Source organism: Pogona vitticeps, chromosome 5 (assembly GCF_051106095.1).
Source record: "Pogona vitticeps strain Pit_001003342236 chromosome 5, PviZW2.1, whole genome shotgun sequence".
NCBI classification, from domain to species: domain Eukaryota; kingdom Metazoa; phylum Chordata; class Lepidosauria; order Squamata; family Agamidae; genus Pogona; species Pogona vitticeps.
The window spans coordinates 97,576,088-98,014,702 of record NC_135787.1 but is presented as its reverse complement, the minus strand read 5'-3'; the positions used below and the strand labels follow the sequence as shown (position 1 = coordinate 98,014,702).

The 438,615-nt window shown below is 47.0% G+C and overlaps 1 protein-coding gene and 1 long non-coding RNA gene across 3 annotated transcripts; one reads left to right on the top strand and one right to left on the bottom strand.

Annotated features, from left to right (window-relative positions):
• Positions 1 to 99,688: 99,688 nt before the first annotated feature.
• On the top strand, positions 99,689 to 395,949 carry LOC140707456 (uncharacterized). 2 transcript variants are annotated; one of them, XR_012087540.2, is made up of 3 exons: positions 99,689 to 113,796; positions 369,857 to 370,011; positions 390,684 to 395,949. It is a non-coding gene; the product is annotated as an uncharacterized LOC140707456 (long non-coding RNA). The 2 variants fall into 2 exon arrangements; XR_012087541.2 differs by having other exon boundaries at positions 390,306 to 390,839.
• On the bottom strand, positions 388,763 to 432,064 carry LOC110091505 (potassium voltage-gated channel subfamily A member 1). Its single transcript, XM_020815656.3, has 2 exons — positions 428,243 to 432,064; positions 388,763 to 392,382 (listed from the first exon to the last, which is right to left on the bottom strand). Exon 1 carries the CDS (start codon positions 431,831 to 431,833, stop codon positions 429,872 to 429,874), a length of 1,962 nt encoding a protein of 653 aa, XP_020671315.3. The 5' UTR covers positions 431,834 to 432,064; the 3' UTR covers positions 388,763 to 392,382; positions 428,243 to 429,871.
• Between the last annotated feature and the right edge of the window lie 6,551 nt (positions 432,065 to 438,615).

Below are 438,615 nucleotides of genomic sequence, written 5' to 3'. Positions count from 1 at the left end.
ATAGTGCTGGTTTGGCTTGTTGTAAACGTGTACTGATTTTTAAAATATATTATGCTTTTTAGCATAGTTAGTTAGTTAGGCATCCTTCAGTCTCGAAAGACTATGGTAACGTGCTCTGTATGGAGGATTTGGAACAGTGTCTAGTGTGGCTGAGGAGGCCAATTAGAGAGTGACAATCTCTTCCACACTGAAGACAAATCCAATCTGTCCCCTGTCCAGCTCCCTGATTTTGCTGCTTTTGTGACTTCCTCTTTGCCTCGGCCTGCTGGACAAGCATCACTTCAAATTGGGAGAGGCCATGATGCACTGCCTGGCTCCAGGCTGAACGCTCAGATGTCAAGGTTTTCCATCTCTTGAGGTCCATTCCTAAGGCCTTCAGATCCTGCTTGCAGATATCCTTTTATCACAGCTGTGGTCTCCCTCTGGGGCAATTTCCCTGCACTAATTCTCCATAGAGGAGATCCTTTGGAATCTGACCATCAGCCATTCTCATGATGTGCCCAAGCCAACATAGACGTTGCTGTTTCAGTAATGTATACATGCTAAAAATTCCAGCTCATTTTTAGCATAACATGTAGTGTAAATACCTGAAACATAAAGACATGTAATGTGTGTACATGTAAATGCTGGTCACATGCATTTTAATAAACAAACCTTGAAAAGCAGATAAGTAGATCCCGTTAGTGATGTCTATTTGTATAAATATTTGGAAATGCTTATTTATTTATTGTTTGTTTGTTTGTTTGTTTGTTTGTTTTTAACTTATATCTCACCTACACTACCCAAACTTGTCTGGGCGTCTTACAACAATTAACTATTTAGTCTCATAGTTTCCTCTACCCTGGAAAAGAACCTGTGTAGAAACCACATGGATAGGCTCCATGCAGGGCAGACCTATTAGCTGCTATAATACAGTGGGGTCTCTACTTAAGAACGTCCCTACTTAAGAACAATCCAACTTAAGAACAGCTCCATTTGCTAAATTTTGCTTCTACTTGAGAACAGAAATCCAAGATAAGAACAGGAAAAAAAACCTTTCCTGCTTTTTTTTTAACCTTAGGTCATCTTAATTTTTTAAAAAATTCTCCCCCTAGTGGTAGAGTACGTATTAACCAGCATTGCATTAGTTTCTATGGGAACTAATGCTTCAATGTACGAACGCACCTCTACATAACAAAAAAAATAGCCAGAACGGATTAATTGGTTTTCAGTCCATTCCTATGGGAAATTTTGCTTCAACTTAAGAACGTTTCAACTTAAGAACACCATTTCAAAACGGATTAAGTTCTTAAGTAGAGGTTCCACTGTAATTTCTATGGACGGAAAAGAGCAGATACGGATTAAATGGTTTTCAATGCATTCCTATGGGAAATGCAGATTCAACATAAGAACTTTTCAACTTGAGAACCACTTTCCAATACGGATTAAGTTCCTAAGTAGAGACCCCACTGTACACCTTCCCAGATTGTGCACAAGCAGCCCCCTGGGCTCATACAATATATCTAAACTATTGGTTTCAGCTGCTTTAGTTACTGCTCCCTCTATTCAAGGGTCTACTGCTCTATGAAGAGACTGGAGGTCTCTATGAGGATCATCAGCTTACTCACTTCACCTCGTCACCATTCCCAGAATGCTTCAAGAGAAATCAAAGCAGTTAAAATGGAACCAAACTCATATAAGATACACTGTGGCTCTGTATGTAACACCACAAATCCAGAATGTTTGAACCAAGTACTTTGTATCTAAGATTTAGTATCACTGAAGGTTTGCATGTACTATGCGGAAATAACTGTTTTTACGCTTATGACTAGGTAAATATATACTGTATAGCAGGGACAGGAAATCTTTTTCAATCCAAGGGCTGGATTTCAGTTTGGGAAGTGTCTTGTGAATCAGACTTAGGTGAATTTTGGTGTTTTTTTTTTCTGTTTTAACCCTAGTTTATCAGGCAAAGCAGAACAGAGCAGGGAACAATACCATTTGGTCAGAGCAGCTTGGCCCAACAAAGTATCCACGCACGTGTAGGTTGAGTGTAAATTTGGCAGGCTGAAATTTCCCGTACCTGATGTGTAACATTGCAAGCTGAAGATCTACACAATGCACTTATATTTCAGGACACATGTATATTACTGAAATGGTAAAAAGTTTATGCACCACAGAACATTTAGCACTAGTTTGGAATGTGAAACTAACAGCCCAAATTGCTATCATGATGAATGGCAGGAAAATGAAAAAAATAAAAATCACACAGATGCATGGCAAAACGTGGGTCTGAGAAGCTGTTATTCAAAAATATTGTAATCATGCCCCATCAAGGACTTCTGACCTCATAAGAAAACGGTGTGCCATCAAATCAATTCTGACTTAGGGCAACTCTATTCAGGGTTTTCTAGATAGAGAATACTCAGAAGTGCTTTACCATTCCCTTCTTCTGGAGGCATCCTTGGATTAGGCAGTTTTCCAAAGGCAACATGGAATGATAAGAACTGCTATATATAGAATTAGTATGCAAAGTTGGGGTTTCTCTGTCTTCCTCTGGAACAGAAAGTATAAGACTAATGCTTACACTCAAGTTCTTTTGGTTATGAATTAAGTTATGTACTTTGCTATATTTATCTAAAGATGGAAATTCTTATTTTTTTTTTTTAAGCTGAGGTTTTACTCAAACAATGTGCAGCCAAACATACCATGGTGGGGAGACAGGAGCTCAGGCACAGAAAAGGCAATGTCCCTCAACATGGACTTGTATTGTTTATGCATCACAGATTTGTAAGACTGAGTGCAAGCAAAAATTGTTTTTGTAAATGAGGCATCTGGAGTGGATGATGTGGTTTGTTTTGTCCTGCAGACAAAATAGGTACAGTTACATATTGTTACATTTGTCTCCACTATGTGGTAGTTATGTGAAAAAATGGAAAACCTTTTCCTATCTTGATTGACAGCAGATTGTTCAAACCTAATTTTCACTTGCAAAAGCATGATATACACTACCACACCCCATTCACTTTAGGAAAGCTACAATTCCCACATTTAAGTGATAGTTTAATTGACGGGTGATGTTTATACCACAAATATTAATCACATATGTTTCTGTCAACTTGATTCTATCATAGACCCATCCATTCAGATAGCTCCAGGTCCCTGTGTCTCTCTTTGGACGAAGAAAAGAATAAACATATGTTTAAATATTACACTACACCAACAGGTGCTGAAGATAATACCAACCAAAACATTTTAGGGATTACATCTATTCAGTTGTTTGCCAAAACAAACGCCTTCATTCACCACAACTGATACCAACTGATCTGCATTAGTGATGGGTGAACACCCTTCAGCTAAGTTTTGAATTAGCTGTGTTTAAGAGCTTTCTCAATGAGTGTTGAGGAAAGGCTTGACTATTTTCAAGAATACATTCCCAGCCACTGTTTTTATCTGCCTAATAGCACCAGCCTGAGGTAGAACATTCTCTGGAAATTCTGCTTCTTGCTACAGGGAAGTAAGAACTCTGCTCCCTTTTGTTTTTTTTATAAGAATATCCTAAAATTTATAAATTTCTTCATATTTGGGATGGAAGGAACTTGAGATTTAAAAAATGCAGATGTTGGAGAAACTGAAGCAGATGTGCCCAAGGTTTTCAATGCTTAATGCTTAACAATCTTAGCTCCCTGTCTGTTCCACTACATTAAGTGATTTCTGCCCCTCCCCTGATAATCTCATCTTCTTTAACATTATGTGGAAGGCAGATTTAAAAAAAACATTCCTCTTTGGATTGGGGATAACTACCTATTGAGTTAGCTAGGAGCGAATGGGTGGTGGTGGTGCAGTAGTATTCCAGTTTTTTTTTTGTTTTTGTTTTTGAATACATTACCACCATTTCCAGGGTCAGTGAAACCTGGAGCCCTGTCATTCCTGGTGCTTGAGACACAAATGCTGTGATTTGTAAACTAATCTTAGGAAGAATGGTTTGGAAATGAAAGGGGGAAAGGATGGGGACAAAGTTACAAGCTGGGTGAAACTGTGGTCCGATTTCAGATTTCAGCAACACAGCTAACTGGGACACAAAATGAGTTTTGTGCTTTCCATCTGGATAAATCAGTTTGGTCATTGGCCTGTATGCTACGACAGCCAAAACAGCCAAGGCAATCCCCCCTGAAGGGAAGATAATAAGCTATGATTGTACAAGACTGTTTTCAGCTTGACTCATTCCAAGGGCCGTCAGAATGTGACAGCGGAAGTCAAACCATAATGCCATTAGAAAAGATAAGTCGAACCATAATCCCATTAGACACAGCTAAAGAATTGCATGATGTTTCAACTTCCTCCCTCCTCCCTCCATTTTGTGCAAGGAGCCAAATTTGATAATTTCCCTGCAGCTCTCCTGTGTCTACTGATGTCATGCACAAAGCAGGCGATACTAGTTCTCAGTATTAGGGGGTCAATGAAACAGTAGCAGCAGGAGGCCTTGGTTCAATCCCGGAGGAAGGAAAGAATGTGAATCCTACATGGAAGGCAGCCATAGTTCTATCTGGAGATCTTCCTGCTGTTGCTCCCGGATCATTTGAAAACAGAGTAAATGCTTGGCAAACAAATCTCTTTTTGCCCTTTAGGCCTCATTAATAATGCTAATAGTCAGAAGAAGAATGCTTCAGAAAAAGACATCTGTTGGAGCCGAATAATCAATATTTAACACTAACATGTATTTGCAGGACATGTGCACATGTTCTCTAACCTGAAACACACCGGGTTAGCATCCTGTAGGTATGGCACTTACTTTAATTTTTAAGAACCGTAGCTAGAGTTCCACTTTACATCTCAAAAGAGCTACTTCTAATGTTGCAATGGATACTATCCACATCAGAGGATCTCATGCACAAGATTTCTGAGTTGTCTCTGTTCTGAGTATGCTTCCTGGCTGGAAAAAAAAAGGCAAAACTCAATGCACGATTTGAGCAGAGTTCTGCTTTTGTCAAAAGCAGGTAATTCTGCTGACCCTTTTCATCGAGAATGGCTGAATGATCCAAATAGCTCCAATGCTGAGGTAGGACAGAATGATCTGCTCACTGCTGAGCCTGCCCTCTGTTTCTTCCAGAGCCCAGAAAGCAGGTAGTATAGACAAGTAGTATAGTTACGTGTGTTGTCGTTATGCGTGTTGTGTGTTGAGTTACTTGTGTGTGTGTGTGTGTGTGTGTGTAAAGCCCTATTGATAAAGGCATAATGAAATCCTATATATATTGATAAAGGCATAATGAAATCCTATTTTAGAATTCTCCTACAACTTTATTGCTTGGTGGGACAAGCAATGTTGCATTTCAGAGTTAGTTTTACACAAAACTTTCAGGTGTGGTCTTTGTTTTCAGGGTTTGGAGTTTTAAAGTCATTTTTGATGGCGACTATCACCTTTTATGACATTGTCTTATCAATTTCTTTTTTTAATAAAGGGACCAGGAAATAATGTGAAATGCAACTAGTAATGCATTGAACACGATAATGAGAAATGACAAGGAATTTGTTTTTCTTAAAACACTGCCATAGAGAAATGGAAAGAATGACTTTCCAAATTTGGGCTCCATTTTACAAACTGAAAGGAGGCAATTCCAAAGCAATCATTTATGCAAACAAAGACAACAGATCCTCTAAGGGCTGTTTTCTGCTGCATCGTTGCTGTCAGAGACCAAGTAACTGATTTTAGCACACCCAGTCCAAGTTAGGGATGTGACCAGTACTTGCTAGATTCCTCACCTCACCACTGAAGGTGAGTGAAAGGGAGGAAATACTACAAGCCCAAAAGGACTGGCTGATTGCTAATGAAAATAACTCATATAAAATATATATAACTCATCCGAGGCTTGAAATTGCCAAATATATATAAAACAAAATGTATTATATATTGTGTTTATATATATATTCTATAGATTCTTTCCCAATTTACACCTGTTTGTTATTTGTGAGCTAATTGATTCCCTATGAATATTTCTGCATTTGATATTCCTTGGTGCAATTAAATTTATCTACATGTATTTAGTAATACTCTCCCACAAAATAGTTCAATGTGAGTGTGAGTCACTAGCTGAAATGCTGCTGCCATAACGTATGCCATCAGCAGTTAGTTTTTTTTTTGTTGTTGTTGTTTTGAAATTATACATTTCCAACTTCTGTACTGAAGGTCTCAAGACTTCCATGTAATCTTTTGCATTGGTGGGAAGCCGTGGAGACCACAGTATGGGAGGAGGAAGTCTTTAATTACCAAAAGCAGTTGTTACCAGTAAAGTCATCCTGCTGGCAGCAATTTTCAGTAATTAAAGCATTCTTCCCCTGACTATGAAAAGAATTACATGGGCACCATTGGGAGAGAAGCTGGAAATGTTTAATTTCAAAAAACAAAACAAAAAAAAAGCACTGCTGCTGTTCATTCATCAGTTTTTGTAAGTTACAGCAACATATTTCAGCTTGTGAGACTAATCTTATTGGAGTATCTGATGGATTACTGTAAAGATTCAGAGATCCCATATGTATTCTCAGAACACAAGTGAGCTCATTCAAGTCACATTCAAGCACACCCAACACATCTGACGAAGTGGTGTGTAATACACCAACACTTTTGCTGAAATAAATTTGTCAGTCTTTAAAAATGCCACAAAACTCTTTTTTGAAGAAAAAAAATATTGAAATGGGCTAATATGGTTACATCTTCAAAAAAAATTAATGTTAGTGAGTCTTGTTTCTATTTACCATTGTCTTATTTAATTTGCTACTTCAGCTTACAGGGTTGTTTCTGGAGGCAAATTATACTGTTGTCCATGGCTGCAGAATGGAAATTGAAATGGATGTGCTGTAGCAAAAAATACTTCTGAGCAGACTTTCTGAGTATGCAGAAATCCAAATAGGAGTTCAAAACAATGCATATGTATTTTGATGAGGCATGTATAATCATGCCTATTTTATCTCTGATTACATGTTGTTTAGCAGTTGGTTATTGATGTATGGTTGTCCTTTCAGTATGAAATGTTTTTGTCTTCCTTGGCCAGGATGGCAGATAGGAGTTGAAAATATAGTGCCCTCTGAAATAAGAGTAAGCATGTAATGACTACTAACACTTTTCATTTTCATTTTCATTCACTTTTTTCAGCAGCAATAACAATAATAATACAACAATAAAACAAGGGTGAAAGTTAATTGCATCCTGGCGGCAGAAGGGATCCATAAGGTTACTTGTTTAGGCACAAACTATTGAAAGGCTTGGGATAACAACCAGATTTCCAGTTGCCTCCTAAAACCAAGCAGAAATAGAATCAGTCACATCTCTGGTGGGAGGGAGTTCCAAAGTGAAGCGGCTATCACAGAGGAGGGCCGGCTTTGAGTGACTGATTTCTGGGCTTCCCTCAGGACGGTCACCTGTAGCCTCCCAATATGAGAGGTATGGGTGGGATGGGTAGATGGTTTGACGGAGAGGCACCTCTAGCATAGTTACTGTCTTTTTATGTTTCAGACTAGTGTGAGTGACTTGTTCAAGATATGAACTAGGAAGTAGGAACAGCAGTAAATTTCTCTAGCACTGCAGTAAAACTCAACTGTTCCATCATAAGGCAATAGAGGACCAAGGCAGATAAACTGTGGTTTAGGTCTAGTTATTTCCAAATCTGAATTTCAGCCTTCAAGGCTCAAGCAAAGTGTGGGTATATGGAGGAATACTTCCTAAGTTTGTATCATTGTACAGCATCATTCCTAATCATACATCTGTAAAAACTGTGTGTGCAAAAGTATTCCTGTCACTGAAAGCAGAGGAAAAAATGTCCTACCACCATCATGGAATGCATAGAACTCACTAATAACAATAATGATTCCATTTCTAGGACATACAAGTTTTATTCAGAGATTGAAAGAGATTTGATGTTTTATTCATTACTTTTTGACAGAAATGTGGAGTGATCACAATAATTTCTCTGCCCATAAAACTAATTCTTTGCATTACATGTTAAAATGGTTCACAGTTTTTTAAGTCATCTGCTTCAGTGATTAAATGTGCTATTTATTATGTATGTTGATGTGCTGAATTCAAATATGACAATTAAAAGAACTGATTGGCTTTGTTTCATGTTTCCAAGGTTTTTGTTTTTACATTTTATGTCTATGTATATTGTGTAGATAGTAGAGTTTTTATCATAAATTGTAAACCTAGGTGTGACGTTTACCACGTGGCCCCTGCTTGTTTCCCCAAACAAAGGGCTCATGCTATGTCATCCCACCAGCAGATACCAATTGGGACTAGGTCTATTCAAATCCTGAGGTAACCTCAAACAGAATTTTTCCCTCAGAGTTGCTCCCTATCTTTAGTCGTCCCAAGATCTGCCTTCAGAAGTCCCGCCACTAAGCTCTTCCACAAAAGCTCTAGCGACTCACCCACTTCTTCACTACAGACCTCTGACTAAAAGGCACTCTTGACTCAGAAAAATTCGCTTTAAACTTTGGCTTTACTGGAATCTTCATATCCCGCCGCTGGACACCACTTGTGACATTTACCGCATGGCCCCTGCTTGTTTTCCCAAACAAAGGGCTCACGCTAAGTCATACCACCAGCTGACACCAATTGGGACATTCCCTCTTTTCCTCACTGCCACCAGTGGATTTCCTTTATCCACAATATATAAATAACTTTAGTCAGACACTTGCCAGCAGAACTTATTTATTGAAAGGTGTTAAATTTAATCATAATCACAGATGTTCTTTATTCAATGCATACAAACAAATCATTAAAATATCTTGCCACATAACTAATCACCACCTGCTCTATCTATTTATCTTGACCAGCTTATCTCTATTAGTATCTGTTCTCACTATCTCCCTGACTATCTATCTCTCTCTCTCTGCAAATTCTATATCTCTCCCTTCATCTCTTCTGCCAAACCTTTTTATATCCATAGACTCCACCCCTCCACTCCTGTCATAGGCTCATGTAAATGAGATCCTGAATATGAGTGATAGGAGTGATGTGGGGCAATCGTCACACTAGGTTTTTTCATTTGTTTATGGTTGTTTTACATGATAATTTCACCTGTCATTATGTAAGCCTTTAAAAATCAGCAAAACAATTATATAAATTAAATATATTATGAAACAAAATGCAAAAAATAATATGTACATAGTTTAGCCCTATTCAGTGTCTACTCAGCGCTGCTTGGCTTGTCTGTTGTATTCATTAAATGGAGCATCTCTTGTCATTGTCCAGCAATAGTCTGCAAGCATTCATGGGTGGGCTCCATTTGCCCTGGTAGTGTTTCTCCATTGTTGCAATGTCTTGATGAAATGGCTCACTGTCCTCATCACTCCCTGCTCCGCAGTTCAGTGTGAAAAAAATCTAGATGAGAGTTCAGAAAATATATCTTTAGTGACATGCTGCAGCTGAGGCTTTTGTATGAGTAGGTTTTTCACCAACCTATATTTGTCTGTGCCCTTTGCATGTCCCTGGATTATTTCACTAATCTAAGGCCCACATCACATTCCTATTTATGCTGCCACCAGTTGATCTCTGTCAACATTATTTACTTGGAAAGACCAAGGTCCATACTGCATGTAATTTTTAACAGAAACAGGCTTATTGGATACAGTTCAAATCTTGAGTTTCACATAAGTAGATTCCTAAAAGACATTAAAGCTTTCAGTAGTTTCATAATAACTTATTCCACACTTAACTATCTCTAAGTGCCACACTCTTAACTGCTTTTCAACTCCCCACTGACTATCTGCTTCTCCTATCTGCTTCACCCCTCCCTTTATGTTCCACTGTCTCTGCCTCCTAACAACTCTTATTGGTGCATGCTGATACACTCATACACATGCATGGGCAGGGTGATCACTACATTCTGCCTTGTTGTTTCTGAGAAAATTTATTGCCACTAACTGGAAGGCTTTTTGTGCCGTCTTTTCCTTGCCACACAGTGCATGGTCAAATGCATCAACTCAAAGAAGTTCGTGAATCTGAGGACAAACAAAGACAACTTTCTTTATCTTCGCTTCACTTAGCCTTGGAAATTTTCCATGGAGGTACTTGAGAGTTGCTTGTGTTTTGTCTGTGGCCTTGACAAAGTTCTTCATCAGACCCAGCTTGATGTGCAAGGATGGTAACAAAATTTTGCTTGATTCAACAAGTGATGGATGCTCAACACTTTTCCTCTCAGGCTCCAATGACTATTAGAATGGCCAGTCTATCTTGATGTAGTGGGAATCTCTTGCACAGAAAGCAGTAGTACTTTGTGTATCCAGACAAAGCAAGAGAGCAACAACATTCACATCGCCACAAAGCTTCCACTGAGGTTGGTCATGGTTTAAGCACCTCAAAGGTTGTTTCATGTTCTCATATGTTTCTTTCATAAAGACTTCATGACCAACTGGAATTGATGGCAAAACATATTATGAAGCAAAACAGCTTTAAGATTTTTCTTTGATGAATCAATGAACAGTCTACACTCATCTGGATCGTGAACAACATTGAGGGCTGTCATCACGTTATCTATGTTCTTGCAGACTAACATTGTTCTGCCTAAAAAAGCAAGTATTATCCAAACTCAGTCATAGATTTATTCATAAATCCAGTCAAAAATATATTTTAATCATTTCTGGTTTAAACTGAGAATCCTTCCATTTATAATTCACTTATCCTCCACTATTGCCAAGTAAAGGGTTGTATATACTAACCCAAGAGCATATCTTGAAATCTATAGCCAAACAACACTTTTAAGCATCATTTTCATTCTCAGTGATACAGAATTAGAAAAGTTTGACTACATTTATTTCAGAAGCATTTTGGCTGTAGACCAGTGTTAATAACATATTGCACCCATGTTGCCTGAATGCCAGAAAAATACACAAAAATAATCTCCAATTTCTCCTTGAAAATATTTCTGGGCTAAAATCATTTTGTGTAGTTGCATCAGTATAACACAAACAGCAGAACATTTGGAGGAGAATAGACATTATCTGTTACACAATTGATAATGTCTATGGAGATTCTTTACCTTGAGGCAATTTTCTTTGAAATGTTAACACTTGTTGCATTATACTAGGTAACTACTCAAAAGGGGTTTCTTCTCAAACCTCAAGAGACAAAACAGAGAAAAGTTAGGATTGGCTAACAGAATGACACAATATTTGAAAAATCCCTATCAACAGTCTTCTAAAATTGGCTAAAGCTGTAACTAGAAAAATTACACATTATGCCAAGCAGTGACTTTGCAGCTATTTGCTATATTGTTTTTGAAAAGTGTTCCATTGGCATTACAAAAAGTAACTAATCAAAGTTAAATACATTGCTTGCAAATAATTACTTCCAAGCTGCAAGACTGATTGATTTAGTAAGGGAAGCCATTCAGAATCAATTTCAGAATGATTTGCATGGTTAGAGAGGAGCAAAGGTCAATCCTTGTTCTGTGTCACAGCAGCAAAGACTGGGGTGGAGGGGAGATGATTGACAAAAACTAATTCAAATAGGTGAACCCTATTATAGCTGAGTGCCTTCTGACTCAGAGGGGAGAGAGGCTGTGTCTTTGCTGTCAGGGGCTTCTCTGTTTCCATCTGTCTTGCTTCACCCACAGCCCTAGGATACCTTAAAAAGAGATGCTGCCAAAAAGAATGGTAAGGGGAGAGACTGAGTTCCTCAGCATGACATTATGGTGTCCTTAGCTACAATCTGTTTTGTTTTCCAGACACTTGAAAAAAAATACTTCTTTCAGTTACAACAGTCTAGATTGCCCTAAACAGCCTGGTCAGTTCTCAGACATGTTAGTGATCTAGGAAAGTGGTATAATCCAACAAAATATGTTTTTCAATCTGTAGCTGTGACATGCAGATATAGGACTAAGAAAAACACCTTATGTATTAATCAGTCACAAACTTTAATTAGAATCCAGGGGTAAAATACTGTTCCACTAATGCAAGAGGTCGTTCTATGAGCCAAGGAGAAACCATGGATAAAACTGACTGTTCTACAGCATGTCCTTTGGCTTTAGGATACTGGTTTGTTTTTGCCTTATGCATGTTGGCTTGTTCAAATGTGGCTTGTTGTGATGCCTGAATGCACAATGACTGCACACACCTGGCTTGTTCCCCAAGTGGATTGTCATGAAAGAGAGGTCTCAGATAGGAGTACTTAGAAAATTAAACAAGTTGAAAGATTCCCTTGCTCTCGCTGACCACATTAGTTGAAGAAGCTCTGCTGTTGAAATCTACCTGACTATAAGAATTGCTCTCCTCCGTTCAGCTACTCCAGATATCATCTGGAATTGACTGAAGTGCTGAAAAGAGAACAAGTATCCCACCATGCAAAACAGATTTGGATACAATTTTAATTAGGAGCAGTTAAGAAAAGGGTGTGAACCTGTGAGTTCTCCACAATAGGATAGATGGCACAAACAGAGAACAGAAGACAGAAAAAACTTGAAAAGCAAACTAAAGTTTGTGCCTGTTACATTGACTAAATCCCAAGATGAAGACTGCAGATTGGAAGAATCAACCTTAGATGTGATGGTATCAGGTTAAACCTCAGGAGATACAGAAACAATGGCCATTCTCCATCTCTACACACAAAAGGGTTTAGGAATTCAAAGATCTGTCTAATCTGGACAAAACTCTTTGGCTTCTGTATGAGTTCAGATCAGAATAAAGTGCTGACAAAACTGGAGATTAGGTTTAGCTGAAGCACTGGGTTAAAAAAGAAAGGAAATTGAAGCCAAATTACATTGCCTAACAGTAGGAAGGAAGGAAACCCTCTTATATAGGGTTACCATATTGCCAAGTTTTACCTGGATTCCACTCAACACCCATTTGGACCATTAGCTGGCCTAATCCCAGCTTTTATTTTAAATGCACAGATCACTAGACTTTGTAGAAATGGAGAACACAGACAAACTGTTCAGTCCTCAGCTGAAATCCTGTTGCACATTTATGTGAACAGTGTAACATTTGGAAGTGAATTGCTATAAGTTTAGCAATCTCCATAGATATTATCTATTGCATACTGAGTTGTGCAAGTCTCTAAGTTAAGTGATGGATGTTATTCATAGATCTATAATTTTGGAGGGGATATATTTTGCCTTCCAATTATCTGGAGGAAAGTTCTCATTGAACAGAAAAAAACTAAGCTTATTTGCTTGCTGCTAACAGTGCATGTTCTATGGGACATTATGTAAAGTGAAAAATTTGTAAACCAAAACGGGGATTGCCATAGGAACTGGGGTGGCGCTATAAACCTCCAGGCACAATGCATCCTGAGGAAACTTTCTTTGTAAACCGAAACATGCAAACAAAAATGTAAAGCAAGGCATTATTTTCAATGGATTTCCATTTGTAAGCCGAAATTTATGTTAACTGAGGCATTTGTAAACCGAAGTACTACTGTATACTTGGTTGCGACAGTGCAATCAGAGTGATGAGAGTGAACTGAAAGGGAAAAAGTACAAACATGGACCACTCCTTTAACTGTGTTAATTAACAGCCAGTTAATTGGATGGTAGTACAGGCCAGATATGTTGGCATAAATGAGTTCATGAACAAACATACTGTAATGAAAAGCTGAATAAGACAAAGAAATGCAAACCAGACTATGTTATTTTTAAAATATTTCATCTGTATCTCTGCATAAAGTTCCTTTGTAATTCCTGGGGCCTAGTACCACTTGTCTCCACAATGTTCCTGCTGCCCTGATGGCAGTGGCTGAAATCACATTGATTAGTGTAGTAAGTTGTAAAGAGACTAGGCCCATTGAATCAATGGAACCTACAGAAGAGTTGATCCATCAAATGCCCACTGATTCAGTGTGGCTTCTCTCGTTGCAACTTACTATGTTAAGCAACAATATTTCAGTCAGGGCTTCACTTCTCTATTTTTATAGATCCTTCAAGGCAGTGGCTGACTGAAGCTTGCCTTGTAAGAGTTATGAAAGAAAGTCAGTTTTGGGTCTTCCCACCCAAAGTCCAGCTCCCTGAACATTGCTATACTGGCTCTCTGTCTAGTCAGTGTTTACTATAAACATGGCACAAAGGCTGTAACATTGGGGTAGGAGAACACATGGAAATGATTGTCCAGCTTAATTTGAGTAATAAGATAATATGTATAATATGTGGTGGAGCTGTGGGTTAAACCGCAGAAGCCTGTGCTGCAGGGTCAGAAGACCAGCAGTCGTGAGATCGAATCCACGCGACGGAGTGAGCGCCCGTTGCTCATCCCAGCTCCCACCAACCTAGCGGTTCGAAAGCATGCAAATGCAAGTAGATAAATAGGGACCACCTCGGTGGGAAGGTAACAGCATTCCGTGTCTAAGTCGCACTGGCCATGTGACCACGGAAGATTGTCTTCAGACAAACGCTGGCTCTATGGCTTGGAAACGGGATGAGCACCGCCCCCTAGAGTCAAACATGACTGGACAAAAATTGTCAAGGGGAACCTTTACCTTTACCTTTATAATATGCAAAGAATATGCAGATGAGTTTCTTGATTTATGGGGCTGGAATATGGCGACACAACTCATAGAGTGCATATAAATGTTTCTTCCTATGTAGATCCCCTGGACTGCAAGGAGAACAAACCTATCAATTCTAAAGGAAATCAACCTTGAGTGCTCACTGGAAGGACAGATCCTGAAGCTGAGGCTCCAATACTTTGGCCATCTCGTGAGAAGAGAGGACTCCCTGGAAAAGACCTTAATGTTGGGAAAGTGTGAAGGCAAGAGGAGAAGGGGACGACAGAGGATGAGATGGTTGGACAGTGTCACCGAAGCAACCAACATGAATCTGACCCAACTCCGGGAGGCAGTGGAAGATAGGAGGGCCTGGCGTGCTCTGGTCCATGGGGTCACGAAGAGTCGGACACGACTAAACGACTAAATGAACGAATGAAGATCCCCCATAGGTCTTTGGTACCTCCACACTACCCTGAACACACCAAATCCCATCTTGCCTGAAACCTTAGAGAGCTACTACTAGTCAGAGCTAGCAATACTAAGTATAACTGAGCAATGGTTTGACTCAGTAAGATGTAGTCTTTTATGCTCTATTGTGGTAGATTCTGCCCTGAACATTACACTTGAAAGCTGAATTGGAATAACTCAACTACGTTGTGATTTGATTCACAGCCTTTATTATGTCTGGAAACAGAATCAGTACTCACACTGGGCTTGCAAACTGAATTGGGAGTTCATATTCCACAGCAACTATTCAGTAAATCACCAACTCCAAGCGCTTTTCTTGGAATTTAGCAACCTTTATATGCTGTCTTTAAAAACTTTTTGGCTGGGAGGGTGTTTTTTTTTCCAGCACTGGGGTGTATGTCACTCAGTCCAGCAGCAACCAATTGTACCCTGTCTGCCTCAGATTTTGAGAGCTGCACCTCTGTAAGTCTCCTTTTCCCGCTCTTTTTCTGTCAGTCACTGGGCAGTTAGTTGGTAGGTAGTCAGTATTCAGTCAGTCATGTATCTGTATAAAGCTAGTTAGTCAGTCAAGCTCTATTCATGTAACCATTAATTATTTTTCTAAAAAACACTGTCTTTGATCTATTCATAAATGTGAGTAGATGGAAACTTTTTTATTCTTTCTTTTACCAGTGTCTCTAAATGAATTGTTGAAACAGAAAGAGCCAGTTGATCAAAACAATAAGGGGTGGTCTACTGAAGGAAGACTTGCAGCTAATTCTGCTCTGTAAGTCCCTGAACTTGGCATAGCTAGAAATTTTTAAGGCAATAATGTTTCCATCTCGGCCAATACTTTTTGCCCCCTACTTCTCTTTCATTCCCACTTCAGCCTCAGTTGGCCTCAAAATCTGGCACCCCTCCCCTTTTATATCAGTGTTTCTCATCCCTGTCTCTCCTTCTTCCTTCTACCAATCCACTCCTGTGCTTAATGAACCCCACTCAATCCCCTTTCATTTGTATCTGTCCCTCAGATAGATACATATGGGTGCATGCTATCCACACATACACACGAATGCACAGGCAAGCATGACGTCGGTCAGGTACCTTCCCGCAACCCGTCCCTGTGCAATAAAGGTGGCAAAGGCAGCCACCTGTTCCCACATCTTCCCCCCCCACACACACCCCAGACTCTACTCTCCTTCTCATTGCAGTTGAGAAGGCACTTCTCCTCCTGCTCTTTCCCCTCCTTCTCTACATATACATCTCCTGTCTTTACACATATCTGCACAGAGAAAAGTCCTTTCAAATCCTGCTGACAAGAAAATGTAAAACCCCCAAGCAGGTGCAAAAGCTCTGGATGGATTCGAATCAGCATTAGCCACCTAGAGTGGTCGTATAGACCAGATGGGCGGGATACAAATCAAATCAAATAAATAAATAAATATTATACAGGCAGCAAAAAAAAAATCACCCATTTTATGAGAGGAGCAAATCTGATGGTATAATTAAGCTATAAAAGTTAAACATTATATAATCAGTCAAAATACAATGCTAAAACATCATGTCACATACAGTCTGCTGGAAAGCCATGATCTGTCAGCCTCCAGATGAACTTAATTAAGATGGCCTTTCCATCCTTGAAACTGAAAAATTATGTTTATTCTTCCAGTACAAGCTTAGCAATTTGCTTTGAAATGTGTCTGGGAACTGGCATCAAAATACTTTTAACACCCCATTGTTAGCTCTTGGACAATTCTGTGGCACTTAAAAGATAGCTTTCTATCTCTCTGGCTGGATGGGTTGGCTTCAGTGGGGAAGTACAGGACTGTTTGGAGTGGTATCATCTTACAATATATGTGTCCAGAATGTTAATTGTCCAAGAGGGAGACCCATCTCTTCTTGGAAGCAAGTTGCAAATCTAATGAATGGTGATCAACTGTACAGGAACATTTCCATTTTTAGCAAGTCCTCTAAATAGGTTAAATTTACAAGTCAACTTTTTCTGTGCGGGCAAAGTCTTTGATGCACTCTAGCCAGGACCTGGGTGATAAATTGTCCAAGTTCTTCCATCACCTTGAGATTTCCCTTCCAGTAACTGTAAAGAACATGTAGATTAGATCTGCAATATATCACCGTTCTTACCGATGAACACAGAGAGCAGGAGTAACTTATCACTGGACATTATATGTTGATTAGTCATGTTGCACAGTATTTCAGTGACTTGGGAAGGGATGCACCTTTGGATGCTTGAACCCGGGGGGCGGGGAGAGAAATACTTGAGACCACACCCCATCCAAGACAGTGGCAACATAGTAGTAAAAAAAAAAACTTGCAAATTTAGTGGAGCACGTAATGCCACTGATGAATAGTTTTGTATGCTTTCTCTTTCATAAGGAAGAAACAGTTTTGAAAGGAAGGGAAATTAGATTATTTTCCAGTTTTTTTAAAAAAACCCAGCTTGCCAAGCCATCAAATGTTCACCTGTCTTTCCAAACAAGTTTTTAGAGAGTGATATATTTCTGAAACGTGTTCTTTGGCAAAATGTTGCAGGGGTATCACATCACTGTTTGGGATAAGGGTCTTGGGTTGGGGCGTGCTCCTGAGTTCACAGTAGATTCAGGGCAAAAGACCTGATCTGTATAACCAGGAGAGCTTGGACGCCATCTGCCTGAACAAAAAGATCTGTAATTTTACGTAGCCCACATATGTGCCAGTTTTCAGCCTGTACTCTCTCGTCATCTCTAGCAAGTAGGGAATGACCTGCTATTAATCAATTAGTGACAGAAATCAGTCAGTAAACCTCTGCAGTTACACCATATGGAAAGCATGTCATTCAGAAAAGGATTGGTGGTTTCATTTAGGTGAGTTGCAATGAATTTGAGAAATGGCAAAGAGGAAGAAGAGACATTGGTTTGACTTTGCTCCATGCTAGTCCACAGAATGGCTCCATAATTTCTAATAAACTAAAGTACTGCTGTAACTGAAAGGAAGAATTGCAAAGTTCAAACTTTATTATTTGCTCCTTCTTTGGTGAAGAATTACCTTGTATCCCTTTCATAATTTGTAAATTGTGGGGTGCCCTTCTGTAATACATTTGCTGCGCATTTGCTGCCAGTTTGCCAACTTAGATTTGCTAGGGAGCCAATGGGATGGTTTAAATGGGGGTGGAGGGGCTCCTTAGGTAAGGCATAAGCCTTGGTGGCTGCCAGTCTTCCCAGTCGTATATCAATAAGTCAGTACTAGAAGCTTGAGAAACCTAAAAGCAGTAGAAAAGACACACATGACTCATGCTGGACTGCCAATAGGGTGTTTAAATCAAACTCACTGAGTTCTAGAGAGGCATGGAAAAGGTCAAGGGATTGCTTTAGAGCTGGGATGGCCATCCTCAGATTTTGGAAGAAGAGAAGAATTTTATCTGCATACACATTTATTGTGTGTGTGCTGAGAATTACAGTGATCCCCCTCAACATTAGGGTGGGAACAAACAAAATCAGAGGTAGATTCAGTGACGACAGCAACAAATAGCAGAACCTCCCACTCCCTGGTGCCTCTTTCTATTGTTCTCAAGACCCTCAGTGCAAGGAGGGAAACAAAATAATCCCTATGGTTGAGTTTATGAAGGGACCCCAATAAGTACTTCCACTCTCTGTGGAATTCCTGGAGGGCATTCAGAGAGAGGAAGGTGATAGAATCATATAATCATGAAGTCGGAAGGGGCCTATAAGGCCATCGAATCCAACCTCCTGCTCAGTGCAGGAATATAAATCAAAGGATATCTGCCAGGTGGTTGTCTGAATTTCTCTTGAATGTTTCCAGTGTTGGAGCACTCACCAACTCTCGAGGTAATTGCTTCCATTGCTGTACTGCTCTAACAGTTCAGAAGCTTTTCCTGATATTTAGCCAAAAACTGGCTTCCTGTAACTTGAGCTAATTGTTGTGTGTCCTGCACACAGGGATGATTGAGAACACATTCCTCCTCTCTATGACAGCCTTTGAAGTATTTGAAAAGTGCTATCATAGGATGAGTTGTGCTGGCCTGATAAAGGACTTATTAAGGATGTGACAGATGTCATCTGCTTGTTGATTCTATGGCATAAAACAGACATGGGCAAAGTGTGGCCTGAGGACCACATACGGCCTGCGAGCCGCTTCTGTCCGGCCCGCTGGACATCAAAACCATTTATAGCTTTTTGTCTAAAGTTGATCAGTTGCTTATCTTTAAATACCTCAAAAAACCTCTTTAGTATTTGTGAAGATTAACAAGGTTATAATAAAAACAATCATAACATCACTGTTTCATTTTATTTTAAAGTAAATTTGGTTCGGCCCCCAAACACAGTTCAGATTTTTCATGTGGCCCCCCTATAGAAATTAATTGCCCACCTCACAGCCATAAATTCTCCACTCTGACGCAAACTACACCAGAGCACAGAGTGCTGTCCTCTGAAAATGCCGGCCACAGAGACTGGCGAAATGTTAGGAAGAACAACCTTCAGAATACAGACAAAGAGCCCGAAAAACCCACAACAACCATTAGATCCTGGCCGTGAAAGCCTTCACGAATACATTGTACTGATGTTGTTTGTCATTAGGATCACCAGGATTTACAAGTCTTGATTCAGCAGCACAATCAGCCGGTATGATGCCAGTTGCATCTGGATGCTGCCTTCTTTAGGAACAGTGATAGTCTAGGGATGCACTGTGTAGCGGGCCACTCTGAAGCCACTACCAATACAGGCCTCCAAGAGTGCTCACTACTCTTCTTCTACTGCTGCCACCAAAGTTTATTCAGTAATCAAAAAGGACAAGTGTTTCTTCTAAAACAAAAACTGTGTTTATTGATTTATACAAAATAAAAGGGAGTAAATCACAGGTAGTAAATCAAGTTGTTAATCATGGTTTTCAATTACTAAATCACACAGACTTTTCCCTCACTGACTAGCTCTCACAAATCTATCTCACTCTCTCAAACAACTTCTCTCATCTTCCAAAACTCTCAAAACCCTCCTTCACACATCACACACACCCCTTATATAATCCAGCTCCTCCCCCTTCTGCACCACCCTCCGTCCTCTCATTGGCTGATGTTCCCCTGCCCAGGTGTGACGGACAGGTGAGAGCAGAGCTGTATGTTACAATACCTCCCCCCTTAACAAGTTGTTTCATGGGGGAAAGCTAAAGTGCTTTCCTCTCATGAACAATGAGAAGCAATACAACAATACATTTATTCTAATAACACTATTACATTTAATAAACATTTGCATAAACATTAAGTAAACCTCTTACCTGTTATTTCACTACATCCATTAACATTTTCAAAGTTCATTCATGGATAAGCTTAATAATAGACTACCACATTTAAAAAAACTTACAATCAATTTCTTCTGCTTACATAACAAATAACATATATCAGTGCGTACATATACAACAAACTTTTATTACTTTTACCATGCTAAGAGTCCATTCTTTTCTTCTTCAGTCTTCTGGTCTTCTAGAGAGGGCATCTGCAGCACAGTTCTGAGTCCCTTTAATTACTCGAACCTCAAAATCAAAGTTCTGCAGGAGCAAAACCCATCTCATCAGCTTGCTGTTGTTGGCTTTGATAGTCCTTAACCACAATAGTGGGGAATGGTCAGTACACAAGACAAAATGTCCTCCCCAAACATATGGCCCAAGCAGGCGAAGTGAATGAAGAATTGCAAGACACTCTCCCTCACCACTAGAAAGTTGTTCTTCACCCGCCTGTAGATTTTCGCTCAGGTACGTCACGAGATGATGTTCTCCATCGTTGTCCTTCTGGCTCAGCACAGCTCTTAACCCGGTGTTGGATGTATCGGTGACAATGGTGAACTCGCACTGGCAATCTGGAGCTCTTGTGACTGGATTGGTCATCACTGTCCCCGTCAGCTTCGCGAACGCCTCCTCGCAGCTGCTGGTCCACTGGATACTATCTGCACTCTTCTTGTGTGTTAGATCAGTAGCGCTACCAGGAGTAACAGCTGGTGGGGGTGCATCTCCACTATCAATTTTGTGCACCACTCCCTGGGCCAACCCTGGCTTGCTGAAAGAAACCTGCCGGTATCTCCCTAACAAGGCCCTCAATTCGTTTTGTTGCTCAGGGGAAACCACAGGGCTAACTTTGACATCATCAGGGTTATATCTTGCTTTCCCCCTCCCTTCCAAATAGGGTAAGTCATGTTTCTCATTGTCAGCTTCCTTCATGGCAAACAGCATTCTGTTCTCTTCCCTATAATATGGTTTGATCATATTCACATGAACCACCCTCCTGCCTGGTTCCCCATCTTCCTTAATGACATAATTAAGGTTGTTCATTTTGGCAATAATCCTAAATGGTCCTGCCCAATTTAGTTGTAATTTGTTCCCTTTGAGAGGTCTTAGCACAAGCACCTCATCTCCAGGATTAAAACTTCTTTCTCTGGCTTTCCTGTCATACCAGACTTTTTGCTTATTTTTCTGTCCTTGTAAATTCTCAGCAGCCAGCTCTAAATTTCTTTTTAGAGTGTTCATCAGGTTGTCTAAATATGCTATTACGTTCTCAGGATCAGACCCTTGTATTTTCTCCCAAATTTGTCTAAGTAAGTCAAGGGGTCCTCTCACTTTTCTCCCAAACAGCAATTCAAAAGGACTAAATCTTGTACTGTCTTGGGGTACAAACCTATATGCATATAACAGAAGTTGTATTCTATGATCCCAATTGTAAGGATTCTCAGCAGAATAGGCCCTAATCATGTGCATCAGGGTACCATTAAATCTCTCTGTGAGCCCGTTAGTTTGCGGGTGATATGGGGAAGTATTTAAATGTTTGATCCCACATATTTGCCACAGTCTCTGCATGAGCTTTTAGGTAAAAGATGTTCCTAAGTCAGTTACTATTTCTGATGCGAAGCCCATTTGACTCATATAACTCAGCAAGGCATCAGCCACAGTATGAGTCTCAATATTCCTCAGAGGAATGGCCTCTGGGTATTGTGTGGCATGGTCCACAATGGTCAGAATAAATCTGTTCCCCCTTTGGGTGACTCTAGGCAATGGTCCTATAATATCTACGCCAATGCGCTGGAATGGGGTAGAAATTACTGGTAAAGGGCATAGCTTTGCTTTGGTTTTATCATTACTATTACCCTGTCTTTGACAAACATCACAACTCTGACAGAAATTTTTAATCTGCCTTCCCATCTCAGGCCAGTAGAAATTTTGTTATATTCTTTGCTTAGTTTTATTAATGTCTAGATGAGCAGAAAATACATCTGAGTGTCCCCTTTCTAATATTTGCTGGCAATATTTCAAAGGAACCACTAACTGTCTTTGAAGATCTTTCCCCCCTTTCTTGGGGTTCCTTAAAGCCTCTCTGTACAACAAGCCCTGTTCAAGGTGGAACCTTTCAGGTCTTTCAGGGGTTAACCTTACTTCAGAAGCGTTCTCAAAGCATTGTTTCAGTGTGGAATCTGCTTTCTGTTCCTTACTGAACGTATTGCTTTGGGGAATATTAAGTTGAAATATCTCAGCTGAGTTCATACTGTCAGGCATTCCCTTCCTCTGACTGTCACTCCCTTCCTCAGCTGCCTCTGCTTTCTCTTGTTGGGAACGTGTTATAACTAAAACCCACTTTACATGCTCAGAGAGGTCATTTCCAATTAAAACTTCTGCTGGCACCTGTGAAGAAATTCCAATTCTCCAAGGTCCTTCCCATCCCTGGTATCTAATGGGCATCTCAGCCACAGGCAAAATGACAGTTTCCTCACCAATTCCCTTCACAGCCATGTTTTCTCCTTTTAAGATGTATTTCTGAGGGACTATATCAGGGTGACATAGGGTGACTTGTGAACACGAGTCTCTCAGAGCCAGGTATTTATTATCAAAGATATAAATATTGTCCCCAGCCATTTGAAATAACTCTTGGTCTGTTTTAATCAAAAAGCAATGTCTAACTTCCGCCAAAGGGAAATCAGGTTCAATATTATCAGCTTGTGTAGAGAGCTCAGCTTGTGTTGCCATAGCGACTGACTCCTCCCTTGGTGGATTAACCTGTTCCTTCTGCACACAGTATACAGCTTTAGGCTTACTTAAATTCCCTTTTTGTGGTCCAAATTCTCTATTTTTACCACACTGGATTGAAATGTGGCCTTTCTCCCCACACCGGAAACAAGTCCTAAAGTTCAATTGATCATTCCCAGCACCCTTAACTTCTTTTCCCTCCAAATTTTGTTTTCTGGCTTGGTTCTGATCTGAAGGCCTGCCCACAAAATGGCCCCCGACCTTCTGCTGGTTCTTAAATTGTCCCCTGGGATACTTATTTGTGTCTTCCCAAGCCTTCCTCACAACTTTTCCCTCAGAAAAGCTGGATTCCCTAATTTGGGAAATAAAATCAGCAACCTCCCCTGCCTCTTGTAAATTTTTGGGTTTCTTGTCCCTGACTAAATATTCCAGTTCTCCAGGTAAGAGAGAATAAAACTGCTCAAGACCAATAAAATTTTTAAGGTCTTGTACTGTCTCAAATTTCTCCTGTTGAATCCATTTATCCAGGTACCTGGTCAAATTTGCCCCAAACTGAGAATAAGACTCATCAGGTTTCTTGGTCAGAGCCCTGAATTTCTGTCTCAGATGTTCTGAATTTATGCCATACCGGGCAAACACTAACTTTTTGAACTCCTCATAATTTTTAATCAATTCTATAGGCATCTCCGCATATATCTCAGCCAGGCCTCCACTAATTTGGGATCTTGACACTATCATTCTTTCAGATTCCTTCACACAAAAGTCTTCACACGCTCTCTCAAACATCACCAGGAATGATTCTGGATCATCTCCCTTTCTAAAGACAGGGAATCTTTTCAGATCTGCCTTTGACAACTGTCTTCCTTCAGAATCATCTCTGCCATTGTTGTTATTGTTATTGTTGGCCTGAACTTCCAGTTCTAGTCTCCTAAGTTCAAAAGACATTTTCTCTTTTTCCAGGGCAATTTTCTCCCTCTGTAAGGCCATTTGTCTTTCCTCAGCTTTTGCCTGCATGTCCATTTGTTTCAACCTGTATTCATGTGCTTGAGCCAATTCCAACTTTCTGAATTCTATTGGGTCTTCCCTTGACATTTCTCTCTCCTGATCTGAGGTAAAACCTTCCTCAAAATCCCCATTTTCATTATCTGACCCAGCTGCCATTACACAAGGTGCTTGCTCAGCTTTCTTTCCCCTCGTTAAAGGCATTCTCCTTTCTTCAGGCTTATAATTCAATTTTCAGGCCTCAATTTAAAAGTACACTTTTTCCTGTCAGTGAGTGTCTGTGTTACAACTTAGCTTCCAGCACTCATCCACTGGCAAGCTAGCTACAGTGTCTAGGCCCCTGCCCCCAGCTAGGCCTTTCGCCACAGACAGAGCTTTTTTCTCTGCCTCAGGCAACAAAACCACTCAAACCCACAGCTTCACCCTGTCCTAGGATTAGCTGTCTTTGAGTCCTCTCAGTGTATCTGCCCTTGGCTCCTCTTTGTCCCCTCAGAGCTCTCCCTTGAACTCAGGATAAGCTAGCCAACCTGCCACAGATTCTGCTTTGGGCAACTCACTCCCCAGAAATGGTTACCACAGAGCCAGAGTCCCTATCTTAGTCCCCAATCTGAGCTTCAGACTAGACTTGCTCCCTGTGAGACAAGTCCTAGGAGGTTATCCACTCGTCCACTCAGACCTCCTGACTAAAGATCCCTGCTCTGGGCACCACTCCAGTCCAAGGCTATACTGTGCTGGACCACACGTGTCTCACACGCTGGACACCAATTTATGTAGCAGGCCACTCTGAAGCCTCTACCAATACAGGCCTCCAAGAGTGCTCACTACTCTTCTTCTACTGCTGCCACCAAAGTTTATTCAGTAATCAAAAAGGACAAGTGTTTCTTCTAAAACAAAAACTGTGTTTATTGATTTATACAAAATAAAAGGGAGTAAATCACAGGTAGTAAATCAAGTTGTTAATCACGGTTTTCAATTACTAAATCACACAGTCTTTTCCCTCACTGACTAGCTCTCACAAATCTATCTCACTCTCTCAAACAACTTCTCTCATCTTCCAAAACTCTCAAAACCCTCCTTCACACATCACACACACCCCTTATATAATCCAGCTCCTCCCCCTTCTGCACCACCCTCCGTCCTCTCATTGGCTGATGTTCCCCTGCCCAGCTGTGACGGACAGGTGAGAGCAGAGCTGTATGTTACACACTGCATCTCCCTTTTTGAAGAGGACAAATGGAACAGACAAACTTTTAAATATTCCCCTGAAGAAGTCATTAATACTAGAGTTTTCCTAAGTTAATCTTTTTTTACAACCTCTATCATTGCCTTCTTATTGGGGCTGTTCAGTCCCCCTTATGAGTGCTACTGTTTGGGTTCAAGACAAGCCTATTCAAGAAGCTTTCCAAATCTGGCTGGAGATCTACATCAGATTGGTACACCTCAGTCCAAAAATGTGCAGTCTTTTTGCTCATCCCTTTAGGATTGAAGTGCAGCTTTCAGGTCCTAGCTGTAATGGCAACAATCAGATTTGTATAGCATCTGTGAATTATTCTTACTGAACTTGAGGTGTTTTCTTTTACAGTCAATTAGAACCTTCCAAACCTAACACATTAAGTTCAGATTCAGCATGTAATAACTCTGTTAGAAGTACGGTTTTGTATCTTGGAAGTTGATGATTCCAAGAGTCTAGCTGTTGCCCATGGTACTTGTCTTTGGACTGCTTCCTCCTAGTCTGGGGGTAGCCCTTCAGGGAAAGAGAAAAATCAAAGAAATAGTAAATAATCAGCTTGATCTTGTTAGGAAAAGCCTCCATGCATAACTTTCAGACCTGGGGAGCAGGTTAGCCCAATGTCAGCAACACTAGCACATTGCCATCATCCATAATGTTGCAAATTGAGGGATGGCTAATCTGACTAGATTGCAGAAGACAAAGATATACAGTAGGAATTAAAGGTACAATCCTTTTTGTATGGATTTTTGCTTCACCAGACATTCTCCCAGTTGTTCTTTCTTATTTCAGAAATAAGCAAAGCACTCCAGGATGGCAGAAAGATCAACTGTCAAATTGAGTTTGCTTCTCCCCCCAGCTTTACTATTACCTCAGGTGAACTCTACCAGTTTCTGCAGTGTGAGGGGCATACCATGACCCAATCATACACTATACCCTGCCATTGGAGTCCCTAATAAAAACAAAATGGCATTGGGGGGTCACCAAATGCTTCAACTACACCAAAGGGGCAAGATATTGCACAAAAAATGACCACTTCCTAAGTTCTTGAAGGCCATTCAGTGCAGAGCTTGTAAATAAATTAACAAGAAGTTTTACTGCGTAAAACCTGTGGAAGCCATTACTGAAAGTGGCATTAAGAAAGGTTCTGTCACCATGGCAACTAGTGTGACAGAAAATTCAGATCTGCCATAAGCAAGAGTCGTGCAGTGCTTTCTTATAAAAACAGATATTTACTGCAAAGCTCAGGGGAGAGAATTATTATTAATGGAACATCCTATTTAAGGATTGTAGATACATGTTCCCACTTGACTTTGTGTCATCCTGATGTGGTTCCTAAAGAACAAATACTTACAAATCAAACTGTTACTATCAAGGGAATAAGTTCTATTCCAGTGACTTTACCCATGGCTAAAGTAAATATAAGCTATCGAGACTGGGTTGGAATTTGGGATGTGGCAATTTCTGATCAAATTCCAGAACTTGTTTGGTTGGATTAGATCTATCCAAACATGTGCAGAGTACTTTTGTTGTAACAGATTCCCAGGGAAAGCAGTTAACAATCCCTGAGGAAAAAGTGGAATCCCTAACTTCTGAAATTAACCTGGATAGCCCCAGATTAAAAGGAAAGTCTGAGGTGAATGAAATGGCAGAAGTGGACAATCCTAATAGTCCAACCTTTGTTAATGAACAGAAGGAAGATACCATCTTTATACAGTGCTTTGAGAAAGCGAAGATAACTCCCTCTTCACTATTGCCTGCTGGCCCAGACAGATTTATAATAGATAACAATTTGTTATATAAGGAAGTTTTGTTAGTACCTCAGAGGGATGGAGATGGAAACCTGAAACAATTTATTGTATCTGAAAAATATAGAGACAAGATCATAAGCAAGGTGCATAGTGATGCTTTTGGAGCTCATGTGGGTATATTGCGAAGCAAACAAAGGGTTGCAAGGAACTTACTAGCCAGGAATGGGTCAGCAAGTTAAGCAGTTTTGTCAAGCTTGTGAAACATACCAAATAAGGGGTGTAGCAGGCCACTCTCAAGCCTCTACCCATCCAGGCCTATAAGAGTGCCCACTACTTCTCTTCAAAAACTTGCTGCCACCCACCTATCCTTTAAATCAAAAGGACAAGGGTTTCTTTCAAACAAATAAAAGGTTTATTGATTACAAGAAATAAAAAGGGTAAATCACTGTTATAAAATTAAGTTGACAATCACTGTTTCTCAAACACTGGCTCACACAGACTTTTCCCTCACTGACAGGCACTTTCTCACTTTCTGTCAGTCTCTCTAATCACTCATCTCTCAAACTCTCCTCTCCCAAAACTCCACACACACCTTATATAACCTAGCTCCTCCCACTTCTGCACCACCCTCCGTCCTCTCATTGGCTGAAGTTCCCCTGCCCAGCTGTGATGGACAGGTGAGAGCAGAGCTAACTGCCACAATACCTCCCCCCTTAACAAGTTGTTTTATGGGGGAAAGCTAAAGTGCTTTCCTCTATAAACAACGAGGAGCAATACAAAAATACATTTAACCCAATAACAATATTACATTTAATACACATTTTCACAAACATTAAATAAACATCTTACCTGCAAGTCATACTCATACATTCACTAACACTTACCAAGATCACTCTTGCATATGCTTAATATTGGACTACAACATGAAAATTATATTTACATTCAAATTCCTATGAGTATATAACATATAACATACATCAGTGTGTACATGTACCACAAACTTTTAAATACTTAAACCAATTTAAGAGTCCATTTTTCATCTTCCTCAGTCGCCCGGTCATCTGCAGCACAGTTCTGAGTCCCTTTTATCACTCGAACCTCAAAGTCAAAGTCCTGCAGAAGCAAGGTCCATCTCACCCGCTTACTGTCGTTGGTCTTTATAGTCCTTAACCATAATAATGGGGAATGGTCAGTACACAAGACAAAATGTCCTCCCCAAACATAAGGTCCAAGCTTGTGCAGTGAATGAAGAATTGCAAGACACTCTCCCTCACCACTTGGAAGCTGATCTTCACCCGCCTGTAGATTTCCGCACAGGTACGCCACAGGATGAAGTTCTCTGTTGTTGTCCTTCTGGCTCAGCATGGCTCTTAACCCAGTGTTGGACGCGTCGGTAACGATGGTGAACTCACGCTGGCAATCTGGAGCTCCCATGACCGGACTGGTCATCACCATCCATGACAGCCTCGTGAATGCCTCCTCGCAGCTGCTGGTTCACTGGATACGATCTGCACTCTTCTTGCGTGTTAGGTCAGCAACACTACAAGGAGTAACAGCTAGTGGGGGTGCATCTCTAGTATCAATTTTGTGCACCACTCCCTGGGACAACCCTGGCTTGCTGAAAGAAACCTGCCGATATCTATCCAGCAAGGCCCTCAATTCATCTTGATGCTCAGGGCAAAGTACAGGACTGACTTTGACAAAATCAGGATTATATTTTTCCTTCTCTCTACTTTCCCAATAGAGTAGGTCACTTTTCCCATTGTCTGCTTCCTTCATGGCAATCCAAACCCAGTTCTCTTCTCTATAGTAGGGCTTGATCATATCTACATGGACCACTCTCCCGCCTGGTCCTCTATCCTCCTTAAAGATACAATCAATCTCATTCATTTTAGAGAATACATTGAATGGTCCTGCCCAACCCAGTTGCAATTTACTCCCCTTGAGAGGTCTTAGCACTAGCACCTCATCTCCAGGATTAAAACTTCTTTCCCTGGTTTTCTTGTCATACCATATTTTTTGCTTACTTTTCTGCACCTGTAAATTTTCAGCAAGGCATCAGCCACATTAAGAGTCTCACTATTCCTCAGAGGAATAGCCTCTGGGTATCGTGTGGCATTATCAACAATGGTCAGAATAATTTTACTCCCCATTTGGGTGACCCTAGGCAATAGTCCTATAACATACACGCCAATGTGCTGGAAAGGGGTAGAAATCACTGGTAAAGGGCATAGCTTCGCTTTAGTCTTGTCTTTGTTATGACCCTGTCTTTGACAAACATCTTCCCCCCCTTTCTTGGGGTTCCTTAGAGACTCTCGGTACAATACGCCCTGTTCAAGGTGGAACCTCTCAGGTCTTTCAGGGGTTAATTTTGCCTCAGAAACGTTCTCAAGGCATTGTTTTAGTGTGGAATCTGATTTCTGTTCTTGACTGAAGGTATTACTTTGGGAAATATTAAGTGGAAATATTTCAGCTGAGCTACTACTGTCAGGCATTCCCTGTCTCTGATTTTCACACCCTTCCTCAGCTGTCTCAGATTGATCTTGTTGGGAACGTGTCACAACTAAAACCCTCTTCACATGTTCAGAGAGGTCATTGCCAATTAAAACCGCTGCTGGAACCTGAGAAGAAATCCCAATTCTCCAAGATCCTTCCCATTCCTGGTACCTCAGGTGTACCTTAGCCACAGGCAAAGTGACTGCTTTCTCACCAATTCCCTTTACAACCATGTTTTCCCCTTGTAAGATGTATTTCTGAGGTATTATATCAGGGTGACACAGAGTGACTTGTGAACATGAGTGCCTCAAACCATGTATTTGTTATCAAAGATATAAATATGATCCCCAGCCATTTGAAATAACTCTTGATCCGTTTTAATAAAAAAGCAATGTCTAATTTCGGCAAAAGGAAAATCAGGTTCATTATTATCATCTTGTGTAGAGAGTTCAGCTTGTGTTGCCATAGCGACTGACTCTTCCCTTGGTGGATTGTTCTGCTCTTGTTGCACACAGTGTACTGCCTTAGGCTTACCTAAATTCACTTTTTGTGGTACAAATTCTTTATTTTTACCACATTGGGATGCAATATGGCCATTTTCATTACACCTAAAACAAGTTCTAGCGTTCCATTGATCATCCCCAGCACCTTTACCTCCTTTTCCCTCCAAATCTTGTCCTATGGCTTGGGTTTGGTCTCAGGACTTGCCCACAAAATGGCCTTCAACCCTCTGCTGGTTTTTAAATTGTCCTCTGGGGTACTTATTGGAGTCTTTCCACACTTATCTCACAACCTTTCCCTCATAACCACTTGGTTTTCTACTCTGGGAAATAAAATCTGCACCTTCTTCTGGTGCCTGAACATTTTGGGGCTTTATATTTCTTTCAAAATCTTGAAACTTTTCCGCCTCAGCTTTGCGCTGTCTTTCCCATTTCTTTTTAATGTCTAGCTCTAGCTGTCTGAACTCAGCACTCTGTTCCGCTTTCCACTTTTCAAGATCTAATCGCAATTCACTCTGCTCAAAGAACTTGTGCCTGGCCTTCTTCAAATACTTTCAATTTCAATTCCAATTATAATTTCCATTTCTGGAATTCGTGAAATTCTACAGAGCTCTCCCACCTTAGGCTCTCCATTTCTTTTCTTGAGGTAATTTCTTCCTCACAATCCCCATTTTCATTATCTGACCCAGCTGCCATTTCATAAGGCACCTGCTCAGCTTTCTTTCCCCTAGTCAAAGGCATTTTCCTTCCCTCAGGCTTCTGATCCAATTTACAAGCTTCGATTTAAAAAGTACACTTTTTTACTGTCAGTGAGTGTCTGTGTTATAAAGTTGCTGCTTCACCAGCCCTGGTAAGCTAGCAACACTGTCTAGGTCTCTGCCCCCCAGCTAGGCCTCTTGCCACAGACAGAACTTCTCTCTCTGCCTCGGCAACAAAATCACTCAAAGCCCACAGCTTTACCCTGTCCTAGGTTTAGCTGTCTTGAGTCCCCTCAGCCTATCTGCTCTTGGCTCTGCTTTTGTCCTCTCAGAGTTCTCCCTTGAACTCAGGACCAGCTAGCCAACCTGCCACAGATTTTGCTTTGGGCAACTCTCTCCACAGAAATGGTCACCACAGAGCCTCCCTGTCTTAGTCCCCAATCTGAGGTCCCGCGCCCTTGTACTAAACTCGCTCCCCATGAGACAAGTCCTAGAAGGTTACCCACGCGTTCACTCAGACGTCCCTGACTAAAGACCCCCTGCTCTGGGCACCTTTCCAGTACAAGGCTTTACTGGATCACTTCGTATCCCACACACTGGACAAAAATATATATGTAGCAGGCCACTCTCAAGCCTCTACCCATCCAGGCCTATAAGAGTGCCCACTACTTCTCTTCAAAAACTTGCTGCCACCAACCTATCCTTTAAATCAAAAGGACAAGGGTTTCTTTCAAACAAATAAAAAGTTTATTGATTACAAGAAATAAAAAGGGTAAATCACTGTTATAAAATTAAGTTGACAATCACTGTTTCTCAGACACTGGCTCACACAGACTTTTCCCTCACTGACAGGCACTTTCTCACTTTCTATCAGTCTCTCTAATCACTCATCTCTCAAACTCTCCTCTCCCCAAACTCCACACACACCTTATATAACCCAGCTCCTCCCACTTCTGCACCACCCTCCATCCTCTCATTGGCTGAGGTTCCCCTGCCCAGCTGTGACTGACAGGTGAGAGCAGAGCTAACTGCCACAAGGGGTACTGGAAATGACAAAACTAGGGCTAAACTGTGCCCTTTACCTATTGTTTCAACCCCATTCCAATGGTTAGGTTTTGGACATCATAGGACCCCTGCCCTGAGCTACCAAAAGATGAAATAAATTCATATTAAGCATAATCAATTTGGCTACTAGATATCCTGAAGCCATACCCTTACAAAACGTTGAAACTGAGACGGTAGCAGATGCATTGATCGTTTATATGTGCAGAATGAGCTTTGCCTCTGAAATAGTCACAGACTACTTAATGAAAAGTTTGCGGCATCATCTTTTGTAGGGTTAGCCAGTTATTATCGTCACTTTGTGCCTAACTTCAGCAAGATAGCTGCCCCTCTGTCTAATCTAACCCACAAATGACAAGCTGAGAAAATCCAGTGGATGGCCAACAGTGAGGAAGCCTTTAACAAATTGAAGACAGTGTTGACTACCGGTCCAGTCCTGAGAGCCCCAGACTTCCAGCGTGAGTTTATAGTCTTCACAGATGTGTCCAACATTGGGCTGGGAGCCGTGCTGAGCCAAGTTGACGATGACGGAAACATCATACTGTGACCTACCTCAGCAAAAAAACTGCAGGCGGGCGAGAGGCATTCATCCATGATTGAGTGGGACTGCCTAGCCATAGTCTGGGCATTGCAGAAACTGAGACCATATATCTGGGGAAGACATTTTGTACTATGCACTGACCATTCCCCACTTTTGTGGCTAAGGACTATTTCGTTCAATAACAACAAACGGATGAGGTGGGCCCTGCTCTTGCAGGACTTTGACTTTAGAATTCACAACATGAAGAGAACCCAGAACGTGGTGGCTGACACATTGTCTCGAAGACCAGAGGACTAACAGATGGATGGGGAAAACTGTAATGTTGTTATGTTGTAAGAAATGTTCTGTTTGTACACTAATTTTGAGAAGTAATTAAACTGCAATGTCTTGTTGAAAAAAATGGTGAGTAATTGTATAAATGTAAAAGTAATTAGAGTTGTAATAATATAATTAATGTGAATAGTTATAAGTGTACTGATCATTTTAACTGTTTAAAGTAATAAGTTTGAACTGCTAAACATAGTAAGTGAGAGAACATCTAAAATAAGATATGTAGAAGTACTGTATAAGATAAATATATTGTGTTAAAGACTGACATATGGTACGTGATTTAATACTTAACATATTACTGTAATAATGGTTTGGATGAATTGTTCCCAGCAGATTTTGTTGTTCATAAGGGTAAAGTATAAGGTTTCCCCCATGAAACAAACTTTTCCAGGGGGGAAGTATGTGACAGTTGCCCCACAGCACTCCTGTCACTCACAGTCTGGTTCTCATTTGCATGAGCCTATGAGAGGAATGGAGGGGCAGAGTCAGGAGACAAAAGAAGTTTGGCAGAAGAGAAGCAGGGAGGAGAGAACTGGCAGGGAGGGAGAGATAGTCAGGGAGATAGTGAGAATAAATAATAATAGAGATAAGCTGGTCAAGATAAATAGATAGAGCAGGTGGTGAAGGTAGCAAAATATATGATATTTGAATGATTTGATTATATGCATTGAATGAATAACATCTGTGATTCTGATTAAAGTTAATACAATTCAATAAATAAGTTCTGTAGGCAGCAACCTGACAAGTGTCTGACTAGAGTTCTTTAGATATTGTGTATAAAGGAAATCCACTGCTGGCAGTGAGAAAAAAGGGGGAATGTCCCAATTGTTGTGGGAAGACATAGCGTGAGCCCTGTGTTTGGGGAAACAAGCAGGGGTTACATGGTAAACGGCACACAGTCAATAAAAGAATATGTCTAAGCCCTGCACAACCACTGATGTGTAGAAATTGCTGTGAAGTCTAATACAATATAGGAATTTGCCTTAAGCCAGGTTGGATCTGAGATACCTCTGACTCTGTATATAAACATGTGGTTAGCAATTTCACTCCATGGTCCTAAGAAAGTAGACTGTAGTTCATAGATTTTCACACTGAAAGAATGCTATTAGTCTTTATGGTGTCACAATAGGTCGGGTGGCTGGCTGGCTGGTTATACCTAATGAAACAGACTAACATAACTAACTCTTTGAAACCATACACGTATGAATGTCACCTCTGCAACAATATGGGTTGCCATCTTACTTATCTTTCTCATTGCCTTCTGTTTAACCAATTGTTTAAGAACTGAAGAACAAAATTTTACCTTAGTATCCCCTACATTGCAAAATAAAATACAGTAAAAGGAAATCTAGAGGTGAGGAAGAATCTGTTCTTTTTTCAGCTGAGGCCTATAAAAATATCAAACCCATAAACATAGTGATGGTCTCCAGCTTAAAACTCCCACATGTGTCTTTACAGGTGCCAAGAATTTGGGAGACAAGACACATTTGTTGTCTATTTAACCAAACCATTCAAATATACTGTATGTACTTTTTATTGTATGTTTACATATCAATACAATGTCTTTATAATGGAGCCTCAGTCTAGTCCCCTCCATCCCAACTGTCTTTGTTTAATGTTGAACTGCCAGTGGGTGACAATAGTTTCTTGTGAATGATTCCAAAACACAACTTAATGTTTTGCTAGGCTGCCATGCCTTCCTGATATAAAGTGCAACCACAAAGGCCAGCAATACAAACAAATTACTTTTCTCCAGATAAATAGCTGTACATACATATCCTAGAAACAAGAATCAGCTCCACAAACACCCAAGTCAAATGGACGGGTGATCATGCCAAAACTGAGCGTTCAGGGGATGGGGTGGGCAGGAAAACATGATGAGTATGACTAAATTCTGAAGAGCTAAACAATGAATGTGGCCAATGTATAAACAGAACCCTGGCATCTGGACTGGAAGAAGAACTACACAAACTGGAAAGCTGCATAACAGTAATATTATTATTTATATCATTATTGCACTATAATTTGAAACTCTAGGGGAAACATACATAACTACAGTAAACAATAAACAAATCAACCCAATTAAATATCCAATCAAATAGAGTTAAAAATAAAAGCAAGACCGTAAGCATAATATACAACAGCAAGGACTAAAAACAACCAACATATCGGATATTTAAAAACAAGAACAACTGTGGAGCTATAAACAGTTTACAGTGTTACAGTCAATAGCTCTGTTAGGAGAGAGAGCACCCCAAAACCATCTGTGACATGAAGGGAAAGCATTACCTCCTTGCTGAAAATCTCAGTACACCATGAACCGCAGGCCCTACAGCTGCAGAGATGTAAGCATTGTATTCTGTGCTTTTGTTATTGTGATAAAGGAAGCTTGACAAGCCAAACCAATGTTCCTCTGTAAATCTGCACACTCTGTACTCCCTTGTAACACCAGATTTGTTTCTCTAGAGATGAGAAAGCTGGCCTTCCTTTTCTGCACCCCTGAGCTGGCTGTGCAAGTAGGTGTATCAATAATGAGAGAGCAAGAATAAAATCTGTAATAGCAGAATTGCTAGAATATTTTAGACAGAATTATGTGGAGGAGAGGGTTTAAAGAAAAGATGCCCAGGCTCGGTGGCAGAATTACAGTGAAAGGTCACAATGCGGAGAGAAGTTGTGGAATGCACAACTAAAATTGCCTGGAAATTTCAGGAAAGGAATTCATTACGGACATACTATGAAAGCTTTTTAATTTTAACAACAACAACAAAAAGTCACAGATTTTCCCATGAAACAGAACTGGGATCCAAGGAGGACAATTAAGATGGATTTTATTGTCACTGAAGTAGCAAGAAAGAAACAGTGCAAGGGATGATGTGCTGCTTAATGCAAGATATTCTTTCCACTGGAGAGATTCTGGCACAGAATGACTCGCTGAAGAACTGATGCTGCAGCTTGGAAAAGCGACAGATAATCTCACAGCAAGGGAACATCTAAAACTACATCATGGCTCCCTGCCAGGAATACTGTGGCATATTTGCAAAAATAGGAACCCTTCTTCCCAAAGTTGACATAGTTTTCAAAGGGCAAGAGGAAAAACAAAAATAAATAAATAGCCCCCTACATGTCTTTGCTATACTGTAAGGGCAGGCTGTTATGAGGAGCTCTCTGGACCTTTTCCATAGAGCCAAGTGTTTCTCTGTGAGTGGTGGTGACATCATGGAGACACGGACATATTTGTGGCAACTTGCTGGAAACTAAAGGTCAAATCCCAGCTCTTTTGAAGTCAGTCAGAGTTTTTGCTGTTGATTTCAGTGGTAATATTGTCTGATAAAATTACTTGGATTGCCTCCATAACTTCCAGTATCTCATGGATGAAAACAGGGATACTGTTTAAATTTAAGTAGTTAATTAGTTCATTCGTTTGAGGAAATTCTATCCCCATTTCTCCATATACGGTAATTATGAAACAGTAAAATATAATACATGAAACAACACAAAACAGTAATGTTAGCATGCAAAATAACAAACACAAAGGGTAAGAGGTAAGAAATGAAAGCTGGCTGTTAAAACATCACCTCAGATGCTATTAAAACTTCAAAATAATAGAGTGGACATTACCTGGGGAGTTAATCCTAACATTTACGCAGCAGCTCAGAGCAGTTCCTCCAGATTAAGAAGGGGCACTCAGAGAAGAGAGTTATTTTTTTTTAAAGGTTAATTAAAAAAACTCATGTCTTGGAAAATATCCCTTTAATTGCCCATGCCCTTGGTCATTGATGGCTTTAGGAGCTAAAGAGTCTGGGCTATAAATCAAAGCTCTAGTTTTAAAAGTTGCCTCTGCTATAAACTCACTAGACATTTGTAGGCAAACCACTCTTTCTTTTGCCTTGTCCTTGTACATACAATAAAGAGAAATAGAATATTGACTTGCCATATAAGGTTGTTGTAAAGATTACAATCAAGGCTATGCACTGGATTCAGACAAATGGCATAATTCTAACCAGATCAGGGTCATTTGTTCCAAAACAGGTTTGCCAGAGATTGGAAGAAAGAGAAATGCTTTTGAAAGAAAGCTGTGATGTACTGAAAACTGGGGAAAAGGAAAGAGAAAATAACAATACTTTGTGAAGGAGATGAAGAAATAGCCTGAGATTACAACAATGGAAAAAGAAACTGACAGCATCACTCCAAGTGAAGTCCAAGAACTTCTCCTGTGCCCAAATATGACACAGATATGAAAAGGGGTTCAGATCAGAAAGATCTCGCAGAGGACAAAGTTTGAACTGGATCCTGATCTGTGTGCCTGTATTTGGATATAGATGGATAAGGCTTCTTACCACTATATAACACAGACTTGAAAGTACTGTCTGAATGATTGGCACTCATTCACCTTGCACACAAAATTCAATAATATTGGATAGCCCTACTTAGTAATCTGTCTGCTGCATTCTGCATTTTAACTGTATAAACTTTCAGATAACTGTAGCTAAACTCTCAGAGAGCTGCATTGATCTGCTTCAACAACAAGAAACAACTGAAACTAACACAGAAATATTGCTGCACCTTTGAGACTAACAGATTTATTTCAATGTGAGTTTTCGTGGATTACAGCTGAGTTCTTCTGACACAGAAAGCATTACATCTGCGCCACAGGTTTCCTCTACATACAATAAATGTAGTATGACAGATCTGGAACCAAATGGGCGGACGGAATCAGATTGAATAGTAGTTGGATATTAACATCTGGTGTTGAGCTTCCAAGGTAAGAGTAAATATGTAAGCTGCCTTGGGTTCTTTTCAGGAGAAAGATGGGATGAAAATATATTAAACAAACAAACAATAACATTTTTAACACAGGTAGTGAGGATTTGAAGTGTTGATAACATTAACATCCCAGCAAAACTTGTAATAGGAAGATGCAAATGATGTAAGTTCTCAGAGCATTTAGAAGTTAAATGGGTATGTATCCAGAGAATTAAATAAGTTAAATAAAGACACATCATCTGAAATCCTGTTGCTTAGCATTGTAAATTGTACTACAGTAATCCTATTGATTCTCTGGGGATTTGGTGAGACGCCTCTATAAATTTCATGGATTCAAATGGTTCTACTCCAATTGTGACTTACTACGCTAAGCAACAGGATTTCAGCCTATCAGAATTCACAACACATTTGTTTGTTTGTTTGCTTGCTTGCTTGCTTGCTTGTTTCATTTTTATCCTGCCTGTCTAGATTCAGGAATCTACTCTGGGCGGCTTACAGAGTATAAAGATAAAAACAACATTAAAAGAACCTTGATCAAAGAGCAAAAATCAATAAAGAAAACAGGATCCAAGATGGGAAAGAAGCTATGTAATGGGAGGGGGGGAAGGCCTCCATTGGACTTTCCTGTTGTCCAATGAATAGTTTTGGTAAAAAAAAATATATGATCCCAACACCACCCTCTCTTCCTGGAAACTCAACTCTCAAAACTCAGGTCCTCAGTACTAAACTCAAAGCACCTTAACACCAGAAACTTGTTCATTAAGGGGAGATGCATCCAGAACAGTTTAAGTACCAAATGGATGGACATAATGTATATGGAGCTAGGAATCATGTGCATATTAGGACCATGCAAGTCCAAAACTCAGATGGCTTCTCCCATTACATTTATAAAAATGTTAAATACCTTGGAGGAAGAAACCTTCTTAGACAGGTGACCAGAAGAATACTATTGTCAATGATACCTAATAGAGATGGGCACAACCTCCCAGTCTGGCAGTTCGTGCCGGTTTGTTTACAGCTCAACAGGTGTTCGGCCCTTCAAATCCCCGCCTCCTCTGTTGGGCACTCACTTGGAGGCAGTACCCGAAGGAGACAGGGTAGGGAAGTCAGGGCGCTGCCTCCAAGTGGGCACCTGTAGGAGGAGGCAGGGCTTTAAAATCACCAAAAATCTGTTTGTCCAATAAACAAACTGGCATGAATTGCTGAACTAGCAGTTTGTGCCGATATCTAGTACTGAACATCACTGAGAAATCTAGTTGGCTCTGAATGTATGAACTCTCTGACACTATCCCAGGACAGATAATCCCCTATAATGTGTGTGTGTGGGCGGAACATTTATTAGATGAGAGCTAGATTGTTTATGGGCAACCGAATGGGATAGCATAACATCAGAGGACCAAGCCGTGTCCCTCTCCCCTGCTGGTATGTGGCCCCATAATAGCCAGTTTATGAGAAGAGCAGATGGGGCTTGACCTAAAATTGAGGTGTAAAATCCATGTCTCACCCCTGTCCCCAACGTGAGTGCCCAGGCCCCCATTTATTTTCATATTTTGTACATAGACATAGCTTGGGATAGGAAATCTTATTTAGGAGCTGTTGTTGTTTCTGTTTTGGTTGTAAACATGTTGACTGAAAAATCTACCTTCTGAGAATTCCTCTAATGAACTATTGCCTCTTTCTTCTTTACATTAAAATTAATTGATGTACTTCCTTATGTGTAAAAGAAATTTAGCATAACACTGAACAAAGTAGGGCAGATTGCACTTAATGCTTTGTTGTTTAGTTGTTAAGTCGTATCTGACTCTTCGTGACCCCATGGACCAGAGCACGCCAGGCCCTCCTGTCTTCCACAGCCTCCAAGAGTTTGGTCAAATACATGTTGGTAGCTTCGATGATGCTGTCCAACCATCTCATCCTCTGTCGTCCCCTTCTCCTCTTTCCTTCACACCTTCCCAACATCAGGGTCTTTTCCAGGGAGTCTTCTCTTCTCATGAGATGGCCAAAGTATTGGAGCCTCACCTTCAGGATCTGTCCTTCCAGTGAGCACTCAGGGGTGATTTCCTTCAGAATTGATATGTTTGTTCTCTTTGCAGTCCAGGAGACTCTTAAGAGTCTCCTCCAGCACCACAATTCAAAACATCAATTCTTCGGCAGTCAGCTTTCTTTATGGTCCAGCTCTCACTTCCATACATCGCTACTGGAAAAACCATAACTTTGACTAAGCGGAACTTTTTTGGCAAGGTGATGTCTCTGCTTTTTAAGATGCTGTCTAGGTTTGTCATCACTTTCCTCCCAAGAAGTAGGTGTCTTTTAATTTTGTGGCTGATGTCACCATCTGCAGTGATCATGGAGCTCAAAAAGGTAAAATCTGTCACTGCATCCATATCTTTCCCCTTTGTTCACCAGGAGGTGATCGGACCAGTGGTCATGATCTTAGTTTTTTTGATGTTGAGCTTCAGACCATTTTTTGTGCTCTCCTCTTTCACCCTCATTAAGAGGTTCCTCCTCCTCACTTTCTGCCATCAGAGTGGTATCATCTGCATATCTGAATTTGTTGATATTTCTTCTGGCAATCTTAATTCCGGCTTGGGATTCATTCAGTCCATCCTTTCGCACGATGTATTCTGCATATAAGTTAAATAAGCAGGGGGGACAATATACAGCCTTGTTGTACTCCTTTCCAAATTTTGAACCAATCAGTTGTTCCATATCCAGTTCTAACTGTTGCTTCCTGTCCCACATATAGATTTTTCAGGAGGCAGGTTTCTCAAGCACTCCCATTTCTTTAAGAATTTGCCATCATTTGCTGTGGTCCACACAATCAAAGGCTTTTGTATAGTCAATGAAGCAGAAGTAGATGGTTTTCTGGAACTCTCTCCCTTTCTCCATAATCCAGCGCATGTTAGCAATTTGGTCTCTAGTTCCTCTGCCCCTTCAAAATGCTTTGAAAGCCTACCTTGTAGGATTTTGAGCATAATCTTGCTAGGGTATGAAATTAGTACAATTGTAGTAGTTGGAGCATTCTTTGGCACTGCCCTTCTTTGGGATTGGGATGTAGACTGATCTTTTCCAATCCTCTGGCCACTGCTGAGTTTTCCAAACTTCTTGGCATATTGAGTGTGGCACCTTAATAGCATTATCTTTTAAGATTTTAAATAGTTCAACTGGAATGCCATCACCTCCACTAGCCTTGTTGTTAGACATGCTTTCTAAGGCCCACTTGACTTCACTCTCCAGGATGTCTGGCTCAAGGTCAACAACTACACTGTCTGGGTTGTCCGGGGCATTCAGATCTTTCTGGTATAATTCCTCTGTGTATTCTTGCCACTTCTCCTTGATGTCTTCTGCTTCTGTCAGGTCCCTACCATTTTTGTCCTTTATCATGTTCATCTTTGCACAAAAGATTCCTTTAATATTTCCAGTTTTCTTGAACAGATCTCTGGTTTTTCCCTTTCTATTCTTTTTCCTCTATATCTTTGCACTGTTCATTTAAGAAGGCCCTCTTGTCTCTCCTTGCTGTTCTTTGGAAGGCAGCATTCAATTTTCTGTAACTTTCTCTATCTCCCTTGCATTTTGTTTCCCTTCTCTTCTCTGCTATTTGTAAGGCCTCGTTGAAAAGCCACTTTGCTTTCCTGCTTTTCCTTTTATTTGGGATGGTTTTTGTTGCTGCCTCCTGGACAATGTTACGAGCCTCCATCCATAGTTCTTCAGGCACTCTGTCCACCAAACTGAGTTCCTTAAATCTGTTCTTCACTTCCACTGTGTATTCATAAGGGCTTTGGTTTAGATTATACCTGACTAGCCCAGTGGTTTTTCCTACTTTCTTCAATTTAAGCTTGAATTTTGGTATAAGAAGCGGATGATCAGAGCCACAATGAGCTCCAGGTCCAGGAGGAACACCTCCTTCCACCTAGGTCTACCAGAATCACTCATTCTATCCAGGAAGGGTGGCTGAGGGACCTAATGCTGAGGGAGGCACAGAGAGAAAGAACAAGAAACTGGGCCTTCTTGGCAGTGGCCCCTCACCTTTGGAACACTCTGCCCCAAGAGATCTGTCTGGCTATCTCACTGGGTATTTTTAAAACTTAAGACCTGGCTTTTTAGGCAGGCTTTCCCTCCTGTCATCACTTGAATATTTTTTCCCATCTTGAACTATATTACTACTGTTGTTTTTTATTTTATTATATTGTTTTATTCTATCTATTATTGTTGCTGCCCGCAATAGAGATGAGTGGGGTATGTATAAATAAATAAATAAATAAATAAATAAATAAATAAATAAATAAATAAATAAATAAATAAATTTTGCTCACTGTATTGAGCTTCTCCATCTTTGGCTGCAGATAATATAATCAATCTGATTTTGGTATTGCCCATTTGGTGATGTCCATGTGTAAAGTCGCCTCTTGTGTTGTTGGAAAAAAGTGTTTGATGACCAGCTTGTTCTCTTGACAAAACTCAATTAGCCTTTGCCCTGCTTCATTTTGAACTCCAAGGCCAAACTTACCTGTGGTTCCTTTTCTATCTTGACTCCCTACCTTAGCATTCCAGTCCCCTAGAATGAGAAGAACATCTTTCTTTGGTGTCAGTTCTAGAAGGTGTTGTAAGTCTTCACAGAATTGGTCAATTTCAGTCTCCTCAGCATTGGTTGTTGGTGCATAAACTTAGGTTACTGTGATGTTGAAAGGTCTGCCTTGGATTCATATTGACATCATTCTATCATTTTTGAGATTGTATCTCAGCACAGCTTTTCCCACTCTTTTATTGACTATGAGGGCTACTCCATTTCTTCCGCAGGATTCTTGACCACAATAGTAAATATGGTAATCGACTGAATTGAATTCTCCCATTACCGTCCATTTTAGTTCACTGACACCCAGGATGCCAATGTTTATTCTTGCCATCTTCTGTTTGACCACATCCAGCTTACCAAGCTTTATAGAGCTTACATTCCATGTTCCTATGCAGTATTTTTCTTTGCAGCATCAGACTTTCCTTTCACTTCCAGGCACGTCCACAGCTGAGCATCCTTTCAGCTTTGGCCCGACCACTTCATTAGCTCTGGAGCTACTTGTCCTTCTCCTCTGCTCTTCCTCAGTAAGCATGTTGGATGCCTTCCGACCTGAGGGGCTCATCTTCCAGCATCATATGTTTTAATCTTTTGTTTCTATGTATGGAGTTTTCTTGGCAAAGATACTGGAGTGGCTTGCCAGTTACTGCTCCAGGTGGATCCCGTTTAGTCAGAACTCTCCACTATGTCCTGTCCATCTTGGGTGGCCCTGCACAGCATAGCCATAGCTTCTCTGAATTACTCAAGCCCCTTTGCCATGACAAGACAACAATCCATGGAGGGTCCATGTAATGCTAGAGAATACCAAATTAGAACTTGAATGCCTGACATAAACTATACGTTTGGTCTCTTCAGTAAAAGTGAATAAGTAATAACATGTTTTAAAAGCAATTTTTATATATAGAAAAATCATCCATGAGGAAAGGAGGGAAGGAAATAATTGGGTGATATGCTGAGGGAACCCAAAATGAACACCTGCCATTTTTGAGGGTTCAGATTTTTTTTTAGCTTGGCCTGCCCCGATTTGCAGCTCTCACACTGAGAGATGTTTTCCCCTTTGAAACATTTGTTTTTCTTATTGTGGTTCTAGATATTTCAAACAGCAGTTTGACAGGTGGCCATCCACTTGTCACTGCCAACCTCCCCCTTACCCTCATCAGTGTGCTTTCATTCTGGGAAATGCTTCTGGTGCTAAAGGTCTTTTGGAAGTCTGCTAGCAGAGCTGCAAATGCTTTCAAGAACACACTCCTCTGGTACCATAAATCTTATTTGCTACACAGGCTTCAAATGTAGCAAATCCACCCTCAAAGGCTGGTCAAAGGCATTTTCTTCTCCACATAGCAAAAATGTCACAGCTTTAAAGGAAAAAAAGGATTTTAAAGAAAGGAATGCAACAAGAAGAGTTTTGCTCTGTAAACAAGCTGGTGACAACATCTTATAAAACCTACCAGAAAACACAGACAATATAGCAAAGCAAGGTCATCATAACAGCCTTGTCTGGAATTGTTCTAAGTCATGGGTATGGGGCTCAGTTTTCTGCCTCTAGGATCTTCTATGGAGCACAAACAGCACTCTAGATTACAAAGAATGAAACCAACAAGGGCACCAAGAAAAGTGTGCTTCTTATATACCACTCCATAGTGCTTATATCACTCTGGGCAGTTTACAATTTAACTATGCAGGCTACACATTGCCCACCCCCACCAGCAAGCTGAGTACTCAATTTACTGACCTCAGAAGGGTGGATGGCTGAATCAGACTCAAGCCAGCTACCTGAGACTGTTGGGATCAACCTCTGTTCTTGAGCAGAGCCTTGACTGCAGTACTGCAGTTTAACCACTACGCTACAAATCCAAGTACACTTCTGGTTATGAAAAATGTGTATTTTGGAATGTTTAACCATGCAAGGGTGCCCTATGGCCTATTTAAAAAGTGACTCACAGGTTGTAGAGGTATGTGCAGATGACAATACACAAGTTTTTGTTGAGAAAAATGTTTTATTGCTTGGGATGTCTAGGGGGCTTGGGGCAAAAACAAAACAAAACAGCCTTGTGGGCACATTCAGAATCAGCTTTGGACTTTACCCACCTCCGCCCTAAAACAATATCTGATCTATCCTTGGAACTCAGCAACATCTGACCAATATTTACTATCTGATCCCTGCTCCTTCAAACCACTCTAGCAATTAAAAGAGGTGGACAGAGAACTGGGTGCCATATTGACATCTGAACATATTAGGGAAACATATCACACAGGTTACCACAACATTTGCCTACAAGACTTGTCACAAGTATTTCCAAAGGGAATCATGTCAATGAGTGTCACCTCTCTTTGATGACCATCTCTTTGGAGGTCACATGAGGGCATATCCTACTAGCAAAGATATTGATGAACGTTAAATAAAGTTGGCTTTAGGCCATCAGATGAGAAACAAAACACTTCTTCCAAGTTTGATATAGCTGGTTGACTAACGTCAGCAGTTTTACTTTGTTTAGCAAGGTACACATTCAAAGATTTATATGGATCTGAATTCAGTATAATTTACACAATCATGCAATTAATTAATGATACAATTAAGTTCCTATGTCCATAATGGAAAGTTGCATTAGATCCAGAAAGAAACACCTGTAATTTAAAATATGCAGTCAACACCATGTTATTGGCAGAAAACAGAAACAGAGATAGCCATGAACCTCAGTTTGAAGGTTTGTGCTAGTTTGTATGCATGGAACTACAGGTGCCACACATTTCCTTCCCCCACCTCTCTGGCTGGATCCTCCAAACAGAGAAACAGCTGGTGTGTGCTCCTCTCCTCCTCCTCCTCTTTGGCTGTTCAACCAGTCTCCATCAGGAGCACAGCCTTCCCTGCCCCACATCCCTGGGTGATCACCACAAGGTTAAGCAAAGCAGCCAAAGAGGAGGAAGAAAGAACTGTGTTCCAACTGGTTGGGGAGGTGCCGTGCATGAGAAATGGTATGAACCACCGAACTGAGGTTTGTGCCCATTTCTAAGCAGAAAGAGGTCGAGGAAGGTGAAAAAAAGAAAACAGTGCACAAGGACTGAGGAAAAAGGCAGGGAAAAGAGTACAGTGGTGCCCCATATGACGACGACCCCGCAGAATGATGAAACAGCAGGACAATGCCTTTTTCCAATCATAAAACAGGCATTTCAGTGAGGGAATTCTGCTTTACAACGATTTGGTCTGTGCTTCACGGACTGTTTAATCGCAAAACGACGATCTTTACAGCTGATCGTCGGTTTCACAAAATGGCCTCCTGCTGTTTTCCAGACCCCTGCTTCAGAAGACAGCAATTAAAAATAGCTGATCAACACTCACAAAATGGCTGCCCTATGGAGGATCTTTGCTGGATGACGAGGTAATTTCCCCATGGGAACGCATTAACCAGTTTTCAAACAGGAAAACTGTTTTCGCATGATGACAATTTCGCTGTACAGCGATTTTAATGGAACGGATTATCCTCATCATGCGGGGCACCACTGTACCTTCCTTCTGATGCCTAACCTTCACCCCAACATTTCCCCCCTATGCTACAGCTGTCCTCAGCTGATCTTGCTACTGCCTCCTTACTCATGAATAAACTGGGTAAATCTTTTTCTGTGTGGATGTGTAGCATAGGAGAAGAGGAGCCATAGCACGATCTCCAGTGTGGATGGAAGGATCACTTAGGTTGCACTTAAGATAAGAATGTTCTAAGCACAAATTGGACTGCACCAAAATTGCCAGTGTGGACAGGCCCTTATTCTGCACTTTATAGCAGGTATCCAACATTCTGAGCCCTGTTCACAAAATAGTTTCAATACCTTAGATCAGTGGTTCTTGACTTTTTCTTTAACACAGACCCCTTTAAATATATTTTGTTGCCATGGATCACCAAAACTTAATTCAAGATTTAAAACCCTAAAGTGCATCAAATATTTGTTAAAGTAATATTACTTCAAGCCTTTGCAGATCCTCTATGAGGCCATTGTGGCCCCCCGGGGTCTGCAGACCACAGGTTAAGAACCTAGCCTTGGATAACTTCTATAAAGCACAGACCAGATTCCAGGATGGCTTCACAACAGCCCCAGATGAAAATCACCAAACATCATTGGTAAGACTGCTGGTTCTTCTAGCACAATGTTGTAAATTCTGATAGGCAATGCGTCTCCAGGATTCTAGGCAGGAACCAAGCATAATCATTTCTTCTCCCCTTGCGCAAGATAAGCACTGCAGACTCCATTGTTACTCTCTGTGGAGTATTCACCAAATGTTTCCAAAATGAAGAAACATCAGGTCTGAAATTCTACAATACAGAGAATACTTTCCTGACAAGTCATGTGAAGTTAAAGTCTTTCATTTGTTCATCTGTTTTCTCTCTTCATTTTTAACTATTTCGCCCCTAAATGTCCCACACGCAACAATTTTTTATTTTTATCGTTTTTGGTTGGCAATCAGGACACACGCTGTGTTCTGCATTAGTCCTGTTAAATTCTGTGTTCTGAATACTTTCTCCCTCTGTTTGGATGTTTGTGAATTTAATTGAATATACTGCTAAGCATGTGCAAACACACATTAAGTGCAAATTATGCTCACAAACTACAGTCAAAATTCCCTCCACACCCAAGGAATGTAATCCCTGGGTTATCTATGACAAAAAAAATAAATAAATTTTTGGCACACTTTCCTGGGAGTAACTGAACACAGTTGGACTTACTTTGGAGCAGTTATATATGTCTTGTTCCAGACAGAATAAAGAAGACAAAGAGCAAGATAAGGGGAGGATGAAGAGGAGAGAAAGAATGATGATTGGAAAGTTTCAGTGTTCTGTCACACTCTAACAGAGGGATGGGCAAGTTGCAGCTGGCAAGATGCAATTGCCCCACAACTCCCACCATCCTTTAGCAATGTTGGAGAGGACTGATAGTCCAACAAAATCTAGACGGCCACAAGTTGGCACCTCTTCAAGCATAAGCAAGAAACATCAGAGTCGTCCTGTTCAGAAAAAGGGGCAGAGCTGATAAGAGCAGATAAGACTGAAATGTAATTTATTTATTTATTTTTTATTTTATTTTATTTTATTTATATCCCACCTATCTGGTCAGTTAAGACCACTCTCAAAACAAATAAACTTCTGGTTAATAAATGTAGGATATTGTGCTTCTATATCCATCATTTAAAATGCCAAAAAATAGCTTCAAACTATTTTGGTACAGAAGGACTATAGCCACATTCCAGCTGTTTTTGATGCTGTCCTCTCTCGGCAGCCATAGTACAAAGAATCTCAGTTTATCTTCTGGGATCCACTAGCACTGGGTAGTTCTACATGAGGGGGGTTTCTATTGGAATTTGTGTCTAGTGTATGTATACTTAAACTTTCATTTTAAAAAGTTAGGAAACTTGATTTTTCAAAAACCTCCAGTTTATGAATGATATTGTGCTTCTGCATCCACAATTCACTCCAAGAGGTGGCCTGATACTGCTGCACAATATCGTGTCTGTGTTGCCAGCAGGAAAAAAGATTTTAAGCTTTCCATAGCAAAGTACAGTCTGAATGTTGACAACACCAGTGGCAGAAATCAGGATGGTTTACAGGATAGTTACACCACACAAGGGAAAATCCCAGCAGCTGACTCCTTTTCTCATCAGTTAACCTCTTCTCATCCAAATATAAAGCTAATCTGGGCTGTTTTTCAACAAGTGTGAATGGTAGTGAGCACAAGAGGGTATCTTGTAGACTACAGTGGTGCCTTGGCTTATGACCATAATCTGTTCCAGAAGATGGACGTAACTTGAAATGGTTGTAAGTTAAACCATCATTTCCCATAGGAATGCATTTAAATGCAATTAATCTGTTCCGGCCAAAGAAAACAACCACCCCAAAAAAATTCACTACAAGACTCATTGGAAATTCAATTAATCTCTTCTGGCCGAAGGGCGGAAAAAGAAAAGAAAAGCAATCAAGCATGCAAGACCCATTGGAAATGCACAGAAACAAACAGAGCAGATCAGAAATGCACAGAAAACAAAGGGGGCAGGTCGGAAATGCAAAGAAAATAAAGGTAAAAGCAAGGGAAACATGCAGGACCCATCAGAAATGGGGAAACTCCCCAAAAAGCAACCAAACCCCCAAGACCCATCGGAAATGGAAGGAAGTCAAAAAACAACCAAACCCCCAAGACCCATTGGAAATGGGGAAAACAACCCAAAGCAACCAAACCCCCCAAGACCCATCAGAAATGGGGAAACTATCCCAAAAAAGCAACCAAACCCCACATGACCCATCAGAAATGGGGGAAAAGCCAAAAAACAACAAAGCCCCCAAGACCCATCAGAAATGAGAAACACTCCAAAAAGCTACAAAAAAACCCAAGACCCATTGGAAATGGGGGGACCAACAAACAAACAAACCCCCCAAGACACATCACAGCACAGAAACATAATCCCACCAGCTCAAAACCACACTGCAAAAACACCCAGAACAGTTTTTAAACAGCAGAAAACAGCTTTTTTTAAACCTTATCAGACAGCCCAAAGCCTCCCTGCAAACACACACTCACACTCACTCAGAAGCAGAAGGAGGCAGTCCCAAGCCTCCTCCAACGCACACTCTCTAACTGCTGGCATGAAAGTGCTACAAAGAAGCAGCCTCGTCACCACCTACAGTTAGAAATCTGAATTTCCTGCCTTTCCCCCCTACCTTTTTCTATTCTTCTACTTGCGACTGGAAGCTCTGGTCACAAGTAGAAGCAAAATTTTGCAGCCGGAGCTGGTCGTAACTCGAAATGGCCATAAGTGGGGACATTTGTAAGTAGAGGCACCACTGTACTTGACTGCTGCGACTGGTATTCTCAGTGTTCAGACTTCCTATTGCTATGAAAAGCCTTCCTATGGCCACAAAGCTGCAACAATATATCTACTTTGGAACACACTTGCTGGCAAGCCTGTTCCATGTATGCTCAGTTTATAATAGGTCATTGAAAAAAAAAATCAAATGTTCCTTGTGCACCCCTGCCATATTGTTACCATTACTGAAACATAATTGCCTGCAAATTTTCAGGTCTGTAGGCCATGTTTCGACCCCCACCCACCTCAAAAATAATTTTCTGTTCAAAACGGACATTAGTAGCAAGTTGTAAACTTTTTGCTTTATCTTTTATACGTTGTAACCAAGGTAGCAATGAGTGAAAATATGGAAAAAGAACCACCTCAGGAAGTAGTTCCTCCAATTTGGTACAGAAGGACTATAGCCACATTCCAGCTGTTTTTCATTCACACCAAACAGCCTTAGAAAGGATGATAGAGAAGCATCTGAAGCATCGCTCACAGGTAATTTACTGCAAGATTTGACCCCCAAAAAAGGATCTCAGCTGCCCACCAATAGGGATATGCTTCTCTACTTTGTTTTTCTCAATCATGGACCCATGTAGAAACATAAAAGGGGTGATGTAGTACAATTTGTTATCCTGAAGGCAGAAAAGTTTTGGGAGCAATCTGGCATTCAGAGCGGGACATTCCAAAGCAAAACTCAATAAATTAATTGTGCAATATGAAAATCTAGGAAACATAAAACAAGGAAGAACTCAGCTGAGAGCAAAAGCTTTCTAAAATCTCTTCTTCTACTCTTTGACATAGCACATGAAATGCTATTGCTATTGTAGAACATGATGGGTGTAGGACTATAGAAATTATTCTGGAAGATGTGCAATTCTTATAAAATCAAAGATCATGTCGAAAAATGGAGTTAGGTGGTCTTGATAAGACACACTTTGCAAAAGTTATGAGGACATTATCTTATAATAAAAAAGAAACTGAGTATGCTGCAAGGGAGAAGCATCACCAAGAAGAAGCTTCAGCCAAGTTAAACACAAGTAGTAGCCTAGAACTGGATAAATTTGGTTTAGGTGGTTACCTTGATTCAAGTGATTTGGATGGCTTGGATGCTAAACCTGATTCAACTGAAGATCAAAAGTTTGTATTTCCTTCAACTAGCAGTGGTGCAACAGGTACAGATATTATACTTCATAGAAACAGTTCATCAGTTGCTCTAACACTACCCAGAAATCCATTTACAAGCAAAACCACATCAACCATGGGAGACAGGCTTAATATATCAGCTGGTCAACAAATAGCATTCATGGGAGCAATTCTTACAGAAGGTGGAGTTCCACTAGAAAAAATAACTCAATTAAAAGCACATGGACAGCAGGTAAAGAAGCTAGGAAATCATCAGCGCAAGTAATTAAGGCTACATTCACAGCACCGAAGCACTCCATACTACATTGGGATGGTAAACAGACTTCAAAAAAGAAAACAAGGAAAGACTAGGGATTCTGGTATCTGGTATGCCAGACTTTGAAGAAGGCAAAGTTCCTGGTATCCCAGTAACTAAAAACATAAAAGGAGAAGAACAAGCAGGAGCTACATTTGCCCTCACAAATGAGTGGGAGATTTCAGATAATGTGAGATCCCTTGTTTTTGACCCTACAACTTCAAACTCAGGATGGAAAATTGGAGTTTGTATTCAGCTTGAAAACCACTTTGACAAGAAGTTGTTTATCCTGGCTTGTCAGCATCACATATTTGAAATAATCCTGAGTTCAGTTCACAAATATTGTTTGGTGCAACATCAGGTCCTGAAAACACCAATTTCATTCAATTCAGGGACTCTGTTTGATCAACTGTTAACACAAAAGCTGATTTTAAGACCCTAGAAATCAAAGACAGGTCTTTGAAACTCATTCAGGAAAATTCAATACAATCACTGAAGAGAATACTTTCTACCCATCTAGAAAGAACTTGCTACCTCACACTGACTATCAGGAGTGTGCTGAATTGATGTTGAGACTTCTGGGTGAGACACCTGAAAGAGGAATACACTGGCTGAAACCAGGAGCAGCACATCATGCTCGGTGGATGCCATCCATTTTGTATCCTGCAAAGATGTTGGCTTTCAGTGCTCAAGCATGATATGACAAAGCCATGATCAGTAAACTAAGCCATTGCATGTAGGTATGGGAAAAATATTTTTAAAATTATATGGTGCACCACTCCTATGTTGTGTTTTTGTGTTTCATCATTGGAAGCACTATGCAAATTTAATGCACTATTCTACATTGAAAACTGGCTCTCTTCAACTATTGGGGTCAATGCAGTGTATAATGATCTCAAGCTATGGCATGACTTGAACAAGTATTGCAAGCATGATCCACAAGTTGCAAATGCAGCCATAAAAGCCATGGAAAGGCACTTCTGGTACTTAACCAAAGAATGTGCTATGTTCTTTCTATTTTCAAACAGACTTTCCTCTTCAGAATGACAGCAGATTGCTTGAACATTGCTCGAAATTCCTGGACCTAAAGAGTTTGAAAGGGGCCATCCAACTTTTCCTATTCTGAGCCACAGTACAAAACTATCATCCCTTATTGTGCCTAAATCCTGGTTCTTGTTTCACAGCATGGGAATTGGCATTGACTGGCTAGGAAAACTTGTTAGTGAATGGCATAATGATCCCAATTACCAAGAAGCTGAGACATATGTGTGGCATGTCAAAGTGGTGAATGATTTGTTGGAATGGGCTGTGAAACTAGTCCAAGACTTCTCAACTAGTGTTACCAATGATGAAACACAAAAACACAACATAGGAGTGGTGCACCATATAAGTTTTAAAAATATTTTTCCCATACCTACATGCAATGGCTTAGTTTATAACAAAATCACTGTTTTAGTCTTTTTTTGAAAGGCCTTTTCAAAAGATCAGTATTTCAGTCCGTACAGCCTGGATTCCTTCCAAATAAAAAAAAAGCAGGCGGGACCTACCATTCCCTTTAAAGATAAGCAAGATTTAGCTTTTCAATTTATTTGATCTGTTTTAAATGCGGGAATGTTTAAGGTTGCTTATTTCAGCATGGGGATAAACCCCTTTTACATTTTAAAAAAATCAGAATTTGTAAACCTGCTCTTCAAACTTCCCCAAATTTGGCACGGAGCAAGAGCAAATTGTCTGCTACTGCCGAATTCCAGATTCACCGTTATAATTTCTTTTGTTTGGGCTGCTCCTATTTTTTGAAATGTCTTGTAGAATGTTGGTTTGCTGTGTGGCACAATAACATCAGTGCACTGTCATGCAATGATAATGTCTGCAGTTACCCAGCGTCATGGCCAGGGCCCGACTTTAGCCATTAGAGACAAGTCTGTCTTACTTCTCTGATGGCCATTTGCAGAATTTTTATAGCGAGGGTGCAGCATGACAGTCTTGCCCCACACCACAAAATTATTCCAGGGATCCTTCTGCCACACACACACACAATAGGCACTGTATTAATAGACAAGTAATAGAAAAAAATGATAACAGACATGAAACCAAAGTCACGCATTTTTAATCCTGTAATGTATTTTAATTACAGAGGATAAAGCATGATGTTATTTCCTGTGTCTGAAGAATATCCAATAATTCTGCTATCGAAATAGAATAAACTTTTTTAAAAATTGAAGGGAATATATCAGATATAAGTGGTATAGGCTTTTAGAAAGACATAATGTTTCAAATACCTGTATATTTATTCATGTGCAGAAAATTAGGTCTTCTTTGTAGAAAGATACAACTTCCAAAACATTCTGAAGAGCAGCAGCCAGTTCCGGATTCAGACTAGCAGTTGGAATCTCACTAGAAATCATCTGCATCAGGTGATACATACCTTGGAGTAGTTTAATCAGACCAACAAGAAAACACTGAAAAATTTTGAGTCAACATGTAACAGATACCACTAAGGCATTGTGACTTTCCTAAAAAGTCAGAATTGTTGGGAGTAACATGCAGAATTCTACCACTGTTAAACAGCACTGACACCCCTAGTATGAAAAAAAAATCAGCAACTGATACTGCATGTTATATTAACCCAACTTTAAAGTGGTACTCACAAAAGACTGATAAATGTCAGTCTTTTGTGACTGTTAGATTTAAAGTTTGATGTTGTGTTATAGACGTCAAGTTTTACCTTGGCATTAAGAATTCAAGTACTTCAGTCTTGTTTTCCACTGATTTGGGTAGGTATTTGAAGTACACTTGAAAAAATTCTTGGCAGTATTTTTATAGCCTTGACATGCAGAGAGTTGCAGACAAGACTTCCCCCTGCACCAGTGAGATTTCCCAGTTTGTAGCAAAAATGAGTCTCAGTTTTCTCCACCTACTCTTCTTCTGCAGGAAACTTGGTGCACTTTCTGGTAAAGCTGGTGCAATACCCATGGACTAGCTAGTTCAGCCCATTTAGCGGGGAAGTCTTAGGAAGGGGTTGTGATCCAAGATTTCAGTTGAGAAAGACCAAGGAAAGCTGGAGATGCAGTAACTGCTGTTCCCCTGGAGGATGATATGGCCCTTGCCACCTTTGTTCAGGTCGTAAAATTACAATATGTTGTGCAAGAGGATGGATGAACACAGGTAATGATTTTATATACTTGCATTCTTAATTGTATTTTATTCTAGGGGTTTAAAAACTATATATTTGTGGATTTCCTATCTTGGTTGATATATACATATCTGGGATTTTATTCTTCTTTGGCTTCAAAAAGACATTTGAACTCTTCCTTATTTCTTCAAGCAACTTCTCTGTATGTGCGTGTATATACAGGAGGGCTTCACATAATTTGGAAACAGTTAAGGTAGCCTAAAATAGCATTTGCCTTTTTTGTAGCTGCATCACACTGTTGCCTTATATTCAGTTTGTGATTAGACATGGGATATTTGCCTTTGTATTCCAAGGGACACAAATAAGAATATTGGCACCACAGCTGCCAATGGAAACCAAACTCCAGCAAGGAGGTGGGATGAGAGGTCTCCCCGCTCAGCTGCTGAGTGGTTGGCTGTGTGGAAAAGTGGGGAAACACCAGCTGGGCTACTTCTGAAATTGGTGCTAGGTGGCTGACGACAGCCACAGGCTCCACATAGAGAGCTGTAAGTGGACCGACAGGTTCAACAGGGAGGATCTGATTTCCGCTGGCACCAGTGGTGCCCATATCCACATTTGTATCCCAAGTGATATATGAATATCCCATGTCTACTTGTGATCTAGAACAATTCCAAGATCCTTCTCACATGTAATATTGTTGAGCCATATATCTGTGAAGATTCTCAGTCATCCAGGTGAGGTTATCTATCATGGCAACTTGACTTCTTTCTTATTAGGTTGAAACATTTGGCTACTCATCCAAGTAGTTTCTTCAGTCTGAAGAAAGTTGGTAGGAAATCCCTGATCTATCCTCCACATTGATTTTGTCTGCAAAGCACAACTGGCCCAACACTTCAAAGGCAGGGAGGTAAACCAAGAAATTTGATACCCTCATCTTCCGAAAACAGTCAGCAGGGAAACTCAACAAGAAGAAAGATGATGAGGGGACCACAGCAGAGGACACAAAGGAGAAATGGGTGAACAATCTCTCAGATAGGGAACTCAGAGAAGGAGGAGGTCTTAGCCAAAGGCCTAAATTTTGCCATCACCTCCAAACAAATTTCAGTTGTAGACTTCAGTACAGCCACAGAATTGGCTATCTGGAACAACAATTTACCGGTGGCAGAAGCTTTAGATGAACATTTCTGCAACACTTTCCAGCACTCAACTGTCACCATCTAACCTCACCAGACAGGAAAGAAGTGCTCTGACATTCCTAAGCAGGGATGAGACCATCACCATACTGCCTGCAGACAAAGGAAGATGAACTGTCATCCTCAACATTACAGATTACCATAGAAAAGTAAGATCACTTTTGGAATGTCAACACACATACAAGAAACTGAAAAGGGACCCCGCCAACATTTACAGGAAGAAAGTGGTAGAATGCTTGAAACACTTGGGAAAGGACCACACAATCGACAGGGCAACCTACCATTGGTCGTATCCTGGACAGCCCCCACCCCACCCCGCCTTTATGGACTTCCCAAGATGATACACAAGGAAGGAGTCACCTTCAGACCCATTGTCAGCAGCATAAACTTGGTAACATACAAAATTAGTAAATACGTAGCCACCATTTTAGCACCACTGGGTGGACACTCGGACCACCACATTCACAACTCAGAGAAGTTTGTGTCCAAGGTCAGGGAACTGAAACTAAATACTAATGAAACCATGGTATGCCTTGATGTCACCATCATTTCCACCCCAGATGCCCTAACAACTGTAAAAAGGAGACTGGAAGACAACACCCTCTCCACCAGAAGCAGCCTCCACCTGGACCAGATATGCCTGCTCTTGGACCTGTGTCTGAGCATCACTTGCTTCACCTACGGAGGTGACTTCTACAGACAGAAACAATGGTGTCCCATTGTTGCCAATTTACACATGGAAGAAGTGGGAAAGAAGGCACTAGACACCTTCCAGAGGATGACTCCAACCCATTGGTTCAGGTATGTGGACGACACCCGGGTGAAGATCAAGATTCAGGGAGTTCAGGTCTTCAGAGGCCACATAAATGCAGTGGACCCAAATATCAGTTTCACCAGGGAGGAAACAAAAGACAACAGACTGGCTTTCCTGGACTGTGCAGTCATCATAGGATCCAATGGCAGCATAGGAATAGAAATCTACAGAAAACCTACACACACTGATCAATACCTGTTGTTTGACTCTCATTCCCCATTGCAACACAAACTAGGGGTCATCAGAACATGAAACCACAGAGCAAGAAACATCCCCACCTGCACAGAAGCCAAGAAAGACAAAGATGAACATCTGAAGATAGACCTTACAGCCTGTCAATATCCAAACAGTCTGAGACCCAGAACTGACAGAAGAACCTGGTCATTCTTTACATGGCTGGTGTGTCTGAAAAGCTGAAAAGGATTTTTTGTAAACCCCACACACTCCTGCACTTCAAACCCACAAACACACTAAGGCAGAGTCTCGTCCACCCAAAAGACCAGACACCAAAACACAACAGGAGCAATATAGTATACTGTATACGGTCCAATGCAAAGAGGAGTGTTTGGAGCTCTATACTGAAGAAACCAAACAGAAGAATAGCCAACTTGGAAGAGATATCAGGGATCCCCTACCAACTGTCCTCAACTGAAGAAACGACTTGGATGAGCAGTGAAATGTTTCAGCCTAATAAGAAAGAAGTCCAGTTGCCATGACTCAACTTGCAGATATTGCTGAGCCAATTATTCCCCGTCTGTACATTTGGGTTTTCGCCACCTAGGTGCAGAACTCTACACTTATCCCTGTTAACTTTAATTCTGTTCTTTTCAGTCCAGTGCTTGAGCCAATCAATATATTTGTGAATTATATTTCTGTCTTCTATGGTATTAAGATATTTCACTCAATTTTGTATCATCTGCAAATCTGATAATCCAAAATTACCAACAATATTTTCTAGGGGTAAAAAAAAAGTCTCTCTAAGAGAAATCTTGCTGTGAGGAGAAAAAAGGGAATGTTATATTTTTCTGTCCAAGAACAAAAGGCTACATGATTCACATGATTTTGGCTCCATCAAATTTGAAATTTCACAAGCTGTCAACTGTCAACACTTGAATAAACTGGGCTGTGATGAACACTTGCAAAATCTCTAATTCTCAGTGATTTTCTGAGTCTTGCCACACAGAGACTCCCTGTTGAATCTCCTCCACCCCCTGCTGCCATCAACAAGATTTCTTGGCTCCCTGCTAAAATCTCCGCCTGCCCCCTGCTTTTTCTTTTTGCTGACAACCTCTAATTCCCTGGGACTTGATGAACTCCCAGAACTACTCATGTATATGCCATGAAAAACCTGCCACTCTTCCTGATACCACATGTCATGCCTCCTGAATCTAACACTTTAAAAAAGTAATGAATGTAAGGAATAAATGTTATTTAATAAATTAAAAATGAATTACTCCTTTTGACTAATAATTCACTCTGAGTGCATAGTAGTCGGAATTTAAGACCTAGTACTTAGTAAATTTATTTTAATGAAATTAAAATATTAAAGATACAATTGATATGGTTTATTCTGCACCTATATTCACGTTCAGTGAGCTGCAGAAAATACAAGGTACAGGAGCATTTCAAAAAGTTATGAACTGGTACATTTATTTATTTGATTCAAGACATGATCACATGAAGGAAATGTTCCCTATTTATACCCCAGTTAGATCGTTGCATAAATATGCCATCACACAACACATGGTGATTATCAATTCACTTACCAGGCATGTGGTGTAACTGGAGGGTTTTTTCACATTCACTGGAAGGCTTCTGTTATTTTGTTCTGATGGCATCTCAATATATTCCTTAGTGGTATGACATGAGTATGACCCTATTGTTTCTTTTTTGAAGTCAGGTCACCAGGGAAGGTGGCTGCCATTACTTCCATGCAGCTGAACTTCCCTCTTTTTTCGCAGATGGTATGTCAATACATAGGTAAACTTATGTCAGCAGCTTTAAAGGACAATCTTGACATGGATGGACTTGCTCCTCTTCACCTACTGCCTGGCAAGTGACATAGCCCTGGATGAGGGTGCCGGGTCCACCGAGTACAATTAAGGTTTTCCAGAGGTGCTGGTGCAACAGAGACTATTTTACCGAACAAGAACCCCTATTCAACATATCGACATATCATTTAAAATTTTTTTAAAAAAAACTTAAAGTAAGGTGAAGTGTCCCAGAAAATAAGAAATAAAACAAACTCATACCATGGTGTAGCCAGCCATAGCTATTCAAATAGGAGAAAATGAGCTGATAATGTTAAAACACATTGAGATTTTCATCCAGATATCTATACCATATGACTGCAATTCAGTACAACAAAGAGTACAACAAAGTTATGAAGAGTATCGTTAGAACGCAGGCAAATTTTCCTGTGTAACAGCAGCCTTATATCCCAATTTCCTCTTGGTTTTGGATCCTGAGGCAATCACCTAGTCTTCTGCACTATGGTATAGAACAGAACCCTCTTATGATATTGATAAAAATATTAAAAGAAAAAAAAAATCCAGGAAAAAATATTTTCACATGTATTACCAGAACTGGCCACTAGAAGGAGAGAGAGACTGTGCTATGAATACTTGCTGGTGAAGAGTACATAGCATAGTCTCTGGTGCTGTCTAGTGGCCAGTTTCGGCAATGCACGTGAAAATATTTTTTCTGTTTTTTTCCTTTTACCATTTCTATCTGTCTGTCTGTCTGTCTGTCTGTCTGTCTGTCTGTCTGTCTGTCTGTCGTTTGCTATTATAACTGGTTTTCAGTATCCATGGGGGACTTGGACCCAATCCCCAGCAAATATGACAGCTGTGTTATATTGCATATTTTCATTTAAATCTACATTTACAAATGCAAAATACAAATAACTTCTCCTTGTTTGTGAAGAATGTTCTTCCTTTTGATGATCCTTGTCTTCCACATTCTTCTTTTTGAGGGTGGAGCAGCAGGGTGTGAGGGTCATCAAGGAATTAGGAGAGAATGCAGGGGAAGCAAGGGAGCCAGGAGAGTTAAAGCAAACTGGTGCCAAGAGGAAGGAATGGAAGCAAGAAGCTGGGGGGGGGGGGAATACCTGTTGTATTAATTTTACTGCAAGCACTTACTTTATTTATGCATCTGCCAAAGCTGCCTATCCTTTTTTATGTTGTCTTCCAAGTCAGTTAAATTGTGAATAATATCTGCTCCTATTTGGAAAGAAATGCTAGCCCTATTCAATTGTAACCTAATCCAGCACTGTCAAAGAGATAGAGTGGAGAGGGAAGCCTTTTCCCTCCTCCATCACTTCTTTCACACAAGCAGAAACAAGTTGGAAGCAAAGGGGTTCCTTCTTCTGTGTAGACTCTTCATGCAAGCAATTTCTTGGAAAACCCGGGGTTTTGCTCACCAGTGGAACCTACACATGAGGAAGAAACTCTCCATTTCAGAATTCATTTCTGCTCACATAGAGAAATCTCATATCTATCCATGCTGCTGACACGGGGTTTGCTAACAACTTGGACTTCTGAAGAGAGTTGTCATTTTTAAATGGAATCGATGTGGGAAAGTTTCAACCCTCTCCCAGTATAGTTCAATTTCATGCCAATACAGGAACATTATTACAGGGAGTAGGTGAACATCCCTTGATGCAATTTGCCTTACAATAGGCATTTTCAGGAGACACAAATAAACACCAGTATTGTTCAAAAACACAGAGCCATGCTTCTGAGCTATGCTTTGCTGGTGGTAGAATATCCAGAGCCAATTGAGCTCTCGATGGGCAGGCCTGATACTCTCCCGGGGAACAGGACAAGAAAATACTTAGATTTGCTTTTAAGTGAAAGGATACTTCCAATTTGGAAAACTAAAATTAAAATGAGCTGTGCCCTACATAGCAATGTCTCTTTCTTTCCTTTCTCCATGGAAACAGAGAGCATTTGCTCCATCTGTACAAATTCCTCTGTTTTATGTATTTCAACTTTGGTGAAGGTCCCTGCCATGAATCTCCTTCTGTTCCACTTCTGTTTAGCTTGCTAATTGCCTATGGGTAATCATCCATCTTCCTCTCTAGGTGTTCAATTAGCTAGGATTTTGAGAGCTCCCATTCCTTTCTAGCCTCCAAAGTCATCTTTCAGGAAGCAATATATTGCACTCCCTGTTTAACATTTCTGGCTCTCAGCCCATTCTGAATCTTAAAACCCTTTATTGAGAAACAGGACAAAGGATATAGAAATGTTAACGAGCTAGAAGAGCAATCTAATGAGTTTCATTGCAATGTTTCTCCATGTGCTGAAGAACACCACTATGACTTGAAGGAGCCATTAATGTACATACCAAAGAGATATATTAATTAAATTATAATTATTAAATCTCTGCTTTGGAGCCCGAGTCAAAGAATTTCTCCTTTTAGCCAGACTACGCTGAAAGCAGGTCATGCAGCTGTGGCCAAACTATACATGACAGATAGCCTGTCATTAGAAACTTAAATACATTACTGTTCCAGTGTGGTTCAGGCAGACTTTCATGACTGAGAAATTATATTTGCAAAAACCTTCCAGTAGCTAATCACAATCCAAAACAAGCTAACGTACAAAACACAGGTGGTAGGAAAAGCTCTTGCTATGACAGTCATAAGTTATTCGCTGAAGGAATTCATCAAAAAGAAAATTCAGCTAACATATTTATTTATTTATTTATTTATTTATTTATTTTATATCCCGCCTATCTAGCCAATTCAGGACCACTCTAGGCGGCTAACATCAGGTAATAAAAGTATACATACATACAACAGCGTAAATAATAAAAACTTTACAAAAATAGAAACCAAGTGCAGCGGAAAAGAAAAGAAACATCAGGAATTGTTTGGAGGAAAGGCCTGCCGAAACATCCATGTCTTCAGTTGCTTCTTAAAGATACCCAGTGAGGAAGCCCCGCGAATCCCAGGAGGCAAGGAGCCACCGCCGAGAAGGCCTGATTTCTTGTCTTCTCCTTCTGGGCCTCCCTCGGCGTTAGGCTCCTCAGCCTCACCTCCTGGCTCGCTCGAGTGACATGGGTAGAACTTGGTGGGAGTAGGCGTTCCGCCAGATATCGAGGCCCTAAACCATTTCAACTAAACAAAGAACAAGAACAATACAAAATATAGCATATGTGTTCTCCCTACTGTGCACAAGCATGTGTGTCCCAGAGCACATACATCTAATTCCAGCACTGCCTAAAGAGTGGGTGTAGCAGCATCCTCGACATGGCTCTTGAGTCTAGAATCAGCTGTTTGCGGAGATACTTTTCACATTCTTGTATGCTCTGCGTCAAATAGTGAGACCCTTCTCCAATCCTGGGCCCAAGGCAAGGTCAACACATTTGCAAATAAAATCTCTCTTCAAATCAAAGATGCTTTGAACTATTATTGAAACAGATTGACCAGAAATTCTCTGGTTGTCACTAACTCCTTCCTACTCCGATGATCTGCGACCTTCACAGAGTCTCCATCTGTTCAAATTCAGGCTAATTCCTTCAACCAACATGAAATGAACCTAAGCATTATACACGACACATAATACAATGGTACTTGGTGCCCTTTTTTCCAAAAAGCTACAAGGAAGGGTGATAGTCATTGGTTTGCTGTAGGTAGGAAGCAAACCAAGCTCCCCTCCCCTTAATTGTCCTGATGGGAATAGTTCCTTTGAATTTATTCTTAGGACAGTTTCCATCACAAATAACAAAGCATTTAATTCCTTCATAGAAATTTGATTGCAAACATTCTGTCAATTTCTAGAACAGTTCTTAAGGATACTACAATTTAGGTGTTAGAGCTCTTCAGCTGTTGCTCGACTGCAGCTCCCATCATCCTTAACCGTGGTTTATGCTAAGGAGGACTGGCAGGGGCTGAAGTACAAAACCACCTGAAGCAGTATATGCTTCTCTACCAGATCACACAGACTACAAATATTATACTTTTGTTCCGTGAGCAGTTGGATTTTTTAAAATTACCATTTCATATTATAATACCCATTCATGCAATTGATGCCAGAAAGTCATTGCCGTCAGCAGAGCTACAGTGATGTGCAGCTAAGCTTTACTTTATTCCTGATGTTCTATCTATGTCAGAATCAAAGCACAGCCATAGGGTGTTTTAATTTTATTTTCTGAGGCTTCTATATATAAAGATGTGGGAGTGGATGCATTTCCCTTGCTGATAATACATTTATCATGAGAGAATATTAATTGTCTCTGCGTGAGTCATTTGTACTCTGTAGTCATCTAATTCTAGACAGAAACTTAAATCTCTAAATGATAAATGTTTGATAAAAGCTGTTTAAACAGGAAATTCTTTCCTCAATAGGCAAATTTACTGGTAACAATGATATATTTGAAATTAAATCCTCCATTTCATGGACAATTCCCAAAGTGCTTGTTGGAATGGGGTGGGGATGAATTGCAGTGGAAACTAATTAAAAACAGTTTGAAAAAAGATATATTTAAAAGTATTTCATAAATTAGATCCCATTCTGTGGAATCTCCTAATAGCTTACAAAGTAAAAACTCTTTTTTAAGGCTCTCTTTTAAGTGAATACAATCGAGAGAAATTGACACACCTCTCCATGTTTTCCTGTGAAGCAGGTGATAGTTCTTCACTCATAGGGGCTTCCTGTAGTATTCTTAGAATGCTAGTTTTTTGCACTCAGTAAAAATAACAAGAAACAAAACTGAGGGCAGGAACCTATCACCAAAAAATACCTTTGCATGACAAAATATCATTGTTGGGACTATTTATGTATATTGCACCAGCAATAGAAGTCGCTTCTTTAAAAAAACTGCCTTTGCACCATTTTCCACACAACAATCCTGTGTAGTAGAGAATTCGTGGCTGGTCCAAGGTTGCCCAATAAGCTTTGTGACAAAGTGGGGATTTTGACTGACATCTCCTCCCACTAATGTTGCTGTCTCAGACCAGTGCTTGCTATATAAATGTACCAAGGCTAAAGCATTGCAGCAGAGAAACAAGTATTGGAAATAGTTTGCAAATTAGACTATCCATATTTGAGGAAATGGACTATGACGACCCTATGGAAGCAGAATGAGGTATTTTCCATTATGTTAATGAATTAGTTCTCAGTGTAACAACATTAATGCAACGTACTGACATTCATACATTGGAGGCAGGTGACTCAGTTTCAATTTCATGGGGGCAGCAAATCCATTCCAGATGTTAGCGCAAAGCTTAAAGGAGTTCTTCAAGTTGTCAGAGTACTCTGAGGATGGAGTTCAGTACTCTGGATAGCGCCTGTAGGGTTCAGAGAAAAAACTCAGAGCTCTTTCACCACTCCCACAAAATCAGAGTCACCATCCCACACGGCATTAACACAAGCTTCGCTCAAGCCACCTTTCTTTTTCTTTTTTGCCGGTACTCAAATGCCACAGGTATTCCTCCATCTCCCTAGTCATGCCCCTGCCACACAAATAGAAAGAGGTTGTTTACCCCACCCTCCCTTTAATGGTTCCCAGTCCCTATCAGATCCCATTCAGACCCAACCTTTCCCAAATTGATAAAATTGACATTAAAAAAAGCAGAAGGCAGTTACATAAATACAAAGTTAATCCACCTTTTGGGAGTATGACAGATTCATGCTATCACTGCATACATACAATGGGCTGGAGCTCAGGGCTCTTGTGCTTTAGTGGTTTCAAGCCTAGCTGGAAAATGGCTTCCTGGTTTAACTAAGTGGACTCTGAAAAATCAGCTGACTATAGAAGTAGACTTTGAAAAGTCATTTGGTTCCATCTATTGTGCAGCAAGATCAATCTTGCCCCTACTCCTGGCATTGCCCTAGGTATTGGTACTATTAGAATTAAAACTAGGCAATTGTGTTTGTCCTATACAGCTGAGTTAACAGGCTCTGTTTACACAGGTAATTTCAATGGACACAATAGTTCCTGCAGTGAAGCCAATAGAACACACACATTTACAGGACAAGGTTACTGTATTGTCTTTAATAAATTTAGAGCTGGGGATTATATTTCAGCAGGTGCAGCTTCAGCTGCTATAACAGTGTGATAGAGAACGCCTCATCATTTTCCACCAGGATTCTTAGATATTTAAAAATAACATAAACATCACCATTGTGGAAAGCTGTTTGCAAGGTCTAGTTAAAACAGCTAGCTATGCTGTCATCTCAGCTCCTACCACTAAATACACTAGTTGTTGTTCATTTACCACTTGATGACTGATATCCAGTAGCATAATTTACTCTGTGTAAAGCAGTTTTGCAGAAATTAAAAATTTCAGATGCAGCAGTTTTTCAGATATTAAAAAAATTCTAATTTGTCTCCAAAGGTTGTGAGTTTCCCTTGGAAGCTCTTTTATTGTGGGGAAGCTGTTTGGGATTTGGGGCTGGGCAGAGGGTGTCCTTCATTTTCCAAAATTTGCCACATGAAGGGGGAAACTATGGCAGGGGAATTGGAATCTCAGTTTAAGGGGTGAGGTAGTTTATCTTCACCACACCTCCACACCCATACAGCCCACCCATCAGGTTTGTAGACTTTCAGTCTCCCTTCATTGTACTGTATTTCCCTTCCTAATTTGAGGCATTTGAATTGTATCCCAGAGTGCAAGCAGCATCGTTTGGGGTTAAAACCTCTATCTCTGTCATATTTCTTCTTTTAGTCTCAGGTGCAACCTTTAGTCTGGTCTTCCTCTTAGCAGGCCTAGGGATGTCAAAATTATTTACAGTGATGCCTCACTAGACGATGAAAATCCGTTCCACTGAAATTGCTGTTTAGCAAAATCATTGTCTAGCGAAAAGCATTTCCCCATTGTAATGCATTGAAACCTGTTTAATATGTTCCAATGGGGAAGAATCGTTGTTGTCTAGCGAAGATTGGCCATAGGAAAGCCGCTTTGTGAACCGCCGATCAGCTGTTTAAATCGCTGTCTTGCGAAGCTTAGGTCCCGAAAACACCTGTTTTGCAAGCGCAGAGGGAGCTGTCAAAATCATCGTCTAGCGAAAATCGGTTTGCGAAGCAGGGACCAAACATTGTCCAGTGAAATTCCCCCATAGGAATCACTGTCTTGTGAATCGCTATAGCGATTGCAAAAAGTCAATGTCTAGCGAAAAAACTGTCGTGCGGGGTAACTGTCTAGCGAGGCACCACTGTATTTGTTCATTTGTTTCATATGTTGTGCCTGCAGAGTGGCTGCACCTCTGGCCTGGAGGAGATTTTAATCCACCATAACTTTTCTAACCCCCCCCTTTTTTTTTGCTTTTGCTTTTGCTTTTGCTGCTGACAGTTCTTGTCCAGCAGAGCAGTTTTTCTGGAAGGTCTCTGAAATCAGTTAGCAGAAGCAGGTTCTGGTGGCATAAAGAGATTATTGCTGGCAGAATGGGCTTCTGCCTGTTCTTGACTCCTGCGGTTGCCACATTGCTGGGTTAAAACTGTGCTGCTAGCCAGCCTCCGTTCAGTCTCCTATCAATGCCATATCCAAATATTTGGATATATCTGCTATCTTTCTCTCTTGTGATAAATATGAAGGTGGTAATGATGAGTGTAAAGAAAGTTTAAGTGTAGCTCCCAATTTTGAATTTGGGACCAAAGCTGAAAGCCAGACTATTCCTGAAGCATCTTCCTAACCTTTGGCAGCCAATAAAAAAGAAATGTTTGTTTGATTTTTATCTGAGCCATAAAAACATTGTCACTCCAGCTTCCTTCCCTTTCCTAAATATATCAGTTTCTGCCATTCTCACCTACTGTCTCCCTTGTACAATTTCATAGTCATCTGCTCCACTATTTGACTAGTGCAGTGATGGCAAAGGTGTCAACCTTCAGATGTTGAGAGCTTGCCACTTTTATCATTTGTCATTACTGACAATAGTCCATTCCTAACTAAGGCTGATGGGAATTCCAGGTGAACGGTGTCTAGAAGGCCATTTGTTTCCCATCATGCCCTAGTACTGTCCCTCTTATTTGGTGAAACACTGGTTTTCAACCATCTTTCTCTTTTCTGTCTGTTAGATATGTCTGTCACAATCAGTATTCTGACTGAGGCACTATGGGTTAGGTATGCTAATTAAGGCATAATTCTCTTCTGTGATGACAAAATCTATAGAAGTGAGTCTATGTTCTACCCTTTAAACAAATGTGCTCAAGCTAGTTACCCAAGCTTAGAAGGAGAATTCTTCAATTGAATGTTGTGCTTAAATCCATTGTGTGCACATCTCGCTTGTAATTGTGTTGGTTGTTTCACATGGGCACGTGAAGGTTGGGGGCATTCAGCTTGCTCTTATTGTTAATGAGCATATCTGGAAATGTTTGCTGTTGTTTGCTGAGAAACAGAACATATGCTCCTAAAGTTATGAGCAATTCAAAATCAAATAAGTATGTACCCTACTGTGGGCCATTAAAACATTCTTAAAATGTAATTCTATACATATCTACTCAAGGGAAATCCCACTGAGTCCTACTGAGTACAGGCCTTGGGAAGCAGTCTTACAAATTAGTAAGAAGGAGAGAAGAGAAGAGAATGTGTGTTCTTAAGTCTTTAAGAATGCAGGAATTTAGCATTGCAGTTGTGGGCATTTTCTGTTTGTGTGGCTGACATATGTGTCTGAATAAATGGCCTCTACAGTGCTTGCAAGCTTCTACATGTTGTCATAAGCCTCCTGCTTCTGGAATTTAAGAAGTACATAGCTTTTACCTCAGCTATCATTAGGACTAGCACTGACATAGCACAACAAGACCCTGAACAGCAGCAGGGCCCCAGGTTGCTGGAGGCAGAATGCAGTCAGTAGAACACGGTGGAGCCCTCCCTTTGACTGCTCTCACCTGAAATGAAGGCAGGTACAAGGAGAGCTTGCACACTCCAACTGTTAACAGATGAGAATAAGAATACCTTGTGGTTGGACATTTTATTATAGTAATGATATCATTCATTGGGTTACAGAACAACTTGTACCACAAAAGTTTATAGCAGTTGAAAATATACTTTAAGAGTGGCTATATGCAATAGAACAGGCTATACATTGCATGGTTCCTTAGTATTCCTGGACACCTATTTCCCTTTCTCTAGAGAGTTCATTTTTCAAGACCTAGTAGAAATTAGGATATATGGGACAGGACTATAAAGAATAGGAATGCTAGAACTCATTTTAGGATAGGTTGGTTGCGGAGGTATCACCAAAAAAGGGGACATGGAGAACAAAATTTTTAAAAAGGAATCAATTTTTTACCATAACAAGAGGAGACATTGTTGCAGTAAATTTTCATATGTTACTTTAAGCAGCTATATGATAATGTCGTCATATTTAGAAAGAATTGCTGTAATTTCAACAGTATTGCAATACAACTCAACCTAGTGTGGAATACTATGACAAAGTGACTGCCCTGGTTCCCTATATAAGGAGGAAATATATAAATTAAATTTATAAAGCATAGTATTTAATGACTCTCACCTCAAAATTTCTCTACATATTGTACTTAATGCAGCAACGCTGAACATGAATATATGTGCAGAATAAATGGCATCCATTGGCCAAAATCCTCTTGTGTAGTTACGCAAATAGTGCCAATTGCCCCAAGTTAAAAAATTCCCATAGACATTATCAGTTGCACACTGAGTCATACAAATTCATCATGCAATGGATAATGTCTACAGTGATTTCTTAACTTCAGGCAATTCACCTCCAAAAGTTATGCTGCTTGCACTAGGCTCACATAACTGAGTAAGAGGATTTGGGCCATCATATTTTTAATATTTTAATTTCATTAAAAGAAATCTACTGTGTATGAAGTCATAAATGCCCACCACTGCCTATTCAGAATTATTGCTTACAAAGAATAATTTTCAATTCATTAAATAGTACTAATCTCTTAAACCAAATTCATTACAAAATAAATGAAATGAAATAAATCATGCTCATTTGTTTTATCCCTCCGTTTGAATCCATTTCCATTTAACTTCCTTATAATTCCAATTAATAGCTCAGAAAACACATTAGATGAGTGAAGAAAAGCTGCAAAATTTTGGTGCACTTATAGTTCTAACTGTGTGAGAAGACAATAGCCCATACTTTTCCAATCTTGAAGCATAGCTGTGTGGTGGTGCACTTGTTATGTGATGAACAGAGACAGTTGGCTGGCATTGAGCAGAGGAGAGGGAATCGATGGTCTTTTACAGTTTTGCTTGCATTTGTGCAACTTGCAGAGTAAGCTTGGCACCAGACTAGTTCAGTTCACTACTTCAGTGAAATGTTGTGGGAGCAGCACAAACAACATGAGCCGCCAAGCCATGCTGAGTCTCCTACTGGTTTTCCCTTCACTGGAGGGGGCAAGAGGAGAAGAAAATTGATAGAGAGAGTAGGAGCAGCAGCACCAACACTAATAACATCACTTGCCCACCTGCTGCTGAAATTTTGAGTAATGGCTACCATATCATAAAGAAAGTGATTTGCTTAATATAAGAAGGTAGAGATTGTCTCAAATCAGTTGGAGCATATAAACCCATGTGGAGGCAGAAACACAAGATATCAACACTTGACAGGTATAGATAAGACTGTACCAGTTTGCCTGACATTTTTCTCCCCCAAAGAGTCCTGGGGAACATACTTAAATGAGAGTACTGAGAATTCCGAGTGAAGACATGGACGTTTTGAAAGTGTGGTGCAAGTTCTGTGTAATTCTTCTCAAACATTATCTCCTCTTTTCACAAAGTATGAATGAAGCCACAAAAATGATTAGACTCTTTGGTCCAGCATGAGCAAAACCACTCTTGCCCTATGTTGGAATTACTGTGCACTGAGTGGGTTCTAGACTTTAGACATGTTTTGCCATGGCTTGGTTGCTTGGGTGCTTGCCATGCTATGCCAGCTATTCAGGCATAAAGTGTAAAGACTGATACTCCTCCATCTGGTCCAGCAAGAACAGCCTATGTCACAGGCAACAATTTTCCCATTACTGTATCTAGAATGGGAGAGGGCAAAGAAGATTCCAGGAAAAAACTTGAGGGCAAAGCATGAGAATGCAATGAAGAACTCTTATGGAATGGACATGAATAACTAAATGGGCTCAGTTTTACTGTTGTGGGATCTTTTATCTATCAGACAAAAAAAAGTTAAAATAACTGCATGAAATGGTGAAATGTTGATTTCTTTGGAAGTACTTTCCACCCATCCTTTGGGATGATCGTAAGTAGAGTTGACGGTAAAACAGAAAACACAAGAACATGAGGATATGCCACGATTCCAGAAACTATTTGCATGCCACCCCCTCACAATATTTTCCATCTCCTCCTTCTCAACAAGACCACACGGCAGTTGCTAGGCCTTGCCAGGTCCAGCTGAAACCTGGCACATCGCTCCACGCAGATGTCATCAGACTGTACTGGCACAATCATTCCAGAAGAAGGTCTACCAAAATCTGGTGTCATCGGGGAATCACAGGAGGCTTGGATTGAGAAATAATTTGGACTGTATTGCAGAGCAAGTTAGAAAAACAGATGTTCTGCAGATATCTGAAACTGGAGGATGAATATGGTGGATATAAGTATTTGAGGATCAGAACCAGTGAGATTCACCCATCTCAACTGACACACAGCATCACTGTCACAGTGAGAAAATTGTTTGATCAGGTCTGCATACCTTCTGGCTCAGTAGTCATGTATGGCAGCAAGGGATGTGATTTAACTCCTGGATGTACAGCCTTAAAAAACAAAGGAAGAAGACAAGGATCCTCATGATCCTTAGAAAACTCAGCATAGATCTTAGAACAGTGGTTCCCAAACTTGGTTCCCCAGATGTTCTTAGATTAAAACTCCAAAAACCTTCATCACTAGCTGTGCTAGTCATGATTTCTGGGAGTTGCAGTCCAAGAACATCTGAAAATCCAAGGTTGTGAAGCATTGCTTTAGAAGCTTCCATTTCACTTCAGTCTGCAGTACTACAGTCAAGACCCTGCTCACAGCCTGAATCTAAACCTGGTGTTGTTGAATGCCAGATCTGTATCAAATAAATCCCAGATTATACAAGACTTGATTCTGGAGGAGGATGCAGATCTGGCATGCATAACCGAAACATGGATGGGCAGGGAAGGGGGTGTTCCCCTGACTCTTGCCTGCCCTCCCAGTTATGCAGTCCAACAACAGGGTAGACTGGAGTGGAGGGTGGGGGGGGTAGCCATTGTCTACAAAAACACCCTTCAGGTTGCTATGCGTGCTGCTCTGGTGACACCAGGTCTAGAGGACCTCCATGTGTTGATTGGGGCCAGGGATGGTATAGGGATCATTACCGCGCCCCCTGCAACCCAGCCATTTCCTTACCAGAGCTGGTGGACTTCATCTCCATGGCACTGTTGGAGTCACCAAAGCTTTTGGAGTTGGGTGATTTCAACGTGCATGCGGAAGCGAAGGTTTCTGGTCCAGCTCTTGAGTTCTTGGAGACCATGGCCACACACTGGGCCTGGTGTTCTCTACTGAGCAGAGTGAGTGTGCTCCGATAGTGTCTGACCTGGTGGTTGTCCCCTTGTCATGGTTGGATCATTGCCTAATTAAATGCAATCTCACAGTGGTGCTCCCTCACTGCGGGGAGCAAGGACCTGTTTTAATGGTCCACCCTCAAAGGTTATTGGATCTATAGGATTCAAGGATATCATGAGAGGGATTCTGGCTGATATGACTGGCGCTCCTGTCGAGGCTCTGGATGATAGCTGGCTGGCCAACACTGTTGACACAATCGCACCTAAACACCCTCTCTGGCACAGAGATTGCCCTTCGTTCTGGTTTAATCCAGAGCTGCAATCAAAGAACCAAAATAGGAGAAGGCTAGTGGGCATATGGAGGTGGAACCCAACAAAAAGTAATCAAATAGCTGTCAGGATCATGACTAATGTCTACCAATCTAAGGTGAAGGCTGCTAGTCAATCTTACTTCACTGTCTGGATAAGTGAAGCCTCCAACAAGCAGGTGAAACTTTTCCATATAGTCCACGATCTATCCGGAGTTGGTCGTAGTGACTGGCCTCCCACTAGCATCTCGCTTGACCAATTTGCAGCCTTTTTAAAATCAAAAGTGGAGGCCATCTGCCAGGATCTTGCCCCCTATTTGAAAAGAGTGAATCAAGCTGAGACATCCAGCACTTTGTCTTGCCCAATGAGACTTAACTACTTTCAGCCTGTGATGTTAGAAAGGGTGGACAGAGTGCTTGACTGCTGTCATGACACCACCTCCTCCCTTGACCCTTGCCCAGCCTGGCTAATCAAAGCAGCCAGGTCTATAATATCTGAATGGGCTATGGCAATAATTAATGGGTCTATCCAGGACAGCAAAGTTCCCCTTGACCTCAAGGAGACTCTCATTAGGCCCATTAGGAAGAAGCCAAGCTTGGCGGTGGATGATATTGGCAATGTCACCAATGTTTCTTTCCTCAACAAGGTAGTTGAGAGGGTGGTAGCCGATCAGCTGCAGGCTCGTCTGGATGAAACCAGTGCCCTGGATCTATTCCAGTCGGGCTTCAGGCCATGCCACAGCACAGAAACAGCATTGGTCACCCTGTTTGATGGACCTACTGAGGGAGGCCGACAGGGGCAAAATGTCTCTGCTGGTCCTCCTCGATATCTCAGCTGCCTTTGATACAGTTGACCACGGTATTCTCCTGGGGAGGCTCTCTGAGTTGGGAATTGGTGTCCTGGCTCTGTTCCTTCTTGGAAGACTATCCCCAGAGAGTGCATACTGTAGAGAATTTCTCGGCCCCGTGCAGCCTCAATTGTGGGGTTCTGCAGGGCTCGATTATCTCTCCAATACTACTTAACATCTATATGAGGCCACTGGGAGGGGTTATCAGGGGATATGGAGTTTCGTGTCATCCGTACGCTGATGATACTCAGCTCAACATCTCCTTTTTCCCCAACAACAGTGGATGCTGTTTCGTCCCTTGAGCACTGCAAGGGGGCTGTTCAGCAATGGATGCAGATGGATGGACTGAGGCTGAATCCAGGCAAGACAGAGGTCTTTCAGGTGGGAGTCCCAGACATCAGTGGTCTGGGAAACCCCTCTCCTTGGGGGGGGTGACTCTTACCACCAAGAGTGAGGTTCACAGTCTGTGTGTATATCTGGACCTGGCACTCACCATGTTGTCAGTGGTCCATTCCGCACATTTTCACCTTCACTGGATTACACAGCTGTGTCCCTATCTTGATGTGGGGGCACTCACGACTTTGGTCCATGCGCTTGTAGTCTCGAGATTAGACCGCTGTAATGCGCTCTATGTGGGGCTGCCTATGAGACTGAAACTTCAGATGGTACAGAATGTGGCAGCCAGACTTCTTACAGGAGTGAAAAGGTACCAACATATTTCCTCCATACTGGCCGCCTTGCACTGGCTGCCCATTCATTTCCACATTGATTTCAAAGTTCGTACGATTACATATAAAGCCCTAAATGGTTTAGGACTTCGATATCTGGCAGAGTGCCTTCTCCCACCCAGTTCCACCAGAGTCACTCATTCCAGCCAGGCCGAGTGGCTGAGGGGTCTAATGCTGAGGGAGGTCCGGAAGGAAAGGACAAGGAACAGGGCCTTCTCAGCAGTGGCCCCTCACCTTTGGAACAACTTGCCCATGGATGTCCGCCTGGCTCCCTCTCTGGATGTCTTCAGAAGCAAACTCAAGACCTGGCTATTTGGGCAGGCTTTCCCTCCTGCTGTATCTTAATTTCTTATATTTTCGCCACCTTGGACCTATAATATATGTTTTCTTTTTTTGTTTTATTGTTTTTAAATTTGTAAACCGCCCAGAGTAGACCTTTGGTCTAAATGGGTGGGATAGAAATCGAATAAATAAAATAAATAAATTTGATCCCAACGGGCTGAGGTAGCCAGTTCAAGGTTGCCTCAGCCTTCAGTCCTTCTGAGGTTGGTAATTGAGTACTTAGCTTATGGGGTGGTGGTGGTGGCAATAGGTAGCCTACATAATTAAATTGTAAACCTCACAGAGAGTGTTTTAATTGTTAGGGGGTGGTATATAAGCAGCACACTTTACTTCTGTTTTGATTTCTCCAAGAAGGGTAAAGAAAACCTCCTTTTTAAGGCTTGCTCTGGATTGGACACATTTAGGCCAGCCTTGGCCACATTGCCAAAAAGGAGAACATTCAAAGGAGGATTTTTACATGAATATGTGCAAATACCATCACAGACATTATTGCTTTGATTAGTTATATTTGTGTATGTAGCTTGCATCTTTTCTTACAAAATGACCCACACCAAAAACTGAGAGACGGCTAATCAGAGACTTTTACCAGTCAAAGCCTCTACTTTTTCTCTTTAGTCAGAGAAACTCACAAGGGTGGGGGTGGCAGGGTGGCAGCTTATGTGTCACCAAATAAGAGGAGGGCGACAGTTTACATGAAGGACTGTCCTCCCTAAAAGAGGACATGGGGCCACTCCTCGTTTCATAAAAACACAGCAGCAATAAGGCCTAATGTGGATCAGAATCGTAGTGTACATGGGGAGGAGAGGATTAATCCTTTCTTTGTGATAATTTCCCATGGAAAACCATCTACCCTCCTCCCTGGTTCTGTTTGTCTTTAAGGTGCCATTTGTTCCAAATGCTGAGAAAAAGCACATGAAGGCAACACCCTCCTTCTCTCACACACCATGATCACAAGCCAGATTCGACCCCTTCCAGCAGCCTTTTGTGAAGAAAGAAGAGTGGGAAGTGCACAGTAGTTAAAAATACTATTTGAAAACACCATTAAAAATACAATTTAAAAATACAGGAAATTTAGTGTTGAGTAGTGTCATTAATCATACATTTACCTTCTCTAAGGGCTGAACACTAGAAGAAGGAATTTTGCAAGTCCTGAGTGTATGAGAATGTCACAAAAGGAGTTTGTCTCGCTTCCTGAAAGGTGCAAAGCAGTGTGCTTTGTTTTGTGATAGGATTCTAGGCCATAAGCATGTGAGTTTCCTTTTCTGAAAGTCTGATTTCTGAAACCCAGGAGACAGGGTCCATCATATCTCTTGAACACTAACGTGATTTCAGCTCTAATGCCTGCAGCTTATCTGTAAGGCATAGTTTTGCTCCAAAGTTTTTCCCTTCTTTGACTGAGGGTGCAATTAGATGGCAGAAAAGGCATGCATCAAGTCACACCAGAAAGAGTTGCTTTCAGGGAGCAGTCCAAAAAAAAGAAACAAACAAACAAACAAAAAAACCCTTCTGTCCACTGGAGAATCTCTCTAGTCCAGCCCCCAAAAGTGTCCACCTTGGACACATATCAAAGCCAGGTTTTAACCAAAACCTATGTATCTGTTAAATATTGGCATAGAATGTATGCTGTTCCTAATACTGCCATTTTTGTAGCTTTGATGGTGTTATTTCTGAGATCTGCAACTGCTGACAATACTGTGTTAAAATTTTTTTATATTGTTCTCAAATCCTCAATGACTATGGGGACCACTGAAGTATGTTTTGTCCACAAACAAGAAATTTTGATTGCCAGATCTTTGTATTTTTTCTCCAATTCTTTATTTTCAACTCTGGCATCCCTTGGAATTTCAATGTCAATGATCCAAACATTTCTTCATTCTATTACTACTATGTCTGATGTGTCTTATCTGTTTGGATAAAGTGTCTTATCAGTCTGGATAGAGTTTTGCCACTCTATCATGACTAGTTTCATAATCCGTTTGTGCAATCTTTGAACATTCTCAGATGAGGTGTGGCACAGTTTCATCTTTTTCTTGGCAGCGTTGGCATTTGCTGTTAGCACTAATTCCTTGAATCTTAGCTTTCAATTATTTTTTTAAGGCAAAAATGGCAGACACAGTCAATGAAAATTATAGAAACATTGATTGGTATTATATAGCAGACGCAAGTTTTAACCAAAAACCTAACTATCTGTTCAGTATCTGCACATTATGTATGCTGCTCCTATTATTGCCATTTTTGTAGCTCTGTTGTTGTTTTTTGTCATCTTCATTGTTGTTGTCACTGTTGTCATCACCATCATCAAATCAATTTCAAGTTATGGTGAACCTTTCCAGGGTTTTCTAGGTAGAAAATCCTCAGAAGTGGTCCACCATTCCCTTCTTCTGAGGGTGCCCTAGAACTGTGCAGCTTGCCTAAGGCTACACAGGTTAACTCTTTTCTCTGGAGGCACTGTGGAGAATTGAACTTCCAACATCCAGCTCTGCAGCCAACTATCTAAACCCCTGAGTAACACAGCTTCCTATGTTCAAACTGTAGTCACTCTTAGCTCCTCACATAGTTGGTACAACTTGCCATGATTCTGGTTCTTCACTTGGTTATATTATGCTTCCTTTGCTTGTTCTAAGATTTGTCCCCATATGCCATAAGAGTGGTTTGGGTCCAAACATAAATAGAATATATTTTATATTTTATTTTTAAATTGAAAGCAAACAAATACCATTCCTAAAATGTGTTGTTACTTAAGCCCAAATAACAAACACATCTGTGAATCCACTCTACCTATATATTGCATTCATATGGCGGCCCAATTTCTTGTTCTTACTGGCAGAAGAAGCTATTACCCCCTCCAAAGCCCCAGTTAAACAACACCACATTGAAAACATTGCCTAGCTCTGGAAGCAAACTATCTTATAAATAATAGCTATGAGTAATAACTCCCAAAGCTGGCATGTGCTGTTGAATCATAGAATTCTAAGTTTTCATTTATGTCTCCCACCCTAAAAATATGTTTTAAAAGAGTGAAAATGTGACCTTTTAATCAGCACAGGACATCTTGAACTTCACGACCTTCAGAGTCATCTATGTATGGCAGATTTTCTGCTCTAACATTTTCACCCAGGTGACTCCAAATGCCTCCATTCTGCAGGAAATCAACCCTGAGTGCTCACTGGAAGGACAGATCCTGAAGGTGAGGCTCCAATACTTTGGCCATCTCATGAGAAGAGAAGACTCCCTGGAAAAGACCCTGATGTTGGGAAAGTGTGAAGGCAAGAGGAGGGGATGACAGAGGACAAGATGATTGGACAGTGTCATCGAAGCTACCAATATGAGTTTGACACAACTCCGGGAGGCAGTGGAAGACAGGTGGGCCTGGCGTGCTCTAGTCCATGGGGTGAAAAAGAGCTGGACATGACTTAACGACTAAACAAAAACAACAGCAATCAAAAACAAAAACATTGAATGAAACGTTAATACTACATTTGCCATGTAGGCCTAAGTCAGCTAGAATTCACTTCGAGAAACATTCTAGATCTAGAGTATGTTGCATAGCTCTTAATTCATGACATGTCATAGAAGTGCAGGGTCCAACCATGTGTCAATCTAGTCCAGCATTTTGTTCCCAGCAGAGTCAAGCCTGTCATCAAGACAGGGAGACAATAGCCCTTATTATCATTTGTCCTTGCACATGGTATTTTGGGCAGATTTCTATGGCACAGGGAAGTTCCATTTGGCATGGTTTAATGGCAGTTGTAGGGAGGTGGTGGCACTGTGGGCTAAACCGCAGAAGCCTGTGCTGCAGGGTCAGAAGACCAGCAGTCGTAAGATCGAATCCACGTAATGGAGTGAGCTCCCATTGCTTTTTCCTAGCTCCCGCCAACCTAGCAGTTCAAAAGTATGCAAATGCGAGTAGATAAATAGGTATCTCCTCAGCGGGAAGGTAAAACAGTGTTCCCTAGTTATGCTGGACACGTGACAATGGAAACCGTCTTCGGACAAGCGCTGGCTCTACGGCTTGAAAACGGGATGACACCACCCCCTAAAGTCGGACAGGACTGGACTGAAAATGTCAAGGGGAACCTTTACCTTTTTACTAATGGCAGTTGTAGACTTGGAGGAACTGTATAGTTTAGAATATCCAATATTTAATAACATACCAAACATATGCTTTAACATAACAAAAGCAGTAAGCAATTGTATACACATGGTACACATCTTCTATTTGGGATTATTGTCCCCTTCCACTGAGCACGCAGCTTGAGGAGGGATGCACATGAAGCAGTGAGGGAGAAAGGGGACACTTGCCTAGCCAGGCAGATCAGCCCAATCAAGTTTGGCAATCAATTGAGTGACAGGTGTCCAGGAACATCATCCTTACACCGAGTAAGCAATTCACCACAGACATCAGTCACAAGTGTAGTAGCAGACATTTAAGGAGTTTGTCGGGTTATGGGCTCCTAGGCTATAATGTGTTGTGAACTTTTTTCATGAGGACAGCAAATCTGATTAATAGGACAGATGTTTGAGTATGTAAACATCATGCTCACAGATGTCAACCTTGGATATCAACCTTGGACTTGGACTTGCCTTTGAATGCTCAGACAGTGATTCTGCTAACTAGGAGTGCCTTTGCCTAACTGATGATAGGAGGCCAATTCTGCCTGTTGCTCATGGATTCAGAACTGGTGGCGATGACATATTCTTTACCTACATCTGGGTTAGATTCTTAAAATATGCTCTACATCAGCTGCATTTGAAGAGTATTTGGAAACTGCAGTTGGCCTAGCATGTAGTATAAAGCTTGATGATGGGCACTCACATGTTCTTATTACATCTCCCCTACACCATCTGCACTGGTTACCCTCTGTTTTCAGGCACAAAAACATGGAATTCCTTCACCCAGAATGCCAAATTTCTTCCATTCAGGCAAGGGCTTTTTCATGAGTTAACTCTTTATATTGTTGTTGTATAGTCATTAAGTCATGTACTACTCTTTGTGACCCCATGGACCAGAGCATGCCACACCATCCTGTCTTCCACTGCCTCCTAGAGTTAGGTCAAATTAATACTGGTAGCTTCGATGACACTGTCCAACCATCTCATCCTCTGTCGTCCGCTTCTCCTCTTGCCTTCACACTTTCCCAACATCAGGGTCTTTTCCGGGGAGTCTTCTCTTCTCATGAAATGGCCAAAGTATTGGAGCTGCAGCTTCAGGATGTGTCCTTCCAGTGAGCACTCAGGCTTGATTTCCTTCAGAATGGATAGGTTTGTTCTCCTTGCAGTCCAGGGGACTCTCAAGAGCCTCCTCCAGCACCACAATTTAAAAGCATCAATTCTTCAGCAGTCAGCTTTCTTTATGGTCCAGCTCTCGCTTCCATACATCACTACAGGGAAAACCGTAGCTTTGACTATGCAGACCTTTGTTGGCAAGGTGATGTCTCTGCTTTTTTAAATGCTGTCTGGGTTTGTCATTGCTTTCCTACCAAGAAGCAGGTGTCTTTTAATTTCATGGCTGCTGTCACCATCTGCAGTGATCATGGAGTCCAAGAAAGTAAAATCTGTCACTGCCTCCATATCTTCCCCTTCTATTTGCCAGGAGGTGATGGGATCAGTGGCCATGATCTTAGTTTTTTTTTATGTTGAGCTTCAGACCATTTTTTGCACTCTCCTCTTTCACCCCCATTAAGAGGTTCTTTAATTCCTCCTCATTTTCTGCCATCAGGATGGTATCATCTGCATATCTGAGGTTGTTCATATTTCTTCCAGCAATCTTAATTCTGGCTTGGGATTCCTCCAGTCCAGCCTTTCGTATGATGTATTCTGCATACAAGTTAAATAAGCCGGGGGACAATATACAGCTTTGTCATACTCCTTTCCCGAATTTGAACGAATCAGTTGTTCCATATCCAGTTCTAACTTTTGCTTCCTGTCCCACATTGTCACATTCCCGGGGGTTACAACAGCCGAAGTCCGATAAACCAGTCCTAAATCAGGAATACCAAGAATGCGAAGCCGATATCCAATTACCAAACCAACTTACAGAACATAGTCCAAGGTCAGAATCCAGAGTCAAATACACAAAGTAGTCCACGGTCAGAGTCCAGAGTCAGGAACACGGTTCAAGGTTGTAGGAGCGTGGATGCAAGCAAGAGATTTTGACTTGTTGCTTCCACAGAATTCTTAGCTGACTAGGAGCTGTTTTATAACAAAACAGCCCCTTGAGCTGCTGGAAACCTTTTCATCCTGTCAATACTCAGGGCTATTTGAATGGATGTTTCTGTGGACAGCCTTCGAGCAATCCTCTGACCTTTTTGCCATAAGTCTTCCCCGAAGCCTGGCCTGAAGCTTGTCTGCTGGGGAAGGAGAATCTGGAGGCAATTCAGGTGTTTCTGATTGCTCAGCACTCTCCTCAGCCTCAGTTAACCCTTCTGGTTCCAGGTCTTCAGCTGCACTCATGACACACACAGATTTCTCAGGAGATAGATGAGGTGGTCGGGCACTCCCATTTCTCTGAGAACTTACCATAGTTGCTGTGGTCCACACAGTCAAAGGCTTTTGCGTATTCAATGAAGCAGACGTAGATGTTTTTCTGGAACTGTCTGGCTTTCTCCATAATCCAGCACATGTTAGCAATTTGGTCTCTAGTTCCTCTGCCCCTTCGAAATCCAGCTTTTACTTCTGGGAGTTCTCGGTCCACATAGTGATGAAGCCTACCTCGGAGGATTTTGAGCATAACCTTGCTAGCGTGTGAAATGAGTGCAATTGTACAGTAGTTGGAGCATTCTTTGGCACTGCCCTTCTTTGGGATTGGGATGTAGACTGATCTTTTCCAGTCCTGTGGCCACTGTTGAGTTTTTCAAACTTTCTGGCATATTGATTGTGGCACCTTAACAGCATCATCTTTTAAGATTTTAAGTAGTTCCACTGGAATCTCATCACCTCCATTGGCCTTGTTGTTAGACAAGCTTTCTAAGGCCCACTTGACTTCACTCTCCAGGATGTCTGGCTCAAGGTTAGCAACCACATTATCTGGGTTTTCAGGGACGTCCAAATTTTTCTGGTATAATTCCTCAGTGTATTCTTGCCACCTCTTCTTGATGTCTTCTGCTTCTGTGAGGTCCCTCCCATTTTTTGTCCTTTATCATGTTCATCTTTGCACAAAAGATTCCTTTAATATCTCCGATTTTCCCGAAGAGATCTCTGGTTTTTCCTTTTTCTATTATTTGCCTCTATTTCTTTGCATTGTTCATTTAAGAATGTTCTCTTGTCTCTCCTTGCTATTATTTGGAATGCATTCCATTTTCTGTAACTGTCCCTATCTCTCTTGCATTTTGTTTCCCTTCTCTTCTCTGCTATTTGTAAGGTCTTGTTGGACAGCTATTTTGCTTTCCTGCATTTCCTTTTCTTTGGGATGTTTTTGTTGCTGCCTCCTGTACAATGTTACAAGCCTCCATACATAGTTCTCCAGGTACTCTGTCCACCAAATCAAGTTCCTTAAATCTGTTCTTCACTTCCACTCTATGTTCATAAGGATTTTGGTTTAGATTATACCTGACTAGCCCAGTGGTTTTTCCTACTTTGTTCAGTTTAAGCTTGAGTTTTGCTATGAGAAGCTGATGATCAGAGCCACAATCAGCTCCAGGTCTCATTTTTGTTGACTGTATAGAGCTTCTCCATCTTTGGCTGCAGAGAACATAATCAATCTGATTTCGGTACTGCCCATCTGGTGATTTCCATGTGTAGAGTTACCTCTTGTGTAGTTGTAAAAGAGTGTCTGTGATGACCAGCTTGTTCTCTTGACAAACTCTATTAGCCTTTGCCCTGCTTCATTTTGAACTCTAAGGCCAAACTTCCCTGTGGTTCCTTTTATCTCTTAACTCCCTACTTTAGCATTCCAGTCCCTTATAATGACAAGAACATCTTTCCTTGATGTCAGTTCCAGAAGGTGTTGTAAATCTTCATAGAAATGGTCAATTTCAGTCTCTTCAACATTGCTGGTTGATGCATAAACTTAGATTACTGTGATGTTGAAAGATCTGCCTTGGATTGTTTATATGATTACCCTGAAACCCCATGATTTCATCAGTGGAGCTGGTCCCTTCAAAAAAAAAAATGCAGATTGCATATATTATACACTGTTGTGTTTACAGTAGCTGCAACCCATTCATCATCATGTGGCCAGCCTCGTGATGATGACCTCCCCCATCCAATTGTTTTTACCTAGGCTACCCTTGGATGACAGACTACAATCTATTGACCCACCAAGTAAAACATCATTAAAGGCACACTGAAAGACTGAATGAACTCAGTAGAACCTGTCAGAACATGTGGGCTAATGCATAGCCTTGGAGAACCAAGGGTCACTGCCCCAGTAAAAGAAGGTATCTGAGTCAGATGATGGGGAAGATTTGTAGTAATTCTCTTTTGTTTTTACATTGCTCTGCTATTTTCTTTTATTCTGTTGAGATTTATTATTGGTTTTGGGCTTTACAAGTGCTGTCCCTTTTGTCTGGTGCCCAATCCGGCAATTCCCATCTTTCCTCAAATTGATCCAGATAATCGGAGCCCAACTGAACCCAATTCAGGTCTCAAACTGAAACTCAGAAGTTCAAATCTTCACACATCTCATTGATTTGCACTGAAAAAGCAAAGTGTCCACAATGTTTTATTATAAACATTTTATTTTCTGGTGACTGTGGAACACTAAAATGTACCTGAAAGTAGAGCATTCCCTTACTGAGAAGAACCAAGGTAGGTTTTAAAATATGTCTCCCTGACTGAGACCCTGCTGCCCCTGACATTAGTAAATAGACCACAGGCATTTTAACAATCCTGAATTGAATTACCCAAGATATTTATTTAATAATGACCACCTGCTCATCCTTTGGCTCTTTTTACTTTTCCATCCAAAAAGAAAAGCAAACAACTTGGAGACTGGGAAGCAATTCAGCTCCTCTTGTCATTTTTAAATACAATTCTTTCATTGAGCTTCCCTCTCCAACACAAAAGAAGGATTACTTGGGATTCACAAATGTTTGTTTAGTTCCTGGAGCCTAGCCAATGGCAAAATGTAGTGGCTGGTTTGAGTACTTTTAGGAAATTATTCTGGGTGTTTGCTGTTGCCCTGACTTGGTTATTGCTCCTTCCAGTTAAATTGAATGGAGCAAAACAGGTCAAGGTGAAGAAAGCCTGAGAGAAAGCAATGGAGCAGGGAAATGAAGGATGGCAGGGAGCTGGGCAAACTGTGTGGGCTCCTATCTGGTAGGAAGAGCTGCAGAGAGCGACTGGGGCAGGAGAAAGAAAAGTTGCTTCTGTTGTGAGGAGAGATGGAAAAATGTGATGCATGCATGAGTGTATATGAAACCAATAAATCCTAGAATTGTAGATTTGTTAGATATCACAAGATTCCTCTGCTCCAATGCTCTATTGATGAAACAGATCCATAGGACATAATCGATGGAGGGGAACCCAACGTGTGTGTGGTGGGTGAAATGAGTGATCTTGAGGGAAAGTATGTGTAAGTCTATGGATGCATGTACAGTGGACCCTCGACTTACAGACTTTTTGAGTTACAGACTTCTCTGGCCACAAGATTTAGGTTCGACTTGCAGCCAGAGAATCAACCTACAGACCAGAAAAAAAAAAACAAAATGGAACAAAAATGGAACAAAAACGGCCAGTTACGGGATTAATCGATTTTCAATGCATTGTAGGTCAATGGAGACTCGACCTACAGACTTTTCGGCCTGCAGCCACCATTCCAATATGGATTAATTCTGTAAGTAGAGGGTCCACTGTATGAGTAATGATCTTCAAAGAAAACGTCTCTCTCTCTTTGTGTGTGAGTGTGTGTGTGTGTGTGTGAGAGAGATCCTGTGGGAAAAAGAAATAGATAAGGCTGAGCTGACTGGCAGAGATGAGAATTCAGGGGGGTAATCTGGGCGAGAGAGAAAAAGAGGAAAGAACAGAGACCTTGAGGGGGAAACACCAAGTTCAGTTTCTGTTTAGTCAAACAACTGGACGTAGCTGAGTAGCTTCCGTTAGTTACACAATATATAAGGGTACAATTGCCAAACTTCTCACCTTTCAAGTAACTTCATTAGAATGATTCACAGAGTCTGAAGCTCTGAAATTGCCAATATTCAGTTAATTTCATAGACTTTTCTGGTCCTATATGAAATACCAACTTGAAGTTCAGTTATGATGGCTTTTTTGAGTATATGCCAACAGGAAGAATGTGAGCAGGCACTCTGCCTAAATTGTCATTCTTGGGAATAATTTTACTATTCACATGCAATATACTCCCTATATACTGCATATGCTATATATTGTATATATTATACAACAATAAGACAATTGTGAAGAGTTCACAGGGAGTGCCACATCAAGCTCCTGCTAACAAAACCACAGCTTGGGGACCAGCTGGAGTGGTGGCCATTTTCTGCCTCGTAGGTGATCATGGCAGCAGCACACTTGCAATGGCAGATTGCAAGATGGGGTTGATTAGCTGGCAGGCAGGCAGGGTCAGATATAGAGGCAAGTAGCAAAGATAGGAAGTGTGCCCTCCTCCCAACCCCCATATAGTCTTCAAAAGATTGGGCAAAAGGAAGCCTCCCTAGTCTCAAGGGAGGAACATCGAATCACAGAGATGTCCATGGTTCTGCAAGGAATGGGCAATCTGAGTCATTTGAAACAGCAGCCTGCAGAGGACTGACTGACTTGCATGTCACAGAGGCCCACATCTCGGGTTCAGAGCTGAGTCTCCTTCACTTGCTTTTTATCCCAGTGCTGGTTCTGCCTCCTTGAATCTGCCTAAGCCTCTCAACCTTTCTCTCTCCATCCTACTGCCTTCTGCCTGGAGGAACCTGATCCTGCTGCCACATTTCCAGTCCAATCCTACTGCCACTTACCTTATAATGCAATCTTGCTTGTCACCGCCTACAATGTTACATCCTGATCCTGTGGCCATGAATCTCCTGCTACATTCTCTTCCTGTCACCACCTCCTGTCACCACCATGACCAGCTGTCAACCTCTGTCTGATCTTGAGATCAACAGTAAAGCAAAAAAAAAAAAACCTGGGTAACGGGAGGGTAATTTGGTTCAAATTTTATTAAAATGTAAACTATATAGTGCTAGTGCCTGAGGTGTTTTGCCTTGTCGTGTTGAAGAAACAACTTAAGATGCAGAATGGATGGCCGCTTAGCTTCCCATCAGCTGCAGTCTCCTCCCTCCCTGACCCTACTTCATCCCCCTGCTAAAGGTGGCAGACTTTGAGAAGCATAGGTCACAGGCAGAATCTAACCGATTCACTTCCCTGAGAGAGGAGGGAAAAGAAAGTCCTATGTGCCTCAGCCCTGGGCCTGGCTTTGATATGTCTGGTAATTCTTTGAATAATAGAGAAAAGTGACTTGGAATATGTTGCTAGACCATAGCTGTGTGGGCTGAAGGTGTTAGGATATACAACTGTGCAACCTAGCATGTATATACAGTATATGTCTATGTGTGCATAGAAGAATGATTGAGATGTTATTTACATAATAGAACATTGTAACCAATCGGATTCTTTCTAGTGCTAGCCAATGGGCGTTTCATGTATAGCCACGCTGGCCACGTGACAACGGAAACTGTCTTCGGACAAACGCTGGCTCTACGGCTTGGAAACGGGGATGAGCACCGCCCCCTAGAGTCGGACACGACTGACTAAAAATGTCAAGGGAAACCTTTACCTAATGGGTGTTTGAAGGGGTTAACTGCCAGATAAAAGAAGTGAAAGGGTACTTCTTTAGTTTGTTATGTCTGTATGTTAGCATGAGGCTCTTCTGTTGAGAAATACTGTAGTATTTTTCAGTTATGCTGTCTATTAGTAGTAAGCTGTAACAAAACTGTTACAAGTCTGTCAAGGACAAATCTATAACAAATGAAATGTTCAAGTATTGTTAGTTTGTTTTTCAACATGCTATACAGTAAACATTCTTGAAGTTTTTCATGACTAATGACTAATGAATGAATGAATGAATGAATGAATAAATAAATAAATAAATAAATAAATAAATAAAATATCTGTGTGCCAAAGGACAATCTGTTCATGGTCTGCAATTTTTTAAATATATACACTGTGTGGGGAGTAGGTGAGACCTGAGCAATTTTGATCCCTTTTCTCCAATAAACTTCACTTTTTCCTATCTGGGAATAGGATCCTTAGCAAATATGTCCACATTTGGATGATTAAAAGGGTGGAGATGCTCCCTCACTTTCTAAATTGCACTCTTATGGATGAAGTTGGGATTAAAGTCATTTAGAGCCAAATCATTTATGCATCTATATAGATTTAAGTTCCACTGAGTTCAGATAAGTGGATGCAGCATTGCAGCCTTAATTAATTAGTACTTAGTGACACAATTCCCTGTTGGCCACTGATCTGAGTGAGATAAATTCCAAGGTGCAAATTATGTTCTCCTTATGCTAGCATCAACAGTGCAGTTTTCTGTGATTATCCTAACTTTGCTGTACATCAAAATCCTGAGATATGTTGTTTTTCCTGCTTTGTGCTGCTTTGTGCAACTAAAATCTGTGCAGAAAGAACATTGACTTTAATTTTGGACAATTGGCTACTCCTACCTGGTGGATGAACCAAATTATAACTCCAAACTTCTGCTGGAGGCTGCTGTCTCTTTGTGCTGTCTCTCAACCTCAGCCAACATGAAATTTTCAAAGCAGGCAATGTGAATGTGTAGGGAGCAATCACAGAGTAATTGGCAACCTTTTGCTCTGAACAGCAGGTTATAAAAAATTCCAAAGGATGCTGCAAGGATGCTTGAGAACACAGCCTCAAGAGGACTGGATTCACCTCTATGGCATGTAACGTTAATTTTTGGACTCTGTCCGTGAAGGGGTTGTTCTGAGCCTGAGGAAGTGGGGTTTTCTCCATGAATGCTTGCAATTTGTATGATTTTTTAAAATTTTTCCAATAAAAGGAAAACTATCACCTACCCTTACATTTGTGAAATCTGTGACTCATTCTTCTGGTGCATTTGTACCATGTTCATCCCACGCTACTTGGAAGAATGTCTTGGCTAGAAAGTTGCCACTCCACGTGTCACTGCTTCGCCACCATTTGAGGCATTTTCTCATCCTTCCTTTCCATTACATTGTTCTGTGTAATAAGGATCATAGTTTGCCCTGCCTTTAGTTTATTTTTTACTTGAGTTGAGATTAGTTGTAAGTCTGTCAATAGTAGGGTGACAGCAGTGTAGCATGCAGAGGCCAAAGAGGTGGTCGCCCTGGATGCAATATTTTGGACCTTCCTCCCACTGGTCCAATTTTCCACAGCCAGTAATTGACAGCTCATGGAGCCACAGCTAGGTGGAGCTACTGTGTGGGGTCAGGGGCATCCAAGTGAGGCAACAGGCAGCCCAGGAGACAACCCAAGCCCACCCACCCACAAGCAAACAGCTGAGGTGGCACTGACATCAGCAGCCCCAACCAAGGTGGCCGGGTGAGGTCACACATGGCAGTAGCTAGCCAGACACACTCCATCTCCACCTGCATCCATGCAGGAGGTACCAAATCCAAAGTAAGTCCTTCTGGTGGAAGCCAGCGTATGACTCCCCCCCCCAATACTTGCCTTGGCCAGGGTGCTGTAAACTCACATTACACCACTGTAGAGTGACAATTAGCAGAATGTCTCTCATTGCTAACCTGCTGAATCAACTGGTATTGACTTCCTCACACTTGCTATCCCAGTTTGCAACAATAAAAGGTGAGAAATGCAAATCTTATGCATAGCCTTTTCTGTTTCTGTGCTTGGAAGTAGAAGAGTTTGACATTCCCCTCCTCATAGAGTGGGAAGTCTCCTACAATAAGAGTTTGCTAATACTGCCATTAAAACATTTCCTATTTCTGAAATCTTTAAGTTCTCCTGTTCAATTTCTCTGCAACCCTGCCTTCTTAAATTATTGGACATACACCCAACACCTTTCTGCAGTCTCACCGCCTGGCCAGCAGTCTGCATTCAAGAACAATGGGTGCAACATCTGTCTTCATAACTCTGGTAGAACATGAAAGCTTGCCTTGGTTGCAAGTCAGGATGAATCACATGGATTTTTTCTTTCCTTCTTCTTAAAAGATGTATCTTGGATATTTAGGAGAATATATTTGATGCTACTTATTTGTAATCAATGGAGAATCTTCAGTTGCCACATGGGTGTTTTCCTGAATGGCAAGAATACCTGGGCAAGTGGCCATGCCTTCAGGCTAAATGTTAATGGCACAATCCAGTGACTCAAACATATAACATTTTCATCTGCATTTATGCCAAGAGTTGGGAGAGTGACCTTAGGATGGCAAATACTCTTTATGGCAGTAGTAATAGTAGTAGTCGTAATAGCACTGGCAGGTCAAGCTAGCACTAGAAGGATAGTTTCCACTACTGGCTAATACAAATACCTCTATTTCTATTATTTCTTTTGTTTTTGATGATGATGATGATGATTATGATGTTGTTAGTAATAACAATCAGATAAGAGTGTCCCAAACTAAGACTGGGGGTGAAAATATATACAGCTTGTCTGTGTTTAATATTTAGGTCTTTAATTTAGGTCTTTAATATAATGACTTTCATTGAGAAAGGATGATTTGGACTAGATAAAGATCAAAGCCACAGAGGTAGCGTTGATTGAAAGAAATGGAGAAGCTGCCTCTTACCTTCCTCTAAAATGATATTAGGAAGGCAGCACTTAAACAACAGGCTGTAGCCTCCAGCAAGAGATGTTTTTGATACAGTCGCAATGACAGCTCCTTGTATGAGACCTAGATTAGAGGAAATTGTTCCAGCATGCTGAAGAACGTAAGGCTTTCATAATCTGGCAGTAATAAAAGCAACTGACAAATCAGGGAGGAGGGGAGATTTAAGCTTCTGAGTTTTGGAGTTAATAGGGCTACCGCTGTGATTTTTGATGAAAGTAAAACTGTTGAAGTAATGTTTAGACTCACCTGACTGGTAGCTACTAGACTAATTTCTGTCCTATCTATACACAGTCCAGATGACCTTTCAAACTGTGGGTTAACACACTCTCTTCCTCTTTTCTTTGCCCAATTTCTGGGTTTCTTAGTCTGCCGCAACATCTTCTATAATGTATCATAACATTTAACCTGAGTACCAATGCTTAATGGGAATTTTCAAACCTTGATTTGCAAGCTTACTCAAATAATTTTTTCAAGGTCAGCACTAGCCAGAGTGTCCCCATTAGGAGGTGATGGTATATTGTGGTTAAAGAAATTGAGAAGTGAACCTGTGCCTGAAAGGGATGGGAGAAGCAGGGATGTGAGAGCCATGATACATTTCTAATCTTCTGTGGAGGTTTAGAACATGTTAACTGGATGAAGGGCTGCAATTGCCTTTGAATGTGTAATGTGAAGTGAATTGGAAATTTCACTCAAAATGTCTGAAGAATGTTGTAGTAAATTTGTCAGGTAGGCCCTCCATACTCCCAGACTGACATGGATTTATTCAGGTACCGTCATTATCGTCTTACTCTGGAAATTCCATATTTGTGGAAAGGGAATATAACTCGTTATGGAAACTTGCTTCTCAAAAATAGCGTGGCTAAAAAAAATCTTGTACATAAATGATAATAATAAATAATAAATTGTAGGATACTTTGGACGTAGTAGAAATTTTCCACTCATTGTTAAGAATGAGAAATATTTTGCAAATAGAATAGAAGATGAGGGAGCATATCTTGGGGCTCATAGATACATGTCTTCCTCTTCTGAAGTCTTAGAGACAGAAAGCACTTAGACATTGGAAGGTTTTAACTTTGTTAACTTTAGGACCTTGCATGGTTTAGAGTTTCAACTGAGTGCTTTGGACCAGATGCCAATCCAGTTTGGAATGACCCCAGCATTATCTATTTGAGTTTTGCCCTGAATAAGAATCCAGTTGAATTGCATTGAAATGCTAAAATGGCTGTATATTTTTTGCTTTTCCCCACTAACCTATGTAAAATTTAGACATACCATAGAGCCTAAAGAGGGAAGTACATTTACCTGATTTCACACAGCTGGCTTCAAGATTTTGTGCATCATGGATTTCTCATGTTTTCTTTTTTGAAAAAGCAAAACACAATTCTTAAAAGCATGTAGACTCAATTGAGTGCTCAATCTTGCTTATTCATGCTGCCCACATTTAGATGCCTTAAGAGCATCCACTGGTTTCAGAGTTGAAGAGCACAGCAAGGACTGTCACTTCATCCAGTGCCACTGTCTCACCAAGCCATTTGCTGCGCTAGCACTGGACATTTCCACCTCATGGCTGCCAACCTCTTCCACACCATCTGCTCCATCACTGCTTACTTAAGTACCTCGCAGAAAGCTGATTGAGTGCTGCAGCCAAAGGATTCTACACTCTTTCTTTTGCCCTTATTGACTGGCTGCTGGGACTTTGGTGCCCCAATTACTGTATGAACAAGAATTCTTGATGCTTCCCTTCAAAATAGTTGGACAGGCTGTTGATGGTGTACTGCCATGGCAAACCTACCCTTGCTCATTTGCTGCCTTCAGTGAAGACAGACAGCAATGCTGGGACCCAGCCCCACTTCAAAGTGGTCCTTCACTCTGGCTTTTCTGCGAACATGATGATTCAGAATGCTTGACTCTTCCTAATTATCCAAGATTCATTTATAAAAAAGAAGAAAACAAGAAAATAAAAAAGCTACTTCCTAATTTACAACCAAGCCAAGATTCTATTAGTGTTATGAAGATATATGTCACACCCATTGTTCTTGAAGCTGTATCAGTGATTTGGATATCTGGCAGCAGAGCCAGAGGTTGGGAATTCAATTCCTCCCATGCCTCTTTGACAGAGGCTGGTCTTAATGATCCACAGAGTCCTTTCCAGCTCTGCAGTTCTAAGATGGATGAAGAAACTAGAGGAATAGATATCCTAAGCAATAGAGAGGCCTTGGTGGAAGAAACTGCAGAAACAATTATGTTCTACTTGAGTTTGTGATTTCAAAAGCAGATGGACTTTAGGAAAACCACAATTTTAGTAAACTCAGAACAATGATAGGTAAGATCCCTTGGTGGGAAATCCTAACAGGAAAAGGAATCCAAAATGAGGAGTTCCTAAAAAAGGGAAATTATAAAAGCACAACTGCAAACAATTCCAACAAGAAAAAAAAAAAGATGGAAGACAGCAAAAAAAAAAAAAAAAAGACCAATGTGGCCTCACAAAAAGCTCAGAAGGGACATGGAAACAAAAAAGAACATATATAGGAAGTGGAAGGAAGTCCAGGTTACAAAGGAAGAGTATAGACAAGTAGCAAAGAATGGCAAGGATGGCATTAGGAAGGGAAAAGATGAGAATGATCTGAAGTTAGCAAGAGAGCTTAAAACAGTAAAAAGCATTTTTCATAAGACAGAAAAAAAACAGATCAGCTATTCAGTGGGGATGAAAAAATGTTAACAGTCAACAAGAAAAAGCATAGGGGCTTAATGTGTACTTCCCAGTTTTCTCCCAAAAGACTATTTATGATCCTCCAGGAAAATATAACAAGTAGACGGTACAGGACTGCAGCTTTTGATTGATAAACAAATAGTCAAAGAGTACCTTATTACTCTGAATGAGTTCAAATCTCCAGGGCCTAATAAACTGCATCCGAGGGTATCCAGAAGGAACTGGCTGAAGAACTCTCAGAACCATTATCATTTTCTTGAAAACATGGAGGATGCATGAAGTGCCAGATGATTAGAGGAGGGCTAATATTGCCCCTATCTTCAAAAAAGGCAAAAATGAAGAACTTGGGGAATACAAATCAGTCAGCCTCACATAAATCCCAGGGAAAGTTCTAGAGCAGATTATAATTAGACCACTCGTAAGCACCTTGAAAACAATGTAGTAATAACCAGAAGACAGAATGGATTTGTCAGACACTAATCCCACCAGACTAATCTTATCTCATTGTTTTGATCAGGTAACTTCCCTGCTAGATGGTGGAATGCTGTAGACATCATCATCAACTATCTTGTACCCAGCAAAGCTTTTGACAAAGTGTCCCATGATATTCTGATTAGTAAGGTAAGTAGATATGGGCTGGATAGGTGGATACACAGTTAGTTACAGAATCATACTCAGATATTGCTCCTTCTCAAACTGGGAGAAAGTAACAAGTAGGGTACCACAAGGTTCAGTCCTGGGCCCAGTGCTCTTCAGCACTTTTATTAAATGCTGAAAGGGTACAGGGAATGCTTAATAAATATGGAGAAGACACGACACTGGATTTAACAGCTAATGAGCACTCAGCAAAGCTTTACACCTAGGAAAAAGAAACCAAGTGCACAGTTATAAGATGGGGGATAGTTGGCTCAGTACTATTATGAGTGAGGTGAATCTTGGAATTGTTGTAGACTATAAATTGAATATGAGCCAACACTACGATGTGCCTGCAAAAAGGTCAACTATTTTAGGATGCATTGACAGAAGTATAGTCTCCAAATCCTGTGAGGTACTAGTTTTTTCCATCTATTTGGCACTGGTTAGACCTCATCTAGAGTATTGTGTCCAGTTCTGGACACCACATTTTAAGAAGGTTCAGGCAAATTGGAACAGGTTCAGAGCAGGGCAACAAGGATGGTCAGGGAACTGGAAACCAAGCCCTATGAGGAAATTCTGAAAGAACTGGGCATATTTAGCCTTGAGAAAAGTAGACTGAGAGGAGAAATGATAGCACTCTTCAAATGCTTGAAAGCTTTTTAATCAGAGGAGAGCAGGATATGTTCTCTGTCGCCCCAGAGTGCAAAGCATTTAATAGGGGGCTCAAATTAAGGAAGCTAGATTTCAACTGAATATCAGGAAAAAATTCTTAACTGTTACAAAAGTATGACAATGGAACTACCGTAATTGCCTCGAGAGGTGATGAGCACTTCAGTGCTGGAGATATTCAAGAGAAAATTATACAATCATCTTTCTGCTATACTTTGATTTGGATTCCTTCACTGAGCAAAAGGTTGGCCTCAATGACTTTATAGGCCCCTTCCAACTCTATAATTCTATGATTTTATGATTCTAGTCATCCAGATGACAATTTTTTTCTCATCACCCTGGCATCAGGTGACTTTGATCTGTCAAGGTGCTAATTAGCCATTTCCATCTTTTTTAAAAAATGTATTCAGCTCTGACTTTGGAAAGTCTTTTTAAAAGCCTCTTTGGAGACAGTACTCATATGCAGTTGAGTGAAACTGACCCTTCCATGAATGTCCCTTTGTATCAGATCAGGCAATCACAGAAGGCAGAAAACAAAGGAAAGCTATGCCAGCAAAGAACAAAATTGAACCACCCCTGCCAGCTAAACTAAAAAAGAAAGATGGCTCCCCATTAAAAAGAGATTATTCTCTGCCAGATTTCCCCATGCTTAGCTTTGCATCATGTAGTTGCCATTTTTAAATTTGGTTTTGTCTGTGCCAAATCTGATGCAAACCGTGGAGTAAATGACCAGTGTAGATGTTGTCTCACAAACAAATGTTTATGACTTTGTGACTCCATAGTGCAATAATTGGGGAAACTGCAGGTATGAATGAATCATCTTAGATATACTACTGCAGTTGAAATGATCATATAACTTTACCCATAAAGGGAGTCAATTTACACGTTTAGCTGCCAGCAATCAATTGTGCAAAAAACAAATAGTGCTCATGCATGTGTGAACCAGGAATAGGGATTACACTGTAGGTTGCTAATGACAACCCATATATATTAGCGACATCATAATATTTGTAGCCTTTATGTTACTCATTTGGTTTTTACTCTGAAATAAATAACTGGTTCTAGTCTAGAATATATTCTGACCTTCTCTGTAGGCAAGTGGGCGCAGAAGAATCAGATTTCATTGAAACACTGAACTCACAACCTTCAAGCGAGTGTTGTATGGACAACAATTAGAATTGTGTAAGTAACACAATCATGTGCCCATGGCTAGTAACAGGTGGGGAAGTGGGAGGTGGAAAGCTTGGCAGAGAGAAGAGAGATCGTATGTATGGGGGATGAGATTTTTTTTAAAAAGAGGAGAGACAAGCAATGAAGATATCATACATCTTTCACCTACTGATGACTTAGGGAAATACTTCATCCATTTTGGAAAAGGGATAAATTGTTCCCACGTACCAAAAATAAGTGAGATCAGCCTATTAAGCAGCTGAGGCTGTTTTAGCAACAATATAGAGATGGCCATTATATAATTCTTTACACAACTTCTTGGAAGGAAAAGAGGCAATGGCTGAATTTTTGTTGTGCAGTAACTCAAACAATGTAACTTTTGGAAGCACATTTCCATTGACATTATCTGATGCATCACAAGTAGAGGACAGCATGAAGAAAAAAATGAATTAGGAAGTTCATCAAAAATAGCTGATTCATTGATTTGGGTTGGTTCTGAACTGGAAAACTCAAACTTTCCAACAAACTTTTTCCTATTATTATTATTAGAATTAATTAATTATTAATAATCAATAATTAATAATTAATAATTAATTATTGTTGTTGTTGTTGTTGTTGTTGTTGAGGGACTTAAAACCACACCAGGAAACTACATGTGAAATTTTAAATTGTTTAATTAACCAGCATGTTTGCAGACCATGTGCTCAATGTTGTGTAGTATTTCTTTGGTTTTCAGGCATCCTTTGGACTGCATTTCTCTCTCTCTCTCTCTCTTTTTTAAAAAAAGTTAACTTTAAATGGCATATCACTACAGTGATGCAGCGCTAAAGTTTAAAAAAACTTATTTCAGATGGATAGCAATTTGCCTGTGGTCCAAAACCGGCAACTACACACAAAGGCAGTATTTAATAACACATGGGCATTCACATTGTCTGAATTGGTTAGAATTGATTTTGGAAACATGTTAAATTAAAAAGGCCCTGCTGGCCTCTTCAAAAAACGTCACTTTGCAGCTCCAAAAAATTGAGTTCACCATGCATCGTGTGCCTGGAAATGTATAAATCAATTTAAATGTTGCCAAAACATTTAATCAGCTGTGATTCTTATTGCCAAATTCTCTAGGAACAGCAAGCCAACTTGTCAAAGAATCACCGGCTCCCACAAGAGATCTTAGCAATTGAGACACCAAATAGCAGTGGATGCTGGGGGTAGTGGTGGTTGGCTTTCACAGTTTGTGCAAAACAGGCATCGTTTTGACTTGTGATGATGTTATCACCTGGCAATGTAAATCTTTACCTTCGTTTAATTTAGAACTTCCTATTGCCTCCCCCCTTTTTGGGGTTCTAAGTCTCCTCTGGAAGCTTTTGAGACCCCTTGGATGGGGATTGAAGGCTTTAATATCATAAAACACCAGGTCATGGATGTTTTAAACTAAATTAAAATATAGTTGCCAGGTACTGACATCATCACCATTTTACAGGGTTGCACCAACTGGATTTCAGCCATTACACCTCTCATTCTAGGTATCTCTTTTACCATCTGACATCAAGGACAAATTGCTTTTTATTTTTCCCATTTACTGCATGAGAACAAATGAAACCAGGCTTTATATCCTTAACTACAACTCATTTTGTCATATGTTTGGAATGTAACCTAAATAAATAAATAATTAGTGCATCATACAATATAAAAGGAAGCATCCTGCTAAGAAATTGCATGCACCCAGCCCCATGTGCTAAATCACCTGACTGATGCACCACAAGGAAAACAAGCATTGACTTCTTAACTAGTGGAAATTTGCTGCTGTAATTTACACAATTTCCCTTATGAATGTTTATGGAGGTAATAGGATCCCTGTCATTGTATACTAGCAAATGTGCCTGGCTTTGTCTAAGCTAAAAGCTCATGAGTCGAGCCCTCTATTCATTACCCTCTTTCTTCTCCTCTATCCCCCAAATTCATTTACTCTTTCTTACTGGTCTCTGTCTCCCTCCACTCTCTTCTCCAATACCTATTCAGCTTATACCAGGGTTAGAAACCCATTAGTTCCCATTAGACAACACCAGAGTACTTTATGTCTCTTTCCCCCTCACCCTAACCTAAGGATTTTTTTTTCTACACTCCTATTTATCCATGCTGCAATTTACATCATTTGACTTAATGCCAGCATACATAAATAATAAGATTCGGGCCAACAAATTTATTAGTATTTAAGGTGGCACAAGATTCTTTATAAAGGTTAATTCAGTGGTTGATTCATAAGCTCATTTTCTTCTTCCATCTATGTAATTTTTCCAGCAATTCACCAGGCTACCATATTTAGCCATGAGGGAGCTGGTCTAGGTAACATCCTCAGCCATCTTTGAAACAGAAGCATCCAGTAATTGTTAACCCTGCCGCATGGGAATGATTCATAATTCAAGCTTCAGAGAACTCTTTTTGCTTCTTAATTCAGTCCAAGTATAAGAGATTTGAGAACAGTGAACAGTTCAGAGTACAGGGTGATTTGTTTTTTAAAACGTTAACATCCCACTGATATAAAGCACCTGTGGACCAGATGAACTTTAATTTCTAGGCAAAAATATATGTCAACAAAAGTTTTCTGAAGCTGGCTGGTAGGAACTAATTTGAGTAATTAGATTTGGCTGTCCAAGCTTCTGCTTGAAGTGCCTCAGTGAAAGGATAACAATTCCCTCCACCAGGTAAGTGATTCTATTGTTGGACCTTCTTATGATTAAGATACTTCTCATAATGCTCATATAACCTCTTATAATTTAAGTCCATTAAATCTAGTTCTGGGGCAGCAGATGACAAGTCTTTGTACTCTTTTGTGTGACAACCTTCAGGGATTTGAAAAATGTCCTCTTCCTCCACATGCATCTTCTCTGGACAAAATATACATAGCATTTATGCTTCACTATCGGAAGCAGAGGTGGGCAACCTCCAAAGGTTTGAGGGCTGTACACACCCGCCCCTGGATCTTGGAAGTTTGCGCCTTCTCTCACATCCACCTAACCCTAAAATATTTTCCTTTAAAAAAGACTTTTCAATTGAAAAAAATCCCCCACACATGTCAGTCTAGTGGACAAAAAAAGAGGAGTAAATAGCTCACTGTGGAGCCAGAGGTTGGGAGTTCAATTCCTCACCGTGCATCTCAGAAGAGCCAGACTATTTGGCCTTAAAGACAAGCTACATAGTCCCAGGGCACCCCAGAAGAAAGAATTTTAAATCACTTCTGAGTATTTTCTAGCTAGAAAAGGTAGACTTGACTTGACACACACATGGTGTTGGAATTACTGGCAACCTTCAGGTCAGTCAGCCTGTGGACAATTAGAGCAATGAAGTTAGTCAGCTTGAGTCAGTCATGTAGTAACGTAGCCATAAATCAGTTAAGCTTAGCTACGTAACCAATCACTGCTTTTCTACTGTTTGTATTGATCTTTGAAGATCCATGAGTAAACGGAACCCTTTTTATTGTTCTCTTTTACCAGTGTCTCTGAGTGAATTATTGAGACAGTAACTACCAGTTGAAGTAAATAAAACAATAAGGAGTGGTCTGCTGAGGGAGGCTTTAAGCAAATTCTGTTCTGTAGGTCCCTGAGCTTTTTCCACTCTGTAGTGAGAGGCTTTTAAGACACCCCACAAAGGCACAAGGAGACTTTTAAAGCAATACATTTAAAAAAATAATAATAACAATTATGCTGGGAGTCTTGGGGTGCTAGACGGTCACATGCAGCCCATGGGCCACATTTTACCTGACTCTGTTTAAATATATGTTGGTAGATTTAGCCAGGATTCTTATCTAAATTCATCTAGTCATTCCAGTGTATTTTTACACTTTGTTTTCTCCAACAGAAGTATTATGGGCAACACATTCGTCCATGAGAATACAATGCTGACCACTCCATAGCCCACCGTGAAGAATCTACATGGCATTTTGGAAGAGAAAAAAAAGGTCATCTCAAATTTGCTCTTGGACACTGTTGTTGATGCAAGTCCTGGGTACTGTTTGCCCTGTTATAATGGATGCATTTCAAATTGTGCAGCCTGAGGATGTGGACAGGATCCTTGGAAAAGTGCATTCTTTTCCAAAACTGCCACATGCATTCTCTGTGGCTGATACCAGGCTGTGGAATGCCATCCCTTGGGAAGACAGGTTGGCCTCTCCTCCCTCTTGTCCTTCTGGCCACAGGTGAAGACCATCCTTTTTAGGCAGACTTGTAACAGCTAAACGGGTAGTGGCAAGTTTGGGTGTGCATATTACTTTAGGTATGTTTAAATTGGCTTTTAAGTTATTTTTAACAGTTTTAAGTGTTTATTTTAATACTTATATATGTTTAATTATTTTTAACATGTAATAATTAATCAGGTTTTTAACTGGTTTGTCTTTTAATAATTTGTGAGTTGCCTTGGTCCCATAATTGGGGCGAAGGTAGCATGGAAACAATATAAAATAAAATGATCATGCTTAATTTACATTAAATGGAAACAATGCATATTAATGTACATAATCTGTAATATTGCATATTATGCAAATAAGGCTACCCAAATTTGTAGCAACCCTAATCTGTGAGCCCCACTGAAGGCAGCTGGGAATATGTGGAGAGAAGTGCCCAGACTTTGAGAAAAACCTCTCATGCTCCAGTGCCACTTACATAGGGATTTGTTTCATCACTTGGAGAAGCACAACAATTCCTTGAGATTTCAATCAACACTCTGCCAGGAATCTGGCAACCCTACTAGGTGGAGAGGAAATTCTGCTCCTTGGGCAAAATGGCAAATGCTGCTATTATATTCCAGTTTTGTGCCTGACTTTTTTTGCCAAGGTTGTGCTTAGAATCTGATAAATAAAAATCTGGACTGAGACTAAATTTAATGCATGTACATCATCTGCAGTTCCTTCCTTGCCTACAGTTACAGGCAAGTTTGCTTCCAGACTCTCCCTTTCAGTCTAATGTAAGTTCTGGGATGGGGCCGTCTATGCTGTCTCCAAAGCGTTCTGAAATTCTAGCCTGTATCAAGAAATGGCTGTGCCACCAACATTGCATTTCTCTTTCATAGCTTTCTTTAAACCAGCTATCTTAAGGGGGAATTAATTTGTAGCATTAAGAGAGTTGCTTTAGCCTTCTTGAGTTCGATTTTTCTGAGAAACTGCAATAATCAAATTACTTTATTGATTTCCAGAAATAATTGATGAAGCACTGGGGCATGTCTATTACAATATTTATTTATTTATTTATTTATTTATTTATTGGATTTATATACCGCCCCATAGCGCTACAAGCACTCTCCGGGCGGTTTACAATTTTAATTATAAAGGCTACACATTGCCCCCCCAGCAAGCTGGGTACTCATTTTACCGACCTCGGAAGGATATTCTTTATCATTCCCATATTGTAGGCGTCACATACTAAAACATCAGGGTGTACTAATCTAGTTGCCCCAAATCCAGTTTGTGAATTGTTAGTTATACTAAACCAGGGTGTATACTTTATTGTTGTTGTTACATGCCACAAGATACCTCCAAGTTATGGCGACTCTATGAATGAGTGATCTCCAAACTGTCCTGTCCTCAATAGCCCTGCTCAGCTTTTGTAAACATAAGCTCACGGTTTCTTTTGGGAGTCAGTCCATCTCATATTTGGACTCTTCTCCTGCTGCCTTCCACCTTTCCGAGCATTATTGTCTTTTCCAGAGAATCTCACCTTCTCATAATGTACAGGAAGCCAGCTTTAATTTCATCATACTTCAAGCTTTATTTGCTCACTTGTTCATCTTTATGGCAGTCCAGGTATCTGCAAAGCTCTCCTTCAGCACCATATTTCAAATGAATCATTTCCCCCCATCAGCTTTCTTTACTGTCCAGCTTTCACACTCATAAATGGTGACTGGGAACACAAGAGTGTGGATAATCTTGGTCTTGGTCTCTAGTGACACATCCTTCTGAGTCTCAGCATTCTTCTGATCTCTTCGCTGCAGTCTCCATTTGGATTGATAATTAAACCAATATATAAAAAACCCAATTCATCCCTACATAATTGACCCTAAGGCATTAATTTTGCACCTGCACATCTGACACTGGCAGTCATGATGCCACTGTAAGTATCATGCAGTGCAGTGTGCTGTGGTAAATGTGCTCTAACCCATCCTTTTGAGGCCCTTGTGGTATGCATGTCTTCTCTCCACACACGGATCCTCTGTAATAAGAATGAACTTCTTAACAAATAAGATACTAATGACAATCCTTTATTGGCATGTACTTAAATTGCTCAATAAGGTCAAGCCAGCAATGGATGAGTCTTCTGATTCCTCTTAGGAAAGGTCTATGTTTGCGCTAATAACCCTCGTGAGATTATGTATCAATGGATGGGGCTGTCTATGTGTAATGTGATGACATCCATGTGTCCCCATATTATCTTCTATGTAAAATATGAAGTGGGTGGCAAAATATTGACATTCCTTCACAGGGCTTAAGTCAGAAGCTGCTCATATTTCTTGACTGTTGTCCAAAGAAGAGTTTAAAGGAGATTAGTGAGTAGGTCCCCCTCCAAGTCTGATCTTCTGCCAGAGTTCATGAAAGGTAAAGCAACAGCAAAGCTCCTTTGTAAAAGAGCCACTGTTCTCCTAAAACTTTTCACTTCCCGTTTCTGGGTTCTTTGCTTTGTTTTCAGTTGGTCAGTTTTGCTGTTATGATAGCAGTAATGTGGTTAACCTCACTCAGTAAGAACAGATGATGGCTGTGCATTTGAGGATATGTTCTGATTAGATTTAAGACCCAGTTGCACTCTTTTTAGAAATTATGTAAGATGCTGTCCAGCAGGATTCAGCCCAGAGAAAACTCTTGCTCTTTTCAGCTGGCATTCCTTTATCGTTTACCTTTGTTACAGCTCACATGCTGCCAGTTCCACTAATTGAAGAAAACTGAGGAGTACATTTGAATTATGGTAAGGAAGGCTTCTGGGTGTAGGAAAACCCTGCTCAAGGTCGCTAGCTGTTATGTTTTCAGTGAAGAGCAAACTCTGTTGGCAGAGGGCAGCGGCTCCTGACGGGCAGGGTAACCTACTCATTCTGCCCTTTCCCCTTAATCATAATTTCAAAGGCTTTCTCTGGCCAATCCTAGTAGTGATTAGATAACCAGTATCCTATCTGAATTCTTTCAACATTCTATGTAAGCTTGCTAGTTAATAAAGGGATTTCTCAGGGCGGACACCTACGTGTCGATTTCTTGGTTCTATCTCTCTAAAGCTAATTACCTTCTCTTTGTTCCGTGATCACCTACATCTGGGCACACAGAAAAATGGCAGATATGATTGAGCTGTGGAAGGCCAGTTATCATTCTTAGAATTAGTGTTTAATTCAAAGTGGAGAAGAATTGCACAGCTTTTGAAGTTTAACTCTTGCTTTAAAGTGGTCTGGTAGTCCAGATAGGCGGGGTATAAATTAAATTAAATTAAATTAAATTAAATTAAATTAAATTAAATTGAATGAATGAATGAATGAATGAATGAATGAATGAATGAATAAATGAATAAATAAATAAATAAATAAATAAATAAATAAATAAATAAATAAATAAATAAATAAATAAAGTGAGCTTAACAAGGCCTTGGAGGATCTTTTAAAGTTTTCCTTTTAGAGGTACTGTGTTGTGTCTCTAAATGTTTAAATATATTGGCACACAGACAAATGTGTAATTCTGCTAGGAAAGTTGGTTCAGTAATATCAAATTGTTTGTTTGTGCTTTTTGGTCTGAAGATATGATTATGGGATTAAAGAGCCACATGGAGAGGAGGAAAGAAAACCTTCTCAGGTATTGGCATCTCCTACCTATGAAATCATAATCATCTTTAACCAAGCAGGTTTTTCTTGTCCCTGAGCACCTCAGAGCTAGTTAGTTAACATATTCATTATTACTTTGCTCCAGTGTTGCTGTACCTAGGCGATACCTGAGGATTTCAAATGGTGTTGCCTATTTAGTGTTAACACCATTGTTACTACTGTTGTGTGTGGCCTCTACAAGAAGTAAGCCCAGCAGGTCTCAGTGCTTGGCAGGCCTTGTGAAAGAGGAGAAGGAGAGGAGCAATTTCAGTTTTGACTAGAAGGTAGGAGGGTTGATCACTTCTGGGTTCAAGACATTCCTGGGCCAATGGATGCAAGTTTAAAAAACGGGGCAGTGGACAGATTTGAGTTCTTGAGACAAGAAATCTAAACCTGCACCACTGGCGTTTTCTTTTCCTTCTTTGTAGTTCACCAGTAGAACAAGAAAATAAGTTGGCTGCATTGGGTCATATGGAAAAATCTGATGCGAGTCAAACAGGTGCTTGGGATTATTGTGCTGAAAGGCAATCTCATTATCTAGAACTGTTCAAGACTAAACTGCACGCTACTACGATCAACTGTCCTCAAAAACAAGGAAGGAGGGCCCAGCTGCACAGCAAGAGCTTCATATTCTCTTGCTGGCTTCAGTGACCACTCTAGCTACACTTCCTTTTGTGTGGTTAGAGTACAGTAGGAGCTCCATATCCACAGGACCAGTATCTGCAGTTTCACTTATCCACAATCTGAAAATATTAAAAAGAAAGAAAAGCACTAGAAAGAATTATTTTCACTATGTATTTACCAGGACTGGCCACTAGACGGATGCAGAGACCATGTTGGGTATCCTTGTTGTTGAAGAATGCCGAGCATGATTTCTAGTGGCCAGTTCTGGTAATATATTGTGAAAATGCTTTTTTTTCCTGGACTTTTTTCTTTTACCATGCTATGTATAGTGTTCTCTATTATTCATGGTTTTCAGCATCCATGGAGGGCCTGGAAACAATCCCCGACAGATACGGGGGTCCTACTGTATGTTTGTTTAATGTACCTGTTTAATGTGTATAATAGATTCTGGGAGATAAGCAGTCTCCCTTGCCCCCTGCAATGGGTACCCATGTCAGTGTATGTATGTGTTTCTGCCTGGTTGCTGCATTAATTGGGGGGAATCCAGGAACCACTTGCATGAGCTGACAGGTCCATTTAAAGCAACAGGGCAATTGCTGCCTTCTCTCACTGCAAGCCAGAAATGGGCAGGACTAAGGTAGCATGCTCTGCCTGTAGAGCTACCACATTCTGCAGAAGGGGACAGAATTCTTACTATGTATTTATTTTTTATTTTTTGCATTTATGTGCCACCTTTCTCTGAACAGTAGGATTTTCAAGATGGCTCACAAAAACTGAAAACATTATGCAAATAGCAATTAAAATTATATTTTCAAAAGAGTAATTAAAACCAGCCCCAACAGGCTACTGGCAGCTGTCATTCAAAACTGAGGTCACAAACAAAATCCCACCACCAAACCAAATTACAGAAAACACAGGTGTACATCTTGAGGGTGCTCCTGGATGTGTCTCTGAGCCTGGGTGCCCAGGTTTTGGTGATGGCCAGTAGTTCATTTGCACAATAAAATTAGTGTGTAAGCTGCACTCATTCCTGCAGAGGTCTGATTTGGCCATTGTGAAACATGCCATCCGGCTGGATTACTGCAATGCATTCTACATAGGACTGCCTCTGGAAAGGGTCAAGAGATGGTATATGACACCAGATAAGTTGTCAAAAATGTAGATCAAATATATGCTAGTAATGTAAATTATAAGAGGGAACCTTGTATCATACAGTATGTGGTGAACATGTAGTGAAGCAAAACAATTATTGGATACTAATACATGGATGTTTACAGAAAATTCTGCTACATAATATACTATTTAAAAGAGAATTATTCTTATTTAATATGTTACCAGAGAGTTTAAATAGGAAAGAGAGTCATTTGGTGATACATATTATAACTGCAGCCAGAATACTCTATGCATGGAAACGGAAGAAAACCCAAACACCAAATCGTGAAGAACTTGTGGAAAAGATTATGGAGGTGGTGGAGATGGACATATTAATAGAAGCTCTGAAAGACAGTTCAATCCAAGAAGCAACTGAAAAATGGGACCCTATATATAACTGGATCCATTCTATAACCTGAAAGCCAAATGTGATAATTTTAATACAAAATAGTCAAATAACTCTAGTTGGAATAATATACTCTACTACAGATACAAAAGTCTTTAATGTAATGATATGTTTAAGTACAGATAATGTGTGATAATGTATAGCATGATATATTCCCTGTTATCCTGAGCTATTTCCCTTTATCCTTGAAATAAAAAACATTAAAAAAAAAGAAATTGTCAGGAGAATCGAAACTGTAGCAGCTGGATTGCTAACTGGAGCTAGCCACAGAGATTAGATACCCCCACCCTCTGTTATAGCAGCTGTACTGGTTGCTGATCCATTTCTGGGCAGAATTCAAAGTACTGGCTCTAATCTATAAAGCCCTAAATGGCTTGGGCCCAAGTTCTCTCAAGGACCACATCTACCTTTACGAGCCTTTGCAAGTGTTACGATAACCAAGAGAGACCTTTCTCTCCTCCCACCACTTTCACAGGTGCGCTTGATGGGGACACAGGAGAGGGCCTTTTCGGTTGCTGCTCCCAGACTTTGGAACTGGAGGCCAGACTGGCCCCATCTTTACTATCTTCCTTCAATGAGGCAAAGACCCTTCTCTTCCAGCAAGCTTTCCCTGAGTGATTGGCTGCCTGAGTAAAGTTTTAAATGTATTATTGTACCTTACTGCTTCGAATATGTTTTGGTGTTTCTGATTTTTTAAAAAATATGTTATCATATTTATATGCTCACCATTGTTAGCTTTAAATATTGTCTTTTAATGATGTAAGCCACCTTGGGTCCTTTTTAATGAGAAAGGTGAAGTAGAATGAAACAATCAATCAGACAGTCAATCAGTCAATCAATACATCCATGAAACTCTGTCAGGTCAAAAGGTCTGTCACTTGAACACCATCCTTTAAAGACCTCTAGGAAAAATCAGCAGCCTGTGTTCACATCATCTGAAATTATCCCTGTTAGGTTTTCTTTCAGAATGAACTAGATAAACATTCTGCACTTTGTACAATTAAGCCACTTCTTCAGAATATCCTTGAAGATTCATGCCCCATGCAAAATAGATTAACTAAATCTTCAGAAGAATCTCTCTTTCCACTTCTTTTATTTAATAAGCATACACAAGCAGATGTATATGTGTGTAATAGTGTTTCTGTCGCCTGACTATCCAAAAATTGTATCTAAATGTAGCTATGAAAACTTAATAAAGCATTTCAGAATGAAGTAAGACGTACTTAACAAAGTATTACAAGAGCTTAGTAACTAAGCTTTGAAATTCTCTAAGTTAAGTCACATCTATTTTAGTATCTTAATTGCTAACACAACTTATTAATAGTTTCTTAACTGCTAAACCATAAACGGTTACATAATCACATCAAGCATACTGTATTTCTTGCCCGCCTTACCCAGCAGAGTCGCCTCTTCTCTTATAGGTGCTGTCCTTTCATCCTTTGCCCTGTTTTTGGCTGTATTTTTGGCTGGCTTTTATATCTTTTTGAGTTGTTTGTTTCCCTCTCCGGCTATCAACCATTGAGGTGGAGCACAGTGCTCACCTACTGAATATATTTCTTGAATTTTCCAAGCTAGCAAACTCCTGTAGCAGTAAAGCATTGTTTAAATTTTTACTAGGTCCCTTCAACCTCTGCTAACCTGTCCAGCTGCCACGGAAGCAGGTTGTTTCCATATCAGTCTGCTTGGCAAAGCTTTTCTGTATCTTTGAATTGCCCTTTCTCCACACTTGCTTGTAAAGAAGTCTAATGATAAAAGGTGGCTAAGCAAACAGAGCGCCATCTGCTAGGCATTTCAACACATTGTTCAACATTGTAACATTTCCTGTTCTGTAGGCTAATTAATTAACATACACTTCAGTGCTTTTATACATGCAGTATTTGCAACCTTAACTTCTGTGTGCAACAAAATATTATTTATTTATATTGCATCAGCAATGTGCAGGCCACTGCACATGATTCCTGTCTCCCTGTTTATTTTAACAACTTCTCTGCATAGCTGGGAGGTTGCAGCTCCCTGAAGATAAATAAGTTTTTGAACTTAGCTCTGACTTTTCTAAGTTTGTCACTCAAAAGCATGACATTACTGCTCAGATCAGTTCTAACTGTATAAGTGTCTAAAATACTGTGATAGAAAAAAGATGCAACGATGGACATTATTGGCATATTATGCAAATTAGGCTACCCTGATTTAGAAAAACAGAATAGGAATGGACTCTGGCTCTAGTCCATCAAACGGAAAGCATGCTTGTTTGGCGCAAGGGGTTGTCCCATTTTGCCTCAGGCAGGGCATCAGGTCTGCTCACAGAGCAATACAGCAGATGGACAGATAGACAAGAGAAGCGAAGTGTGGCAGAGCAAAGTACTGCAATTCTGTGTGTTCCTCATTAATAACTTTTTCGTTTGGCCATTCCTTTGGTTTCCCTGGCCACACCCGTTGACATGCCCTCATGTTCTTTGAACACATCCCTTTAAAATTCCCATTTGTGTTACCATTTTCATCTTTGACATGTAGCAGGGTATGGGTAGAGACCTGAATTTCAGTTTTGGAACCCATACCAAAATGGATTGCTCCAAATTAGTCAAAGCAGGCAATTTTCTCAAGGCCAAATCTAGATTGAGACCAAGCCTTGTGGTCAGGGCAGATGCCTACTATAAAGTTTCCAAACTTTGTATATGACCCTCTCATCCCTTTTAAACTTCTGATAATACAGGTACCCCTATAATACTATGGCAGAAGCAGCAAAGCTGAGTAGGAGAGTCTGTAACTTAAGCTACAAATGTTGTATTATTATCTATCTGAAGACAGAGTACACTTTTCTACCCACAGAGCTCCCACAATCACCTGCTTTGTTGTTGTTATTGAATAATAATAATAATAATAATAATAATAATAATAATAATAATAATAATAATAATAATAATAATAATAATAATAATAATTTTAAAAAATCTTTATTACGGTCATTGACCAGCAAAAGTAAGATACATTTTTTAAAATAGGAGACATAAAAACAATATAAAAACATTAAAAACACTAAAAACACCAAAGCACTAAAAACCTCTATATACATATATACATCTTACTAAATATCTCCTACCTCCTTATCACAAGCCTTATCTACGGGCTATTACAGCTTGCATAGAATGCCAAAATTGTTACTTTGAAGCTCAGAGAGCCCATGTGATCATTATACCAAATTGGTATACACCAATTTGCAGATTCTATAGCTACGCTTTAGGTGGAACCTTTCCTTCACGGATTTTAATTGCAGCAGCACAGAATTTAGCAACTTTTGTCAGCATATCTGAATTTAGCCCAGTATATCTGCCAGGGCATCGCCCTGTCAGCAAAAGCTGTGTGTAGTGTGCCTCTGATCGTCCAGGAAATGCCCTTATGTAAGGGTCAACATGGACTTCTCGAAAGTCAGAGTAAAAAGCACAGTGAAGTAACACATGGGAGATAGATTCGATCTCACCAGAGTTACAGGGACATAAACACTTACTGTAAGGGATCTTGTTATACTTCCCTTCCTGGACTGCGGACGGAAGTGCACTGAAGCGGGCCAGAGTAAGAGCTTTGCATTGTTTAGGTGTTAAGGGTAAGTAATTTTGCTGGTTTGGGTTATTTAGTCGTTAAGTCATGTCCAACTCTTCATGACCTCATGGATCAGAGCACGCCAGGCCCTCCTGTCTTCCACTGCCTCCCAGAGTTGGGTCAAATTCATGTTGGTCGCTTCGATGACACTGTCTAACCATCTCATCCTCTGTTATCCCCTTCTCCTCTTGCCCTCACACTTTCCCAACATCAAGGTCTTTTCCAAGGAGTCTTCTCTTCTCATGAAATGGCCAAAGTATTGGAGCCTCAGCTTCAGGATCTGTCCTTCCAGTGAGCACTCAGGCTTGATTTCCTTCAGAATGGATAGGTTTGTTCTCCTTGCAGTCCAGGGGACTCTCAAGAGCCTCCTCCAGCACCACAATTCAAAAGCATTAATTCTTCAGTGGTCAGCTTTCTTTATGGTCCAGCTCTCACTTCCATACATCACTACAGGGAAAACCATAGCTTTGACTATACGGACTTTTGTTGGCAAGGTGATGTCTCTGCTTTTTAAGATGCTGTCTGGGTTTGTCATTGCTTTCCTCCCAAGAAGCAGGTGTCTTTTAATTTCATGGCTGCTGTCACCATTTGCAGTGATCATGGAGCTCAAGAAGGTAAAATCTGTCACTGCCTCCATATCTTCCCCTTCTGTTTGCCAGGATGTGATGGGACCAGTGGCCATGATCCTAGTTTTTTTTGATGTTGAGCTTCAGATCATTTTTTGTGCTCTCCTTTGTCACCCTCATTAAGAGGTTCTTTAATTCCTCCTCACTTTCTGCCATCAGAGTGGTATCTGCATATCTAAGATTGTTAATATTACTTCTGGCTATCATAAACATAATCTAGTTGTCTTTAAACATAATCTAGTTGTCTGTACTTCTTTTACTGTTCTTATTGCAGTATTTAATGCGTGAATTAATAAACTACCTTTTGGTATATCTTTTGGTATAGTTAAAATGGTCACTAGGACATAGAACTTGTTGTTAATTTATTTGAATCCTGCCACTGCCTTTTTCCTACAAAACAGAAGTAGTTTTCCTTAGGAGAAAAGGTATCTTGGCAGTTCTGGAAGCCAGCAACAGTACTTCACCTTTTAAACAGTTCATAGGCTTGCAATGTACAACACCCCTGAATATCTTCTTCCCCCCCTCCAAGAATTTGAAGTGATCTTGCAGCCACTTTTGTTATTTTTCTAACTTTCAGTTAGTCTGTGTAGCCTTGAAAGACTGCAGGGGCAAAAAAAAATGGATCATGAACCTTGCCAAAATTACCCATTCCTTCTGCAGAACAATCTTCTTAGCGATCACGAAAGCTTTGGAATGGTATTCTCTTGGTTTCTGCAGGGTTATGCTATAATGTAGAACTGCCTAGAGGGCTGTGATTTTAGTCACAGCAATTATGATCATCATCTGTTTGAATTGTTCTTTCTGGCACCGAGGGCACACCCAAAGCAACTAGCAGCATATTAAAATGAAAATAGAATACAATATGGTAAAAATGCAATCCATAAAAGAAAGAAAGCAATATAGGACACCCCTGACAGACTATTAATCTACACAGAATCCCAGATTTTCTTGGACTGCAAACCCTGGAAGCTCTAGATAGCACAGCCAATCATCAGGACTTTGGTGTTCTTGAAGAATGTCTCTCCCCCATATTTGGGGACCTTTGGCATATGCTGGCTGGAAAGGGCTTTCTGTGGTTTCAGGCAGGAGTCTCCCCCCATATTTTGCCTGGAGAGTCATGGACTGAAACCTGGCACCTTCCACATCCAGAGAAGGAGCTCTGTGACTGTGGTACAGTCCTTCCCAGTTACAGTGATCAAAACAGGCAGAATAGATAAGAATACTCTTCAGCAATGTTAAGACTGAAGAACTTGATAGAACTTTTTGATTCATATAAACTCTGTTGCAATCATGTGAGTCTTATACTGATAGGGAATTGCTGATGAACTAATTATTCTTTACATAGAATCAAGGAATAATTGAGTTGGAAGGGCCCTATAAGGCCATCAAGTCCAACCCTTTGCTCAGCATAGGAATCCAAGTCAAAGCAGATCTGGCAGAGGGTTGTCTAATTTTCTCTTGAATGCCTCCAGCTTTGGAGCACTCACCACCTCCTGAGGTAACTGGTCTCATTGTAATTGCCAGTGGCCAGCAGTGCCTTTGCATAATTAAAACTAGTGCACCAGCTGTGCACGTTCCTGGAGATGCCTGATTTGGCCAAGGTGACACATGCCGTAGTTACATCTCGGTTGGATAACTCGTATAATGCTATCTTTGTGGGGCTGCCTATGGAAACTGTCTGGGAACCTCGGCAGGTCCAAAATGCAGGAGCCAGATTGTGGACTGGGGCTGGTTACAGGGATCACATAACCCTTCTGTTACAGCAACCCCACTAGCTACCAATCTGCTTCTGGGCTAAATTCACAGTGGTGGTTTTAACCTGTTAGGCCCTAAATGTGAGCCCAAGCTATCTCAAGCACTGCATCTTCCTTTATGGGCCTGCTTGAGTGTAAAGATCATCAGGAGAAGACTTTCTCTTGTTCCCAGCGCCTTCACAAGTGCCTTTGGTGGGGGCACAGGAGAAGCCCTTCTCTGTTGCTGCTCCCAGACTTTGGAACTTCCTCCCGTAGGAGACTAGGCTGGCTCCATCTTTGCTGCCCTTCTGCAACCAGAGGCAGAGACCTTTCTCTTCAGGCAGGTTTTCCCTGAGTGAGGTTTTTAAATTGATTGTTGTACCTTACTGCTTTGGATGTGTTTTGGTGTTGCTACTGTTTTTATATGGCATTTATTTGATCCTTTTTAGTACTGTATTTGTATACTCACTGCTGTTAGCTTTAATATTGTCTTTTAATGATGTAAGCTACCTTGGGTCCTTTTGAGGACAAAGGTGGGGTGAAATACTTTAAACGAATAAATAATACTGCTCTAACATGATATATAGAGAACTTGGAGAGATGCTTTTTTTGGGGGCTACAATTGACAAAATCCTCCCTATTGGCCAAGGCTGCTGAAGGACTCTAGAAGCTGTGGACATTCTTCCCCTCTTCCCCTCCAAGATCTCATTGGATATGAGCAGTTACTGCTGATGGCATCCTTACAACTTTCCATTTTAAGCTTTTTGGAGAACAACCTTCTTATGACCTAGTAGATAGCTCAGTGGTTTAGGTATCCAGCTGCAAAGCCAGAGGTTGGGAGTTCAATTCCTCATGGTGCCTCCTTGACAACAGCTGGACTTGATGGTTCATAGGGACCCTTCCAGCTCTGCAGTTCTAGGATGATGATGAAAATATGGCATAGAAATAATAACCTAAATCAAGCAGATTTCCTACTGAACATCAAATTGAGAATAGAATTGTAAGCTTTGCAATGACACCTGAGAAGCAGTTTTGGACTGTAGTAAAAGAAATAGTTCTGTATGACGGAACAAGTAGAAAAATTCACAAACTAACCAATATGATTACAGCACCATCTACTGATAAAAATTCTTATCTGCTCTAATGGATGCTTTTTAAACATGTGGAAGACGTTCATAAGACAACTGCGGTCCTTCAAGGGGAGTGTAACCTCCACTGCAAACCACCATCCAGTTCAATTGGTTTTACAGTTCACAGTGGCTCCATTCACATGGCTTCTGTTTATGTTTATTTGGTCTCATCTGTGCTATGGCATAGTGGTAAATTTGAAAACATGGATTCTCCTCATGGTAGCCTGGATATTTGACGCACCCACGCCCACAAAAAAACAGAACAAAACCAGAAATCTAAATCTAGATCGATCCATATCAATGAATGAGGAGCAGATCTTTTGTAAAGTTAATGGCTTTTAATCACCTTTTCAGGCTCAAATACATTACAAACAGAGATACCTTGCAAGAGTATGCTGTTCCTGGGGAAATTCATTCCTCTCCCACCTACTCTGATTGTAGCTAAATTCAGAGGGAACAAATAGGCCTGTAGGCTGATGGATGTTTCCACAATTACTTGCAATCAGAAAACCCAGGGACTCTGAGCCTGTGACTCCCGGCTTCACCACATCACTGCCCATGATGTTTGTGCCCTTTACCTGTGTCTTTTCATGTCAGAATACTGGCATACTATCCTGCCTTGTCCTTCCCAAATGTTTAGCTATGTGTTTTGATCTGAACTGTGCTTATTGATCTTAACACAAATGCAGAGCAGAAGTCATTGCACAGCAGATATTACTGAGGCAGAAGGTGGAGAGGAAACAGTACTAAAGCAAAGGCTAGAATAACTGGATATGTGATTTATCACTAAAGAGAAGAGATAAACATAAACATGCATAAACCTTAGTGAGTCCCATAGAGAGTGTAAGGGAATGACAGAGAGGACCATGACAGAGAAAAAGAGACCAGAAAGTGTGCCTGGATTCTGATCGGACCTTGGAAGTAGCTAGTTAAATCTCATTATTACTGCACGAGACTGCGGCAATAGATATAGTGCAACAGAGCAAATCAGCATGCCATAAGGCAACTCAAAAATGAGGGTACCCTAAACAATTATACCTTTGAAACTGGACCTTGGATCAGCACCAAATCTGGCACAGGTGTAGCAGACAGTCTGCTCTTGTTCTTTGTCAAATTTGGGGACATTTAGGCAAACATTTTCAAGTTGCGAGTTTTTACAAGTAAAACTGTTTCACAGAGACACTTGTGACCTTTAAAAAAAGGTTTATGAATCTGGAATATTGTGATTGCTTAATTCAAATTGAAGAATTCAATTTGAATAATTGAATTATGCAGTCATACTGCTTCCTCCATCTCTTTTCTCTTTTCTGTCTCTTTTCTACAATGAAGGGCCAGATCCACTTACAGGCAAGAAAGTTTGAACTAGATGGCATATGGGCTCCCCAACAAGCCTGCGTTTTGCAATTGCTTTGTTCAGCCAGAAAGTGGCTCTCTAACATTCAGTGTTCCTACTGAACTACAGTTCCCAGGATTTATCTGGAGAGAAAGTCATAGCAATTAAGTAGGCATAATGCCAAAATTGAGGGATGTGGTGGCACTGCAGGTTAAACCACAGAATCCTCTCTGCTGCAAGGTCAGAAGTCGAGCAGTCGTAAGATCGAATCCATGTGACAGAGTGAGCTCCTGTCGCTTGTCCCAGCTCCTGCCAACCTAGCAGTTCAAAAGCATGTAAAAATGCAAGTAGATAAATAGGTACCACCTTGGTGGGAAGGTAACAGTGTTCCGTTTCTAGTCACGCTGGCCACGTGACCACGGAAACTGTCTTCAGACAAACGCTGGCTGTATAGCTTGGAAATGGGGATGAACGCCGTGCGCTAGAGTCGGACACAACTGGACTAAATGTCAAGGGTAACTTAATGCCAAAATTGGCATTAGTATAATTTTGCTGTGAATGGTAAACTGCAGAAACAACCAGTAAGAAAGATATCTGAAGTATTGGGTAGGTGTGGAGCAGTTCACTGTGTGATCTTAACTGCCAATGTGACTCAGAATCATTTTACATATTTTCATGATGTCATCTTTGTCAGTCCTTGAAAACAATAGATGTGCAAAATAGGACAAAGGGGTCCCTGAATATGCCCACTCTTTCATGCAGAGTAACATACAGTTATTGACAGCTTCTCTCTGTGTGTGGTTGATTTTGCATGAGTTGGATCCTTCCAGGTCAGAGTATTGTCACTTCACAAGTTTCCTTGCAGGGTTGGTAATCAAGCCAAACAGAGGGATATGATGGAATGGCTAGTCCCAAAATGGCACTATTAGGGCCATCAGGATCTGGCAAAGCCCTGCTAGTTTTTTTGTGTCACCAGTACCCTTCTGCACTGATGCTGGCCTAGCATGGCTGATAACATCCTTCTGTAGCATTGAGAAGACAGACATTTGCATCCTGTAGCCAGAGTCTGTGCCTTGAAGTCCCTAAGGTGTTACTTCTCCTTGCTCATGCATATAATCTTTGTTCACAAAATGGTTCCAAGTCTTCTCTGAACCCTCATCTTTTTTGTGGTTCCATCTCTTATCTGTAGGTCTGAGTGACCCTTCAGTATAAATATCAGCAAGGATCCTGATGATACCCCTCTGGGCTTTAAATGCATCCCTAAGTCCAACCTGTATGATGAACTTCAGCTCCTCTGTATGCCAAAGTTAGAGTCAAATATGAGGCCCTCTATTTGACAGCTGAAGCTTGGCTGAAATTGGGTCGTGCAACAGTACAATGAACCCAAGCACACCAACAAATCTATAACAGAATGGCTGAAAAAGAAAAGGATCAGGAAGTTGCAATGGCCCAGTGAAGTCCAAACCTCAACCCAATAAATGTTGTGGCAAGACCTGAGAGAGATGAGCATAGTCAAATGCTTACAAACCTCAATTAACTGAAGGAATATTGTAAAGGAGAGTGTGCCAAAACTCCTCCACAATGATATGAGAGATTGATAAAGTCATAAAGAAAATGATTTGTGGGAGCACCCTTTTCAAGTTTGCCAGCTGCATTCCTGTTCTTCAGTGCAGAGCACACTCTCCTGGCACAGTGATACCGGCTTCTGACCGGGGACGGGTGACTCATTCTTCCTCTTTCCCTTAGAGTCAGAGCATAACTCTCTGGACAATCCTAGTGGCCATTAGGTAACCAGTATCCTATCTCAATTCTCACAACAATCTGTAAGCTTGTTATGGTTAATAAAAGGGAATTCTTGGGGCGTCGCCCTAGGGACTCCGCTGGCAGACATCTGCCTGTCGACTGACTTCTTGGTTCTCTCTCTCTAAAACTAATTGCTTTCCTAATTGCCTGTCATCACCCACTTTCTTTGTTCTGTGACCACCTTCATCATTAGCTTTTCTATAGTTTCGTGTGATCACTACAATGATTAATTCAACTTATTGCTGCTGAAGATGGTTCTACAAGCTACTGACTCATAAGGTGTACTTAGTTTTTCACACATGGCTTCTCCATCTTGGCTTTATTTTTTTTAAAATAGATAATGACATAGGGTTGTTGTTGTTTTCCTCTTCAGGCTTACTGTCTGTGACACAACTGAGCATAAAAACTGGATGTGCAACCATTTCTCTGACCTTGTGAAGCTGACAAACCTAACAACCAGCCAGCAGTGCAGATAATCTCAATTGTAAGACTGTTTACTCACACTGCATAAATCCAAAAAGAATTCTAGCCACTGTCTCAGGATCCCAAGTGCTTGGCAGAAATAATGAATATGAATACAAGGGTCTTTTGGCAGATGGGTAATGTAGGAATGTAGATTATATTTTCTCTGCCCGCTGATTTGAAAGGAAATGTTTCTCTGAAACAAACTCTGTGTATGTCCAAATCTACTGTGCATTTTATGGGCTATCATGGGCCAGTCTGGTTCAGGCAGCAAAATGTTTTGGGTCATTGCTGACTACGGGTGGTTTCCAGTCTGGATTGCACTTCCAATCCATAGTCTCCTAAACCAATCCTTTCTCTGGCAAAAGACCATTTTCTTCTCAGACCTCAGTTAAAATTCCTGCATCATTCAGTAAAATCCAGTGAAAACTGTTGACTCCTTTGCTTTCAAAATAAACTAAAGCAACAACAAAAATTGTAGAACCTTAACCAGTGTAGCACATTTCTTTTGGCATAACCCATTGTGGAATGCAGCAAATGGGTTCTTCTTATGCCAAATGAAACATGTTTGTCTTTAAGTCCCTATAAGACTCTTCTTTGTTCTTATAGCAACAGACAAATACAACTGTGCATATACCCGACTGGGAAAATTGACTATGGGTTAAACATCAGTAGGTCTAAAATGAGATTTTGAAAATATATCCACCAGAGGGCAGTAAAGGAACAAATATGTGATCAAGGAACAGGCTGTAAAGATGGGTTAGAGAGCTTTACATTAAGTTCATTCGTTACCACAGTTTATCAAAATTTGCAAGATCCAAATATGTGCGAAAGTGAAACTGAAAGCATTTTCTGTTCTTCAGAGGGCTGAGCAAAAAATTGTTTTAATTTACTTTCGACCAGATTTTGTCAAAATTCACAAACTTTGAACGCAATAGAAAGCAAAGCTGACAGATTTGCCCATCTCTACTTGCCAGGCTGAAGGGAGAGGTCTTGCCACCTCATGCATTTAGTCTGGTGCCTGTTCTGGTAGTTCATTTCTTTTATTGTTGCAATGAACAGGGGGATGGAGCCAGAATGAACTTCAGAGGACAGCAGCACTACAATTTCCCACAATACCCTGGACTTCTCAAAGCATTGTGGGATTGTTAAAATGGAGGTTCGTTGATTCTGCTGTCTGCTGTGGAGGGCTCTGGCAGTTGTCAAGCTGTCTGTGGACAACCTGAGGTAAGACATCTTGCTGAGGCATTTGCTGCTTTATTGTATGTTTCTAATTACCCCTTGATACTTCAGACATTTTCATGGTTTTGTTTCTCTCCATCTTCTTGGACAGCAGCCTTGGTTCCCACCCCCAAAAAGCCTTCTGCCACCCTAGTTCCCCTGTTGTAGGTTGGAGAGGTTAGGGTAAGATACCAAGCAAGTTCCGCGGAAGACCATCCTCTCTATCCCACTCCTCTACGGTCCCTCCCACTTCCCTGCCTGACATACAGTATGATTCTCTCTGTTTATGAATTCAAGCCCCTCTTCCAAATATATTAGTTCATCCTGGGTTTTCCTGATTCATTGACCTCTCTATTTACCTTCATCCCTAATGGATCTTATCTTCAGTTTTTGATTGCAAGCTTATGTATCTCCCTGCTTCTTTTTTTATTTGTTCACAGCTCTCAGGAATGCAAGTCCTTTGTAGATAATAATATGCATCAGTACAGAAGCAAGCCCTTGCATCCCAAAATGCTTTTCCTTCAGTCATTTCCCATCTGTTTCATCTCTCTTTAATTCAGTGTGCAGCTGGCTCCAAACTGATCCCGTCTGCCTTCCGATTGTCCAGAACAACATAGGAAAATTACCTTTCAGACAGCATATTTCTGAATTCTTCTGTATCTCTCAGCAGAGGTATGTGAGCAGAATAGGACTTACAGTCCCCACAAGTAATTTCCTCAGGCTCTGCTATATGGCAGGTGTCGCCTGATGACCATTGCCATCCAAGAGGGCATTGGTTTGCAAAGGGCCATGAATGTACTTTGGCAAATATTAGATCCCACCCCGTAATGCAAAACCTTGAAAATAATCAAAATGGCCCAAGCACATTGCATTTCCTTGCAGACAACTGGCACCATGGATGGGATGCTCCAGTAGCCACTGCTGGCCCTCTGAGAGGTGTCCAAAGGTGACTAGGAAGAGTTTTTAATATTTATGTTTTGGGTTAATTAATAAATTGTTACTTCCCACATTTGCATGTTTCAGTAAGAATCAGGTATGACATTTTAACCAAAAGAAATAGTGGGAAACATATTTCATATATGAAGCAGGAAGCATTTTCTCAACAAACATATATAGGTGTGACACACAGATGTCAATAGACATAAAAGGTTCAAGGAGAGGTGGTGGGGATACACTGCATGGCTGCCATGATTCTATAGGTGACTGGGATGGATGGTCTCTGATCCCCACCCACTGTACACTTCTGTTTAGAGGACATGATAAGAAAAGTTAAGTGTGTTTTCCAGTGCCAGTTGTTCAAATTATGCCTCAAACAAAGCATATCCCCTTCCAAACTACTACAGTGGTGCCTCGCTTAGCAATTGCCTCGTTTAACGATGTATTCGCTTAGCAATGAGGTTTTTGGAGCAATTTTGCACTCTGTTTAATGATGTTTCTTATGGGGAAAATTCGCAGAGTGATGTTCGGGACCTTGTCTCGCTTAGCGATGACAGTTTTAGGTCCCCTGTTTCGCTTAGCAATGTTCTGTTTTCGCTATTTTTGGGCTAGGTGGTGGGATTATGTTTCTATGCTGTGATGGGTCTTGCAGGGTTTGTTTGTTTTTTGGAATGTTTGTTTTTCCCCATTTCCAATGGGTATTGCAGGGTTTGTTTGCTTTCTGCTTTGGTTTTTTAAAATTTCTGATGGGTCTTGCACTGTTTTCTTTTCTTCCCCCCCCCCTTAGCCAGAATAGATTAATTGCATTTCTGATGGGTCTTGCAAGGTTTGTTTGCTTTTCTTTTCTTTTTTTCCCCCTTCAGCTGGAACGGATTAATCATGTTTCCGATGGGTCTTGCAGTGTTTTTTTTGGGGGGGGGTTGGTGATTTTTTCTTCAGTGGGAACAGATTAATTGTATTTCAGTGCATTCCTATGGGAAATAGTGGTTCGACTTACAACCATTTTGAGTTACGGCCGGAGTTCCAGAACCAATTAAGTTCATAAGTTGAGGCACCACTGTATCTCTGATTCTGTTTGCCTGGGATTTTCATGAGCTGCTAAAGGCTGGAGGGATGTGCAATTTAGTCTGCTTGAACAGAATATATAAACACCCCCTGCTGAGACTTCACCTGATGGATAGGCTTAGTTCCTGGGCAGAGGAGAGAGAGAGATTATTTGTGGCAGTATCTGCCTGTGGAAAAGAAGATATAGCCAGTTAGTTAGTTACGTGCCATCAAGTCGTAATTGACTTAAAACCACTCTAACAGGTCCTTCAAGGTAAGTGAGATATTTAAAGGAGTTCCTTTTTACTACCGTAGTTCCACTCTCTCAGTGCAGTTTCTGTGGCCAAATGGAGAGTCAAACCCTGCCCTCCAGAAGTCTAGTCCATCATTCTATATACATCACACTGGAGAGTGATATGGTCGACAGAAATAGAAATACAGTATATAGTACAAAAATATTACATAGGAAATACCATAATAAGCAGCCCACACATTCACATATTCTTCATTCACTGATAGAAATACAATAAGACCTCAACATAGAGCACCCAGGTGGATTCATTCATAGGCATCCTTCAGTCTCAAGAGACTATGGTAACATGCTCTGAATTGAGGAGTGTCCTCTCCAGAGCATGAAGCCCGGGTAAGGTAATATGGAGGATAGGCTGTTAGCCAAGCAGCAGATCCCCCCTCTCCACATTGCTGAAATGATCCAATGGAAAGGCAAGAGACAATACAACTGGGTCCAGCAGTGTCACAGGAGTTGGCAGAACGACACATGCTGCCTTCAGGACTCCAGCTCCAGATTTTGCCTCGAGATTAACTCCTGAAGTCTTTTCCATGAGCAGATATAGCCACAAGGCAGTGGAGGTTTGAAATCTGAGTTTTCCTTCTCCTAGATGGGCTGCCTTCCATGGCTGACGAGCCTCACCTACCCGGCCTGCTTTTTAATAGTGCAAAAGTATGATCTGATCCTTAAAACATTCCTGACTCCCAGGCTTAAGCAAATCTAATTGGCTTTCCTATTTACCATATTAAGGCCAGATACAAAATTTGAGAATTTTAAAGCAGGAAGTCCCACCCCTAGGCCCTACCCACCGGCCATATGGTCAGGAGACAAAAAGAAAGCCCAGGGAAAAAAATAACTCAGCAAGGTACCCATGAAAAAAGGCCTCGCCTTCGCCCACAGCCCAGCTTCCTAGGGAAAGGGTCCAGGGTCCTGGGACACGCTCTTTTAAAGCAGGAAGTAACACCCCTGGGCCCGACCCTCAGGCCATGTGGTCAGGAGACAAAAAGAAAGCCAAGGAAAAAAATTCAGCAAGGCATCCATGCAAAAAGACCTGGCCTTCGCCCTCAGCCCAGCTTCCTATGGAAAAGGGTCCAGGGTCCTGGGACATGCTCTTTTAAAGCAGGAAGTCCCACCTCTAGGCCCCACCCCAGGCCATGTGGTCAGGAGATACAAAGAAAGCCCAGGAAAAAAACTCAGCAAGGCATACATGCAAAAAGACCTGGGCTTCGCAATCAGCCCAGCTTCCTAGGGAAAAGGGTCCAGGGTCTTGGGACACGCTCTTTAAAAGTAGGAAGTCCCACCCCTAGGCCCCACCCCCAGGCAATGTGGTCAGGAGACATGAAGAAAGCCCAGGAAAAAATAACTCAGCAAGGTATCCATGCAAAAAGACCTGGCCTTTGCCCTCAGCCCAGCTTTCTAGGGAAAAGGGTCCAGGGTCCTGGGACATGCTCTTTTAAAGCAGAAAGTCCCACCTCTAGGCCCCACCCCAGGCCATGTGCTCAGGAGATACAAAGAAATCACAGGAAAAAAACTCAGCAAGGTATCCGTGCAAAAAGACCTGGCCTTTGCCCTCAGCCCAGCTTCCTAGGAAAAACGGTCTAGGGTCCTGGACATGCTCTTTTAAAGCAGGAAGTCCCACATCTAGGCCCCACCCCCAGGCCATGTGGTCAGGAGACAAACAGAAAGCCCAGGAAAAAAACTCAGCAAGGCATACATGCAAAAAGGCCTGGCCTTCACCCTCAGCCCAGATTCCTAGGGAAAAGGGTCCAGGGTCCTGGGACATGCTCTTTTAAAGCAGAAAGTCCCACCTCTAGGCCCCACCCCAGGCCATGTGCTCAGGAGATACAAAGAAATCACAGGAAAAAAACTCAGCAAGGTATCCGTGCAAAAAGACCTGGCATTTGCTCTCAGCCCAGCTTCCTAGGAAAAACAGTCTAGGGTCCTGGACATGCTCTTTTAAAGCAGGAAGTCCCACTCCTAGGACCCACCCCCAGGCAATGTGGTCAGGAGAGATAAAGAAAGCCGAGGAAAAAATGACTCAGCAAGGTATCCATGCAAAAAGACCTGGCCTTCACCCTCAGCCCAGATTCCTAGGGGAAAGGGTCCTGGGTAATGGGACACACTCTTTTAAAGCAGGAAGTCAGACCCCTAGTCACCACTCCCAGTCCATGTGGTCAGGAGACAAAAAGAAAGCCCAGGAAAAAAAATTCAGCAAGGCATCCAAGCAAAAAGACCTGGCCTTCACCCTCAGCCCAGCTTCCTAGGGAAAAGGGTCCAGGGTCCTGGGACACACTCTTTTAATGCAGGAAGTCCCATCCCTAGGCCCCACCCCCAGGCCATGTGGTCAGGAGACAAAAGAAAGCCCAGGAAAAAAACTCAGCAAGGCATACATGCAAAAAGACCTAGCCATCGCCCTCAGCCCAGCTTCCTAGGGAAAAGGGTCCAGGGTCCTGGGACACGATTTTTAAAAGTAGGAAGTCCCAGCCATAGGCCCCACCCCCAGGCCATGTGGTCAGGAGACATGGAGAAAGCCCGGGAAAAAATAACTCAGCAAGGTGTCCATGCAAAAAGACCTGGCCTTCGCCCTCAGCCCAGCTTCCTATGGAAAAGGGTCCAGGGTCCTGGGACATGCTCTTTTAAAGCAGGAAGTCCCACCTCTAGGCCCCACCCCAGGCCATGTGGTCAGGAGATACAAAGAAAGCCCAGGAAAAAAACTCAGCAAGGCATACATGCAAAAAGACCTGGGCTTCGCAATCAGCCCAGCTTCCTAGGGAAAAGGGTCCAGGGTCCTGGGACACGCTCTTTAAAAGTAGGAAGTCCCACCCCTAGGCCCCACCCCCAGGCAATGTGGTCAGGAGACATGAAGAAAGCCCAGGAAAAAATAACTCAGCAAGGTATCCATGCAAAAAGACCTGGCCTTTGCCCTCAGCCCAGCTTTCTAGGGAAAAGGGTCCAGGGTCCTGGGACATGCTCTTTTAAAGCAGAAAGTCCCACCTCTAGGCCCCACCCCAGGCCATGTGCTCAGGAGATACAAAGAAATCACAGGAAAAAAACTCAGCAAGGTATCCGTGCAAAAAGACCTGGCCTTTGCCCTCAGCCCAGCTTCCTAGGAAAAACGGTCTAGGGTCCTGGACATGCTCTTTTAAAGCAGGAAGTCCCACATCTAGGCCCCACCCCCAGGCCATGTGGTCAGGAGACAAACAGAAAGCCCAGGAAAAAAACTCAGCAAGGCATACATGCAAAAAGGCCTGGCCTTCACCCTCAGCCCAGATTCCTAGGGAAAAGGGTCCAGGGTCCTGGGACATGCTCTTTTAAAGCAGAAAGTCCCACCTCTAGGCCCCACCCCAGGCCATGTGCTCAGGAGATACAAAGAAATCACAGGAAAAAAACTCAGCAAGGTATCCGTGCAAAAAGACCTGGCATTTGCCCTCAGCCCAGCTTCCTAGGAAAAACAGTCTAGGGTCCTGGACATGCTCTTTTAAAGCAGGAAGTCCCACTCCTAGGACCCACCCCCAGGCAATGTGGTCAGGAGAGATAAAGAAAGCCGAGGAAAAAATAACTCAGCAAGGTGTCCATGCAAAAAGACCTGGCCTTCGCCCTCAGCCCAGCTTCCTATGGAAAAGGGTCCAGGGTCCTGGGACATGCTCTTTTAAAGGAGGAAGTCCCACCTCTAGGCCCCACCCCAGGCCATGTGGTCAGGAGATACAAAGAAAGCCCAGGAAAAAAACTCAGCAAGGCATACATGCAAAAAGACCTGGGCTTCGCAATCAGCCCAGCTTCCTAGGGAAAAGGGTCCAGGGTCCTGGGACACGCTCTTTAAAAGTAGGAAGTCCCACCCCTAGGCCCCACCCCCAGGCAATGTGGTCAGGAGACATGAAGAAAGCCCAGGAAAAAATAACTCAGCAAGGTATCCATGCAAAAAGACCTGGCCTTTGCCCTCAGCCCAGCTTTCTAGGGAAAAGGGTCCAGGGTCCTGGGACATGCTCTTTTAAAGCAGAAAGTCCCACCTCTAGGCTACACCCCAGGCCATGTGCTCAGGAGATACAAAGAAATCACAGGAAAAAAACTCAGCAAGGTATCCGTGCAAAAAGACCTGGCCTTTGCCCTCAGCCCAGCTTCCTAGGAAAAATGGTCTAGGGTCCTGGACATGCTCTTTTAAAGCAGGAAGTCCCACATCTAGGCCCCACCCCCAGGCCATGTGGTCAGGAGACATAAAGAAAGCCCAGGAAAAACAAACTCAGCAAGGCATACATGCAAAAAGATCTGGTCTTCACCCTCAGCCTAGCTTCCTAGGGAAAAGGGTACAGGGTCCTGGGACACACTCTTTTAATGCAGGAAGTCCCATCCCTAGGCCCCACCCCCAGGCCATGTGGTCAGGAGACATAAAGAAAGCCCAGGAAAAATTCTCAGCAAGGCATACATGCAAAACAAACCTGGCCTTCACCCTCAGCCCAGCTTCCTAGGGAAAATGGTCCTGGGTCCTGGGACACGCTCTTTTAAAGCAGGAAGTCAGACCCCTAGTCCCCACTCCCAGTCCATGTGGTCAGGAGACAAAAAGAAAGCCCAGGAAAAAAAATCAGCAAGGCATCCATGCAAAAAGTCCTGGCCATGGCCCTCAGCCCAGCATCCTAGGGAAAAGAGTCCAGGGTCATGGGACATGCTCTTTGAAAGCATGAAGTCCCATCCCTAGCCCCCATCGTCAGTCCATGCGGTCCGGAGACGAAAAGAAACCCCAGTAAAAAAAGCTCAGAAAGGCATCCATGCAAAAAGACCTGGTCTTCACCCTCAGCCCAGCTTCCTAGGGAAAAGGGTCCAGGGTCCTGGGACACACTCTTTTAATGCAGGAAGTCCCATCCCTAGGCCCCATCGTCAGTCCATGTGGTCAGGAGACAAAAGAAAGCCCAGGAAAAAAACTCAGCAAGGCATACATGCAAAAAGACCTAGCCATCGCCCTCAGCCCAGCTTCCTAGGGAAAAGGGTCCAGGGTCCTGGGACACGATTTTTAAAAGTAGGAAGTCCCAGCCATAGGCCCCACCCCCAGGCCATGTGGTCAGGAGACATGGAGAAAGCCCGGGAAAAAATAACTCAGCAAGGTATACATGCAAAAAGACCTGGACATCGCCCTCAGCCCAGCTTCCTAGGGAAAAGGGTCCAGGGTCCTGGGACACGCTCTTTTAAAGCAGGAAGTCCCACCTCTAGGCCCCACCCCAGGCCATCTGCTCAGGAGATACAAAGAAATCACAGGAAAAAATCTCAGCACGGTATCCATGCAAAAAGACCTGGGCTTCGCCCTCAGCCCAGCTTCCTAGGGAAAAGGGTCCAGGGTTCTGGGACACGCTCTTTTAAAGCAGGAAGTCCCACCTCTAGGCCCCACCGCTGGCCATGTGGTCAGGAGACATGAAGAAATCCCAGAAAATAAAACTCAGCAAGGCATCCATGCAAAAAGACCTGGCCTTCGCCCTCAGACCAGCATCCTAGGGAAAAGGGTCCAGAGTCATTTGACATGCTCTTTTAAAGCATGAAGTCCCATCCCTAATCCCCATCGCCAGGCCATGTGGTCAGGAGACAAAAAGAAAGCCCAGGAAAACAGAACAGCAAGGCATCCATACAAAAAAACCTGGCCTTAACCCTCAGCCCAGCTTCCTAGGGAAAAGGGTCCAGGGTCCTGGGACACGCTCTTTTAAAGCAGGAAGTCCCACATCTAGGCCCCACCCCCAGGCCATGTGGTCAGGAGACAAACAGAAAGCCCAGGAAAAAAACTCAGCAAGGCATACATGCAAAAAGACCTGGGCTTCGCCCTCAGCCCAGCTTCCTAGGGAAAAGGGTCCCGGGTCCTGGGACATGCTCTTTAAAAGTAGGAAGTCCCACCCCTAGGCCCCACCCCCAGGCCATCTGGTCAGGAGACATAAAGAAAGCCCAGGAAAAACAAACTCAGCAAGGCATACATGCAAAAAGATCTGGTCTTCACCCTCAGCCTAGCTTCCTAGGGAAAAGGGTACAGGGTCCTGGGACACACTCTTTTAATGCAGGAAGTCCCATCCCTAGGCCCCACCCCCAGGCCATGTGGTCAGGAGACATAAAGAAAGCCCAGGAAAAATTCTCAGCAAGGCATACATGCAAAACAAACCTGGCCTTCACCCTCAGCCCAGCTTCCTAGGGAAAAGGGTCCTGGGTCCTGGGACACGCTCTTTTAAAGCAGGAAGTCAGACCCCTAGTCCCCACTCCCAGTCCATGTGGTCAGGAGACAAAAAGAAAGCCCAGGAAAAAAAATCAGCAAGGCATCCATGCAAAAAGTCCTGGCCATGGCCCTCAGCCCAGCATCCTAGGGAAAAGAGTCCAGGGTCATGGGACATGCTCTTTGAAAGCATGAAGTCCCATCCCTAGCCCCCATCGTCAGTCCATGCGGTCCGGAGACGAAAAGAAACCCCAGTAAAAAAAGCTCAGAAAGGCATCCATGCAAAAAGACCTGGTCTTCACCCTCAGCCCAGCTTCCTTGGGAAAAGGGTCCAGGGTCCTGGGACACACTCTTTTAATGCAGGAAGTCCCATCCCTAGGCCCCATCGTCAGTCCATGCGGTCTGGAGACGAAAAGAAACCCCAGGAAAAAAAGCTCAGAAAGGCATCCATGCAAAAAGACCTGGTCTTCGCCCTCAGCCCAGCTTCCTAGGGAAAAGGGTCCAGGGTCCTGGGACATGCTCTTTTAAGGCAGGAAGTCCCATCCCTAAGCCCCATCACCAGGTCATGTGGTCAGGAGACAAAAAGAAAGCCCAGGAAAACAGAACAGCAAGGTATCCATAGAAACAAATGTGGCCTGCACCCTCAGCCCACATTCCTAGGGAAAAGGGTCAGGGGCCTGCGGCACGATCTTTTAAAGGAGGAAGTCAGACCCCTAGTCCCCACCCCCAGGCCATTTGGTTAGGGGACAAAAAGAAAGCCCAGGGAAAAAACTCAGCAAGACATCCATGCAAAAATACCTGGCCTTAGCCCTCAGCCCCGCATCCTAGGGAAAATGGTCCAGGGTCCTGGGACATGCTCTTTGAAAGCAGGAAGTCCCATCCCTAGGCCCCATCGTCAGTCCATGCGGTCAGGAGACAAAAAGAAACCCCAGGAAAAAAAACTCAGAAAGGCATCCATGCAAAAAGACCTGGTCTTCACCCTCAGCCCAGCTTCCTAGGGAAAAGGGTCCAGGGTCCTGGGACACACTCTTTTAATGCAGGAAGTCCCATCCCTAGGCCCCAACCCCAGGCCATGTGGTGAGGAGACAAAAAGAAAGCCGAGAAAAAAAACTCAGCAAGGCATACATGCAAAAAGACCTGGCCTTCGCCGTCAGCCCAGCATCCTAGGGAAAAGGGTCCAGGGTCCTGGGACATGCTCTTTAAAAGTAGGAAGTCCCACCCCTAGGCCCCACCCCCAGGCCATCTGGTCAGGAGACATAAAGAAAGCCCAGGAAAAACAAACTCAGCAAGGCATACATGCAAAAAGATCTGGTCTTCACCCTCAGCCTAGCTTCCTAGGGAAAAGGGTACAGGGTCCTGGGACACACTCTTTTAATGCAGGAAGTCCCATCCCTAGGCCCCACCCCCAGGCCATGTGGTCAGGAGACATAAAGAAAGCCCAGGAAAAATTCTCAGCAAGGCATACATGCAAAACAAACCTGGCCTTCACCCTCAGCCCAGCTTCCTAGGGAAAAGGGTCCTGGGTCCTGGGACACGCTCTTTTAAAGCAGGAAGTCAGACCCCTAGTCCCCACTCCCAGTCCATGTGGTCAGGAGACAAAAAGAAAGCCCAGGAAAAAAAATCAGCAAGGCATCCATGCAAAAAGTCCTGGCCATGGCCCTCAGCCCAGCATCCTAGGGAAAAGAGTCCAGGGTCCTGGGACATGCTCTTTGAAAGCATGAAGTCCCATCCCTAGCCCCCATCGTCAGTCCATGCGGTCCGGAGACGAAAAGAAACCCCAGTAAAAAAAGCTCAGAAAGGCATCCATGCAAAAAGACCTGGTCTTCACCCTCAGCCCAGCTTCCTAGGGAAAAGGGTCCAGGGTCCTGGGACACACTCTTTTAATGCAGGAAGTCCCATCCCTAGGCCCCATCGTCAGTCCATGCGGACTGGAGACGAAAAGAAACCCCAGGAAAAAAAGCTCAGAAAGGCATCCATGCAAAAAGACCTGGTCTTCGCCCTCAGCCCAGCTTCCTAGGGAAAAGGGTCCAAGGTCCTGGGACATGCTCTTTTAAAGCATGAAGTCCCATCTCTAATCCCCATCGCCAGGCCATGTGGTCAGGAGACAAAAAGAAATCCCAGAAAAAAAAAACCAGCAAGGCATCCATGCAAAAATACCTGGCCTTCGCCGTCAGAGCAGCATCCTAGGGAAAAGGGTCCAGGGTCCTGGGACATGCTCTTTTAAGGCAGGAAGTCCCATCCCTAAGCCCCATCACCAGGCCATGTGGTCAGGAGACAAAAAGAAAGCCCAGGAAAACAGAACAGCAAGGTATCTATAGAAACAAATGTGGCCTGCACCCTCAGCCCACCTTCCTAAGGAAAAGGGTCAGGGGCCTGCGGCACGATCTTTTAAAGGAGGAAGTCAGACCCCTAGTCCCCACCCCCAGGCCATTTGGTTAGGGGACAAAAAGAAAGCCCAGGGAAAAAACTCAGCAAGGCATCCATGCAAAAATACCTGGCCTTGGCCCTCAGCCCAGCATCCTAGGGAAAATGGTCCAGGGTCCTGGGACATGCTCTTTGAAAGCAGGAAGTCCCATCCCTAGGCCCCATCGTCAGTCCATGCGGTCAGGAGACAAAAAGAAACCCCAGGAAAAAAAACTCAGAAAGGCATCCATGCAAAAAGACCTGGTCTTCACCCTCAGCCCAGCTTCCTAGGGAAAAGGGTCCAGGGTCCTGGGACACACTCTTTTAATGCAGGAAGTCCCATCCCTAGGCCCCAACCCCAGGCCATGTGGTGAGGAGACAAAAAGAAAGCCGAGAAAAAAAACTCAGCAAGGCATACATGCAAAAAGACCTGGCCTTCGCGGTCAGCCCAGCATCCTAGGGAAAAGGGTCCAGGGTCCTGGGACATGCTCTTTAAAAGTAGGAAGTCCCACCCCTAGGCCCCACCCCCAGGCCATCTGGTCAGGAGACATAAAGAAAGCCCAGGAAAAACAAACTCAGCAAGGCATACATGCAAAAAGATCTGGTCTTCACCCTCAGACTAGCTTCCTAGGGAAAAGGGTACAGGGTCCTGGGACACACTCTTTTAATGCAGGAAGTCCCATCCCTAGGCCCCACCCCCAGGCCATGTGGTCAGGAGACATAAAGAAAGCCCAGGAAAAATTCTCAGCAAGGCATACATGAAAAACAAACCTGGCCTTCACCCTCAGCCCAGCTTCCTAGGGAAAAGGGTCCTGGGTCCTGGGACACGCTCTTTTAAAGCAGGAAGTCAGACCCCTAGTCCCCACTCCCAGTCCATGTGGTCAGGAGACAAAAAGAAAGCCCAGGAAAAAAAATCAGCAAGGCATCCATGCAAAAAGTCCTGGCCATGGCCCTCAGCCCAGCATCCTAGGGAAAAGAGTCCAGGGTCCTGGGACATGCTCTTTGAAAGCATGAAGTCCCATCCCTAGCCCCCATCGTCAGTCCATGCGGTCCGGAGACGAAAAGAAACCCCAGTAAATAAAGCTCAGAAAGGCATCCATGCAAAAAGACCTGGTCTTCACCCTCAGCCCAGCTTCCTAGGGAAAAGGGTCCAGGGTCCTGGGACACACTCTTTTAATGCAGGAAGTCCCATCCCTAGGCCCCATCGTCAGTCCATGCGGTCTGGAGACGAAAAGAAACCCCAGGAAAAAAAGCTCAGAAAGGCATCCATGCAAAAAGACCTGGTCTTCGCCCTCAGCCCAGCTTCCTAGGGAAAAGGGTCCAAGGTCCTGGGACATGCTCTTTTAAAGCATGAAGTCCCATCTCTAATCCCCATCGCCAGGCCATGTGGTCAGGAGACAAAAAGAAATCCCAGAAAAAAAAAACCCAGCAAGGCATCCATGCAAAAATACCTGGCCTTCGCCGTCAGAGCAGCATCCTAGGGAAAAGGGTCCAGGGTCCTGGGACATGCTCTTTTAAGGCAGGAAGTCCCATCCCTAAGCCCCATCACCAGGCCATGTGGTCAGGAGACAAAAAGAAAGCCCAGGAAAACAGAACAGCAAGGTATCCATAGAAACAAATGTGGCCTGCACCCTCAGCCCACCTTCCTAGGGAAAAGGGTCAGGGGCCTGCGGCACGATCTTTTAAAGGAGGAAGTCAGACCCCTAGTCCCCACCCCCAGGCCATTTGGTTAGGGGACAAAAAGAAAGCCCAGGGAAAAAACTCAGCAAGGCATCCATGCAAAAATACCTGGCCTTGGCCCTCAGCCCAGCATCCTAGGGAAAATGGTCCAGGGTCCTGGGACATGCTCTTTGAAAGCAGGAAGTCCCATCCCTAGGCCCCATCGTCAGTCCATGCGGTCAGGAGACAAAAAGAAACCCCAGGAAAAAAAACTCAGAAAGGCATCCATGCAAAAAGACCTGGTCTTCACCCTCAGCCCAGTTTCCTAGGGAAAAGGGTCCAGGGTCCTGGGACACACTCTTTTAATGCAGGAAGTCCCATCCCTAGGCCCCAACCCCAGGCCATGTGGTGAGGAGACAAAAAGAAAGCCGAGAAAAAAAACTCAGCAAGGCATACATGCAAAAAGACCTGGCCTTCGCCGTCAGCCCAGCATCCTAGGGAAAAGGGTCCAGGGTCCTGGGACATGCTCTTTAAAAGTAGGAAGTCCCACCCCTAGGCCCCACCCCCAGGCCATCTGGTCAGGAGACATAAAGAAAGCCCAGGAAAAACAAACTCAGCAAGGCATACATGCAAAAAGATCTGGTCTTCACCCTCAGCCTAGCTTCCTAGGGAAAAGGGTACAGGGTCCTGGGACACACTCTTTTAATGCAGGAAGTCCCATCCCTAGGCCCCACCCCCAGGCCATGTGGTCAGGAGACATAAAGAAAGCCCAGGAAAAATTCTCAGCAAGGCATACATGAAAAACAAACCTGGCCTTCACCCTCAGCCCAGCTTCCTAGGGAAAAGGGTCCTGGGTCCTGGGACACGCTCTTTTAAAGCAGGAAGTCAGACACCTAGTCCCCACTCCCAGTCCATGTGGTCAGGAGACAAAAAGAAAGCCGAGGAAAAAAACTCAGCAAGGCATATATGCAAAAAGACCTGGGCTTCGCCCTCAGCCCAGCTTTCTATGGAAGGGTCCAGGGTCCTGGGACACGCTCTTTAAAAGTAGGAAGTCCCACCCCTAGGCCCCACCCCCAGGCCATGTGGTCAGGAGACATGAAGAAAGCCCAGGAAAAACAACTCAGCAAGGTATCCATGCAAAAAGAACTGGACATCGCCCTCAGCCCAGCTTCCTAGGGAAAAGGGTCCAGGGTCCTGGGACACACTATTTTAAAGTACGAAGTCCCACCTCTGGGCCGCACACCAGGCCATGTGCTCAGGAGATGCAAAGAAATCACAGGAAAAAAAACTCAGCAAGGTATCCATGCAAAAAGACTTGGCCTTCGCCCTCAGCCCAGCATCCTAGTGAAAAGGGTACAGGGTCCTGGGACATGCTCTTTTAAAGCAGGAAGTCCCATCCCTAATCCCCATCACCAGGCCATGTGGTCAGGAGACAAAAAGATAGCCCAGGAAAACAGAACAGCAAGGAATCCATGCAAAAAGACCTGGCCTTCGCCCTCACCCCAGCTTCCTAGGGAAAAGGGTCCAGGGTCCTGGGACACACTCTTTTAAAGCAGGAAGTCCCACCTCTAGGCCGCACACCAGGCCATATGCTCAGGAGATGCAAAGAAATCACAGGAAAAAAACTCAGCAAGGCATACATGCAAAAAGACCTGGGCATTGCCCTCAGCCCAGCTTCCTAGGGGAAAGGGTCCAGGGTCCTGGGACACGCTCTTTAAAAGTAGGAAGTCCCACCCCTAGGTCCCACCTCCAGGCCATGTGGTCAGGAGACATGAAGAAAGCCCAGGAAAAATAACTCAGCAAGGTATCCATGCAAAAAGTCCTGGTCTTCACCCTCAGCCCAGCTTCCTAGGGAAAAGGGTCCAAGGTCCTGGGACATGCTCTTTTAAAGCAGGAAGTCCCACCTCTAGGCCCCACCCCAGGCCATGAGGTCAGGAGACAAAAAGAAATCCCAGGAAAAAAAACTCAGCAAGGCATCCATGCAAAAAGACCTGGGCTTCACCCTCAGCCCAGCATCCTAGGGAAAAGGGTCCAGGGTCCTGGGACATGCTCTTTTAAGGCAGGAAGTCCCATCCCTAAGCCCCATCGCCAGGCCATGTGGTCAGGAGACAAAAAGAAAGACCAGGTAAACAGAACAGCAAGGTATCCATACAAAAATACGTGGCCTTCACCCTCAGCCCACCTTCCTAGGGAAAAGGGTCCAGGGTCCTGGGGCACGATCTTTTAAAGGAGGAAGTCAGACCCCTAGTCCCCACCCCCAGACCATGTGGTTAGGGGACAAAAAGAAAGCCCAGGGAAAAAACTCAGCAAGGCATCCATGCAAAAATACCTGGCCTTGGCCCTCAGCCCAGCATCCTAGGGAAAATGGTCCAGGGTCCTGGGACATGCTCTTTGAAAGCAGGAAGTCCCATCCCTAGGCCCCATCGTCAGTCCATGCGGTCAGGAGACAAAAAGAAACCCCAGGAAAAAAAACTCAGAAAGGCATCCATGCAAAAAGACCTGGTCTTCACCCTCAGCCCAGCCTCCTAGGGAAAAGGGTCCAGGGTCCTGGGACACACTCTTTTAATGCAGGAAGTCCCATCCCTAGGCCCCACCCCCAGGCCATGTGGTCAGGAGACAAAAAGAAAGCCCAGAAAAATAACTCAGCAAGGTATCCATGCAAAAAGACCTGGTCTTCACCCTCAGCCCAGCTTCCTAGGGAAAAGGGTCCAAGGTCCTGGGACATGCTCTTTTAAAGCAGGAAGTCCCACCTCTAGGCCCCACCCCAGGCCATGTGGTCAGGAGACAAAAAGAAATCCCAGGAAAAAAACTCAGCAAGGCATCCATGCAAAAAGACCTGGGCTTCACCCTCAGCCCAGCATCCTAGGGAAAAGGGTCCAGGGTCCTGGGACATGCTCTTTTAAGGCAGGAAGTCCCATCCCTAAGCCCCATCGCCAGGCCATGTGGTCAGGAGACAAAAAGAAAGCCCTGGAAAACAGAACAGCAAGGCATCCATACAAAAAAACCTGGTCTTCACCCTCAGCCCAGCTTCCTAGGGAAAAGGGTCCAGGGTCCTGGGGCACGATCTTTTAAAGGAGGAAGTCAGACCCCTAGTCCCCACCCCCAGGCCATGTGGTTAGGGGACAAAAAGAAAGCCCAGGGAAAAAACTCAGCAAGGCATCCATGCAAAAATACCTGGCCTTGGCCCTCAGCCCAGCATCCTAGGGAAAATGGTCCAGGGTCCTGGGACATACTCTTTGAAAGCAGGAAGTCCCATCCCTAGGCCCCATCGTCAGTCCATGCGGTCAGGAGACAAAAAGAAAGCCCAGGAAAACAACTCAGAAAGGCATCCATGCAAAAAGACCTGGTCTTCACCCTCAACCCAGCTTCCTAGGGAAAAGGGTCCAGGGTCCTGGGACACACTCTTTTAATGCAGGAAGTCCCATCCCTAGGCCCCACCCCCAGGCCATGTGGTCAGGAGACAAAAAGAAAGCCCAGAAAAAAAACTCAGCAAGGCATACATGCAAAAAGACCTGGGCTTCGCCCTCAGCCCAGCTTTCTATGGAAGGGTCCAGGGTCCTGGGACACGCTCTTTAAAAGTAGGAAGTCCCACCCCTAGGCCCCACCCCCAGGCCATGTGGTCAGGAGACATGAAGAAAGCCCAGGAAAAACAACTCAGCAAGGTATCCATGCAAAAAGAACTGGACATCGCCCTCAGCCCAGCTTCCTAGGGAAAAGGGTCCAGGGTCCTGGGACACACTATTTTAAAGCACGAAGTCCCACCTCTGGGCCGCACACCAGGCCATGTGCTCAGGAGATGCAAAGAAATCACAGGAAAAAAAACTCAGCAAGGTATCCATGCAAAAAGACTTGGCCTTCGCCCTCAGCCCAGCATCCTAGTGAAAAGGGTACAGGGTCCTGGGACATGCTCTTTTAAAGCAGGAAGTCCCATCCCTAATCCCCATCACCAGGCCATGTGGTCAGGAGACAAAAAGATAGCCCAGGAAAACAGAACAGCAAGGAATCCATGCAAAAAGACCTGGCCTTCGCCCTCAGCCCAGCTTCCTAGGGAAAAGGGTCCAGGGTCCTGGGGCACGATCTTTTAAAGGAGGAAGTCAGACCCCTAGTCTCCACCCCCAGGCCATGTGGTCAGGAGACAAAAAGAAAGCCCAGGAAAAAAAACTCAGCAAGGCATCCATGCAAAACAAACCTGGCCTTCACCCTCAGCCCAGATTCCTAGGGAAAAGGGTCCTGGGTCCTGGGACACGCACTTTTAAAGCAGGAAGTCAGACCCCTAGTCCCCACTGCCAGTCCATGTGGTCAGGAGACAAAAAGAAAGCCCAGGAAAAAAAATCAGCAAGGCATCCATGCAAAAAGTCCTGGCCATGGCCCTCAGCCCAGCATCCTAGGGGAAAGAGTCCAGGGTCCTGGGACACGCTCTTTGAAAGCAGGAAGTCCCATCCCTAGGCCCCATCGTCAGTCCATACGGTCAGGAGACAAAAAGAAACCCCAGGAAAAAAAAGCTCAGAAAGGCATCCATGCAAAAAGACCTGGTCTTCACCCTCAGCCCAGCTTCCTAGGGAAAAGGGTTCAGGGTCCTGGGACACACTCTTTTAATGCAGGAAGTCCCATCCCTAGGCCCCACCCCCGGGCCATGTGGTCAGGAGACAAAAAGAAAGCCCAGGAAAAAAACTCAGCAAGGCATACATGCAAAAAGACCTGGGCATCGCCCTCAGCCCAGCTTCCTAGGGGAAAGGGTCCAGGGTCCAGGGACACGCTCTTTAAAAGTAGGAAGTCCCACCCCTAGGTCCCACCTCCAGGCCATGTGGTCAGGAGACATGAAGAAAGCCCAGGAAAAATAACTCAGCAAGGTATCCATGCAAAAAGTCCTGGTCTTCACCCTTAGCCCAGCTTCCTAGGGAAAAGGGTCCAAGGTCCTGGGACATGCTCTTTTAAAGCAGGAAGTCCCACCTCTAGGCCCCACCCCAGGCCATGAGGTCAGGAGACAAAAAGAAATCCCAGGAAAAAAAACTCAGCAAGGCATCCATGCAAAAAGACCTGGGCTTCACCCTCAGCCCAGCATCCTAGGGAAAAGGGTCCAGGGTCCTGGGACATGCTCTTTTAAGGCAGGAAGTCCCATCCCTAAGCCCCACCCCCAGGCCATGTGGTCAGGAGACAAAAAGAAAGACCAGGTAAACAGAACAGCAAGGTATCCATAAAAAAAAACGTGGCCTTCACCCTCAGCCCACCTTCCTAGGGAAAAGGGTCCAGGGTCCTGGGGCACGATCTTTTAAAGGAGGAAGTCAGACCCCTAGTCCCCACCCCCAGACCATGTGGTTAGGGGACAAAAAGAAAGCCCAGGGAAAAAACTCAGCAAGGCATCCATGCAAAAATACCTGGCCTTGGCCCTCAGCCCAGCATCCTAGGGAAAATGGTCCAGGGTCCTGGGACATGCTCTTTGAAAGCAGGAAGTCCCATCCCTAGGCCCCATCGTCAGTCCATGCGGTCAGGAGACAAAAAGAAACCCCAGGAAAAAAAATCAGAAAGGCATCCATGCAAAAAGACCTGGTCTTCACCCTCAGCCCAGCTTCCTAGGGAAAAGGGTCCAGGGTCCTGGGACACACTCTTTTAATGCAGGAAGTCCCATCCCTAGGCCCCACCCCCAGGCCATGTGGTCAGGAGACAAAAAGAAAGCCCAGAAAAATAACTCAGCAAGGTATCCATGCAAAAAGACCTGGTCTTCACCCTCAGCCCAGCTTCCTAGGGAAAAGGGTCCAAGGTCCTGGGACATGCTCTTTTAAAGCAGGAAGTCCCACCTCTAGGCCCCACCCCAGGCCATGTGGTCAGGAGACAAAAAGAAATCCCAGGAAAAAAAACTCAGCAAGGCATCCATGCAAAAAGACCTGGGCTTCACCCTCAGCCCAGCATCCTAGGGAAAAGGGTCCAGGGTCCTGGGACATGCTCTTTTAAGGCAGGAAGTCCCATCCCTAAGCCCCATCACCAGGCCATGTGGTCAGGAGACAAAAAGAAAGACCAGGTAAACAGAACAGCAAGGTATCCATACAAAAAAACGTGGCCTTCACCCTCAGCCCACCTTCCTAGGGAAAAGGGTCCAGGGTCCTGGGGCACGATCTTTTAAAGGAGGAAGTCAGACCCCTAGTCCCCACCCCCAGGCCATGTGGTTAGGGGACAAAAAGAAAGCCCAGGGAAAAAACTCAGCAAGGCATCCATGCAAAAATACCTGGCCTTGGCCCTCAGCCCAGCATCCTAGGGAAAATGGTCCAGGGTCCTGGGACATACTCTTTGAAAGCAGGAAGTCCCATCCCTAGGCCCCATCGTCAGTCCATGCGGTCAGGAGACAAAAAGAAACCCCAGGAAAAAAAACTCAGAAAGACATCCATGCAAAAAGACCTGGTCTTCACCCTCAACCCAGCTTCCTAGGGAAAATGGTCCAGGGTCTTGGGACACACTCTTTTAATGCAGGAAGTCCCATCCCTAGGCCCCACCCCCAGGCCATGTGGTCAGGAGACAAAAAGAAAGCCCAGAAAAAAACTCAGCAAGGCATACATGCAAAAAGACCTGGGCTTCGCCCTCAGCCCAGCTTCCTATGGAAGGGTCCAGGGTCCTGGGACACGCTCTTTAAAAGTAGGAAGTCCCACCCCTAGGCCCCACCCCCAGGCCATGTGGTCAGGAGACATGGAGAAAGCCCAGGAAAAATAACTCAGCAAGGTATCCATGCAAAAAGAACTGGACATCGCCCTCAGCCCAGCTTCCTAGGGAAAAGGGTCCGGGGTCCTGGGACACACTATTTTAAAGCAGGAAGTCCCACCTCTGGGCCGCACACCAGGCCATGTGCTCAGGAGATACAAAGAAATCCCACTAAAAAAAAACTCAGCAAGGAATCCATGCAAAAAGACCTGGCCTTAGCCCTCAGCCCAGCATCCTAGGGAAAAGGGTCCAGGGTCCTGGGACATGCTCTTTTAAGGCAGGAAGTCCCATCCCTAAGCCCTATCACCAGGCCATGTGGTCAGGAGACAAAAAGAAAGCCCAGGAAAACAGAACAGCAAGGTATCCATACAAAAAACCTGGCCTTCACCCTCAGCCCAGATTCCTAGGGAAAAGGGTCCTGGGTCCTGGGACACGCTCTTTTAAAGCAGGAAGTCAGACCCCTAGTCCCCACTCCCAGTCCATGTGGTCAGGAGACAAAAAGAAAGCCCAGGAAAAAAATTCAGCAAGGCATCCATGCAAAAAGTCCTGGCCATGGCCCTCAGCCCAGCATCCTAGGGAAAATGGTCCAGGGTCCTGGGACATACTCTTTGAAAGCAGGAAGTCCCATCCCTAGGCCCCATCGTCAGTCCATGCGGTCAGAAGACAAAAAGAAACCCCAGGAAAAAAACCTCAGAAAGGCATCCATGCAAAAAGACCTGGTCTTCACCCTCAGCCCAGCTTCCTAGGGAAAAGGGTTCAGGGTCCTGGGACACACTCTTTTAATGCAGGAAGTCCCATCCCTAGGCCCCACCCCCAGGCCATGTGGTCAGGAGACAAAAAGAAAGCCCAGGAAAAAAACTCAGCAAGGCATACATGCAAAAAGACCTGGGCATCGCCCTCAGCCCAGCTTCCTAGGGGAAAGGGTCCAGGGTCCTGGGACACGCTCTTTAAAAGTAGGAAGTCCCACCCCTAGGTCCCACCTCCAGGCCATGTGGTCAGGAGACATGAAGAAAGCCCAGGAAAAATAACTCAGCAAGGTATCCATGCAAAAAGACCTGGTCTTCACCCTCAGCCCAGCTTCCTAGGGAAAAGGGTCCAAGGTCCTGGGACATGCTCTTTTAAAGCAGGAAGTCCCACCTCTAGGCCCCACCCCAGGCCATGAGGTCAGGAGACAAAAAGAAATCCCAGGAAAAAAAACTCAGCAAGGCATCCATGCAAAAAGACCTGGGCTTCACCCTCAGCCCAGCATCCTAGGGAAAAGGGTCCAGGGTCCTGGGACATGCTCTTTTAAGGCACGAAGTCCCATCCCTAAGCCCCATCGCCAGGCCATGTGGTCAGGAGACAAAAAGAAAGACCAGGTAAACAGAACAGCAAGGTATCCATACAAAAAAACGTGGCCTTCACCCTCAGCCCACCTTCCTAGGGAAAAGGGTCCAGGGTCCTGGGGCACGATCTTTTAAAGGAGGAAGTCAGACCCCTAGTCCCCACCCCCAGGCCATGTGGTTAGGGGACAAAAAGAAAGCCCAGGGAAAAAACTCAGCAAGGCATCCATGCAAAAATTCCTGGCCTTGGCCCTCAGCCCAGCATCCTAGGGAAAATGGTCCTGGGTCCTGGGACATGCTCTTTGAAAGCAGGAAGTCCCATCCCTAGGCCCCATCGTCAGTCCATGCGGTCAGGAGACAAAAAGAAACCCCAGGAAAAAAAACTCAGAAAGGCATCCATGCAAAAATACCTGGCCTTGGCCCTCAGCCCAGCTTCCTAGGGAAAAGGGTCCAGGGTCCTGGGACATGCTTTTTGAAAGCAGGAAGTCCCATCCCTAGTCCCCATCGTGAGTCCATGCGGTCAGGAGACAAAAAGAAACCCCAGGAAAAAAAACTCAGAAAGGCATCCATGCAAAAAGACCTGGTCTTCACCCTCAGCCCCGCTTCCTAGGGAAAAGGGTCCAGGGTCCTGGGACACACTCTTTTAATGCAGGAAGTCCCATCCCTAGGCCCCACCCCCAGGCCATGTGGTCAGGAGACAAAAAGAAAGCCCAGAAAAATAACTCAGCAAGGTATCCATGCAAAAAGACCTGGTCTTCACCCTCAGCCCAGCTTCCTAGGGAAAAGGGTCCAAGGTCCTGGGACATGCTCTTTTAAAGCAGGAAGTCCCACCTCTAGGCCCCACCCCAGGCCATGTGGTCAGGAGACAAAAAGAAATCCCAGGAAAAAAAACTCAGCAAGGCATCCATGCAAAAAGACCTGGGCTTCACCCTCAGCCCAGCATCCTAGGGAAAAGGGTCCAGGGTCCTGGGACATGCTCTTTTAAGGCAGGAAGTCCCATCCCTAAGCCCCATCACCAGGCCATGTGGTCAGGAGACAAAAAGAAAGACCAGGTAAACAGAACAGCAAGGTATCCATACAAAAAAAAGTGGCCTTCACCCTCAGCCCACCTTCCTAGGGAAAATGGTCCAGGGTCCTGGGGCACGATCTTTTAAAGGAGGAAGTCAGACCCCTAGTCCCCACCACCAGGCCATGTGGTTAGGGGACAAAAAGAAAGCCCAGGGAAAAACTCAGCAAGGCATCCATGCAAAAAGACCTGGTCTTCACCCTCAACCCAGCTTCCTAGGGAAAAGGGTCCAGGGTCCTGGGACACACTCTTTTAATGCAGGAAGTCCCATCCCTAGGCCCCACCCCCAGGCCATGTGGTCAGGAGACAAAAAGAAAGCCCAGAAAAAAAACTCAGCAAGGCATACATGCAAAAAGACCTGGGCTTCGCCCTCAGCCCAGCTTCCTATGGAAGGGTCCAGGGTCCTGGGACATGCTCTTTAAAAGTAGGAAGTCCCACCCCTAGGCCCCACCCCCAGGCCATGTGGTCAGGAGACATGAAGAAAGCCCATGAAAAATAACTCAGCAAGGTATCCATGCAAAAAGAACTGGACATCGCCCTCAGCCGAGCTTCCTAGGGAAAAGGGTCCAGGGTCCTGGGACACACTATTTTAAAGCAGGAAGTCCCACCTCTGGGCCGCACACCAGGCCATGTGCTCAGGAGATGCAAAGAAATCACAGGAAAAAAAAACTCAGCAAGGTATCCATGCAAAAAGACCTGGCCTTCGCCCTCAGCCCAGCATCCTAGTGAAAAGGGTCCAGGGTCCTGGGACATGCTCTTTTAAAGCAGGAAGTCCCATCCCTAATCCCCATCACCAGGCCATGTGGTCAGGAGACAAAAAGATAGCCCAGGAAAACAGAACAGCAAGGAATCCATGCAAAAAGACCTGGCCTTCGCCCTCAGCCCAGCTTCCTAGGGAAAAGGGTCCAGGGTCCTGGGGCACGATCTTTTAAAGGAGGAAGTCAGACCCCTAGTCCCCACCCCCAGGCCATGTGGTCAGGAGACAAAAAGAAAGCCCAGGAAAAAAAATCAGCAAGGCATCCATGCAAAAAGTCCTGGCCATGGCCCTCAGCCCAGCATCCTAGGGAAAAGAGTCCAGAGTCCTGGGACACACTCTTTGAAACCAGGAAGTCCCATCCCTAGGCCCCATCGTCAGTCCATGTGGTCAGGAGACATGAAGAAAGCCCAGGAAAAATAACTCAGCAAGGTATCCATGCAAAAAGACCTGGACATCGCCCTCAGCCCAGCTTCCTAGGAAAAAGGGTCCAGGGTCCTGGGACACACTCTTTTAAAGCAGGAAGTCCCACCTCTAGGCCGCACACCAGGCCATATGCTCAGGAGATGCAAAGAAATCACAGGAAAAAAACTCAGCAAGGCATACATGCAAAAAGACCTGGGCATCGCCCTCAGCCCAGCTTCCTAGGGGAAAGGGTCCAGGGTCCTGGGACACGCTCTTTAAAAGTAGGAAGTCCCACCCCTAGGTCCCACCTCCAGGCCATGTGGTCAGGAGACATGAAGAAAGCCCAGGAAAAATAACTCAGCAAGGTATCCATGCAAAAAGTCCTGGTCTTCACCCTCAGCCCAGCTTCCTAGGGAAAAGGGTCCAAGGTCCTGGGACATGCTCTTTTAAAGCAGGAAGTCCCACCTCTAGGCCCCACCCCAGGCCATGAGGTCAGGAGACAAAAAGAAATCCCAGGAAAAAAAATTCAGCAAGGCATCCATGCAAAAAGACCTGGGCTTCACCCTCAGCCCAGCATCCTAGGGAAAAGGGTCCAGGGTCCTGGGACATGCTCTTTTAAGGCAGGAAGTCCCATCCCTAAGCCCCATCGCCAGGCCATGTGGTCAGGAGACAAAAAGAAAGACCAGGTAAACAGAACAGCAAGGTATCCATACAAAAAAACGTGGCCTTCACCCTCAGCCCACCTTCCTAGGGAAAAGGGTCCAGGGTCCTGGGGCACGATCTTTTAAAGGAGGAAGTCAGACCCCTAGTCCCCACCCCCAGACCATGTGGTTAGGGGACAAAAAGAAAGCCCAGGGAAAAATCTCAGCAAGGCATCCATGCAAAAATACCTGGCCTTGGCCCTCAGCCCAGCATCCTAGGGAAAATGGTCCAGGGTCCTGGGACATGCTCTTTGAAAGCAGGAAGTCCCATCCCTAGGCCCCATCGTCAGTCCATGCGGTCAGGAGACAAAAAGAAACCCCAGGAAAAAAAACTCAGAAAGGCATCCATGCAAAAAGACCTGGTCTTCACCCTCAGCCCAGCTTCCTAGGGAAAAGGGTCCAGGGTCCTGGGACACACTCTTTTAATGCAGGAAGTCCCATCCCTAGGCCCCACCCCCAGGCCATGTGGTCAGGAGACAAAAAGAAAGCCCAGAAAAATAACTCAGCAAGGTATCCATGCAAAAAGACCTGGTCTTCACCCTCAGCCCAGCTTCCTAGGGAAAAGGGTCCAAGGTCCTGGGACATGCTCTTTTAAAGCAGGAAGTCCCACCTCTAGGCCCCACCCCAGGCCATGTGGTCAGGAGACAAAAAGAAATCCCAGGAAAAAAAACTCAGCAAGGCATCCATGCAAAAAGACCTGGGCTTCACCCTCAGCCCAGCATCCTAGGGAAAAGGGTCCAGGGTCCTGGGACATGCTCTTTTAAGGCAGGAAGTCCCATCCCTAAGCCCCATCGCCAGGCCATGTGGTCAGGAGACAAAAAGAAACCCCAGGAAAAAAACCTCAGAAAGGCATCCATGCAAAAAGACCTGGTCTTCACCCTCAACCCATCTTCCTAGGGAAAAGGGTCCAGGGTCCTGGGACACACTCTTTTAATGCAGGAAGTCCCATCCCTAGGCCCCACCCCCAGGCCATGTGGTCAGGAGACAAAAAGAAAGCCCAGAAAAAAAACTCAGAAAGGCATCCATGCAAAAAGACCTGGTCTTCACCCTCAGCCCAGCTTCCTAGGGAAAAGGGTCCAGGGTCCTGGGACACACTCTTTTAATGCAGGAAGTCCCATCCCTAGGCCCCACCCCCAGGCCATGTGGTCAGGAGACAAAAAGAAAGCCCAGAAAAATAACTCAGCAAGGTATCCATGCAAAAAGACCTGGTCTTCACCCTCAGCCCAGCTTCCTAGGGAAAAGGGTCCAAGGTCCTGGGACATGCTCTTTTAAAGCAGGAAGTCCCACCTCTAGGCCCCACCCCAGGCCATGTGGTCAGGAGACAAAAAGAAATCCCAGGAAAAAAAACTCAGCAAGGCATCCATGCAAAAAGACCTGGGCTTCACCCTCAGCCCAGCATCCTAGGGAAAAGGGTCCAGGGTCCTGGGACATGCTCTTTTAAGGCAGGAAGTCCCATCCCTAAGCCCCATCACCAGGCCATGTGGTCAGGAGACAAAAAGAAAGACCAGGTAAACAGAACAGCAAGGTATCCATACAAAAAAAAGTGGCCTTCACCCTCAGCCCACCTTCCTAGGGAAAATGGTCCAGGGTCCTGGGGCACGATCTTTTAAAGGAGGAAGTCAGACCCCTAGTCCCCACCACCAGGCCATGTGGTTAGGGGACAAAAAGAAAGCCCAGGGAAAAACTCAGCAAGGCATCCATGCAAAAAGACCTGGTCTTCACCCTCAACCCAGCTTCCTAGGGAAAAGGGTCCAGGGTCCTGGGACACACTCTTTTAATGCAGGAAGTCCCATCCCTAGGCCCCACCCCCAGGCCATGTGGTCAGGAGACAAAAAGAAAGCCCAGAAAAAAAACTCAGCAAGGCATACATGCAAAAAGACCTGGGCTTCGCCCTCAGCCCAGCTTCCTATGGAAGGGTCCAGGGTCCTGGGACACGCTCTTTAAAAGTAGGAAGTCCCACCCCTAGGCCCCACCCCCAGGCCATGTGGTCAGGAGACATGAAGAAAGCCCATGAAAAATAACTCAGCAAGGTATCCATGCAAAAAGAACTGGACATCGCCCTCAGCCGAGCTTCCTAGGGAAAAGGGTCCAGGGTCCTGGGACACACTATTTTAAAGCAGGAAGTCCCACCTCTGGGCCGCACACCAGGCCATGTGCTCAGGAGATGCAAAGAAATCACAGGAAAAAAAAACTCAGCAAGGTATCCATGCAAAAAGACCTGGCCTTCGCCCTCAGCCCAGCATCCTAGTGAAAAGGGTCCAGGGTCCTGGGACATGCTCTTTTAAAGCAGGAAGTCCCATCCCTAATCCCCATCACCAGGCCATGTGGTCAGGAGACAAAAAGATAGCCCAGGAAAACAGAACAGCAAGGAATCCATGCAAAAAGACCTGGCCTTCGCCCTCAGCCCAGCTTCCTAGGGAAAAGGGTCCAGGGTCCTGGGGCACGATCTTTTAAAGGAGGAAGTCAGACCCCTAGTCCCCACCCCCAGGCCATGTGGTCAGGAGACAAAAAGAAAGCCCAGGAAAAAAAATCAGCAAGGCATCCATGCAAAAAGTCCTGGCCATGGCCCTCAGCCCAGCATCCTAGGGAAAAGAGTCCAGAGTCCTGGGACACACTCTTTGAAAGCAGGAAGTCCCATCCCTAGGCCCCATCGTCAGTCCATGTGGTCAGGAGACATGAAGAAAGCCCAGGAAAAATAACTCAGCAAGGTATCCATGCAAAAAGACCTGGACATCGCCCTCAGCCCAGCTTCCTAGGAAAAAGGGTCCAGGGTCCTGGGACACACTCTTTTAAAGCAGGAAGTCCCACCTCTAGGCCGCACACCAGGCCATATGCTCAGGAGATGCAAAGAAATCACAGGAAAAAAACTCAGCAAGGCATACATGCAAAAAGACCTGGGCATCGCCCTCAGCCCAGCTTCCTAGGGGAAAGGGTCCAGGGTCCTGGGACACGCTCTTTAAAAGTAGGAAGTCCCACCCCTAGGTCCCACCTCCAGGCCATGTGGTCAGGAGACATGAAGAAAGCCCAGGAAAAATAACTCAGCAAGGTATCCATGCAAAAAGTCCTGGTCTTCACCCTCAGCCCAGCTTCCTAGGGAAAAGGGTCCAAGGTCCTGGGACATGCTCTTTTAAAGCAGGAAGTCCCACCTCTAGGCCCCACCCCAGGCCATGAGGTCAGGAGACAAAAAGAAATCCCAGGAAAAAAAATTCAGCAAGGCATCCATGCAAAAAGACCTGGGCTTCACCCTCAGCCCAGCATCCTAGGGAAAAGGGTCCAGGGTCCTGGGACATGCTCTTTTAAGGCAGGAAGTCCCATCCCTAAGCCCCATCGCCAGGCCATGTGGTCAGGAGACAAAAAGAAAGACCAGGTAAACAGAACAGCAAGGTATCCATACAAAAAAACGTGGCCTTCACCCTCAGCCCACCTTCCTAGGGAAAAGGGTCCAGGGTCCTGGGGCACGATCTTTTAAAGGAGGAAGTCAGACCCCTAGTCCCCACCCCCAGACCATGTGGTTAGGGGACAAAAAGAAAGCCCAGGGAAAAAACTCAGCAAGGCATCCATGCAAAAATACCTGGCCTTGGCCCTCAGCCCAGCATCCTAGGGAAAATGGTCCAGGGTCCTGGGACATGCTCTTTGAAAGCAGGAAGTCCCATCCCTAGGCCCCATCGTCAGTCCATGCGGTCAGGAGACAAAAAGAAACCCCAGGAAAAAAAACTCAGAAAGGCATCCATGCAAAAAGACCTGGTCTTCACCCTCAGCCCAGCTTCCTAGGGAAAAGGGTCCAGGGTCCTGGGACACACTCTTTTAATGCAGGAAGTCCCATCCCTAGGCCCCACCCCCAGGCCATGTGGTCAGGAGACAAAAAGAAAGCCCAGAAAAATAACTCAGCAAGGTATCCATGCAAAAAGACCTGGTCTTCACCCTCAGCCCAGCTTCCTAGGGAAAAGGGTCCAAGGTCCTGGGACATGCTCTTTTAAAGCAGGAAGTCCCACCTCTAGGCCCCACCCCAGGCCATGTGGTCAGGAGACAAAAAGAAATCCCAGGAAAAAAAACTCAGCAAGGCATCCATGCAAAAAGACCTGGGCTTCACCCTCAGCCCAGCATCCTAGGGAAAAGGGTCCAGGGTCCTGGGACATGCTCTTTTAAGGCAGGAAGTCCCATCCCTAAGCCCCATCGCCAGGCCATGTGGTCAGGAGACAAAAAGAAACCCCAGGAAAAAAACCTCAGAAAGGCATCCATGCAAAAAGACCTGGTCTTCACCCTCAACCCATCTTCCTAGGGAAAAGGGTCCAGGGTCCTGGGACACACTCTTTTAATGCAGGAAGTCCCATCCCTAGGCCCCACCCCCAGGCCATGTGGTCAGGAGACAAAAAGAAAGCCCAGAAAAAAAACTCAGAAAGGCATCCATGCAAAAAGACCTGGTCTTCACCCTCAGCCCAGCTTCCTAGGGAAAAGGGTCCAGGGTCCTGGGACACACTCTTTTAATGCAGGAAGTCCCATCCCTAGGCCCCACCCCCAGGCCATGTGGTCAGGAGACAAAAAGAAAGCCCAGAAAAATAACTCAGCAAGGTATCCATGCAAAAAGACCTGGTCTTCACCCTCAGCCCAGCTTCCTAGGGAAAAGGGTCCAAGGTCCTGGGACATGCTCTTTTAAAGCAGGAAGTCCCACCTCTAGGCCCCACCCCAGGCCATGTGGTCAGGAGACAAAAAGAAATCCCAGGAAAAAAAACTCAGCAAGGCATCCATGCAAAAAGACCTGGGCTTCACCCTCAGCCCAGCATCCTAGGGAAAAGGGTCCAGGGTCCTGGGACATGCTCTTTTAAGGCAGGAAGTCCCATCCCTAAGCCCCATCGCCAGGCCATGTGGTCAGGAGACAAAAAGAAAGACCAGGTAAACAGAACAGCAAGGTATCCATACAAAAAAACGTGGCCTTCACCCTCAGCCCACCTTCCTAGGGAAAAGGGTCCAGGGTCCTGGGGCACGATCTTTTAAAGGAGGAAGTCAGACCCCTAGTCCCCACCCCCAGGCCATGTGGTTAGGGGACAAAAAGAAAGCCCAGGGAAAAAACTCAGCAAGGCATCCATGCAAAAATACCTGGCCTTGGCCCTCAGCCCAGCATCCTAGGGAAAATGGTCCAGGGTCCTGGGACATACTCTTTGAAAGCAGGAAGTCCCATCCCTAGGCCCCATCGTCAGTCCATGCGGTCAGGAGACAAAAAGAAACCCCAGGAAAAAAACCTCAGAAAGGCATCCATGCAAAAAGACCTGGTCTTCACCCTCAACCCAGCTTCCTAGGGAAAAGGGTCCAGGGTCCTGGGACACACTCTTTTAATGCAGGAAGTCCCATCCCTAGGCCCCACCCCCAGGCCATGTGGTCAGGAGACAAAAAGAAAGCCCAGAAAAAAAACTCAGAAAGGCATCCATGCAAAAAGACCTGGTCTTCACCCTCAGCCCAGCTTCCTAGGGAAAAGGGTCCAGGGTCCTGGGACACACTCTTTTAATGCAGGAAGTCCCATCCCTAGGCCCCACCCCCAGGCCATGTGGTCAGGAGACAAAAAGAAAGCCCAGAAAAATAACTCAGCAAGGTATCCATGCAAAAAGACCTGGTCTTCACCCTCAGCCCAGCTTCCTAGGGAAAAGGGTCCAAGGTCCTGGGACATGCTCTTTTAAAGCAGGAAGTCCCACCTCTAGGCCCCACCCCAGGCCATGTGGTCAGGAGACAAAAAGAAATCCCAGGAAAAAAAACTCAGCAAGGCATCCATGCAAAAAGACCTGGGCTTCACCCTCAGCCCAGCATCCTAGGGAAAAGGGTCCAGGGTCCTGGGACATGCTCTTTTAAGGCAGGAAGTCCCATCCCTAAGCCCCATCGCCAGGCCATGTGGTCAGGAGACAAAAAGAAAGACCAGGTAAACAGAACAGCAAGGTATCCATACAAAAAAACGTGGCCTTCACCCTCAGCCCACCTTCCTAGGGAAAAGGGTCCAGGGTCCTGGGGCACGATCTTTTAAAGGAGGAAGTCAGACCCCTAGTCCCCACCCCCAGGCCATGTGGTTAGGGGACAAAAAGAAAGCCCAGGGAAAAAACTCAGCAAGGCATCCATGCAAAAATACCTGGCCTTGGCCCTCAGCCCAGCATCCTAGGGAAAATGGTCCAGGGTCCTGGGACATACTCTTTGAAAGCAGGAAGTCCCATCCCTAGGCCCCATCGTCAGTCCATGCGGTCAGGAGACAAAAAGAAACCCCAGGAAAAAAACCTCAGAAAGGCATCCATGCAAAAAGACCTGGTCTTCACCCTCAACCCAGCTTCCTAGGGAAAAGGGTCCAGGGTCCTGGGACACACTCTTTTAATGCAGGAAGTCCCATCCCTAGGCCCCACCCCCAGGCCATGTGGTCAGGAGACAAAAAGAAAGCCCAGAAAAAAAACTCAGCAAGGCATACATGCAAAAAGACCTGGGCTTCGCCCTCAGCCCAGCTTCCTATGGAAGGGTCCAGGGTCCTGGGACACGCTATTTAAAAGTAGGAAGTCCCACCCCTAGGCCCCACCCCCAGGCCATGTGGTCAGGAGACATGAAGAAAGCCCAGGAAAAATAACTCAGCAAGGTATCCATGCAAAAAGAACTGGACATCGCCCTCAGCCCAGCTTCCTAGGGAAAAGGGTCCAGGGTCCTGGGACACACTCTTTTAAAGCAGGAAGTCCCACCTCTGGGCCGCACACCAGGCCATGTGCTCAGGAGATGCAAAGAAATCACAGGAAAAAAAACTCAGCAAGGTATCCATGCAAAAAGACCTGGCCTTCGCCCTCAGCCCAGCATCCTAGTGAAAAGGGTACAGGGTCCTGGGACATGCTCTTTTAAAGCAGGAAGTCCCATCCCTAATCCCCATCACCAGGCCATGTGGTCAGGAGACAAAAAGATAGCCCAGGAAAACAGAACAGCAAGGAATCCATGCAAAAAGACCTGGCCTTCGCCCTCAGCCCAGCTTCCTACGGAAAAGGGTCCAGGGTCCTGGGGCACGATCTTTTAAAGGAGGAAGTCAGACCCCTAGTGCCCACCCCCAGGCCATGTGGTCAGGAGACAAAAAGAAAGCCCAGGAAAAAAAACTCTGCAAGGCATCCATGCAAAACAAACCTGGCCTTCACCCTCAGCCCAGATTCCTAGGGAAAAGGGTCCTGGGTCCTGGGACACGCACTTTTAAAGCAGGAAGTCAGACCCCTAGTCCCCACTGCCAGTCCATGTGGTCAGGAGACAAAAAGAAAGCCCAGGAAAAAAAATCAGCAAGGCATCCATGCAAAAAGTCCTGGCCATGGCCCTCAGCCCAGCATCCTAGGGGAAAGAGTCCAGGGTCCTGGGACACGGTCTTTGAAAGCAGGAAGTCCCATCCCTAGGCCCCATCGTCAGTCCATACGGTCAGGAGACAAAAAGAAACCCCAGGAAAAAAAGCTAAGAAAGGCATCCATGCAAAAAGACCTGGTCTTCACCCTCAGCCCAGCTTCCTAGGGAAAAGGGTTCAGGGTCCTGGGACACACTCTTTTAATGCAGGAAATGCCCATCCCTAGGCCGCACCCCCAGGCCATGTGGTCAGGAGACAAAAAGAAAGCCCAGGAAAAAAAACTCAGCAAGGCATACATGCAAAAAGACCTGGGCATCGCCCTCAGCCCAGCTTCCTAGGGGAAAGGGTCCAGGGTCCAGGGACACGCTCTTTAAAAGTAGGAAGTCCCACCCCTAGGTCCCACCTCCAGGCCATGTGGTCAGGAGACATGAAGAAAGCCCAGGAAAAATAACTCAGCAAGGTATCCATGCAAAAAGTCCTGGTCTTCACCCTCAGCCCAGCTTCCTAGGGAAAAGGGTCCAAGGTCCTGGGACATGCTCTTTTAAAGCAGGAAGTCCCACCTCTAGGCCCCACCCCAGGCCATGAGGTCAGGAGACAAAAAGAAATCCCAGGAAAAAAAACTCAGCAAGGCATCCATGCAAAAAGACCTGGGCTTCACCCTCAGCCCAGCATCCTAGGGAAAAGGGTCCAGGGTTCTGGGACATGCTCTTTTAAGGCAGGAAGTCCCATCCCTAAGCCCCATCGCCAGGCCATGTGGTCAGGAGACAAAAAGAAAGACCAGGTAAACAGAACAGCAAGGTATCCATACAAAAAAACGTGGCCTTCACCCTCAGCCCACCTTCCTAGGGAAAAGGGTCCAGGGTCCTGGGGCACGATCTTTTAAAGGAGGAAGTCAGACCCCTAGTCTCCACCCCCAGACCATGTGGTTAGGGGACAAAAAGAAAGCCCAGGGAAAAAACTCAGCAAGGCATCCATGCAAAAATACCTGGCCTTGGCCCTCAGCCCAGCATCCTAGGGAAAATGGTCCAGGGTCCTGGGACATGCTCTTTGAAAGCAGAAAGTCCCATCCCTAGGCCCGATCGTCAGTCCATGCGGTCAGGAGACAAAAAGAAACCCCAGGAAAAAAAATCAGAAAGGCATCCATGCAAAAAGACCTGGTCTTCACCCTCAGCCCAGCTTCCTAGGGAAAAGGGTCCAGGGTCCTGGGACACACTCTTTTAATGCAGGAAGTCCCATCCCTAGGCCCCACCCCCAGGCCATGTGGTCAGGAGACAAAAAGAAAGCCCAGAAAAATAACTCAGCAAGGTATCCATGCAAAAAGACCTGGTCTTCACCCTCAGCCCAGCTTCCTAGGGAAAAGGGTCCAAGGTCCTGGGACATGCTCTTTTAAAGCAGGAAGTCCCACCTCTAGGCCCCACCCCAGGCCATGTGGTCAGGAGACAAAAAGAAATCCCAGGAAAAAAAACTCAGCAAGGCATCCATGCAAAAAGACCTGGGCTTCACCCTCAGCCCAGCATCCTAGGGAAAAGGGTCCAGGGTCCTGGGACATGCTCTTTTAAGGCAGGAAGTCCCATCCCTAAGCCCCATCACCAGGCCATGTGGTCAGGAGACAAAAAGAAAGACCAGGTAAACAGAACAGCAAGGTATCCATACAAAAAAACGTGGCCTTCACCCTCAGCCCACCTTCCTAGGGAAAAGGGTCCAGGGTCCTGGGGCACGATCTTTTAAAGGAGGAAGTCAGACCCCTAGTCCCCACCCCCAGGCCATGTGGTTAGGGGACAAAAAGAAAGCCTAGGGAAAAAACTCAGCAAGGCATCCATGCAAAAATACCTGGCCTTGGCCCTCAGCCCAGCATCCTAGGGAAAATGGTCCAGGGTCCTGGGACATACTCTTTGAAAGCAGGAAGTCCCATCCCTAGGCCCCATCGTCAGTCCATGCGGTCAGGAGACAAAAAGAAACCCCAGGAAAAAAAACTCAGAAAGACATCCATGCAAAAAGACCTGGTCTTCACCCTCAACCCAGCTTCCTAGGGAAAAGGGTCCAGGGTCTTGGGACACACTCTTTTAATGCAGGAAGTCCCATCCCTAGGCCCCACCCCCAGGCCATGTGGTCAGGAGACAAAAAGAAAGCCCAGAAAAAAACTCAGCAAGGCATACATGCAAAAAGACCTGGGCTTCGCCCTCAGCCCAGCTTCCTATGGAAGGGTCCAGGGTCCTGGGACACGCTCTTTAAAAGTAGGAAGTCCCACCCCTAGGCCCCACCCCCAGGCCATGTGGTCAGGAGACATGGAGAAAGCCCAGGAAAAATAACTCAGCAAGGTATCCATGCAAAAAGAACTGGACATCGCCCTCAGCCCAGCTTCCTAGGGAAAAGGGTCCGGGGTCCTGGGACACACTATTTTAAAGCAGGAAGTCCCACCTCTGGGCCGAACACCAGGCCATGTGCTCAGGAGATACAAAGAAATCCCACTAAAAAAAAACTCAGCAAGGAATCCATGCAAAAAGACCTGGCCTTAGCCCTCAGCCCAGCATCCTAGGGAAAAGGGTCCAGGGTCCTGGGACATGCTCTTTTAAGGCAGGAAGTCCCATCCCTAAGCCCTATCACCAGGCCATGTGGTCAGGAGACAAAAAGAAAGCCCAGGAAAACAGAACAGCAAGGTATCCATACAAAAAACCTGGCCTTCACCCTCAGCCCAGATTCCTAGGGAAAAGGGTCCTGGGTCCTGGGACACGCTCTTTTAAAGCAGGAAGTCAGACCCCTAGTCCCCACTCCCAGTCCATGTGGTCAGGAGACAAAAAGAAAGCCCAGGAAAAAAATTCAGCAAGGCATCCATGCAAAAAGTCCTGGCCATGGCCCTCAGCCCAGCATCCTAGGGAAAAGAGTCCAGGGTCCTGGGACACGCTCTTTGAAAGCAGGAAGTCCCATCCCTAGGCCCCATCGTCAGTCCATGCGGTCAGGAGACAAAAAGAAACCCCAGGAAAAAAAGCTCAGAAAGGCATCCATGCAAAAAGACCTGGTCTTCACCCTCAGCCCAGCTTCCTAGGGAAAAGGGTTCAGGGTCCTGGGACACACTCTTTTAATGCAGGAAGTCCCATCCCTAGGCCCCACCCCCAGGCCATGTGGTCAGGAGACAAAAAGAAAGCCCAGGAAAAAAACTCAGCAAGGCATACATGCAAAAAGACCTGGGCATCGCCCTCAGCCCAGCTTCCTAGGGGAAAGGGTCCAGGGTCCAGGGACACGCTCTTTAAAAGTAGGAAGTCCCACCCCTAGGTCCCACCTCCAGGCCATGTGGTCAGGAGACATGAAGAAAGCCCAGGAAAAATAACTCAGCAAGGTATCCATGCAAAAAGTCCTGGTCTTCACCCTCAGCCCAGCTTCCTAGGGAAAAGGGTCCAAGGTCCTGGGACATGCTCTTTTAAAGCAGGAAGTCCCACCTCTAGGCCCCACCCCATGCCATGAGGTCAGGAGACAAAAAGAAATCCCAGGAAAAAAAACTCAGCAAGGCATCCATGCAAAAAGACCTGGGCTTCACCCTCAGCCCAGCATCCTAGGGAAAAGGGTCCAGGGTCCTGGGACATGCTCTTTTAAGGCAGGAAGTCCCATCCCTAAGCCCCATCGCCAGGCCATGTGGTCAGGAGACAAAAAGAAAGACCAGGTAAACAGAACAGCAAGGTATCCATACAAAAAAACGTGGCCTTCACCCTCAGCCCACCTTCCTAGGGAAAAGGGTCCAGGGTCCTGGGGCACGATCTTTTAAAGGAGGAAGTCAGACCCCTAGTCCCCACCCCCAGACCATGTGGTTAGGGGACAAAAAGAAAGCCCTGGGAAAAAACTCAGCAAGGCATCCATGCAAAAATACCTGGCCTTGGCCCTCAGCCCAGCATCCTAGGGAAAATGGTCCAGGGTCCTGGGACATGCTCTTTGAAAGCAGGAAGTCCCATCCCTAGGCCCCATCGTCAGTCCATGCGGTCAGGAGACAAAAAGAAACCCCAGGAAAAAAAATCAGAAAGGCATCCATGCAAAAAGACCTGGTCTTCACCCTCAGCCCAGCTTCCTAGGGAAAAGGGTTCAGGGTCCTGGGACACACTCTTTTAATGCAGGAAGTCCCATCCCTAGGCCCCACCCCCAGGCCATGTGGTCAGGAGACAAAAAGAAAGCCCAGGAAAAAAACTCAGCAAGGCATACATGCAAAAAGACCTGGGCATCGCCCTCAGCCCAGCTTCCTAGGGGAAAGGGTCCAGGGTCCAGGGACACGCTCTTTAAAAGTAGGAAGTCCCACCCCTAGGTCCCACCTCCAGGCCATGTGGTCAGGAGACATGAAGAAAGCCCAGGAAAAATAACTCAGCAAGGTATCCATGCAAAAAGTCCTGGTCTTCACCCTCAGCCCAGCTTCCTAGGGAAAAGGGTCCAAGGTCCTGGGACATGCTCTTTTAAAGCAGGAAGTCCCACCTCTAGGCCCCACCCCAGGCCATGAGGTCAGGAGACAAAAAGAAATCCCAGGAAAAAAAACTCAGCAAGGCATCCATGCAAAAAGACCTGGGCTTCACCCTCAGCCCAGCATCCTAGGGAAAAGGGTCCAGGGTCCTGGGACATGCTCTTTTAAGGCAGGAAGTCCCATCCCTAAGCCCCATCGCCAGGCCATGTGGTCAGGAGACAAAAAGAAAGACCAGGTAAACAGAACAGCAAGGTATCCATACAAAAAAACGTGGCCTTCACCCTCAGCCCACCTTCCTAGGGAAAAGGGTCCAGGGTCCTGGGGCACGATCTTTTAAAGGAGGAAGTCAGACCCCTAGTCCCCACCCCCAGACCATGTGGTTAGGGGACAAAAAGAAAGCCCTGGGAAAAAACTCAGCAAGGCATCCATGCAAAAATACCTGGCCTTGGCCCTCAGCCCAGCATCCTAGGGAAAATGGTCCAGGGTCCTGGGACATGCTCTTTGAAAGCAGGAAGTCCCATCCCTAGGCCCCATCGTCAGTCCATGCGGTCAGGAGACAAAAAGAAACCCCAGGAAAAAAAATCAGAAAGGCATCCATGCAAAAAGACCTGGTCTTCACCCTCAGCCCAGCTTCCTAGGGAAAAGGGTCCAGGGTCCTGGGACACACTCTTTTAATGCAGGAAGTCCCATCCCTAGGCCCCACCCCCAGGCCATGTGGTCAGGAGACAAAAAGAAAGCCCAGAAAAATAACTCAGCAAGGTATCCATGCAAAAAGACCTGGTCTTCACCCTCAGCCCAGCTTCCTAGGGAAAAGGGTCCAAGGTCCTGGGACATGCTCTTTTAAAGCAGGAAGTCCCACCTCTAGGCCCCACCCCAGGCCATGTGGTCAGGAGACAAAAAGAAATCCCAGGAAAAAAAACTCAGCAAGGCATCCATGCAAAAAGACCTGGGCTTCACCCTCAGCCCAGCATCCTAGGGAAAAGGGTCCAGGGTCCTGGGACATGCTCTTTTAAGGCAGGAAGACCCATCCCTAAGCCCCATCAGCAGGCCATGTGGTCAGGAGACAAAAAGAAAGACCAGGTAAACAGAACAGCAAGGTATCCATACAAAAAAACGTGGCCTTCACCCTCAGCCCACCTTCCTAGGGAAAAGGGTCCAGGGTCCTGGGGCACGATCTTTTAAAGGAGGAAGTCAGACCCCTAGTCCCCACCCCCAGGCCATGTGGTTAGGGGACAAAAAGAAAGCCTAGGGAAAAAACTCAGCAAGGCATCCATGCAAAAATACCTGGCCTTGGCCCTCAGCCCAGCATCCTAGGGAAAATGGTCCAGGGTCCTGGGACATACTCTTTGAAAGCAGGAAGTCCCATCCCTAGGCCCCATCGTCAGTCCATGCGGTCAGGAGACAAAAAGAAACCCCAGGAAAAAAAACTCAGAAAGACATCCATGCAAAAAGACCTGGTCTTCACCCTCAACCCAGCTTCCTAGGGAAAAGGGTCCAGGGTCTTGGGACACACTCTTTTAATGCAGGAAGTCCCATCCCTAGGCCCCACCCCCAGGCCATGTGGTCAGGAGACAAAAAGAAAGCCCAGAAAAAAACTCAGCAAGGCATACATGCAAAAAGACCTGGGCTTCGCCCTCAGCCCAGCTTCCTATGGAAGGGTCCAGGGTCCTGGGACACGCTCTTTAAAAGTAGGAAGTCCCACCCCTAGGCCCCACCCCCAGGCCATGTGGTCAGGAGACATGGAGAAAGCCCAGGAAAAATAACTCAGCAAGGTATCCATGCAAAAAGAACTGGACATCACCCTCAGCCCAGCTTCCTAGGGAAAAGGGTCCGGGGTCCTGGGACACACTATTTTAAAGCAGGAAGTCCCACCTCTGGGCCGAACACCAGGCCATGTGCTCAGGAGATACAAAGAAATCCCACTAAAAAAAAACTCAGCAAGGAATCCATGCAAAAAGACCTGGCCTTAGCCCTCAGCCCAGCATCCTAGGGAAAAGGGTCCAGGGTCCTGGGACATGCTCTTTTAAGGCAGGAAGTCCCATCCCTAAGCCCTATCACCAGGCCATGTGGTCAGGAGACAAAAAGAAAGCCCAGGAAAACAGAACAGCAAGGTATCCATACAAAAAACCTGGCCTTCACCCTCAGCCCAGATTCCTAGGGAAAAGGGTCCAGGGTCCTGGGACACGCTCTTTTAAAGCAGGAAGTCAGACCCCTAGTCCCCACTCCCAGTCCATGTGGTCAGGAGACAAAAAGAAGGCCCAGGAAAAAAATTCAGCAAGGCATCCATGCAAAAAGTCCTGGCCATGGCCCTCAGCCCAGCATCCTAGGGAAAAGAGTCCAGGGTCCTGGGACACGCTCTTTGAAAGCAGGAAGTCCCATCCCTAGGCCCCATCGTCAGTCCATGCGGTCAGGAGACAAAAAGAAACCCCAGGAAAAAAAGCTCAGAAAGGCATCCATGCAAAAAGACCTGGTCTTCACCCTCAGCCCAGCTTCCTAGGGAAAAGGGTTCAGGGTCCTGGGATACACTCTTTTAATGCAGGAAGTCCCATCCCTAGGCCCCACCCCCAGGCCATGTGGTCAGGAGACAAAAAGAAAGCCCAGGAAAAAAACTCAGCAAGGCATACATGCAAAAAGACCTGGGCATCGCCCTCAGCCCAGCTTCCTAGGGGAAAACGTCCAGGGTCCTGGGACACGCTCTTTAAAAGTAGGAAGTCCCACCCCTAGGTCCCACCTCCAGGCCATGTGGTCAGGAGACATGAAGAAAGCCCAGGAAAAATAACTCAGCAAGGTATCCATGCAAAAAGACCTGGTCTTCACCCTCAGCCCAGCTTCCTAGGGAAAAGGGTCCAAGGTCCTGGGACATGCTCTTTTAAAGCAGGAAGTCCCACCTCTAGGCCCCACCCCAGGCCATGAGGTCAGGAGACAAAAAGAAATCCCAGGAAAAAAAACTCAGCAAGGCATCCATGCAAAAAGACCTGGGCTTCACCCTCAGCACAGCATCCTAGGGAAAAGGGTCCAGGGTCCTGGGACATGCTCTTTTAAGGCAGGAAGTCCCATCCCTAAGCCCCATCGCCAGGCCATGTGGTCAGGAGACAAAAAGAAAGACCAGGTAAACAGAACAGCAAGGTATCCATACAAAAAAACGTGGCCTTCACCCTCAGCCCACCTTCCTAGGGAAAAGGGTCCAGGGTCCTGGGGCACGATCTTTTAAAGGAGGAAGTCAGACCCCTAGTCCCCACCCCCAGACCATGTGGTTAGGGGACAAAAAGAAAGCCCAGGGAAAAAACTCAGCAAGGCATCCATGCAAAAATACCTGGCCTTGGCCCTCAGCCCAGCATCCTAGGGAAAATGGTCCAGGGTCCTGGGACATGCTCTTTGAAAGCAGGAAGTCCCATCCCTAGGCCCCATCGTCAGTCCATGCGGTCAGGAGACAAAAAGAAACTCCAGGAAAAAAAACTCAGAAAGGCATCCATGCAAAAAGACCTGGTCTTCACCCTCAGCCCAGCTTCCTAGGGAAAAGGGTTCAGGGTCCTGGGATACACTCTTTTAATGCAGGAAGTCCCATCCCTAGGCCCCACCCCCAGGCCATGTGGTCAGGAGACAAAAAGAAAGCCCAGGAAAAAAACTCAGCAAGGCATACATGCAAAAAGACCTGGGCATCGCCCTCAGCCCAGCTTCCTAGGGGAAAACGTCCAGGGTCCTGGGACACGCTCTTTAAAAGTAGGAAGTCCCACCCCTAGGTCCCACCTCCAGGCCATGTGGTCAGGAGACATGAAGAAAGCCCAGGAAAAATAACTCAGCAAGGTATCCATGCAAAAAGACCTGGTCTTCACCCTCAGCCCAGCTTCCTAGGGAAAAGGGTCCAAGGTCCTGGGACATGCTCTTTTAAAGCAGGAAGTCCCACCTCTAGGCCCCACCCCAGGCCATGTGGTCAGGAGACAAAAAGAAATCCCAGGAAAAAAAACTCAGCAAGACATCCATGCAAAAAGACCTGGGCTTCACCCGCAGCCCAGCATCCTAGGGAAAAGGGTCCAGGGTCCTGGGACATGCTCTTTTAAGGAAGGAAGTCCCATCCCTAAGCCCCATCGCCAGGCCATGTGGTCAGGAGACAAAAAGAAAGACCAGGTAAACAGAACAGCAAGGTATCCATACAAAAAAACGTGGCCTTCACCCTCAGCCCACCTTCCTAGGGAAAAGGGTCCAGGGTCCTGGGGCACGATCTTTTAAAGGAGGAAGTCAGACCCCTAGTCCCCACCCCCAGGCCATGTGGTTAGGGGACAAAAAGAAAGCCCAGGGAAAAAACTCAGCAAGGCATCCATGCAAAAATACCTGGCCTTAGCCCTCAGCCCAGCATCCTAGGGAAAATGGTCCAGGGTCCTGGGACATACTCTTTGAAAGCAGGAAGTCCCATCCCTAGGCCCCATCGTCAGTCCATGCGGTCAGGAGACAAAAAGAAACCCCAGGAAAAAAACTCAGAAAGGCATCCATGCAAAAAGACCTGGTCTTCACCCTCAACCCAGCTTCCTAGGGAAAAGGGTCCAGGGTCCTGGGACACACTCTTTTAATGCAGGAAGTCCCATCCCTAGGCCCCACCCCCAGGCCATGTGGTCAGGAGACAAAAAGAAAGCCCAGAAAAATAACTCAGCAAGGCATACATGCAAAAAGAACTGGTCTTCACCCTCAGCCCAGCTTCCTAGGGAAAAGGGTCCAAGGTCCTGGGACATGCTCTTTTAAAGCAGGAAGTCCCACCTCTAGGCCCCACCCCAGGCCATGTGGTCAGGAGACAAAAAGAAATCCCAGGAAAAAAAACTCAGCAAGGCATCCATGCAAAAAGACCTGGGCTTGGCCCTCAGCCCAGCATCCTAGGGAAAATGGTCCATGGTCCTGGGACATGCTCTTTTAAAGCAGGAAGTCCCATCCCTAGGCCCCATCGTCAGTCCATGCGGTCAGGAGACAAAAAGAAACCCCAGGAAAAAAAACTCAGAAAGGCATCCATGCAAAAAGACCTGGTCTTCACCCTCAGCCCAGCTTCCTAGGGAAAAGGGTCCAGGGTCCTGGGACACACTCTTTTAATGCAGGAAGTCCCATCCCTAGGCCCCACCCCCAGGCCATGTGGTCAGGAGACAAAAAGAAAGCCCAGAAAAATAACTCAGCAAGGTATCCATGCAAAAAGACCTGGTCTTCACCCTCAGCCCAGCTTCCTAGGGAAAAGGGTCCAAGTTCCTGGGACATGCTCTTTTAAAGCAGGAAGTCCCATCTCTAGGCCCCACCCCAGGCCATGTGGTCAGGAGACAAAAAGAAATCCCAGGAAAAAAAACTCAGCAAGGCATCCATGCAAAAAGACCTGGGCTTCACCCTCAGCCCAGCATCCTAGGGAAAAGGGTCCAGGGTCCTGGGACATGCTCTTTTAAGGCAGGAAGTCCCATCCCTAAGCGCCATCGCCAGGCCATGTGGTCAGGAGACAAAAAGAAATACCAGGTAAACAGAACAGCAAGGTATCCATACAAAAAAACGTGGCCTTCACCCTCAGCCCACCTTCCTAGGGAAAAGGGTCCAGGGTCCTGGGGCACGATCTTTTAAAGGAGGAAGTCAGACCCCTAGTCCCCACCCCCAGGCCATGTGGTTAGGGGGCAAAAAGAAAGCCCAGGGAAAAAACTCAGCAAGGCATCCATGCAAAAATACCTGGCCTTGGCCCTCAGCCCAGCATCCTAGGGAAAATGGTCCAGGGTCCTGGGACATACTCTTTGAAAGCAGGAAGTCCCATCCCTAGGCCCCATCGTCAGTCCATGCGGTCAGGAGACAAAAAGAAACCCCAGGAAAAAAACCTCAGAAAGGCATCCATGCAAAAAGACCTGGTCTTCACCCTCAACCCAGCTTCCTAGGGAAAAGGGTCCAGGGTCCTGGGACACACTCTTTTAATGCAGGAAGTCCCATCCCTAGGCCCCACCCCCAGGCCATGTGGTCAGGAGACAAAAAGAAAGCCCAGAAAAAAAACTCAGAAAGGCATCCATGCAAAAAGACCTGGGCTTCACCCTCAGCCCAGCTTCCTAGGGAAAAGGGTCCAGGGTCCTGGGACACACTCTTTTAATGCAGGAAGTCCCATCCCTAGGCCCCACCCCCAGGCCATGTGGTGAGGAGAGAAAAAGAAAGCCCAGAAAAATAACTCAGCAAGGTATCCATGCAAAAAGACCTGGTCTTCACCCTCAGCCCAGCTTCCTAGGGAAAAGGGTCCAAGGTCCTGGGACATGCTCTTTTAAAGCAGGAAGTCCCACCTCTAGGCCCCACCCCAGGCCATGTGGTCAGGAGACAAAAAGAAATCCCAGGAAAAAAAACTCAGCAAGGCATCCATGCAAAAAGACCTGGGCTTCACCCTCAGCCCAGCATCCTAGGGAAAAGGGTCCAGGGTCCTGGGACATGCTCTTTTAAGGCAGGAAGTCCCATCCCTAAGCCCCATCGCCAGGCCATGTGGTCAGGAGACAAAAAGAAAGACCAGGTAAACAGAACAGCAAGGTATCCATACAAAAAAACGTGGCCTTCACCCTCAGCCCACCTTCCTAGGGAAAAGGGTCCAGGGTCCTGGGGCACGATCTTTTAAAGGAGGAAGTCAGACCCCTAGTCCCCACCCCCAGGCCATGTGGTTAGGGGACAAAAAGAAAGCCCAGGGAAAAAACTCAGCAAGGCATCCATGCAAAAATACCTGGCCTTGGCCCTCAGCCCAGCATCCTAGGGAAAATGGTCCAGGGTCCTGGGACATACTCTTTGAAAGCAGGAAGTCCCATCCCTAGGCCCCATCGTCAGTCCATGCGGTCAGGAGACAAAAAGAAACCCCAGGAAAAAAACCTCAGAAAGGCATCCATGCAAAAAGACCTGGTCTTCACCCTCAACCCAGCTTCCTAGGGAAAAGGGTCCAGGGTCCTGGGACACACTCTTTTAATGCAGGAAGTCCCATCCCTAGGCCCCACCCCCAGGCCATGTGGTCAGGAGACAAAAAGAAAGCCCAGAAAAAAAACTCAGCAAGGCATACATGCAAAAAGACCTGGGCTTCGCCCTCAGCCCAGCTTCCTATGGAAGGGTCCAGGGTCCTGGGACACGCTCTTTAAAAGTAGGAAGTCCCACCCCTAGGCCCCACCCCCAGGCAATGTGGTCAGGAGACATGAAGAAAGCCCAGGAAAAATAACTCAGCAAGGTATCCATGCAAAAAGAACTGGACATCGCCCTCAGCCCAGCTTCCTAGGGAAAAGGGTCCAAGGTCCTGGGACACACTATTTTAAAGCAGGAAGTCCCACCTCTGGGCCGCACACCAGGCCATGTGCTCAGGAGATGCAAAGAAATCACAGGAAAAAAAACTCAGCAAGGTATCCATGCAAAAAGACCTGGCCTTCGCCCTCAGCCCAGCATCCTAGTGAAAAGGGTACAGGGTCCTGGGACATGCTCTTTTAAAGCAGGAAGTCCCATCCCTAATCCCCATCACCAGGCCATGTGGTCAGGAGACAAAAAGATAGCCCAGGAAAACAGAACAGCAAGGAATCCATGCAAAAAGACCTGGCCTTCGCCCTCAGCCCAGCTTCCTAGGGAAAAGGGTCCAGGGTCCTGGGGCACGATCTTTTAAAGGAGGAAGTCAGACCCCTAGTGCCCACCCCCAGGCCATGTGGTCAGGAGACAAAAAGAAAGCCCAGGAAAAAAAACTCTGCAAGGCATCCATGCAAACCCAACCTGGCCTTCACCCTCAGCCCAGAATCCTAGGGAAAAGGGTCCTGGGTCCTGGGACACGCACTTTTAAAGCAGGAAGTCAGACCCCTAGTCCCCACTGCCAGTCCATGTGGTCAGGAGACAAAAAGAAATCCCAGGAAAAAAAATCAGCAAGGCATCCATGCAAAAAGTCCTGGCCATGGCCCTCAGCCCAGCATCCTAGGGGAAAGAGTCCAGGGTCCTGGGACACGCTCTTTGAAAGCAGGAAATCCCATCCCTAGGCCCCATCGTCAGTCCATACGGTCAGGAGACAAAAAGAAACCCCAGGAAAAAAAGCTAAGAAAGGCATCCATGCAAAAAGACCTGGTCTTCACCCTCAGCCCAGCTTCCTAGGGAAAAGGGTTCAGGGTCCTGGGACACACTCTTTTAATGCAGGAAGTCCCATCCCTAGGCCCCACCCCCAGGCCATGTGGTCAGGAGACAAAAAGAAAGCCCAGGAAAAAAACTCAGCAAGGCATACATGCAAAAAGACCTGGGCATCGCCCTCAGCCCAGCTTCCTAGGGGAAAGGGTCCAGGGTCCAGGGACACGCTCTTTAAAAGTAGGAAGTCCCACCCCTAGGTCCCACCTCCAGGCCATGTGGTCAGGAGACATGAAGAAAGCCCAGGAAAAATAACTCAGCAAGGTATCCATGCAAAAAGTCCTGGTCTTCACCCTCAGCCCAGCTTCCTAGGGAAAAGGGTCCAAGGTCCTGGGACATGCTCTTTTAAAGCAGGAAGTCCCACTTCTAGGCCCCACCCCAGGCCATGAGGTCAGGAGACAAAAAGAAATCCCAGGAAAAAAAACTCAGCAAGGCATCCATGCAAAAAGACCTGGGCTTCACCCTCAGCCCAGCATCCTAGGGAAAAGGGTCCAGGGTCCTGGGACATGCTCTTTTAAGGCAGGAAGTCCCATCCCTAAGCCCCATCGCCAGGCCATGTGGTCAGGAGACAAAAAGAAAGACCAGGTAAACAGAACAGCAAGGTATCCATACAAAAAAACGTGGCCTTCACCCTCAGCCCACCTTCCTAGGGAAAAGGGTCCAGGGTCCTGGGGCACGATCTTTTAAAGGAGGAAGTCAGACCCCTAGTCCCCACCCCCAGACCATGTGGTTAGGGGACAAAAAGAAAGCCCAGGGAAAAAACTCAGCAAGGCATCCATGCAAAAATACCTGGCCTTGGCCCTCAGCCCAGCATCCTAGGGAAAATGGTCCAGGGTCCTGGGACATGCTCTTTGAAAGCAGGAAGTCCCATCCCTAGGCCCCATCGTCAGTCCATGCGGTCAGGAGACAAAAAGAAACCCCAGGAAAAAAAATCAGAAAGGCATCCATGCAAAAAGACCTGGTCTTCACCCTCAGCCCAGCTTCCTAGGGAAAAGGGTCCAGGGTCCTGGGACACACTCTTTTAATGCAGGAAGTCCCATCCCTAGGCCCCACCCCCAGGCCATGTGGTCAGGAGACAAAAAGAAAGCCCAGAAAAATAACTCAGCAAGGTATCCATGCAAAAAGACCTGGTCTTCACCCTCAGCCCAGCTTCCTAGGGAAAAGGGTCCAAGGTCCTGGGACATGCTCTTTTAAAGCAGGAAGTCCCACCTCTAGGCCCCACCCCAGGCCATGTGGTCAGGAGACAAAAAGAAATCCCAGGAAAAAAAACTCAGCAAGGCATCCATGCAAAAAGACCTGGGCTTCACCCTCAGCCCAGCATCCTAGGGAAAAGGGTCCAGGGTCCTGGGACATGCTCTTTTAAGGCAGGAAGTCCCATCCCTAAGCCCCATCAGCAGGCCATGTGGTCAGGAGACAAAAAGAAAGACCAGGTAAACAGAACAGCAAGGTATCCATACAAAAAAACGTGGCCTTCACCCTCAGCCCACCTTCCTAGGGAAAAGGGTCCAGGGTCCTGGGGCACGATCTTTTAAAGGAGGAAGTCAGACCCCTAGTCCCCACCCCCAGGCCATGTGGTTAGGGGACAAAAAGAAAGCCTAGGGAAAAAACTCAGCAAGGCATCCATGCAAAAATACCTGGCCTTGGCCCTCAGCCCAGCATCCTAGGGAAAATGGTCCAGGGTCCTGGGACATACTCTTTGAAAGCAGGAAGTCCCATCCCTAGGCCCCATCGTCAGTCCATGCGGTCAGGAGACAAAAAGAAACCCCAGGAAAAAAAACTCAGAAAGACATCCATGCAAAAAGACCTGGTCTTCACCCTCAACCCAGCTTCATAGGGAAAAGGGTCCAGGGTCTTGGGACACACTCTTTTAATGCAGGAAGTCCCATCCCTAGGCCCCACCCCCAGGCCATGTGGTCAGGAGACAAAAAGAAAGCCCAGAAAAAAACTCAGCAAGGCATACATGCAAAAAGACCTGGGCTTCGCCCTCAGCCCAGCTTCCTATGGAAGGGTCCAGGGTCCTGGGACACGCTCTTTAAAAGTAGGAAGTCCCACCCCTAGGCCCCACCCCCAGGCCATGTGGTCAGGAGACATGGAGAAAGCCCAGGAAAAATAACTCAGCAAGGTATCCATGCAAAAAGAACTGGACATCGCCCTCAGCCCAGCTTCCTAGGGAAAAGGGTCCGGGGTCCTGGGACACACTATTTTAAAGCAGGAAGTCCCACCTCTGGGCCGCACACCAGGCCATGTGCTCAGGAGATACAAAGAAATCCCACTAAAAAAAAACTCAGCAAGGAATCCATGCAAAAAGACCTGGCCTTAGCCCTCAGCCCAGCATCCTAGGGAAAAGGGTCCAGGGTCCTGGGACATGCTCTTTTAAGGCAGGAAGTCCCATCCCTAAGCCCTATCACCAGGCCATGTGGTCAGGAGACAAAAAGAAAGCCCAGGAAAACAGAACAGCAAGGTATCCATACAAAAAACCTGGCCTTCACCCTCAGCCCAGATTCCTAGGGAAAAGGGTCCTGGGTCCTGGGACACGCTCTTTTAAAGCAGGAAGTCAGACCCCTAGTCCCCACTCCCAGTCCATGTGGTCAGGAGACAAAAAGAAAGCCCAGGAAAAAAATTCAGCAAGGCATCCATGCAAAAAGTCCTGGCCATGGCCCTCAGCCCAGCATCCTAGGGAAAAGAGTCCAGGGTCCTGGGACACGCTCTTTGAAAGCAGGAAGTCCCATCCCTAGGCCCCATCGTCAGTCCATGCGGTCAGGAGACAAAAAGAAACCCCAGGAAAAAAAGCTCAGAAAGGCATCCATGCAAAAAGACCTGGTCTTCACCCTCAGCCCAGCTTCCTAGGGAAAAGGGTTCAGGGTCCTGGGATACACTCTTTTAATGCAGGAAGTCCCATCCCTAGGCCCCACCCCCAGGCCATGTGGTCAGGAGACAAAAAGAAAGCCCAGGAAAAAAACTCAGCAAGGCATACATGCAAAAAGACCTGGGCATCGCCCTCAGCCCAGCTTCCTAGGGGAAAACGTCCAGGGTCCTGGGACACGCTCTTTAAAAGTAGGAAGTCCCACCCCTAGGTCCCACCTCCAGGCCATGTGGTCAGGAGACATGAAGAAAGCCCAGGAAAAATAACTCAGCAAGGTATCCATGCAAAAAGACCTGGTCTTCACCCTCAGCCCAGCTTCCTAGGGAAAAGGGTCCAAGGTCCTGGGACATGCTCTTTTAAAGCAGGAAGTCCCACCTCTAGGCCCCACCCCAGGCCATGAGGTCAGGAGACAAAAAGAAATCCCAGGAAAAAAAACTCAGCAAGGCATCCATGCAAAAAGACCTGGGCTTCACCCTCAGCACAGCATCCTAGGGAAAAGGGTCCAGGGTCCTGGGACATGCTCTTTTAAGGCAGGAAGTCCCATCCCTAAGCCCCATCGCCAGGCCATGTGGTCAGGAGACAAAAAGAAAGACCAGGTAAACAGAACAGCAAGGTATCCATACAAAAAAACGTGGCCTTCACCCTCAGCCCACCTTCCTAGGGAAAAGGGTCCAGGGTCCTGGGGCACGATGTTTTAAAGGAGGAAGTCAGACCCCTAGTCCCCACCCCCAGACCATGTGGTTAGGGGACAAAAAGAAAGCCCAGGGAAAAAACTCAGCTAGGCATCCATGCAAAAATACCTGGCCTTGGCCCTCAGCCCAGCATCCTAGGGAAAATGGTCCAGGGTCCTGGGACATGCTCTTTGAAAGCAGGAAGTCCCATCCCTAGGCCCCATCGTCAGTCCATGCGGTCAGGAGACAAAAAGAAACTCCAGGAAAAAAAACTCAGAAAGGCATCCATGCAAAAAGACCTGGTCTTCACCCTCAGCCCAGCTTCCTAGGGAAAAGGGTCCAGGGTCCTGGGACACACTCTTTTAATGCAGGAAGTCCCATCCCTAGGCCCCACCCCCAGGCCATGTGGTCAGGAGACAAAAAGAAAGCCCAGAAAAATAACTCAGCAAGGTATCCATGCAAAAAGACCTGGTCTTCACCCTCAGCCCAGCTTCCTAGGGAAAAGGGTCCAAGGTCCTGGGACATGCTCTTTTAAAGCAGGAAGTCCCACCTCTAGGCCCCACCCCAGGCCATGTGGTCAGGAGACAAAAAGAAATCCCAGGAAAAAAAACTCAGCAAGGCATCCATGCAAAAAGACCTGGGCTTCACCCTCAGCCCAGCATCCTAGGGAAAAGGGTCCAGGGTCCTGGGACATGCTCTTTTAAGGAAGGAAGTCCCATCCCTAAGCCCCATCGCCAGGCCATGTGGTCAGGAGACAAAAAGAAAGACCAGGTAAACAGAACAGCAAGGTATCCATACAAAAAAACGTGGCCTTCACCCTCAGCCCACCTTCCTAGGGAAAAGGGTCCAGGGTCCTGGGGCACGATCTTTTAAAGGAGGAAGTCAGACCCCTAGTCCCCACCCCCAGGCCATGTGGTTAGGGGACAAAAAGAAAGCCCAGGGAAAAAACTCAGCAAGGCATCCATGCAAAAATACCTGGCCTTAGCCCTCAGCCCAGCATCCTAGGGAAAATGGTCCAGGGTCCTGGGACATACTCTTTGAAAGCAGGAAGTCCCATCCCTAGGCCCCATGGTCAGTCCATGCGGTCAGGAGACAAAAAGAAACCCCAGGAAAAAAAACTCAGAAAGGCATCCATGCAAAAAGACCTGGTCTTCACCCTCAACCCAGCTTCCTAGGGAAAAGGGTCCAGGGTCCTGGGACACACTCTTTTAATGCAGGAAGTCCCATCCCTAGGCCCCACCCCCAGGCCATGTGGTCAGGAGACAAAAAGAAAGCCCAGAAAAATAACTCAGCAAGGTATCCATGCAAAAAGACCTGGTCTTCACCCTCAGCCCAGCTTCCTAGGGAAAAGGGTCCAAGGTCCTGGGACATGCTCTTTTAAAGCAGGAAGTCCCACCTCTAGGCCCCACCCCAGGCCATGTGGTCAGGAGACAAAAAGAAATCCCAGGAAAAAAAACTCAGCAAGGCATCCATGCAAAAAGACCTGGGCTTGGCCCTCAGCCCAGCATCCTAGGGAAAATGGTCCAGGGTCCTGGGACATGCTCTTTTAAAGCAGGAAGTCCCACCTCTAGGCCCAACCCCAGGCCATGTGGTCAGGAGACAAAAAGAAATCCCACTAAAAAAAAACTCAGCAAGGAATCCATGCAAAAAGACCTGGCCTTAGCCCTCAGCCCAGCATCCTAGGGAAAAGGGTCCAGGGTCCTGGGACATGCTCTTTTAAGGCAGAAAGTCCCATCCCTAAGCCCTATCACCAGGCCATGTGGTCAGGAGACAAAAAGAAAGCCCAGGAAAACAGAACAGCAAGGTATCCATACAAAAAACCTGGCCTTCACCCTCAGCCCAGATTCCTAGGGAAAAGGGTCCTGGGTCCTGGGACACGCTCTTTTAAAGCAGGAAGTCAGACCCCTAGTCCCCACTCCCAGTCCATGTGGTCAGGAGACAAAAAGAAAGCCCAGGAAAAAAATTCAGCAAGGCATCCATGCAAAAAGTCCTGGCCATGGCCCTCAGCCCAGCATCCTAGGGAAAAGAGTCCAGGGTCCTGGGACACGCTCTTTGAAAGCAGGAAGTCCCATCCCTAGGCCCCATCGTCAGTCCATGCGGTCAGGAGACAAAAAGAAACCCCAGGAAAAAAAGCTCAGAAAGGCATCCATGCAAAAAGACCTGGTCTTCACCCTCAGCCCAGCTTCCTAGGGAAAAGGGTTCAGGGTCCTGGGATACACTCTTTTAATGCAGGAAGTCCCATCCCTAGGCCCCACCCCCAGGCCATGTGGTCAGGAGACAAAAAGAAAGCCCAGGAAAAAAACTCAGCAAGGCATACATGCAAAAAGACCTGGGCATCGCCCTCAGCCCAGCTTCCTAGGGGAAAACGTCCAGGGTCCTGGGACACGCTCTTTAAAAGTAGGAAGTCCCACCCCTAGGTCCCACCTCCAGGCCATGTGGTCAGGAGACATGAAGAAAGCCCAGGAAAAATAACTCAGCAATGTATCCATGCAAAAAGACCTGGTCTTCACCCTCAGCCCAGCTTCCTAGGGAAAAGGGTCCAAGGTCCTGGGACATGCTCTTTTAAAGCAGGAAGTCCCACCTCTAGGCCCCACCCCAGGCCATGAGGTCAGGAGACAAAAAGAAATCCCAGGAAAAAAAAACTCAGCAAGGCATCCATGCAAAAAGACCTGGGCTTCACCCTCAGCCCAGCTTCCTAGGGAAAAGGGTCCAAGGTCCTGGGACATGCTCTTTTAAAGCAGGAAGTCCCACCTCTAGGCCCCACCCCAGGCCATGTGGTCAGGAGACAAAAAGAAATCCCAGGAAAAAAAACTCAGCAAGACATCCATGCAAAAAGACCTGGGCTTCACCCGCAGCCCAGCATCCTAGGGAAAAGGGTCCAGGGTCCTGGGACATGCTCTTTTAAGGAAGGAAGTCCCATCCCTAAGCCCCATCGCCAGGCCATGTGTTCAGGAGACAAAAAGAAAGACCAGGTAAACAGAACAGGAAGGTATCCATACAAAAAAACGTGGCCTTCACCCTCAGCCCACCTTCCTAGGGAAAAGGGTCCAGGGTCCTGGGGCACGATCTTTTAAAGGAGGAAGTCAGACCCCTAGTCCCCACCCCCAGGCCATGTGGTTAGGGGACAAAAAGAAAGCCCAGGGAAAAAACTCAGCAAGGCATCCATGCAAAAATACCTGGCCTTAGCCCTCAGCCCAGCATCCTAGGGAAAATGGTCCAGGGTCCTGGGACATACTCTTTGAAAGCAGGAAGTCCCATCCCTAGGCCCCATCGTCAGTCCATGCGGTCAGGAGACAAAAAGAAACCCCAGGAAAAAAACTCAGAAAGGCATCCATGCAAAAAGACCTGGTCTTCACCCTCAACCCAGCTTCCTAGGGAAAAGGGTCCAGGGTCCTGGGACACACTCTTTTAATGCAGGAAGTCCCATCCCTAGGCCCCACCCCCAGGCCATGTGGTCAGGAGACAAAAAGAAAGCCCAGAAAAATAACTCAGCAAGGCATACATGCAAAAAGACCTGGTCTTCACCCTCAGCCCAGCTTCCTAGGAAAAAGGGTCCAAGGTCCTGGGACATGCTCTTTTAAAGCAGGAAGTCCCACCTCTAGGCCCCACCCCAGGCCATGTGGTCAGGAGACAAAAAGAAATCCCAGGAAAAAAAAACTCAGCAAGGCATCCATGCAAAAAGACCTGGGCTTGGCCCTCAGCCCAGCATCCTAGGGAAAATGGTCCAGGGTCCTGGGACATGCTCTTTTAAAGCAGGAAGTCCCATCCCTAGGCCCCATCGTCAGTCCATGCGGTCAGGAGACAAAAAGAAACCCCAGGAAAAAAAACTCAGTAAGGCATCCATGCAAAAAGACCTGGTCTTCACCCTCAGCCCAGCTTCCTAGGGAAAAGGGTCCAGGGTCCTGGGACTACTCTTTTAATGCAGGAAGTCCCATCCCTAGGCCCCACCCCCAGGCCATGTGGTCAGGAGACAAAAAGAAAGCCCAGAAAAATAACTCAGCAAGGTATCCATGCAAAAAGACCTGGTCTTCACCCTCAGCCCAGCTTCCTAGGGAAAAGGGTCCAAGGTCCTGGGACATGCTCTTTTAAAGCAGGAAGTCCCACCTCTAGGCCCCACCCCAGGCCATGTGGTCAGGAGACAAAAAGAAATCCCAGGAAAAAAAACTCAGCAAGGCATCCATGCAAAAAGACCTGGTCTTCACCCTCAGCCCAGCTTCCTAGGGAAAAGGGTCCAGGGTCCTGGGACATGCTCTTTTAAGGCAGGAAGTCCCATCCCTAAGCCCCATCGCCAGGCCATGTGGTCAGGAGACAAAAAGAAAGACCAGGTAAACAGAACAGCAAGGTATCCATACAAAAAAACGTGGCCTTCACCCTCAGCCCACCTTCCTAGGGAAAAGGGTCCAGGGTCCTGGGGCACGATCTTTTAAAGGAGGAAGTCAGACCCCTAGTCCCCACCCCCAGGCCATGTGGTTAGGGGACAAAAAGAAAGCCCAGGGAAAAAACTCAGCAAGGCATCCATGCAAAAATACCTGGCCTTGGCCCTCAGCCCAGCATCCTAGGGAAAATGGTCCAGGGTCCTGGGACATACTCTTTGAAAGCAGGAAGTCCCATCCCTAGGCCCCATCGTCAGTCCATGCGGTCAGGAGACAAAAAGAAACCCCAGGAAAAAAACCTCAGAAAGGCATCCATGCAAAAAGACCTGGTCTTCACCCTCAACCCAGCTTCCTAGGGAAAAGGGTCCAGGGTCCTGGGACACACTCTTTTAATGCAGGAAGTCCCATCCCTAGGCCCCACCCCCAGGCCATGTGGTCAGGAGACAAAAAGAAAGCCCAGAAAAAAAACTCAGAAAGGCATCCATGCAAAAAGACCTGGTCTTCACCCTCAGCCCAGCTTCCTAGGGAAAAGGGTCCAGGGTCCTGGGACACACTCTTTTAATGCAGGAAGTCCCATCCCTAGGCCCCACCCCCAGGCCATGTGGTCAGGAGACAAAAAGAAAGCCCAGAAAAATAACTCAGCAAGGTATCCATGCAAAAAGACCTGGTCTTCACCCTCAGCCCAGCTTCCTAGGGAAAAGGGTCCAAGGTCCTGGGACATGCTCTTTTAAAGCAGGAAGTCCCACCTCTAGGCCCCACCCCCAGGCCATGTGGTCAGGAGACAAAAAGAAAGCCCAGAAAAATAACTCAGCAAGGTATCCATGCAAAAAGACCTGGTCTTCGCCCTCAGCCCAGCTTCCTATGGAAGGGTCCAGGGTCCTGGGACACGCTCTTTAAAAGTAGGAAGTCCCACCCCTAGGCCCCACCCCCAGGCCATGTGGTCAGGAGACATGAAGAAAGCCCAGGAAAAATAACTCAGCAAGGTATCCATGCAAAAAGAACTGGACATCGCCCTCAGCCCAGCTTCCTAGGGAAAAGGGTCCAGGGTCCTGGGACACACTATTTTAAAGCAGGAAGTCCCACCTCTGGGCCACACACCAGGCCATGTGCTCAGGAGATGCAAAGAAATCACAGGGAAAAAAACTCAGCAAGGTATCCATGCAAAAAGACCTGGCCTTCGCCCTCAGCCCAGCATCCTAGTGAAAAGGGTACAGGGTCCTGGGACATGCTCTTTTAAAGCAGGAAGTCCCATCCCTAATCCCCATCACCAGGCCATGTGGTCAGGAGACAAAAAGATAGCCCAGGAAAACAGAACAGCAAGGAATCCATGCAAAAAGACCTGGCCTTCGCCCTCAGCCCAGCTTCCTAGGGAAAAGGGTCCAGGGTCCTGGGGCACGATCTTTTAAAGGAGGAAGTCAGACCCCTAGTGCCCACCCCCAGGCCATGTGGTCAGGAGACAAAAAGAAAGCCCAGGAAAAAAAACTCTGCAAGGCATCCATGCAAAACAAACCTGGCCTTCACCCTCAGCCCAGATTCCTAGGGAAAAGGGTCCTGGGTCCTGGGACACGCACTTTTAAAGCAGGAAGTCAGACCCCTAGTCCCCACTGCCAGTCCATGTGGTCAGGAGACAAAAAGAAAGCCCAGGAAAAAAAAATCAGCAAGGCATCCATGCAAAAAGTCCTGGCCATGGCCCTTAGCCCAGCATCCTAGGGGAAAGAGTCCAGGGTCCTGGGACACGCTCTTTGAAAGCAGGAAGTCCCATCCCTAGGCCCCATCGTCAGTCCATACGGTCAGGAGACAAAAAGAAACCCCAGGAAAAAAAGCTAAGAAAGGCATCCATGCAAAAAGACCTGGTCTTCACCCTCAGCCCAGCTTCCTAGGGAAAAGGGTTCAGGGTCCTGGGACACACTCTTTTAATGCAGGAAGTCCCATCCCTAGGCCCCACCCCCAGGCCATGTGGTCAGGAGACAAAAAGAAAGCCCAGGAAAAAAACTCAGCAAGGCATACATGCAAAAAGACCTGGGCATCGCCCTCAGCCCAGCTTCCTAGGGGAAAGGGTCCAGGGTCCAGGGACACGCTCTTTAAAAGTAGGAAGTCCCACCCCTAGGTCCCACCTCCAGGCCATGTGGTCAGGAGACATGAAGAAAGCCCAGGAAAAATAACTCAGCAAGGTATCCATGCAAAAAGTCCTGGTCTTCACCCTCAGCCCAGCTTCCTAGGGAAAAGGGTCCAAGGTCCTGGGACATGCTCTTTTAAAGCAGGAAGTCCCACCTCTAGGCCCCACCCCAGGCCATGAGGTCAGGAGACAAAAAGAAATCCCAGGAAAAAAAACTCAGCAAGGCATCCATGCAAAAAGACCTGGGCTTCACCCTCAGCCCAGCATCCTAGGGAAAAGGGTCCAGGGTCCTGGGACATGCTCTTTTAAGGCAGGAAGTCCCATCCCTAAGCCCCATCGCCAGGCCATGTGGTCAGGAGACAAAAAGAAAGACCAGGTAAACAGAACAGCAAGGTATCCATACAAAAAAACGTGGCCTTCACCCTCAGCCCACCTTCCTAGGGAAAAGGGTCCAGGGTCCTGGGGCACGATCTTTTAAAGGAGGAAGTCAGACCCCTAGTCCCCACCCCCAGACCATGTGGTTAGGGGACAAAAAGAAAGCCCAGGGAAAAAACTCAGCAAGGCATCCATGCAAAAATACCTGGCCTTGGCCCTCAGCCCAGCATCCTAGGGAAAATGGTCCAGGGTCCTGGGACATGCTCTTTGAAAGCAGGAAGTCCCATCCCTAGGCCCCATCGTCAGTCCATGCGGTCAGGAGACAAAAAGAAACCCCAGGAAAAAAAATCAGAAAGGCATCCATGCAAAAAGACCTGGTCTTCACCCTCAGCCCAGCTTCCTAGGGAAAAGGGTCCAGGGTCCTGGGGCACGCTCTTTTAATGCAGGAAGTCCCATCCCTAGGCCCCACCCCCAGGCCATGTGGTCAGGAGACAAAAAGAAAGCCCAGAAAAATAACTCAGCAAGGTATCCATGCAAAAAGACCTGGTCTTCACCCTCAGCCCAGCTTCCTAGGGAAAAGGGTCCAAGGTCCTGGGACATGCTCTTTTAAAGCAGGAAGTCCCACCTCTAGGCCCCACCCCAGGCCATGTGGTCAGGAGACAAAAAGAAATCCCAGGAAAAAAAACTCAGCAAGGCATCCATGCAAAAAGACCTGGGCTTCACCCTCAGCCCAGCATCCTAGGGAAAAGGGTCCAGGGTCCTGGGACATGCTCTTTTAAGGCAGGAAGTCCCATCCCTAAGCCCCATCAGCAGGCCATGTGGTCAGGAGACAAAAAGAAAGACCAGGTAAACAGAACAGCAAGGTATCCATACAAAAAAACGTGGCCTTCACCCTCAGCCCACCTTCCTAGGGAAAAGGGTCCAGAGTCCTGGGGCACGATCTTTTAAAGGAGGAAGTCAGACCCCTAGTCCCCACCCCCAGGCCATGTGGTTAGGGGACAAAAAGAAAGCCTAGGGAAAAAACTCAGCAAGGCATCCATGCAAAAATACCTGGCCTTGGCCCTCAGCCCAGCATCCTAGGGAAAATGGTCCAGGGTCCTGGGACATACTCTTTGAAAGCAGGAAGTCCCATCCCTAGGCCCCATCGTCAGTCCATGCGGTCAGGAGACAAAAAGAAACCCCCGGAAAAAAAACTCAGAAAGACATCCATGCAAAAAGACCTGGTCTTCACCCTCAACCCAGCTTCCTAGGGAAAAGGGTCCAGGGTCTTGGGACACACTCTTTTAATGCAGGAAGTCCCATCCCTAGGCCCCACCCCCAGGCCATGTGGTCAGGAGACAAAAAGAAAGCCCAGAAAAAAACTCAGCAAGGCATACATGCAAAAAGACCTGGGCTTCGCCCTCAGCCCAGCTTCCTATGGAAGGGTCCAGGGTCCTGGGACACGCTCTTTAAAAGTAGGAAGTCCCACCCCTAGGCCCCACCCCCAGGCCATGTGGTCAGGAGACATGGAGAAAGCCCAGGAATAATAACTCAGCAAGGTATCCATGCAAAAAGAACTGGACATCGCCCTCAGCCCAGCTTCCTAGGGAAAAGGGTCCGGGGTCCTGGGACACACTATTTTAAAGCAGGAAGTCCCACCTCTGGGCCGCACACCAGGCCATGTGCTCAGGAGATACAAAGAAATCCCACTAAAAAAAAACTCAGCAAGGAATCCATGCAAAAAGACCTGGCCTTAGCCCTCAGCCCAGCATCCTAGGGAAAAGGGTCCAGGGTCCTGGGACATGCTCTTTTAAGGCAGGAAGTCCCATCCCTAAGCCCTATCACCAGGCTATGTGGTCAGGAGACAAAAAGAAAGCCCAGGAAAACAGAACAGCAAGGTATCCATACAAAAAACCTGGCCTTCACCCTCAGCCCAGATTCCTAGGGAAAAGGGTCCTGGGTCCTGGGACACGCTCTTTTAAAGCAGGAAGTCAGACCCCTAGTCCCCACTCCCAGTCCATGTGGTCAGGAGACAAAAAGAAAGCCCAGGAAAAAAATTCAGCAAGGCATCCATGCAAAAAGTCCTGGCCATGGCCCTCAGCCCAGCATCCTAGGGAAAAGAGTCCAGGGTCCTGGGACACGCTCTTTGAAAGCAGGAAGTCCCATCCCTAGGCCCCATGGTCAGTCCATGCGGTCAGGAGACAAAAAGAAACCCCAGGAAAAAAAACTCAGAAAGGCATCCATGCAAAAAGACCTGGTCTTCACCCTCAACCCAGCTTCCTAGGGAAAAGGGTCCAGGGTCCTGGGACACACTCTTTTAATGCAGGAAGTCCCATCCCTAGGCCCCACCCCCAGGCCATGTGGTCAGGAGACAAAAAGAAAGCCCAGAAAAATAACTCAGCAAGGTATCCATGCAAAAAGACCTGGTCTTCACCCTCAGCCCAGCTTCCTAGGGAAAAGGGTCCAAGGTCCTGGGACATGCTCTTTTAAAGCAGGAAGTCCCACCTCTAGGCCCCACCCCAGGCCATGTGGTCAGGAGACAAAAAGAAATCCCAGGAAAAAAAACTCAGCAAGGCATCCATGCAAAAAGACCTGGGCTTGGCCCTCAGCCCAGCATCCTAGGGAAAATGGTCCAGGGTCCTGGGACATGCTCTTTTAAAGCAGGAAGTCCCACCTCTAGGCCCAACCCCAGGCCATGTGGTCAGGAGACAAAAAGAAATCCCAGGAAAAAAAACTCAGCAAGGAATCCATGCAAAAAGACCTGGCCTTAGCCCTCAGCCCAGCATCCTAGGGAAAAGGGTCCAGGGTCCTGGGACATGCTCTTTTAAGGCAGGAAGTCCCATCCCTAAGCCCTATCACCAGGCCATGTGGTCAGGAGACAAAAAGAAAGCCCAGGAAAACAGAACAGCAAGGTATCCATACAAAAAACCTGGCCTTCACCCTCAGCCCAGATTCCTAGGGAAAAGGGTCCTGGGTCCTGGGACACGCTCTTTTAAAGCAGGAAGTCAGACCCCTAGTCCCCACTCCCAGTCCATGTGGTCAGGAGACAAAAAGAAAGCCCAGGAAAAAAATTCAGCAAGGCATCCATGCAAAAAGTCCTGGCCATGGCCCTCAGCCCAGCATCCTAGGGAAAAGAGTCCAGGGTCCTGGGACACGCTCTTTGAAAGCAGGAAGTCCCATCCCTAGGCCCCATCGTCAGTCCATGCGGTCAGGAGACAAAAAGAAACCCCAGGAAAAAAAGCTCAGAAAGGCATCCATGCAAAAAGACCTGGTCTTCACCCTCAGCCCAGCTTCCTAGGGAAAAGGGTTCAGGGTCCTGGGATACACTCTTTTAATGCAGGAAGTCCCATCCCTAGGCCCCACCCCCAGGCCATGTGGTCAGGAGACAAAAAGAAAGCCCAGGAAAAAAACTCAGCAAGGCATACATGCAAAAAGACCTGGGCATCGCCCTCAGCCCAGCTTCCTAGGGGAAAACGTCCAGGGTCCTGGGACACGCTCTTTAAAAGTAGGAAGTCCCACCCCTAGGTCCCACCTCCAGGCCATGTGGTCAGGAGACATGAAGAAAGCCCAGGAAAAATAACTCAGCAAGGTATCCATGCAAAAAGACCTGGTCTTCACCCTCAGCCCAGCTTCCTAGGGAAAAGGGTCCAAGGTCCTGGGACATGCTCTTTTAAAGCAGGAAGTCCCACCTCTAGGCCCCACCCCAGGCCATGAGGTCAGGAGACAAAAAGAAATCCCAGGAAAAAAAACTCAGCAAGGCATCCATGCAAAAAGACCTGGGCTTCACCCTCAGCACAGCATCCTAGGGAAAAGGGTCCAGGGTCCTGGGACATGCTCTTTTAAGGAAGGAAGTCCCATCCCTAAGCCCCATCGCCAGGCCATGTGGTCAGGAGACAAAAAGAAAGACCAGGTAAACAGAACAGCAAGGTATCCATACAAAAAAACGTGGCCTTCACCCTCAGCCCACCTTCCTAGGGAAAAGGGTCCAGGGTCCTGGGGCACGATCTTTTAAAGGAGGAAGTCAGACCCCTAGTCCCCACCCCCAGGCCATGTGGTTAGGGGACAAAAAGAAAGCCCAGGGAAAAAACTTAGCAAGGCATCCATGCAAAAATATCTGGCCTTAGCCCTCAGCCCAGCATCCTAGGGAAAATGGTCCAGGGTCCTGGGACATACTCTTTGAAAGCAGGAAGTCCCATCCCTAGGCCCCATCGTCAGTCCATGCGGTCAGGAGACAAAAAGAAACCCCAGGAAAAAAACTCAGAAATGCATCCATGCAAAAAGACCTGGTCTTCACCCTCAACCCAGCTTCCTAGGGAAAAGGGTCCAGGGTCCTGGGACACACTCTTTTAATGCAGGAAGTCCCATCCCTAGGCCCCACCCCCAGGCCATGTGGTCAGGAGACAAAAAGAAAGCCCAGAAAAATAACTCAGCAAGGTATCCATGCAAAAAGACCTGGTCTTCACCCTCAGCCCAGCTTCCTAGGGAAAAGGGTCCAAGGTCCTGGGACATGCTCTTTTAAAGCAGGAAGTCCCACCTCTAGGCCCCACCCCAGGCCATGTGGTCAGGAGACAAAAAGAAATCCCAGGAAAAAAAACTCAGTAAGGCATCCATGCAAAAAGACCTGGGCTTGGCCCTCAGCCCAGCATCCTAGGGAAAATGGTCCAGGGTCCTGGGACATGCTCTTTTAAAGCAGGAAGTCCCACCTCTAGGCCCCACCCCTGGCCATGTGGTCAGGAGTCAAAAAGAAATCCCAGGAAATAAACTCAGCAAGGCATCCATGCAAAAAGACCTGGGCTTCACCCTCAGCCCAGCATCCTAGGGAAAAGGGTCCAGGGTCCTGGGACATGCTCTTTTAAGGCAGGAAGTCCCATCCCTAAGCCCCATCACCAGGCCATGTGGTCAGGAGACAAAAAGAAAGACCAGGTAAACAGAACAGCAAGGTATCCATACAAAAAAACGTGGCCTTCACCCTCAGCCCACCTTCCTAGGGAAAAGGGTCCAGGGTCCTGGGGCACGATCTTTTAAAGGAGGAAGTCAGACCCCTAGTCCCCACCCCCAGGCCATGTGGTTAGGGGACAAAAAGAAAGCCCAGGGAAAAAACTCAGCAAGGCATCCATGCAAAAATACCTGGCCTTACCCCTCAGCCCAGCATCCTAGGGAAAATGGTCCAGGGTCCTGGGACATACTCTTTGAAAGCAGGAAGTCCCATCCCTAGGCCCCATCGTCAGTCCATGCGGTCAGGAGACAAAAACAAACCCCAGGAAAAAAAACTCAGAAAGGCATCCATGCAAAAAGACCTGGTCTTCACCCTCAACCCAGCTTCCTAGGGAAAAGGGTCCAGGGTCCTGGGACACACTCTTTTAATGCAGGAAGTCCCATCCCTAGGCCCCACCCCCAGGCCATGTGGTCAGGAGACAAAAAGAAAGCCCAGAAAAAAAACTCAGCAAGGCATACATGCAAAAAGACCTGGGCTTCGCCCTCAGTCCAGCTTCCTATGGAAGGGTCCAGGGTCCTGGGACACGCTCTTTAAAAGTAGGAAGTCCCACCCCTAGGCCCCACCCCCAGGCAATGTGGTCAGGAGACATGAAGAAAGCCCAGGAAAAATAACTCAGCAAGGTATCCATGCAAAAAGAACTGGACATCGCCCTCAGCCCAGCTTCCTAGGGAAAAGGGTCCAAGGTCCTGGGACACACTATTTTAAAGCAGGAAGTCCCACCTCTGGGCCGCACACCAGGCCATGTGCTCAGGAGATACAAAGAAATCCCACTAAAAAAAAACTCAGCAAGGTATCCATGCAAAAAGACCTGGCCTTAGCCCTCAGCCCAGCATCCTAGGGAAAAGGGTCCAGGGTCCTGGGACATGCTCTTTTAAGGCAGGAAGTCCCATCCCTAAGCCCTATCACCAGGCCATGTGGTCAGGAGACAAAAACAAAGCCCAGGACAACAGAACAGTAAGGTATCCATACAAAAAACCTGGCCTTCACCCTCAGCCCAGATTCCTAGGGAAAAGGGTCCTGGGTCCTGGGACACGCTCTTTTAAAGCAGGAAGTCAGACCCCTAGTCCCCACTCCCAGTCCATGTGGTCAGGAGACAAAAAGAAAGCCCAGGAAAAAAAATCAGCAAGGCATCCATGCAAAAAGTCCTGGCCATGGCCCTCAGCCCAGCATCCTAGGGAAAAGAGTCCAGGGTCCTGGGACACGCTCTTTGAAAGCAGGAAGTCCCATCCCTAGGCCCTATCGTCAGTCCATGCGGTCAGGAGACGAAAAGAAACCCCAGGAAAAAAAGCTGAGAAAGGCATCCATGCAAAAAGACCTGGTCTTCACCCTCAGCCCAGCTTCCTAGGGAAAAGGGTTCAGGGTCCTGGGACACACTCTTTTAATGCAGGAAGTCCCATCCCTAGGCCCCACCCCCAGGCCATGTGGTCAGGAGACAAAAAGAAAGCCCAGGAAAAAAACTCAGCAAGGCATACATGCAAAAAGACCTGGGCATCGCCCTCAGCCCAGCTTCCTAGGGAAAAGGGTCCAGGGTCCTGGGACACGCTCTTCAAATTTAGGAAGTCCCACCCCTAGGTCCCACCTCCAGGCCATGTGGTCAGGAGACATGAAGAAAGCCCAGGAAAAATAACTCAGCAAGGTATCCATGCAAAAAGACCTGGTCTTCACCCTCAGCCCAGCTTCCTAGGGAAAAGGGTCCAAGGTCCTGGGACATGCTCTTTTAAAGCAGGAAGTCCCACCTCTAGGCCCCACCCCAGGCCATGTGGTCAGGAGACAAAAAGAAATCCCAGGAAAAAAAACTCAGCAAGACATCCATGCAAAAAGACCTGGGCTTCACCCGCAGCCCAGCATCCTAGGGAAAAGGGTCCTTGGTCCTGGGACATGCTCTTTTAAGGAAGGAAGTCCCATCCCTAAGCCCCATCGCCAGGCCATGTGGTCAGGAGACAAAAAGAAAGACCAGGTAAACAGAACAGCAAGGTATCCATACAAAAAAACGTGGCCTTCACCCTCAGCCCACCTTCCTAGGGAAAAGGGTCCAGGGTCCTGGGGCACGATCTTTTAAAGGAGGAAGTCAGACCCCTAGTCCCCACCCCCAGGCCATGTGGTTAGGGGACAAAAAGAAAGCCCAGGGAAAAAACTCAGCAAGGCATCCATGCAAAAATACCTGGCCTTAGCCCTCAGCCCAGCATCCTAGGGAAAATGGTCCAGGGTCCTGGGACATACTCTTTGAAAGCAGGAAGTCCCATCCCTAGGCCCCATCGTCAGTCCATGCGGTCAGGAGACAAAAAGAAACCCCAGGAAAAAAACTCAGAAAGGCATCCATGCAAAAAGACCTGGTCTTCACCCTCAACCCAGCTTCCTAGGGAAAAGGGTCCAGGGTCCTGGGACACACTCTTTTAATGCAGGAAGTCCCATCCCTAGGCCCCACCCCAAGGCCATGTGGTCAGGAGACAAAAAGAAAGCCCAGAAAAATAACTCAGCAAGGTATCCATGCAAAAAGACCTGGTCTTCACCCTCAGCCCAGCTTCCTAGGGAAAAGGGTCCAAGGTCCTGGGACATGCTCTTTTAAAGCAGGAAGTCCCACCTCTAGGCCCCACCCCAGGCCATGTGGTCAGGAGACAAAAAGAAATCCCAGGAAAAAATCTCAGCAAGGCATCCATGCAAAAAGACCTGGGCTTGGCCCTCAGCCCAGCATCCTAGGGAAAATGGTCCAGGGTCCTGGGACATGCTCTTTTAAAGCAGGAAGTCCCACCTCTAGGCCCCACCCCAGGCCATGTGGTCAGGAGTCAAAAAGAAATCCCAGGAAATAAACTCAGCAAGGCATCCATGCAAAAAGACCTGGGCTTCACCCTCAGCCCAGCATCCTAGGGAAAAGGGTCCAGGGTCCTGGGACATGCTCTTTTAAGGCAGGAAGTCCCATCCCTAAGCCCCATCACCAGGCCATGTGGTCAGGAGACAAAAAGAAAGACCAGGTAAACAGAACAGCAAGGTATCCATACAAAAAAACGTGGCCTTCACCCTCAGCCCACCTTCCTAGGGAAAAGGGTCCAGGGTCCTGGGGCACGATCTTTTAAAGGAGGAAGTCAGACCCCTAGTCCCCACCCCCAGGCCATGTGGTTAGGGGACAAAAAGAAAGCCCAGGGAAAAAACTCAGCAAGGCATCCATGCAAAAATACCTGGCCTTACCCCTCAGCCCAGCATCCTAGGGAAAATGGTCCAGGGTCCTGGGACATACTCTTTGAAAGCAGGAAGTCCCATCCCTAGGCCCCATCGTCAGTCCATGCGGTCAGGAGACAAAAACAAACCCCAGGAAAAAAAACTCAGAAAGGCATCCATGCAAAAAGACCTGGTCTTCACCCTCAACCCAGCTTCCTAGGGAAAAGGGTCCAGGGTCCTGGGACACACTCTTTTAATGCAGGAAGTCCCATCCCTAGGCCCCACCCCCAGGCCATGTGGTCAGGAGACAAAAAGAAAGCCCAGAAAAAAAACTCAGCAAGGCATATATGCAAAAAGACCTGGGCTTCGCCCTCAGCCCAGCTTCCTATGGAAGGGTCCAGGGTCCTGGGACACGCTCTTTAAAAGTAGGAAGTCCCACCCCTAGGCCCCACCCCCAGGCAATGTGGTCAGGAGACATGAAGAAAGCCCAGGAAAAATAACTCAGCAAGGTATCCATGCAAAAAGAACTGGACATCGCCCTCAGCCCAGCTTCCTAGGGAAAAGGGTCCAAGGTCCTGGGACACACTATTTTAAAGCAGGAAGTCCCACCTCTGGGCCGCACACCAGGCCATGTGCTCAGGAGATACAAAGAAATCCCACTAAAAAAAACTCAGCAAGGAATCCATGCAAAAAGACCTGGCCTTAGCCCTCAGCCCAGCATCCTAGGGAAAAAGGTCCAGGGTCCTGGGACATGCTCTTTTAAGGCAGGAAGTCCCATCCCTAAGCCCTATCACCAGGCCATGTGGTCAGGAGACAAAAACAAAGCCCAGGACAACAGAACAGCAAGGTATCCATACAAAAAACCTGGCCTTCACCCTCAGCCCAGATTCCTAGGGAAAAGGGTCCTGGGTCCTGGGACATGCTCTTTTAAAGCAGGAAGTCAGACCCCTAGTCCCCACTCCCAGTCCATGTGGTCAGGAGACAAAAAGAAAGCCCAGGAAAAAAAATCAGCAAGGCATCCATGCAAAAAGTCCTGGCCATGGCCCTCAGCCCAGCATCCTAGGGAAAAGAGTCCAGGGTCCTGGGACACGCTCTTTGAAAGCAGGAAGTCCCATCCCTAGGCCCTATCGTCAGTCCATGCGGTCAGGAGACGAAAAGAAACCCCAGGAAAAAAAGCTGAGAAAGGCATCCATGCAAAAAGACCTGGTCTTCACCCTCAGCCCAGCTTCCTAGGGAAAAGGGTTCAGGGTCCTGGGACACACTCTTTTAATGCAGGAAGTCCCATCCCTAGGCCCCACCCCCAGGCCATGTGGTCAGGAGACAAAAAGAAAGCCCAGGAAAAAAACTCAGCAAGGCATACATGCAAAAAGACCTGGGCATCGCCCTCAGCCCAGCTTCCTAGGGAAAAGGGTCCAGGGTCCTGGGACACGCTCTTCAAATTTAGGAAGTCCCACCCCTAGGTCCCACCTCCAGGCCATGTGGTCAGGAGACATGAAGAAAGCCCAGGAAAAATAACTCAGCAAGGTATCCATGCAAAAAGACCTGGTCTTCACCCTCAGCCCAGCTTCCTAGGGAAAAGGGTCCAAGGTCCTGGGACATGCTCTTTTAAAGCAGGAAGTCCCACCTCTAGGCCCCACCCCAGGCCATGTGGTCAGGAGACAATAAGAAATCCCAGGAAAAAAAACTCAGCAAGGCATCAATGCAAAAAGACCTGGGCTTCACCCTCAGCCCAGCATCCTAGGGAAAAGGGTCCAGGGTCCTGGGACATGCTCTTTTAAGGCAGGAAGTCCCATCCCTAAGCCCCATCGCCAGGCCATGTGGTCAGGAGACAAAAAGAAAGCCCAGGAAAAAAACTCAGCAAGGCATACATGCAAAAAGACCTGGGCTTCGCCCTCAGCCCAGCTTCCTAGGGAAAAGGGTCCAGCGTCCTGGGACACGCTCTTTAAAAGTAGGAAGTCCCACCCCTAGGCCCCACCTCCAGGCCATGTGGTCAGGAGACATGAAGAAAGCCCAGGAAAAATAACTCAGAAAGGTATCCATGCAAAAAGACCTGGATATCGCCCTCAGCCCAGCTTCCTAGGGAAAAGGGTCCAAGGTCCTGGGACATGCACTTTTAAAGCAGGAAGTCTCACCTCTAGGCCCCACCCCAGGCCATGGGCTCAGGAGATACAAAGAAATGAGAGGAAAATAACTCAGCACGGTATCCATGCAAAAAGACCTCGGCTTCGCCCTCAGCCCAGCTTCCGAAGGAAAAGTGTCCGTGGTCCAGGGACACACTCTTTTAAAGCAGGAAGTCCCAGCCCTGGGCCCCACTCCCAGTCCATGTGGTCAGGAGACAAAAACAAATCTCAGGGGAAAAAACTCAGCAAGGCATCCATGCAAAAAACCTGGCCTTCACCCTCAGCCCAGCATCCTAGGTCAAAGGGTCCAGGGTCCTGGGACATGCTCTTTTAAGGCAGGAAGTCCCATCCCTAGGCCCCATCGTCAGTCCATGCGGTCAGGAGACAAAAATAAACCCCAGGAAAAAAAACTCAGAAAGGCATCGATGCAAAAATACCTGGTCTTCACCCTCAGCCCAGCTTCCTAGGGAAAAGGGTCCAGGGTCCTGGGACACGCTCTTTTAAAGCAGGAAGTCCCATCCCTAGGCCCCATCGTCAGTCCATGCGGTCAGGAGACAAAAAGAAATCCCAGGAAATAAAGCTCAGAAAGGCATCCATGCAAAAAGACCTGGTCTTCACCCTCAGCCCAGCTTCCTAGGGAAAAGGGTCCTGGGTCCTGGGACACACTCTTTTAATGCAGGAAGTCCCATCCCTAGGCCCCACCCCCAGGCCATGTGGTCAGGAGACAAAAAGAAAGCCCAGGAAAAAAACTCAGCAAGGCATACATGCAAAAAGACCTGGGCTTCGCCCTCAGCCCAGCTTCCTAGGGAAAAGGGTCCAGCGTCCTGGAACACGCTCTTTAAAAGTAGGAAGTCTCACCCCTAGGCCCCACCTCCAGGCCATGTGGTCAGGAGACATGAAGAAAGCCCAGGAAAAATAACTCAGAAAGGTATCCATGCAAAAAGACCTGGACATCACCCTCAGTCCAGCTTCCTAGGGAAAAGGGTCCAGGGTCCTGGGACACACTATTTTAAAGCAGGAAGTCCCACCTCTGGGCCCCACCCCAGGCCATGTGCTCAGGAGATACAAAGAAATCACAGGAAAATATCTCAGCAAGGTATCCATGCAAAAAGACCTGGCCTTCGCCGTCAGCCCAGCATCCTAGGGAAAAGGGTCCAGGGTCCTGGGACATGCTCTTTTAAAGCAGGAAGTCCCATCCCTAAGCCCCATCGCCAGGCCATGTGGTCGGGAGACAAAAAGAAAGCCCAGGAAAACAGAACAGCAAGGCATACATGCAAAAACACCTGGACATCGCCCTCAGCCCAGCTTCCTAGGGAAAAGGGTACAGGGTCCTGAGTCACGCTCTTTTAAAGCAGGAAGTCCCACCTCTAGGCCCCACCCCAGGCTATCAGCTCAGGAGATACAAAGAAAGCCCAGGAAAAAAACTCAGCAAGGTATCCATGCAAAAAGACCTGTCCTTTGCCCTCAGCCCAGCTTCCGAGGGAAAAGTGTCCGTGGTCCTGGGACACACTCTTTTAAAGCAGGAAGTCCCAGCCCTAGGCCCCACCCCCAGGCAATGTGGTCAGGAGACAAAAAGAAAGCCCAGGAAAAAAAACTCAGCAAGGCATCCATGCAAAAAGATCTGGCCATGTCCCTCAGCCCAGCATCCTAGGGAAAAGGGTCCAGGGTCCTGGGACACGCTCTTTGAAAGCAGGAAGTCCCATCCCTAGGCCCCATCGTCAGTCCATGCGGTCAGGAGACAAAAAGAAAGCCCAGGAAATAAACTCAGCAAGGCATACATGCAAAAAGACCTGGGCTTCGCCCTCAGCCCAGCTTCCTAGGGAAAAGGGTCCAGCGTCCTGGGACACGCTCTTTAAAAGTAGGAAGTCCCACCCCTAGGGCCCACCTCCAGGCCATGTGTTCAGGAGACATGAAGAAAGCCCAGGAAAAATAACTCAGAAAGGTATCCATGCAAAAAGACCTGGATATCGCCCTCAGCACAGCTTCCTAGGGAAAAGGGTCCAAGGTCCTGGGACATGCACTTTTAAAGCAGGAAGGCCCACCTCTAGGCCCCACCCCAGGCCATGGGCTCATTAGATACAAAGAAATGAGAGGAAAATAACTCAGCACGGTATCCATGCAAAAAGACCTCGGCATCGCCCTCAGCCCAGCTTCCGAGGGAAAAGTGTCTGTGGTCCTGGGACACACTCTTTTAAAGCAGGAAGTCCCAGCCCTAGGCCCCTCCCCCAGGCCATGTGGTCAGGAGACAAAAAGAAATCCCAGGAAAAAATACTCATCAAGGCATCCATGCAAAAAGACCTGGCCTTCACCCTCAGCCCAGCATCCTAGGGCAAAGGGTCCAGGGTCCTGGGACATTCTCTTTTAAGGCAGGAAGTCCCTTCCCTAAGCCCCATCGCCAGTCCATGTGGTCAGGAGACAAAAAGAAAGCCCAGGAAAACAGAACAGCAAGGTATCCATACAAAAAAACCTGGCCTTCACCCTCAGCCCACCTTCCTAGGGAAAAGGGTCAAGGGTCCTGGGACACACTCTTTTAATGCAGGAAGTCCCATCCCTAGGCCCCACCCCCAGGCCATGTGGTCAGGAGACAAAAAGAAAGCCCAGAAAAATAACTCAGCAAGGTATCCATGCAAAAAGACCTGGTCTTCACCCTCAGCCCAGCTTCCTAGGGAAAAGGGTTCAAGGTCCTGGGACATGCTCTTTTAAAGCAGGAAGTCCCACCTCTAGGCCCCACCCCAGGCCATGTGGTCAGGAGACAAAAAGAAATCCCAGGAAAAAAAACTCAGCAAGGCATCCATGCAAAAAGACCTGGGCTTGGCCCTCAGCCCAGCATCCTAGGGAAAATGGTCCAGGGTCCTGGGACATGCTCTTTTAAAGCAGGAATTCCCACCTATAGGCCCAACCCCAGGCCATGTGGTCAGGAGACAAAAAGAAATCCCACTAAAAAAAAACTCAGCAAGGAATCCATGCAAAAAGACCTGGCCTTAGCCCTCAGCCCAGCATCCTAGGGAAAAGGGTCCAGGGTCCTGGGACATGCTCTTTTAAGGCAGGAAGTCCCATCCCTAAGCCCTATCACCAGGCCATGTGGTCAGGAGACAAAAAGAAAGCCCAGGAAAACAGAACAGCAAGGTATCCATACAAAAAACCTGGCCTTCACCCTCAGCCCAGATTCCTAGGGAAAAGGGTCCTGGGTCCTGGGACACGCTCTTTTAAAGCAGGAAGTCAGACCCCTAGTCCCCACTCCCAGTCCATGTGGTCAGGAGACAAAAAGAAAGCCCAGGAAAAAAATTCAGCAAGGCATCCATGCAAAAAGTCCTGGCCATGGCCCTCAGCCCAGCATCCTAGGGAAAAGAGTCCAGGGTCCTGGGACACGCTCTTTGAAAGCAGGAAGTCCCATCCCTAGGCCCCATCGTCAGTCCATGCGGTCAGGAGACAAAAAGAAACCCCAGGAAAAAAAGCTCAGAAAGGCATCCATGCAAAAAGACCTGGTCTTCACCCTCAGCCCAGCTTCCTAGGGAAAAGGGTTCAGGGTCCTGGGATACACTCTTTTAATGCAGGAAGTCCCATCCCTAGGCCCCACCCCCAGGCCATGTGGTCAGGAGACAAAAAGAAAGCCCAGGAAAAAAACTCAGCAAGGCATACATGCAAAAAGACCTGGGCATCGCCCTCAGCCCAGCTTCCTAGGGGAAAACGTCCAGGGTCCTGGGACACGCTCTTTAAAAGTAGGAAGTCCCACCCCTAGGTCCCACCTCCAGGCCATGTGGTCAGGAGACATGAAGAAAGCCCAGGAAAAATAACTCAGCAAGGTATCCATGCAAAAAGACCTGGTCTTCACCCTCAGCCCAGCTTCCTAGGGAAAAGGGTCCAAGGTCCTGGGACATGCTCTTTTAAAGCAGGAAGTCCCACCTCTAGGCCCCACCCCAGGCCATGAGGTCAGGAGACAAAAAGAAATCCCAGGAAAATAAACTCAGCAAGGCATATATGCAAAAAGACCTGGGCTTCACCCTCAGCCCAGCATCCTAGGGAAAAGGGTCCAGGGTCCTGGGACATGCTCTTTTAAGGCAGGAAGTCCCATCCCTAAGCCCCATCGCCAGGCCATGTGGTCAGGAGACAAAAAGAAAGACCAGGTAAACAGAACAGCAAGGTATCCATACAAAAAAACGTGGCCTTCACCCTCAGCCCACCTTCCTAGGGAAAAGGGTCCAGGGTCCTGGGGCACGATCTTTTAAAGGAGGAAGTCAGACCCCTAGTCGCCACCCCCAGACCATGTGGTTAGGGGACAAAAAGAAAGCCCAGGGAAAAAACTCAGCAAGGCATCCATGCAAAAATACCTGGCCTTGGCCCTCAGCCCAGCATCCTAGGGAAAATGGTCCAGGGTCCTGGGACATGCTCTTTGAAAGCAGGAAGTCCCATCCCTAGGCCCCATCGTCAGTCCATGCGGTCAGGAGACAAAAAGAAACTCCAGGAAAAAAAACTCAGAAAGGCATCCATGCAAAAAGACCTGGTCTTCACCCTCAACCCAGCTTCCTAGGGAAAAGGGTCCAGGGTCCTGGGACACACTCTTTTAATGCAGGAAGTCCCATCCCTAGGCCCCACCCCCAGGCCATGTGGTCAGGAGACAAAAAGAAAGCCCAGAAAAATAACTCAGCAAGGTATCCATGCAAAAAGACCTGGTCTTCACCCTCAGCCCAGCTTCCTAGGGAAAAGGGTCCAAGGTCCTGGGACATGCTCTTTTAAAGCAGGAAGTCCCACCTCTAGGCCCCACCCCAGGCCATGTGGTCAGGAGACAAAAAGAAATCCCAGGAAAAAAAACTCAGCAAGGCATCCATGCAAAAAGACCTGGGCTTGGCCCTCAGCCCAGCATCCTAGGGAAAATGGTCCAGGGTCCTGGGACATGCTCTTTTAAAGCAGGAAGTCCCACCTCTAGGCCCAACCCCAGGCCATGTGGTCAGGAGACAAAAAGAAATCCCACTAAAAAAAAACTCAGCAAGGAATCCATGCAAAAAGACCTGGCCTTAGCCCTCAGCCCAGCATCCTAGGGAAAAGGGTCCAGGGTCCTGGGACATGCTCTTTTAAGGCAGGAAGTCCCATCCCTAAGCCCTATCACCAGGCCATGTGGTCAGGAGACAAAAAGAAAGCCCAGGAAAACAGAACAGCAAGGTATCCATACAAAAAACCTGGCCTTCACCCTCAGCCCAGATTCCTAGGGAAAAGGGTCCTGGGTCCTGGGACACGCTCTTTTAAAGCAGGAAGTCAGACCCCTAGTCCCCACTCCCAGTCCATGTGGTCAGGAGACAAAAAGAAAGCCCAGGAAAAAAAATTCAGCAAGGCATCCATGCAAAAAGTCCTGGCCATGGCCCTCAGCCCAGCATCCTAGGGAAAAGAGTCCAGGGTCCTGGGACACGCTCTTTGAAAGCAGGAAGTCCCATCCCTAGGCCCCATCGTCAGTCCATGCGGTCAGGAGACAAAAAGAAACCCCAGGAAAAAAAGCTCAGAAAGGCATCCATGCAAAAAGACCTGGTCTTCACCCTCAGCCCAGCTTCCTAGGGAAAAGGGTTCAGGGTCCTGGGATACACTCTTTTAATGCAGGAAGTCCCATCCCTAGGCCCCACCCCCAGGCCATGTGGTCAGGAGACAAAAAGAAAGCCCAGGAAAAAAACTCAGCAAGGCATACATGCAAAAAGACCTGGGCATCGCCCTCAGCCCAGCTTCCTAGGGGAAAACGTCCAGGGTCCTGGGACACGCTCTTTAAAAGTAGGAAGTCCCACCCCTAGGTCCCACCTCCAGGCCATGTGGTCAGGAGACATGAAGAAAGCCCAGGAAAAATAACTCAGCAAGGTATCCATGCAAAAAGACCTGGTCTTCACCCTCAGCCCAGCTTCCTAGGGAAAAGGGTCCAAGGTCCTGGGACATGCTCTTTTAAAGCAGGAAGTCCCACCTCTAGGCCCCACCCCAGGCCATGAGGTCAGGAGACAAAAAGAAATCCCAGGAAAAAAAACTCAGCAAGGCATCCATGCAAAAAGACCTGGGCTTCACCCTCAGCACAGCATCCTAGGGAAAAGGGTCCAGGGTCCTGGGACATGCTCTTTTAAGGCAGGAAGTCCCATCCCTAAGCCCCATCGCCAGGCCATGTGGTCAGGAGACAAAAAGAAAGACCAGGTAAACAGAACAGCAAGGTATCCATACAAAAAAACGTGGCCTTCACCCTCAGCCCACCTTCCTAGGGAAAAGGGTCCAGGGTCCTGGGGCACGATCTTTTAAAGGAGGAAGTCAGACCCCTAGTCCCCACCCCCAGACCATGTGGTTAGGGGACAAAAAGAAAGCCCAGGGAAAAAACTCAGCAAGGCATCCATGCAAAAATACCTGGCCTTGGCCCTCGGCCCAGCATCCTAGGGAAAATGGTCCAGGGTCCTGGGACATGCTCTTTGAAAGCAGGAAGTCCCATCCCTAGGCCCCATCGTCAGTCCATGCGGTCAGGAGACAAAAAGAAACTCCAGGAAAAAAAACTCAGAAAGGCATCCATGCAAAAAGACCTGGTCTTCACCCTCAGCCCAGCTTCCTAGGGAAAAGGGTCCAGGGTCCTGGGACACACTCTTTTAATGCAGGAAGTCCCATCCCTAGGCCCCACCCCCAGGCCATGTGGTCAGGAGACAAAAAGAAAGCCCAGAAAAATAACTCAGCAAGGTATCCATGCAAAAAGACCTGGTCTTCACCCTCAGCCCAGCTTCCTAGGGAAAAGGGTCCAAGGTCCTGGGACATGCTCTTTTAAAGCAGGAAGTCCCACCTCTAGGCCCCACCCCAGGCCATGTGGTCAGGAGACAAAAAGAAATCCCAGGAAAAAAAACTCAGCGAGACATCCATGCAAAAAGACCTGGGCTTCACCCGCAGCCCAGCATCCTAGGGAAAAGGGTCCAGGGTCCTGGGACATGCTCTTTTAAGGAAGGAAGTCCCATCCCTAAGCCCCATCGCCAGGCCATGTGGTCAGGAGACAAAAAGAAAGACCAGGTAAACAGAACAGCAAGGTATCCATACAAAAAAACGTGGCCTTCACCCTCAGCCCACCTTCCTAGGGAAAAGGGTCCAGGGTCCTGGGGCACGATCTTTTAAAGGAGGAAGTCAGACCCCTAGTCCCCACCCCCAGGCCATGTGGTTAGGGGACAAAAAGAAAGCCCAGGGAAAAAACTCAGCAAGGCATCCATGCAAAAATACCTGGCCTTAGCCCTCAGCCCAGCATCCTAGGGAAAATGGTCCAGGGTCCTGGGACATACTCTTTGAAAGCAGGAAGTCCCATCCCTAGGCCCCATCGTCAGTCCATGCGGTCAGGAGACAAAAAGAAACCCCAGGAAAAAAACTCAGCAAGGTATCCATGCAAAAAGACCTGGTCTTCACCCTCAGCCCAGCTTCCTAGGGAAAAGGGTCCAAGGACCTGGGACATGCTCTTTTAAAGCAGGAAGTCCCACCTCTAGGCCCCACCCCAGGCCATGTGGTCAGGAGACAAAAAGAAATCCCAGGAAAAAAAACTCAGCAAGGCATCCATGCAAAAAGACCTGGGCTTGGCCCTCAGCCCAGCATCCTAGGGAAAATGGTCCAGGGTCCTGGGACATGCTCTTTTAAAGCAGGAAGTCCCACCTCTAGGCCCCACCCCAGGCCATGTGGTCAGGAGTCAAAAAGAAATCCCAGGAAATAAACTCAGCAAGGCATCCATGCAAAAAGACCTGGGCTTCACCCTCAGCCCAGCATCCTAGGGAAAAGGGTCCAGGGTCCTGGGACATGCTCTTTTAAGGCAGGAAGTCCCATCCCTAAGCCCCATCACCAGGCCATGTGGTCAGGAGACAAAAAGAAAGACCAGGTAAACAGAACAGCAAGGTATCCATACAAAAAAACGTGGCCTTCACCCTCAGCCCACCTTCCTAGGGAAAAGGGTCCAGGGTCCTGGGGCACGATCTTTTAAAGGAGGAAGTCAGACCCCTAGTCCCCACCCCCAGGCCATGTGGTTAGGGGACAAAAGAAAGCCCAGGGAAAAAACTCAGCAAGGCATCCATGCAAAAATACCTGGCCTTACCCCTCAGCCCAGCATCCTAGGGAAAATGGTCCAGGGTCCTGGGACATACTCTTTGAAAGCAGGAAGTCCCATCCCTAGGCCCCATCGTCAGTCCATGCGGTCAGGAGACAAAAACAAACCCCAGGAAAAAAAACTCAGAAAGGCATCCATGCAAAAAGACCTGGTCTTCACCCTCAACCCAGCTTCCTAGGGAAAAGGGTCCAGGGTCCTGGGACACACTCTTTTAATGCAGGAAGTCCCATCCCTAGGCCCCACCCCCAGGCCATGTGGTCAGGAGACAAAAAGAAAGCCCAGAAAAAAAACTCAGCAAGGCATACATGCAAAAAGACCTGGGCTTCGCCCTCAGCCCAGCTTCCTATGAAAGGGTCCAGGGTCCTGGGACACGCTCTTTAAAAGTAGGAAGTCCCACCCCTAGGCCCCACCCCCAGGCCATGTGGTCAGGAGACATGAAGAAAGCCCAGGAAAAATAACTCAGCAAGGCATCCATGCAAAAAGAACTGGACATCGCCCTCAGCCCAGCTTCCTAGGGAAAAGGGTCCAAGGTCCTGGGACACACTATTTTAAAGCAGGAAGTCCCACCTCTGGGCCGCACACCAGGCCATGTGCTCAGGAGATACAAAGAAATCCCACTAAAAAAAAACTCAGCAAGGAATCCATGCAAAAAGACCTGGCCTTAGCCCTCAGCCCAGCATCCTAGGGAAAAGGGTCCAGGGTCCTGGGACATGCTCTTTTAAGGCAGGAAGTCCCATCCCTAAGCCCTATCACCAGGCCATGTGGTCAGGAGACAAAAACAAAGCCCAGGACAACAGAACAGCAAGGTATCCATACAAAAAACCTGGCCTTCACCCTCAGCCCAGATTCCTAGGGAAAAGGGTCCTGGGTCCTGGGACACGCTCTTTTAAAGCAGGAAGTCAGACCCCTAGTCCCCACTCCCAGTCCATGTGGTCAGGAGACAAAAAGAAAGCCCAGGAAAAAAAATTAGCAAGGCATCCATGCAAAAAGTCCTGGCCATGGCCCTCAGCCCAGCATCCTAGGGAAAAGAGTCCAGGGTCCTGGGACACGCTCTTTGAAAGCAGGAAGTCCCATCCCTAGGCCCTATCGTCAGTCCATGCGGTCAGGAGACGAAAAGAAACCCCAGGAAAAAAAGCTGAGAAAGGCATCCATGCAAAAAGACCTGGTCTTCACCCTCAGCCCAGCTTCCTAGGGAAAAGGGTTCAGGGTCCTGGGACACACTCTTTTAATGCAGGAAGTCCCATCCCTAGGCCCCACCCCCAGGCCATGTGGTCAGGAGACAAAAAGAAAGCCCAGGAAAAAAACTCAGCAAGGCATACATGCAAAAAGACCTGGGCATCGCCCTCAGCCCAGCTTCCTAGGGAAAAGGGTCCAGGGTCCAGGGACACGCTCTTCAAATTTAGGAAGTCCCACCCCTAGGTCCCACCTCCAGGCCATGTGGTCAGGAGACATGAAGAAAGCCCAGGAAAAATAACTCAGCAAGGTATCCATGCAAAAAGACCTGGTCTTCACCCTCAGCCCAGCTTCCTAGGGAAAAGGGTCCAAGGTCCTGGGACATGCTCTTTTAAAGCAGGAAGTCCCACCTCTAGGCCCCACCCCAGGCCATGTGGTCAGGAGACAAAAAGAAATCCCAGGAAAAAAAACTCAGCAAGACATCCATGCAAAAAGACCTGGGCTTCACCCGCAGCCCAGCATCCTAGGGAAAAGGGTCCAGGGTCCTGGGACATGCTCTTTTAAGGCAGGAAGTCCCATCCCTAAGCCCCATCGCCAGGCCATGTGGTCAGGAGACAAAAAGAAAGACCAGGTAAACAGAACAGCAAGGTATCCATACAAAAAAACGTGGCCTTCACCCTCAGCCCACCTTCCTAGGGAAAAGGGTCCAGGGTCCTGGGGCACGATCTTTTAAAGGAGGAAGTCAGACCCCTAGTCCCCACCCCCAGGCCATGTGGTTAGGGGACAAAAAGAAAGCCCAGGGAAAAAACTCAGCAAGGCATCCATGCAAAAATACCTGGCCTTAGCCCTCAGCCCAGCATCCTAGGGAAAATGGTCCAGGGTCCTGGGACATACTCTTTGAAAGCAGGAAGTCCCATCCCTAGGCCCCATCGTCAGTCCATGCGGTCAGGAGACAAAAAGAAACCCCAGGAAAAAAACTCAGAAAGGCATCCATGCAAAAAGACCTGGTCTTCACCCTCAACCCAGCTTCCTAGGGAAAAGGGTCCAGGGTCCTGGGACACACTCTTTTAATGCAGGAAGTCCCATCCCTAGGCCCCACCCCCAGGCCATGTGGTCAGGAGACAAAAAGAAAGCCCAGAAAAATAACTCAGCAAGGTATCCATGCAAAAAGACCTGGTCTTCACCCTCAGCCCAGCTTCCTAGGGAAAAGGGTCCAAGGTCCTGGGACATGCTCTTTTAAAGCAGGAAGTCCCACCTCTAGGCCCCACCCCAGGCCATGTGGTCAGGAGACAAAAAGAAATCCCAGGAAAAAAAACTCAGCAAGGCATCCATGCAAAAAGACCTGGGCTTGGCCCTCAGCCCAGCATCCTAGGGAAAATGGTCCAGGGTCCTGGGACATGCTCTTTTAAAGCAGGAAGTCCCACCTCTAGGCCCCACCCCAGGCCATGTGGTCAGGAGTCAAAAAGAAGTCCCAGGAAATAAACTCAGCAAGGCATCCATGCAAAAAGACCTGGGCTTCACCCTCAGCCCAGCATCCTAGGGAAAAGGGTCCAGGGTCCTGGGACATGCTCTTTTAAGGCAGGAAGTCCCATCCCTAAGCCCCATCACCAGGCCATGTGGTCAGGAGACAAAAAGAAAGACCAGGTAAACAGAACAGCAAGGTATCCATACAAAAAAACGTGGCCTTCACCCTCAGCCCACCTTCCTAGGGAAAAGGGTCCAGGGTCCTGGGGCACGATCTTTTAAAGGAGGAAGTCAGACCCCTAGTCCCCACCCCCAGGCCATGTGGTTAGGGGACAAAAAGAAAGCCCAGGGAAAAAACTCAGCAAGGCATCCATGCAAAAATACCTGGCCTTACCCCTCAGCCCAGCATCCTAGGGAAAATGGTCCAGGGTCCTGGGACATACTCTTTGAAAGCAGGAAGTCCCATCCCTAGGCCCCATCGTCAGTCCATGCGGTCAGGAGACAAAAACAAACCCCAGGAAAAAAAACTCAGAAAGGCATCCATGCAAAAAGACCTGGTCTTCACCCTCAACCCAGCTTCCTAGGGAAAAGGGTCCAGGGTCCTGGGACACACTCTTTTAATGCAGGAAGTCCCATCCCTAGGCCCCACCCCCAGGCCATGTGGTCAGGAGACAAAAAGAAAGCCCAGAAAAAAAACTCAGCAAGGCATACATGCAAAAAGACCTGGGCTTCGCCCTCAGCCCAGCTTCCTATGGAAGGGTCCAGGGTCCTGGGACACGCTCTTTAAAAGTAGGAAGTCCCACCCCTAGGCCCCACCCCCAGGCAATGTGGTCAGGAGACATGAAGAAAGCCCAGGAAAAATAACTCAGCAAGGTATCCATGCAAAAAGACCTGGTCTTCACCCTCAGCCCAGCTTCCTAGGGAAAAGGGTCCAAGGTCCTGGGACATGCTCTTTTAAAGCAGGAAGTCCCACCTCTAGGCCCCACCCCAGGCCATGTGGTCAGGAGACAAAAAGAAATCCCAGGAAAAAAAACTCAGCAAGGCATCCATGCAAAAAGACCTGGGCTTGGCCCTCAGCCCAGCATCCTAGGGAAAATGGTCCAGGGTCCTGGGACATGCTCTTTTAAAGCAGGAAGTCCCACCTCTAGGCCCAACCCCAGGCCATGTGGTCAGGAGACAAAAAGAAATCCCACTAAAAAAAAACTCAGCAAGGAATCCATGCAAAAAGACCTGGCCTTAGCCCTCAGCCCAGCATCCTAGGGAAAAGGGTCCAGGGTCCTGGGACATGCTCTTTTAAGGCAGGAAGTCCCATCCCTAAGCCCTATCACCAGGCCATGTGGTCAGGAGACAAAAAGAAAGCCCAGGAAAACAGAACAGCAAGGTATCCATACAAAAAACCTGGCCTTCACCCTCAGCCCAGATTCCTAGGGAAAAGGGTTCAGGGTCCTGGGATACACTCTTTTAATGCAGGAAGTCCCATCCCTAGGCCCCACCCCCAGGCCATGTGGTCAGGAGACAAAAAGAAAGCCCAGGAAAAAAACTCAGCAAGGCATACATGCAAAAAGACCTGGGCATCGCCCTCAGCCCAGCTTCCTAGGGGAAAACGTCCAGGGTCCTGGGACACGCTCTTTAAAAGTAGGAAGTCCCACCCCTAGGTCCCACCTCCAGGCCATGTGGTCAGGAGACATGAAGAAAGCCCAGGAAAAATAACTCAGCAAGGTATCCATGCAAAAAGACCTGGTCTTCACCCTCAGCCCAGCTTCCTAGGGAAAAGGGTCCAAGGTCCTGGGACATGCTCTTTTAAAGCAGGAAGTCCCACCTCTAGGCCCCACCCCAGGCCATGAGGTCAGGAGACAAAAAGAAATCCCAGGAAAAAAAACTCAGCAAGGCATCCATGCAAAAAGACCTGGGCTTCACCCTCAGCACAGCATCCTAGGGAAAAGGGTCCAGGGTCCTGGGACATGCTCTTTTAAGGCAGGAAGTCCCATCCCTAAGCCCCATCGCCAGGCCATGTGGTCAGGAGACAAAAAGAAAGACCAGGTAAACAGAACAGCAAGGTATCCATACAAAAAAACGTGGCCTTCACCCTCAGCCCACCTTCCTAGGGAAAAGGGTCCAGGGTCCTGGGGCACGATCTTTTAAAGGAGGAAGTCAGACCCCTAGTCCCCACCCCCAGACCATGTGGTTAGGGGACAAAAAGAAAGCCCAGGGAAAAAACTCAGCAAGGCATCCATGCAAAAATACCTGGCCTTGGCCCTCGGCCCAGCATCCTAGGGAAAATGGTCCAGGGTCCTGGGACATGCTCTTTGAAAGCAGGAAGTCCCATCCCTAGGCCCCATCGTCAGTCCATGCGGTCAGGAGACAAAAAGAAACTCCAGGAAAAAAAACTCAGAAAGGCATCCATGCAAAAAGACCTGGTCTTCACCCTCAGCCCAGCTTCCTAGGGAAAAGGGTCCAGGGTCCTGGGACACACTCTTTTAATGCAGGAAGTCCCATCCCTAGGCCCCACCCCCAGGCCATGTGGTCAGGAGACAAAAAGAAAGCCCAGAAAAATAACTCAGCAAGGTATCCATGCAAAAAGACCTGGTCTTCACCCTCAGCCCAGCTTCCTAGGGAAAAGGGTCCAAGGTCCTGGGACATGCTCTTTTAAAGCAGGAAGTCCCACCTCTAGGCCCCACCCCAGGCCATGTGGTCAGGAGACAAAAAGAAATCCCAGGAAAAAAAACTCAGCGAGACATCCATGCAAAAAGACCTGGGCTTCACCCGCAGCCCAGCATCCTAGGGAAAAGGGTCCAGGGTCCTGGGACATGCTCTTTTAAGGAAGGAAGTCCCATCCCTAAGCCCCATCGCCAGGCCATGTGGTCAGGAGACAAAAAGAAAGACCAGGTAAACAGAACAGCAAGGTATCCATACAAAAAAACGTGGCCTTCACCCTCAGCCCACCTTCCTAGGGAAAAGGGTCCAGGGTCCTGGGGCACGATCTTTTAAAGGAGGAAGTCCCATCCCTAGGCCCCATCGTCAGTCCATGCGGTCAGGAGACAAAAAGAAACCCCAGGAAAAAAACTCAGAAAGGCATCCATGCAAAAAGACCTGGTCTTCACCCTCAACCCAGCTTCCTAGGGAAAAGGGTCCAGGGTCCTGGGACACACTCTTTTAATGCAGGAAGTCCCATCCCTAGGCCCCACCCCCAGGCCATGTGGTCAGGAGACAAAAAGAAAGCCCAGAAAAATAACTCAGCAAGGTATCCATGCAAAAAGACCTGGTCTTCACCCTCAGCCCAGCTTCCTAGGGAAAAGGGTCCAAGGTCCTGGGACATGCTCTTTTAAAGCAGGAAGTCCCACCTCTAGGCCCCACCCCAGGCCATGTGGTCAGGAGACAAAAAGAAATCCCAGGAAAAAAAACTCAGCAAGGCATCCATGCAAAAAGACCTGGGCTTGGCCCTCAGCCCAGCATCCTAGGGAAAATGGTCCAGGGTCCTGGGACATGCTCTTTTAAAGCAGGAAGTCCCACCTCTAGGCCCCACCCCAGGCCATGTGGTCAGGAGTCAAAAAGAAATCCCAGGAAATAAACTCAGCAAGGCATCCATGCAAAAAGACCTGGGCTTCACCCTCAGCCCAGCATCCTAGGGAAAAGGGTCCAGGGTCCTGGGACATGCTCTTTTAAGGCAGGAAGTCCCATCCCTAAGCCCCATCGCCAGGCCATGTGGTCAGGAGACAAAAAGAAAGACCAGGTAAACAGAACAGCAAGGTATCCATACAAAAAAACGTGGCCTTCACCCTCAGCCCACCTTCCTAGGGAAAAGGGTCCAGGGTCCTGGGGCACGATCTTTTAAAGGAGGAAGTCAGACCCCTAGTCCCCACCCCCAGGCCATGTGGTTAGGGGACAAAAAGAAAGCCCAGGGAAAAAACTCAGCAAGGCATCCATGCAAAAATACCTGGCCTTACCCCTCAGCCTTAGCATCCTAGGGAAAATGGTCCAGGGTCCTGGGACATACTCTTTGAAAGCAGGAAGTCCCATCCCTAGGCCCCATCGTCAGTCCATGCGGTCAGGAGACAAAAACAAACCCCAGGAAAAAAAACTCAGAAAGGCATCCATGCAAAAAGACCTGGTCTTCACCCTCAACCCAGCTTCCTAGGGAAAAGGGTCCAGGGTCCTGGGACACACTCTTTTAATGCAGGAAGTCCCATCCCTAGGCCCCACCCCCAGGCCATGTGGTCAGGAGACAAAAAGAAAGCCCAGAAAAAAAACTCAGCAAGGCATACATGCAAAAAGACCTGGGCTTCGCCCTCAGCCCAGCTTCCTATGGAAGGGTCCAGGGTCCTGGGACACGCTCTTTAAAAGTAGGAAGTCCCACCCCTAGGCCCCACCCCCAGGCAATGTGGTCAGGAGACATGAAGAAAGCCCAGGAAAAATAACTCAGCAAGGTATCCATGCAAAAAGAACTGGACATCGCCCTCAGCCCAGCTTCCTAGGGAAAAGGGTCCAAGGTCCTGGGGCACACTAGTTTAAAGCAGGAAGTCCCACCTCTGGGCCGCACACCAGGCCATGTGCTCAGGAGATACAAAGAAATCCCACTAAAAAAAAACTCAGCAAGGAATCCATGCAAAAAGACCTGGCCTTAGCCCTCAGCCCAGCATCCTAGGGAAAAGGGTCCAGGGTCCTGGGACATGCTCTTTTAAGGCAGGAAGTCCCATCCCTAAGCCCTATCACCAGGCCATGTGGTCAGGAGACAAAAACAAACCCCAGGACAACAGAACAGCAAGGTATCCATACAAAAAACCTGGCCTTCACCCTCAGCCCAGATTCCTAGGGAAAAGGGTCCTGGGTCCTGGGACACGCTCTTTTAAAGCAGGAAGTCAGACCCCTAGTCCCCACTCCCAGTCCATGTGGTCAGGAGACAAAAAGAAAGCCCAGGAAAAAAAATCAGCAAGGCATCCATGCAAAAAGTCCTGGCCATGGCCCTCAGCCCAGCATCCTAGGGAAAAGAGTCCAGGGTCCTGGGACACGCTCTTTGAAAGCAGGAAGTCCCATCCCTAGGCCCTATCGTCAGTCCATGCGGTCAGGAGACGAAAAGAAACCCCAGGAAAAAAAGCTGAGAAAGGCATCCATGCAAAAAGACCTGGTCTTCACCCTCAGCCCAGCTTCCTAGGGAAAAGGGTTCAGGGTCCTGGGACACACTCTTTTAATGCAGGAAGTCCCATCCCTAGGCCCCACCCCCAGGCCATGTGGTCAGGAGACAAAAAGAAAGCCCAGGAAAAAAACTCAGCAAGGCATACATGCAAAAAGACCTGGGCATCGCCCTCAGCCCAGCTTCCTAGGGAAAAGGGTCCAGGGTCCTGGGACACGCTCTTCAAATTTAGGAAGTCCCACCCCTAGGTCCCACCTCCAGGCCATGTGGTCAGGAGACATGAAGAAAGCCCAGGAAAAATAACTCAGCAAGGTATCCATGCAAAAAGACCTGGTCTTCACCCTCAGCCCAGCTTCCTAGGGAAAAGGGTCCAAGGTCCTGGGACATGCTCTTTTAAAGCAGGAAGTCCCACCTCTAGGCCCCACCCCAGGCCATGTGGTCAGGAGACAATAAGAAATCCCAGGAAAAAAAACTCAGCAAGGCATCAATGCAAAAAGACCTGGGCTTCACCCTCAGCCCAGCATCCTAGGGAAAAGGGTCCAGGGTCCTGGGACATGCTCTTTTAAGGCAGGAAGTCCCATCCCTAAGCCCCATCGCCAGGCCATGTGGTCAGGAGACAAAAAGAAAGACCAGGTAAACAGAACAGCAAGGTATCCATACAAAAAACGTGGCCTTCACCCTTAGCCCACCTTCCTAGGGAAAAGGGTCCAGGGTCCTGGGGCACGATCTTTTAAAGGAGGAAGTCAGACCCCTAGTCCCCACCCCCAGGCCATGTGGTTAGGGGACAAAAAGAAAGCCCAGGGAAAAAACTCAGCAAGGCATCCATGCAAAAATACCTGGCCTTGGCCCTCAGCCCAGCATCCTAAGGAAAATGGTCCAGGGTCCTGGGACATGCTCTTTGAAAGCAGGAAGTCCCATCCCTAGGCCCCATCATCAGTCCAGGCGGTCAGGAGACAAAAAGAAACCCCAGGAAAAAAAACTCAGAAAGGCATCCATGCAAAAATACCTGGTCTTCACCCTCAGCCCAGCTTCCTAGGGAAAAGGGTCCAGGGTCCTGTGACACACTCTTTTAATGCAGGAAGTCCCATCCCTAGGCCCCACCACCAGGCCATGTGGTCAGGAGACAAAAAGAAAGCCCAGAAAAAAAACTCAGCAAGGCATACATGCAAAAAGACCTCGGCTTCGTTCTCAGCCCAGCTTCCTACGGAAGGGTCCAGGGTCCTGGGACACGCTCTTTAAAAGTAGGAAGTCCCACCCCTAGGCCCCACCCCCAGGCCATGTGGTCAGGAGACATGAAGAAAGCCCAGGAAAAATAACTCAGCAAGGTATCCATGCAAAAAGAACTGGACATCGCCCTCAGCTCAGCTTCCTAGGGAAAAGGGTCCAGGGTCCTGGGACACACTATTTTAAAGCAGGAAGTCCCACCTCTAGGCAGCACACCAGGCCATGTGCTCAGGAGATACAAAGAAATCACAGGAAAAAAAACGCAGCAAGGTATCCATGCAAAAAGACCTGGCCTTCGCCGTCAGCCCAGCATCCTAGGGAAAAGGGTCCAGGGTCCTGGGACACACTCTTTTAAAGCAGGAAGTCCCAGCCCTAGGCCCCACCCCCAGGCCATGTGGTCAGGAGACAAAAAGAAATGCCAGAAAAAAAAACTCAGCAAGGCATCCATGCAAAAAGACCTGGCCTTCGCCGTCAGAGCAGCATCCTAGGGAAAAGGGTCCAGAGTCCTGAGACATGCTCTTTTAAAGCATGAAGTCCCATCCCTAATCCCCATCGACAGGCCATGTGGTCAGGAGACAAAAAGAAAGCCCAGGAAAACAGAACAGCAAGGCATCCATACAAAAAAACCTGGCCTTCACCCTCAGCCCAGCTTCCTAGGGAAAAGAGTCCAGGATCCTGGGACACGCTCTTTTAAAGCAGGAAGTCCCACATCTAGGCCCCACCCCCAGGCCATGTGGTCAGGAGACAAAAAGAAAGACCAGGAAATAATCTCAGCAAGGCATACATGCAAAAAGACCTGTGCTTCGCCCTCAGCCCAGCTTCCTAGGGAAAAGAGTCCAGGGTCCTGGGACATGCTCTTTAAATGTAGGAAGTCCCACCCCTAGGCCCCACCCCCCAGGTCATGTGGTCAGGAGACATAAAGAAAGCCCAGGAAAAACAAACTCAGCAAGGCATCCATGCAAAAAGACCTGGTCTTCACCCTCAGCCCAGCTTCCTAGGGAAAAGGGTCCAGGGTCCTGGGACACACTCTTTTAATGCAGGAAGTCCCATCCCTAGGCCCCACCCCCAGGCCATATGGTCAGGAGACATAAAGAAAGCCCAGGAAAAAATCTTAGCAAGGCATACATGCAAAACAAACCTGGCCTTCACCCTCAGCCGAGATTCCTAGGGAAAAGGGTCCTGGGTCCTGGGACACGCTCTTTGAAAGCAGGAAGTCCCATCCCTAGGCCCCATCGTCAGTCTCTGCGTTCAGGAGACGAAAAGAAACCCCAGGAAAAAAAGCTCAGAAAGGCATCCATGCAAAAAGACCTGGTCTTCACCCTCAGTCCAGCTTCCTAGGGAAAAGGGTCCAGGGTCCTGGGACACACTCTTTTAATGCAGGAAGTCCCATCCCTAGGCCCCACCCCCAGGCCATGTGGTCAGGAGACAAAAAGAAAGCCCAGGAAAAAAACTCAGTAAGGCATACATGCAAAAAGACCTGGGCATCGCCCTCAGCCCAGCTTCCTAGGGAAAAGGGTCCAGGGTCCTGGGACACGCTCTTTAAAAGTAGGAAGTCCCACCCCTAGGCCCCACCTCCAGGCCATGTGGTCAGGAGACATGAAGAAAGCCCAGGAAAAAAAAACTCAGCAAGGTATCCATGCAAAAAGACCTGGTCTTCACCCTCAGCCCAGCTTCCTAGGGAAAAGGGTCCAAGGTCCTGGGACATGCTCTTTTAAAGCAGGAAGTCCCACCTCTAGTCCCCACCCCAGGCCATGTGGTCAGGAGACAAAAAGAAATCCCAGGAAAAAAAAACTCAGCAAGGCATCCATGCAAAAAGACCTGGGCTTCACCCTCAGCCCAGCATCCTAGGGAAAAGGGTCCAGGGTCCTGGGACATGCTCTTTTAAGGCAGGAAGTCCCATCCCTAAGCCCTATCGCCAGGCCATGTGGTCAGGAGACAAAAAGAAAGACCAGGTAAACAGAACAGCAAGGTATCCATACAAAAAAACGTGGCCTTCACCCTCAGCCCACCTTCCTAGGGAAAAGGGTCCAGGGTCCTGGGGCACGATCTTTTAAAGGAGGAAGTCAGACCCCTAGTCCCCACCCCCAGGCCATGTGGTTAGGGGACAAATAGAAAGCCCAGGGAAAAAACTCAGCAAGGCATCCATGCAAAAATACCTGGCCTTACCCCTCAGCCCAGCATCCTAGGGAAAATGGTCCAGGGTCCTGGGACATACTCTTTGAAAGCAGGAAGTCCCATCCCTAGGCCCCATCGTCAGTCCATGCGGTCAGGAGACAAAAACAAACCCCAGGAAAAAAAACTCAGAAAGGCATCCATGCAAAAAGACCTGGTCTTCACCCTCAACCCAGCTTCCTAGGGAAAAGGGTCCAGGGTCCTGGGACACACTCTTTTAATGCAGGAAGTCCCATCCCTAGGCCCCACCCCCAGGCCATGTGGTCAGGAGACAAAAAGAAAGCCCAGAAAAAAAACTCAGCAAGGCATACATGCAAAAAGACCTGGGCTTCGTTCTCAGCCCAGCTTCCTACGGAAGGGTCCAGGGTCCTGGGACACGCTCTTTAAAAGTAGGAAGTCCCACCCCTAGGCCCCACCCCCAGGCAATGTGGTCAGGAGACATGAAGAAAGCCCAGGAAAAATAACTCAGCAAGGTATCCATGCAAAAAGAACTGGACATCGCCCTCAGCCCAGCTTCCTAGGGAAAAGGGTCCAAGGTCCTGGGACACACTATTTTAAAGCAGGAAGTCCCACCTCTGGGCCGCACACCAGGCCATGTGCTCAGGAGATACAAAGAAATCCCACTAAAAAAAAACTCAGCAAGGAATCCATGCAAAAAGACCTGGCCTTAGCCCTCAGCCCAGCATCCTAGGGAAAAGGGTCCAGGGTCCTGGGACATGCTCTTTTAAGGCAGGAAGTCCCATCCCTAAGCCCTATCACCAGGCCATGTGGTCAGGAGACAAAAACAAAGCCCAGGACAACAGAACAGCAAGGTATCCATACAAAAAACCTGGCCTTCACCCTCAGCCCAGATTCCTAGGGAAAAGGGTCCTGGGTCCTGGGACACGCTCTTTTAAAGCAGGAAGTCAGACCCCTAGTCCCCACTCCCAGTCCATGTGGTCAGGAGACAAAAAGAAAGCCCAGGAAAAAAAATCAGCAAGGCATCCATGCAAAAAGTCCTGGCCATGGCCCTCAGCCCAGCATCCTAGGGAAAAGAGTCCAGGGTCCTGGGACACGCTCTTTGAAAGCAGGAAGTCCCATCCCTAGGCCCTATCGTCAGTCCATGCGGTCAGGAGACGAAAAGAAACCCCAGGAAAAAAAGCTGAGAAAGGCATCCATGCAAAAAGACCTGGTCTTCACCCTCAGCCCAGCTTCCTAGGGAAAAGGGTTCAGGGTCCTGGGACACACTCTTTTAATGCAGGAAGTCCCATCCCTAGGCCCCACCCCCAGGCCATGTGGTCAGGAGACAAAAAGAAAGCCCAGGAAAAAAACTCAGCAAGGCATACATGCAAAAAGACCTGGGCATCGCCCTCAGCCCAGCTTCCTAGGGAAAAGGGTCCAGGGTCCTGGGACACGCTCTTCAAATTTAGGAAGTCCCACCCCTAGGTCCCACCTCCAGGCCATGTGGTCAGGAGACATGAAGAAAGCCCAGGAAAAATAACTCAGCAAGGTATCCATGCAAAAAGACCTGGTCTTCACCCTCAGCCCAGCTTCCTAGGGAAAAGGGTCCAAGGTCCTGGGACATGCTCTTTTAAAGCAGGAAGTCCCACCTCTAGGCCCCACCCCAGGCCATGTGGTCAGGAGACAATAAGAAATCCCAGGAAAAAAAACTCAGCAAGGCATCAATGCAAAAAGACCTGGGCTTCACCCTCAGCCCAGCATCCTAGGGAAAAGGGTCCAGGGTCCTGGGACATGCTCTTTTAAGGCAGGAAGTCCCATCCCTAAGCCCCATCACCAGGCCATGTGGTCAGGAGACAAAAAGAAAGACCAGGTAAACAGAACAGCAAGGTATCCATACAAAAAACGTGGCCTTCACCCTCAGCCCACCTTCCTAGGGAAAAGGGTCCAGGGTCCTGGGGCACGATCTTTTAAAGGAGGAAGTCAGACCCCTAGTCCCCACCCCCAGGCCATGTGGTTAGGGGACAAAAAGAAAGCCCAGGGAAAAAACTCAGCAAGGCATCCATGCAAAAATACCTGGCCTTGGCCCTCAGCCCAGCATCCTAAGGAAAATGGTCCAGGGTCCTGGGACATGCTCTTTGAAAGCAGGAAGTCCCATCCCTAGGCCCCATCATCAGTCCAGGCGGTCAGGAGACAAAAAGAAACCCCAGGAAAAAAAACTCAGAAAGGCATCCATGCAAAAATACCTGGTCTTCACCCTCAGCCCAGCTTCCTAGGGAAAAGGGTCCAGGGTCCTGTGACACACTCTTTTAATGCAGGAAGTCCCATCCCTAGGCCCCACCACCAGGCCATGTGGTCAGGAGACAAAAAGAAAGCCCAGAAAAAAAACTCAGCAAGGCATACATGCAAAAAGACCTCGGCTTCGTTCTCAGCCCAGCTTCCTACGGAAGGGTCCAGGGTCCTGGGACACGCTCTTTAAAAGTAGGAAGTCCCACCCCTAGGCCCCACCCCCAGGCCATGTGGTCAGGAGACATGAAGAAAGCCCAGGAAAAATAACTCAGCAAGGTATCTATGCAAAAAGAACTGGACATCGCCCTCAGCTCAGCTTCCTAGGGAAAAGGGTCCAGGGTCCTGGGACACACTATTTTAAAGCAGGAAGTCCCACCTCTAGGCAGCACACCAGGCCATGTGCTCAGGAGATACAAAGAAATCACAGGAAAAAAAACGCAGCAAGGTATCCATGCAAAAAGACCTGGCCTTCGCCGTCAGCCCAGCATCCTAGGGAAAAGGGTCCAGGGTCCTGGGACACACTCTTTTAAAGCAGGAAGTCCCAGCCCTAGGCCCCACCCCCAGGCCATGTGGTCAGGAGACAAAAAGAAATGCCAGAAAAAAAAACTCAGCAAGGCATCCATGCAAAAAGACCTGGCCTTCGCCGTCAGAGCAGCATCCTAGGGAAAAGGGTCCAGAGTCCTGAGACATGCTCTTTTAAAGCATGAAGTCCCATCCCTAATCCCCATCGCCAGGCCATGTGGTCAGGAGACAAAAAGAAAGCCCAGGAAAACAGAACAGCAAGGCATCCATACAAAAAAACCTGGCCTTCACCCTCAGCCCAGCTTCCTAGGGAAAAGAGTCCAGGATCCTGGGACACGCTCTTTTAAAGCAGGAAGTCCCACATCTAGGCCCCACCCCCAGGCCATGTGGTCAGGAGACAAAAAGAAAGACCAGGAAATAATCTCAGCAAGGCATACATGCAAAAAGACCTGTGCTTCGCCCTCAGCCCAGCTTCCTAGGGAAAAGAGTCCAGGGTCCTGGGACATGCTCTTTAAATGTAGGAAGTCCCACCCCTAGGCCCCACCCCCCAGGTCATGTGGTCAGGAGACATAAAGAAAGCCCAGGAAAAACAAACTCAGCAAGGCATCCATGCAAAAAGACCTGGTCTTCACCCTCAGCCCAGCTTCCTAGGGAAAAGGGTCCAGGGTCCTGGGACACACTCTTTTAATGCAGGAAGTCCCATCCCTAGGCCCCACCCCCAGGCCATATGGTCAGGAGACATAAAGAAAGCCCAGGAAAAAATCTTAGCAAGGCATACATGCAAAACAAACCTGGCCTTCACCCTCAGCCGAGATTCCTAGGGAAAAGGGTCCTGGGTCCTGGGACACGCTCTTTGAAAGCAGGAAGTCCCATCCCTAGGCCCCATCGTCAGTCTCTGCGTTCAGGAGACGAAAAGAAACCCCAGGAAAAAAAGCTCAGAAAGGCATCCATGCAAAAAGACCTGGTCTTCACCCTCAGTCCAGCTTCCTAGGGAAAAGGGTCCAGGGTCCTGGGACACACTCTTTTAATGCAGGAAGTCCCATCCCTAGGCCCCACCCCCAGGCCATGTGGTCAGGAGACAAAAAGAAAGCCCAGGAAAAAAACTCAGTAAGGCATACATGCAAAAAGACCTGGGCATCGCCCTCAGCCCAGCTTCCTAGGGAAAAGGGTCCAGGGTCCTGGGACACGCTCTTTAAAAGTAGGAAGTCCCACCCCTAGGCCCCACCTCCAGGCCATGTGGTCAGGAGACATGAAGAAAGCCCAGGAAAAATAACTCAGCAAGGTATCCATGCAAAAAGACCTGGTCTTCACCCTCAGCTCAGCTTCCTAGGGAAAAGGGTCCAAGGTCCTGGGACATGCTCTTTTAAAGCAGGAAGTCCCACCTCTAGTCCCCACCCCAGGCCATGTGGTCAGGAGACAAAAAGAAATCCCAGGAAAAAAAAACTCAGCAAGGCATCCATGCAAAAAGACCTGGGCTTCACCCTCAGCCCAGCATCCTAGGGAAAAGGGTCCAGGGTCCTGGGACATGCTCTTTTAAGGCAGGAAGTCCCATCCCTAAGCCCTATCGCCAGGCCATGTGGTCAGGAGACAAAAAGAAAGACCAGGTAAACAGAACAGCAAGGTATCCATACAAAAAAACGTGGCCTTCACCCTCAGCCCACCTTCCTAGGGAAAAGGGTCCAGGGTCCTGGGGCACGATCTTTTAAAGGAGGAAGTCAGACCCCTAGTCCCCACCCCCAGGCCATGTGGTTAGGGGACAAAAAGAAAGCCCATGGAAAAAACTCAGCAATGCATCCATGCAAAAATACCTGGCCTTGGCCCTCAGCCCAGCATCCTAGGGAAAATGGTCCAGGGTCCTGTGACATGCTCTTTGAAAGCAGGAAGTACCATCCCTAGGCCCCATCGTCAGTCCATGCGGTCAGGAGACAAAAAGAAACCCCAGGAAAAAAAACTCAGAAAGGCATCCATGCAAAAAGACCTGGTCTTCACCCTCAGCCCAGCTTCCTAGGGAAAAGGGTCCAGGGTCCTGGGACACACTCTTTTAATGCAGGAAGTCCCATCCCTAGGCCCCACCCCCAGGCCATGTGGTCAGGAGACAAAAAGAAAGCCCAGAAATAATACTCAGCAAGGCATACATGCAAAAAGACCTGGGCTTCGCCCTCAGCCCAGCTTCCTATGCTAGGGTCCAGGGTCCTGGGACACGCTCTTTAAAAGTAGGAAGTCCCACCCCTAGGCCCCACCCCCAGGTCATGTGGTCAGGAGACATGAAGAAAGCCCAGGAAAAATAACTCAGCAAGCTATCCATGCAAAAAGACCTGGACATCGCCCTCAGCCCAGCTTCCTAGGAAAAAGGGTCCAGGGTCCTGGGACACACTATTTTAAAGCAGGAAGTCCCACCTCTAGGCCGCACACCAGGCCATATGCTCAGGAGATGCAAAGAAATCACAGGAAAAAAAACTCAGCAAGGTATCCATGCAAAAAGACCTGGCCTTCGCCGTCAGCCCAGCATCCTAGGGAAAAGGGTCCAGGGTCCTGGGACATGCTCTTTTAAAGCAGGACGTCCCATCCCTAATCCCCATCACCAGGCCATGTGGTCAGGAGACAAAAAGATAGCCCAGGAAAACAGAACAGCAAGGCATCCATACAAAAAAACCTGGCCTTCACCCTCAGCACAGCTTCCTAGGGAAAAGGGTTCAGGGTCCTGGGGCACGATCTTTTAAAGGAGGAAGTCAGACCCCTAGTCCCCACCCCCAGGCCATGTGGTCAGGAGACAAAAAGAAAGCCCAGGAAAAAAAACTCAGCAAGGCATCCATGCAAAACAAACCTGGCCTTCACCCTCAGCCCAGATTCCTAGGGAAAAGGGTCCTGGGTCCTGGGACACGCTCTTTTAAAGCAGGAAGTCAGACCCCTAGTCCCCACTCCCAGTCCATGTGGTCAGGAGACAAAAAGAAAGCCCAGGAAAAAAAATCAGCAAGGCATCCATGCAAAAAGTCCTGGCCATGGCCCTCAGCCCAGCATCCTAGGGGAAAGAGTCCAGGGTCCTGGGACATGCTCTTTGAAAGCAGGAAGTCCCATCCCTAGGCCCCATCGTCAGTCCATGCGGTCAGGAGACAAAAAGAAATCCCAGGAAAAAAAACTCAGCAAGGCATCCATGCAAAAAGAACTGGGCTTCACCCTCAGCCCAGCCTCCTAGGGAAAAGTGTCCAGGGTCCTGGGACATGCTCTTTTAAGGCAGGAAGTCCCATCCCTAAGCCCCATCGCCAGGCCATGTGGTCAGGAGACAAAAAGAAAGCCCAGAAAAAAAACTCAGCAAGGCATACCTGCAAAAAGACCTGGGCTTCGCCCTCAGCCCAGCTTCCTATGGAAGGGTCCAGGGTCCTGGGACACGCTCTTTAAAAGTAGGAAGTCCCACCCCTAGGCCCCACCCCCAGGCCATGTCGTCAGGAGACATGAAGAAAGCCCAGGAAAAATAACTCAGCAAGGTATCCATGCAAAAAGAACTGGACATCGCCCTCAGCCCAGCTTCCTAGGGAAAAGGGTCCAGGGTCCTGGGACACACTATTTTAAAGCAGGAAGTCCCACCTCTGGGCCGCACACCAGGCCATGTGCTCAGGAGATACAAAGAAATCCCACTAAAAAAAAACTCAGCAAGGAATCCATGCAAAAAGACCTGGCCTTCGCCCTCAGCCCAGCATCCTAGGGAAAAGGGTCCAGGGTCCTGGGACATGCTCTTTTAAGGCAGGAAGTCCAATCCCTAAGCCCTATCACCAGGCCATGTGGTCAGGAGACAAAAAGAAAGCCCAGGAAAACAGAACAGCAAGGTATCCATACAAAAAACCTGGCCTTCACCCTCAGCCCAGATTCCTAGGGAAAAGGGTCCTGGGTCCTGGGACACGCTCTTTTAAAGCAGGAAGTCAGACCCCTAGTCCCCACTCCCAGTCCATGTGGTCAGGAGACAAAAAGAAAGCCCAGGAAAAAAATCAGCAAGGCATCCATGCAAAAAGTCCTGGCCATGGCCCTCAGCCCAGCATCCTAGGGAAAAGAGTCCAGGGTCCTGGGACACGCTCTTTGAAAGCAGGAAGTCCCATCCCTAGGCCCCATCGTCAGTCCATGCGGTAAGGAGGCGAAAAGAAACCCCAGGAAAAAAAGCTGAGAAAGGCATCCATGCAAAAAGACCTGGTCTTCACCCTCAGCCCAGCTTCCTAGGGAAAAGGGTTCAGGGTCCTGGGAGACACTCTTTTAATGCAGGAAGTCCCATCCCTAGGCCCCACCCCCAGGCCATGTGGTCAGGAGACAAAAAGAAAGCCCAGGAAAAAAACTCAGCAAGGCATACATGCAAAAAGACCTGGGCATCGCCCTCAGCCCAGCTTCCTAGGGAAAAGGGTCCAGGGTCCTGGGACACGCTCTTTAAAATTAGGAAGTCCCACCCCTAGGTCCCACCTCCAGGCCATGTGGTCAGGAGACATGAAGAAATCCCAGGAAAAATAACTCAGCAAGGTATCCATGCAAAAAGACCTGGTCTTCACCCTCAGCCCAGCTTCCTAGGGAAAAGGGTCCAAGGTCCTGGGACATGCTCTTTTAAAGCAGGAAGTCCCACCTCTAGGCCCCACCCAAGGCCATGTGGTCAGGAGACAATAAGAAATCCCAGGAAAAAAAACTCAGCAAGGCATCCATGCAAAAAGACCTGGGCTTCACCCTCAGCCCAGCATCCTAGGGAAAAGGGTCCAGGGTCCTGGGACATGCTCTTTTAAGGCAGGAAGTCCCATCCCTAAGCCCCATCGCCAGGCCATGTGGTCAGGAGACAAAAAGAAAGACCAGGTAAACAGAACAGCAAGGTATCCATACAAAAAACGTGGCCTTCACCCTCAGCCCACCTTCCTAGGGAAAAGGGTCCAGGGTCCTGGGGCACGATCTTTTAAAGGAGGAAGTCAGACCCCTAGTCCCCACCCCCAGGCCATGTGGTTAGGGGACAAAAAGAAAGCCCAGGGAAAAAACTCAGCAAGGCATCTATGCAAAAATACCTGGCCTTGGCCCTCAGCCCAGCATCCTAAGGAAAATGGTCCAGGGTCCTGGGACATGCTCTTTGAAAGCAGGAAGTCCCATCCCTAGGCCCCATCATCAGTCCATGCGGTCAGGAGACAAAAAGAAACCCCAGGAAAAAAAACTCAGAAAGGCATCCATTCAAAAATACCTGGTCTTCACCCTCAGCCCAAGCTTCCTAGGGAAAAGGGTCCAGGGTCTTGTGACACACTCTTTTAATGCAGGAAGTCCCATCCCTAGGCCCCACCCCCAGGCCATGTGGTCAGGAGACAAAAAGAAAGCCCAGAAAAAAAACTCAACAAGGCATACATGCAAAAAGACCTGGGCTTCGCCCTCAGCCCAGCTTCCTATGGAAGGGTCCAGGGTCCTGGGACATGCTCTTTAAAAGTAGGAAGTCCCACCCCTAGGCCCCACCCCCAGGCCATGTGGTCAGGAGACATGAAGAAAGCCCAGGAAAAATAACTCAGCAAGGTATCCATGCAAAAAGAACTGGACATCGCCCTCAGCCCAGCTTCCTAGGGAAAAGGGTCCAGGGTCCTGGGACACACTATTTTAAAGCAGGAATTCCCACCTCTAGGCAGCACACCAGGCCATGTGCTCAGGAGATACAAAGAAATCACAGGAAAAAAAACGCAGCAAGGTATCCATGCAAAAAGACCTGGCCTTCGCCGTCAGCCCAGCATCCTAGGGAAAAGGGTCCAGGGTCCTGGGACATGCTCTTTTAAAGCAGGAAGTCCCATCCCTAATCCCCATCACCAGGCCATGTGGTCAGGAGACAAAAAGATAGCCCAGGCATACAGAACAGCAAGGCATCCATACAAAAAAACCTGGCCTTCACCCTCAGCACAGCTTCCTAGGGAAAAGGGTCCAGGGTCCTTGGACACACTCTTTTAAAGCAGGAAGTCCCATCCCTAGGCCCCACCCCCAGGCCATGTGGTCAGGAGATAAAAAGAAATCCCACTAAAAAAAAAACTCAGCAAGGAATCCATGCAAAAAGACCTGGCCTTCGCCCTCAGCCCAGCATCCTAGGGAAAAGGGTCCAGGGTCCTGGGACATGCTCTTTTAAGGCAGGAAGTCCCATCCCTAAGCCCCATCACCAGGCCATGTGGTCAGGAGACAAAAAGAAAGCCCAGGAAAACAGAACAGCAAGGTATCCATACAAAAAAACCTGGACTTCACCCTCAGCCCAGCTTCCTAGGGAAAAGGGTACAGGGTCCTGGGGCGCGATCTTTTAAAGGAGGAAGTCAGACCCCTAGTCCCCACCCCCAGGCCATGTGGTCAGGAGACAAAAAGAAAGCCCAGGAAAAAAAAACTCAGCAAGTCATCCATGCAAAACAAACCTGGCCTTCACCCTCAGCCCAGATTCCTAGGGAAAAGGGTCCTGGGTCCTGGGACATGCTCTTTTAAAGCAGGAAGTCAGACCCCTAGGCCCCATCGTCAGTCCATGCGGTCAGGAGACAAAAATAAACCCCAGGAAAAAAAGGTCAGAAAGGCATCCATGCAAAAATACCTGGTCTTCACCCTCAGTCCAGCTTCCTAGGGAAAAGGGTCCAGGGTCCTGGGACACACTCTTTCAATGCAGGAAGTCCCATCCCTAGGCCCCACCTCCAGGCCATGTGGTCAGGAGACATGAAGAAAGCCCAGGAAAAATAACTCAGCAAGGTATCCATGCAAAAAGACCTAGACATCACCCTCAGTCCAGCTTCCTACGAAAAAGGGTCCAGGGTCCTGGGACACACTATTTTAAAGCAGGAAGTCCCACCTCTGGGCCCCACCCCAGGCCATGTGCTCAGGAGATACAAAGAAATCACAGGAAAATGACTCAGCAAGGTATCCATGCAAAAAGACCTGGCCTTCGCCGTCAGCCCAGCATCCTAGGGAAATGGGTCCAGGGTCCTGGGACATGCTCTTTTAAAGCAGGAAGTCCCATCCCTAAGCCCCATCGCCAGGCCATGTGGTCGGGAGACAAAAAGAAAGCCCAGGAAAACAGAACAGCAAGGCATCCATGCAAAAAGACCTGGACGTCGCCCACAGCCCAGCTTCCTAGGGAAAAGGGTACAGGGTCCTGAGTCACGCTCTTTTAAAGCAGGAAGTCCCACGTCTAGACCCCACCCCAGGCTATCTGCTCAGGAGATACAAAGAAATCACAGGAAAAAAACTCAGCAAGGTATCCATGCAAAAAGACCTGTCCTTTGCCCTCAGCCCAGCTTCCGAGGGAAAAGTGTCCGTGGTCCTGGGACACACTCTTTTAAAGCAGGAAGTCCCATCCCTAGGCCCCACTCCCAGTCCATGTGGTCAGGAGACAAAAAGAAAGCCCAGGAAAAAAAATCAGCAAGGCATCCATGCAAAAAGTCCTGGCCATGGCCCTCAGCCCAGCATCCTAGGGAAAAGAGTCCAGGGTCCTGGGACACGCTCTTTGAAAGCAGGAAGTCCCATCCCTAGGCCCCATCGTCAGTCCATGCGGTAAGGAGGCGAAAAGAAACCCCAGGAAAAAAAGCTGAGAAAGGCATCCATGCAAAAAGACCTGGTCTTCACCCTCAGCCCAGCTTCCTAGGGAAAAGGGTTCAGGGTCCTGGGAGACACTCTTTTAATGCAGGAAGTCCCATCCCTAGGCCCCACCCCCAGGCCATGTGGTCAGGAGACAAAAAGAAAGCCCAGGAAAAAAACTCAGCAAGGCATACATGCAAAAAGACCTGGGCATCGCCCTCAGCCCAGCTTCCTAGGGAAAAGGGTCCAGGGTCCTGGGACACGCTCTTTAAAATTAGGAAGTCCCACCCCTAGGTCCCACCTCCAGGCCATGTGGTCAGGAGACATGAAGAAATCCCAGGAAAAATAACTCAGCAAGGTATCCATGCAAAAAGACCTGGTCTTCACCCTCAGCCCAGCTTCCTAGGGAAAAGGGTCCAAGGTCCTGGGACATGCTCTTTTAAAGCAGGAAGTCCCACCTCTAGGCCCCACCCCAGGCCATGTGGTCAGGAGACAATAAGAAATCCCAGGAAAAAAAACTCAGCAAGGCATCCATGCAAAAAGACCTGGGCTTCACCCTCAGCCCAGCATCCTAGGGAAAAGGGTCCAGGGTCCTGGGACATGCTCTTTTAAGGCAGGAAGTCCCATCCCTAAGCCCCATCGCCAGGCCATGTGGTCAGGAGACAAAAAGAAAGACCAGGTAAACAGAACAGCAAGGTATCCATACAAAAAACGTGGCCTTCACCCTCAGCCCACCTTCCTAGGGAAAAGGGTCCAGGGTCCTGGGGCACGATCTTTTAAAGGAGGAAGTCAGACCCCTAGTCCCCACCCCCAGGCCATGTGGTTAGGGGACAAAAAGAAAGCCCAGGGAAAAAACTCAGCAAGGCATCTATGCAAAAATACCTGGCCTTGGCCCTCAGCCCAGCATCCTAAGGAAAATGGTCCAGGGTCCTGGGACATGCTCTTTGAAAGCAGGAAGTCCCATCCCTAGGCCCCATCATCAGTCCATGCGGTCAGGAGACAAAAAGAAACCCCAGGAAAAAAAACTCAGAAAGGCATCCATTCAAAAATACCTGGTCTTCACCCTCAGCCCAAGCTTCCTAGGGAAAAGGGTCCAGGGTCTTGTGACACACTCTTTTAATGCAGGAAGTCCCATCCCTAGGCCCCACCCCCAGGCCATGTGGTCAGGAGACAAAAAGAAAGCCCAGAAAAAAAACTCAACAAGGCATACATGCAAAAAGACCTGGGCTTCGCCCTCAGCCCAGCTTCCTATGGAAGGGTCCAGGGTCCTGGGACATGCTCTTTAAAAGTAGGAAGTCCCACCCCTAGGCCCCACCCCCAGGCCATGTGGTCAGGAGACATGAAGAAAGCCCAGGAAAAATAACTCAGCAAGGTATCCATGCAAAAAGAACTGGACATCGCCCTCAGCCCAGCTTCCTAGGGAAAAGGGTCCAGGGTCCTGGGACACACTATTTTAAAGCAGGAATTCCCACCTCTAGGCAGCACACCAGGCCATGTGCTCAGGAGATACAAAGAAATCACAGGAAAAAAAACGCAGCAAGGTATCCATGCAAAAAGACCTGGCCTTCGCCGTCAGCCCAGCATCCTAGGGAAAAGGGTCCAGGGTCCTGGGACATGCTCTTTTAAAGCAGGAAGTCCCATCCCTAATCCCCATCACCAGGCCATGTGGTCAGGAGACAAAAAGATAGCCCAGGCATACAGAACAGCAAGGCATCCATACAAAAAAACCTGGCCTTCACCCTCAGCACAGCTTCCTAGGGAAAAGGGTCCAGGGTCCTTGGACACACTCTTTTAATGCAGGAAGTCCCATCCCTAGGCCCCACCCCCAGGCCATGTGGTCAGGAGATAAAAAGAAATCCCACTAAAAAAAAAACTCAGCAAGGAATCCATGCAAAAAGACCTGGCCTTCGCCCTCAGCCGAGCATCCTAGGGAAAAGGGTCCAGGGTCCTGGGACATGCTCTTTTAAGGCAGGAAGTCCCATCCCTAAGCCCCATCACCAGGCCATGTGGTCAGGAGACAAAAAGAAAGCCCAGGAAAACAGAACAGCAAGGTATCCTTACAAAAAAACCTGGACTTCACCCTCAGCCCAGCTTCCTAGGGAAAAGGGTACAGGGTCCTGGGGCGCGATCTTTTAAAGGAGGAAGTCAGACCCCTAGTCCCCACCCCCAGGCCATGTGGTCAGGAGACAAAAAGAAAGCCCAGGAAAAAAAAACTCAGCAAGTCATCCATGCAAAACAAACCTGGCCTTCACCCTCAGCCCAGATTCCTAGGGAAAAGGGTCCTGGGTCCTGGGACACGCTCTTTTAAAGCAGGAAGTCAGACCCCTAGGCCCCATCGTCAGTCCATGCGGTCAGGAGACAAAAATAAACCCCAGGAAAAAAAGGTCAGAAAGGCATCCATGCAAAAATACCTGGTCTTCACCCTCAGTCCAGCTTCCTAGGGAAAAGGGTCCAGGGTCCTGGGACACACTCTTTCAATGCAGGAAGTCCCATCCCTAGGCCCCACCCCCAGGCCATGTGGTCAGGAGACATGAAGAAAGCCCAGGAAAAATAACTCAGCAAGGTATCCATGCAAAAAGACCTAGACATCACCCTCAGTCCAGCTTCCTACGAAAAAGGGTCCAGGGTCCTGGGACACACTATTTTAAAGCAGGAAGTCCCACCTCTGGGCCCCACCCCAGGCCATGTGCTCAGGAGATACAAAGAAATCACAGGAAAATAACTCAGCAAGGTATCCATGCAAAAATACCTGGTCTTCACCCTCAGTCCAGCTTCCTAGGGAAAAGGGTCCAGGGTCCTGGGAAACACTCTTTCAATGCAGGAAGTCCCATCCCTAGGCCCCACCCCCAGGCCATGTGGTCAGGAGACATGAAGAAAGCCCAGGAAAAATAACTCAGCAAGGTATCCATGCAAAAAGACCTGGACGTCGCCCACAGCCCAGCTTCCTAGGGAAAAGGGTACAGGGTCCTGAGTCACGCTCTTTTAAAGCAGGAAGTCCCACGTCTAGACCCCACCCCAGGCTATCTGCTCAGGAGATACAAAGAAATCACAGGAAAAAAACTCAGCAAGGTATCCATGCAAAAAGACCTGTCCTTTGCCCTCAGCCCAGCTTCCGAGGGAAAAGTGTCTGTGGTCCTGGGACACACTCTTTTAAAGCAGGAAGTCCCATCCCTAGGCCCCACCCCCAGACAACGTGGTCAGGAGACAAAAAGAAAGCCCAGGAAAAAAAACTCAGCAAGGCATCCATGCAAAAAGACCTGGCCATGGCCCTCAGCCCAGCATCCTAGGGAAAAGGGTCCAGGGTGCTGGGACACGCTCTTTGAAAGCAGGAAGTCCCATCCCTAGGCCCCATCGTCAGTCCATGCGTTCAGGAGACAAAAAGAAACCCCAGGAAAAAAAGCTCAGAAAGGCATCCATGCAAAAAGACCTGGTCTTCACCCTCAGCCTAGCTTCCTAGGGAAAAGGGTCCTGGGTCCTGGGACACACTCTTTTAATGCAGGAAGTCCCATCCCTAGGCCCCACCCCCAGGCCATATGGTCAGGAGACAAAAAGAAAGCCCAGGAAAAAAACTCAGCAAGGCATACATGCAAAAAGACCTGGGCTTCGCCCTCAGCCCAGCTTCCTAGGGAAAAGGGTCCAGCGTCCTGGGACACGCTCTTTAAAAGTAGGAAGTCCAACCCCTTGGCCCCACCTCCAGGCCATGTGGGCAGGAGACATGAAGAAAGCCCAGGAAAAATAATTCAGAAAGGTATCCATGCAAAGTGACCTGGATATCGCCCTCAGCCCAGCTTCCTAGGGAAAAGGGTCCAAGGTCCTGGGACATGCACTTTTAAAGCAAGAAGTCCCACCTCTAGGCCCCACCCCAGGCCATGGGCTCAGGAGATACAAAGAAATGAGAGGAAAATAACTCAGCACGGTATACATGCAAAAAGACCTGGGCTTCGCCCTCAGCCCAGCTTCCGAAGGAAAAGTGTCCGTGGTCCAGGGACACACTCTTTTAAAGGAGGAAGTCCCAGCCCTGGGCCCCAACCCCAGGCCATGTGGTCAGGAGACAAAAAGAAATCCCAGGGGAAAAAAACTCAGCAAGGCATCCATGCAAAAAGACCTGTCCTTTGCCCTCAGCCCAGCTTCCTAGGGAAAAGGGTCCAGGGTCCTGGGACACGCTCTTTTAAAGCAGGAAGTCAGACCCCTAGTCCCCACTCCCAGTCCATGTGGTGAGGAGACAAAAAGAAATCTCAGGGGAAAAAACTCAGCAAGGCATCCATGCAAAAAACCTGGCCTTCATCCTCAGCCCAGCATCCTAGGGAAAAGGGTCCAGGGTCCTGGGACATGCTCTTTTAAAGCAGGAAGTCCCATCCCTAATCCCCATCACCAGGCCATGTGGTCAGGAGACAAAAAGATAGCCCAGGCATACAGAACAGCAAGGCATCCATACAAAAAAAACTGGCCTTCACCCTCAGCACAGCTTCCTAGGGAAAAGGGTCCAGGGTCCTTGGACACACTCTTTTAATGCAGGAAGTCCCATCCCTAGGCCCCACCCCCAGGCCATGTGGTCAGGAGATAAAAAGAAATCCCACTAAAAAAAAAACTCAGCAAGGAATCCATGCAAAAAGACCTGGCCTTCGCCCTCAGCCCAGCATCCTAGGGAAAAGGGTCCAGGGTCCTGGGACATGCTCTTTTAAGGCAGGAAGTCCCATCCCTAAGCCCCATCACCAGGCCATGTGGTCAGGAGACAAAAAGAAAGCCCAGGAAAACAGAACACCAAGGTATCCATACAAAAAAACCTGGACTTCACCCTCAGCCCAGCTTCCTAGGGAAAAGGGTACAGGGTCCTGGGGCGCGATCTTTTAAAGGAGGAAGTCAGACCCCTAGTCCCCACCCCCAGGCCATGTGGTCAGGAGACAAAAAGAAAGCCCAGGGAAAAAAAACTCAGCAAGTCATCCATGCAAAACAAACCTGGACTTCACCCTCAGCCCAGATTCCTAGGGAAAAGGGTCCTGGGTCCTGGGACACGCTCTTTTAAAGCAGGAAGTCAGACCCCTAGGCCCCATCGTCAGTCCATGCGGTCAGGAGACAAAAATAAACCCCAGGAAAAAAAGGTCAGAAAGGCATCCATGCAAAAATACCTGGTCTTCACCCTCAGTCCAGCTTCCTAGGGAAAAGGGTCCAGGGTCCTGGGACACACTCTTTCAATGCAGGAAGTCCCATCCCTAGGCCCCACCCCCAGGCCATGTGGTCAGGAGACATGAAGAAAGCCCAGGAAAAATAACTCAGCAAGGTATCCATGCAAAAAGACCTAGACATCACCCTCAGTCCAGCTTCCTACGAAAAAGGGTCCAGGGTCCTGGGACACACTATTTTAAAGCAGGAAGTCCCACCTCTGGGCCCCACCCCAGGCCATGTGCTCAGGGGATACAAAGAAATCACAGGAAAATAACTCAGCAAGGTATCCATGCAAAAAGACCTGGCCTTCGCCGTCAGCCCAGCATCCTAGGGAAATGGGTCCAGGGTCCTGGGACATGCTCTTTTAAAGCAGGAAGTCCCATCCCTAAGCCCCATCGCCAGGCCATGTGGTCGGGAGACAAAAAGAAAGCCCAGGAAAACAGAACAGCAAGGCATCCATGCAAAAAGACCTGGACGTCGCCCACAGCCCAGCTTCCTAGGGAAAAGGGTACAGGGTCCTGAGTCACGCTCTTTTAAAGCAGGAAGTCCCACGTCTAGACCCCACCCCAGGCTATCTGCTCAGGAGATACAAAGAAATCACAGGAAAAAAACTCAGCAAGGTATCCATGCAAAAAGACCTGTCCTTTGCCCTCAGCCCAGCTTCCGAGGGAAAAGTGTCCGTGGTCCTGGGACACACTCTTTTAAAGCAGGAAGTCCCATCCCTAGGCCCCACCCCCAGACAACGTGGTCAGGAGACAAAAAGAAAGCCCAGGAAAAAAAACTCAGCAAGGCATCCATGCAAAAAGACCTGGCCATGGCCCTCAGCCCAGCATCCTAGGGAAAAGGGTCCAGGGTGCTGGGACACACTCTTTGAAAGCAGGAAGTCCCATCCCTAGGCCCCATCGTCAGTCCATGCGTTCAGGAGACAAAAAGAAACCCCAGGAAAAAAAGCTCAGAAAGGCATCCATGCAAAAAGACCTGGTCTTCACCCTCAGTCTAGCTTCCTAGGGAAAAGGGTCCTGGGTCCTGGGACACACTCTTTTAATGCAGGAAGTCCCATCCCTAGGCCCCACCCCCAGGCCATGTGGTCAGGAGACAAAAAGAAAGCCCAGGAAAAAAACTCAGCAAGGCATACATGCAAAAAGACCTGGGCTTCGCCCTCAGCCCAGCTTCCTAGGGAAAAGGGTCCAGCGTCCTGGGACACGCTCTTTAAAAGTAGGAAGTCCAACCCCTTGGCCCCACCTCCAGGCCATGTGGGCAGGAGACATGAAGAAAGCCCAGGAAAAATAATTCAGAAAGGTATCCATGCAAAGTGACCTGGATATCGCCCTCAGCCCAGCTTCCTAGGGAAAAGGGTCCAAGGTCCTGGGACATGCACTTTTAAAGCAAGAAGTCCCACCTCTAGGCCCCACCCCAGGCCATGGGCTCAGGAGATACAAAGAAATGAGAGGAAAATATCTCAGCACGGTATACATGCAAAAAGACCTGGGCTTCGCCCTCAGCCCAGCTTCCGAAGGAAAAGTGTCCGTGGTCCAGGGACACACTCTTTTAAAGGAGGAAGTCCCAGCCCTGGGCCCCAACCCCAGGCCATGTGGTCAGGAGACAAAAAGAAATCCCAGGGGAAAAAAACTCAGCAAGGCATCCATGCAAAAACACCTGGGCTTCACCCTCAGCCCAGCATCCAAGGGAAAAGGGTCCAGAGTCCTGGGACATGCTCTTTTAAGGCAGGAAGTCCCTTCCCTAAGCCCCATCGCCAGGCCATGTGGTCAGGAGACAAAAAGAAAGCCCAGGAAAACAGAACAGCAAGGTATCCATACAAAAAAACGTGGCCTTCACCCTCAGCCCAGCTTCCTAGGGAAAAGGGTCAAGGGTCCTGGGGCACGATCTTTTAGAGGAGGAAGTCAGACCCCTAGTCCCCACCCCCAGGCCATGTGGTTAGGGGACAAAAAGAAAGCCCAGGGAAAAAACTCAGCAAGGCATCCATGCAAAAAGACCTGGCCATGGCCCTCAGCCCAGCATCCGAGGGCAAAGGGTCCAGGGTCCTGGGACATGCTCTTTGAAAGCAGGAAGTCCCATCCCTAGGCCCCATCATCAGTCCATGCGGTCAGGAGACAAAAAGAAACCCCAGGAAAAAACCTCAGAAATGCATCCATGCAAAAAGACCTGGTCTTCACCCTCAGCCCAGCTTCCTAGGGAAAAGGGTCCAGGGTCCTGGGATACACTCTTTCAATGCAGGAGGTCCCATTCCTAGGCCCCACCCCCAGGCCATGTGGTCAGGAGACATGAAGAAAGCCCTGGAAAAATAACTCAACAAGGTATCCATGCAAAAAGACCTGGACATCACCCTCAGCCCAGCTTCCTAGGGAAAAGGGTCCAGGGTCCTGGGACACACTATTTTAAAGCAGGAAGTCCCACCTCTGGGCCCCACCCCAGGCCATGTGCTCAGGAGATACAAAGAAATCACAGCAAAATAACTCAGCAAGGTATCCATGCAAAAAGACCTGGCCTTCGCCGTCAGCCCAGCATCCTAGGGAAAAGGGTCCAGGGTCCTGGGACATGCTCTTTTAAAGCAGGAAGTCCCATCCCTAAGCCCCAGCGCCAGGCCATGTGGTCGGGACACAAAAAGAAAGCCCAGGAATACAGAACAGCAAGGCATCCATGCAAAAAGACCCGGACATCGCGTCAGCCCAGCTTCCTAGGGAAAAGGGTCCAAAGTCCTGGGACATGCTCTTTTAAAGCAGGAAGTGCCACCTCTAGGCCCCACCCCAGGCCATGGGCTCAGGAGATACAAAGAAATCACAGGAAAATAATTCAGCACGGTATCCATGCAAAAAGACCTGGGCTTCACCCTCAGCCCAGCTTCCGAAGGAAAAGTGTCCGTGGTCCTGGGACACACACTTTTAAAGCAGGAAGTCCCAGCCCTGGGCCCCACCCCTAGGCCATGTGGTCAGGAGACAAAAAGAAATCCCAGGGGAAAAAACTCAGCAAGGCATCCATGCAAAAATCCTGGCCTTCACCCTCAGCCCAGCATCCTAGGGCAAAGGGTCCAGGATCCTAGGACATGCTCTTTTAAGGCAGGAAGTCCCATCCCTAGGCCCCATCGTCAGTCCATGCGGTCAGGAGACAAAAATAAACCCCAGGAAAAAAAACTCAGAAAGGCATCCATGCAAAAATACCTGGTCTTCACCCTCAGCCCAGCTTCCTAGGGAAAAGGGTCCAGGGTCCTTGGACACACTCTTTTAATGCAGGAAGTCCCACCTCTAGGCCCCACCCCAGGCCATCTGCTGAGGAGATACAAAGAAATCACAGGAAAAAAACTCAGCAAGGTATCCATGCAAAAAGAGCTGTCCTTTGCCCTCAGCCCAGCTTCCTAGGGAAAAGGGTCCAGGGTCCTGGGACATACTCTTTTAAAGCAGGAAGTCCCAGCCCTAGGCCCCACCCCCAGGCAATGTGGTCAGGAGACAAAAAGAAAGCCCAGGAAAAAAAACTCAGCAAGGCATCCATGCAAAACAAACCTGGCCTTCACCCTCAGCCCAGATTCCTAGGGAAAAGGCTAATGGGTCCTGGGACACGCTCTTTTAAAGCAGGAAGTCAGACCCCTAGTCCCCACTCCCAGTCCATGTGGTCAGGAGACAAAAAGAAATCTCAGGGGAAAAAACTCAGCAAGGCATCCATGCAAACAACCTGGCCTTCATCCTCAGCCCAGCATCCTAGGTCAAAGGGTCCAGGGTCCTGGGACACACTCTTTTAATGCAGGAAGTCCCATCCCTAGGCCCCATCGTCAGTCCATGCGGTCAGGAGACAAAAAGAAACCCCAGGAAAAAAAGCTCAGAAAGGCATCCATGCAAAAAGACCTGGTCTTCACCCTCAGCCCAGCTTCCTAGGGAAAAGGGTCCTGGGTCCTGGGACACACTCTTTTAATGCAGGAAGTCCCATCCCTAGGCCCCACCCCCAGGCCATGTGGTGAGGAGACAAAAAGAAAGCCCAGGGGAAAAAAACTCAGCAAGGCATACATGCAAAAAGACCTGGGCTTCGCCCTCAGCCCAGCTTCCTAGGGAAAAGGGTCCAGCATCCTGGGACACGCTCTTTAAAAGTAGGAAGTCCCACCCCTAGTCCCCACCTCCAGGCCATGCGGTCAGGAGACATGAAGAAAGCCCAGGAAAAATAACTCAGAAATGCATCCATGCAAAAAGACCTGGTCTTCACCCTCAGCCCAGCTTCCTAGGGAAAAGGGTCCAGGGTCCTGGGACACACTCTTTTAATGCAGGAGGTCCCATTCCTAGGCCCCACCCCCAGGCCATGTGGTCAGGAGACATGAAGAAAGCCCTGGAAAAATAACTCAAAAGGTATCCATGCAAAAAGACCTGGACATCACCCTCAGTCCAACTTCCTAGGGAAAAGGGTCCAGGGTCCTGGGACACACTATTTTAAAGCAGGAAGTCCCACCTCTGGGCCCCACCCCAGGCCATGTGCTCAGGAGATACAAAGAAATCACAGGAAAATAACTCAGCAAGGTATCCATGCAAAAAGACCTGGCCTTCGCCGTCAGCCCAGCATCCTAGGGAAAAGGGTCCAGGGTCCTGGGACATGCTCTTTTAAAGCAGGAAGTCCCATCCCTAAGCCCCATCGCCAGGCCATGTGGTCAGGAGACATGAAGAAAGCCCAGGAAAAATAACTCAGAAAGGTATCCATGCAAAAAGACCTGGACATCACCCTCAGTCCAGCTTCCTAGGGAAAAGGGTCCAGGGTCCTGGGACATGCTCTTTTAAAGCAGGAAGTCCCATCCCTAAGCCCCACCTCCAGGCCATGTGGTCAGGAGACAAAAAGAAACCCCAGGAAAAAAAGCTCAGAAAGGCATCCATGCAAAAAGACCTGGTCTTCACCCTCAGCCCAGCTTCCTAGGGAAAAGGGTCCTGGGTCCTGGGACACACTCTTTTAATGCAGGAAGTCCCATCCCTAGGCCCCACCCCCAGGCCATGTGGTCAGGAGACAAAAAGAAAGCCCAGGGGAAAAAAACTCAGCAAGGCATCCATGCAAAAAGACCTGGGCTTCACCCTCAGCCCAGCATCCTAGGGAAAAGGGTCCAGAGTCCTGGGACATGCTCTTTTAAGGCAGGAAGTCCCTTCCCTAAGCCCCATCGCCAGGCCATGTGGTCAGGAGACAAAAAGAAAGCCCAGGAAAACAGAACAGCAAGGTATCCATACAAAAAAACGTGGCCTTCACCCTCAGCCCAGCTTCCTAGGGAAAAGGGTCAAGGGTCCTGGGGCACGATCTTTTAAAGGAGGAGGTCAGACCCCTAGTCCCCACCCCAGGCCATGTGGTTAGGGGACAAAAAGAAAGCCCAGGGAAAAAACTCAGCAAGGCATCCATGCAAAAAGACCTGGCCATGGCCCTCAGCCCAGCATCCGAGGGAAAAGGGTCCAGGGTCCTGGGACATGCTCTTTGAAAGCAGGAAGTCCCATCCCTAGGCCCCATCATCAGTCCATGCGGTCAGGAGACAAAAAGAAACCCCAGGAAAAAAACTCAGAAATGCATCCATGCAAAAAGACCTGGTCTTCACCCTCAGCCCAGCTTCCTAGGGAAAAGGGTCCAGGGTCCTGGGACACACTCTTTTAATGCAGGAGGTCCCATTCCTAGGCCCCACCCCCAGGCCATGTGGTCAGGAGACATGAAGAAAGCCCTGGAAAAATAACTCAGCAAGGTATCCATGCAAAAAGACCTGGACATCACCCTCAGCCCAGCTTCCTAGGGAAAAGGGTCTAGGGTCCTGGGACACACTATTTTAAAGCAGGAAGTCCCACCTCTGGGCCCCACCCCAGGCCATATGCTCAGGCGATACAAAGAAATCACAGGAAAATAACTCAGCAAGGTATCCATGCAAAAAGACCTGGCCTTCGCCGTCAGCCCAGCATCCTAGGGAAAAGGGTCCAGGGTCCTGGGACATGCTCTTTTAATGCAGGAAGTCCCATCCCTAAGCCCCATCGCCAGGCCATGTGGTCGGGACACAAAAAGAAAGCCCAGGAATACAGAACAGCAAGGCATCCATGCAAAAACACCCGGACATCGCGTCAGCCCAGCTTCCTAGGGAAAAGGGTCCAAAGTCCTGGGACATGCTCTTTTAAAGCAGGAAGTGCCACCTCTAAGCCCCACCCCAGGCCATGGGCTCAGGAGATACAAAGAAATCACAGGAAAATAACTCAGCACGGTATCCATGCAAAAAGACCTGGGCTTCACCCTCAGCCCAGCTTCCGAAGGAAAAGTGTCCGTGGTCCTGGGACACACACTTTTAAAGCAGGAAGTCCCAGCCCTGGGCCCCACCCCTAGGCCATGTGGTCAGGAGACAAAAAGAAATCCCAGGGGAAAAAACTCAGCAAGGCATCCATGCAAAAAACCTGGCCTTCACCCTCAGCCCAGCATCCTAGGGCAAAGGGTCCAGGATCCTGGGACATGCTCTTTTAAGGCAGGAAGTCCCATCCCTAGGCCCCATCGTCAGTCCATGCAGTCAGGAGACAAAAATAAACCCCAGGAAAAAAAACTGAGAAAGGCATCCATGCAAAAATACCTGGTCTTCACCCTCAGTCCAGCTTCCTAGGGAAAGGGTCCAGGGTCCTGGGACACACTCTTTTAATGCAGGAAGTCCCATCCCTAGGCCCCACCCCCAGGCCATGTGGTCAGGAGACATGAAGAAAGCCCAGGAAAAATAACTCAGCAAGGTATCCATGCAAAAAGACCTGGACATCACCCTCAGTCCAGCTTCCTACGAAAAAGGGTCCAGGGTCCTGGGACACACTATTTTAAAGCAGGAAGTCCCACCTCTGGGCCCCACCCCAGGCCATGTGCTCAGGAGATACAAAGAAATCACAGGAAAATAACTCAGCAAGGTATCCATGCAAAAAGACCTGGGCTTCACCGTCAGCCCAGCATCCTAGGGAAAAGGGTCCAGGGTCCTGGGACATGCTCTTTTAAAGCAGGAAGTCCCATCCCTAAGCCCCATCGCCAGGCCATGTGGTCGGGAGACAAAAAGAAAGCCCAGGAAAACAGAACAGCAAGGCATCCATGCAAAAAGACCTGGACGTCGCCCTCAGCCCAGCTTCCTAGGGAAAAGGGTACAGGGTCCTGAGTCACGCTCTTTTAAAGCAGGAAGTCCCACCTCTAGACCCCACCCCAGGCTATCTGCTCAGGAGATACAAAGAAATCACAGGTAAAAAACTCAGCAAGGTATCCATGCAAAAAGACCTGTCCTTTGCCCTCATCCCAGCTTCCGAGGGAAAAGTGTCCGTGGTCCTGGGACACACTCTTTTAAAGCAGGAAGTCCCAGCCCTAGGCCCCACCCCCAGGCAACGTGGTAAGGAGACAAAAAGAAAGCCCAGGAAAAAAAACTCAGCAAGGCATCCATGCAAAAAGACCTGGCCATGTCCCTCAGCCCAGCATCCTAGGGAAAAGGGTCCAGGGTGCTGGGACACGCTCTTTGAAAGCAGGAAGTCCCATCACTAGGCCCCATCGTCAGTCCATGCGTTCAGGAGACAAAATGAAACCCCAGGAAAAAACCTCAGAAAGGCATCCATGCAAAAAGACCTGGTCTTCACCCTTAGCCCAGCTTCCTAGGGAAAAGGGTCCTGGGTCCTGGGACACACTCTTTTAATGCAGGAAGTCCCATCCCTAGGCCCCACCCCCAGGCCATGTGGTCAGGAGACAAAAAGAAAGCCCAGGAAAAAAACTCAGCAAGGTATCCATGCAAAAAGACCTGGCCTTCGCCGTCAGCCCAGCATCCTAGGGAAAAGGGTCCAGGGTCCTGGGACATGCTCTTTTAAAGCAGGAAGTCACATCCCTAAGCCCCATCACCAGGCCATGTGGTCGGGACACAAAAAGAAAGCCCAGGAATACAGAACAGCAAGGCATCCATGCAAAAAGACCCGGACATCGCGTCAGCCCAGCTTCCTAGGGAAAAGGGTCCAAAGTCCTGGGACATGCTCTTTTAAAGCAGGAAGTGCCACCTCTAGGCCCCACCCCAGGCCATGGGCTCAGGAGATACAAAGAAATCACAGGAAAATAACTCAGCACGGTATCCATGCAAAAAGACCTGGGCTTCACCCTCAGCCCAGCTTCCGAAGGAAAAGTGTCCGTGGTCCTGGGACACACACTTTTAAAGCAGGAAGTCCCAGCCCTGGGCCCCACCCCTAGGCCATGTGGTCAGGAGACAAAAAGAAATCCCAGGGGAAAAAACTCAGCAAGGCATCCATGCAAAAAACCTGGCCTTCACCCTCAGCCCAGCATCCTAGGGCAAAGGGTCCAGGATCCTAGGACATGCTCTTTTAAGGCAGGAAGTCCCAGCCCTAGGCCCCACCCCCAGGCAATGTGGTCAGGAGACAAAAAGAAAGCCCAGGAAAAAAAACTCAGCAAGGCATCCATGCAAAACAAACCTGGCCTTCACCCTCAGCCCAGATTCCTAGGGAAAAGGCTCCTGGGTCCTGGGACACGCTCTTTTAAAGCAGGAAGTCAGACCCCTAGTCCCCACTCCCAGTCCATGTGGTCAGGAGACAAAAAGAAATCTCAGGGGGAAAAACTCAGCAAGGCATCCATGCAAAAAACCTGGCCTTCATCCTCAGCCCAGCATCCTAGGTCAAAGGTTCCAGGGTCCTGGGACACACTCTTTTAATGCAGGAAGTCCCATCCCTAGGCCCCATCATCAGTCCATGCGGTCAGGAGACAAAAAGAAACCCCAGGAAAAAAAGCTCAGAAAGGCATCCATGCAAAAAGACCTGGTCTTCACCCTCAGCCCAGCTTCCTAGGGAAAAGGGTCCTGGGTCCTGGGACACACTCTTTTAATGCAGGAAGTCCCATCCCAAGGCCCCACCCCCAGGCCATGTGGTCAGGAGACAAAAAGAAAGCCCAGGAAAAAAACTCAGCAAGGCATACATGCAAAAAGACCTGGGCTTCGCCCTCAGCCCAGCTTCCTAGGGAAAAGGGTCCAGCGTCCTGGGACACGCTCTTTAAAAGTAGGAAGTCCCACCCCTAGGCCCCACCTCCAGGCCATGCGGTCAGGAGACATGAAGAAAGCCCAGGAAAAATAACTCAGAAATGCATCCATGCAAAAAGACCTGGTCTTCACCGTCAGCCCAGCTTCCTAGGGAAAAGGGTCCAGGGTCCTGGGACACACTCTTTTAATGCAGGAGGTCCCATTCCTAGGCGCCACCCCCAGGCCATGTGGTCAGGAGACATGAAGAAAGCCCTGGAAATATAACTCAGAAAGGTATCCATGCAAAAAGACCTGGACATCACCCTCAGTCCAGCTTCCTAGGGAAAAGGGTCCAGGGTCCTGGGACACACTATTTTAAAGCAGGAAGTCCCACCTCTGGGCCCCACCCCAGGCCATGTGCTCAGGAGATACAAAGAAATCACAGGAAAATAACTCAGCAAGGTATCCATGCAAAAAGACCTGGCCTTCGCCGTCAGCCCAGCATCCTAGGGAAAAGGGTCCAGGGTCCTGGGACATGCTCTTTTAAAGCAGGAAGTCCCATCCCTAAGCCCCATCGCCAGGCCATGTGGTCGGGAGACAAAAAGAAAGCCCAGGAAAACAGAACAGCAAGGCATCCATGCAAAAAGACCTGGACATCGCTCTCAGCCCAGCTTCCTAGGGAGAAGGGTCCAGCGTCCTGGGACACGCTCTTTAAAAGTAGGAAGTCCCACCCCTAGGCCCCACCTCCAGGCCATGTGGTCAGGAGACATGAAGAAAGCCCAGGAAAAATAACTCAGAAAGGTATCCATGCAAAAAGACCTGGACATCACCCTCAGTCCAGCTTCCTAGGGAAAAGGGTCCAGGGTCCTGGGACATGCTCTTTTAAAGCAGGAAGTCCCATCCCCAAGCCCCACCTCCAGGCCATGTGGTCAGGAGACAAAAAGAAACCCCAGGAAAAAAAGCTCAGAAAGGCATCCATGCAAAAAGACCTGGGCTTCGCCCTCAGCCCAGCTTCCGAAGGAAAAGTGTCCGTGGTCCAGGGACACACTCTTTTAAAGGAGGAAGTCCCAGCCCTGGGCCCCAACCCAAGGCCATGTGGTCAGGAGACAAAAAGAAATCCCAGGGGAAAAAAACTCAGCAAGGCATCCATGCAAAAAGACCTGGGCTTCACCCTCAGCCCAGCATCCAAGGGAAAAGGGTCCAGAGTCCTGGGACATGCTCTGTTAAGGCAGGAAGTCCCTTCCCTAAGCCCCATCGCCAGGCCATGTGGTCAGGAGACAAAAAGAAAGCCCAGGAAAACAGAACAGCAAGGTATCCATACAAAAAAACGTGGCCTTCACCCTCAGCCCAGCTTCCTAGGGAAAAGGGTCAAGGGTCCTGGGGCACGATCTTATAAAGGAGGAAGTCAGACCCCTAGTCCCCACCCCCAGGCCATGTGGTTAGGGGACAAAAAGAAAGCCCAGGGAAAAAACTCAGCAAGGCATCCATGCAAAAAGACCTGGCCATGGCCCTCAGCCCAGCATCCGAGGGAAAAGGGTCCAGGGTCCTGGGACATGCTCTTTGAAAGCAGGAAGTCCCATCCCTAGGCCCCATCATCAGTCCATGCGGTCAGGAGACAAAAAGAAACCCCAGGAAAAAAACTCAGAAATGCATCCATGCAAAAAGACCTGGTCTTCATCCTCAGCCCAGCTTCCTAGGGAAAAGGGTCCAGGGTCCTGGGACACACTCTTTTAATGCAGGAGATCCCATTCCTAAGCCCCACCCCCAGGCCATGTGGTCAGGAGACATGAAGAAAGCCCTGGAAAAATAACTCAGCAAGGTATCCATGCAAAAAGACCTGGACATCACCCTCAGCCCAGCTTCCTAGGGAAAAGGGTCCAGGGTCCTGGGACACACTATTTTAAAGCAGGAAGTCCCACGTCTTGGCCCCACCCCAGGCCATGTGCTCAGGAGATACAAAGAAATCACAGGAAAATAACTCAGCAAGGTATCCATGCAAAAAGACCTGGCCTTCGCCGTCAGCCCAGCATCCTAGGGAAAAGGGTCCAGGGTCCTGGGACATGCTCTTTTAAAGCAGGAAGTCCCATCCCTAAGCCCCATCGCCAGGCCATGTGGTCGGGACACAAAAAGAAAGCCCAGGAATACAGAAAAGCAAGGCATCCATGCAAAAAGACCCGGACATCGCGTCAGCCCAGCTTCCTAGGGAAAAGGGTCCAAAGTCCTGGGACATGCTCTTTTAAAGCAGGAAGTGCCACCTCTAGGCCCCACCCCAGGCCATGGGCTGAGGAGATACAAAGAAATCACAGGAAAATAACTCAGCACGGTATCCATGCAAAAAGACCTGGCCTTCGCCGTCAGCCCAGCTTCCGAAGGAAAAGTGTCCGTGGTCCTGGGACACACACTTTTAAAGCAGGAAGTCCCAGCCCTGGGCCCCACCCCTAGGCCATGTGGTCAGGAGACAAAAAGAAATCCCAGGGGAAAAAACTCAGCAAGGCATCCATGCAAAAAACCTGGCCTTCACCCTCAGCCCAGCATCCTAGGGCAAAGGGTCCAGGATCCTGGGACATGCTCTTTTAAGGCAGGAAGTCCCATCCCTAGGCCCCATCGTCAGTCCATGCGGTCAGGAGACAAAAATAAACCCCAGGAAAAAAACTCAGAAAGGCATCCATGCAAAAATACCTGGTCTTCACCCTCAGCCCAGCTTCCTAGGGAAAAGGGTCCAGGGTCCTTGGACACACTCTTTAAATGCAGGAAGTCCCACCTCTAGGCCCCACCCCAGGCCATCTGCTCAGGAGATACAAAGAAATCACAGGAAAAAAACTCAACAAGGTATCCATGCAAAAAGACCTGTCCTTTGCCCTCAGCCCAGCTTCCTAGGGAAAAGGGTCCAGGGTCCTGGGACACACTCTTTTAAAGCAGGAAGTCCCAGCCCTAGGCCCCACCCCCAGGCAATGTGGTCAGGAGACAAAAAGAATGCCCAGGAAAAAAAACTCAGCAAGGCATCCATGCAAAAAGATCTGGCCATGTCCCTCAGCCCAGCATCCTAGGGAAAAGTGTCCAGGGTACTGGGACACGCTCTTTGAAAGCAGGAAGTCCCATCCCTAGGCCCCATCGTCAGTCCATGCGGTCAGGAGACAAAAAGAAACCCCAGGAAAAAAACTCAGAAATGCATCCATGCAAAAAGACCTGGTCTTCACCCTCAGCCCAGCTTCCTAGGGAAAAGGGTCCAGGGTCCTGGGACACACTCTTTTAATGCACGAAGTCCCATTCCTAGGCCCCACCCCCAGGCCATGTGGTCAGGAGACATGAAGAAAGCCCAGGAAAAATAACTCAGCAAGGTATCCATGCAAAAAGACCTGGACATCGCCCTCAGCCCAGCTTCCTAGGGAAAAGGGTCCAAGGTCCTGGGACATGCACTTTTAAAGCAGGAAGTCCCACCTCTAGGCCCCACCCCAGGCCATGGGCTCAGGAGATACAAAGAAATGAGAGGAAAATAACTCAGCAAGGTATCCATGCAAAAAGACCTCGGCTTCGCCCTCAGCCCAGCTTCCGAAGGAAAAGTGTCCGTGGTCCAGGGACACACTCTTTTAAAGCAGGAAGTCCCAGCCCTGGGCCCCACTCCCAGTCCATATGGTCAGGAGACAAAAAGAAATCCCAGGGGAAAAAACTCAGCAAGGCATCCATGCAAAAAACCTGGCCTTCACCCTCAGCCCAGCATCCTAGGTCAAAGGGTCCAGGGTCCTGGGACATGCTCTTTTAAGGCAGGAAGTCCCATCCCTAGGCCCCATCGTCAGTCCATGTGGTCAGGAGACAAAAATAAACCCCAGGGAAAAAAACTCAGAAAGGCATCCATGCAAAAATACCTGGTCTTCACCCTCAGCCCAGCTTCCTAGGGAAAAGGGTCCAGGTCCTGGGACACGCTCTTTTAAAGCAGGAAGTCCCATCCCTAGGCCCCATCGTCAGTACATGCGGTCAGGACACAAAAAGAAACCCCAGGAAAAAAAGCTCAGAAGGGCATCCATGCAAAAAGACCTGGTCTTCACCCTCAGCCCAGCTTCCTAGGGAAAAGGGTCCTCGGTCCTGGGACACACTCTTTTAATGCAGGAAGTCCCATCCCTAGGCCACACCCCCAGGCCATGTGGTCAGGAGACAAAAAGAAAGCCCAGGAATAAAACTCAGCAAGGCATACATGCAAAAAGACCTGGGCTTCGCCCTCAGCCCAGCTTCCTAGGGAAAAGGGTCCAGCGTCCTGGGACACCCTCTTTAAAAGTAGGAAGTCCCACCCCTAGGCCCCACCTCCAGGCCATGTGGTCAGGAGACATGAAGAAAGCCCAGGAAAAATAACTCAGCAAGGTATCCATGCAAAAAGACCTGTCCTTTGCCCTCAGCCCAGCTTCCGAGGGAAAAGTGTCTGTGGTCCTGGGACACACTCTTTTAAAGCAGGAAGTCCCAGCCCTAGGCCCCACCCCCAGGCAATGTGGTCAGGAGACAAAAAGAAAGCCCAGGAAAAAAAACTCAGCATGGCATCCATGCAAAAAGATCTGGCCATGTCCCTCAGCCCAGCATCCTAGGGAAAAGGGTCCAGGGTACTGGGACACGCTCTTTGAAAGCAGGAAGTCCCATCCCTAGGCCCCATCGTCAGTCCATGCGGTCAGGAGACAAAAAGAAACCCCAGGAAAAAAACTCAGAAATGCATCCATGCAAAAAGACCTGGTCTTCACCCTCAGCCCAGCTTCCTAGGGAAAAGGGTCCAGGGTCCTGGGACACACTCTTTTAATGCACGAAGTCCCATTCCTAGGCCCCACCCCCAGGCCATGTGGTCAGGAGACATGAAGAAAGCCCAGGAAAACAGAAGAGCAAGGTATCCATACAAAAAAACGTGGCCTTCACCCTCAGCCCAGCTTCCTAGGGAAAAGGGTCAAGGGTCATGGGGCACGATCTTTTAAAGGAGGAAGTCCCATCCCTATGCCCCATCATCAGTCCATGCGGTAAGGAGACAAAAAGAAACCCCAGGAAAAAAACTCAGAAATGCATCCATGCAAAAAGACCTGGTCTTCACCCTCAGCCCAGCTTCCTAGGGAAAAGGGTCCAGGGTCCTGGGACACACTCTTTTAATGCAGGAAGTCCCATTCCTAGGCCCCACCCCCAGGCCATGTGGTCAGGAGACATGAAGAAAGCCCTGGAAAAATAACTCAGCAAGGTATCCATGCAAAAAGACCTGGACATCACCCTCAGCCCAGCTTCCTAGGGAAAAGGGTCCAGGGTCCTGGGACACACTATTTTAAAGCAGGAAGTCCCACCTCTGGGCCCCACCCCAGGCCATGTGCTCAGGAGATACAAAGAAATCACAGGAAAATAACGCAGCAAGGTATCCATGCAAGAAGACCTGGCCTTCGCTGTCAGCCCAGCATCCTAGGGAAAACGGTCCAGGGTCCTGGGACATGCTCTTTTAAAGCAGGAAGTCCCATCCCTAAGCCCCATCGCCAGGCCATGTGGTCGGGACACAAAAAGAAAGCCCAGGAATACAGAACAGCAAGGCATCCATGCAAAAAGACCCGGACATCGCGTCAGCCCAGCTTCCTAGGGAAAAGAGTCCAAAGTCCTGGGACATGCTCTTTTAAAGCAGGAAGTGCCACCTCTAGGCCCCACCCCAGGCCATGGGCTCAGGAGATACAAAGAAATCACAGGAAAATAACTCAGCACGGTATCCATGCAAAAAGACCTGGGCTTCACCCTCAGCCCAGCTTCCGAAGGAAAAGTGTCCGTGGTCCTGGGACACACACTTTTAAAACAGGAAGTCCCAGCCCTGGGCCCCACCCCTCGGCCATGTGGTCAGGAGACAAAAAGAAATTCCAGGGGAAAAAACTCAGCAAGGCATCCATGCAAAAAACCTGGCCTTCACCCTCAGCCCAGCATCCTAGGGCAAAGGGTCCAGGATCCTGGGACATGCTCTTTTAAGGCAGGAAGTCCCATCCCTAGGCCCCATCGTCAGTCCATGCGGTCAGGAGACAAAAATAAACCCCAGGAAAAAAACTCAGAAAGGCATCCATGCAAAAATACCTGGTCTTCACCCTCAGCCCAGCTTCCTAGGGAAAAGGGTCCAGGGTCCTTGGACACACTCTTTTAATGCAGGAAGTCCCACCTCTAGGCCCCACCCCAGGCCATCTGCTCAGGAGATACAAAGAAATCACAGGAAAAAAACTCAGCAAGGTATCCATGCAAAAAGACCTGTCCTTTGCCCTCAGCCCAGCTTCCTAGGGAAAAGGGTCCAGGGTCCTGGGACACAGTCGTTTAAAGCAGGAAGTCCCAGCCCTAGGCCCCACCCCCAGGCAATGTGGTCAGGAGACAAAAAGAAAGCCCAAAAAAAAAAACTCAGCAAGGCATCCATGCAAAACAAACCTGGCCTTCACCCTCTGCCCAGATTCCTAGGGAAAAGGCTCCTGGGTCCTGGGACACGCTCTTTTAAAGCAGGAAGTCAGACCCCTTGTCCCCACTCCCAGTCCATGTGGTCAGGAGACAAAAAGAAATCTCAGGGGAAAAAACTCAGCAAGGCATCCATGCAAAAAACCTGGCCTTCATCCTCAGCCCAGCATCCTAGGTCAAAGGGTCCTGGGTCCTGGGACACACTCTTTTAATGCAGGAAGTCCCATCCCTAGGCCCCATCGTCAGTCCATGCGGTCAGGAGACAAAAAGAAACCCCAGGAAAAAAAGCTCAGAAAGGCATCCATGCAAAAAGACCTGATCTTCACCCTCAGCCCAGCTTCCTAGGGAAAAGGGTCCTGGGTCCTGGGACACACTCTTTTAATGCAGGAAGTCCCATCCCTAGGCCCCACCCCCAGGCCATGTGGTCAGGAGACAAAAAGAAAGCCCATTAAAAAAACTCAGCAAGGCATACATGCAAAAAGACCTGGGCTTCGCCCTCAGCCCAGCTTCCTAGGGAAAAGGGTCCAGCGTCCTGGGACACGCTGTTTAAAAGTAGGAAGTCCCACCCCTAGGCCCCACCTCCAGGCCATGTGGTCAGGAGACATGAAGAAAGCCCAGGAAAAATAACTCAGCAAGGTATCCATGCAAAAAGACCTGGACATCACCCTCAGTCTAGCTTCCTAGGGAAAAGGGTCCAGGGTCCTGGAACACACTATTTTAAAGTAGGAAGTCCCACCTCTGGGCCCCACCCCAGGCCATGTGCTCAGGAGATACAAAGAAATCACAGGAAAATAACTCAGCAAGGTATCCATGCAAAAAGACCTGGCCTTCACCGTCAGCCCAGCATCCTAGGGAAAAGGGTCCAGGGTCCTGGGACATGCTCTTTGAAAGCAGGAAGTCCCATCCCTAAGCCCCATCGCCAGGCCATGTGGTCGGGAGACAAAAAGAAAGCCCAGGAAAACAGAAGAGCAAGGCATCCATGCAAAAAGACCTGGACATCACTCTCAGCCCAGCTTCCTAGGGAGAAGGGTCCAGCGTCCTGGGACACGCTCTTTAAAAGTAGGAAGTCCCACCCCTAGGCCCCACCTCCAGGCCATGTGGTCAGGAGACATGAAGAAAGCCCAGGAAAAATAACTCAGAAAGGTATCCATGCAAAAAGACCTGGACATCACCCTCAGTCCAGCTTCCTAGGGAAAAGGGTCCAGGGTCCTGGGACATGCTCTTTTAAAGCAGGAAGTCCCATCCCTAAGCCCCACCTCCAGGCCATGTGGTCAGGAGACAAAAAGAAACCCCAGGAAAAAAAGCTCAGAAAGGCATCCATGCAAAAAGACCTGGTCTTCACCCTCAGCCCAGCTTCCTAGGGAAAAGGGTCCTGGGTCCTGGGACACACTCTTTTAATGCAGGAAGTCCCATCCCTAGGCCCCACCCCCAGGCCATGTGGTCAGGAGACATGAAGAAAGCCCAGGAAAAATAACTCAGAAAGGTATCCATGCAAAAAGACCTGGATATCGCCCTCAGCCCAGCTTCCTAGGGAAAAGGGTCCAAGGTCCTGGGACATGCACTTTTAAAGCAGGAAGTCCCACCTCTAGGCCCCACCCCAGGCCATGGGCTCAGGAGATACAAAGAAATGAGAGGAAAATAACTCAGCAAGGTATCCATGCAAAAAGACCTCGGCTTCGCCCTCAGCCCAGCTTCCGAAGGAAAAGTGTCCGTGGTCCAGGGACACACTCTTTTAAAGCAGGAAGTCCCAGCCCTGGGCCCCACTCCCAGTCCATATGGTCAGGAGACAAAAAGAAATCCCAGGGGAAAAAACTCAGCAAGGCATCCATGCAAAAAACCTGGCCTTCACCCTCAGCCCAGCATCCTAGGTCAAAGGGTCCAGGGTCCTGGGACATGCTCTTTTAAGGCAGGAAGTCCCATCCCTAGGCCCCATCGTCAGTCCATGTGGTCAGGAGACAAAAATAAACCCCAGGGAAAAAAACTCAGAAAGGCATCCATGCAAAAATACCTGGTCTTCACCCTCAGCCCAGCTTCCTAGGGAAAAGGGTCCAGGGTCCTGGGACACGCTCTTTTAAAGCAGGAAGTCCCATCCCTAGGCCCCATCATCAGTACATGCGGTCAGGAGACAAAAAGAAACCCCAGGAAAAAAAGCTCAGAAGGGCATCCATGCAAAAAGACCTGGTCTTCACCCTCAGCCCAGCTTCCTAGGGAAAAGGGTCCTCGGTCCTGGGACACACTCTTTTAATGCAGGAAGTCCCATCCCTAGGCCCCACCCCCAGGCCATGTGGTCAGGAGACAAAAAGAAAGCCCAGGAAATAAACTCAGCAAGGCATACATGCAAAAAGACCTGGGCTTCGCCCTCAGCCCAGCTTCCTAGGGAAAAGGGTCCAGCGTCCTGGGACACGCTCTTTAAAAGTAGGAAGTCCCACCCCTAGGCCCCACCTCCAGGCCATGTGGTCAGGAGACATGAAGAAAGCCCAGGAAAAATAACTCAGCAAGGTATCCATGCAAAAAGACCTGTCCTTTGCCCTCAGCCCAGCTTCCGAGGGAAAAGGGTCCAGGGTACTGGGACACGCTCTTTGAAAGCAGGAAGTCCCATCCCTAGGCCCCATCGTCAGTCCATGCGGTCAGGAGACAAAAAGAAACCCCAGGAAAAAAAGCTCAGAAAGGCATCCATGCAAAAAGACCTGGTCTTCACCCTCAGCCCAGCTTCCTAGGGAAAAGGGTCCAGGGTCCTTGGACACACTCTTTTAATGCAGGAAGTCCCACCTCTAGGCCCCACCCCCAGGCCATGTGGTCAGGAGACAAAAAGAAAGCCCAGGAAAAAAACTTAGCAAGGTATCCATGCAAAAAGACCTGTCCTTTGCCCTCAGCCCAGCTTCCTAGGGAAAAGGGTCCAGGGTCCTGGGACACACTCTTTTAAAGCAGGAAGTCCCAGCCCTAGGCCCCACCCCCAGGCCATGTGGTCAGGAGACAAAAAGAAAGCCCAGGAAAAAAAACTCAGCAAGGCATCCATGCAAAACAAACCTGGCCTTCACCCTCAGCCCAGATTCCTAGGGAAAAGGCTCCTGGGTCCTGGGACACGCTCTTTTAAAGCAGGAAGTCAGACCCCTAGTCCCCACTCCCAGTCCATGTGGTCAGGAGACAAAAAGAAATCTCAGGGGAAAAAACTCAGCAAGGCATCCATGCAAAAAACCTGGCCTTCATCCTCAGCCCAGCATCCTAGGTCAAAGGGTCCAGGGTCCTGGGACACACTCTTTTAATGCAGGAAGTCCCATCCCTAGGCCCCATCGTCAGTCCATGCGGTCAGGAGACAAAAAGAAACCCCAGGAAAAAAAGCTCAGAAAGGCATCCATGCAAAAAGACCTGGTCTTCACCCTCAGCCCAGCTTCCTAGGGAAAAGGGTCCTGGGTCCTGGGACACACTCTTTAAAAGTAGGAAGTCCCATCCCTAGGCCCCACCTCCAGGCCATGTGGTCAGGACACATGAAGAAAGCCCAGGAAAAATAACTCAGAAAGGTATCCATGCAAAAAGACCTGGACTTCACCCTCAGCCCAGCTTCCTAGGGAAAAGGGTCCAGGGTCCTGGGACACACTCTTTTAATGCACGAAGTCCCATTCCTAGGCCCCACCTCCAGGCCATGTGGTCAGGAGACATGAAGAAAGCCCAGGAAAAATAACTCAGCAAGGTATCCATGCAAAAAGACCTGGACATCACCCTCAGCCCAGCTTCCGAGGGAAAAGTGTCCGTGGTCCTGGGACACACTATTTTAAAGCAGGAAGTCCCACCTCTGGGCCCCACCCCAGGCCATGTGCTCAGGAGATACAAAGAAATCACAGGAAAATAACTCAGCAAGGTATCCATGCAAAAAGACGTGGCCTTCGCCGTCAGCCCAGCATCCTAGGGAAAAGGGTCCAGGGTCCTGGGACATGCTCTTTTAAAGCAGGAAGTCCAATCCCTAAGCCCCATCACCAGGCCATGTGGTCGGGAGACAAAAAGAAAGCCCAGGAAAACAGAAGAGCAAGGTATCCATACAAAAAAACGTGGCCTTCACCCTCAGCCCAGCTTCCTAGGGAAAAGGGTCAAGGGTCCTGGGGCATGATCTTTTAAAGGAGGAAGTCAGACCCCTAGTCCCCACCCCCAGGCCATGTGGTTGGGGGACAAAAAGAAAGCCCAGGGAAAAAACTCAGCAAGGCATCCATGCAAAAAGACCTGGCCATGGCCCTCAGCCCAGCATCCGAGGGAAAAGGGTCCAGGGTCCTGGGACATGCTCTTTGAAAGCAGGAAGTCCCATCCCTATGCCCCTTCATCAGTCCATGCGGTGAGGAGACAAAAAGAAACCCCAGGAAAAAAACTCAGAAATGCATCCATGCAAAAAGACCTGGTCTTCACCCTCAGCCCAGCTTCCTAGGGAAAAGGGTCCAGGGTCCTGGGACACACTCTTTTAATGCAGGAGGTCCCATTCCTAGGCCCCACCCCCAGGCCATGTGGTCAGGAGACATGAAGAAAGCCCTGGAAAAATAACTCAGCAAGGTATCCATGCAAAAAGACCTGGACATCACCCTCAGCCCAGCTTCCTAGGGAAAAGGGTCCAGGGTCCTGGGACACACTATTTTAAATCAGGAAGTCCCACCTCTGGGCCCCACCCCAGGCCATGTGCTCAGGAGATACAAAGAAATCACAGGAAAATAACGCAGCAAGGTATCCATGCAAAATGACCTGGCCTTCGCCGTCAGCCCAGCATCCTAGGGAAAAGGGTCCAGGGTCCTGGGACATGCTCTTTTAAAGCAGGAAGTCCCATCCCTAAGCCCCATCGCCAGGCCATGTGGTCGGGACACAAAAAGAAAGCCCAGGAATACAGAACAGCAAGGCATCCATGCAAAAAGACCCGGACATCGCGTCAGCCCAGCTTCCTAGGGAAAAGGGTCCAAAGTCCTGGGACATGCTCTTTTAAAGCAGGAAGTGCCACCTCTAGGCCCCACCCCAGGCCATGGGCTCAGGAGATACAAAGAAATCACAGGAAAATAACTCAGCACGGTATCCATGCAAAAAGACCTGGGCTTCACCCTCAGCCCAGCTTCCGAAGGAAAAGTGTCCGTGGTCCTGGGACACACACTTTTAAAGCAGGAAGTCCCAGCCCTGGGCCCCACCCCTCGGCCATGTGGTCAGGAGACAAAAAGAAATTCCAGGGGAAAAAACTCAGCAAGGCATCCATGCAAAAAACCTGGCCTTCACCCTCAGCCCAGCATCCTAGGGCAAAGGGTCCAGGATCCTGGGACATGCTCTTTTAAGGCAGGAAGTCCCATCCCTAGGCCCCATCGTCAGTCCATGCGGTCAGGAGACAAAAATAAACCCCAGGAAAAAAACTCAGAAAGGCATCCATGCAAAAATACCTGGTCTTCACCCTCAGCCCAGCTTCCTAGGGAAAAGGGTCCAGGGTCCTTGGACACACTCTTTTAATGCAGGAAGTCCCACCTCTAGGCCCCACCCCAGGCCATCTGCTCAGGAGATACAAAGAAATAACAGGAAAAAAACTCAGCAAGGTATCCATGCAAAAAGACCTGTCCTTTGCCCTCAGCCCAGCTTCCTAGGGAAAAGGGTCCAGGGTCCTGGGACACAGTCTTTTAAAGCAGGAAGTCCCAGCCCTATGCCCCACCCCCAGGCAATGTGGTCAGGAGACAAAAAGAAAGCCCAAGAAAAAAAACTCAGCAAGGCATCCATGCAAAACAAACCTGGCCTTCACCCTCTGCCCAGATTCCTAGGGAAAAGGCTCCTGGGTCCTGGGACACGCTCTTTTAAAGCAGGAAGTCAGACCCCTAGTCCCCACTCCCAGTCCATGTGGTCAGGAGACAAAAAGAAATCTCAGGGGAAAAAACTCAGCAAGGCATCCATGCAAAAAACCTGTCCTTCATCCTCAGCCCAGCATCCTAGGTCAAAGGGTCCAGGGTCCTGGGACACACTCTTTTAATGCAGGAAGTCCCATCCCTAGGCCCCATCGTCAGTCCATGCGGTCAGGAGACAAAAAGAAACCCCAGGAAAAAAAGCTCAGAAAGGCATCCATGCAAAAAGACCTGATCTTCACCCTCAGCCCAGCTTCCTAGGGAAAAGGGTCCTGGGTCCTGGGACACACTCTTTTAATGCAGGAAGTCCCATCCCTAGGCCCCACCCCCAGGCCATGTGGTCAGGAGACAAAAAGAAAGCCCAGGAATAAACTCAGCAAAGCATACATGCAAAAAGACCTGGGCTTCGCCCTCAGCCCAGCTTCCTAGGGAAAAAGGTCCAGCGTCCTGGGACACGCTCTTTAAAAGTAGGAAGTCCCACCCCTAGGCCCCACCTCCAGGCCATGTGGTCAGGAGACATGAAGAAAGCCCAGGAAAAATAACTCAGAAAGGTATCCATGCAAAAAGACCTGGACATCACCCTCAGCCCAGCTTCCTAGGGAAAAGGGTCCAGCGTCCTGGGACACACTATTTTAAAGCAGGAAGTCCCACCTCTGGGCCCCACCCCAGGCCATGTGCTCAGGAGATACAAAGAAATCACAGGAAAATAACTCAGCAAGGTATCCATGCAAAAAGACCTGGCCTTCGCCGTCAGCCCAGCATCCTAGGGAAAAGGGTCCAGGGTCCTGGGACATGCTCTTTTAAAGCAGGAAGTCCCATCCCTAAGCCCCATCGGCAGGCCATGTGGTCGGGAGACAAAAAGAAAGCCCAGGAAAACAGAAGAGCAAGGCATCCATGCAAAAAGACCTGGACATCACTCTCAGCCCAGCTTCCTAGGGAGAAGGGTCCAGCGTCCTGGGACACGCTCTTTAAAAGTAGGAAGTCCCACCCCTAGGCCCCACCTCCAGGCCATGTGGTCAGGAGACATGAAGAAAGCCCAGGAAAAATAACTCAGAAAGGTATCCATGCAAAAAGACCTGGACATCACCCTCAGTCCAGCTTCCTAGGGAAAAGGGTCCAGGGTCCTGGGACATGCTCTTTTAAAGCAGGAAGTCCCATCCCTAAGCCCCACCTCCAGGCCATGTGGTCAGGAGACATAAAGAAACCCCAGGAAAAAAAGCTCAGAAAGGCATCCATGCAAAAAGACCTGGTCTTCACCCTCAGCCCAGCTTCCTAGGGAAAAGGGTCCTGGGTCCTGGGACCCACTCTTTTAAAGGAGGAAGTCCCATCCCTAGGCCCCACCCCCAGGCCATGTGGTCAGGAGACAAAAAGAAAGCCCAGGAAAAATAACTCAGAAAGGTATCCATGCAAAAAGACCTGGATATCGCCCTCAGCCCAGCTTCCTAGGGAAAAGGGTCCAAGGTCCTGGGACATGCACTTTTAAAGCAGGAAGTCCCACCTCTAGGCCCCACCCCAGGCCATGGGCTCAGGAGATACAAAGAAATGAGAGGAAAATAACTCAGCAAGGTATCCATGCAAAAAGACCTCGGCTTCGCCCTCAGCCCAGCTTCCGAAGGAAAAGTGTCCGTGGTCCAGGGACACACTCTTTTAAAGCAGGAAGTCCCAGCCCTGGGCCCCACTCCCAGTCCATATGGTCAGGAGACAAAAAGAAATCCCAGGGGAAAAAACTCAGCAAGGCATCCATGCAAAATACCTGGCCTTCACCCTCAGCCCAGCATCCTAGGTCAAAGGGTCCAGGGTCCTGGGACATGCTCTTTTAAGCCAGGAAGTCCCATCCCTAGGCCCCATCGTCAGTCCATGTGGTCAGGAGACAAAATAAACCCCAGGAAAAAAAACTCAGAAAGGCATCCATGCAAAAATACCTGGTCTTCACCCTCAGCCCAGCTTCCTAGGGAAAAGGGTCCAGGTCCTGGGACACGCTCTTTTAAAGCAGGAAGTCCCATCCCTAGTCCCCATCGTCAGTCCATGCGGTCAGGAGACAAAAAGAAACCCCAGGAAAAAAAGCTCAGAAGGGCATCCATGCAAAAAGACCTGGTCTTCACCCTCAGCCCAGCTTCCTAGGGAAAAGGGTCCTGGGTCCTGGGACACACTCTTTTAATGCAGGAAGTCCCATCCCTAGGCCCCACCCCCAGGCCATGTGGTCAGGAGACAAAAAGAAAGCCCAGGAAAAAAACTCAGCAAGGCATACATGCAAAAAGACCTGGGCTTCGCCCTCAGCCCAGCTTCCTAGGGAAAAGGGTCCAGCGTCCTGGGACACCCTCTTTAAAAGTAGGAAGTCCCACCCCTAGGCCCCACCTCCAGGCCATGTGCTCAGGAGACATGAAGAAAGCCCAGGAAAAATAACTCAGCAAGGTATCCATGCAAAAAGACCTGTCCTTTGCCCTCAGCCCAGCTTCCGAGGGAAAAGTGTCCGTGGTCCTGGGACACACTCTTTTAAAGCAGGAAGTCCCAGCCCTAGGCCCCACCCCCAGGCAATGTGGTCAGGAGACAAAAAGAAAGCCCAGGAAAAAAAACTCAGCAAGGCATCCATGCAAAAATATCTGGCCATGTCCCTCAGCCCAGCATCCTAGGGAAAAGGGTCCAGGGTCCTTGGACACACTCTTTTAATACAGGAAGTCCCACCTCTAGGCCCCACCCCCAGGCCATGTGGTCAGGAGACAAAAAGAAAGCCCAGGAAAAAAACTTAGCAAGGTATCCATGCAAAAAGACCTGTCCTTTGCCCTCAGCCCAGCTTCCTAGGGAAAAGGGTCCAGGGTCCTGGGACACACTCTTTTAAAGCAGGAAGTCCCAGCCCTAGGCCCCACCCCCAGGCAATGTGGTCAGGAGACAAAAAGAAAGCCCAGGAAAAAAAACTCAGCAAGGCATCCATGCAAAACAAACCTGGCCTTCACCCTCAGCCCAGATTCCTAGGGAAAAGGCTCCTGGGTCGTGGGACACGCTCTTTTAAAGCAGGAAGTCAGACCCCTAGTCCCCACTCCCAGTCCATGTGGTCAGGAGACAAAAAGAAATCTCAGGGGAAAAAACTCAGCAAGGCATCCATGCAAAAAACCTGTCCTTCATCCTCAGCCCAGCATCCTAGGTCAAAGGGTCCAGGGTCCTGGGGCACACACTTTTAATGCAGGAAGTCCCATCCCTAGGCCCCATCGTCAGTCCATGCGGTCAGGAGACAAAAAGAAACCCCAGGAAAAAAAGCTCAGAAAGGCATCCATGCAAAAAGACCTGGTCTTCACCCTCAGCCCAGCTTCCTAGGGAAAAGGGTCCTGGGTCCTGGGACACACTCTTTTAATGCAGGAAGTCCCATCCCTAGGCCCCACCCCCAGGCCATGTGGTCAGGAGACAAATAGAAAGCCCAGGAAAAAAACTCAGCAAGGCATACATGGAAAAAGACCTGGGCTTCGCCCTCAGCCCAGCTTCCTAGGGAAAAGGGTCCAGCGTCCTGGGACACGCTCTTTAAAAGTAGGAAGTCCCATCCCTAGGCCCCACCTCCAGGCCATGTGGTCAGGAGACATGAAGAAAGCCCAGGAAAAATAACTCAGAAAGGTATCCATGCAAAAAGACCTGGACTTCACCCTCAGTCCAGCTTCCTAGGGAAAAGGGTCCAGGGTCCTGGGACACACTATTTTAAAGCAGGAAGTCCCACCTCTGGGCCCCACCCCAGGCCATGTGCTCAGGATATACAAAGAAATCACAGGAAAATAACTCAGCAAGGCATCCATGCAAAAAGACCTGATCTTCACCCTCAGCCCAGCTTCCTAGGGAAAAGGGTCCTGGGTCCTGGGACACACTCTTTTAATGCAGGAAGTCCCATCCCTAGGCCCCACCCCCAGGCCATGTGGTCAGGAGACAAAAAGAAAGCCCAGGAATAAACTCAGCAAAGCATACATGCAAAAAGACCTGGGCTTCGCCCTCAGCCCAGCTTCCTAGGGAAAAGGGTCCAGCGTCCTGGGACACGCTCTTTAAAAGTAGGAAGTCCCACCCCTAGGCCCCACCTCCAGGCCATGTGGTCAGGAGACATGAAGAAAGCCCAGGAAAAATAACTCAGAAAGGTATCCATGCAAAAAGACCTGGACATCACCCTCAGCCCATCTTCCTAGGGAAAAGGGTCCAGCGTCCTGGGACACACTATTTTAAAGCAGGAAGTCCCACCTCTGGGCCCCACCCCAGGCCATGTGCTCAGGAGATACAAAGAAATCACAGGAAAATAACTCAGCAAGGTATCCATGCAAAAAGACCTGGCCTTCGCCGTCAGCCCAGCATCCTAGGGAAAAGGGTCCAGGGTCCTGGGACATGCTCTTTTAAAGCAGGAAGTCCCATCCCTAAGCCCCATCGGCAGGCCATGTGGTCGGGAGACAAAAAGAAAGCCCAGGAAAACAGAAGAGCAAGGCATCCATGCAAAAAGACCTGGACATCACTCTCAGCCCAGCTTCCTAGGGAGAAGGGTCCAGCGTCCTGGGACACGCTCTTTAAAAGTAGGAAGTCCCACCCCTAGGCCCCACCTCCAGGCCATGTGGTCAGGAGACATAAAGAAACCCCAGGAAAAAAAGCTCAGAAAGGCATCCATGCAAAAAGACCTGGTCTTCACCCTCAGCCCAGCTTCCTAGGGAAAAGGGTCCTGGGTCCTGGGACCCACTCTTTTAAAGGAGGAAGTCCCATCCCTAGGCCCCACTCCCAGGCCATGTGGTCAGGAGACAAAAAGAAAGCCCAGGAAAAATAACTCAGAAAGGTATCCATGCAAAACGACCTGGATATCGCCCTCAGCCCAGCTTCCTAGGGAAAAGGGTCCAAGGTCCTGGGACATGCACTTTTAAAGCAGGAAGTCCCACCTCTAGGCCCCACCCCAGGCCATGGGCTCAGGAGATACAAAGAAATGAGAGGAAAATAACTCAGCAAGGTATCCATGCAAAAAGACCTCGGCTTCGCCCTCAGCCCAGCTTCCGAAGGAAAAGTGTCCGTGGTCCAGGGACACACTCTTTTAAAGCAGGAAGTCCCAGCCCTGGGCCCCACTCCCAGTCCATATGGTCAGGAGACAAAAAGAAATCCCAGGGGAAAAAACTCAGCAAGGCATCCATGCAAAATACCTGGCCTTCACCCTCAGCCCAGCATCCTAGGTCAAAGGGTCCAGGGTCCTGGGGCATGCTCTTTTAAGGCAGGAAGTCCCATCCCTAGTCCCCATCGTCAGTCCATGTGGTCAGGAGACAAAAATAAACCCCAGGAAAAAAAACTCAGAAAGGCATCCATGCAAAAATACCTGGTCTTCACCCTCAGCCCAGCTTCCTAGGGAAAAGGGTCCAGGTCCTGGGACACGCTCTTTTAAAGCAGGAAGTCCCATCCCTAGTCCCCATCGTCAGTCCATGCGGTCAGGAGACAAAAAGAAACCCCAGGAAAAAAAGCTCAGAAGGGCATCCATGCAAAAAGACCTGGTCTTCACCCTCAGCCCAGCTTCCTAGGGAAAAGGGTCCTGGGTCCTGGGACACACTCTTTTAATGCAGGAAGTCCCATCCCTAGGCCCCACCCCCAGGCCATGTGGTCAGGAGACAAAAAGAAAGCCCAGGAAAAAAACTCAGCAAGGCATACATGCAAAAAGACCTGGGCTTCGCCCTCAGCCCAGCTTCCTAGGGAAAAGGGTCCAGCGTCCTGGGACACCCTCTTTAAAAGTAGGAAGTCCCACCCCTAGGCCCCACCTCCAGGCCATGTGGTCAGGAGACATGAAGAAAGCCCAGGAAAAATAACTCAGCAAGGTATCCATGCAAAAAGACCTGTCCTTTGCCCTCAGCCCAGCTTCCGAGGGAAAAGTGTCCGTGGTCCTGGGACACACTCTTTTAAAGCAGGAAGTCCCAGCCCTAGGCCCCACCCCCAGGCAATGTGGTCAGGAGACAAAAAGAAAGCCCAGGAAAAAAAACTCAGCAAGGCATCCATGCAAAAAGATCTGGCCATGTCCCTCAGCCCAGCATCCTAGGGAAAAGGGTCCAGGGTACTGGGACACGCTCTTTGAAAGCAGGAAGTCCCATCCCTAGGCCCCATCGTCAGTCCATGCGGTCAGGAGACAAAAAGAAACCCCAGGAAAAAAAGCTCAGAAAGGCATCCATGCAAAAAGACCTGGTCTTCACCCTCAGCCCAGCTTCCTAGGGAAAAGGGTCCAGGGTCCTTGGACACACTCTTTTAATACAGGAAGTCCCACCTCTAGGCCCCACCCCCAGGCCATGTGGTCAGGAGACAAAAAGAAAGCCCAGGAAAAAAACTTAGCAAGGTATCCATGCAAAAAGACCTGTCCTTTGCCCTCAGCCCAGCTTCCTAGGGAAAAGGGTCCAGGGTCCTGGGACACACTCTTTTAAAGCAGGAAGTCCCAGCCCTAGGCCCCACCCCCAGGCAATGTGGTCAGGAGACAAAAAGAAAGCCCAGGAAAAAAAACTCAGCAAGGCATCCATGCAAAACAAACCTGGCCTTCACCCTCAGCCCAGATTCCTAGGGAAAAGGCTCCTGGGTCGTGGGACACGCTCTTTTAAAGCAGGAAGTCAGACCCCTAGTCCCCACTCCCAGTCCATGTGGTCAGGAGACAAAAAGAAATCTCAGGGGAAAAAACTCAGCAAGGCATCCATGCAAAAAACCTGTCCTTCATCCTCAGCCCAGCATCCTAGGTCAAAGGGTCCAGGGTCCTGGGGCACACACTTTTAATGCAGGAAGTCCCATCCCTAGGCCCCATCGTCAGTCCATGCGGTCAGGAGACAAAAAGAAACCCCAGGAAAAAAAGCTCAGAAAGGCATCCATGCAAAAAGACCTGGTCTTCACCCTCAGCCCAGCTTCCTAGGGAAAAGGGTCCTGGGTCCTGGGACACACTCTTTTAATGCAGGAAGTCCCATCCCTAGGCCCCACCCCCAGGCCATGTGGTCAGGAGACAAATAGAAAGCCCAGGAAAAAAACTCAGCAAGGCATACATGGAAAAAGACCTGGGCTTCGCCCTCAGCCCAGCTTCCTAGGGAAAAGGGTCCAGCATCCTGGGACACGCTCTTTAAAAGTAGGAAGTCCCATCCCTAGGCCCCACCTCCAGGCCATGTGGTCAGGAGACATGAAGAAAGCCCAGGAAAAATAACTCAGAAAGGTATCCATGCAAAAAGACCTGGACTTCACCCTCAGTCCAGCTTCCTAGGGAAAAGGGTCCAGGGTCCTGGGACACACTATTTTAAAGCAGGAAGTCCCACCTCTGGGCCCCACCCCAGGCCATGTGCTCAGGATATACAAAGAAATCACAGGAAAATAACTCAGCAAGGTATCCATGCAAAAAGACCTGGCCTTCGCCGTCAGCCCAGCATCCTAGGGAAAAGGGTCCAGGGTCCTGGGACATGCTCTTTTAAAGCAGGAAGTCCCATCCCTAAGCCCCATCGCCAGGCCATGTGGTCGGGAGACAAAAAGAAAGCCCAGGAAAACAGAAGAGCAAGGCATCCATGCAAAAAGACCTGGACATCGCTCTCAGCCCAGCTTCCTAGGGAGAAGGGTCCAGCGTCCTGGGAGACGCTCTTTAAAATTAGGAAGTCCCACCCCTAGGCCCCACCTCCAGGCCATGTGGTCAGGAGACATGAAGAAAGCGCAGGAAAAATAACTCAGAAAGGTATCCATGCAAAAAGACCTGGACTTCACCCTCAGTCCAGCTTCCTAGGGAAAAGGGTCCAGGGTCCTGGGACATGCTCTTTTAAAGCAGGAAGTCCCATCCCTAAGCCCCACCTCCAGGCCATGTGGTCAGGAGACAAAAAGAAACCCCAGGAAAAAAAGCTCAGAAAGGCATCAATGCAAAAAGACCTGGTCTTCACCCTCAGCCCAGCTTCCTAGGGAAAAGGGTCCTGGGTCCTGGGACACACTCTTATAATGCAGGAAGTCCCATCCCTAGGTCCCACCCCCAGGCCATGTGGTCAGGAGACAAAAAGAAAGCCCAGGAAAAATAACTCAGAAATGTATCCATGCAAAAAGACCTGGATATCGCCCTCAGCCCAGCTTCCTAGGGAAAAGGGTCCAGCGTCCTGGGACACGCTCTTTAAAAGTAGGAAGTCCCACCCCTAGGCCCCACCTCCAGGCCATGTGGTCAGGAGACATGAAGAAAGCCCAGGAAAAATAACTCAGAAAGGTATCCATGCAAAAAAACCTGGACATCACCCTCAGTCCAGCTTCCTAGGGAAAAGGGTCCAGAGTCCTGGGACACACTCCTTTAAAGCAGGAAGTCCCACCTCTGGGCACCACCCCAGGCCATGTGCTCAGGAGATACAAAGAAATCACAGGAAAATAACTCAGCAAGTTATCCATGGAAAAAGACCTGGCCTTCGCCGTCAGCCCAGCATCCTAGGGAAAAGGGTCCAGGGTCCTGGGACATGCTCTTTTAAAGCAGGAAGTCCCATCCCTAAGCCCCATCGCCAGGCCATGTGGTCGGGAGACAAAAAGAAAGCCCAGGAAAACAGAACAGCAAGGCATCCATGCAAAAAGACCTGGACATCGCCCTCAGCCCAGCTTCCTAAGGAGAAGGGTACAGGGTCCTGGGACACGCACTTTTAAAGCAGGAAGTCCCACCCCTAGGCCCCACCTCCAGGCCATGTGGTCAGGAGACATGAAGAAAGCCCAGGAAAAATAACTCAGAAAGGTATCCATGCAAATAGACCTCTATATCGCCCTCAGCCCAGCTTCCTAGGGAAAAGGGTCCAAGGTCCTGGGACATGCACTTTTAAAGCAGGAAGTCCCACCTCTAGGCCCCACCCCAGGCCATGGGCTCAGGAGATACAAAGAAATGAGAGGAAAATAACTCAGCACGGTATCCATGAAAAAAGACCTCGGCTTCGCCCTCAGCCCAGCTTCCGAAGGAAAAGTGTCCGTGGTCCAGGGACACACTCTTTTAAAGCAGGAAGTCCCAGCCCCGGGCCCCACTCCCAGTCCATGTGGTCAGGAGACAAAAAGAAATCTCAGGGGAAAAAACTCAGCAAGGCATCCATGCAAAAAACCTGGGCTTCATCCTCAGCCCAGCATCCTAGGTCAAAGGGTCCAGGGTCCTGGGACACGCTCTTTGAAAGCAGGAAGTCCCATCCCTAGGCCCCATCGTCAGTCCATGCGTTCAGGAGACAAAAAGAAACCCCAGGAAAAAAAACTCAGAAAGGCATCCATGCAAAAAGACCTGGTCTTCACCCTCAGCCTAGCTTCCTAGGGAAAAGGGTCCTGGGTCCTGGGACACACTCTTTTAATGCAGGAAGTCCCATCCCTAGGCCCCACCCCCAGGCCATGTGGTCAGGAGACAAAAAGAAAGCCCAGAAAAAAAACTCAGCAAGGCATACATGCAAAAAGACCTGGGCTTCGCCCTCAGCCCAGCTTCCTAGGGAAAAGGGTCCAGCGTCCTGGGACACGCTCTTTAAAAGTAGGAAGTCCAACCCCTTGGCCCCACCTCCAGGCCATGTGGGCAGGAGACATGAAGAAAGCCCAGGAAAAATAATTCAGAAAGGTATCCATGCAAAGTGACCTGGATATCGCCCTCAGCCCAGCTTCCTAGGGAAAAGGGTCCAAGGTCCTGGGACATGCACTTTTAAAGCAAGAAGTCCCACCTCTAGGCCCCACCCCAGGCCATGGGCTCAGGAGATACAAAGAAATGAGAGGAAAATAACTCAGCACGGTATACATGCAAAAAGACCTGGGCTTCGCCCTCAGCCCAGCTTCCGAAGGAAAAGTGTCCGTGGTCCAGGGACACACTCTTTTAAAGGAGGAAGTCCCAGCCCTGGGCCCCAACCCCAGGCCATGTGGTCAGGAGACAAAAAGAAATCCCAGGGGAAAAAAACTCAGCAAGGCATCCATGCAAAAAGACCTGGGCTTCACCCTCAGCCCAGCATCCAAGGGAAAAGGGTCCAGAGTCCTGGGACATGCTCTTTTAAGGCAGGAAGTCCCTTCCCTAAGCCCCATCGCCAGGCCATGTGGTCAGGAGACAAAAAGAAAGCCCAGGAAAACAGAACAGCAAGGTATCCATACAAAAAAACGTGGCCTTCACCCTCAGCCCAGCTTCCTAGGGAAAAGGGTCAAGGGTCCTGGGGCACGATCTTTTAAAGGAGGAAGTCAGACCCCTAGTCCCCACCCCCAGGCCATGTGGTTAGGGGACAAAAAGAAAGCCCAGGGAAAAAACTCAGCAAGGCATCCATGCAAAAAGACCTGGCCATGGCCCTCAGCCCAGCATCCGAGGGAAAAGGGTCCAGGGTCCTGGGACATGCTCTTTGAAAGCAGGAAGTCCCATCCCTAGGCCCCATCATCAGTCCATGCGGTCAGGAGACAAAAAGAAACCCCAGGAAAAAACCTCAGAAATGCATCCATGCAAAAAGACCTGGTCTTCACCCTCAGCCCAGCTTCCTAGGGAAAAGGGTCCAGGGTCCTGGGATACACTCTTTCAATGCAGGAGGTCCCATTCCTAGGCCCCACCCCCAGGCCATGTGGTCAGGAGACATGAAGAAAGCCCTGGAAAAATAACTCAGCAAGGTATCCATGCAAAAAGACCTGGACATCACCCTCAGCCCAGCTTCCTAGGGAAAAGGGTCCAGGGTCCTGGGACACACTATTTTAAAGCAGGAAGTCCCACCTCTGGGCCCCACCCCAGGCCATGTGCTCAGGAGATACAAAGAAATCACAGGAAAATAACTGAGCAAGGTATCCATGCAAAAAGACCTGGCCTTCGCCGTCAGCCCAGCATCCTAGGGAAAAGGGTCCAGGGTCCTGGGACATGCTCTTTTAAAGCAGGAAGTCCCATCCCTAAGCCCCAGCGCCAGGCCATGTGGTCGGGACACAAAAAGAAAGCCCAGGAATACAGAACAGCAAGGCATCCATGCAAAAAGACCCGGACATCGCGTCAGCCCAGCTTCCTAGGGAAAAGGGTCCAAAGTCCTGGGACATGCTCTTTTAAAGCAGGAAGTGCCACCTCTAGGCCCCACCCCAGGCCATGGGCTCAGGAGATACAAAGAAATCACAGGAAAATAATTCAGCACGGTATCCATGCAAAAAGACCTGGGCTTCACCCTCAGCCCAGCTTCCGAAGGAAAAGTGTCCGTGGTCCTGGGACACACACTTTTAAAGCAGGAAGTCCCAGCCCTGGGCCCCACCCCTAGGCCATGTGGTCAGGAGACAAAAAGAAATCCCAGGGGAAAAAACTCAGCAAGGCATCCATGCAAAAATCCTGGCCTTCACCCTCAGCCCAGCTTCCTAGGGAAAAGGGTCCAGGGTCCTTGGACACACTCTTTTAATGCAGGAAGTCCCACCTCTAGGCCCCACCCCAGGCCATCTGCTGAGGAGATACAAAGAAATCACAGGAAAAAAACTCAGCAAGGTATCCATGCAAAAAGACCTGTCCTTTGCCCTCAGCCCAGCTTCCTAGGGAAAAGGGTCCAGGGTCCTGGGACATACTCTTTTAAAGCAGGAAGTCCCAGCCCTAGGCCCCACCCCCAGGCAATGTGGTCAGGAGAAAAAAAGAAAGCCCAGGAAAAAAAACTCAGCAAGGCATCCATGCAAAACAAACCTGGCCTTCACCCTCAGCCCAGATTCCTAGGGAAAAGGCTAATGGGTCCTGGGACACGCTCTTTTAAAGCAGGAAGTCAGACCCCTAGTCCCCACTCCCAGTCCATGTGGTCAGGAGACAAAAAGAAATCTCAGGGGAAAAAACTCAGCAAGGCATCCATGCAAAAAACCTGGCCTTCATCCTCAGCCCAGCATCCTAGGTCAAAGGGTCCAGGGTCCTGGGACACACTCTTTTAATGCAGGAAGTCCCATCCCTAGGCCCCATCGTCAGTCCATGCGGTCAGGAGACAAAAAGAAACCCCAGGAAAAAAAGCTCAGAAAGGCATCCATGCAAAAAGACCTGGTCTTCACCCTCAGCCCAGCTTCCTAGGGAAAAGGGTCCTGGGTCCTGGGACACACTCTTTTAATGCAGGAAGTCCCATCCCTAGGCCCCACCCCCAGGCCATGTGGTCAGGAGACAAAAAGAAAGCCCAGGGGAAAAAAACTCAGCAAGGCATACATGCAAAAAGACCTGGGCTTCGCGCTCAGCCCAGCTTCCTAGGGAAGAGGGTCCAGCATCCTGGGACACGCTCTTTAAAAGTAGGAAGTCCCACCCCTAGTCCCCACCTCCAGGCCATGCGGTCAGGAGACATGAAGAAAGCCCAGGAAAAATAACTCAGAAATGCATCCATGCAAAAAGACCTGGTCTTCACCCTCAGCCCAGCTTCCTAGGGAAAAGGGTCCAGGGTCCTGGGACACACTCTTTTAATGCAGGAGGTCCCATTCCTAGGCCCCACCCCCAGGCCATGTGGTCAGGAGACATGAAGAAAGCCCTGGAAAAATAACTCAAAAGGTATCCATGCAAAAAGACCTGGACATCACCCTCAGTCCAACTTCCTAGGGAAAAGGGTCCAGGGTCCTGGGACACACTATTTTAAAGCAGGAAGTCCCACCTCTGGGCCCCACCCCAGGCCATGTGCTCAGGAGATACAAAGAAATCACAGGAAAATAACTCAGCAAGGTATCCATGCAAAAAGACCTGGCCTTCGCCGTCAGCCCAGCATCCTAGGGAAAAGGGTCCAGGGTCCTGGGACATGCTCTTTTAAAGCAGGAAGTCCCATCCCTAAGCCCCATCGCCAGGCCATGTGGTCGGGAGACAAAAAGAAAGCCCAGGAAAACAGAACAGCAAGGCATCCATGCAAAAAGACCTGGACATCGCTCTCAGCCCAGCTTCCTAGGGAGAAGGGTCCAGCGTCCTGGGACACGCTCTTTAAAAGTAGGAAGTCCCACCCCTAGGCCCCACCTCCAGGCCATGTGGTCAGGAGACATGAAGAAAGCCCAGGAAAAATAACTCAGAAAGTTATCCATGCAAAAAGACCTGGACATCACCCTCAGTCCAGCTTCCTAGGGAAAAGGGTCCAGGGTCCTGGGACATGCTCTTTTAAAGCAGGAAGTCCCATCCCTAAGCCCCACCTCCAGGCCATGTGGTCAGGAGACAAAAAGAAACCCCAGGAAAAAAAGCTCAGAAAGGCATCCATGCAAAAAGACCTGGTCTTCACCCTCAGCCCAGCTTCCTAGGGAAAAGGGTCCTGGGTCCTGGGACACACTCTTTTAATGCAGGAAGTCCCATCCCTAGGCCCCACCCCCAGGCCATGTGGTCAGGAGACAAAAAGAAAGCCCAGGGGAAAAAAACTCAGCAAAGCATCCATGCAAAAAGACCTGGGCTTCACCCTCAGCCCAGCATCCTAGGGAAAAGGGTCCAGAGTCCTGGGACATGCTCTTTTAAGGCAGGAAGTCCCTTCCCTAAGCCCCATCGCCAGGCCATGTGGTCAGGAGACAAAAAGAAACCCCAGGAAAACAGAACAGCAAGGTATCCATACAAAAAAACGTGGCCTTCACCCTCAGCCCAGCTTCCTAGGGAAAAGGGTCAAGGGTCCTGGGGCACGATCTTTTAAAGGAGGAGTTCAGACCCCTAGTCCCCACCCCAGGCCATGTGGTTAGGGGACAAAAAGAAAGCCCAGGGAAAAAACTCAGCAAGGCATCCATGCAAAAAGACCTGGCCATGGCCCTCAGCCCAGCATCCGAGGGAAAAGGGTCCAGGGTCCTGGGACATGCTCTTTGAAAGCAGGAAGTCCCATCCCTAGGCCCCATCATCAGTCCATGCGGTCAGGAGACAAAAAGAAACCCCAGGAAAAAAACTCAGAAATGCATCCATGCAAAAAGACCTGGTCTTCACCCTCAGCCCAGCTTCCTAGGGAAAAGGGTCCAGGGTCCTGGGACACACTCTTTTAATGCAGGAGGTCCCATTCCTAGGCCCCACCCCCAGGCCATGTGGTCAGGAGACATGAAGAAAGCCCTGGAAAAATAACTCAGCAAGGTATCCATGCAAAAAGACCTGGACATCACCCTCAGCCCAGCTTCCTAGGGAAAAGGGTCTAGGGTCCTGGGACACACTATTTTAAAGCAGGAAGTCCCACCTCTGGGCCCCACCCCAGGCCATGTGCTCAGGCGATACAAAGAAATCACAGGAAAATAACTCAGCAAGGTATCCATGCAAAAAGACCTGGCCTTCGCCGTCAGCCCAGCATCCTAGGGAAAAGGGTCCAGGGTCCTGGGACATGCTCTTTTAATGCAGGAAGTCCCATCCCTAAGCCCCATCGCCAGGCCATGTGGTCGGGACACAAAAAGAAAGCCCAGGAATACAGAACAGCAAGGCATCCATGCAAAAAGACCCGGACATCGCGTCAGCCCAGCTTCCTAGGGAAAAGGGTCCAAAGTCCTAGGACATGCTCTTTTAAAGCAGGAAGTGCCACCTCTAAGCCCCACCCCAGGCCATGGGCTCAGGAGATACAAAGAAATCACAGGAAAATAACTCAGCACGGTATCCATGCAAAAAGACCTGGGCTTCACCCTCAGCCCAGCTTCCGAAGGAAAAGTGTCCGTGGTCCTGGGACACACACTTTTAAAGCAGGAAGTCCCAGCCCTGGGCCCCACCCCTAGGCCATGTGGTCAGGAGACAAAAAGAAATCCCAGGGGAAAAAACTCAGCAAGGCATCCATGCAAAAAGACCTGGTCTTCACCCTCAGCCCAGCTTCCTAGGGAAAAGGGTCCTGGGTCCTGGGACACACTCTTTTAATGCAGGAAGTCCCATCCCTAGGCCCCACCCCCAGGCCATGTGGTCAGGAGACAAAAAGAAAGCCCAGGGGAAAAAAACTCAGCAAGGCATACATGCAAAAAGACCTGGGCTTCGCGCTCAGCCCAGCTTCCTAGGGAAGAGGGTCCAGCATCCTGGGACACGCTCTTTAAAAGTAGGAAGTCCCACCCCTAGTCCCCACCTCCAGGCCATGCGGTCAGGAGACATGAAGAAAGCCCAGGAAAAATAACTCAGAAATGCATCCATGCAAAAAGACCTGGTCTTCACCCTCAGCCCAGCTTCCTAGGGAAAAGGGTCCAGGGTCCTGGGACACACTCTTTTAATGCAGGAGGTCCCATTCCTAGGCCCCACCCCCAGGCCATGTGGTCAGGAGACATGAAGAAAGCCCTGGAAAAATAACTCAAAAGGTATCCATGCAAAAAGACCTGGACATCACCCTCAGTCCAACTTCCTAGGGAAAAGGGTCCAGGGTCCTGGGACACACTATTTTAAAGCAGGAAGTCCCACCTCTGGGCCCCACCCCAGGCCATGTGCTCAGGAGATACAAAGAAATCACAGGAAAATAACTCAGCAAGGTATCCATGCAAAAAGACCTGGCCTTCGCCGTCAGCCCAGCATCCTAGGGAAAAGGGTCCAGGGTCCTGGGACATGCTCTTTTAAAGCAGGAAGTCCCATCCCTAAGCCCCATCGCCAGGCCATGTGGTCGGGAGACAAAAAGAAAGCCCAGGAAAACAGAACAGCAAGGCATCCATGCAAAAAGACCTGGACATCGCTCTCAGCCCAGCTTCCTAGGGAGAAGGGTCCAGCGTCCTGGGACACGCTCTTTAAAAGTAGGAAGTCCCACCCCTAGGCCCCACCTCCAGGCCATGTGGTCAGGAGACATGAAGAAAGCCCAGGAAAAATAACTCAGAAAGTTATCCATGCAAAAAGACCTGGACATCACCCTCAGTCCAGCTTCCTAGGGAAAAGGGTCCAGGGTCCTGGGACATGCTCTTTTAAAGCAGGAAGTCCCATCCCTAAGCCCCACCTCCAGGCCATGTGGTCAGGAGACAAAAAGAAACCCCAGGAAAAAAAGCTCAGAAAGGCATCCATGCAAAAAGACCTGGTCTTCACCCTCAGCCCAGCTTCCTAGGGAAAAGGGTCCTGGGTCCTGGGACACACTCTTTTAATGCAGGAAGTCCCATCCCTAGGCCCCACCCCCAGGCCATGTGGTCAGGAGACAAAAAGAAAGCCCAGGGGAAAAAAACTCAGCAAAGCATCCATGCAAAAAGACCTGGGCTTCACCCTCAGCCCAGCATCCTAGGGAAAAGGGTCCAGAGTCCTGGGACATGCTCTTTTAAGGCAGGAAGTCCCTTCCCTAAGCCCCATCGCCAGGCCATGTGGTCAGGAGACAAAAAGAAACCCCAGGAAAACAGAACAGCAAGGTATCCATACAAAAAAACGTGGCCTTCACCCTCAGCCCAGCTTCCTAGGGAAAAGGGTCAAGGGTCCTGGGGCACGATCTTTTAAAGGAGGAGTTCAGACCCCTAGTCCCCACCCCAGGCCATGTGGTTAGGGGACAAAAAGAAAGCCCAGGGAAAAAACTCAGCAAGGCATCCATGCAAAAAGACCTGGCCATGGCCCTCAGCCCAGCATCCGAGGGAAAAGGGTCCAGGGTCCTGGGACATGCTCTTTGAAAGCAGGAAGTCCCATCCCTAGGCCCCATCATCAGTCCATGCGGTCAGGAGACAAAAAGAAACCCCAGGAAAAAAACTCAGAAATGCATCCATGCAAAAAGACCTGGTCTTCACCCTCAGCCCAGCTTCCTAGGGAAAAGGGTCCAGGGTCCTGGGACACACTCTTTTAATGCAGGAGGTCCCATTCCTAGGCCCCACCCCCAGGCCATGTGGTCAGGAGACATGAAGAAAGCCCTGGAAAAATAACTCAGCAAGGTATCCATGCAAAAAGACCTGGACATCACCCTCAGCCCAGCTTCCTAGGGAAAAGGGTCTAGGGTCCTGGGACACACTATTTTAAAGCAGGAAGTCCCACCTCTGGGCCCCACCCCAGGCCATGTGCTCAGGCGATACAAAGAAATCACAGGAAAATAACTCAGCAAGGTATCCATGCAAAAAGACCTGGCCTTCGCCGTCAGCCCAGCATCCTAGGGAAAAGGGTCCAGGGTCCTGGGACATGCTCTTTTAATGCAGGAAGTCCCATCCCTAAGCCCCATCGCCAGGCCATGTGGTCGGGACACAAAAAGAAAGCCCAGGAATACAGAACAGCAAGGCATCCATGCAAAAAGACCCGGACATCGCGTCAGCCCAGCTTCCTAGGGAAAAGGGTCCAAAGTCCTAGGACATGCTCTTTTAAAGCAGGAAGTGCCACCTCTAAGCCCCACCCCAGGCCATGGGCTCAGGAGATACAAAGAAATCACAGGAAAATAACTCAGCACGGTATCCATGCAAAAAGACCTGGGCTTCACCCTCAGCCCAGCTTCCGAAGGAAAAGTGTCCGTGGTCCTGGGACACACACTTTTAAAGCAGGAAGTCCCAGCCCTGGGCCCCACCCCTAGGCCATGTGGTCAGGAGACAAAAAGAAATCCCAGGGGAAAAAACTCAGCAAGGCATCCATGCAAAAAACCTGGCCTTCACCCTCAGCCCAGCATCCTAGGGCAAAGGGTCCAGGATCCTGGGACATGCTCTTTTAAGGCAGGAAGTCCCATCCCTAGGCCCCATCGTCAGTCCATGCAGTCAGGAGACAAAAATAAACCCCAGGAAAAAAAACTGAGAAAGGCATCCATGCAAAAATACCTGGTCTTCACCCTCAGTCCAGCTTCCTAGGGAAAAGGGTCCAGGGTCCTGGGACACACTCTTTTAATGCAGGAAGTCCCATCCCTAGGCCCCACCCCCAGGCCATGTGGTCAGGAGACATGAAGAAAGCCCAGGAAAAATAACTCAGCAAGGTATCCATGCAAAAAGACCTGGACATCACCCTCAGTCCAGCTTCCTACGAAAAAGGGTCCAGGGTCCTGGGACACACTATTTTAAAGCAGGAAGTCCCACCTCTGGGCCCCACCCCAGGCCATGTGCTCAGGAGATACAAAGAAATCACAGGAAAATAACTCAGCAAGGTATCCATGCAAAAAGACCTGGGCTTCACCGTCAGCCCAGCATCCTAGGGAAAAGGGTCCAGGGTCCTGGGACATGCTCTTTTAAAGCAGGAAGTCCCATCCCTAAGCCCCATCGCCAGGCCATGTGGTCGGGAGACAAAAAGAAAGCCCAGGAAAACAGAACAGCAAGGCATCCATGCAAAAAGACCTGGACGTCGCCCTCAGCCCAGCTTCCTAGGGAAAAGGGTACAGGGTCCTGAGTCACGCTCTTTTAAAGCAGGAAGTCCCACCTCTAGACCCCACCCCAGGCTATCTGCTCAGGAGATACAAAGAAATCACAGGAAAAAAACTCAGCAAGGTATCCATGCAAAAAGACCTGTCCTTTGCCCTCATCCCAGCTTCCGAGGGAAAAGTGTCCGTGGTCCTGGGACACACTCTTTTAAAGCAGGAAGTCCCAGCCCTAGGCCCCACCCCCAGGCAACGTGGTAAGGAGACAAAAAGAAAGCCCAGGAAAAAAAACTCAGCAAGTCATCCATGCAAAAAGACCTGGCCATGTCCCTCAGCCCAGCATCCTAGGGAAAAGGGTCCAGGGTGCTGGGACACGCTCTTTGAAAGCAGGAAGTCCCATCACTAGGCCCCATCGTCAGTCCATGCGTTCAGGAGACAAAAAGAAACCGCAGGAAAAAAGCTCAGAAAGGCATCCATGCAAAAAGACCTGGTCTTCACCCTTAGCCCAGCTTCCTAGGGAAAAGGGTCCTGGGTCCTGGGACACACTCTTTTAATGCAGGAAGTCCCATCCCTAGGCCCCACCCCCAGGCCATGTGGTCAGGAGACAAAAAGAAAGCCCAGGAAAAAAACTCAGCAAGGTATCCATGCAAAAAGACCTGGCCTTCGCCGTCAGCCCAGCATCCTAGGGAAAAGGGTCCAGGGTCCTGGGACATGCTCTTTTAAAGCAGGAAGTCCCATGCCTAAGCCCCATCACCAGGCCATGTGGTCGGGACACAAAAAGAAAGCCCAGGAATACAGAACAGCAAGGCATCCATGCAAAAAGACCCGGACATCGCGTCAGCCCAGCTTCCTAGGGAAAAGGGTCCAAAGTCCTGGGACATGCTCTTTTAAAGCAGGAAGTGCCACCTCTAGGCCCCACCCCAGGCCATGGGCTCAGGAGATACAAAGAAATCACAGGAAAATAACTCAGCACGGTATCCATGCAAAAAGACCTGGACATCACCCTCAGTCCAGCTTCCTAGGGAAAAGGGTCCAGGGTCCTGGGACACACTATTTTAAAGCAGGAAGTCCCACCTCTGGGCCCCACCCCAGGCCATGTGCTCAGGAGATACAAAGAAATCACAGGAAAATAACTCAGCAAGGTATCCATGCAAAAAGACCTGGCCTTCGCCGTCAGCCCAGCATCCTAGGGAAAAGGGTCCAGGGTCCTGGGACATGCTCTTTTAAAGCAGGAAGTCCCATCCCTAAGCCCCATCGCGAGGCCATGTGGTCGGGAGACAAAAAGAAAGCCCAGGAAAACAGAACAGCAAGGCATCCATGCAAAAAGACCTGGACATCGCTCTCAGCCCAGCTTCCTAGGGAGAAGGGTCCAGCGTCCTGGGACACGCTCTTTAAAAGTAGGAAGTCCCACCCCTAGGCCCCACCTCCAGGCCATGTGGTCAGGAGACATGAAGAAAGCCCAGGAAAAATAACTCAGAAAGGTATCCATGCAAAAAGACCTGGACATCACCCTCAGTCCAGCTTCCTAGGGAAAAGGGTCCAGGGTCCTGGGACATGCTCTTTTAAAGCAGGAAGTCCCATCCCCAAGCCCCACCTCCAGGCCATGTGGTCAGGAGACAAAAAGAAACCCCAGGAAAAAAAGCTCAGAAAGGCATCCATGCAAAAAGACCTGGGCTTCGCCCTCAGCCCAGCTTCCGAAGGAAAAGTGTCCGTGGTCCAGGGACACACTCTTTTAAAGGAGGAAGTCCCAGCCCTGGGCCCCAACCCCAGGCCATGTGGTCAGGAGACAAAAAGAAATCCCAGGGGAAAAAAACTCAGCAAGGCATCCATGCAAAAAGACCTGGGCTTCACCCTCAGCCCAGCATCCAAGGGAAAAGGGTCCAGAGTCCTGGGACATGCTCTGTTAAGGCAGGAAGTCCCTTCCCTAAGCCCCATCGCCAGGCCATGTGGTCAGGAGACAAAAAGAAAGCCCAGGAAAACAGAACAGCAAGGTATCCATACAAAAAAACGTGGCCTTCACCCTCAGCCCAGCTTCCTAGGGAAAAGGGTCAAGGGTCCTGGGGCACGATCTTATAAAGGAGGAAGTCAGACCCCTAGTCCCCACCCCCAGGCCATGTGGTTAGGGGACAAAAAGAAAGCCCAGGGAAAAAACTCAGCAAGGCATCCATGCAAAAAGACCTGGCCATGGCCCTCAGCCCAGCATCTGAGGGAAAAGGGTCCAGGGTCCTGGGACATGCTCTTTGAAAGCAGGAAGTCCCATCCCTAGGCCCCATCATCAGTCCATGCGGTCAGGAGACAAAAAGAAACCCCAGGAAAAAAACTCAGAAATGCATCCATGCAAAAAGACCTGGTCTTCACCCTCAGCCCAGCTTCCTAGGGAAAAGGGTCCAGGGTCCTGGGACACACTCTTTTAATGCAGGAGGTCCCATTCCTAAGCCCCACCCCCAGGCCATGTGGTCAGGAGACATGAAGAAAGCCCTGGAAAAATAACTCAGCAAGGTATCCATGCAAAAAGACCTGGACATCACCCTCAGCCCAGCTTCCTAGGGAAAAGGGTCCAGGGTCCTGGGACACACTATTTTAAAGCAGGAAGTCCCACCTCTGGGCCCCACCCCAGGCCATGTGCTCAGGAGATACAAAGAAATCACAGGAAAATAACTCAGCAAGGTATCCATGCAAAAAGACCTGGCCTTCGCTGTCAGCCCAGCATCCTAGGGAAAACGGTCCAGGGTCCTGGGACATGCTCTTTTAAAGCAGGAAGTCCCATCCCTAAGCCCCATCGCCAGGCCATGTGGTCGGGACACAAAAAGAAAGCCCAGGAATACAGAAAAGCAAGGCATCCATGCAAAAAGACCCGGACATCGCGTCAGCCCAGCTTCCTATGGAAAAGGGTCCAAAGTCCTGGGACATGCTCTTTTAAAGCAGGAAGTGCCATCTCTAGGCCCCACCCCAGGCCATGGGCTGAGGAGATACAAAGAAATCACAGGAAAATAACTCAGCACGGTATCCATGCAAAAAGACCTGGCCTTCGCCGTCAGCCCAGCTTCCGAAGGAAAAGTGTCCGTGGTCCTGGGACACACACTTTTAAAGCAGGAAGTCCCAGCCCTGGGCCCCACCCCTAGGCCATGTGGTCAGGAGACAAAAAGAAATCCCAGGGGAAAAAACTCAGCAAGGCATCCATGCAAAAAACCTGGCCTTCACCCTCAGCCCAGCATCCTAGGGCAAAGGGTCCAGGATCCTGGGACATGCTCTTTTAAGGCAGGAAGTCCCATCCCTAGGCCCCATCGTCAGTCCATGCGGTCAGGAGACAAAAATAAACCCCAGGAAAAAAACTCAGAAAGGCATCCATGCAAAAATACCTGGTCTTCACCCTCAGCCCAGCTTCCTAGGGAAAAGGGTCCAGGGTCCTTGGACACACTCTTTTAATGCAGGAAGTCCCACCGCTAGGCCCCACCCCAGGCCATCTGCTCAGGAGATACAAAGAAATCACAGGAAAAAAACTCAACAAGGTATCCATGCAAAAAGACCTGTCCTTTGCCCTCAGCCCAGCTTCCTAGGGAAAAGGGTCCAGGGTCCTGGGACACACTCTTTTAAAGCAGGAAGTCCCAGCCCTAGGCCCCACCCCCAGGCAATGTGGTCAGGAGACAAAAAGAATGCCCAGGAAAAAAAACTCAGCAAGGCATCCATGCAAAAAGATCTGGCCATGTCCCTCAGCCCAGCATCCTAGGGAAAAGGGTCCAGGGTACTGGGACACGCTCTTTGAAAGCAGGAAGTCCCATCCCTAGGCCCCATCGTCAGTCCATGCGGTCAGGAGACAAAAAGAAACCCCAGGAAAAAAACTCAGAAATGCATCCATGCAAAAAGACCTGGTCTTCACCCTCAGCCCAGCTTCCTAGGGAAAAGGGTCCAGGGTCCTGGGACACACTCTTTTAATGCACGAAGTCCCATTCCTAGGCCCCACCCCCAGGCCATGTGGTCAGGAGACATGAAGAAAGCCCAGGAAAAATAACTCAGCAAGGTATCCATGCAAAAAGACCTGGACATCACCCTCATCCCAGCTTCCGAGGGAAAAGTGTCCGTGGTCCTGGGACACACTATTTTAAAGCAGGAAGTCCCACCTCTGGGCCCCACCCCAGGCCATGTGCTCAGGAGATACAAAGAAATCACAGGAAAATAACTCAGCAAGGTATCCATGCAAAAAGACCTGGCCTTCGCGGTCAGCCCAGCATCCTAGGGAAAAGGGTCCTGGGTCCTGGGACATGTTCTTTTAAAGCAGGAAGTCCCATCCCTAGGCCCCATCGCCAGGCCATGTGGTCGGGAGACAAAAAGAAAGCCCAGGAAAACAGAAGAGCAAGGTATCCATACAAAAAAACGTGGCCTTCACCCTCAGCCCAGCTTCCTAGGGAAAAGGGTCAAGGGTCATGGGGCACGATCTTTTAAAGGAGGAAGTCAGACCCCTAGTCCCCACCCCCAGGCCATGTGGTTAGGGGACAAAAAGAAAGCCCAGGGAAAAAACTCAGCAAGGCATCCATGCAAAAAGACCTGGCCATGGCCCTCAGCCCAGCATCCGAGGGAAAAGGGTCCAGGGTCCTGGGACATGCTCTTTGAAAGCAGGAAGTCCCATCCCTATGCCCCATCATCAGTCCATGCGGTCAGGAGACAAAAAGAAACCCCAGGAAAAAAACTCAGAAATGCATCCATGCAAAAAGACCTGGTCTTCACCCTCAGCCCAGCTTCCTAGGGAAAAGGGTCCAGGGTCCTGGGACACACTCTTTTAATGCAGGAAGTCCCATTCCTAGGCCCCACCCCCAGGCCATGTGGTCAGGAGACATGAAGAAAGCCCTGGAAAAATAACTCAGCAAGGTATCCATGCAAAAAAACCTGGACATCACCCTCAGCCCAGCTTCCTAGGGAAAAGGGTCCAGGGTCCTGGGACACACTATTTTAAAGCAGGAAGTCCCACCTCTGGGCCCCACCCCAGGCCATGTGCTCAGGAGATACAAAGAAATCACAGGAAAATAACGCAGCAAGGTATCCATGCAAAAAGACCTGGCCTTCGCTGTCAGCCCAGCATCCTAGGGAAAACGGTCCAGGGTCCTGGGACATGCTCTTTTAAAGCAGGAAGTCCCATCCCTAAGCCCCATCGCCAGGCCATGTGGTCGGGACACAAAAAGAAAGCCCAGGAATACAGAACAGCAAGGCATCCATGCAAAAAGACCCGGACATCGCGTCAGCCCAGCTTCCTAGGGAAAACTGTCCAAAGTCCTGGGACATGCTCTTTTAAAGCAGGAAGTGCCACCTCTAGGCCCCACCCCAGGCCATGGGCTCAGGAGATACAAAGAAATCACAGGAAAATAACTCAGCACGGTATCCATGCAAAAAGACCTGGGCTTCACCCTCAGCCCAGCTTCCGAAGGAAAAGTGTCCGTGGTCCTGGGACACACACTTTTAAAGCAGGAAGTCCCAGCCCTGGGCCCCACCCCTCGGCCATGTGGTCAGGAGACAAAAAGAAATTCCAGGGGAAAAAACTCAGCAAGGCATCCATGCAAAAAACCTGGCCTTCACCCTCAGCCCAGCATCCTAGGGCAAAGGGTCCAGGATCCTGGGACATGCTCTTTTAAGGCAGGAAGTCCCATCCCTAGGCCCCATCGTCAGTCCATGCGGTCAGGAGACAAAAATAAACCCCAGGAAAAAAACTCAGAAAGGCATCCATGCAAAAATACCTGGTCTTCACCCTCAGCCCAGCTTCCTAGGGAAAAGGGTCCAGGGTCCTTGGACACACTCTTTTAATGCAGGAAGTCCCACCTCTAGGCCCCACCCCAGGCCATCTGCTCAGGAGATACAAAGAAATCACAGGAAAAAAACTCAGCAAGGTATCCATGCAAAAAGACCTGTCCTTTGCCCTCAGCCCAGCTTCCTAGGGAAAAGGGTCCAGGGTCCTGGGACACACTCTTTTAAAGCAGGAAGTCCCAGCCCTAGGCCCCACCCCCAGGCAATGTGGTCAGGAGACAAAAAGAATGCCCAGGAAAAAAAACTCAGCAAGGCATCCATGCAAAAAGATCTGGCCATGTCCCTCAGCCCAGCATCCTAGGGAAAAGGGTCCAGGGTACTGGGACACGCTCTTTGAAAGCAGGAAGTCCCATCCCTAGGCCCCATCGTCAGTCCATGCGGTCAGGAGACAAAAAGAAACCCCAGGAAAAAAACTCAGAAATGCATCCATGCAAAAAGACCTGGTCTTCACCCTCAGCCCAGCTTCCTAGGGAAAAGGGTCCAGGGTCCTGGGACACACTCTTTTAATGCACGAAGTCCCATTCCTAGGCCCCACCCCCAGGCCATGTGGTCAGGAGACATGAAGAAAGCCCAGGAAAAATAACTCAGCAAGGTATCCATGCAAAAAGACCTGGACATCACCCTCATCCCAGCTTCCGAGGGAAAAGTGTCCGTGGTCCTGGGACACACTATTTTAAAGCAGGAAGTCCCACCTCTGGGCCCCACCCCAGGCCATGTGCTCAGGAGATACAAAGAAATCACAGGAAAATAACTCAGCAAGGTATCCATGCAAAAAGACCTGGCCTTCGCGGTCAGCCCAGCATCCTAGGGAAAAGGGTCCTGGGTCCTGGGACATGTTCTTTTAAAGCAGGAAGTCCCATCCCTAGGCCCCATCGCCAGGCCATGTGGTCGGGAGACAAAAAGAAAGCCCAGGAAAACAGAAGAGCAAGGTATCCATACAAAAAAACGTGGCCTTCACCCTCAGCCCAGCTTCCTAGGGAAAAGGGTCAAGGGTCATGGGGCACGATCTTTTAAAGGAGGAAGTCAGACCCCTAGTCCCCACCCCCAGGCCATGTGGTTAGGGGACAAAAAGAAAGCCCAGGGAAAAAACTCAGCAAGGCATCCATGCAAAAAGACCTGGCCATGGCCCTCAGCCCAGCATCCGAGGGAAAAGGGTCCAGGGTCCTGGGACATGCTCTTTGAAAGCAGGAAGTCCCATCCCTATGCCCCATCATCAGTCCATGCGGTCAGGAGACAAAAAGAAACCCCAGGAAAAAAACTCAGAAATGCATCCATGCAAAAAGACCTGGTCTTCACCCTCAGCCCAGCTTCCTAGGGAAAAGGGTCCAGGGTCCTGGGACACACTCTTTTAATGCAGGAAGTCCCATTCCTAGGCCCCACCCCCAGGCCATGTGGTCAGGAGACATGAAGAAAGCCCTGGAAAAATAACTCAGCAAGGTATCCATGCAAAAAAACCTGGACATCACCCTCAGCCCAGCTTCCTAGGGAAAAGGGTCCAGGGTCCTGGGACACACTATTTTAAAGCAGGAAGTCCCACCTCTGGGCCCCACCCCAGGCCATGTGCTCAGGAGATACAAAGAAATCACAGGAAAATAACGCAGCAAGGTATCCATGCAAAAAGACCTGGCCTTCGCTGTCAGCCCAGCATCCTAGGGAAAACGGTCCAGGGTCCTGGGACATGCTCTTTTAAAGCAGGAAGTCCCATCCCTAAGCCCCATCGCCAGGCCATGTGGTCGGGACACAAAAAGAAAGCCCAGGAATACAGAACAGCAAGGCATCCATGCAAAAAGACCCGGACATCGCGTCAGCCCAGCTTCCTAGGGAAAACTGTCCAAAGTCCTGGGACATGCTCTTTTAAAGCAGGAAGTGCCACCTCTAGGCCCCACCCCAGGCCATGGGCTCAGGAGATACAAAGAAATCACAGGAAAATAACTCAGCACGGTATCCATGCAAAAAGACCTGGGCTTCACCCTCAGCCCAGCTTCCGAAGGAAAAGTGTCCGTGGTCCTGGGACACACACTTTTAAAGCAGGAAGTCCCAGCCCTGGGCCCCACCCCTCGGCCATGTGGTCAGGAGACAAAAAGAAATTCCAGGGGAAAAAACTCAGCAAGGCATCCATGCAAAAAACCTGGCCTTCACCCTCAGCCCAGCATCCTAGGGCAAAGGGTCCAGGATCCTGGGACATGCTCTTTTAAGGCAGGAAGTCCCATCCCTAGGCCCCATCGTCAGTCCATGCGGTCAGGAGACAAAAATAAACCCCAGGAAAAAAACTCAGAAAGGCATCCATGCAAAAATACCTGGTCTTCACCCTCAGCCCAGCTTCCTAGGGAAAAGGGTCCAGGGTCCTTGGACACACTCTTTTAATGCAGGAAGTCCCACCTCTAGGCCCCACCCCAGGCCATCTGCTCAGGAGATACAAAGAAATCACAGGAAAAAAACTCAGCAAGGTATCCATGCAAAAAGACCTGTCCTTTGCCCTCAGCCCAGCTTCCTAGGGAAAAGGGTCCAGGGTCCTGGGACACAGTCGTTTAAAGCAGGAAGTCCCAGCCCTAGGCCCCACCCCCAGGCAATGTGGTCAGGAGACAAAAAGAAAGCCCAAGAAAAAAAACTCAGCAAGGCATCCATGCAAAACAAACCTGGCCTTCACCCTCTGCCCAGATTCCTAGGGAAAAGGCTCCTGGGTCCTGGGACACGCTCTTTTAAAGCAGGAAGTCAGACCCCTTGTCCCCACTCCCAGTCCATGTGGTCAGGAGACAAAAAGAAATCTCAGGGGAAAAAACTCAGCAAGGCATCCATGCAAAAAACCTGGCCTTCATCCTCAGCCCAGCATCCTAGGTCAAAGGGTCCTGGGTCCTGGGACACACTCTTTTAATGCAGGAAGTCCCATCCCTAGGCCCCACCCCCAGGCCATGTGGTCAGGAGACAAAAAGAAAGCCCAGGAAAAAAACTCAGCAAGGCATACATGCAAAAAGACCTGGGCTTCGCCCTCAGCCCAGCTTCCTAGGGAAAAGGGTCCTGGGTCCTGGGACACACTCTTTTAATGCAGGAAGTCCCACCTCTAGGCCCCACCCCCAGGCCATGTGGTCAGGAGACAAAAAGAAAGCCCATTAAAAAAACTCAGCAAGGCATACATGCAAAAAGACCTGGGCTTCGCCCTCAGCCCAGCTTCCTAGGGAAAAGGGTCCAGCGTCCTGGGACACGCTCTTTAAAAGTAGGAAGTCCCACCCCTAGGCCCCACCTCCAGGCCATGTGGTCAGGAGACATGAAGAAAGCCCAGGAAAAATAACTCAGCAAGGTATCCATGCAAAAAGACCTGGACATCACCCTCAGTCCAGCTTCCTAGGGAAAAGGGTCCAGGGTCCTGGAACACACTATTTTAAAGCAGGAAGTCCCACCTCTGGGCCCCACCCCAGGCCATGTGCTCAGGAGATACAAAGAAATCACAGGAAAATAACTCAGCAAGGTATCCATGCAAAAAGACCTGGCCTTCACCGTCAGCCCAGCATCCTAGGGAAAAGGGTCCAGGGTCCTGGGACATGCTCTTTTAAAGCAGGAAGTCCCATCCCTAAGCCCCATCGCCAGGCCATGTGGTCGGGAGACAAAAAGAAAGCCCAGGAAAACAGAAGAGCAAGGCATCCATGCAAAAAGACCTGGACATCACTCTCAGCCCAGCTTCCTAGGGAGAAGGGTCCAGCGTCCTGGGACACGCTCTTTAAAAGTAGGAAGTCCCACCCCTAGGCCCCACCTCCAGGCCATGTGGTCAGGAGACATGAAGAAAGCCCAGGAAAAATAACTCAGAAAGGTATCCATGCAAAAAGACCTGGACATCACCCTCAGTCCAGCTTCCTAGGGAAAAGGGTCCAGGGTCCTGGGACATGCTCTTTTAAAGCAGGAAGTCCCATCCCTAAGCCCCACCTCCAGGCCATGTGGTCAGGAGACAAAAAGAAACCCCAGGAGAAAAAGCTCAGAAAGGCATCCATGCAAAAAGACCTGGTCTTCACCCTCAGCCCAGCTTCCTAGGGAAAAGGGTCCTGGGTCCTGGGACACACTCTTTTAATGCAGGAAGTCCCATCCCTAGGCCCCACCCCCAGGCCATGTGGTCAGGAGACAAAAAGAAAGCCCAGGAAAAATAACTCAGAAAGGTATCCATGCAAAAAGACCTGGATATCGCCCTCAGCCCAGCTTCCTAGGGAAAAGGGTCCAAGGTCCTGGGACATGCACTTTTAAAGCAGGAAGTCCCACCTCTAGGCCCCACCCCAGGCCATGGGCTCAGGAGATACAAAGAAATGAGAGGAAAATAACTCAGCAAGGTATCCATGCAAAAAGACCTCGGCTTTGCCCTCAGCCCAGCTTCCGAAGGAAAAGTGTCCGTGGTCCAGGGACACACTCTTTTAAAGCAGGAAGTCCCAGCCCTGGGCCCCACTCCCAGTCCATATGGTCAGGAGACAAAAAGAAATCCCAGGGGAAAAAACTCAGCAAGGCATCCATGCAAAAAACCTGGCCTTCACCCTCAGCCCAGCATCCTAGGTCAAAGGGTCCAGGGTCCTGGGACATGCTCTTTTAAGGCAGGAAGTCCCATCCCTAGGCCCCATCGTCAGTCCATGTGGTCAGGAGACAAAAATAAACCCCAGGGAAAAAAACTCAGAAAGGCATCCATGCAAAAATACCTGGTCTTCACCCTCAGCCCAGCTTCCTAGGGAAAAGGGTCCAGGGTCCTGGGACACGCTCTTTTAAAGCAGGAAGTCCCATCCCTAGGCCCCATCTTCAGTACATGCGGTCAGGAGACAAAAAGAAACCCCAGGAAAAAAAGCTCAGAAGGGCATCCATGCAAAAAGACCTGGTCTTCACCCTCAGCCCAGCTTCCTAGGGAAAAGGGTCCTCGGTCCTGGGACACACTCTTTTAATGCAGGAAGTCCCATCCCTAGGCCCCACCCCCAGGCCATGTGGTCAGGAGACAAAAAGAAAGCCCAGGAAATAAACTCAGCAAGGCATACATGCAAAAAGACCTGGGCTTCGCCCTCAGCCCAGCTTCCTAGGGAAAAGGGTCCAGCGTCCTGGGACACGCTCTTTAAAAGTAGGAAGTCCCACCCCTAGGCCCCACCTCCAGGCCATGTGGTCAGGAGACATGAAGAAAGCCCAGGAAAAATAACTCAGCAAGGTATCCATGCAAAAAGACCTGTCCTTTGCCCTCAGCCCAGCTTCCGAGGGAAAAGTGTCCGTGGTCCTGGGACACACTCTTTTAAAGCAGGAAGTCCCAGCCCTAGGCCCCACCCCCAGGCAATGTGGTCAGGAGACAAAAAGAAAGCCCAGGAAAAAAAACTCAGCAAGGCATCCATGCAAAAAGATCTGGCCATGTCCCTCAGCCCAGCATCCTAGGGAAAAGGGTCCAGGGTCCTGGGACACGCTCTTTGAAAGCAGGAAGTCCCATCCCTAGGCCCCATCGTCAGTCCATGCGGTCAGGAGACAAAAAGAAACCCCAGGAAAAAAACTCAGAAATGCATCCATGCAAAAAGACCTGGTCTTCACCCTCAGCCCAGCTTCCTAGGGAAAAGGGTCCAGGGTCCTGGGACACACTCTTTTAATGCAGGAAGTCCCATTCCTAGGCCCCACCCCCAGGCCATGTGGTCAGGAGACATGAAGAAAGCCCAGGAAAAATAACTCAGCAAGGTATCCATGCAAAAAGACCTGGACATCACCCTCAGCCCAGCTTCCTAGGGAAAAGGGTCCAGGGTCCTGGGACACAATATTTTAAAGCAGGAAGTCCCACCTCTGGGCCCCACCCCAGGCCATGTGCTCAGGAGATACAAAGAAATCACAGGAAAATAACTCAGCAAGGTATCCATGCAAAAAGACCTGGCCTTCGCCGTCAGCCCAGCATCCTAGGGAAAAGGGTCCAGGGTCCTGGGACATGCTCTTTTAAAGCAGGAAGTCCCATCCCTAAGCCCCATCGCCAGGCCATGTGGTCGGGAGACAAAAAGAAAGCCCAGGAAAACAGAACAGCAAAGCATCCATGCAAAAAGACCTGGACATCGCGTCAGCCCAGCTTCCTAGGGAAAAGGGTCCAAAGTCCTGGGACATGCTCTTTTAAAGCAGGAAGTGCCACCTCTAGGCCCCACCCCAGGCCATGGGCTCAGGAGATACAAAGAAATCACAGGAAAATAACTCAGCACGGTATCCATGCAAAAAGACCTGGGCTTCGCCCTCAGCCCAGCTTCCGAAGGAAAAGTGTCCGTGGTCCTGGGACACACACTTTTATAGCAGGAAGTCCCAGCCCTGGACCCCACCCCCAGGCCATGTGGTCAGGAGACAAAAAGAAATCCCAGGGAAAAAAAACTCAGCAAGGCATCCATGCTAAAAACCTGGCCTTCACCCTGAGCCCAGCATCCTAGGGCAAAGGGTCCAGGGTCCTGGAACATGCTCTTTTAAGGCAGGAAGTCCCATCCCTAGGCCCCATCGTCAGTCCATGCGGTCAGGAGACAAAAAGAAACCCCAGGAAAAAAAACTGAGAAAGGCATCCATGCAAAAATACCTGGTCTTCACCCTCAGTCCAGCTTCCTAGGGAAAAGGGTCCAGGGTCCTGGGACACACTCTTTTAATGCAGGAAGTCCCATCCCTAGGCCCCACCCCCAAGCCATGTGGTCAGGAGACATGAAGAAAGCCCCGGAAAAATAACTCAGCAAGGTATCCATGCAAAAAGACCTGGACATCACCCTCAGTCCAGCTTCCTACGAAAAAGGGTCCAGGGTCCTGGGACACACTATTTTAAAGCAGGAGGTCCCACCTCTGGGCCCCACCCCATGCCATGTGCTCAGGAGATACAAAGAAATAACAGGAAAATAACTCAGCAAGGTATAAATGCAAAAAGACCTGGCCTTCGCCGTCAGCCCAGCATCCTAGGGGAAAGGGTCCAGGGTCCTGGGACATGCTCTTTTAAAGCAGGAAGTCCCATCCCTAAGCCCCATCGCTAGGCCATGTGGTCGGGAGACAAAAAGAAAGCCCAGGAAAACAGAACAGCAAGGCATCCATGCAAAAAGACCTGGACATCGCCCTCAGCCTAGCTTCCTAGGGAAAAGGGTACAGGGTCCTGAGTCACGCTCTTTTAAAGCAGGAAGTCCCACCTCTAGGCCCCACCCCAGGCTATCTGCTCAGGAGATACAAAGAAATCACAGGAAAAAAACTCAGCAAGGTATCCATGCAAAAAGACCTGTCCTTTGCCCTCAGCCCAGCTTCCGAGGGAAAAGTGTCCGTGGTCCTGGGACACACTCTTTTAAAGGAGGAAGTCCCAGCCCTAGGCCCCACCCCCAGGCAATGTGGTCAGGAGACAAAAAGAAAGCCCAGGAAAAAATACTCAGCAATGCATCCATTCAAAAAGACCTGGCCATGGCCCTCAGCCCAGCATCCTAGGGAAAAGGGTCCAGGGTCCTGGGACACGCTCTTTGAAAGCAGGAAGTCCCATCCCTAGGCCCCATCGTCAGTCCATGCGGTCAGGAGACAAAAAGAAACCCCAGGAAAAAAAGCTCAGAAAGGCATCCATGCAAAAAGACCTGGTCTTCACCCTCAGCCCAGCTTCCTAGGGAAAAGGGTCCTGGGTCCTGGGACACTCTCTTTTAATGCAGGAATTCCCATCCCTAGGCCCCACCCCCAGGCTATGTGGTCAGGAGACAAAAAGAAAGCCCAGGAAAAATCTCAGCAAGGCATACATGCAAAAAGACCTGGGCTTCGCCCTCAGCACAGCTTCCTAGGGAAAAGGGTCCAGCGTCCTGGGACACGCTCTTAAAAGTAGGAAGTCCAACCCCTAGGCCCCACCTCCAGGCCATGTGGGCAGGAGACCTGAAGAAAGCCCAGGAAAAATAACTCAGAAAGGTGTCCATGCAAAGAGACCTGGATATCGCCCTCAGCCCAGCTTCCGAGGGAAAAGGGTCCAAGGTCCTGGGACATGCACTTGTAAAGCAGGAAGTCCCACCTCTAGGCCCCACCCCAGGCCATGGGCTCAGGAGATACAAAGAAATGAGAGGAAAATAACTCAGCACGGTATCCATGCAAAAAGACCTGGGCTTCGCCCTCAGCCCAGCTTCCGAAGGAAAAGTGTCCGTGGTCCAGGGACACACTCTTTTAAAGCAGGAAGTCCCAGCCCTGGGCCCCAACCCCAGGCCATGTGGTCAGGAGACAAAAAGAAATCCCAGGGGGAAACACTCAGCAAGGCATCCATGCAAAAAGACCTGGCCTTCACCCTCAGCCCAGCATCCTAGGGCAAAGGGTCCAGAGTCCTGGGCCATGCTCTTTTAAGGCAGGAAGTCCCTTCCCTAAGCCCCATCGCCAGGCCATGTGGTCAGGAGACAAAAAGAAAGCCCAGGAAAACAGAACAGCAAGGTATCCATACAAAAAAACGTGGCCTTCACCCTCAGCCCAGCTTCCTAGGGAAAAGGGTCAAGGGTCCTGGGGCACGATCTTTTAAAGGAGGAAGTCAGACCCCTAGTCCCCACCCCCAGGCCATGTGGTTAGGGGACAAAGAGAAAGCCCAGGGAAAAAACTCAGCAAGGCATCCATGCAAAAAGACCTGGCCATGGCCCTCAGCGCAGCATCCTAGGGAAAAGGGTCCAGGGTCCTGGGACATGCTCTTTGAAAGCAGGAAGTCCCATCCCTAGGCCCCATCATCAGTCCATGCGGTCAGGAGACAAAAAGAAACCCCAGGAAAAAAACTCAGAAATGCATCCATGCAAAAAGACCTGGTCTTCACCCTCAGCCCAGCTTCCTAGGGAAAAGGGTCCAGGGTCCTGGGACACACTCTTTTAATGCAGGAAGTCCCATTCCTAGGCCCCACCCCCAGGCCATGTGGTCAGGAGACATGAAGAAAGCCCTGGAAAAATAACTCAGCAAGGTATCCATGCAAAAAGACCTGGACATCACCCTCAGCCCAGCTTCCTAGGGAAAAGGGTCCAGAGTCCTGGGACACACTATTTTAAAGCAGGAAGTCCCACCTCTGGGCCCCACCCCAGGCCATGTACTCAGGAGATACAAAGAAATCACAGGAAAATAACTCAGCAAGGTATCCATGCAAAAAGACCTGGCCTTCGCCGTCAGCCCAGCATCCTAGGGAAAACGGTCCAGGGTCCTGGGACATGCTCTTTTAAAGCAGGAAGTCCCATCCCTAAGCCCCATCGCCAGGCCATGTGGTCGGGACACAAAAAGAAAGCCCAGGAATACAGAACAGCAAGGCATCCATGCAAAAAGACCTGGACATCGCGTCAGCCCAGCTTCCAAGGAAAAGGGTCCAAAGTCCTGGGACATGCTCTTTTAAAGCAGGAAGTGCCACCTCTAGGCTCCACCCCAGGCCATGGGCTCAGGAGAGACAAAGAAATCACAGGAAAATAACTCAGCAAGGTATCCATGCAAAAAGACCTGGTCTTCACCCTCAGCCCAGCTTCCGAAGGAAAAGTGTCCGTGGTCCTGGGACACACACTTTTAAAGCAGGAAGTCCCAGCCCTGGGCCCCACCCCTAGGCCATGTGGTCAGGAGACAAAAAGAAATCCCAGTGGAAAAAACTCAGCAAGGCATCCATGCAAAAAACCTGGCCTTCACCCTCAGCCCAGCATCCTAGGGCAAAGGGTCCAGGATCCTGGGACATGCTCTTTTAAGGCAGGAAGTCCCATCCCTAGGCCCCATCGTCAGTCCATGCGGTCAGGAGACAAAAATAAACCCCAGGAAAAAAACTCAGAAAGGCATCCATGCAAAAACACCTGGTCTTCACCCTCAGCCCAGCTTCCTAGGGAAAAGGGTCCAGGGTCCTGGGACACACTCTTTTAATGCAGGAAGTCCCACCTCTAGGCCCCACCCCAGGCCATCTGCTCAGGAGATACAAAGAAATCACAGGAAAAAAACTCAGCAAGGTATCCATGCAAAAAGACCTGTCCTTTGCCCTCAGCCCAGCTTCCTAGGGAAAAGGGTCCAGGGTCCTGGGACACACTCTTTTAAAGTAGGAAGTCCCAGCCCTCGGCCCCACCCCCAGGCCATGTGGTCAGGAGACAAAAAGAAAGCCCAGGAAAAAAACTCAGCAAGGCATCCATGCAAAACAAACCTGGCCTTCACCCTCAGCCCAGATTCCTAGGGAAAAGGCTCCTGGGTCCTGGGACATGCTCTTTTAAAGCAGGAAGACAGACCGCTAGTCCCCACTCCCAGTCCATGTGGTGAGGAGACAAAAAGAAATCTCAGGGGAAAAAACTCAGCAAGGCATCCATGCAAAAAACCTGGCCTTCACCATCAGCCCAGCATCCTAGGTCAAAGGGTCCAGGGTCCTGGGACATGCTCTTTTAAGGCAGGAAGTCCCATCCCTAGGCCCCATCGTCAGTCCATGCGGTCAGGAGACAAAAATAAACCCCAGGAAAAAAAACTCAGAAAGGCATCCATGCAAAAATACCTGGTCTTCACCCTCAGCCCAGCTTCCTAGGAAAAAAGGGTCCAGGGTCCTGGGACACGCTCTTTTAAAGCAGGAAGTCCCATCCCTAGGCCCCATCGTCAGTCCATGTGGTCAGGAGACAAAAATAAACCCCAGGAAAAAAGCTCAGAAAGGCATCCATGCAAAAAGACCTGGTCTTCACCCTCAGCCCAGCTTCCTAGGGAAAAGGGTCCTGGGTCCTGGGACACACTCTTTTAATGCAGGAAGTCCCATCCCTAGGCCCCACCCCCAGGCCATGTGGTCAGGAGACAAAAAGAAAGCCCAGGAAAAAAACTCAGCAAGGCATACATGCAAAAAGACCTGGGCTTCGCCCTCAGCCCAGCTTCCTAGGGAAAAGGGTCCAGCGTCCTGGGACACGCTCTTTAAAATTAGGAAGTCCCACCCCTAGGCCCCACCTCCAGGCCATGTGGTCAGGAGACATGAAGAAAGCCCAGGAAAAATAACTCAGCAAGGTATCCATGCAAAAAAACCTGGACATCACCCTCAGTCCAGCATCCTAGGTCAAAGGGTCCAGGGTCCTGGGACACACTATTTTAAAGCAGGAAGTCCCACCTCTGGGCCCCACCCCAGGCCATGTGCTCAGGAGATACAAAGAAATCACAGGAAAATAACTCAGCAAGGTATCCATGGAAAAAGACCTGGCCTTCGCCGTCAGCCCAGCATCCTAGGGAAAAGGGTCCAGGGTCCTGGGACATGCTCTTTTAAAGCACGAAGTCCCATCCCTAAGCCCCATCGCCAGGCCATGTGGTCGGGAGACAAAAAGAAAGCCCAGGAAAACAGAACAGCAAGGCATCCATGCAAAAAGACCTGGACATCGCCCTCAGCCCAGCTTCCTAAGGAGAAGGGTACAGGGTCCTGGGACACGCTCTTTTAAAGCAGGAAGTCCCATCCCTAGGCCCCATCGTCAGTCCATGCAGTCAGGAGACAAAAAGAAACCCCAGGAAAAAAAAGCTCAGAAAGGCATCCATGCAAAAAGACCTGGTCTTCACCCTCAGCCCAGCTTCCTAGGGAAAAGGGTCCTGGGTCCTGGGACACACTCTTTTAATGCAGGAAGTCCCATCCCTAGGCCCCACCCCCAGGCCATGTGGTCAGGAGACATGAAGAAAGCCCAGGAAAAATAACTCAGAAAGGTATCCATGCAAAAAGACCTGGATATCGCCCTCAGCCCAGCTTCCTAGGGAAAAGGGTCCAAGGTACTGGGACATGCACTTTTAAAGCAGGAAGTCCCACCTCTAGGCCCCACCCCAGGCCATGGGCTCAGGAGATACAAAGAAATGAGAGGAAAATAACTCAGCACGGTATCCATGCAAAAAGACCTCGGCTTCGCCCTCAGCCCAGCTTCCGAAGGAAAAGTGTCCGTGGTCCAGGGACACACTCTTTTAAAGCAGGAAGTCCCAGCCCTGGGCCCCACTCCCAGTCCATGTGGTCAGGAGACAAAAACAAATCTCAGGGGAAAAAACTCAGCAAGGCATCCATGCAAAAAACCTGGCCTTCACCCTCAGCCCAGCATCCTAGGTCAAAGGGTCCAGGGTCCTGGGACATGCTCTTTTAAGGCAGGAAGTCCCATCCCTAGGCCCCATCATCAGTCCATGCAGTCAGGAGACAAAAATAAACCCCAGGAAAAAAAACTCAGAAAGGCATCGATGCAAAAATACCTGGTCTTCACCCTCAGCCCAGCTTCCTAGGGAAAAGGGTCCTGGGTCCTGGGACACACTCTTTTAATGCAGGAAGTCCCATCCCTAGGCCCCACCCCCAGGCCATGTGGTCAGGAGACAAAAGGAAAGCCCAGGAAAAAAACTCAGCAAGGCATACATGCAAAAAGACCTGGGCTTCGCCCTCAGCCCAGCTTCCTAGGGAAAAGGGTCCAGCGTCCTGGGACACGCTCTTTAAAAGTAGGAAGTCCCACCCCTAGGCCCCACCTAAAGGCCATGTGGTCAGGAGACATGAAGAAAGCCCAGGAAAAATAACTCAGAAAGGTATCCATGCAAAAAGACCTGGACATCACCCTCAGTCCAGCTTCCTAGGGAAAAGAGTCCAGGGTCCTGGGAAACACTATTTTAAAGCAGGAAGTCCCACCTCTGGGCCCCACCCCAGGCCATGTGCTCAGGAGATACAAAGAAATCACAGGAAAATAACTCAGCAAGGTATCCATGCAAAAAGACCTGGCCTTCGCCGTCAGCCCAGCATCCTAGGGGAAAGGGTCCAGGGTCCTGGGACATGCTCTTTTAAAGCAGGAAGTCCCATCCCTAAGCCCCATCGCCAGGCCATGTGGTCGGGAGACAAAAAGAAAGCCCAGGAAAACAGAACAGCAAGGCATCCATGCAAAAAGACCTGGGCTTCGCCCTCAGCCCAGCTTCCTAGGGGAAAGGGTCCAGCGTCCTGGGACACGCTCTTTAAAAGTAGGAAGTCCCACCCCTAGGCCCCACCTCCAGGCCATGTGGTCAGGAGACATGAAGAAAGCCCAGGAAAAATAACTCAGAAAGGTATCCATGCAAAAAGACCTGGATATCGCCCTCAGCCCAGCTTCCTAGGGAAAAGGGTCCAAGGTCCTGGGACATGCACTTTTAAAGCAGGAAGTCTCACCTCTAGGCCCCACCCCAGGCCATGGGCTCAGGAGATACAAAGAAATGAGAGGAAAATAACTCAGCACGGTATCCATGCAAAAAGACCTCGGCTTCGCCCTCAGCCCAGCTTCCGAAGGAAAAGTGTCCGTGGTCCAGGGACACACTCTTTTAAAGCAGGAAGTCCCAGCCCTGGGCCCCACTCCCAGTCCATGTGGTCAGGAGACAAAAACAAATCTCAGGGGAAAAAACTCAGCAAGGCATCCATGCAAAAAACCTGGCCTTCACCCTCAGCCCAGCATCCTAGGTCAAAGGGTCCAGGGTCCTGGGACACGCTCTTTTAAAGCAGGAAGTCCCATCCCTAGGCCCCATCGTCAGTCCATGTGGTCAGGAGACAAAAAGAAAGCCCAGGAAAAAAAGCTCAGAAAGGCATCCATGCAAAAAGACCTGGTCTTCACCCTCAGCCCAGCTTCCTAGGGAAAAGGGTCCAAGGTCCTGGGACACACTCTTTTAATGCAGGAAGTCCCATCCCTAGGCCCCACTCCCAGGCCATGTGGTCAGGAGACAAAAAGAAAGCCCAGGAAAAAAACTCAGCAAGGCATACATGCAAAAAGACCTGGGCTTCGCCCTCAGCCCAGCTTCCTAGGGAAAAGGGTCCAGCGTCCTGGGACACGCTCTTTAAAAGTAGGAAGTCCCACCCCTAGGCCCCACCTCCAGGCCATGTGGTCAGGAGACATGAAGAAAGCCCAGGAAAAATAACTCAGAAAGGTATCCATGCAAAAAGACCTGGATATCGCCCTCAGCCCAGCTTCCTAGGGAAAAGGGTCCAAGGTCCTGGGACATGCACTTTTAAAGCAGGAAGTCTCACCTCTAGGCCCCACCCCAGGCCATGGGCTCAGGAGATACAAAGAAATGAGAGGAAAATAACTCAGCACGGTATCCATGCAAAAAGACCTCGGCTTCGCCCTCAGCCCAGCTTCCGAAGGAAAAGTGTCCGTGGTCCAGGGACACACTCTTTTAAAGCAGGAAGTCCCAGCCCTGGGCCCCACTCCCAGTCCATGTGGTCAGGAGACAAAAACAAATCTCAGGGGAAAAAACTCAGCAAGGCATCCATGCAAAAAACCTGGCCTTCACCCTCAGCCCAGCATCCTAGGTCAAAGGGTCCAGGGTCCTGGGACATGCTCTTTTAAGGCAGGAAGTCCCATCCCTAGGCCCCATCGTCAGTCCATGCGGTCAGGAGACAAAAATAAACCCCAGGAAAAAAAACTCAGAAAGGCATCGATGCAAAAATACCTGGTCTTCACCCTCAGCCCAGCTTCCTAGGGAAAAGGGTCCAGGGTCCTGGGACACGCTCTTTTAAAGCAGGAAGTCCCATCCCTAGGCCCCATCGTCAGTCCATGCGGTCAGGAGACAAAAAGAAATCCCAGGAAATATAGCTCAGAAAGGCATCCATGCAAAAAGACCTGGTCTTCACCGTCAGCCCAGCTTCCTAGGGAAAAGGGTCCTGGGTCCTGGGACACACTCTTTTAATGCAGGAAGTCCCATCCCTAGGCCCCACCCCCAGGCCATGTGGTCAGGAGACAAAAAGAAAGCCCAGGAAAAAAACTCAGCAAGGCATACATGCAAAAAGACCTGGGCTTCGCCCTCAGCCCAGCTTCCTAGGGAAAAGGGTCCAGCGTCCTGGGACACGCTCTTTAAAAGTAGGAAGTCCCACCCCTAGGCCCCACCTCCAGGCCATGTGGTCAGGAGACATGAAGAAAGCCCAGGAAAAATAACTCAGAAAGGTATCCATGCAAAAAGACCTGGACATCACCCTCAGTCCAGCTTCCTAGGGAAAAGGGTCCAGGGTCCTGGGACACACTATTTTAAAGGAGGAAGTCCCACCTCTGGGCCCCACCCCAGGCCATGTGCTCAGGAGATACAAAGAAATCACAGGAAAATAACTCAGCAAGGTATCCATGCAAAAAGACCTGGCCTTCGCCGTCAGCCCAGCATCCTAGGGAAAAGGGTCCAGGGTCCTGGGACATGCTCTTTTAAAGCAGGAAGTCCCATCCCTAAGCCCCATCGCCAGGCCATGTGGTCGGGAGACAAAAAGAAAGCCCAGGAAAACAGAACAGCAAGGCATACATGCAAAAACACCTGGACATCGCCCTCAGCCCAGCTTCCTAGGGAAAAGGGTACAGGGTCCTGAGTCACGCTCTTTTAAAGCAGGAAGTCCCACCTCTAGGCCCCACCCCAGGCTATCTGCTCAGGAGATACAAAGAAAGCCCAGGAAAAAAACTCAGCAAGGTTTCCATGCAAAAAGACCTGTCCTTTGCCCTCAGCCCAGCTTCCGAGGGAAAAGTGTCCATGGTCCTGGGACACACTCTTTTAAAGCAGGAAGTCCCAGCCCTAGGCCCCACCCCCAGGCAATGTGGTCAGGAGACAAAAAGAAAGCCCAGGAAAAAAAACTCAGCAAGGCATCCATGCAAAAAGATCTGGCCATGTCCCTCAGCCCAGCATCCTAGGGAAAAGGGTCCAGGGTCCTGGGACACGCTCTTTGAAAGCAGGAAGTCCCATCCCTAGGCCCCATCGTCAGTCCATGCGGTCAGGAGACAAAAAGAAAGCCCAGGAAATAAACTCAGCAAGGCATACATGCAAAAAGACCTGGGCTTCGCCCTCAGCCCAGCTTCCTAGGGAAAAGGGTCCAGCGTCCTGGGACACGCTCTTTAAAAGTAGGAAGTCCCACCCCTAGGGCCCACCTCCAGGCCATGTGTTCAGGAGACATGAAGAAAGCCCAGGAAAAATAACTCAGAAAGGTATCCATGCAAAAAGACCTGGATATCGCCCTCAGCACAGCTTCCTAGGGAAAAGGGTCCAAGGTCCTGGGACATGCACTTTTAAAGCAGGAAGGCCCACCTCTAGGCCCCACCACAGGCCATGGGCTCAGGAGATACAAAGAAATGAGAGGAAAATAACTCAGCACGGTATCCATGCAAAAAGACCTCGGCATCGCCCTCAGCCCAGCTTCCGAGGGAAAAGTGTCTGTGGTCCTGGGACACACTCTTTTAAAGCAGGAAGTCCCAGCCCTAGGCCCCTCCCCCAGGCCATGTGGTCAGGAGACAAAAAGAAATCCCAGGGAAAAATACTCATCAAGGCATCCATGCAAAAAGACCTGGCCTTCACCCTCAGCCCAGCATCCTAGGGCAAAGGGTCCAGGGTCCTGGGACATTCTCTTTTAAGGCAGGAAGTCCCTTCCCTAAGCCCCATCGCCAGTCCATGTGGTCAGGAGACAAAAAGAAAGCCCAGGAAAACAGAACAGCAAGGTATCCATACAAAAAAACCTGGCCTTCACCCTCAGCCCAGCTTCCTAGGGAAAAGGGTCAAGGGTCCTGGGGCACGATCTTTTAAAGGAGGAAGTCAGACCCCTAGTCCCCACCCCCAGGCCATGTGGTTAGGGGACAAAAAGAAACCCCAGGAAAAAAACAGAAATGCATCCATGCAAAAAGACCTGGTCTTCACCCTCAGCCCAGCTTCCTAGGGAAAAGGGTCCAGGGTCCTGGGACACACTCTTTTAATGCAGGAAGTCCCATTCCTAGGCCCCACCCCCAGGCCATGTGGTCAGGAGACATGAAGAAAGCCCTGGAAAAATAACTCAGCAAGGTATCCATGCAAAAAGACCTGGACATCACCCTCAGCCCAGCTTCCTAGAGAAAAGGGTCCAGGGTCCTGGGACACACTATTTTAAAGCAGGAAGTCCCACCTCTGGGCCCCACCCCAGGCCATGTGCTCAGGAGATACAAAGAAATCACAGGAAAATAACTCAGCAAGGTATCCATGCAAAAAGACCTGGACATCACCCTCAGCCCAGCATCCTAGGGAAAAGGTTCCACGGTCCTGGGACTTGCTCTTTTAATGCAGGAAGTCCCATCCCTAAGCCCCATCGCCAGGCCATGTGGTCGGGACACAAAAAGAAAGCCCAGGAATACAGAACAGCAAGGCATCCATGCAAAAAGACCTGGACATCGCGTCAGCCCAGCTTCCTAGGGAAAAGGGTCCAAAGTCCTGGGACATGCTCTTTTAAAGCAGGAAGTGCCACCTCTAGGCCCACCCCAGGCCATGGGCTCAGGAGATACAAAGTAATCACAGGAAAATAACTCAGCACGGTATCCATGCAAAAAGACCTGGGCTTCACCCTCAGCCCAGCTTCCGAAGGAAAAGTGTCCGTGGTCCTGGGACACACACTTTTAAAGCAGGAAGTCCCATCCCTGAGCCCCACTCCTAGGCCATGTGGTCAGGAGACAAAAAGAAATCCCAGGGGAAAAAACTCAGCAAGGCATCCATGCAAAAAACCTGGCCTTCACCATCAGCCCAGCATCCTAGGGCAAAGGGTCCAGGGTCCTGGGACATGCTATTTTAAGGCAGGAAGTCCCATCCCTAGGCCCCATCGTCAGTCCATGCGGTCACGAGACAAAAATAAACCCCAGGAAAAAAAACTCAGAAAGGCATCCATGGAAAAATACCTGGTTTTCACCCTCAGCCCAGCTTCCTAGGGTAAAGGGTCCAGGGTCCTTGGACACAATCTTTTAATGCAGGAAGTCCCACCTCTAGGCCCCACCCCAGGCCATCTGCTCAGGAGATACAAACAAATCACAGGAAAAAAACTCAGCAAGGTATCCATTTAAAAAGACCTGTCCTTTGCCCTCAGCCCAGCTTCCTAGGGAAAAGGGTCCAGGGTCCTGGGCCATGCTCTTTTAAAGCACGAAGTCCCAGCCCTAGGCCCCACCCCCAGGCAATGTGGTCAGGAGACAAAAAGAAAGCCCAGGAAAAAAAACTCAGCAAGGCATCCATGCAAAACAAACCTGGCCTTCACCCTCAGCCCAGATTCCTAGGGAAAAAGCTCCTGGGACCTGGGACACGCTCTTTTAAAGCAGGAAGTGAGACCCCTAGTCCCCACTCCCAGTCCATGTGGTCAGGAGACAAAAAGAAAGCCCAGGAAAAAAATTCAGCAAGGCATCCATGCAAAAAGACCTGGCCATGGCCCTCAGCCCAGCATCCTAGGGAAAAGGGTCCAGGGTCCTGGGATACGCTCTTTGAAAGCAGGATGTCCCATCCCTAGGCCCCATCGTCAGTCCATGCGGTCAGGAGACGAAAAGAAACCCCAGGAAAAAAAGCTCAGAAAGGCATCCATGCAAAAAGACCTGGTCTTCACCCTCAGCCCAGCTTCCTAGGGAAAAGGGTCCTGGGGCCTGGGACACACTCTTTTAATGCAGGAAGTCCCATCCCTAGGCCCCACCCCCAGGCCATGTGGTCAGGAGACCAAAAGAAAGCCCAGGTAAAAAACTCAGCAAGGCATACATGCAAAAAGACCTGGATATCGCCCTCAGCCCAGCTTCCTAGGGAAAAGGGTCCAAGGTCCTCGGACATGCACTTTTAAAGCAGGAAGTCCCACCTCTACGCCCCACCCCAGGCCATGGGCTCAGGACATACAAAGAAATGAGAGGAAAATAACTCAGCACGGTATCCATGCAAAAAGACCTCGGCCTTGCCTTCAGCCCAGCTTCCGAAGGAAAAGTGTCCGTAGTCCAGGGACACACTCTTTTAAAGCAGGAAGTCCCAGTCCTGGGCCCCAACCCCAGGCCATGTGGTCAGGAGACAAAAACAAATCCCAGGAAAAAAAACTCATCGAGGCATCCATGCAAAAAGACCTGGCCTTCACCCACAGCCCAGCATCCTAGGGAAAAGGGTCCAGGGTCCTGGGACATACTCTTTTAAGGCAGGAAGTCCCATCCCTAAGCCCCATCGCCAGGCCATGTGGTCAGGAGACAAAAACAAAGCCCAGGAAAACAGAACAGCAAGGTATCCATACAAAAAAACCTGGCCTTCACCCTCAGCCCAGCTTCCTAGGGAAAAGGGTCCAGGGTCCTGGGGCACGATCTTTTAAAGGAGGAAGTCAGACCCCTAGTCCCCACCCCCAGGCCATGTGGTCGGGAGACAAAAAGAAAGCCCAGGAAAAAAAACTCAGCAAGGCATCCATCCAAAACAAACCTGGCCTTCACCCTCAGCCCAGATTCCTAGGGAAAAGGGTCCTGGGTCCTGGGACACACTCTTTTAAAGCAGAAAGTCAGACCCCTAGTCCCCACTCCCAGTCCATGTGATCAGAAGACAAAAAGAAAGCCCAGGAAAAAAATATTCGGCAAGGCATCCATGCAAAAAGACCTGGCCATGGCCCTCAGCCCAGCATCCTAGGGAAAAGTGTCCAGGGTCCTGGGACATGCTCTTTGAAAGCAGGAAGTCCCATCCCTAGGCCCCATCGTCAGTCCGTGCGGTCAGGAGAAAAAATGAAATCCCAGGAAAAAAACTCAGAACGGCATCCATGCAAAAAGACCTGGTCTTCACCCTCAGCCCAGCTTCCTAGGGAAAATGGTCCAGGGTCCTGGGACACACTCTTTTAATGCAGGAAGTCCCATCCCTAGACCCCACCTCCAGGCCATGTGGTCAGGAGACAAAAAGAAAGCCCAGGAAAAAAACTCAGCAAGGCATACATGCAAAAAGACCTGGGCATCGCCCTCAGCCCAGCTTCCTAGGGAAAAGGGTCCATGGTCCTGGGACACGCTCTTTAAAAGTAGGAAGTCCCACCCCTAGGCCCCACCTCCAGGCCATGTGGTCAGGAGACATGAAGAAAGCCCAGGAAAAATAACTCAGAAAGGTATCCATGCAAAAAGACCTGGACATCGCCCTCAGCCCAGCTTCCTAGGGAAAAGGGTCCAAGGTCCTGGGACATGCTCTTTTAAAGCAGGAAGTCCCACCTCTAGGCCCCTCCCCAGCCCATGGGCTCAGGAGATACAAAGACATCACAGGAAAAAAACTCAGCACGGTATCCATGCAAAAAGACCTGGGCTTCGCCCTCAGCCCAGCTTCCAAGGGAAAAGTGTCCGTTTTCCTGGGACACACTCTTTTAAAGGAGGAAGACCCAGCCCTATGCCCCACCCCCAGGCCATGTGGTCAGGAGACAAAAAGAAATCCCAGGGGAAAAAAACTCAGCAAGGCATCCATGCAAAAAGACCTGGCCTTCACCCACAGCCCAGCATCCTAGGGAAAAGGGTCCAGGGTCCTGGGACATGCTCTTTTAAGGCAGGAAGTCCCTTCCCTAAGCCCCATCGCCAGGCCATGTGGTCAGGAGACAAAAAGAAAGTCCAGGAAAACAGAACAGCAAGGTATCCATACAAAAAAACCTGGCCTTCACCCTCAGCCCAGCTTCCTAGGGAAAAGGGTCCAGGGTCCTGGGGCACGATCTTTTAAAGGAGGAAGTCAGACCCCTAGTCCCCACCCCCAGGCCATGTGGTCAGGAGACAAAAAGAAAGCCCAGGAAAGAAAACTCAGCAAGGCATCCATGCAAAACAAACCTGGCCTTCACCCTCAGCCCAGATTCCTAGGGAAAAGGGTCCTGGGTCCTGGGACACACTCTTTTAAAGCAGGAAGTCAGACCCCTAGTCCCCACTCCCAGTCCATGTGGTCAGGAGACAAAAAGAAAGCCCAGGAAAAAAAAATTCGGCAAGGCATCCATGCAAAAAGACCTGGTCTTCACCCTCAGCCCAGCTTCCTAGGGAAAAGGGTCCAGGGTCCTGGGACACACTCTTTTAATGCAGGAGGTCCCATCCCTAGGCCCCACCCCCAGGCCATGTGGTCAGGAGACATGAAGAAAGCCCAGGAAAAATAACTCAGCAAGGTATCCATGCAAAAAGACCTGGACATCACCCTCAGCCCAGCTTCCTAGGGAAAAGGGTCCAGGGTCCTTGGACACACTATTTTAAAGCAGGAAGTCCCACCTCTGGGCCCCACCCCAGGCCATGTGCTCAAGAGATACAAAGAAATCACAGGAAAATAATTCAGCAAGGTATCCATGCAAAAAGACCTGGCCTTCACCGTCAGCCCAGCATCCTAGGGAAAAGGGTCCAGGGTCCTGGGACATGCTCTTTTAAAGCAGGAAGTCCCATCCCTAAGCCCCATCGCCAGGCCATGTGGTCGGGAGACAAAAAGAAAGCCCAGGAAAACAGAACAGCAAGGCATCCATGCAAAAAGACCTGGACATCGCGTCAGCCCAGCTTCCTAGGGAAAAGGGTCCAAAGTCCTGGGACATGCTCTTTTAAAGAAGGAAGTGCCACCTCTATGCCCCACCCCAGGCCATGGGCTCAGGAGATACAAAGAAATCACAGGAAAATAACTCAGCACGGTATCCATGCAAAAAGACCTGGGCTTCGCCCTCAGCCGAGCTTCCGAAGGAAAAGTGTCCGTGGTCCTGGGACACACACTTTTAAAGCAGGAAGTCCCAGCCCTGGGCCCCACCCCCAGGCCATGTGGTCAGGAGACAAAAAGAAATCTCAGGGGAAAAAACTCAGCAAGGCATCCATGCAAAAAACCTGGCCTTCACCCTCAGCCCAGCATCCTAGGGCAAAGGGTCCAGGGTCCTGGGACATGCTCTTTTAAGGCAGGAAGTCCCATCCCTAGGCCCCATCGTCAGTCCATGCGGTCAGGAGACAAAAATAAACCCCAGGAAAAAACTCAGAAAGGCATCCATGCAAAAATACCTGGTCTTCACCCTCAGCCCAGCATCCTAGGGAAAAGGGTCCAGGGTCCTGGGACATGCTCTTTTAAAGCAGGAAGTCCCATCCCTAAGCCCCATCGCCAGGCCATGTGGTCGGGAGACAAAAAGAAAGCCCAGGAAAACAGAACAGCAAGGCATCCAAGCAAAAAGACCTGGGCATCGCCCTCAGCCCAGCTTCCTAGGGTAAAGGGTCCAGGGTCCTGAGACACGCTCTTTTAAGGCAGGAAGTCCCACCTCTAGGCCCCACCCCAGGCCATCTGCTCAGGAGATACAAAGAAATCACAGGGAAAAAAACTCAGCAAGGTATCCATGCAAAAAGACATGTCCTTTGCCGTCAGCCCAGCTTCCGAGGGAAAAGTTTCCGTGGTCCAGGGACACACACTTTTAAAGCAGGAAGTCCCAGCCCTGGGCCCCACCCCCAGGCCATGTGGTCAGGAGACAAAAAGAAATCTCAGGGGAAAAAACTCAGCAAGGCATCCATGCAAAAAACCTGGCCTTCACCCTCAGCCCAGCATCCTAGGTCAAAGGGTCCAGGGTCCTGGGACATGCTCTTTTAAGGCAGGAAGTCCCATCCCTAGGCCCCATCGTCAGTCCATGCGGTCAGGAGACAAAAATAAACCCCAGGAAAAAACCTCAGAAAGGCATCCATGCAAAAATACCTGGTCTTCACCCTCAGCCCAGCATCCTAGGGAAAAGGGTCCAGGGTCCTGGGACACACTCTTTTAAAGCAGGAAGTCTCAGCCCTAGGCCCCACCCCCAGGCCATGTGGTCAGTAGACAAAAAGAAAGCCCAGGAAAGAAAACTCAGCAAGGCATCCATGCAAAACAAACCTGGCCTTCACCCTCAGCCCAGATTCCTAGGGAAAAGGGCCCTGGGTCCTGGGACACGCTCTTTGAAAGCACGAAGTCAGACCCCTAGTCCTCTCTCCCAGTCCATGTGGTCAGGAGACAAAAAGAAAGCCCAGGAAAAAAAATTCAGCAAGGCATCCATGCAAAAAGACCTGGCCATGGCCCTCAGCCCAGCATCCTAGGGAAAAGGGTCCAGGGTCCTGGGACACGCTCTTTGAAAGCAGGAAGTCCCATCCCTAAGCCCCATCGTCAGTCCATGCGGTCAGGAGACAAAAAGGAACCCCAGGAAAAAAGCTCAGAAAGGCATCCATGCAAAAAGACCTGGTCTTCACCCTCAGCTCAGCTTCTTAGGGAAAAGGGTCCAAGGTCCTGGGACACAATCTTTTAATGCAGGAAGTCCCATCCCTAGGCCCCACCTCCAAGCCATGTGGTCAGGAGACAAAAAGAAAGCCCAGGAAAAAAACTCAGCAAGGCATACATGCAAAAAGACCTGGGCATCGCCCTCAGCCCAGCTTCCTAGGGAAAAGGGTCCAGGATCCTGTGACATGCTCTTTAAAAGTAGGAAGTCCCACCCCTAGGCCCCACCTCCAGGCCATGTGGTCAGGAGACATGAAGAAAGCCCAGGAAAAATAACTCAGAAAGGTATCCATGAAAAAAGACCTGGATATCGCCCTCAGCCCAGCTTCCTAGGGAAAAGGGTCCAAGGTCCTGGGACATGCTCTTTTAAAGCAGGAAGTCCCACCTCTAGGCCCCACCCCAGGCCATGGGCTCAGGAGATACAAAGAAATGAGAGGAAAATAACTCAGCACGGTATCCATGCAAAAAGACCTGGGCTTCGCCCTCAGCCCAGCTTCCTAGGGAAAAGGGTCCAAGGTACTGGGACATGCACTTTTAAAGCAGGAAGTCCCACCTCTAGGCCCCACCCCAGGCCATGGGCTCAGGACATACAAAGAAATGAGAGGAAAATAACTCAGCACGGTATCCATGCAAAAAGACCTCGGCTTCGCCCTCAGCCCAGCTTCCGAAGGAAAAGTGTCCGTCGTCCAGGGACACACTCTTTTAAAGCAGGAAGTCCCAGCCCTGGGCCCCACTCCCAGTCCATGTGGTCAGGAGACAAAAACAAATCTCAGGGGAAAAAACTCAGCAAGGCATCCATGCAAAAAACCTGGCCTTCACCCTCAGCCCAGCATCCTAGGTCAAAGGGTCCAGGGTCCTGGGACATGCTCTTTTAAGGCAGGAAGTCCCATCCCTAGGCCCCATCGTCAGTCCATGCGGTCAGGAGACAAAAATAAACCCCAGGAAAAAAAACTCAGAAAGGCATCCATGCAAAAATACCTGGTCTTCACCCTCAGCCCAGCTTCCTAGGGAAAAGGGTCCAGGGTCCTGGGACACACTATTTTAAAGCAGGAAGTCCCACCTCTGGGCCCCACCCCAGGCCATGTGCTCAGGAGATACAAAGAAATCACAGGAAAATAACTCAGCAAGGTATCCATGGAAAAAGACCTGGCCTTCACCGTCAGCCCAGCATCCTAGGGAAAAGGGTCCAGGGTCCTGGGACATGCTCTTTTAATGCAGGAAGTCCCACCCCTAAGCCCCATCGCCAGGCCATGTGGTCGGGAGACAAAAAGAAAGCCCAGGAAAACAGAACAGCAAGGCATCCATGCAAAAAGACCTGGACATCGCCCTCAGCCCAGTTTCCTAAGGAGAAGGGTACAGGGTCCTGGGACACGCTCTTTTAAAGCAGGAAGTCCCATCCCTAGGCCCCATCGTCAGTCCATGCGGTCAGGAGACAAAAAGAAACCCCAGGAAAAAAAAGCTCAGAAAGGCATCCATGCAAAAAGACCTGGTCTTCACCCTCTGCCCAGCTTCATAGGGAAAAGGGTCCTGGGTCCTGGGACACACTCTTTTAATGCAGGAAGTCCCATCCCTAGGCCCCACCCCCAGGCCATGTGGTCAGGAGACATCAAGAAAGCCCAGGAAAAATAACTCAGAAAGGTATCCATGCAAAAAGACCTGGATATCGCCCTCAGCCCAGCTTCCTAGGGAAAAGGGTCCAAGGTACTGGGACATGCACTTTTAAAGCAGGAAGTCCCACCTCTAGGCCCCACCCCAGGCCATGGGCTCAGGAGATACAAAGAAATGAGAGGAAAATAACTCAGCACGGTATCCATGCAAAAAGACCTCGGCTTCGCCCTCAGCCCAGCTTCCGAAGGAAAAGTGTCCGTCGTCCAGGGACACACTCTTTTAAAGCAGGAAGTCCCAGCCCTGGGCCCCACTCCCAGTCCATGTGGTCAGGAGACAAAAACAAATCTCAGGGGAAAAAACTCAGCAAGGCATCCATGCAAAAAACCTGGCCTTCACCCTCAGCCCAGCATCCTAGGTCAAAGGGGCCAGGGTCCTGGGACATGCTCTTTTAAGGCAGGAAGTCCCATCCCTAGGCCCCATCATCAGTCCATGCAGTCAGGAGACAAAAATAAACCCCAGGAAAAAAAACTCAGAAAGGCATCGATGCAAAAATACCTGGTCTTCACCCTCAGCCCAGCTTCCTAGGGAAAAGGGTCCAGGGTCCTGGGGCACGATCTTTTAAAGCAGGAAGTCCCATCCCTAGGCCCCATCGTCAGTCCATGCGGTCAGGAGACAAAAAGAAACCCCAGGAAATAAAGCTCAGAAAGGCATCCATGCAAAAAGACCTGGTCTTCACCCTCAGCCCAGCTTCCTAGGGAAAAGGGTCCTGGGTCCTGGGACACACTCTTTTAATGCAGGAAGTCCCATCCCTAGGCCCCACCCCCAGGCCATGTGGTCAGGAGACAAAAGGAAAGCCCAGGAAAAAAACTCAGCAAGGCATACATGCAAAAAGACCTGGGCTTCGCCCTCAGCCCAGCTTCCTAGGGAAAAGGGTCCAGCGTCCTGGGACACGCTCTTTAAAAGTAGGAAGTCCCACCCCTAGGCCCCACCTCCAGGCCATGTGGTCAGGAGACATGAAGAAAGCCCAGGAAAAATAACTCAGAAAGGTATCCATGCAAAAAGACCTGGACATCACCCTCAGTCCAGCTTCCTAGGGAAAAGGGTCCAGGGTCCTGGGAAACACTATTTTAAAGCAGGAAGTCCCACCTCTGGGCCCCACCCCAGGCCATGTGCTCAGGAGATACAAAGAAATCACAGGAAATTAACTCAGCAAGGTATCCATGCAAAAAGACCTGGCCTTCGCCGTCAGCCCAGCATCCTAGGGGAAAGGGTCCAGGGTCCTGGGACATGCTCTTTTAAAGCAGGAAGTCCCATCCCTAAGCCCCATCGCCAGGCCATGTGGTCGGGAGACAAAAAGAAAGCCCAGGAAAACAGAACAGCAAGGCATCCATGCAAAAAGACCTGGGCTTCGCCCTCAGCCCAGCTTCCTAGGGGAAAGGGTCCAGCGTCCTGGGACACGCTCTTTAAAAGTAGGAAGTCCCAACCCTAGGCCCCACCTCCAGGCCATGTGGTCAGGAGACATGAAGAAAGCCCAGGAAAAATAACAGAAAGGTATCCATGCAAAAAGACCTGGATATCGCCCTCAGCCCAGCTTCCTAGGGAAAAGGGTCCAAGGTCCTGGGACATGCACTTTTAAAGCAGGAAGTCTCACCTCTAGGCCCCACCCCAGGCCATGGGCTCAGGAGATACAAAGAAATGAGAGGAAAATAACTCAGCACGGTATCCATGCAAAAAGACCTCGGCTTCGCCCTCAGCCCAGCTTCCGAAGGAAAAGTGTCCGTGGTCCAGGGACACACTCTTTTAAAGCAGGAAGTCCCAGCCCTGGGCCCCACTCCCAGTCCATGTGGTCAGGAGACAAAAACAAATCTCAGGGGAAAAAACTCAGCAAGGCATCCATGCAAAAAACCTGGCCTTCACCCTCAGCCCAGCATCCTAGGTCAAAGGGTCCAGGGTCCTGGGACATGCTCTTTTAAGGCAAGAAGTCCCATCCCTAGGCCCCATCGTCAGTCCATGCGGTCAGGAGACAAAAATAAACCCCAGGAAAAAAAACTCAGAAAGGCATCCATGCAACAATACCTGGTCTTCACCCTCAGCCCAGCTTCCTAGGGAAAAGGGTCCAGGGTCCTGGGACACGCTCTTTTAAAGCAGGAAGTCCCATCCCTAGGCCCCATCGTCAGTCCATGTGGTCAGGAGACAAAAAGAAACCCCAGGAAAAAAAGCTCAGAAAGGCATCCATGCAAAAAGACCTGGTCTTCACCCTCAGCCCAGCTTCCTAGGGAAAAGGGTCCAAGGTCCTGGGACACACTCTTTTAATGCAGGAAGTCCCATCCCTAGGCCCCACCCCCAGGCCATGTGGTCAGGAGAAAAAAGAAAGCCCAGGAAAAAAACTCAGCAAGGCATACATGCAAAAAGACCTGGGCTTCGCCCTCAGCCCAGCTTCCTAGGGAAAAGGGTCCAGGGTCCTGGGACACGCTCTTTTAAAGCAGGAAGTCCCATCCCTAGGCCCCATCGTCAGTCCATGTGGTCAGGAGACAAAAATAAACCCCAGGAAAAAAAACTCAGAAAGGCATCGATGCAAAAATACCTGGTCTTCACCCTCAGCCCAGCTTCCTAGGGAAAAGGGTCCTGGGTCCTGGGACACACTCTTTTAATGCAGGAAGTCCCATCCCTAGGCCCCACCCCCAGGCCATGTGGTCAGGAGACATGAAGAAAGCCCAGGAAAAATAACTCAGAAAGGTATCCATGCAAAAAGACCTGGATATCGCCCTCAGCCCAGCTTCCTAGGGAAAAGGGTCCAAGGTACTGGGACATGCACTTTTAAAGCAGGAAGTCCCACCTCTAGGCCCCACCCCAGGCCATGGGCTCAGGAGATACAAAGAAATGAGAGGAAAATAACTCAGCACGGTATCCATGCAAAAAGACCTCGGCTTCGCCCTCAGCCCAGCTTCCGAAGGAAAAGTGTCCGTGGTCCAGGGACACACTCTTTTAAAGCAGGAAGTCCCAGCCCTGGGCCCCACTCCCAGTCCATGTGGTCAGGAGACAAAAACAAATCTCAGGGGAAAAAACTCAGCAAGGCATCCATGCAAAAAACCTGGCCTTCACCCTCAGCCCAGCATCCTAGGTCAAAGGGTCCAGGGTCCTGGGACATGCTCTTTTAAGGCAGGAAGTCCCATCCCTAGGCCCCATCATCAGTCCATGCAGTCAGGAGACAAAAATAAACCCCAGGAAAAAAAACTCAGAAAGGCATCGATGCAAAAATACCTGGTCTTCACCCTCAGCCCAGCTTCCTAGGGAAAAGGGTCCTGGGTCCTGGGACACACTCTTTTAATGCAGGAAGTCCCATCCCTAGGCCCCACCCCCAGGCCATGTGGTCAGGAGACATGAAGAAAGCCCAGGAAAAATAACTCAGAAAGGTATCCATGCAAAAAGACCTGGACATCACCCTCAGTCCAGCTTCCTAGGGAAAAGGGTCCAGGGTCCTGGGAAACAGTATTTTAAAGCAGGAAGTCCCACCTCTGGGCCCCACCCCAGGCCATGTGCTCAGGAGATACAAAGAAATCACAGGAAAATAACTCAGCAAGGTATCCATGCAAAAAGACCTGGCCTTCGCCGTCAGCCCAGCATCCTAGGGGAAAGGGTCCAGGGTCCTGGGACATGCTCTTTTAAAGCAGGAAGTCCCATCCCTAAGCCCCATCGCCAGGCCATGTGGTCGGGAGACAAAAAGAAAGCCCAGGAAAACAGAACAGCAAGGCATCCATGCAAAAAGACCTGGGCTTCGCCCTCAGCCCAGCTTCCTAGGGGATAGGGTCCAGCGTCCTGGGACACGCTCTTTAAAAGTAGGAAGTCCCACCCCTAGGCCCCACCTCCAGGCCATGTGGTCAGGAGACATGAAGAAAGCCCAGGAAAAATAACTCAGAAAGGTATCCATGCAAAAAGACCTGGATATCGCCCTCAGCCCAGCTTCCTAGGGAAAAGGGTCCAAGGTCCTGGGACATGCACTTTTAAAGCAGGAAGTCTCACCTCTAGGCCCCACCCCAGGCCATGGGCTCAGGAGATACAAAGAAATGAGAGGAAAATAACTCAGCACGGTATCCATGCAAAAAGACCTCGGCTTCGCCCTCAGCCCAGCTTCCGAAGGAAAAGTGTCCGTGGTCCAGGGACATACTCTTTTAAAGCAGGAAGTCCCAGCCCTGGGCCCCACTCCCAGTCCATGTGGTCAGGAGACAAAAACAAATCTCAGGGGAAAAAACTCAGCAAGGCATCCATGCAAAAAACCTGGCCTTCACCCTCAGCCCAGCATCCTAGGTCAAAGGGTCCAGGGTCCTGGGACATGCTCTTTTAAGGCAGGAAGTCCCATCCCTAGGCCCCATCGTCAGTCCATGCGGTCAGGAGACAAAAATAAACCCCAGGAGAAAAAACTCAGAAAGGCATCCATGCAAAAATACCTGGTCTTCACCCTCAGCCCAGCTTCGTAGGGAAAAGGGTCCAGGGTCCTGGGACACGCTCTTTTAAAGCAGGAAGTCCCATCCCTAGGCCCCATCGTCAGTCCATGTGGTCAGGAGACAAAAAGAAAGCCCAGGAAAAAAAGCTCAGAAAGGCATCCATGCAAAAAGACCTGGTCTTCACCCTCAGCCCAGCTTCCTAGGGAAAAGGGTCCAAGGTCCTGGGACACACTCTTTTAATGCAGGAAGTCCCATCCCTAGGCCCCACTCCCAGGCCATGTGGTCAGGAGACAAAAAGAAAGCCCAGGAAAAAAACTCAGCAAGGCATACATGCAAAAAGACCTGGGCTTCGCCCTCAGCCCAGCTTCCTAGGGAAAAGGGTCCAGCGTCCTGGGACACGCTCTTTAAAAGTAGGAAGTCCCACCCCTAGGCCCCACCTCCAGGCCATGTGGTCAGGAGACATGAAGAAAGCCCAGGAAAAATAACTCAGAAAGGTATCCATGCAAAAAGACCTGGATATCGCCCTCAGCCCAGCTTCCTAGGGAAAAGGGTCCAAGGTCCTGGGACATGCACTTTTAAAGCAGGAAGTCTCACCTCTAGGCCCCACCCCAGGCCATGGGCTCAGGAGATACAAAGAAATGAGAGGAAAATAACTCAGCACGGTATCCATGCAAAAAGACCTCGGCTTCGCCCTCAGCCCAGCTTCCGAAGGAAAAGTGTCCGTGGTCCAGGGACACACTCTTTTAAAGCAGGAAGTCCCAGCCCTGGGCCCCACTCCCAGTCCATGTGGTCAGGAGACAAAAACAAATCTCAGGGGAAAAAACTCAGCAAGGCATCCATGCAAAAAACCTTGCCTTCACCCTCAGCCCAGCATCCTAGGTCAAAGGGTCCAGGGTCCTGGGACATGCTCTTTTAAGGCAGGAAGTCCCATCCCTAGGCCCCATCGTCAGTCCATGCGGTCAGGAGACAAAAATAAACCCCAGGAAAAAAAACTCAGAAAGGCATCGATGCAAAAATACCTGGTCTTCACCCTCAGCCCAGCTTCCTAGGGAAAAGGGTCCAGGGTCCTGGGACACGCTCTTTTAAAGCAGGAAGTCCCATCCCTAGGCCCCATCGTCAGTCCATGCGGTCAGGAGACAAAAAGAAATCCCAGGAAATATAGCTCAGAAAGGCATCCATGCAAAAAGACCTGGTCTTCACCCTCAGCCCAGCTTCCTAGGGAAAAGGGTCCTGGGTCCTGGGACACACTCTTTTAATGCAGGAAGTCCCATCCCTAGGCCCCACCCCCAGGCCATGTGGTCAGGAGACAAAAAGAAAGCCCAGGAAAAAAACTCAGCAAGGCATACATGCAAAAAGACCTGGGCTTCGCCCTCAGCCCAGCTTCCTAGGGAAAAGGGTCCAGCGTCCTGGGACACGCTCTTTAAAAGTAGGAAGTCCCACCCCTAGGCCCCACCTCCAGGCCATGTGGTCAGGAGACATGAAGAAAGCCCAGGAAAAATAACTCAGAAAGGTATCCATGCAAAAAGACCTGGACATCACCCTCAGTCCAGCTTCCTAGGGAAAAGGGTCCAGGGTCCTGGGACACACTATTTTAAAGGAGGAAGTCCCACCTCTGGGCCCCACCCCAGGCCATGTGCTCAGGAGATACAAAGAAATCACAGGAAAATAACTCAGCAAGGTATCCATGCAAAAAGACCTGGCCTTCGCCGTCAGCCCAGCATCCTAGGGAAAAGGGTCCAGGGTCCTGGGACATGCTCTTTTAAAGCAGGAAGTCCCATCCCTAAGCCCCATCGCCAGGCCATGTGGTCGGGAGACAAAAAGAAAGCCCAGGAAAACAGAACAGCAAGGCATACATGCAAAAACACCTGGACATCGCCCTCAGCCCAGCTTCCTAGGGAAAAGGGTACAGGGTCCTGAGTCACGCTCTTTTAAAGCAGGAAGTCCCACCTCTAGGCCCCACCCCAGGCTATCTGCTCAGGAGATACAAAGAAAGCCCAGGAAAAAAACTCAGCAAGGTTTCCATGCAAAAAGACCTGTCCTTTGCCCTCAGCCCAGCTTCCGAGGGAAAAGTGTCCATGGTCCTGGGACACACTCTTTTAAAGCAGGAAGTCCCAGCCCTAGGCCCCACCCCCAGGCAATGTGGTCAGGAGACAAAAAGAAAGCCCAGGAAAAAAAACTCAGCAAGGCATCCATGCAAAAAGATCTGGCCATGTCCCTCAGCCCAGCATCCTAGGGAAAAGGGTCCAGGGTCCTGGGACACGCTCTTTGAAAGCAGGAAGTCCCATCCCTAGGCCCCATCGTCAGTCCATGCGGTCAGGAGACAAAAAGAAAGCCCAGGAAATAAACTCAGCAAGGCATACATGCAAAAAGACCTGGGCTTCGCCCTCAGCCCAGCTTCCTAGGGAAAAGGGTCCAGCGTCCTGGGACACGCTCTTTAAAAGTAGGAAGTCCCACCCCTAGGGCCCACCTCCAGGCCATGTGTTCAGGAGACATGAAGAAAGCCCAGGAAAAATAACTCAGAAAGGTATCCATGCAAAAAGACCTGGATATCGCCCTCAGCACAGCTTCCTAGGGAAAAGGGTCCAAGGTCCTGGGACATGCACTTTTAAAGCAGGAAGGCCCACCTCTAGGCCCCACCACAGGCCATGGGCTCAGGAGATACAAAGAAATGAGAGGAAAATAACTCAGCACGGTATCCATGCAAAAAGACCTCGGCATCGCCCTCAGCCCAGCTTCCGAGGGAAAAGTGTCTGTGGTCCTGGGACACACTCTTTTAAAGCAGGAAGTCCCAGCCCTAGGCCCCTCCCCCAGGCCATGTGGTCAGGAGACAAAAAGAAATCCCAGGGAAAAATACTCATCAAGGCATCCATGCAAAAAGACCTGGCCTTCACCCTCAGCCCAGCATCCTAGGGCAAAGGGTCCAGGGTCCTGGGACATTCTCTTTTAAGGCAGGAAGTCCCTTCCCTAAGCCCCATCGCCAGTCCATGTGGTCAGGAGACAAAAAGAAAGCCCAGGAAAACAGAACAGCAAGGTATCCATACAAAAAAACCTGGCCTTCACCCTCAGCCCAGCTTCCTAGGGAAAAGGGTCAAGGGTCCTGGGGCACGATCTTTTAAAGGAGGAAGTCAGACCCCTAGTCCCCACCCCCAGGCCATGTGGTTAGGGGACAAAAAGAAAGCCCAGTGAAAAAACTCAGCAAGGCATCCATGCAAAAAGACCTGGCCATGGCCCTCAGCCCAGCATCCTAGGGAAAAGGGTCCAGGGGCCTGGGACATGTTCTTTGAAAGCAGGAAGTCCCATCCCAAGGCCCCATCATCAGTCCATGCGGTCAGGAGACAAAAAGAAACCCCAGGAAAAAAACAGAAATGCATCCATGCAAAAAGACCTGGTCTTCACCCTCAGCCCAGCTTCCTAGGGAAAAGGGTCCAGGGTCCTGGGACACACTCTTTTAATGCAGGAAGTCCCATTCCTAGGCCCCACCCCCAGGCCATGTGGTCAGGAGACATGAAGAAAGCCCTGGAAAAATAACTCAGCAAGGTATCCATGCAAAAAGACCTGGACATCACCCTCAGCCCAGCTTCCTAGAGAAAAGGGTCCAGGGTCCTGGGACACACTATTTTAAAGCAGGAAGTCCCACCTCTGGGCCCCACCCCAGGCCATGTGCTCAGGAGATACAAAGAAATCACAGGAAAATAACTCAGCAAGGTATCCATGCAAAAAGACCTGGACATCACCCTCAGCCCAGCATCCTAGGGAAAAGGTTCCACGGTCCTGGGACATGCTCTTTTAATGCAGGAAGTCCCATCCCTAAGCCCCATCGCCAGGCCATGTGGTCGGGACACAAAAAGAAAGCCCAGGAATACAGAACAGCAAGGCATCCATGCAAAAAGACCTGGACATCGCGTCAGCCCAGCTTCCTAGGGAAAAGGGTCCAAAGTCCTGGGACATGCTCTTTTAAAGCAGGAAGTGCCACCTCTAGGCCCACCCCAGGCCATGGGCTCAGGAGATACAAAGTAATCACAGGAAAATAACTCAGCACGGTATCCATGCAAAAAGACCTGGGCTTCACCCTCAGCCCAGCTTCCGAAGGAAAAGTGTCCGTGGTCCTGGGACACACACTTTTAAAGCAGGAAGTCCCATCCCTGAGCCCCACTCCTAGGCCATGTGGTCAGGAGACAAAAAGAAATCCCAGGGGAAAAAACTCAGCAAGGCATCCATGCAAAAAACCTGGCCTTCACCATCAGCCCAGCATCCTAGGGCAAAGGGTCCAGGGTCCTGGGACATGCTATTTTAAGGCAGGAAGTCCCATCCCTAGGCCCCATCGTCAGTCCATGCGGTCACGAGACAAAAATAAACCCCAGGAAAAAAAACTCAGAAAGGCATCCATGGAAAAATACCTGGTTTTCACCCTCAGCCCAGCTTCCTAGGGTAAAGGGTCCAGGGTCCTTGGACACAATCTTTTAATGCAGGAAGTCCCACCTCTAGGCCCCACCCCAGGCCATCTGCTCAGGAGATACAAAGAAATCACAGGAAAAAAACTCAGCAAGGTATCCATTTAAAAAGACCTGTCCTTTGCCCTCAGCCCAGCTTCCTAGGGAAAAGGGTCCAGGGTCCTGGGCCATGCTCTTTTAAAGCACGAAGTCCCAGCCCTAGGCCCCACCCCCAGGCAATGTGGTCAGGAGACAAAAAGAAAGCCCAGGAAAAAAAACTCAGCAAGGCATCCATGCAAAACAAACCTGGCCTTCACCCTCAGCCCAGATTCCTAGGGAAAAAGCTCCTGGGACCTGGGACACGCTCTTTTAAAGCAGGAAGTGAGACCCCTAGTCCCCACTCCCAGTCCATGTGGTCAGGAGACAAAAAGAAAGCCCAGGAAAAAAATTCAGCAAGGCATCCATGCAAAAAGACCTGGCCATGGCCCTCAGCCCAGCATCCTAGGGAAAAGGGTCCAGGGTCCTGGGATACGCTCTTTGAAAGCAGGATGTCCCATCCCTAGGCCCCATCGTCAGTCCATGCGGTCAGGAGACGAAAAGAAACCCCAGGAAAAAAAGCTCAGAAAGGCATCCATGCAAAAAGACCTGGTCTTCACCCTCAGCCCAGCTTCCTAGGGAAAAGGGTCCTGGGGCCTGGGACACACTCTTTTAATGCAGGAAGTCCCATCCCTAGGCCCCACCCCCAGGCCATGTGGTCAGGAGACCAAAAGAAAGCCCAGGTAAAAAACTCAGCAAGGCATACATGCAAAAAGACCTGGATATCGCCCTCAGCCCAGCTTCCTAGGGAAAAGGGTCCAAGGTCCTGGGACATGCACTTTTAAAGCAGGAAGTCCCACCTCTACGCCCCACCCCAGGCCATGGGCTCAGGACATACAAAGAAATGAGAGGAAAATAACTCAGCACGGTATCCATGCAAAAAGACCTCGGCCTTGCCTTCAGCCCAGCTTCCGAAGGAAAAGTGTCCGTAGTCCAGGGACACACTCTTTTAAAGCAGGAAGTCCCAGTCCTGGGCCCCAACCCCAGGCCATGTGGTCAGGAGACAAAAACAAATCCCAGGAAAAAAAACTCATCGAGGCATCCATGCAAAAAGACCTGGCCTTCACCCACAGCCCAGCATCCTAGGGAAAAGGGTCCAGGGTCCTGGGACATACTCTTTTAAGGCAGGAAGTCCCATCCCTAAGCCCCATCGCCAGGCCATGTGGTCAGGAGACAAAAACAAAGCCCAGGAAAACAGAACAGCAAGGTATCCATACAAAAAAACCTGGCCTTCACCCTCAGCCCAGCTTCCTAGGGAAAAGGGTCCAGGGTCCTGGGGCACGATCTTTTAAAGGAGGAAGTCAGACCCCTAGTCCCCACCCCCAGGCCATGTGGTCGGGAGACAAAAAGAAAGCCCAGGAAAAAAAACTCAGCAAGGCATCCATCCAAAACAAACCTGGCCTTCACCCTCAGCCCAGATTCCTAGGGAAAAGGGTCCTGGGTCCTGGGACACACTCTTTTAAAGCAGAAAGTCAGACCCCTAGTCCCCACTCCCAGTCCATGTGATCAGAAGACAAAAAGAAAGCCCAGGAAAAAAATATTCGGCAAGGCATCCATGCAAAAAGACCTGGCCATGGCCCTCAGCCCAGCATCCTAGGGAAAAGTGTCCAGGGTCCTGGGACATGCTCTTTGAAAGCAGGAAGTCCCATCCCTAGGCCCCATCGTCAGTCCGTGCGGTCAGGAGAAAAAATGAAATCCCAGGAAAAAAACTCAGAACGGCATCCATGCAAAAAGACCTGGTCTTCACCCTCAGCCCAGCTTCCTAGGGAAAATGGTCCAGGGTCCTGGGACACACTCTTTTAATGCAGGAAGTCCCATCCCTAGACCCCACCTCCAGGCCATGTGGTCAGGAGACAAAAAGAAAGCCCAGGAAAAAAACTCAGCAAGGCATACATGCAAAAAGACCTGGGCATCGCCCTCAGCCCAGCTTCCTAGGGAAAAGGGTCCATGGTCCTGGGACACGCTCTTTAAAAGTAGGAAGTCCCACCCCTAGGCCCCACCTCCAGGCCATGTGGTCAGGAGACATGAAGAAAGCCCAGGAAAAATAACTCAGAAAGGTATCCATGCAAAAAGACCTGGACATCGCCCTCAGCCCAGCTTCCTAGGGAAAAGGGTCCAAGGTCCTGGGACATGCTCTTTTAAAGCAGGAAGTCCCACCTCTAGGCCCCACCCCAGCCCATGGGCTCAGGAGATACAAAGACATCACAGGAAAAAAACTCAGCACGGTATCCATGCAAAAAGACCTGGGCTTCGCCCTCAGCCCAGCTTCCAAGGGAAAAGTGTCCGTTTTCCTGGGACACACTCTTTTAAAGCAGGAAGACCCAGCCCTATGCCCCACCCCCAGGCCATGTGGTCAGGAGACAAAAAGAAATCCCAGGGGAAAAAAACTCAGCAAGGCATCCATGCAAAAAGACCTGGCCTTCACCCACAGCCCAGCATCCTAGGGAAAAGGGTCCAGGGTCCTGGGACATGCTCTTTTAAGGCAGGAAGTCCCTTCCCTAAGCCCCATCGCCAGGCCATGTGGTCAGGAGACAAAAAGAAAGTCCAGGAAAACAGAACAGCAAGGTATCCATACAAAAAAACCTGGCCTTCACCCTCAGCCCAGCTTCCTAGGGAAAAGGGTCCAGGGTCCTGGGGCACGATCTTTTAAAGGAGGAAGTCAGACCCCTAGTCCCCACCCCCAGGCCATGTGGTCAGGAGACAAAAAGAAAGCCCAGGAAAGAAAACTCAGCAAGGCATCCATGCAAAACAAACCTGGCCTTCACCCTCAGCCCAGATTCCTAGGGAAAAGGGTCCTGGGTCCTGGGACACACTCTTTTAAAGCAGGAAGTCAGACCCCTAGTCCCCACTCCCAGTCCATGTGGTCAGGAGACAAAAAGAAAGCCCAGGAAAAAAAAATTCGGCAAGGCATCCATGCAAAAAGACCTGGTCTTCACCCTCAGCCCAGCTTCCTAGGGAAAAGGGTCCAGGGTCCTGGGACACACTCTTTTAATGCAGGAGGTCCCATCCCTAGGCCCCACCCCCAGGCCATGTGGTCAGGAGACATGAAGAAAGCCCAGGAAAAATAACTCAGCAAGGTATCCATGCAAAAAGACCTGGACATCACCCTCAGCCCAGCTTCCTAGGGAAAAGGGTCCAGGGTCCTTGGACACACTATTTTAAAGCAGGAAGTCCCACCTCTGGGCCCCACCCGAGGCCATGTGCTCAAGAGATACAAAGAAATCACAGGAAAATAATTCAGCAAGGTATCCATGCAAAAAGACCTGGCCTTCACCGTCAGCCCAGCATCCTAGGGAAAAGGGTCCAGGGTCCTGGGACATGCTCTTTTAAAGCAGGAAGTCCCATCCCTAAGCCCCATCGCCAGGCCATGTGGTCGGGAGACAAAAAGAAAGCCCAGGAAAACAGAACAGCAAGGCATCCATGCAAAAAGACCTGGACATCGCGTCAGCCCAGCTTCCTAGGGAAAAGGGTCCAAAGTCCTGGGACATGCTCTTTTAAAGAAGGAAGTGCCACCTCTATGCCCCACCCCAGGCCATGGGATCAGGAGATACAAAGAAATCACAGGAAAATAACTCAGCACGGTATCCATGCAAAAAGACCTGGGCTTCGCCCTCAGCCCAGCTTCCGAAGGAAAAGTGTCCGTGGTCCTGGGACACACACTTTTAAAGCAGGAAGTCCCAGCCCTGGGCCCCACCCCCAGGCCATGTGGTCAGGAGACAAAAAGAAATCTCAGGGGAAAAAACTCAGCAAGGCATCCATGCAAAAAACCTGGCCTTCACCCTCAGCCCAGCATCCTAGGGCAAAGGGTCCAGGGTCCTGGGACATGCTCTTTTAAGGCAGGAAGTCCCATCCCTAGGCCCCATCGTCAGTCCATGCGGTCAGGAGACAAAAATAAACCCCAGGAAAAAAACTCAGAAAGGCATCCATGCAAAAATACCTGGTCTTCACCCTCAGCCCAGCATCCTAGGGAAAAGGGTCCAGGGTCCTGGGACATGCTCTTTTAAAGCAGGAAGTCCCATCCCTAAGCCCCATCGCCAGGCCATGTGGTCGGGAGACAAAAAGAAAGCCCAGGAAAACAGAACAGCAAGGCATCCAAGCAAAAAGACCTGGGCATCGCCCTCAGCCCAGCTTCCTAGGGTAAAGGGTCCAGGGTCCTGAGACACGCTCTTTTAAGGCAGGAAGTCCCACCTCTAGGCCCCACCCCAGGCCATCTGCTCAGGAGATACAAAGAAATCACAGGGAAAAAAACTCAACAAGGTATCCATGCAAAAAGACATGTCCTTTGCCGTCAGCCCAGCTTCCGAGGGAAAAGTTTCCGTGGTCCAGGGACACACACTTTTAAAGCAGGAAGTCCCAGCCCTGGGCCCCACCCCCAGGCCATGTGGTCAGGAGACAAAAAGAAATCTCAGGGGAAAAAACTCAGCAAGGCATCCATGCAAAAAACCTGGCCTTCACCCTCAGCCCAGCATCCTAGGTCAAAGGGTCCAGGGTCCTGGGACATGCTCTTTTAAGGCAGGAAGTCCCATCCCTAGGCCCAATCGTCAGTCCATGCGGTCAGGAGACAAAAATAAACCCCAGGAAAAAACCTCAGAAAGGCATCCATGCAAAAATACCTGGTCTTCACCCTCAGCCCAGCATCCTAGGGAAAAGGGTCCAGGGTCCTGGGACACACTCTTTTAAAGCAGGAAGTCTCAGCCCTAGGCCCCACCCCCAGGCCATGTGGTCAGTAGACAAAAAGAAAGCCCAGGAAAGAAAACTCAGCAAGGCATCCATGCAAAACAAACCTGGCCTTCACCCTCAGCCCAGATTCCTAGGGAAAAGGGCCCTGGGTCCTGGGACACGCTCTTTGAAAGCACGAAGTCAGACCCCTAGTCCTCTCTCCCAGTCCATGTGGTCAGGAGACAAAAAGAAAGCCCAGGAAAAAAAATTCAGCAAGGCATCCATGCAAAAAGACCTGGCCATGGCCCTCAGCCCAGCATCCTAGGGAAAAGGGTCCAGGGTCCTGGGACACGCTCTTTGAAAGCAGGAAGTCCCATCCCTAAGCCCCATCGTCAGTCCATGCGGTCAGGAGACAAAAAGGAACCCCAGGAAAAAAGCTCAGAAAGGCATCCATGCAAAAAGACCTGGTCTTCACCCTCAGCTCAGCTTCTTAGGGAAAAGGGTCCAAGGTCCTGGGACACAATCTTTTAATGCAGGAAGTCCCATCCCTAGGCCCCACCTCCAAGCCATGTGGTCAGGAGACAAAAAGAAAGCCCAGGAAAAAAACTCAGCAAGGCATACATGCAAAAAGACCTGGGCATCGCCCTCAGCCCAGCTTCCTAGGGAAAAGGGTCCAGGATCCTGTGACATGCTCTTTAAAAGTAGGAAGTCCCACCCCTAGGCCCCACCTCCAGGCCATGTGGTCAGGAGACATGAAGAAAGCCCAGGAAAAATAACTCAGAAAGGTATCCATGAAAAAAAACCTGGATATCGCCCTCAGCCCAGCTTCCTAGGGAAAAGGGTCCAAGGTCCTGGGACATGCTCTTTTAAAGCAGGAAGTCCCACCTCTAGGCCCCACCCCAGGCCATGGGCTCAGGAGATACAAAGAAATGAGAGGAAAATAACTCAGCACGGTATCCATGCAAAAAGACCTGGGCTTCGCCCTCAGCCCAGCTTCCTAGGGAAAAGGGTCCAAGGTACTGGGACATGCACTTTTAAAGCAGGAAGTCCCACCTCTAGGCCCCACCCCAGGCCATGGGCTCAGGAGATACAAAGAAATGAGAGGAAAATAACTCAGCACGGTATCCATGCAAAAAGACCTCGGCTTCGCCCTCAGCCCAGCTTCCGAAGGAAAAGTGTCCGTGGTCCAGGGACACACTCTTTTAAAGCAGGAAGTCCCAGCCCTGGGCCCCACTCCCAGTCCATGTGGTCAGGAGACAAAAACAAATCTCAGGGGAAAAAACTCAGCAAGGCATCCATGCAAAAAACCTGGCCTTCACCCTCAGCCCAGCATCCTAGGTCAAAGGGTCCAGGGTCCTGGGACATGCTCTTTTAAGGCAGGAAGTCCCATCCCTAGGCCCCATCGTCAGTCCATGCGGTCAGGAGACAAAAATAAACCCCAGGAAAGAAAACTCAGAAAGGCATCCATGCAAAAATACCTGGTCTTCACCCTCAGCCCAGCTTCCTAGGGAAAAGGGTCCAGGGTCCTGGGACACACTATTTTAAAGCAGGAAGTCCCACCTCTGGGCCCCACCCCAGGCCATGTGCTCAGGAGATACAAAGAAATCACAGGAAAATAACTCAGCAAGGTATCCATGGAAAAAGACCTGGCCTTCGCCCTCAGCCCAGCATCCTAGGGAAAAGGGTCCAGGGTCCTGGGACATGCTCTTTTAATGCAGGAAGTCCCACCCCTAAGCCCCATCGCCAGGCCATGTGGTCGGGAGACAAAAAGAAAGCCCAGGAAAACAGAACAGCAAGGCATCCATGCAAAAAGACCTGGACATCGCCCTCAGCCCAGCTTCCTAAGGAGAAGGGTACAGGGTCCTGGGACACGCTCTTTTAAAGCAGGAAGTCCCATCCCTAGGCCCCATCGTCAGTCCATGCGGTCAGGAGACAAAAAGAAACCCCAGGAAAAAAAAGCTCAGAAAGGCATCCATGCAAAAAGACCTGGTCTTCACCCTCTGCCCAGCTTCATAGGGAAAAGGGTCCTGGGTCCTGGGACACACTCTTTTAATGCAGGAAGTCCCATCCCTAGGCCCCACCCCCAGGCCATGTGGTCAGGAGACATCAAGAAAGCCCAGGAAAAATAACTCAGAAAGGTATCCATGCAAAAAGACCTGGATATCGCCCTCAGCCCAGCTTCCTAGGGAAAAGGGTCCAAGGTACTGGGACATGCACTTTTAAAGCAGGAAGTCCCACCTCTAGGCCCCACCCCAGGCCATGGGCTCAGGAGATACAAAGAAATGAGAGGAAAATAACTCAGCACGGTATCCATGCAAAAAGACCTCGGCTTCGCCCTCAGCCCAGCTTCCGAAGGAAAAGTGTCCGTGGTCCAGGGACACACTCTTTTAAAGCAGGAAGTCCCAGCCCTGGGCCCCACTCCCAGTCCATGTGGTCAGGAGACAAAAACAAATCTCAGGGGAAAAAACTCAGCAAGGCATCCATGCAAAAAACCTGGCCTTCACCCTCAGCCCAGCATCCTAGGTCAAAGGGGCCAGGGTCCTGGGACATGCTCTTTTAAGGCAGGAAGTCCCATCCCTAGGCCCCATCATCAGTCCATGCAGTCAGGAGACAAAAATAAACCCCAGGAAAAAAAACTCAGAAAGGCATCGATGCAAAAATACCTGGTCTTCACCCTCAGCCCAGCTTCCTAGGGAAAAGGGTCCAGGGTCCTGGGGCACGATCTTTTAAAGCAGGAAGTCCCATCCCTAGGCCCCATCGTCAGTCCATGCGGTCAGGAGACAAAAAGAAACCCCAGGAAATAAAGCTCAGAAAGGCATCCATGCAAAAAGACCTGGTCTTCACCCTCAGCCCAGCTTCCTAGGGAAAAGGGTCCTGGGTCCTGGGACACACTCTTTTAATGCAGGAAGTCCCATCCCTAGGCCCCACCCCCAGGCCATGTGGTCAGGAGACAAAAGGAAAGCCCAGGAAAAAAACTCAGCAAGGCATACATGCAAAAAGACCTGGGCTTCGCCCTCAGCCCAGCTTCCTAAGGAAAAGGGTCCAGCGTCCTGGGACACGCTCTTTAAAAGTAGGAAGTCCCACCCCTAGGCCCCACCTCCAGGCCATGTGGTCAGGAGACATGAAGAAAGCCCAGGAAAAATAACTCAGAAAGGTATCCATGCAAAAAGACCTGGACATCACCCTCAGTCCAGCTTCCTAGGGAAAAGGGTCCAGGGTCCTGGGAAACACTATTTTAAAGCAGGAAGTCCCACCTCTGGGCCCCACCCCAGGCCATGTGCTCAGGAGATACAAAGAAATCACAGGAAAATAACTCAGCAAGGTATCCATGCAAAAAGACCTGGCCTTCGCCGTCAGCCCAGCATCCTAGGGGAAAGGGTCCAGGGTCCTGGGACATGCTCTTTTAAAGCAGGAAGTCCCATCCCTAAGCCCCATCGCCAGGCCATGTGGTCGGGAGACAAAAAGAAAGCCCAGGAAAACAGAACAGCAAGGCATCCATGCAAAAAGACCTGGGCTTCGCCCTCAGCCCAGCTTCCTAGGGGAAAGGGTCCAGCGTCCTGGGACACGCTCTTTAAAAGTAGGAAGTCCCACCCCTAGGCCCCACCTCCAGGCCATGTGGTCAGGAGACATGAAGAAAGCCCAGGAAAAATAACTCAGAAAGGTATCCATGCAAAAAGACCTGGATATCGCCCTCAGCCCAGCTTCCTAGGGAAAAGGGTCCAAGGTCCTGGGACATGCACTTTTAAAGCAGGAAGTCTCACCTCTAGGCCCCACCCCAGGCCATGGGCTCAGGAGATACAAAGAAATGAGAGGAAAATAACTCAGCACGGTATCCATGCAAAAAGACCTCGGCTTCGCCCTCAGCCCAGCTTCCGAAGGAAAAGTGTCCGTGGTCCAGGGACACACTCTTTTAAAGCAGGAAGTCCCAGCCCTGGGCCCCACTCCCAGTCCATGTGGTCAGGAGACAAAAACAAATCTCAGGGGAAAAAACTCAGCAAGGCATCCATGCAAAAAACCTGGCCTTCACCCTCAGCCCAGCATCCTAGGTCAAAGGGTCCAGGGTCCTGGGACATGCTCTTTTAAGGCAAGAAGTCCCATCCCTAGGCCCCATCGTCAGTCCATGCGGTCAGGAGACAAAAATAAACCCCAGGAAAAAAAACTCAGAAAGGCATCCATGCAACAATACCTGGTCTTCACCCTCAGCCCAGCTTCCTAGGGAAAAGGGTCCAGGGTCCTGGGACACGCTCTTTTAAAGCAGGAAGTCCCATCCCTAGGCCCCATCGTCAGTCCATGTGGTCAGGAGACAAAAAGAAACCCCAGGAAAAAAAGCTCAGAAAGGCATCCATGCAAAAAGACCTGGTCTTCACCCTCAGCCCAGCTTCCTAGGGAAAAGGGTCCAAGGTCCTGGGACACACTCTTTTAATGCAGGAAGTCCCATCCCTAGGCCCCACCCCCAGGCCATGTGGTCAGGAGACAAAAAGAAAGCCCAGGAAAAAAACTCAGCAAGGCATACATGCAAAAAGACCTGGGCTTCGCCCTCAGCCCAGCTTCCTAGGGAAAAGGGTCCAGCGTCCTGGGACACGCTCTTTGAAAGTAGGAAGTCCCACCCCTAGGCCCCACCTCCAGGCCATGTGGTCAGGAGACATGAAGAAAGCCCAGGAAAAATAACTCAGAAAGGTATCCATGCAAAAAGACCTGGATATCGCCCTCAGCCCAGCTTCCTAGGGAAAAGGGTCCAAGGTCCTGGGACATGCACTTTTAAAGCAGGAAGTCTCACCTCTAGGCCCCACCCCAGGCCATGGGCTCAGGAGATACAAAGAAATGAGAGGAAAATAACTCAGCACGGTATCCATGCAAAAAGACCTCGGCTTCGCCCTCAGCCCAGCTTCCGAAGGAAAAGTGTCCGTGGTCCAGGGACACACTCTTTTAAAGCAGGAAGTCCCAGCCCTGGGCCCCACTCCCAGTCCATGTGGTCAGGAGACAAAAACAAATCTCAGGGGAAAAAACTCAGCAAGGCATCCATGCAAAAAACCTGGCCTTCACCCTCAGCCCAGCATCCTAGGTCAAAGGGTCCAGGGTCCTGGGACATGCTCTTTTAAGGCAGGAAGTCCCATCCCTAGGCCCCATCGTCAGTCCATGCAGTCAGGAGACAAAAATAAACACCAGGAAAAAAAACTCAGAAAGGCATCGATGCAAAAATACCTGGTCTTCACCCTCAGCCCAGCTTCCTAGGGAAAAGGGTCCAGGGTCCTGGGACACGCTCTTTTAAAGCAGGAAGTCCCATCCCTAGGCCCCATCGTCAGTCCATGCGGTCAGGAGACAAAAAGAAATCCCAGGAAATAAAGCTCAGAAAGGCATCCATGCAAAAAGACCTGGTCTTCACCCTCAGCCCAGCTTCCTAGGGAAAAGGGTCCTGGGTCCTGGGACACACTCTTTTAATGCAGGAAGTCCCATCCCTAGGCCCCACCCCCAGGCCATGTGGTCAGGAGACAAAAAGAAAGCCCAGGAAAAAAACTCAGCAAGGCATACATGCAAAAAGACCTGGGCTTCGCCCTCAGCCCAGCTTCCTAGGGAAAAGGGTCCAGCGTCCTGGGACACGCTCTTTAAAAGTAGGAAGTCCCACCCCTAGGCCCCACCTCCAGGCCATGTGGTCAGGAGACATGAAGAAAGCCCAGGAAAAATAACTCAGAAAGGTATCCATGCAAAAAGACCTGGACATCACCCTCAGTCCAGCTTCCTAGGGAAAAGGGTCCAGGGTCCTGGGACACACTATTTTAAAGCAGGAAGTCCCACCTCTGGGCCCCACCCCAGGCCATGTGCTCAGGAGATACAAAGAAATCACAGGAAAATAACTCAGCAAGGTATCCATTCAAAAAGACCTGGCCTTCGCCGTCAGCCCAGCATCCTAGGGAAAAGGGTCCAGGGTCCTGGGACATGCTCTTTTAAAGCAGGAAGTCCCATCCCTAAGCCCCATCGCCAGGCCATGTGGTCGGGAGACAAAAAGAAAGCCCAGGAAAACAGAACAGCAAGGCATACATGCAAAAACACCTGGACATCGCCCTCAGCCCAGCTTCCTAGGGAAAAGGGTACAGGGTCCTGAGTCACGCTCTTTTAAAGCAGGAAGTCCCACCTCTAGGCCCCACCCCAGGCTATCTGCTCAGGAGATACAAAGAAAGCCCAGGAAAAAAACTCAGCAAGGTATCCATGCAAAAAGACCTGTCCTTTGCCCTCAGCCCAGCTTCCGAGGGAAAAGTGTCCGTGGTCCTGGGACACACTCTTTTAAAGCAGGAAGTCCCAGCCCTAGGCCCCACCCCCAGGCAATGTGGTCAGGAGACAAAAAGAAAGCCCAGGAAAAAAAACTCAGCAAGGCATCCATGCAAAAAGATCTGGCCATATCCCTCAGCCCAGCATCCTAGGGAAAAGGGTCCAGGGTCCTGGGACACGCTCTTTGAAAGCAGGAAGTCCCATCCCTAGGCCCCATCGTCAGTCCATGCGGTCAGGAGACAAAAAGAAACCCCTGGAAATAAACTCAGCAAGGCATACATGCAAAAAGACCTGGGCTTCGCCCTCAGCCCAGCTTCCTAGGGAAAAGGGTCCAGCGTCCTGGGACACGCTCTTTAAAAGTAGGAAGTCCCACCCCTAGGGCCCACCTCCAGGCCATGTGTTCAGGAGACATGAAGAAAGCCCAGGAAAAATAACTCAGAAAGGTATCCATGCAAAAAGACCTGGATATCGCCCTCAGCACAGCTTCCTAGGGAAAAGGGTCCAAGGTCCTGGGACATGCACTTTTAAAGCAGGAAGGCCCACCTCTAGGCCCCACCCCAGACCATGGGCTCAGGAGATACAAAGAAATGAGAGGAAAATAACTCAGCACGGTATCCATGCAAAAAGACCTCGGCATCGCCCTCAGCCCAGCTTCCGAGGGAAAAGTGTCTGTGGTCCTGGGACACACTCTTTTAAAGCAGGAAGTCCCAGCCCTAGGCCCCTCCCCCAGGCCATGTGGTCAGGAGACAAAAAGAAATCCCAGGAAAAAATACTCATCAAGGCATCCATGCAAAAAGACCTGGCCTTCACCCTCAGCCCAGCATCCTAGGGCAAAGGGTCCAGGGTCCTGGGACATTCTCTTTTAAGGCAGGAAGTCCCTTCCCTAAGCCCCATCGCCAGTCCATGTGGTCAGGAGACAAAAAGAAAGCCCAGGAAAACAGAACAGCAAGGTATCCATACAAAAAAACCTGGCCTTCACCCTCAGCCCAGCTTCCTAGGGAAAAGGGTCAAGGGTCCTGGGGCACGATCTTTTAAAGGAGGAAGTCAGACCCCTAGTCCCCACCCCCAGGCCATGTGGTTAGGGGACAAAAAGAAAGCCCAGTGAAAAAACTCAGCAAGGCATCCATGCAAAAAGACCTGGCCATGGCCCTCAGCCCAGCATCCTAGGGAAAAGGGTCCAGGGGCCTGGGACATGTTCTTTGAAAGCAGGAAGTCCCATCCCAAGGCCCCATCATCAGTCCATGCGGTCAGGAGACAAAAAGAAACCCCAGGAAAAAAACAGAAATGCATCCATGCAAAAAGACCTGGTCTTCACCCTCAGCCCAGCTTCCTAGGGAAAAGGGTCCAGGGTCCTGGGACACACTCTTTTAATGCAGGAAGTCCCATTCCTAGGCCCCACCCCCAGGCCATGTGGTCAGGAGACATGAAGAAAGCCCTGGAAAAATAACTCAGCAAGGTATCCATGCAAAAAGACCTGGACATCACCCTCAGCCCAGCTTCCTAGAGAAAAGGGTCCAGGGTCCTGGGACACACTATTTTAAAGCAGGAAGTCCCACCTCTGGGCCCCACCCCAGGCCATGTGCTCAGGAGATACAAAGAAATCACAGGAAAATAACTCAGCAAGGTATCCATGCAAAAAGACCTGGACATCACCCTCAGCCCAGCATCCTAGGGAAAAGGTTCCACGGTCCTGGGACATGCTCTTTTAATGCAGGAAGTCCCATTCCTAAGCCCCATCGCCAGGCCATGTGGTCAGGACACAAAAAGAAAGCCCAGGAATACAGAACAGCAAGGCATCCATGCAAAAAGACCTGGACATCGCCCTCAGCCCAGCTTCCTAAGGAGAAGGGTACAGGGTCCTGGGACACGCTCTTTTAAAGCAGGAAGTCCCATCCCTAGGCCCCATCGTCAGTCCATGCAGTCAGGAGACAAAAAGAAACCCCAGGAAAAAAAAGCTCAGAAAGGCATCCATGCAAAAAGACCTGGTCTTCACCCTCAGCCCAGCTTCCTAGGGAAAAGGGTCCTGGGTCCTGGGACACACTCTTTTAATGCAGGAAGTCCCATCCCTAGGCCCCACCCCCAGGCCATGTGGTCAGGAGACATGAAGAAAGCCCAGGAAAAATAACTCAGAAAGGTATCCATGCAAAAAGACCTGGATATCGCCCTCAGCCCAGCTTCCTAGGGAAAAGGGTCCAAGGTACTGGGACATGCACTTTTAAAGCAGGAAGTCCCACCTGTAGGCCCCACCCCAGGCCATGGGCTCAGGAGATACAAAGAAATGAGAGGAAAATAACTCAGCACGGTATCCATGCAAAAAGACCTCGGCTTCGCCCTCAGCCCAGCTTCCGAAGGAAAAGTGTCCGTGGTCCAGGGACACACTCTTTTAAAGCAGGAAGTCCCAGCCCTGGGCCCCACTCCCAGTCCATGTGGTCAGGAGACAAAAACAAATCTCAGGGGAAAAAACTCAGCAAGGCATCCATGCAAAAAACCTGGCCTTCACCCTCAGCCCAGCATCCTAGGTCAAAGGGTCCAGGGTCCTGGGACATGCTCTTTTAAGGCAGGAAGTCCCATCCCTAGGCCCCATCATCAGTCCATGCAGTCAGGAGACAAAAATAAACCCCAGGAAAAAAAACTCAGAAAGGCATCGATGCAAAAATACCTGGTCTTCACCCTCAGCCCAGCTTCCTAGGGAAAAGGGTCCTGGGTCCTGGGACACACTCTTTTAATGCAGGAAGTCCCATCCCTAGGCCCCACCCCCAGGCCATGTGGTCAGGAGACAAAAGGAAAGCCCAGGAAAAAAACTCAGCAAGGCATACATGCAAAAAGACCTGGGCTTCGCCCTCAGCCCAGCTTCCTAGGGAAAAGGGTCCAGCGTCCTGGGACACGCTCTTTAAAAGTAGGAAGTCCCACCCCTAGGCCCCACCTAAAGGCCATGTGGTCAGGAGACATGAAGAAAGCCCAGGAAAAATAACTCAGAAAGGTATCCATGCAAAAAGACCTGGACATCACCCTCAGTCCAGCTTCCTAGGGAAAAGGGTCCAGGGTCCTGGGAAACACTATTTTAAAGCAGGAAGTCCCACCTCTGGGCCCCACCCCAGGCCATGTGCTCAGGAGATACAAAGAAATCACAGGAAAATAACTCAGCAAGGTATCCATGCAAAAAGACCTGGCCTTCGCCGTCAGCCCAGCATCCTAGGGGAAAGGGTCCAGGGTCCTGGGACATGCTCTTTTAAAGCAGGAAGTCCCATCCCTAAGCCCCATCGCCAGGCCATGTGGTCGGGAGACAAAAAGAAAGCCCAGGAAAACAGAACAGCAAGGCATCCATGCAAAAAGACCTGGGCTTCGCCCTCAGCCCAGCTTCCTAGGGGAAAGGGTCCAGCGTCCTGGGACACGCTCTTTAAAAGTAGGAAGTCCCACCCCTAGGCCCCACCTCCAGGCCATGTGGTCAGGAGACATGAAGAAAGCCCAGGAAAAATAACTCAGAAAGGTATCCATGCAAAAAGACCTGGATATCGCCCTCAGCCCAGCTTCCTAGGGAAAAGGGTCCAAGGTCCTGGGACATGCACTTTTAAAGCAGGAAGTCTCACCTCTAGGCCCCACCCCAGGCCATGGGCTCAGGAGATACAAAGAAATGAGAGGAAAATAACTCAGCACGGTATCCATGCAAAAAGACCTCGGCTTCGCCCTCAGCCCAGCTTCCGAAGGAAAAGTGTCCGTGGTCCAGGGACACACTCTTTTAAAGCAGGAAGTCCCAGCCCTGGGCCCCACTCCCAGTCCATGTGGTCAGGAGACAAAAACAAATCTCAGGGGAAAAAACTCAGCAAGGCATCCATGCAAAAAACCTGGCCTTCACCCTCAGCCCAGCATCCTAGGTCAAAGGGTCCAGGGTCCTGGGACATGCTCTTTTAAGGCAGGAAGTCCCATCCCTAGGCCCCATCGTCAGTCCATGCGGTCAGGAGACAAAAATAAACCCCAGGAGAAAAAACTCAGAAAGGCATCCATGCAAAAATACCTGGTCTTCACCCTCAGCCCAGCTTCCTAGGGAAAAGGGTCCAGGGTCCTGGGACACGCTCTTTTAAAGCAGGAAGTCCCATCCCTAGGCCCCATCGTCAGTCCATGTGGTCAGGAGACAAAAAGAAAGCCCAGGAAAAAAAGCTCAGAAAGGCATCCATGCAAAAAGACCTGGTCTTCACCCTCAGCCCAGCTTCCTAGGGAAAAGGGTCCAAGGTCCTGGGACACACTCTTTTAATGCAGGAAGTCCCATCCCTAGGCCCCACTCCCAGGCCATGTGGTCAGGAGACAAAAAGAAAGCCCAGGAAAAAAACTCAGCAAGGCATACATGCAAAAAGACCTGGGCTTCGCCCTCAGCCCAGCTTCCTAGGGAAAAGGGTCCAGCGTCCTGGGACACGCTCTTTAAAAGTAGGAAGTCCCACCCCTAGGCCCCACCTCCAGGCCATGTGGTCAGGAGACATGAAGAAAGCCCAGGAAAAATAACTCAGAAAGGTATCCATGCAAAAAGACCTGGATATCGCCCTCAGCACAGCTTCCTAGGGAAAAGGGTCCAAGGTCCTGGGACATGCACTTTTAAAGCAGGAAGTCTCACCTCTAGGCCCCACCCCAGGCCATGGGCTCAGGAGATACAAAGAAATGAGAGGAAAATAACTCAGCACGGTATCCATGCAAAAAGACCTCGGCTTCGCCCTCAGCCCAGCTTCCGAAGGAAAAGTGTCCGTGGTCCAGGGACACACTCTTTTAAAGCAGGAAGTCCCAGCCCTGGGCCCCACTCCCAGTCCATGTGGTCAGGAGACAAAAACAAATCTCAGGGGAAAAAACTCAGCAAGGCATCCATGCAAAAAACCTGGCCTTCACCCTCAGCCCAGCATCCTAGGTCAAAGGGTCCAGGGTCCTGGGACATGCTCTTTTAAGGCAGGAAGTCCCATCCCTAGGCCCCATCGTCAGTCCATGCGGTCAGGAGACAAAAATAAACCCCAGGAAAAAAAACTCAGAAAGGCATCGATGCAAAAATACCTGGTCTTCACCCTCAGCCCAGCTTCCTAGGGAAAAGGGTCCAGGGTCCTGGGACACGCTCTTTTAAAGCAGGAAGTCCCATCCCTAGGCCCCATCGTCAGTCCATGCGGTCAGGAGACAAAAAGAAATCCCAGGAAATAAAGCTCAGAAAGGCATCCATGCAAAAAGACCTGGTCTTCACCCTCAGCCCAGCTTCCTAGGGAAAAGGGTCCTGGGTCCTGGGACACACTCTTTTAATGCAGGAAGTCCCATCCCTAGGCCCCACCCCCAGGCCATGTGGTCAGGAGACAAAAAGAAAGCCCAGGAAAAAAACTCAGCAAGGCATACATGCAAAAAGACCTGGGCTTCGCCCTCAGCCCAGCTTCCTAGGGAAAAGGGTCCAGCGTCCTGGGACACGCTCTTTAAAAGTAGGAAGTCCCACCCCTAGGCCCCACCTCCAGGCCATGTGGTCAGGAGACATGAAGAAAGCCCAGGAAAAATAACTCAGAAAGGTATCCATGCAAAAAGACCTGGACATCACCCTCAGTCCAGCTTCCTAGGGAAAAGGGTCCAGGGTCCTGGGACACACTATTTTAAAGGAGGAAGTCCCACCTCTGGGCCCCACCCCAGGCCATGTGCTCAGGAGATACAAAGAAATCACAGGAAAATAACTCAGCAAGGTATCCATGCAAAAAGACCTGGCCTTCGCCGTCAGCCCAGCATCCTAGGGAAAAGGGTCCAAGGTCCTGGGACATGCTCTTTTAAAGCAGGAAGTCCCATCCCTAAGCCCCATCGCCAGGCCATGTGGTCGGGAGACAAAAAGAAAGCCCAGGAAAACAGAACAGCAAGGCATACATGCAAAAACACCTGGACATCGCCCTCAGCCCAGCTTCCTAGGGAAAAGGGTACAGGGTCCTGAGTCACGCTCTTTTAAAGCAGGAAGTCCCACCTCTAGGCCCCACCCCAGGCTATCTGCTCAGGAGATACAAAGAAAGCCCAGGAAAAAAACTCAGCAAGGTTTCCATGCAAAAAGACCTGTCCTTTGCCCTCAGCCCAGCTTCCGAGGGAAAAGTGTCCGTGGTCCTGGGACACACTCTTTTAAAGCAGGAAGTCCCAGCCCTAGGCCCCACCCCCAGGCAATGTGGTCAGGAGACAAAAAGAAAGCCCAGGAAAAAAAACTCAGCAAGGCATCCATGCAAAAAGATCTGGCCATGTCCCTCAGCCCAGCATCCTAGGGAAAAGGGTCCAGGGTCCTGGGACACGCTCTTTGAAAGCAGGAAGTCCCATCCCTAGGCCCCATCGTCAGTCCATGCGGTCAGGAGACAAAAAGAAAGCCCAGGAAATAAACTCAGCAAGGCATACATGCAAAAAGACCTGGGCTTCGCCCTCAGCCCAGCTTCCTAGGGAAAAGGGTCCAGCGTCCTGGGACACGCTCTTTAAAAGTAGGAAGTCCCACCCCTAGGGCCCACCTCCAGGCCATGTGTTCAGGAGACATGAAGAAAGCCCAGGAAAAATAACTCAGAAAGGTATCCATGCAAAAAGACCTGGATATCGCCCTCAGCACAGCTTCCTAGGGAAAAGGGTCCAAGGTCCTGGGACATGCACTTTTAAAGCAGGAAGGCCCACCTCTAGGCCCCACCACAGGCCATGGGCTCAGGAGATACAAAGAAATGAGAGGAAAATAACTCAGCACGGTATCCATGCAAAAAGACCTCGGCATCGCCCTCAGCCCAGCTTCCGAGGGAAAAGTGTCTGTGGTCCTGGGACACACTCTTTTAAAGCAGGAAGTCCCAGCCCTAGGCCCCTCCCCCAGGCCATGTGGTCAGGAGACAAAAAGAAATCCCAGGAAAAAATACTCATCAAGGCATCCATGCAAAAAGACCTGGCCTTCACCCTCAGCCCAGCATCCTAGGGCAAAGGGTCCAGGGTCCTGGGACATTCTCTTTTAAGGCAGGAAGTCCCTTCCCTAAGCCCCATCGCCAGTCCATGTGGTCAGGAGACAAAAAGAAAGCCCAGGAAAACAGAACAGCAAGGTATCCATACAAAAAAACCTGGCCTTCACCCTCAGCCCAGCTTCCTAGGGAAAAGGGTCAAGGGTCCTGGGGCACGATCTTTTAAAGGAGGAAGTCAGACCCCTAGTCCCCACCCCCAGGCCATGTGGTTAGGGGACAAAAAGAAAGCCCAGTGAAAAAACTCAGCAAGGCATCCATGCAAAAAGACCTGGCCATGGCCCTCAGCCCAGCATCCTAGGGAAAAGGGTCCAGGGGCCTGGGACATGTTCTTTGAAAGCAGGAAGTCCCATCCCAAGGCCCCATCATCAGTCCATGCGGTCAGGAGACAAAAAGAAACCCCAGGAAAAAAACAGAAATGCATCCATGCAAAAAGACCTGGTCTTCACCCTCAGCCCAGCTTCCTAGGGAAAAGGGTCCAGGGTCCTGGGACACACTCTTTTAATGCAGGAAGTCCCATTCCTAGGCCCCACCCCCAGGCCATGTGGTCAGGAGACATGAAGAAAGCCCTGGAAAAATAACTCAGCAAGGTATCCATGCAAAAAGACCTGGACATCACCCTCAGCCCAGCTTCCTAGAGAAAAGGGTCCAGGGTCCTGGGACACACTATTTTAAAGCAGGAAGTCCCACCTCTGGGCCCCACCCCAGGCCATGTGCTCAGGAGATACAAAGAAATCACAGGAAAATAACTCAGCAAGGTATCCATGCAAAAAGACCTGGACATCACCCTCAGCCCAGCATCCTAGGGAAAAGGTTCCACGGTCCTGGGACATGCTCTTTTAATGCAGGAAGTCCCATCCCTAAGCCCCATCGCCAGGCCATGTGGTCGGGACACAAAAAGAAAGCCCAGGAATACAGAACAGCAAGGCATCCATGCAAAAAGACCTGGACATCGCGTCAGCCCAGCTTCCTAGGGAAAAGGGTCCAAAGTCCTGGGACATGCTCTTTTAAAGCAGGAAGTGCCACCTCTAGGCCCACCCCAGGCCATGGGCTCAGGAGATACAAAGTAATCACAGGAAAATAACTCAGCACGGTATCCATGCAAAAAGACCTGGGCTTCACCCTCAGCCCAGCTTCCGAAGGAAAAGTGTCCGTGGTCCTGGGACACACACTTTTAAAGCAGGAAGTCCCATCCCTGAGCCCCACTCCTAGGCCATGTGGTCAGGAGACAAAAAGAAATCCCAGGGGAAAAAACTCAGCAAGGCATCCATGCAAAAAACCTGGCCTTCACCATCAGCCCAGCATCCTAGGGCAAAGGGTCCAGGGTCCTGGGACATGCTATTTTAAGGCAGGAAGTCCCATCCCTAGGCCCCATCGTCAGTCCATGCGGTCACGAGACAAAAATAAACCCCAGGAAAAAAAACTCAGAAAGGCATCCATGGAAAAATACCTGGTTTTCACCCTCAGCCCAGCTTCCTAGGGTAAAGGGTCCAGGGTCCTTGGACACACTCTTTTAATGCAGGAAGTCCCACCTCTAGGCCCCACCCCAGGCCATCTGCTCAGGAGATACAAAGAAATCACAGGAAAAAAACTCAGCAAGGTATCCATTTAAAAAGACCTGTCCTTTGCCCTCAGCCCAGCTTCCTAGGGAAAAGGGTCCAGGGTCCTGGGCCATGCTCTTTTAAAGCACGAAGTCCCAGCCCTAGGCCCCACCCCCAGGCAATGTGGTCAGGAGACAAAAAGAAAGCCCAGGAAAAAAAACTCAGCAAGGCATCCATGCAAAACAAACCTGGCCTTCACCCTCAGCCCAGATTCCTAGGGAAAAAGCTCCTGGGACCTGGGACACGCTCTTTTAAAGCAGGAAGTGAGACCCCTAGTCCCCACTCCCAGTCCATGTGGTCAGGAGACAAAAAGAAAGCCCAGGAAAAAAATTCAGCAAGGCATCCATGCAAAAAGACCTGGCCATGGCCCTCAGCCCAGCATCCTAGGGAAAAGGGTCCAGGGTCCTGGGATACGCTCTTTGAAAGCAGGATGTCCCATCCCTAGGCCCCATCGTCAGTCCATGCGGTCAGGAGACGAAAAGAAACCCCAGGAAAAAAAGCTCAGAAAGGCATCCATGCAAAAAGACCTGGTCTTCACCCTCAGCCCAGCTTCCTAGGGAAAAGGGTCCTGGGGCCTGGGACACACTCTTTTAATGCAGGAAGTCCCATCCCTAGGCCCCACCCCCAGGCCATGTGGTCAGGAGACCAAAAGAAAGCCCAGGTAAAAAACTCAGCAAGGCATACATGCAAAAAGACCTGGATATCGCCCTCAGCCCAGCTTCCTAGGGAAAAGGGTCCAAGGTCCTGGGACATGCACTTTTAAAGCAGGAAGTCCCACCTCTACGCCCCACCCCAGGCCATGGGCTCAGGACATACAAAGAAATGAGAGGAAAATAACTCAGCACGGTATCCATGCAAAAAGACCTCGGCCTTGCCTTCAGCCCAGCTTCCGAAGGAAAAGTGTCCGTAGTCCAGGGACACACTCTTTTAAAGCAGGAAGTCCCAGTCCTGGGCCCCAACCCCAGGCCATGTGGTCAGGAGACAAAAACAAATCCCAGGAAAAAAAACTCATCGAGGCATCCATGCAAAAAGACCTGGCCTTCACCCACAGCCCAGCATCCTAGGGAAAAGGGTCCAGGGTCCTGGGACATACTCTTTTAAGGCAGGAAGTCCCATCCCTAAGCCCCATCGCCAGGCCATGTGGTCAGGAGACAAAAACAAAGCCCAGGAAAACAGAACAGCAAGGTATCCATACAAAAAAACCTGGCCTTCACCCTCAGCCCAGCTTCCTAGGGAAAAGGGTCCAGGGTCCTGGGGCACGATCTTTTAAAGGAGGAAGTCAGACCCCTAGTCCCCACCCCCAGGCCATGTGGTCGGGAGACAAAAAGAAAGCCCAGGAAAAAAAACTCAGCAAGGCATCCATCCAAAACAAACCTGGCCTTCACCCTCAGCCCAGATTCCTAGGGAAAAGGGTCCTGGGTCCTGGGACACACTCTTTTAAAGCAGAAAGTCAGACCCCTAGTCCCCACTCCCAGTCCATGTGATCAGAAGACAAAAAGAAAGCCCAGGAAAAAAATATTCGGCAAGGCATCCATGCAAAAAGACCTGGCCATGGCCCTCAGCCCAGCATCCTAGGGAAAAGTGTCCAGGGTCCTGGGACATGCTCTTTGAAAGCAGGAAGTCCCATCCCTAGGCCCCATCGTCAGTCCGTGCGGTCAGGAGACAAAAAGAAATCCCAGGAAAAAAACTCAGAATGGCATCCATGCAAAAAGACCTGGTCTTCACCCTCAGCCCAGCTTCCTAGGGAAAATGGTCCAGGGTCCTGGGACACACTCTTTTAATGCAGGAAGTCCCATCCCTAGACCCCACCTCCAGGCCATGTGGTCAGGAGACAAAAAGAAAGCCCAGGAAAAAAACTCAGCAAGGCATACATGCAAAAAGACCTGGGCATCGCCCTCAGCCCAGCTTCCTAGGGAAAAGGGTCCATGGTCCTGGGACACGCTCTTTAAAAGTAGGAAGTCCCACCCCTAGGCCCCACCTCCAGGCCATGTGGTCAGGAGACATGAAGAAAGCCCAGGAAAAATAACTCAGAAAGGTATCCATGCAAAAAGACCTGGACATCGCCCTCAGCCCAGCTTCCTAGGGAAAAGGGTCCAAGGTCCTGGGACATGCTCTTTTAAAGCAGGAAGTCCCACCTCTAGGCCCCACCCCAGCCCATGGGCTCAGGAGATACAAAGACATCACAGGAAAAAAACTCAGCACGGTATCCATGCAAAAAGACCTGGGCTTCGCCCTCAGCCCAGCTTCCAAGGGAAAAGTGTCCGTTTTCCTGGGACACACTCTTTTAAAGCAGGAAGACCCAGCCCTATGCCCCACCCCCAGGCCATGTGGTCAGGAGACAAAAAGAAATCCCAGGGGAAAAAAACTCAGCAAGGCATCCATGCAAAAAGACCTGGCCTTCACCCACAGCCCAGCATCCTAGGGAAAAGGGTCCAGGGTCCTGGGACATGCTCTTTTAAGGCAGGAAGTCCCTTCCCTAAGCCCCATCGCCAGGCCATGTGGTCAGGAGACAAAAAGAAAGTCCAGGAAAACAGAACAGCAAGGTATCCATACAAAAAAACCTGGCCTTCACCCTCAGCCCAGCTTGATAGGGAAAAGGGTCCAGGGTCCTGGGGCACGATCTTTTAAAGGAGGAAGTCAGACCCCTAGTCCCCACCCCCAGGCCATGTGGTCAGGAGACAAAAAGAAAGCCCAGGAAAGAAAACTCAGCAAGGCATCCATGCAAAACAAACCTGGCCTTCACCCTCAGCCCAGATTCCTAGGGAAAAGGGTCCTGGGTCCTGGGACACACTCTTTTAAAGCAGGAAGTCAGACCCCTAGTCCCCACTCCCAGTCCATGTGGTCAGGAGACAAAAAGAAAGCCCAGGAAAAAAAAATTCGGCAAGGCATCCATGCAAAAAGACCTGGTCTTCACCCTCAGCCCAGCTTCCTAGGGAAAAGGGTCCAGGGTCCTGGGACACACTCTTTTAATGCAGGAGGTCCCATCCCTAGGCCCCACCCCCAGGCCATGTGGTCAGGAGACATGAAGAAAGCCCAGGAAAAATAACTCAGCAAGGTATCCATGCAAAAAGACCTGGACATCACCCTCAGCCCAGCTTCCTAGGGAAAAGGGTCCAGGGTCCTTGGACACACTATTTTAAAGCAGGAAGTCCCACCTCTGGGCCCCACCCCAGGCCATGTGCTCAAGAGATACAAAGAAATCACAGGAAAATAATTCAGCAAGGTATCCATGCAAAAAGACCTGGCCTTCACCGTCAGCCCAGCATCCTAGGGAAAAGGGTCCAGGGTCCTGGGACATGCTCTTTTAAAGCAGGAAGTCCCATCCCTAAGCCCCATCGCCAGGCCATGTGGTCGGGAGACAAAAAGAAAGCCCAGGAAAACAGAACAGCAAGGCATCCATGCAAAAAGACCTGGACATCGCGTCAGCCCAGCTTCCTAGGGAAAAGGGTCCAAAGTCCTGGGACATGCTCTTTTAAAGCAGGAAGTGCCACCTCTATGCCCCACCCCAGGCCATGGGCTCAGGAGATACAAAGAAATCACAGGAAAATAACTCAGCACGGTATCCATGCAAAAAGACCTGGGCTTCGCCCTCAGCCCAGCTTCCGAAGGAAAAGTGTCCGTGGTCCTGGGACACACACTTTTAAAGCAGGAAGTCCCAGCCCTGGGCCCCACCCCCAGGCCATGTGGTCAGGAGACAAAAAGAAATCTCAGGGGAAAAAACTCAGCAAGGCATCCATGCAAAAAACCTGGCCTTCACCCTCAGCCCAGCATCCTAGGGCAAAGGGTCCAGGGTCCTGGGACATGCTCTTTTAAGGCAGGAAGTCCCATCCCTAGGCCCCATCGTCAGTCCATGCGGTCAGGAGACAAAAATAAACCCCAGGAAAAAAACTCAGAAAGGCATCCATGCAAAAATACCTGGTCTTCACCCTCAGCCCAGCATCCTAGGGAAAAGGGTCCAGGGTCCTGGGACATGCTCTTTTAAAGCAGGAAGTCCCATCCCTAAGCCCCATCGCCAGGCCATGTGGTCGGGAGACAAAAAGAAAGCCCAGGAAAACAGAACAGCAAGGCATCCAAGCAAAAAGACCTGGGCATCGCCCTCAGCCCAGCTTCCTAGGGTAAAGGGTCCAGGGTCCTGAGACACGCTCTTTTAAGGCAGGAAGTCCCACCTCTAGGCCCCACCCCAGGCCATCTGCTCAGGAGATACAAAGAAATCACAGGGAAAAAAACTCAGCAAGGTATCCATGCAAAAAGACATGTCCTTTGCCGTCAGCCCAGCTTCCGAGGGAAAAGTTTCCGTGGTCCAGGGACACACACTTTTAAAGCAGGAAGTCCCAGCCCTGGGCCCCACCCCCAGGCCATGTGGTCAGGAGACAAAAACAAATCTCAGGGGAAAAAACTCAGCAAGGCATCCATGCAAAAAACCTGGCCTTCACCCTCAGCCCAGCATCCTAGGTCAAAGGGTCCAGGGTCCTGGGACATGCTCTTTTAAGGCAGGAAGTCCCATCCCTAGGCCCCATCGTCAGTCCATGCGGTCAGGAGACAAAAATAAACCCCAGGAAAAAACCTCAGAAAGGCATCCATGCAAAAATACCTGGTCTTCACCCTCAGCCCAGCATCCTAGGGAAAAGGGTCCAGGGTCCTGGGACACACTCTTTTAAAGCAGGAAGTCTCAGCCCTAGGCCCCACCCCCAGGCCATGTGGTCAGTAGACAAAAAGAAAGCCCAGGAAAGAAAACTCAGCAAGGCATCCATGCAAAACAAACCTGGCCTTCACCCTCAGCCCAGATTCCTAGGGAAAAGGGCCCTGGGTCCTGGGACACGCTCTTTGAAAGCACGAAGTCAGACCCCTAGTCCTCTCTCCCAGTCCATGTGGTCAGGAGACAAAAAGAAAGCCCAGGAAAAAAAATTCAGCAAGGCATCCATGCAAAAAGACCTGGCCATGGCCCTCAGCCCAGCATCCTAGGGAAAAGGGTCCAGGGTCCTGGGACACGCTCTTTGAAAGCAGGAAGTCCCATCCCTAAGCCCCATCGTCAGTCCATGCGGTCAGGAGACAAAAAGGAACCCCAGGAAAAAAGCTCAGAAAGGCATCCATGCAAAAAGACCTGGTCTTCACCCTCAGCTCAGCTTCTTAGGGAAAAGGGTCCAAGGTCCTGGGACACAATCTTTTAATGCAGGAAGTCCCATCCCTAGGCCCCACCTCCAAGCCATGTGGTCAGGAGACAAAAAGAAAGCCCAGGAAAAAAACTCAGCAAGGCATACATGCAAAAAGACCTGGGCATCGCCCTCAGCCCAGCTTCCTAGGGAAAAGGGTCCAGGATCCTGTGACATGCTCTTTAAAAGTAGGAAGTCCCACCCCTACGCCCCACCTCCAGGCCATGTGGTCAGGAGACATGAAGAAAGCCCAGGAAAAATAACTCAGAAAGGTATCCATGAAAAAAGACCTGGATATCGCCCTCAGCCCAGCTTCCTAGGGAAAAGGGTCCAAGGTCCTGGGACATGCTCTTTTAAAGCAGGAAGTCCCACCTCTAGGCCCCACCCCAGGCCATGGGCTCAGGAGATACAAAGAAATGAGAGGAAAATAACTCAGCACGGTATCCATGCAAAAAGACCTGGGCTTCGCCCTCAGCCCAGCTTCCTAGGGAAAAGGGTCCAAGGTACTGGGACATGCACTTTTAAAGCAGAAAGTCCCACCTCTAGGCCCCACCCCAGGCCATGGGCTCAGGAGATACAAAGAAATGAGAGGAAAATAACTCAGCACGGTATCCATGCAAAAAGACCTTGGCTTCGCCCTCAGCCCAGCTTCCGAAGGAAAAGTGTCCGTGGTCCAGGGACACACTCTTTTAAAGCAGGAAGTCCCAGCCCTGGGCCCCACTCCCAGTCCATGTGGTCAGGAGACAAAAACAAATCTCAGGGGAAAAAACTCAGCAAGGCATCCATGCAAAAAACCTGGCCTTCACCCTCAGCCCAGCATCCTAGGTCAAAGGGTCCAGGGTCCTGGGACATGCTCTTTTAAGGCAGGAAGTCCCATCCCTAGGCCGCATCGTCAGTCCATGCGGTCAGGAGACAAAAATAAACCCCAGGAAAAAAAACTCAGAAAGGCATCCATGCAAAAATACCTGGTCTTCACCCTCAGCCCAGCTTCCTAGGGAAAAGGGTCCAGGGTCCTGGGACACACTATTTTAAAGCAGGAAGTCCCACCTCTGGGCCCCACCCCAGGCCATGTGCTCAGGAGATACAAAGAAATCACAGGAAAATAACTCAGCAAGGTATCCATGGAAAAAGACCTGGCCTTCGCCGTCAGCCCAGCATCCTAGGGAAAAGTGTCCAGGGTCCTGGGACATGCTCTTTTAAAGCAGGAAGTCCCACCCCTAAGCCCCATCGCCAGGCCATGTGGTCGGGAGACAAAAAGAAAGCCCAGGAAAACAGAACAGCAAGGCATCCATGCAAAAAGACCTGGACATCGCCCTCAGCCCAGCTTCCTAAGGAGAAGGGTACAGGGTCCTGGGACACGCTCTTTTAAAGCAGGAAGTCCCATCCCTAGGCCCCATCGTCAGTCCATGCGGTCAGGAGACAAAAAGAAACCCCAGGAAAAAAAAGCTCAGAAAGGCATCCATGCAAAAAGACCTGGTCTTCACCCTCTGCCCAGCTTCCTAGGGAAAAGGGTCCTGGGTCCTGGGACACACTCTTTTAATGCAGGAAGTCCCATCCCTAGGCCCCACCCCCAGGCCATGTGGTCAGGAGACATCAAGAAAGCCCAGGAAAAATAACTCAGAAAGGTATCCATGCAAAAAGACCTGGATATCGCCCTCAGCCCAGCTTCCTAGGGAAAAGGGTCCAAGGTACTGGGACATGCACTTTTAAAGCAGGAAGTCCCACCTCTAGGCCCCACCCCAGGCCATGGGCTCAGGAGATACAAAGAAATGAGAGGAAAATAACTCAGCACGGTATCCATGCAAAAAGACCTCGGCTTCGCCCTCAGCCCAGCTTCCGAAGGAAAAGTGTCCGTGGTCCAGGGACACACTCTTTTAAAGCAGGAAGTCCCAGCCCTGGGCCCCACTCCCAGTCCATGTGGTCAGGAGACAAAAACAAATCTCAGGGGAAAAAACTCAGCAAGGCATCCATGCAAAAAAACTGGCCTTCACCCTCAGCCCAGCATCCTAGGTCAAAGGGGCCAGGGTCCTGGGACATGCTCTTTTAAGGCAGGAAGTCCCATCCCTAGGCCCCATCATCAGTCCATGCAGTCAGGAGACAAAAATAAACCCCAGGAAAAAAAACTCAGAAAGGCATCGATGCAAAAATACCTGGTCTTCACCCTCAGCCCAGCTTCCTAGGGAAAAGGGTCCAGGGTCCTGGGGCACGATCTTTTAAAGCAGGAAGTCCCATCCCTAGGCCCCATCGTCAGTCCATGCGGTCAGGAGACAAAAAGAAACCCCAGGAAATAAAGCTCAGAAAGGCATCCATGCAAAAAGACCTGGTCTTCACCCTCAGCCCAGCTTCCTAGGGAAAAGGGTCCTGGGTCCTGGGACACACTCTTTTAATGCAGGAAGTCCCATCCCTAGGCCCCACCCCCAGGCCATGTGGTCAGGAGACAAAAGGAAAGCCCAGGAAAAAAACTCAGCAAGGCATACATGCAAAAAGACCTGGGCTTCGCCCTCAGCCCAGCTTCCTAGGGAAAAGGGTCCAGCGTCCTGGGACACGCTCTTTAAAAGTAGGAAGTCCCACCCCTAGGCCCCACCTCCAGGCCATGTGGTCAGGAGACATGAAGAAAGCCCAGGAAAAATAACTCAGAAAGGTATCCATGCAAAAAGACCTGGACATCACCCTCAGTCCAGCTTCCTAGGGAAAAGGGTCCAGGGTCCTGGGAAACACTATTTTAAAGCAGGAAGTCCCACCTCTGGGCCCCACCCCAGGCCATGTGCTCAGGAGATACAAAGAAATCACAGGAAAATAACTCAGCAAGGTATCCATGCAAAAAGACCTGGCCTTCGCCGTCAGCCCAGCATCCTAGGGGAAAGGGTCCAGGGTCCTGGGACATGCTCTTTTAAAGCAGGAAGTCCCATCCCTAAGCCCCATCGCCAGGCCATGTGGTCGGGAGACAAAAAGAAAGCCCAGGAAAACAGAACAGCAAGGCATCCATGCAAAAAGACCTGGGCTTCGCCCTCAGCCCAGCTTCCTAGGGGAAAGGGTCCAGCGTCCTGGGACACGCTCTTTAAAAGTAGGAAGTCCCACCCCTAGGCCCCACCTCCAGGCCATGTGGTCAGGAGACATGAAGAAAGCCCAGGAAAAATAACTCAGAAAGGTATCCATGCAAAAAGACCTGGATATCGCCCTCAGCCCAGCTTCCTAGGGAAAAGGGTCCAAGGTCCTGGGACATGCACTTTTAAAGCAGGAAGTCTCACCTCTAGGCCCCACCCCAGGCCATGGGCTCAGGAGATACAAAGAAATGAGAGGAAAATAACTCAGCACGGTATCCATGCAAAAAGACCTCGGCTTCGCCCTCAGCCCAGCTTCCGAAGGAAAAGTGTCCGTGGTCCAGGGACACACTCTTTTAAAGCAGGAAGTCCCAGCCCTGGGCCCCACTCCCAGTCCATGTGGTCAGGAGACAAAAACAAATCTCAGGGGAAAAAACTCAGCAAGGCATCCATGCAAAAAACCTGGCCTTCACCCTCAGCCCAGCATCCTAGGTCAAAGGGTCCAGGGTCCTGGGACATGCTCTTTTAAGGCAAGAAGTCCCATCCCTAGGCCCCATCGTCAGTCCATGCGGTCAGGAGACAAAAATAAACCCCAGGAAAAAAAACTCAGAAAGGCATCCATGCAACAATACCTGGTCTTCACCCTCAGCCCAGCTTCCTAGGGAAAAGGGTCCAGGGTCCTGGGACACGCTCTTTTAAAGCAGGAAGTCCCATCCCTAGGCCCTATCGTCAGTCCATGTGGTCAGGAGACAAAAAGAAACCCCAGGAAAAAAAGCTCAGAAAGGCATCCATGCAAAAAGACCTGGTCTTCACCCTCAGCCCAGCTTCCTAGGGAAAAGGGTCCAAGGTCCTGGGACACACTCTTTTAATGCAGGAAGTCCCATCCCTAGGCCCCACCCCCAGGCCATGTGGTCAGGAGACAAAAAGAAAGGCCAGGAAAAAAACTCAGCAAGGCATACATGCAAAAAGACCTGGGCTTCGCCCTCAGCCCAGCTTCCTAGGGAAAAGGGTCCAGCGTCCTGGGACACGCTCTTTGAAAGTAGGAAGTCCCACCCCTAGGCCCCACCTCCAGGCCATGTGGTCAGGAGACATGAAGAAAGCCCAGGAAAAATAACTCAGAAAGGTATCCATGCAAAAAGACCTGGATATCGCCCTCAGCCCAGCTTCCTAGGGAAAAGGGTCCAAGGTCCTGGGACATGCACTTTTAAAGCAGGAAGTCTCACCTCTAGGCCCCACCCCAGGCCATGGGCTCAGGAGATACAAAGAAATGAGAGGAAAATAACTCAGCACAGTATCCATGCAAAAAGACATCGGCTTCGCCCTCAGCCCAGCTTCCGAAGGAAAAGTGTCCGTGGTCCAGGGACACACTCTTTTAAAGCAGGAAGTCCCAGCCCTGGGCCCCACTCCCAGTCCATGTGGTCAGGAGACAAAAACAAATCTCAGGGGAAAAAACTCAGCAAGGCATCCATGCAAAAAACCTGGCCTTCACCCTCAGCCCAGCATCCTAGGTCAAAGGGGCCAGGGTCCTGGGACATGCTCTTTTAAGGCAGGAAGTCCCATCCCTAGGCCCCATCATCAGTCCATGCAGTCAGGAGACAAAAATAAACCCCAGGAAAAAAAACTCAGAAAGGCATCGATGCAAAAATACCTGGTCTTCACCCTCAGCCCAGCTTCCTAGGGAAAAGGGTCCAGGGTCCTGGGGCACGATCTTTTAAAGCAGGAAGTCCCATCCCTAGGCCCCATCGTCAGTCCATGCGGTCAGGAGACAAAAAGAAACCCCAGGAAATAAAGCTCAGAAAGGCATCCATGCAAAAAGACCTGGTCTTCACCCTCAGCCCAGCTTCCTAGGGAAAAGGGTCCTGGGTCCTGGGACACACTCTTTTAATGCAGGAAGTCCCATCCCTAGGCCCCACCCCCAGGCCATGTGGTCAGGAGACAAAAGGAAAGCCCAGGAAAAAAACTCAGCAAGGCATACATGCAAAAAGACCTGGGCTTCGCCCTCAGCCCAGCTTCCTAGGGAAAAGGGTCCAGCGTCCTGGGACACGCTCTTTAAAAGTAGGAAGTCCCACCCCTAGGCCCCACCTCCAGGCCATGTGGTCAGGAGACATGAAGAAAGCCCAGGAAAAATAACTCAGAAAGGTATCCATGCAAAAAGACCTGGACATCACCCTCAGTCCAGCTTCCTAGGGAAAAGGGTCCAGGGTCCTGGGAAACACTATTTTAAAGCAGGAAGTCCCACCTCTGGGCCCCACCCCAGGCCATGTGCTCAGGAGATACAAAGAAATCACAGGAAAATAACTCAGCAAGGTATCCATGCAAAAAGACCTGGCCTTCGCCGTCAGCCCAGCATCCTAGGGGAAAGGGTCCAGGGTCCTGGGACATGCTCTTTTAAAGCAGGAAGTCCCATCCCTAAGCCCCATCGCCAGGCCATGTGGTCGGGAGACAAAAAGAAAGCCCAGGAAAACAGAACAGCAAGGCATCCATGCAAAAAGACCTGGGCTTCGCCCTCAGCCCAGCTTCCTAGGGGAAAGGGTCCAGCGTCCTGGGACACGCTCTTTAAAAGTAGGAAGTCCCACCCCTAGGCCCCACCTCCAGGCCATGTGGTCAGGAGACATGAAGAAAGCCCAGGAAAAATAACTCAGAAAGGTATCCATGCAAAAAGACCTGGATATCGCCCTCAGCCCAGCTTCCTAGGGAAAAGGGTCCAAGGTCCTGGGACATGCACTTTTAAAGCAGGAAGTCTCACCTCTAGGCCCCACCCCAGGCCATGGGCTCAGGAGATACAAAGAAATGAGAGGAAAATAACTCAGCACGGTATCCATGCAAAAAGACCTCGGCTTCGCCCTCAGCCCAGCTTCCGAAGGAAAAGTGTCCGTGGTCCAGGGACACACTCTTTTAAAGCAGGAAGTCCCAGCCCTGGGCCCCACTCCCAGTCCATGTGGTCAGGAGACAAAAACAAATCTCAGGGGAAAAAACTCAGCAAGGCATCCATGCAAAAAACCTGGCCTTCACCCTCAGCCCAGCATCCTAGGTCAAAGGGTCCAGGGTCCTGGGACATGCTCTTTTAAGGCAAGAAGTCCCATCCCTAGGCCCCATCGTCAGTCCATGCGGTCAGGAGACAAATATAAACCCCAGGAAAAAAAACTCAGAAAGGCATCCATGCAACAATACCTGGTCTTCACCCTCAGCCCAGCTTCCTAGGGAAAAGGGTCCAGGGTCCTGGGACACGCTCTTTTAAAGCAGGAAGTCCCATCCCTAGGCCCCATCGTCAGTCCATGTGGTCAGGAGACAAAAAGAAACCCCAGGAAAAAAAGCTCAGAAAGGTATCCATGCAAAAAGACCTGGATATCGCCCTCAGCCCAGCTTCCTAGGGAAAAGGGTCCAAGGTCCTGGGACACACTCTTTTAATGCAGGAAGTCCCATCCCTAGGCCCCACCCCCAGGCCATGTGGTCAGGAGACAAAAAGAAAGGCCAGGAAAAAAACTCAGCAAGGCATACATGCAAAAAGACCTGGGCTTCGCCCTCAGCCCAGCTTCCTAGGGAAAAGGGTCCAGCGTCCTGGGACACGCTCTTTGAAAGTAGGAAGTCCCACCCCTAGGCCCCACCTCCAGGCCATGTGGTCAGGAGACATGAAGAAAGCCCAGGAAAAATAACTCAGAAAGGTATCCATGCAAAAAGACCTGGATATCGCCCTCAGCCCAGCTTCCTAGGGAAAAGGGTCCAAGGTCCTGGGACATGCACTTTTAAAGCAGGAAGTCTCACCTCTAGGCCCCACCCCAGGCCATGGGCTCAGGAGATACAAAGAAATGAGAGGAAAATAACTCAGCACGGTATCCATGCAAAAAGACCTCGGCTTCGCCCTCAGCCCAGCTTCCGAAGGAAAAGTGTCCGTGGTCCAGGGACACACTCTTTTAAAGCAGGAAGTCCCAGCCCTGGGCCCCACTCCCAGTCCATGTGGTCAGGAGACAAAAACAAATCTCAGGGGAAAAAACTCAGCAAGGCATCCATGCAAAAAACCTGGCCTTCACCCTCAGCCCAGCATTCTAGGTCAAAGGGTCCAGGGTCCTGGGACATGCTCTTTTAAGGCAGGAAGTCCCATCCCTAGGCCCCATCGTCAGTCCATGCGGTCAGGAGACAAAAATAAACCCCAGGAAAAAAAACTCAGAAAGGCATCGATGCAAAAATACCTGGTCTTCACCCTCAGCCCAGCTTCCTAGGGAAAAGGGTCCAGGGTCCTGGGACACGCTCTTTTAAAGCAGGAAGTCCCATCCCTAGGCCCCATCGTCAGTCCATGCGGTCAGGAGACAAAAAGAAATCCCAGGAAATAAAGCTCAGAAAGGCATCCATGCAAAAAGACCTGGTCTTCACCCTCAGCCCAGCTTCCTAGGGAAAAGGGTCCTGGGTCCTGGGACACACTCTTTTAATGCAGGAAGTCCCATCCCTAGGCCCCACCCCCAGGCCATGTGGTCAGGAGACAAAAAGAAAGCCCAGGAAAAAAACTCAGCAAGGCATACATGCAAAAAGACCTGGGCTTCGCCCTCAGCCCAGCTTCCTAGGGAAAAGGGTCCAGCGTCCTGGGACACGCTCTTTAAAAGTAGGAAGTCCCACCCCTAGGCCCCACCTCCAGGCCATGTGATCAGGAGACATGAAGAAAGCCCAGGAAAAATAACTCAGAAAGGTATCCATGCAAAAAGACCTGGACATCACCCTCAGTCCAGCTTCCTAGGGAAAAGGGTCCAGGGTCCTGGGACACACTATTTTAAAGCAGGAAGTCCCACCTCTGGGCCCCACCCCAGGCCATGTGCTCAGGAGATACAAAGAAATCACAGGAAAATAACTCAGCAAGGTATCCATGGAAAAAGACCTGGACATCGCGTCAGCCCAGCTTCCTAGGGAAAAGGGTCCAAGGTCCTGGGACATGCACTTTTAAAGCAGGAAGTCCCACATCTACGCCCCACCCCAGGCCATGGGCTCAGGAGATACAAAGAAATCACAGGAAAATAACTCAGCACGGTATCCATGCAAAAAGACCTCGGCCTTGCCTTCAGCCCAGCTTCCGAAGGAAAAGTGTCCGTAGTCCAGGGACACACTCTTTTAAAGCAGGAAGTCCCAGTCCTGGGCCCCAACCCCAGGCCATGTGGTCAGGAGACAAAAACAAATCCCAGGAAAAAAAACTCATCGAGGCATCCATGCAAAAAGACCTGGCCTTCACCCACAGCCCAGCATCCTAGGGAAAAGGGTCCAGGGTCCTGGGACATACTCTTTTAAGGCAGGAAGTCCCATCCCTAAGCCCCATCGCCAGGCCATGTGGTCAGGAGACAAAAACAAAGCCCAGGAAAACAGAACAGCAAGGTATCCATACAAAAAAACCTGGCCTTCACCCTCAGCCCAGCTTCCTAGGGAAAAGGGTCCAGGGTCCTGGGGCACGATCTTTTAAAGGAGGAAGTCAGACCCCTAGTCCCCACCCCCAGGCCATGTGGTCGGGAGACAAAAAGAAAGCCCAGGAAAAAAAACTCAGCAAGGCATCCATCCAAAACAAACCTGGCCTTCACCCTCAGCCCAGATTCCTAGGGAAAAGGGTCCTGGGTCCTGGGACACACTCTTTTAAAGCAGAAAGTCAGACCCCTAGTCCCCACTCCCAGTCCATGTGATCAGAAGACAAAAAGAAAGCCCAGGAAAAAAATATTCGGCAAGGCATCCATGCAAAAAGACCTGGCCATGGCCCTCAGCCCAGCATCCTAGGGAAAAGTGTCCAGGGTCTGGGACATGCTCTTTGAAAGCAGGAAGTCCCATCCCTAGGCCCCATCGTCAGTCCGTGCGGTCAGGAGACAAAAAGAAACCCCAGGAAAAAAACTCAGAACGGCATCCATGCAAAAAGACCTGGTCTTCACCCTCAGCCCAGCTTCCTAGGGAAAATGGTCCAGGGTCCTGGGACACACTCTTTTAATGCAGGAAGTCCCATCCCTAGACCCCACCTCCAGGCCATGTGGTCAGGAGACAAAAAGAAAGCCCAGGAAAAAAACTCAGCAAGGCATACATGCAAAATGACCTGGGCATCGCCCTCAGCCCAGCTTCCTAGGGAAAAGGGTCCATGGTCCTGGGACATGCTCTTTAAAAGTAGGAAGTCCCACCCCTAGGCCCCACCTCCAGGCCATGTGGTCAGGAGACATGAAGAAAGCCCAGGAAAAATAACTCAGAAAGGTATCCATGCAAAAAGACCTGGACATCGCCCTCAGCCCAGCTTCCTAGGGAAAAGGGTCCAAGGTCCTGGGACATGCTCTTTTAAAGCAGGAAGTCCCACCTCTAGGCCCCACCCCAGCCCATGGGCTCAGGAGATACAAAGACATCACAGGAAAAAAACTCAGCACGGTATCCATGCAAAAAGACCTGGGCTTCGCCCTCAGCCCAGCTTCCAAGGGAAAAGTGTCCGTTTTCCTGGGACACACTCTTTTAAAGCAGGAAGACCCAGCCCTATGCCCCACCCCCAGGCCATGTGGTCAGGAGACAAAAAGAAATCCCAGGGGAAAAAAACTCAGCAAGGCATCCATGCAAAAAGACCTGGCCTTCACCCACAGCCCAGCATCCTAGGGAAAAGGGTCCAGGGTCCTGGGACATGCTCTTTTAAGGCAGGAAGTCCCTTCCCTAAGCCCCATCGCCAGGCCATGTGGTCAGGAGACAAAAAGAAAGTCCAGGAAAACAGAACAGCAAGGTATCCATACAAAGAAACCTGGCCTTCACCCTCAGCCCAGCTTCCTAGGGAAAAGGGTCCAGGGTCCTGGGGCACGATCTTTTAAAGGAGGAAGTCAGACCCCTAGTCCCCACCCCCAGGCCATGTGGTCAGGAGACAAAAAGAAAGCCCAGGAAAGAAAACTCAGCAAGGCATCCATGCAAAACAAACCTGGCCTTCACCCTCAGCCCAGATTCCTAGGGAAAAGGGTCCTGGGTCCTGGGACACACTCTTTTAAAGCAGGAAGTCAGACCCCTAGTCCCCACTCCCAGTCCATGTGGTCAGGAGACAAAAAGAAAGCCCAGGAAAAAAAATTCGGCAAGGCATCCATGCAAAAAGACCTGGTCTTCACCCTTAGCCCAGCTTCCTAGGGAAAAGGGTCCAGGGTCCTGGGACACACTCTTTTAATGCAGGAGGTCCCATCCCTAGGCCCCACCCCCAGGCCATGTGGTCAGGAGACATGAAGAAAGCCCAGGAAAAATAACTCAGCAAGGTATCCATGCAAAAAGACCTGGACATCACCCTCAGCCCAGCTTCCTAGGGAAAAGGGTCCAGGGTCCTTGGACACACTATTTTAAAGCAGGAAGTCCCACCTCTGGGCCCCACCCCAGGCCATGTGCTCAAGAGATACAAAGAAATCACAGGAAAATAATTCAGCAAGGTATCCATGCAAAAAGACCTGGCCTTCACCGTCAGCCCAGCATCCTAGGGAAAAGGGTCCAGGGTCCTGGGACATGCTCTTTTAAAGCAGGAAGTCCCATCCCTAAGCCCCATCGCCAGGCCATGTGGTCGGGAGACAAAAAGAAAGCCCAGGAAAACAGAACAGCAAGGCATCCATGCAAAAAGACCTGGACATCGCGTCAGCCCAGCTTCCTAGGGAAAAGGGTCCAAAGTCCTGGGACATGCTCTTTTAAAGCAGGAAGTGCCACCTCTATGCCCCACCCCAGGCCATGGGCTCAGGAGATACAAAGAAATCACAGGAAAATAACTCAGCACGGTATCCATGCAAAAAGACCTGGGCTTCGCCCTCAGCCCAGCTTCCGAAGGAAAAGTGTCCGTGGTCCTGGGACACACACTTTTAATGCAGGAAGTCCCAGCCCTGGGCCCCACCCCCAGGCCATGTGGTCAGGAGACAAAAAGAAATCTCAGGGGAAAAAACTCAGCAAGGCATCCATGCAAAAAACCTGGCCTTCACCCTCAGCCCAGCATCCTAGGGCAAAGGGTCCAGGGTCCTGGGACATACTCTTTTAAGGCAGGAAGTCCCATCCCTAAGCCCCATCGCCAGGCCATGTGGTCAGGAGACAAAAACAAAGCCCAGGAAAACAGAACAGCAAGGTATCCATACAAAAAAACCTGGCCTTCACCCTCAGCCCAGCTTCCTAGGGAAAAGGGTCCAGGGTCCTGGGGCACGATCTTTTAAAGGAGGAAGTCAGACCCCTAGTCCCCACCCCCAGGCCATGTGGTCGGGAGACAAAAAGAAAGCCCAGGAAAAAAAACTCAGCAAGGCATCCATCCAAAACAAACCTGGCCTTCACCCTCAGCCCAGATTCCTAGGGAAAAGGGTCCTGGGTCCTGGGACACACTCTTTTAAAGCAGAAAGTCAGACCCCTAGTCCCCACTCCCAGTCCATGTGATCAGAAGACAAAAAGAAAGCCCAGGAAAAAAATATTCGGCAAGGCATCCATGCAAAAAGACCTGGCCATGGCCCTCAGCCCAGCATCCTAGGGAAAAGTGTCCAGGGTCTGGGACATGCTCTTTGAAAGCAGGAAGTCCCATCCCTAGGCCCCATCGTCAGTCCGTGCGGTCAGGAGACAAAAAGAAACCCCAGGAAAAAAACTCAGAACGGCATCCATGCAAAAAGACCTGGTCTTCACCCTCAGCCCAGCTTCCTAGGGAAAATGGTCCAGGGTCCTGGGACACACTCTTTTAATGCAGGAAGTCCCATCCCTAGACCCCACCTCCAGGCCATGTGGTCAGGAGACAAAAAGAAAGCCCAGGAAAAAAACTCAGCAAGGCATACATGCAAAAAGACCTGGGCATCGCCCTCAGCCCAGCTTCCTAGGGAAAAGGGTCCATGGTCCTGGGACATGCTCTTTAAAAGTAGGAAGTCCCACCCCTAGGCCCCACCTCCAGGCCATGTGGTCAGGAGACATGAAGAAAGCCCAGGAAAAATAACTCAGAAAGGTATCCATGCAAAAAGACCTGGACATCGCCCTCAGCCCAGCTTCCTAGGGAAAAGGGTCCAAGGTCCTGGGACATGCTCTTTTAAAGCAGGAAGTCCCACCTCTAGGCCCCACCCCAGCCCATGGGCTCAGGAGATACAAAGACATCACAGGAAAAAAACTCAGCACGGTATCCATGCAAAAAGACCTGGGCTTCGCCCTCAGCCCAGCTTCCAAGGGAAAAGTGTCCGTTTTCCTGGGACACACTCTTTTAAAGCAGGAAGACCCAGCCCTATGCCCCACCCCCAGGCCATGTGGTCAGGAGACAAAAAGAAATCCCAGGGGAAAAAAACTCAGCAAGGCATCCATGCAAAAAGACCTGGCCTTCACCCACAGCCCAGCATCCTAGGGAAAAGGGTCCAGGGTCCTGGGACATGCTCTTTTAAGGCAGGAAGTCCCTTCCCTAAGCCCCATCGCCAGGCCATGTGGTCAGGAGACAAAAAGAAAGTCCAGGAAAACAGAACAGCAAGGTATCCATACAAAGAAACCTGGCCTTCACCCTCAGCCCAGCTTCCTAGGGAAAAGGGTCCAGGGTCCTGGGGCACGATCTTTTAAAGGAGGAAGTCAGACCCCTAGTCCCCACCCCCAGGCCATGTGGTCAGGAGACAAAAAGAAAGCCCAGGAAAGAAAACTCAGCAAGGCATCCATGCAAAACAAACCTGGCCTTCACCCTCAGCCCAGATTCCTAGGGAAAAGGGTCCTGGGTCCTGGGACACACTCTTTTAAAGCAGGAAGTCAGACCCCTAGTCCCCACTCCCAGTCCATGTGGTCAGGAGACAAAAAGAAAGCCCAGGAAAAAAAATTCGGCAAGGCATCCATGCAAAAAGACCTGGTCTTCACCCTTAGCCCAGCTTCCTAGGGAAAAGGGTCCAGGGTCCTGGGACACACTCTTTTAATGCAGGAGGTCCCATCCCTAGGCCCCACCCCCAGGCCATGTGGTCAGGAGACATGAAGAAAGCCCAGGAAAAATAACTCAGCAAGGTATCCATGCAAAAAGACCTGGACATCACCCTCAGCCCAGCTTCCTAGGGAAAAGGGTCCAGGGTCCTTGGACACACTATTTTAAAGCAGGAAGTCCCACCTCTGGGCCCCACCCCAGGCCATGTGCTCAAGAGATACAAAGAAATCACAGGAAAATAATTCAGCAAGGTATCCATGCAAAAAGACCTGGCCTTCACCGTCAGCCCAGCATCCTAGGGAAAAGGGTCCAGGGTCCTGGGACATGCTCTTTTAAAGCAGGAAGTCCCATCCCTAAGCCCCATCGCCAGGCCATGTGGTCGGGAGACAAAAAGAAAGCCCAGGAAAACAGAACAGCAAGGCATCCATGCAAAAAGACCTGGACATCGCGTCAGCCCAGCTTCCTAGGGAAAAGGGTCCAAAGTCCTGGGACATGCTCTTTTAAAGCAGGAAGTGCCACCTCTATGCCCCACCCCAGGCCATGGGCTCAGGTGATACAAAGAAATCACAGGAAAATAACTCAGCACGGTATCCATGCAAAAAGACCTGGGCTTCGCCCTCAGCCCAGCTTCCGAAGGAAAAGTGTCCGTGGTCCTGGGACACACACTTTTAAAGCAGGAAGTCCCAGCCCTGGGCCCCACCCCCAGGCCATGTGGTCAGGAGACAAAAAGAAATCACAGGGGAAAAAACTCAGCAAGGCATCCATGCAAAAAACCTGGCCTTCACCCTCAGCCCAGCATCCTAGGGCAAAGGGTCCAGGGTCCTGGGACATGCTCTTTTAAGGCAGGAAGTCCCATCCCTAGGCCCCATCGTCAGTCCATGCGGTCAGGAGACAAAAATAAACCCCAGGAAAAAAACTCAGAAAGGCATCCATGCAAAAATACCTGGTCTTCACCCTCAGCCCAGCATCCTAGGGAAAAGGGTCCAGGGTCCTGGGACATGCTCTTTTAAAGCAGGAAGTCCCATCCCTAAGCCCCATCGCCAGGCCATGTGGTCGGGAGACAAAAAGAAAGCCCAGGAAAACAGAACAGCAAGGCATCCAAGCAAAAAGACCTGGGCATCGCCCTCAGCCCAGCTTCCTAGGGTAAAGGGTCCAGGGTCCTGAGACACGCTCTTTTAAGGCAGGAAGTCCCACCTCTAGGCCCCACCCCAGGCCATCTGCTCAGGAGATACAAAGAAATCACAGGGAAAAAAACTCAGCAAGGTATCCATGCAAAAAGACATGTCCTTTGCCGTCAGCCCAGCTTCCGAGGGAAAAGTTTCCGTGGTCCAGGGACACACACTTTTAAAGCAGGAAGTCCCAGCCCTGGGCCCCACCCCCAGGCCATGTGGTCAGGAGACAAAAAGAAATCTCAGGGGAAAAAACTCAGCAAGGCATCCATGCAAAAAACCTGGCCTTCACCCTCAGCCCAGCATCCTAGGGCAAAGGGTCCAGGGTCCTGGGACATGCTCTTTTAAGGCAGGAAGTCCCATCCCTAGGCCCCATCGTCAGTCCATGCGGTCAGGAGACAAAAATAAACCCCAGGAAAAAAACTCAGAAAGGCACCCATGCAAAAATACCTGGTCTTCACCCTCAGCCCAGCATCCTAGGGAAAAGGGTCCAGGGTCCTGGGACACACTCTTTTAAAGCAGGAAGTCTCAGCCCTAGGCCCCACCCCCAGGCCATGTGGTCAGTAGACAAAAAGAAAGCCCAGGAAAAAAAACTCAGCAAGGCATCCATGCAAAACAAACCTGGCCTTCACCCTCAGCCCAGATTCCTAGGGACAAGGGCCCTGGGTCCTGGGACACGCTCTTTGAAAGCACGAAGTCAGACCCCTAGTCCTCACTCCCAGTCCATGTGGTCAGGAGACAAAAAGAAAGCCCAGGAAAAAAAATTCAGCAAGGCATCCATGCAAAAAGACCTGGCCATGGCCCTCAGCCCAGCATCCTAGGGAAAAGGGTCCAGGGTCCTGGGACACGCTCTTTGAAAGCAGGAAGTCCCATCCCTAAGCCCCATCGTCAGTCCATGCGGTCAGGAGACAAAAAGGAACCCCAGGAAAAAAGCTCAGAAAGGCATCCATGCAAAAAGACCTGGTCTTCACCCTCAGCTCAGCTTCCTAGGGAAAAGGGTCCAAGGTCCTGGGACACAATCTTTTAATGCAGGAAGTCCCATCCCTAGGCCCCACCTCCAAGCCATGTGGTCAGGAGACAAAAAGAAAGCCCAGGAAAAAAACTCAGCAAGGCATACATGCAAAAAGACCTGGGCATCGCCCTCAGCCCAGCTTCCTAGGGAAAAGGGTCCAGGATCCTGTGACATGCTCTTTAAAAGTAGGAAGTCCCACCCCTAGGCCCCACCTCCAGGCCATGTGGTCAGGAGACATGAAGAAAGCCCAGGAAAAATAACTCAGAAAGGTATCCATGAAAAAAGACCTGGATATCGCCCTCAGCCCAGCTTCCTAGGGAAAAGGGTCCAAGGTCCTGGGACATGCTCTTTTAAAGCAGGAAGTCCCACCTCTAGGCCCCACCCCAGGCCATGGGCTCAGGAGATACAAAGAAATGAGAGGAAAATAACTCAGCACGGTATCCATGCAAAAAGACCTGGGCTTCGCCCTCAGCCCAGCTTCCGAGGGAAAAGTGTCCGTGGTCCTGGGACACACTCTTTTAAAGCAGGAAGTCCCAGCCCTAGGCCCCACCCCCAGGCCATGTGGTCAGGAGACAAAAAGAAATCCCAGGAAAAAAACTCATCAAGGCATCCATGCAAAAAGACCTGGCCTTCACCCACAGCCCAGCATCCTAGGGAAAAGGGTCCAGGGTCCTGGGACATACTCTTTTAAGGCAGGAAGTCCCATCCCTAAGCCCCATCGCCAGGCCATGTGGTCAGGAGACAAAAAGAAAGCCCAGGAAAACAGAACAGCAAGGTATCCATACAAAAAAACCTGGCCTTCACCCTCAGCCCAGCTTCCTAGGGAAAAGGGTCCAGGGTCCTGGGGCACGATCTTTTAAAGGAGGAAGTCAGACCCCTAGTCCCCACCCCCAGGCCATGTGGTCAGGAGACAAAAAGAAAGCCCAGGAAAAAAAACTCAGCAAGGCATCCATGCAAAACAAACCTGGCCTTCACCCTCAGCCCAGATTCCTAGGGAAAAGGGTCCTGGGTCCTGGGACACACTCTTTTAAAGCAGGAAGTCAGACCCCTAGTCCCCACTCCCAGTCCATGTGGTCAGGAGACAAAAAGAAAGCCCAGGAAAAAAAATTCGGCAAGGCATCCATGCAAAAAGACCTGGCCATGGCCCTCAGCCCAGCATCTCAGGGAAAAGGGTCCAGGGTCCTGGGACACGCTCTTTGAAAGCAGGAAGTCCCATCCCTAGGCCCCATCGTCAGTCCATGCGGTCAGGAGACAAAAAGAAACCCCAGGAAAAAAAACTGAGAAAGGCATCCATGCAAAAAGACCTGGTCTTCAACCTCAGCCCAGCTTCCTAGGGAAAATGGTCCAGGGTCCTGGGACACACTCTTTTAATGCAGGAAGTCCCATCCCTAGACCCCACCTCCAGGCCATGTGGTCAGGAGACAAAAAGAAAGCCCAGGAAAAAAACTCAGCAAGGCATCCATGCAAAAAGACCTGGGCTTCACCCTCAGCCCAGCTTCCGAGGGAAAAGTGTCCGTGGTCCTGGGACACACTCTTTTAAAGCAGGAAGTCCCAGCCCTAGGCCCCACCCCCAGGCCATGTGGTCAGGAGACAAAAAGAAAGCCCAGGAAAAAAAAACACAGCAAGGAATCCATGCATAAAGAACTGGCCTTCGCACTCAGCCCAGCTTCATAGGAAAAGTGTCCGTGGTCTTGGGACACACTCTTTTAAAGCAGGAAGTCCCAGCCCTAGGCCCCACCCCCAGTCCATGTGGTCAGGAGACAAAAAGAAATCCCTGGAAAAAAAATTCAGCAATGCATCCATGCAAAAAGACCTGCCCTTCGCCCTCAGCCCAGCATCCTAGGGAAAAGGGTCCAGGGTCCTGGGACACGCTCTTTAAAAGTAGGAAGTCCCACCCCTAGGCCCCACCCCCAGGCCATGTGGTCAGGAGACATGAAGAAAGCCCAGGAAATAATATCTCATCAAGGTATCCATGCAAAAAGACCTGGCCTTTGCCCTCAGCCCAGATTCCTAGGGAAAAGGGTCCTGGGACACGCTGTTTTAAAGCAGGAAGTCCCACTCCTAGGACCCACCCCCAGGCAATGTGGTCAGGAGAGAAAAAGAAAACCCAGGAAAAAAACCTCAGCAAGGCACCCATGCAAAACAAACCTGGCCTTCACGCTCAGCCCAGATTCCTAGGGAAAAGGGTCCAAGGTCCTGGGACACACTCTTTTAAAGCAGGAAGTCAGACCCCTAGTCCCCACTCCCAGTCCATGTGGTCAGGAGACAAAAAGAAAGCCCAGGGGAAAAAAAATTCAGCAAGGCATCCATACAAAAAGACCTGACCTTCGCCCTCAGCCCAGCTTTCTAGGGAAAAGGGTCCAGGGTCCTGGGACACGCTCTTTTAATGCGGGAAGTCCCATCCCTAGGCACCACACCCAGGCCATGTGGTCAGGAGACATAAAGAAAGCCCAGGAAAAAACTTCAGCAAGGCATACATGCAAAAAGACCTGGGCTTCTCCCTCAGCCAGCTTCCTAGTGAAAAGGGTCCAGGCTCCTGGGACACGCTCTTTAAAAGTAGGAAGTCCCACCCCTAGGCCCCACCCCCAGGCAATTTGGCCAGGAAAGATAAAGAAAGCCCAGGAAAAAAAACTCAGCAAGGCATCCATGCAAAACAAACCTGGCCTTCACCCTCAGCCCAGATTATTTGGGAAAAGGGTCCAGGGTCCTGGGACATGCTCTTTTAAAGCAGGAAGTCAGACCCCTGGTCCCCACTCCCAGTTCATGTGGTCAGGAGACAAAAAGAAAGCCCAGGAAAAAAAATTCAGCAAGGCATCCATGGAAAAAGACCTGACCTTCGCCCTCAGGCCAGCTTCCTAGGGAAAAGGGTCCAGGGTCTTGGGACACACTCATTTAAAGCAGGAAGTCCCACCTCTAGGCCCCACCCCAGGCCATGTGGTCAGGAGATACAAAGAAAGCCCTGGAAAAAAACTCAGCACGGTATCCATGCAAAAAGACCTAGGCTTCGCCCTCAGCCCTGCTTCCGAGGGAATAAGGTCCAGGGTCCTGGGACACGCTCTTTTAAAGCAGGAAGTCTCACCCCTAGGCCCCACTCCCAGGCTGAGTGCGAAGGCCTGGTCGTTTTGCATTGATGCCTTGCTGAGTTTTTTTCCTGGGTATTCTTTTTGTCTCTTGACCACATGGCCTGGGGGTGGGGCCTAGGGGTGTTACTTCCTGCTTTAATAGAGCATGTCCCAGGACCCTGGACCTTTTTCCCTAGGAAGCTGGGCTGAGGGTGAAGGCCAGTTCTTCTTGCATGGATGCCGTGCTGAGTTTTTTTTCCTGGGGTTTCCTTTTGTCTCCTGACCACATGGCCTGGGGTTGGGGCCTAGGTGTGGGAGTTCCTGCTTTAAAAGAGTGTGTCCCAGGACCCTGTACCCTTTTCCCTAGGAAGCTGGGATGAGGTCGAAGGCCATGTCTTTTTGCATGTATGCCTTGCTAAGTTTTTTTCCTGGGATTTCTTTTTGTCTCCTGACCACATGGACTGGGGGTGGGGTCTAGGGGTATTACTTCCTGCTTTAAAAGAGCATGTCCCAGGACCCTGGACTCTTTTCCCTAGGCAGCTGGGCTGAGGGTGAAGGCCAGTTCTTCTTGCATGGATGCCTTGCTGAGTTTTTTTCCTGGGCTTTCTTTTTGTCTCCCGACCACATGGTCTGGTGGTGGGGCCTAGGGGTTGGACTTCCTGCTTTAAAAGTGTGTGTCCCAGGACCCTGGACCCTTTTCCCTAGGAAGCTCGATTGAAGGCGAAGGCCAGGTCTTTTTGCATGGATGCCTTGCTGAGTTTTTTTCCCTGGGGTTTCTTTTTGTCTCCTGACCACATGGCCTGGTTTTGGGGCCTAGGTTTGGGAGTTCCTGCTTTAAAAGAGTGTGTCCCAGGACCCTGTACCCTTTTCCCTAGGAAGCTGGGCTGATGGCGAAGGCCAGGTCTTTTTGCATGGATGCCTTGCTGAGTTTGTTTCCTGGACTTTCTTTTTGTCTCCTGACCACACTGCCTGGGGGTGGGGCCTAGGGGTGGGCCCAAGGGGTGGGACTTCCTGCTTTAAAAGAGCGTGTCCCAGGACCCTGGACCCTTTTCCCTAACAAGCTGGGCTGATGGCGAAGGCCAGGTCTTTTTGCATGGATGCCTTGCTGAGTTTGTTTCCTGGACTTTCTTTTTGTCTCCTGACCGCATGGCCTGGGGGTGGGGTCTAGGGGTATTCCTTCCTGCTTTAAAAGATCATGTTCCAGAACCCTGGACCCTTTTCCCTAGGAAGCTGGGCTGAGAGCGAAGGCCAGATCTTTTTGCGTGGATGCCTTGCTGAGTTTGTTTCCTGGACTTTCTTTTTGTCTCCTGACCGCATGGCCTGGGGGTGGGGTCTAGGGGTATTACTTCCTGCTTTAAAAGATCATGTTCCAGAACCCTGGACCCTTTTCCCTAGGAAGCTGGGCTGAGAGCGAAGGCCAGATCTTTTTGCGTGGATGCCTTGCTGAGTTTTTTTTCCTGGGCATTCTTTTTGTCTTCTGATCATATGGCCTGGGGGTGGGGCCTAGGCTTGGGACTTCCTGCTTTAAAAGAGTGTGTCCCAGGACCCTGGACTTTTTCCCCTAGAAAGCTGGGCTGAGGGTGAAGGCCAGTTCTTCTTGCATGGATGCCTTCCTGAATTGTTTTTTTCCCTGGGCTTTCTTTTTGTCTCCTGACCACATGGCCTATGGGCGGGCCCTAGGGGTGGGACTTCCTGCTTTAAAAGAGCATGTCCCAGGACCCTGAACCCTTTTCCCGAGGAAGCTGGTCTGAGGGCGATGGCCAGGTCTTTTTGCATGGATGCCTTGCTGAGTTTTTTTTTCCTGGGCTTTCTTTTTGTCTCCTGACCACATGGCCTGGGGGTGGGGCCAGGTGTATTGGGAACACATGAAAAGGTGAAGCTAGTATACAAACTGCAAGAGAATATATATGCATTAAGACAAATTTAACAGCAAAAAGTTGAACAAAAAGTTGAACCAGATGATGAAGGTGATTATAATGGCTTGGATAAGATCCATTAGACCCACTCCTCCACCGCAGACTTAGAAATAAGAGGCAGACCAATATTGTAACTTGTGTAGACAGTCTGATTTCAGCCTGTGAAAGCCTGGTTACTGCAAAGAACTAATAAATCACCTGAACAGAGAAATATAAGTCTAGGATGTATCACCTACCTGCTTTCTTGGCATTCAGATTGAATGAGAGGAAAGTCCTTCCTAAATTAAAAGCAGATCATTGAAGAACTTTTTGACAGTTTAAGCTGAAAAGATGCCCATCCACACTGATGGAAGAAGAAAAGCTGACCTCACAGGCAAAGCACATTAACTTGAAGTGTCACTTTATGTGAGATATGCCAAGCAAAGGACTCCTAGAACTGGAGTTCTGTCCAACTAGAGAGATGATAGCAAATATATTGACCAAACTATTGGCCAAGATTGAATACTCACAGTTCTGAGACCAAGTGAAATTTGAAGACTGGGTTCAAGCTTCATTGAGAAGGAGTATTGGAGGTGACTGGGTACAACTCAACTGACACTGAAGAAGATTCCTGAGAGGGGAATATTTATTTATTTATTTATTTATTTATTTATTTATTTATTTATTTATTTATTTATTTATTTATTTATTTATTTATTTATTTATTTATTTATTTATTTATACCACACCCATTTAGTCAACTGACTACTCTGGGCGACTAGAGGACCTTTTACCTGCTGTGACCTCTATTTATGTTTCTTCAACCTTAGATTGCTATTCTTAGGGTTGCTGATGTCACTTCCTTCCATTGCACATTTTTCGTCTTGTCCTCCATGGAGGAGACAAATTCTCCTTGTTCTCCGAAGATGAAAGGAGCAGCTATGGCTCCTGACATCGCCAATATAAAATCATAGAATCGTAGAATGGGGTTGGAAGGGGCCTATAAGGCCATTGAGTCCAACCCTCTGCTCAATCTAAAGCATAGCAGATCTGACAAATGGTTGTCCAATTTTCTCTTAAATGCCTCCAGCATTGGGACAATCACCACCTCCCAAGGTTATTTGTTCAATAGTTATACTGCTCTAAAAGTTAAATGTTTTTCTTGATATTCAGCCAAAATCTGGGTTCCTGTAGCTTAAGCCTATTATTATGTATCCTGAACTCTGGGATGATTGAGAACAGTTCCTGACTCTCCTCTGTATACCTTTCAAATATTTGAAAGGTGCTATCATATCTGCCCTCAGTCTACTTTTCTCAAGGCTAAACAGGCCCAGTCCTTTCAGCCTTTCCTCACATGGCTTGGTTTCCAGTTCCCTGATCATTCTTGTTGCCCTCCTCTGAATTTGCTTCAGTTTGCTTACATCCTTCTTAAGGTGCAATGTCTAGAACTGGACACAGTTCTCTAGATGAAGCCTAACCAGTGCTGAATAGAGGGGGACTATGCCTCATGGGTTTTGGAGTCTATACCTCTGTCAATGCATTCTAAAATTGTATTTGCCTTTTTTACAGTCACATTGCACTGGATCATGTTCAGCTTGTGATCTTAAAAAAATCCCAAGATCATATTATTACTGAGTATCCTCTATCTTTTAACTTTGCATCTCGGTTTTTTCCTAGGTGTAGAGCTTGACACTTATTCCTGTTTATTTCATTCTGTTGTTTTCAACCCAGTGCTGAAGTACTAGGGGGTGGTATATAAGCAGCACACTCCGCTTTGCTTTACATCTACACAATTCAAATATGCATTTGACATCTGAATACAGCTAATACCCCCACCCCACCCCCAAAATTATAATTGGACACTAACTGGACACTATCAGCTCATATGTTTAAGAGACCCATTAGGTATGTCACATTGCAAGCAATTAGCTGAATGACTCAATCTTTTACTGAAAATTAGAATTATTTGTATAACAAACAATAAAATGAGAAAAGGGGCAAAAAAAATTATCATTTTCCAAAACTATAAAATCAGTGAAAATAAAAAGTTAAATATATATGTAAGTTCACATATATAATATATTTATTTTATAAGTAAGGAAGTGTTTATGAAAACCTTCTGCCAACTCCACATTGTCAGGACCAAGCTAAGGGATCTTCATGCCCCTTCCTCATCTGTGCCAGCATCATTAAGGTGGAGAAAAGAGCCAGACTATGCTCAGCCCATCTCAACTGCTGTTCTGTTTTTCCATCTGGTGTGGGAGTCTGTGGTTCACTCCTCTTCAAGCAGTAGATATGATGAAAGGAAGAGGGTGATTGTGATGGCGGATTAACATGAGATTTCATCTTCCTTCTGTGAAGACGGGCGCTAGGCTCAATTTACATGGCCATATAGTTCCATGGATTCCACATCCAGTAGGACACCAAGAGTGTTCTTTGTCTTGAAGAAGCCAATTCCTTTTTCGCAACAAATTAACATGTTACTGCAGTCCTCTGGAATCTGATCAGAACAAGTAAACAACCTGGAAAGCTCAAATGCTCATTACCAATCCCACGAGCCATCTGGCCCTTTAGTTCTTTGAAACCATCCTATTGTTCTGTGGAAACCACTTAGCAAAGGATTATTGAGTTATGTTCTTAACAAGAGAAAGCAAAGACAATGCAATTAAAAATGCATGAATAATTGATGCTCCTTCCCTAAAAATATCTCTGGAAAATGATACAGAGCCTTTCTGCATGATTCCGCCTTCAGAAAGAAAAAATGCCAATCAAGTATAACTGTATTGCAATACTTTTCTGTGAAATAAATTACTGTTCCTATGTTCTTGGCAATTTCTGTATTATTACTTAGCTATATAGGCCTCTTGCCACCTTACAGTCCCAGGCCAAATTAAATGCATACTAGTACAATATGAAAATATAAGACAAACATTATAGACTGAATTCTCATCATCCTCTCACACAACTGCAGTACAGGGATCAGGGAGAGAGCTACTTGATTTCCTATCACTCCTCCACATCCATAGTCCAGGAAGAAAAATATGTTACAACTTCCTGACAAAACAAAGAACAGTTGTGGAATTTTCAGTGCATGATCTGATAGATGGAGAAAGAGAGTTGCAGCGCTATATCACAAGACCCCTGTTGAAGTACACTGTTCAGGAATCTTCAGGGGTTTAGTATGCCTTGTGATTAGGCAACAAGATAGAATTAGGATTCTTTTAGTGTATTGCCTGTACTCCTGCCCTTCTTTTTTCCTATATCAACCAGTTCAGTGTGTTCTTGTATGTAGTGTGGATTTCCCACAAATTCTGCTGGTTTTTTGGTAATATTCATGCTGAGGCCCTCTTATCAGGGAGAGCTCAGGATTTCATGGTTTCCATGGGAACAGTGGGCCTTTTGCAGCTAATATCTGGCCCTACACATGTAACAAGAAAACTCTTGACAAGAGTTTTGATAGCTAGCATGATTATCTGTGGGTGTGGAGTTCAAAAGATCCATCAGCAGAATAGCTCTGGAAAAGCAAGAGCCCATTGCTTTCTACTGCCCCAGGTACTAAAGGAGGAGTCCTCAGAACTATTGTACTATATTTGTAAAATCATTTGCTGATCAGTGTTTATATTCATTCTGAATCAGACCCCATCTTAAAGGTAGATTCTGATGAGGTACCTGAGGCAATCACTTGTCCAATTCTGATGGATGAGTTCAATTTGTTCAGCCTCATCCTGTGGACAAGCTGTTTGGAGGAGTGAGCTGAACCACTGATTTGTTAGACCCATGTCTGTCTTGGCTGATAAAGAGCTGCCAAAGAAGGGTTAGGCACTGGGATGGCAGAGGCTGTGAATGCCTTTAAAAAAACCAGTGACAGTGGTTATACAGCAAATAAGGTAAAGGTTCCCCTTGACATTTAGTCTGGTTGTGTCCAACTCTAAGGCGCAGTGCTCATCCCTCTCTCCAAGCCATAGAGCCAGCGTTTGTCCATGGCTAGTGAGACTAGGCACAGAACACTGTTACCTTCCCACCGTGGTGGTACCTATTTATCTACTTGCATTTTTACAAGCTTTCAAACTGCTAGGTTGGCAGGAGCTGGGACAAGCGATGGGAGCTCACTCTGCTGCGTGGATTCGATCTTACGACTGCTGGTCTTCTGACTTTGCAGCACAGAGGCTTCTGTGGTTTAACCTGCAGTGCCACCATGTCCTATTCAGCAAATACCGCTGATCAAATGGTAAGGCTGGCAGCAGTCTTCTTTGTTGGATTTTCATGGAATAAATGTTCTTCTGGGTTTAATTTTAGATTTTTCAAGAAAATCAAATCATAGTCAACATTCTGTTTCTTCCTTATAATCCAGGCTATAAAAATCTACTAAGATACCATATTTTAAGAAAGCTCAAAACTGTGTTGCTTCGCTCATGAGTAAGCATTCTGAACATACAACCTTATCTAGTTTTTGAAGTTGGGCTTGGTTGGTGCTTAAATACAAGACCACTAGGGAAGACAAGGCTCCCAAGCCAAGACTGTATTCTTTCTTAATTATAGTTCCAAAGCATAAACATTAGGGATGAACAAGCTGTTCCCATCCTGCATGGAATTAAAAGATCAGAGAAAAAGGAGAGTCAAATATTGTAGCTCTCTTATTCCCTTTGAAACTAAAGCAAGTTTCTTTTTCTTTGTTCTAATACAATGTTTTGCAGAATAAAATAAAGAGGATTGTATCTCAACAAATTTTGAATAAGGCTTCAGTTGAACAAGATACCTAAGCTCAACTCATACCACATAGGTGACCATTCTCCAAGGACAGCTTTGTCTCTGTCTCTCACTTTCTCATTCTCTCACTGTTTGCTTACCCTTAAATAGACTATGGGTCCATCTAGCTGGATATCAGCTCATATTGAAAATGAGTCTCTGCCAGGATTTCAGGCAGATTCTTTCTTAGTGCTACCTGGAGGCCCATGGTATTCCTTAATGATTTTGTATTCAAGTCCTACCAGACTTAGCCATTCTCAGACTTCTAAAATCTTTGAAAGATCTTCTAAAATCAGACATGCTTGCATGCTCAGAAGAGTATGGTGGTATTTTGATAGCTAGTCATAATTTGTGCTCCCTCTTCCACTGACACATCTGCTCCTGCAGTATCTGGAAGAAGGGTCCTACGTGAGCCTTCTCCCTCACATTTAGTGGTTCTATGTAAAGGAGGCATCCCCATTTCCCCAGTTCTTCTTCAATTGATTCCATCTTATATAAGTCCATATGCCTCTGTCATGCAGATGCAATATTTAGAAATAAACACAAAGAGAACTGTGTGCTCCTTAAACAATGGAAATGCAAGAGAAGGTGATGCTTATTTATTTAAAATGTTCTTACCCCACCTTTCTCCTTAAAAGGTGGCTTACAACATTAAAAGGACAATATTTAAAAGCTAAGAACAGAGCTGTTGAAAGAGGGGAGTTATATGTTCCTTATAATCATCCCCAAATTACAATATGGCTGTAGCATTTTGGATCTTCTGAAGTTTCAAAACACTTTCCAGAGGCAGACAAACATAGAGGGTGTTACAGTAATCCAGCCAAGATGTAACTAGGGCATGTGTCTCTGTGGCCAAATCAAACCTCTCAAGAAATGAGTGCAGCTGGTGCACTAGTTTTAACTGTGGAAAGGCACTCCTGGCCACCACCCAACACTGGGCATCCAGTGCAAGCACCCCTCAAGCTGCACACCTGTGTTTCCAAGGGGGGGCGTAACCCCATCCAGCACAGGCTGAATCCTTATTCCTTGATCTGCCTCTCGACTGACCAGGAGCACCTTAGTCTAGTCTGGACTGAGTGTCCATTTATTCATTCTCACCCAGTCAATTACTGAAACCAGACACTGATCTAGAGCCAAAACAGTTTTCTTGGATTTAGATATTGGATGTCATCTGTATACTGGTGACACCAGCCCCCAAAACTCTGGACAACCTCTCTCAGCAGTCTCATGTAGATGTTTAATAGCATACAGGACAAAATAGAACTCTGAGGGACACCACAGGCCAATGGCCAAGGTGTCAAACAGGAGTCCCCCAACATTCTCTGGGTCCTCCCCTCAAGAAAGGACTGGAACCACTGTAAGACAGTGCCTCCCAGTCCCATCTCAGAGAGATGGCCCTGAATGATACCATGAGTGATGATATTGAAAGCCACTGAAAAGTCAGCAGAACTAACAAGGACACACTCTTCCTGTCCAGTTCCTGGTGTAGGTTATCCACCAAAGCGACCAAAGCAGTCTCTGTCCCATAATCAGCCCTGAAGCCAGATTGAAATGGATGTAGATCCATCTCCTCCAGGAACCCTTGGAGCTGAAAAGCCACACCCCGCTCCAACACCTTGCCCAAGAATGGAATATTAGAAACTGGCCAGTAATTATCCAATGTCATAGGTACATTTATTGAACCCTGGCATTCGTACCTCAAGGCCCCTGCCTGACTCTCCAAACACAGAGCACACGAAAGCAAACTAGTACTCCTTTTCACCAGTTGATCACTAAATCAACATTACTTATGGAAGGATGAAGATGAAAGTCCAAACTTCACTGTCTTTTAAATTAAACTCGTTTATTGATTACAGATGTTTGATAATTAATTATAGGTAACTTCTACAGGTTTATTTATCATCAATCTCAACCTTGTATTTGTTATATCAGTTCTTATTCACTCTTCACATTAATCACACCTCATATCTCCCAAATACCTCTCTCTCTCTCTCTCTCTCTCTCTCTCTCTCTCTCTCTCTCTCTCTCTCTCTCTCTCATCTCCCTCTTGACTCTGACTCCCTCTCTTAACTCTGGCTCTGCCTCTTTTACATATCTCTCAGCTCCGCCTCTCAGCAACATTAGCCTGCAACATGAATATGCATGACTACTTAACATAAATATGTTTTTGGGAGGGGAAACACGTTTTTTTCCTCCTAAACAAACAGGCACAATTGCATTAAACTTTACTTACCATATAACACATTCTTATAGACAATACCACATTTAATATAACAATTACTATATCTTAAATCACAATCAGGAAACTTTTACATCAATTTATTTTATTTTAAATAAAATAATTAACTAGTGGTTGTTACATACAGCACTGATGTTACCTGTCTGTCATGGGTTTGGAGGGAAAGTTCCATCCTATGGGGAGTGGAAGGCGGGACATCAGGAGGAGGGGCTGTACTGGATATATATGTGAAGCCTGTGTGGTGAAGTTCAGAAGACGCTGGGATGTGAAGAAGCAGCAGCTGGGAAGAAGAAGCTGGTGTGGGAGTCTGTGTGTCAGACAGGGTACTACTGTGTGTCAGAGTACCAACCTGATAGGTTCAGGTGTCTGTTGGTTAGCCAGAACTGATAGGTTCAGGGTCTGTGCTTCAAGTTAAGGGTTCTGTGTGAACCAAACTGTGTGTATGTATGAGTGAAACTAAGCCACGTTACTAAATCTTATTCACCTGAACATTTTATTTTCCCTGTGTGTGATTTAAATAAACCTTATTCTTTTATTTGTTTAAAAATCCATCCCTGGTCTGTGTGACTTCTTAAAGGGAATGGTTGGTGGCAGCTTAGTTAACGTGTGGCAGATCCCAGTAGGTCTGGGTTTGTCACAGTGGTTAATTCCAATTTCTCTTGTAAGTTCTTGCATCATTCACCTGGGTCTTCTGGAAAGTGCATCTGCAACCATGTTGTGAGCTCCCTTTATACTTTTTATAGTAAAGTCAAAGTCTTGCAGCGAAAGAACCCATCTCATCAGTTTGCTGTTAGTTTTCATTGATCTCATTCACAGGAATGGCGAATGGTCAGTACATAAAGTAAATTTCAGCCCCCAGATGTACGGTTTAAGTTTCTGTAAAGACCATACAATTGATAAACACTCTTTCTCAATTGTTGCCAGATGTTTCTCTCTCGGCTGCAGTTTCTTACTGATGTACGTTACTGGGTGTAAAGTTCATCCTCTGTCTGCTTGGCAAAGCACCGTCCCCAGTTTAATGTTCAATGCATCCATGAAGATGGTGAATTCTCGGCTGTAATCAGGTGCAATGAGAACTGGTCCAGTTGTTAACACCTCCTTCAGGTGGTCAAACAACTGCTGGCCCTCAGGGATCCAACTGATATTCTCTGGCTCCTTCTTCCTTGTGAGGTCTGACAATGGCGCAGTGACCGCACTGAAGTGTGGGATGAACCTCCGATAATAGCCCGCCAGACCTAAGAAAGATCTGGCTTGCTTCTTGGAAGCAATGGTTTGGCCATTTAGAAATAGCCTCAACCTTAGAGGGGTTTGATAACTCCCCCACCCACTAAATATCCAAGGTATTTCAATTCTGAATCTCCAATGTGGCATTTACTGACTTTTACTGTCAGACCGGCTCCCTGGATTCTTTGCAGCACTAGATTTAAATATTCCTTGTGTTCAGCCCATGTTTGACAAAAAATGCCAATATCATCCATGTAAGCGACAGTAAAATCTCCCAGGCCATGTAAGGTCTTGTCCATTCATCTTTGGAAGGATGCAGGACCATTTTTTTTAACCCAAAAGCCATGACCCGGAATTCAAAGAAGCTGTGGCCGCCTCCTCATACATCACAGAGGGGACGCCACTTCACACTCTCTTTCTCAACACACGCTGCCACCAACCACACACATATATCTGACTCCTCAGACAAAGGTATGGATTTTAAAATTAAAAGGATTGTTTATTGGTACAACTTAACATAAGGTAAATCACTATAGAAACTGAATATGGCAATCAATAAAATAAAGGATCCCTTCAATCACACTATCACTCAGACCTTAACTAACACAGTACTTCATGCCCTAACTCACTCTAACTCTCACTCTCCAAAAACTGTCTCACATCATTCACTCCCCCCCCTTATATACACAGCTCCACCTCCTGGAGTCCCACCTCCTGCCCCGCTATAGGCAGAAGAGTTCCAGCATACCATTGATAGGCAGGTGACGTCATCGCAGCCGTCACAGAAGCCTAGAAGATTTCAAAAAGCAGTTTTCTCTTGGCCCTCAGGGTGCATCTGAATTTGCCAAAAAACCCTTGGTCAGATTGGTGCATGTTATGAAATTGCACCGTCCTATGGTCTCAATCAAGTCATCCAGGCATGGCATGAGATATACGTCAGCCTTGGTTACATGGTTTAGCTTTCGGTAGTCTACACAAAATCAGATGGGGTGATTATCCCTGCCTTTAGCAACCCTTGGACCTTCTGTCATGCTTTCTCGACATAATCCCCAGTGATCCTATAAGGGGTAACAGCTATGGGGCTGGCCTCCCTGGTCTCAATTTGGTGGACTACCCCCTTGGCTTTCTCAGGTTTATTAGTGAAAATGGTTTGGTATTTTTGCATGATCTCCACTACATGGGGAAGCCCTGGGAGACCTCCTGGGGGTCCGATTGTGGCGGCAGAAAAGGGCGGGAAATTTAAAATTGCTCCCCCTCCACTGTGATCAGACACTCCAGGAGGTCTCCGATGGTGGTGGTGAAGCCCTGGGAGACCTCCCAGAGCTTCCCCACTGCCATTGGAGACCTCCTGGGGGTCCCCTGCCGCCACAGTTGGACCCCCAGGAGACCTCCGGAGACCTCCAAAGGTGCCGATCACGGTGGCGGGGGATGCACAGGAGGTCTCCTATGGTGGTGGGGAAGGCTTGGGAGACCTCCCGGGGTTCCCCCATTGCCGCATTCAGAGGCAGCGGTCACCCAGCACCAGGAGGCTTGAGCTGGCCAGGTTTCTTTGGCCACTTCCCTCCTTGCTCGCCTCCCACTCACTCCTTGCCACCTTTCACCATTTGAATTTGCCACCATGGGCCCACAGAGGATGGCATGGAACAAGCGGAAGGCAAGCCGGGAGGCAAGCAGTTGAACCCAGCCAGCTCAAGTCTCCCAGCTATGGGCAACCGCTGCCTCCACCGTGGCCAGGGTGAGTGGCTGAAGCACCCCAGCCAGGCTCAAGCCTCACGGTGGCGATGGTCATGGAGGTGGCAATCGCAGCAGCAGGGGGCCTCCAGGAGGCTTCAGATGGGGGATGGGTGAGTGCTGGTTTCTTTTTAAAAAAAGTTGTTCTGGGTGGGTTTTTTGAGGGTAGGTTTGGGCTGGGGGGTATGTTTCTGTATTGTTTGTGTGTGTGTGTGTGTGTGTGTGTGTGTGTGTGTGTGTGTGTGTGTGTTTTGCAGTCCCAGCATGGTACTTGCAGTGTTTTATTTTTAAATTTTTTTGTATTTTTTTCTTCCTCTGGAATGCATTAATCAGTTTTCAATGCATTCCTATGGGAAATGGTGCCTCGACCTATGAACTTTTCAATTTGCGAACATCATTCCAATATGGATTAAGTTCGTAAGTCAAGGTACCACTGTACCTGAATCTGTTGGAACTGAACTCAGGTCATGAGCAGAGTCTTGACTGCAGTACTGCAGTTTAATCACTGCACCATGAGGTTTATGTGTTCTCTCACACAACTGTGCTTGCCCCATGCTGTTGGCCTAGTTCCCACCCAGCACAGACTATTTGCTGCTCCAATATTCCTGCCAGTGCTGCCCAGGATATTTGCCCACTCCCCATCGCTACCTGGCATTCCCTATTGGCATTCCTACTGTTCAGGGTTCAATTTGTATGTCCATTACAGTTATTTCCTAATACCTAGACACTTCTGGCTATTAGTGTGCATTCTTTTTTGTTTGACACAATCACTATGAAGGGACACAGGAATAGCCTTTTAAAATTCTTTACTTTTTTTAAAGGAGAAAATAATGACTATATAAAATTCACATTGACTGTAATAGAATTCTAGATATCTAGAAATTCGGAATTTTTAAAATACCAAATGCTGAATCCAAATTTCCAATCTGAAGTTTGGTCTCATGCACATCCTTACTTTTAATTACACTGAAATCCTGATTTGAAGGATGCAGCAGGAAAGCTTTTGTTCATCATGCATAGACATAATGATGTGCAGCAGTGCTTAAGGAAAGCCCACCCTCTTTTATTTAAAAGTATAAGAAATCCCAAATGGTTTTTCTATATGTATTTGTGTGCATATCTCGAGGGGGGGGACATAAGGATTCACTCCTCTACATGCATAGCTCAGAGGAAGTCTTATTCAGTTCAATGGGACTTACTTCTGAGTAGAAACATATTGGATTTCATTGTAAGAGACTCTGTGTGAGGCTGACAAGAGGTGCCAAGTCTGAGTATTTCTGACATTGGATTAGCTCCCATTAATCCAACTTTAAGATCTACGCAGACTCAGTCATTCATAATTATAGGAGTCACACAACCCTTCTTATGCCTGCTGAACCACAGAAAAACACTGGCCATCTGTTGTTTTAATGGAGGATTAATTTCTAGGAAACACTAGTGTCCAGTATCAAAGCTAAGCTAACATGCTTACATCCTTCTTTGGCCTGTTCTCTGGGCAGCTGTTGAATCTCTGTCCAAGATAATAACTCACAAACATATCTTGTGACTGAGCCAACACAGAGTTAGAGTAATACCATTTGTTTGACAAACTGTAGGGCTTCTGAGAATTACAGCAGATTTGGATCATGACTCAATTGACGGGTCTGACATGAAGTTCTGCATGAACCAGAAGCCATCCTTAGAGATGTTTGGCAAATATATGACAGAAATCCAGCTTTCCAAATATCTCAGTTGCTCAAGAGTGGCAGGAATTGAGTCCGTGTGACCAGAGAAATGGAGACATGCGTTTGACTTATGACTTAAGTCCCCTTTACCATGTCTCTATTGCCAATTTTGCTTCACACATTTCCCCTGATGTCCTTCTTTCTTTGTTTTTATTTTTACATTAGAGAGCATTCACTAATGTGCTTAATGTGTTTAATCCAGAATTCTGGCACTTCACAGTGTGTAGTATATAGAATTACTCAAAGGTATATTTGACCTAAGATGGAGGAGAAGACTCTCTGCCCCCTAGCCCTAGCCTAGCCCATTGACATGGTAATCTATGTATCCATCTTTGACCTTTGCCCTCCCCAATACTTTATTCTAGTTTAGGGAAAAGAATGCCAGGAGTTCCATATTCGGAAGCTAGCTTTGCTCCATGGGGGAAAGCAAGGGGAAACCATGTATACGTTTCAAGAGGCTCTTAGTTTAGACAGGTCTTCGAGTGACATCTGAGTGAACCCAGCTTTGCTCCCAGCTGGCCTTCCATATCCTGGGAAGATAAGGAGGTAGTAAAGCAGTGCCCCTGGCCATAGGACTCAATGGAAGCTCCAGCCAATCCTCAGGAAGTTAGAGAATATGACTGTGCCCCTCATGTCACAAGTATGGCCATAACTTCTTTTTTTAAATGCTTTATTATTTTGTATTCGCGAAGGCTTTCACGGCCGGGATCTAATAGCACTGGCGAAACGTTAGGAAGAACAACCTTCAGAACACGGCCAAAGAGCCCAAAAAACCCACAACAATGTTTTATTATTTTCTTCTTTACAAGGGTAGGGCAGGGTAGGGGATAACTGGGAGAAGGATACTTTTAGAGGGGGTGGATTTGAACAAACACAATATAAATCATTATTTTCATAATAATTCTAAATAATCCCTTCTAAGAGTAGTTCCAGATAATATACGAGAATAGATACAATATATAAGGAAAATCCAAATTCAGACCTATATTTTGTAATTCTAATTATTAATTATGTAGCTGTTAATATTTATCTAGTATTTAAAAGTAACTCTTCCTATACTATGATTGTATATCAGCCTGCCATTCTATTTTGTGATCACATATATAGTGACCACCAAGTTTCCCAATGCTCCTTTTTCTGTTTTTTTTTATTCAGCTAGTCTGTTAACATATTAATTTTTTCAGTTCCCAGTATTCTTACTATCAGTTCCTGTATTTGCGGTGTTCCAGACTCCATCCAGTGTTTCACTGATACTATTCTTGCCACTGTTATTCCTTCCATCTTTTATATATTTCTTATCTTGCATTATTTTTAATATTTTATTCCTATATGTATCTTCATTCTGGATTTCCAGTACCTTCCAAATTCTTGAGATGTGTGGAACATTCTCCATCTGGATTCGGATCATTGATATTTCATATTGGTTTTGACAAATTTCCATCTTTCTTAAATCTTCCTGAAATTCTGTCACTTTCTTCTCCATTTTCTTTGCTGTTTTTACTGTCCTCTGTAATTCTTGATTTTATTGTGTTACCTCCTCTTTCATTTGGCTCAATTGTGGGCTTATGTCCTCCTGTTTCTTAATAAAGTCTGATACTTTAATTTCCAAGGTTGAGATATCAGACTTGATCTCATCAAACTTCTTGTCCAAATGAGCTATCTGTTGATAATGCTCATAAACTTCTCAAAGCTTTCTTTTGTTAGTAGAGAAGACTGGGTTTATTTGTATACATACAAATAAAGACCTTTATCTGTCAGTTCTTCAATATTCTTCCCAAATACTTGCTTTTTCTCCCTCCCTTTTTACACAGGTTTAAATGATCTAGCAAATTAAGGGTACATATATATGAAAAGATATAAGGAGCCAACAAACCCAGTCACAAATCAGTCAACCAGCAGATAAAGATCTCCCAATGTATGTTAAGTCAGAGAAAAAGTCAGCATTATTAATAAAGAGAAAATTTTTCCAAAGAGGATGCAACCTAGGTATAATGAATATAGTCCATGTAGCTTCACTTCAGATATCTATTTATGTCTAAGTTTGGAGAAAAAGAAAAGAAAAAAGAGAAAGAAAGAGGTAAAACTGGTGGGTTCAACATTCTGGGCAGCTTTCCAGACCTTGAATAGAGGGAGATAAGGTTTGTGGAATATAAGCTCCTGGAAGAAAAGAAAGAAAGAAAGGTCTCTTCCAGCGTCGTTACAGATTTTCATAAACTACAGAAGTTAAAATAGTAAAAATAGTAAAAATAATAAACCCCAGAAAAAATTATTCTTTCAACTCCTCCTCTATCCACTCTCAACAAAAGAAATAAAATCAAGAAGAAAGGAAATCAAACCCCAGTCTATTCCTTTTTATAATCCAAGGTGTCACTCCAAACCTGAATAATCTTCATTAAATAAGCTTCCAGTGGACACAGGCAACTTCTGAATTGTCAGGATTGTTCTATAATATTATATTCTAAAGAAGGGGATAAACTGAAATTTTGGAGAGCAAGAGGGATTAAGGAGATCTCTTAGGTGTTCGAACTCCCATTGATATAGCTTGGTTTTAATATTGGTTTTAATATTAAAATTATATGTTTACTATTATAACATATAATTCCAAATTGAAGAGTGATTCTAATAGGATATCAATAGATAACAGTTTAGAATGGATAGATTGTATCCATTTAGGGGGGTAGGGGTCTTTTAGCAAAGCATATAGTAACGAATCTGAGGGTCTAGTTAAAAACAAACAAAACAAATATTTAAAGGTGAGAGTCCAAGCTAAAGTTGAGGGGAGATGAGTCCCTAATTCAAGTAGAATAGAGGCAAGTCGGATGGAATTTGGGAGACCAAGTATCTTCCTAAAGAAGGAGGCCACTAAGCAGTTGAGGTCAGAGTGGACCGATGCAATCCAAACAGGAACTCCATATAATAATTGTGAGGGAATTTTGGTTTGGAATATATGGACAGCAGCTGGGATGAATTGATTGCTGGCAGAAAAGTGAAACTTGGTGAATGCTCTCTTGAGCAACTGAGATGTGGATGAAATTACTGCTTTTTTTAATGAGACCAGTTTAGTTTGTAGTGTAGGAGGATCCCTAAATACTTAAAGGTTTGTACTTGGTGATATGAGTGGGGACCAACTGACCAGAGAGAGGGGGACCAACGTTTAGAGAAGACCATAATTTTTGTCTTGTCTGAGTTGATGGTAAGATGATTTAGCGATCAGTATTGTTGTAAATAGGTAAGGGGACAGCGTAAACCTAATTTGATGAAAGGAAGACCATATCATCAGCATAAAGGAGGACAGGAAGAGGAGTCCCGTTAAGGGCTCGGGCAGAATTATCAGAGTTTAAAAGGGAAATCAGCTAGAAAAAAATTGAAAAGCAAGGGGGTTAGGATACATCCTTGGTGCACACCATTTAAAACAGGAATCCTATCAGTTAGGACATCTGAGTTGGGAAGACAGACTTGGCTAAAGTTAAAAGCATGAAGATGGCAAAGCAAAAACAGAAGACAAGGATCGATTCCCCATTTGGAGAGCTTTTCCCATAATAGACTTCTATTAATGGAATAGAAAGTGCCCTTAAGATCAACAAAGGCAACACAGAGATTGGAATGATGGCAGATGGAATATTTTTCAGCTAAAAAAAGATAGTAGAAAAACATGATCAGTAGTGGACGCACCAGCACAAAAGCCAGTTTGTTCCATTCCAGGGAGATTTTGAGACTGCACTCAATATAGGAGTTTGGTAAGAAGGAATTTGGAGTACAATTTACCAATATTAAAAAGAAGACTTATCGGCCTATAATTACCAGGTTTGGAGGCATCACCTTTTTTGTAAATGGGAATTATGACAGAAGATAGCCAGGTTTTGCGGATTTTGCCAGTACTGTTAACTAGCGTAAAAAGCTTAGCAAGGGGCTCAGCACACCAATGGGGGTTGGAAGTCAAGATCTCAGAGAGAAAATTGTCTGGGCCCAGGGCTTTATCAGATTTCAGAGTATTGATGAGATCTAAGACTTGATCAGTAGTGACAGGGGGGCAGTTGGGGAGATTGAGGGGATTCGGTGAAAGGGAAGGGAGGGGAAGGGAACTTGTAAATAGCTCTGAAAAATGATCAATCCAGGTTTCAGCAGGGATAGAAGTAAATGAATTTGAGGGGGCTGGTGAAATGGAACAAGAGACTATAGACCAGAAAGGCTTCTGGTTGTGAGAGATGCTTGCCTGATGTAAGAGGTGCCATTTGTGTTGCACAAATTGGTGGTTTTTTATATCAAATCAAGGCAGAACAGACTTTATGAAGAAAGAAATTGTGCTGTAGGGAAGCGAGGGTTAAGTGTTGGCGAATAGAAGAAAATAAAGATCTAGTTAATTTTTTTGCCTTCCAACAGTCTGTATGAAACCAAGAATGAGAATGAATAGTGGAGTGGGGACCATCTGATTCAGGGAAAGGATTCAGCAGGTGATGAAGAAATAAGAGATGAGGATAAAGGAAATGATAAGGATAACATGATAGGAAGGTGGTCACTATCTGTATGGTTACCAATCAGAAAGCCAGAAAGGAAGGAAAAAAGAGGTGGTGAAACCAAGATATAATCGATAACGCTCGAGCCCCTGGTGGAAACATGAGTTAATTCTCCTGGGACGTCTTGTTTGGCAAAACCATTGAGGTTGTTTAAATTATAATGAAGACATATCTCTATCAGAGGGAAGGCACGGGTATTTTTAAAAAGGGTCTTTAGAAGATCTAGAAGAGAAAAACCAGGGAGGGCTTTGCTCATCAAAGTTCTGGCTTAGGTAGAGGGCTAAGACATGATTATTTAGACCTATTCTAGAATTAAGGTTGCCCACAATTAAGAGATGAGCAGAGGGGTAGGCAATGGAATATTTCAGGAGAAGTTCTCCTAGGTCATCCCAAAGGGATGGTGAAGAAGCAGTGAGGGGGATAGTAGGATCTTCAGATGCTTAGTGTAGAAAGGTTTGGAAGTATGAAGAATGAGTCTCAAGAGAGAGTACAGAAAAGGGGAAGGAAGAATTAATAAAACAGTAAAGACTTGCACAGGGGTGGTCTTTTGAGTTAGTTTATAGGCAGGGAGATGGTATGTGATAAATCATGAAATAAAAGGGGGAGATAAAGACCAGGTTTCTTGAAGAAGCATAATATCGTGCGTAGACAGGAATTGAATAAAATCACCGTCGGATGCTTTCCTCCTCCATCCCGCAATGTTCCAAGAGAGGACCTTGAGTGACAAGGTGGGGGATGGTAGGGAAGGAAGGGTAACCGGGAGTCGAGCTAGGGAAAATGGGGAGGGGTCATAGAAATATGAATCAAATTATTGACTGTTGAATGAATTTGGTGATTCATTTTTTTTAATTCATGCTCATCTCTACTTCTAACTCTTGCTGTAGTTGCTGGGATGATACTTTTTCCCTGTGACTTTTCTTCATTTTTTATATCATAGTAGCACACATCCCCTGACAAGCTGAGTTGTATATAGTGTTCCTCTCCCCCTTAGAGGGTTTTATCAGCATTCATCCATAAGGTGGCATTTTCAGGATTGCATTTTTTTAGAGTCCTCTTAATTATTTTAGCATTCTATACACAAACAATTTTAAACCTTGACATTATTTTCTTCAGAAAGCCATCTCTGTCATCACCAATACACCCTAAATGTTCTCAATCTGCATGGTGCTGGTCCTGATTTTTGAGAGCCTTTGAAATATGGTTATTTTTGTGAAACTTACTTTGAAACTAGTCACATATTCTACAACCACTCAAGTTTCCAAACACATTTCAGAAGCAATTCCAATGTGCCACTAATTATCTGGGTTTCTTCACAATTTCCCCAAGTGGATGTATTTCCATATGCAATTTTTTAAAAATTGAAGACCTGCATTAAGAATTTGAAGAAGCAGGAAAAAATAGTGGAATTTATTGTTTTCCCAGTGCTGTATAGAACTATCCATTTTATGGTTCCTAATACCGTGTTTGTACATTTGTTGGGCACTTTGGAGAAAGGAAAAGTGCACAAAACCATGTGTCCACAATGTGCATTTGAAAAAAAAATCAGTGCAAATATGCATTTTATAATGGCGAACAGAAGCTCCAAGCCCTTTTCTTGAAGAAGAAGCTGAGGCAGGAGGGTAGGTATATTTGGGTAGACATTTTGGTGAGGTATTTTTTCTAGGCTGACCTTTGTTTTCCCCGGCCTGCATGATCTGAGGGGGAGGAGTTTCAGCTTTAAATGAGGGTGAGCAGAAGCTCCAAGCCCTTTCCTTGAAGAAGAAGCAGAGGCAGAAGGGCAGATATGTTTGGGTAGAAATTTTGGTGAGGTGTTTTTTCTAGGCTGACCTTTTTTTCCCCTGACTGCATGGTCTCAGGAGGGTGGGGTTTCAGCTTTAAATGAGGGTGAGCAGAAGCACAAGCCTAACGGTGCACAAAATTCTCTGGTTCTATTTTTGACCCTAATCTGGTAAATAGGAAAGCCAATTAGCATTACATATACCTGGGGGGCAGGAGACTTTTAAGTGTTGGATCATATTCCCACACTATTATAGAGCAGGCAGGGTAGGTGGGGCTCGTCAGCCTTGGAAGGCAGCCCATCTAGGAGAAGGAAAATTCTGATTTCAAACCTCCACTACCTTGTGGCTATATCCACTGATGGAAAAGGCTTCAGGAGTTAACCTTGAGGCAAAATCTGGAGCCGGAGTCCTGGAGAAAGTTCGTGTTGTTCTGGCAACTCCTGCAACATCGCTGGAAGCAGTTGTATTGGCTCTTCCCTTTCCATTGGACTATTTCAGCGACATGGAGAGGGGGGATTTGCTGCTTGGATAACAGCCTATCCTCCATATTATTTTACCCAGGCTTCATGCTCTGGACAGGACACTCCAGCTTCGCATACAGCGTCGAAACAACATGGGCAGTAGCAGTTACCAGTTATAAGTTTTTGTTCGATTAGCGTAGAGCATGACGCCAGTGGCTCAACAATCTCTGACACTCTGTCCCTAGATGTCAAGCTGGATAAATGCATTGGCAAAGCCACCACCACGTTTTCTAGACTCACAGAGTATGGCTCAGTAAGAAGCTGATGGCATAGACCAAGATCCATGTCTATAGAGCCTGTGTCCTGAGTACACTCCTGTACTGCATTGAGTCCTGGACCCTTTGTGCATGATATGAGAGGAAGCTGAACACCTTCCATATGTGTTGCCTCTGACACATTTTTGGTATCTGGCAGGACAAAGTTCCAAATAGTCCTAGAACGAGCTGGAATTTTTAGCATGTATACATTACTGAAACAGTGACGTCTACATTGGCTTGGGCATGTCATGAGAATGGCTAATGGTCGGATTCCAAAAGATCTTCTGTATGTAGAATTAGTGCAGGGAAATCACCCCAGAGGGAGACCACAGCTGTGATACAAGAAGGATATCTGCAAGTGGGATCTGAAGGCCTTAGGAATGGACCTCAACAGATGGGAAACCTTGCCATCTGAGTGTTCAGCCTGGAGGCAGACAGTACTTCATGGCCTCTCCCATTTTGAAGAGACACTTGTCCAGCAGGCCAAGGTAAAGAAGCAGTCCAGAAACCAGCAAAATCAGGGAGCTGGACAGGAGACAGATTGTATTTGTCTTCAGTTTGGAAGAGATTGTCACTCTCGAATTGGCCTTCTCAGCCACACTAGGCGCTGTTCCAAGTCCTCCACACAGAGCACGTTACCATAGTCTCTCAAGACTGAAGGATGCCTAATCTAAAAAAATGCATACCCAAAAAAGCAGACATTTTTAAACTGGACATAAATCACTTGCAGCCTGACACAGAAACAGAATGGAGATGGTAGTGGGAAATAGAAAACAAGAAGAATGAACAAGAAGAAGAATGAACATTTTCACAGCCTTGTCTTCCAAAGGTTCTGCGCCTTCAAATACACAAGGACAGTGAGGGAAAACCCACAGTATTCTAGGGATTAGTGTATAAAGGAGAGACCATCTGTTTTCTTTCATCACTACCCTGGATGGTTTCTCTGTGAAGAAGATTGCAATCCATATGAAGTTCATCTTGTACATGCAGGCCATTGGCAAACAGAAATGTAACAGGAGGATTATTTCCTCCTCTTTAAAAAAGTGATTGAATGTAGTTGCATTGTCAATCTGCTTTTCTGCCTTCTATCCTGGAAACAAATCATGTAGAATAGGGCAGTGCTTGCTAGGCTAATCCTTGGATGACTTCACTTTGGTCTACAATCATTCTGCTTGAATCAGAGAAAGAAGAAACCCTTCTGTTTGGTGTATTCTGAAGCAAGGATGAATGAATCAGTATATATTAGGCATATATTAGAAAACATTTCTACTATGTTCAAAGATGACTGATAACAGGCATTTTACTGGAGAAACCTCACCTCTAGCATCAGAATGGTGAAGATATGAAATCCCTCCCCCTGTTGTGCTCTGCATAATTTGTGCAAAATATTTCTAGCATTTCCCCCTTTGCAAAATACTTACAAGCCCAAAGACACAAAAAGTTAGACTGATTGCTGAGAAACATGCAGACCACTTATCCAAACCTTTACTAGTTCATGCAAGAAAGTAGCAGTTATTTTCCCTTTAAATTTTATGCATTTGTGCAAATGTTCAAAAATCAAACCTGCAAATATGTATATATCTCGAAGACTTAAAATGCAGTCCACTCCATTAGGTAAAGCTTTATATATATGTGCCAACTGTATATATTGCAGAGGGTTATGTACAAAAATGTGTGTATTAGAGAATGTTGTTGTGACTGTACATCCCCACAGAAGTCAATTCTTATTTGCCTTAGGTCCCTGCATGTATGCAGAAAACCATGTCAGTTCCATCTCATTAATGAATCACTTTGCATATACAGTGGTGCCTCGCTTAACGAGCACACTGTTTAACGATGAATCTGCATAGTGACGTGTTTTTTGCGATCGCATTGTGATGTTTTGGATAGGGAAAACATCGCATTGTGATGATCGGTAAGCGTTTCGCTTACCGATCTTCGCATTGCTATGTTTGGGAAACAGCTAATTGTGGTTCCAAAATGGCCGTCGGAAGAAGAAAATGGCTGCCCGCAGCATTCTTGCGCCCTGCCCTTGCTTACCGAGGCGGCGAAAATGGCGGCTGTATGGGGAATCTTTGCTTAACAGTGATTTTATCCCCCATAGAAATGCATTAAACAGAGTTTAACGCATTCCTATGGGGTTTTCAGTTCCGTTTAGCGATGTTTCCGGATCGCGACGTTAATCCTGGAACGGATTAACGTCGCTATGCGGGGCACCACTGTATTTTAAAAAATGGACAAATATTTGCATTTATTTTGTACACAACTGTGATAGACACTCCCGGTGCTGCTCCTATCTCGGGCTCAGACCGTCCTCAGAATGTTGTGGGTGTGGGTGTTAAAGAGTAGCTCAATCATTAAAGAAAGAAAAGGCATTGCTGTTGCTGTTGTTATTGTCTTTGTTGTCACTGGGAGAGAAAAAGAGAAGGAAAAAAACATGAGGATTTGAACAGCATGATGCAAAAGTGGAAGGACCACTTGGGAATGTTCAGAGAAATTTTAGAAGATATACAATATTAACAGGAACTGAACACTTGTCAGTAAACCATATGTGACTAGCCTTCACCCAGGCTAATCACATTTAAAATTCTCTTTCTTTAAAAGGCTCACCTTCAGCCACAGATATGCGAACCCGAACAGCTTTACAATGACATATATGAGAAGTTTTTTATTTTAACGTAACAACAGGTAAAATAAAGTTCAGCTTTAAGTTACATGCCAGCTATGAAACATACAACCTCCCTCTTGCAGATACAAAATAACCCTCTCATTCTCTTCAGGTCTTCTTGACTCCACCTCCTGCAGGCTCTCCTGGACTGGCTCACCTCCTGCATTCTTCCAGCCAATCACCTTATTTCTTCTGTTACTTGAAAAAATTGATTAAGGGTTCTGTCATATTTTGCCCTCTTTTGCTTCGTTGCTTGATTGAGAAAGAGAGGTTACTTACCTGTAACTCTGGTTCTTCGCATGCTCATCTGTGAATTCACACTATAGGGTTTAATCTGCGCTTACACAGATGTTTCCAGAATATTCTAGAGCTTTATCATGTGCTCGCCAGGACTGCCCTCCCAGTACACGTGGTCTGCCCGTCCTGGTGATTGTCTCAGTTCCTAAGAACAGCCTGCCACTGCATCAAAAATGAGGCAGACATGACGGACAGAGGGGAGGACAGGCAGGAAGTGTGAATTTACAGATGACCACTCGAAGAACAACAGTTACAGGTAAGTAACCTCTTTTTCTTCTTTGTGGTCTATCTGAATGCACACTATAGGGTGATTAACAAGCTGACTTACTGGAGGAGGGACAGCACAGAAGAGAGTACAGCCCTGCCAAATACTGCATCCATCTTAGTCCTGACATCTAGGCGGTAGTGAGTAGCAAACGGACAAGGGGTTGCCCAGGTAGCAGCCTTACAGATGTCTGGGAGAAGTATAGCAAGAGCCCTCATGGAGTGAGCCTTAATGCCAACAGGAAGAGGCTTTTTGGCAAGTTGGTATGCCAACCTTATAGTTCTCACAATCCATTGAGAGATGGTTTGAGAAGAAATGTGAGAGCCTTTGTGAGGCAGGTGTGGCATGACAAAGAGCCTCTTCAATTTGCAAAAGGAGGAGGTTCATGATACATAAAACATGAGAGCTCGTCTGACATCCAACATATGGAAGAAACATTTGAGGGTCAGTTGTCGGTGATGGGAAAAAGGTAGGTAAAATGATAGGTTGTTTGAGGTGGAAGTCTGATACAATCTTTGGGATAAAATAAACATCTGGGTAAAGGGTTTATCAGGGTGGAATTAGAGGAACGGAGGGTCTATCCAAAGAGCAGCAAGTTGTGAGGCTCTGCGGGCTGAAGCGGCTACCAGAAACAGAGTCTTAAAGCATAGGAAGTGCTCAGATGTGGTAGCAAGTGGTTCAAATAGAGGAAGTGTGAGATGTTGAAGGACAGTATGCAGGGACCATTGTGGAGGTGGAAAAGATTTAGGAGGTTGCGTATTGGAGACACCCTTGAGGAACTGTTTCATGGTAGGATGGTGAATGAGTTGTCAGAATAGGTAAGAAAGGAATGGGAGAACCGCTTGGAGAGTTGTCCGTTTGATTGGAAGGTTGTGTTGAGTTGCAAATTTCTGGAAAGTGGCCCACTTATAAGAGTAAAACTGAATTGTAGAAGATTTTCAGGCATTAGCTAAAATGGTGGTTACTGAGGGTGAATCCTCCACACTGTGAGGTGAAAATTGTGGCAGTTGGGATGGTAGGTGCTGCTCTGGTGTTGAGTAAGAAGAAAAGGGATGGGAGGCAGTCTTATGAAGTCTGTGGAGATGGAGTGGAGTATGGTGAACCAGGGTTGTCTGGGCCACCACGAGGCAATGAGAATCACATTTGAACGGTTGTGACGGATTTTGACTATTGTCTTGAGAAGGAGAGGTATAGGTGAGAAGAGACAGATCAGATTTTGGGTCCACTGAAACATAAGTGTGTCCCCAAGGGAGCTGGGACCTATGCCTGCTCTGGAGCAGTAGAGGGGGCACCTTGAGTTCTGGGACATTGCAAAAATGTCTATGTGTGGGGTTCCCCACAATTCACAAAGACTGAGGAAGACAGACTGGTTGAGGGTCCACTCGTGCATCTGTTCAAGTCCTGCTGAGACAACCTGCTACATGATTGTCCTGCAAAGCAATGTGAAGTGCTATAGGAAAGATATGGTGTTCTAGGCACCACTCTCATAGTTGGGCAGCAAGGTTCAGCAATGGAAAAGAGTGTGTGCCTCCTTCCTTGTTTATGTAGAAGAGCACTGTGGTATTGTCTGTAGTCACTTGTATGGCTGTGCTAGTAATGAGAGGCTTGAAAGCGTGGAGAGCCTTGAAAATGGCTAGTAGTTTGAGGTTGTTGGTGTGAAAGTTTTTCTTGATTTGGGACTAAGGGTCATGAATGTGTAAGCCGTTGCAATGTGCCCCACATTCAGTGAGGCTGGCATCTGTAGTGACTTGAGTTAATAGCTGTAGAGGGGGCGAATGGTCTGCTGATGAAGAGGTTGGCTGGAGTGTCCCACCAGAGAAGTTGAGCTGATAGCTTGGGTGTAACCTTCAGAAGCTTGGAAGGTGGGTCTGATATTGGATTGAAGAGGGAGAGGTACCACGTTTGCGTGTTCTATGATGGATATGGTGGAGGTGATAAGGCCAAGGAAATGTTAAGCATGATATGCAGTGACCAGAGCATAAGATAGCGTGGAGTTTTGTTGCCTGTTCTTGAGACAAGAAGACCCGTGCCTTTTGAGAATCTAGAGCAGCACCTATGTAAATAACTCTTTGTGCTGGAGACAGTATAGATTTTTCTGCGTTGACTTTGAGGCCCAGATCCACAAGAAGAGAAAAAGTCACCTGTATATCTCTTAGGGTTTGAGGATGTGAAGGAGATACAGTGGCACCTCAACTTACGAACTTAATCCATATTGGAATGGTGTTCGCAAATCGAAAAGTTCATAGGTCAAGGCACCATTTCCCATAGGAATGCATTGAAAACCGATTAATATGTTTCAGGGGAAGAAAAAATTTACAAAAAAATAAAAAATAAAACACTGCAAGTCCCACACTGGGACTGCAAAAAAACCAAAACAAAACAAATCCAAAAATAAATATTGGGGCAAGTCCCACGCTGGGACTGCAAAAAAAAAAAAAAAAAAAAAAAAAAACCAGAAACATACCCCCCAGCCCATACCTACCCTCCAAAACCCACCCAGAACAACTTTTTTAAAAGAAAAAAAGCCTCCTGGGGGTCCCCCACCACTGCAATTGCCGCCGCTGTGAGGCTTGAGCCTGGCCGGGGTGCTTTGGCTGCTCGCCTCTGGCCGCAGCGGAGGCAGTGGTCACTCAGCGCCAGGAGACTTGAGCTGGCCGGGTTTTGGCTGCTTGCCTCCTGGCTCGCCTCCCACTCACTTTGCACCACCCTCTGTTGGCCCATGGTGGCAAATTCAAATGGCGGAGGGCGGTGAGGAACGAGTGGGAGGCGAGCTGGGAGGGAAGTGTGACAAACCCAGACCTACTGGGATATGTCACACAGTTACACTAAGCTGCCACCAACCATTCCCTTTAAGAAGTCACACAGACCAGGGATGGATTTTTAAACAATAAAAAGAATAAGGTTTATTTAAATACACACAGGGAAAAATAAACAATCAGGTGAATAAAATAAAGTAACGTGGCTTATTCTCACTCATACATACACACAGTTTGGTTCACACAGAACCCTTAACTTGAAGCACAGACCCTGAACCTATCAGTTCTGGCTAACCAACAGACACCTGAACCTATCAGGTTGGTACTCTGACACACAGTAGTACCCTGTCTGACACACAGACTACCACAACAGCTTCTTCTTCCCAGCTGCTGCTTCGTCACAACCCAGTGTCTCTCAGCATCTCTCAGTGTCTCTCAGTGTGTCTCTCACCACACAGGCATCACATATTTATACAGTACAGCCCCTCCTCCTGATGTCCCGCCTTCCACTCCCCATAGGATGGAACTTTCCCTCCAAACCCATGACAGACAGGTAACATCAGTGCTGTTATGTAACACCTCCCCTCTTTATAAGTTGTTTTGTAGGGGGAAAGCTAACGTGCTTTTCACCAAAAAAACAACCTGAATAAAATACACAAAAACAGTTATACATACCATATTATACTTACTTATACTTACATTCTAAGTTAACCATAGCAATTATGCATTTAAACATTTACCATATACATTACATCAATTTACCTTTATTCATACAAACCAATTCAAAAACAGGTACATTTTACTTTTTGTCATCATTATATACACATAGTCCATGTTTCTTTCGCCGTCTTCATTCTTCAGGTCTTCTTGATAAGGCGTCAGCAACACAGTTCACTGACCCTCTGACCACCTTCACTTCAAAGTCATAGTCCTGTAGGTTTAAAGCCCACCTCATAAGTTTGCTATTGTGGGTTTTCATTGTCTTTAACCATTGCAATGGTGAATGGTCAGTACACAGAATAAAATGTCTTCCCCAGATGTAAGGCTTGGCCTTCCGGAACGCGTAGACTATGGCCAAACACTCCTTCTCCACGGTTGCCAAATGTCTCTCACCTTTTTGAAGTTTCCTACTCAGGTAGGACACTGGATGCTGGTCACCATTCTCATCCTCCTGGCAAAGAACTGCTCCTACCCCGCTGTTAGACGCATCGGTGTAGATGATGAACTCCCGGTCGAAGTCTGGAGCCCGCAGGACAGGATAGTTGATTAACGCCTCCTTCAACCTCTGGAACGCCGCCTCACAGTCGCTGGTCCACGGGATGCGGTCATCAGCCGTCTTCCTCGTCAGATCGGTCAGCGGAGCCGCAATCTCGCTAAACCTCGGGATGAACTTTCTGTAGTAGCCCACCAACCCAAGAAATGATTTGACTTTTTTCTTGGTGTTGGGTCTAGGCCAATCACGAACAGCTTCTATTTTGGCCTCCAGGGGTTTTATCACTCCTCCCCCTACCATGTGACCCAAGTATTTTATTTCTGGGCTACCCAGCTGACACTTGCTGGCCTTTACTGTTAGCCCTGCTGCACTTAACCTCTGCAGCACTAACTCCAGGTGTATCAGGTGATCTTCCCAGGTATTACTGAAGATCCCTATGTCGTCAATGTAGGCCACTGTAAAGTCACTGAGCCCTGCCAAGGTCTGGTCCATCAGCCTTTGGAATGTGGCTGGTGCATTTCTGAGACCAAAGCTCAGGACTCGAAACTCATAGAGACCAAAAGGGCTGCAAAAGGCAGTCTTTTCTTGATCCCTGGGATCAATTCTTAATTGCCAATATCCCTTTACCAGGTCCAATGATGAGATGAACCGACAACCCCCTATGGTTTCAATCAGGTTGTCTAGCCTGGGCATTGGGTAGGCATCAGGAGTGGTTACACGGTTTAATTTCCTGTAATCGACACAAAACCTAATGCTCCCATCAGGCTTGTCCACAAGGACTATCGGAGAGGACCAAGGACTAGAAGAGGGGACGATTATGTTCTCCCTCAGCATCTCGTCCAGCTCCTTCCGCACCTTGTCCCTATAGGGTCCCGTTACTCGGTATGGGGATACTGCCTGCGGGGGTGCATCCCCTGTGTGGATCCGATGCATCACTCCCTTCACTATCCCCGGCTTGTTGGAAAACACCTGTTGATATTTACTAAGCAGCATTTTTAGTTCTTGCTGCTGGTCTTGGGTGAGTGCAGGACTGATCTTTACCTCCTCTGGGTTGTATTTTACTTCCCCTCTACCCTCCCAGAAGGGTAATTCAGCTTCCTCACTCTCAGCTGCTTTTATCGCAAATAAAACCCTCTGTTCCCCTCTGTAGTAGGGTTTTAGGGCATTCACATGAACCACCCTCCTTGCTTGGTTCTCCTCCTGCTCTATTAGGTAATTCAGGTCTGACATCTTGGAAATGACCCTATATGGTCCTGCCCATTTGAGCTGCAGTTTATTCTCTCTGCAGGGCCTAAGCCAAAGCACTTCCTCCCCTGGGTCAAAGTGCCTCTCTCTAGCTTTGTGGTCATACCATGTTTTCTGTCTGACCTTCTGAGCTTGCAGGTTTTCTGCTGCCAGCTCTAGATTTCTCCTTAGGTCATTCATCAAGGTGTCTATGTATGTCACAACGTCCTGTGGGCCATCCTGGGTGATCTGCTCCCAATTTTGTTTGATCAAATCAAGGGGCCCTTTCACCCCTAGGTGTGCAGCAGACATGTCAGAGTGACCCCTTTGTAAGATCATGGGGCGATACTTTTCAGGTACCACCAGCTGACTTCTGATCCCACCTCCCCCCTTTGAGACATTCCCCAGGGTTTCTCTATATAAAATCCCCTTTTTCTCCAGAAATCTCACTGGGGTTTCAGGTGTTAGCTGGGCGTCAGTCACCTGTTCAAAACACTTTTGGAGAGTGGCGTCTGCCTCCTGCTCCTGTCCAAATCTGCTGTCCGTGGTTAAGGTTTCCACCACAGCTTCTGAACTCCCCCCACCTGCTTCCGTCTCTGGCTCATCATTACCCCCCTGAACTGTCCCTGTGGTGGCTTGTGAGCGTGTAATCCCTAGCACCCGTTTCACATGTTCAGCCAGGTCATTTCCCACGAGCACGGCTGCTGGCAGAGTAGATGAAATCGCTAGCCGCCAAACGCCCCTCCAGCCTTGAAAGTTGACAGGTACCTCAGCTACTGGCAGAGAGATTACCTGCCCCTCAATCCCTGCCACCTTTATGCTCTCATTTGGGATTATAAACTCCCGAGGAATAATATCTGGATGGCACAGGGTTACCTGGGAACAAGTGTCCCGCAGCCCCCTATACTGACGGTCAAGTATTCCTACGTCCACCCCTGCTGTCTCAAACAACTGAGAATCTGTTTTTATCAGCAAGCAGCGCTTTACCTCCACAAGAGGACCATTTTCCTCAGCCTGATCAGCAGAGGTAGCTGTTCCAGACTGAGTAGCCATGGCAACAGGCTCCCTCAGTGACACTGAGCCTTGCTCTTTCTGGACACAGAACACAGCTTTTGGCTTGGTCCCACTAGCATTCTGAGGCACCATTCCTTTTAGCTGCTTTAATTTCTCACACTCTGAGATTAGATGACCCTTTCCCTGACAGAAATAGCATTTTCTGGTGTATTTTGATTCTCTCTCATCTTGTTTTGGTTTTCCCTCCAAAATCTGAGGTCTTTGTTTCATGTCTGAGGGCTTCCCTTCACCATGGGCCCCTCCCCCTTGCTGGCTTTTCCCTGGTCCCTGAGAGTACTTGCTGTAGGTTTCTTTGGGTTTACCTACAGATTTCCCCTCACCCAAGGGCTTTCTTATTTGGGAAATAAAATCTGCGATCTCTGCGGCTGCTGCCACAGACCTCGGTTTCCTTTCCCTCACTTGGAATTTCAATTCCCCATGCAGGACTGAATAGAACTGTTCCAGTGCTATCAAGTCTTTAAGCTGCTCATAGGTCTCTATCCCCTCCTGAGATAGCCATTTCCCAAGCAGCCTCACCAATTGGGCCCCCACTTGGGTAAAAGTCTGTTCTGGCTTTTTTGTGAGGGACCTGAATCTTTGTCTCAGCTGCTCTGCATTTATCCCATGTCTGGCAAAGACCAGTTTTTTAAACTCTGCAAAATCTTTCATCAGTTCCTCAGGCATCTCGGCATAGACCTCAGCCAGGCTACCACTGATTAAAGATCGCATGATGGTCATCTTCTCAGTTTCCCTCACTGAGAAGTCCACAAACGCTCTTTCCACTAAGGAAAAGAACACCTCAGGACAATCTCCCTTGTGGTACACAGGGAATTTCTTCAGGTCAGCTTTAGACAGTTGGCCTCCCTCAGAATCCCTATTATTATTATTGTTCTGGTTCATCAGTTCCAGTTTTCTTAATTCAAACGCCATTCTCTCTCTCTCCAATCTTTCCTCCCTCTCCATTCTCTCTCTCTCTAATTCAAATTGCCTTTGTTTCTCTCTTTCCCTTTCCTCCATTTCAATTTGCCTTTCCCTTTCCTCCCTTCTTTCTCTCTCTAATCTTTCCTCCACTTCAAATTGCCTCATCCTCAGTTCATGCTGTTGGGCTAGGAGCAATTTTCTGAGTTCTGGGTTCTGCTCTCCTGTGCTGTCACCTTGCACTGAGCCAAATTCATCCTCAGAACCTTGGTCAATCTGGGGGTCTTTCACTTCACTCATTTCGGCCATCTGGCTTCGAGTCAAGGGCATAATCCCCCCTCAGAACAGGCTGCTTTAAAAGTCAAGCCTCAAAATAAAACGACCACTTTTTTCCTTCTTGCCTCAGAACCAGCTCTCCCTAGAGATTGCTGCTGTTCTTCAGCACTAACTTGCAACAGTATCGAGTCAGAGCCTACCCCCCTCTGCTGGGCCTCTCAGCTGGCAAGCTAGATCACTGTTGCTACGCAGTTTTGCCTCAGCTTTTTTCCCGCCAAAACTAGGCTGCCTCAGAGCACCTTAATCTAAGTCTCCCCAGTTGGCACGTTCTTCTACTAGCGCACCTCCCCGTGAGGTACACCTAGAAGATTACCTACGCGCCTCAGACTGTCCCTGACTAGACCCCCCTTGCTCTGGGCACACTTGCCAAGGCTTTGCTGGACCACTGGACAACTGGACCAGTCGTATCCCACACGCTGGACACCAATCAATGTGACAAACCCAGACCTACTGGGATATGTCACACAGTTACACTAAGCTGCCACCAACCATTCCCTTTAAGAAGTCACACAGACCAGGGATGGATTTTTAAACAATAAAAAGAATAAGGTTTATTTAAATACACACAGGGAAAAATAAACAATCAGGTGAATAAAATAAAGTAACGTGGCTTATTCTCACTCATACATACACACAGTTTGGTTCACACAGAACCCTTAACTTGAAGCACAGACCCTGAACCTATCAGTTCTGGCTAACCAACAGACACCTGAACCTATCAGGTTGGTACTCTGACACACAGTAGTACCCTGTCTGACACACAGACTACCACAACAGCTTCTTCTTCCCAGCTGCTGCTTCGTCACAACCCAGTGTCTCTCAGCATCTCTCAGTGTCTCTCAGTGTGTCTCTCACCACACAGGCATCACATATTTATACAGTACAGCCCCTCCTCCTGATGTCCCGCCTTCCACTCCCCATAGGATGGAACTTTCCCTCCAAACCCATGACAGACAGGTAACATCAGTGCTGTTATGTAACAGGAAGCAGCCAAAGAAACCTGGCCAGCTCAAGACTCCCAGCACTGGGTGACCACTGCCTCTGATCGCGGCGGCAGGGAACCCCCAGGAGGTCTCCCAGGGCTTCCCTGCCACCATGGGAGATCTCCTGGGGGTTCCCTGCCACCACGTTTGGTGCTTTCGGACGTCTCCGGAGGCCTCTGGTAGGCCCAGTCTAACCCCCGGGAAAGCCTGAAGGCAGTGATTGGCGGCGGTGGGGGACCCCTGGGAGGTCTCCCATGGCAGCGGGAAAGCCCTGGGAGACCTCCCTGGGTCCCCTGCCACCATTGACCTCCTGAGGTCCCTTTTCCTAACCATTGTGGTGAAAGAGCAGCCTCTTCACCACCAACGGTTTGAATGGAACAAAAAAAAAAGGCAGGGGAAATTTGAATTTCCCGCCCTTTTCTCCTGCCTTTTTTTCATTCTTAGGTTGAGGGTCCGTTTGCAAGTTGAAGCAAATTTTTGTGAATGGAGCCATTTGTAAGTAGAAATGTTTGTAGGTAGGGATGTTCGCAAGTCGAGGTTCCACTGCACCATCAACCAATCATCAATGTAAGGGAAGATGGAAATTCATTGGGTGCGGAGGTAAGCTGCTACTGGAGTCATGCATTTGGTGAAGATCCATGTAGTGGTAGAGAGCCTGAATGCAAGGGCTCTGAATTCGTAAGCAGTGTGTCCTAGTGAGGATCTGAGAAATTTGCGGTGATCTTGGCTGATGGAAATATTTATTCATTTACAAGATTTTTTTATCTGGTTGATGGGATTCTCCAAGGCAGAAAAGACAGTGTTTGTGTCCATTGGAGAGGGGAATCTTGTTTGGGCCTGAAGTGCACTGTTTAAATGGAGCCATGGGTGCCATAAAAGGGGAAGGGGAAGGGAAGGGGGGAAGGGGGAGATGGTCAGAAAAAAAAACAGCTCAAAAAGTCTCTTACTGTTTCTGCTCTGTTATTTTACTCATAGAAAGAGATGAAAGCATTGACGAACGGAGAGCTCGTTGTGAGATGAAACCTCAATGACGGCAAAAAAGAACTGAGGCAATTGCCAGGATGGGCGGATCACGTGTACTGGGGGGTGGTCCTGGCAAGTACGTGATAAAGCCTAGACTATCCCAGAAACCTCTGCACAAACACAGATTTAACCCTATAATGTGCATTCACAGAGAGCACAAAGAAGAACCTTGGAATGGTTCTTCATAATGAGCAATGAACCATGGAACATACATTTATACAATTCACATTTATACAATGTATACAATTTTTACATATTTCACACATTTTTAACATTTAATTCTTACATATCTATAATCATACTTACCAGAATACAATCTTATGCCAAATCAGCATATAAATAATACATTACCTTTCATTAATCTTACTGAACAATGATTCTATATGTAATATTATTTATCATACTTTTTCAATACATTTTTTTCACTTACCTGTGAAGATTCTCAGTCATCCAGGTGAGGTTATTTGGAAGTTGAGTCATCACAACTGGACTTCTTTCTTATTAAGTAACACCACATACCCGTGCACTTCAAACCCACAAACACACTAAGGAACAGACTCATCCACCCTAAAGACCAGACACCAAAACACAACAGGAGCAATATAGTATATGTGGTCTAATGCAAAGAGGAGCATTCAGAGTGGTACATTGGAGAAACCAAACAGCGACTAAACAGGAGAATGGCTGGGCAAGGTTTTCCAGATGTCAATGGAGTTTCAGGATTTGCAGTCACTGGAGCTGCTGACTCTGCCATTTTACCATTGCAAGTGGCACAATCATTTCTTTTTCCTGAAGCTTTCTTCCCTGTTTTTGATTTAACCACTGCTTCTCCTCTTTTATTTCTTTTAAACTTTCCCATAACCTTTTGAATGAGAATTGCTTGCACCATCCTTCAAAGGTTTTACAGTAACTCCTGTTATAGAAGCTGTTGGAGGGGACTTCACTTCTGATATGGTTTTCTCTTCCTTTACAACAGCAGATGGTTCTGGAATGTAAAGCAACCTCCTCCCAAGTGGAGCTTTGACAATTTCAGAATGAGATGTAAAAGCTTTTCTATATTTTGGAAGGGTCAGAATATTCAAATAGCTTGCAGGTAAAAATGTGTGACCATAATCTCTAAAGCCAGGATGGGCTGTAGCTATGCTGACATGGTGTTGCAGCTCATTGTCTGTGATGCGCTGGTGTAGTTCCTGTTTTGCTTTTGTATAGCCCATTAACAAAATAGCACTTTTCGAGAGGCCCAAATTATTTAATTTCTCATCCATAGATCTTTCCTATCTGGACTGAAACTTATCAGTTAGCACTAAGGAAGCCAACCCCACAGGGGTGAAGAACATTTTTAACCGAAAATTTAACTTAAGTATCCATGTCCAAGACTCTATCAACATCTGGCCTGTTTCTAATCATAAAAATACATTTGGTACACAACTTGGGAGTCCAAGAATAGTTCTCAGAAATTTCATTTGAGTGGATTCCATTGCAATAAAATTTCTGTATCTATACTACTGTGCACCACATAACATCTCTGCTAACACCTTGGCACTGAAGACCTGTATGGCTGATGGTATATGCTGACCTCCTTTTGCAAAGAAAAAATGTATGAGTGACTTAATACTTCTCTGAACATTTGCAATAGCACTGGATAATTGAGCCTTCCAAGATCCTGAGGACTGAAAGATCACACCCAGATATTTATAAGATTTGACTTGCTCAATTGGATGGTCATTTATTTGCCATTTATGAGTGATCCACTGGATTAATCAAATGGATAAAGACCCCACTGAGTAGCGTATGGTGACTAAGGCCATTTAAGCTAGCAAAGGCCCCTCAGGTCACTAAAGGATGACAGTATAAAAAAAGAGTTCTTCTCTATTTTGTAAGAGTCTTTTATATATATACTGTATATTTTAAATTCTAGCCGTTTTGGTACTTGTTATATATGGTTATGAAGATGCTGTTTTGTTGACTTCTTATTAGTTTTGTGTATTGACTCAATGCTTTAATGGCCTTTGGCTAAAATTTGAATAAAATTCAATTCAGTACACATACAGCCAGCACTTTCAAGACACATCAGTATTTTACAGGGGGAAATCCAACAGAAACAATATCACAGTTTTAATTACCTCATCTGAAGACCCACATGAAATGTGCATATATTATTATTTGTACTTACGTTTGGTAGAAGCTGGATGACCAAAGTGGTCAAAACAATAAAGACTTCTTCAGAATGAGATGAGCATCTGACGTGTGATTCTGGAAACTCTCATGGCTCAAGCAGCCTTTTGAGATAATCAAAATTGTCAACATCTCCACCTCTTTCCCTTTCTATCACAGTATTACCTGTATTTTGCATAATTTTACTCAAATACTCAAATCTGAAACAAACTCAGTTGGAAATCCTAATGTCATAGATGTTTACTAAGGATTTAGCCACTATACTTGTTTCTATATTACTGCCCATTCCTCTGTTTTAATCAGACTTCGAACCCACTGATATCTATGAGTGATGTTCTGTACTGATGTTTTCTTCTTCAAGCTTCTCCAGTATAGTTTCTCCTTTATCTATTTTCTTTAGCTCATCAAAATAAATTCCATGTTTAATACTGAGTTCTTCTATTTTTAAATCCCTCTCCCTGTAGCCTTTACTGATTTGCTTATAATCAATTAATCTACTTTGTTCAGCTCTGAAAATTAATTCCTGCCTTTTCTGTTTTAGTATATAAAAGTGACATCACTTTACTATGCCAAATGTCATAAGCTGCTTTGATATTAAGCTTAGTTGTGATTTCATTTTGACTATAATTAGCTGTCATCACAGCTTTGTCCCAAAATTTATTTTGTAATTGAGTATTGACTAACATGCATCTTGTCATTTCTAAACTACCATATTTTTCTATTTAGAAGATGCTTCCATTTATAAGATGCCCCCCTTTTCTAACCCCCAAATTAAGAAAACATAGCTTTGAATATTCAGCCTCTGGGCTCAGAACGCTCTGACATGATGACTCCCTGTTGAATCTGAGCACTGCCTACCTACAGGCTCCACCTCCAACAAGGTATGTTCCAATTGGTTTGTACAGCATCAGCTGACATCAGTTCCATAAGGCTCATGATTGGAGGAAGCTTAGTCTCCTGATTGTAGGAAGCTAAGCCTTGTGATTGAAGGAAACTTGTTTACAGAGGCAAGGTACAGGCTGTTTTGTTCTGTTCTCAGCTTACTTCCATGTAAAAGACGTCCCTCAATTTTTAGTGTAATGATTTTAGCAAAAAGTAGTGTCTTATACATGGAAAAACATGGTATATCTTATTTTGCTCTCTACTGTTTTATTTTGTGCATGAGCATAAGCAACTATTTTTAATATAACACTTGTTGTTCTTTAATATAGTTTTTCATTTTCTGTGAATTATATTCACCACCATTGTCCATTAAAATTGCCTTTGGTTTTCTCTCAAATCTATTACTGACCATTGCCACATGTTTAAACACCTCATAGATACAACTTTTCTCTTTTGATCTACTTCTATCTTTGTTCATATCTTGCCTTTTCCTTGTGTGTTCAGACCTAAAATGTTTATTTTTATTTAACTTATTATTGTGAACATACCAGACTTTCAAAATATGAGTACAGTAATTTTACTACAGCAGAAACTTCCCCTTAACTTATTCTATCTTCTGCATTTCTTATAACTATCATGTGTGAGGTAACTAGCTTCCTTTCCCTCTGAATTCCCTAAGTCAGCTTCAGACTCTTCTCCAACTTTTGTTCCGTGCTTAGTTCTGATAAATTTTTCTCCTTAGAAGCATCCATATAATCTTCTTCCTCTGTCTGCTTAGTTGATCCAGCAGATTCAGGATATTCATTTGGACAAGGAGCATGTTTATCAGATTGTTACCCCTCAGTTCCTTTCTTAGATTGAATCAAGGGTTGAATTAGGCCCTGAAATCGGGTCATTACACACACATTGTTTGGATGGCTGTCCAGATCGTTCGCTATTAGACCTGGGGCTGGAATGTCATCAGTGACAGCTACCTTCCAAGGTCCTGCCCAGTCCTTGTACTAAATATGTACATAGACCATATGTACAAAAATAGTAGTGCTCCTAACCCTGTTAATAGGACACTTTTGTGAAGCAACATGTTTTTCCTGGGTATCACATCAGGGTGACATGCACACACACTTGTGACCATATATCTCTCACATCCCACACAACCTTGTACTGAATATGAATCCTCTCTCCATATTCTTCCACTAACTCTGTGTTCAGTGTAACAAACAGTTTAATGTCTTGCCTTGGCCTAGCCTCATTCAATTCTGATAGTCCTGTTCCCATAGCAACCTGCCTGTTAGTGTCTCCATTTAGTGAGCTGTTTAACTCTGAATTTCTGATTTTTGAAACATAATATACTGGTCTCTCAGAGTACGCTTTTTGCCTACTAACCTATTCTGTACAATGGTCCCTGAAATATTCTTCTTTACCACATCTGAAACATACTTTATTTCCTGGTTTCCCCTTAGTAAACAGTTTTTCCCTGGTCACAGCTTCATTCTGCTGAGGAGATTTTTCCCTCTGCTCTGCTCTCACTTTCGCTCCATCAAATACTTTGTTGCTACCACTTGGCCACTTTCTACCTAGCTTCTTCTCCCTGAATTGGGGTTTTATTTCCTCCTTCAGTGTCATTAATCTGTCAGTTAATTCAGCTGTCTCAGCTATGTCTGGGACTGGTGCTCTTCAACCTGTTCATAAATGACCTGTAGACAGGGATACACAGTGAGGTGACCAAGTTTGCAGATGACATGAGACTTTTCCAGGTGGTGAAGACCAGAAGGGATTGTGAAGAGCTCCAGAAGGATCTCTCCAAACTGGGAGAATGGGTGACAAAATGACAGATGTGCTTCAATATAAGAAAATGTAAAGTAATGCACATTGGGGCAAAAGCTCAAAACTTTATTTATCAGCTGATGGGTTCTGAGCTGTCTGTGACAGATCAGGAAAGAGATCTTGGTGTGCTGGTGGACAGTTTGATAGAAGTATCAACCCAGTGTGCGGCAGGAGTGAAGAATGCCAATTCCATGCTAGATATCATTAAAAAGGGGATTGAAAATGAAACAGCCAATGTTATAAGGCCATTGTACAAAACACTGGTAAGGTCACACCTAGAGTATTGCATACAGTTCTGGTCACTGCACCTCAAAAAAGACATAGTGAAATTGGAAAAAGTTCAGAAGACAGTGACTAAAATGATGGCTGGGTTGGGGCACCTCCCTTATGAGGAAAGACTACAGCATTTGTGGCTCTTTAGTCTAGAGAACCCCTTGTCGTGGCAAAGGGGCTTGAGTAACTCAGAGAAGCTATGGGCTATGCCGTGCAGGGACACCCAAGATGGACAGCTCATAGTGGAGAGTTCTGACTAAACACAATCCACCTGGAGCAGGAATTGGCAAGCCACTCCATTATTCTTTGCCAAGAAGACCCCATGAACAGAAACAAAAGGCTAAAAGATATGATGCTGGAAGATGGCCCCCTCAGGTCGGAAGGCATCCAACATGTTCCTGAGGAAGAGCGGAGGAAAAGTACAAGTAGCTCCAGAGATAATAAAGTGGCTGGGCCAAAGCCGAAAGGACGCTCAGCTGTGGACATGCCTGGTAGTGAAAGGAAAGTCCAATGCTGCAAAGAAAAATACTGCATAGGAACCTGGAATGTAAGATCTATGAACCTTGGTAAGCTGGATGTGGTCAAACAGGAGATGAACTAAAATGGACAGGAATAGGCGAATTCAATTCAGATGATTATCATATCTACTGTTGTGGGCAAGAATCCCATAGAAGGAATGGAGTAGCCCTCAGAGTCAACAAAAAAGTGGGAAAAGTTGTAATGGGATACAATCTCAAAAATGATAGAATGATTTCAATATGAATCCAAGACAGACCTTTCAACATCACAGTAATCCAAGTTTATGCACCTGTCGTAAAAGCCAGCTTCCTGAGAAACTGCTTATACATGGGACAGAGAGGATTCAGAATGATTAGCTCCTTTACCAGGCAAAACTGGGTCCACTAATTTTACCTTAGGGCAGCTGAATCACTCTTTCACCAGGTCTGAACCGATTTCATTGAGAACCAAGGTTCCTACGTGAGTACTAGTGAAATATAGCCTTCTAGCACTCAGGAATATGTTGGACCCAAATGGTAGCGTAAGTAAACGTGGCCTTATTAAGTACATCAATTTAAAGAAGCCAATTAATTATTGTAGCTTATGGTCTATCCAAGAAGCCAACTTCCAGACATTAATCATATTTTATTTTATTAGAAAAATAAAGTTTAGAAAGAAATTAGTTTAAGCAAAGCAAAGCAAAGCATATTTACATATTTAATTATTTCCAACCCCATCCAATCAACAAAAGACAGAATTCCTCTACAAAAAACAAAAATAACAAACAGCTAACTATTATAATTAGAGGAAGGCTGACCTTCTCTCCAACTTCAGAAAAACTACATCTTCAAACTGTAATTTCTATTAAGTAAAGTTCATTCTTACTGTCCTTTCAAAAACAAAGTCTATTCTGTGCCTTTCTTCTGACGTCCATCTTCTCTTTCTCCTCGTGCTGGAATTCTTCTTCTTCTCTTCTCCTTCCCATGAGTCTTAAGTAAAAATGTTGTGTCTGTGACAAACCCAGACCTACTGGGATCTGCCACAGTTTCACTAAACTGCCACCAACCATTCCCTATAAGAAGTCACACAGACCAGGGATGGATTTTCAACAAATAAAAGAATAAGGTTTATTTAAAACACCACACAGGGAAAATAAAACGATCAGGTGAATAAGATATAGTAACGTGGCTTAGTCTCATTCATACATGCACACAGTTTAGTTCACACAGAACACTTAACTTGAAGCACAGACCCTGAACCTATCAGTTCTGGCTAATCATACAGACACCTGAACCTATCAGGTTGGTACTGACTGACACACAGTAGTACCCTGTCTGACACACAGACTCCCACACCAGCTTCTTCTTCCCAGCTGCTGCTTCGTCCCTTCTAGCTCTTCTCCTTCTCTCCTGCTTCTCCACACACGCTCCACATATATATACAGTACAGCCCCTCCTCCTGATGTCCCGCCTTCCACTCCCCATAGGATGGAACTTTCCCTCCAAACCCATGACAGACAGGTAACATCAGTGCTGTATGTAACACCTCCCCTCTTTATAAGTTGTTTTGTAGGGGGAAAGCTAAGGTGCTTTTTCCCAAAAAACAACCTGGATAAAACACACAACAACAGTTATACATACAATATCATACTTACTTATACTTACATTCTAAGTTAACCATATCAATTAGGCATTTAAACATTTACCATATACATTACATCAAGTTACCTTTATTCATACAAACCAAGTTCAAAAAACAGGTACATTTAACTTTTTGTCATCAATATATATACATAGTCCATGTTTCTTTCGCCGTCTTCATTCTTCAGGTCTTCTTGACAAGGCGTCAGCAACACAGTTCACTGACCCTCTGACCACCTTCACTTCAAAGTCATAGTCCTGCAGGTTTAAAGCCCACCTCATAAGTTTACTATTGTGGGTTTTCATTGTCTTTAACCATTGCAGTGGAGAATGGTCCGTGCACAGAACAAAATGTCTTCCCCAGATGTAAGGCTTGGCCTTCTGGATCGCGTAGACTATTGCCAGACACTCCTTCTCCACGGTTGCCAAATGTCTCTCACCTTTCTGGAGTTTCCTACTCAGGTAGGACACTGGATGCTGGTCACCATTCTCATCCTCCTGGCAAAGAACTGCTCCTACCCCGCTGTTAGACGCATCGGTGTAGATGATGAACTCCCGGTCGAAGTCTGGAGCACGCAGCACTGGATAGTTGATGAGCGCCTGCTTCAACCTCTGGAACGCCTCCTCACAGTCGCTGGTCCATGGGATGTGGTCATCAGTCTTCTTCCTCATCAGATCGGTCAGCGGAGCCGCAATCTCGCTAAACCTCGGGATGAACTTTCTGTAGTAGCCCACCAACCCAAGAAATGATTTGACTTTTTTCTTGGTGTTGGGTCTGGGCCAATCACGAACTGCTTCTATCTTGGCCTCGAGGGGTTTTCTCACTCCTCCCCCTACTATGTGACCCAAGTATTTTATTTCTGGGCTACCCAGCTGACACTTGCTCTCTCTGCAGAGCCTAGGCCAAAGCACTTCCTCCCCTGGGTTAAAGTGCCTCTCCCTGCCTTCCTGGTCATCCCAAACTTTCTTTCTGACCTTTTGAGCTTGCAGGGTCTCTGCTGCTAGCTCTAGGTTTCTCTTTAGGTTATTCCTCAAAGAGTCTATGTATGTCACAACGTCTTGTGGGTCATCCTGGGTGATCTGCTCCCAATTTTGTTTGATCAAATCAAGGGGCCCTTTCACCCTTCTCCCAAATAAAAGTTCAAATGGACTGAACCCGGTACTGGCTTGTGGCACTGATCGATAAGCAAACAAAAGGGATTGCAGCTTCTGGTCCCAATTGTTTGGATTCTCTGCCAAGTAAGCCCTAATCATGCGCATTAGAGTCCCATTGAACTTCTCAGTTAACCCATTACTTTCAGGGTGATAGGCAGTGGTTTCCTTGTGCTTAATTCCACAGATTTGCCATAACCGTTTCATGAGCTTCGATGTGAACGATGCGCCCAAATCTGTGATTATTTCTGAGGCAAATCCCATCCTGGACATATACCCCACCAAGGCATCTGCCACTGTGTTAGTTTCAATGTTAGTCAAGGGTATGGCTTCAGGGTACCTCGTGGCATGGTCCACAATGGTGAGAATGAACCTGTTCCCCCTCTTTGTGGCCTTGGGCAAAGGTCCCACAATATCCACCCCTATGCATTTGAACGGAGTGTCAATCACAGGCAAAGGGCACAACTTTGCTTTGGTCCTGTCGCGGCTATTCCCCTGCCTTTGACACACATCACATTGTTTACAGAACTCCCTGATCTGCTTCCCTATGTCAGGCCAGTAAAAATTCTGTGTGATTCTCTGCTGTGTTTTGTTCACCCCTAAGTGCGCAGCAAACATGTCAGAGTGCCCCCTTTGTAAGATCATGGGGCGATACTTTTCAGGTACCACTAGCTGACTTCGGATCCCATCTCCCCCTTTTGAGATATTCCTCAGGGTCTCTCTATACAAAATCCCCTTTTTCTCTAGAAATCTCACTGGGGTTTCAGGTGTTAGCTGGGCGTCAGTCACCTGTTCAAAACACTTTTGGAGAGTGGCGTCTGCCTTTTGCTCTTGGCCAAATCGGCTGTCTGTGGTTAAGGTTTCCACCACAGCTTCTGAACTCCCCCCACCTGCTTCCGTCTCGGGCTCATCATTACCCCCCTGAACTGTCCCCGTGGTGGCTTGTGAACGTGTAATCACTAGCACCCGTTTCACATGTTCAGCCAGGTCATTTCCCACGAGCACGGCTGCTGGCAGAGTCGATGAAATCGCTAGCCGCCAAACTCCCCTCCAGCCTTGAAAGTTCACAGGTACCTCCGCTACTGGCAGTGAGATCACCTGCCCCTCAATCCCTGCCACCTTCATGCTCTCATTTGGGATTACATACTCCCTAGGAATAATATCTGGATGGCACAGGGTCACCTGGGAACAAGTGTCCCGCAGCCCCCGATACTGATGGTCAAGTATTCCTACGTCCACCCCTGCTGTTTCAAACAACTGAGAATCTGTTCTCACGAGCAAGCATCGCTTGACCTCCACAAGAGGACCATTTTCCTCAGCCTGATCAGCAGATGTACTTGTTCCAGATTGAGTAGCCATGGCAACAGGCTCCCTCAGTGACAAGGAGCCTTGCTCTTTCTGGACACAGAACACAGCTTTTGGCTTGGTTCCACTCGAATCCTGAGGCACAATTCTTTTTAGCTGCTTTAATTTCTCACACTCTGAGATTAGATGGCCCTTTCCCTGACAGAAATAACATTTTCTGCTATATTTTGAGTCTTTCTCATCTTGTTTTGGTTTTCCCTCCAAAATCTGAGGTCTTGGTTTCATGTCTGAGGGCTTCCCTTCACCATGGGCCCCTCCCCCTTGCTGGCTTTTCCCTGGTCCCTGAGAGTACTTGCTGTAGGTTTCTTTGGGTTTACCTACAGATTTCCCCTCACCCAAGGGCTTTCTTATCTGGTAAATAAAATCTGCGATCTCGGCTGCTTCTGCCACAGATTTCGGTTTCCTTTCCCTCACCTGGAATTTCAGTTCCCCATGCAGGACTGAATAGAACTGTTCCAGCGCTATCAAGTCTTTGAGCTGCTGAAAGGTCTCTGTCCCCTCCTGAGATAGCCATTTCTCTAGCAGCCTCACCAATTGGGCCCCCACTTGGGTAAAAGTCTGCTCTGGTTTCTTGGTGATTGACCTGAATCTTTGCCTCAGCTGTTCCGCATTTATCCCATGTCTTGCAAACACCAGTTTTTTAAACTCTGCAAAATCTTTCATCAGTTCCTGTGGCATCTCTGAATAAACTTCAGCAAGGCTGCCACTGATTAAAGATCGCATGATGGTCATCTTCTCAGTTTCCCTTACTGAGAAGTCCACAAACGCTCTTTCCACTAAGGAAAAGAACACCTCAGGACAATCTCCCTTGTGGTACACAGGGAATTTCTTCAGGTCAGCTTTAGACAATTGGCCCCCCTCAGAATCCCTATTGTTATTATTGTTCTGATTCATCAGTTCTAGTTTTCTTAACTCATACGCCATCCTTTCTTTTTCCAGAGCAATTTTCTCTCTCTCTCTCTCTAATTCAAACGCCATTTTCTCTCTCTCCAATCTTTCTTCCATTTCCCTCACCCTCAGTTCATGCTGTTGGGCTAGGAGTATTTTTCTGAGCTCTGGGTTCTGTTCTCCCGTGCTGTCACCCTGCACTGAGCCAAATTCCTCCTCAGAACCTTGGTCAACCTGGGGGTCTTTCACTTCACCCATTTCTGCCATTTGGCTTCGAGTCAAGGGCATACTCCCCCCCAGAACAGGCTGCTTTCAAAAGTCAAGCCTCAAAATAAAGCGACCACTTTTTTTTTTCTTTTGCCTCAGAACCAGCTTTCTCTATAGATTGCTGCTGTCCTTCAGCACTAACTTGCAACAGTTGCGAGCCAGAGTCTACCCCCCTCTGCTAGGCCTCTCAGCAGGCAGGCTAAATCACTTCTACTTTACAATTTTGCCTCAGCTTTTTTCCCGCCAAAAACAGGCTGCCTCAGAGCTCCCTAATCTAGCCCCCAATCTGAGGTTACACGTTCTTCTACTAGCTTACCCCCCCCGTGAGGTAAGCCTAGAAGATTACCTACGCGCTCTCAGATTGTCCCTGACTAGACCCCCCTTGCTCTGGGCACACTTGCCAAGGCTTTGCTGGACCACTGGACAACTGGACCAGTCGTATCCCACACGCTGGACACCAATCAATGTGACAAACCCAGACCTACTGGGATCTGCCACAGTTTCACTAAGCTGCCACCAACCATTCCCTATAAGAAGTCACACAGACCAGGGATGGATTTTCAACAAATAAAAGAATAAGGTTTATTTAAAACACCACACAGGGAAAATAAAACGATCAGGTGAATAAGATATAGTAACGTGGCTTAGTCTCATTCATACATGCACACAGTTTAGTTCACACAGAACACTTAACTTGAAGCACAGACCCTGAACCTATCAGTTCTGGCTAACCATACAGACACCTGAACCTATCAGGTTGGTACTGACTGACACACAGTAGTACCCTGTCTGACACACAGACTCCCACTCAAGCTTCTTCTCTCAGCTCTTCGTCCCTTCTAGCTCTTCTCCTTCTCTCCTGCTTCTCCACACACGCTCCACATATATATACAGTACAGCCCCTCCTCCTGATGTCCCGCCTTCCACTCCCCATAGGATGGAACTTTCCCTCCAAACCCATGACAGACAGGTAACATCAGTGCTGTATGTAACAGTGTCCTTGCTCCTTCTATACTAGGATAGTTGTTAAGTTACGAGATAAAGGTCACCTTGAGCTGCACAGAGTTGGAAACTGCAAAAAAACAAAAACAAAAAACACGTCCTTGGAATTTTCACCTCTCCAACTCACACACAGAATCAAATGGATTTTTCCAGGCTAACTTTGTAACTATAAAGTAAATCACTATTTAGCTTTTATAACCAAGTTCATCACAGCACCAACCACCAATGTTGAAGAGACTGAAATTGACCAATTTTATGAAGACTTACAACGCCTTCTAGAACTGACACCAAAGAAAGATGTTGTTCTCATTCTAGGGGATTGGAATGCTAAAGTAGGGAGTCAAGAGAGAAAAAGAACAACAGGTAGGTTTGGCCTTGGAGTTCAAAACGAAGCAGACAAAAGCTAATAAAGTTCTGTCAAGAGAACAAGCTGGTCATCACAAACAGTCTTTTCCAACAACACAAGAGGCTACTCTACACATGGAAATCACCAGATGGGCAATACCGAAATCAGATCTGCAGCCAAAGATGGAGAGGCTCTATACCAGGGGTCTCAAACTCAATTTACCTGGTGGCCGCTGGAGCCAGAGTCTGGGTGAGGCTGGGCCGCATCAGATTTTCCGCCAAGCGGAGCAAGAGCTGGAGGACGCTGCCCAGGAGTTTTGATAGCCCGGCTGGGGCTCTGAGGAAGAAGAGGAGGAGGGGGTCATCGCCAGCCATGACCCCTCTGGCTCCTTCTTCACTACCACCACCACCAGCAGCAGCAGCAGGATGAAGAAGCGGAGAAGGAAGGGAGCGCCAGCAATGCCTAGTGGGGGGGGGGAGGGCACAACATATTTTTTAAAAAAAACCCTCACAGAATTGCCTTGCCAAAGGGGAAAAAACCCATTGGTACCCATGAAATTAAACAGAACAGGGTGGGCCCCACACAGGTACGCACACATGCACACGCACACAAGCGCACTCACACACACACTCACACTCACACTCACACTCACACACACACACACACACACACACACACACACACACACACACACATGGAGGTCCAGCAACCTTTCTCTGAGGGCCCCCCTCATAAAAAGGTGCACTCAGCAGCAGCAGCTACCCCCACCATGACAGAGGAGCAAACTTTGTGAAGCGAGCCCAGGCAGCCTGCACAGCAGAGGTGGCTGAAGCAGGATGATGATGAGGAAGCACCATTGGGTGCTGAGGCGGCCACTGGCCAGGCTGGTGCTGGGGGTGCCAAGAGAGAAAGAGAGCCAAAGAGCTACTTTCCTGGAAGAGGCGGCGGTGGCAGCAGCTGCTGTTGGTGGCGTGGAGGCGGTCTTCGAGAATGGGCCAGGAGCGAGCTCCACTCTCAGGCATCGCGCGGTGGCAGCTCTGGTGCTCGGGGAAAACGGTCAGCAGCACACCTTGTGCGCCGGCTCTCCCCCAAGACAGCACCTCTTGCATCCTCCATCCAGAATTGCAGCATGCCAGCTGGCAGACAGACGGGCTCACTGGCAGACTGCAGTTCCGGAAGGAGGGTGGAAGAGGCGCTGTCTTGGGGGAGAGCCGGTGAGCGAAGGGAGGCTGCTTTTTTTTACTCTTGGCAGCAGAGGACGTGTAGGCACTTCAGGGGGGCAAGTAAGGTGGGGGCCACAAACTATCATCCGGTGGGCCGCAAATGGCCTCTGGGACGCATGTTTGAGACCCCTGCTCTATACAGTCAGCAAAAATAAGAGCTGGAGCTGATTGTGGCTCTGATCATCAGCTTCTCATAGCAAAATTTAAGCTTAAACTGAAGAGAGTAGGAAAAAGCATTGGGCTAGTCTAAACCAAATCCCTTATGAATACACAGTGAGGTGAAGAACAGATTTAAGAAACTAGATTTGGTGGACAGTGTGCCTGAAGAACTTTGGATAGAGGCTCGTAACATTGTATAGGAGGCAGCAACAAAAACCATCCCAAAGAAAAGGAAATGCAAGAAAGCAAGGAAATGCAAGAAAGCAAAGTGGCTGTCCAATGAGGCCTTACAAATAGCAGAGAAGAGAAGGGAAACAAAATGCAAGGGAGATAGGGAAAGTTATAGAAAATTGAATGCTGACTTCCAAAGAATATCAAGGAGAGACAAGAGGACCTTCTTAAATGAACTACGCAAAAAAATAGAGGAAAATAATAGAAAACGAAAAACCAGAGGAAAACTGTTCAGGAAAACTGCAGATATTAAAGGAACATTTTGTACAAAGATGGACATGATAAAGGACAAAAATGGCAGGGACCTAACAGAAGCAAATGACATCAAGAAGAGGTGGCAAGAATACACAGAGGAATTATATCAGAAAGTTTTGGATATCCTGGACAACCCAGACAATATAGTTGCTGACCTAGAGCCAGACATCCTGGAGAGTGAGGTCAAGTGGGCCTTAGAAAGCCTGGCTAACAACAAGGCCAGTGGAGGTGATGGCATTCCAGTTGAACTATTTAAAATCTTAAAGGATGATGCTGTTAAGGTGCTACATTCAATATGCCAACAAGTTTGGAAAACTCAACAGTGGCCAGAGGACTGGAAAAGATCAGTCTACATCCCAATCCCAAAGAAGGGCAGTGCCGAAGAATGCTCCAACTACTGTACAATTGCACTCATTTCACACACTAGCAAGGTTATGCTCAAAATCCTACAAGGTAGGCTTCATCAGTATGTGCACCGAGAACTCCCAGAAGTACAAGCTGGATTTCGAAGGGGCAGAGGAACTAGAGACCAAATTGCTAACATGCACTGGATTATGGAGAAAGCCAGAGAGTTCCAGAAAAATATCTGCTTCATTGACTACGCAAAAGCCTTTGACTGTGTGGACCACAGCAAACTATGGCAAGTCCTTAAAGAAATGGAAGTCCTTATATATATCTGACCACATTATATATACATATATATATGTACATATGTACATATATATACATAGGACAGGAAGCAACAGTTAAAACTGGATATGGAACAACTGATTGGTTCAAAATTGGGAAAGGGGTATAACAAGGCTGTATATTGTCCCCCTCCTTATTTAACTTATATGCAGAATACATCATGCGAAAGGCCAGACTGGAGGAATCCCAAGACGGATTTAAGATTGCTAGAAGAAATATCAACAACCTCCGATATGCAGATGATACTACTCTGATGGCAGAAAGTGAGGAGGAATTAAAGAAATTAAAGATTGCGTTTAGTCGGAACTCTCCACCATGACCTGTCCATCTTGGGTGTCCCTGCACGGCACAGCCCATAGCTTCTTTGAATTACTCAAGCCCCTTTGCCACGACAAGACAGCAATCCATGAAGGAAGAGGTTGAAAGAGGAGAGCACAAAACACGGTCGTAGCTCAACATAAAAATATTAATATCATGGCCACTGGCCCCATCACCTCCTGGCAAATAGGAGCAGATATGGAGGCAATGAGAGATTTTACTTTCTTGGGCTCCATAATCACTGCAAATGGTGACAGTAGCCACAAAATTAAAAGACGCCTGCTTCTTGGGAGGAAATCGATGACAAACCTTGACAGCATCTTCAAAATCAGGGACGTCACCTTGCCAACAAAAGTCCACATAGTCAAAGCTATGGTTTTTCCTGTAGTGAAGTATGGAAGTGGGAGCTGGACATAAAGAAAGCTGACCGCTGAAGAATTGATGCTTTTGAATTGTGGTGCTGGAGGAGGCGCTTCAGAGTCCCTTGGACTGCAAGGAGAACAAACCTATCCATTCTGAAGGAAATCAATCCTGAGTGCTCACTGTAAGGACAGATCCTGAAGCTGAGGCTCCAATACTTTGGCCATCTTATGAGAAGAGAAGACTCCCTGGAAAAGACCCTGATGGTGGGAAACTGTGAAGGCAAGAAGAGAAGGGGATGACAGAGGACGAGATGATTGGACAGTGTCACTGAATTTGACATGAATTTGACCCAACTCCAGGAGGTAGTGGAAGACAGGAGGGCCTGGTGTACTCTGGTCCATGGGGTCACGAAGAGTCGGACAGACTGACTAAACAACAACAACAAGTCTAGAGAAAAAGTGTCTGAGGGGGGAACCTGACTGAGACATCTAAAATTATGCAGGGGATGGATAAAGTGAATAGAGAGAAGCTCTTTTCCCTCTCACACAATACCAGAACTAGGGGACATCCACTCCAATGGAGCGTTGCGAGAGTGAGAACAGATAAAAGAAAATATTTTTTTTTTTACCCAGCATGTTGTTAGTCTGTGGAACTCCTTGCCACAGGATGTGGTGATGCCATCTGGCCTAGATGCCTTTAAAAGGGGATTGGACAGATTCCTGAAGGAAAAGTCCATTGCAGTTTACAAGCCATGATGAGGATGTATACTCTCAAGGGTTAAACAGAAGGTACCTCAAAATGCCAGATGCATGCAAGGAGACAGGTATCTAGTTGTCTCATGTGTTCCCAGGCAATCACTTTATTTTTGCTGTTACTAGGCAAAACTGGATAGGGTTTGTTCACACCATCCTATCATTGTTAGGTTGTATTCAATCACAGGACAAACTCCAGTCTTTAGGAATCTGAGAGTAAATCCTGGAGAAAAGAAATAAACTGGAGCATAGTACAGTACTGTAATTCCAGGCAAATAAGAAGAGGAAGCTAAAGGAATCTGTTGTCACAACAACTTTCTGTCATGCAGGGGTGTTTTTTTTAAGATTACCCTTCCGAATATACACATTCTGTACACTTGTTCCTTAATTTGCCCATTCTGTGTTCTACTTTCTGTAATGTACATTTTATGTACAGCATTTGAGCTAAGGAAGAACTGAAGTCTGAAGGAAAACTACATTTTCATCTCTGGCACTTGCAGTTTTTAAAAGTGAGGTAGAGCTTGAAAATGCTTCAGACTACAACTCCCAGAATTTGCCAGACAACATATAATCTCTGCATACAGAGGGCAATGTGGTAGAGAAATGAAACTCACCACTTCAAAGTGGCATTCAGCTTCTCTACCACTCTGCAATCTCTCTGAAAAGATGGAACCTTATGGATAGATGTGTGGTTTCTCTGCTTTGCAGGATTCAGGAACAAGGTCTCTCCTTCACAGCATGAACTACTGTAGTCTGTTCTATATGTCATTGTATTGCATGCGCAGCTCTGTCCTAAAGGCCAGAGAGGGAATGAAGTGACCAAAATATGTGCAAATTGTACCAGTTTGCTTTTTTTTTTTTTGCACATTGCAAGAAATATCTTCATTTCATTTTTTTACGCACACACACAAACAAAAACAGTGTTAAAATTAAAGTTCCACATTCCCAGTGCAATCATCTTAGTCTGCATTAAGACTCCCTGTGGTGATTTTACCGTTTCAGAAACATCACAGAACACAAAAAGCCACAGGAGAGGTAATCACAGATGCTCTGTTCCCTTATCTGGCTGCATCCTCAGAAGCATCAACAAGGAAAATAAACAAGATCATGAAGTGTCCCCCTAAAATAATTTAGTCTGACATTTATTTTCAGGGTCTTTAATGAAGACCACAGAGAGTTATATTGGTTTGTTACAACAAATTTGTAACAGTGAAATTACTATATATATGTGTGTGTACGTGAGATTTCCAAAAGGAGAGTCTTCGTGGCTTCTCCCTCCTATAGCGCTTCCCCCTAAACACAGATTTAGCTTATTCCAATACTGTTTTCAGATCAAAAACAAAGCTGCCATTAAAAAAATGCTTTTAACATCTCAATTAATCTATAATAAAGCTCAACTGCCTTGGGAATGTAGGGTGGTTCCAATCAATAATGCTATTCTGCAGCCCTTGGGGAAGGAGCAGAGGCTGCCTGTAAAACTGCCTTGTTGTGTAGAAAGGGAATTTCCATAGGTGCAGCTTTTCTCTCATCTTCCCAGGACAAGCTCCTCCTCCTCTGCTATATGACTCATAAAATTACTGACACTCAAACCTTTCCTTGCAACCAGCTGCTTGCAATAAATAATTTTGACAACAGGATTTGAAAGGATAACAGTTTCTCACAAGGGCCTGCCTCCTTCCAGCTCACAGCAGATTTGCCTGTCTGCTTGTTCTTTTCTGTGCAGAGCACAAGGATTTCTCTGATGTGCTGATGAAATGAGCTGAAAAGCACCGTGAAACCTTGTCAACACAAAGCTGCACAGGAAATCCCACTGGGTTGGTTGCTGAGCTTGGGAATTGTCCACCAGCACAGAGGAGGCACTACAGCAGTGCCCAGGTGTGCACAACACAGAAGAGAGAATAAAACACCAAGAGAGCTATTATGAGTTACAATCCTCTGCTGCTGATTCTACCTGGATCCTCTACACAATTCCAATCACAAGAACAGCTAAGGAAGGGAAACAGAGGCACTGCAGATTGGTCGACACAGAGAAGTATTTAGAAATGAGGCCAGAGTCTGCGTAATGCTACAGAAAGAAGTGAATGGAAAGGTTTAAAATTCTGATCCCATATTGTGACAAAACTAATGGCCAATGTGACATTAGTTTAAAGCAGGCATGGGTTGATCTCAGCAGGGCTGGAGGCCATTTTTTAGATTTCTCAGGAACCTGATGTCTGAACTCCCAAAGGGACAAGGCTAAAGGGGAGAGTGTGGCCAAAGAGGTTAATTTTGTACATCATATAATTTTAAGTGTATTTAGTGTGTATGTGTATGGGATGGTTGTGGGCAAAGATGGCCTTGGGGAGCTGCATGTAATCTATGGTCTGTATTTGTCCAGCCCTGGCTTATGGAGAATTAAAGCCACCCTGCCAGCTATTGTTGAAGCAATTAAAATGTACCAGACAGTTCTAGCATCACAGTAAAATTCAAATGCTTTGTAAGGTTATACAAGGCCAAGGCATGGTGGAGCATCTTTGCCAGTCTTAGGCAGTCAATCCTCGCCATGGAGAGTTGGGTCTGAAAAACTAAGGCAAAGTGTGAGTGCAGGGAGAGTAAGTTATAAATAGGCACAGGTTATGACATTGCACAATATTATTTCTGATCATGGAGCAGATCTCTCAAAATATCAATCTTAGCTTCTAGTTTCTGGTCTTGTGGAACATGAGCCAACATAATATCAACCTGAAGCCTGGTCTTAAACGGGTAGGGCTTTAAAAAAAAATAATTGAAGAGAAGCAGCACTTTGAGTCATCAAGTAGGGCAGCTGGGAGAGACTATGGGAAAGAAAGCAGAATTTGGGCCGATATGGTGACACATTTTGTGGTTCTGGTTCTTCTATCTAGTATAAGATAGTAAAGTTTGTTGCTGGGACTGTTCAGGCTGCAATTCTCCACCTTTATATCGGTAAAAAACATTCACATATTATAGAAGGCCGCATGCTTCCAGTAGATACCAAATATGTATGAAAATCCTGACCCCCATAAGTTCTCACTGTTCAAAATGAGGCAAGATTGTAACCATGTCAGCTATTTTTTACATCTGTCTCTTGGATATTATATGTTACAGCAGGGCTGCCATTTGTGAGGTGTTTCTCTCAATGACTTTAACCCAAATTCCCTTTCCACTCCCTATCAGCATGTTAACATCCCTCTTGGTAATTCATAATGTGACAGATTTATACGATCTGAAGACAAACCTGAGTATGTAATTCATAATGAAGAAAAGCTACCTCCCCCCTGAGCTAGTGCCATCCTGTCATTTTAAGGGGGGGGGGAGCTGAAGAGATTTCAAAAGGATTGGAGTAGTGAGAATTGATTCAAGTAATTGTATCCCCCCTCCCCCCACTTGTCATGCTAGCAAGGGAATGTCCCAGCACCACTTGACTGGAAAGGATTTGGTGCCTATCTTTTCATGCAGCTTGTAATGTGCTCTGCAGCTGTCCATCTTTCATCCCATCTGCTGGAGATTTTGTTTTGCTTGCTTTAAAAAAAAAGGTTTGTTTTTAATGAATGAATGCAGTGCACAGGAAAGGAAATTGGCAGTGCATATTGTGGGCATGTGCTCTGTGAGCTTCCCCCATCAATGCACATGTAGGCACATTTGCACAGAGTGAGAGAGCAAGAGAGAGCTTTTAATCCCCAGTTGGAATGTCCTTTAATATCACTTCCGCTACTGCTTTCCCTTTTCCATTATTCAAGTACTACCAATGAAAATTGGACTCACCAATTAATTAATAGAATCAGAGGTGGGCAATTATGGCCCTCTGGGCAGTGTCAGACTGCAACATTCACCTAAGGTTAAGCTGGTTAAGATTGATCATGTTGTTGTGCAACAACGTCTGGAAGGCTGCAAGTTGCTTACTCAAAGCTAAATTTGTAGTGGAGTAAGTCATTTATGGCAGGTAGCAGTGGCAGCTGAACTCCAGGAAAGTGTGAGACATGACCAGGTCCTGCTCCAGTCACTAGAACTAGTTATTCACAGTTCTCTTGCCCATTGATTTTAACATGGTCTTGACAAGACTTTGGATCATGGCCAGCAGTATCATTCCTTCTTGCTATTTAATCCAACAGAAATGCTCCAGTGCATAAGTGCAAGACTTACCTGGTTAGTTCTGACATTTTAGAGCACTGAGTTGGAGGCTGCCAACCCAAAGCTAAGGGTATACAGGATAAGGTGTTAGTCTTGCTTGAGATCTCCAGGAGCTATTGAAGCCATCATACAAAAAGGGCTACATAAGCCCATTCAGAAGGGGTGAGGTCTGTCAAAAGGGAGTAGGATGCAGACATTGCAACTCTGGATCAAACTGCACTGGTAAACAGGAAGGCTCAGAGAGGTCAAACTACACATTACATTAAATACACACAGTTCTTTGTACAATTTAAGCACAATGCATAAGGAAAATGTGCAGAAATCTCATCTCATCTGATAGGAGGAAAACAAAAAAGGTGAAGAGAAAAGACAAGAACATGACCGGAGAATATAATGTATCAAGGTGATTGTCTTCCTCTGGAAATTATAGAACTGAATTTGTTTTCCGTTAAGTAATCTTATGACGCCTCAAGTGAAGCTTGATAGCAATCATACAGACATTATTATGATTGATCTCTGTTGAGTTCAATAGGTCCTACTGCCATATAAGTACAGTACATACAAAGATTGTAATCTTAATGCATATGAATGTGTTATCTTGCAAAAATTGATGCCCTCAGATATTAGGAGATAAATTTTTGCAATTTAACAAAGGCTACAATTCATGGTTAGAAAGAAAGGCAATTTTTAAAGTGTTATTTTCAGTTCTTAAATGCAGGAACACAAGAACTGAAACAATCTCAAAAATAAACGTTTGCTCTTAATTTTAACTATGACTGATTAAAATTTGCTTTTCAGTGATGTATAACTGAAAGTTCAGCTGATTAATTTACTGACTAAGGAGGTTAAAATGTATAGCACTAGGCTTAAACCCTTCCAAATCCCATGCCTGACTTGTAAAGAATTTTGTAAATTAAAATGTCAGGGTCCCTGGCATGGAACGTGACATTTTTCACTTGATGTCTGCCTTACTCTTAATTGAGGGGAAAACAAAAACAAAACCATAACTAAATTCCTTATGACAGCAGCTGTGTGTATATGCTACAAGAGAATACAGAAATATGAAATACCCATGTCCTTTCATGTGCAATTGAGCGGTTGGTCTGTTCATACAAACAATGCTGATTCCCTTTCTGTTGTTCGTGTATACCAACCAGCACACAGTGAAACCATCAGATTATCTCTGTTCATAAAACAAAGTACACATAATCTGATTTTGTCTCATTTATCTCTCATTGTCTTTACCACTAGTATTTCTTTCCCACACTTTTCCCAATGAAAAAAAAGTTAAGTCTATTTTATTTGCTTGCTTCCTTACTTGCTTCTCTTAGTTTGAGCTAGAACTGCTAGTAATAATTGATCATTAATAAACAATCTTGAGGCAAAAGAGACATGTTTATTAAATCAAGAGACAATGACAAAGGACAGGAAAAGTACAAGCAATATACTGTTTCAGATATCATTATTAACATAAAAAGTAAAATGAGATAATATTTTTGTGTCAAATTAAAAACCATGTTTTTCATTAGTACATAATATTGCCTGCTTGTTCCACTTTCTGCTCTTGTGCCTTTTAAAGCAGCTTGGCATACAGAAAAGCAGCAGAAGCTTGTACTGCTTTTGATGTCCTTGCCAAAATAAATAAAATAAATAAATCTTCCACTACCTATATTCTACTTATCAGGCTGTTAACTGCATAAGAGGAGGGCCAGGGGAGGGGAGAAGGAAGGTGTCCTATGAGTACAGGATCGGTACTCAGGATCACTGTTTCTCAAGACTTGTAAGAGCCATTTAGAAATTTACCTGGTCATAACTCAGTGAGGCTCACTTCTGTGTAGCTAAACTGAGGATAATGTTCCAAGGCTGCAATCCAACCCTTATCTGGAAGTCACCCCCCCCACACACACACACCTCCTTCTTAGTAAGTATACATAGGGTAGTAAAGGTAATGTGTACCTTTACATTATCGAATGAATGTCAACAAATTAACACGAACTGGCTTTTGTAAGAGTTCCTTCCTTGGCGCCTTCCTTCCAAACTGCAGTAATAGTGGATTAAATGAAAATTTATGGAAACAGTTTCAAAGTTAATGCTATGTGTGGCTGTTCTGGGGAATTCAGGAGAAATTGTTTTGTAACAAAGTAGGGAATTCGTATTTTAAAAATCTGTTAATTAAGAGAGAAAGTAAAACCTTTTTGTTTAATCCAGAGAAGAGCATTTCCTCACCAAGGCTAACCAACCAAGCAAAGGGAACACTCCCTGTCCCTGAAAAGCAAGTTTACATGGTCCAGGAATGCTGCAAATGCAACCTAAATAAAAATAGATGGGAGGAGGTGGGGGGGGGGGACAAAATCTCCACTATAAGAAATCTTCATATCCAAGATGCCACCACCAAGAAAAGCCTGTCATGTACTGCTACCTTGTGCACCACACTTGTCAGCACCATAAGCAGAGCCTCTCCAGTTGAACTAAAATCCTGGATTTGTTTGTGCCTTACAACACTTAATTGCAGCATGGGGGGCAATGCCAGTGTGTGAGAGAGACAGAATTTGGGGGGGGGGGGGAAAGAATGTGGTGGATGTGTAGTCCTATAAGGAATCCAACTGGGTAACTGCATGAGCAGACAGGTACTAGCCTGACCCATACTATTCCAGTTTCTGGTCTGCCTCCATACAAGGAGAGTGACCTTCTGAAGATGACACATTTCCTTATTTGGGAACACTCTATATGAATCATAATGCTGATTCTTTAGCATTCCTGACTGCATGGATTGTTCACAGATTAGGAAATTGACTCTCTTCAGAAGGTTGGTCTGTGAAGGACAACTGATTGCTTCTTCTGCTCACCTAGTTTCCTACTTGGATTCCTAGTGTGTGAACAGAGCTTCAATGCTTATCTCATTCTCTCTCTCTCTCGCAGACCTGGAAATGTATTTGTTCGGAAGGCTCAAAAGGTAATTTTTGGTATTTCAAAACTGTATTTACAAACATGAATACTTTTGTTCACTGGCGTACACAGAAAGCATTGGTTTAAATTACCTGTAACGCTTCCAAACTGATAGCCCACTCAATCCTGTGAGTGAATGATGAAAACATTAGTCCAGTAACCTTTCTCTTTCAGATGCAATAGGAAAGGCTGGTATGATTGTTTCGTTTCCCAGCTAAATTAAGACTTCCCTCCTAATCCCTAAGGGATCGTCCCTGCTAGTAAATTGCCTGCAATTATCCTGTCTTGCAGGGAAATGGCTGAGACCTCTACACATCTTCACATCATAGTCTTGTCTCTTCCTTTCTACAGATGTGCAGCAGACCATCTACAGTATATGACTTCCACTATGAATCTATACGACCATTATTTGCTCCTTTAGGAATGTCCAGGCCCACACAGTCAAGTCTGGAGGAGCCAACTCCCCCTGACATTATGCTGTGGAAAATAAAATTGTTAATTTCTGGACCTCATGGGTGATCCTTGCTTATTCTTTAAAAAAATATATCAATTTAAGTTCAGCCATGAGTGTTTTATTTTCATATTGTTTCTCTATTTGCTTCCTCCAGCTTCTGCTCTTCCCACAGGCTCTTACAGTTTTGTGCTTACATTCTTCCCTGCCCCCCCCCAGGCCATTACTAGCAATGAAAACTGCAAGCTGAATCTGACCATTAGAGAAGGCTTAAGAGCTGGTTCACACACTTCCTGGAAACATCACGAGGATCTGCATGTTTGAACAAATATAACTCTACAAGTGGACCACCCAGGTGGCTAATCTTCAGTTTCTCAGCCTCTTCAAGCAAACTAATGTGTGAAAAAAAAAACAAAGAGAATGTTCAGATTAGTGCTACCCATCCCCAAAATGATGGGCCTCTCACAGTAGGTTTCCATACCCTTCTGTCAGCAGGCTTATCAATATGCCACACAATTATACTGAAGGTTATGTAATGTTAGTCACTGTTGCTAAGATGCAAAATGCATGACAACTTAAGTAGAGAATTCAAAGTTCTATTTAAAAAGTCTTTCCACCTATTTTTTTAAATTGTTGTGGTAACAGGCAACTGTGTGGTGTATATTTTATTGTTGTTTTTGTTGCTGTTATTTGCTGGGGTCTTTCATTATTCCTGTCAGAAGCACCATAGTACAATTAATCAATATAGCCAATAATTTTCGTCCGCTAATGGGTGACACCAGGAGACCCTGAAGCAGCTATAGCATCATATCTTCCCTAATATGTGTTGAGGGGCATAAAGGGCACTAATGCAAGTGTGAAGTTGCCTGCTGTTCTTGGCACTCCCAAAGAACTTTATTGGTGTGAAAACCCATTCCTTAGGTTCTCTTGGGTTCTGCCTACTCCAAGCTCCAAGTAAGCCAGTTCTGTATGTGTGTTTATATATATGTATAGGGTTTATAGGCAGCTAAATAGCATATTTATTACCACTTTGATATGACATCTGTATTTTGAAGAATAAAAAATAGGCACAAAGCCTTTTCAATGTACCCTTGTGCATATGCTATGCATGATACAGAGCATCAAACTGCCATTTTGTCACTGTTTTCAGTTAGCATAAGGACATCAGGAAAGCAGCCATGGATTGTGTATATCATATCTTACTTGTTTCTAATATCCCTGATACTCACATATTTTCTTCACATATGCAGACCATATGTTTTGCTGAAGCTGCGAGGTATAAAATATAACTAGATTGTGGTTGAATCCAGTAGTATTGGCTGCTGAGTTTGTGACTTAACAAAACAGCCTGAGCAGCAAATTATGTGAAACTTTCTCCAGAGAGAATCAACACAAATTATGTTGTCTTTCTTTTTTGCATAAATATACATTAAAAATAAACATTTTTCAGAAATTTGGGCAGTAAATACAGAATATACAAAACCATAAGTTATACAGAAGATGTAAATATTTCTTTAAAAAATAGTTGACCTGTTAAAAACTTCATAAAATGTGCAGATGTGCACGCAGACACAAAAGATGTGACTTCTCATGCAGCCCCTGGAAGAAAAACAAATAGGGATTGGGAAGAGAGGTGAGAAAACATTATTTAGGATGATTTCAGTGCCATCACTTAAATCTGTCTTCTAAATCTACAGTCAAGAGCTGCTGTGCAACAGAAATTTATGGTGTTATCTTAGGAGCAGGGAAAATGCAAAAGAGAGGAAATACAATAGAAAAATGGAATTCTCTTATTGAGTCTTCCTCCTATCCCTTGTCTATGAAGTTTGGGATGTCAATCAATCTAACTGGTGACCACCCTCTTGTAGTGTAGCAGGGAACAAGGAGGATACTCAGGAGGTGGGAAAGAGTTAAGGTGTGCCCCTTCCTTCCCCAGTCCTGAAATGTTTTCACCCAAGCAGTCAAATTCAATCTCGGGAGGATCACAGAGGATGTATCCCAATAAGCAGGTAGAGCCAAAAGCAAAGTGATAATGGCCATAATACAAATACGAATGCCACAAATTTTATAAATATTATAATCAGCTGCAGATCCCTGAAATAACACCATCAGATCTTCTCCAGCAATTTTGCTTCCCAGATAAGCTTTAGGAAAGTTTCTAATCATCTCTCTATAATCTTCAAATAAAGGTAGTTGCGTATACAGAAATGAAAGCTTAGCCACAATTTTAAGAGCAAACACTTTTTGCAAGCCAAGATAATTTTACCCTTGAGCAGTCACCAGAAGCCTTAGTGATATTATCAAATAAGATAAAATAATGTGTCAGTCTAACTCAACAGAACGCTTACTTTCAAATAACTGTCTTCTGAATCTATTCTAGAAATTTCTAATAAATTCATTATCTTCCTGTTAACTGCAAACGTAAGCCATTAGTTCCGATTTTTTAAATTTTTATTTTGTAAATTGGAATGTTGGTTTTGCAATATGCATACCTTCAATCAACAATAAAACCACAGTGAGCAAACCACACATAGAATAGTACACACACTTGCTGGTTGTGGTTTTCTTTTCATCTGGAACCAAGACAACACCTATACAATGAAGATGTAAGAGGCATAACAGAATCAACTGGCTGCTCAATGCATGAATATAATGAAATCTTAACTACTCTTTGGCCAGCTTTTTATTAATAAAGTTTTATCACCTTTAATCACTATTGCCAATGTTTTCTGCATAGGCATAGGAAACTAAAATGATGATAGACTTCCTTCTCTAATTTAAATTCTTAGTGTAACAAAAACTTCAGGAATTTCAACATATGCCTGCAGTGGTCTCAGTCCAACAACATCACCAATAATGGCTCCTATGGATGCATATTACAACTAGCAAGAGAGAACGATGCATGCCCTTATAACCTTTCAGGAGATTACAGATTCACAGGGAGGAATCAAATCTTGGCAAGTAATAAAAGAGGAAAGAAAAAAAAGATAAATTGGCTATCTTATCTTCAGTTAATTTCAAGGTAAAAGAGGCTACACAAGATAATAGAGGAAGGTTAAGAAAATTAACAGAATTTGAGAGAATAATTATGCAAAAAAGAGAGCGTATATTAGGACAAATATACAAACAGAATTGGAACCAGTTAAAATCAGTATGTTAAAGTTGATGCAAAATCTAGGAAAAATAACTTTCCAACAATGGGACAAAACTTATAAAATTCACTGCAAGTCAAACTTTAAGAGAAAACTAGTATAAAATGTATTATCAATGGTATATAACCCCAACAGATATTTAAAAATATGGACAAAAGCTATTCAGATCTCTCTTGGAAGTGGTAAGAAGCTGAAGGCTCATACTACCACATGTGGTGGACTTATAAAAAGACAAAGAAAGTCTGGAAAGACATTCATTCTGAAATGCAAAAGATTCTAAAATTTGAAATTGAAATTAAACCAGAGACCATGCTCTCGGCAATAACACAAGATAATTTGGGGGGAGGGAGTTTTCTTCATGAGAACTTTTCAATTACACGTTGATGGCAGCTAGGGTAATAAATGGCAACGAAGTGGGAAATGGAGGCATGGCCAACAAAAGATGATTGGAGAGATGAAGTGTTTGAATATGCCATCATGGCTAAACTCACAAATTATGTAAATAGAAAGTCAGTTAGAGAATTTGAAAGAGTGGGAAAACTATTTTGACTGTTATAAATAATTAGAAGGGGGTATAAAACCAACTTTGCAAAAAGTATTAGGTAAAACAAGTAGAGTTCACATTCTAAAATGCTAACAAAAACTAAAGTACGGCACTGCTTAGAATAATATGTTTAGCAGAGATGTTAAAATAAGGCTATATAAACTACTGTCAGTTGTCCTTGATATGTGTGTGTATAGACACACACACACAAATATATATATATATGTATATATACAGTATGTGTGTGTGTGTGTGTGTGTGTGCATACACACACACACACATACAGAAATACACACACACACACACACACACACACATACATACATATATACACAAAGAGAGAGAGGGAGAGAGAGAAAAACACACACACATATGCCTGCAGTAAGCAAACTGTATAGCAGTTTATCTCAGGCATGACTTCTTTACATACAGCCTTTCAAATCATGTCATGAAACACCACTCCATGCAATCAAAATCTTGACCTGCATCTAAATATATAACCCTTGCACACTAGGGTTTAAAAAGGATATGAATTGTTCTGGACTGCTCTCTAACTCTACCAGAATTCCAATGCACTGAAGTTAACAGTAGAGTCAGCAGTGTGCTTCTAGTTATGGATTGAATTAAAGGTACAACTCTTAATTTTTTTCACCAAGAATTCCAACTTCTCAGGCTTCAAATGGCAACCAGACAATGACAGTGTTCCATCTCTGCATTTGAAAAATATGTTACGTCAGCAGGCACAGAAAAGTACCTCCACTGTTGTCCCAACTGTTTTTGTCTTATAAAAATGCGAAATATAAATTGCAACTGCCTGAAACAGGGAGGGGGGGAGTGATTGTTTACAGTTCTTCAAATAGCAATATTAGAGACTGCACACCTTGCAAATCTGTGCGGATTCTGCACTGAAACATAATTTCAGGGATATAGACCCTATGGGAAGCTGTAGAGTCACCTTATTTACACCTTATTTGCAAGTAATATTTGATGGTGTGGTGGCAAAAAAGTCATATTTCAAAGCGGTTCTGCAATAAAATAAGGCGTGCAAGAAATGCATGCCTTGTTTTAAAGCATATAGGAACATAAATATTCTTTAAAACAAGGTGCTCCTTGCATACCTTATTTTAAAGTGGATGCTACTTGGAAATGCGGCTTCTTTGCAGTTGCAAATTTTGAGGACAAATTCCAGCAGTATGACTGTAAGGAGGAAGAAACTGCTACAGAGAATCCAGTGTCTTCCAAGGAAGACTCAACATTCCTTAGGGATAAGCTGCTCTGAGCACGGGTAACTGCTTTGCTGAAATGTGAGAAATTGTAACCAACAAGCATATATTCCTTAGAGACCAATGTTCTTTTTAAAGAACTGTATAAAAATGTTTACCCTGTTGATCTCAGGGTCCCCACCCTACTGGGCACCCAAGTGCGCACTTGTTTTATCTGAATAAACCTGTTGCTATTTCCTCTAAGAAACTGTCAGCTTATTATTATTGGTTGAGACTTGGCTTAATAGAAGGAGTAACATGACAGTGCAGGGAGCAGTGAGGATTACCAAAAAATGGAGACTGGCATCAGGCCTGCAGGCTGCACTGCTGCTATAAACACTGATGTTCTTTTAATGTATTTTGATTTTGTTACAACTTCCCTGAATCTGAAATGCCAACACTAAAGTCTTCTTGCGAGGAAGGTACAACAGCTAGTGCGCCGTTTCCTCCAGATAATTCGAGAGTACAAAAAGCAGAGGAATGGGAGAGTGAGTCTAGGGAAGAGAAGAGACCTGAAGGGGTTAAAACTGAGATCTGTTTGTCAGAGGATGGGGTGAAAGAAGGGGAGGAGCAATGGGTGGAGGTCTGGGAAGAGAACATAAAGGAAGGAACTTTTACGCGGGAATTTAGAGCGGTGACTGGCAAGAAAAGAATAGAGAAGGAAGAGGCTGCAGCACGCGGGGTGAAGTCTTTGATCGATGACTTCCCTAAACTAAAGGTCGGAGGGCTACTACCTGATCCACATCCAGATCCTGAGGGAGTTGTGGTCCAATAGACTCTAGAATGGATGGTAGTAGTTTTCCCCTGCGGACGCGGTCGTTGGAGGAAGGCGGTACATCCGGACCAGATCTTCAACAAGCCATCCTTCGAGGGGGATTGGGCCCGCCACCCTTGCTGCGGGACCATTTGTGCAGTAAGGAGTGCCCCATTGCGGAAGCCCAAAGACAGGGAGCGATTTGGGCCGGTTCCCCCCTTTTGAGACAACGTTATCAAGTTGATCCTCATGGGCACGTTGAAAGAGCTTTTCCTCAGTTGGATGCGTTTATGCCAACGGAAGTGGTTGTTGATACTCCTGTGTTAAATGTTAATAAATCTTTACAGTTGCAAGAACCTATAGAGACTCCTTTTCCTCTGTACATGGGCCAACCGCCTATTGAAACATACGGACATTTTGACACTTCTACTCTTATTTTACAAAATGACTAATAATTTCCCTCATAAGAACATAAGAAGAGCCCTGATGGATGAGGCCAAGGGACCATCTAGTCCAGCTTCCTGTATCTCACAGTGGCCCCACCAGATGCCTCTGGGAGCACACGGGACAACTAGATACGTGTCTCCTGATGCCCCTCCCCTGCATCTGGCATTTGGAGGTATCTTCCTTCTAAGCCTGGAGATTATACATCCCCATCATGGCTTGTAACCTGAGATGGATTTTTCCTCCAGAAAACTGTCCAATCTCCTTTTAAAGGCATCTAGGCCAGATGCCATCACCACATCCTGTGGCAAGGAGTTCCACAGACTAACAGCACCCTCGGTAAAGAAATATTTTCTTTTGTCTGTTTTCACTCTCCCAACACTCCATTAGAGTGGATGTCCCCTAGTTTTAGTATTGCATGAGAGGGAAAAGAGCTTCCCTCTATCCACTTTATCCATCCCCTGCATAATTTTAGACGTTTCAATCATGTCCCCCCTCAGGTACCTTTTTTCTATACTAAAGAAACCCAAAAGCTGAAACCTTTCCTCATAAGGGAGGTGCCACTTTAATCCCCCATTTAAAATATTCAATTATTCTAAATGCCTCCAGTTTATGAATGTGGGATACTGTACTTCTGCATCCACAATTCAAAACACCAGGAAATGGCCTTATATTGCTGCACAATATCATGCTGACATTGCCATCAGGAAAAAGGATGCCGAGCTTTACATAGTAAAGGGCAGCCAGAATGTTCGCTATACCAATGATAGTCTAAAGCAGAGGTCATCAACCCCTGGTCCGCAGCCCATTGCCGGTCCATGGCTTGAGTCTGACTGAGATGCAAAGACAGACCTCCCGTGGCCCCCCTGCATACACTCCGCTCCCCACAGCTGCTTTGCACATGCATGCCAGCATCGCCGTGAGCGCTCCCTCAACCCTTCACACAAGCAGCCCCGCACGCAAAGCAGCTGTGTGGAGCAGAGTGCATGCGGGGGGCAGGAGGTTTGCCTTTGTGGCCCAGCGGCAGTGGTGATGGGTGGGGGTGGGCTAGAGCCGGGAGGCAGGGCATGGCCGGGTGCTCCAGCTGCTGGCCTCCCAGCGGGCTCCAGCAAGGCTGGGGTAGGCGCTCCTCACCACCTTCAGCAGGCCAAAGACACCACTGGTGCCTCCAGCTCCAGAATTGGCACCAGCGGTTGCATTTGAGTTTCCCGCAGAGGGCAGCAAGGAATAAAATAAAAAATGTTTAGTAAAATTTTTTAAAAAGTTGACCGCTGCTGGCATGCACTCCCTCACCCCTTCAATCATACGCCCACGTGCAGGGGTGGGCGCGTGGGTGGGCAGATGCTCCTGCGCATGCACAAAGCGGTGAGGTGCGCACACTCCCAAACCACCACACACGTGCATCAGAGAACGCAATCACAAAGGGCCGCCTCACCTCCCTTAGAGGCTCCACCAGTCCGCCCTACTAAAAATGTTGGGGAACACTGGTCTAAAGGATACCCTCTTCTGCTCACTACCATGCCAAGGAAAATCCCAGAAGCTGACTTGTTTTTTCATCATGCAACCACTTCTCACCCAAACACAAAGCAATGGTCACAGCTGATTTATGACAAGTGTGAATGGTAGCATTCCCTGGAGTAACATGGCAAAATTTACCCCTTTTTAGAGGATTTTCACTCCATTACTGTAGTAGTTAGAGTACAGGTACTAGATTCCCTAAGAGCACCTCTAAGGTTCAAAGTTGAATTACTTCACTAAAGAGTAGAGATATGCATTTGGACTTGGCAGTATTTCAATTTCACTAAATAATGCCATAACCAGACAGACCTGACTATATCAAAATTTGAATTTAATAGTTCCAAGTATCTGTAATAATAATTCCTGATATATTCCCACTTACTCATACAGATTAGAAAGCAAAAGGTTAGGTTTCTCCTTGATAGAGGAAGAAGTGAAAGTACCACCTATTTCTCAGGGATCTTTGAGTGATTTCTTGAGAAATGAAACCAAAAGACACTCTGGCACCAAGAGTAGTGGGTACTGAGAACTCTTGATTGGAGTTGCCATGGGTTTCGCAAGGGAGATGGGCTGAGGTGAGGGCAAAACTTATAAATGATGTCTGAATGCACAAATGAAATACCAGGATTTTTTTTCACATTCATTCTTTTTAGTTGAAAGGTGAGCATAGCGGCTTATAAATCCCCTGTGCATTTGCTGTTAGGATATACTCTGGTGCAAGCCTGCAATGCAGCAACTTTTTCTGTGTCCTTTTTGAACCTTCGGCATACATTTACATTCTCTACATCACATTGTATATTGTTTACTTAATATAGTTAAAAATAAGATTGAGAATAAGTAAATTAATAGATTAATTCATTATAAATCAACAGGGAAAGATTTTATTAAGTTTAGGCCCCTTTGGGGTGTATCAAGCAAGGGAATAAGATTCTGTTATATATAGAAAGATGTATTAAGTTAATAGATTTTGCATTTGTGTGTACGTGTGATTTTCATTGGAAGGGTTTGTATTCTGTTGCAGCAGAATCAGATACTATTCTTCAGGTAAAATCTGCAGACAATATGAACCGTGGGTGTGGTAGGAGAAGCAGACACTTGCAGAAGGCCACAGGAATGCTGCCTGCAACAACTGCAGCAGCTTCTAAAGCAAAAAATAATAATAATTAAGTGTGTTGTTTATATACTGCCCCATAACGCTTAAAGCATTCTCTGGACAGTTTACAAGTTAATTATGCAGATTACACATTGTGATCTGGGTACATCTAGTATGAGGAGTGGGAGAGGAAGTGGCAAAAGACAGCCTACCATTGCTAGTATGAGCACCTCCCAAAAAATCTGTCACCCAGGTATCTTGTTCAGCATTGCCACTATGAAAGAGCAGGAGGCAGCAGTAGAGGGAGTGTGACTCTCCGGCATGGAAGAGGCAGAGAAATCTCTGGTTCAATGTGGGACAGAGAGGAGTGAAATTTAGACATGTTTCAGTGACGTCTTTGTGCAATCTAGCCAGGGCAGCCAAGCCAAGGGCAAAAAAAAAAACAAAAAAAAAACAAAACAAAAAAACAGAAAAAAAAAACAGAAAAAAGAGAGGAAAGAAGGCACTTTTTCTCCAAAAAGCTGATGTGACAGAAAAGGGTAAGTATGACATCAGCAATCAGACAGACACTGTCAGCTTGGACAGCAGCGGTAATGGTGTTTGGGAAAGAGATTTTCTGTAGGTTTGTGGCAAAACTGGCACCCCATTACCAGCTGCCTGTGACCCATAGCCACAGGGTGGTGACAAATTAATCTTGGGGTGTCAGGCAACTGATACAGCAGCAGTTGGCCAGAGCACTGGTGGCACATTTTCCAAGTGACATTGGAGCAGTCAGGGTGCAAAATATGCCTGTTTCTTTCTGACAGGAAACTGGTAGGAGGTAGAGGCATCAGGCATAGGGCAACAACATGAGAGCAGAGTACAAGTGGGGTCATGTTGAATGTGGCTGTGATGGAGGGCAGCCTCACAGCTTGTAACATTCAAACAGCTCTGAGGGACATGCTGCAGCGCTGCAGCCTACTACAGAAGACCAAGGTCTATTTGTCACATACAATGGGGCAAACATGGTGGCAGCACTGCAGAGTCTTAGGCTGAGAGTACGGGCCTGGAAAGATAGCCCATACTCTCAGCCTAATAGTTCAGGGTATTTTTCAGAGTATTGAAGACACATGCACACCTAATACAATTGAGTGGGCCATTCAGTACCAGCAGTTGTATTCTAGAGTTCAGGTCCTTCATCCCTGCAACAACTGGGCAAGTTTTGGGACAGTGTCTTGATAGGGCCTTGGTAGGGCCTGTTCTCCAGAGACACACCCCCCCCAAGGAATAACATGGCAGAGGCACTTCTCAATCTTCTCCCTAACTGATTTTCTGTCTCTCTCCGTTCTATTGATTCCGCCCACTCCTGTCCTGTCATAGTTTCCTGCACTAGAGCTCTAAAATGACTGACAGGAGTGACATATGGGCTGTCCGCCACAGGAACAATCTCAAGAAATTTTCTACAACTGGTGGAAGAAGCAAATATCATAGATGCTTGGAGGACGTGTGATCCAAAGACAAGAGATTACACTTTTTATTCTAACAGACATGAATTGTGGTCAAGAATTGATGCATGTTGGATCTCAACAAGCCTAATGAAAGAAATGGAGCAAATAGACATTCTACCTAACATATTCACAGATCATAGTCCAATTTCATTACAACTAGGTAGCAAATCAAGAGAATTTAATTGGAAGCTCAATGCTTCACATTTAAAAAATGAGGAATTTATTAAACAAATGAAAGAAGACATGGATTTCTTTTTCAAAGAGAATACGAGGCCAGAAACACCAATGGCAATGGTTTGGGAGGCAAGCAAGGCATTTTTTTTAGAGGAGCAGCAATAAGATTTGCATCAAAACAAAAAAGAGAAAGATAGAAAAATATAAGATTTTGGAAAATAGATTAGCCTCAGATGAACTACAGCTGAAACAAAACCCAACAAATACAGAACTGAAAGAGAAGATAAAGTTAGTACAACACCAGATAAATATATTGCTCACTGAGGAAACTGCAAAGAAGCTTAAATTTGCAAAGCAAAACTTTTTTGAGAATGCAAATAAGCAGGGGAGATGGTTAGCATATAAATTAAGGAAAGAGAAGGAGAAAACAATAATATAAACATTAAAAGGTGGAACAGGGACTGAGAAATACAAACAAGAAGAAATAAAAAGGATTGTTGAGAACTTCTACCGGAATTTATACAATAGAAAGGAAATAGACAAGGAAGCTCAGAAAGAATACATACTGAAATACAATAAAATGAAATTGACTAAAGACCAAATGCAGTCCTTAAATGAACCTTTAACATATGCAGAAATTATAGAAGCCCTCAAAAAGCAAAAAAAAAAAAAAAGGAAATCACCAGGCCCAGATGGTCTGCCAGCAGAATATTATAAAGAATTAGAAAACATTTTGCTCGAACCATAAAACTCTTGGAATTTTATAGAAGAAAAGGGAAAATTGCCACCAACGTAGTCCGAAGCAGTGGAATAGTTTTTTGATCAAACAGACATGCCTTCTATTCTTGTACTCTCTGTTTGTGCTTCATTAAAAAAATGAACCTAGTTTTGCACAAAGATATTTTACACAAATTGCTGAACCATGCAGAAAAAGTACTTCTTGTCTCATTCTCACACTGGATGGAAGTATTCTCATAGGGATCAATGGACTTTAAATAGGCCCTCCTGATATACTGAGACAACATGTCTTGTTGGTAATGAGTAATTTTACAAGAATTTGTCACAACTCTAAGAAAGACACATATGTCACCACCTCTTTATTATTGGGGGTGGCACCTCATTAACGCCTTTGAAAGTGACTACCAAAGTTTACAGCTGAAGTACTGCACTGAAAGTACAGCAAAACAAAATTCTGCCATGATGACTGTTGACGTATTGGCTGAAGAAAAAGATTAAAATGAAAAGATTGAATAAAAGAGGCAGGAAAGATAGCTGCTGCAACACAAATGAATGTGCCATTTGCTCCGTGGTTTAGATATCTGGCTGTGGAACTGGAAGTTGGGAGTTCAATTCCCCAGGGTGCCTCCTTGAGAGGAGATGGATTCTATGATCCATAGGGTCCCTTCCAGCTCTGCAGTTCTAAGAATGTTGTTGTTAACCTACAACTGCTGCTCAGCTTGAGGTTTCTTTGAGAAAGAAAATTTATATTTTTTCAAGAAAACCAATCCAGGATCCAAGTTGGAGCAGCATGCTTTTTAATTCAAGTTGTTTTCCCTTAAACTAATCCACCCCAGTTCTGAATAGGGGTGATCAGACCTAATCTTGACCCAAGCTGGATCCAGCCTAGTGTAGAAAGGAGGTTCTTTTTCAATGCAATAGAACAACAATGCTTTCTATAAGAAGCAGATGCATTACTAAACATTATTCAGGTTGGGCTGAAGTTGTGGAGAGAAGTTTGTTAAAATGGATTCTAACTTTGAAATGAAGGATTAGCTATTAGTAAATATTCACTGAGATTATAATCTGCTTCTTATAGAAAGCATTGTTGTTCGATTGCATTGAAAAAGAACCTCCTTTCTTCTTTCTATTGGAGTTTTACTCATTCAGCTAACTGGTGATACAAATTTGATCTCAAGCATGTTACTGTATAAATTTGTGTAATTACTATCCTTCCTCTGTTACTCTAGATTGTGTATCATATTTTATTCTCCTCAGGACCTTCCAGACAGTCTTGTAAGATCTGCCATTTGATGAGCTTCAGCCATAGTTTTCAGTAATAGTTATTCTTTTTTTTACGTGAGAGCTTAAAAGGTATGCCCAATCAATATTTAAACTCTTTCCCCTTGTTGTTTGTTAAGCATTTGAACTCCTTTCCCCTCACAAATATATCTCATTAATATTTCAGTCTGAGCATCTCCAATTACTAACTTCTCTCTCAATCATTCTCTCTTTAGTATTCCACCCTTGCTCCTAACACTAAAAACTATCAGCAGCACATTTCCACATTGCTTTATAGATAACTTGAAACAATTGTTCATGCAGTTTCCACCACACAGTATTTGTTCAGTCTAATTGAAAATATGACACCGAACTGTCCTCCTGTAATGAAAACTGGAAAGCCTTTCATTACTCTCATAAATTACTCCTATTTATCAGGCACATGTGGTATTTTGTGATGCCTATGCTGGCGATATTTTAACCTTGCATTCAATAGCTCCAGTGTGGGGAGGGTTAAACCAGTTAGCTGCTGGGGGAGGGGGGGTACCCACCAGGCACTCTATGGCATGTATGCCTTACTCCTCCCCATTCCTTTGCATTCTCCTTTTCCCTTTCTTCCTCTGGTTGGAATCCATCATGACCTTCACATGGCAGTTCCTCAAGTTTGTTTCTTCTGCAAAAATACCTAACCAGAAGGTCAATAAGCTAAGCCCTTGACTTCAGTTCCACTGACATACAATTTCTGCATGTGTAAACTGTGAGAAGTAAAAAAATTAAAAAACAAAATCTTACCAAGGACTGAGTGCTTTTTTTCTCTTCCTCCTCCTCCTTTTGTTTTGTTTGTTTGTTTTTTGCTCCAGCTACATGATATGGGTTTTAATCAGCCACAGAAGGTAGCTGATGGATAGGAGTGCTTCCATATAACTCTGCCAAATGTCTCTTTAATAATCCACTCCTTATTAAATGTCTCTGTACTGGAGAGATATTGCAGATACCTTTCACATTTTCAACAGTGTACTACAATAACCTCCCCTTTGGTTCTAGCGGGCAATTTGTGTATGGAGGAGTGGGGAGTAAATGGATTCATCATGACAATCTTACAGATGCAGATAAAATCCCCACATATATTGCTTCCATTCTACTTCCCATTCCAAGATGCAGAAACACAGAAAGCTGCCTTTTACCAGCTGAGACTGTCTGTCCGTCTAGCCTGGAACTGTTGACTTAGAGTGTGCCTACAATGGAGAGCTGAATCAGTACAATTTGTCTTTTCTATAATTTGATTCACAGTTTGTATTACATCTGAAATCACAAACAGTGACCACCCAGGGGCTGTGGATTGATTCAGGAGTTCCCATTCATGCTGGTTGCGATGTAAGTCACATTCCAGCCCTCACCCCACCTTCTTTCTTTCCTGGTCCCACTTCTACTTATCCTTTAATGGTTTGCAGCACAGAGGAGTCCCATATTCCAGAGCCAGAGAAGATGCTGCTGAGAGCTAAGGAAAATGTTGCCTCCATGGAGATGCCTGCACAGTGCAATGAGTTTGTCCCAGAGTTGGAATGGAGCAGCTGAAAACCCAACTGAACTGTCTCAGAAATCCCCCAGATGGGATAGCCAGGAAAGAGCTGCAGGGGAAGTTGGTGGGTGTGTTGGCTGGATGTCAAGATGCTTGAGAGTGACAGTGGGGAGAGATGATTTGCAAGTGTCCCTTGATATGGTTCAGGATGACCCAGAGAGGGGGTATGTGCCTGTGCAAATGTACTAAGTATTGTTTGCTGATAAGCCAGGTAGAACTTCCTTGGCTCTCAGCCAAGTGTCCTCTCTGGGAATCCTCCCCCTCAAACTTCACACTACTACATTTCTGACAAACATTTCTATAAAAATAGGGGGGGAATCATGTGGAAAGGTACTTCATAGTCTCAGAATACAGAACACTGACAATAAGAACAATAACTTTGCAAATTACATCATGATTTACAACTCAGAATGATTCAGGGTCACCTCTTCCTATCACTCAGCGATTAGTACTTTCCCTTACTTACAAGTAATGCATGCAGGAATTACTGATCGCTGATGGCATAGTTTTAAGCTAGTTTAAATTAGCTAGTTTCTTACTCTTGGAAATGCTCATTGAATCTTTCTCCCCCAAACGGCTTGTTTCTCACATATACACATTAAAGGTGACAGAGGATCCCACAGAAAAGACTTTGCTGACCCCAGGTTTAGAAATGCTGTCTTTAGACACAAATACCATCATGTTTTATCAGTGAATATCAGGTAACCCCAGTTCCTCAAAAGGTTACTTTTTTGGCCCAACAGTAACAATATTTATATGCTGTCAAATTATTTCTGCCTTTTGGTAACCCTTTCTAGGGTTTCCTAGGTATAGAGTACTCAGACGTTGTTTACCATTCCCTTCTTCTGGGGGTACCCTGGGACTGTGTAGCTTGCCCAAAGCCACACAGGACGGCCCTTCTTCCAGGAAGCACAGTGGCAAATTAAACTTCCAACCTGTGGTGCAACAGTCAGATACCGAACTCACTGCAGCTCCCCAAATTCCTAGTCAGTTTGAAGTGGAGAACTGTGGGAACTGTAGTTCAAAAAAAAAAATAATAATATTTCTATGCTCTGGTCCTATCTTTAGCTTCAAAGATCTCTGATTAAATTAAAAATGAGCCCCCAGTTCACAGTTTGGCATCTGCCTAAGGCTGCAGGCCAGAAACAGAACTGGTGTCTTTTGAAGCTAATAATAACAATCTTTACAGCTCAAACCTCTGGCTCTGTGATAAAACAAGTTCATTTACACTTTCGGTTCACGTGGGACACAGTTTTTGGATGAAGTGCAGAAACACAGGGTCATCTGAGTAATATCCTCCCTTTCCCATTCCCCCTTTTTCAAACTGAGGTTCTGAAGCTTGTCCCGCTGTTTTTACAGATGCCTCACACAGAGTTATATCTCACCCTCCGAGACAGGAATCATTTCATGCCTCTGTAGCTTTTGCCCTTGTAGCAGGGCTTAATTTCCTGTCAACTAAAGTTAAGATAGGCTTTTTAAGGTTAACTCATATGATGGTTTAGATAGTCTGACAGCTGCAAATGATTATTCTTTTGTAACTAGCTGAAAACTGCCAGTGACACTTAAATTCACTTTCCATTGATGATACCTCAGGTCCTGCTCCATCAAATCCTCCTCCATTGCCCAGCTCCTAGCCCAAAGCTACGGCACAACTGATGCAGTGAGGAATGAGAGGGGAGCAAGAGGGCATCTGACAGAAAACGGAAGACATACTCATCCCTCTCCAACTCAGATGTCTCCTGCTCCAAATGGCAGAGCCTCCATATATATATGTATGTGTGTGTGTATGTGTGTGTGTGTGTGTGTGTGTGTGTGTGTGTGTGTGTATGTATGTATGTATGTATGTATGTATGTATGTATGTATGTATGTATGTATGTATGTATGTATGTATGTATGTATGTATGTATGTATGTATGTATGTATGTATATGAGAGAGAGAGAGAGAGAGAGAGAGAGAGAGAGAGAGAGAGATTTTCCCTTTGCCATATTCCAAACAGCAGACATCCCTCAAGTGGAAGCCTGAAGTGCTGTGATTAGTGACCTGGAATAAATAAAGCCTTAATAGAGAACTCAGAAAAGAAGGAGATGCAGGAGAAATGCCTTTCATCAGCACAATATCTCAAAACAAGAGAAAATCCAGTATCATTTTAATTATTTTTCTGAAAGAAGAAAATAGATGTAAGGGGGATCCCTCTAGGAAATGTTTAAGCTTTGGATAATTGATGCAAGGACACTGTCTTTCATCTCTACCTGGTCATCAAAAGAACCGGTGATAAAAGTGTTTGCTTTATTTTGTTTTTAATCACCAAGCAGCATGAATGTTCAGCTAATGAAGGAAGAATATTTCCCTCCAACCACACGAGCTGTTTACAAATATCAATTAAATTCCTTTCAGTGCTTCTAATCAAGTAAACATTAAGAACCTGTATTCTCAACTACCCTTTCCTGAGCTATCTAAAGGTGTGCAAGAAACCTGCTACTAAGTTTTATTTCTGTAGTGCCAATAAATGGGTCAGAATCTGGAAGGCAGCATTTAAATACCCTTTTATGCACCTGAAATGCTGTTGGCTTATGCCAGGGCTGGATAAAAGGTAGATAAGGATCTGCTCATAGATCTCTTGATGCTGCATAATCAGCAACACTTTATGACTCCCCGTTTTCTAACCTAAAGAACTAAAAAGCTATCTTCTGCTATATTAAGTTGACCAAAAAGAATGCTTGGGACACTGGATTTTTACACAGAAGGATGTATGATTCCGGAGAAGGCATTAGTACCAGAGGGTCTTTCTGGTACTGATTACAAATTCCTGAGCCGAGGATACGCTTAGAGGTATGCTTTCTTACATTTTTAGTGTATGGCTAACGTATGGCCCAAATCACAATTTGACATCTGATTCCAAAGGGTGAACATTGGGTTTCAAGTAAAAAATAAACCAGATGCTATAAGCCAGAAGCCTGCCCACCCCTGCCCTGTGCACTGACTCTGCAACTTACTGGCTCTAAATTTATTATATGCTCAAATACTTGTTAAGGTTGGTTTACTGTGGCATATCTAGTTAACATCTTGATTTTGTCTGAGGACCACTATATTGCTTAGTTCTGAGATTAATATATAAACACAGTTCTTGAAAAAGTTTTTAAAATGTGCCTCTGACTACGAGGAAGTAAAATTTCTGGGGTACATCATTTTTCCTAGGGTTTTCAAGTGGATCCTTGGAAGCTGGTGGCCATCATGGATTGGAGTTCCCTACAGATTTGTGAGGTGGATTTCTAGGGTTTCTAAAGTTCATCAATTTCTCCCCTTTTGTCATCCAAAGTTTCTCCTATTTAATTCCTCCTTTACAGAATATTTCTGGAAAAGCAAATCTTGGTTCCTCTGGATGCCTGAAACAAATGATGCATTTGAACAACTTAAGACTGCTGCATGCTAGTCCATCCTAACCCCAGTCAATCATTTATGGCATCCAGTCAGGCGGAGGACAGGGAGCCATTCTGTACCACTGCCAAGGTTGCTAGAAAATCCCTCAGCTTTGCAGGGCCATGAAGAGACTGTGCTAAATTCTTCTTTGGTGGGGGGAAAGCATGTTAAGTGCTCTCAAAATCTTGAGACAAATGTCATCATCAGCATGGCAGCAAAACATCAAGCACTTTCCCCCTCATCATACTGTACACAATTGTGTGCATGTGCGCGTGCGCGCGCGCATACACAGAGTAAGCACAAAAGGACAGGCAATTTGCTTATAAAGATGCAAATAACTAAGTCAATGTTTCTACTTTGGAATAGTCCATACAACAAGGCAGCAGTTATCTCAGTTTTAATTTCTGCAAGTTTAAATAAATGCACAAACATTTATTTTGGAAATGTGCAAATTCCCTCCAAGCTGGTCCAATCCACCTACCCACCCACTCACCATCTTGCAACAAGAAGAAGGTTTTCCATGATTGCAACATAAAAGGAGAACAAACCAGGGCTCTTTTTATTCCTGGTTAACTGTTGCCAAAGGAAGGCATGATGCCACAGACAAAACGTATTTAAAGTGTCATTTGAAGACTGTTAACACCAACTTTGGACCATGAAATGCTTGAAAGTCCATTAAGCTTAGTGGGCATGAGTCTTCACTAACTTGCTGTTTGCAGGTTTACTGACCATATAGACATATTTGTATATTTTTAAATACTGTACAGTATTGTCTTTTTAATTATGTAAACCATACTGGGTCCATTTTAAGGAGAAAGGCAGGGTATAAATAAATAAATAAATGAATGAATGAATGAATGAATGAATGAATGAATGAATGAATGAATGAATGAATAAATAAATAAATAAATAAATAAATAAATAAATATCAAAGCAGATTGTCATGTTAGCTGTATGCTAATGTTTTTATGTTTTTTAATTGTTTTTTATATTCTGTAAGCCGCCCAGAGTGGTAGAATATACCAGATGGGCGGGATATAAATTGAATGAATGAATGAATGAATGAATGAATGAATGAATGAATAAATAAATAAATAAATAAATAAATAAATGTTAGAAATATAGTTTCTGTTCTAACAAAGAGCTCCCTTCAGAGTACACAGATCATCTGCAAAGGCTTTCTGAAGCTGAGAAAGGAAATCTATACTATGATGAAATTAGCAAAAATCAGAAGTAGGAGTGACACAGGCTTCTTTTCACAGGTTGAAAGAGCCTTGCCAACTAATGTATATACCATTTTATGTCTGATAAGATTAGGCAGCAGACAGTGACTCACCTTATGAATTGCTTAATTGGTCACTAGAGCTTCTCCTGATGGCCTGCCTAAGTTCAAGGTTCTCCACCAAAGCCTTGATGCCCTCTATATTGTAGGCCACTGGGGATTCCTAAAAAGCCTTAAGGTTCCAACATGTGCCCTCTCATAGCTATTTACTTGAAGGAATGTCAAATTCTGTGTCCAAACCAAAACCACACTAAGATACATCACAAATCACAATAACCTACTTCATTTGTTCCTTCTTTGGATTTTACCACACAGCTGCCATTTTCATAAAGGAACACTCATCTTAATAATGGTGCAAACACTACCCAAGAAGGCCCGTTTATTCCAATGCAGAGTCTATCATATGCTCTCTAATACCACCACTCCCCAAAACCTCCTACCCACAGCAGTTCATCAGTAAGATGTTCCACATTTATTGCCTTTCAGACAACATATATATCAAACCATGGTTCACAGTTCACCTCTGTTTCTAGAAGGTATAACTGATGTAGTTGTTATTGACTGTCAAACCACTTCCATCTTATGGCAATCCTATAAATTAATGGCATCCAAAGGTCCTATTGCTAACAAATCTACTCAGGTCTTGCAAACAAAATCCATCTCATCTTAGGTCTTCTTTTCCTCCTGGCTTCAGCTTTTCCTAACATTGATACTTATTCTAGTTATTTTTGTCTACTTACATTATGTGCAAAGTACATTACAGTGGACCCTTGACTTACAGACGGCTTGACTTACAGACTTTTTGAGTTACAGACTTCTCTGGCCACAAAATTTAGGTTTGACTTGCAGACTGAGATTTGACTTACAGACCAGAAAAAAACCAAAATGGAACAAAAACGGCCTGTTACGGGATTAATGGGTTTTCAATGCACTGTAGGTCAATGGAGACTTGACTTACAGACTTTTTGACTTGAGAACTGCCTTCCAATACGGATTAAGTTCTCAAGTCAAGACCCCACTGTAGCTTCCATTTAGATAATTTAGCTTCTAGTGAGAGTGTAGACTTCATTGTATCTAGAACATACCCATTTGTCTTTGTGGCATCTAACCGTATCTGTAAACCTCTCCTCCAACACCTTCAACTCCATCTACACTTTCAATACTCCAGAGACAATTCTACAACAGTCATGAGTACCATCCCAAGGCCCATCCAGTTGGGCACAGTTCATTTTAGTGCCTGCAGTTGGAAACTGTCATCCACATCTGTAGAAGAGCCAGCTCCCAGTGAATGGGTCATTTAAACAAAACCTATAAATTCCAGGTAGACAAGCACCATCATTTTAAAGGTGCTGCATCTTACTGATGGGGGAAAAGCAAAGCTATACAAGGGATAAATCTGGTTCAACTGCTCACCCCCCCCCCCAAGCTTTATCCCAAGCTTGCTATGTGCCTATGAATCACTGCCTGCCTGAAAATACTATCATCATTAGCAGCCCTGCTCATCTATTGCAAAATCAAGAACGTGCCTTCCTCTATTGAGTCAATCCATCCCTCAACTGGACTTCCTGTTCTTCTGTTACCTTCACCATTTTCCAGCATTATTGTCCTCTTCATTGAATCCTCTTTTCTCATGATGTGCCCAAAATATGATAGCTTCAGTTCAACATATAAATCTGTTCAGTCATCAATAAGGCTTCCTAATGCCCTTAAAGTCCACCTGATTTTTCATGTGTGCCAATTAAATAACTACCATATCAATTCAGGTTAAACAAACTTAATCTGTTCTTTGTAGACAAAATTTGACAAGGACAGAAGTTAACAACATCACGCAAAGTGCAGCCTTAGAGATGCTGTTGGACTGTAGCTTCTAGCATTCTTCACCACTGACTGTGCTCTGCAAGGGATAGGTCAGTTGCAGTCCAGCTGTATCTACAGGGCTGTAAATTTCCTATTCCTGTTCTGTTATAATTCCATCTATTGTAGATATCTACTTATGTGGATCCCACTCTCACTCTCTGCCCTGAAAGAAACACACACACACACAAGAGAGAGAGAGAGAGAGAGAGAGAGAGAGAGAGAGAGAGAGAGAGAGAGAGCATGTCTCAGTATAACCATATTTCAAAATGCTATGTACAACACTGAAATCAGTCAAAGTGAGTAGTGTGATCTCAGGTAATTCTGCTAACAACTTATGACAAGATGAATTTTGAAAATGAAAAACTTTCTGTCTTCAGCCCAGAGTTTCCCAGCTAGACCAGAGTATAAGAATAAAACTGAGGGAGGCAATGACCTTTCTTGAAGCACAGGCTGAGTTTCCTGGGGAAATGCACAGTACTTGACTACAATCTGCCGTTAACTTCTACAACACCATTTCCCCTGCTGAACATTTGACAGTGACATCACGCCTAACATGACTTCCCTTTCAACAGCAGGCTGAGTCACAACTCTGCTTGTGAGCTAAGAGTGAATAATATACTTTGGCATCATCTAGCCAAAGTTATTCGTTTTAAGTCTCACTGACTTCAGAGATTTAAGCACAAACTCTCGCTCTGCTATCCTGAGGAAGAACATTATTGTGGGGGGGGGGGGAAGGAACAGAGCCTGATTCATGTCACCTCCTGGTGAACTCCCAGCTTGCAGAGACAAACTAAATAAATGTAACAAAAATTGAACTGAGCCCACCCAATACCTCTGCAATCAAGGGATTTCAAGCATCTTGAGAGATTTTGAGCATCATTTCTCATTTTCTTTCTCTGTTATTCAAGCAAGCGCAGCAGAGGCAAGGTAAAGAAGCCTCCAGACCGGCAGTCGGACCGGATGTTTGCCTGCTCCGAACTGCTTGAATGCCAACTACAGTAAGAGGTTGCATCCAACAGGTATCTGGTCTGCCAGTAGAGGACTAAGAAATGAGCAAGAACACAGCTATTCACAGCCCATCAAGTATTTCTACATTATTTGCAACGGCAACATCTGCAGACTCCATTCTGGAATTTGCTGTAAGCAAAAGAGCTTGGCACCTACACCTGGCCATGATTTGGAGGACTTTTCTGTTGCTTCTGCACCCCCTCCTTTCACAGCTATGTAGTACCCAGCCTGATGAAGAGTCTGACAGGACTCAAAAGCTAGTGCTCAGAAGATTTTAGTGGGCTAATATACTTATGACCCACCTATATTTTTGGATAATGTGCTACGTGCCATCTCTTGCCAGAAATGCCCTACAGCATTTCATCTTGGACAGACAGACTGTCTCTATTATAAGAATAAATGGACACAAAAGTGACATTAGAAACAGCAACATTTAGAAACCAGTCAGAGAACATTTCCTTCTTGGATGTTCTGTTTTTGACCTCTGGATAGCTCTCCTTGAGCAAATGAAGTTCAAAGGCAGGTTCAGAAATGGAACAGCTGAACAAAAATGCATCGAGGCTTTCTATTCTACCTCTCTGAGCTTATACAAAGATGCAGTTTTTATCTCATTATATATATTAACCAGTTCATCTTTGCAGGCGTGCCTGTATCATCACCCTACTGTGTATATAACTTAAACGCTTTTCAGCTAAAATAGACATCCTTTACTAAACAGAAACCATTGCTTTAATACTTCAGAAGGGCAGCTAAGGTAGCTGACCTTACTACTGGCAGGATGATTATGCTACCCAGTCCTTTGGACAATTATGACCCATGTAAACAACACACTTATCAATTTTTTTGTACAGTATCTCATTTCATTCTGTCCCACCCCCGTAACCAGAACTAGGGTACATGTAAACCTGTCACTTGAATATTGTACTTCATGCAACTGAAAATATGGGCTATGTCCATGAAAGCTTATATTAGCTTTAAGATTGTTCATCATAAAGTTGCCACAAAATTCTTCACTGTTTTTCCTGTACCAGACTACCACAGCTCCCCCTTTTAAATTTTGGGTGGCTTCTCAATTTCCAGCCTGGGCTGGATGACAGTGAATATTGTGAACGTCTGAAGGAATTTGATACCTCTCGGTGTGTTTCAGAGAAAATAGGAGAAGAGTTTTGAAGTCCAACAACAAATTGATTGAGTTAGTACAAAGGGATCTAAATCATGCAGACGCTGTCAAACCAAACAGAAAGGGCATCATCCTTCTGTGGAATTTGTACTTGTATGAAACACCTAACTGCTATGACCACCACTCTTGGTTTCAGGAAGATGGATAGAAAAGTTGGTACAAGGTATGTCAGACTGTGTAGTGAAGAGATAAAAGGCTTGGCTAATAAATAATCCTGGTTTTGGTTTAACTTTAAGAAAAGTGAAAAGAGGAAACTATAATCTTTCTCCCCCTTCATGCTGCTCTTTAAATGCTGGAGATATAAAGGAGAATGATTAGGCCACATAAAACATAGAACACCAGCAAGGAAACCATTGACAACCTTTCTTTCATAAAGCTAAGGACTTTCTGGATTTTTTTTCTCATGACACATATTAAAATGAGGTTGCTTATTATTTTCCTAATAATTGAGGAACTGAATCAAAATGGCCCTTTGCTGAATGTGCTTTAGACCCTGATACATTATGAATGGATGTCAAACAATGGTCTACAAGCCTAGTTTGAACTAAAAATGGGTCTGAGCACTTTATCAAATCAACTCAGTTCTGAAGAGAAGTGTACCAAAAAAATAACTGAATGACCCAGTGCAGCATTGATCACCTAAACAAATCCTTCACATGAAGTAATGAATTATAAGTCATGTTTTCCAGTAGATCTGAAGGAAGTGAAAAACATTTTTTGATTAATGCAATTAGGATTACATTTTAAACAGAACAGGTTGTGCTGAGTCTTGCTGTGTTGCTGATTCTCCTAGGCTGGCAGCAAACAAGATGGTGTCGTTATCCAGTATGTAGTTGCCTATGTTTCCGATGGAGCACATGAAAGAAATGTAGTATTGAAAACTAAACGATGAGGCTGGTGCACTTCTGCACAAACTGATTAAGTTGTTGCTTCCTCTAATCACAGAGGAGATTAGTCCAGTGTCTAATATCCTGTTTGCACCCATCCATCTATGAGTACAAAAAATGTAAAGAGGGGTCATTATATTCTCTTTGGACAGAAACATTTTCATGTATTTACAGACCTATTACAACTTATTCCTATGAAGGGCAACGGTGAATTTCAAACACAAGGTGCTCACCTGATAGTATACAGTGTTACAAAGAATTAATTGGGTATGTCAGACAGAGTGAAGTTAAAGAGTATAGTAGGTATGTTACATGGTTCAAAAACTTGCGTTGTACAATTTACCATCTAAATATAATCCTCCCCACTGCAGCTTGTTTTAAAGTCAGAAAATATTTCTTTCCTCCCATTTTGGAAATAAGTGATCAATCACATACAACTCCTATACTAAGTATCTTCAAAACTGAGACAAAGTTATACTAAAGAGGGAGGTACATGCTGTGAGAAGCAGTTTTCTTTCAGAACATCATATTCTATGACCATTTTTAAATCTCAAGATATTTGCACCTAGAGGGTTATGGAGCCAATGATCTGTTTATGGTGTCCTATACAACTATATTCCTATTTTGTAGCTACTTTGAAACTCAGACACATTCACTAAATGAGTGGTTTGCAATCATACATAACCCAAAGGTGTTACAATTTTTTTAAAAATAAATAAATTCTGTTCCGATGGTGGCTGTGGATTTTTCAGGCTGTTTGGCCATGTTCTGGAGGTTTTTCTTCCTAACGTTTCACCAGTCTCTGTAGCCGACATCTTCAGAGGACAGGAGCTAGAATTCTGTCTGTGCTCTGGTACAGTGTGCAAGGAACCAGAACACAGACAGAGTTCTTTCCTCTAAAGATGCCGGTCACAGAGACTGGAAAAATGTTAGGAAGAAAAATCTCCAGAACACAGCCAAACAGCCAAAAAACCCACAACAACTGTCGGATCCCACCCTTTGAGAACACATTCCATTCCCTTGCCCTTATTCAAAACTGAGTGCACTGAAGGCAGGGAACTGCATAAGCAAAGCACCCTTTTGAAACAAAGAGACACAATCCTGTGTCTCTTTGTTTTAATAGTTGTTTTAATTAGATGTATCAGAGACACAAACTGGAATATTAAGATCATTAAGTCTCACTTTTGCTTCATTTGCAATTAATTACATTTGGTCACTGTGCCTGCTGTGTGGTTGAAATTATGAATGGGTGGCATGTCTGATGGCAAAAATTAGGGATGGGAGTTTTATGTAATCATAAATCAGAAAAAAAAATGAAAAAGGCTCTTACTTTCATTTATGTATTGTTTTGTTGTTTTGTGACAGAGAGCCTCATAAACCCAAATGCCTCATTTGAACATACGAGAGGGACATGAACGATTCATGTTCTTTCTGGTCCTCTTTTTTGTTTGTCCTTTTCTTCACCTCTTGTCTGTCAAATCACTATGGACATGTTACTCAAACAGCATTGTAAAAGGTTCTGTCAGCAGTCAATTAGAACATCCAAGAAGGGAGAAGAGGGGATTTAGAGTTGTAGGAGAGCCTGGATTGGTTGTGGAACTCTGTGAAGAATGTTCATTGCTTCAATCCTTCCTTGTGGGTCAGATCCGTTTGCTGCTGAGCTCCATGATCCCCTCCATCTTGATGATGCTGTCTGTCTGTGGATTCTCTGCACTTTTTTCCCTGGATGTTTTGGAGGATTCTTCTCCCATTTCTCAATATCATGTTTGCTGCTGCTTCGGGCAGTCTGCCTATGTGCCAGCATGCCTTTTTGGGATTATTTTTTAAATTCCCTCTCCACTTGATTTCTTGGGGATTTCTCTCTCTCCCCCCCCCCCACACCCCCGGCCAACCATTCTTCCTGTCTTTCATTTCTTAGATTATTTTTGCTGCCTGTTGCTGACTATTGGTGGCAGATAGACATGGGCACAAACCTCAGTTCAGAGGTTTGTGCCAGTTTGTATACACAGCACCACAGGTGCCACCCATTACCTTCCCCTGCCTCCCTGGCTGGATCTTCCATTCACCAGCCAGTGTGCACTCCCCTCCTCCGTCTATTTGTCTGTTTGACCAGCAGGAGCACATGCTTCCCTGCCCCATCTCTTTGGCTGATCACCCACTTAGACATGGAGGCAGAAGAAGCAAATCCATGTTCCTGCCAGGGACAGGTTGAACAGCAGAAGAGGAGGAGGAGTGGAGCATACACTGGCTGGTGAGTGTATGGCCAGGGGGGCAGGGGAAGGGTGTGTACAAATTGGCATCCGCCTCTGAATCATGGTTTGTGCTCATCTCTAGTGGCAGACTCAAATAAGAGAAGACTTGAATAGGGACAGGGGAGAGATATCCCCACATCATCACCATCATCATCATCACCACCACCACCACCACCACCACCACCACCACCACCACCACCACCATCATCATCATCATCATCATCATCATCATCATCATCATCATCATCATCATCATCATCATCATCATTTTTTGGAGGTTGCTCTGACTGCATTTTGCCTTTATTTGCTTCCTTTCTCTTCTCGGTTTTTGGTATGGGATTGTGTGTGCCTTTTTCTCCATGTGCATGAGGGAGGCGTGTGTTCCCTGTCAGAGTGGTTCATTTTTTTAAAAGGGTTATTCGTTAATTTACTGTGGATTGTCAGCCTTGCCCCTACTTTTCTGAAATTGTTTTTAAGGGTTCTTTAGGGATTTTGAATTGATTCTCTATTGACTGACTTGCCCCTCCTTTTTTTTAAATAGTCTGAAGCTTCTCTATGGCTTAATTTGTTTTATTGCCAGAAAAACACATAAACATATTTTAAAAACCCAAAAAAGTCCTTTTCATGTTTAATGAAAGGAGCAGTAAATGAAAGACATGAAAACAAATGAGACAATGCCGCCCTGAAACAACCCAAGGGAATGAAGCCTGAATGTCTTCCCGGTGCACATCCCTAATAAAAATTTGCTGCAGAAAAGCAGGCTATTTCCTAATAGCCTAAATGATCAGTAGTCTTGCATGGCAGAAAAAAAATTGAAAAGTAGAAAATAGACTTAGTAACACATGTTTCTCTACCAGCTAATCCCAAACGGGTTTTTGGTGTGTTTTTTTAATTAGGCATGTGCCTTAAAATGATAGGTACATTATTGTGATATCATGGATTATACAGACTGACTTGCAAGAAAATAGATTCAGATATGCTGGATTGAGAAACTGTCAGGGCAGTGCTGACAGTTTTGGACCACTAAGACAGTTTCACTGAGCTTAAACAACTCAGACATGCCAAAAAAATTGAGAATCTGTGCTGCCTCCCTTACTACGGAAGAACTCTTCAAAAATTCCTCTTTACAAGAAGGAATGTATTTGTTCCTATCTGTACATTTTAATTACAAAAGTAAGTTTGTATGCTGTAAGGAAAACATGATTGCCATTAGCTACCATTAGTTTGTTGTTGTTTAGTCGTTAAGTCATGTCCGACTCTTTGTGACCCCATGGATCAGAGCACGCCAGGTCCTCCTGTCTTCCACTGCCTCCTGGAGTTGGGTCAAATTCATGTTGGTAGCTTCAATGACACTGTCCAACCATCTCGTCCTCTGTCGTCCCCTTCTCCTCTTGCCTTCACACTTTCCCAACATCAGGGGCTTTTTCCAAGGAGTCTTCTCTTCTCATGAGATGGCCAAAGTATTGGAGCCTCAGTTTCAGGATCTGTCCTTCCAGTGAGCACTCATAGTTAATTGATTTCCTTCAGAATGAATAGGTTTGTTCTCTTTGGAGTCCATGGAACTCTCAAGAGTCTCCTCCAGCACCACAATTCAAAAGCATCAATTTCTCGGTGGCCAGCCTTCTTTATGGTCCAGCTCTCACTTCCATACACCGCTACTGGAAAAACCATAGCTTGAACTATGTGGACCTTTGTCGGCAAGGTGATGTCTCTGCTTTTTAAGATGCTGTCTAGGTTTGTCATCACTTTCCTCCCAAGAAGCAGGTGTCTTTGAATTTCGTGGCTGCTGTCACCATCTGCAGTGATCATGGAGCCCAAGAAGGTAAATTTTGTCACTGCCTCCATATCTTCCCCTTCTAATTGCCAGGAGGTGATGGGACCAGTGGCCATGATCTTAGCTTTTTTGATGTTCAGCTTCAGACCATTTGTTTGTGCTCTCCTCCTTCACCTTCATGAAGATGTTCTTTAATTCCTCCTCACTTTCTGCCATCAGAGTTGTATCATCTGCATATCTGAAGTTGTTGATATGTCTTCCAGCAATCATAATTTTGGCTTGGGATTCATACAGTCCTGCCTTTCGCATGATGTATTCTGCATATAATTTGAATAAACAGGCAGACAAAATACAGCCTTGTCCTACTCCTTTCCCAATTTTGAACCAATCAGTTGTTCCATAGCCAGTTATAACTGTTGCTTCCTGTCCCATGTATAGGTTTCTCAGGAGATAGATAAGGTGGTCAGGTACTCCCATTTCTTTAAGGACTTGCCATAATTTGCTAAGGTCCACACAGTCAAAGGCTTTTGCATAGTCAATGAAGCAGAAGTAGATGTTTTTCTGGAATTCTCTGGCTTTCTCCATAATCCAGCGCATGTTAGCAATTTGGTCTCTAGTTCCTCTGCCACTTCGAAATCCAGCTTGTACTTCTGGGAGTTCTTGGTCCACATACTGATGAAGCCTACCTTGGAGGATTTTGAGCATAACCTTGCAAGTGTTTGAAATGAGTGCAATTGTACGGTAGTTGGAGCATTCTTTGGCACTGCCCTTCTCTGGGATTGGGATGTAGACTGATCTTTTGCAATCCTCTGGCCACTGCTGAGATTTCCAAACTTGCTGGCATATTGAGTGCAGCAAATTAACAGCATCACCTTTTAAGATTTTAAATATTTCAACGGGAATGCCATCACCTCCACTGGCCTTGTTTTTAGCCATGCTTTCTAAGGCCCACTTGACTTCACTCTCCAGGATGTCTGGCTCAAGGTCAACAAGCACACTATCTGGGTTATCCGGGACATCCACATCTTTGTGGTATAATTCTGCTGTGTATTCTTGCCACCTCTTCTCGATGTCTTCTGCTTCTGTTAGATCCCTACAATTTTTGTCCTTTATCATGTCCATCATTGCACAAAATGTTTCTTTAATATCTCCAATTTTCTTGAACAGATCTCTGGTTTTTCCCTTTCTATTATTTTCCTCTATATCTTTGCACTCTTCATTTAAGAAGGCCCTCTTGTCTCTCCTTGCTATTCTTTGGAAGTCAGCATTCAATTTCTCTAACTTTCCCCATCTCCCTTGCATTTTGTTTCCCTTCTCTTCTCTGCTATTTGTAAGGCCTCGTTGGACAGCCACTTTGCTTTCTTGTATTACCTTTTCTTTGGTTTTTGTTGGTGCCTCCTGTACAATCTTATGAGCCTCCATCCATAGCTCATCAGGCACTCTGTCCACCAAATCTAGTTCTTTAAATCTGTTCTTCACTTCCACTGTGTATTCATAAGGGATTTGGTTTAGACTATACATGACTACCCCAGTGTTTTTTCCCACTTTCTTCAGTTTGAGCTTGAATTTTTCCTATAAGAAAGCAAGCTCAACAACTGTCAAATAAAACCATATTTGGTTTGCTTTAGATAGGTTTCTGAGAAATGGCTTTCCTGTAGGGCTGGGTAAAAGGCAAGGCAAGATGTCACTTTCCTAACCGTCAAGCCTCATATATCTGCAGGACAAGCAGCAAGAGTCATGCTGGTGGCTTCAGAGAGCAGGCTGGTATGTAAGGGAGCAGCTCGTCCTTCCTGGGTAGCTTGCCTAACCCATTTAGAGCTTTAAAGGTAATAACCAATGCTTTAGACTGAGTCCAGAAACAGACTTGACACTCCATACAGATGGTATTATAAGGCAGGATGGACACAGTAATTGGCTCTAGTCAAAAGCCTTGAAGCAGTATTCTGTACATGCTGAACTTCAAAGGCACCGTTCTGAGACAGCCCCAAGCACCCCACGTTAGTTTATTGTTTCACACAGAAAAATGTTTGAGGGGAGAGGTGTATAGATTTTATGTTTATATTGAATTTGGGTTTTATTTTAAACAATTAAAAATTTTTATAACTGGCTGACATCCAGCAGTAGGTCACAACTAAACTAGACCCATTGAAACAGTGGAACATATGGACTCACTAAACCCTCACTGATTCAACAGGCCTTCTCTAATTGCAATTTACTTCTGTATTTCAGCCACTGTGTTTTAAAAATAAAAAATCCACCTGAAATGTATGATAATTTTTTTTAGAACCATCTGTTTTTATGAAGCCTAAATTTGGGCACATTTTAGGAAGCCTAAAATCCGAGAGCTCTCATCTGGCTTCAAAATGCGCTACACACAGGTCAATACGGTTAGCGTCAGGATGCTAGCACCACTAGCCTACCCCCAGTCATCTTAGTTTTGACTGAAGGATTACTATTTCTCTTGAATAATCAATCCAATCCTAGCCACAACCCAACAGTTTAATGCAGGCGACAGTGTCTCACCAACTGTCCCCTGGCATCGGTCCTGACCCCAAAGACCTTTGCTAGATTATGTCCTTTAGCCACTTTCTCCTGAGCAAACTGACAAACAAAGGGCTTCCATCTGGGATTAACAAATAGTGACCCTTAACACAACCAAGCATAAGAAGCACTGCTGACAGGCCTTCCGGTGGTTCTTAGGCACAGCAGCCAAATGAGGTTTCCACATACTGAGGCAATTCACTGGGAACAACTAAGGAAGGCCATCACCATCTTGACTTCTTAGTATCCATCTTAAAGGCAACCTAGTCACTACTGTCAGAAAAAGAATGCTGAACTAGATTGACCTTTGGTCGGATCCTAGCAAGGCAGCTTCTACCTTTATTACTACTGCATTACTTCTTTACCTCCTTCTAAAATGGAAAGAACAAATCCAAATATGTTCATTCCTTTTAAGAAAGACAATCAGCACTTTTTTGAAAGAGAGAGCTCTACCACTGTTTTATTTTTTGGGGAGCATTCAACAACATTTATTAAAACAAGTCAAAGACCTTTCTCTTTCTTCATAAGATCTCCTAACTTCTTATTATGCCACATGATTTAAACTGAGAAAGCATGGTGCAAAACTAAGTTCTTCAAAGTCCATACGGAAACCTTCTGACCATCCTTGAAGCTTTAGAACAGAACCAGGTGTTCCCCAACAGACTGAAGACGTAACTGTCCACATTCCACAGCATGCAACAACCTCTGGTCCTAAGGAATTCACCATAAAAAATAAAACAAGGCACAAAAGAACTAATGAAGTAACAGATGATCCAGGGAGGCAGTAAAATAAGGAATAAAATTCTCAAAAGTCAGGAGCCAGAGTGAGGCAGGTGCTTCAGGTGATGAGGTGACAGGATGGCAAATAGGCCTTCCCCTTCTTTGGATGGGTGAGCTCTTTTATCCTCTTTTGTTTTGGGTGGACAAATAGCACCTAGCACCTTCTTTTGAGTATTCCATCATTCTTTGGCAAGGGGGGGACAAATGGCAGCAGAGGACAGGTGTGGGTGTTGCTGCCACATTTTCCTCCTCTAGCACCTCCTCTTCCCACCTCAAGCAGGGGAAGAAATAGTGACGGCCATGAAACAATATATGGCTGACTATTCTTTCAGGTGATATTGAGGTTCTCCTAAAACAGGGCTCAGGAATGCTCAGGCCCTCCAGATGTTGCTAGATTTTCCCATAAGCCCTAGTTGGTTTGTCAGTCATAAGTCACAGTAAGAGTTGTAGTTTACCAACAGCTGCAGTGCCAAATAATGATTTCAAATAATAAGAGACCTCCTGGGCTTTTCCAGTGCTCCAAAATAGTATACTAGTTCTTCTTTCTGGTGGTGCTTTGCGGCTGTGCAGCTTGCTTAAGCCTACAGAGGTAGGAGGGCACTTAACCTAGTCAGGCACCCATACCGTGGGAGATCTCAGACAGGCACAGTATGCATTAAAATGGACGGCCTATTTGAATGGCCTCTCACAGGAAGGCTGGTCAGCCTGGATCTTGTGTTCAGAAAGGGCCTTATGTTTAACATATAACATTTACAATATCTGTAACCCTGTTTTGGCATTCATTCATTTGTTTTGACCTCTGAGAGGCACTAGCATTGTGGAAGGTACAGAGGAATAAGGAAGCCTATAAGGCAGTGAAGTTCCTCACAGAGCCCCCCCTTCTGACAGGCACTGGTGTAGTTCATTATTTTGCAGTGGAATGGGGACCAGTGTCTACTGATTATGCATTACCGGTGAGGGAGACAGATGTTTGATCTAATCAGTGGCAGGGAGGAAAATCAAGTGGCTAACACTGTGTTTCTGCCTCACTTGTCTCTCTTTGTGTGTAAGGTGCTACACAGGGAGCAAGAACCAGACAGGAGGAAAAGACAAGACAAAGCAACTAAGAGTGAGAGCAAAAAGTAGCCCTAGAGGACAAACAGGAAGAGGAAAATAAATTTGTCCAGGGAGAGACTGGTAGAGGAGAGACCATGGTCAGCTCCCCAAACAAAACTCCTGCCTGCCTCTTTACAAAATCATCAGGCTCTTTCCCCAGAGTGATGAGAAAGGATCTTTTAGGTTTTTACTTCCTTTTCATATATCTCTCCATTCAGTGCCTTTCTCTTCCTCTTTTCTGTCACCTGAATTGTGTTCTAAAGCAAATAACAAAACCTGCCAGTCATTAATCTCTGAATACTCATTGTGAAAGGAGTGGATAGTTGTTTAAGACTGCAGTTGATTCTATCATACAAGCTGAAAATGTGATTATACGTTTAAAAAAACCAACTCCTGTTTTTGAATCCGGTTTAGCATGTTTGAAATCAATTTTAAAAATTCCGACTACGTGACACATAGCAGCAGTAACAAGTGGCTCTGAGAGGTGGCCAGCATAAGGGCAGGAGAGAGAGAAAGAAGGAATTCTTGTGTAGTTCCCTGGATCGATTTAACACTAAACTAAAAAATTATGGGGACACATATGGGGACATACAATGACACAAAACCTATGTGACTTTACATCATTTTAAAAGAATCCAGAATCTGATGTATTTCACTAATGTAACTGATCTTTCACAATGGTAAATTACATTCCTATTGAATTCAGTGGGATTTGCTTCTGCGTAGAAGGATGGAATATACTCCAAAACAACATTTGTTACTCCCAAATGCTGTCATCAAAAAAGTGCCAAAATGTGAAATGTGCACAAAAGCTCTTGAGGGTGGGCATGCTACCATCTGGATCATGGAGTATAAAGATCCTGTCCCTTGCCAACAAAGTGAATAATGATGCCTGCATCAAAGGAAGGCATGCTGACTAGCCAGTCAATTGATGCTGCAGCACTCACTGTGTTAAATTAATGTTTCTTCCTCTGCTCATGATGACTAGTAGAGAATGAAGAACCAACAAAGGCAGCATGTAAGAAAACCCTTTAGTATAAATTGGCACAAGAACAGAAAAAGAAGGATGAGGCAGTGACAGAAGGTGGTGAAGAAAAATAAAACCAGGCTGATGGCCCAGGGGAGTCTTGTCACAAAGCACCATTCCCAAGAACCCCTCAAAAGTGGCAATGCATTTGAGAGAGATAGAGAAGGAACAAAAGAATTTAAGAGTGACGACTCAGTGAGAGAGACTGTGTGGTTCAGGAAGAGAGAAAATCCTGAGGAAGTATGTGGATGATGTATGCTCACAGTGTGGGATGTGTGGGATCTTGTGAATAAAAAAAAACATAGAAACAAATGAGTTGTGGTTCCTTGAAAATTTAACAGATTAATTTCACCATGAGTTTTTGTAGATCACAATCTATTCCCTCCATATAACTTGTTTGTGCATTTGTGAGGTGAGAACAAGAGTTATTGTAGGGAAAACAATGGGCCCTGATTGAGAGGAAGAGAAACTGTGGGTTCAAAACCATGGTTTTATGTGTTGGGAGTTAGACTCCCCTTCAGTATTTTTACTCAGATTATGAGCAAATTGCTTATCTTTTAGTCTTACCTATTCCGCTTTTCTGTGAAAGGGATATTTTATAATTAATTGCCCCCAACACTCATCAGCCATTTTGCGAATTAGCACGCCCTGTGGCAGCCATTTTATGATCCCACTCAAGCATGCAACATTCCAGATGTGGCTACGAGCCCCCAAAGGTTGCAGATTCTGCTATAATCCTATGCACTTGGTTAACAGTATGCTCTGCTAAACTCGGTAGGACTCAGAAACAAATACGGGAAGGTTCAAGCTGTAACAAATACTAGCCATTTGCTTTATAAGAGCTCTTCTGCCAACGACAACACAACTTTCTCATTTTTAATAACAAGTTAAGTGTTCTTGCAAAGAACTATAACCATTTTAGAATGTTTGCTCTGTCCTCAAATGCTGAAGCTTCTATGAACTTCTCAGATGTTCTCAGAACTTCTATTCTGAGATAGAAGCCTCTCAAAAGGAAGACAGCAATCTAGCTATCTTCCTCATGTCAATTTCTCATACTGCAGACCTGTTAAAGTAAACTGTGAGGAACTGAAGATTAATAAACTCAATGAGCATCCCTTCCCCCATGTTTAGTCTGGAATCCCTGCCAGCTACAATTAGCAAAAGTAATTAGCTTTACTTTCCAGATACTCCTTCATGGTGGCTTAATGTCAGATTACTGCCTCTCCTAGGTCTTCAGAATTTTGCAAATGAGCAGAATTCATATGGAACTTTAAAGCCTGTCTCAGCTTTACCATTCACAAGAGATGAAAGGAACGGTCAGCACAGGATCCACTGTAATTTTGGATCACTGCCTACAAGAATCTACATAATTAATATAAGGGTATTGACATATTAACTGTTTTTTAAAGTTTTGTAAATATTTATATAGCTTTTCCCATTCCCATAATTATCTCTCTATTATAAACAATCATCATAAAGCAGTTTCATAGTTTTCTTAAACTAAAATAGAGTCAATGCCAGATACATATTTTAAGTAAAACAAAACTTAATTGGATATTTACTATGTGGCTCTACAAGCAGATACACAGGGTGACTTTTTCAAGTAACGCATAAAGAACATGATGAAAAACAAAAACAAAACACCCTGTGGCATCTTAAGAGGGTTTTTCCCCCCAGTGTGAGCTTTAGTGGATTCCTCAGATGCATGGGGCATAATACTTAGACCATAATAGATTTACAAGGGAGAGGGGTGAAGACCAAATGAGATGGGAAAAAGAGGGTGATAGTTACATTGTCCATGTAATTATTAACTAATTGTGACTGGTTTTGCTGTCATTTTAAAAGTTCATTGCCAATATAATTGTCACCCACCACCCCAGTCCTCTTCCATATATAAACCTGAAGGCCTAGTAACTACTATGTTCCATATGTTTCAGGAAGTCCATAGTAATCCATGAAAACTCACACTGAAATTAATCTTCAGTCTTTAAGGTGCCTGTTATACGTGTGGAAACAGACTAATACAGCCACCTCACTGAAAACCTAAAGAACATGTTAATCTGACAGCCCAAAAGCCTTTATTCTAATTTTTCTACTCTAATTCTATTAGCCTTTTTACACAAATGCACACCTCCCGACTGACCAGAATCCACTGATGAGAAGAAAGGAAGGCTTGGGGTTCCCAGTTCCCATTTCATTTGCAAATAGTGTCTTAAGCATTAAAACAAGACAAAGCAATCTACATCCAACCAGCAAATGGGATGTTCAGGGGTAGATCAACTATGAAACTAATGAGGCTTACACTTCAGGGCCCTAATCACAGAGGGGCACCAGAAGTTACTTTAGTCCACCTTTAAAAAAAAATAAACAACAACCAGGGGTGATCTGTTGTAGAGAAACCATATTGAAGAAGATTACAGTGGTTATCTAGACCTTGTTGCTGGTTGCAAAAGTCCCCTTCTCCCACATAACAGTTCAAGCTTCAGGGCCCCAAAAATGTAGGTCCGCAATTAGAATGCTTAATAATTCTTAAGGCTACAACCCTGTGCTTCTTGCTGGGGATGCTCTCTCTCTCTCTCTCTCTCTCTCTCTCTCTCTCTCTCTCTCTCTCTCTCTCACACACACACACACACACACACACACACACACACACACACACACAATTAAACCAGAGTCTGTAAGATACTGACATCGTTTCTAGAGCATTTCCCTTTTCATCTTCCTGAGCAGTCGCTAAAAATAAGCAATATCAACTTCATTATTATCTCTATTTTTGGCCCACGTTGCTTTAGGCACAACAGTTAACAACTGTAGCGGGCCACTCTCAAGCCTCTACCAATACAGGCCTCCAAGAGTGCTCACTATTTTCTTCACTTGCTGCCACCAACCTATCCTTAGTACTCACAAAGGACAAGTTTTTCTTTCAAGCAAACAAAGTGTTTATTGATTTGTACAAAATAAAAAGGGTGAATCACAGGTAATAAATCAAGTTGTTAATCACGTTTCTCAATTACTAGATCACACAGACTTTCCCCTCACTGACTCTCTCTCTCAAATCTATCTCCCTCTCTCAATCAACTTCTCTCATCTTTTCAAACTCTCCAAAACTCCCTCTTTCACACATCACACACACACCTTATATAATCCAGCTCCTCCCCCTTCTGCATCACCCTCCGTCCTCTCATTGGCTGAGGTTCCCCTGCCCAGCTGTGACGGACAGGTGAGAGCAGAGCTGTATGCCACAACAAGAATACTAAAATGCTTCATATAAAAACAATACCAACACTCCCCTTCCAAAACAAACTATAGGGCTAATTAACTGGCCTGTCAAAACCAGCCAATCACATCATACCTAACGCCTGGGAGTAAAGCCTTAATGTAGCATTCTTAGTATATATTCAGCATTTATCAAACTTGAGTGAGTCTCGTTTATACAGTATTGCCCTATTCCCAGTGCTATATGCATAAAAACATTCCTATGCATAAAAACTTCCCTGAGGTGGCCAGAAAAGGAGACTTTGCTATAACTGGTTTCTTTAGATGACTATCAACTAGCATACCTATGGATGAGCAGGTAAGCTTTTAAAAAAAACAACTAAACTTCAATGCAGGCTAGTGATTTATATGGGCTTATGACAGAACTACAGGTACAGGGCTTTCAATGTTAGAGAATACAATGGAGTGCTTTCTTAATTCTTTCCCCTTGTACATTTCCCCAAATTTTTTCATCTCCATAGTTAAAGCAATAGAGCATCTGTTCTTCAAGCAGGGATAAATAGCCTCTCTTCCCCCATCCTATTCTGGCCTCAGTGGCTGCACTCCGAATTTTTACAAAGGCCATAGAAAGAATAATGAAGCCATGTGGAAAGTGTCATTCTGACCTTATTTGCAGTCAACTCATTTGTTATTTTTTTTCAGTAGAGGGGGTGTAATGAGCACACCAGAGACCAAAATGGGGAGACAATTTACACAAGCAGCAGAATCAAGTGAACACATTTCTTCCCACTCTTCTTCCTGATGTGCCATTTTGTGTGTGTGTAAGGAATCTTCCTTCACTCACACATGCACCTTTCAACCTGTATCTTGAGATGCCAAGCAAAACATTTATCACTTGATTGTGCTGGTTGTATATGAGGTGCTCCTGGACTCAGCAAGTTCTTCCTGGAATGCAGTGACAGATCAGGCCATACATTACCATCAGTTCAACAGAGACATCTGTGTGCTCACAGCTAAGCTTTTCTGACATTGCCAGACATGATTTAATGCCTCCTTGATACAACTTACTTTTTTTAGCTGAAATGCTAATTAATGCAAGTGAATTAAGAAGACTGTTGAAATAGGTATAAACTAACCTTGAGTGCTGAACCTCTTCCAGGGGTCACACCACTGTACTTCAGGAAAAACTGAAATCTCCAATCACGATGTCACAGCAGTTCACCAAAACGAAGAGGGGAAATGCAGCGAGACAGAGACAAACACAATAAAACTTGTAGAGCTGGGTCAACAAAAATGATGGGAATGGATCTCTGATTTTGTAATTCAGGTGATTTTACTGCAGCCTCCATTATTGTATTTGTACAATGGGAGCGCTAAGTTTGATGAAGGTAGTTTTGTCATTCACGTATCATTCAGGAACATCAATGCAGTCCATCATACTGTTTTTAAATAAAGCTTTAAGTCATTCTGAAGGTCTCTCTCTTCCCAAATAGTGCAGAAATCAAAAGAACCTTATTTAAGCTGCATCAAATTCTTCTAGAAATATTGGTTGCTGAGATATAGTAAAACAGTGAGCCAACAAGCATAGATACAAATGGCATCTATGAATTGTGCAACCTAGAAAGGAGAGTGCAAATCCAAAAGGCTTCATAGATCCTGAGTATGTCTGTATGCTTTGTTTACTCCTTTTGATCTGTTGTGCACTTGGATCACACCCATTTAAGAATGCCGCATTTTTTTAAAAAAAATTGTTGTTTTTTTTTTAAAGATTAACAGTAACAAACTCAAAGATTTTTGTTTCCTGGGATAAAAAGTACAGCACTGGATTACTAGAAATATGATGCAGTAACAGCTGTGTTTATTAAGGAAAAATCCATGTTTTAATAATTTAAGGCTCAACAAGAGAACAAGAACACAACTTTGACAACAAAATGTTTTTTTCTGCTAGAAGGCTGAAAATACCACATTTAGTTCACACATGAAAAAATCGGTTTTCCACTTTAAAATGGGGAATGTCTTAGCTAAATGTTTCTAGAGATTTCATAAATTCATATATCACAAAAAGTGCTCTTTTTTAGCTATAAATATAATCATACATATCGAAAATAGTATTATTTCAATTTGAATCTAGAATACCAACAAAGAACCATTTGTATTCTCAAAGAACGCTTTACTTCCCATGGTAAAAAGGGTTTAGACAAGCAACTTGTGCTACAAATGAGCCATTTAGAAATCGCTGCTTTTTTACTAAAATAGATCATCTGTAAGCAACATTAGTTTCCAGTTTGTTAATAGTAATTGTGTGCCATCAAGGCAATTCTGACTTATGGTGACTCTTTTGAGGGTTTTCTAAGGTAGAAAGTACTCAGAAGGAGTTTAACATTCCCTTCTACTGGGGACATCCTGGGACTGTGCAGCTTACATGAGGCCACACAAACACTCTTCCAGGGTGCACAGTGAGGAATCAAACTCCCAACCTTTAGCTCTACTGCCAGATACCTTACTTGCTGAGCTAAAAAGACTCCAAGATAATGGGAGGTACCCAGCTTAAGATGGCTTTTTTAAAGAAGTAACACTCTCAGTGTCATGGAAGAGAACAAACATTCAAACAAACAAACAAACAAACAGAATACTACCACCAATTTATAGTCTTGGAAGTGTCTTTGAAATAGCTACCATATTTAAAAATAAATACTGGCAGCACTATTTACTCGTCCTCAACAAACCCACCAAGCACATCTGATTTTCTTTCTGTTTCAATGGTTTTACAAGTCCGTCTCCCTGTTAGTATCTAAGCAGAGTGCATAGAGAGATTTCCTAAGATCTACACTGTGTTTAGCTTTGATATTGGCCTTCTCTACAGACCCGGTCGCATTGCCGATCCCCTCAGTGTTCTCCAAGTGCACAACAGATTTATCCAATGAGTTTTTACTGCCTTGTCTCTTCAGGTCTCCAGCTGAGCTGCCATCAACACTGCCAGACTCATCTTTGAGAATAGACTGCTCCTCGTGGTCAGTCTCCCGATGGTAGAAATAGTTGAAGTTGGACACAATGACAGGGACAGGGAGAGCAATGGTGAGCACACCAGCGATGGCACACAAGGAGCCCACGATCTTGCCCCCTACGGTGACAGGTCTCATATCTCCATAACCCACTGTGGTCATCGTGACCACTGCCCACCAGAAGGCATCAGGGATGCTGGAGAAATGTGATTCAGGGTCATCAGCCTCAGCAAAGTACACAGCGCTGGAGAAAAGAATAACCCCAATGAAAAGGAAGAAGATAAGAAGGCCTAGTTCTCGCATGCTAGCTTTCAAAGTTTGCCCCAAGATCTGCAGCCCCTTGGAGTGCCTGGAGAGCTTGAAGATCCGGAAGACCCGGACCAGGCGGATGACCCTCAGGATGGCTAAAGACATGGCTTGCTGTTGCCCTCCATTGCCGGTGCTGCCCGGCTGCTCCTTCTCCTGCTGCTCTTGAGCCAGCTCTGTGCCCAAGGTGATGAAGTAAGGGATGATGGCGACAATGTCAATGATGTTCATGATGTTCCTGGAGAACTCAGGCTTGCTGGGGCAGGCAAAGAAGCGGACCAGCAGCTCGAAGGTGAACCAGATGACGCACGTGGTTTCAATGATGAAGAAGGGGTCGGTCAGGGCACTGGGGCGCTGCTGGCGGGGGATCTCTAGAGGGGTGCCGTTCTGCGAAGGGAGAAGCGGCACGTGGAGCTCCCGCTCATCTCGGAACTCGGGCAAAGTCTCCAGGCAGAAGGTGATGATGGAGATGAGGATGACCAGCACCGAGACGATGGCGATGCCACGAGCGGAGCTGGAGCTCTCGGGGTACTCGAAGATGAGCCAGACCTGGCGCTGGAATTCGTTGCCGGGCAAGGGTTTCTCCTCCTCCTTGATGAAGCCTTCGTCCTCCCGGAACCTCTCCATGGCCTCCTCGCCCAGCTGGTAGAAGCGGATCTCGTCGGCGAAGACGTCGATGGAGACGTTGACCGGCCGCCGAAGCTTGCCCCCGGACTGGTAGAAGTAGAGGATGCCGTCGAAGCTGGGCCGGTTGCGGTCAAAGAAGTACTCGTTGCGCAGGGGGTCGAAGTAGCGCATCCGCTTCTCGGGGTCGCCCAGCAGCGTGTCCGGGAACTGGTTGAGGGTCCCGAGTTGAGTCTCGAAGCGCAGGCCGGAGATGTTGATGAGGACGCGCTGTTGGCTGTGCAGGGCGCTCTGGCTTTCCTCGTCCGCCCCGTCGCCCTCCTCGAAGAGAGCCGCCGCCGCCGCCGCCGCGGAGGAGGAGGACGAAGGCCTGCCGCCCGAGGAGCCCCGGGCCATCGCCATGCCCAGGCGGTGCCCGCCTTCCTCCGGGGCCGGCTGGCCCTCCTCCGGCGGGCGCAGCAGGAGGCCGCGCGGCGGCAGTCCCAGCAGCCGGGCCGTCGGCGGGAGGCTGGCCGGCGGGCTCCGGGCTGCGGCCGCGGCCACGAGCGCCGATGGCGCCTGGTCGTCCCCCTCCTCGTCGTCGTCGTCGCGGTCCGGCGGCGGGCAGCCCTCCTTGCTGCCGCACTCGCTCAGCCAAGGCGCCGCCACCGCCGCCGCCGCCGCCGCGGTGGGCAGCTGGAGCAGGTCCGCCCTCCGCCGCGCCGCCCGGCTCTCTCCGCCGCCGCCGGCGCCATCCTCGCCTCCGCGGATGGCCGTCGCGCCTCCGTTCTCCAGCGTTACCAGCGCGATCTCCATGGGCAGAGGCGGCGGGGGCGGCGGGAGCAACAGCACGAAGAGGCGGCGGAGGCGGCCAGCATGCTGCGCTCTCCTCCTACGTGGCGGCGGCTGCTGCGGCTGCTGCCAGTCCGGGCCGGCCACCGCCAGGCTGGGCTGCGCGCCTCCGGCCCCGCCGTCGTCCGCCGGCGCGCACGGAGCGCACCCCTCGGCCGGCCGGCCCGGGTCGGAGAGAGCCGCCGCCGCCGCTCCGCTGCTTGCTGCTGCTGCTGCTGCCTCTTGACGTCAGAAGAGGATCTCGCTTTCACTTCTGGGCGGGCGGGCGGGCGGGCAGCCTGGGCTCCGCTGGGGAGGGGAGGGGAGGGGACGGGGGTGTCCCCCCCCCGCTCGGGTCTTCCCGGCGTAACCGCCGCCTCGGCAAATCCGTGCGCTCCCGCGATCAGCTCCGGCTCAGCCTCCTCCTTACCACCGTTGGCTAAGGGAAAGGCGCCCCGTCACGGCTGCCGGAGAAGCAGGCTGGGAGGCGGGAGGCGGGGGGGCGAGGGGCTGGAGAGGAGAGGAGTGAGGGAGGAGGGGGGATCCCCAGGCATCGTCGCCCCCGCAGGAGGAGGCATGCCGGCCTCCAGGGACGGAGCGCCGCTCACCCTCTCCGACCCCTGGCCATCTGGCTCTCCGGAGGGAGCGCTCACCTGCTCGCCAGCGGAGTCCGAAGCCGAGGGCCCGTAAAGAGGAGCGGAACGGCGAAGCGCACCGAGCCGGGCGTCTGGAGGCCGAAGAGGGCTGCCGGGGGGGGGGGGGGAGGGGGTCGCGTCGCGCGGCTTCCTGAGGGATAACGCGAGGAGGGATTGTTCCGGCTCCCTTGTGATCGCGCTGTCATCAGCCAGCACGCCAGGGAGAGGGGGGGCGGGCAGGCGGGCGAGAAGTGGGGGGAGCCGGGTGTGCGTGCCCTTTGCGGGAGGGAACCCACGCGGGGGGGCGGCGGCTTGCGGACCGATTCGCAGCACCGGCGAAGCGCGGGTGGAAAGCCAGACGTCTTTACGAGTATCAACATAAGGGTGTTGCTCCTGAATCATCATCAGCGATCTTTCCAACAGCCCTGTTGGGAAGGTTAGCTACCTTTAATGAATCCATACTAGGGATGGGGTTGCAGGAGAAGGGGGTTACTAGCGCTTGGCAGCTGAAGTGGATTTTGGACCAGGATTTCCCAGCACAGCGCCCACATCCTGCAAGGGTCCAATCCTAGGCAGGATTCAGTGTCTCCCGTGCTCCCCCCTATGTGCAGGGATGTGTGTAGGACTGTAGCCACAGGCCGTGCAATCGGCCAGCACCAATCACTCTCAACTCCAGAGGGCTGAAGTAGTGAGTCTGGATCACACATTGCTCCTCGTTCCCTCAGGCAAAAGAGGTACACAGGTATTCCCCACACAGAGAGAGATGTTACCAGTAGGGAAAGGGCTTATCGGATAATTATGCACAATGGTAAGTACCATATTAATGAGCACCTCTGGTTCCACTTCCTGCTGATTGTGGAAAAACAATGACTTTGCAGTGTGAAAAATCACTGGTGTCTCTCCTGTAAAGTGTTTTATTGCTCAGTTGCTCTGAATGGCATAATGCTAATAGGGTGGGGTTGGGGTGGAGGTCCTGGCGTTGCCTTTTATTTAAGATCCTCAGGCATTTGTTCTTATTTTATTATTATTATTTTTAATGTATCACTACTTCTGCCTTTCTTCTTACCGCAGAAAATCTGGAAGGAACAAAGAGGAAAGAGCTGGGCAAAATGCCTTTGGTAGCACCAGGAGCTGTCCACCAGAAAGTGCTGTCCTTAGAAAAAGCCTCTTCCCATATGAGAAGTGCAGCATTTCAGGGAGAGCTCAGTTGTCACCCTTAAGTCAGAGCTGCTACTAGAAGCAGCAAGGTCTTAAGGCTAAGAAGCTGCCTCTGTACATCATTTCCACCTAGACTCTTCATTTGCTTCTGTTAAGAGAAGCAGCATGAATAAAGCACATTTTGTGTGTATGTGTGCCAACATTTAGTACTAGCAACTGGGAATTGTTGTTCATACCACCTTTTCTGTTATTTTCCTTTGGTTTGTTATTTTGTTTATATCAGCACTATCTGAGCCGTCTATTTCTTAGGAAGTGATTGGACCAGTCTAGTGCCTTATCTTGAGCCCTGGTGGCTTCTGCCTGCCCAAGTGAAAGGTGGTGGAGTGGTTTCATTAGGGTTTTCAGGTCCATTCATTTATAATTTTGTTTCCACTGACAGTGGGGATGGGATGGGGATTAGTTGTTTCAGCTCCTAGGCTGCTGATGGTGACATGCCCCCTTTAGGGTTCTTGTGGAGCACAGAGTGGCTTTGGACCTAAAAGATTCAAAGCCAGGTTCTTCCTGTCTTCCCTGCAGGGAAGACCAGGTTTCAAGACTTACTGTCAGCTGCAGCATTTCAGTCACCTAAGGGAAAAGCAGAGGGATGGGTGGAGATGCCATTTTAGCCTTCTCTGTACTGCAACATTAAGGGGTTAAGACTGTGTTCTGTATCAATGTATTACTATTTCATGATCATGTAAGGCACTTCTAGTTGACAGTGGGGGGTGATACAAATAGCATAAATCCATAATATAAAACAGTAAAAAACTGACTAAACTAGTTTCTTCTGATGAAGCATCGTGGCTGAAAGCTGCCTCTCTCCTCACTATTGTGTTAAACCAGACTATATAATAGTATCAGAGGACAGGCTCACCTCCTCTGCAGCAACATAAACACTTACAGGAATAGCGGTAGAAGGTGGGGGAAATGGGGGATACAGGACAAATATGTCATGTTGCAGTAATATATTCTGAGCCTAAGACTCGGAAGGACAGCTATAATATTGTTTTTATATCCCGTCTGTCTGGTGTGCTTATCGAGCTAAATAATTCCCAATTTACTAAGGATTAATTCCTTCCCATTTAGTGCAAAATGTTACCTTTCTGCTGAAAATCTGCCCAAAGATATAAAGGATCTCTGAGATAAAAAAAATTAATTATGTTAAATGGTTGTCATTAGTGATTATTTTCTACCAACATGGTCATTTTGATATAATGTCCTTTCAGCAATTTAATACACATCCATCAGTGGCATGGAAGGTTACAAGGTTGCAACACATGATCCTGTTCAGTCTATGTAGATTATTTATTGTTGGGTTTGCTGTCAACTAAACTAGAGATTCCTATACTAGGGGCTGGTGTACTGAGAGTCAGCAATGGGTCATGAGAGATGTCTGGGTTGATTATCAGGCCACAGAAGCTGAAGGTGAAAAAACAACAATGAGACAATGGATGGAGCAACTGCTTTTTTGATGATGGGATGCTACTGGCAAAGTGCACTTTACACACAAAAAATCCCCATCTTTTCATGCTTCCCGGTAACCCCTGTGTCTGCACACACTCTGCCATCTCACAAGACAAGAGTATACCAATAGAGACCAAAATGGCCACAGACCAGAAAAGTTCAATTTGCTTTCCAGTCCCCAAGTAAAGAGATGCCAAGAGAACAATAACTATAGGATCATTGCATTAATTTCCCAAATAGGCAAAGTGATACCCAAGACTTTTGTTAGCCCCGAAATTTAGGTTCGGAACCCCGGTGAGGACGACAGCTGATACAAAAGCCAATTTTATTTAGAAAAGTACAGCTGGACCTTTTGTCTTAAAGGCAGAGAAAAGGCCCCGAGAGAGGGGTGCATAGATATTTTATAAGGTTTCTACACAAAGAGCCATAAATCGGAATATTCTCATTGGTTCCTTGGACCTCAAACTTGGAACCTCCTTCCCATTGGGTCAAAGATGTTCTGTAGGCATAGCTTATTGGCTATACCTGAATATCCATACTGTGCCCCCATGTTCCCTTGACCCATGGTCATGTTATATCCCAAATGTGACTGCATGTCTGAAGAAGATGTTCCCTGGTCTTCCTTATCTTATTGATATGTTTGTTGCAATGCCTGGCCCTCAATATATGGCCTTCAGGAATAATGTTTCTCCCAGTAGTGTCAAAATGTAAATGGTTTGTTTCCTCCTCCAGATTCCGATGGGCCATCTGTGCCCATTTGTCTTCTAAATTACTGTGTTCCTTGGAGGAAGAAATGGTACATTTTTTATGTAAAGGAAACTAAACTGCTATCTCCTTGTGGTGAGAGATCTTCCTGTTTCTAGGGTCTGAGAGGTCATTGTAGCTGGTATACTTTGATATGCAAGAATGTAGTGTGGGAACTAGTTTGACAGTTACAGAGGTCAGGAGTATCCAGAGAGGTTTGATACAGAGTTTTAATACATTGAAATAAAATGCATTGTAATAAAGTATATATACAGATAGATACAGATACATTGGTACAACTTATGTAAGATATGCAAGATGTATTCGATCAGGGGTCATCAAAGCATAGAGAAATAGATACAGAATCAAAATACAGTTTTATATTGCAGGAGAGCTATGCAAAATCAACATACAATTATGCTGTTTTCTGTCATGGATGGTATACAAAGCGTGTGGAGTATGTATGTTACATTGGAACTCCATCACTTTTAGTATATATGCAGCAAGAAATGCCAGACGTTCAAGATGGACTCAGAAAAGGAAGAGGGACTAGAGTTCATATTGAAAATATATGTTGGTTACTGGAGTGTACCAAAGAATTTCACAAGAAGATCAGTTTATGCTCTATAGACTACAGTACAGCAAAGTCTTGATTGTGTGGATCATGAGAATGTATTCATTGTCCTTATATGGGTGTGTCTCAGCACTTGATTGTCCTAATGTGTTACCTGTATTGTGGTCAAGAAGCTACTGTTAGAACAAAATATGGAGAAACAGAATGGTTTCCCATAAGCAAATGTGTCAGACACACATGTATTTTAACTTCCTGTCTGTTCAATATGTATGCAGGATATATCATATAGAAAGCTGGATTAGAATGAAGACTGACTGGTGAGGATTATCTATATTATGGTGTTCCTGATTACTATATATAGATGGAGAAAAAAATTGGACAGGGAAATTAGATTGGATTCAGATGATGGAGAAGTAGAAATTAATGAAGGAAATATAAATAATCTAAAATATGGAGATGATGCTATATTACTGGCAGAGAGCAGCAATGACTTGAAATGTCTCCTGATGGTGGTTAAAGGAGAAACTGCAAAATCAGGATTACAGTTGAATATTAATAAGACAAAAATGTGTCTATAGACAAATTACATAACTTTAATGTTAATAATAAAGAAAACAAAATTGCTAAAGATTTTAATACCTTGATTCTGTCATCAATCCAAATGAAGACTGCAGTCAAGAAATCAAAGACAGAGACTCAGAAGGGCAGCTATGAAGGAAATAGGGAAGATTCTAAAGTGTAAAGATGTGTCACTGGAGACCAAGGTGGAGATAACCTCATCAGTTACTATGTACAGATGTGAGAAGACAGTGAAGAACACTGATGCGTGGATTATGTGGACTATGAGAAAGATGAATGAGTGGGTTCTAGATCAAATTAAGCCTTCCTAGAAGCAAAAGAATTAGACTGAAGCTATTGTGCTTTGGGCACATCATGAGAAAATAAGACCCACTAAAAAAGATAATCATGGAAAGTACAAGACAGCAGGAAAGAGGAACATCGATTGACTCAATAAAGGAATCCATAGCCTTGAGTTTGCAAGAGCTGAGCAGAACTGTTCATGATAGGATTTTTCAGTGATCACCAAAAGTTAGATGTGAATTGACAGCACATAACAACCGGAAACAGGCTTAGGATTGTGCTGTATTTCTATTAGAAGGTTTTGTTTCAAGCTTCCTACTCTTCTCAAGGAACCCTTTCCAGATCAATATGACTGCTGAGGAACTCCTGCATATCTGCTGTAGAATCTCTACATTTTGAAGAACTTGATTGATTTCTAATTTTTTTTAATGAGCATCTGCTTAACAGCACACCTGCAAAAATGTAAAATAAACATGTCAACTCATAAACTAATGAATAGTTCATCTTACTTCCTAGTCTGGTGACTATTTCATTGTACTTATTTATCCCCATCCAATTCCAATTATAGTCTAGAATAAGGAAAAGAGAGGAAGACAGTGTCTGTGTGAGAGAGGATATTTCAGAGAAAACCTTTGAGATGACAAGAAATTAGCTGACGCATATAGGGGTGAACTGAGGTCACAGAAACTCTGTTTTAAGTCTGATCTCAATCAGGCCTTATTTTCATTAAATCCAAATGACTCAATGTGGAAAGAAGATAAGGTTTCTATGTAAGCTCTCAGGGAGACCCTTGTGGAAAGGCTCTTTTATTTTCTATTCAGAGGGATTAAGTGCAAGGCCATTGACAAATCTCAAGAGAACATCTGCATGGGGAGCAGCGTTCTGCCTAACCACACCTAATCTATGTGAGCAAATGTAATCTAGGTATTCAGGACCAGAGGTAGAAAATGGTACTATTGTGGATTTAACCTCTAGAATCCCATAGTAACTCTGGGTGTAGTCCAAAAAAGTAACTTTTTCTGTCTCTGCTCAGGACACTAGAATGTTTCTTTCTCTAGTGTTTGACTCCTGCCTATGGGAGCCTTTTCAGCCTTCTAGTTGTGGATGGTGGTGCCTGTTGTCCCAGCATTTGTTGGGCTTTATTGACATCTGTTTCTTTGATGAGCCTGTTGCAATAGGAACTAGGACTGGGAACAGAAACTCTCTTCTGCGTGTACGTATTGGAAACAAAGAAGTGGAAAGACCAGATGGAACTGCAACAGTGGAAAAGCAATGGAAAACTCCAGTCCTTG

Excerpts from the sequence above, each read along its gene's own strand:
- LOC110091505 (XM_020815656.3), bottom strand. The coding sequence starts at position 431,833 with ATGGAGATCGCGCTGGTAACGCTGGAGAACGGAGGCGCGACGGCCATC.